Raw genomic sequence first — 543071 nt, forward strand, 5'->3', positions numbered from 1 at the left:
GTTTCAAACAATGCAACTGACAAGGGCTTAATCTCTAAAATATACAAACAACGTATACAACTCAACAGCAAAAAAAATTAACAACCCAACTAGAAAATGGGAAAAAGACTTGAACAGACATTCTCCAAAGAAACTATACAGATGTTCTGCTCATTTTTAAATCTGGCTGTGTGTTTTCTTGATATGGAATCATAGAACTCTTTATATATTTTTTGTATTAACCTCTTCAGGCATATTATTTACAAATATCTTCTCTCATTTAGTAGGTTGTCTTTTCATTTGTTGACTGTTTCCTTCTCTGTTCAAAGGCTTTTTAGTTTGTTAGGTCCATTTGGGTTTTTTTGGCTTCTATTTCCTTTGCCTGAGGAGATAGATCTAAAACAATATTGCTAAGATTTATGTCAAGGAGTTTACGACCTATGCTTTCTTCTAGGAATTTTATGATTTCCAGTCCTAAATTTATGTCTTTAACCCATTTTGAGTTTATTTTTGTATATAGTATGAGAAAATGTCCTAATTTCATTCTTTTACATGTGGCTATCCAGTTTTCCCAATACCCCTTATTGAAGAGAATTGTCTTTTCCCCATTGTACACTTTTGCCTCCTGTCGTAGGTTAATTGACCATATGTGTGTGGGTTTATTACTGAGCACTTTATCTAAATTATTTAATCATTTCTAAGATAGGTATTTTCCCCACTTGAAAAATTCACTATTTACTCCTATTTTTGTTGAGATTTTTAAAAATAGTTTGACTTCTTTTACATTTATCCTTTTAGTCTGTTAGAAAATATGAGTATCTGAATTGTTTTTCCCTAACGTCTTTAAAAGAGTATTTCCCAGACAATTTATTGAGTAATATTTCCTTTTGTTACTGGTTTGCTGTGCCCAGTTGATCACATATTAAATTCTCATATACAGTAGAGACTGTATTATAGATATGTCTACCTACTTCTATGTCTGTATTTACATGTTAAATTATTATAGCTTTAGATATGGCTATTCTCTCATTGAATAGTCACTTACTTATTTTTCCATACTTTTTAGTCATTTTTAAATAAAATAGTGACTTTAATTGGTATTGAGTCAGATGTGTAAAATATGCTAAACTAATAAATTAATAAAATTTGTTCTCTCCATCAAAGAACATGATCTTTCTCCTTTTATGTCTTTCAGGAGTTTTGTGATTTTCTTCATATAGTTCCTTTATATTACTTAGTTTATTAGAATACATAGTGGGTAAAATCTTTTTCTATATTTTATTATGTTTGGTAACTGATTTCTGCTACTATGGTGAGAACAAGCAAAAATGTTTTCTTTTATTAACAAAGAATCAATTGCATATTTATTTTACCTTTAGCACCTTACTGAGCTTTTTTAAATTAAAGTATACTTGATGGGAGTTTCTATTGTGGCTCAGTAGTAACGAATCTGACTAGTTGCCACGAGGATGCAGATTTGATTCCTGGCCTCACTAAGTGGGTTAAGGATCCAGTGTTGCTGTGAGCTGTGGTGTAGGTTGCAGACAAGGCTCAGATCCCATGTTGCTGTTGCTGTGGCTGTGACATAGGCCAGCAACTGCAGCTCCAATTCAACCCCTAGCCTGGGAACTTCCATATGCCATGGGTGTAGCCCTAAAAAGCATAAATAAATACATAAATAATTTTTAAAAGTATACTTTATTGACAATGTGACAATTTCTACTGTACAGCAAAGTGACCCAGTCATTCATATATATTATACATAAAAATATACAATACATATATATGTATTCTTTTTCTCATACTCTCTTCCATCATGATCTAACCTAAGAGATTGGACATAGTTCTCTGCTATCCAGTAGGACCTCATTACTTATCCATTCTAAGTGTAATAGTTTGCATCTACCAACCCCAATCCCCCATTTATCCCACTCCCTCCTCTCTACCCCTTGGCAGCCAAAAGTCTATTCTCTATGTGTGTGTCTGTTTCTATTTTTCATATAGGTTCATTTGCACTAGATTTTAGATCCCACATATAAGTGGTATCATATGGTATATGTCTTTCCTTTTCTCACTTAATTCACTTAGTATGAGAATCTCTAGTTGCATCCATGTTGCTGCAAATGGCATTATTTCATTCTTTTTTAGGACTGAGTAGCATTCCACTGTGTGGAATCCATTCATATCTTCCTAATCCATTCATATGTCAATAGACATTTAGGTTGCTTCCATGTCTTGGCTATTGTGAATAGTGCTGCTGTGAACATAGGGGTACATGTATATTTTTGAATTACAGTTTCATCTAGAAATTTCATTTTATTATCATGCTTTTCTAGTATATATCATTCGTAAGTAAGGATAATTATGTTTCCTTTTCCTCCAAATTTAGATCTTATTTCTGTGCCATGTACTGTTAGCAATGGCCATAATTTTAACACAATATTAAATAATAAGAATGAAACTTATACCTGATTTTATTTCCAACTTTAATGAATATGTTTCTGTGAGGAATTATGTGCCTATTGGTAGATAGTTTTTAAATATTAAGATAATAGCCTTCAAGTCCTATATTATCAAGAGGTTTTTTTTTTTTTTAATTATGTACAGGAGTTCCCACTTTGGCACAACAGGATTGGTGGCATCTCTGCTGTGCTGGGATACAGGTTTAATCCCTGGCCCTGCACAATGGGTTAAAGGATCTTTGCATTGCTGTAGCTATTTGTAGGTTGCAATTTCAGCTTGGATCTGATCTTTGGCCTGGGAACGCTTTATGCCGTGGGGCAGCCAAAAAAGAAAAAACAATTATGGGTTGTCTTGACTTGATTTTGTGTCTTTTCAACGTCAATTAAAATGATTTAGGTTTTTTCTCTTCCTTAGGTGGGCTACTGATATGATATATTAGTATAATATAAACTATCTTCAAGTCCCTAAGATGTATAAGCTTCCTTTCTATATTATGATATATTATCAATTAAATTATCTATTTGTTTATTTACCTGCAAGAAATAATTTCCCCCACATTATCCAAGTGGATTAAAGGCTGCTTATAAGATTACAAGAACTATAATTGGATAGAAAACATTCAAAATGAGAAATGACACATAGGGTGGATCACAGAGAACTTGAGTGACTTGCCCATGTTTGCACAGCTAATAAGTGAAAGCCAAGTTCAAACTCAGAGCATATGATCTTTACTATCACACTTGTACCCGGCTTTCTGATACTCTTCTAGCTTGGTCTTACAGTAGAGTTTTATTTAAAAGAATGTATGGGAGTTCCCACTGTGGCACAACAGGATCTGGAGGCATCTTGGGAGCGCTGGAATATAGGTTCAATCCCCTGCCCCTCACAGTGGGTTAGGGATCCAGCATTGCTGAAGCTGTGGCTTAGGTCACAACTACAGCTCAGATCTGATCCCTGACCTGGGAACTCCCTATGCCAGAGGACAACCAAAAAAATTAAAAAATAATAAATAGATAAAAAATAAAAGAATACACAGATTTTGAAGCCTTCTGAAATTCCCCATCAATACTGTGTTTCTCAAGTGGGATTTTTATTAATCTTGGGCAATGAGTTTGCATTCTGTAATGAGTACCCAGGCTCTTATTATTTTATATTTCCAGCTAAACAGAAATACATCTGTCTTAACAGACAATTCAACTGGGGATGGACCTATATTCTGTTATGGAAATGAAGGAGATGCAAAAGTTCCAGAGCTCTAAATAAAATATGCCCTCTGACAGAAATGAGCAAGGGAGAGTTCCTAGAGGTAAGATCAAATTTTTCCTTACAGAGAGCTTTGGATCCCCTCTATAAAAATGTGATCTTTGTCGCTTATATCATGGGAACAATATTTTTAGTCTGAATATTTTTAAGGCAGTAAAATCAGATGCCTTCTAATGCATGAAACAAACATAAAAAAATCATTGCTCTTTTAAAAAATACAGAGAATATCTAGTTTTAAGTCATGTGACTTCAAGGTGTACTATTCCAGGTAAAATGTGTAATATACCTCTAGGTAACTGGATTAAGTTAATTTGTGTGGGATTGTTATTTTAAATTTGTTGAGTATTTGGAAAGACTTTCTTAATTATGAACTTTGGGGGTTTTTTGTTTGTTTCATTTTGTTTTGTTTGTTTTTTGTTTTTTAAGGCTGCACCTGCAGCATATGAAAGTTCCCAGGCTAGGGGTTGAATCAGAGCTACAGCTGCCAGCCAACACCATGGCCACAGCAACTCAGAATCCAAACCGTGTCTGTGACTTACACTGCAGTTCATGGCACTGCTGGATCCTTAACCCACTGAGTGAGGCCAGGGATCAAACCCGCATCCTTATGTATACTAGTCAGGCTCGTTACTACTGAGCCGCAATGGGAACTTTCTAAACTTTGTTTTAGAATAGTTCATCTATAGTACTTCTGTTATGACAATTATGAGAACGGTCAATTGTCTTTAAAGTCACTCTTGGTTTGAGATAAAATCATAGTCATAGTGTGCATGTAAACGAATGCTTTTTTCATATGTAATATAAAGCTCATCCCAAAAGGACAGACCCGTTAAAAACATGTTAAAAAGCAACCCAGGGAATTTCTGTCATGGCTCAGTGGTAACGAGCCCAACTAGTATCCATGAGGATGATAGTTAATTCCGGCCTTGCTCAGTGGGTTGAGGATCCAGCATTGCTGTGAGCTGTGATGTAGGTTGCAGATGTGGCCAGGATCCACATTGCTGTGGCTATGGTGTTGGCCAGCAGCCACAGCTCTGATTCTACCCCTAGCCTGAGAACTTCTAGGTGCCACATGTGTGGCCCTAAAAAGACAAAAAAAAAAAAAGCAACCCCGTTTTATCCTATTGGAAAAATGTAGCCATCTGTGAAGGGGCTATTTCTTCTAAGTGTGACTCTTGTAGTAATAAACAGAGTAGATTCTTCAGTGGGGCTCAGTTATGTGAGTGCAGCCAGCTTAGGACAAATCCCTGTCTGTGGAATCATAATCCAGAGCATGGAAATAAATGACATAGTATAATATTGTCCCTGGAGATTTCTCCTCAATGTAGTAAAGAGAATAACAAATATTTAAGGTGAATTTTTTTTTTTTTTTTTGGTCTTTTTGCCTTTTCTAGGGCCACTCCTGCGGCATATGGAGAGTCTCAGGCTCGAGGTCTAAATCAGAGCTGTAGGCACTGGCATATGCCAGAGCCATGGCGTCTGCAACCTATTCCACAGCTCATGGCAACGCAGGATCCTTAACCCACTGAGCAAGGCCAGGGATCAAACCCGCAACCTCATGGTTCCTAGTCAGACTTGATAACCACTGAGCCACGATGGGAACTCCAAAGTATTTTGATATTTGTATATTGAACCAACCTTTCATTCCTAAGATAAATCCCACTTGGTTGTGGTGTATAATCCTTTTTATACACTTCTGGACTCAGATTGTTTATATTTTGTTACAGATATTTTTTGGTCTATATTTGTAAGGGATATTTGTCTGCTTCTCTTTTCTTGAGATGTGTCCGGTTTTGGTATCAGGAAAACTTTGCCCTTCAAAATGAGTAAGTGTTCTCTCCTCTTCTATTTTTTGGAAATATTTTCTAATGGATTGTTGTTATTTAAAAAATTTGGTAGAATTCACCAGTGAACACATCTGGTTCCTGACTTTTCTTTGTGAGAAAAATTTGATTACTGACTCAATCTCTTTGATATAAGTCTTTAGATCTTCTATTCATCTTGAGTCAGTTTCAGATTGTGTGCATCGTTTCAAGAATTTTTCCATTTCATTTAGGGTCATCCATTTTTTTTTTCCTTTTTATGGATGCACCTGTGGCATATGGAAGGTCCCATACTAGAGGTTGATTTGGAGCTTCAGCTGAGGCCTATACCACAGCCATGGCAACACTGGATCTGAGCCATGTCTGTGACCTACACAGCAGCTTGCAGCAATGCCAGATCCTTAACCCATTGAGCAAGGGCAGGGATTCAACCCTCATCCTCATACACACTATGTTGGGTTCTTAACCCACTGAGCCACAACAGGCACTCCAGGTCATCTAGTTTGTTGTTCATTGTATTTCTTATAGTTCTTTTTATTTCTGTAAGCTTGGCAGTAATGTCTCCTCTTTCATTCCTGAGATTAGTAATTTGTTTTTTTTTTTTTTTTTTAAATGATCAGTCCGGTAAAGATTTTTCAATTTTGTTGATCTTTCCAAAGAACCAGTTTTTAGTTTTATTTTCTCTATCATTTTTTCTATTCTATTTTTTCACTGTAATTTTATTATTTTCTTTTCCGTGCCTATTTTGTGTTTATTTCCTTTAAAAAAAACTTAGTAAGGTGGAAGTTTACACTATTGATCTGACATCATCTACCCTTTTAAATTAGGCATTTATAACTATAAATCTTCCTCTAAGAACTCTTTTTGATGTAATCCTTAGGTTTTGTTGTGTTTTTCTTTTCATTTGTCTCAAAGTATTTCCTATTTTACAATGTGATTGTTATCTTTGACCCATTTGCTATTTATGTGTGTAAATTTCCATATATTTGTGTTTCCCAAATTTCTTCCTGTTATTGATGTCTAAATCAATCCATGGTGGTCAGAGAACTAACTTTGTGTGATTTGAATCTTTTAAATCTATTAAGACTTAATAGTTTAGCATTTGGTCTCTTTCAAAAAAATGTTCCATTGCACTTGAGAAGAATGTATATTTTGCTGTTGTTTGGTAAGTATTCTATAGATGTTTGTTAGATCTAGTTAGTTTAGAGTATTGCTAAAAATTTCTACTTCCTTGCTAGTATTCTAGTTGCTAGTATCCAGTTGCTCTATCCATTGCTGAAAGTGGGGCATTATGGACTCCAATGATTATTGTTGAATTGTATATTTCCCTATAATTCTGTCAGTTTTGTGTCATATATTTTGTGGCTGTTATAAGGTACATGTATAATTGGTATATCTTCTCAATGAACTGAATCATATCTTTAGAAAATGTCCTTCTTTGTCTCTAGTAACAATTTTTTATCTTGAAATCTGTCTAAAATTAGCATAGCTACTTGCAGTTCTCTTTTGCATACCATATCTTCCTTCCATCCTTTTCTTTCAACCTATTTATATGTCTTTGAATCTAAAGTATGTGTCTTGTAGTTGAATCTTTTTAAAAAAACATATTTATATGTCTATGTCTAAATATAATTAAGAAACATAAATGTGTATATGTCAAATCATTTAAAAATTAAAGAAGGCATAGAATATATTGAGATTTATTTCCAAATTTCCATGCCTTCAATTAAGAAATTCAAGTTCAAAATATTAAAATTAGGAGTTCCCGTTGTAGTATCCACGTGGACGCAGGTTTGATCCCTGGCCTTGCTCAGTAGGTTAAGGATCCCTCCCTGCTGTGGCTGTCACATAGGCCAGCAGCTACAGTTCTGATTCAACCTCTAGCCTGGGAACCTCCATATACTGTGGGTGTGACCCTAAAAAGACAGGGAAAAAAAAAAAAGTTACATTGCCACCATGAGACCTTTTTAAAAAAAGAAAAAACAGACTTCATTTTTCTAGAGTAATTTTAAGTTCACAGAAAAGTTGAGCAGTGAGTACAGAGATTTCCCATATATGCTCTGTCCCCACACATTTATAGCTTTTCCCATTATCAACATCTCTCAACAGAGTAGTAAATTTTTTACCATTGAAAGACCTGCACTGACACCTCTTTATCACCCAGAGACCTTAGTTTCTATTTGGGTTCACCCTGGGTGTTGTACATTCTATGGATTTTGACACATGTATAGTGACCTGTATTCACCATTATTGTATCATATAGAATACTTTGCCCTAAAAATCCTCTGTGCTCTGCCTATTCATCCCTCTTGCTCCCTAACCCTTGGCAAACACTGATCTTTTTAGTTTTCCCTTCCCTAGGTCATATAGTTGAAAGACTACAATATGTAACCTTTTAATATTGGCTTCCTTCCTTAGTAATATATTTAAGGTTCGTCCATGCCTTTTCATGGCTTGATAGCTCATTTCTTTTTAGCACTGAATGTATACACTACAGTTTATTTATCCATTCATCTACTAAAGGACATTTTGATTGCCTTCAAGTTTGTGGAATTACAAATAGGACCTCTATAAAATTTGTGTGCAGATTTTTATGTGTACCTACATTTTTGACACCTTTGGTCAAATATTGAGGAGCTTAATTGCTGGATTTTATGGTAGATTATGTTTAGTTTTGTTAGAAACTGCCAAATTGTTTTCCAAAGTGACTGTACCATTTTACATTCCCACATTCCCTGTTCCTCAGACTGAATATTGTTGACCTGTTTTCAAGTTCATTGATTCTTTAACCTTCTTAACCCAAATCTCCACATTTTGATTTCAGTAACTGAAATTATTCAATACAGCTTTCCAGAATTTTGATTTCATTCCTTTTTAACCACTTTTTTTCTTGATATTCTCTATTTGGTAAGACATAGTTTTCACTTTCCTTTAGTTTTAAAAATGTGGTTCTTAAAAGAATATATTTAAAATAGCTGAAGTCTTTGCCCAATAAGTTTAATATTTGTCATTTCTCATGAGCAGTTTCTATTGATTGAGTTTTCCTTTGGCTATAAGCCATACTTTGTTCCTTTGCATGTTATTGAAAACTGGACATTTTGAATCATGTAATTCACCAACCCTGGGAATTAGTTCTCCATTCCCAGGGATTATGGTCACTGTCTGTTGTTGTTTAATAACTTTTCTGAACTAATTTTGTAAAGTCCTTATTCTTTATGATGTGTATTCATTGAAGCAGAGTGCTCAGCTAATGACTGGAGATTTCTTGAGTCACATTTCCCAGTTATTGCTGGGACTATGTGTGTATGTTGGGGCATGACTTCCATACTTAACCATGCAGTTTATAACTGTCTTAGCCTTCACTTCCTGCTTGTGCTGTCAGAGGTGACAATTTATAACTTTCTCAGGTCTTTCCTGAACATACACCCCTGCCATTTCATGGCCTTCTAACTTCAAATTTTTTACTGATCAGACTTAGGCTTTTTGGGTCCTATACAACAAACTGTCTACCTCAAGTTGGAAAATTATTCTATTTTCTAGTGGTTTTGTGGGTTCTCAATTTTTTTTTTTTTTTTTTTTTTTGCTTTTTAGGACTGCACCTGAGGCATAAGGAAGTTCCCAGACTAAGGGTCGAATTAGAGCTGTAGCTGCCAGTCTACCCCATCGCCATAGCAACATGGGACACGTCTGTGACCTACACCACACCTCATGGGTTTGCTGGATCCTTAACCCACTGAGCGAGGCCATGAATTGAGCTCGCATCCACATGGATACTAGTTGGTGCATAACCTGGGAGCCACAACAGGAATTCCTGAGTTTTTAGTTTTATGTTCTGTTCTATATAATCTATTTTAATTAACTTTTGTATAAGAGGTAAGTGTTGAGGATTATTTTTTCCATATAGACATCTTGCTGTTTCAGCACTATTTATTAGATTTCCCCATTGAAATGACTTTGGTGCCTGGGTCAAAAGTCAACTGACTAAATGTGTGTAGGTCTATTTCTGGGCTCTATTCTGTTCCACTGATTTGTTATTCTCATGCCAAAACTCAGTCTTGATTACTACAGCTCAATTGTAAGGCTTCTTTTCAAAACTGTTTTGGTTATTTTAAATCTTTTTCATTTCTGTAAAAATTTTAAAGTAGTTCATCAATTTCACTGAAAAAAAAAACCACTGGAATTTTGATAGATTTTTGAAATCTATAGATCAATATGAGGAGTTTCATATGATTTCTAGTCTATAAATAAGGTATCTTAATTTAAAAATAACTTTGTACTCTGATTTTTCTTCAGTTATTTTCTTCAATTATTAGGACTATAACAATGAGAAAAGTGCATTAAATATGCAAGTCAAAACCTGTACCCATGGCCCAGTTCAGCATCCCAGAAGTTCTTCACCTTGATCCCACCCTTGATGATGGTTTCATTATTCCCCGGTTAGATACAACCAAAATCTTGAGATTTACTATAATAGTATTTTTTTTTTTTTGCTTCCTTCATAGATTGTACCATCTATTTTTAAAACCTTACATGAATGAAATTGTGCATATATATACATATATATATATATACATACACATATATATATACACACACACTTCATTGTCATTCCTTAAATATTTCTTTCTGTATATAGAATTCTACAGTGGCAGTTGCATAATTCCAGCATATGGAATTTATCATTCCCACCAGCTTCTGACTTTAAGTATTGCTGACGAGAAGTCAGCTATTGGTATGTCTTATCTTCAGTTACTTTTTTTGGTTATACCCGTGGCATGTGGAAGTTCCTGGGCCAGGGCTGGAATCAAGTTGTAGTTGCAACCTACACCACAGTTGCGGCAATGCCAGATCCTTAACCTGCTGCATCACAAGGAACTTGCTTCAGTTACTTTTAAGGTTCTTTTTCTATTTGTGTTCTGCAGTTTCAGTATGATGTGGATTTCTTTTTAATTTAGCATATTTCAAAGAAAAATTTTAGGTTTTTTTTTTTTTTTTGTATTTTTGCCTTTTCTAGGGCCGCTTCTGTGGCATATGGAGATTCCCAGGCTAGGGGTCTAATCGGAGCTGTAGCCGCCTTGGTGTACACCAGAGCCACAGCAACGCGGGATCCAAGCCGCGTCTGCAACCTACACCACAGCTCACAGCAACACCGGATCCTTAACCCACTGAGCAAGGCTAGGGATCGAACCTGCAACCTCATGGTTCCTAGTTGGATTTGTTAACCACTGTGCCATGATGGGAACTCCAAATTTTAGTATTTTTTCCAACATTTTTAGTTGTGACTAGTAGTAGTGTTTGTCCTGACACTATTGGAAATGGAAATTTTAATTTTTTAAATAAAATTAGAATCTTACTTTACATATTTCTTTATAAACTTTTAAAATGAGTTTTTAAAATATTATTACATATTCTATATTTAAGTAAGGTGCATATTATACCATTGTAGGAAAATACCAACTTACCAAACCTCCTACTGATATGCATTCAAAATTGCTTCTAATTTTTTACTATAATAAATGCTACATAAAATGCTTTAAGGAGTTACCTGGTGGCTCAGACAGTTAAGGATCTGGCTTGTCACTACTGTTGCTCTGGTTACTGCCAATGGCATGGGTTCAATCCCTGTCCTGGGAACTTCTGTATGTATGCCTTGGGCGGGGCCAAAAAATGCTTTAAAAATTACTTCACATGGAATAACTAACATTAACTCATATGACATCAATATCACAAATTAGGTATGTTCTCAGTTAGTTCTAGATGAGAGAACTGGTGCTTATTTTTATTCCAGGGGTCCTTAATAGGTGGTAAGACTCTATATAACTTCCTTCCCATCATGGCACAGCAGAAACAAATCCGACTAGCAACCATGAGCTTGCGGGTTTGATCCCTGGCCTCGCTCAGTGGGTTAAGGATCCGGCATTGCTGTGAGCTGTGGTGTAGGTCACAGACGAGCTCAGATCTGGCGTTGCTGTGGCTGTGGCGTGGGCTGGCAACTGTAGCTCAGATTTCACCCCTAGCCTGGGAACCTCCATATGGCGCAGGTGCGGCCCTAAAAAGCACAAACAAACAAACAAACAAAAAAACTTCCTTGAATACAAAACAAATGGGGTGTCTAATGTGGCAATAATCCCATTTATTCACTCACTTTCCAGGATCTTCTTAATAATGTGTCTAGGGAGATCACTAGCAAATTAAGAAATATTAGAATACAAAAATATGATGGAGAGCCACAGGTAAGTCTCCTACACAGAAAGTAGACCTTTCATTAGTCATCTGTAATTACTGTGAGAGGAGTATGAGAAATCTAATACATGAGATTTATTTATCTTCAGAGGATTTTGATACTAACAGTGGAAATTCAAAAGTATTATTGGTCTGTTCATATAATTAAGGAGTGGTAAGGGAATTCCTCCTGGCAACCAGGATTACTTTAAGAATCTTTCTATGAAAGACACCATAGAAATTACTGCTTCTATTTTCAACTTCTGCTGTAATGTGGGGCACATGTAATAATACTGTAATTTCTCCTAAGAGCAAACGGTAACTTGTTGTTTTAAATAAAGTTGATGCCCACCTATTAAGTAGGCATTTTGGAGTTGAGTGAGGAGACAGAAGCCATGCCATTTAATGGAAAAAAAAAATAAAAAAATTAAAAAAAAAGCAGTAAAAGCAAAATTTGAGCTTTCAGCATGGGGAGAGTGACACTGCTAAATATAGGCAAATGATGAAAGGTTTATCGAATTTAAAAATTGTGGAGTTCCCGTCGTGGCACAGTGGTTAACGAATCCGACTAGGAACCATGAGGTTGCGGGTTCGGTCCCTGCCCTTGCTCAGTGGGTTAACGATCCGGCATTGCCGTGAGCTGTGGTGTAGGTTGCAGACGTGGCTCGGATCCCGCGTTGCTGTGGCTCTGGCGTAGGCCGGTGGCTACAGCTCCGATTCAACCCCTAGCCTGGGAACCTCCATATGCCGCAGGAGCGGCCCAAGAAATAGCAACAATAACAACAACAACAACAACAAAAAAGACAAAAGACAAAAAAAAAAAAAAAATTGTAATTGGCTAGTATATCACCCTGCCTGTTATTATTGTTAATCTGTTATTTTAAGAAGCATCCCTATTAGCAAAGCACTTTGCTAATATTTATTGCTGTCAGACTTCTTATATAATCTGATTTCTAATTCATATCAAGACTGTCTTTAGTAAGCTAGTTCCCTTGCCTAAGATATCAAAGCAAAATCAATACTGAGATTCTGGAGTTCTCTTGTGGCGCAGTGGGTTAAGGAACTGGCATTGTCACTGCTGTGGCTTGGGGTCGCTGCTGTGGTGTGGGTTTAGTCCCTGGCCTGGGAACTTCCACATGCTGTGGAACTTACACACACACACACACACACACACACACACACTGTGGTTCTAAACAATGTGGTACTCTGGCATGATGTAAAATAAATTCTATATGCAATTTCCTACCAAAAATAGACATAGATAATAGTAGTGCTATAATCCTTAGGAGTCATGGGACAAAGTAATAAAGGCCTTTCCCAGAAAACATCCTATTAAAATATTTAAAATCTGAGTTAGAAAAGTGTCCATTTCATCAAATAGTTTTTGAAGACCATGTATTGTACTTTTTTTGTGTGTGTGTGGCTGTGCCCATGGCATGTGGAAGTTCCTGGGCCTAGGATTGAACCTGCATCACTGCACTGACAACACCATATCCTTAACTTGTTGAATGACCAGGGAATTCCTGTACTATAAGTAACTCTGACAGCTATAATGCAAGATTAAGAAAATATTGGATATAATACTGAAATAATTGTTCTACTTTGAAATATATGGGAAAACCATCTAGTCATTATTAATGCACTCTAAAGACAACTGTGACAATTTTTTTTTTTAACGTCTTAGAGACAAATGATGTTTTAAAGCTCTTTTTACAAACGCAGGTAATCAAATTGTTGGTTTAAACAGCTCACATCTCCACCTAACTACCATCATCACAGCAATTAAACAGGGCAGGCTGGCCGACTGAAGCAGAGTTTAAAATACTACCAGAAGTAAAAATAAAATCACACTTAACACTCATTTTAGGAGATGAGTTTACTTAGAAATTGCAAACATTTAGCAAAGATAAGACAAACACTATTTTCCATATTCTACAGAAATACAATAATTTATAGCTGGCTTGATACATGGTCACATGATAAAAACAAATCTAATGGAAAAAAGAATGGTTCATCCTACTTTTCTGCTACTCATCACAACTTAAGTGTACCAGTAAGTCTGGAAGACAGCTGCATAGGAAGATTAGAATCCTAGGGCTGTTCATTAATACACATTATTGTATTATAAGGATGATATAAAAACATGAAAGGTACAGAAATACAATTAACATGCAATTTAAGCTATTATTTTGAAGAAACAGGACAGAATTTAGTGAACACATTGAAAAATGTGTTGTTATAATTAGTATATCATGGTATTTTACATGGCATGGAATTTCTTCCTACTTAAATAATACTTGGCAAATTGAAATGGGTTAAGCCTACTTCTAGAGAATATTTAAGATGAAGACAAAAGAAAATAAGTGGATAATTCTCTTCGATGCTTTTCTAAGTATACTAAAATAATTTAAAAAATACCATAATTTCATGCCCACTTCACCATCTCCAATTTAAAATAAAGTCATACTTTATATTCTATGAATCTGCACTATGTGCAGCCTTCAGCCACAAGTGAAAATGTAGCTAGTCAGAACTGAGATGCATTGTGAGGGCAAAATACATGCTCAACTTTGAAGATTTACTACGGGGTGGGGGGAGAAGGTAAAATAATCTCAATAATTTTGTATATTGATTACATACTGACATGATAGTATTTTTAATACATTGGATTAAAATGTATTATTGAAGTTAAGTTCACCTGTTTCTTTTTTTAATGTAGCTACTAGAAAATTTTAAATTATATATGTGGCTCACATTTATTTTTACTAGAGAGCACTGATATAGATAATCTACAGTCATTATCAGGCTTACAATGTAGTATCACCCTTAAAGCACTCTGGAATATTAACTCCCAGAACACCATTAGCACACTCTGTATATACCTTATGGCAAAATTTATTTTTATCCCTCTGCAAGGTACACATTTAAGTGTAAAAAGAATTCACAAAGTATTTCATCCTTAAAAAATGTCAACTAGTATATGATAAGAACTAAAGGAAATTCAACGCAGACTGTTATACTGAGGGGAAAATAGTTTTAAAAAAATAGCGGTTCAGAATGAAGACAACAGTTATCTTCAGTAAAATAAGTTAGCCAAACCTATCTTTAATGCCCAGGATCTGACCTTGCACCACAGATCATATATGTAACTTGTCCTTTTATCCATAACCTACAAGAAAATCTTAAAACACTGACTGCAAGTTACTTAATTACTCCATTTTCTGGAAAATCTTTAAGCAATATAAAACTAACACGCATGGTGAATTCTAAGAGCAGAATATAGTATCTGAGAACTATCCTTTAAAGTCCCAGAATGGTCAAGTAAGCAATTGCCTAGTGTCCAAGAGATTGGATTAAAAAAATTTTTTTAGATGCTATTGAAAAGATCATTGCTCTTTTATCATTTTCTTCCCCTCCTTTAGTTTTTTGTAGTATAGTGTAAAATATTTGGCATATTTATAATACCTTATCTTTTATTTTGACCAACTCAAAAACAAGTTAACCCAGTATATATTCCATTATTCTTCTAGGAACAACATGCACCAAAATACAATACCGATAGTAGTCACCTCAGACAGAAGCCAGCTTCACAGTCATGCCATCAAGAGCCAGGAGGCAATGCCTAATTACACTTGTGCTGCACACTCTGCTTCTCACAGCTCAGGTTGGAATGCTTGTTTGTTTTTAAACTGTTTAAATATGTTTGCAGTAGATAAACTGTCAAAAATGCTCTAAAAGCCACAAATTAACAGATTCTGAAACTATCACATTATTCATAAAAATTTCTCTCACTTTGAAGATGTTCTCAAAAAGCAAGTTATTTAATACAACTTCATACTTTACCATGAGTATTTTTAAGACACTGGAAAGTAACCAAGATTTAGGGAGAAATAAACAGAACCTAAACCAGATAATTTTAGATATTCTAACATAGAAACTGATTGCAGAAGACTACAGTAGTTATCTCTAGGGTTCAGCAGCCTATTAAGACATTTAATCACATTTATTAATGTGCCTTGCACAGAGATATTACTTAAACTTTTCACATATCCTATCTTCTGACCATTTCTATGTAAACAATATTTTTATTATGTTACTAACTCCAGTCTAAATACTCCTAACAATTCATGTCACATGATAAAATTTTCAGTTTCAAACATATATTAGTCTAAAAATACACTCCTCAATGAAAAGATGGCAACAGTCTCCTTTCTGAAAGCTATTAAGTTTGATGTTAGATCAACCATCAACTAAATATTTATCAAGCACCTATGATGACTGCATTCAGCCTACACTCATACTTGCACCAATAAGAAGAAAAAAGATCTCCCAAATGCAAGATGACATTTATGAGGGAGGGTAACATATGGGCATTTCTAACAGAATTCTGTATGAGTCAATATCTGGACATGTGAAATTACTTATCCCTATGACATTGAAAAACTTCAAAGTTATTATTTATCACTTTATAAAGATAAACATTTAAAGTATGCTGCATAGTATTTTGGAGAAAGTGACTGCCATACATAAAATTAAGGCTGATTTCCTAAAAGTATGGAAGAAAAGCCAAAAAAATGTCATGGTTCATAAGCAGCCAAAGACTTACTATGAACAGTTTACATCAATATCTGGTTAATTCAGGCAAATGGGCACTTGTGTTAGGTTTTGAACTTTGCTTGCGGGGGCTGGTCTAATAAGAAAACTGCCTTTAAATAGGAGCACTTTAAGCAAATACGAAAATAAAGATTATCTGGATAAAATTCTTTGTGAAACCATGACATAAGCTGAAATTCCAAATCTCATTTAAATATATATACATATATGTGTGTGAAACACACACTATGTATGCCTTAAAAGTATCTAAATTTCACTCATAATGTTGCTCTTTATCTTTGACTTGTAAGTTTGAACCTGATTGTGTATCTTAGGCACAATACTGTACTCCTGAAGCTAGGAATGGTGATAAGACAGAGATAAGCTAGTTTTAACTCTCTAGCCTTTAACAATTCTGACCTGTTGAATTCCTACAAAGTGCAAGGCATTATGCAATGTACTGAACATGTGGTTTGCACACAAAACACACTTTCAGGGGAGCTAAAGTTTTAAGAAGCCAGAGAGTTTTCAGTTTGAAAGCCAAAAGTAATCATTTTCTCAATAGAATTTCCAAAAATTGAGAATGATGTCAACTAAAATACCCACACCTTTGCCAAACATGGAAAATAATACCAAACAGAAGTCATTTCCATAGAAGACACATGTAAGAACATTTCTAATAGAGCTATAAGGACTGAAGCAGCAAGATGAACAATGAGGCAGTCACAGAGCATCTATAAGCTAATGCACTGGTAGTGGTTTATTAAAAATACTATCTATACTAAAATTTTAAGAGCTAGTAATATATTTAGCATTTTTTTTGTCTTTTTTGCCACTGAATATAAAATTTTGTCCTAAATTTACTAAATCTTCTACACCCTGAGGAATAATAACAGATTAATAAAAGAAATGCCAGGGTTAGCTCTGTGGACCATATTATTGTCCGGAAAGCAAAAACTATGTATAGCTAATATTCTTGGAAGCACAAGACTTCATCAGCAGAATAAGCTACTGCTCTCTATTTTTTTCTTTGTTATTATTATTATTTTAATTAAATAGTTTGGTTTTACAGTGTTAGCATGGCCTTGGTGAGAATATAGAAGTCAAAATTGGGAACCTGAGATCCCTACCCGTCAGATCCACAACTGACGATGGTTTTCTTTCTCCATTATGAACGTGACCTATTGCTGTCCTTTAGGAATACATTATTCAATAGTTCTCTGAAAAGCACTTTGGAATCTTAAGCTATATATTTTAATGAAATTACAACAATTATTTGCCATTGGGAAACATGGCATTCCTATTCCTCCCCTCTTCATACCCAAATACATAAAATGCCACATTTTAAATTTCATCTCAGTATTTACTTCTTTCTTTTCCTCCAATATTTGAAAAGATTAAGGTTCCATTTGTTCCATTTCTCCCCTCTCTCAACTATCTTACATAGGCCTGAGTTTGGGAAGGAATCCTTAAAAGTCCTTTTAAAATGAGGCAAAGGATTCATTTAGGACAATCATATGGCATTTCTTTTAGGGCAGAGCGTAACTGTTTCCCTTTAAATGTGGGCTGCACTGGTTTCAGGCTTTTTTTTTTTTTTTCTTTTTAGGGTCACACTTGCAGCATATGAAAGTTTCTAGGCTAGGGGTTGAATTGGATTTGTAGCCGCCAGCCTATACCACAGCCACAGCAATGTGGGATCTGAGCTGTGTTTGCAACTTACACCACAGCTCATGGCAATGTCAAATCCTTAACCCAGAGTGAGGCCAGGGATTGAACCCGCATCCTCATGAATCCTAGTCGGGTTCGTTATCTGCTGAGCCATGAAGGGAACTCCCCAGGCTGATCTTTAATTATGCATATGCTGTCCTCTGCAAATGGGATGCCTCCAACCCCAAAGAAGTTAGTTACCACTGAGGAATAACTAATTCTTCTTGGTAGGGTGCTGAAAAATGATAACTAATGAAATGCAAACCAAAGCATCCTTCCTGCTCAAATTAGTAATTCACAAAGGACAAAATGTTTCATAGAACCAAGCTAGCAATTGGAATAAATAAAAAATAATGACTCACAATTGTGTAATAAAATTTCATCCTTTTGTTTTCTACCTAGACCTTAGACTTAAATATAACCTTCTTCTCCAAAAAAGTAAGAAAGGCACTCGAATGAACACTATGTATAGTTATTTTTCAAAAGACACTGTGTGATGGTAATTAGATCCTTTCTAAGGGTTGATTTTTTCCTGCCCACTGACTTCATGACACCAAATCTGCCTGAGCTTTCCTGTGTTTCCATACACTTCTCCAATAAAAAGGAGCACATTACAGAGTATACCCAAGCATAGGGAGGCAGCAGCACATAAAGTGCAAGGGTTTGCACAGTTCTACTTGAGAATTTATTTAGAAACAAAAGGTTCAGTTGTTACAATGCTGTTCAAATTTTCTAGCATACTTTAAATATTTTAAAGTTTTAAAATATAATTTTTTAGTAATAAAATAACTGTAAGCTTACAAAAGCTTCTTTGCAAAAAAAAAAAAAAGGTGTTTCCTTAATTATTTTTTTAAACTAAATCTTTAGCATCTTCTGTAATACTGGGAAACTAAGGTAGAAATTAGACTGTTGCATAGCAAGTGGTAGTTGCATTCCTAAATTATATTTAGCCCTCATGTCAGACACCATCTTGTGTTACTAAGAGAAAAACATGAATCTCAAAATTTGTTCTCAACAACATTAAGTTTTTAACATAATACATGTATATGCCTCAACAAGCATGAGTTCACATGACCTGAATATATCTAAATGACATAAAATCTACTACCATTTATGCTTTCCTACAAAATGCCACATAAAAATCCAAGAACTTCTGTTTGCACATCTTGTGTCACCTAAGCCCTTATCTGAAGATTTAAGTGGCTTTGAGTGACATCCTATATATTTAATCTGATAAATAATGAAGGCTTTAAGTTAGAATTATACCATAGGAATAAGAAATATGACCCAAAGTCTAGGCCCAGAGTTTTCAAAGAGGAAATAAAATGCTAAAACCTAGAAAAGAAAAAGGGGACATTAATAGGTATGAAATCCTGAAGTTTAAAAAATGACCCACACAGGTTTAAGAAATATCTGAAAGGTCCACAGTTCAAGCTGAGGAGGGAAAAGGAGAAACATAAAATGACTATCTTGCACAGATACAGATAAACAAGCCTTTGAAATCAGAGTTTCCTCAATACCCCCAAAGTGGCTCTGGCTCTGTTGGCAAGATCGGTCCTCCAACATCATAAATGAATAGAAAGTAGTGTTCTTAATGCAGATGGTCTTCATTAGTTCTATTTTTAATATAAAAGTAGTTAATTGATATTATATAGCTGCATTTCTTGGCTGGGATTTAACAAGTATAAACCAGGGAGTTTAATGATGGGAAAAAAATCTAAATTAACTTATTCTATGTGTAATAGTTCTCCCTAAGTATCATGAAGGCAGAATATGTCATTCATTCACAATCCATTGCTCCAGTCCATCAATTTCTCAGTCATAACTCATTCTATCCATCATTCATGATCAATCTTTTCCATTTTCAAACAGTTATTCATTCATAAATTTAATAAATATTGAATGAGTCCTCACAATGTGCAAGGCACACAGAATCTGGGAACACCGCATTACCAAAATAGGTACACACACACACACACACACACACACACACACACACACGCAAAGGTCAAGTGAGGGAGCTATTTACAGGTCTTATTGCTTTTTTGTTTATCAGTAGTACTGTTGCGTTGATCCACAGGATGGCCTACTATTCTTCCAGTGAAAGCTGGATGAAATATATGTCAATCTAAATGATCTTTTCCTTTAACAATGACATATTTATAGAAAAATAGGTGAAGATTAGTAAGTCCCTAAAACTAGACACAACCTTTCCACTGTAGGAACTTATTCAAGAGATATTATCATGATACAGGCAGTGAGTTTAGATGTCAACCACTTAGGGAAAAAAACATAACGAGATAGGACAATATTAGGTTTTTCTGTGAATGAACACTTGAAAACTGCAAATTTTCAAAATAAAGTAGTACAAAAGTCATATACAAACAGTATCCTTTGGATATCTGTATTGTTACTCCCCTACATAAAACTACTGGAAGATAGGAAACCAAGATACATTAAAGGACCGCATGGCTTCATGCAGGGGTTGGTTAAGAGACTTAAAACACATGAAGATAGTTAACATCAAAGAAGAGCAAGAGACTCTGTGGAAGGTATGAAAAGGTGTGGAACATTATAAAATTTAGCTGTTGTTTCGGAGGGGACTGTCTATACTCATGTCCTGATACTCTCAAAGCATAAGAAGCCCTATTACTCAGGATACTTAAAATGATGCTTGGAAAAATAGTAATACTGAGTGAGGCCAGAATTCGACAATATACACTGCGGAATGGGCTGAACTTTCCATGTCATCTGTGTGCAGTCTGCCCCCAAGCCCTGCAGGTGCTAAAAATCATAAATTAATGGTTTAATCCATAGAGGTCTAGGTAGATCTTGAGGTATCTAATAAAAAATATGCTTTATACACAAAGGACCATACAATTATGCTCATAATGCCAATCATTTTCTCACCTAAATGCTATAAAAAGCTATCAAAGGGTAATTTTTGCCCTAAGAGAGAAGAGCAACTTCTGTCTACAAGGACCAGTACTATCTTAACTCTCAATCGACAGTTTGCCACTCAACAAAATGATGATGCACAAGTAAAGGTACTCTTCTTTTCCCTTAGGGCAATGTTTCTCACTTAAGTCCAGAGTCCACATTAACAGTGAGATAAGAGAGGTTTGCCTTTCCTTACATCTGTCTTCTCACCCTACAGGAGACCTACCATATAAAAAGGAGAACAGGCAAAAGCATAGCAGTCACATTTGTTTCTACACTATTATATTCCAAACACACCTAGAACAATAGACAGCTTCCTTCATTAGGGAACTGTTGGAGGGGCAGTTCATGTTCATATTTCGTGTGTGTTTAATGGGGTATGGAATAAACTGGAAATAAGAGGAGAATATCTTTAGTACAAATCCCTGAAATAAGATAGATAAGGAAAAATATACGAAAGTGAAGATGACAAGAAAAAGTAGGATAGAAAAATAAAGAGAAAGGTGTATGGAAAGAGGAAATGCAGAGCATTTATGAAGGGAAAATGTATTAAGAAATTAGACATTACTTGGCCCTTCCCCCACACCTGCCTTACTGACCTGAAAAAACTCAGCCCTTATTACAGAAAAGATAAGTTACAGCTATAAGTTGGATACTTTGGTACCTCATCCCTGAAAAGTTTAGTATCAAAGTTTTAAAATTGTTTTATTTTTTAAAACAAAGATTGAAGAACCTTCAAAAACTATTCTTTCTTTCCCCCTGGCTTTTGCCAGTAAATTTTTCATCACTTCATAAAAATTTTGTAGTTTATCCATTGTATCAATAACTTAAATCTTTTAAAAGCAAGATTTTTAATGGATACATTTCTATGCCTAAATCTCCCATTTTTCATGGTGAATTTGAAAGGAAAATAAGTAATAACAACTAAAAATGGCATTCTAGGTTTTTTTTTTTTAATTGAGTTTTATAAGGGCTGACTTGAGTGTTTTTGGCTTATACCAAATTTGAGGTAAAAACAATCTATCAAAGCTAGTAATAAAAAATAATTTTCCACTACAGCTACATAATCTCTTAAAATTATTTTTTAAAAAATAACCATTTTTAAAATGGATTACATTAGAAGCATGTTTTTCATATAAATTCCAACACTTCTACTTTGGTTATGTTGGTCTATGACTTGAGTAGAATATGCTAGAGAAAGAGAAATGGTTTGTTTCTTCATATACCCATCCATCTGGCCATTTGATTCTCAAAACAACAATTTGATCAAGTAATTTTGCATTTGTATTGTTCTTAAGCTAAACTACAACATAAATTTTTAATTTAAAAAAATTAGCCTATGCAGCAATTGCACTGAGGTGGGTGGAGGTGGGTGTGTGTGAACCAATTTGGAGAACCAAATGAGAAAAGCCTCAAGTATAGAAATACAAAGGATGAGAAGTTTAAAAGAAAAAAAATTTAAGACTCATTGTTTAGCAGGAAGGAACTACACAATTATTTTACCCCCAAAGGAATGCCAGTTCTTAACAAATAAATAAAATGAAAGATGTATTATGGACTTTGAACCTAAAGATGAAGAACACATAGTTAGCTATAGTTAGCCAAGAATAGCAAACAGTTCATGCAACTATGTAAATAAGAAAGGAAAGCAATATTGCACTAAAAGGGGAACCTTGCAGGACTAATCCACCTCTTTCATTGACTCAACGTAACCAGCCACTTCCTGTATGCATTGGCAAATCTGGCCTGCTCTACATTCCGGCAGGTGGACAATACTTGATCAATGAACCTGTGCTCCATTTCCAGGCCTAGGGAGTCTGGAGCTGGGGTCCGCTTCAGGCGTTTGGTTTCCTGGGAATAGCCTTGCTTGCTAGAGTCACTGAGTCCATCCACCTCCATTGCCTGAGATGTGTGGGGGCCTGCTGGGATGAGGTGCAAGTCACTCAAAGTCCCCCTAGGGCTGTCTGCAGGTGACAACTGGGTCATGCTGTGAGGAAACCTACCATTTAAGTGATGCTGAAGGTAGAAAATATGCCGTCTGTGAAACATAAGGAGGAGGAAGAGAAGAAAGGAGAAATCAGATTACAAGGTCAAGCTCTTCAGAAAAAACAAAAAAATAAGTTGATAACTTCAAAGTATACAGTACTCAGTTCACTGCCCCGTTCGTAACTCAGAGCTATCTGGGGGAAGGAGAAAAAAGTGTTAATACAGTTAATACAACCCCAAAGGTTTTTTAAAAAACAGTGACCCAGATGATGACAATCACCTGGAGTTGTTACTCTTTGTAATTATAACATGAAATGAGAAAAAGGTCTTAGTCCAATCTCTGGAATAAATTAAAATATAAAACAAAACCAAAAATTAACCTCAGTAATACCCTAAAAGACAAGTGATTTTCAGGAGTTCCCTTTGTGGTTCACCAAAAACAAATCTGACCAGTATCTATGAGGACAGAGGTTTGATCCCTGGCCTCAGTGGGTTAAGGATCTAGCATTGCTGTGGCTATGGAGCAGGCCAGCAGCTACAGCTTCGACTCAACCCCTAGCTTGGGAATCTCCATAAGCCGCGGGTGCGGCCCTAAAAAAAAATAAAAATAAAAAATAAAAAAATAAAAGTGATTTTCAGAAATAAGAGGATTAAATAGCTCCTCTAAAGGGCTCAGTCGATGGCCTCTATCCATTACTTTCTTTAATAAGAACAGAACTGCTGCAGTTGGTCTTATTAACTAAAAACCCTAAATTTTTAGTTAATAAGGGTGATGAATTTTCCCCTAAAGCCATCACTGTAGTTTCATTAAACATCCACATGTGGTAGGGATGTACTGGGCTTTGAGAAAAGTATGTTAAAAGACACAGTTCCTGTTCCCCTTCTAAGGAGAGTTCTCCTATCCTTAGAATCATCTGGAGTGATTTGTTAAAAATGAAGATCCATGTGCCTAATCTCCAAATATTGTGACTATCTGGGTGCATATCTGATGTACACAATGAGGTAAACTACATAGGCTCTAGGTATTATACCTCATTCATATTAGCAACTCTAAGCCCTTAAAAGAGAATTATATTCATTTTCTCAGCTTATTCTGGAGCAGACAAGGGAGTATATAATATAAAATATAACTATTTTACAGAGAATAAAATTTAAAGGACAGATAAGCTGCATAAAGGTACTGAATCAGTAGAAAAGTAGCCTGTATAATATTGTCATCCCAACTGTCTCTTCTCCCCCCTCCAAGCCCCAATTAATCTTTATGTGAACAAAAAGAAGTCTGTTCTAATAATCAAGTTATCCCTCAAACAAAAATATAATTTTTAATATTCTCTAAGCCTTGTCATTAATGTGTCTAAATATAAAATAGCAATAAAAATCTGCAACACCAAAATAACATACAAGTCAAGATTTATCTTCTCTACTAAAAGCGTGGATTAAGAGTGTCTTATTTTTAAGAGAAAAAGAAAATTCTGTATTTATTAAGGTGCCAAAGAGGGGAGACTGTCTTCCATCTTCTAATATATCTTCCAAATATATTTAGACTGGAAAAAGGGAATGAATCTCAATTAACTTTAAAAATAAACAATAAAATGCCTACCTCTGCCTAGCACAGGCAAGTCTTTTGCCTACAACAAAATCCTATGACCTGACATAAAATCTATCTATCTATCTATCTATCTATCTATCTATCTATCTATCTATCTATCTATCTATCTATCTATCTATCTATGCCAGAGATGCCTCCAACTAAATGATAAGCCCAAATAAACCTATCGGGGGTTTGTATTCCTGGATTTCATTGACTTCAACATGGAAATTACTTTCAAATGTACTCAAAACTCAAGTCATGGGGTTGCTTACCCTCTTTTACTCCTTCCTAATAATCCTCATCCACTCTGAAAGTACACTTTACTCTAAAAAAAGTGTCAGGAGATTATATTTAAGGTAAGTTAATTTGAGGACAAGCAGCTTAACTGTTCAGAGTATAATCAATGGTCTCAAAACCCTTACATGCAACAGATTTATCTGTTTGGGATTTTCCTTTATTTTTAAAAAACAGAGGGCAGGACTCCATCCGAGATATGCTAAGTATCAATCAATCTCTAAGGAGGGAGTCCAGAAACTTTTTTTAGTTTGGAAAAAACACACGTTATTCTGTTGCAATCAGGGATGAATACCACCATCTTGAGCAGTGGGCATATTGATGATGACCAGGAGGAGGAGGATACACTCACACAAACTCCTCTGAATCACTCAAAGCACCACAATCATCAGATGACCATATTTATCCAAGTAGGCAGGAGTCAGATCTAAGACTTCTATAGCTCTCAAAAGGATACAGACAGTTTCATGCAGGAAACATATCTTCCCTTTTCTTACCTATGACACCAAAGGGTTTCATGTCCTGGGTAGGAATCAATAAGATCAGTGCTGAATTCAACTTCTTCTTCTAGAAGATGGGGAAGATTTATCCTTGATTCCTCTGCTGAAGCCACTGCTTCTTCACCTTTTGGAAGAACTATGCCTGGCTCACTTCTCAAAGGATTTTGCTCCGATATAGAACCATCTGTCACAGTTTGGCTAATCAAAGATTTTAATAAAAACTGGCGGTAGTGAAATCCACTGTGGTCTGAAACATGCATGGACGCCCAGTGTTTAGTAGAAGACAGTTCATCAAGAAGAATCTTGTCGGAAGAAAAACAGAAAATAAAATGAGGAATTGCCAAAGGTTTTACTTTCTCCATTAATGTTTTGCATTTCTCTTTGACTCATTCTTTGTTTTGACAACACCATTCCTACCTATATTTTTGTGTACAATCTCCAAGAGTGTTGTCAGAGAAAGCTCAGTAAATACCAGTTTTCCCTTTCCTTTATAAAGTAATGGATTTTTTTTTTAAATATCACAGAATTTAAGGTCCTTTCCTGGACCTTGATCAATCACATTCTGACTGGCACACACATAGAAAAGTCAGATCCTAAAATAATGATAGACATTTGGGTATTCATTTTCAAGTAATGCTTATGAAGGGAAAAATGTAAAATCAGGTCACTTTGATGGAAACTTCCTTTTGCATTTTATGAATCTGTACCATATCTAACTTACTATTTGTTCAACAACAGACTCAATATAATCATTTTTTCTTCACTGTAAGTGTCATCAGTGCAGAGACCATGTGTGTTTTGTTGACTACTTAATTCTAAGGGTTCAGTACAAAAACACGATGCATAAATAATAGGAATTTTCAAGTGATTGTCACTTTCACTATTTGTTGCAAACTTACTTAACATCAATGATAAATGGCTTTTTAAAGTAAAGACAAAATTCAGCAGTGAATTGTTTAAATCTTTGTAATATTAATCCTGCCCATTAAAGAATTTCAAATGGAATGATACAGGTTTTGATCAGAAAAAGGTATACCAAGGGCCTACCATATTCCATCAGAGGATTTTCAGACCAGCTAAGGAAAAGATATACGCTTGTCAACCGTAAACCATACCTAGAGACCACACAATACCAAAAGGCTCTTTTACTTGGTTTTTAAGGGTTCCAGGCAAATGCCTTCTCCTGAATCAAGACCCCTCTCTACTTTTCAGAGTTCGTTTTCTTCCATAGAAGATATCTTTCTCTCTTTTGAACCTACGTAGTTCTTATGTGTTCCATCATATGTATTATGGAATTTCTTGTGTATCTTTTCATCCCTACTAAACTCTACAAGTTCTTTAAGATCCATATTCATTTCTAATTAATGTTTCCATCACCCAATAACCTATATGTGAATATTTTGTGAATTAATGAATGAACAATTTAATAAAGGAAGTGACTAATACAGAGGGATATGGTTACTCCCAGCTAGGATGATGGAATTATATAAGTGAAATGTTTTAAATGTCTCCTTTAAATTCTAAGAAATTAATGCATAGCCACATAAATTTATTCTATAGGGTACTGCTGGTGTGTATCCGAGAAATGGAAAGTAAGACACTTTATTTGATTTAAAAGGTGAGCAAAATAGCACCAGATAAAACTTCTACCTGAAAAATTAGAACTAAAATTAATCTTAAAGTTTTCTTGAAGAATTACATTTTTGAAGAATTAACCTGCGGAACATTCAGGCTATATAATACAGCCTTTTTAATTCTGGTACAGCTTCTTAAAATGAATGGAAAGAACACAAAACTTGTTTAAAAGGAATTTCTATACTATGAAAAATCTTTAGACTATTTCCTACTGCATATTTCTACATATAAAAATGAAAACTTACTGTAATTTTGCGGCAAAACCGCCTGAGCTTATATATGAAAGGTTTTCAACAAAACTAATTTAATTCCTTAAAAAATTTTCTGAGACTATTTAAGAGAAAAATCCACTATATTCTCTTCCCTATGATGTAACATGAATACTAAACTAGAGAAGAAGCTTTTAACAGGAATTCCAGGGTATTTTCTTACTAGAATAAAAAGGTATATAGCTATAGGCAATGACTTTTTTTTTTTTTAAGACAGCAATTACCTTTTTTTTTTTTGTCTTTTTTTTTTTGTCTTTTAGGGCCACACCATCAGCATATGGAAGTTCCCAGGCTAGGAGTTGAATCGGAGCTGTAGCCGCAAGCCTATGCCATAGCCACAGCAATAGCAATTACTTTTAAGTGATCTTAAAGATACTGCATAAAGATATGGCTTAAATATAAGGCACTGACAGAATGAATGAACTTTATATAATATACCTTAAATATCATTGTTCTTTTCAAACTATGCATAAGAAAATGAATAAATGAATAAATAAATTATAAGAAAACTACAGAAACAGGGCTATGAAACAGAAAGATAAGTTTAAAATGAAAGACTACTGAAAATGCCTGTTCTTATATACTTATGCCATAAGTCCTATAATTTTTTAAGATAACATTTAGTTTCTTCCGATTATGAAAGTGATACAAAATGATTATAGAAAAATATAAAAATTTAGGATATAAAGCATCCAAAAAAAAAAAAAAGAAAAAAAGAAAGAAAGAAAATCACTTATTATCCTCTTGGTCAGCAATAACTACTTTTAACATTCTGGCATATAATCAATCTCTCAGCTTTTTTTCTATGCATGCATATGCACAGTTTATTTAACACAAACTTGGGATATTTTTATACTGAAATTTTATTCCACTTAAATTATAAATATGTTCCTCTGCCATTAAGTATTATTCTACAATATAATTTTTAACTTTAGTATAACATTTCCATCCTAAAGAATATATCACAATTTAACCATTCCCTCATTCTTTCAACCTTGCATAACCCGTAACAGTCTTATGTGCAAACACATATACAAATCTATGTGCATTTCTTATTTTTTATTTAGGAGAAGCTCTTAGAAGTATATTTACTAAGGAGTTCCTGTCATGGCACAGTGGTTAATGAATCTCACTAGGAACCATGAGGTTGCGGGTTTGATCCCTGGCCTTGCTCAGTGGGTTAAGGATCCATCATTGCCATGAGCTGTGGTGTAGGCTGCAGTCGCAGCTCGGATCCCGCATTGCTGTGGCTCTGGAGTAGACCCGTGACTACAGCTCTGGTTAGACCCCTAGCCTGGGAACCTCCACATGCTGCGGGAAGCAGCTCTAGAAAAGGCAAAAAGACCAAAAAAAAAAAAAAAAAAAAAAAAGTAGTATATTTACTAAAACAGTGAGAAAAATTTTGTAATGTTCTTGATACTGACTCAAAGTGCCCTTGAAAGGCTATATAATTTATACTCCTATTGGATGTATATCTTAATGTGTTTCCTAAATTCCTCACCAATATTTTAAATCTCCACTAATTTGGTAGGTGGAAAATCATATTTAATTTGCATTTCCTTAATTATCATTAAGGCTAAATTTTTTCCTATTCACTTATCTTTCCTTTTTCTTTTACAAACTGCCTGTTTTGCCTCATTCTCTTCTTTTATGAATTGCTTAATTGACTCTTTGTGATAGTCATTACTGTTCTTATGGGTTTGTAAGAGATCTTTATATATTAAAGGTATTAAGTGTCTGTGTCATAAATATTTTTCTTAATATATTAGTGCAATGATTTTTTTAAATGCCTTTTTTCTTCAGATATGTTTTTGTTTCATTTAGAATTCACTTTAGTATATAAGATTAAAATCTAACACTTATTTTCCAGAAAGTTAATCTTATCAGGATTACAAATTGAACAAAGAATCCTTGCTCCAATTACATGAAATGCCGTATTTATCATCCATGAACTCTGTACATATTATGCACTGGAGTTTGTTTCTGGACTTTATATACTCTTCCATTACTGTGTCGATTTTTGAGCCAATACCACAGTTTTAATTACTCTGTTTACAAACATTTAATTACATAGCAGAGTTCCCACTGCAGCACAATGGGATCAGTGGTGTCTCTGCAGCACCAGAACACAGATTCTATCCCCAGCCTAACATAGTGGGTTAATGGATCTAGAGTTGCTACAAATGCAGCTTAGGTTGCAACTGATCTGATCCCTGCTCGGGAACTCCATATGTTGAGGAGTGGCAAAAATACACACACACACACACAGTGTTCCTTATGTTTCTTTCTTTCTTTCTTTTTTAACAATTTCTTAGCTATTCTTGAAGTTTCATTTTTAATATGGATTTCTAAAGCTGAAAAATAAATTCTGGTTTTTAGTATAGTCACAGAGTTGTGTAGCCATCACTGTTATCTAATCCTGGGACATTTTTGTTTTTATTTTATTGAAGTATAGTTGATTTACAATATTAGTTCTAAGTGTTCAACAGTAATTCACTGTTTTTATGAACTATACTCCATTTCAAGTTATTATAAAATAATGGCTATATTTCCCTGCACTGTACAATGTGTCCCTGTATTCATTTTATGTATGGTAGTTTGTACCTTCTAATCCCCTGCTCCTATCTTGCTCCTGTCCCTCTCTCCTAATGGTAACATTAGTTTGTTCTCTGTATCTATGAGTCTGTTTCTGTTTTATTCATTTGTTTTATTTTTTAGATTACATACATGATAACATACAGTATTTGTCTTTCTCTCTCTGACTTATTTCACTAAAAATAACACACTTGAGGTTGATCTGTGTTGCTGCAAATTGCAGAATTTCATTCCTTTTTATGGCTGAGTAATATTCCAGCGCGTGTGTGTGTACACACATACAGGCACCACCTCTTCTGCTGACACACAGGATGCTTTTATCGCTTGGCTATTATAAATAATGCTATGAACATTGGGGTGCCTGTTATCTTTCCAAATTAGTGTTTTCGTTTTCTTCATATACACACCCAAGTGTGGAACTGCTGGATCATAAGTTAGTTCTATTTTTAGTTTTTTGAGGAACCTCCATGCTGTTTTCCATAGTATCTGTACCAATTTACATCCCCAACAGTTTATTAGGGTTGCCAAAAACATCCTTGCCAATATTTGTTACTTGTAGTCTTTTCAATGATAGCCATTCTGAGAAGTATAAGGTGATTATCTCATGGTTTGGATTGGCATTTCTCTGATGATTATAATTTCAAAACTTTTTTGTCACCTCCTGTTCCTATTAGGGGTCCCATAATTCCCCATACCCTCCAGCCTCTGGCACCCACTAATCTACTTTGCTTATTACAAATACGTCATATAAATGGAATATTACTTTTAATCAGAATAATATTTTCAAGATTGACCCATGTTATAGTATCCATCAGAACTCCATTCCTTTTTTAGTGGCCACCAATAATATGCCACTGCACAGACACATGATTTTGTTTTTCATTCCTCAGACACTAGACATTTGGGGTATTACATTTTTTGGCTATTATGAATAATGTTGCTATGATCATTCTCATACAAGCTTTGGTATGAACGTATGTTTTTTATTCTTTTGGATACATTGCTATCAGTGGAACTGCACCGTCACATATAATGTTTCTAGTTTAAGGGAGTTCTCAAATCTTTGTTCTCGGGATCTCCAAACTGTTTTTTTATTTTTTGGTCTTCTTTTAAGGGCCGCATGCATGGCATATGCAAGTGCCCAAGCTAGGGGTCAAATATGAGGTGCAGCTGCTGGCCTATGTCACAGCTATGGCAATGCCAGATCTAAGTGGCATCTGAGACCTATCCCATAGCCTGTGGCAATGCCAGATCCTTAACCCGCTGAGTGAGGCCAGGGATCAAACTTGCATCCTCACAAATACCCGCTGAGTATCCCACTGAGCCACAACAGGAACTCCTCTAGTTCAATTTTCTGAGAAAATGCCAAAGCATTTTCCCCAGTGGCTATACCATTTCACATTCCTACCAGCAATATATAAAGGTTCCACTTTCTTTACATTTTTTGTCAACCCTTGTCATTGTTTGTCTTTTTTATTTTTTTATTTTATTAACATCCTAGTTGTGTGAAGTGATATTTCACTGTAGTTTTGATTGGTATTTCCCCAGTAGCTGATGATGACGATTATCTTTTCATGTCTTTATTGGCCACCATTTGAATCTCTTTTTTTGAGAAATGACCCCATGAGCTTTTTCAGGTGACACACCATATCAACTTTTTCACCCCCCTCATTTTTGGCTGCCCTGCAGCATAGGGGGTTACTGGGCCAGGGATCAGACCCAAGCCACAGTCACTACCTAAGCTGAATCCGTGGCAACACTGGACCCTTAACCCACTGTGCTGCAGAGATGCCGCCAACCCTACTGCACCACAGTGGGAACTCCCACATCGACTTTTTATTAGCTAGTAGTAATAAACTCTGTTCAACTGTGACTATTTCATTCTACCCCACCCTCAAAAATAACACTATTTTCTTTGGTTTGTTTTGGCCGTGCCCACAGCATGTGGAAGTTTCCAGGGCACAGCAGTGACAATGCTGGATCCTTAACCCACTGAGCCACCAGGGAACTCTCATAATATTTTAAAATTTAAATATTTAACATGGATGGTCTCAAGTAACCAAAAATATCATCTTGGCCCTGTGTTCCTGATTTATGGGAATGCCACTTTACAAGGTCCACATCAAGGAAGGAAAGTTTCCAAAGACCTCTCAGGTCATCTGGATTCTGTCTTCCTTTATCCTCAACCCTCTCCCCTCCACCTCTCACAGGCTATGAAGTTGTGGAGCTAAGATGACTGGATTTAAAGTGCTCCATATCCCCCACAACCCACTAGGAGTCATCCCTCCAGACTCCCGGCAATGTAGCACCCCTCCCTTGATAGCTGTTTCCAATGAGCTCAGTCTGGACGAGGAGCCGTTTCTGTGTTCCCACTGTACCCTGATAATCCCTCAGTTCCTGCAAATATCAGTGCTTTGTGACTGTCAGTATCTGTTTCTTCAACTAGGTTTTCAATTTGCTGAGAGCAAGCTTTTTATCTTTATGCTACATCCAGTATTCAGGACAGCGTCTAGGAATGATAGGCTTTCAATACTTTTTCATGACTGAATTGCACTAAGGTAACTTAGCAAACTGGTAACCAAGTTTCACATAAACTTTCTATCTATGGGGAGCAGAGAAAAGAACCAAAATTTGGTGAGCTTCTATTAAGTGTGTAGTACTTCACAAACATTAACACAAGCAATTCTCACAATAATCCATGGAGGCAGGCAGTAGAGCCTCTATTTTATAGACGAAAACATTAAAGCCTTATTATACACAAACACAGCTACCAGGGCCAGAATCTGAGCCCAGGCCAATGTGATTCTGTCTTTTTTCTTTCTACTCCATTAGGTGGCCTCCCCTCCTGAAATGCAAAGCCATGTAAACTGGAAGGAAAGGCTGTTCTTCCAGAACTTTTGGCTTAAAATCCTTCAGAACTGGACGCTGTCCTATTTATTCTGGAGGGATCTCTGGCTAGGACACAAAGAGGGGAGAGGGAACCTGAAGAGAGATGTAGGAAGAATAAGTGATAAATAAAAATTAGAGAATGCTTCCCCATTAATCTAAAAGCACTACATGAGGCATTCTGACCCCTTTAAATAGTCTCAAGCCTGGAAAGCCAGGAAGGTACTGATACCATAGGAAGTAAAGAAAAAACAGAGAAGCTGTAGAATGGAAGAAGGAGCACAAGGATACCTGGTTCTCATTCTGATGAATAATAAATGATACAACTGTGGGTAACTTCAAGCCATTAAAATTCTCTGGAGACCTCCATCTCCTCATTTCTAAACTACAAGGATTAGGCTGTAACAGTTCCCGACCTGGCTCTGCCTCCAAATAACCCCCTGAGCCTGAGAAAAATACTGATCTGTAAATCCTACCCTCATTTTGATTCGGAGGCCTGGGGTGGGACTTAGGAATTCACAAATAATTTACAGACTCAGCCAAGTTTAGGAATACCTGAATGAGATCTTCTGCTCCTTCCCTAGAAGAGGAGATTGTGAAAAGGCAGCTGACTTATCACATTAAGTCATATTAAAAAAGGCTACCAAAGAAAGAACAATTTCAATTCTATCATGCTTAATAATCTCTTCATGTTTCAGGGAAGAATGAATTATGCTCAGTCTTCCTTACTGCTTAAACCTACTTTTCTCTACAAATGCACTAGCCTTAAGAGTGTTAAAACCATGCTCGTGAGGAATGCAAACTTTTTTAAAAAAATGCCAAGGTTTCCATGGAGGTACCAGCAGTCACAATCCTCTCTGGGATTCTGGGCCACTAGTTCCTCTACTTTTCTCTTTTAAAGCTCCTCTGAGAAGGAACTACTACACTACCAGAAAATTTAAATGGCAGACAGGGAGTGCCTAGAGACACAGGATAACAGCCCTACCTTGACGTCTAGTTTGGCCAGGTGCTGTAAAACCCAGATGCGATGGGACCAGGCATTATAGTTACTTGGGTACCTCCCTGCTGCTTCACCACAGACCTCCATCTCTTCTCGTATTAGTTGCTGGGTCCTTTCTGCAGGAATTATTCCCAAGTTTCCTTTGGTCATAAAGGAAGGCAAGGAAGTTTCCTGAATTAGCTGTCGTAGCACCCATCGCCTGTTAAGGTTACACGTGAGAAAGAAATGAGGAAAATAAACCAGAGAGGAAATTCACCAGTTTCCTTTGTTCTTAATTTAATTTCGGTTCATAGACAATACAAAATAATACCTATTGGTCCAGTTTTCAGTCTTTTTTTTGGGGGGGGGGCAGGGGAACTGTTTTATTATTTTTGTTTTTAAAAATACAATTAATTTTAGCATCATGGATTGGGGGCAGACAAAGATTAAAGAGAAAGCTTTCTAGAATGTTAAGATTTGTCAAAAAGAGAATGTCATTAATTTCAAAATGACAACTCCAAAACTTCATATGTGTAGGAAATGTAAAGGCAACTGGTCTGTGTGTGTGTGAGTGTGTTATGTGTGTGTTGGGTAGGGGGATATTAAATAATGGCTAGTAAGTATTGCAAAAGGAGGAGACAGGACTAAGATGGCAGAATAGAAGGACTGGAGCTCAACTTCTCTCATAAAAACAACAAAATTACAACCAAATGCTGAAGAACCTTCAACCAAATGGACTGGAAACTTCCAAAAAGATATCCTACTCCAGAAGACAAAGAGGAGGCCACTTCAAGAGGTAGGAGGGGCGATTCTGTGATATAAGCAACCCTACACCTCCCAGGTAGGAAGTCCACAGACTGGAAAATAACTATCAAAAAGACTAAACTACAGGAGTGAGAGTTCTGAGCCCCAAGTCAAATCCCCACGCCTGGGGACTCTGGCATTGGGAGAAAGAGGACCTGGAACATCTAGCATTGAAGGCTAGTGGGGTTTGTGCACAGAAGCTCCATGGGATGGAGGTAAATGGAGACCCCATTCTTGAAAGGTGCACAGACTTTCAGGTGCACTGGGTCCTAGGGTAAGGCAAAGTCTCCATAGGAATCTGGGTTGGACCTGAATGCAGTTCTTAGAGGATCTCCTGGGAAAACAGGGGGTGACTGTGGCTTGTTGTGGGGGAAGGACATTAGAGGCAAAGCTCTTGGGAATACTGATCAGCGTGGCCATTTCTCCATTTCTCTGGAGGTGGCCATTTAGGGAAAATCTGGACTCACCCATCAGCACTGAGAAGCCAGGCCAAACAATAATCCAGTTGGGATTGCAGCCTCACCCATCAGTAAACAGGTGGCTTAAAGATCCCCCAGGCACATAGCCACCTCTAATTTCACCCAGAAACAAAGTACCACACACCTAACCAGTGGGCAGGCACCAGTCCTTCCCATCAGGAAGCCTACAGCAAGCCCCTGTACCAACTTTAGCCACAAGGGGGGCAGACACCAGAAATAAGAGAGGCTACAACTCTATTATCTGTAAAAAGGTCACCACACCAAAAACCTATAAAAATGAAGAGGCAGAGAACTATAACTCAGATAACTGATAACGAACCCCCCCTCCCGCAAAACAGGTAAGTGATCTAGAGATTATCAGCCTCCAGGAAAAAGAATTTAGACTGTTGATGCTGAAGATGATGCAAGACACTGGAAATAAACTGGAGGCAAAGACATAGTTTACAGCAAACACTGAGCAAAGAAATACAAGATTTAAAACTTAAGCAAGCAGAGATGAAAAACACAATAATTGAAATAAAAAATTCATTAAAAGCAGCCAACAGCAGAATACAGGAGGCAGTAGAACCAATAAGCGAGGTGGAAGACAGAGTAGAGGAAATCACTTATGCGGAACAGAAAAGAGAAAAAAAGATTGAAAACAAATGAAAAGAGTCTCAGAGAACTCTGGGACAATGTTCAATGCACCAACATCCGTATTACAGGGGTGCCAGAAGGAGAAGAGAAAGAAAGTGACAGAAAAAATAATAGAAGAGATAATAGCCAAAAACTTTCCTAATATGGGAAAGGAACCACTTGCTCAAATCCAGGAAGTGCAATGAGTACCATATAAAATAAGCCCAAGGAGGAATACCCCAAGACACATATTAATCAAACTGACCAAAATTAAAGAGAAGAGAAAATACTAAAAGCAGCTGGGGAAAAGAAACAAAATAAGGGAACCCTGATAAGGTTATCAGCAGATTTTTCAGTGGAAACTCTGCAGGCCAGAAGGGAGTGGAATGACATACTTAATGAGATGAAAGGAAAAAACCTCCAACCAAGATTACTTTACTCAGCAAGGATCTCATTCAGATTTGCAGGAGAAATCAAAAGCTTTACAGATAAGCAAAAGCTAAGAGAATTCAGCAACACTAAACCAGCTTTACAAAAAATACTAAAGGAACTTCTCTAGGCTGAAAAAAAAAAAGGCGAAAAACCAGAAACAAAAATACTACAAATGACAAGGCTCACCAGTAAGGGCATATATGCAGTAAAGATAGAAATCACCCATGCAAAACTATGCTACCAAAATCATGACTCGTGAGAAGTGGAGGATACTAATGCAGGACATTGGAGATGCACCTGCAATTAAGAGACCAACAACTTAAAACACACACACACACATATATTCCTCTATCAAAACTTCAGGGCGGGAGTTCCTGTTGTGGTGCAGTGGATAACGAATCTGACTAGGAACCATGAGGTTGCGGGTTCGATCCCTGCCCTTGCTCAGTAGGTTAAGGATCCGGTGTTGCTGTGAGCTGTGGTGTAGGTTGCAGATGCAGCTCAGATCCCGCGTTGCTGTGGCTCTGGTGTAGGCTGGCGGCTACAGCTCCAATTAGACCCCTAGCCTGGGAACTTCCATATGCTGCAGGAGCGGCCCAAGAAATAGCAAAAAGACAAAACAAAAACAAAAACAAAAACTTCAGGGCAACTGCAAACTCAAAATCTACGATTGATACACACACAAATAAGAAAAATCAACTCAAATGTGACACTAAAGATAGTCATAAAACCACAAGAGGAGAGAACAGAGAAGAAAAAGGAGTAACAAAAACAAATCCAAAACAGTTAATAAAATGGCAATAAGAACATACTTATCAATAATTACCTTAAATGTAAATGGACTAAATGCCCCAACCAAAAGACATAGATTGGTTGAATGGATACAAAAACAAGACCCATATATATGCTATCTTTAAGAGACCCACTTCACTTCTAGGGACACATACAAATTGAAAGTGAGAGGATGGAAGAAAATGCAAACAGGAACCAAAAGAAAGGTGGAGCAGCAATACTCATAACAGACAAAATAGACTTTAAAATGAAGAATATTATAAGAGGAAACACATTACATAATGATCAAAGGATCAATCAAAGAAGAAGATATGACAATTTTAAATATCTACACACCCAACATAGAATCTCCACAAAATATACAGCAACTGCTAACAACCTTAAAAGAAGAAATAGACAGTAACACAATAATGGTGGGGGACTTTAACACCCCACTCATACCAATGGACAGTTTGTCCAGACAGAAAATCAATAAGGAAACACAGGCCCTGAATGAAGCATTAAACCAGATGGACTTTATAGATGTTTATAGGACATTCCATCCAAAAGCAACAGAAACACATTCTTCTCAAGTGTACTCGGAATATCCTCCAAGATTGATCACATACTGGGCTACAAACAAGCCTTGGCAACTTTAAGAAAATTGAAATCGTATCAAGCATCTTTCCTGACCACGCTGTATGACTGGAAATCAACAAGAAAAAAACTGCAAAAAACACAAACATGTGGAGACTAAACAACACGCTACTAAACAACCAATGGATCAGTGTAGAAATCAAAGAGGAAATTTAAAAATACCTAGAAGCAAATGACAACAAAGATACCACACTCCAAAACCTATGGGATGCAGCAAAAGCAGTTCTTTTTTTCTTTTTCTTTTTTTGTCTTTTTGTCCTTTGTTGTTGTTGTTGTTGCTATTTCTTGGGCAGCTCCCGTGGCATATGGAGGTTCCCAGGCTAGGGGTTGAATCGGAGCTGTAGCCACCGGCCTACGCCAGAGCCACAGCAACGCGGGATCCGAGCCGCGTCTGCAACCTACACCACAGCTCACGGCAACGCCGGGATCCGAGCCGCGTCTGCAACCTACACCACAGCTCACGGCAACGCCGGATTGTTAACCCACTGAGCAAGGGCAGGGACCGAACCCGCAACCTCATGGTTCCTAGTCGGATTCGTTAACCACTGCGCCACGACGGGAACTCCAGCAAAAGCAGTTCTAAGAGGGAATTTTATAGCAATACAAGCCTACCTCAAGATACAAGAAAAATGCTCAAATAAACAACCAACTTTATATCTAAAGCAACTATAGAGAGAAGAACAGACAAGAAATAAAGTTAGTAGAAGGAAAGAAATCATAAAGATCAGTGCAAAAATAAATGAGATAGAAACTAAGAAACCATAAAAAAGATCAATGAAATGAAAAGCTGGTTCTTTGAAAAGATCAACAAAATTGATAAAAACTTAGACAGACTTATCAAGAAAAAAAGAGAGAAGACAAATCAATAAAATTAGAAACGAAAAAGGAGAAGTAACACGGGACATCACAGAAATACAAAGGATCACAAGAGACTACTATATTCAACTATATGCCAATAAAATGGAAAACCTAGAAGAAATGGACAAATTCTTAGAAAAGTACCATCTTCCAAGGCTAAAACAAGATGAAATAGAAAAGATGAATGGACCAGTCACAGTACTGAATTTGAAACTGTGACTAAAAGCTACCAACAAACAAAAGTCCAGGACCAGATGGCTTCACAGGTGAATTGTACCAAACATTTAGAGAAGAGCTAACACCTATCCTTATGGAACTATTCCAAAAAATTGCAGAGGAAGGGACACTCCCAAACTCATGGTATGAGGCCACCATCACCCTAATACCAAAACTAGACAAAGATACCACAGAAAAAAGAAAGTTACAGGCCATTTTCACTGATGAACATAGATGCAAAAATCCTCAACAAAATACTAGCAAACCAAATCTAACAATATAATAAAAGAATTGTACATCATGATTAAGTGGGATTTATCCCAGGGATGCAAGGATTCTTCAAAAACCACAAGTCAATCAGTGTGATACACCACATTAACAAACTGACAAATAAAACAACATGATTCTTGGAAGCTCCTGTCATGGTTCAATGGTTAATGAATCCGACTAGGAACCATGAGGTTGCAGGTTCGATCCCTGGCCTCATTCAGAGGGTTAAGGATACAGCATTGCCGTGAGCTGTGGTGTAGGTCACAGACGTGGCTCGGATTTGGCATTGCTGTGGCTGTGGTAGAAGGCTGGCAGCTACACCCCTAGCCTGGGAACCTCCATATGCCGCAGGTGCAGCCCTAGAAAATACCAAAAGACAAAAACAAAACAAAACAAAAAACACCCACATGATTCTCTCGATAGATGCAGAAAAAGCCTTTGACAAAATCCAACACCCATTTCTGATAAAAACCCTTCAGAAAGTGGGCACAGAGGGAACCCAACTCCACATAATAAAGGCCATCTATGACAAACCCAGAGCTAACATCATTTTCAACGGTGAAAAGCTGAAAGAATTCCCGTTGAGATCAGGAACAGGACAAGGATGTCCACTCTTGCCACTACTATTCAACATAGTTTTAGAAGTCCTAGCCATGGCAATCAGAGAAGAAAAAGAAATAAAAGGAATCCAAATTGGAAAGGAAGAAGTAAAACTATCACTGTTTGCAGATCACATGATACTACATCTATTGAATCCCAAAGATGCTACCAGAAAACTGTTAGAGCTCATCAATGAACTTGGCAAAGTTGCAGGATACAAAATGAATACACAGAAATCAACTGCATTTCTATATACTAACAAAGAAAGATCATAAAGAGAAATTAGGGGAGCAATCCCATTTACCATCACATCAAAAAGAATAAAATACTTAGGAGTAAACCTACCTAAAGAGACAAAAGACCTGAACTCTGAAAACTATAAGATGCTGATGAAAGAAATCAAAGATGGCACAAATATATGGAAATACATACCACGCTCTTGGATTGGAAGAGTCAATATTATCAAAATGACTGTACTACCCAAGGCAATCTACAGATTCAATGCAATCCCTATCAAATCACCATGGACATCTTTCAAAGAACTAGAACAAAATATTTTAAAATTTGTTTGGGAGCACAAAAGGCCCAGAATAGCCAAAGACAACCTAGAAAAGAAAAACGGAGCTGGAGGAATTAGGCTTCCTGACTTCAGACTATACTACAAAGCTACAGTCATCAAAACCGTATGATACTGGCACAAAGACAAAATATAGATCAGTGGAACAGGATAGAAAGCCCAGAATTAAACCCACACACCTACAGTCAACTAATCTATGACAAAGGAGGCAAGAATATACAGTGCAGAAAAGACAGCCACTTCAATAAGCGGTGCTGGGAAAACTGGACAGCCACATGGAAAAGAATGAAATTACAACACTTCCTACCACCGTACACTAAATATAAGACCACAAACGATACAACTCTTAGAGGAAAACATAGGCCAAACACTCTCCGACATAAACCACAGCAATATCTTCTCAGATCCACCTCCTAGAGTAACGACCACAAAAATAAACAAATGGGACTTGATTAAACTTCAAAGTTTCTGCACAGCAAAGGAAACCCTAAACAAAACGAAAAGATAACCCACAGAATGGGAGAAAATATTTGCAAATGAAGCCAACTGACAAGAGATTAATCTCCAAAATTTATCCACATCATCTGCAGCTCAATACCAAGAAAATGAACAACTCCATCGAAAAATGGGCAGAAGATCCAAACAGACAATTCTCCAAAGAAGACATACAGATGGCCAAAAAACACATGAAAAGATGTTCATCTTCACTAATTAGTAGAGAAATGCAAATCCAAACCACTATGAGGTACCCCCTTACACCAGCCAGAATGGCCACCATCAAAAAGTCCAAAAACAATAAGTGCTGGAGAGGGTGTGGAGAAAAAGGAACCTTACATTATCTGTTGGTGGGAATGTAAATTGGTGCAACCACTGTGGAAAGCTGTATGGAGCCTCCTCAGAAAACTAAAAGTAGAATTACCATTTGATCCAGCAATCCCACTCCTGGGCATCTATCCAGAGAAAACCATGACTGACAAAGACACATGTACTCCAATGTTCATTGCAGCACTATTTTCAATAGCGAAGACATGGAAACAACCTAAATGTCCATCGACAGAGGAGTGGATCAAGAAGATGTGGTACATATACACAATGGAATATTACTCAGTCCTTAAAAGAAAAGAAATAACACCATTTGCAGCAACATGGATGGACCTAGAAATTATCATGCTAAGTGAAGTCAGTCAGACAGTGAGACACCAACATCATATGCTATCACTTACATGTGGAATCTAAAAAACGGACACCATGAACTTCTTTGCAGAACAGATACTGACTCACAGACTGAAAAACTTAAGGTTTTCAAAAGAGATAGGTTTGGGGGTGGTGGGATGCACTGAGGGTTTGGGATGGAAATGCTACAAAATTTGGTTGTCATGGTTGTTGTACAACTATAAATGTAATAAAATTCATTGAGAAATTTTAAAAAATATTGCAAGAGGAGCATGGTTCACACCTTTAATTATATGTGCATGCCTTGCCCTATATGTATTTTTGTTTGTTTACAAACAAGAAGCTACATTAAGAAAGCTTTCATGAAGCAATATTTCTGTATTACAGCATAGAATCTTGAAACAAATATAGTTAAACCGTTAAGGAGGTTTTAAAATGTCTTTATCCACAGATTTTCCCCTTATCTATTTAAGATTTTCATTAGCATATATTTAAATAAAAAGCACTAAAAAAGTGTCTCTAACCACTTAAAGTCTTTAGTTTTTACAAACATTTTCTCACAAGAAAGTGCTCTTTTTAGACTAAAAATTTCCAACACAAAGATACAAGAAACTGAGTAAGAAAACCCATTTGTCCTTTTAAAATAATAGAAGTTATTTTTAACAACCAGAACTCACTTTATAAAATATAAGACAAGCCAATAAATTGATAGATGCATATATAAAAATTCCCTTCCCTTGCCACCACCCCTTTTTCCTAACCTCTATACACACAATGATATGCCTCTCTGAAGCCTGCCATCCCAATTTCTAGTAAGGGAGAAAATATAGCTAGCTATATCATCTGTAAGTAGCTGATTTATAATGCTAGCCAGAGTCAAGATTACACCTAAGATACCCTGAACTAACTTTAAGATTCTAAAAATGCTCAGGATTTAAGAAAAGCTGTAAGTGGCTTAATAACCACTGAAAACAGATTTCTTCAGACAATCGCCCACTGACTGCAACCAGTAAACCCTCAACGCTTCATTTTAGACAAAACAGAGTAGTTACATGGGATCAAGAGGAAGATGTTTCCACATGGACAGGGTTTTGAAAAGAGTTCTTACGTGTACTTTGGCTATTTGCCTCAGGCCTTTAACCAAAAAATATTCTTTGTATTTAAGTTCTTAGCAACTTTAGCTCAGTGTACACACCATTCACCTCAGCTGCCCATATTTGGTTAAGTTTAATGACAGTCACCACCACCACCATCTTTACCAGGAACACACCTGAATGAATTAAACCTAAGTTTAATAAAACTCAAGGTGTTCATTATAGTTGAATATATAAATGGAATTTCCATGACTGCTTTGGATAGTTAATAAGAACAGCTACATTTTATTGAATATTTAATATATGCCAGGCATTGCAGAGTGTTTACATGCATTATCTCATGTAAACTTAACCATTAACTCTGAGATAGGTGTAATCTATTTCCATTTTACAGATGAGAAGGCCAAAGTTTGAAGAGGTTAAATAATTCCCTAAGATCACAGAGATAGTAAGTGATGGCATCTATGTTTAAATGTAGATAATATGATTTCAGAATTCATACTCTGAACCGGGATGTAATCCTGTTTCATATTCTGAATTTTTTTTTTAATCTAGCCATTCTAAATCCTAAGAATCCTATGGTGTAAATTAACCATACCTGTGAATCCATGTTTCTGGACTCTTTGGAAATTTAGTTAAGGCCAGTTTTCCCAGATGTAAGTCCTTAATTGGATTTAAAGTGCCAGAGAGGATCAGCTCTTTTCTATAAAAGTAAAATAAAGAGAACCATTACTTTATTATTCTGTACAAACATAGTACATGACCAATAATACAACTCTGTTGTGAATTTCTAAGAATTAGAAAAAAAAAAACCTCTCATAAATGTCACATACAATAATCAAGAATGTGTTTTCATAGTATTAAGATAACAAATTTAAAAAAAGAAACAGAAGCTCTTAAATCAAGAGTGGAACTTTAATTATCTATTTGGTAGAGGGCAAAGGGGTTTTCTGACTTCTATCATTTCCAAAACTTAGGCTTTACATCAATATCTTTAGAGCAGATCCAATACTAGTCGTGAATTGCTCTATCTTCCTAAGTAGGGCTTGATATGGTCTAGTTCATTACCAAAAAACACACATGTAAACATCTTGGATTGAGACGTAAGGAAAAAAATAATTCATTCAATTGTTTTCCTAACAAGATTATTATTTTCATTTTTGAATTTTCCCTTTTCCCTTTTCTCATATGCATATATATTTTATCATAAAATTTTATATTCTGCTCTTATATCTTAAGAATTACCTCACTGGAGTTGCCATCATGGCGCAAAGGTTAATGAATCTGACTAGTATCCATGAGGACATGGGTTTGATCCCTGGCTTCCCTCAGCGGGTTAAAAATCCGGCTATGGTGTAGGTTGCAGGTGTGGCTCAGATCTCGAGTTGCTTATGGCTCTGGCCTAGGTTGGCAGCTACAGCCCCCACTGGACCCCTAGCCTGGGAACCTCCATATGCCACTGGTGTGGCCCTAAAGAGGCAAAAAAAAAAAAAAAAATTACCTCACAGTTCTATATAATCTTTAAAATGAACATTTTAAATGGTCAAATAGTTTTCATCCAGCAGCTATTCTGTAATTTAACAACCTTTCCCTGTATAGTTAGACATTTTAGGTTGCTTCCAATTTTTTTCTATCCTCAAAGAATTCTGAAACAAAGAGCTTTAAGCTTATAACTTCTTTTGTTTGTACTACTAGTTAGGGTAAGTTTCCAAAAGACATTATTACTAGGAGAAAGAGCTGGATGGCTCTTAATACACTAGACCATTTCTTTTTGAAATATAAACAGAAGTAAAAGAACTATGAGTTTTCTGTTGTTTTAAAACCATTCAAAGCTTCAGCACAATTATAAAGAATGTCATCATACAAGAGATCTCAACCTATTTCTCATGTAAATATAATTTTAGACTTGATTTTCCAGGTAAATTTTTGTTAATAAGCTTTGATACTACTGATGATACTTCCATTTTCAACTTATAAAAAAAGTTCTTTTATAATAAAATTAGGTCATTTGTTAGTATTTATTAATCTTAAAATGTCTTTCCTGTGGTAGGGCTGATCATTTATTTTAGAGATGTTAATTCTCTCTCTCTCTCTCTTTTTTTTTTTTTTGTGGTAATGGAAAGTGCAGTGTTTATTGCAAGGCACTGAGCAAGGAGGACAGGGCAGATAGTACTCAAAACATCCAAACTCCCCAGTGGGTTTCAGGAAAGCTTGAGATACTAATTCTCAAAATGAGAGCCCAGCTTTTATCTCACCTATTTAGATGGATCCACTTCCTAAATATCACAATATTTCTCTCCAACAGCAATGTGTACTATTTCTAACATTTTATTTGATAAGGAAAATAACTTCCTTTTTAATGAAAATACTAAATAGTGATAATAAATACTTGTACTTTACAGTTAATTTTATTTTAGGTCAGTGATTTCACTCTATAAAATGATTTTAAGTGACACTAAGGTTTATGGCTGCTTTGAAAAATGACTTATTGTTTTTCTTTCAGTGTACAGGAAATCCATGCCATTAAAAGAATATTTTATACAACAACCAATTACTTTTTCAGTTCTAGATCCTTATGAAATCAGTGATATCTGTTCACACAATGACACCTGTAGTGTAAAAGGAGGCAAAATATTTTTCTACGGAATTTAAACTACTTTAGAGAGCACTATTTCTCAAAGTAGGGTCCCTTAACTGTAATATCATCATCAATCATTTGGAATTTGTGAGAAATATAGATATTTAAGCCTCACCACAGACCCACTGAATCAAAAACTCCAGAGGAGTAAGGCAATGTGTTTTAACACGCCCTCCAGGGCACACTAGAGTTTAAAAGCCACTACTATATAGAATTTATAAGGCCCAAATTTCCATTTACTAAGTTTATAACCTATTCTTATTTACAACTGCCTACTTATATTTCCATATATGTCTCTATATAAGGTGAAATAAAATTTCCTTCAGAAAAGGGGAAGTCACCTATAACTGACAAAGTTTCTTATTGAGGACATTCACTTATCTCTGTTTCGAACAACAAAGTAGTATTTGTGACTACGTCTTAGCCTGAAACAACCCCAATCAATGGTATATATGGGTGCTGAAAATGACGACCCGGTAGAATCATTAAAAAAGGAAGTAAAATTTTACTACCAATTTAATAAACATTGCTGGGGGGAGAACTGAACATGGTAGGTGTTGGATCTGGTTATAAACAAGCTTTTAAAAGATCACTGAAAAAGAAATATGGCAAGTGGTTAAGTTATAGCTATTGTATAACCTAGAGATTAAAAAAAAAAAAAAAACAACCCATCTGCTTTAATATATTCAAGTAAGAATCTAGTCTGAGAAAAAATTTCCAGTCACTCCTGGATTTGAAAAGTGCTGCATCCAAAGGAGCTTAAATATAAGTAAACATGATGCTCTGGAGAATAGCACTAGATGATCCCCATAACAGTGCTCATGATGGCAAAGTCACTGATGTCAATAAACTCTGTGAGAAGTTTGAATTCAACTGTCTAATGAAACGTGAGTAGGGAAATGAAGAATTTATAAATTAAAATATGTCATGTAATGTTATTTTAAAAATATGCAACTAAATTGAAAAATTAAAATCCTCAGAAGAAATTTCCTTATTTCAAGTACAAGCCTTAAATGTTACATATTGATATTAGCCTAAAAAAATCCCTTTTTCCTTTTTTTTTTAAACTAATATTAAGGAAATAGAGTATTGTCTTAGATTTGAGGTGGCCTTATTTTCTGGCATATTGAATAAGCTGGGCTTCTATATTCATCCCAAAGGCCTTAGGTGATCCATTGCTAAGAGAAGAAGGCCTGAAGTAAAGATCATCAAATAGTTGTGGAAAAACTAATTCGGAAAGGACAAAGCATCTGGGTATTTGGGACAGAGAGCAGGCTAGTAAGGAACAGTGCTATGCTACCACACAACCTCATTAAAGGATGAAATTATGTGAGGGCTGACTTTTTAAAAGATGGAAGTAGGGAGAAGACTAAAAATGTGTTTTAAGAAACAATAAAAAGCAGAATGATAGAAGGAATGAGGTTTCCTACATAACAGATTTTTCAAATAAGTTACTCCTTTAAATTTTTTGCTACATATTTCACTTACTAATTAAACACAGTATATGAAAAATCTCATTACTTTCCCTTGAAGACTCCAGTTTACCACAATAAAAATCAGCTTACCTAGAGATAAAACACACCCAGAGGAGCCTCCAGAGTTTACTAAGGTGAGTAGTGTATTTTCGTCCTGTATATGAGTTCCTGTGCCTTTATATTTCTGTAAAGTTTATCTTATTTTTTAAAGTTTTTATGCCTTTTCCTCCATCACAAACTATTAGTTATGGCTTCTCTCTGTTGTCCCTCTATCCAAAATTTATAGGAGACCAGGAGCTGTATGTATCATGTCCACAGCTAAATCTCCACTAGTTAGCTGAGTACTTGGCATATAGCAAGTACTGAATAAACAAATGTCACCTTCCCCTCACTTCAATCTTCAATTATTCTGTCTGAAATAACAATGATAAGAGTCATCCTCATAAAAACTACCATTTATTGAACATTTCTTTTTTTTTTTTTTTGTCTTTTTGCCATTTCTTGTGCTGCTTCCGCAGCATATGGAGGTTCCCAGGCTAGGAGTCCAATCGGAGCTGTAGCCACCGGCCTATACCAGAGCCACAGCAATGCAGGATCCAAGCTGCGTCTGCGACCTACACCACAGCTCATGGCAACCCCGGATCCTTAACCCACTGAGCAAGGGCAGGGACCGAACCCACAACCTCATGGTTCTTAGTCGGATTTGTTCATCACTGAGCCACAACAGGAACTCCTATTGAACACTTCTGAATCAAACACCGTGTTAAGTGATTTACACATATTTTCTACTTTAATTTTCACAACGATCCTATAAGTATTATGTTGAATCATATAAAACTGCTGATACACATTTTGGTTTTGTTTTTTAAATAAACCTTTTATTTTAGAATTATTTTGAATTTACAGAAAAGTTCTTAAGGATAGTATAGAGAATTTCTGTATGCCCTGTACCTGGTTTCTCTTATTATTAACATTTTCTATTAAATGGTATGTTTGTCACAATTGATGAACCATCATTGAGAGATTAGTACTGGGGGTCCATACTTCATTCAGAATAGCTTAGTTTTTACCAAATGTCCTTTTTTTATTCCAAGGTCCCACCAGGGTATCTCATTACATCTGGTTGTTATTTATATATCTCTGTAGACTCCTTTCAATTCCTCAGATATACCTTGTTTTTGACGGCCTGAAATTTTTTTGTTTATTTGTTTTTAAGCCCACACTTGTGGCATAATAAAGTTCCCTGGCCAGAGACTGAATCCAAGCCGCAGCTTTGGCAATGCGGGCACCTTTAACCCACTGCACCAGGCCAGGGATTAAACTGGCACATCCACAGGGACCTGAGCCATTGCAGTCAGATTTTTTTGGGGGTGGGGTGGGGGTGAACCTGCATTATATGAAAGTTGCCAAGCTAGGGGTCAAATTGGAGCTGCAGCTGCCAGGATACACCACAGCCATAGCAATGGAGGATCTGAGCCACATCTGGACCTACACCACACTTGTGGCAATGCCGGATCCTGAACCTACTGAGCAAGACCAGGGATCAAACCTGCATCCTCACAGATACTGGTCAGATTCTTAACCTGCTGAGTCACAACTGGAACTCCCTGCAGTGGGATTCTTAACCCACTGGTGAGAACTCCAGCCTTGACAGTTTTAAAGAGTACTGATCAAATATTTTGTGTATTTTTCTGATGATTAAACTAGGTTGATGGTTATGGGTTTCAAGGCAACCACAGAGGTAAAGTGCCATTTCATTATATCGTATCAGAGGTACATAATATCAACATGACTTGTCACTGTTGATGTTGACCTTGAATACCTACCTGGCTAAGGCAGTCTAAGCCATATTCCTCCTCTCTACTTTTTGGAAGGTGGTTACACTTAAGGGGTGTAAGGGAGATATTTTCCATCTCCTTGAAGGGATTTCTCTAGGTAATTATTTGGAATTCTTCTATATGGGAGATTTGTCTATTGTCTCTTATTTGTTTATTCAAGCATTAATTTGTGTCAGTACGGACTTACGGATATCCATTTTATACTCTGGGGTATAATACAATACTATGTTATTTTACTGCTCAAACTAGTCTAGCTTTGACTGCTGGAAGCACTTACTTACTGTTTGGCTCTCTAAGATGTTTCAGGATCGTCTAGTATACTTTCTGGCCTAGTCCTACAATCAGCCACTTCTCCATGCCCAGTTCCATTTATTAGAGAATGGTGTTAAAAACCAGGATCTGGATGCTTGGATTTAATTATTTCTGATCTATAAAAATCACATGTGCCGCAGGAGGGGCCCAAAGAAATTGCAAAAAGACAAAAAAAAAAAAAAAAAAAAGAAAAAAGAAAAAAAGACTACAAATAATGGAGTTCCCATTGTGGCTCAGGGGTTAAGAACTTAGCAGTGTCTGTGACGATGCAGGTTCAATTCCTGGCCTTGTTCAGTGGGTTAAGGATCTGCCATTGCCACAAGCTGTGGCTTGGATCCAACGCTGCTGTGGCTGTGGTGTAGGCCAGCAGCTACCTGCAGGTCCAACTTAACCCTTGGCTTGGGAACTTCCATATGCCACAAGTGCAGCCATTAAAAAAAAAAAAAGATCTAAATCTCAGACTTGTGTAAAATAAAAGTTACCATTTTAGCCCAAGAGTAAAGACTATGAATCATTGGAGCCTGGTGTCAGCTATTCTAGTTGCTCAAAGATGTTTGCTTACTCTATGTTCATCAACTAATGGAGAAACAAAATTTTAATATGAAGTCAAACTGCCTTCATCAATTAATTTACCAATTTTCAAAGCAAATTCCAAGCAAAAAAAGCACCAGTCCTTTTTTTTCTATATGCATCAAACACTGTAATCACAGGAGATTAGCTCAAAAACTTATTTTTGCCCCTCTTTTTTTCCCCAAAGACTTTAAATTTAGCACCTATATATTGAACAATTGATGTTATACCATCTTTTAGCAGTTTATAAAATACAGCCAAAAATCATTCAATAATTCCCAGAATTACTGCAGAAGAAATGTACCAACAATTAAACATAAAATGTTGGGTATTTGATTTGTAAGAGACCTTACAGGGTTAGATCTACTTACTTCCAAAGATACTTGTTTTCTGCTCAAAATGTACTCATGATTCTATGTCTTCATATGATAATCTTACCAATCAAAATTAAAATTTACTAGAATACCTATCTACAATGGATTTTTTAAAAATCAAGATTTCAGTGTTCTCGTCATGGTTCAGCAGTAACAAACCCAATTAGTATCCATGAGGACTTGGGTTCAATCCCTGGCCTCGCTCAGTGGGTTAAGGATCCGGTGTTGCTGTGAACTGTGGTGTAGACTGCAGATGCAGCTCAGATCCACATTCCTGTGGCTGTGGTGTAGGCCAGCAGCTATGGCTCCAATCTGACCCCTCGCCTGAAAACTTCCATATGCTGTGGGTACAGCTCTAAAAAGACAAAATAAATAGATAAATAAATAAAAATCAAGATTTCCTTTCTATTCATCTAACACAAAACTTGCTAAATCATCTTACAGCTTCAAGATTAACTGGTATTAACATCACTGAAGTTAGGCTTATGAGCAATTCCCCTTCATACTGTTTGACTGAAAAAAAATTCCAATTAAAAAAATGAACCTGGTCTGATTTTTAATATTTCTATAGAGTATTTTGTGTTTAAAGCTACAACAATCAGAATTAAAGAGCTTAAGTTTCTAATAAAATGTGGTCCCTCTCCAAAATCCTGAGTTGTCAGATACTTCAGATGAATTGCTCAAAAGGGTCCCAATGTTACTTACTAAACTGAGACTAAAAATTCATGACCTTGAATGCTCACCTTTACTTTCTATTGCACTGCAGTGCTTCCTAAATATACTAACCAACACTTTACAATCCAACCAGTTATGCTCATTCCCCTATCCTTCTAAAAAAGAAGGAAGATAAAAGCATGTATGAAATGGAAGACTATATTTCAACAGGAAAATGTGTATTTCAAGCAAGAAGTTTAAGGAGAACAGACACAAACATGCAAAAAGGGGCAAAGTGTATGTTAGAATTGTCATGGAGATATTATAAGGAATGCATAGAAGAAATAAGCCTAAGATGCCATGAATATGTGATTTATATTTCATTTTTCAAAAAGCTATCAATTCATAGGGCTTATATATCTTTGGAAATTTAGAGAATTTCATTTTATCACTGATAAAAATGACATACCTCACGTTCCATGCAGTGGTAAAGTCTGGGTTTAGAAGCAGCAGGGTGCATGTGACATCTATCAATTCTAAAATATAGAGAAGTCATATTAAAAACAAATAATCCTACCCTTTAAAGCCTGGCTTCTCTTTCTTTTAAGGTCCCCTTTATTTTATATATGTATGTATATCACATTATATTTATATTTCATGTCATAGAAAATTTAATGATACTTTGTGTTAAGCTGTCAGAGATACGAAGATTATCCTTAAGATTTTCTTCTATTTATGATAACTTTTAAAAAAGTTGACAATGATACAACTTTACAGTACAATACGCCTATAAAGAATAATCAAATTAACCTATTCATTCTCTTAGTAGTTTTTGGCATAAAAAAGAAACGATTTCTATATCACTATTCATTTAATTCCACAAATATTTCAAGAACTGACTATGTATAAATTTTCAAAATGGGAAAAAAATCACCTATAATCCAACTTATTTAACACAATTCATTTACATATCCCTGTAAAGATTATCCTTTGTTTCACACATTTTTACATAGTTATAGCAATGACAACTGCACAATGTATTCTGTTTTTCACTCGAAATTATTACATATGCATTCCCCTATATTGCTCAATGTGTATTTTTAATACAGCACTGTCATTGCTGTGACTCGGGTTGCTGCTGTGGCACAGGTTTGATTTCTGGCCCAGGAATTTCTACATGCCATGCACACAGCCAAAAAAAAAACAAAACAAAGAACAAACAACAAATCCAAAAAACTGCATAACAATCCTTTAGTTTATTATATTGTCATTTATCTTATTTTTTAGGCTGTTTCCTGTTTTGTTTTACTGTTATGGATAATATTACTACAAACATTTTTAAACACACTTTTAATCTCAGGAGATTTATTTCCAGGAGTAGAACTTCTATGTCAAACAATATAAATATCAGTATGGCTCCTACTAAGTATTTATATCATCAAGAATATCTATGGATATCTATTTATATCATCAAGAAAGAATAACATGAGTAGGGCGTTCCCATCGTAGCTCAGCAGTTAATGAACCCGACTAGTAACCATGAGGATTCGGGTTTGATCCCTGGCCTTGCTCAGCAGGCTAAGGATCTAGTGTTGCTGTGAGCTGTGGTAGAGGCTGAAGATGAGACTCAGATCCCATGTTGCTGTGATTGTGGTGTAGGCCAGCAGCTACAGCTCCCTACCCTGAGCTGGGAACTTCCACATGCCGAGGGTGCAGCCCTAAAAAGACATAAAAAAAAAAAAGAACATGCGTATACTTATGTCCCTTTAACTCTGACCTATGTAATTATATTTTTTAAAACCGATGGAGCTCCCTAGTGGCTCAGGAGATTAAGGATCCGGCATTGTCATTGCTGTGACATAGGTTTGATCCCTGGCCTGGGAACTTCAGCATGGCACAAGCATGGCCAAAAAAACCCAGAGTATGGCAGATAAGAAAAATTATACTTTATTTTTATTTTAATTTATAATTATTAATATGAACACTTTTTCATTTTGTTTAATATTTTCTATTTTCATTCTATGAATAGTCTATTCATATTCATCACCGATTCATCTATCACGGTCTTGAATAAGCTCCATAAGCTTACGTTTAATAAAACAAAATCAGTAATATTTAGGTATACTGTCTTCATTTTACTAATGCTGAAAAAGAGAATTTTAGAAGTGAGATGATCAACCATAATACTAAATTAAGATAATTCTACTAAGCTCATGCTATATAAATATATGCTAAAATAAATGCTAAAAAGTATAATAATAAAAATCATTACAATTACTTAGCATTATTGTGTATCAGGCACATGATTAATTACTTTCTCCACATTAGTTCATTGAATTTTTACAATCATAATCCAGGATATTTTTATTTCACTTTAAAGATAGGGAAACTGACATTTACAGAATTTAAATAATTTGCCCACAGTCACCCAATTAGTATGTGGCAATGTCAGCATCTGACTGCTTTTAATAACTCAATTATACTGCAACTGAACTGTCTGTCTACAATAAATCATTGGGATACTCTCAGTGTTTAAGTAAAAGATAAACTTTTTTAAAATTTAAGAGTAAATACACATAAATATGTCTCTGTCATCATCTTAAAATATTTTAGTGGTCACAAAAATATTCTATTCCCATCTTAATAAAAAGAGATTAACATTTATTATGAGCCTATGATTTCCTTATTACTCAATACACAATATTTAATAAATGAGCAACAAAAGGTAGAATTAGCACACTTACTTTTGACCTTTATCTTCATTACAAGCATCATACTATACATATATACTATATAATGTCAGTATGTTTATAAAGAATAATCTGGGAGTTCCTGTTGTGGCTCAGCGGTAGCAAACCTATTATCCATGAAGATGCCAGTTCAATTCCTGGCCTCGCTCAGTGGATTAAGGATCTGCACTGCCATGAACTCTGGTGTAAGTCCTAGATACAGCTCAGATCTGGCGCTGCTGTGGATGTGGTGCAGGCCAGCAGCTGCAGCTCCAATTCGACCCTTAGCCTGGGAATTCACCATAGCTTGGAAACCTCCATATGCCTCAGTTGTGGACATAAAAAGCAAAAAATGAATACATAAATAATCTCATAAACCTCTTCCTTCTTTTTATAGTTTTTGGCACTAATTCAACATTTACCAGGGAAATTAAATACAATTTTCTATACCATTATTCATTTAATTCCAAAATATTACAAGTGTTGATTATGTGCAAAGGTTAAACTGGGCCCACAGGACTGAGAGAACAGGTATAATGAAAAATGGAAGACCTGATTTTGCCTTCACAAAATCCAGTTACCCTTTAGTTGGAAAGAATATGTAAACAATTATCTAAGGCAAATGAAAATACCTGTGAAGTAAAAACATATGCCACATTTTGGGGACCACCAAGTAGCTGCAATTAATTCTTACTGGAGTATCCGGGGAAGACTACACATGAATAAGGCAGGAAAGGGCACTGTAGACTATGGAAGAAAGAATGAGAAAAGGCAAAGAGGCGGGGAAATTCTCACCTAGTGTGCTCTCAAAATTATGGTACCAGAGCGTGACTGAAGTTCAGGGTGCTGAAGAAATGCACCTGGAAACCAGAATCTGGTCCCCATCTCCTTGTTAGCCTGGACTTCCATTACTTTCTCTTCATGCACCACACTCCATCTGAAACAAACTCCTTCATTCTCTAAATATACTGCCTATCTGCCTACCTTGTCTTCTCTGGCTAATAACTTAGATGAACTGGCTATTCTCTCTGCCAAAAATGTCCTCCTATCCCCAAATTAAAAAACAAAAACAAAACAAAATGCAACAAACCAACGGCTTTCTTTATAAAGGCTTTCTTGACCTATCTATCTAGCTGAAAGCCATCTTTCATCTCTATGTTCTGTGTTTGTCTTACTTTATTACCGAGCTCATATAATTATTATCCTCTTGATGAGACTGTACATTTTTTGAATACAGGTACTCTCTAATATATCTTCAAATTAGTCATTCATTCACCAAAGATGAAAAAAATATGGCCTCTGCCCAAAAGAAATTCCCCATCTACCCACACCATAGAGGAGTGGTAAGAGCACAGGCCTTAAAGTCTGGTTTCGTATCTCAATTTCTCCATTTACTGCCTACATAACTTACTATCTTTGAACTTCAGCTTCCTTAACTGTGAAACAGGGACCATAACATTAACCTTAGTGTTTATCCCATTCCTTCCTTCACAGCTCTTTGAAACATAGTGAGCACTCAGTAAATAGTCATTCAATTATATACCAATGCTACTTATTAAGTAATGAATATTTTCAACATTAATCAAAGAAGTCAGAAACAATGAGGCTGGAGCTCCCATTGTAGCACAGCAGAAATGAATCTGACTAGGAACCATGACGTTGCTGATTCAATCCCTGGTCTCACTCAGTGGGATAAGAATCCAGCGTTGCCATGAACTGTGGTTTACGCTGCAGACATGGCTGAGATCTGGTATTGCTGTGGCTGTGGCTGTGACCGGTAGCTGTAGCTCTGACTGGACCAGTAGCCTGGGAACCTCCACATGCCACAGGTGTAGCCCTAAAAAGACCCCCCCCAAAAAAAAGAAACAATGAGATAGTTGTTCCCATGGTGAAAAATGTTTGTACATGACAGGAAGGCCTTGGAAATTTTTTTAAGTCTACAATTTTTTTTTTCTTTTTTGGGCTGCACCTGGGGCATATGGAAGTTCCCAGGCAAGGGGTCATATTGGAGCTGCTGCAGCTGCCACCCTATACCACAGCCACAGCAATACCAGACCTGAGCCACAACTGCTACCTACACCACAGGTCATGGCAATGCTGGATCCTTAACCCACTGAGTGGGGCCAGGGATTTAACCCACATCCTCATGGATACTAGTCAGGTTCGTATAGCTGAGCCAGAATGGGGAACTCCTTAAGCCTACAATTTTTCAAAATCCATTATACTACCCACATACCGAGATACCAGTTTGGTATTTAGTGTCTTAGACTCTCCCTTTCTGCATTAAAAAAAAAAAAAAAAAAAGTGTGTGACCAATGGTAGTTGTTATTTGTTTGTCCTTTTTTTTTTTTTTTTTGGTCTCTTTAGGGCTACACCCGTGGCATATGGAAGTTCCCAGGCTAGGGGTCTAATCAGAGCTGCAGCTGCTGGCCTATACCACAGCCACAGCAATACCAAATCCAAGCTGCACCTGCCACCCACACCACAGCTCACAACAATGCAGATCCTTAACCCAATGAAAGAGGTCAGGTATTGAACCCAGGTCCTCATGGATACTAGTTGGGTTTATTACTGCTAAACCATAACCAGAACTCCTGTTTGTACTTCTAATTCAACTCTCCTCCCTCACTCATAAACGAAAATGAATTCATCCTCCATGAAATAATTCTGTAAAGTAGCACAAGGCAAAAACTAATGTAGAAAAGTCTCCACTTTTCAACTGTGTGAAGAGAAAGGAAAGCCAATCAAAGTAACACTTTTTTTACTGGAGGGTCTCCTCCTACCAGGGCAACAGCAGCTGGTTGGGTTCAGAGTCCAGCTCTACTATTAAAGGAGAAGTTTCTGGGCATGTTCACTTAATCTTTCCATGCCTTAGTGTCCACCTCAGATATAAAACAGAGCTAATAAATGATTAATACCCATGAAGTATTAGGACAGTACCTAACACACAGCAAACACGTGATTATAACTCTTGTTACAAAGCCTCTGTCTCCTAGTCTGGTTCCACAAACAATACTGAGACTGGATGCCACCAGAGGGAAGAAAAGAATTACTTGAGCTGGCTGAACAGTGACTGCAGAGTGGAGGGATACTTCTCAAATGGCGCCATTCTCCAGACATACTTAAAACTTATCAACAGCCTTGGCCAACCATCAGTAGGGCCTAGTAATACCTACAGTCACAGATCCTTCTCCCCTCCACTCTGACAGACTGCTAACTTTTCCTGATTCAGGATTTAAATTCAGACAGGACCTCCTTTTAGAAGTATTTCAGTCAAATCCAAGAGGTAGAAGTGAAGTGGAATATCAGAAATAGAAAAGGGCCAATGAAGGAAAATTAACTAGGTTATAAATATTGGACATAATTAAAGAATCTGTCCTGAATCACATGTTTTTTTTCCTGCTCCTTTCCCCCCACTGGCTCTGGCTAAATGAGAGGAGAAAGGAAACCAGTGTTTCTCTCTCTCTGCTTTTTTTTTTTAGGGCCACACGCACGGCATATGGAAGTTCCCCGGCTAGGGGTCCAATCAGACCTGCAGTTGCTGGCCTACGCCACAGTCACACCAACACCAGATCTCAGCTGTGTCTGCAACCTACACCACTGCTCACAGCAACGCCAGATCCTTAGCCCACTGAGTAAGGCCAAGAATTGAACCTGCATCCTCATAGACACTAGTTAGGTTTGTTCCCACTGAGCCACAGTGGGAACTTGGGAAACTAGTGCATCTCAAGAGTCTATGACACGACAGTCCCTGCACTGGATCACACAATAATTCATTTGATCATTAGAACAACCCTCTAGGACCTGTTAGAATTCCCTTCTTTCGGTGTGGAAATAGGAAGTGGTTAACTAATTTGCCTGTAGTCACTGCTAAGTGACTTCAGTGTCCAGATAAACTGAATCTAAATCCAGGTCTGTTTTCTTGCAAAGCAGATGCTTTCCACTGTAGAACCTGTCTACAATTACTCTGCTATCTTCCAGTGAGGACTGAACCAAAAATCTAAAGATAAACACGTATAGTCAGCAGGTGACTATTTCACTTTCTACGTTTCACCAATTATAACGACATTTCTTTGCAGTTTTACCAAGATGTGAGATACTGATATCCCTACAGTCTCCTGAACTTAAAACAGATCTCTCTCCCAACACCAGACTACACACCAGCAAATAACCATTTCTTTGTTACATACACTCCAATAGATGACTAATTCACATCACCTCACAGGAAAAAATGAATCAGGGAACATTATATACAGGGAAAAGGTAGCTAAATTTCAGCTGTAAAAAGGAGAAGATATAAGGATGCTACAGAAAAGTTACAGAAAAATCAATATGTTTTCTTTGCTGCACTGTTCCCTAGAAACAGCCCAAAATGGTCACTGGGTTTGACAACCGTTTCTAACACAGATATGTTTTCATGCATCTAAAAATAAATCCAAGGTCAACTTGGATCGATTAATCTCTTCCTCTAAAATACACTCAGGTTACCACAAAAAGAGAGGCTTGTAGAAAAGCTGTGTGGTGAACACGAGAAAAGCCCTGTTTATCACAGAGCATAGTCACTGAATCAATAGACTAAGCTAAAACCTCTTGCTCACCAAGCTCTTGTTACTTATTTGACAAATATCTACTGAATACATAAAAATGCTGAGTTAATAGAGACAAGCTATAATCTCTCTTTCTAACAAACCCACAATCTAGCTGGGAAAAATACTGTTTAAATAATCAACTACAATAAAATATTGTTAAGTTCCACTATGTAAGCAGTATGAATAGGACTCCCACAGGAGAACAGAGGAGTAATTATTGCTTCCTGGAACAGTCAAGAAGTTTCACCTGTGTGTGTGTGCTGGCAAACGCAACAATAATGACGACATTAGACATGAACCTGACTTCAGCAAAGGCATGGAAGTAAGGCAGTAGTACACAGCGAAGTTCAAGAATGGAACAGTGTATGTTGTAGCTGAAACATGTATCAAATAGCTGCCATCTCAAATGCTTCTAGGATTCAAATAAATGACAAGGAAAAAAAAAAAAAGAAAAAAGAGGCAAAGCAAACCTGAAAAGTAGCAAATGACAGTGCCTCAGTGTCTGAAGGGCATGAGGAAATTGCAGTCAACTGGAATAGGCTCACCTAGCCAAGAAATGCAGAGACTATGATCCCCAGCCAAGTGGTACTGGGCAGAAATGGATGCATGCAAGGCTTCTGATTTTTCAAGTGAAGACAGAAATCCAGATTTTTATCATAATTTTAAAAGTTCATCTTGCATGTTGGGAGATGATGTGAGAAAGAGGATGTATGTATATATGTATGACTGGGTCACTTTGATGTACAGCAAAAATTGATACAACATTGTAAATCACTGTAACTAAAATTTAAAAAAAAATAACGTTCATCTTGATTTGAAATGTCTATCCAACTAATTAAAAACAATTTAAAAAACATTATACAAGCCAAAATGACATATACATGTGGGCTGGCTTCAGCCTAGAGGCTAAGTCTACAACCTCTGATGCTGAATATAAAGTAGAGGAAAAAGCTGGTAATACAATGGAATACTACTCAGCCATAAAAAAGAATGACATAATGCCATTTGCAGCAACATGGATGGAACCAGAGAATCTCATACTGAGTGAAATGAGTCAGAAAGACAAAGACAAATACCATATGATATCACTTATAACTGGAATCTAATATCCAGCACAAATGAACATCTCCACAGAAAAGAAAATCATGGACTTGGAAAATAGACTTGTGGCTGCCTGATGGGAGAGGGAGGGAGTGGGAGGGATCGGGAGCTTGGGGTTATCAGACACAACTTGGAATAGATTTATGGAATAGATTTACAAGGAGATCCTGCTGAGTAGCATTGAGAACTATGTCTAGATACTCATATTGCAACAGAACAAAGGGTGGGGGGAAAATGTATACATGTAAGGATAACATGATCCCCTTGCTGTACAGTGGGAAAAATAATTAATTATTAAAAAAAAAAAAAAAAAAAGCTGGTAATGTAGCCTGGGTACAGATCATGAAGGCCCTTGAAAATGCCAAACAGTATGACTCTACCTTGTCCTTGTAGTCATCATGAAACAAGAGGTGGAAATACATATTTCAGAAAAGCATCTTTCAAACTGTGTTCTAAGAAGAGTTGTTTGAAATGACTGGCTAGCAGCATGATGGACATAAGATTACGAAGGGAGAATGAAAACATAGTAGATCAGCTATGAGATAAAAACATCTGTCCAAATGAGAAATAAGAAGTAGAGAGAAAAGGCTAGCTCAGTGAGGGACTGAGTGGGCATTATGGGAAAGAGGGAGGAACAGAAGAAGATGACAGAAGGGCAAACTTGGGGACAGTCAGTGTGGGACAGAGCTACCCAGTCAAGACCTCAATGCCATGAACTCTTCTCTTGCTTTTTGTTTTTCTCATGGATTTTTCATAAAACGGAATCACCCCCTCTACCAAATCAAATATGGCTATTACTGCAGTAGACTTTTAAAAAATATTAGTTTCTAAGTAATTAAGCAGTGAGGCTGTGATGGTTAGTTCTGCTTAGACTAGGGTTAAACCTGACTGGCTATGGGGTACAAAGATTAAAGAGCAATGAATATTATTTCTCAGCATATCTGTGAGGGTTTTCCAGATAACATTAGCAATTGAATCTGAAGACTCAGAAGACTGCTCTCCCCAATGTGGGTGAACAATCTGCTGAGAAGCTAAATAGAACAAAAGGAGGAATAAGGAAGAGTTCACCTCTTTTTTGTTTCCTCTCTGTCTACTTGAGTTAGAATTATCTTTCCCAGCTTTCACTCTGGTATTTAAACCATTGGCTCCCCTGCTTCTCAGACATTCAGACTCAAACTGAATTAAATCACTGGCTTTCTGGGTCCCCAGATTGCAGAGAGCAGATCATGGGACTTCTTAGCCTCCGTAATCATATGAACCAATTCATCATAATGAATCTCATTTTATGTATATATAAAACTTTACATATATAAAATTTCCTAATGGTTGTTGCTATGGAGAACCCTGACTGATACAGATGATTTTCAAACATCTAAAGAATTCAGCACATTAATGGGAGCATTAATTCAGTTCCATTAAAAAGGAAAAAAAATGTATCCCCAAATAAAGGTCACTTGCAGTTACAGAATACATTCTCAGGAGATGCCTAGATTTTGGCCTGATCAATCACACAGACACAGGCATTTCTCAAACTGTTCTTAAATTGCCAGCTTTCTTCACTTGGCTCTGCATTTTCATGAAATAAATGCTTTTTCCTAATAGTTTTAACTCTTTTTTCCTTATCAACATTCACCACTGTGTTCTTCAGTTCCCAAGTATGGCAGCATATTATGTTAGTCAGCCAGCATTTTCAGGTATCTCTTTTGTCAAATCAGAAACTCATTTCCATATTTTTACCAATAATACAATATACAACCTGAGCAGTATATGACACTGAACCGAACTATGCTGTCCCTGCCCTCCAAAAAGGTGAAAGTGAAAACTATTTCCATGAGGATATAGGTTAGGATAAAATCGAGTTGCTCTGGGACACACCCACAGCTACATCATAATTCAAAGCTTAGATGCCAACTGTTTATGTGAGTGAGCTTAATCATTTGACCTTCTACCTGGGTTCTCCTGTGCCTATCAAAATTACATGATGAAGAGTTTTAGCAAAGCCTACAATGCATTGCCCAGAAAAATAAGAAACAAGAAAGTAGAGAGAAGAACCTGGAAGACTATAGGAAGAAGGAGGTATGGGCTAGCATACATTGAATGATCAAAAGCTAATGAAGGGATACACCAAAGGCCTTTAACATGTTAAAATTCATACTGTTTCTTCCCTACAAGATCATTTGTCTCCCCCTCAGAGTTAGTTTGGTGTTGGCTCAATTATACATTTCTGTGTGCCAGAACATACAGAACACAATTCTGTTAGGCAAAAAATAACTTGATGGATTCTTCTGGTGCTACTTCGTACATTAATGTTGCTAAAAACTACATAGGGTAATGGAATGGAGAATGAAAGAGGAGCTAACAACAGACATCCTTACCTTTAAGTTTCTAACTAAACTTATGCCTTTAAGTTAAGTTTATGCCTCTGCTGTGCTGTAAACTTAGACATAGCCTTATAATTAATAAATACATATTAGTGGACTAATTGAAACACGGAAAACAGAAACTATTTCACATTAAATCTTCAAATCAGACTCCCTTTTCTTCTGGGAGTAAACAGGGAAAAGTGCTATTAACCTATTATGACAGTATATTAAGGTCAATGCCAAGAGAAACACAAGGAAATCAGTATGTCCTACCTTTGGCAATACTATTCTCCACAAAGAGATTGTTTCTCACTCAACTGTAAGCTTCCCAACTAAAGGGAACATGTGTTATTCATCTTTTTATCCCCCACAGTACTTAGCACAGCTTCTGATATGAGTAGGTCCTTGGTAACGGCTACTGAACTTGTAATTAAAATTCTCTAGAAACAAAGTTCTTATTCAAAATTAGCCACAAGGCATACTGAGCACTTTTTGAAGATGCTACTGTAAGTGGGGAGGGGAATGAGCTTTACAGGAACAGTCGAGAATATGGTCTGGATGAGTACTCTCCAAAAAAAGTGAGAACTCTGGTCTTTCACCTAAAAAGTAAATAGAATTTGTGTGCTTGGAGGCCTAATACCACACAGAGGGGGAAATTAGGAAAAGATACCCAGGAAGATAAATGGAGATTATTTGATGCAGCAAAGAACTGTCTCACAGAAGAGAAGAAATGAAGGCTGGGATGGTTTTCTTTGCTAATTTCAGACCAGGAACAGGACACAAAGGGCCAGAGCTTAATTGGGATTCATAGTGCAAGAGCACCATCATAAACCACTGAGTTGGTTCACAGTATAACTACCACTGTTGCACCTTTGTTACCTCATTTGGAATGCTACTAAATGAGTTCTGTTGCTCATAAAGTACTAAGGGAATTAGAAACCAAAGAATTGGAGCTTAGAGGGACTAGAGTCCACTTCATAGATTTTCAAACTTTTTTAGCCATAAGATGCTTCCTTCAACTATTTTACAAATGACCTTAACACATAAAGAAATAAAATCAGAGTATCTGTTTGCAACTGGGGGGCTGGCACCCTGCTTGAGCCATCTTCTATAGAATCACTGTGGAGGCAAAATTAGAAAACTAGTTATAAGTCCAAACTCCTCATATGACTAAGAAGTTAAGTACCTGTTTAGGCAGTGAATGAAAAAGTCAGAACTAGAATCCAGGAATGCCAACACCAGACAGTTTTTTCCCACTGTATTTCATGCTACTTCTAAAAAAATCAAAGAAAAAGAATAGACTCCATACTTACCATCTTTGTTCAGCCATTGCTTTCTTGTTCTGTACAAAAGGAGCTTGTTGTGGACATACGGTAAAAGGAACTTGACACACCAGCTCTCCACACCAAGTTTGTTTTCAACCAGGACTATGGGGCTCCGGTTATACCTAGCTTCAGGACATGGGATCAGGCCAATTTCATCTCTTAATATGTAAAACATAAAAAAGAATTAAAGATATGATTACTAGCCTTCTCAAAAATTTTCAAATCCTATCAAGTGTTTGAAAAAAAACTGCACATATTTCCTTCTCTTAAAAAACATTATTTAGCTCAACCACTGGATTTATAGAAATAGTAATTTTTAAAAAGTTTGCTAATACTGACAAAGAGTATGTGAAAATTAGTATGATGCACTCCCTGCTGACAGGAATAAAAACTGGTCTAATCTTTATAAAGAAATTTGAAAATGCCTGTCAAATTCCACTGTTCAGAAATTATCCCATGCCAAAATATATGAGTTCATTGGATATTTATGGCAATAGTAAAACAAAACTGGAAATGCTCTAAATGTGTAGCAGTCAATATAAGACTGTTAAAATAAATATGGCTGATCCATGTAAGAGAGCTGTAAAAAGAAATAATAAGGTAAATTTGCATATGGTGGTATGGAAAGGGTGCCAAGATATAGAAAATGAAAAAAGCAAAATGTCAAATACAGTGTGTAGCACAAAGCCCTTTGTCTAATTTTTTAAAAAGATATATAGATGCACTAAAATTTTTCTTGGAAGCTTACCAAGAGGATAAAATCCCCTCCTTCTCTAGAGGAGAATTTTACTTTAATACAGTTTAAATTTTTTAATTATTTGTATATACTATTTCCGCTTTTTAAAAAAATGTCAAACATGTATTTATGCTTGCCTGCTAACAAAAACATGTAAAGCACATTATCAATTAAATTATACTGCCAGTGAGACTGTGGGCCATTTCTTTTCTTCTTTATAAATCTTTATATTCATTTCTAAATTTAAAAAACATGCTGGAGTTTCTGCTGTGGCACAGCAGGTTAAAAATCTAACTGCCTCGCTGTGGAGGTGTGGGTTTGATCCCTGGTCTGGTGCAGTGGGTTAAAGGATCTGACATTGCTGTAGCTTTGGCATAGGTAGCAGCTGTGGTTTGGGTTCAATCCGTGGCCCAGGAATTTCCATATGCCATGGGTGTGGCCATAAAATTAAAACAAAAACCAAAACCATGCTAATAGGAGTTCCCTAGCGGCTCAGTGGATTAAGGATCTGGTGCTGGCACTGCTGTGATGCAGGTTCGATCTCTGGGCCCAGAATTTCTGTAAGCTTGGAAATTGGAAAAAAACGAAAACAAAAAAACATGTTAATAAATGTTGTTAAAACACAAAATATTTTTCAGGACTTGATCATCTTCATGTATGGTGGCTTCTATATCCCTTAATCCACCTCAACTTAAGTTGAAAATTTACATTACAGGAAGAGATTTAATAAACAATATATAGGGCAGCAGACTTACACAGTAAATGAACCAGCAAACATTACAATGTTTCTGTAAAACCTGCACATACACATGCCTTTCAATTATAAAGAATTTACAGTTCTTGCCTATGTGAAGTAGTCTTTCTCAAAGAGTATGTCCTTACCTCAATGAATAACTAACAAGAAACCTTTTAATATGAGCAGTTGACATACATAACAGTATTTTTAGAGTGTATAAGTAGATAATGATGATGATGATTGCTCTTTGCTTTTTAGGCCACACCTGTAGCATATGGAAGTTTCCAGGCTAGGGGTTGAATAGGAGCTGTAGCTGCCAGCCTACACCACAGACACAACAAGGCAGAATCTGAGCTGCATCTTTGACCTACACCACAGCTTGTGGCAATGCTGGATCCTTTACCCACTAAGCAAGGCCAGTGATCAAAACTGCATCCTTGGAGTTCCTGTCGTGGCTCAGTGGTTAATGAATCCGACTAGGAACCATGAGGTTGCCGGTTCGATCCCTGGCTTTGCTCAGTGGTTAAGGATCTGGCGTTGCTGTGGTGTGGCACAGGCTGGTGGCTACAGCTCTGATTAGACCCCTAGCCTGGGACCCTCCATGTGCCGCAGGTGCAGCCCTGGAAAAAGACAAAAAAACCCCAAAAAACTGCATCCTCATGGATACTAGTTGGTTCGTTACCACTGAGCCACGATGGGAATTCCAAGTAGATTTTTTTTTTAACGTATTTTTTTTTTTAAAAAAAGAGTAAAGAACGTGTTTTCAGAGTTGGGTGTGATGCTTTGGATTCCCCTGCCATGGGAATGGGGATAGTACATTGGTTGATAGATGAAAAGAGGCAACTTGTTCACTTGCAGGTTATAAGAAAAGCACTTTTTTTTTTTTTTTTTTTGGTTAGGCCACCATCACAAACTGATGGGAGACTGTGGAAATAAAATTAAATCCCTCCTGGAAATTCTAAACTGGATAGCTCAGAAGTAACCTACTTTCTACCGACCATTTCATTAGTGACACAGGGATACACCGACCTAAGAGGGTGCTATAGGGATTTTAAGTCACTAACCTTTCTTTGAAGCTGATTTAACTCCCAAGTAGATTTTGGGACCTAAGGCTTTTTGTTCCAACAACTAATTCAGTTGATTCAGGGGTGTTTTGATGCACAGTGCCAGTATGATCTAAACATTTTCTGAGTACTACAATGAATTGAATATTGTGTTAAGTTATGAGAATGCAAAAGTGAATAAAACAAGATGGTCCCAGGCCACACAAAACTGATAGTTTTGCTAGGGACTTGTGTACACATCTATAATAAATGATAACACTTCATTCTAATAATATAAATAAAGTTCTTAGGAAGAATGGAGCAATGCTGAGATAGCATCTGAGGCCAATTTCCAGTATTTCAAAATATATTTTTGTATTTGGAGACATGAAATCTATCTAATTCACTCTCAGGACAACTAGCACATTTAGATCTAAAACTGACTAGATACATGTCTGAGTCTATTATTTCCCAATTTCAGTGTTACTCTATAAAATAGAAAATTTTAAAAAACTAGAATTATTTCAAGAAAGTCTGTTTTCTGAGATCTAACAACTACTTACAAGACTTCAAAGAACTGCAAAAGTCAACAATATAAAAGTTTGAGTAACAAGAATAAAATAATCAGCTTCTGAGTAGGCTATTGGGGGGGGGACTTTTTTTTTTTTAACCTAAATTCACAATGTAAAAGCCTGCCTTGCTCACTATTTACAAGAAAAATAAAATGTCCAAGTAATAATTTGATACCTACATGAAAGGACAGAACCAGACACGCAAAAAACAAACAAACAAAACAACAACAACAACAATAACAACAACCCCCCCCCAAAAAAAACACATAGCTTTATTTTAGGTGGTTATTATCCTTGCAAGAAATAATTTTTTCTCTTTTTATTTTTTCCATGCCCATGGCATGTGGAAGTTCCTGGGCCAGGGATTGAACCTGTACCACAGCAGTGACTGCAGCCACAGCAGTGGCAAAGTTGGATCCTTAGCCAGCTGAGCCACAGGGGACTCTCCCAAGAAATAATTTTAAAAAACAAGAAAGCTGGAGTTCCCATAGTGGCTCAGCGGAAATGAATCTGACTAGCATCCATGAGGTAGCAGGTTTGATCCCTGGCCTTACTCAGTGGGTTAAGGATTCAGCATTGCTGTGAGCTGTGGTGTAGGTCACAGACGAGCTCAGATCTGGTGTTGCTGTGGCTGTGGCGTAGGCCAGCAGCTGTAGCTCTGATTAGACCCCTAGCGTGGGAACCTCCATAGGCCACAGGTGCGGCCCTAAAAAGACACAAGACAAAAAACAAAGAAACAAGAGAGCCTTGGATATAGCAGATGCTCAATAATTGCTACTAATACACTGATTATCACTGTACTTCAGGGGTAATATTCAAATACATAGTTTTCAAAGAATATTGCCTCTAGATTCTCCAAAAGAGTATTACCTCTGAGTTCCTTCTAATTCAGTGGGTCCAAATCCTAGCTCTGTCAGTATGATACAGACACCTCTCTACTACATAGATCTCTCTCTCTCCTGTCTCTTGGTCTCTACAGACCTCAATTTCTTCATTTGTAAAATGGAGGAATTGTATTTATCTCTTAATAAGGGAAATGGGATACTAGGTCTCATCCAACTTTCATGCTTACAAATTTCATGACTTGATAAACCTGAAAACTATTCTCAAGTAAGGAGAATGAAAACAGTCACATCAGGGAATACAAAGCACTGGGGAAAAAACACCAAAACATTAAAAGATGCAGGATGTAGAGATAAAAGCATGCAATTGTTTAAGGTCCAGGGTTCTGGTTAGTCTCCATTCTACCATTGATCAATGTGAATCTGACTAGGTACCTCCCATCAGTATCCTCATCTGAAACACAGAAATAATAATGCCTTCCCTGACTGTTATGAAAAGCAAATAATGCAATGTAAAGAATATAAGGTAAAATATCAGGCAAAGATGAAGTATATTATCATTAACTCAGTTAACAGTCTGAGGTCAACCTTGAACTCCTTGGCTAACTCCCTGAGAAACTATGGCAAAGAAAGTTAGGTCTTTGTCAAGTTATGCGATGCTAAGATGCAGTGTTTTGTTGCTTCCTAAAAATATAGTATGTACTTTATAAATATAGGTAGGTCAGTAAGATTCCAAATAACACTGTGTTTGACTTTAGACTTGTATGTCTAGTCCCTTAGGTCACAGTCCACTTTTTCCCAGACAATTTAGAATAAAATTCCAGAATCATTTTTTTTTTTTTTTTTGTCTTTTGTCTTTTTGCCTTTTGTTGTTGTTGTTGTTGCTATTTCTTGGGCCGCTCCCGTGGCATATGGAAGTTCCCAGGCTAGGGGTTGAATCGGAGCTGTAGCCACCGGCCTACGCCAGAGCCACAGCAACGCGGGATCCGAGCCGCGTCTGCAACCTACACCACAGCTCACGGCAACACCGGATCTTTAACCCACTGAGCAAGGGCAGGGACCGAACCCGCAACCTCATGGTTCCTAGTCGGATTCGTTAACCACTGCGCCACGACGGGAACTCCCCCCAGAATCATTTTAAAATTGGAAGGGACCTCATTTCTCCAGTCTTTCATTCTGTCAGATGAGGAAACAGATCCTCTGAGGTTAAGATGATTACCCAAGAGCATAGTACTAGTGTTTAATTCAAAATATGGACCTACTAAAATCCTTAGCCCCAAACCCTTGACACTACAATGAAGGTAAAGACAAAGCAAGCAGGATTAAGATGAATCCTTCTAGATTTCTAGCAAGATTCCTGGCTATTTAAATTCTAATTTCATACAGAAAAAGCTGGAAAACTCAGGAAAAAAAACCTCAAAGTCACTTGTAATTCTCTATCATTAGTAATGCTGGATGTGAATCTTTTTTTCTAAGTAGTTTACAAAAGTGCCATTATACTGGACATACTCTTCTTTAATCCTTTTTTTAAAAAAAAATGTAACTATTTACATTAAACATTTTCCAATATAATTTTTATATTGCAATGAATGTGCTATACACATTAAATACATCACCCGTTATTTCCTTATGAAAGAGTTCTGTAAGAGAAATGTCTGACTGTTTCACTACCACCAAATTACATTCTTCTTTAGTTTTAGGTTTCCGGCAATTTAGATTCCTGGTGTTTAACAAGGAACTAAAGTAAATACCTGCATTAGCAAGGTCATAGGATCTTTAAAGACATGAAGATTTGGGACACTGATCAAGTTTCAATCTTCCCAAAGAGAAACCACAGTGCTCACTTTTTAGGTTACATCTGAAGGCAGCTCCAGAGGAATAACAACACGGAACAAACCTCACATTTACTTAAAAAGATTATCCACCACATGCTCTACCTCCCTTAGTGCTTCACTTCACAGTGGGGATCCAATAACTTACAGATGAAGCTCAAGGTTCATACAAGACTGATACTGACCTTGTTCCTCATGTTTAGACAGCTTCTTTTGTCTGTATTTTTCAGAAACATCATCAGTCTAACTGGAGTAGGTCTACTTAATACGTGCAAAAGTAATATTGACCAACTTCCTTTCTGGGAGGGAAGGATGGTCCTCAAATATTAAAACTGAACACTGTAATATGAATGATTAAACAGAACACAGCCCAAGATTCAGGAAATGGTACAAATCTTCTTAACAGAAGTTATTTTTTTTCCTTTCAAACTCCAATTCTTTCTACAATGACCAAAAAGGAAAGTCAGCAAAATATTTAAAAGAACTGACCTTTGAATATTGATAATTAAAACTTTACTGGTGATTAAGATATTTCAGAAGCCTCTTAGCCTCTCTCAATTCTAAAGATTACTAACTTTGTCACTAAAATCATATTACTGACTCTACTTAGAAAAAAGCTACACAAATTATTACTGTCTAGTGCTTTTTATATGCAATGCTCTGTATTAGGTTTTACATACACTATTCATTTATTCCACACCATAATTTTATAAAATATGAATTTTTTTTTTTTGTCTTTTTTTTTGCTATTTTTTGGGCCGCTCCCATGGCATATGGAAGTTTCCAGGCTAGGGGTCTAATCGGAGCTGTAGCCACAGGCCTACGCCAGAACCACAGCAACGCGGGATCCGAGCTGAGTCTGCAACCTACACCACAGCTCACGGCAACGCCAGATCTTTAACCCACTGAGCAAGGGCAGGGACTGAACCCACAACCTCATGGTTCCTAGTCGGATTCGTTAACCACTGCGCCATGACGGGAACTCCCTAAAATATGAATTTTAACTACATTTTATAGATGAGCAAAGAATCTTCTGAGTCTACTCAGCTAGTAAATGACAAACCAAGGTTCAAATCCAGGACTGTGAGACTGCAGATCCAAACTTTTACAACTATACAACAGTTTAAATAAATAGATAAAGAAGCAAGTGCAATAAGTCAATTAAAATTCTGCAGTTTCCTATTCTTCAGTGCAACTTGTAGACAATCTAAAACTGTTTTTCATTACCGTTGCCTTACTCAAAAATTCCCACTGGGGACTACCCATGGCCTAGGAAGTATATTTTCCCTGAGCCAATTCTTATCTATGCCTCTTTTCTCAATTTAATTGCCATTTCCTTAGAAAACTATCTTGACCTTCTAGCCTAAATTATGCCTCTCTGTTATTCTTTCAAAGTATCCTTCTATCCTTTGGGGCTCTTTTCATAATCTGTGGGTTAACCTGTTTAAAGTTTCATTGGGCAGGGACCAAGTCTGTTGTGTTCATCAATCTATATGCCACTCCTAGCCTTGTATACCTAGAGATTAGCACTGTATCTGTCAAATAGAGATGTTTTTTTGCTGAACCGCATGCCTGGAATGAAATTAAGTCAGATAGTCAAGGACTTCCATAATCTGGCCCTACTTTTATCTTTTCAACTGCATTTTGCTAATTTTCCTCAATTCAGTGCACCTTATGGAGGTCTTTGGCTCCCTCTCCAAGCGTGTAAATTCTACCCTGTCTTCCAAGTGCAACTCAAAAACCCACTTTCCCTAAAGAGTGCTAGCCCAGACATACCCAGCCTCCTTTTAAACTTCTAATAGACTTATATAGGAGTTGATGATCATACTGCTAGTCCAGCTTTTATTACAACTGTTTCGCAAGGCTAATGTACTGTTCATACATATAAATCTTAGCCTCCATCTAGACCTGCACTGTGCAATACAGTAGTCACCACGTATGTGTGTCCATTATGTATAAATCAATTAAAATGAAATAAAATTGAAAATTTAGTTCCTCTTTCACACAAGCCACATTGAAAGCACTCCCTAGCTACACATGGTTAGTGGCTACGCATATTGGACAGGACAGATAAAGAACATTTCCACCATCACAGATTTTTCTGTAAGTGCCTTCAAGAATTGTATTTTAGGAGTTCCCGTGGTGGCTCAGTGGTTAACGAATCTGACTAGGAACCATGAAGTTGCGGGTTCAATCCCTGGCCTTGCTCAATGGGTTAAGGATCTGGCGTTGCCGTGAGCTGTGGTATAGGTTGTAGACGTGGCTCGGATCCTGCGTTGCTATGTCTCTGGTGTAGGCTAGTGGCTAGAGCTCCGATTAGACCCCTAGCCTGGGAACTTCCATATACTGCAGGAGTGGCCCTAGAAAAGACAAAAAAAAAAAAGACCAAAAAAAAAAAAAAAAAAAAAAAAAAAAAGAATTGTATTTTGTAATTCTTTGTATTCCATACTGTGAAAATATTTATTCTCTACATAAATAGTATGAGCTCAATGAATATTAGAGTAATAAAAAATAACAACTTTCTAAATAAGAACTTTAACATGACCCTAATTATATTGTAAACAGTTGTCTTCTACATTAGCATAGGGTCTATATATTAAGCTAATGTCTCTCTCTGGAACAAGCCTTTACGTGTTTTCCAACAGCATTCTTTAAGAGTCAACCACACAAACATTTGTACGGTATTTTTCAGTTTATAAAGTGTTTCTCATTCATCATTTAGTTGGCCGATATATTTTCTAAGGAAATAGGGATTCAGGTTAAACCTAATACTTACCTAGTGCCAACAAAGTGCAAGATACTGTGTGAGGTGATTTTCCTGTGCTTTCATCAGCATCACAAAGAGGAAACAGGCTCAGCAAGAGTAACCTATCCACACTCACTAGTAAAAAGAATCCACATTTCACCCATTGCATCTTCAACACTTACTGGCCAGAAATTTCCAGAGACAAAGTCAATATGTTTACTGGAATAGATGTTCACTAATAAAATTATGATATGTCTTGTATTGGAGAAAAAAGGACTACAAAAAGAATGAAAAACTTTCTACTATAATACTGAAAAGTGTAATCAGGTACTAACTTTGAAGGTAAATGATGCTTTTTTTCTAACTAGAAATACAGCCTATTTATTTTGGAAGTAAAAGGATTAGATGAAGGGAAGAAGCATGAGCAATTCTGAAAAGTCCAAATTATACGACATTTTAAAATGTTTTGTAATATTATTGAATATATTCTTTTTATATATTGTATTTTTTTTCTTTTGTCCCTTTGCCACTTTTTTATTTTATTTATTTTTTTCTATTTTAGGGCCACACCTGAGGCACGTGGAGGTTCCCAGGCTAGCAGTCAAATCAGAGCTGTAGCCGCCAGCCTATGCTACAGCCATAGCAACCTGGGATGTGAGCCACATCTGCGACCTACACCACAGCTCACCACAGCTCACAGTGAGACAGAATATTAACTCAGGTAGTCAGGGCAGGATCATGGGCTTTGAGGTGTTCTTTGATATGGCCACTGATTAACATTTGTGGCTTAAGGGCTCCAGGGAGTAACATCCCCACAGGCCTTGTTTACTATAGGGAGTGTACCTATGCCTAGAGAGACCTTAATCTCTAATTCCCTGTGACTCAGTTTACAGGAAGAAAAGGACAAAGAAACTATGAGACTTATAGGACACTTCCACCCCTAGAACCCTATTGGACAAGGACTGATATAGGTAACTAAGCAAGGCCAATGGGAGAAGACCACATCTCTCTGCACCCCACATTGGTACCCGCCCCATCTTTAAGGGATAAAAACCCCTATGGGACAATAGAGAAGTGGGGGGACTCTTCTCCCCCCTCCCAGAAACGCTGGAAGCTATCTGCTTTCCTTTAATAAAGACTTTGCTTGCTTGCTGCCTATGTGTCTGCTGTGAACAAGAACCCAGATTCCGGTATCATCTTTCCGGTATCAACAGCATCGCTTAGGCCAGGAATCGAACCCATATCCTCCTGGATCCTAGCTGTGTTCAGTAACCACTGAGCCATGAAGGGAACTCCTCTTTTTTTTTTTTTTTTTTTTTTTTGGCTGTGACTGAAGCATGCAGAAGTTCCTGGGCCAGGGACTGAACCTGTGCCACAGCAGTAACCCATGCCAAAGCAGTGACAACACCAGATCCTTAACACACTGAGCCACCAAGGAACTCCCAAAGATATTCTTACTGTAGGGAATATGTGCTAAAATATAGCTGAAGATTAATATTAAACAATGAGTTAAGCTATTTAAATTTTTCAGACCTGTAATTATACAGCATTATTTCAAATGCTCAACTTATTTCCAACTTTAAACTCTTGAATGACTCAAATGTTTATTAATAATTATAAGTTAATTACAATTGATAGAGCACACTGATTAGATTTCACTGTAAAAATGCAACATAGGGAGTTCCCATTGTGGCTCAGCAGTGATGAGCCCGACTGGTATCCATGAGGATGAGGTTCAATCCCTGGCCTCGTTCATTGGGTTGGGGATCTGTTGTTGCAATGGGCTCTGGTGTAGGTTGTAGGCATGGCTCAGATTCCCAGTTGCTGTGGCTGTGGTGTAGGCTGGCAGCTGCAGCTCCAATTTGACCCCTAGCCTGGGAACTTCCATATGCTGCTGGTGCAGCCCTAAAAGTTAAAGAAAAAAAAAATTAAGAAAGAAAAATAGAAAAGTGCAACATGCGGGGCGGGGGGGGGGGGCATTAAAATATTTTACGAGTTTCAATAAATATGATCCATAAGGACTAGGATGTGTTCCAAAAGTTCCAAACTTCACTGTGTCACCCTGCCAAACCAATGAACACTCAGTCTCAATTTCTTCAAATATAAAATACTGATGCTTTTCTAGTTTACTTCAAAGAAGACAAAGAAAGATGATTATGGTACTTATTAGTCTTTTTTCTAACCTCTGCCTTAACTTTTTTTAAGAAAAATAACTGCAATGATAAGAAAATAGGCCCTTCATTTGTCCAACTTTTTTTTTGGAGGATGTCTCTGGTTTGTGCTAAAGCTCTCATTCTCAAAAAGGGACTAAAAGACTGATATACAACAAGGCATCAAAGCATTCTTTAGAAGGCCCAGTACCCACTATGGTTACTGGCAGGAAATCATTCCAAACACTCTCATTCTGAAAAAGGCAGCAGTCACTAGGGAGAAGGAAGAGGACCCTGTTAGAGGCAGCAGGTGTGGTTTGAGGTCAGCAGTGTTTTGTTTTTAATGAGGCACAGTTGCAGGTCTCCAATTGAGTGCCACAAGGGAGCAAGACATCTGAGGGCATCACCTTGAAGGAAAAGAACACTTCATCTAGATGAAGTTTTGGCACCTCTTTTAAGCAGAAAAGCTTAAGGAGTTAGAATAGTTAAAAAGAATAATTCATGTGTTTCAGTTGAAAGAATAAAATATTAAAAATAAACTCCATCAGCAATTAAAGTGAAAATAATGTAAAACTGGATTCTGTGTTTCTTTCTTTTGAGGGGAGAAGGGATGAGGGAGAAAGGATGGGAAAAGAGCTACACTCTTGCTTTTTCCTTATTCTTTTGTATAATATGTAACATGCCTCTTCTTTTAACAGTTTTCTTTTCACTCGTTACATGAAAGCCTAAGTGTCAGAAAGAAAGCAGTCTCTTCTTGTATCCATCCGGAGTAAAATGGAGAGGAAGGAGGGAAAGATACATGTGTCAGTTTTGTGGTGTCCTACTTAAAGAGGGCAGCAGTGTTCGAATAAAAAGAGTTAATAGGCTCCCTGTAACTATGAATCAGCTAATGCTAAAAAGTGTTGAGGTTTCATCTGCTTTACACCAGACCCAACCTGTGCCTACAGAAGCTACACTCTTGAGAATGCTCTGTTCGCTTTTAAAACAAAATGTCCCTCTACAATCTTGGGTTAGGTGAAGCGAAAGTCAAAAGCAGCCTGAAACTACCTCTGGCTAGTAACTGAGGGTCTTCTGGCCCATGGAGAGTACAGACGATCGGTAACCCCTCCTTACGAAGATCCGGGAGGAGCATCCAATGAGTTGAGTTAACAAAGCACACACAGACCCACAGTGTGTCTTTGCCCCTATACCTTAAATGGATGTAGGACATGGACTTACAGGTGAAGTCTTCCGAGTTTGGTGAACTCCTGGGAAAGGAGTGGTAGGGAGGAGAACCAAACAAAGTCACTACGTTTTAATTTTCTGAGGTCACTTCTAGGGACTCAACCGCAAACGCCTTCGGGTAGCGGAAAGCGGGCCCCGCGGCGGCCGACAATGGTCCAGCCCCGATCTAGCACTGTTCGCTCCCGAGAGGAGCGCGTGGGCCAGAACCCGCCGCCCGAGGTCGCCTCCAGGCTTGGCCCCGCCCCCGCCCGCCCCCGACGACCCCCGGAGGCAGCGCAGGCAGGAGGAGCTGCGGGCGCGCGACTCACATGTGTGGGTTCCTCCTGAAGGCATTGGTGATGTCCTTTACCACCCTTTGCACCAGCACCGCCACTTCTTCACTCGTCTCGGCCATGTTGGTGGCGGCAGCGGCGGCTCGCGCGCGCCTCCGGGAGAGCGCCGAGCCGCCCGCGGGAGTTCCGCGGGGAGCGCGCCCGTGTGCGCCGGTTTGGCTGCGCCCCCGACCCCGCCTCCTCGGCCGCCGCGGAACACTTCCGGGTCAGCTACCCTCCCCCTCTCCGCACCGGGGGTGTGGTCCCTAGTTGGGCTCCGGTGGTTGGCTTGGTCCCGGACTTCCCAATTATTGGAGGAGATGGTGCTGCTGGTTTATTTACAGTTACTTCAGGTCGCTGTTGTACACATTTTGTTTTAATTTCTAGTCCACTTGGGGCTGAGGAGGGAGGGGTCCTAAGATCACTCCAAAGCCGGAGACTGGCCTGAACAATCCTCTCTCAGCTCTTCAGGAAACGAGCCAGGTCCCAGAATGCTCCGAGAAAGTTTAACCAAGAGTGAGAGCCCTGTTAAGCAGTTAGTCCCTTGGCACGGTACTGAGAGCTTGGTCTCTATTTTCTTAGTTGGAGAGATGAGGCCGCTCAGAGACGCTCTTGGTGGAATGAGTCCCAATCGGACCTTCTTGGTAACCTCATTTTGTACCTGCCTGCCGGTTCTGGCCACTGGGCAACTCTTTTCAAAAAGTTAATTTAAAAAAATTACTAAATGGATTAAAGGAAGAAAAAGGAGAGTAAAGAAAAAGTTCTTTGCTGTCATGTTGAAAGTAGAAGTACAAAGCTGTTTTTCAGATCTGGTGTCCTTTGAATGGTGCCTGTTAATTTTGGAGTTAAAAAAACAAGGCCCGGTTAAGGTTTGTTCTTAATAACTATTTACCCTGCTACAAATAATTTTTATAAGAAAAACTGGCTTTCTATTCCGTTTGGATTTTGAAATGCCATAAATCAAATTTTCGTATATCAGATTTTCTTTCAACCTTCTCTGTTAGAAAAATCTGGCTGCTTTTGGTTCAGTTCCTTTTACTTAAATCCTTGAAGTGTTATCTTTTAAAAACTTTTTTTTTTTTTAAATGCAAGTTTAATGTGAATGTATGTGGAGCATTTGAAGTAGAGTTGGTGGTAGTGAAAGTAAAAACCATACACAGGAGGCAAAATTGTAAAGCAATGAATAAAAAATATAAATGAACTATATTCAGTGATTGATACTCCCTGTGGGTATGTTTAGAAAGGCAAGACCTGCTGTATCCACACTGGTCTTCTGGTTTTTAAAAGAGATAGAAGTTGCATAAAATTGTAAAAAGCAAGATGGAACATGTTTTAGTCAGGTCAAACAAACCCTAACTTGTTGGCAAATTCTCAAATGAGGCAGTAGATTGAATTCGTTTTTAGATTCCAAGCCCAAAGACAACCTCTAATGTCCTAATTACTCTTAAAATGTGATACCAATTCTGAAATGTTTTGAGTTCACTGATAGTCTTCTTCCTCTTCAAGGAATCAGAGCCTTGCATCCTTTCCCAATAGAAGTGGGAAATAAATCCTGACTTCTGGGGCAGATCTCAAAGAAATGCACTGAAATATAAATTTTTTTAAGAATTTATTTTTATCTTAAAAATTAGTGTGATTTTTTTGTTTCACTCTAATACATTTAGAGGGAAAAAACCAAACTTTGTCCCTAAATCTTGAAGTGAAATTGATATTCCAGGAAAGTAACACCTCTATGGTTCTGTGTGTCCCCTTCCCATATACACACACATATATGCACACACACCCTATTTATACTCATTTGAAAGGTGTGAATTATATGTCTCATGTTTCTTCTGAGTTCACAAATTGTATCACCCAATTATTAAAGATCTGCTATGTTTAGAATTCAAATTTTTTATAGTTAAAGTATACTGGAACTCTGAGCCAACCCTCTTATTTTCCAGGTAAGGAAGCTGAGGTTCAAAGAAGAATTGAAATTCATGTAACTTTAATAATGATACATGTATAAGAATAGGATATGATAAATTTAGCTTTTTTTTTTTTTTTTTTTTGTCTTTTAGGGCTCACCCATGGCATATGGAGGTTCCCAGGCTAGGGATCCTGTCAGAGCTACAGCCACTGGCCTGTGCCAAGCCACAGCAATGCCAGATCTGAGCTACATCTGCGACCTACACGACAGCCGTGGCAATGCTGGATCTTTAAACTGCTGAGTGAAGCCAGGGATCGAACCTGTGTCCTCATGGATACTAGTCAGATTCATTTCTGCTGAGCCACGAGGGAAACTCCTAGTATGATTTTTTTGAGGGATTCAAAGATTTATGTTCCGGCATCTGCAAAATACACATACTAGTAATGCGATATTGTAAGTAGCTTAACTGCACCACATTGGGAACTGATTAAATGACAGCAAATCTATATGCTGAAATACTATTTGGTCATTTAAAAGCACATTGTAACTAGAGTATATACCAAACTCTTAGGAGGAGGTATATTTATAGGAGAATTTTACTAAATAATGCAAAGAACAAAATATAATTTTTGTAATAAAAGTTTTTAGGTGTTCCTGTCATGGCTCAGTGGTTAACAAATCTGACCAGTATCCATGAGGATGCAGGTTTGATCTCCGGTCTTGTTCAGTGGGTTAAGGATCCAGTATTGTGGTGAGCTGTGGTGTAGGTTGCAGATGTGGCTCAAATCCTGCTTGCTGTGACTGTGGTGTAGGCCAACAGCTATTGCTCTGATTCCACCCCTAGCCTGGAAACTTCCGTATGCCACAGGCATGGCCCTAAAAAGCAAAAAAAAAAAAAACAAAAAAAACCCTTTTTTAGAGTATATGTTAAAATGTTGGATGCATTTATTTGTTGATAAGCAAACTATCACATGCATACTAATTTTCTTGAAGATTGATTTTTAAAAATTTTATTTACATTTGATTTACAATGTTCATTTGATTTAAAATGTTGTATTAGTTTCGGGTGTACAGTAAAGTGAATCAGTTATACATATCCTATTCTTTTTTCCCATACAGGTTATTATAGAACATTGCATAGACCTCCCTATGCTACACAATAGGTCCTCGTTAGTTATCTATTTTATATATACCAATGTGTATGTGTTAATCCCATCCTCCTGATTTATCCCTTACCCCCAGGGTTTCCCCTTTGGTAACTATAACTTTGATTTTGGAATCTGTGAGTTTGTTTCTGTTTTATAAATTAGTTCTTTTATATCATTTTTATTAGATACTGCATGTAAATAATATCATATGGTATTTTTCCTTCTCTGACTTACTTCACTTAATATGATAATCTCTAGGTCCGTCCATGTTGCTGCAAATAGCATTGTTCTTTTTTATGGCTTAGTAATATTCCAATGTATGTATTACCATATTTTCTTTATCCAGTCCTCGGGTGATGGACATTTAGGTTGCTTCCATGTCTTGGTTATTGTAAATAGTGTTGCAAGGAATACTGAGGTAAATGTATCTTTTCAAGTTATGATTTTTTCCAGATAGATGCCTAGGACTGGGATTGTTGAATCCTATGGAAGTTCTATATTTAGTTTTTGAGGGAATCTCCATACTGTTCCTTAATGGAACAGTACGTACATACCAGTTTACATTCCCACCAACAGTGTAGTAAGGTTTTCTTTTCTCCACACCCTCTCTAGCATTTATTGTTTGTAGACTTTTCGATGATGGGCACTCTGACTGGTGTGAGGTGGTATCTCAATGTAGTTTTGATTTGCATTTCTCCAATAATTAGTGATGTTGAACATCTTTTCATATGCTTTTTGTCCATCTGTGTGTCTTCTTTGGCAAAATGTCTTTTTAGACCTTTTGGCCATTTTTTGAATTGTTTGTTTTTTGTAAAGCTACATGAGATGTTTATATATTTTGGAGATTAATCCCTTGTGGTTGTTTTTTTGCCCATTCTGTGGTTTGTCTCTCTCTCTCTCTTTTTATCATTTCCTTTGCTGTGCAGAGCCTTCTAAGTTGAATTTGGTCCTATTTATTTATTTTTGTTTTTATTTTTATTACCCTAGCAGGTGGGCCAAAAAAGATATTGTTGTGATTTATGTCAGAAAATATTCTGCTTATGTTTTCCTGTAGGGGGTTTAGAGTACCTGACCTTAACGTTTGGTCTTTAAAACATTTTGAGTTTATTTTTCTGTATGGTGTTAGAGAATGTTCTGATTTCATTCTTTTACATGTAGCTGTCCATTTTTTAGCATCACTTATTGAAGAGACTGTCTTTTTTCTATTATATAGTCTTGCCTCCTTTGTCATAGATTAGTTGATGATAGGTATATAGGTTTATCTCTAGACTTTCTATCCTATTCCATTGATCTGTATTTCTGTTTTGTGTCAGTACTGTACTGTTTTGATGACTATAGCTTTGTAGTAGAGTCTGAAGTCAAGACTGATTCCTCCAGTTCCATTTATCTTTCTCAGGATTGCTTTGGCTATTTGGAGTCTTTTGAGTTTCCATGAAATTAAAAATTTCTTTGTTCTAATTCTGTGAAAAATACCGTTGGTAATTTTATAGGGATTATGTTGAATCTGCAGATTGGTTTGGGTAGTATAGTCATTTTTACCATATTGATTCTTCCAATCCAAGAGCTTGGTATATCTTTCAATTCGTTTGTCTTTGATTTCTTTCATCAGCATCATGTAGTTTTCAAAGTATTGATCTTCTGCCTCTTTATGTAGGTTTATTACTAGGTATTTTATTTTATTTTTATTTTTTTGCTTTTTAGGGCTGCACCTATGGCATATGGAAGTTCCCAGGCTAGGTTGAATTGGAGCTGCAGCTGCTGGCTGATGCCACAGACACAGCAGTGTGGGATCAGAGCCGTGTCTGTGACCTACATCACAGCTCATGGCAATTCCAATTCCTTAACCCACTAAGCAAAGTCCAGGGATTAAACCCACATCCTTGTGAATACCAATCAGATTTGTAACCCTCTGAGCCACAGTGGGAACTCCAGTATTTTATTCTTTTTGATGTGATGGTATATGGGATTGTTTCCATAATCTCTCTTTTCTGATCATTCATTGTTAGTGTATAGGAATGCAAGAGATTTCTGTGTATTAATTTTTTTCTGTACAATTTTAGCAAATTCATTGATGAGCTCTAGTAGTTTTCTGGCCTCTTTTTTGATTTTGTATGTGTAGTATCATTTCATCTGCAAACAGTGACAGTTTTACTTCTTTTCCAGTTTGAATTCCTTTTATTACTTTTTCTTCTCTGATTGCTGTGGCTAGAACTTCCAAAACTCTGCTGAATAAAAGTGGTGAGAGCAGATGTCCTTGTCTTGTTCCTAATCTTAGCAGAAATACCTTCAGCTTTCCACCATTGAGAATGATGTTTTCTGTGGATTTGTTATATATGGCCTTTATTATATTCAGGGAGTTTCCCTCTATGCCCACTTTCTGGAGATTTTTGTCATAAATGGGTTTTAGATTTTGTGAAAAGCTTTTTATGTATCTATTGAGATGATCAACCCAGGCTTTCAGAAAGCTCTGAGAACTTAAAGCTCATTAGAATTCAAAGCACAGTTATGTAACTTACTGAAACAAAAGGTTATACATCAAGTGATAATATCATTGGCAGTTTACACATCCATATCTGCACATACAAAGGGACTAATGAGTCCAGGGTCATCATGGCCCCTTACGAAATTAAGAAGGAAGGTTATTTCTTAGGAGTTGTGACTCTTTATGAGATTAAGAGGGAACATTATCTTCTAAAGAGGTCTGGCTAACACAGATTTACAACACATACTAAAGGCGAGGGAGGAAGCCCAACCCAGCAAAGAAAAAAATTTATTTTTAAATTTTTCTCTTCTTGTCATGAAATATGAGTTTTATTTCATCATATACAAAACAAATTGTACATCACATATATATAACCATATGTGTATATGTATATATTGGACTGAGATGATATAAACTAAAGCATTATCAATGGTTATCTTCATCTGGTAAAACTGCTAGAGATATTTAAGACCTTATAAATATACATTCTTTATATTACTCTGAATGTTCCAAACTTTCTACAACTGAAAGCCTAATATATGTGTTTAGGGCACTGGTGGAAAGGAAGTTACCAAGGTGGTTTTAATGACAGGCCTAGTACAGTTGACCCTTAAACAACATGATAGTTTTGAGAGCTGACCTTCCACTATTTAAAAATCCACATGTAATTTTACAGTTGGCCATCCATGTCTCTGGTTCTAGGTCCTCCTTATTTGTGGATACCCAGGGATTCAATCACGAATTGTAGTATTATACTATTTTTTATTGAAAAAACAATCCATGTGAAAGTGGACCTGCAAAGTTTAAATTCTTGTCATTCAAGAGTCTACTATAATTACTTTTGTGAAGAGTTGGAGATGACTTTATAATCTATTTCCATCTTTGCTCCATATTGTTCTACTTTTATCATTATGATAAAATGTATTATTTTTACATTTTATCATTATGATAAATGTATTATTTATCACTCAATTATTTGGATTTGAAGTCCATTTTACCATGTTAACATTATCCAAGACAGAGTGTAAATAGTACTAAACAGTTTTCACCATGTGCTGACTGTAGTTAAAAAAAAAAAAGCTCATTGGAATTCCCGCCGTGGCTCAGTGGTTAACGAATCCAACTAGGAACCATGAGGTTGCAGGTTCGATTCCTGGCCTTGCTCGGTGGGTTAAGAATCTGGCCTTGCCGTGAGCTGTGGTGTAGGTCACAGATGCAGCTCAGATCTGGCGTTGCTATGGCTTTGGTGTAGGCCAGTGGCTACAGCTCCAATTAGACCCCTAGCCTGGGAACCTCCATGTGCCGAGGGAGCAGCCCTAGAAATGGCAAAAAGACAAAAAACAAAAAACAAAAAAACAAGCTTATTTGCTCCATTAAAATATTTAAGTGCTCAATTTTAAGTGCTTCATTGTAATACTACCATTGTGACTAACAATATACTTATAGTAAGTGAAACCTCAATGTAATCACTGTCCTAAAATTTAAAATCCAAGAACTTACTAACAAAGAAGGTATGAGAAATATAATACTAGTCAAAAAGTCACAATATCAACATCTTTTATGAATTCTTAAGAAAACTCAATGGGAGTGATTTTATCTTTAAAGTTTTTATTAAGGACCATTCAAGAAAAGGAATTAGAAATTAATAAATTTTAAAAGACATATTTTAAACTTACAGGAGTTTTAGTATACTTTTTGTCTATTATGTAGTTTATTTTCCCAAATACAAAACTTCATATGTGGTCAAGAACTATTTTTTTAAGTCACAACCATGAATGCCAATGCCAACTATTTTTACACTTAGTTGATGTATCTATCACTTAATTATTTCTTTTTTACCAGAAAATTCACATATTTATTTTTATTTATTATTCATTTGTAATTGAAATATAGTTGATTTACAATATTGTGTTAGTTTCAGGTGTATAGCAAAGTGATTCATACGTATATTTTTTTCAGGTTATTTTCCATTATAGGTTATTATAAGATATTAAATATTGTTCCCTGTAACATTTCATTATTATAATTGTTAAGATAAAAATGAGAAAATGCATGTAATAGCACCTTCAAACTGTGAAACACTGTATAAATTGTTACTTATTTCTCTAAATAATATTATTATAGGTAAATCAGTGTTAAATGCAATAGTAAACTAATACTAAGCTAAATACCAACTTTCAAAATGAAATTATATTGTTTAATATTTCTAAGAGAATTATACTATTACAATTAACCTCCTAGTGAAAATATGAACTTTTTTTTAACCTGACAAAGTAGGTAAATGTTATAAAGATGCTTATTATGATGATGACTTTAAATGACCAGTTAATGCTGTTGTTGGAATCCATGATGATAGAGGAATGAAGATACTAGTTATGTAATATTATTTTTGTTGCTGAATAAGTGTTTTTTTTTTTATTTGTTAGTTCCAAAATGTCATTCTTTCCTTTTATCCTCTTCTTCCTACCACAGAGGCCCAAGAAACACATGATGTAATCTTCAGAAAAGATTAGGAGAAAATGTCTGGAGAGAAAAAGAGCCAATCCAGAACTCGCATATGGAAATGGCTAGGGAGATGGGTATGTCTTCATGTGGAATTAATATTTCTCTTGTATGGAAGATGTCAAATTATTGTAGGAGTTTTTAGTAATATGCCATTTATGGATGCCTAAGGGAAAAAGTACCCAAATATGAGTACATTCTTAAGTTATTTTTTGCTTTATGTTTTTCTTAGTCTTCAGTGTAAATATAATAATAATACAGACCATAGACAGGTTAAAAAAATGATAATTGAGGAGTTTCTTGGTGGTCTAGTGGTTAAGGAGTCAGCATTGTCACTGCTGTGGCTTGGGTTCGATCCCTGGCCCAGGAATTTCCACATGCTGTGGGCATAGCCAAAAACAAAAAAACAAATAATTGAGAATTTAGGAGGGTAGTAAAAGCTTCATTTTTATTGTGAATAAGGTTAAGTATAAGACTTTTTCAGATACTGCCTAAAAGTAAGACAGAACTATATCTCTTCTTTCATCTCACTTCTTAAGTTAATTTTTCAACTCATAAATTTTATAATAAAAATATAATAGGATTTCTTCTATGGCACAAAGGGAGTGCAGGGACACGGGTTTGATCCCCAGCCTGGCACAGTGTGTTAAGGGACCGGTGTGGACAGCTGTGGCACTGGTCGCAACTGTGGCTTATATCTGATCCCTGGCCTGGGAACTCTTTATGCCACAGGCCAGCCAAAAAGAGGAAAACACACACACACACACACACACACACACTATCAATACCTATTTTATATATATATATATATATATATATATATATACATGTATGTATTTTTATTACCTTCCTGTTTCCATGTTTTAAGCCACTCTGAGACTTATTAAAATTAACACCAGGCCAAATCACCCATAAGAAATGATGAACTTTCTTTGTTAAATGTTGAACTATGCTCTTTTAGTATAGTATTTATAGAGAGTGTCAGTCTGAGGTTTAGGAGGGCACGCCAAAGAGTAATTCCCCAATTAATATCTTCTGACTTCAAGCACTTCAATTTATATGCTAAGTCTCGAAGTCACCATCAGTGTTCAAAAAAGGACAGTGCAAAATATTGTATAGTGGATTCATAGAAGGCGAAAGTTAAATATCACCTCTGAGAGGATGAGCCTCCATGTAATTGTGCTTATTTATTCCAGAAATGTTAGTGAATGTTACTGTGTATAAGACATTGTACTAGGTGCTGGGTATACAATGATGATAAAAACAGACATTATTCTTGCCTTCTTGTGGGACTTACAGCCTAAAGGAATATGCACAATATTCAAGTAAACAGAAAAATATATAATGAAAAAAGGTAAAAGCAAGGAACCATGCTCAATGATAACAGTGTGGGAGTAAGAGCATAGCTTTAGACAGTATGGTCAGGGAAACCTATTCTAGGTGGTGATATTTAAGCTGAGACCTAAAAAGATAAGAAGAAACCAGCCCCGTGAAAGGAAGGAGCTACTACTCACCATTAGTGGAAACAGAATGTGTACAGTCTTTAAGAAGAAAAGAACTTAACTAGCATGTCTCAGAAATTGAAAGAAGGCTAAGCTGATAACTTTTATTGACCTGACAGGGTTTCTAAAGTGATTTCAGATTCATTTTACTCTCACCTGGATGTCAAGAATAAGCGTGATTGCCTGGTTCCAATTTTTCTTCCTTTCTGTGTCCTCTGTGTTCTTTGTTGTACTATACTGAACAGCTCCCATGGATAGCTCATGTCACATGGTTATATGGTTATATACCATGTTCAGGTATTTAGTCAGGAAATCCCAGTAGCAAACTCAACTGTTTCTCAAAAGGGTAATATTTATCAGTAGAAGAGGATAGGCTTTTTTTTTTTTCCCCTAAAACCTAAGGGTATTGCCGTGACATTAAAAAAATGCTTTTTTTTTTTACTACTACTGGATCTTCTGAGTCACGTGGCCCAAGATCAGCTTGCATGGAAGCTCTGGGGTCCATTCAAAACTAAGAGTTACTCAGTAAATTACTCAAACTAGAACATTTGAATAGAGTGCATATTGCCTCCTGAATCTAAACTGGCCTATGTGTCTCTTTCTCATCGGTAGAGTGTATATGAAGAAGCAACTTGCCCTTCATGTTGGTAGAAATATTGTGACATGCCCCAGACTAGTGTACTCTAAGAAGCTTCACTAAGGCGACAGGCCTCTGAAAGTTTTCAGGGCTTATGTAGCATCTTCTGTCATGTTTGTGTTTTGCCAAAACATTTAGAGTATTCGTTGCTTACTTAGAAGTCAAAAGAAAAAAAGGACTAGGAATTCCCGGTGTGGCTCAGTGGTTAATGAACCTGACTAGTAACCATGAGGTTGCGGGTTCAAGCCCTCGCCTCGCTCAGTAGATTAAGGATCCAGCATTGATACGAGCTGTGGTGTAGGTCGCAGACACAGCTCGGATACCACATTGCTGTGGCTGTGGCTGCTCCGATTAGACACCTAGCCTGGGAACCTCCATATGTCCCAGGTGTGGCCCTAAAAAAGACAAAAAAAAAAAAAAAAGAAAAAAAGGACTGAAATTCTCATATACACTCATACACGGCTATATGTTCTTCTTGTAGAATATACCAAATGTAATTAACAAGTTGTCTAATTAGTTCAATATCTTTATCCTTCTATAGAATGTAACTCCACAAGTGCTAGAACCCTATTTTTCCTGTGTGTCTGTACTTTGCCTGGCATATGGTGGGCTCTCAATTAATATGTAAATGTGTGGATCGATGAATAAAAGGAAAGAATGGGAAAAAATAGGAAAGAATAGAGTAGCCAACATATAGTATAGGAATAATATAGAGAAAGTGGAGGAAATCACCTCTAATCATGAGGAAACTTGAGACCATGTTTTTGCAGTTTAAATTTTTCCAAAAGGGTTACAGGGAGCCATTGAAAGGGTTTATGCTTCTCTGTTGAAATCCACCCATTTTTCAACAGTATTCTTGTAATTTTATTCTATGTTTAGTTATCCATCCATACATAAATTGAATACACATATATTTCTACATAAACAGTTTTGAGTTTTTATCACACAAAAAAATGAGAGAATCCCTTTCATCTTTAATTTTGTTTTTCTAGTACCTGGCATATTACCTAACATAATGAGCACTTATAAACAATTGCCAAGTCGGAGCTCCCTTCGTGGCACAGTGGTTAACGAATCTGACTAGGAACCATGAGGTTGCAGGTTTGATCCATGGCCTCACTCAGTAGGTTAAGTATCCAGCATTGCCATGAGCTGTATGAGCTGTGGTGTAGGTTGCTGACACAGCTTGGATTCCACGTTGCTGTGGCTCTGGCGTAGGCCATTGGCAACAGCTCCAATTAGACCCCTAGCTTGGGAACCTCCATATGCCACAGGAGCGGCCCTAGAAAAGGCAAAAAGACAAAACCAAAACAAAACAAAAAAAACCCAAAGAAACCCTTTGCCACATGAACAAATGAAAGCCCAATTAAAATGTCACTTCTACCAGGAAGCCTTCTTTGATAACCCTAGAAGGAAATACTCTCCTGTAATCTTGAACATCATTGTATTCTGTCTAGTCTTTGCCCGGCACTTTTCATATATTATTAACTTGTTTTAAAGTTACTTTTGTAAAGCTGTTACTGAGTCGGAAGGGGTTGTCAACTTCATTTTTGTATCCTAATCGTAATATAATTCCTTATATAAGGCAGGCATTAAGTATATATTTATAGAATGGAAAACATATTCTTCTCTTTTTAATATTATGGATTGCAAAGAATTATGCAATAGAATCATGATTCTTAAAATTATTAATTCAGTTGTAATTTTCATAGGTCTATTTTATTCTAGAATTTTGTGTGATTTTCACAAAATTGGTAGATATGGATGGTACGGGAAAATTTTTGTTTTGGAAAAAGACATAAATCTTACAAGTTTTTTTTTTTTTCTTTTTTCTGGCCTCACCTGTGTCATACGGAAGTTCTCAGGCTAGGGACTGAATCAGAGCCATAACTGCTGGCCTACGCCACAGCCATAGCAATGGCAGATCCTAGCTGCATCTGCAACCTATGCCACAGCTTGCAGCAACACTTGATCCTTAACCCATTTAGCAAGGCCAGGGATCAAACCCACATCTTCACAAAGACTAGTTAGGTTCTTAACCTGCTGAGGCACAAAATGGGAACTCCCATGTAAGTTTTTTTAAAAAAAGTTTTTAAATTAAAATATTCATGTAGGAGTTCCCGTCGTGGCGCAGTGGTTAACGAATCCGACTAGGAACCATGAGGTTGCGGGTTCGGTCCCTGCCCTTGCTCAGTGGGTTAACGATCCGGCGTTGCTGTGAGCTGTGGTGTAGGTTGCAGACGCGGCTCGGATCCCGCGTTGCTGTGGCTCTGGCGTAGGCCCGTGGCTACAGCTCCAATTCGACCCCTAGCGTGGGAACCTCCATATGCAGCGGGAGCGGCCCAAGAAATAGCAACAACAACAACAACAACAACAAAAAAAAAGACAAAAAAAAATTCATGTATCATAAAATTTACCCTTTTAATGTGTAAAATTTATTTATTTATACTTTTTTTTTTTTTTTTTTTTTTTATGGCCACACCTGCAGCATATGGAGGTTCCTGGGCTAGGGGTTGAATGGAAGCTGAAGCTGCTGGCCTACATGATGGCAACACCAGATCTGAGCTGCATCTGCAACCTAGGACACAACTTGCAGCAACTCTGGGTACTTAACCCACTGAGAAGAGGTTAGGGATTAAGCCTGCATCCTCATCAATGCTATGTTGGGTTCTTAACCCACTGAGCCACGACAGGAACTCTCAAATTTAGTTGTTTATAGTATAAGATCATACAGTCATCACCACTAATTCTGGAATTTTTTTTTATCACCCTTACTGAATCTAATTCCGATGCTAGTTTTGGCAGTTCAATTTTTTTTTCTTTTTTCTTTTTTTTTTGTCTTTTTGCCTTTTCTAGGGCCGCTCCTGTGGCATATGGAGGTTCCCAGGCTAGGGCGTCTAATCAGAGCTTTAGCTGCTGGCCTATGCCAGAGCCACAGCAAAGCCAGATCCGAGCTGCGTCTGTGAGCTACACCACAGCTCACAGCAATGCCGGATCCTTAACCCATGGAGCAAGGCCAGGGATCGAACCTGCAACCTCATGGTTCCTAGTTGGATTTGTTAACCACTGAGCCACGATGGGAACTCCCGAATTCTTTTTTTTTTTTTTCTTTCCTGTTAGCATGCCTTGTAAACCTTTTTTGAAAACTGTACATGACATATGGGATAATAGAAGTTGGTAACTGGACCTTTAGTGAGAGGTTTTATGTAATCTAGTTATGACCTGGGCTGTGTTTAATGTTTGTTATTGCTGTAGCTACTGCAGGATTTAGCTTCGTCAGGTACGCTTATATTTTTTTTCTTCTGTTGTCTCTGGTTTCCCTAAGGATTTCTTCTTAAATAGAATCAGTATCTTGCCATTCTTACAGCTGCAGTCCATTGTTATTATCACTGAATCATTGTTATTATACTGAGTTCTGTTATATTGGAGCACTGTTATTTTACTGAAGCACTTTTGTTATACTAGAGCTCTATTTTTACACTGGAGCTCTGTTATTATATTGGAGCTCTGTTAGTATACTGGAGCAGTGTTATTATTACTGGAGCACCATTATTGTATGGGTGTTTATTTTTTATTTTTTATTTTTTTTCTCTTTTCTAGGGCCGCTCCCTCAGCATATGGAGGTTCCCAGGCTAGGGGTCTAATTGGAACTGTAGCCACCAGCCTGTGCCAGAGCCACAGCAATGCGGGATCCAAGCCACCTCTGTGACCTACACCACAGCTCATGGCAATGCCAGTCCTTAACCCACTGAGCAAGGCCAGGGATCAAACCCACGACTTCATGGTTCCTAGTCGGATTTGTTAGCCACTGAACCCCAACAGGAACTCCTGTATGGGCGTTTATATTGTGGTAAGATATTGTGGGAGAGGAATTGTTTTATAATTTTATGACTAACTCAGCCTATTTGTGGGCCTGAGTCCTTGGTCTGTGACCTTCAGAAGAGCTTCTTGACTTTTTTCTTTTCTCCTCTTAGGTGAGAAAGTGAAGATCAATGGGGATATGTGGTTGGCTAATTGTCCTTACTTTGGTCATATAAGATTGTGGTAGCACCATTTCACTTGGAGCACTGGCCGTTATTATAGAGGATGCTTTGGGAATATTTCAAAATTTTTATTTAACCTCTCCCTCTGGCTAAAATCAAAGAGTATTTTTGGGAGTCATCATTGTGGAGTTCCTAGAGGTAAAGTCCATAATAGTGTTTGGGTTTCCCTAAGTTTGAGCCACTGCTAAGTTTCTCAATCTTGAGTAATTTGCACTCAGTCTCCAGCAATTTGTAAAGATTAATCGTTTAAGTGTTAATAGCAGTTTAAGGGTCCAGCAACTTTTAATTCAGGTAAGCAGATTTCAGCAGTAATTCTCTGGTTTGCCCATCTCTCAGATTTCTGGGTGACAATTTGCTCTGTGATCTTAATTCTTTGATGGGCCTAAGAAAAGTCATTTATTTTCAGTTTGCTTACCTTTTATCTTGTAAGGATTGGAATGAAGACTTCAAAGCTCTTTATATATTGAGCTGAACCACAAGTCTTCCAATGATCTCTGTTCCAACTATTCAGCACTGTTATTGTAGCATGAAGACAGTCATAGGCAGTATATAAATGAATGAGAATCTCTGTATTATTTTTCATTTATTTCTGCTCTATTCTTTACTATTTCCTTCCTTCTGCTTACTTTGGGTATTCTTTTCTCTACTTTTTCTAGTTTTTTAAGGTGGAAGTTTAGCCTGCTGAATAGCATTGAGAACTATGTCCAGACACTCATGTTGCAACAGAACAAAGGGTGGGGGGAAAAATGTAATTGTAATGTATACATGTAAGGATAACTTGATCTCCTTGTTGTACAGTAGGAAAATAATAAAAATAAAATAAAAAAAGATGGAAGTTTAGGTTACTACTTTGAGATCTTTTTTTTTTAATATAGGTCTTTACAGCTATACATTTCCCTCTAAGCAGTGTTTTAACTGAATCCCATATGTTTTGATATGTTGTATTTTCACTTCATTTGTCTCAAGATATTTTATAATTTCCCTTGTGATATTTTCTTTGACTTCTTGATTATTTAAGAGTGTGTCATTCAATTTCTATATATTTGTGAGCTTCCCTAATTTCTATTACTTGTGTCTTATTTCATTCCATTTTGGTCAGAGAACATATTTTGTATGATTTCAATACCTTAAACTTATTGAGGCTTCTTTTATGATTAAATATATTTTTTTCTGGAAATATTCCAGAATATTGAGTACTCTTGAGAAGAATATGTATTATGTTCTTGTTAGGTAGGATTCTCTATAAATGCCTATTAGACCCAGTTGATTTATAGTGTTATGCAAGTATTCCATTTTCTTGATCTTCTTTCTACTTGTTCTTTTCATCGTTGAAAGTAAGATATTCACTTTAACTATTATAGTCAATTTCTTTTTCGATTCTGTCAGTTTTTCCCTAATGTATTTAGGGGCTTTGTTGATAGGTGTATGTATGTTTATAATTGTTGTATGTTATTGATCTATAATTGTTATATATATATTTTTGTGTTTGTTTGTTTGTTTTTTGCTATTTTTAGGGCCACACTTGTGGCACATGGAGCTTCTCAGGCTAGGAGTTGAATTGGAGCTATAGCTGCTGGTCTACACCACAGCCACAGCAACGCAGGATCTAAGACATGTCTGTGACCTACACCACAGCTCATGGCAATGCCAGATCCTTAACCCACTGAGTGAGGCCAGGGATCATACCCGCAACCTCAAGGCTCCTAGTCAGACTTGTTTCTACTGCACCACCAATTGTTGTATGTTCTTGATGGATCAATCCTTTAATCATTATAAAATATCCTTCTTTGTCTTTAGTAAAAATTTTTGTCTTGAAGTCTATTTTTTTCTGATATTAGTATAGCCAGCTCTTTCTTAGATACCATTTATGTGGTGTATCTTGTTCCATCCTTTTCCTTTCAAGCTATTTATATCTGTGAATTTAAAATATGTGTCATGTGGACATTATATCATTAGATTATATCTTTTTAAAAAAGTAAAATCCTTTCTTTTAATATCTGTCTTTTAATCTAAGATATTAATATATTTACATTTAAGTAATTACTGATAAGGAATGATTTATATCTGCATTTTGCTTTTTTTTCTATAGGTGTTATATCTTTTCGTTCCTCTGATACTGTTTTCTTTTGTATTAAATAAATATAGTTTATTGTATAAATCACCTTGTCATTTTTTTATTGCATTTGCTCTTTGAGTTTTATTTTTGTTTGGTTTCCTAGGGATGGGTTACCTAAGGATTATAATAAAAATCTTCCCTTATTACACTCTAGTTCAAAATAAAGACAATTTTGAAGTTCCCACTGTGGTGCAGTGGATTCAAGATCTGGTGTTGTCTCTGGTGGCTCAGATTCAGTCCCTAGCTCAGGAACTTCCATATGCCATGGGTGCAGCTAAAAAAAAAAAAAAAAACCTTAATAACAATAGTATGTAAAAACTTTGCTCCCTTATATCTCCATTCTCTCCTATTTCTTTATCTTCATAGTGTCATGTATAATACATCTCTCTACATGGTATGCTCATCTACACTGATTTTAATTATTCCTTTGTGCAGTTTTAATTTTTTTGCATTATTAATTTTTTTTTGTCTTTTTAGTAGGGCCACACTTGTGGCATATGGAGGTTCCCAGGCTAGGGAATCGGAGCTGTAGAAACTAGCCTATACTACAGGCACAGCAATGCCAGATCCAAGCTGTGTCTGCAACCTACACCACAGTTCATGGCAACACTGGATCCTTAACCCACTGAAAGATGCCAGGAATCAAACCTACATCCTCATGGATACTAGTCAGATTTGTTTCTGCTGAGCCACAGTGGGAACTCTGCAGTTTTTGAAAACAGATAAGAGATATAAAAAATAGTTCCAGACTAAAAATATATATATTTATACTTTTTTTTTAAGATTTACCTAATTTGTTACTTTTATTAGTGCTTTTTATTTCTTCATAGGGATTGAGTTACTGTCTAGTGTATTTTCATTTCAACCTAAAGAATTCCCTTTAATATTTCTTGTATGGCAGATCTGCTTGTGAAAAATTCTTTTTTTTTAATCTGAGAATATCTTTTTTCCCCCTTCATTTTTGATGGTTTTATTGGACATAGGAATTGTGGTTGGTAGTCTCTTTCTTTCAGCTCTTTGGATGTGTCATCCTTCTGCCTTCTGACCTCTAGGTTTTTTGATGAGACCTCAACTGTTAAATTTATTGAGGATTCCTTGTGTATGATGAGATACTTCTCTTTTGCTACCTCAAGTTTTTATCTGTCTTTCAACAGTTAGATTTTGATGTGTTATGACTTTCTTTGTATTTATTCTACTTGGAGTTTTGTTGAGCTTCTTGCATATGTTAATAATTTGCATCAAATGAGAAGTTTTTCAGTCACCACTTTTTCAAATATTCTGTCTGTCCCTTTCTTTTCTCATCATGAATCACTCTTTAACAATGTTTAATATGCTTAGAATCTTTAATTTTATTATTAAATTTTTTTTATTTCTAGAAGTTCTACAAATATGCTAATTTTATTTCTAGAGTTACCTGTTCCTCTCAGGTGTTTTCAGGATTATCTTTTTATTTTGTAAAATAGAACAACCAGGGTGTGGAGAAAAGGGCACCCTCCTTCACTGTTGGTGGGCACGTAAATTGGTACAACCACCATGGAAAACAGTATGGAAGTACCTCAGAAAATTAAATATAGAACTGCCATATGACCCAGCAATCCCACTCTTGGGTATGTATCCAGACAGAATTTTCATTGAAAAAGATACTGCACCCGAATGTTTATCACAGCCATTCACAATAGCCAAGACACGGAAATAACCTAAATGTCCATCTACAGATGAATGGATTAAGAAGATGTGGTATATATACACAATAGAAGACTACTCAGCCATAAAAAAGAACAAAATAATGCCATTTGCAGCAACTTGAATGGAGCTAGAGACTCTCATACCAAGTAAAGTAAGTCAGAAAGAGAAAGACAAACACCATATTTTATCACCTATATCTGGAATATAATATATGGCACAAATGAACATTTCCACAGAAAAGAAACTCATGGACATGGAGAACAGACTTGTGGTTGCCAAGGAGGAGGGGGAGGGAGTGGGACAGACTGGGACTTTGGGGTTAATAGATGCAAACTATTGCATTTGGAGTGGATAAGCAATGCGATCCTGCTGTATAGCGCTGAGAACTATATCTGGTCACTTGTGATGGAACATGGAGGATAATGTGAGAAAAAGAGCATATATATATATATATATATATATGTATACACATGACTGGGCCACTTTGCTATACAATAGAAATTGACAGAACACTGTAAACCAACCATAATGGAAAAAATAAAAATCATAAAAAAAAGAATAATGGAAAAAATAGAATAACCGTAGTTATTTTATAATCTGTAGGTAATATTTTCAAAGTCTGTTTCTTGAAATTGTTTTTAGTTATTTCACTCATGATATGGTTTTTATGTGTGTATTATTATCCTTGAAAAAATATTTTGGGGAGGATGACAGTGCCTTCCTTGTAGAAGGATTTACTTTTGTTTCTGCCAGGTTCCTGGTACCCCACAATTCTGTCACCACCTTAAACTAGTTCACAGTTTAGGTTGCCTTAATATGAACCTTTAAAAAAAACTCTCTTAGGGACAGCCCATAGCCTCAAGTTCTCAGATACATTTTCTTTACTCTCCCAGCCTCCCATGTTCCATAATATGCTCTAAGTAGGGGTGTGTTTAAATCTATTTATGCATATTTGAATCAGTGTGTCACTTTGAGATCCTGTTTGATTTCTCATTTTGAATTGGGCCTTGGCTTTTTGCCATCTGTTGTCATGGCAGATGGGGTTAAAACCAAAGACTACTTACCTGTATCAGTAAATGTCCTCAGGATAAAAATGGCTAAAGAGTTCAGGTGTTCCACTTAGCTATCTGGGTTCCACTTTCCCTTAGATTTTTGACAAGATTTTGAGTTCTAGTCTCTTGACAGCTCTTCACTGGAGAGCATTTTTGTGGAGCTTTTTAAAAACTTTAACTAGCATCTTAGTTCTGTTCAACTAAATATTAGATTGAACAATCTAGCAACCCCATTAGCAGAAACAGAAGTCTGCAAAGTTAACAATATTATCTGAAATGAAATATTTTATTACATAAGAAACAAAGATTGGAATGAGGTGTTAGAACAATATTTTTTAGATTTTTTAAAACAAATATCCTATAATCCAACCACTAATACACTTTTAAAAAATTATTTACATTTCTTTTCTCATATTATAGTCCATCATGTTCTATTTCAGTTGACTGGTTACAGTTCCTAGACTCCATGTCTAAGTGATATCATGTGGTATTTATCTTTCTTTTTCTGATTTACTTCACTTAATAAGATAATCTCTAGTTGCATCCATGTTGCTGTACATGGCATTATTTTGTTCTTTTTTTGTGGCTAAGTAGTATTCCATTGTGTATATGTACCACATCTTAAACCCTTCATCTGAAAATGGACATTTAGTTTGTTTTCATGTCTTGGCCTAGGTTTTTGAATTAATCGCAAAATGGATTTATTCAGAAATATTTATTGAATCATTCACCATTTTGTAGAAGACTGGGTGCTGGAAGGATACAAAGTTTTAAACAGCATAAATATTTTTTTAGGAAGCTTTCATTCTAATAATTCTGAAATTATAGTGTCACCTTTAATTAAATTATCTTTTAGGATTAACTTATTTATATGAACAATCATTCTAAGTCACTTAAAATATCAGTGTGCTGTGTGCCTACTCTTAGGATAAAGAGATCTGTGCCTTATGTTTGCATAATGAAACTTATTAAACAGATTACTTCATTAAAGAATTTATTTAAACAGTATGTTATAAACAATATTAATTAATTTTTTAGCAATATTTTATTTAAAAATAAATTTATGTATTGCTACTTTATGATGACTACAAAACAGGTTTCTTTCAGATTTTACTTTTGCACTATGTACAAAAAGTATTAACTATTTTTCATGTTTTTAAAGGACACTACATTTTATAGGTAGAATTAATGATTTCTTAAAAATCTCTGGTCTCTACTTTTTTGTATGTTTGACAAATTTATGAAATCCTGTTGTCATTTGATCCAGTAATTTATCTGAAGTGTACATGAAAAAGAAATTTGACATAAAGCCACAAATAACTGGTTGATGGATTTTTAACTGAAAAAGAAAGTAGGAGTTAGCATCGTGGCCCAGCAGAAATGAATATGATTAGCATCCATAAGGATGCAGGTTTGATCCCTGGCCTCGTTCAGTGGGTTAAGGATCTGGCATTGCCATGAGCGTGGCATAGGTCACAGATGCAGCTTGCATCTGGTGTTGCTATGGCTATGGTGTAGGCCAAAGGCTGTAGCTCCGATTCGACCCCTAGCCTGGGAACCTCCACATGCCTCCAGTGCGGCCCTAAAAAGACAACATAATAATAATGATAATTAATTTAAAAATAAAAAAAGAGAGTTCCCGTCGTGGCACGGTGGTTAACGAATCTGACTAGGAACCATGAGGTTGCGGGTTCGATCCCTGCCCTGCTCAGGAGGTTGACGATCCGGCTTTGCCGTGAGCTGTGGTGTAGGTTGCAGACGTGGCTCAGATCCCGCGTTGCTGTGGCTCTGGCGTAGGCTGGCAGCTACAGCTCCGATTCGACCCCTAGCCTAGGAACCTCCATATGTCGTGGGAACAGCCGAAGAAATGGCAAAAAGACAAAATAAATAAATAAATTAAATAAAATAAAGAAAAAAGAAAGTATTTATCTCCAAGAAACTTCAACTATAGCCAGATTAAGACAACAGAGATTTCTATGAAGGTTCATACTTAACAGCTTTACTGGGATGTTTTTAGATTTGTTAGATGTAATTCACTAGTCACAAATTAAACAAAGCTTGTTTTTTATGTGTACATTATGACAGCATAATTTATTTGCAGATAAGTTATTTGCTTTTTTTTTTTTTTTTTTTTTTTGCTGCCCTATGACATATGGAGGTCCTGGGCCAGGGATCAGATCTGAGCCACAGCCACCAACTAAGCCTCAGGTTTGGCAATGCCAGATCCTTAACTCACTGTGCCGGGCCAGGAGTCAAAACTCCATCCCAGTGCTCCCAAGTTGCTACTGCTGCCACAGTGAGAGTTCTGCACGTAAGATTTTTTTAAAAATATTTTTCCATTTTTTTATTGAGGTAATTGACATATAGCACTGTATAGGTTTAAGGTGTACAATGTGATTTGAATTGCGTACATCGTGAAATGATTACTATAATAGGTTTAGTGAACACCCACCATCTCATGTAGATATAGCCTTTAAGAAATAGAAAAAAGGAGTTCCTGTTGTGGCTCAGTAGTAACAAACCCAGCTAGTATGCATGAGGATGCCGGTTTGATCCCTGGCGTTACTTGGTGGGTTAAAGATTTCAGCATTGCCATGAGCTGTGGTGTGGTTTGCAGACACAGCTGGGATCCTGAGATGCTATGGCTATGGCCTAGGCCGGCAGCTGCAGCTCTGATTCTACCCCTAGCCCAGGACCTTCCATATTTCTCACCTGTGACCCTGAAAAACAAAAATAAATAAATCAATAAAAATAGAAAAAAACCTTTTTACTTTTAATGAGAACACTTAGGATTTACTCTCAACAACTTTCATTTATAATATGCAGTGTTAATTATCATGTTATACGTTACATCTCTAGTACTTACTAATCTTATAACTGGAAGTTTAAGTATTTTGACTACTTTCATTTAATTACTCCTTCCCCACCCCTCCTTTGTTAGCTGCATGTAGGATCTCTTTTTCTATGAATTTATTTGTTTTAAGTATAACTGACCTACAACATTGTGTTAGTTTATTGTGTTAGTACACAACATAGTTCTGGAATGATCACCATCTAATTGTTGTCTGTCACCATACAAAAATATTGTATAACTATTGACTATATTCTCTATACTGTACATTTATTTCATAATTGTGACTCATATATTTTATAACTGAAATTTTGTACTTTTTAATCTTCCTCATTTACTTCTCCCCCGAAATTCTTCTCCCCTCTGACAAGCACCTATTTGTTCTCTGTATCTATGATATTGATTCTGTTTGGTTATATTTGTTCATTTGTTTTTGTTTTTTAGATTCTACATAGAAGTAAAATCATATGCTATTTGTCTTTCTCTGTCTGACTTACTTCACTTAGCATAATACCCTTTATAGGCCCATGTTGTCACAAATGGGAAGGTTTCATTCTTTTCCATGGCTTAGTAATACTCCCTTGTGCATATATATACCATACCTTCTTTATCCATTCATCTATTGTTGGGTACTTGGATTGCTTTTATATGTAGAATAGTCTAAATAATGATGCAGTGAACATAGAGGTGCATATATCTTTTCTAATTAGTGGGTTTTTTTTTTTGTATAAATTCCCAGGAGTAGAATTGCTGATTTACATGGTAGTTCTATTTTTAGTTTTTTGAGGACTCTTTATACTGTTTCCCATAGTGGCTGCACCAGTTTTACATTTCCACCAACAGTGCCTGATGGTTCCGTTTTTTTCCAAATTCTCACCAACGCTTATTTGTTGTCTTTTTGATTATTGCCATTCTGACAGGTATGAGGAGGTATCTGACTGTAGTTTTGATTTGCAGTAGGGAGTGGTGCTGCATCCTTGGTCCTCTTGTGGGTAGTGCTAGGTCCCAGGGTAGCTGGAGCCTCAGGGGTCCTATGACAGCCAGCCTGCTGGCAGGTATGGCTGTGTCCCTGCCCAGCTAGATTCCTGGCCTGAGGTGTTTCAAAACTGGTGCACACCAGCTGGTTAGGCAGGACCAAGTTCTGGTACTAATAAGCTCGAGAGAGGAATCCAGAATAGCACTTACCAGCACCATTGTATTCATGGTGGGATGGTTCCTTAATAATGTCCACTGCCAGCATATATGTCCTCAGAGTGAGTTTCAGTTGAATCCTTCTCTAATCAGAGGCTCTTCAAGATCAGCAAGCCTGGTGACCCAGGCTCCTTTCAAATTACTGCTTATATCCTGGGTCTCAGAATGTGTGAGATTTTTATGTGCCCTTTAAGAGTGGAGTCTATTTCCCATTGTCCTCTGGTTCTCCAAAAAGCAAGGTCATTGACCTTCAAAGCCTGACATTCTGGGGTCTCATCTTCCTGTGTAGGACTCTGGATCAGGGGAGCCCAATGTAGGTCTTGGATCTGTTACTCCTTGGGAGGACCTCTGCAATTGTTTATCCTCATGTTTGTGGGTCACTCACCAGGAGGTCTGGGTCTTGATTATTCCATGTCTCTGCTTCTCCTACCCATTTCATCGTGGTTCCTTCTTTATATCTTTACCTGTAGAGGATCTTTTCTACTAGTTTTCATGTCCCTCTAATGGATAGTTGCTCTGTAAATACTTGCAGTTTTGGTGTGCCTGTGGGAGGAGGTAAGCTCAAGATCTTCCTATTCTGCCATCTTGGTCACTTCCCCAAGATGTTTCATTCTTAACATATGGGATCTTATAAAAATCTTGGGCAATAAGTTAATGGATATAACGTTTCTTTGCTTTATAACTTATTAAATAAAAGCAGTGATGTAGCACTGTAGAGTTTTTAACTGAACAAACCATTCATTAGCTATTAATAAGGTATTATAAGAAGGAATTTTAATGGACTTGTATTCTTAACATGTGTTAAAATATTGTATTAAAAGTATAATGCATCATTGTAAAGAAAATTGTTGGAGTTTCCTTCTGGTGTATTGAGTTAAGGATCTGGCATTGTCACTGCAGTGGTTCTGGTCACTGCTGTGGTGCAGGTTTGATACTTAGCCCAGGAACTTTTGCATGTCACAGTCATGGCGAAGAAAGGAAGAAAGGGAGGAAAATTGTATTGCAGAATTATGAGACTTTTATTCCCATATTCCATTTTAGACTAAGTGGCGAAAAATTACCATCAATACATGCAGTATTGTCAGATATTTTCAATTGTATTTTGTCTTGCTAACTCACTTAAATTTGTTTGTTTTATAGGAAGCTAATTCATATGAAATTTATTATAAGGTAGACTTACAATGATATTCTTTTTTTTTTTTTTTTTTTGCCACATCTGTGGCATGTGAAAGTTCCTGGGCCAGGGATTGCCCCCATGCCACAGCAGCAATGTAAGCTGCCGCAATGACAATACTGGATCCTTAACCCACTGTACCGCAAGAGAACTCACACAAGGGCATTCTTAACACTCCATTTTCTCTTTTAGAAAAGCCTATATTTTCATCATGCTAAATTACATTATGCAGTTGTAATTTCTTAGTGTTATAAAGAATGTGGTGAGGCTTAGCATCGCATGGTAGACTGGTAGAAATGACATCACGGAAATGATGTCAACATGATTCTTGAATTAAAGAGAGAAGGAACAGACAGAAAACCTTTCATATAAGTATAGAATATTTTTGGATAATAGTTTACTGGAAAATTTCCATTTTCTATAGTCTAGTCATAATGAACAGGGATTACCAACAGTGAATACAGTATAACTTTTCAAAAAATTTTGTTTCATTTCTTTTGCCAATTGACAGCAAAGAAATGAATAGTGAACTAATAAGCACATAAGCTGTTGTATGCATGTGTATCTCTCTCTCTCTTTTTTTTTTTTGTCTTTTTAGGGCCACACCCATGGCATATGGAGGTTCCCAGGCTAGGGGTTGAATCAGCTACAGCTGCTGGCCTACATCACAGCCACAGCAAGGTGGGATCTGAGCCACATCTTCGACCTACACCATAGTTCACAGTAATGCTGGATCCTTAACCCCCTGAGAAAGGCCAGGGATCGAACCTGGGTCCTCATGGATGCTAGTCAGATTTGTTTCCACTGAGCCATGGGAACTCCATGTATCTTATATCTTTAATGTAAGATGGAAAGCTGGCTTATAGCCACCTTAGTGCACAAAACAGTCTTAATGAATACGAACAAAATCATCTCACGAATATCATTTGCTTGAAAATCTTCCTATATTTCCTAAACACTAGCTAAAGTGACTTTATGTGTTACTTGAGAAAATATAGTCCTATGCTAATGAATATGTTCTTTATACAAAAATTCAAATAAAATATTAAAAATGTATTTCAGTTAAAATAATTTTATGTTTCCCTCCCCAATTTTTATCCTTCTTCTTCTTCTTCTTCTTTTTTTTTTTTGCCATTTCTAGGGCTGCTCCTGCGGTATTTGGGGGTTCCCAGGCTAGGAGTTGAATCGGAGCTGTAGCCGCCAGCCTATGCCAGAGCCACAGCAATGTAGGATCCAAGCCGCGTCTGCAGCCTACACCACAGCTCACAGCAATGCCGGATCCTTGACCCACTGAGCAAGGACAGGGATTGAACCCGCAACCTCGTGGTTCCTAGTCGGATTCGTTAACCATTGAGCCATGATGGGAACTCCCCCTCCCCAATTTTTAATAAGATTTAATTTTGTCCAAGGGTGGTTCTATCTGTATTGTACTTCAGGGCCCCCAAAAGTCCATATCCATTTATATCTGTGTCCAAGTAAGTTAGGTTTCCTATGGCTGTTGATGGCATATATTTGAGCCAATGGGCCATATTCTGATAATAAAACCAAGTAATATAAGCTATGTTTTAATCATTTTTTCATGTTAAAATCCTTAGGTTAGTCCATGAGACAGTGCCAACTCAATACCAGCATCAAGGATGGATTGACTCTTTATTACTGAATCTAACAGAGGTGACAGCTCTTTCACTTCAGCAAGAAAAGTGTTATTTCATAAATATGTTTTTTCTTTCAAGAAAAATGAGTGAAGCCATTTTAGAAATTAATTTTTTAAATTAAAAAATAGTTATCTAAGGAGAGTTAGTCTAGTTAGTGACAAACCTAAATTGTAGAATTTTAATGTGGTTGTTTTATGTTTCAAGTACTCTATATTCAATAGCTAGAACTCCTAAATAAATACTTTTAAGTCGATGCCATACAAAGATGAGGTTAGCAGCATCCATCTTTATATAAGCCATTCTACTTAATGAAGCATTTCAGTTAAGCAAACATTCGCTGGGTATATGCTATATGCATGGCATGTCCATAGAAGTGACAAAGATGACCAAAACATAGACCTTGCTCTCAAAATTCTTCTTTTCTAAAGCAGAGTATCCTATGCACCTATAATCTTACTTAGATACTAATTTACTTTACATACCAAACTTTCTTTTGAAAGAGTACAAGTGAAAACTTGTGGGTCCAGTGATTGAAAGATTAGAAACTGTCAATCAATACACTCCTAATAAAAAAGATGCAGCTTATTTAAACAAAATATATTCAGGCTTTTATCTCAGAAATTATATCCTAGCAGAAAACATAGGGGAAAAACTCTTTGACATTGTTCTTGGCAATAATTTTCTGAATATGACACCCAAAGTACAAGCAATGAAAACAAAAATAAACAAGTGCAACTATGTCAGCAAAAGAAAAAAATCAACAAAATGAAAAGGCAACCTTGGGGATGGGAGAAAATATTTGCAAACCACTCATCTGATATGAGATAAATATCCAGAATATATAAGGAACTCATATAATTTGATGGCAAATAAATAAGTAAAATCCACTTTAAAGATGGGCAAAGGACCTGAATAAACATTTTTCCAGAAGGATTTCAACAGGTACGTAAAAAAGTGCTCAACATCACTCATTATCAGGAAAATGAAAATTAAAACCACAATAAGATATTATCTCTCACTTGTTAGAGTGGCTATTATTGGAAAGACAAGAGATAAATACTGATGAGGATGCGGAGAAAAGGGAACCCTAGTACACTGTTGGGGGGAATGTAAATTGGTAAAGCTACTATGGAAAACAGTATGGAGGTTCCTCAAAAAATTAAAAACAGAACTGTCACATGACCCAGCAATTCCACTTCTGGGTTTATATCCAAAGGAAATGAAATCACTATTTCAGAGACATATCTGCACTTTGTTCATTACAGCATTATTTGAAATAACCAGGACATAGAAACAATGTAAGTGTCCACTTGCAGATAAACAGATAAAGAAAATATGGCATATGTTTATGGAAAATTATTCAGACATTTAAAAAAATCCTGTCATTAGTGACAATATGGATGAATCATGGCATTATGCTAGTTGCAATAAGTCAGACAGAGAAAGACAAATACTGTATTATCTCTGTGACATCTAAAAAACCAAACTCATAGAGAATAGATTAGTGGTTGGTTGCCAGGGGTCAGGGGAAATAGGGTGAAGTTGATCAAAAGATACAAACTCCTAGTTATAAGATGATTAAGTTCTGGGGAGGTAATACATAGCATGGTAACTATAGTTAACAATACTGTATTTCATATATATATATTTAGAGAGAGAGAGAGAGAGAGAGAGGAATAGGTGAATTACAATGTTGTGTTATTTCAGATGTTCAGCAAAATGAGTCAATTATACATATATATTTACTTTTTCAGATTATTTTCCCTTATCTATTATTACAAAATATTGAGTATAGTTCCCTATGCTATACAATAGGTCGTTGTTGATTATCTATTTTGTGAATAGTAGTGTGAACCAGTAAATTCCAACTCCTAATTTATACTCCCCTTTCCACTTTGGTATCTGTAAGTTTGCTTTCTATGTCAGTGAGTCTGCTTCTGTTTTGTAAATTAGCTCATTTTTATCATTTTTTTAGATTCCATGTATGATATCATATGATATTTACTGTGTTATGTATATAGTACACAGAGTATACAGTAGCTAGCAGAGCAGATTTATAAAGTTTTCGAAGTTCCCTCGTGGCTCAGTGGGTTAAGGATCTCAGTGGGATAAGATTTATAAAGTTTTCAAAGTTCCTTGGTGGCTCAGTGGCATTGTCACTGCTGTGGCATGGGTTCAATACCTGGCTAGGGAATTTCTGCGTGCAATGGTGTGTACAAAAAGAAAAAAAAATGTTTTCACCACACACACACAAACATACACACACAAATTGTAACTATGTGAGGTGATGGACATGTTAACTAACCTTATTGTGGTAATCGTTTTGCAGTATATACATACATAAAATCATTGCATTGTATACCCTAAACTTACATAATGTTATTTATCAATTATGTCTCAGTAAAGCTGGGGAAAATGTAAAAATACACACAAAACAGAGAAAAGTAAAATCTGCCATTCCATACTCCACTTTCATTCCCAAGCACACTTCCTATAAGTATCCACTTTTAGTTCTTTTGGGAGTTCTTGACGTATTAACTTTACACTGCATCTTTTGACCCACCTCCCCATGAAAATGCTTTCTCATATATACCACCTCTCTCCCTAGCTCCTCCTCTTACTGATATTTTTCAGTGTTTTTATTTCTTTTCATGTTGAGTTTCTCTCCCTTTCTCTCCTTCTCCCTCTCATTACATACTATTAAAAAAAATTTATGTTGCTGCCACTGGCATTATTTTGTTCTTTTTTATGGCTGAGCAGTGTTCCATTGTGTATATATATACACCGCATCTTCTTAATCCATTCATCTGTTGATGGACATTTAGTTGTTTCCATGTCTTGGCTATTGCAAATAATGCTTCTATGAAAGTTTTGTCTGGATATATGCCAAAGAGTGGGATTGCTGGATCGTATGGTAGTTGTATATGTAGTTTTCTGAGGTACCTCAATATTGTTTTCCATAGTGGTTGTACCAATTTACATTCCCACCAACATTGTAGGAGGGTTCCCTTTTCTCCACACCCTCTCCAGTGTTTGTTATACGTTGACTTGTTAATGATGGCCATTCTGACCAGTATTGAGATGGTACCTCTTGTAGTTTTGATTTGTATTTCTCTAATAATTGGTGATGTTGAGCATTTTTTCATGTGTCTGTTGGCCATCTGTATATCTTCTTCGGAGAAATGTCTATTTAGGTCATCTACCCATTTTTCAATTGGGTTATTGGCTTTTTTGTTGTTGAGCTGTGTAAGTTGGAACTAGAGACTCTCATAGGTGAAGTAAGCCAGAAAAAGAAAAATACCATATGATATCACTTATATCTGGAATCTAATATACAGCACAAATGAACCTTTCTACAGAAAAGAAACAAACTCATGGACTTGGAGAATAGACTTGTAGTTGCTAAAGGGGAGGGGGAGGGAGTGGGATGGACTGGGAGTTTGAGGTTAGCAGATGCAAACTGTTACATTTGGAGTGGATAAGCAATGAGATGCTGCTGTATAGTGACTATAGTCACTTGTGATGGAACATGAAGGCAGATAATGTGAGAAAAAGAATGTATATGTACACACACACACACATACTCATATATATGACTGGGTCACTTTGATATACAGCAGAAATTGACAGAACAATGTAAATCAACTATAATAGAAAAAAATAAAAACCTAAAAAAAACCTCCCACATATGTGTAAAAAAAATCTAAAATTCATATACTCAAAAATGTTAATAGCATTTATTACTGAGTGGTAGGATGTGAATAATTCATTTTTTTCCTTTTGTTTCTCTGTATTTTCTAATTTTCCAATAATGATTAGGTATTAATTATGTAATTAAACATAATTAAGTTGAAATATTAAGGATATTGATGAAAATATTTTAAAGATTATTTTCAATACTTATCTTCCTTCTTAGCATTTTCCCTCTTCTCTTGATGATATTGATTATACAGGTAATACCTCCAGGCCAAGCTTCCTGCTAACTGCCACACAACTTCCAAAGTGATTTTTCTAATACACAAAAATGACCATGTTTTTCCTATGCTAAATAGCATTTCCATGGTGTGACCCAATCTACTGTTTCTGGACTTAATTCTCAATGTTAGACTCTGCTAAGTTTGAAAAGTGGAATGAGAAGTGGATCTCATAACGGTGAGGAGTTCACTGATTGTGAACTGGTGCTGCTACTCAGTACTTAAAGCAGAAATCAAGAGTTCTCGTTGCAGCTCAGCGTGCTAAGAACCGGAATAGAACCCATGAGGATATGGCTTACTCAGTGGGTTAAGGATCTGGCTTTGCCATGGTCTCCTGTATAGTTTGCAGACACAGCTAGGATCCTGCATTGCTGTGGCTCTGGGTAGGCCAGCACCTGTAGCTCTAATTCATTCAACCCAGAGCCTGGGAACTTCCGTGTGCCACAGGTGTGGCCGTAAAAACAAAACAAAAAACCTCACGATCATATCAGTATCCTTAATTCACAGGAAATGAGACTTGAAAAGGTGTAATTACTGAAACTATTCAAGATTAAATAGCAAATTAATTCAGACTTCCCTCTGTCTCTAAATTCTATGATCACCATAGATCAAAAAGAGGTTACTCTCTGATCTAAGAGCAAGGAAGTAGAAAAAAATGAGGTTCTAGACTCTGGAACTGAGCCTTTCCTGGGCCATCATGAGTCAGCCTCATGGAGCTATCTATTCTGTTTATTGTGACAAACCACAGCAAGAGGTCATTACTGTGTTTACCTTGTGCCCAGAACTGAGCTAAATACTTTACATATATTGCATTTATCCTCAGCAATCCTATGAGGTAGATGCTTTATTTTTCTCCATTATCTAGATGAAGAAAATGGAGCTTAGAAAAGCACCTTAACCCATAGTCACATGAGTTAGCAGCAGAGCTTAGATTTGTGATAGAACAGCATGTTCTTCTGGAGCTTCACCACCCAGTGCTTGCCTTCCTTTAAGAGAATGGTTGGAAGTTGTTTTTTTAAAAATCAAGATTAGCTAATTCTAGAATTGTGAGCATTACACACAAGCTTTTTCAGGGTTTCTTATCTCTTTGGCTCAAAGCCATACCAATTAAATGAAAGGGTATGATGACAATTTGTTTCTTCTTTGATTCTTCTCGTATCATGAGCCTTATCTTCTTAGTGCTCCAATATTACTAAGCCATTAAAATTGTTTAAAACTGCCTTATTATTTAGCCTCAGTATAAAATCCTAGAAAGTAAGGATTTTATATTAAATGAGGCATAGAGTAGAAATAACACTAAAATTAGAATCTGAACACCTGATTTTCAGTCCTGATTCTGCCCCTTTCTAGCTATATGTCCTGAGTCCGGCCTTTTCAACTTTTTGGGGTGTCTGTTTTTTTAATTTTAAATTGTCAATTATAGTTTCCCCTGTGCCTCTTCTCACAGAACACATGGAATATTGAACCAATCAGTTTTGTCAGTAATTTAGTAAAAACAAACAAAACAATCTCAACTACCTGTATTTTGAATTCTCTTACTCTTAAATTAATTTCTAAGAAAATTCTAGAGTACCATGTAAGAATTATTTTAGGATTTCAAAAGTTTTCCTTTAGAAAACTTAGCCTAACTGATCTGTTTTTGATTTGCAGGCTTTCATTTTGAATTGAACATAGTTTTTCTTTAAATGGTGGCAGTGTACCAATCACTTTAAGTAAAGAGTAGATATTTCGACATACACTCAGAAGTAAAAGACTCTTGAACACTCTTTTCCTCCCTTTCAGTTCATGAATTGTAATTATGACAAGTAGTAGGTGTATACTCTTTAGCTGTTGTGAGAGCCCTGATTGCTAGTTTTCCCACCAGTGCACATTTTGAGAAAAAGTCATGAATAATATTTTCCTTCTTCAGGCTCCCCACAATTCTTTATTTTCTGATCCTAAATAGTATCTGTTTTTCTTAGATTATAGAATCGCTTTGACCTTAGCCAGAGAAAATAAAAGATTAATAAAATAGAGCTGACCCCTTGCTTCTGAATGACAGAGCTAGCTCAACATCACAACATTCACCTTTCCTCTTCAATCCTTTTGCAGCTGAGTCTCAGTTCTTTTCTCCTGACTCTGATGTTCTACTTCTTATGGGCTGGGAGAATTCCTCTATATATTGACCCAGAAATCTGGATTGAGTGGTCATTGGTGTGGATGTAGTACTTGTGACTGATGAAGATGTCATCAAGGGAAAGCAAATATATGTGAAAAAAAGGAAGAGAATCAGTAGGACAATGCGATACATGGAAGACCCCATTTATTATGTCAGTTTACACTTGATCTTAGCCAAAAGGCCGAGAAGCAATTATTATGTCAATTTAAATGTATTGCACTAAATAATTTTCTTGTTGGCATTTAAAAGGTTTTTATTAGCTAAATATATACGTACACATATAAATATACTGACATTTACTGCAGAATCAAAAGGCTTAAGATCCTTGAAAAGATTGAGTGGATTTACCTGATCTCAGAATCTTAAACGTTTTCCCCAAGGCAGAAAACATAAAGAAACAAGATTGACAGAAAATATATGTATCACATTAATCAAGTTTGAAAGACAAAAATAAGAAAAAAGACAGTCAATATTCTTAATAGTAAGGAACCCATATAAAAATAAGCAAATGATAAACAATCCAGTAATGTCCAAATAACATGTTCAGTATTATTGTTCAAAAGATAAATCTTTTTTAAAGAAAAAATATCATTTAGTTATTATAATTAAAATTTATTTATTTAGGAACTAACATAGAAATGTTAGAGAAAAATGGGTAAAGATAAGGAGGAGACATTGTGGAAAATTTATTTTTGGAGTTCAGATTAATGGAGCTAACTAGTATATACTGTGTGGGTTCCATTTGTTAGTGGCATCAGTTATTCTCCAAGTTAATGATATTATAATACAAAGCACATTAGAAAACAAGCCAAAACAACGTAACTAGAGTTGAAGCTTTGTGTAATTGAATTTGTTCTACCTTAAGGGAAATTCTGGGGACAAATTTGGGAGAGGTCTATAGCACACTATAAAAGGAAATTACAAGGGAATGACAGAACACTGTAAGCAAAACTTAAGAAACGTCTTGGGAACTGTAGTTCTGTTGAGTCTCCTGCTAGTGAAAATGTGGTTAGTGTAAATAATATTTTGTGGGTTCATACTGCCTTACCTGTTCTACTGGGTAGTCAGTAGTGCTTGGGTAAAACTCATGGATTTAGCAGCTATAGAGAGAATTCTGATGTGGTGGCTCTTATTATTATTATTATTTTTTTTGAGAATAGTTTTTTTTTGTATTTTTTATTTTATTTTTAATACTCAATGAATTTATTACATTTATAATTGTAAAATGATCATCACAATCCAATTTTATAGGATTTCCATCCCACAACCCCAGTGCATCCCCCTACCCTCCAAACTATCTCCTTTGGAAACAATAAGTTTTTCAAAGTCTGTGAGTCAGTATCTGTTCTGCAAAGAAGTTCATTCTGTCCTTTTTTCAAATTCCACATGTCAGTGAAAGCATTTAATGTTGGTGTCTCATTGTATGACTGACTTCACTTAGTATGATAGTTTCTAGGTCCATCCATGTTGCTAAAAATGCTGGTATTTTGCTCCTTTTAATAGCTGAATAATATTCCAGTATATATATGTACTACATCTTCTGTATTTACTCCTCTGTTGATAAACAGTTAGGTTGTTTCCATGTCTTGGCTATTGTAAATAGTGCTGCAATGAACATTGGAGTACATGTGTCTTTTTGAGTCATGGTTTTCTCTGGATAGATGCCCAGGAGTGGGATTGCTAGATCAAATGGTAGTTCTATTTTTAGTTTTCTGAGGCATCTCCATACTGTTTTGCACAGTGGTTGCACCAATTTACAATCCCACCAACAGTGTAATAGGTTTCTTTTTCTCCACATCCTCTCCAGCACTTATTGTTTGTAGACTTTCAGGTGATGGCCATTCTGGCTGGTGTAAGGTGGTACCTCAGAGTGGTTTTGATTTGCATTTCCCTAATAGTGAGTGATGCTGAACATCTTTTCATGTGTTTTTTGGCCATCTGTGTGTCTTCTTTGGAGAACTGTCTGTTTAGATCTTCTGCCCATTTTTCGATGGGGTTGTTTGTTTTTGGTATTGAGCTGCAGAAGGTGTTTATAAATTTTGGAGATTAATCCCTTGTCAGTTGGCTTCATTTGCAAATATTTTTTCCCATTCTGTGGGTTGTCTTTTCGTTTTGTTTAGGGTTTCCTTTGCTGTGCAGAAACTTGTAAGTTTAATTAAGACCCATTTGTTTATTTTTGTTTTTATTATCATTACTCTAGGGGGTGGATCTGAGAAGATGTGGCTGTTGTTTATGTCAGAGAGTGTTTGGCCTAAGTTTTCCTCTAAGAGTTTTATAGTATCTGGTGTTATGTCTAGGTCTTTAATCCTTTTTGAGTTTATTTTTGTCTATGGTGTTAGGGAGTGTTCTAATTTCATTCTTTTACAAGTGGCTGTCCAGTTTTCCCAGCACCACTTATTGAACAGGCTGTCTTTTCTCCATTGTATATTCTTGCCTCTTTTGTCATAGATTAGTTGGCTGTAGTTGTGTGGGTTTAATTCTGGGCTTTCCATCCTGTTCCACTGATCTATATTTCTGTCTTTGTGCCAGTACCATATGGTTTTGATGATTGCTGCTTTGTAGTATAGTCTGAAGTTAGGGATCTTGATTACTTCAGCTCCATTTTTCTTTTTCAGGATGTTTTTTGGCTATTCTGGGCCTTTTGTGCTTCCAAACAAACTTTAAAATATTTTGTTCGAGTTCTGTGAAAAATGTCCTTGGTAATTTGATAGGGATTGCATTGAATCTGTATATTGCCTTAGGTGGTATAGTCATTTTGATAATATTGACTCTTCCAATCCAAGAGCATAGTATGTCTTTCCATCTATTTGTGACATCTTTGAATTCTTTCATCAGCATCTTATAGTTTTCAGAGTACAGGTCTTTTGACTCTTTAGGTAGGTTTCCTCCTAGGTATTTTATTCTTTTGGATGCAATGGTAAATGAGATTGCTTCCCTAAATTCTCTTTATGATCCTTCACTTTTAGTTTATAGAAATGCTGTCGATTTCTGTGTATTCATTTTGTGTCTAGTGACTTTGCCAAATTCATGGATGAGCTCTAACAGTTTTCTGGTAGAGTCTTTAGAGTTCTCCAGGTATAGTATCATGTGATCTGCAAATAGTGATAGTTTTACTTCTTCCTTTCCAATTTGGATTCCTTTTATTTCTTTTACTTCTCTGATTGTTGTGGCTAGGGCTTCCCAAACTATGTTGAATAGTAGTGGTGAGAGCAGACTTCCTTGTCCTGTTCCTGTTCTCAGTGGGAATTCTTTCAGCTTTTCACCAGTGAGAATGATGTTAGCTTTGGGTTTGTCATATATGGCCTTTATGCTGTTGAGGTAGGTTCCCTCTGTGCGCATTTTCTGAAGGGTTTTTATCAGAAATGGGTGTTGGATTTTGTCAAAGGCTTTTTCTGCCTCTATTGAGAGGATCATATGGTTTTTATTCTTCAGTTTGTTAATGTGGTATATCATACTGATTGATTTGCGGATATTGAAGAATTCTTGCATCCCTGGGATAAATCCCAGTTGATCATGATATACAATCCTTTAATGTATTATTGGATTTGGTTTGCTAGTACTTTGTTGAGGATTTTTTGCATCTATGTTCATCAGTAAAATTGGCCTGTAATTTTCTTTTTTTCTGTGGTATCTTTGTCTGGTTTTGGTATCAGGGTGATGGTGGCCTCATAGAATGAGTTTGGGAGTGTCCCTTCCTCTGTGATCTTTTGAAATAGTTTCATAAGGATAGGTGTTAGCTCTTCTCTAAATGTTTGATAGAATTCGCCTGTGAAGCCAGGACTTTTGAATGTTGGAAGTTTTAAAATGACATTTTCAATTTTAGTACTTGTTATTCGTCCATTCATGTTTTCCATTTCATCTTGGTTTAGTCTTGGAAGATTGTACTTTTCTAAGAATTTGTCCATTTCTTCTAGGTTTTCCATTTTATTGGCATATAGTTGCATATAGTAGTCTCTTATGATCCTTTGTATTTCTGTGATGTCCTTTGTTACTTCTTCTTTTTCATTTCTAATTTTATTGATTTGAATCCTCTTATTTTCTTGAGAAGTCTGGCTAAGGGTTTATCAATTTTGTTGATCTTTTCAAAGAACCAGCTTTTCATTTCATTGATCTTTTCTATGGTTTTCTTTGTTTCTATTTCATTGATTTCTGCTCTGATTTTTATGATTTCTTTCCTTCTGCTAACTTTAGGCCTTGTCTGTTCTTCTCTCTCTAGCTGCTTTAGATGTAAAGTTAGCTTGTTTATTTGAGCTTTTTCTTGCTTCCTGAGGTGGGCTTTTATTGCTATAAACTTTCCTCTTAGAATGGCTTTGCTGCATCCCATAGGTATTGGAGTGTGGTATCTTTGTTGTCATTTGCTGCTAGGTATTTTTTAATTTCCTCTTTGATTTCTTCAGTGATCCATTGGTTGTTTAGTAGCATGTTGTTGAGTCTCCGCATGTTTGTGTTTTTTGCAGTTTTTTTTTTTTTTCTTGTTGATTTCCAGTTGTATAGCATTGTGGTTGGAAAAGATGCATGATATGATTTCAATTTTCTTAAGGTTACTGAGGTTGGATTTGTAGCCCAGGATATGATCAACCTTAGAGAATGTTCCATGTGCACTTAAGAATGTGTATTCTGTTGCTTTTGGATGGAATGTCCTATAAATATCTATTACGTCCATCTGGTTTAATGTCTCATTCCAGACCTGTGTTTCCTTATTGATTTTCTGTCTGGATGATCTGTCCATTGCTATAAGTGGGTTGTTAAAGTCCCCTGCTATTATTGCGTTATTATCAATTTGTCCTTTTAAGGTTTTTAGCAGTTGCCTTATATATTGTGGTGAACCTCTGTTGGGTGCATAGATATTTACAATTGTTATATCTTCTTCTTGGATTGACCCTTTGATCATTAGGTAGTGACCTTCCTTATCCCTTAAAATATTCTTCATTTTAAAGTCTATTTTGTATGTTATGAATATTGCTACTCCAGCTTTCTTTTGATTACCATTTGCATGGAATAGTTTCTTCCATCCTCTCACTTTCAATTTGTATGTGTCCCTAGAAGTGAAGTGGGTCTCTTGAAGACAGCATAAATATGGATCTTATTTTTGTATCCATTCAGCTAGTCTGTGTGTTTTTGGTTGGGGCATTTAGTCCATTTACATTTAAGGTAATTATTGATATGTATGTTCTTATTGCCATTTTATTAATTGCTTTGAATTTCTTTTTGTTGCTCTTTTTTCTTCCCTTCTCTTATTCTCTCCTCTTCTGGTTTGATAACTATCTTTAGTGTTGTATTTGTGTTGATTTTTCTTATTTGTGTGTGTATTAATTGTAGATTTTTGGTTTGTAGTTATTCTGAAGTTTTGATATAAGCTTCTATACATATATGAGATTGTTTTAAGTTGTTGATCTCTTAATTGCAAGTGCATTTCCAGTGTCCTGAATTTGTACCCTCTTCTTCTCACAATTTCTGATTTTGGTGGGATAATTGTGCATGGATGATTTCATAGCTTTACCGAATATATACCTTTACCGGTGAGCCTTGTCATTTTGTGGTATTTTTGTTCCTCGTTGTGGCGTTTTCTTTTTTGACTAGAGAAGTTCCTTTAGTATTTGTTGTAAAGCTGATTTAGTGTTGCTGAATTCTCTTAGCTTTTGCTCATCTGTGAAGCTTTTGATTTCTCCTTCAAATCTGAATGAGAGCCTTGCTGGGTAAAATAATCTTGGTTGGAGGTTTTTTCCTTTTATCACGTTAAGTATATCATGCCACTCCATTCTGACCTGCAGAGTTTCCGCTAAAATACTGCCAATAACCTTATCAGGGTTCCCTTGTATGTTACAGGTTTCTTTTCCCTAGCTGCTTTCAATATTTTCTCTTTGTCTTTAATTTTGGTCGGTTTGATTAATGTGTGTCTCGGGGTGTTCCTCCTTGGGTTTATTTTATGTGGTACTTGTTGCACTTCCTTATTTGAGTGAGTGGTTCCTTTCCCAAGTTAGGGAAGTTTTTGGCTATTATCTCTTGGAATATTTTTTCTGTCCCTTTCTCTCTCTCTTCTCCTTCTGGCACCCCGTAATATGGATGTTGGTACATTGAACGTTGTCCCAGAGTTCTCTGAGACTCTCTTCATTTGTTTTCAGTCTTTTTTCTCTTTTCTGTTCCACATCCATAATTTCTACTAATATGTCCTCCACCTCGCTTATTCATTCTTTTTTTTTTTTTTTTTTTTTTTTTTTTTTTTTTGTCTTTTTGCTATTTCTTGGGCCACTCCCATGGCATATGGAGGTTCCCAGGCTAGGGGTCGAATTGGAGCTGCAGCCACCAGCCAATGCCAGAGCCACAGCAACGCGGGATCCGCGCCATGTCTGCAACCCACACCACAGCTCACGGCAATGCCGGATCATTAACCCACTGAGCAAGGGCAGGGACCGAACCTGCAACCTCATGGTTCCTAGTCGGATTTGTTAACCACTGTGCCATGACGGGAACTCCTCCTCGCTTATTCATTCTTCTGCCTCTTGTATTCTGCTTTTGGTTGCTTCTAATGATTTTTTTTATTTCAGTTATTATATTTTGCCTCTCTTCTTGTTTAAGTTTTATATCTTGTATCTCTTTGGTCATTGTTTCCTGTAAGTTATCCATCTTTGCCTCCAGTTTATGTCCAATGTCTTGCATCATCTTCAGCATCAACAATCTAAAGTCTTTTTCCTGGAGGCTGAGAATCTCCTGATCACTTAACTGATTTTCTGGGTTTTTTTCTTTCTCCCTCATCTGAGTTATAGTTCTCTGTCTTTTCATTTTTATAGGTTTTTGGCATGGTGACCTTTTTACAGATAATAGAGTTGTAGCCTCTCTTACTTCTGTTGTCTGCCCCACTTGTGGCTGAAGTTGATATGGGGGCTTGCTGTAGGCTTCCTTATGGGAGGGACTGGTGCCTGCCCACTGGTAGGTAGAGCTGATTCCTATCCCTCTGGTGGGTAAGGCTTTGTCTTTGGGTGAGATTAGAGGCAGCTGTGTGCCTGGGGTGTCTTTAGGCAGCCTGTTTACTGATGGGCGGTGCTGGGATCCCACCTGGATTGTAGTTTGGTCTGGAGCTTCTCAGTGCTGATGGGTGGGGCCAGATTTTCCCAAAATGGCCACCTCCAGAGAAAGGCACACTGCTGAATATTCCTGAGAGCTTTGCTTTCAATGTCCATCTCTCACAACAAGCCACATTCACCCCTGTTTTTGCAGTAGGTCCTCCAAGAACTGCAGTCAGGGTGGACCCAGATTCCTATGGAGGCTTTGGTTTGCCCTGGGACCCAGTACATGTGAAAGTCTGTGTGCACCTTTTAAGAATGAGTTCTCCATTTCCCCAAGTACCATGGAGATCCTGTTCATAAGTCCCACTGGCCTTTAACGCCAGATGCTCTGGGGGCTCTTTCTCCCAGTGCCAGATCCCCACACGTGGGAGTTTGATGTGTGGCTCAGAACTGTCACTCCTGTAGGTGAGTCTCTGTGAACCAGTTAATTTCCAGTCTGTGGGGCTTCCCACCCGGGAGGTATGTGGTCACTTATATTGCATAATCACCCCTCCTACCTCTTGATGTGGCTTCCTCTTTGTCTTCTGGAGTAGGATATCTTTTTGAAAGTTTCTGGCGCATTTGGATGAATATTGCTCAGAATTTGGTTGTAAATTTTGTTGTTTTTAGGAGAGAAGTTGAGCTCCAACCCTTCTGTTCTGCCATCCTAATCCTGTCTGATATGGCAGCTCTTATAAACTACCTGGAGGTTTTATTATTGATATCAGCTTGCAGATTAGAGTTCCTTCCTTCCTTCCTTCCTTGTTGCCATCAAGAAAGGTTAAGCCCTCCCAGAGGAGTTTAAAAATATAGAATCAAAAGCAGAACATATGAGAAAATGTTAATGCAACCTTGAAAGCAGTTTTAAATTATAACTCATCATCAAGTTTTCAAAAAAATTTTAATGATACTACTCAGTATTCTCAGATTCTATTGATTTCTTTCTTTCTTTTTTTTTTTTTTTTTTGTCTTTTTGTCATTTCTTTTTTTTTTTTTCTTTTTTTGGTCTTTTTAGTTATTTCTTGGGCCGCTCCTGCAGCATATGGAGATTCCCAGACTAGGGGTCCAATCAGAGCTGTAGCCACCAGCCTACGCCAGAGCCACAGCAACGCGGGATCTGAGCCAGTCTGCGACCTACACCACAGCTCATGGCAACGCCGGATCGTGAACCCACTGAGCAAGGGCAGGGACCGAACCTGCAACCTCATGGTTCCTAGTCGGATTCGTTAACCACTGCGCCACGACAGGAACTCCTACTATTGATTTCTTACCAAGATTCATTGCACCATAACCTTTTTCTTACTGGCAGAATCCTCCTGTTTAGGATAAAATCCAGATGGGTTTAAAGTTAAGTGTTTCTGATAATCCCATTCTCCTTATCAGTGACTGATTTGGGTGACAGTATATACCTATTTCCAGCCAGTCAGACCTGAGGGAAGTCTGCTATTGGGCTCCTGGGAAAGATTTCCTCATCCTAAGGAGACACTGGGAGATATAATCCCTTTTTAATCTCTGATTCTGGTTTTGCTGGGATGTTCAGCCCAGAACTGCTTCGGCTGTCTTAAAATTCTGAGGGGAGTCAGTCTGAGGACAAAGTAGAGAATATAATGACTTTATTGAGGCATTTAATCAAGCAGTCCTAGAAAGTGCTCTATCGTAGGTCCTTTGTCAAATGAGACATTTTTCCTTATTAACCAGTTTCTACTGGGGTTTTCCTTTCCTTGTAGCTGAATGCAATCTAGTAAACCAAATGAACATAAGAGTTTTAGTTTACTGCTAATGGTACGTCAATTGCTTTAATATTTTCAGAAGGAAATTTGATGAAACATATAAAAAGATTTTGATCCAGCAAAGCCACTTATTAAAGAAATTTTAATAATTACATATTATCTTCAAGTTTACATATGATTATATTGTTTAGAGCAATGAAAAATGGTAAAAACTAAATTTCCAAAAATAAGGCAATGATTAAATGGATTTTAGACTACTCAAACAATTCCATATTCCTTTTCACCAAATTAAATATTGTTTTAAAATCAAGTTACTCTTCAGTTATCGGTATATTAATTGTAAGTATATGTCAGACAATTTGTTACCACAAAGAAAATGTAATGTGATTTTAGTTGATCATGAATTTGCCTTCTATTTTTTAAATCATCAAACATTTTTGAGTGTCAATAATATGTCATTCTAGTAGGTGCTGGTAATACATTGGTTATGTGAAAAGGAAGTTATTGGACTCATAGAAATTACATTCTAGAGAATAAGACCACATTGATGAAAAAATAAAGAAGGTCATTTTGATTTTCTTATAAAGGAAAAAAGTAGGATTATGTGATGGAAAGTTAATGCATTGGTTATCGATGGCAACCTTAGTAGGATAGTCAGGGAGGCTCTTTCTGAGATGGAAAATGATGGATGAAAAGATTTACCTATGCAAAAAGTTAGGAGAAGAGTGATCTAGAATGTGTAACAGCAAAGACAAAAGTTCTGATGTGGGAAAGAACTCAGCATACTATAGAAGCAGAAACAATGCCAGTGTGGTTGGTGCAGGCCAATGGAGGGGGAGAGTAGTACCAAGTAGCAATGGAGAGGTGAATAGGATCCCACTCATGTGTAAGGGCTTGTAAGCCACATAAAGAGTTGTGATTTCATTCCAAGAACCATAGGAAGCCCTTGAATTATTTTGTTTTTGTTTTGTTTTCTTTTTTGGCCGCCTCATGGCATATGGAGTTCCCTGGCCAGGGATCAAATCCAAGTGGCTGTTTCGACCTATGATGTAGCTGCGGCAATGCCAGATCCTTTAACCCACTGTGCAGGGCTGGGGATTGAACCTGCAACCTGGTTCTGTAGAGATGCTGCAGATTCTGTTGCACTTCAGTGGGAACTACAAATTATTCAAAGCTGGGAGATGGCATGATATGACTATCACTCCCTGGCGAATGTGTAAAGAATAGATTGTAGAAGCAGAGGAAACAGTTAAGAATCTATGGTTAGATGAGAGATGGCAATAATAAATGGTAATTTGGAGAGAAATGGACCAGATAAAAATATATTTTGGAGGAAGAATGAATAGATTTTTCTAACTGAGTATATGTTGGTGATAGTGGTAATGAGAGAAACAGCTAAACAAGTATAAATATCAAAATAGGTTATTACATATATAAGTCTAGAGTTCAGGAATAATGTTTAGACTGAACATTGTATCCAGAAGATGGTTGATTTACTTTTCGAACTGAGTCACCTATCATTCTATTTAAGATCTTTATTAAATAAACCTTCAGGGATCAATTTTCATTTTCCTCATTGTCCCACCTTCCAGGCCTTTTCTGTTACTCTGCTTTTCCCCCAAGTCCCTTGATCTAGTCTGGAGAGGCTTGGTCACAGCCTTCAGATTCTGTGTATCATTGATACACAGAATCTGTAAGTGAAATTTACATGACAAATAAACCTTTGTTTAAGGAAAACTCTGATGCATTATTGTATTAACACATGGCAAGAAGTAAAAAGGAAAGAAGGGTCAAAGAGGGGGAAAATTGTCTCCTTAAATATAATACTCAGACAAGGAGGGTGTGGGGAAATTAACAAACACACTCATGCTTTGCTGGAAGGAGTATACATTCTTATAACCTTTCTGGAGGGCTGTTTGTTACACAGAACAAAAGTCGTAAAGATACACGTAGCTTTTGATCCATAAATTCAATTTGTACATTTTTTTTCCATGTGAAAAATGATCATGCAAGCAGGAGAAGATTTAGTTACAGGATGTTAATGGAAGCATTCTTTATTATAATGAAAAATAAGAAACAATGATGATTTAACAATAGGAGAGATTATATGGACCACCCAAACTATGAAATGTTCTCCTATGATTAATGTTTACATTGTGGAATGTTTAACAATATGGGAAAATGTTAACATATTATTGAGTAAAGAAAGTTACAGAATGGTATATATATTGTAATTACACAACAACAAACAAAATTGGAAAGCTTTACACCAAAATATTAATAATGTTGGTATTATGACTTCCTCCCTTCCTTCCTTCCTTCCTTTGTTTTTTCTTTCTTATTTTCATATATATATATATATATGGCAGAAAAATCTTGAGGTTAAAAAAGAAAATTGCTGCTACTTGAATGATTAAATGATGTATTGCAAATTGACAGAATTGAGACCTCTATTACAGATGATGACAAGCAACTGTGATTAATACCAAAGAGGGAATTGGCGATGCAAAGAGAAATGTAGACATTCATATTTAGCAAATAATCGTTTTACCTAATATTCCCTTTGAAAATATTTGTTGAACATATTTGGGTTTCAGATGATTGCAAATGAACATCTGGACTGTGTCAGGGTCCCACTTAGAGTCAGATATGACAGTGGTCCTTGTGCTGTGGGAATGAAGAAGAACATCCAGATGGAGATGTCTTGGGAGCTCCATGGATCCTATGTGGATGTTGTTTGTCCCCTTAGCACAAGATAACCCAGAAATAAATGGTGTTTAAAAAAAAAAAAAAAACACCTCAGGGCAAAGTTTACTTTAGAGTCTTTCCTCCCCCCAGTCACCCAGCTTGCAGAGATATACAACTTTGCTCTATATTGTCTTGTCTCCTCACTTTTCTTATGCTGCTCTTTCTGTCTGTATTGCCCTATCTCCCTCAAATTGTACCTGGACCTACATTAAGAAATACTACCATTAGCAGTTATCTATAAGTTCCAGCCTCTGACAAAAGATGAAAATCTTTATATTTATCTCCAAATTATGTAAGACTTACCTACCTAAGCTGAGAAGTAGAATGTCCATGACCATTGTTTTGATAATGTCACTCATAAGCTCAGACTGATGGAAAGACCAGATACATGCTCCTTGGGTAGATCAAGCAGAATTTAATTATATTAAGTATGTCAAAGGAAAATCAGCACAGTCATGATACACATCACAGATGTCAGTAACATATTTCAGGACAGATGGGGATTCCAGCTTCTGAAATCCTCACCACTGGGTGCATAGTTACAGATAATAACATCTAAATGAAGGTCATATTGGTCTTTCTGGACACTTTCTCTTTATATCTAGAGTTAACTACACAAGACTGGATCAGTTCTCTAAGTAGAATGACTTGGATATGTGCTGGGGATCACATCTTTGGAGCCAGAGCACCTCCTTAAACTCAAATGTATACTGTGGAAATAAATGAAGGTCAACCAAATGCAAACAAGCAAAGGCTATTTATTCAGATCTTGCAATAGCAAGGGAGTCAGCCACTTTCACTTGTATTTTAGCAGAGATTCAAAGGGAGGCAGAGGAGTGGAAAAAAGAGGTTTCAGGTATGCCCTGATTGGAAACTATAGGTGTTGACATGTGGAAACTATAGGTGTGCTGGGACCAAATACTAGGAAAGCTGTCAATTATTAATAAAATCCTAGCCAGTTGAGGTTGATTATTATAGAGGTTGCTATTTGGTTTCTTCAGTCATCACTGGAGATAGAAATCTGACTTTCTGCAGGTCTGACTTAGAGCAGGCTTGTCTCCTGGACTGGTTGATTTCCTGGCCAGGTTGTTGCAGGTTGTGGTTCAGAGATCTTTTTTTATATATGATCTGTCATTGTTATTCTTATATTAAATCTCAATAAAAAACTATAATTATAGGAGGCAGTACAGTAAACTAAAGTAAGGTTTAAGCATTAAACCTATTCATCACTCTTGGTACATGCAAGCAACTATGTTTTGATACTGGTATGTTCTTAAACTTAGCAGTGCAGAGCCAGAATAGGGGTAACTTTCCCAGAAGCCTCTAAGAGTCATGCTAACAACCTTTAGATCAGCTATAAAGCTTATCCTGAAATTAGAAAAGTAATGGGAAAGAAAGGAAAGCAAACGGAAATGGTGACTGGTTTTTCTCCCAAAACACTTTCATGGCCATCATGTTTTATCCACAAACCTTGATCAACCATGTGTAAATCTTTGAAATAGCTCTCCACTGCTCTCTCTTAGATTTAAGTGATTTAGGACTGTGTCATCCAGATAAAGCTATTCATGGAGCTGTAGTGATAAGTTGGGCAACTTGCTGAAGGACGTGATGATATATCCTGACAGTTAAATTGCCCTTGGACAGGATGCCACATGCCGGTGCTCAGAGACTCTTTCTGGGAATTATAGAGGCACTGCTACATCCCTGGTATGGGAATTTAGATTGAAAGGAAGCAAAAGACACTGAAAAGTAAATGAACCAAACATTCTCCCTTGGGTTTTGTTTGAATAGGAAGAGAGATTGTCTGCTACTGAACTGATTTTTATACATATTTTAAAAATGTAGCACTTCAATGGCTTTCAACAATGAGTAGTAACAATAATGTAACTTTGACAGTGCTTTCTTGCCATTCATTTGGAAACATTTTTGCTTGCATTACCTGAGACCGTATTACTTAAACTTCCTCCACCCCTAGCTGTTTGAGATGTTGTATGAGTCCCATGTCTCAAATAATTTCAAATGAGATTGAAGAACAAGCTAATATCAACTCTAATTGAATAAGCATTTGATGGCATACCTTGATCTGAACACTGTCATTTTACATATTATTAAAATATGATATTTCATTCCTAATCTTGAAACATAGGGAAGTGCAAGCTAAAGAATATATTGGAAAATATTCACAAGAATCCCTAGTAAAATTAAAAGTAGAATTTATAATTTTGAAGAATGGGAAATATATTAGCAAATAAAGCATAGTCTATAGAGTAGGCAGAAATAAAAGGAAAGCAAGAAAATATTGAAAAGAACAAAGACCACATAACTAGACAAAAAATAAGTAATGACAAAGAAAATGGTTTCTATTTCCTTTTTTAAAGGGTAAGATTAACTATATTCTACCTATAAATTCTAAAAGAATCAGAATCACCAGGTACATCTAGCAAGGAGGTTCACATTAGCTCAACATGATAGAACTTACGATTATATTTGTACAAAATTGGAATGGGCTGCCTTTGTGAAGTGTGCACTCTTGCCACTGAGCTCATGTGGAGGTAGGATAAACATTCTCAGCAGTATGTTAGAGGCCATTAGTCCATTTCTACTTTGGCTGAGATGCTGTACCAAGTAAGCTTAGTCTCTTTTCCTGTGAGCTCAGATTCTAGGCTTGATTATTTCATGACTCTTAAACATTTAGATAGAAAATAAGAAATTATAGCCATCTGGAAAAAACATTTATCCCACATTCTCACTATAGCAGAAGGAAATTTTGTGTCACAGTATTGAAGAAAACTTTCTAATTGGTGAGTCAGAGTAATCATTAATATATTGTATTTCTAAAATAGTCCTCATAGAATATGCCAAGAAAAAAGTAAATCAGTTTTGACACAAAATATTCTCCTCATGCATATCCATACTGGGAAAATATGTGGTGCATTTTTCAGTAATAATAAGGTTCACTGAGAAGTAGAAATTTAGTTAATCTTAGCTTAAACAGAATAGACACTGGTAAATGAGATGACACAACATGATTTATATAATTGTGTTTAAAATACGTTTCAGCTTTAATGTTAAAGTTGTAATTCTTGATAAAATTGGATATAGGCTTTTAAAATATTTATGTAGAATATTGTGTAGAAGATATCAACATCTTGCTTTTTTTTTCCTTAGAATTTTTATGAAAATAAGATAACACTTGTTCTAAAGCATTGCTTAAGGGAAAACAGCATATTTAACTTTCCACTGTGGAATATAAAGCTTATGTTAAAATGTTTTAGAACTCCAGATATACTTTTCCATCTTTAGATTCCAGAACGACAAGAGAACTCTGAGGAAAAGAGACTCAAGTCCTTTAGACCTATCAGGGACAATGAACACAGCACAGGGGAATGAGATTACTCAGAGAAAGGAAAATCAATCCAGACATAGGGAGGATGAGAACAAAAGAAAGGCAAAATGTGAGCCAGATGTTCTTTAGAACAAATATGAGATCTGATCTCAAGTGACAAGGCAAAGGGACAAGAGACTCTTGGCCATATTTTATGAAAGCCTTGGGGCACTGAATTGTGTAATAGGAGAGGAAATTAACAAGGGAAGAATTTTGGAAACATACTGCTAACCTAATATACAGCTACCTACTGCCTTAGGTAAAAAAGTTATAACCAGAGACACAAAAGTTATGAAGGCTAAGCTGAAGAAATAGTCCTGTCATCCTATAGACCAGAGTTCTCCAACCCTGAAGTCTAAAGATAAGAATATAAAGCTGGCCTTGACCCTTACTAGATATGTGATTCACTTTACTCATCTTAGAAATAGAAATGACAGTATGTACCCCCCATACTTTTTGGAAGGGCCAAGTAAGGGAATATATAGAAAAAGGGAGTATATAGAAAAAGATGGATTTGGATGGAATATTTTAAATATTAATTTCTAGTGGGGTATCTATTGTTATTGCCTACCAGACATGCTTTCCCCTTATTTTGGAAATAGCAACCTATTTTTTTTTTTCAGCCTAATTGCATACTTTTGGTCTAGATTGCTCAGAAGGGTAGACTTCACCTTGGAGGGGATCCCATGATACAGATCAAGCTGGGGATAGTACCACATCAACTCTTGGCCTGTGCCTAGTGATTTTTTTCATAATAATCATAAAAGTTATTCAGGTCAGTTGGTGCCCAGGGCTTTGTCGGGGCTATAAGAAAGAGGAACACTTTACATTGTGAGAGGATGGAGGAACAATGTAAGTTAGTGGCCATTTAGAGGGCTTGCCTGAGAATGGGCTAACTCTAGAAGTAAAGTAGAACCAAGAAACAGTGAAACAGTATCCCAGAGACATTGTCAACCCCTGGGATTCAGATGTACTTGCAGCCAGAAGTGCCTCTGGAATTTCCGTTTACATGAGTCCATCACCTCTTCTTTCTGCACTAACCTGTTTGATTTGGCTTTCTGTCAGTTGTCATCAATAGTGTACTAGCTGAGTCACTTTAATTTAAGGAAAACTTAACTGAAAGTCATTAGTGTTACTCGGAAAATCTCTGGACCTAATTTATACTAAAGCAATTATATGACTACTTCAAATTCAATTCAAAAAGCAGGGAAGTTTTCATTTCCTTCCACAGTTTTTTTTTTTTTTTTTTTTCCTCAGACTTTTGTCTTCCAGAGTTGGCAAAATAGAGAGGTCTTAGGGACCTACCAAAATTTCCTTTTGGTCAAATGATACAGAGTTTCTTTCCAAATGGTTTGAATATTATACTGATAGCCCATCTTTTATTAATACCAATATTTCATAATATTTTTGGTTGATAATGTTAATTTTTCATCATAATAATTTTTGTTATTATTTATTTGATTTTTCATTTATCAAGTATGTATTCAAACTCTGCTAAGTCAGGCCTAAGTCTTTATTAGTTTTTCTCTTGTCAGGAAAAAAAAGTAGATTCAGGAACAAATGCACAGCAGACTTTTAAAAAATTGACAAGTAACTAAGAATTTAGATAATATTTAATATATTATTATTTATATGTTTCAAACTTAAAACCAAGAGTTGTTGACTTTTTTTGGTGTGTGTGAAATGGGCCTTTTGAGCATTTGGTGAAATCTATAGATCTCTTTTCTGAATAATGATTTTTTTTTTTTTTTTTTGTCTTTTTGTCTTTTCTAGGGCTGCGCTTGTGGCATACAGAGGTTCCCAGGCTAGGGGTCTAATCGGAACTGTAGCCTCCAGCCTACACCACAGCCTCAGCAACATGGGATCTGAACCGTGTCTGCAACCTACACCACAGCTCACAGCAACACCGGATCCTTAACCCACTGAGCAAAGCCAGGGATCAAACCCGCAACCTCATGGTTCCTAGTTGGATTTGTTAACCACTGAGCCATGACGGGAACTCCTGAATCATGATTTTTAAATGCATAAAATAATACATGATTAAAAGGGAACTAACTATAGTATCTTGTCCAAATATTAAAAATTCCCCACAAATTTGTAATATACTATTTTATGTGTTTTTTTTAAATTAATGCCTTAATTAACAAGATCCAGCATGGCTCCTAATAACAGTCAGAATTTCAAAGTAGTATGAACATAAATGCTATTTTGGGATATTTGCAATAACAGTAATATAATGAGAAAATATCTATGATCTATTTGTGACATAAGTGCTAATGCCATTGTAGTCTATTGCCTAAATTCATAATAGAAGGAAATGTAAATTTCAGTCAGAAATTAGCAAAAGCAAAGCTGTAAATTTTTTTATCTGCATTACAAATTCTGGGTTAAGATAAATGTTAAATAAAATATTCAAAATAAATTTGATGTAAAATTATAGAGGAAATTTTAAAATTAACTTTAATCAAATTTTTAAAAAATTATAATTATTATAATTAACTAGAAAATAAGCCACAACTTTAACTATAATTAATTACTGTTCTCTTGTACCAAGAGACAATATTGAGTAAAGATGGGTTTGGTGTCCAACTGACTACATTCAAATCTTATCTTCTCTATTTAGCTGCATGATTTTGGAAAGTCCTTTAAATTAACAAAACCCTATTTTTTCATCTTTAAAATAAAACAAAAATAATTCCAACTTCATAAGGCTGCTGTGATGACTAAATGAGATCATATATGTTGGAGTGCCTAGTGTGGGGATGACAAGTAGATAGTACTCAGGCTTCGCTTTTTCTCCAGTACCCTGCAGGTTTCGGGTAGTATGCTATACACTTGGGATGCCAAGATCATGGTGTCCTCAAGTCACTCTAGTAGGGAAGACAAACATAAAAAACTAGCTTTTCTACAGTGTGATAGGTGCCATTAGAAAACGTGTTCGAGTTGTAGTGGGAGCAGAGTGGAGGGAATAATCAGTTTTAGCTGGAGGATGTGGGGTGGGCTAAGGGCGGGGGGGGGGGGCGACACAGTTTATAGAGAAGTTGACACTTGTATTGAGTGCTGAAGCCAGGTGTCAGACCAGCTTGGCAGTTTTTGCTATGGGTCCACCATCACCCACCTTCAGTGTGTGTATGTATGTATGTATGTATGTATGTATGTATATATATGGGTAGATAGAGGTATCTATAGATTATTTATATGTTATCTGTCATTCTGTCTGCACACACACACATATGCACATATGTGAATATCAGACTGATGGAGGGGAGGGAGAGTGGCAGTAAGGATTTCTTTGAAGAGAGTTGGTAAAACGCTATAGTTTCCTCTTCTTTTCTCTCTTTTCCATTCAAGCCAATTGTAATATTGTGATTTATAATAAGAAATATACATTTGGTCTTTGTCCATGGTTCCTGGCTCACAGAATCAGGAGACATCTAAGTGAGGAGAGCAACAAAGGCATCTCCTATTATGTATATGAGGTGACTTCTGGACCTCACCTAAGGATAAGGGCCTGGAGAACCCACAAAGTGATTAGAGGGTAGGAACTTGTGGTCCCACCCCCAAACTCTAGAAGGGGAGAGAGGCCTTGGAGGTTGAATCAGTTGCCAGTGGCCAGTGATTTAATCAATCATGCCATTGTAATGAGGCCTCCATAAAAACATGAAAAAATAAGATGCAGAGAGCTTCCAGATTGGTGAACATGTGGTGGTTTGGGGAGAGGAGCATGTCAAATGAGAGTGTGGAAGCTGCAGTGCCCTTTCCCCATATCTTGCCCTCTGAGTCTCTTCCACCTCACTGTTCCTACACTAAATTCTTTTATAATAAACTGGTGATTTAGTAAGTAAAATGCTTTCTGAGTTGTATGAACTCTTCTAGGAATTTAATCAAATCCAAGGAGGGGGTTGTGGGGAGCTCTGATTTATAGCCAGTTGGTTAAAAGTACAAGTTACAACTTGGACTCGTGACTGGTAAGTGGATGGCAGTCTTGTGGGACTATGGAATCTGATGCTCTCTCTGGGTAGTTTGTGTCAGAATTGAGCTGAATTGTAAGATGCCCAGCTGGTGTCCTGAGAATTGCTTGTTGGTATGGGATTTTCCCTGCTCCCCATCTCCCACAGTGGAATTGGGTACAGAACACCTTTATAAAGTCAGCGGGGTTTAAAAATTCTCTCAGAGAACTTGACATGTACCCCAGGGCTTTGGAGCACCTGGTGAGTGGTACCCTTCTAGCCTAGAAATGTCTAAATGTTAGAGGCTGTGTATGATGGCAGAACCTGGTGAGAAACAACCTGTGTTTCCAGGGTTTGAAGGGCACCAAAAATGCTGTTTCCTTTGGGCAAGAAGGACTTTGAAAAGATTAGCTGGGTATGAGCTGATTTCAAAGAACTCTGTCTGCAAGGGTAAGGAGGATACCCATAGCCTGCTCTTAGCAGCAATGCAGTCCTTTCAGGGGGCCCTTGAAGAACCCATAAAAGTTCTCCATGAGCAACATTTAGGCATCATCACCCAGAGGACCTTGATAGAAAGTTACAAAGTCAGCAATCAAATGAGACCTTCTTTCTGTCCTCCTTCCTCCTCTTACCTCTTTTCCATTCTTCAGTCCCAGCAGAGCAAGGAGCTGCGGTGATGAGCCCAGAAAAAAGAGAGGAGTCATTAAGGTGGTGGAATAGTAAAGCATCTGACTCTGCCCCAAATTCCTCTAGAGCTCCATGGTGGAATCACCTTTAGAGCCCCAATAGCATGCACCTCAAAAACACTCCTTTTCTAGCAAACACTATTTGTTGAACAGTACCTCCAGCTTCCTTTGAAAAGAAACATTTCAACTTTCCCAATTTGAGCCATGCTCCAGATTTTAAGGAATATACTAATTAGTCATAGGATGAATGACAAGAAAGTAAATGAACTCTTGGTCTTAAAGATCCTTATTCTTAAGTCTTTACTTACTTTATTATTATCTTTTAATATTATCATATTTTAAGCCCCTCCAGTCTCTCTAGAAAATGATCCTGCTCCTGAAATAGCCCAAGTGTCCCTACTTTAAAGCAACCTAAATATGATGCTATCGAAAGAGATTTAATTAACAGAGGAAACAGCACTGTGAGTCCGACATATGCCAACTGAACACTGGAAACTCGCAATCATGCAAAGCTGAGAAAGTCCCTCAAGGTTCAGGAAGTTTTCCAGCTTCTGCCCTGAGCTCTCCTCCTCTACCGTAGACTGGTAATTAAGTATCCTCAGCTATGTGCTTGGCTTACTCAACAACCAGAAACTTTCTGCATTTACCTGACCCTCTGGAAGAAGCCTTCTGGTCAGTTTCTACCAGCCTGCTCACCATGCTGCTGGGGATAGGACTTATGGGGGACATGGGAGAGTGTCTACCACCACCAGGAGCAGAAAGGAGCCCAAATACAATTACTTTCCTCTGAGCTTCTTCCCTGGGAGAAAATGTTCCTTTTCCATATTAAAGATCACAAGGAACAAAGAAAGCCACAAAAATACTGAACTTAATTTCTGATACTACTCTTTTGTAAGAACTGTTAACTGATAGCTAAATTGTCTCATTCCTTTTTTGTTTGTTTGCTTGTTTGTTTTTTAGGCCTGCACCTGCAGCATATGGAGGTTCCAAGGCTAGGGACTGAATCGGAGCTGTAGCTGCCAGCCTATACCGCAGCCATAGCAATGCAGGATCCGAGTTGCGTTTGCAATCTACTCCACAGCTCATGGCAATGCCGGATCCCCAACCCACTGAGCAAGGCTAGGGATCAAACCCGTGTCCTCATGGATGCTAGTCAGATTTGTTAACCACTGAGCCACAATGGGAACTCCTAAATTGTCTCATTCTTGCTGCTAATAAATTGTGAAGGTACCAAAACACCAAAGCAGCACAGAAGAGAAAAGGAAGAAATCAAGAATTTTGATCATTTGTGGAATGGATATTCAGTCTTTGAATAATATAGGATATCCAACTTGTAGGATATTAAAGAAATTCATGGAGTTCCCGTCGTGGCGCAGTGGTTAACGAATCCGACTAGGAACCATGAGGTTGCGGGTTCGGTCCCTGCCCTTGCTCAGTGGGTTAACGATCCGGCGTTGCCGTGAGCTGTGGTGTAGGTTGCAGACGCGGCTCGGATCCCGCGTTGCTGTGGCTCTGGCGTAGGCCGGTGGCTCCAGCTCCGATTAGACCCCTAGCCTGGGAACCTCCATATGCCGCAGAAGCGGCCCAAAGAAATAGCAAAAAGACCAAAAAGAAAAAAAAAAAAGAAATTCATAATCTACGTTTATGTTAGAGCATGTCATTACTAATCCAGGTCATTAAATTTTCAATGTAATACTTAAAACAGTTCTGCCAAAGAACTTAACTTATTGTCTGGATTAGATATCAAAATAAGGGAAATATTGAATAATAGAATATTTAATAAATTAATCTCTCATGCTGAGAGAGTTCCAGAAGTAATGCCTGTTGCATGCCAGGACTTAATCAATACTAGTTAATAATAATTGGTTGAGGAGTTCCTGTCATGGCACAGTGGTTAACGAATCCGACTAGGAACCATGAGGTTGCGGGTTAGGTCCCTGCCCTTGCTCAGTGGGTTAAATATCCGGCGTTGCCCTGAGCTGTGGTGTAGGTTGCAGACGCGGCGCAGATCCTGCGTTGCTGTGGCTCTGGCGTAGGCTGGCAGCTACAGCTCCGATTCGACCCCTAGACTGGGAACCTCCATATGCCGCAGGAGCTGCCGAAGAAATGGCAAAAAAAAAAAAAAAAAAAAAAATTTGGTTGAGAGCAGATTAATGCCTAATAGTTTTGCAAGCCAAGTTAGAAGCACAGAGGAATCATACTCAAGGTTAAATTTTTCTGAAAAAGACTATTGGTACTTATGAATAGTTAAAGAAAGTGGAGATTGAAGCTTTCGTTGGAGTTGATGCCCTCGTGAATGCCTGGATCATTAAACATGAGCTGCTGCTTCTAAATTTTGGCCCTAATTTCTGGGTCTTTTTTCCCCCCATTATTTCTTATATAAATGAGTTGTATCAGATTGTCTGTGGTGCTTAGCCGTAGATTCTGACTCTAAAATCCATACCTCTTCTTAGAGGAGGAAACAGGAGAGGAAAGGCAGAGAGAAAGAAGGCGTGGTAAGAAGAAAAGGAATAAAAATGGAAGAGGAAGGGACAGGGGGAGGAAAAGTGGGAAAAGGGAAAAGAAGAAGGGAGTAGGAAGGAAGAAGACAGAAGATGGGAGGGACAGAGGGAGTGGAGAGGACCAGATAATTCACAATCATTTTGACTTAGCTTGAAGACTCTTTTTTTAATATAAAATATTTGAAAGTGAACCCCTAGATGTATATATGGTGGTTGATAGGAGGTCCTTATTTCTGGAGAACTAATAAATTACTGTGCAACCCTTGTTTGGGACATAAATACTTAGTTTTAAAATTCTAAGTGTTATACAATTTTAATACAAGTTTTTAATAGATTTAAACTAGATTCAACATGGAGGTAGTACAGTTTCTTACATAATTAAATTATTTTTCTCAACTTAATTGTTTGAGATTTGATAGAAAATATTTTAATGCTGGGAGAGGACCTGTTGATGGTGACTTTGGAAAGTCCTCAGCAGGGGCTTTTCCAGAAATTAAGCAGACTACGAAAACATGAAGAAAAGGAGATGGTAAAGAGATTAACATCTGTGGCCATTTACATCTTGCTGGGTTACATCTGCAGGTTTGCTGTCTTGATCTGGTCTTCTTGGCAACCTCTTTAAGGATCTAATGAAGCTAATACAGAAATATACTAGAGTTGCTCAGATGAAGGGATTCCCACTTCCTGAATTGATCTGCCTGAACTTAACTTATAGAAAAGTCCTGTTTCAGTCACCTGAGTTTTAATTTTCTCACCCCAAGGATATGTTGAAAAGAGATTAACATATATAGAAGCCATTGCATTAAGCCCTACACTTCATTGGTTTGATGAAGCTGGAGGAAAACAGGAATAACTCAAGTATGTTGAGGATCAATGATTTCATGTTTACAAAGAATAAAGTTTATTACTGCTTTTGAAGAGAAGATTCCATATGAATACAAAACCATTGTTATCCCTGGTAATATATTCAGATAGCTTGCCAACATTATTCTATTTTTAATGATTTTTATTTTTTCCGTTATAGCTGGTTTACAGTGTTCTGTCAGTTTTCTACTGTATAGCAAAATGACCCAGTCACACATACATATATACATTCTTTTTTCTCACATTATTATGCTCTATCACAAGTGACTAGATATAGTTCCCAGTGCTATACAGCGGAATCTCATTGCTTATCCATTCCAAAACCAATAGTTTGCATCTATTAAACCCAAATTTCCAATCTGTCCCTCTCCCTCCTCCTCCTCTTTGGCAATCACAAGTCTGTTCTCCATGTCCATGATTTTCATTTCTGTGGAAAGGTTCATTTGTGCCATATATTACATTCCATATATAAGTGATGTCATATGGTATTTGTATTTCTCTTTCTGACTGACTTTACTTAGTATGAGAGTCTCTCGTTCCATCCATGTTGCAGCAAATGGCATTATTTTGTTCTTTTTTATGGCTGAGTAGTATTCTATTGTGTACATATACCACATCTTCTTAATCCATTCATCTGCCGATGGACATTTAGGTTGCTTCCATGTCTTGGCTATTGTGTATAGTGCTGCAATGAACATACCAGTGCATGTGTTGTTTTCAAGGAAAGTTCTATGTGGATATATAGCCAAGAGTGGGATTACTGGGTCATATGGTAGTTCTATATTTAGTTTTCTGAGGTACCTCCATACTGTTTTCCATGGTGGTTGTACCAATTTACATTCGCACCAACAGTGCAGGGGGTTGCCTTTTCTCCACACCCTGTCCAGCCTTTGTTATTTGTGGATTTGTTAATGATGACCATTCTGACTGGTGTGAGGTGGTACCTAATAGTAGTTTTGATTTGCATTTCTCTAGTAATGAGTCATGTTGAGCATTTTTTTTTTCATGTGCTTGTTGGCCATCTGTATATCTTCTTTGGATAAATTTCTATTCAGGTCTTCTGCCCATTCTTCAATTGGGTTGTTGGCTTTTTTTGCTGTTGAGTTGTATAAATTGTTTGTGTATCTTAAAGATTAAGCCTTTGTCAGTTGAATCATTTGAAATTAATTTCTCCCATTCTGTAAGTTGTCTTGTGTGTGTGTGTGTGTGTGTGTGTGTGTGTGTGTGTGTGTGGTTTCCTTTGCTGTGCAAAAGCTTGTCAGTTTGATTAGGTCTCATTGGTTTATTTTTGCTTTTATTTCTGTTGTCTTGGGAGACTGATCTGAGAAAATATTCATAAGGTTGATGTCAGAGAATGTTTTGCCTATTTTCTCTTCTAGCAGTTTGGATGGTGTCTTGTCTTACATTTAAGTCTTTAAGCCATTTTGAGTTTATTTTTGTGCATGGTGTGAGGGTGTGTTCAGTTTCATTGACTTACACGCAGCTGTCCAGTTTTCCCAGCACCACATTCTGAAAAGACTCTTTTTCCCACTTTATATTCTTGTCGAAGATTAATTGACCATAGGTGTCTGGGTTTATTTCTAGGTTCTCTATTCTGGTCCATTGGTCTATATGTCTGTTTTGGTATTAGTACCACACTGTCTTGATGACTGTGGCTTTGTAATATTGCCTGAAGTCTGAGAAAGTTATGCCTCCTGCTTGGTTTTTGTTCCTCAGAATTGCTTTGGCAATTCTGTGTCTTTTATGGTTCCATATAAATTTTTGGATTGTTTGTTCTAGTTCTGTGAAAAATGTCATGGGTGGAGTTCCCGTCGTGGCGCAGTGGTTAACGAATCCAACTAGGAACCATGAGGTTGCGGGTTCGGTCCCTGCCCTTGCTCAGTGGGTTAACGATCCGGCGTTGCCGTGAGCTGTGGTGTAGGTTGCAGACGCGGCTCGGATCCTGCGTTGCTGTGGCTCTGGTGTAGGCCGGTGGCTACAGCTCCGATTGGACCTGGGAACCTCCATATGCCGCGGGAGTGGCCCAAGAAATAGCAAAAAGCCAAAAAAAAAAAAATGTCATGGGTAATTTGATAAGGATTGCATTGAATCTATAGATTGCTTTGGGTAGTATGGCCATTTTTACAATATGAATTTTTCCAACCCAGGAGCATGGAATATCTTTCCATGTCTTTGAATCCTCTTTAATTTCCTTGGTTAATGTTTTATAGTTCTCAGCATATAAGTCTTTGACCTCCTTGGTCAAGTTTATTCCCAGATATTTGATTTTTTGGGGTGTAATTTTAAGAGGTACTGTATTTTTGTATTCCTTTTCTAATATTACATTGTTAGTATACAGAAATGTAACTGATTTCTGAATGTTAATGTTATATACTGCTACTTTGCTGAAATTGTTGATCAGTTGAAGTAGTTTTTGGGTTGAGTCCTTAGGGTTTTCTATATATAGTATCATGTCATTTGCACACAGTGACAATTTTAACTCTTCTCTTCCAGTTTGGATACCTTTTATTTATTTTGTTTGTCTGATTGCTGTGGCTAGTACTTCCAATACTATGTTGAATAAAAGTGGTGAGAGTGGGTATCCTTGTCTTGTTCCAGATTTTTTGGGAAGGCTTTCAACTTTTCTCCATCAAGTATTATATTTGCTATGGGTTTGTCATAAGTGGCTTTGATTATGTTAAGGAATGTTCCCTCTATACGCACTTTGACGAGAGTTTTTATGATAAATGGATGTTGGACTTTGTCAAATGCTTTTTCTGCATCTATTGAGATGATCGTGTGGTTTTTGACTTTTCTTTTGTTAATGTGGTGTATGACGTTGATTGATTTGCATATGTTGAACCGTCCTTGTGAACCTGGGATGAATCCAACTTGGTTGTGGTGTAGGATCTTTTTGATGTGTAGTTGGATTCATTTGGCTAAAATTTTGTTGAGAGTTTTTACATATATATTCATCAAAGATATTGGCCTATAGTTTTCTTTTTTGGTGGTATCTTTGTCTGGTTTTGGTATTAGGGTGATGGTGGCATCATATAATGTCTTTGGGAGTGTTCCTTCTTCTTCAGCCATTTGGAAAATTTTAAGGAAGATAGATATGAGTTTCTTTTTGTATGTTTGGTAGAATTCGCCTGTGGAGCCATCTGGTCTTTTATTGTAGGGAGTATTTTTATTGCATATTCAATTTCATTTCTAGTGATTGGTCGGTTGATTTGCTTCTTCTTGATTCAGTTTTGGCAGGCTGTAAGTCTCTAGAAAGTTGTCCATTTCTTCTAGGTTGTCAAATTTGTTGGCATATAATTGTTCATAATCTCTCTCTCTCTCTCTCTTTTTTTTTTTTTTTTTTTGTATCTTGGCAGTATCCATTGTGATTTCTCCTTTTTCATTTCTAATTTTGCTTATTTGGGTTTTTTCTCTCTTCTTCTTGGTGAGTCTGGCCAGAGGTTTGTCAATTTGGTTTACCTTTTCAAAGAAAAAGCTCTTGGTTTTATTGATTTTTCTATTGTTTTTTGAATCTCTATTTTATTGATTTCCTCTCTGGTCTTTGATTTCCTTCCTTCTTCTTTTCCTAATTCATTTAGGTGGTGGATTGAGTTGTCAATCTGAGATTTTTCTTCTTTTTTGAGGAAGGCCTGTATTGCTTTGAATTTCCCTGTAAGCACTGCTTTTGCAGCATCCCATAGATTTTGAATGATTATGTCTTCATTATCATTTGTCTCGAAGTATTTTTTTATTTCCTTCTTGATTTCCTCATGGATCCATTGATTTTTTAGTAGCATGTTGTTTAGTCTCCGTGTAGTTAGTTATTTATCATTTCTTTTCCTGTGGTTGATTTCTACTTTCATGCTGATGTGGTCAGAGAAGGTACTTGAAATAATTTCTATACTCTTAAATTTGTTGAGGTTAGCTTTGTGCCCCAGTATGTGATCGATCCTTGAGAATGTTCCATGTGCACTTGAGAAGAATGTGTATTCTGATTTTTTTGGATGTAATGTCCTAAAAATATTGATTAAGTCTTAATTTTCTATTGTGTCATTTAGGATCTCTGTTGCTTTATTGGTTTTCTCTCTAGAGGATCTGTCCATTGATGTGAGTGGGGTGTTAAAGTCTACTGTGATTGTATTGCTATCAATTTCTCCTTTTAAGTATTTGTTGTACTGGGTGCTCCTAATAATTAGGTGCATATGTATTGACAATTGCAATATCCTCCCCTTGAATGGATCATTCTACCATTAAATAGTGTCCTTCTTTGTCTTTCTTTATGGCCTTTGTTTTAAAGTCTGTTTTGTCTGATATGAGTATTGCCACTCTTGCTCTCCTGTCCTGTCCATTGGCTTGAAATATCTTTTCCCATCCCCTCATTTTCAATCTTTATGTGTCCTTTGCCCTAAGGTAAGTCTCTTGTATACAGCAGATTGTACATTTTTGTTTTTTTTTTATCCAATCTGCCACTCTGTGTCTTTTGATTGGAGCATTCAGTCCCTTGATATTTAATGTAATTATTGATAAATATGTATTTTTAACATTTTAAATCTTGTTTTCCAGTGGATTCTATGTTTTGCCTTTCTTCCTTTCTTTTTTTCGTTGGATGATTTCCATTATGTCCTTTTCTTTTTAGTTTTTGTGAATGTAATGTTTGGTTTTGATTTGTGCTTGCCCTGCTTTTTAAGTATTTTAACCCCTTCCTGTATCTACTTGCTTTAGCCTAATAGTCATATAGGCTCAGACACATTATTAAAAAAAAAAAAAGAGTCTAGATTTTCTTACTTTCCTTCCCCACATTCCATGATTTCAAAATCCTTTTTTAACATCTTCATGTTTGTCCTTTTGTTGTTCCTTGTGTTTATCATCACTTCTACAGTAGTTTTTTTTTTTTTTTTTCCATTTCTAGATCTGTATGCTGGCTTATTTAAGTGATTGTTTTTCAGTTGTGGTTTCTTCCATCCTATTTATCCTTACTTGTTTTTTTTTTTTTTTTTTTTTATTTAGAGAAGCCCTTTCAGTATTTATTTTAGAATGGGTTTAGTATTGCTGTACTCTTTTAGCTTTTGTTTGTTTTAGAAATTCTTTATTTCTCCTTCTAATTTAAATGATATTCTTGCTGGATAGTGTATTCTAGGCTGCAAATTTTTTCCTTTCAGAACTTTGAATATCTCTTGCCACTCTCTTCTGGCCTATAGTGTTTCTGTAGAGAAATCAGCTGATAGCCTTATGGGGATTCCCTATAATTAACGCTTTGTTTTTCTCTTGCTGCCTTTAGAATCCTCTGTTTAGCTTTTGCCATGTTTATTACAATATGTCTTGGTGTGGGCCTGTTTGGGTTCAACTTATTTGGGGCTCTCTGTGCTTCCTGTATCTCGATATCAGTTTCCTTTAGATTTGGAATTTTCAGACATAATTTCTTCAAATATATTTTCAATCCCTTTTTCTTTTTCTCCTCCTTCTGTAATTCCTATTATGCATAAATTGGCCAGCTTTATATTATCCCATAGTTCTCATATTGCTTTCATGTTTTTTTCATTTGGTTTTCTGTCTGCAGTCCTAATTGGGTGATTTCCATTTTTCTATCTTCCAAGTCACTAATTTGCTCCATTTGTATCTCTGAAAATGAATTTTCTAGTTTTTCTTGGCTCCTCCTTATATTTTCTAGTTCCTAGATTTCTAACGGAATCTGCATTACTGTTCATATAGACTCTTAATTCCTCTATGTTCAGCCTTAATTCCTTTATTTTCATTATCTTCTTTTTGAAGTCAGTGTCTGTCAGACTGCAAAGGTCTGTTTCATTGCTGGTTCAGGTGAATTCTCCTGCTCTTTAATTGGGAATAGTTCCTGAGCAGTTGGAGTCCACTCATAGGCCCCCAGTGGTGGCAGGCCATGCCTCCCTCTGGCCTCTGAGATGACCACTGTGGTCCATCCCTGCTGCCTGTAGGTCACACAAGAGGCACCATGTTGCACTTAGCCCTCCATTGCCCTTAGCCCACAGAAGAGGTGCCCGGCTACCCATAGCACAAGAAGCACCCAGTATCCCATAGCCTGAGAAAGTGGCTTCTTGCCTCCTGTAGTCTGCGCCAGAGGCATCCCACCCTCTGAGAGCCCAAACGTGTTCAAGGAGATTCCTATGGCGGTCCGCCCCTCCTACTCTTGCCCTCCCCAACAATGGTGCCTTGCTTCTCCTCTGAGCCCAGACCTCCTCCCAGGTTCCCTCTGCTGTGGCGTTCCACTCCCCAGCCTGTAGCAGACTGCTCCCCCACCTATGGCACACCACTCCTTAGCCCCTCAAGCTGTCCACACACAGCCAACCCTAGTCTTCTCCCCAGAACTGACCTCCAGAGCCTGAGTCTCAGTGCCCAGCCCCTGCCAGAGCATCTCAGGCTGTGATGTCTGGGGTGGTGGTACAGATGATCTGTACAGCTCTCACTCTGCTTTGCCTCCTCAGTCCAGCTGCTGTGCTTTTCTCGGTGACTTTGAGGTCCCTCTGTCTCAGCTAATCTCCCCATCAGCTAGATGGCTTCCCAGGATGTAGGCTCCTTTTCTCTCTCACAGCTCTCTCTCAGGAATGTTAGTCCCATCCTGATTCCTTTTCTCCTCTCTCTTTTTTTCTTTTGTTCTACCCAGTTGTATCAAGAATTTCTTGCCCTTTTTGGAGGTTTAAGTTCTTCTGCCAGTGTTCCACAGATGTTCTGTGTGAATCATTTTACATGTAGATGTGTTTTTTGATGTGTTTGTGGGAGAAGGTGAATGTGAGGTCTTACTTCTCTGCCATCTTGATTCTTCTCCTTGCCAACATTTTTCTCATTCAGACTATTAAGTTTCATATGAAAATATCATAAAAAGATATTCATCAAATAGACCTTGTAGACAAACAAAGCTTGAAAATCAGTGAGGTATACCTAGGAAACTCCACACAAACACAAGCACATTTTAGAGTATTTTTCCCAAGTGATAAGTACAAAATTAGGATGTAGTAATAGCATTAATAATTGAAATTTAATTGAGGACTGAGCATGTATTAGGCACTGTTCCTCCTGTTTTCAATATATTTTTCTTCTTATGTAATTCTCACAAACTCCTCTGCAATAAATACTGTTCTATTACTGATAAGAAAGGAATCAGCAAACTGAAAATTTCACAAAATGTGCTGCTATATACAAAGGGAATATAATATGTCTGAATCTGAGGATATCTCCTGCATATCAACTCTAGGTTTCGAAAAGTATTTAGTAGACACAGAAGACAATAAAGTTTATAAAGCTGATATAAGGGTGAAAGAGTACAACAACAACAAAAAAGCATATTCAACTCCAAAAGACTGTCAGCTTGCCTTAAGGAACTCTAAAATAACAAGTCATGTTTGTTTTCTTAATATATTTCTACTTGGAATGCTGAAAAGCTTTTAAATATCTGTAGCACCAGTGTACCACACAAAGGGCTTATTACTCTGGGCAGCTTCTGTCTCTGAGTCAAACTGGCTACAGCGATTTGACCTTTTGGTTGCACATATATTATGTTGCCACCACTTAAAGCATAAGTAAAATAAATATGCTTTAAGTGTAGGTAAAATAAAATAAACTAAATGACAGCATGATAATAATATTTGTGGAGTAATAGCAATGGGCTATGCTTTGATTGGACAGAATTTAGCTTAACATGGATCTTATTTAAACTTTTTTTTTTTTTCCTATTTTAGGGCCGCACCTGCAGCACATGGAAGTTCCCAGGCTAGGTCAAATTGGAGCTATAGCTGCTGGCCACAGCCACAGCCACAGCCACGCAGGATCTGAGCTGCATCTGCAACCTACACCAAAGCTCATGGCAAAGTGGGATTCTTAACCTCATGGATACTAGTCGGGTTCATTTACTGCTGAGCTACGAAGGGAACTCCTTACTTAACCTTTTAATATCTATTTTGCTTTTCATTCCTTCAAGAAATAAGGACTAGTGGTCAGTGCTCTACCAGCACTAAGCTGGTGACAGCGGACTATTTATTTGATTCTCAAAAACATGGCTTAACTGTGGCCATCAGTAAAATAGGGGCCTAAGTTTACCACAGTTGCCCATCACAGGCCACAGAAAAGCACTTGGTAGCTGTATGTAATAAAATTTTTGAAAACTGATCCAGAAGAGCACTTCACTATTTATAGGAGTGCTGTATTAAATCTTTTGCAAACTAGAGAATCTATTTGTAATGTGAAATACCTCTTAATTTACGTTTTTATGTTTGAGTTTTTGGAGTACATGTGGTTTTCTTAAAGTAAGAAACTTCTGGAATTTATGGAAATGCAGAAAAACCTAAGGTAATAAAATGTAATACTCATTTCTTAGTTCACTCCGCACTCTTAAAATGATTGCATGCACTCAGCACTATGCCAGGCAGTGGGATGGCCATGATTAAGTCAGTTAATGTCCTTAAGGTGCTCAGCTGAGGTTGGGGAGGAGAATTCTGGTGTGCTAAATATTTTTTTCTTGGAAACTCAAAAGCAGAATAAGCACAAGGCAGTTATCCAGTGATTTCTTGATAGCAATGCCATAGATAATCTTTTTGAAACCTCCTTCATGCACATAACTCAAAACATAATAATGTGATGAATTTGTCTTGTTACAACATATCAAATTAAAACATGGAGATCTTGGCAAATCTTTGGAAGCTGAATGCCTTGGAGCACTAACCTGTACCTAGAGCTTGGGTCTTTTAGCCATTTCAGTCCAAAGGGACTTCAGGTTCTTGTGTCCATTTCACCACCTCCTGTACAGTCTCCTCCTCTACTTCGTTTTTCACAGCAAGAAACTCCTGCTCAGAAAGGTTGAGAAAGCAACTGAAGTTGGAACCAGCCAAGCTTTTTTACCCTTAGATTTTTGACTTGCTAATTGATTCTGCTCCTCCTCTTCTCAGAAAAGCTATATAGAAATGACATGTTTTAGTAATCGGGGGGTGTTCTCTTGCCCCCTTTTAGTCAAATTTATATAACATGTAAGCAGAAAGTGTGGTGGCAACAGATGAATGGTAAAAAGAAACTTCACCAAGGACAGCTCGAACAGACCTGCTCTGGGCTTAGGTTCCTTTGCTGACCTGGTGCTCTGTCTTACACCCCCCGCCCCCGGCTCTAAGGACTAGGCTGAGAGGAAGGTGAAACTACAGATCCCAGGATGCAGTTGTCCCTCTTAACTTCTTTGTAACCTGATCAATCCCCTCATAGCATTCTGGGATATGTAGTTTCTTTTTTATTTTTTGTCTTTTGCCTTTTGTCCTTTTAGGGCTGCAGTCGCGACAGACGGAGGTTCCCAGGCTAGGGGTCAAATCGGAGCTGCAGGTTTCTTTCTAATTGGTATCTGCTCACACAGCCTAGGAAACCAGGACTGTTAGGTTGCAGGGTTCCGCCCCTCTATTGACTCCGCCCCTTCCGTTGACCTCGCTCCTGGTTGCTTAGGAGATAAGAGACTCTGAATCTTGGTCTGTGTCCGTGCAGGGAGCAGGATAGTGCAGAGGGAAATCCTATGAAATCTGTACCAGGAGGGCCACCATGGAGAGCTCTGACAGTTCCTGTCGGGACTGGTGCAGCGGTAGGCAATACAGGTTTGAACTTGGACCCACGGACTTGACAGAGCGCAAGGGCTCCCTAACCCTCCGCTCCCATCACAAGAAATACTCGAAGCCAGTGTTGGTGTATTCCTGGTGAGCAAGCTTTTTTGCAGTTCCTAGGTGTTAGGAGAGGATGAAGAAGGGAAGGGAATGGGGGAGGAGAGGAAAGGAGAGTAGCAGAGAGAGAACAAGTGTGGAGAGGTTAGACTAAACAGAAGAGGAAAATGTGAAGAGAGGAAAGGAGGGTAGCAGAGAGAGAACAAGTGTGGAGAGGTTAGACTAAACAGAAGAGGAAAATGTGAAGAGAGGAAAAGAGCAGAGAAAGAAAGAAAAAGCTCATATAAGAGAGATAACTGGAAGAGAGAAAAGAAAGGGAAACAGATCTTCAAAAGAGATAGAGAGAGTGGGAGTGAGAGGCAAGGAGGAAGAGATAGGAGATTCTCCAAGAGCAGCCCCACAGCATACATGGAGACTTGCTGCAGCCAGACAGAGGTCATAGATCACCCACACAGAGGGTGGAGGTGGAAGCAGGAAGATGTGGAAGCAGGAAGAAATGAATTCAACCCAACAAACATTTGTGTGTCACGCACTTTGCTGTGTGTTGGAGACTTAGAAATGGATTAAGTGGATTCAGTGAGACAGTTTATAGAAAGCATTTAATACAATGCCTAGCACAAAGCAATCAATAATATTTATGGTAACTAATATTTATTTAGGATAACATAATGGTTAAAAGCTTGGGCTTTAGGTTTGAATACCAACTCTGCAGCTTGTGATATAGCCAGTGATGTGACTGCTCTAAGCCTCTGTTTCTGCGACTGTAAAATAGGGATGATAGAATTATTGAGAGATTAAACAAGGTAGTGTATGTGAAGCACCCTTTGACATACAGCCTGGGTCATAGTAAACACAGTGTACATTATATGGATGTATTAGGCCATGGTGATTAACTTCAGTGAACCTCATAGTCCAGAAAAGGAGAATGTCAGTAAATACAGTATAATCTGATTTGTGCAAAATAGAGATAAGTATAAAAATAAAGGTAATAGGAGAGGGAGGTTAGTATGTGTGTGGTTTTCTGAGCAAGGTTTAGAGGGAGAATAGGAGCTCCATAGGTACACAAAAGAGAAGACACAAGTGCAACATAGTGGTAAAAAGCTACATCATAAGGAAATATAAATAGTTCTTTAGAATGGTAAATACAATTGATTTCATAATTTATGTATTCTGTACTTGCAAATTTATCTACTTGCAAAATTTTACTTGTAACCTCCGTATCAATACTTGTGGCACTTTCATGGTCATTTATGGTCATGTCCACAGGGACAAAAAATTTGAACCATCCTACGCACACATTCTCAGTTGATGTCAGACACTCTGCTTTCTTATTTCAACTCTCTTACTGTAAACAAGTGTTCTTCCACGGGCTATTTAGTGCCATTTTTTTTTTGCATTTTTGAACTTTTTGTTGGTGATATCATTGTTCAGATAGCCATCAAGCATAGTGCTAAAGTGCTGTCTAGTGTTCCTCAGTGCAAGAAAGCGGTGATGTGCCTTATGGAGAAAATAGGTGTGTTACATAAGCTTCATCCAGCCAAGAGTTACAGTGCTGTTGGCTGTGAATTCAATGTTAATGAGTCAACAATGTATGTTAAATAGGATATACTTAAATAAAAACACACATAAAACCCGATCATGTATTGATTGGTTGATGAAAATGTGATCAGAGGCTCACAGGAACCTAATCCTGTATTTGCTCCAGAAGCAATCATTCAGTATTTGCTAATTGTGACTATACAGAACATAACAACCTTGAATAATGAGAATCAAATATAAAATTTGAGAGATACTTGCATTTTTTCTGAGCTGTCTACAATGCTGGCATCCTTGTTTTCTTTCCATAGCCAACCACTCACAAAGATCTGTCCTCCAAAAAAAAAAAAAAAACTGCATAAAGTTCAAATTCTATAAACTTTCAAATGAATAATGTCATTGGCCATTTTGTTTTTATGAATTCTGTTCATAATTATTTGTTTTATATTGACTTATTTTATCATATATTAAATTTTATTGAATTTTAACCTTTTATTAGTGATTTTTAATTGATAAACACCTACTATCTATAATACACTGTTTGGGTAGCCTCTCAACTGAGTATTTGGTCAACTATTCTTTGCAAAATAGCATCTAATGGGAAGAAATTCTGATGCACCCCTGCTTATGAAGCAAACATTTGGATGATTCCTATGTTTCTCTTTATGTGTAATACAGTACAAGTCTGTTTGACTTACCTACACATATTAAAAAACAGTTGTGTATAAGAGACATGATCAAGTGATATACCCAGAGTGGTTGTTAGAGGTATCTTTAGTCCATTACTAGATAAGAAGTTGTCTAAGAGTCATGTCTTCCTTGAGCTGGAGTGGTAGATAAAGAGCCACATCACTTGTATCACATCACAACTTAATGTTTTTGAGTGAGAAAGGCCTTTTTTAGAAATTAATTTTATCAGTTCTGGTAGCATTTATGGAGGTATTTAATCAGAGGGTTCAATCAGAAATTTATGAGTTGAAGGGACATTTTCTCTTGGAATATCTTCCTATCACTGAAATAATGGAATACTAAGATCCAGAACAATGAGATTCGCCCTTAATAAATTATCTGCTATGAATCTAGTTCCTATCTATCTATCTATCTATCTATCTATCTATCTATCTATCTATCTATCTATCCATCCATCCTCATCTCTTCTTCCTTGGCCAAACTGATATCTGGTAATAAGTGATGAGCCAAAAAATTCATTCTCATCTCCATGGAGATAGTTCATGCTCTGGTCTCCACTTAAGAGTTTTAAGGGCTCAGGTTAATTTTATATAGTTGTAATTTCAATTACTTTTCTCTCCTACCTAAGCCCTAAATTAAAGAGTCTGGGCATTTTATTCTCCTGTTCTTGCTCCCATTATAGGGAGAAAATACTAAGAGAAAAGAAGAAAAGGAAGAAAATTAAAATATGGTGGTGATTGTGGGGTAGGAACTTGATAGTTTTAAAGATTTTTACAGAAAATCATTTAGGCAGGGAAAGGAGATAATAGAGCTTTCTGTGATGCTCTTCAGACTTTTATACTATTGGGCTTTTTGAACAGGGAGTTCATATGTATTCAAGGTACTCCACATCAGAAGAAAATCCAGTTTCAAGGGACTAGGATAAAATTAGTATACTTAACAGAAAATAGAAATGAATTTTCTAATTTGCTGTACATTCTTCCTGTATTTCTCAGGGACTAACCTGGAAGAATTTAGCATCTTTCACATCACTAAGGACCAAGCTAGAGTACATAGATCTTCTCTAGCCAGTAGTCCCTTCTTGTCACATCTCCAGCATACACTTGAAAACCAGGATCAAAAGGCACCGAAAATAAGAAAGCCCTTTAGCAACCACGTGTTGCAGCCTGCCTCTGTTGAAGTTCATAAATGCTTCCTCTTATACCAGTCCTCATCCTTCTACTTTAAAAACTTAGGCCTGCAATAGAAAGCTTTTTACTCTTATTTTGCACATTTTCAATGTTGGTTATGTGAAGAGGAGGAAGAAAAGACTTTTGTCAACTTGAAAAAATATGCACAAATTAAAAGGTGAGAGCTTTATTTGGGGCAAAATAAGGACTGTAGCCTGGGATACAACTTCTGATAGCTCTGAAATACCTCTCCAAAGAGGCAGGGGGAAATGTCAGTATATATGTGATTTGGGTGAAGGGAGAGGTACATGCAACCAAGCACACATGTTACAGAAATTTCCTGCTAGTCTTGGGAAGGTTACTGCTAATCATGAGGAGCAGGCATCACTATGAAGGATTTTAGTGCATTTCTAGACATGAGGAGATGCAAGAATTGGGCTCATAACATCTTCTCCTGAAAATATCTAACTATCTGAAGACCTGCCAGTTTTCCCAGAGCACTGAGCACCTCACTCCTGATCTCCAGCCTGAGCTCTTTCAGGGGTTTTGAGGGTCGGCAGCTGCAGTGGCTCATGATTCAGTCTGTGTAGAGGAAGATGGCAAGTGCCAATCTCCAGTTCATTCTTTAAAGAGGCTTTTTTGATCAATAATAATAAGTGAGAAGAGTAAGCCTTGGGGATAAGGACGCAGTGGATGCTCAAGTAATATGTATCAAAGAAACGGACAAATGAGCAGATAGAAAGAACACACACAAATACAAAGGCACTACAGCCTGGGGCCTCTATTTTATACTTTTAAAAGGCATTGAGGTCAAGAACTACAGGATGATGCAAATCCAGGATAACGCAGAGCTGATTTTTGCAGATATGATTCTGATGCAACAGGATACAGGATGACATTGAAGCATATTTGTTCACTTCTATATTAAGTGAACTTTAGATGACTATAGAGCATTAGGCTTCTCATTACATTGGTAAAGAATTAAAAAATGGGAGCTAAACTTCTGCTCTTTCTGTCACAGTGCATGAGTTTCCAGGGATTGATAGGTATTAAGGAAATTTTAAATTAATATAGGGACAAACAATATCTTTAAAGAGACATTTTAATTCCTTAACTCATACTTTAAAAAATATTGCGAATTATAATATTGTGTGACCATTTGTGGTGATGTAATAGTAGACCAATGATGTGGAAATATATTCAGTAGGTAGCAGAACTAGAAATTTTCACACTACTCAGATGCATGTATAAAATTTATTTTCTCGGAGTTCCTGTCGTGGCTCAGTGGTTAACGAACCCGACTAGGAACCACGAGGTTGTGGATTCGATCCCTGGCCGTGCTCAGCGGGTTAAGGATCTGGCGTTGCTGTGAGCTGTGGTGTAGGTCGCAGACTCAGCTCAGATCCCGCATTGCTGTGGCTCTGGCGTAGGCTGGTGGCTATAGCTTCAATTCGACCCCTCGCCTAGGAACCTCCATATGCTGAGGGAGCGGCCCTAGAAAAGGCAAAAAGACCAAAAAAAAAAAAATTATTTTCTAAAATTGATCCTCATGGCTTTTCAACTGTTGGTTTCTAGAGAAAAATTCATAATGCCAATAAGAGTTTCTCTGTCTTTTTGACTTCAAAGAGTTTGTTTTAGGTTAAAATAGCCTCTTTTAGAACAGTGCCCACTCTTTCTGAGTCTTCCCTCATCTACCCTCTCTTTTCTCCAATGGTATCTGTGTGTACACAAGGGACTGAAGTTATATGATATTTTGGTGATGGGGAAGTAAGGCTCGAAATCTGTATATGGGTCCTTGTTCTTGCTCACCTCATCCTTTACCCAACTTCTGTGCCTCCTACTGCTGAATTTGTGACTAATCTACTCAGTTTGTTGAGGACCCGATGTTTCTGCTTGCAGACTAAGTTCCATTTTGGCTCTTGTTGGCACTATAGATCCCCATATTGTGTTCATCCTCTCCTGACTGCTGATTTAGGCTGGTGGTAGCCGCTGTGGTAGGGGCACCTCATGCGTTAACATGGTGGCCCAGCTACCGGCCCACTGACATTCAATTTAGCTTTCATCGAATGCCCTGTAGAGACGGTGTGCATATTCTGTAGTTTTCCCAGAAGAGTTTATTCCCATTGTCATGAGACTTTTTTTTTTTTTTTGGTCTTTTTGCCTTTTCTAGGGCCACTCTCATGGCATATGGAGTTCCCAGGCTGGGGGTCTAATTGGAGCTGCAGCCACCGGCCTACGCCAGAACCACAGCAACTTGGGATCTGAGCCACATCTGCAACCTACACCACAGCTCTCGGCAACGCTGGATCCTTAACCCCCTGAGCAAGGCAAAGGACCGAACCCACAACCTCATGGTTCCTAGTCAGATTCGTTAATCACTGCGCCACGACGGGAACTCCGTCATGAGAACTATTAAAAGCCCTTCTCTCACTTTTTATCTTTTTTTTTTTTTTGTCTTTCTAGGGCTGCACCCACAGCATATGGAGGTTCCCAGGCTAGGGGTCCAATCGGAGCTGTAGCCGCCGGCCTACACCAGAGCCACAGCAATGCCAGATCTGAGCCACGTCTGTGACCTACACCACAGCTCACTGCAATGCTGGATCCTTAACCCACTGAGCAAGGCCAGGAATCAAACCTGCAACCTCATGGTTCCTAGTCAGATTCATTAACCACTGAGCCACGACAGGAACTCCCCCTCTTACTTTTTAAAGTTAGTTTCTTGAAAAGATAAATGATGGGTTCACCCTACTTATACAATATTTGGGGGCGTCTGGGTCTTGTAAATAGAAGTTTCAGAAATTTAGACCTTTTATTTCTTAACAATTCCTAACTTTCAAAAAAAGAAAAAAATCTCCTTAACTTCTGATTAGCCAGAAGTTAATCAGCAACACTTTTTTTTTCATATTCCTGGCAAAACAGTCCTAAGTCTTCCTAAGACAAATGTGGATGCCTCTGATTTATTAGAGCAAAGGTTATTTTAAAGATTTAAGCGCAAATATTAATATTTGAAAATATAAGTAAAAAAAAGAAGCAACATGTAATGAACTCTTTTTTTTTTTTTTTTTTTTTGGTTCTTTTTTGCCTTTTCTAGGGCCGCTTCCCACGGCATATAGAGGTTCCCAGGCTAGGGGTCTAATCAGAGCTGTAGCCACCAGCCTACTCCACGGCCACAGCAACTCGGGATCCGAGCTTCGTCTGTGACCTACACCACAGCTCACCGCAATGCCTGATCCTTAACCCACTGAGCAAGGCCAGGGATTGAACCCGCAACCTCATGATTCCTAGTCTGATTCGTTAACCACTGCTCCACGACAGGAACTCCATGAATTCTTTTCTTAAAAATATAAGCGTTATAGGCATTGAAAAGTGACTTAAAGTATATAACGTATACCAAAATATTTATTATTGGATGGTGGATTTATGGATTATTTGTCCTCTTCTTTTTTCTTCTTTGCCACTTCTACATTTTCCATACTGAATGTGTATTATTTTCATAATAAGAATAAAGTAAAATTACTTTAAAATTTTTGATATTTTCTACAGCTTTTTCTCTGAAGCAAATATTTCTAAATGATCAGAATTTAAACACAATACTTCATCTCTTTCAGCGTCTGAGTCATTCTTCATGGTTTATTATGAGTCTTTTTAAAATATCTTTTTAATTGCTAGTTTACGTTGGGTAAAAAGAATGATGCTATTTACATTCATTTGATTTAACCACCATTTCATTCTTGTCTGTGTTCTATAATGGTAGATCCTACACCATGGTTATTTTTAATCTAGTGCCACATTCTTATTCCTCAACATACGCACATACTGACAAATGCTTTTGAGTATAGAGGTTTTTTGAGGGAAAGCACTTTATTTTCTATTTTTCAAGATGATGCAGGACACTGCATCCTTTTGTCCTGGCTATGTTTTTCTTTCAATGTTATTCTCTTTTATGAAATTACAGTTAAATTCGTTTTCTGAAAACCAGTAATTATAGAATTGTTGTGCCTTGACCTTTTCGTGAGGTTTTGCTCAATTTAACTGGTGGACAAAATAAAATAGTTTTACTTGTGAGATGAACCCTTATAAGGTAGAGTATTATAGGACAGGCATTTCCCTATGTCAGTATACTTGGATCAGGAAATATCATTGCTGTATACAAGTACCTCTCTCTGGGCCAACACCTTACCTACCCATTGGACCATCTGCCTCCTGCGCCACAGGAGCCACCAGAACTGTCATAATGCTGCTGTATTCTTTATTCTCACAGATAGTCAGTCACAAATACTTTTCACTAGCTTTCTTTCTCTTACTGATGATCCCTTTCTAGGTAAGGATGTGGGGATTGAGGTAGGATGTAGGGCTTAGTGACATTTTGATAAGGAGAGATTCAGTCTGTGGACCCCAGGATACCTAGGCTCAGGGCTCAAGATTTTCAATAGCACCAGAACTGGTACAGTTAGGTAAACTTCTTTGACTTGCCTGGGAAGCCACTCCATTGGTACTATTTTCTGTTTATACTGATTAGATTTCTTTTGGTTACAAGTAGCAGATACTCAGCTTACACTAACTAGCCTGAAGAAGCAAAAAAAAAAAAAAAAAATTAGTTCACGACATTCATGGATTGACTGATTACTAGATCACTAGGAAGGCAGGGATGCAGCTCAGCTTTAGGAACAATGGGCATTATGGATGATAATGCAACCAGGTCTTGCTTCATTTCTCCTCTCTCTTCTTTGTGTGTTTGCCTCATCTTATCATTGAAGACTATGGGAAATATGACTGCTGTGGTTCTGGAATTTATATCTTACATCTTTATCCCACAAAAGTTGGTTTTAAGTTATTTTCAATTCTGAATTCAAAAATTCCAGTTCAGATGTCCATTCCTGGGCCAAGAATCTTTTTGAGGTCATCTGACTGGGCAAGGTTTATAGAAAATGGCAGCACTCTAATAGCCATAGGGCAAAGTAGATGTAACCAGGAGAAAGGAGAGCTGGGCTGATAATCCTATAGATATATACCATGTCCTATTCTGTCCTGTGGGTATCCGTTATATTTTATAGCCTATAGTGAGCTACAGTGGAGAATGAATTCAAAATTCCAAACATCCAAACTTTTTATAGAAGTTTAAAATGTAACCCATTGAGCTCCTGCTGTGGAACAGCAGGTTAAGGATCCTGCACTGTCTCTGCCGCAGCCATCTGGTTCAATCCCTGGCACAGTGATTAAGTGGGTTAAGGATCCAGTGTTGCCACAGCAATGGTGTAGCTTGCATCTGCTGGTCGGATTCCACCTCTGGTCCCTGGAACTTCCATATACTGTGGGTGCGGCCAAAAAAAAAGTAACTCATTAACATATTGATGATGTTCTAAATTAGCTGTTATTTTAATTTTAAATTGCCCTCCCACCTCAACCAGCACCCACACAATATAGTTTTAAAAAACTGACCTTTTATGTAACAGAAAACATAATATTGTGTAGAGATTGAGTGAACATATCTTTGTGATGTTTTGAAAAAGTTCTGCATAAATTTGGATATTGTATTACTGTTTTTGATAGACACACCTTTTATTACTGTTTCTAATATCTCATTTTGAAATACAGTTACATTTTAATTGTTATTAATTACACAGCATGTTTTCCTCCTTTTGATCTAAGTTTTGTTGCATTAACGAAGGTAATTAACTGGCAGAAAAATTATGTTTCTTTGTTAAGATGGTAAATCCTTAATCAGATTGTTCTAGGTTTAGTCAAATGGAAGAATTAATATAATGTCATTTATTTATTCCAAAGAATTTAGTCTCCTTTTATACATAGTGGTAGGAAGAATATTTTGAAATGAAAAAATGTGAATGACTTGTTACAATTTTTTAAACACTTGGGGAAACTCTGAGATGCTCAGCCAGGAGCCAGAAGCATTAAATTAGCTTTTGAGAAAAAAAGAAAACCCAAACAAAACGAAGAAACAAATTAAAAAGCCCTTAAAAATGTTCTACTTTCTAAACAAAGAAGTCTTTGATGAATGAAAGTTGCTGCATCATGGATTTGACCGTGTTCAAGGCATCCTCCATTAGGAGGTCAAGATTACTGTTAGACAAGAGTTGGGATGGCTTGCTGGGCAATTACTATGCACTGTGATGCATGCAAAGACCGGGATAAGCGGAGTGCTCTGGTGACATCCAAGAGGAGCACTTAGGCCTGTCAGACCAGGGAAAGTGTTCTGGAAGAGCTGCTGTGAGCTATGGTGTAGGTCGCAGATGTGGCTCTGATCCAGTGTAGCTGTGACTGTGGAGCAGACAAAGAGCTATAGCTCCAATTCAGCCCCTAGACTGAGAACTTTCATATGCAGCTGTAGCTACAATTCAAGCCCTAGCCTACAAAATTCCATATGCCACATTTTATACTATCACCTTTTTAAAGTGTATAATTCAGTGGCTTTTAGTATATTCACAGAATTGTACATCGGTCAATGCAATTAGTTTTAGAACATTTTCATTAACCCTGAAAGAAATCCTGTTCCCTTTGCCCTTGAGCCCTAGGCAACCACTAATCTACTTTCCGATCTCTAGATGGGTCTCTTCTGGATGTTTCATGCGAATGGAATCATATGATATATGTTCCTGTGACCAGCTTCTTTTACTTGGCATAATGTTTTCAAGGTTTGTCTGTCTTTTAGCATGCATCAGTACTTTGTTTCTTTTATTCCCTAATAATATTTTACTGTTTGGATATTATATCCCTCTATTTTGTTTGTATCTCCCCCTGCCCTTTTCCTTGATTTTTTAAGATAGTTTATCTATTTTGCTTACTTATTCATTTATTCTGTTTTCTACTTTATTTAATTTTGCTTTTATTTTGAATATTCTGTCATTCTGATTTCTTTTGACTTGCTTGTTCTTTTTTATATTTTTGAATTGTTTGTTTATTTTCATTGTTTCTTTTCTATTGATATAAGCACTTACAGCTTTGAATTTTTCTCTGGGTCTACTTTAGCTATATCCTGTGGATTCTTGTGTTATTTCTATTTATTAGTTTCTTTTTTTCTTTTCAGGGCTGCACCCATGGCATATGGAGGTTCCCAGGCTAGGGGTCCCATCGGAGCTACAGCTGCTGGCCTACACCACAGCCACAGTAACAAGGGATCTGAGCCACTTCTGTGACCTACCCCACAGCTCACGGAAATACCAGATCCTTAACCTGCTGAGTGAGGCCAGAGATCCAACCCACAACCTTGGGGTTCCTAGTCGGATTCGTTTCTACTGCGCCACAATGGAAACTCCCTATTTATTAGTATTTTTGAGAAATTCAGCAATTTGTTTATAATGAGCTTTGATTGAAGAGTTATTTGATTAAGTGCTTAAATATTTCCAGATTGAAGAAGAATCTCTTTTAAAATGTGCTGTTAATTTCTAGTTTTATTGCATTGCCTTTTATATCTCTCAAATATAATGAAGTTTTTCTTAATTTTTATGAAAGATCCATGTGCAGTTGAAGTGGATTCTTTAGGCAGGTCACCAGATACTGGTTTCACTCTTTCCACATGAAGACCAATTATGTTTACCCCATTTATCCAAGGAAAATCACACAAATTCTATCCAGTCATTGGTTAAAAGTCCAAGATCTCCATATGTTACACTGTTGTTTCTCTACTAAGTCTAGCTTTGGCTCTATTTGGGTCAAAACCCAGTAAAGCAGGGAGTTCCCGTCGTGGCTCAATGGTTAACGAACCCGACCAGTATCCATGAGGATGAAGGCTCGGTCCTTGGCCTTGCTCATTGGATTAAGAATCTGGCGTTGCCAGGAACTGTGGTGTAGGTTGCAGACGTGGCTTGGGTCTGGCATTGCTGTGGCTGGGGTGTAGGCTGCCAGGTATAGCTCCGATTTGACCCCGAGCCTGGGAACTTCCACATGCTGTGGTGTGACCCTAAAGCAAAAAACCCAAAAAACCAGTAAAGCAGAAAATTTTTTTACTTGGTCTCCATATACCCAGTGTACAGTGACGGGATAGGGACAAGATAACTGTAAAAGGCATTCCAATTCAGAAAGAAGAGGGATGGAAGTGACAGAGCTGTCATTTGTCCATGGCCTTCTTAAATCCTGTCAGGTACACATTGTCAGGGAGTCGTACATTAGTGTCAGGAATGTCCTTTGCTTAGACCCTGATTCTGTTTTCTGGCAGCAGCTTACCTTTCCTATTACTCTTCATGGCCCTTGGCTCTGCCTTGTGTCTGATCTTTTCTTTTCCATTATTCCCCTTGACTATACCTGCAATGGATGTATGCCCTCCTATGGGCTGTTTGGCTTTTTCAGTTCACTTTCTGTTCCCAGAAGTTTGGGGCCCAAAGGTATTTTAAATATTGAGCAGTTAAAGAATTTTTAAATGTAGGCTCCTGGCTTATTTAGAAGTGTAGTTCTTAAAAACTTAGTTTTTTGTTTGTTTGTATCCAGTTAGTTCCAACTACTAAAAACCTAACTCTTAATTCTTTCTAGACAAAGTTCTCAACCTTGCTATATATTTCTTTATTTTTTCTCCTCATGATACCTTGAATATCACTTTGACGCTCTTGTAGTTTCAGAAATCAGAAACCCTGGGAATTTTTGTTTGGCTATCTCCTTAAGCATATGTTTGCTCCAGTCCAATTTAATTCATTGGGAGGATCTAACAATAGGATGAACTTTGCTACTTTGTCTCAAAAAATTCCTTTTCAGTTTGCTCTTAAAGTTTGAGATCTAAAAGTTATTGGCCCTTTTAACATACCAAGGCTCTGTATTTCTGAAATCTTTCATTTCCTCCTGTTTTTTTGTAAGCCAAGCAATTTCCTGAACTTATCTCTCTCTCTTTTTAAAATACTTTGGCAAAAAACAATTATCAGTAGCAATTTGCATACAGAACTAACAAACTGATTTTGTCCTTTGTCTCTTTCCCACTATCACTGGATACAAGGTTTGACTCTTAACCTACTGTGACTCTCAAATGTTTGGCCTCTCCAGCCTCTGATCTCAATTTCCTATTGTCTTTGCCTGATCTTTAGCCAGTGCCATATATTTTAGATTTCTGTTATAATAGCACCCCTCTGCTTCTGGTGCTTATATCAATGTTAGAATAGGCTTGGCTTGGAGTTCCCATTGTGGCTCAGCAGTAATGAACCCAACTAGTATCCATGAGGATGCAAGTTCAATCCCTTGCTTCACTCAGTGGGTTAGAGATTCAGTGTTGCCATGAGCTGTGGAGTAGGTTGTAGATGCAGCTGGAATTTGGCGTTGTTGCTGTGGCTGTGGCATAGGCTGGCAGCTACATCTCTGATTCGACCCCTAGCCTTGGAACTTTCATTTGCTACGGTGTGGCCCTAAAAAAATGAAAAGGAAGGAGGAAAGAAAGAAGGAAAGGAAGAAAAGGCTAGGCTTAATTTATGATAACAAACATTTCCAAAAATATTGGTAGCTTAACACATAAAGGTTTATTTCCTGTTGACACATAATCTGCTTTAGGTTTTTGGTGGAGAGTGGGGAGTCTTCCACATAGATACTCTGGGATTCTGGCTGATTGAGGCTCCACCATCTCGAACGCTATCAGTTGTTCTGGCAGAGGAAAAAAAGAGTTGAGGATTATACAGTAACTTTCACTATCTTAGCCAAGAAATGACATTTATTCTTTCTGCTCTTTATTTTATTGGCCAGAGGTAGTCAAATGACCTCACAACTACTAAGGAGCTGGGAATTTTACCTCTTAGATTCCCAGTAAAAAAAGAGAGAAATTTATTGGTGAACATAATATCTATCATGTATGGAAGGCTTTCTTGCAAAACTCCCCTCCTAGGTGGTCTCTAGAGGTAGATTTTAGACCATCTGGCTCTGAAGCCATTGTCCCTTGTGCAGTGTTAACAAGTACCCCAAGGGTATTGGCAGATTTGTTGTTTTGAAGTTCTGTTTACCCCTTCAGTTATAGGATTTCATGAAAAACTTGGCCTGGAAATTCCCCATTGCATTTTCAGCTCTTAAATATTCTTAATGTATCTTAAGATATATATATATACACATGTATATATATATATACATGTATATATATATATACATGTGTATATATATATAAGTTGCAGCAGCACTAGATCCTTAACCTGCTGCACCACAAGGGAACTTCCTAAACAATATATATTTTATCTAGCAATTTTTCATTGTTTTCAATGAAAGTTTATCTGCATAACTATGGAAATGTAGTTTGCTGGTCCTCTGCGAGTTCCTACTTCTGGACAATCTACTGAGATTTCTTGTGATAGCCTCTTGTCTCTACTTCTTCCTCTTGTCTTCGACTGGATCTTGGCTGCTTAGAGTACCCCTTGCACATGATGTAATCTAAAGATTATAACTTCTGACTCTACCAAAAATTAGTTTGAATTTAATTTTTCCATTCCCTTGCTGCTTTTGAATGATTTTTAGGAAGAAATGGAAAAAGTGCTCATTTGTATAGCTATGTTAATAATGGAAGACTGTTTTAACTATAGATTCTATTTATGAAGAAAGGCTTTCTCATTTGTTTCTAATATGAACGAAATGAATTGCTTTGAAGCCAAAAAACTTAGTATTATCTACTCCATATGCATTGCTCATGGCTTTGGAGAAGTGTGTATTAAAATGAGCCTTAAGCTCACATAATATAATAATTTGATGTTATTTAGATTAATTAATCAAAATTAATCCAGCAATATTAAGACTATAGGGATAGGAGTTTACACAGGTAATCAGGCATTTAATTTTTGTTTTGCAGGGACCAAATTGGTCTCCATGTCATTCATGCCAATATACTGTCAAGGTGTTTTTTGGATAACAGTAATTATTAATATATAATAAACTGTCTTTTGGAGTTCCCTTATGGTGCAGCGGGTTAAGGATCTGGTGTTGTCACTGCAGCAGCTCAGCTTGCTGCTATGGGTCAGGTTTGATCCCTGGCCTGGGAGCTTGCACATGCCGTGTGAGCAGCCAAAAACTGTCTCTTTTCATTCCTCCTCTTCCACCTCCAGAGTGTTTTTGGCCAGCCAATGTAAGCTGTTTCTGGAGGAGAGATCAAAGGAAACATAAGAAGTATCCTAGGATCTGAAGATAATTGAGATCCTGTAGTCAAAACATAGGGTAACAGAATGTCCCAATCCTGATCTGACCAGGACAGTCCTAGTTTTCACCACTTCCAGTGTAATTAGTACTTAATTTCCCTCTAACAGTGTCCCAGGTAGAATAATTAAATATAGTATCATCCATTTAATACATGACCCTTCAGCTGTTTTCAGAGTCATGTGTTTCACAGTTAGAGTGGTGACATTTATTTAACATTTCAACTGTTAAGACAGACAGTCTCCTACTGCTATATTTCTTTTGCTTACTTCCAATATTCTTCATAGGGCCTCCTGTTTTTGAAGAGTTTCTATGAAAAGAATTCATAATAATGATGGGTCTTCTTTACATTCCACTTGATATACTTTGAGTGAAGTAAATGACTCCACTTATCTGTCTCCATCAAATAGTCTTTTTTTGCGTGCAGTTTAGGTTTCAAATTCTGTGGTTTCATAGTTATAGATGCACAGATTACACAGAACTTGAGACAGACTGAAAAACAAAGTCCTTCTTCATAAGTCTGAAATGTCACCACTTCTCCAAGGACATAAGATTTTCTTTATGACTCTTGCAAATACATCTAAAAGTCTTCATTTGTCAGTTTGATGAATGTGCCACCAAATTGCACTACCTTGGCATATAAATCATTTGCCAGTGAAATCTTTAAAGAGAATTGTCAAATATTTCTTTGTAGTCTTTGATTCTACTGGTTTTATGCTTTTAATGTGTCACGAAATATAGCTGACTCTCTAGGGTAATTTTCGTTTAAAGTCCTGGATAGCAGGTGATTGTAAAACTTAATAGAAAAGGTATCTTTCTCTTCTCATTTGGCTTAGATTTACATCAGAAAATGCAGTTGCTGACAGAGTAGTTGTGAATTACATTAATAGTTCTAAATTTTAAAATTAATAGATTCTGCCATCTGGAGTCTTAACTAAACATTTTTAACATCTTTGAAATTCACAAGGAAAATGTGTCTCTTGTCAAGTAACCAGAAACCAGAATTCAGCTCAGATTTTCATTGTTCTCATGTCAGATATTGCTCAGATTCACACCCCCTTTGCAATTGGTATTATGCATATGAATGCTGAGAGTTTTCCCATTCAGCAAGCAGATTTATAACTCCTCTGGAGACAAGTTTCTGTTGCAAAGGACTAGCATCTCTATATGCATAATAATTTCTTTTTTATGTGTGCTTTTGTGGAACAAGCTGGGATGCTGTTTATTTTTATGACACGTTTGAAAGCCTTTGCTTTCGGAGTTTATATTAAGGTGACAGTAACAAGATGTAAGAAATTCAATCAATCAATCATTTAAGATTTAATGAGCATTTACAATGTGCTAGTTTTGTTAGGCACTGTAATCACAAAGATGAATAAAACATAATCCCTGTGTCTAAGACACTCTTAGTCTAATGAAAAGAAAGATTCATTAATGGACAGTTATTTTAAAATGTGAAAGGTGAAGAAGTGATAAAAGATAATGGTTTCTTTGTGAACCCCCACTTAGCTTCCCTACATAGTTGTGAGAGCACAGAAACTGTAGAGACTGACTTGGTTTCCTTTCCTGCCAGGAGAATCTTATGGTCTAACCCCACCCTGCCCTAACCTTGGGAGATGACTTCTATGGCTTGGGGCAGCCTGAGAGGAGCTGCTTGAGTATGCTCTGGAGTTGAGTTTGTTTAGTCTTACAACTCACTTGTGGATTTATACGTGTTCACTCAAGGGGAGCTTACAGATTTGATTTGGTGTGGAATCATCCATCTGATCTTATTGTAGGAAACCCAAGCTCTCAAAGGACCCCAGAAACAGATCCAGAAAATTCTTTTCACAAGGCATCACTTAGGACTATATTAGTCTGGAGGAGCCAGGAACTACAGGATTTAGAGTGTTCAGGTGATGGTAGGATTGGTGGTCGGGTGTTGTCCAAAATGAGACCTGCTCATGCTATCTTTGCCCTACTAGATTCTATTGACCTTAATCGTTTCTGAATCAGTACAAGTGGCATTTTTGACAACAGGGTCATGGTTCCAAGCTCCTTTTTATACAATTGGAACTGTGATACTGTTCTGTCAGCCCTTTCCCTGTTTGTAATCCTATTCATAGTCATACTCTTTCTCCCACAGTAGGGTAGTAAAAGCAAATTTCATTTCTTGTAATTAAGGATGTTCTACATAAAGTTTTCTCACATAAAGAAATAGCCACAGCATTCAGCTCTGGGGCTGATAGAACCGAGTCCTTGGCAGAAGCGAGGCTGATTTTCAAGGAAGCTTCTGGCCCTGCTGACAGGAGGCCCTGTGGGTTTTTCTCCTAGCAAAAATGTCAGCCTGTATATGCACACCTGGCATCAAAAACACAGCTCTTCCTTCAATCAGCAGCAAGGAATACCTGTATTCAAGCTGCTTTGGCCTTGAACTGACTGCTGCTGTCAAATTCATATCTGCAGAAATTAATATTTGCAGAAGCCAGTCTGTAGACTAGCCCAGGGCTGCTCTGGTCAGTGATGACCTTTTTACTAATCCAAGGTGATGTAAACTATGAAAACAATGTAGCAAATTTTTCATATAGCTAAATTTATTCAGTTTAAAGAACTCTGAGATTGTTTTTACTTACGTTTGGTATTATCACCTTGTTAAAGGTGATAGGTGGTTATTTTATTTTTAACGTTTCTGTCAAGACAAAGAAGTTGGCACTTTTATGTTGGTTTTATAAGTTTTGGGGGAAAGTTTTGCTGTTCCATGCAAAGGTTTGTAGACCACTGATCTAAGAATCTGGTACACGGTCATTCTCTAGAGCTTTCTCAACCTTGGTGCTTTTGACATTTCGGGTCGGATAGCTCTTGTTTTGGGGAGCTGTCCAGTGCATTGTAGGATGTTTAGTGGCATTGCTGGCCTCTACCCACTAGATGCCTACAATCCACCTCTCTCAAATACATCTAAAAATGTCTTTATACATCTCCTCAGGGAGATCTGCAATGGTATAGATGGGCACTGTGGTCAAAAAGTTTGAAAGTTACTGTTCTAGAGACACTGTAAATATTATTTTATTATATTCCTTATTTTCTTACAAAGAATTTTTATTGCAATAAATGACACATCACAGCAAGTTATATGGTAACCATAAATAAATGCAGGTTGCAAAGTAGCAAGGCTATATAAAAATATATGTATTTTACTTTATATATATACAAATCATACCTTGATTATTTTAATTTTTATGCATATATATTTATTTTTTGTCTTACTAAGATATTATATGGCTTAATTGGTATTGACAGTTGGTATTTAAAAATGCCTAACTAAAGCATATTATACACACTATATTCTTACATATAATAATTATTACATATAATAATATTTTGCATTTATGTTAACTTTTCTCTTGAGACTCTCCGTCTGTTGACTTCTATCTTCAGTGTATGATTCTCAGTTCATCTTACAGAAGCTGAAACACAAGCCAATGTTCAGCTGACCAATAGAGCCAGGGAATAATTAGGCCTTCCATTTCCTTTTTAACACACTAATCATTTTTATTATATTATATGTAGCAAATATATAGTATATCTAATTTAATTAATTAATTAATTTTTTTGGTTTTTGCTTTTTAGGGCTGCACCTGAAGCATATGGAGGTTCCCAGGCTAGGGGTCCAATCAGAGCTACAGCTGCCAGCCTATGCTTCAGCGACAGCGACAGCAACGCAGGATCCAAGCCACATCTGCGACCTACACCACAGCTCATGGCAATGCCGGATCTTTAACCCACTGAGTGAGGCCAAGGATCAAACCCGCAACCTCCTGGTTACTAGACAGATTCATTTCCTCTGCGCCACAGCAGATACTCCTATGTATTATATTGTATATTATATTGTATATTGTATATTGTAAATATATATTTTAGTTTTCATTTTATATTTTACCATATTTTATATATTTTATAATTTTTAAATACATGTATTTATCTTTGCTAGGCTGGCAGCCCCTAGGAAGGAGGAGCAGGTCTTCAGCTATGTGTCGCTCAGAGCCTGTAGGCAGACAGCAGGCACTAGGGAGTACCAATTTCATTAGCTCAGTCCTCTAATGTTTCATTATAGATTCATGTTTTAATGCTTGGCTTTTGGCTGCTATCTGTGATTGTAGTAAGAAAAGAAACATATTTGTATCCTTTGTAATAATCTAGTTATAATACAACTTAAAATATATGGTGTGATAATCAAGATTGCCTTTTGACTTTCATGGACACTAATATCTTTGCCTTCATGGGTCCCTTTCTCCATTAAAAAAGGGAAAGTTTAAAATGATTGTTTATACCAGTTTTGGCATAAAGATGGACATAATCCAAGCTGGATTATATTCTTTTTGTTTTCCTGTTTTTTCTTTTTCTTTTTTAATTTTTTGGCCACACCCATGGCATGCAAAATTTCCTGGGCCAGGGATTGAACCCTCACCACAGCAGTGACAACACTGAATCCTCCACCCACTTAGCCACCAGGGAACTACCTTTTCTTTTTTAATTTAAAAATGATTAAAACACTCTCCTGGGTCCCTAAAAGTATTTTAAGCCTACAATGCCTAATGAAGAGGTGGAGCCTGGAGATAGTACACTGAAATGTTAACTTTATGTTTTGTCCCTTCATTCATGTGTTCCTAGGGAGGTAGTCTGGTTGTATTGCCTCAGGGAAGAAACACACACACAACCGACACACCCCACCCCCAACAACAAAATGGCCAAATTCTTGGCTTTGGAGTTCGAAAGCTTAGGGCATAGAGTAGCACCATAGATTGGGAGAATAGATGAAGAACTGGGCCAAATTTTTTTTTTCCCACTGTACAGCAAGGGGGTCAGGTTATCCTTACATGTATACATTATAATTACATTTTTTCCCCCACCCTTTGTTCTGTTGCAACATGAGTATCTAGACAAAGTTCTCAATGCTACTCAGCAGGATATCCTTCTAAATCTATTCTAAGTTGTGTCTGATAAGCCCAAGCTCCCGGTCCCTCCCACTTCCTTCCCCTCCCATCAGGTAGCCACAAGTCTCTTCTCCAAGTCCATGATTTTCTTTTCTGAGGAGATGTTCATTTGTGCTGGATATTAGATTCCAGTTATAAGTGATATCATATGGTATTTGTCTTTGTCTTTCTGGCTCAATTCACTCAGGATGAGATTCTCTAGTTCCACCCATGTTGCTGCAAATGGCATTATGTCATTCTTTTTTATGGCTGAGTAGTATTCCATTGTGTATATATACCACTTCTTCCGAATCCAATCATCTGTTGATGGACATTTGGGTTGTTTCCATGTCCTGGCTATTGTGAATAGTGCTGCAATGAACATGCGGGTGCACGTGTCTCTTTTAAGTAGAGTTTTGTCCGGATAGATGCCCAAGAGTGGGATTGTGGGGTCATATGGAAGCTCTATGTATAGATTTCTAAGGTATCTCCAAACTGTTCTCCATAGTGGCTGTACCAGTTTACATTCCCACCAGCAGTGCAGGAGGGTTCCCTTTTCTCCACAGCCCCTCCAGCACTTGTTATTTGTGGATTTATTAATGATGGCCATTCTGACTGGTGTGAGGTGATATCTCGTGGTAGTTTTGATTTGCATTTCTCTTATAATCAGCGATGTTCAGCATTTTTTCATGTGTTTGTTGGCCATCTGTATATCTTCTTTGGAGAAATGTCTATTCAGGTCTTTTGCCCATTTTTCCATTGATTGATTGGTTTTTTTGCTGTTGAGTTGTATAAGTTGCTTATATATTCTAGAGATTAAGCCCTTGTCAGTTGCATCATTTGAAACTATTTTCTCCCATTCTGTAAGTTGTCTTTTTGTTTTCTTTTTGGTTTCCTTTGCTGTGCAAAAGCTTTTCAGTTTGATGAGGTCCCATGGGTTTATTGTTGCTCTAATTTCTATTGCTTTGGGAGACTGACCTGAGAAAATATTCATGAGGTTGATGTCAGAGAGTGTTTTGCCTATGTTTTCTTCTAGGAGTTTGATGGTGTCCTGTCGTATATTTAAGTCTTTGAGCCATTTGGAGTGTATTTTTGTGCATGGTGTGAGGGTGTGTTCTAGTTTCATTGCTTTGCATGCAGCTGTCCAGGTTTCCCAGAAATGCTTGCTGAATAGACTTTCTTTTTCCCATTTTATGTTCTTGCCTCCCTTGTCAAAGATGAATTGACCATAGGTGTCAGGGTTTATTTCCGGACTCTCTATTCTGTTCCATTGGTCTGTCTGTCTGTTTTGGTACCAATACCACATTGTTTTGATGACTGTGGCTTTGTAGTATTTCTTGAAGTCTGGGAGAGTTATGCCTCCTGCTTGGTTTTTGTTTCTCAGGATTGCTTTGGCGATTCTGGGTCTTTTGTGGTTCCATATAAATGTTTGGATTGTTTGTTCTAGTTCTGTGAACAATGTCATGGGTAATTTGATAGGGATTGCATTGAATGTGTAGATTGCTTTGGGTAGGATGGCCATTTTTACAATATTGATTTTCCCAATCCAGGAACATGGAATATCTTTCCATTTCTTTACATCTTCTTTGATTTCTTTGATTAAAGTTTTATAGTTCTCGGCATACAGGTCCTTTACCTCCTTGGTCAGGTGTATTCCGAGGTATTTGATTTTGTGAGGTGCAATTTTAAAAGGTATCGTATTTTTGTATTCCTTTTCTAATATTTCATTGCTGGTATACAGAAATGCAACTGACTTCTGAATGTTCATCTTATATCCTGCTACTTTGCTGAATTTATTAATCAGTTCAAGGAGTTTTGGGGTTGAGTCCTTAGGGTTTTCTATGTATAGTATCATGTCATCTGCATACAGTGACAGTTTTATCTCTTCTCTTCCAATATGGATGCCTTTTATTTCTTTTGTGTGTGTAATTGCTGTGGCTAGGACTTCCAAAACGATGTTGAAGAGCAGTGGTGAGAGTGGGCATCCCTGTCTTGTTCCAGATTGGAGTGAGAAGGTTTTCGGGTTTTCCCCATTGAGTATTATATATGCTGTGGGTTTATCATAAATGGCTTTGATTATATTCAGGAATGTTCCCTCTATACCCAGTTTGGCGAGGGTCTTGATCATGAATGGATGTTGGACTTTGTCAGATGCTTTTTCTGCGTCTATTGAGATGATCATATGATTTTTGTCTTTTTTTTTGTTAATGTGGTGTATGATGCTGATTGATTTGCGTATGTTGAACCATCCTTATGAACCTGGGATGAACCCTACCTGGTCATGGTGTATAATTTTTTTGATATGTTGTTGGATTTGGTTGGCTAAGATTTTGTTGAGAATTTTTGCATCTATATTCATCAATGATATTGGGCGATAGTTTTCTTTTTTGGTGGTATCTCTGTCTGGTTTTGGAATGAGGGTGATGGTGGCATCATAGAAAGTCTTTGGGAGTATTCCTTCTTCTTCAACCTTTTGAAAGGGTTTAAGGAGGATGGGCACCAATTCCTCTTTATATGTTTGATAGAATTCACCTGTGAGGCCATCTGGTCCTGGACTTTTATTTGTAGGGAGTGTTTTTATGACCTCTTCAATTTCATTTCTAGTGATGGGTCTGTTCAGTTGGTCTGTTTCTTCTTGATTCAGTTTTGGCAGGCTGTAAGATTCTAGAAAATTGTCCATTTCTTCCAGATTGTCAAACTTGTTGCCATATAGTTGTTCATAGTATTCTCTTATGGTTTTTTGTATTTCTGCAGTATCTGTTTTTTTTTTTTGTTTTGTTTTGTTTTTTTGATCTTTTTGCCTTTTCTTGGGCCGCTCCTGCGGCATATGGAAGTTCTGAGGCTAGGGGTTGAATTGGAGCTGTAGCCACTGGCCTACACCAGAGCCACAGCAACGCAGGATCCAAGCCATGTCTGCGACCTACACCACAGCTCACAGCAACGCTGGATCCTTAACCCGCTAAGCAAGGCCAGGGATCAAACCCGCAACCTCATGGTTCCTAGTTGGATTCGTTAACCACTGCACCACGACGGGAACTCCTGCGGTATCTGTTGTGATTTCTCCTTTTTCATTTATAATTTTGGTTATTTGTGTTCTTTCTCTCCTCTTTTTAGTGAGTCTGGCCAGGGGGTTGTCAATTTTGTTTACCTTTTCAAAGACCCAGCTCTTGGTTTTATCAATTTTCTCTATTGTTTTTTGAATCTCTATTTTATTGATTTCTTCTTTGATCTTTATAATTTCCTTCCTTCTGCTGACTTTAGGTCTTTTTTGTTCTTCTTTTTCTAATTCATTTAGGTGGAGGGTTAAGTTGTCAATTTGGGATCTTTCTTCTTTTTTGAGAAAGGCCTGTATTGCTATAAATTTCCCTCTGAGCACTGCTTTCGCAGCATCCCATAGATTTTGAGAGGTTGTGTCTTCATTATAATTTGTTTCAAGGTATTTTTTAATTTCCTTCTTGATTTCCTCATTGACCCATTGGTTTTTTTAGTAGCATGTTGTTTAGTCTCCATGTAGTAGGTTTTTTCTCTTTCCTTTTCCCACGGTTGATTGGGCCAAATATTAGATGAAGAGTTCATGGACTAAAGATGGAGGAGGCCACAGAAGTTGAGAATGTGTGGGTTTGGCTGGGATTTGAAATTTGAGCTAAGACTTTGGAAATCCTAGAGCACATGGGACCTATCACTCCCTACCTCTTCATTCCCAGGGTAATGTTTTCAGAGCTGTTGAAGTGTGGGACTCTTAGGTGTCCCCCAAGCCCAGTGTGGTAGGGACCTGATGCCGGTGCTTTCTTGGTGGCCAGGCAAACAACTCAGGGATGGCATCTAGGCCTCTAGGAACCCTGGGTAGAGAGGGACACAAGAAAGTTTTGGGTGGGGGAGATAGTGGCAACTTTGTGCAGAGTGCTAGTTTGGGAGGCTGTGTGGTGGGAGCAGAAGGGCATAGCAGAGATCTGCCTGACTCCTTAATGGAAGATCACAGGAGAATGAAGATGTTTCCATAGATGCCAGCAAGGGGAGATGATGACAACAAAGATGGATTCTTTGCATTGTTGTACCACACAAACCCTTTAGAGTTAGAGGGGATCAAAGATTCAGGTTTTTCCATATGGAAATATGAGTGCTTTTAAAAGAAATTAAATGTAGTTATGGAAAAATAAGTTTGCAATTTTTGTATACCAGAATTTTTTGAAGCTGTATTAGTATTCACTATACTTAGGTATTTATGGTGCTTTACAGGTTTTTTTCCCACTTTTATTTTTTCCTTTTAACTCTTATAAAAGTTTTTAAAAAGCATTGGTATTATTTCTGTCCTCATTTTGTATATGTGAAAATGAAAAGACAGAATAATTGATGATTTCCCCAAGGTCACATCGCTAGGCTGAGCAGTAACTCAAACCCATGGCCCCATTCACTCTACCACTCCCGGCTCTTAATGTTTGTTTAATATTCCCCCTAAGAGCTTCAGTGAGAGCTTTCTCTCAGGCTCTTGAAAAATGATGTGGTACCAAAATGCTCTTAGCGTTTTGCAATTAATGCTCAAATATAAGGGCAGAGAGCTTACATGTTAGATCTCTGGCACCACACCCTAGGCTCCCTCTCTGCTTGTTCTTGCAGAGCTCTGCTTCCATGCTTGGAAGTGGGGAGCTAAGGGTATAATTTAAATGCATCTCAGGGGCCCAGCCTCAATGCAGTGGGATGAGGTAATGGGGGCACCTGCAGGTCTGTAGGGCTTCCTAACTTAGGTACTGGGTGTCCCATCCAGGTTAGTGGATGCCGTTCTGCTTCTATAGTCCTGTGCTCACGCTAGCAGCATATGGAGGTTTCCAGGCTGGGGTCGAATCGGAGCTGTAGCCGCCCACCACAGCCACAGCACTGCTGGATCCAAGCCTTGTTTGTGACCTGCACCACAATTCATGGCAACGCTGTATCCTTAACCCACTGAGTGGAGTCAGGGATCAAACTCGCAACCTCATGGTTACTAGTCGGATTCATTTCCGCTGCATCACAATGGGAACTTCCACCAGACTATAGATTTTCCTTGTTAATTGTCTGTCTCTATCCAGACTCTGAACAACTGAAGGCAGAGATTGCATCACACTTACTCCTCATTATATCCCCTGCACCTAACAAACCACATGCCTGGTGTGTAGTGGGCACTTTATTTTTCATTTTTTTGTCTTTTTGTCTTTTTTTGAGGACCGCACCCACGGCATATGGACGTTCTCAGGTTAGGAGTCTAATCGGAGCTGTAGCTGCTGGCCTATGCCACAGCCACAGTAACACCAGATCCAAGCCGCTTCTGCGACCTACACCACAGTTCATGGCAACACCAGATCCTTAACGCACTGAGTGAAGCCAGGGATCGAACCCAAAACCTCATGTTTCCTAGTCAGATTCATTTCTGCTGCGCCACAATGGGAACTATTTGCTGAATGAAGAAATGGGTGGATGGATGCATGAATTCTTGGATACTTCACTGTCCCCCACACAGTCCAGTCCTATATCCCTTGATAGCAAAGCCTCTCTGATGGGTGCTTGTGTTCAGCTTCCTTTATCTCACAAAAAAAAAAAAAAAAAAAAAAGAGAAAGAAAGAAAAGAAAGCTTTGTGAAGATAGCTACTTCTGTTGGGGGCCCTTCACCTTCTTTTCCTTCCTTATCCCCAGATCTCTTCTTTATTATTATTTTCAACCACACTTTTAGTCAAGATATTCAGAATACTTTTTTCCTCTTACATCTACATGTTTTAAGAACTGTTTTTTTCTTGCTTATGTTTAATTGACAACTTCCTTTAGACTCTCTTTAGAAGCAGGAAAGCCCATATTATAAATCCATATGAGTAAATACTTTGCTGTCTTTCATTTTGAAAAAAATTATTATTAACATTCATGGCAGAAAAACTTCTGAAGTGGCAAGTTGCCTTTCTAAGATGCTACCATGTCTTATTTTAGAATTTACTTTCAGTAACTAGTCTACATTATTAAATAAGATTCACTTCATTGAAGTCACTGAATAATTACTGTGTTGAATAAGTTTTGTTTTATGATATTAGTTTTATCACATGTGCTAAAATGCTTTTAAGAAATAGTCTCGACATTTTACTTGAAAAGATATGGGAAATATGTTTATCTGTCCCAATTTCAGTAAATTTATTATTAGAACATTGTCACAAATGTAGTAAATTTTCATCAGATAATTTTTTGAAAATGTAAATACAATGCATAATAAGATTTATCCCTTAATAGAGTCTAAATTTTTTCTTAAGGCACCATGACAGAGAAGCTTATCCCAAAGACTATGATATAGAGGGTCCTGAAGAAGTAAAAAAACTGTGTAATTCAACATATTGTCGACTTGGAACCCATGAACCCACAGTAAGTAGTTGTTGCCAATTTCTTTTTATTTTTTTATTTTTTTATTTTTATTTTTTTGCCTTTTCCCAGGCTGGGGGTCTAGTCGGAGCTGTAGCCTTCAGCCTACATGGCAACGTGGGATCTGAGCCACATCTGTGACCTACACACAGCTCACAGAAACACCAGATCCTTAACCCACTGAGCAAGGCCAGGGATTGAACCCGCAACCTCATGGTTCCTAATCGGATTCGTTGACCACTGTACCATGACAGGAACTCCCTCTTTTTATTTTTTTTAATCTACTAAGATTTATCTTCTTTTAATCATAAATGGGTGCTGACTTTTTCATTTTTTGTATTTTTTATTAACATATAGTTGATGTACAGTGTTATGCCAATTTCTGCTGTACAGCAAAGTGACCCAGTCATATATATACATATATATATATATATGTATATATTCTTTTTCTCATCTTATCTTCTATCATATTCTATCACAAGTGATTGGATATAGTTCCCTGTGCTACACAGCATGATCTCATTGCCTTATCCATTCTTTTATTTATTTTTTTTTAAGGGCTGCACCTATGGCATATATGGAGGTTCCCAGGCTAGGGGTCAAATCAGAGCTCTAGCTTCTGGCTTATGCCACAGCCATAGCAGTACCAGATCTGAGCCACGTCTGCAACTTACACCACAGCTCATGGCAATGCCAGATCCTTAACCCACTGAGTGAGGCCAGGGATCAAACCTGTGTCCTCATGGATACTAGCCAGATTCCTTTCCACTGAGCCATGATGGGAACTCTTTTGCTTATCCATTCAAAATGTTCTATTTTCCATCTACTAACCTCAAACTGCCAGTCTATTCCATTCCCTCCCCTTCCTCGTTGGCGGCCGCAAGTCTGTTCTCCATGTCTGTGAGTTTGTTTCTGTTCTAAGTTCAAGTGTTCTAAGTTCAAGTTCAATTTTAGATTCCACATATAAGTGATATCATATGGTATTTGTCTTTTTCTGACTACTTCACTTAGTATGAGAATCTCTAGTTGCATCCATCTTGCAGCAAATGGCATTATTTTGTTCTTTTTATGGCTGAGTAGTATTCCATTGTGTATATGTACCATATCTTCTTAATCATTAATCTGTTGATGGACATTTAGGTTGTTTCCATATCTTGGCTTTTGTGAATAATGCTGCAATGAACACAGGAGTTTTTTGAATGAAAATATAGTTCAGATATATGCTGTCTAGTCTTAACATTTAAATCTTCAAGCCATTTTGAGTTTATTTTTGTGCGTGGCATGAGGATGTGTTGTAGCTTCATGGATTTACATGCAGCTATTCAATTTTCCCAGCACCACTTGCTGAAGAGACTATCTTTTTCCCATTTTATATTCTTGCCTCCTTTGTTGAAGATTAATTGACTGTAGGCATCAGGGTTTATTTCTGGCTTCTCTATTCTGTTCTATTGGTCTATATGTCTGTTTTTGTACCAGTACCACACTATCTTGATTACTTTAGCTTGGAATATTGTCTGAAGTCTGAGAGAGTTATGCCTCCTGCTTTTTTTTTTTTCCCCTCAGGATTGCTTTGGCAATTCTGGGTCTTTTATGGTTCCATATAGACTTTTGGATTGTTTCTCCTAGTTCTGTGAAGAATGTTGTAAGGATTGCATCGGATCTGTAGATTGCTTTGGGTTGTATGGCCATATTAACAATATTAATTCTTCTAATCCAGGAGCATGGGACATCTTTCCATTTCTTTGAATCCTCTTTCATTTCCTTGATTAATGTTTTATAGTTCTCAGTGTATAAGCCTTTCACCCCATCGGTCAGGTTTATTCCTAGGTATTTGATTTTTTTGGGGTGTAATTTTAAAAGATACTGTTTTTTGTGTTTCTTTTCTAATATTTCATTGTTGGTATATAGAAATGCAACTGATTTCTGAATACTAATCTTGTATCCTGCTACTTTGCTGGATTCATTGATCAGTTTGAGTACTTTTTATATGGAGGCCTTAGGGTTTTCTATATATACTATCATGTCATCTGCATAGAGTGATGATTTTACCTCTTCTCTTCCAATTTGGATACTTTTTATTATTATTTTTTATCTGATTGATGTGCCTAGGACTTTCACTGTTATGTTGAATAAACATGATGAGAGTAGGCATCCTTAATCTTATTCCAGATTTTAGGGGGGAGGCTTTTGGCTTTCACTGTTGAGTATTATATTTGCTGTGGGCTTGGTTGTAAATGGCTTTTATTATGTTGATTTGTGGTTGCCCTGTTTTTCAAGTATATTAACCCCTTCCTATATCTGCTTTCTTTAGCCTGAGAGTCATATAGGCTCAAACGCATTCTAAAAAAAAAAGTATAGATTTTCTTACTCTCCTTCCCCACATTTTATGATTTTTATGTCCTTTTTAAAATTTCATGTTTATCCTTTTGCTGTTCCTTATGTTTAGTGCTACCTTCACAATTAGGTAGTTTTTTTTGTTTGTTTGTTTTGTTTTTCCTTTTTGGTCTATATACTGGCTTTTTTAAGTGATTACTTTCCAATTCCAATTTCCTCCATCCTGTATCTTCTTCTTTCCTATTTCAGTATTTATTTTAGAATGGGTCTAGTATTGCTATATTCTTTTAATGTCTGAGAAATTCTTTTTTTATCTTCTATTTTAAATGATAATCTTGCTGGGTAGAGTATTCTAAGTTCCAAATTTTTCCCTTTTAGAATTTTGAATATATCTTGCCACTCTCTTCTGGCCTTTAGTTCTACTGTAAAGAAATCAGCTGATAGCCTTATGGGGGTTCCCTTATAATTAACTATTTGTTTTTCTCTTGCCGCCTTTAGAATCCTCTCCTTATCTTTAGCTTTGCCATTTTTATTATAATTTGGCTTGGTGTAGGTCTATTTGAGTTCAACTTGTTTGGAGCCTCTGTGCTTCCTGTATCTTGACATCTGTTCCCTTTAGATTTGGAAATTTTTCAGCCATTATTTTCTTCAAATAAATTTTCAATCCCTTTTTCCTTTTCTTCTCTTTCTGGAATCCCTATTATGCATAGATTCATAGATTGGCCTACTTTATATTATTCCATAGATCTCTTATATTGCTTTCATTTTCTTTTTCATTTGGTTTTCTGTCTGCTGTCCTTGTTGGGTGATTCCCATTATTCTGTCTTCAAAGTCACTTATTCATTCCTCTGCATTATTCTTTCTGCTGTTCAATGCCTTTAACTCAGCTTTCATCTCTGCAAATGAATTTTCTAATTTTTCTTGGATCCTCCTTATAGTTTCTAGTTCTTTTCTAAAGTTGTCTACATTAGTATTGATATCCACTCTTAATTCCTTCAGTGTTTTCATTACTTCCTTTTTGAACTCAGTTGTCCATTGGACTGCAGAGGTCTGTTTAATTGTTTACTCCTTCAGGGGAATTCTCCTGTTCTTTTTACTGGGAATGGTTCCTATGCTTCATTTTGCTTGTATTTTTCTTATTCTCTGAAGCCCAAGTCTCAGTGCCCAGCACCTGCCCATGTCTCTCAGGCTTTTGGTGTTGTGGATGATGGTAGCATTGTCTGTGCAGCTCTCTTTCTGTTTTGTCCTCCTCAGTCCAGATGCTGTGCTTTTCTCTGATGCTTTGAGGCTCCCCACCTCCCCCCACTCCAGGCTGATTTCTCCATCAGTTAGGTGGCCTCCCAGGGTATGGATTCCTTTACATGTTCAGCATTCTCTCTCAGGAATAATGATTGCATCCTGATTCCTTTCTCTTTCTCTCTCTTTTTTCCTTTTATTCTACCCAGGTATGTGGAGGCTTTCTTGCCCTTTTTGTAGATCTGAAGTCTTCTGCCAGCATTCTGTGCAAATCATTCTACATGTAGTTTTTTTTTTTTTTTATCGTGTTCCTTAGAAAAGGTGAATGCCACATCTTACTCCTCTGCCATCTTGATCCTGCCTCCTGCTAATTTCCTTAAGTTGGGTATATTCCTCTTAGTAAAATATGAAAAAGTAGAGGAGGGAGCACTTTGTCAGTGCACTCCTTTTAGCTATGATAGTTACTTAGGCAGCTGACCTAGCCACTGTGTGTTTTAGTGACTGTACCTACACAATGTGCATAAGATTATCGGGAAATTAAATAAAACAAAGTTCTTGAATCAAATGCTCATGTTCTAGCAAATGCTCAAGAAATTATTACTGTTGTTATGATGCTGTTACTGTAGCTACAGCATCTTACTAGATGTCTCCTTTAACCTTTACCATTACCCTGTGAAGCAGGTATTGTTATCTCTATTTTACAGATATGGAGAAAATCCTAAAGATTAAATGACTCAAAGTCACTCAACTAGGGGGTGGCAGAGTGAGTGTTTGAACCCAGTTCTTTGATTTCAAATCTTTTATACTTGTCTTAAGGTGATAGACTTATAATAATTTGAACATACCATTATTTTTCTCATAACATTTGTACAACCCAGTTACAATAGGAATATTCATTGCATAAGCACTTCTTGTTTGAATTATTGTGCGTGGGTTATCCCTTGGTTATTTATTTTATTTTACTTTTTTGTCTTTTTGCCGTTTCTTGGGCCACTCCTGTGGCATGTGGAGGTTCCCAGACTATGGGTCGAATTGGAGCTGTAACCACCAGCCTACACCAGAGCCACAGCAACACGGGATCCAAGCCGCGTCTGCTACCTACACCACAGCTCACTGCAATGCCAGGGATCGAACTTGCAACCTCATGGTTCCTAGTCAGATTCGTTAACCACTGAGCCACAAAGGGAGCTCCATCCCTTGGTTATTTAAGTGTCTTTCCAATCAGTGTAAGGCAGGAACTCCACTCCGCAAAGACTCCCAAATTGTGTCCTACAATGTTAAGAGTTCTGGGACTAGTTGAAAACTCAATTTAATCTTGTAGGATGGCCTTGGGGGGCCTGCAGAGTTGGTAGTTTGACAAGGATGGATGTGACCATGTTGAGATGACTGGATTTGTGTCACATTTTGCTCCCAAAGGCTGGGCTAGTTTGAAAAAGGGTGAGCCTAGAAAATCCATAATTCTTCATTGAGAATGTTTCTAGAAATTTCTCTGTTCTCTCAGGTGATGGGCATGAATTAGTTTATCAGAGCCTAAGCCGTTTCCTCCCTTCTTCTTATAGTTGTTATAGACAGAGCTTAATAAGGATAGCCTGAAAAATGGAGATTCATTATAAAGATGCAGCTACCTGGGTATGAAATGAGAACACTTACAGGAAACAAGACAGCTCTAAAGCAAGATATTCTTGACAATCATTCCCCCTCTCTCTCCCTCTCTTCCTTCCTCAGTTCCCCCCCATCTCTCTGTCTCTCTGTCTCTCTGTCTGTCTGTCTCTCTCTCTCTCTCTCTCTCTCACACACACACACACACACACACACACACACACACACACACACAATCTCTCTTGGCATCTCTGTTTCTCTCTGCTCTCAGAGAGTATAGCTCAAATCTCAGGGCCATTCTGATGGTTTCCTCAGTTTCTACTTAGCCCTCTTTGTCCCACAGCTCAAATCTCAGGGCCATTCTGATGGTTTCCTCAGTTTCTACTTAGCCCTCTTACCTTTGCACCAGGCTGTCTAATTGGTTATTTGCCAGCACATGAATGGGGCTTTTGAGCCTAATGCCTAACCCAGTAAATAACCACCCTGCCTGCTTCCCCCAAATCCAGCTACTCTTGCTTTCTTGAGCATGGTGAAAGCAAGAGCAAGCTGGGCAAGGCAGGATTTGCCTGATATGCACATAGCATCTTTGACCATTAAAAAAATTAATTTTTAATTTCTAAATAAAAATATTATTGGTCTCTGGATTGTAGGAGGAAGTTGAGATGAAGTGAAATAGGTATAGGGACCTCAAATATTCATTCCTATATTCCATGAATTGCATCAGTTCAAGTCTCAGATTTAATAGAGGGTGTATAAATAAGATAATATTTACTTTCTCTAGTACTTTCATTCATGGTCATTGATACCTCATCTTTTATCTCCCAGGTTTATATTATTATATATTATATAATTATAATATATTATATGTATCATTATATTATCTCAGGTTGCAATAGGAATATTACACAACCAAACCTGAGTTTTTTTTGCTTAAAGTATAGCAAAAACAATCTACTGACACCAGGTTGTGGTGAAGGAAAGTACAGAGTTTATTGCAGGGCCAAGCAAGGAGAATGGGAAACTCATGCTTAAAAGACCTAAACCCTGATAGCTTTCAGGGAAGGGCTTTCAAAGGCAACATTAGGGGTGATGGTTGTAGGGCACCTAATCAGCTTTTGGACATTCTTTTGATTGGTTGGTGTAACAGGGTGGTATTTAGGGAGTTAATATCATCAACCTTCTGGTTCTAACCAGTTTGGGGTCTATGTGTTATTGTCAGCATGTAATTAACTTCTTCCACCTGGTGAGTGTTTTAATATCCCCAAAGCAATTCAAGGATATGGCTTAGGATATTATTTATAGCCTTTGAGGAGGAACCAAAGGTCCTTAACTTTATTTTGTGGCTAAACTATTATTTTGTCTTGCTTGACTATTTTCCTTTGTTTCTGCATTTTCTCACTTCTTTGATTAAACTTGCTCTTTGGATATCAGGGAAGGCCTAGAAGGCTAAAACTTTCCTATAAACATAAGGCAGGTGGGAAACATGAGGACATCTGTCCCTGGGAAGTCCCCACAGGGTCCTACTTGGTTTCAGGAAGGAAAATAGACCAAGTCTGATAAAACTGCTATTCTTATATCTTAATAGTAAGTTACATTTTTCTCTAAAGACTTTGTATTTTAACTACTTGTTCATCCATCTTGTTTCTTGATTGTCTCAATAAATTTATAAAGTTAACAAGAAAGATATTATTATTCCAGTTCTAAACCTAGACTTACTGATCTTAAATGACTCACTCAAGGTCCTAAGTGTAAAAAGGAGGGGGACACAGGCATAGAGCCTCCATATCTTCATGGATCAAGAGTGATACTGGATATAGCAGGAGGGTGAAACCCTCTGCTTGCCACAGAGTTTTGATAGAGGTCTGAAGTAGAATTACTCTTGGTAATATATCCTAAATCAAGATTCTGAACCATCTAGGCAGGATCTGCTAAAATATTCTAAACTAGGCTATGCTTAGTTGTCAGTTAAGGGTCCTTTCTTCCCTTGTTAGAGGCATTTCAAGGGAAACACTCAGATTAATATGTGTGTCCTAGAATTTAGACTAACGTAGGGTCCTGGTATATGACACATGCCTGAGAACTTCAAGGTAAGATGTCATACCTGATCTGATAGAAGAGAAAAAGAGGGGAAGTAGATAGCACTTACAGTGAGGATGGTGGTAGTTCAGGATGGATATGTGTGTGAGTTTACCCAGGGTACCCATTGGGGTGAATTTTTCAGAGTACTCTTGGAAGAGCAAAAAGACTCAATATAGGAGACTCACCAGATATCCAAGGCTCAATAAGAGGAGTTATAGTCAGCTAGGACAAGATGTTTTTCTTGCCTCCAACAAGCTGCAGTTGGAGATCTTGTAAGAGAATCTCTAGAAACAAGTATGGATGTGCCCTCTAGGGGAGTCAATTTTGAATGTCCAGGACTATCAGCACAGGTCAAAAGAATAATGGCCACTTAACACTATTGCCTTTTCATCTCATCTCTCCCCATCAGCCAGACCTGGGAGAGGCCTGTGAGTGGCAGGGAGTAGAAGACAGAGACTGAGAAGGGAAATAGCAGTGGAGCAAGACCCCACTTGCTGTAGGCTTCTAGGCCTAAAGCAGCACTCAGCTGGGAAGATAAGAAGCTAAAATCTAATCCAGTTAGAAGTTTTGACTATTTCACTGGATTGGAAATTTTGGTAACTAAGATGTAATCCTTCTTAGGATTGAGGAGACCAGAAAAGCTATAAAATTCCCATTATTCAAAAGGAAAGAACTAGTTATTCATGGGAAATGGAACAAGCAGCTTGATTAAAATAAGTTTAAAATGGCTTCATGATTGCATCATATTGATGCAAAAGGATTGATTCAATAAACAGTTACATGAATATTGCCTTATTTCATCCACTGTACAATTCTGTTACCTGCATTGTATAAATGAGGAAACTGAAGCCAAGTGAAGCTTAATCACTGTTCAAAGTCAGACAGCTAGAAAGAGTATTAAAAATTAAAATCCACTTTCCTCTCTGGTTCCAAAGTTTAAGATATACCTTTATAAACTACCTCTTGCAGTACCAAGTTATTCCACTTCCATACCACTGGCCTTTTTAACTCTGACACTGCATCTCCTTGCATAAAATGAACTTATTTTTTCCCCACTGGCTTGGTCATTGTATACATCTTACTGCATATGTGATGGGTATTGATTTTTCTTAACATCCTAGGTATAACCTCTGTCCAGTTTTCTGAATTATGTCCACACACGTGCTAGCTAGCCCAATTCCCATCTGTTTCCCCTATTGAATACCTTCTGAGCATTTTTGGTAGTGTTTTTGTTTGTTTGTTTCAGGATTGCTCCTGAGTCGTTGCTTCTTATGTCCACCAGCATTTCTGTTTAGCTGATTCAAGATCTCTTTGCCTTTAAATGCTGCTGCTAGTGCTAGTGTGACCATCGTTTATTTTTATCAGGATTACAATGCATATTTCTTTGTTTGCATTTTGGCTGAGACTCCAAAAGGCCAAGAACAAAAGTGAAATATTCGGCCACTTAGATAAGACCTTCAAAGAAGATGGTATCCTTAGGCTACCACTTATATGAAGGGTCTAAGAGGATTGAAATCCAAGAAGCCAAACAAGCAGTTTGCAAATAGAGTCAGGATTTTGAAGAAGGTATGTTTAAGTTTCATCTGCAAATCCCCTTGGGTTTGGAGAAGTTACAGATATTAGGCTCTGATGATCTGTCTGAAGAAGCAGATCAGGAAGAGGGGAACTAGCTATGAATACATCAGTGGTGGGCAAGAATAAGTGAGTAGTCAGACTTTTGGAAGAGAAAGATAATAGGAGACCATTTCAGAGCCTAAGAGCACCTGATATAGGGATGGGAGAGGAATCAACTGGATTCCAGGGGCTGAGATAGGACACTTAAGTGCATAAATTGGCATCCTGAACCATAGAACATACCATGAACATTCCCAGGAGGGATCTCATTGTCTACTACAACATCCCAAAAAGTCAGCTTTGAATGTCCTTCTGTGCCAGAGAGGGTCAGACATGACATACCCAGAGGAAACCAAAACAAGATTACGTGTCCATCTTTTCCACATGTGCTTCTCTCCTTCCTCATGTCTTCACTGTTGGACCTCAAGACCCCTTCAAGGAGATTGGAACTCAAAGCCTCTGGCCAAGACAAGAATTACCAGATCCTTACCATAGCCCCACATGTCTCATTCTAGTGCTCCCTCCCCCATCTGTCCTACTCCTTCCTACCCCCACTAGGAAAGGTATTTGGTCCACTTCTCACCCCACCCCTATAAGGCCCTTATATGTCCCCAACAAACTATCAAGTATATTGTAAGACCCTTCTTTCTCCAACTAGTCAGTAGGTAAGCAGGTGTATCCTGAGGCTTCTCTTCTCCCTGGGTTATAATAACAGATGCCACCACACATTTGGTGTTGACTCAGTGATTATCAGGAAGTCAGCCCACTGTGTTAACAGCACCTCAATAAACTTGTCTTTTCTTCACCTTGCTTTTGAATCTGGAAAATTCTTCTTTCTGACCCATATGTACAGACCACAACACCTCATCTTGGAGGCAGAAGGAAAAAAAAAGGGAAAAAAAATAATAAAAAGAAAGTTCCCATTGTGGCTCAGTGGAAAAGAATCTGACTAGCATCCATGAGGAGGCAGGTTCAATCCCTGACCTCACTTGGTGGGTTAAGGATCCAGCATTGCCATGAGCTGTGGTATAGGTTGCAGATGTGGCTTGGATCCTGCATTGTTGTGGCTATGGCATAGGCCAGCCAGCAGCTACAGCTCCAATTCAACCACTAGCCTGGGAACCTCCATGTGCTGTGGGTGCAGCCCTAAAAAGAGAAAAAAAAAAATGCCAGGAGTTGGAGTGTAGGGAAGTCTACGGAGAAGAAGCCAACTGAAGTAGACCAGACCAAAGCATGCCCAAGGTGGAGGAATGAGAATCTTTCATTTTATTTATTTATTTTTTTAGGGCCACACTCGTGGCATATGGAAGTTCCGAGGCTAAGGGTTGAATCAGAACTGCAGCTGCCAGTCTTCACCATAGCCAAAACAACATGGGATCCAAGCCGGGTCTGCAGCTTACACCATAGATCATGGCAACACCAGATCCTTAACCCACTGAGCGAGGCTAGGGATCTAAGCCGCATCTTCCTGGATACTGATTGGGTTTGTTACCACTGAGCAACTACAGGAACTCCTAAGAATCTTTCATTTTAAATGAAGTCTTGGCTAGTACATAGGACTGGGCATTTTACTTACATCAGTAAGACTCATCTTGGGACAGAAGTAGACAGAAGATTTTTATATTATCTGAGAGTGACCAGAAAAGTCCTGGGGCCTGTTCTGTATTTCATCAGAGATCATAAAAAAGAACTAGCCCCTCCAAATGACTATGAATGGACAGCAATGGAAGAAGAAAATAGATTTGTTTTCCAATTGTACCTACTTACACGTCCCACATATTCAATGAGCCAATTGTCAATTTGTATATAAAATAGAAGTCTATACACATCACCCTTCTCTATTCCCACTCCTTTACTTTAGTTTTCTTCACGGCACTTAAATGACTGGACATATTTAATACTTTCTGGTTGTCAATTGCCTGTCTCCCACTACTAGAATAGAAGTTTCATGAGACAAGGGACTTTTGTCTGTTTTGTTCTCTGCTGTATCTCCAGTTCCTAGGATAGTACCTGATTCATAGTGGGTGCTCAATAAATATTTGTCAAAGGAAGGACGGACAGAAGGGAAAGTATATATTCAATGAATAGGTGTTAAGTTCCTATTGTTTTGCTAAGTGCTGGGGTAAGAAACATTATGCCAATTTATCATGCTTAGTGCTAGGATTAGAAGCATAGTTCAAAGCAAGGTCACTGTACATCAGGAACTCACAGACTTATGGGGGTAATGGGTGAGTACAGTCACAGTGGCAAATATAAGATAGGTGTATGATGGAGAGAAGATCAGGATGCTCAGAGGGGTACTTGAAATGGGCTGAGAGTAGGGTCGAGGATGGCTTCCTAGTGGAGAAGGCCACTATGAAGCTCCTGAGCTGAATGTTTAAATGAACCATTTGTTGCTGGATTCTGGAAACATACTACCCATGTTTCATTGGTGGCATAATCTCATTCCTACCCCAGTGGCCCCTCAGGCTTCAGGAGGTGGAGTGGGACCATGGAGGCTACAGATTCACAGGGGAGCAGTAATTCAAGCCCCTGGAGTTCCTCTGATTATTTTAATAGTCTAAGTGATGATGAGAAATAGTATTTTTAACTATAATATTTTGTTTTGGTATTTTGGTTGAGCATTATTCAAGGACTACTTAACTGTAACAGAGTGAGTCCCTGCAAAATAAATGATCAAGAGTAATTCTATCATTGTTTCTTCATTTGTAAAGTCCCTCGTCCAAGGATCTTCACAGAGCTAACAAAGGTCTTTTCATAATCATTTAGACTAATAATAACACTTCTGAGGAAGTGTTACATGTTGAATCCCATAAACTCAGAAGGATTAAATAAAGAGCAGATTTGATATAGTGTCATAGAAGGTGAGAAATTTCAGATATAATGTAACAAACAGGAACTTGAATAATTTTATTAAACAGATTTTTCTTATACAGCTAATGGATCCAAGTTCCAAGGTATTTTTGGAACTAACAGGACAAAATTTATGAGCAAATTAGGCTAATGTTAGTCATTAGTATTAGTAACATTAGTAACATCATAGTCATTTTGGACTTAAAAATTGCACATAAATGAATAGTACAAAAGTGCACTAACATTCATTTTATGAATAGATGAATAGTTAAGTAGGTCTCAAATATGAGCTGTTTCAGTGGATGAAAATACAGCATTTAAAAATTGATGACCCTAAAAGTGATAAAAAGTGTTGTAATTATACTGGACCTGAGAAATTCAATTATCATTTACTTAATTGGTTCAGGCATTTTTTTTCTTTGATTGACATAGTAGAGTAGTGTTTTGAGCACTACAATCTTGCAAGGTTTCTTGCATTCAGATCTGAGTTCCTGAAAGAGGCATATAGATCACATTTTTGTAAATGAATAATTTTAAATGTCATTGGAGGAGACCCACTTAAACCAGGAAAAGGAAGATGTTTGGGGATAGTGGTCTGCTGAGCAGGGCTCCCTCTTGCTTCCTGTCTCCATAATCTCTGAGTTTGGAGTGGATGCCACAGGTTCCAGCATGCTCTCCTGGATCTATTTTGGATTGTCTTTTCCAGTATCAGCACAATTGCATATGCTCTTCCTATTTTAGGAACTCTCTATAAATTTTGGCCAAGTTGTGCCTTCCTTGTCTTATACTGTAGCTGTGGGCTTATTAATTCTATCAGATATCTTCTTTGCCATTTCTAGGGATGTGGAACATGAATGAAAGGAGGCATCCGCCATTTTAATTCCATTATTCTCCTTTGTAACTCTTTCCATATCAAGAATCATGCCCTATTTTAACTTTTAGAGACTCTAGATTTTAATATTTCATATTTCTCAATTTGCTTCAGTAAATATAACTGTTGAACATTGACACTCAAAAGGTGTAACCACGTGCGCATGCACACACACACACACACTCACCCCTCTGTATTCTTTGCCTCCATTATCTAGTCACCTTACTTTGTGGAGTTAGTTCTTTCTCTATAAGATCTTGTGCAGTTTCCATAATTTTTATAGTTACTCTTAGATAATAAAAAGCATATTGGTCACATTTCAGTCATTAAAATAGCTCATCAAGACGATGAATTTCACTAAGCTTAAAGATTTTCTCCTCCTCCAGCTAGAGTCTGCTCCAGGGCAGGGAAGTCTACAGAGGGAAGTATGCATGTATAGGGGGAGGATTGGCCGATTTTCTATTTTTTCACTTTTTCCGCCCCACCCTTCCTTTAGACGCTTAGACAGGTAAGAGGTCCTCTGGTGATTATTCTACTAATAATATTACTTAAATGAGACCACTTTTGTGACAAGCAATGATTTTGTTATCTGAAAGTGATGTGCCATATAAGTTTGGCTTTTGTCCAAGGTTTATTTCTTCTAGGTGCAGGTAAATAACATCCCATAAAGGCTGGCTTGAACAAGTAGTGGAGAAAAATAATTAAATCATTATTATTATTTTTTGTCTTTTTAGGGCCACACCCTTGGCACATGGGGGTTCCCAGGCTAGGGGTTGAAGCGGAACTATAGCTGCTGGCCTGCACCACAGCCACAGCAATGCCAGATTCAAGCCGCGTTGGTGACCTACATCATAGCTCACTGCAGTGCCAGATGCTTAACCCGCTGAGCGAGGCCAGGGATCAAACCTGAGTCCTCATGGACACTAGTCAGATTCACTTCACTGAGCCAAGATGGGAATTCCCATGAAATTGTTTTTCTAATTGAACCCCATAAATCTCTGTTGTTCAAAATAATGTTGAGAAGGCATCCTTTCTACTTTTCTGCAATTCTTTAAGTAATCTATGTGTTATGCTAAGTTCACTTAAAGGTGAAAGCAGAGCCATGAAAACAGGGCAAAACTATTCAGAGAAATAAGAACAGCCTTTTGGATGCTTTTTAAAAGTAGGGATTGTTAACAGGTATCCCGATTACTTTATGATGACTTTTTCGGGCAGTGATATAAAAAAGTTACAGCTGGCACAGGGAGTGCTGTTTAACAGGGTAAAATAAGACTCTCCCCCAGTTGCAACTGAAGATTTAAGAATACAGATGCCAACTTCTCCTTTATTTTAAAGTGAGGTGCCAGATCACTCACATAGAACATGCAAAGCATTTGGGCAGTAACTGGTTTTGAACCTCTTGATCTCTCTTCCATGTTGAAGATTGAAAAAGGGAGAGAGAGAGAGTTAGTTGAAATTGAAGAGACCTGGCTGAGGATATTTGGAACGTGGAGAAATCGTTTGGAGAGAGTGTACGTGCTAAGTTCCATGCCTCTTATCCCCACAGGTTTGGGGGCAGAAGTATGTTCTCTTCAAGCTGTAGTGTGAGGTCTGAAGGATGTCAGATAGGGAATTTGATAAGTGTTCCCTTGAAGTTAGGTAACTTGGTAGACTGGGATCTGACTCATTCCTGAAGCAGCCTTTGGCATCAGAGGGAAGACTTGACTTGAGAAGTACCTGCACTTCCTTCAGTATGCGTCAGAGGACTATGCTTTCAGGGAACTCGATAAGGAACTCAAGAAAGAAATGGAAACTAGGGATCATTTAAAATGAATCTTTCCAGGAGAGATTCTGCCAGGGAGTAAGTGATCCTCAGCACAGAGATGCTGGTTACCCTCAAATGTGGAACTTGAAGGGAAGTCCTGAGTGACCTGCCCTTTCCCTGTACCCATTACCCAGGTTATATGTCTACTGAGTTTTCTTAAATGTAGCACATATAGGAGGAGTTCACCTTGGAAGATTAGAAATTGGGACTTTAAAAAATTGATACTCAAGAAAATAGGGAATAAGAATGATGTTATGAAGTACACTTCCTACACATACATTAGATATTTTTTATATTGCCATTTGACTCAAGATAGATTTTATTATGCAAATTAAGTGGAAATTTTTATGATTATCCTATGAGTTGGTGCTGTGTTAATTTAGCTGTCTCACATATCAAATTGCCAATCTCCAGTTTGTGATACATATGAAGCCCGAAAGATTTTTTTTTTTTTTGTCTTTGCCATTTCTTTGGGCCTCTCCCGTGGCATATGGAGGTTCCCAGGCTAGGGGTTGAATCGGAGCTGGAGCCACCGGCCTACGCCAGAGCCACAGCAACGCGGGATCCGAGCCGCGTCTGCAACCTACACCACAGCTCACGGCAACGCCGGATCGTTAACCCACTGAGCAAGCGCAGGGACCGAACCCGCAACCTCATGGTTCCTAGTCGGATTCGTTAACCACTGCGCCACGACGGGAACTCCACCGAAAGATTTTTAAACATATGGAACTGCTTTTATAAATTACCCACCCTTATGTCAGGTTATGAACATTTCTAAACCCAAGTGATTTTTCACATTAAGATGATGTAGGATTAGGTTTGCCTACATGCAGCAGAAACCACAAATCAACAGTGGCTGTTCACATAAGGTTTTATTCTTTTATGTAAAGAGCTAAAGGATAGCAGGCCAGCACTGGTATGGAAGTTCCACAGATTGTCAGAAACCTACTGCTTCTAGTTTTCTTCTCTTCCATTCTTTGTGTAGGGCCCAAGATGGCTGTGGAAACATGTCATTTGTCCACATCCTATGCAGCAGGGAAAGAGTAACAGAAGTAGGACTTTTCCTGGAGTTTGTGTGGGAAACTCCATGTACTTCTTCCAGGCCATGTTCATATATTTCTTTTTTAAATTTAAAAATTTTTTATTTCTTATTAAAATGTAGTTGATTTACAGTGTTGTGCCATTCTTTCATGCCATGTTGTCCAGAACCAGTTACTGGTCATATCTAAGTATAAGGGAGATTAGGAAATGTATTCTGAAACACCATGGGCCCAGACAGAAATTGGGGTTCTATTATTAGTAAAGATGGGTGGTCTAATATTGGGGGACAACATTTACATTTGATATAGGAAACACAGAGGTTAAGAGTGGGCTCTGGACTCAGACGGCTTCTCATTCATTCTTGGCTCCACCACTTACTAGGTTGTAACTTTGGTCAAGAGTTTAAAATTTTCCATTTCTTTATTTCCTTGGGTGTATAGTGGGAATACAGTTTTCATGAGCATTTAATGTGAAGACATTTAGAATGATGTCTGGCCATGTGCTGTTGTTACCATTATCCACATGATTTATTGCAACTCATTAAGCTACAGCCAGTATAGCCTCTGGGTTTTATTTACTACTCTAGCTCTAGAACTTAGTAGAATGCCTGGCACTTCATAGATACAGATGGATGAATGAATGAAAGAGCCAAACTGCATGTTTGGAGTTGTGGAGCTTCTGCTTTTCTCTCTGGTTTGCCCCATCATTACTTGGTCCCTCTTAGTCTCAGTTTTCCATTCCTCAAAATGAAGATAAACTTTGCCAAGAGTCCTTCCCTTTTCCCTTCAGGTCCACTCTCCACCCTTTTAAACCATTCTCTATGCCAAGGAGGCTGACCTTTATGGATTGTACCAGTGAGCTCTTTTGCCCTCTGGCTTCCTATGAATTGCCCGGAATTGGCCCATGGAAGGCACCGACAGGCGATCAGCAGTGGGAGGAGAGTTGGCTTGGACATTTATTCCTTTTCTTTCCTCTCTGCAGAACCATAGTTTGGCAGTGCCTATGTGCTATGGATTGAATGTTTGTGTCCCCCCAAAATTCAAATGTTGAAATTCTAACCCCTAATGAGATAGAATTAGGAGAAATTGGGAAGTGATTAGGTCATGAAAGTAGAGACCTCATGAATGGGATTAATGCCCTTATAAAAGATACTGAAGAGCTCCTTCCCCCTTCCATTGTGAGGACACAGTGAGAGATGGTTATCTATCTCCTAGGAAATGGACCCTCACCAGTCACTACTAGTGCCTTGAACCTGGCCTTCCTAGCATACGGAATTGTGAAAAATAATTTTCTGTTGTTTATAAGCCACTCAGTCTATGATATTTGTAGCAGTAGCCTGAACAGACTAAAATACTGTGTGTCTGTTCAGAAAGACATAACTATCAAGCGACCCAGTCATACAGCTGTAGATCTTTATGGGTTCCATAACTGCCCTACCCTATGGCTGCTGATATTGCTGCCTTTGTGGTACTTCATCACTGCTTGTTGATTTTCTGAATTCTGGTCACAGATCTTTCATTAAACTCTCCTCATTTCCCCATTTTATTGTTCTTTTCCTTCTGTAAGCATAATTGTGGACAACACTCAGGGTTGCTTTAGGAATTTAGAGAAATGATACATATAAAGTACTTAATATGGTGTCTGATGCAGAATAAGCAGTCAACAAACTTAAAAGCCCCAGTGTTATTATCTGTTTCCTTTTATTACTCATTATTTCATGTTTGGAAATGTCTTTGTTTCATATAATTTTCAGTGGTATTAATTGATTTATTGAAATATTTTACTGTCAACAATGATTAGAGCCTTGAGTTCCCATTGAGGCTTAGCGGAAACAAATCTGACTAGAATCCATGAGGATGCTGATTCGACCCCTGGTCTCACTCAGTGGGTTAAGGATCTGGCATTGCCATGAGCTGTGGTGTAGGTCAAAGACGCAGTTCAGATTTGGCGTTGCTGTTGCTGTGGCATAGGCCGATGGCTATAGCTCTGATTCAGCACCTAGCCTGGGAACTTCCATGTGCCACAGGTGTGGCCCTAAAAAGCAAAAAAAAAAAAAAATAAATAAGATTAGAACCTATCTAAGGTTAATTTTGGGGTCAGCCTCACACTTTAAAACAAAATGATGGCTAGTAATGTTTTTCCCCAATAGATGTTTTATTTTTTAGTAAATATAAAATATGAAGCCCAGTACAGTATCCCTTACCATTGACTTGTGAACTTGAAAGTCCATGAGGAAGAGTAATTGAACTAAGAGCATAGACATCAGAGCTGGGAAGTTGTGCTGAGAGGCTGCTGATTGGGGAGGTTGAGGTCTTAGAGGGCAGTGGTCAGAGAAGCCAAGGAGTAGACCAGAGAACCAGGTTTAGATACTGTAGTTAAAATTGCTTTGAGTAGTGGGTTCTTAATTTTACAGAGCCTTTTTATACTTAACAAAAATGGACCAAAGGAATTTGACTCTAGCTATGATACTCTTATAGCTAAAGCCTTCAAATTTATAAACAGTGGTTTCTTTCTCTTTCTTTCTTAAACAAAATCTATGTGATTAATGTAATCTCAGTCTTCAATGGATGTCTTAGGGAAGCTAGTCTTCAGGTTTGGAGAAAGTAATGGGTTCTCCCAGTGATGGTGAGTTCTGATTCTCTGCTCTGAGCATCCATATTTGTGATCTTCTAAAATTTTGATGAGAAAAATATTGAATCTTTAGCATCCATTTTTGTCCCTAAGATTCTCTAGATATTACTCATGATGCTTCTGCAGTTGGAAACATCCTGCAATTTTCAGATTTTTCTCATAGTAATTGGTTGGTAATTCATTCAGTTATCTTCTGTGCTAGAGAATGACTGATGATGATGATGGTGGTATCTAATGTCCTATTACAAATTTGTTATAGTTTCTTATTTAGAGAAGTTAAAATATACTAACCTTGAAAAGGAAATAGAAAGCAGCACTTTCCATTTCATGGAAACAATCCATTTTATTTTTATTCTCTAACAAATCATAGTAAGGAATTGCCATTTTCACATATTTATGATGAAAGAGTTAACTAATTTGAGACATTTCTTATTTTTTAATGTTAATGGAGTCAACAGTTAAAATCAGAATGTACTTCAGCAGAAATATATTTTAGTACTGAACATTTTTGACACTTTATTTTTCTTATATGTGGCTTCTATTTCTCCAGGTTTGGAAATCAGAAACACACGAAAAAATGGCACAAGTTTATTTAAACACAGAATTTACTGAAATAAAGAGCAAGGCTTTATTGAACGAGGAATCAATAAGCTCTGGGATTATCGAAAGGTATGGTTAATACTGTCTTTGGCTTAGAACAGGCACATGCAGGAAAGGGTTTATTTAAGTAGTAAAGAGCTGCACATTACAAACCACATCAAGCACAATCAACACAAGCTTCCATGCTTTCTGTTCATGACATTCCCTCTGGAACTCCCTTTCCCTTTTTTTTTTTTTTTTTTTTTTTTCGGCATTTTGCTATTTCTTGGGCCGCTCCCGCGGCATACGGAGGTTCCCAGGCTAGGGGTCGAATTGGAGCTGTAGCCACCGGCCTACGCCAGAGCCACAGCAACGTGGGATCCGAGCCACGTCTGCAACCTACACCACAGCTCACGGCAACGCCGGATCATTAACCCACTGAGCAAGGGCAGGGACAGAACCTGCAACCTCATGGTTCCTAGTGGGATCCGTTAACCACTGTGCCACAGCAGGAACTCCTCCCTTTCCCTTTTTTGTTTGCCAGTCAGCACTACTCATTTAGATCCAGCTAAAATGCCATTTCTCCTTTACACACATTCTTTCTGTCCTTCCTTCCTTCCATCTGTCCGTCTGTCTGTCTGTCTTTTCAGAGCTGCACCTGGGGCATATGGAAGTTCCCAGGCTAGGGGTCAAATCCGAGCTACAACTGCCAGCCTACACCACAGCCACAGCAACGGGGGATCTGAGTTGCCTAGCTCACAGCAACGCCAGATCACTGACCCACTGAGCAGGGCCAGGGATTGGACCTACATCCTCATGGATACTAGTTGGATTTGTTTTCACTGTGCCACAACAGGAACTCCTTACATATTTTTTCTTGTCGTGATTCTTACTACCTAGGTTTGAACCTCATTTCCACAATTTGTGAAAGTTATGTGGTATCTATAATCCTCAAATTTGTAAAATGGGAATTAGAAAATTATCTATCTCATAGGGTTGTTTTAAGTTTAGATGAAAAGAAATATGAAATACTCATAAAAATATTCCCTGATATGTAGAAGGAATTAGGTAAGCTGTCACTAATTAGAATTAATTGCTCTTATAGTGTTCTCTGAGCAGTTTATCTTTTACAAAGCAGTTGGGCTTACAATTTCTAGTTATTTATATGAAAATGTTTCCTCTAAGATTGTTCCTTGAGGATAGGAACTCCTTCTTAGTTATATCTGTAGTTCCTTCAACCTGGCACTGTGCCTTTCCATGGAAATGCACAACATAGACTTTGTCTTATATTGTAGTTATTGGACAAAACACTGAAATTTCTTTCCATTTACTTATTGGGACATTTTATTTTGCAAAACGTATTAAATTTGCAAACACTGAAATCCTTTAAAAATAATTATAATGAAGGTTCGGCTCCCAAATTAGTTTTGTATGGCTTTGAAGGTTTGCAAATGCCAGTCTGACATGTTTTCTAAAAATTGTTAATCTTGTTTCCAGGGACACTGGATTGCCTGCGACAGGTTTTGGAGCTCTCTTTACTAAACACCCACCGGATTGGCGCAAAATGTTCGTAGTCCCTAAACTGCTGCAGATTGCACAAATTGTTTCTTAATGATTCAGGAAATTTGTTTGCAAGGGTGGAAGGGTGAAGGGTGAACCAAGGTCAACAAAGCGCCCTTTGTGTGGCATCTTACAGGTTTCTTTCCTTTAACAAAAGCTTTTTTTACCCATCAGTATACAAACAACAACAACAACAATAGTAATAGTAATAATAGTCAATTCTCATTATTCATGTGAATTCTCTTACTTGCTAAAATTTATTCGTAATCCTCAAATCAATACTAAGTGCTGTTGCATTCATTCATGGGTATGCATAAAGTGGCAAAAAATTTGAGCCACCCGACACACACATTCCTGGCTAAAGTATAACAAGGTGAGGTTCTGCCTTCTAGTTTCACCTCTCATACTGTATGAAAGTGTCCTTTTCAGTCTCTTTAGTGTCATGGCTTTTGTATTTTCTGTGGGTTTGGTTGGTAATTTTGCTGTTTGAAATGGCTTCCAAGTATAGTGCTAAAGTGCTATCTAGTATTCCTGAGGGCAACTGTGACGTGGAGGGAAGGGAAGTCTGTGACATGCCTTATGTAGAAAATAGGTGTTAGATAAGCTTCCTTCAGGCATAATCTTTCTTATAGTGCAGTTGGCCATATTCAATGTTAATGAAGCAACTATATATTGAGTAAAGTGTCTTTAAACAAAAGCACACAAAAAACAAGGTATCTACTGATTGGCTGATGAAAATGTTGTGACCAGAGGCGTCAAAGAACCTAACCCTGAATTTCCCTTAAGAGCAATGATTCAGTATTTGCTAATTCAATGTTTACAGTGACTTTAAAGAACTTTACTGTGAATAACGAGAATTGACTTTACAGCAAGAAACTACTTTTTTTTTTAACTGATAAAAGAAATAAATTTCTTTTGGGGACAGTATGACTTGTTACTAGAGAAAATAAATTTCCACTCTCTTTCTAAAGAAGACAACTTTCATAATTTCTGTAATGATGTATAGAAAAGATGAAATATAGGTTCAAGCATGAAAAAATTTTGTGTTGGATTATATATTATGAAGATATGAGTATGTATCACCACCACTGACAATTTAGATCTTTTTGCTTCCTTTCAGAACTCACTGGCCTTAGAGCTAAGCTATTTTGCAAAGTCTGCCTAGCGTGGAGGTGGAATGTACCCTAAATTATAATGCCCCACCCCATTTCACAGTCCTCTGTTGTAATTCTATCCAGATGTTCTAAGACTGCAGGTTCTAATCTTCATTACGTCAGTAAGGCTTGTCTGGTCTGTGCCCACCACAGCCTGCTGTAGCATCTCTAAGTAGCCTGGAAGATCCACAGGGAGCATCCTCAGAATGATCCTTGAGGAGGGTGGGCTTTTGGCATCTAGAACATCCTTCTAGCTCCCTTCCTTACACTGAAATCTAGAAATTCCAGTAACGACATTAAAAAAAAAAAAAAAGAAAGCTCAGCTTTGTTCTTCCCTAGTTTAAGAACTTTCAGTTGTTCTCCATTACCTACTTGAAAATTGAAGCTGTGCAATAAAAATGTAATTATCCAAACCAAAAAAAAAAAAAAAAAGACATAAGAAGACAGAATGAATTCAGAGTTTGGTAACTACATCAAAGCTCTGAGAAACTCTTTAGAAAATGATGGCTAGAGCAGGAGAGAGCTGAGGGATGGGAGGAGGGGAGGAGAGAGAAGAAAGAGTTTGAAGTCTCTAGATGGAGACTTGGGCCAATCCAGGTTGAAAGCTGTGATCTTGGTGGGCCAGGCTTGGATAGTATCTGAGTGAGTTCTATCTATTATGTTTGCAAACTTGAATTGTATATTCAAAATTGGATTTTTCTGCATTGATTTTGATGACTATTTTCAGTTCAGGGCAGAAAATGCGATAACCCAAGGGCTCTACACAATACAAAATTTGAAGCCAACAATCTTCTTCCCTGCAGCTCTGATCTCAGCATTGAGATCTGTAATGCCAGCACAGATAACCAGTAGAACCCTGAGCTGTCTCCCCCAACTCCAATTAGGGGAAGCAATCTTGGATCTAGAGGAACTAGGCAGTAAGTATTATCTTGAGGAGAAAGAAATGCTAGGGAAAACAAATGCAGATAAGCCCAGAGAAGTGCAGTGTAGGCAGTTCTTATCTCCCATACTCACAGTGAAGACATTAACCAAGCCTCCCGTTTCAGTGGACCACTTATGTAGTCATCAAAAGCAGAGGTAACTGATTGTCTTAGGAATAATACAGATGAATTCCCAGTCTTAAAAAAATTGTCACATGTAAAGAACAAAAGCATCATGAAAAATGACAAGTTATAGGCAATCTATACCAGAGGAGGACTTGATGGGACAAATGTAACCGGAATTTAAAACCAATAGAACAGAAATTTAAAGCTTTACTACTTGGGGAGGTAAGGAAACAGTTGAAATGTAAGGTAAAATAATAAAAACCAGGTTGACAACAACTTCCCCACAGAAACACTGGATCCAGTAGCATAATATTAAGATGTTGAGCCACACAGGAAGTCCTTAATATTAAGGTATTGAAAGAACAAAATTTTGAATCCAGAATTATTTAAATGTGAGAGTCAAATGAAGATATCTTCAGGCATACAAGTACTGGTTTCAGGCTTACTGTCTTATCAGGAATAACTGCATTACTGGTCAAAGTATATCAGGCAACTATTATCAAGTGCTGGATAGCAACCACTGCAGTTCTGTGCTCCTTAAGATGAAAAAAGAGCATCACTTACTCTGAGGTCACTTTTCCTGGCTGCAGCACAGGGAGGTGAGCCCAAGAGTAGAGCAGTGCTATTGAGCCAGGAGGCAAGAGTAGGAATTTAGAGCTTCTGCTGTAACTGAAATTTACAGTAGGACAGAATAGGAAGGACAAAAGGAAGTTGTGGGTGGAGGTGGGAACAGAAGTCTGCATGGAGTTTCCCTCAGGTTCTTGGTCAAGGGTGGGGCTCTGAATGCACTAGCAACATACTATATACTCCAGTTTTTTAAAAAAAATCAAATATAACTACCTCTAGTGTATTCTGAAATTTCACAGTGGTGCTTCTCTCCTGTGTGGTAGATTGTGTAGTAGACTCCAGGACTATATTACCTGCTTTCAAATCTTGGCTCTGCCACTTAACTGTGTGAACTTGGGCAAGTTGCTTAACCACTTTACCTCAGTTTCTTCATCTATAAATAGGAGTGAAAATTATTATTATTATTATTATTTGCTTTTTTAGGGCCGCACCCACCACATATGGAGGTTCTCAGGCTAGGGGTCTAATGGGAGTTACAGCTGCTGGCCTATGCCCCAGCCACAGCAACATCAGATCCGAGCCACATCTGTGACCTACACCACAGCTCATGGCAATGCTGGATCCTTAACCCACTGAGCGAGGCCAGGGATCGAACCCGCAACCTCATGATTCCTAGTTGGATTCATTTCCACTGTGTCATGAGGGAAACTCCAGGAGTGATAATTATAAAGTCACCCATGTTATAGGGTTGTGATAATTGAGTACGTTGATACATATAAAACAGAATAGTAACATATGTATACATGGTAAATGTTATGCAGATCAGCTGGGCCAGACATTTGGCAAACGCTTTTAGTTTAGAAACTCTTGTATTTCTGTTCAGGAAAATATTCTTGATTTCTTTTTTGTTTTTTTGTTTTTTTTAGGGCTGTATCCGGGGCATATGGAAGTTCCCAGGCTGGGGTGTATTGCAGCTTTAGCTGCCAGCCTATGCCATAGCCACAGCAATGCAGGATCAGAGCTGCACGTGCAACCTACACCACAGTTCGCGGCAATGCCAGATCCTTAACCCACTAAGCGAGGCCAAGGATTGAACCTGCATCCTCATGGAGACTAGTCAGATTTGTTACTGCTGAGCCACAACAGACACTCCCCTCAATTCATTTCTCTTGTCCCTTTTCCATTCTCCTTGTTCTTGTAGGCTTGTTTTTATTTTTATTTCAAAGTCTTTTAAATTTGATTTTAGTGAGCTTTTTGAGGAAGCAAGATTTGAGGTGTACATTTAATCTGAATTCTGAAGTCATCCAGTTTCATGTGAAAAGTCACCTTCTCCGGAGGACCTTCCCTTCCTACTGTTACTCTCAGCCTCAATGGTAGGTCCCCTGTGGGTGTTCATAGCACCAGTTATTTCTCTATCCTAACTCTGTTCATCTAGATTGCAATTACATGCCTTCTTATTTGTCTTTCTTGCTAAATTCAATGCTTTGAAGCACAAGATTATTGCAGTTCTCCCCCACTGCTAACAGAGAGCCTGGCCTATAGCAGATGTAATTAATTTCTTGAATGAACAAATTAATTATTTCTAATATTAAACATCAAATTATAATGGAAAAGGGATGACTAATTCCTATTTTATTTGATTTAGGACTTTAAGGCCTAAAGAGCCAAAGTTGTTCTCAATTCTGTTCTGGTAGATGCATTAAAAGACACGGTCTTTTAGAAAATCAGCCCTTCATTAGTTTTACTTTTTTTTTTTTTTTTTTTTTTTTTTTTGCTTTTTAGGGCCAAACCTGCGGCCAATGGCAGTTCCCAGGTTAAGGGTCTAAGTGGAGCTGCACCTGCCAGCCTACACCACAGCCACACAATGCCAGATCTGAATTACGTCTGCTTATGGCAACGCTGGATCCTTAACCCACTGAGGGAGGCCAGGGATCCAACCACATCCTCATGGATACTATTTGGGTTCTTAACCCACTGAGGCATGATAGGAATTCTGCCCTTGTTAGTTTGAATTGCTAGAATTACCTGTTTGCTTTATTTGATTCACAAGTATTAGAAAGAAAATAAATACATGAGCACCTTCAACTGTCCTCTACTAATTCCATATGTAATTCTTTATTTCAGTTAATGTGCACTAATTATAGGACTTCCAAACAACAGAATACTGTGCTGTTTTAGAATCTGCTCTCTTGAATATTAAATATTCTTTTGCTCCTTGCCAACTGTACAGCTGTAGAAGTTAAATGTCAACTTTAAAAGTCAATGAATAAAAATGAGTTTGTTCAATGGACCAAAATAATGTGCTTCAACTTACAAAGGAAAAGCTGTGATCATAATGTAAATTTAAACTTCAGGTTACCTTAATGGAAAAAAATCAGAATACAAGTTTAGCTTTGTTATTAAGGAGACATTAGTCAGATGCATTTATCTTAATTTTAGATAACATCCATTATGTTGTGATGGCATTTGACAGTCTATTTCTTTTCTCACAACTCAACCAGTGGCCCACCTACTCTATTTTGAACTCATGTGAAGAAGACACACACTTTTCCTCCTTAAACTGGTAGCAAACATCTCAGTGGAGCATACTGAAAATCAGAGCAACTGGAATGTTGATACTACTGGACTTAACACTCCTAACCTTAACTGAAGAAAAGGGCTTAGTGGATAATTCCTTCCACATATGTTATAAATGGAGATACATTTTTGTGTATGTGTGTGCCTTTTTCTAGGGCCGCACTTGCAGCATATGGAGGCTCACAGGCTAGGGATCTAATCAGAGCTGTAGCTGCTGGCCTACGCCAGCGCCACAGCAATGTAGTGTAAATATAATTTTAAGATCTTATTTCTTAGAAGCCCTTATTTAAATATATGTATGTAATCATGCATGTTCCTGTATAATGGTTCACAAAAGAAATTTGTTTTTTTGAGGGAAAAGCCAATTTTGGCATAGACTATTTGCTGTGTAAGAAGCACATGGGCTCCTTGGTCAGTTTAAGGACAGCCCAGAAGTACAAATCACCTATCAAAAGGTAGAGAAGAAGCAAGGCAGACTTCTTACAGGGTTAGCTCTAGTTAGTGTGTCTTGTAATTTTTGCCAAGTTTCATTGACTTCCGGTGGTAGTGATTAGTCTTTATTGTTGAAATTTTATGATAAATGTCTTGCTTCCAGAATTCATCCAAACGTTTATGTGATCCATATGACTGGAGAAGAAATGAGTTAGAAGCGTTTTGGATCACTGGGTAGCTTTTTGGACATAGTGTGGTTTTTCAGAAAGGGCATGATATAGGAAAACAGGAGGCATATATTTTACTTTGGCACCTGAATTAAACTTGCTGTGTGACCTTGTGCTGGCTAATAACCATCTCTGGGCTCCATTTGTTTCCGTCTGGAAAATATGAAGATTGGACCAATTGAGCTGTAAAGTCCTTTCCTACTCTGAAATTTTATAGTTCTAAGGAGAAAGGCATCTGTAGTTGCATAAATGGGCAAGTTAAATGAGGCCAAAAAGTACTTCAGTTAATGTTCATTGTTGGCATTGAGCACTTATCCATGTGTGTGGAGTGATTACCTCACAGTAGCAGTAGCAAGCTTAGGCTACATTGTACTCTCAATATTCCTCTCACTGGGGCATTTATCAGCTGTAAAACCTTTAGCACTCTTCAGAGGAAAAAGACTGAATATGAGTAGCAAGAGGTTGTTTTTTCGTTTTTTGTTTTGTTTTGTTTTGTTTTTTTTCTCAAAGTGCAAGGCATTTACTTTCTTTTTTACTCAGGCACTTGTGCTGTGGCTTGTCTCTTGGTAAAAAAATACTACCTAGTTGTTGAATATTTTTCCAAAAGAAAAAGAGTTTAAAAATTGTCCCATTTTGATGATGGTGAAGATGATGAAGATGACAACAAAACTGGAGAGAGGAGTGGTAAAAAACTGTGGAATCAGAGTGATAAGGACCTGCATTCAATTCTTGATTCCCCTTCTTATTCATTGTAGGACCTTTTGATTCTGTGTGCTCAGCTTTCTTCTTTTGGTTAACATCCTCTCTCCCATTCAGTGTAATCCAGTTAGCCTATATGATGAATGGGCTGATTCTATTCTCTACTCCCACCTCTCTATAAATCCAAGCGTTGGACATATGACCCAGGCCAGGGCAGTCAGAAAAGACTTGGGATTTTGTACAAGATGCCCTTCTATGCTCCAGGTGACAAGTTATAGAGGGCATGTTAATGCTAGGGGAGCATCTATCTGTAGATGAAGCTGCGTGTATGTGTGCGAGAGAGTTCTGATGATATTCTTTTTATGTGTGAAGTTTTTTCCTTTGTTATCCTTCATCATGATTGATTTGGGTTTCTATAACTTAAAACTTAAGAGTAATATTATTAATAACAAGTACTTAGATGGTGCTCATTATATGCCAGACACCATTATAAGAGTTTTACATATGCTAACTTTTTTGTTCCCTGCAAAAGCTCTGTAAGTTGGTTGCATCATTATTGCCTTCTGTGGAGGGGGAAAAAAGGTAGAGAGAAGTCAAGTAACATGAACAAACTTTCACAGCTGGTAAGTGATAGTGAGCCAGGGTTTGAACTGAGACAGTGTTACACCACAGCTCATGATCTTAGCCACTCTACTACGCAGCCTCTCTGAATGATAGATCTACTAGGACTCTGAACATCACTTTCCTCTGTAAACATAGAGATAATAATTGCTACATTTAGCCTTGAGCACCAAGCTCTTAAAGGCAATACTGGTGAAAGATCCTTTATCTTTTTTGAAGTTTCTAGAATCAAACTTTCCATTTTTCAAATGACCTGGGCTCTGTGTTCCTATGACATGCCTTGGTCAGTGTGATACTTTTCCTTTATGAAGCCAGAATCCTGCCTGAGCTCATATCACCAATCTGAGCTCCTTGAAATGGGCAGCTGGGCTGGTGATGAGTGACGATGACTTTTCTAATTGGCCAAGTGTGCTAAAATGACTTTAGAGAGTCTACCTAAATGCTAAATGCTTTGGGTTATTTCTGCATGTAGGGTGTCTTTCCTTGGCTGATGTACATTGAAGCCAAATGGCTAAGTAGGAGGTGGGACACTTTTCTGTTTGTTAATACTTGGAATTGTGACTCAGGTCCTAACTTGGGTTATATGCCTTAGCTCGGGAGTGTTTATATATATATGGCCATAGCATATGGAAGTTTCTGGGCCAGGGGTTGAATACAGGTCAAAGCTGCAACAACACTGGATCCTTTAACCCACCGCACTGGGCCAGGGATCAAACCATGCCTCCACAGAGACCTGAACCACTGGAGTAAGATTTTTAACCCCCTGCACCACAGCAGGAACTCACAGGAGTGTTTTAATGATGGGTAACAATAACCTTTTCTATTGCTATTCTTGTAGGGTAATTCCAACAATTTGAAAAGAAAATCTATGTGAAAGCAGCTGTGCCTGTTAGTACCTGTTAGATCTAAAGTTTTAGCAGGACAGTAGGTCGATGGCTGACTCAGACCATCCTTTTAAATTTTTATTGGATCTAACTTCATTGGAGTAGCCATTCAGGTTACATTCATCAAATTGAAGTTCAGATTTGTGTAATCAGATGTGCTAAAGAAGGCCCTCAAGATAAAATTATGAAGGTAAGCTTATTTTATTTATTCACTGTAGTCTGCAGTGGTGGCCACCAACAATTCTTTCCCTCTCTGTACACGCATGCCACAGCTCCCATCAAGAAGCAGAGCTTATTTGTCTGGGCCGGCCGTATAACTGGCTTTGATCAATAGAATGTAGCAGAAGTGACTTCTGAGACTTCTGAGTACAGACTTTAAAGGGACTGCTAGCTTCTGCTTTCTAATTCTTGGACTTTAGCTGAAATGCTCTAAGTAGCCCAAGACACATGGAGGGGAACCAAGGCATTGTATTTGACAGCTGCTGCTGAGCTCCCAGACAATAGACAAAACTAGTAGCCAGCCATGTGAGTGAGATATCTTGGATATTCCAGTCTAGTAAAGTACCTGGATGACTGTAGCTCCAACTGACATCACATGGACCAGAAAAACCACCCAGCTGAGCCCGTCATCCCATATTAGAGATAGTAACATGGTTATTATTTAAGCCAGGAACATTTAAGCCACAGCAATAGGTAAGAAAAACAACCTTCATGTCTCTAACTACCATGATTATATGGCTATTACTACCATTGTTTGGCCTGTAGGTATAGTTTTTGTCATTGCTAATCTATCAGGCATGCAAGTAGCTCAAACTTTTGGGACTGATGAAATAATAAAACAAATGAGTGGAAGAGATTTTCAAAATGTTAATGTTGTAGAATTTAATCCTGAACTTCATTTTATCCCATGCTCGTAAATGATGAGCCTGTATTCTTAATATTACTCTTTATCATGTTGAAAGTTTATGTAGTTGTCGTAAATTTATTGTTATTTATAATTCCTTAAATATCATAAATTTATCATTATTTATAATACTGATTTTTAAGGAGTTATAATAATGATAAATAATGATAAAAGTAGTAATAATAATTACTTAAAGCCTTCAGTGGGTCCCAGTGAATAGTACTGTACTATGCATCTTTGAGCCACACAGGAAGTTTCACAGGGAAGTTGGTAGTTTCACTCCCCAAAATTACAGAAGTCTTTGCTGCTATCCATATTTAATTTGATTCTGTATTTGTTATTTCATAGTTAAATTATTACTCTAACATGTAGGAATAAATGTTCTTTTTAATGGCTTCCAAAAATTAAGAAATTATATTTGTTTCATATATCTGAGTTCATTCTTTCAACAGAAACATTTAATGAGTACCTACTATGTATTAGTAATATAGAGACAAAAGACACCCTCATTCCTGAAGTAGCTCATTGTCTAATACATGAGAAGAAAGAGAAGCAGTCAGGAGTTCCCCCTGTGGCTCAGCAGTAACGAACCTGACTAGTATCCATGAGGATGAGGGTTCAACCCATGGCTTTGCTCAATGGGTTAAGGATTCAGCATTACTGTAGCTGTGACATAGACTGGCAGCTATAGCTCCAATTTGACACCTACCCTGGAAACTTGCATATGCCGAGGGTGCAACCCTAAAAAGAAAAAAAAAAAAAAGGAAATAAAAAGAAGCAGTCAGTACTCATGTAACAGTAAGGAATGCACTGTGCTGAACGTAACAGAAAACCTAACTAACAGCAACTTGAATAATTAAGGAATTTGGTCACCTGGCATGAAATATAAGAAAGTTCAACTAAATAGTGTCATCAAGGATATGGGGTCTTTTTTCTTTCTTTTCTACTAGCTTTACTAGGTAGTTTTCATCCTCAGTTTCAAGATGTTTACTCTGTCTCCCAATAGCATTCTGTTCTAGAAAGGAACAAGTATGAAAGCGAAGAGGTAAAGGAAACCTTCTTTAGGATCTTCATTCTGCATCTATTGGATAGGCACTGGCATGGCCACCCTTGGTTACAAGAGTCATCTAAGTAGAGAAAGACAAGGGAGAAGGGAAGTTAGAATAGGTATTGAATAAGCCAACCTACACACTGCAACATGCTAGGGTAAACATAGTGAAACCTGAGTTGAATCAGGAGATATGAGTTGGAGTTAACCAAAAAAATGGAAGAGGAGAGAAAGCACCCCAGGCAGAGGATACAGGACACACAAAGGCAGGGAGGAGTAAGACCTGTGATGGGCATGCCTGGTTCACAGGGTACAAGTTTGCAGTGATGATCACTAAAGTTAGAGTTGTAGAGGACAAGCAAGCAGGGCCTAAAAGCTCTGTTAAGGAATTTGGTCTTTATCTGCAGATGAGAGGGAAAGGTTTTCAAGTGTGGAGCAGGGATGATCAGATTTGTGTTTATAAAGCAGAATACAATTTGGTAGGCAACTGAGACTACACTGAGAAGACTGTTGAACTAATCGAGGCAAGACATAATAAAAGCCTGAGCTTTGGTGATGGTAGTGTGGAGGGAAAGAAGGGTTCAGATTTTAGATACATTAATAGAGAGTAATATACATATACTTGAGGATTGGTTAGTTATGAAGGTAAAGAAGACTCAAGATTGAATACCAGGCTTCTAGCTTAGGCAGTTGGGGGTAAAGGGGGCCATTCATTGAGGCAGTGAGGATGGGAGGAAGAACAAATGTCAGATAGCTAGTGACATTTGAGACTGGAGCATGAGAGAGGTCACGGACCCAGACAGACCCAGTTGCTAATATAAATATCTTAACTGGTTCTTCTGCCTCCAGTCTTATCCCTTTCAATCCATTCTCCACCCTGTAGCTTGAAGAATCCAATCAAAATGCAAAACAAATCATGTCCTCTATTGTTTAATCAATATCATTATAGTATTATTTTTTCTTCTAGTGTTAATGACCACATACTAGGTGTCTAGCACTGAGCTAAGGGATATCACACCTTATTTCATTTAATTCCCATTCTTTGAAATGAACACTGCAACTATCTCCATTACAAAGTGGCTCAAAGAGGTAAAATAACTTCCCAAAAGTTCCTTACCTAGTAAGCACCAGAGCTGGGTTTTAAACTCAGTCTGTGTGACTGCAGAGCTTGTGTTGTCCTTAACCATTATACTACATTGTCTTTCATGCTTAAGTGGATAGTATATCCTTCAAAGTACTTTCACATGCATTACCCACCATCCCTTTCCTCCTAACATTCATACAAGGTCATCTGAGTAGGTATTTCTTAATTGTATAGGTGAATAAATCAAAGCACAGAGATAATAAAAGACTCCAATTCCTCATTAATTAACCTGTCCATTCTATATATACACATGGATCAGATACCAATGAGAGAAATTAAGATGCAGAGGGTTTAAGTTACTTGCTGAAGCCTCCATGACCACTTGGTGGTAAAGCAGAGACTAGAATCTCTGGGTTCAATTCTGTGTTCTTGATGGGAGGGGAATACTGCTTTTAAACTGCTAGAGAACTAAGCAAAGTCTTGACTGCATCAGGAGTAAAAGTAGATTCAAATTATTCTCAATTATGGAGTTCCCGTTGTGGCTCAGCAGTTAACAAATCCAACTAGGAACCATGAGGTTGCTGGTTCGATCCCTGGCCTTGCTCAGTGGGTTAAAGATCCGGCATTGCCGTGAGCTGTGGTGTAGGTCGCAGATGTGGCTCAGATCCCGAGTTGCTATGGCTGTGGCGTAGGCCTGTGGATAGGCTACAGCTCCAATTAGACCCCTAGCCTGGGAATCTCCATATGCCGCAAGTGCGGCTCTAGAAAAGGCAAAAAAAAAAAAAAAAAAAAAAAGAATATTTATTCTCCATTTTATCTTTCCTCATTAACTTTTGCCCATTAGCTTCTTCAAAGTAGATTTCTGAAAAATAGCCCTGACATTCAGCAGTTGTGGAAGAACGCTCAGATATGGTCTCCATGACTTCCTCATAAAACAGAAAAAAGAGTAAATGACAAGGGATATCCATTTTAGCTCAATATGAGAGATTTTTTTTAAAAAAAATTGGTTGCTGTTAAGAATGAGACAGAATTTCCCAGAGTGGTTTTAAGCTCTCCCCTTCCCTTGTACCACACAGAGTCAAGTAGAATTCCCTCTGTGGCTCTGCTTGTCCTAAATAATGGATGCTTCTTCTACTGCTGCCAGCGATGGGATAAATTCCAAATTATTTCTCTGCTTCCTTGAGTTACTTAGTTAGATTCACTCTTAGGTGGAACCCTCTGATTTGTTGATTCGATGTCACATGCTGTTATTTTGGCTGCTGGGAATCTGGGTGAGAAAATACTTACCCCTCCCCTTGACAAAACAGAAAAGAGGCAGTTGACCTTTAAAGTTCTTTCAGATTTAGAAACTGTGATTCCATGAAACATAATTTGGTCCTAGATTTTGGTACATCATTTTGTCATAGAGCATTCATGTTACCACTGGTGTTATTGCAGGTGTGGGTCTTTTAAATAATACAATGACTTTAATGATAACTTCAATATCAGACTCCTTTTCCTTTCTCATAAAACACCTTTAATTGTTTTCTACCTTCAACTGCTAAAAGTTGAAGAAGGTGTGCGTGGCAAACTCTGGGTGGTGCTGGGTGAAAGCCAGCTGTCCAGCTTCCAAGCGTCCTTTCAGTGTGGCATTATCTTCGGGAGTTTATCAGCATCTGGTCTTCAGTTTTACATTTCAAAAAAACCCATTTTATCCACACTTTAGAATTTATCTGACTCATGGAAATTGACTTGTGCTCATTAAACTCACAAGAAAAGCCAAAATTCTAATTAGTTAATTTAATATGAGCTGTAAAATGTTCAAGCACACCAGTCATGTCAGCCTAATAAAAGCATTCTCTCTCAGTTAAAAAAAAAAAGTATAGAAACCTAACTATAATCAGAAGGATGTCAGTGTGTTTGGCATCAGAGCAAAGGGAGTTAGTTATATGATTACAATGATCAATGGCCTCAGACTTCGACTGCTTGATTATAAGTCAGGACTCTTTTTGGCTGTAAGTGAGAGAAGGCACAATTAAAATTATCTCGGGCCAAAAGGGGAGTTAATTAAAAAGAGTATAGAGTATCTCATGGAGCTCTGGGAAAATCCATTGAAGAGTTGTGCTTCAGAGATTGCTGGAATCAGGACTAGAAAACTTCCGTGTTTCTCTTCCTGTTTGCTTTGTTTGCACCCTCTGAGAGTAGGGACATTATATCCCATGGTGCTCATCACAGGAGAGTGACTGGTCCTTTTCCTTTGGTGGTTATTAAGAAATCCCAGGGAGAACTCTGACAGACATGGGCTGGAGGCTGATAATTGCAAGCACCTGTTTAGCTATGGATCGTGAGGGAGTGGTAGAGCAGGGCCACATGGCATAGACTTGCTCCTGGTGGTTACAGACACGAATTAAAGACATTATTGGCTGACATAATTTGGATTGGAGCCTTGACACTGATAAAACTACAACTCTGTACCTAAAACCGGTGGTCTGGCTTATGAGCCAGGACACCTCTTCCCCAGGATATTCCCCAAACCAATGCCTCCCTTACTTTCTCATCTTTTACTTTCCTGAGTTTCTCTGAAGGCCATCTGTCTTTTGATGGACTCGATCTTTCTTTTATATTCTTTATTTGACTACAGCTCTAAGAGGGTATCAAAGAGGAAGATCAATGTTGATTTTCCTTATTTTTATTCTCAAAGGCTATCATTTGATTAAATATTTCACTTAAAGATTGTTATTGCCTTCTTTGGATTTATAAAAAAGGAGTGGGGAATCACAAAGAGATTATAAGTAACTATGACTGACTGAAAGTCATCATTCATTGTTATAAAGGTTTCCATTTGGTCAAGTCACATTGCTTTTTCAATCTTTTGCCTCAATTTACTTAGAATTCTCCTTGTGGATCTCTTATATTTTAATTTGCTTTTGTTACTTTATTCATTCAGTAAATATTTTTCAGTGCCTACTTTTATCTCTCTCTGTGCCAGGAGGTGATAATAAGGAGAGGGAGAAGGGCCTGAATATGTGGAATGGGTTTCTGTCTGCTTTAGGTGAGTTGAGGGATGCCAATGCTGGCTTGCCAGGTCAGCCCGCCCAAAGCAAACTCTTGATATTTGGCTAATAACCATAGCATTTGAATCATAACTTTGGATGAAATAAAACAGGGAAACAAGTTCATTGTCATCTATTCATACTTAACTATTTTAAGATAATAGAATATTTTCAAATAAAGTGCTTTTTAGACACCCGTCTAGTCATTATCCAGTTATAAATTAATATTTTCACCATAATTTGTTTCATATCTTTTAGAGAAATGATTTATCTAGCCATCTAACATATCCACCTTATTTATGGGCATTAGCTTCCAAATTTTCACTATTACAAATAAGAGTTTATCGAGTATCCTTATATGTGTCTCCTTGAGTATGTATGCAAGAGTTTCTTTATATTGGAAAATAGATTTGCTAGGTATTAAATACACACATTTTCTTTTTCTTTTTTCTTTTTCTTTTCGGGGCCGCACCCGCAGCATATGGAGGTTCCCAGGCTAGGAGTCTAATCAGAGCTGTAGCCGCCAGCCTACGCCACAGCCACAGCAACGCAGGATCTGAACCACATCTGTGACCTACACCACAGCTCATGGCAATGCCGGATCCTTAACCCACTGAGGGAGGCCAGGGATTGAACCTGCAACCTCATGGTTCCTAGTCAGATTCGTTTCCACTGCGCCATGATGGGAACTCCAAAATATACAAGCTTTCAATTTTGAAAAATATTGCCGCCAATAGTATTTTAATTCTTTCATACCCTTATGAACATTATAGAATATTTTTACCTTTTACCAGTCTAATGGATATAAAATGGTACCCCGTTGTTGTTTTACTTTGCATTTCATTGATTACTGAATTTAAGACTGAATTTTTTTTTTCTTTTTTGGCTGTCCCATGGCCTGTGGAGTTCCCAGGCCAGGGATCAGATTCAAGCCATAGTTGCAACCTACACCACAGCTTCAGCTGGATCCTTAACTCACTGTGCCAGGCCAGGAATTGAACCTTTGTCCCAGGGCTCCAGAGATGTTGCTGATCCCGTTGTGCCACAGTGGGGACTCCAAGACTGAATTTTAAGTCTGAATTTATTTTCAAATATCTATTAGCCATTCTGTTTTCTTCTACTGTGAATCACTTCGTTATTTTAAAAAATCCTTTCCCCTCTGCCTGCCATGGATTTTATCTTTTATTTATTTATAAGAATCTTTTTTTTTTCTGGGTACTAATATTGTTTATTTTGGTTAATTTTGTAATACCTTCTTCTAGTCTATGGCTTCTCATGTAACTCTGTAGTATCTTGAGCAATAGAAGTTTGTTTTAAATCGTAATTTAATCAAGACCTACACACAAAATGTTGGAGAGTAAACCTTTAAGAACTATTTTATACACACACACACACACACACACACATATATATACACAAACACACACTCATATATACTCTTTCACATAATATATATTAGAATAATCCATCTATAAAGGAGTTACTTTAAGTCCTTCAAAAATTTTATAATTTCTCCATAAATATCTAGTCAATCTTCTGTTAGCTGTATTCCTGTGGGAACCTCAGATATTTTGAGTTATAAGTGGGATTTTACCACTTTATACTTTCTTTCTTTCTTTTTCTTTTTTTTTTTTAGCTTTTTACGGCTGCACCCGCGGCATATGGAAGTTCCCAGGCTAGGTGTCAAATTGGAGCGACAGCTGCCAGCCTGCGTCACAGCCACAGCAATGCAGGATCCTAGCTGAACCTACAACCTACACTACAGCTCATGGCAACACTGGATCCTTAACCCACTGAGCGAGGCTAGGGATCAAACCTGCAACTTTATGGTTGCTAATCAGACTTGTTTCCCCTGCGCCACAGCAGAAACTCCTCTTTATGCTTTTTAATTTCTTATTGCTGGTGTATGGGTATGATTTTTTTTTATTGATCTTGTATCCAACAACCTTCCTGAAACTTTCTTATTTTTATGATTTATAGGTTCTCTTGGATATTCTTATAAAATAAAAATATTTTTCTTCTATTCTAGTTATTATACTTGTGCTTCTTTTTCTTGTTTTACTGTATTTGCTAGAATCTTCAGTACATCGAATAGAAGTGGTGATAGAGGACTTCTATGACTACTTGGGAAAAATGTTTCTTGGGATGATTTTAATAGCTTAGTTGTGATTCTCATTTATTGTTTCTTCTCATAGTAATGCCTCCTTTTTCTGTTCATTTTAAGTATAATGAATTTTCCTAGACTGAAAGAATCAGATAATTGTACAAAGGGTGAATGAGAAATTTGGACAGTTTCCTCAATATCTTCATTCAAGAGTGCCCTCTTCTGTTGAATCAGTGAAGTGAGCTTTATTTCATTAATGACGTCTCTTTTGAAAGAGTGGTGTTTCTAGGACCCTTAATTTCTGAGCTTGATTTTTTATTTTTCCTTACCTAGCTAGTTCCTCAGAGGTAGCACCTTCTCAACACTGTTATTGTGGTCTTGCATACTTTCCCAGTCTTTTTATTGAAAAGCCAATGTTCAGGAGTTCCCGTCCTGGCTCAGTGGTTAACAAATCCGACTAGGAACCATGAGGTTGCAGATTTGATCCATGGCCTTGCTCAGGGGGTTAAGGATCTGGCATTGATGTGAGCTGTGGTGTATGTCACAGATGTGGCTTGGATCCTGCATTGCTGTGGCTGTGGTGTAGGCCAGCAGCTGCAGCTCCGATTAGACTTCTAGCCTGGGAACCTCCATATGCTGCAGGTGCAGCCCTAACAAGAAAAAAAGACAGGAAAAAAAAAAAAAAAAAAGACAAGCCGATGTTCAAATCCTCTGGTCTCAGATTTATTCTCAGTATTTTCCTATCAGAGGAAGATGCCCTCTTTTTGGAGGTGATGTCCTCTGTGTTTCATCCCCACCAGGGACTTGCCACTCTCTCTCTTCTTCCATGTAATCCACACCTGATTTTGCGATAGCATGGGCCCCAGATTTGACTCTACCAATTCCGGATTGTTCTCTCATCTGTATGTAAACAGAAATTTGTAGTCTTCTCTAGCCTCTGTTCTGTTGTGCTTTATGCATGGGCAGCTGTGTGATCTTATTTGTTTTCCTGTTGATCTCTTTGGTCTTGGAGGATGTATGTAGAGATTTTGATATAAAGAACCAAAGGATCTAGGTATATGTTCAGTCTTGCTCTCTGTGAATTTGTTATTTTATCTTTGTGATTCTATCACTTTTTGCCTTATATAGCCTATCTGTTATTAGGTTTATTGATTAAGGATTATTATATCTTTCTGATGACTTGTTCCTTTAATCAGTAGATAATAATCTTTATAACTAATAATTTTTTATTCAATGTTGATTACCTATGCTATTAACATAAGAACACTTCCTCTTGGGAAATATTTGCTGGATATATCTTTTTACATCCTTTTATTTTCAAACTTTCTTTGAAAATAATTTTATCTTAGTTGCAAAAGCATAGAGTTGAGGATGAAATCAACCAAGACAGTAGAGTAGGAGGACATGGAACTCTCCTTTCCCCATGAACATATCAGAAATACATCTACATGTGGAAAAATTCTCACTGGAAACTAACTGTAAACTGGCAGAAAAATCTCAGTGGAACCTAGGCTGCCAGAGAGGTCCACATGTAATTGGGTAGGAAGGGAAGAAATAGGGGAGCTAAACCCCCTTGGCTGATTGGAGGACCACTGGGATTAATAGGAGAGCTCTAGGAAGCCTGGATTCTGAGGCAGGGTAGAGAGGATGAATTAAAGACTCCTCTAGTGGCTGCTGGGTTTCCTGCATCCACCCTGGCACTTGTTGCAACCTAAGCTAAGCAAATGTTCTAGCCTTGCTTACTCCATATCACAAGGTGGCACTGGATCTAGGGCTGCCATGCCCGTGGTGGTGGTGGGGGGGGGGGTGGCCATTGTTAATGCAAGTACCTCAGAGGAAGCCCAGAAGCCTACTCTGACAGTGACCAGTCCACACTAACTTATGCTCTGATGAATGCCAAGAGTCAGCCTGGGCCCACTTCCTTTGCAGTGCTGCCCACAACAGGGCAGGGGTAGTGGAAACTTGGAGGAATTATCAACTGTGAAGGACAAATGGAACTTGGACCCTGAACAGAGTGATGGAAACACTTGCTGCCACCTGCACAAGCAGTACATAGGAAAAAGCTTGGATCTCTATCTGTGGCCAGAATGAACCAAGATCCTGCATAGGCTTCACTTGCTTCAGCACCTCCCTCCTCTGGGGCAAGTGTCTCTGTGCTTTGAAAGAGGGAAGCATGCACTTGGAGGGAACAGAACCAGCTCAGGCTCAAACCTCATGGCTTCTACTTCAGCAACATAGGATCAGACCCCACCCATGATAGGGTGGTAAGGGCCACTGAACAGAGGGGGAGTCCCACATCACACCCATCTCCAGCTCTAGCTCCTTCATCTCCAACACAATTAAAGAGATAGCTATCAGCACATCCTGAGTAAAGACATGACCTGTGTCATGTCAAATCCAGCTCTCCCACCAAAGGCATTGGGTACATGCAGTCTGTATAATGATGCTCCCTCATAAGGACACCACTTTGGGACTGCAATAGGTAACTGTTTCACCTAAATTTATAGAAGTAGAGAAAGTTAAGCAAAATGAAAATGTAGAGAAACTGGTCTCAATTGAAAGAGCAAGAGATAACCCCTGAAAAAATAATGAAACAAATTTACCAGATAAAGAATTCACAGAATTAGCAATAAGAATGTTAACTTAATTAGGGAAAAGAATAGATGAATACAGAAAGAAAAAGACAAATATCATATAATATTACTTATATGTGGAATCTAAAATATGGCAAAAATGAACCTATCTACAAAACAGAAACAGACTCACGGACAGAGAGAACAGACTTGTAGTTGCTGGGGGGAGGGGGAGGATCTGGAGTGGATTTGGAGTTTGAGGTTAGATGCAAACTGATACATTTATAATAGAAAAGCAATGAGGTCCTACTTTTTAGCACAGGGAACTATATCAATATCTTGGGATAGAGCATAATGGAAGATAATATAACAAAAGGAATGTATGTAGATATATGACTGGATCACTTTTCTGTATAGCAGAAAGTGGTGCAACATTGTAACTCAACTATAATTAAAAATAATTGGAGTTCCCATTGTGGTGCAGCAGAAATGAATCCAACTAGGAACCATGAGGTTGCTGGTTTGATCCCTGGCCTTGATCAGTGGGTTGAGGATCCAGCATTGTTGTGAGCTGTGGTGTAGGTCACAAATGCAGCTCAGATCCCACATTGCTGTGGCTGTGGTGTAGGCCAGTGGCTACAGCTCTGATTCGACCCCTAGCCTGGGAACCTCCATGTGCCATGGGTGCAGCCCTAAAAGCCAAAAATTAATTAATTCATTTAAAAACTTAAAAGTAGAACACATAAAATTTTAACAAAGACCTGGAAAATATATAAAAGATCCAATCAGAAATGAAGAATTCAGTAACTGAAATAAAAAACACACTAGAAGCAATGAATAGCAGACTAAGTAATGCAGAAGAAAGAATAGGTGACCTGAAAGGCAGAATGGTGGAAGTCATCCAATTAGAGCAGCACAAAGAAAAACAAACTTTAAAATGAGAACAGTTTAAGAGATTTATGAAATAACATTAAGCATACCAGCATTTGCATTTTAAGGGTCTGAGAAGGAGAGGAGAGAGAAGGAGGTTGAAAATGTATTTGTTGAAATATGGCTGAAAATTTCCCAAACTTGAAGAAGGAAACAGATATCCAGGTACAGGAAACACAAAAGGTCCCCAATAAGATGGATCCAGACAGACATACCATAACTAAAACATATCATATTTAAAATGGTGAAAGTTAAAAGGGAAGAATTCTAAAGGCAGTAAAAGAGAAACAGAGTCATATACAAGGGACTCCCCATAAGACTCTCAGCTGAGTTTTCTGTAGGCCACCAGGGAGTGGCATGATATATTCAAAGTGCTGAAAAGGAAACCAAAGTTTATCTATCCAATGAGATTATTTTTTTATGACTGAAGGAGAGATAAAGAGCTTCTCAGACAAGCAAAAACTGAGTTCATCAACACTAAACATAACTTTTAAAAATGGTAAAGTGTCTTTTTTAAGTGGAAAAGAATTAAGAATCTATAAGAAAAGGAAAATCCCTCTAGCAAAGCCAAATATATAGTAAGGGCTGAGGACCAACCACCTAAATAAGCTAGTATAAAGATCAAAAGGCAAAAAAGTTGTAAAAGCACCTATCACTACAATAAACAATTAAAGGATGAACATGAGACAGTAAAATATGACATCAAAAACACAAAATGGAGGAGGGGGGAATAAAAAATGCAGATCTTTTAGTATGTGTTTGAACTTAAATGACTACCAGTTTAAAACAAATAGATATAGATCAACATATATGAACCCCATTGTAACTACAAATCAAAAATTTACAATAGATCCACCAAAACTAAGGAGAAAGGAACAAAAGCATACATGCTAGGCCACAAAATAAGGCTCAAAAAATTTAAGAGGATAGAATTATATCAAGAATTTTTTTCCAGCCACAAAAAAATGAAACCAGAAATGAATTACAGAAAGAAAAGTGGGAAAAGCAGAAACATGTGGAGACTGCACAACATGATACTAAAAAAACCAGTGAGTTAATGAAGAAATCAAAGAGGAAATCAGAAATTGCCTCAAGACAAATGAAAATGGAAGCACAAATTTCCATAATCTATGTATAGGATGCAGTAAAAGCAGTTCTAAGAGGAAAGTTTATAGCAATACAGGTCTTCCTCAAGAAATAAGAACAATCTGAAACAACTTAACCTACCATCTGAAGTAATTAGAAAAAGGAGCAAGCAAACCCCAAAGTCAGCAAAAGGAAGGAAATAATAAAGATCATAGTGGAAATAAATAAAATAGAGACAAAAATGAAATATCAATAAAGCCAGGAGCTGTCTTTTTATTACAATAAGCAAAATGTATAAACTTGTAATCAGAGGAGAAATAACAGCCAATACCACAGAGATACCAAAAAAAAAAATTGTAAGAGAATACTACAAACAGTTATATGTCAACAAACTGGACAGCCTAGAAGAAATGGATGCATTTTTAGAAATCTACAACTCAGGAGTTCCCATCATGGCTCAGCAGAAATGAATCTGGTTAGTATCCATGAATATGTGGGTTCGATCCCTGGCCTTTCTCAGTGGGTTAAGGATCCAGCATTGCTGTGGGCTATAGTGTAGGTCACAGACATGGCTCAGATCCCACATTGCTGTGGCTGTGGCATAGGGGAGCAGCTACAGCTCTGATTCAACCATTAGCCCAGGAACTTCCATATGCTGCAGGTGTGGCCCTAAAAGAAAAAAAAAAAAGAAAAAAGAAAAGGAAAAAGAAATGTACAACCTGCTGAGATTGAATAAAAAGAAGAAACAGTTTGAACAATCTAATCACTAGTAGTGAAATTGAATTTGTAAGTAAAAAAAAAAAAAAAAAAAAAAAAAAAAAAAAAGAGACCAAACTCCCAGCAATTTGTATTTAAAAAACAAAAAACAAAAAAAACCTCCTAACACAAAATACTAGGACCAGATTGCTTCACAAGGAAAGTCTTGCTAACACATAAAGAAGAACTTGTGTCTGTCCTTCTCAAATTATTTCAGAAAATTGAAGAGGATTGAATAGTCCCCAATTCATTTTACCATTACCCTGATACCAAAACCAGAAAAATATATTAAAGAAAAGAAAATTACAGGTCAATATCTTTGGCGAATATAGATGTAAAAATCCTCAACAATATATTAGCAAACTGAATATCAAAAGAATGATACATTATGATTAAGTAGGATTTATTCCAGGAATGCAAGGATGGTTCAGTATTTACAGATCAATCAATGTGATATTACCACATTAACAAAAGGAAGGGAAAAAATACATGATTATCTCAATATATGCAGAAAAAGCATTGGACAATATTCAACATCCATTCATGATAAAAACGCTCATCAGAGTTGGTATAGAGGGGACATAACAATATAGTGAAGAAAATTAATTATAAGCCCACAGCTAACATATTCAGTGGTGAAAACCTGAAAGCCTTTCCTCTAAATTCAAGAACAAAGGAGTTTCCATTGTGGCTCTTTGAGTTAAGAACACAACATAGTGTCTGTGAAGATATGTGTTTAATCCCTGGCCTCACTCAGCAGGCTAAATATTCGGTGTTGCTGCAAATTGTGACATAGGTCACAGATGCAGCTCAGATCTAATGTTGCTTTGGTGTGGCTGTGGCTTAGGCTGGCAGCTGCAGCTCCAATTTGACCCCTATCCCATGAACTTCCATATGCTGCAAGTGTGGCCTTAAAAAAAAAAAAAATTAAATTAAATATGGAAACAAGACAGATACCCACTCTTGCCACTTCTATTTAACACAGCATCAAAAGTTCAAGCCATAGCAATCATATAAGAAAGTGAAAAGGAATCTAAATTGGAAGAGAAGAAGTGAAATTGTCACTATTTGCAGATGACATGATACTGTACATAGAAAACTCTGAAGTCTACACCAAAAAACTATTAGAACTAATAAATGAAATCAGTAAAGTTGTAGCATACAAGGTTAACATACAGAAATCTGTTGTTTTTCTATACATTATTAATGAACTATCAGAAAAAGCAAAAAAAAAGCCATTTTAAAATTGCATCAAAAATTATAAAATACCTAGTAATAAACTCAACTAAGTAGGTGAATACCTATACTCTGAGAACTATAAAACATTGATAAAGGAAATTGAAGATGATACCAAAAATAGGAAAGATATCCCATGTTCATGGATTGGAAGAATTAATATTGTTAAAATGGCCATACTAACCAAAGCAAGCAATTAATGCAATCCCTGTTAAAATATCCATGACATTTTTCACAGAACTAGAACAAATAATCCTAAAATTTATATGTAACCACAAAAGACACTGAATTGCCAAAGTGACCTTCAGAAAAAAGAACAAAACTGGAGGTATCGTCCTTCCTGACACTCTGCTATAAAGCTACAGTAAACAAAACAGCATGGTATTGGCGCAAAACTGGACACACAGATCAATGGAGCAGAATAAAGAGCCCAGAAATAAATTAATACACCTGTGGTTAATTACTCTATGACAAAGGAGGCAAGGGTATAAAATGGAGAAAAGACATTCTCTTCAATAGATGGTGCTGGGAATACTGGATAGCTACATGTAAAAAGAATGCAGTTAGAACATTCTCTAAGGCCATATACAAAAATAAACTCAAAATAAAGACATAAATGTAAAATTAGATATTATAAAACTCCTGGAGAAAATACAGGCAGAACAGTCTTTGACATATACCATAGCAGTATATTGGGGAGTCTGTTCCTTAAGGCAATAGAAATAAAGATATGGGACCAAGTGAAACTTAAAGGCTTTTGAACAGCAAAGGAAACTGTTGACAAAATGAAAAGACAACCTACTAAATGGAAGAAAATATTTGCAAATGATATGACCAATAAGAGGTCAATATCCAAATATATAAACAGCTCATACAACTCAATATCAAAAAAAAACCCAAACAATCCAATTAAAAAATGGGAAAAAGATCTGAATAGTCATTTTTTGCTAAAGAAAACACATTGATAGCTAACAGACATGTGAAAAGATGCTCAGCATCGTTAATTATTAGAGAAATGCAAAGCAAAACAACAGTAAAATATCACCTCACTCCTGTCAGAATGGCTATCATTAAAAAATAATACAGGGAGGGGGTTCCTGCCATGGCACAGTGGGCTAAGAATCCGACTACAGCAGCCTGGGTTGCTGCAGAGGTGCAGGTTTGATCCCTCGCCCAGCACAGTGTGTTAAAGGATCTGGCTTCACTGCAGCTGTGGCATAGGTCACAGCTGCTACTCAGATATTCAGTCCCTGGCCTGGGAACTCCCACATACCCTGGCTATAACCAAAATTTATTTTTTTAAATGATTTTTATTTTTTCCATTATAGTTGGTTTATGACCATAAATTTAAAAAAGAAAAGAACACAGTTCCTGGTGATTCAGTGGGTTAAGGATCCAGCATTGTCACTGCTGTGGCTCAGCTTTCTGCTGTATTAAGGGTTCAGTCCCTGACCCAGGAACTTCTACATGCCACCAGCACAAAAGGAAAAAAAAAAGAACACAAATATCAAATGTTGTCAAGGATATGGATAAAAGAGAATACTTGTATGCTGTTGGTAGGAATATAATTTGGTACAGACACTGGAAAACAGTATGGAGCTTCCTCATAAAACTAAAAATAGAACTACCATGTGATCCAGCTCTTCCTCTCCTGAGTATATATCCGAAAAAAATTTGAAAAGATATGTGCACTAAAGTGTTCATAGCGGCACTCTTTACAATAGCTAAGACAGAGAAGCAACCAAATGTACATCAACAGATGGACTAAAGATGTGATATATGTATATATATATAATTTTATATTTTACTCAGCCATAAAAAGAATGTAATTAGGCTCAGTAAAATTAGACAGAGAAAGACAAATACTGTATGATATTATTTACATGTGAAATCTAAAAAAAAAAAGAAAAAGCAAAAAATGTATATAGCAAAACAGAAACAGACTCATAGAAAAGAAACTACTGGAGTTCCCGTCGTGGCGCAGTGGTTAACGAATCCAACTAGGAACCATGAGGTTGCGGGTTCGGTCCCTGCCCTTGCTCAGTGGGTTAACGATCCGGCGTTGCCGTGAGCTGTGGTGTAGGTTGCAGACGCGGCTCGGATCCCGAGTTGCTGTGGCTGTGGCGTAGGCCAGTGGCTACAGCTCCGATTCGACCCCTAGCCTGGGAACCTCCATATGCTGCGGAAGCGGCCCAAAGAAATAGCAAAAAGACAAAAAAAATTAAAATAAATAAAATAAATAAATAAACACAAGAAAAAAAAAAAAAGAACAGAGCACAATGAAAAAAGATAAATTAAGAGAACAAGGTTGAAAGATAAAATCGAGACATATCCCGGAAAGGATAACGAAAAGACAGGAAAAAAAAAAAAAAAGAAAAGAAAAGAAACTACTGGTTACCAGTGGCAGGGAGAGGGGAGGGGCAAGATAGGAGTATGGGATTGATACAAACTACTATATATAAGATAAATAAGCAACAAGGGTATATTGTATAGTACGGAATTATCACCATTATTTTGTAATAATTTTTTATGGAGTATAAACTATAAAAGTACCAAATCGCTGTGCTGTACACCTGGAGCTAATATGATATTTTAAATCAACTGTACTTCAGAAACAACCCCCAAAATCATAGATTTGGACTATAAAACATGATGTTCAATTTAAGTCCAAGAAAATACTTTCACTGGTGGGTTTAATCCCTTATCTTTCATTGTGATTGCAAAGTTACTTAATTTTATTTTATTTTTTATTTTTATTTTTTTTGCTATTTCTTGGGCCGCTCCCGCGGCATATGGAGGTTCCCAGGCTAGGGGTCGAATCGGAGCTGTAGCCACGGGCCTACGCCAGAGCCACAGCAACGCGGGATCCGAGTCACGTCTGCAACCTACACCACAGCTCACGGGCAACGCCGGATCGTTAACCCACTGAGCAAGCGCAGGGACCGAACCCGCAACCTCATGGTTCCTAGTTGGATTCGCTAACCACTGTGCCATGACGGGAACTCCTTAATTTTATTTTTGTAATTTGCTGGTTTGAAAGTTACACTTCTGATTTTTGTTCTTTTAATTTCTAGTACTGAAATTTTAGTGTGCGTCAGAATCACCTAGAGCCAAATTCCCATTGTGGCTCAGCAGATTAAGAACCTAACTAGTATTCATGAGGCGATCCCTGGCCTCCCTCAATGGGTTAAGGATCCTTAGTTGCAGCTTGCAGCTTGAATCCTGTGTTGCTGTGGCTGTGATGTAGGCTGGGAGCTGCAGCTCGGATTCCACCCCTACCTAGGAACTTCCATATGCCCCAGGAGTGGCCCTAAAAGACAACAACAACAAAATCATTTAGAGGGCTTGTTAAAATGCAGATTGCTTGGAGTTCCTGCAATGTGGCAGTGTATTAAGAATCCAACTGCAGCAGTACATGCAGGTTCAGCCATAAAAAGAAAAAAACAAAAACAAAAAAAACACAGATTGCTGGCCCCATCCCCCACAATTTCTGATTCAGCAGATCTGGGGTGGCATCGATGTATTTGCATTTCTAACAAGTTCCTAGATAATGCTAAATACCCTTTGGAAATCACATCTTGAAAGCCTGGCAACAATTGATGGTTTCTGCCAGGTAAATATTAGCACCTGTACCCAATAACAGTTCTCAGTTGATATCCTAGTTATTTTGGAATTCTGTTACTCGTTGAGTTATCTGTTTTCCCACCAGCTCAGCCATGTGTTAAAATGTTTAAATTTCCCTGTACCCAATATTTTTAGATGTGCAATTCTCAGAGGAGTTTCTTTGAATCGTCTAATCTCATATGATATTGCCAGGAACAGAAGCAGGACTTTAATTTCTCATAGGAGAATAATTTTTCCCCCATTCTGAGTGCCACACAGACAGAGGCTTTCTTGCAAGCTTCTCTGGTCTGATGGCTACAGTTTCCTTGGTCTCTTTTATATGGAGGTACAGCATTTACATAAGAAGGAGTTTAGCTCTGTGCCTTCTGCGAACCCAAGGCCATGTTTCCTGCCCTTGATAGGCAGTTCAAACTCCAGCTTTGAGCCTTGGGACATCAGCTTATGGCTTCCCATTTGAGTGGGTATCCTCTTCATATCTAGCACCACAGAGTTTCTCTTTTGAACTTGGCTGTTCTTGTAGACTTGAAGGAGGAGAATATGTTTCATCCATCACTAATGGGGTGGAGGTTGGAAAAGCTATGTAATCTCAGTTCACTTGATTGTTTTCGATTATCTTTTCAGTTGTCATCCAGCAGAGAACATGAAAAAGATTGGGTAAAAAAGATTGGAGAGGCAGAAAGTGAGTGGAAAAGAGAACCCCAAAAGTCTGGAATGCACATGAGCTCAGGGACTTGAGTTGGCAGCATATCATTAGTACAGGAGAATAGTAGGTGGTACTGAATTGGAAGTAACTGAAGAAAGGGTACCTGGTTGGTGGTAGGTATAACACTATAAACAAGGCCTGGGAATTTTAAAATTTAAAGTTTTTACTATGGACCAATATTCCTTGAAATGTTTTTATTTTGTGTAAAGCATGTACTTTTTTTTTTTTTTTTTTTTTGGTCTTTCTGTCTTTTCTAGGGCCACACCCGTGGCATGTGGAGATTCCCAGGCTAGGGGTTGAATCGGAGCTGTAGCCTCCAGCCTACGCCAGAGCCACAGCAACGCAGGATCCAAGCCACATCTGTGACCTATACCACAACTCACGGCAACACCAGATTGTAACCCACTGAGCAAGGCCAGGGATCGAACCCGCAACCTCATGGTTCCTAGTTGGATTCGTTAACCACTGAGCCATGATGAGAACTCCAAGCATGTACTATTAAAATTTTTTAATTTTTTTTTCAGAGTCATTCTTTTCTTAAAAATTGACTTTTCTCTTTTTAGGTATACATTGACAACATATGCAGAAGAATATGCTCCACCATATCAATATCAACCATTTGTGAGTATAAGAAGGCTGAAAAGCCATATTCTAATATTTTATACTTGAAGCGATTTTTTATATCTACTGTAAATGGTCAAACTTGGGAAGAAAGGGCAAATTTCTGAGATTTATGATGTATTTATTTAGAGATATTAGCTATTGGTAGGAGTCAATGGAATATTTTATGGTTATGATTTATTTTGGGAAGTGTATAGATTTCAGGGAGAAAATACTGCAGTGTCCAAAATATATTAGTTCCTTTCTTCCTTATCTTGTTTTATTGTCCCACTCCCTAAATTCAATTTATCTAGAATAAGATCCTACCTTTCTATTCATTTGTATTGTATCAGCACGTGAAAATAAGTGGTTTAATTTGGCTCTGGGAAATATGCATGTTGATAAAATATATCCATTTTACAACTTTAGTATACTTGTACTTAAAAATATATGTACAGCAGAAATAAAGCAAGATGACTTACACTAGTCTTGTTCTGGAAGTCTTAACTAGTACAATAGATAAGAGACTTAACTTTTGAAAAAGAGGAGAAAAAAATCTTTATTTTCAGATAATATTGTCCTCTCAGGAGAACCAAGATATTAAAATGAGAAGTAGTTAGAATGAATGTGACCATTTAGTAAGGTGACAGTAAAAATATCAAAGACAATATCTTTCCTTCATATTAGCAATATCTGCTTAGTAAACTATAAAATAAAAAACACAGATTACCATAGCAAAACAAATTTAAAATACCTTTATAAAGGAAATTCTAGACCAAATAAAGAGCAATAAAGTAGATGTGGTAGTTTTTTTCCAAAGATGATGGATAGGCCATTTCCCAGCAAGAGGTGAATATTCCTTCATCTTTTGAATCTGGGCTGTCAGGTGATAGATTTGATCCATAGAACATGGAAAAGGTAAACACAGGCTACCCTGAAGAAGACTGCTTCCAACTCTTGGAGCCCCAAGCCACCGGGTAAGAAATCTAGGCTACTCTGCAGGAGGGAGAGGCCATGAGGAGGAACACTTGATTAGCTTGACTTAAGAGCAAATATGCCGTATTGGACATCCAGCCCAGGGAGCCTGGACTGTAGCTCCAGCTGCCATCTGACTGCAAACCAGGAGAGATTCCAAGAAGATCATAATAAACTGTTTTTTTGACACATTAATTAAAAAAATATATATATACACCCAACAGTGTATATAGAAATCTCAAATACAAGGAAATAACTACCATTTGAGGGGACTGAAAAACTAAATTAATTATGAAGTTAAATTTATAAATTTGATATAATTACAATAAAAATTCCAATGAATTTTTTTTTATCAGAACCCTAAGAGTCTGAGAATTTTTTGAAGGTATAAACTAATGAAAATAATCAAAAGTTTTTGAAACAGCATAACCAATTTAGGGAAGTAAAGGATCCATGATACTACCTTCATTATATGTTATATTCGTATTTATTTTTTTCTCATTAAAATGTAGCATCCAGGAGTTCCCATCGTGGCTCAGCGGTTAACAAACCTGACTAGTATCTATGAGGATGCAGGTTCGATCCTTGGCCTCTTTCAGTGGGTTAAGTATCAAGCATTGCCATGAGCTGTGGTGTAGGTTGCAGATATGGCTCAGATCCTATGTTGCTATGGCTGTGGCGTAGGCTGGCAGCTGCAGTTTTAATTGGACCCCTCACCTGGTAACCTCCATATGCCGTGGGTGTGGCCCTAAAAAGACAAAAGACAAAAAAAAAAAAGAAAGAAAGAAAGAAAAGATACTATTTGACCTAATAATTCCCCTAAGAAATTTCCCCAAAGAAAAATAATTCAAACTGGGGGAAAATTTATATCCAAAGATAGTCATCACTGGATTATTTATTATGGTAAAACTTAAAAAGTATCTAAAGTTTTAGAATTTAGTACTGTAAGGATTCAGAATGAACCTCCCCAAAATATGTCACTCCTGTGTGAGGATTATTTTGAGCCAAAGATAATTGAGACCCTGTGGTTTCAAGATAAACCACTGCTCTTCCCTTAACTATCTAGAAGTAAAAAGAGTTATTACTAGAGGTAAATTTTAGCTGAGTGGCCCCAACTACATGGCTGGACAGATCTGACATCTTTTCTTCTTATCATCCTATGAACCTTCCTGTCCTTGGGAGCCCCAGGCCCCTTTCCCATTCCTTAGCTCAGGATGATTTGTATACCTCATTTTACCTTTCTGTCTTTGAGGCTTTCTTGTAATGTGGAGACTTTGACCTTCTCATGTATGTAGAATTCCTGTATGTAATGAAATTAGATGTTCTCTGGTTATTCTGTCTCATGTCAGTTTGATTCTTAGACCAGCCAGAAGAACCTTGAAATGTAGAGGAAAGGTTCTTTCCTCTCTGAATAATAAGTTATAATCATATTATGAGATGTTACAGCTTTTATAAAGTCCATGGATATTTCTTAGTGTCTTAATAAATTTAAGGTCAAGAAAAATGCTAAGATGAAAAATTTTATGTATATTTTATCTAAATTATATAGAAACATAGAGAAGATAGTATCAAAATGCTGGTAAAGTTGGTTTTTAAATGGTGAAATTCTAGATGATTTTCTTCATCTTTACACTTTTCAGCATTTTCTGATGCAGCAAGCATTGTGGATTATAATTAGAAAAACCGCAAGGAAACAAATATATTATTTGAAAATGCAATTCAGGCTCTTTTCCTTATATACATAGAATTTGGCTCCATCTCTAAGCAAAAGGAAGTTGCAAGACACATAATTAAAAACTCACAAAATTCAAAGGACTAATTTCCCCATGGGCATAAATACAAAGAATGTGGGATGTATTCTCAGAGTGCATAAATCCTTAGCCATTGTGCTGTATATTCGTGCTTTTAATTTCTTCAACATTATTTCTAGTATTTTTCATGTTGCTTGTTTCCACATTAACAGCGCAGCACGCAGCATGTGATGGCAATTTTTTGGCTTTATTCAGAATTTTGTTCATTCACTTTTAAGTTCTATGCCAAAGTAATTGATTTTGAGGCATGTTAACACTGCTTCTAGCACCCTCATTAAATGAATGCTTGCATTACATTGTTACAGAATACAAAAAGTATTTTAAATGAATGGTTAAAGAACAGCAGAATAGTTATTAAACTCTGACTTAGAAGTTACCATCACATAAACAAGTGTATGATTCATAAAATACTGACAAAAGAAGGAGAAATTTTTTTACTTGCTAAAGACTTCACCATGTGGCCTTAGCATAAACATAGATCACCATTCACTCATGCTATCATCTTTGCAATTATGCAATTCCTGAAGAAATATTAATGTATTTGGATTCATATTAAATATAATGCATGAATTGGGACTTTATAAATTTTTATATTATAGTATCTTACATATGCTTAATTCATACTTACGTAAAGTGGGATAGTATTGTAAGAAGTCTAAAGGGAATGCAAATTATACTTCCATAGCTCTAGATGTGAATGAATAAATATAGAATATTAGGAAGCTATGAAGTCATTTCCAAGGAGAGAAATGAAAGAGAATTGCAAGCTACTTCTTTGGAATTCCACCTCTTAAAGCTGGGTACTTAATTATGGCCCACCCAATTTCAATGAAACATATCTTTTCTTAAAAGTGTCCCCATCCTGGGAGTTCCCACTGTGAAACCACGGGTTACTGATACAATGTCGTCCCTGAGGCATCGTGGGTTCAGGTTCTGGCCTGGTGCAGTGAGTTTGAGAATCAGTGGTGTAGGTCACAGCCGTGGCTTGGATTGGCCAAAAAAAGAAAAAAAAAAAAAAAAAGCTTTCCTATTCCTCTTCTAAAGAATCAAAATAAAGGAAAAGTTGCAGAGAAGTTATATGAGAAGATTGATCTAAGGCTGGCTGTTTGTAGGGTATGTGAGCCTTTGGGACAAAGGACAGATGAACTGAGAATAAGAGGAGAGAGTCAACTGAACACACTCAGGATGAGTAAGGAAAACAATTAGTTCAGACATAGACTAGCAAACTCAGGAAGTTGAAAGGTCCAGGGAATTAAAAGAAAAAAAAAGAAAAACCCAAAAAACCAAGCATGTCAGTAGTGAAGGAGTAAGAGAACTAGAAGAATTAAAGATAATAGGGAGTTCCTATTGTGGCCGGAATGGTAAGCCGGAATGTTGGCTAGATTCTAAATATGGATGTTGGAAGTTCCCTTACAAGAGCAGGAAAGAAAGCTGGGGCCAAAGATTGAGTCAAAACACTAATCCCTCAGTGGGAGCACTTTGGAGGCTAATGACTTCTCCCAGCCCTGTGGCTGCCCTTTGAGTACATCTGGTTGGTCATTATTTTGTGAAGTACCATTTTGTTTTCCTACATAGAGCTGCCTGTTGAATTATCTTTTCAGGCATATGAGTAGCTTTAAACCAAAAAGTGTTGTATATCCTAGTTCTTTCAGAGATAAAAAACCAAGGAAATTTTTAATAGAGAGTTATGTTTTAAAATTGACATGCATTTTAAATTGTTACAAGGGATCCAAGCAGTGCTGCATAACAAGTAAGAAAAGAGGCTATATCTGTTGAACATATTCCCAACAACAGCAGGATTGGCCTATCCTTTCACTGGGGTCTGTGTACAGATATAGCGTTACTAAAATACTGATATTTCTGTGCTATTTGGAAATTCACGGCCTTGAATTCCCCAGAACCCTGCCATCTGAGTAGCTCCAGCCCCACTCCTGGACTCCAGGGACCCAGGGCTGCGTTATGACTTTACTGGGCCCAAAGGGCTTTTGCTCTCATGGGCTCCTTCTTCCATTAAAAGAAAAAAAAAAAACTTAAACAATGTATTTTACCATTGCATTGCTATAAAAACAAATATAATTCAAGTTGGATTGTATTCTTTTTTTTTAGATTTAAAGGTTTATTGAAGAGATACACGAGATATATTCTTTTTTTTTTTTGTCTTTTGTCTTTTTTAGGACCCCACCCATGGCATATGGAGGTTCCCAGGCTAGGGGTCGAATCAGAGCTATACCTGCCAGCCTACACCAGAGCCACAGCAACACCAGATCCGAGCCACATCTTCGACCTACACCATAGCTCACAGCAAGGCAGGATCCTTAACCCACTGAGCGGGGCCAAGGATCAAACCTGCAACCTCATTGTTCCTAGTCGGATTTGTTTCTGCTGCACCACAATGGGAACTCCTTCCATATCCTATTTTAAGCAAAATTTTCTTCATAATAGCTGCCACTGGTTTAACTGCCCCGAAATGTTTATGTATGTTAAATTATTGGCATCATTTCATGGTTTCACTGTAAGTGTCAGTCATTTAATAGAGTTATTTTTTCAAAATGACATTTACATTTTTTATTATAGTGAAATATATGTAATGTAAAATTGACTATTTTAACCCTTTTTTAGTTTGCAATTTAGTGGCACTAAGTACACAATATTGTTACATTTATTTTGAAAATTCTGTTTTTAAAAGAAATGAAAACATTTTTTGTGGGCCCCTTTAAGTACTGTGGGCCAGAGGCCCTGCGTTTCTGGACCTCATGGCTGAGTGGGCTCAGCCTGGACCTTCTGGTAGTTTAACACCTGCCTGACAGGAGCATCTAGAACTTGCCTAGGAGTCAGGGGAGCAGCATCATTAAGAGCCCTTTATTGTTCTTTTCTGCTCATTCACATGAAAGAAACTCCCTGAAGGCTGGAATTGCCTTTAGTTTCCTACTTCTTAGGAAGGAATATCTACCAGAGGTTTTAAAAAGGAGATTAGGGAAAGAGTGGCTTGCTGAAAATCACCAACAGCTGGGTTGGAAAGAATCTAGAACAGTTAGGGGTTCTGTAGGAAGCATTACCTGTGTGAACTAAATTAGCTTTTATCACCACTTCTTAACACCCTCTTTTTGTATCTTTGCACCATTCTGTGTCCCCATTATCTTCCATATTTTCATTCTAGTACAGTCTTTTTCTTTTTTTTTCTTGTTCTTTTGTTATTGTTCTGTTTAAAAAACATAATAGCATGAAAGTTTGTGCAATGTAAATCTGGTGATAGGAAATAATCATATATAAGCCTTGTGGTCTAGAATAAATTGTGGTTTTGTCAAACTTTTATCCAGAAAATTAAGGATGAACTTTAATTAGGTTAATGTTTCAAGGTCCATGATGTGCCTTTATGACTTTTATTTTGCTACTACTTTGCTTTGTACTGCATCTTAATATATCTATTTAATTCTCTTTTTTGTCCTGTTAAGGTTATGATTATCTACTAACAAAAGGATAATGGCCATTTGCTGAATATGCTTATCTTATTATGTGCTCTTGACTGAAATTAAATGAGAGTTAGATTCTTCTGCAGAAGAGATAGTGATGAGAGAGTAGAATTGGAGGAAAGGGAAGGGGTCACATGATTTTTTTGTTGTTGTTTTTGTCTTTTTTGCCATTTCTTGGGCCGCTGCCGTGGCATATGGAAGTTCCCAGGCTAGGGGTCTAATCAGAGCTGTAGCTGCTAGCCTACGCCAGAGCCACAGCAACGCGGGATCCGAGCCGCGTCTGCAACCTACACCACAGCTCACGGCAACGCCAGATCGTTAACCCACTGAGCAAGGGCAGGGATCGAACCCTCGACCTCATGGTTCCTAGTCGGATTCGTTAACCACTGCGCCACAACGGGAACTCCTGCACCTAGTATTTTTTGATTGATGTAAGGGTGTTCCAAAATGCTGCTGGTGGTTAACCATAGTAACAGCCCTCAGTTACTTGTATTCAGAAAGAGATGGTGACCTTCCTCGATCTAAATTCATGCCTAAAAGATCTCAATGTGTGTTATACACATGTGTGCTGAGCTTATATGTTCATACATACGTGGCTTTGTAGCTTATAGGCAAACAATTCTGATTCTCATTCTCATTCTGCCAGCACTAGGGACACATTTCCTAGGCACCAGCTTCAACCTTAGAATCTGCTGGCAGTTGCTCATATAGCTCCACAGAGTGTCCCCAGCTTCTTATCTATGTATCTGTTTATCTAGTGATAAATAGATGTACAGATGAGCTAGAGATAGTCTATCAACTCTCTACCCCCCTCCCCTGCCCCGTCTCTCTTTCTGTCTCCTATTGGTTCTGATTTTCTGCAGAACGCTCACTGATATAGACAGGAAGATCTTTATGAGCTCTCTGACTCGCACATTGTATAATTTGATTTGATTATCATTGATCCTTTCTCATCCTAATGTTTATTTATGACCAAGTAATCTTTATGACTAAGGACTTGGCAGACATTTAAGTCTGTTTGAAAATTAGGAAATAAATATTTTATCTTGCATTCACTTCATGTATCACCAACAGTTGAGAAATTTTGGCTGTTGATTCTCAGGAAATTCAGATTCTCAAGTATTTTTTGGTGTTGTGTCCTTTTAGTGTAAAGAACCCTGTTTACTCTGATAGTATACCTTCATCTCATATTGCTTTCTGAAGTATCCATGACTTCCGTTTTGTTTCCAGATCAAGTCATAAAAGCTCAGTTCTACATCAGAGAACTTGGTATTGTGAAAGATTTTATTTTCTTCCTTTTGATTAGCTTTAATTTCCACAGTAAACATATTTGGCTTTTGCTAAGCAAAAAAAAAAAAAAAAGAGAGAGAGAGAGAGAGACAAAAAAATTGAAAAATCGAGAACCCTGGACCTAAAATTTATTCCTAACCATACAATTATAAACATAAAATAGTGACAATGTCTTCGTATAATATAGACTGAAGAATAAGAAAAAATGATAGTTTGGGGAGTTCCCGTCATGGTTCAGTGGAAACAAATCTGACTAGTATCCATGAGGATGTGGGTTTGATCCCTGGCCTCATTTAGTGGGTTGGGGATCCAGCATTTCTGTTAGCCATGGTATAGGTTGCAGACACAGCTCAGACCCTGCGTTGCTGTGGCTGTGGCAAAAGCCAGTGGCTCTAGCTCCAATTTGACCCCTAGGCTGGGAACTTACGTATGTTGCAAGTACCATCCTAAAGCAAAAAAGAAAAAAGAGAGATGATAGTTTGATATTAAAAATGATAGTACCAATCAAAATGTGTGCGTAAGAGAGAAAAATGTGTCAATAACTAATGTTTAATAGTGCATTGCTTAGTTTTTGATGCTGGCCATTACTAAAGTTTGAGTGATATTAGTCTTTGAAAGTCAGCTTATTTTGTGATGTGATAGTTCACATAGAGCTCCATATTTTTCTTTGTGATGTCTGGTCTCATTACTGATATAGATATTTACACTTATATGCACAGCCTATACTTCCTTGCACTTCCCATGACTATTTTTCTTTAGTTGAATTCCTGTATTTGTTATAAATGCTTTTTCTTTGTAAAATTTTATCAAACAAAAAGAGATAGTAAGTTTTCTTAAATATGTAACAAAAATATGTAAATACATCCAAGTAATTATATGTTCTTTATAGCTGCATTTGCTAATTACTCTTGTTCTCTAATTCTGTAATGCAGTCATTGGGAGAAAAAATATCCAATAGAATTAAAATCATTTTGAAAGTAATGAAGGAAAGAAATGAAGGGATCTGTCTAAAATGATCTCCAGCGTTAGTGAAGATTTGGCTGTAGGAGAATTGTTCTTTTCTTTCCACATCACTCTGAATGAGTGCTTAGAAGACAACATTATTAGGGGAAGGCAGGTCTTCTGTCAAGTGCCTATAATTGGGAAAAAATTTTATACATGATATATCCTGAAAATAATTAAACAGAATATCACAGCAATCTACTTTAATATCTATTTTCATTCCTTTCAATGTGACATTCAAATAAGCTTGCTCCTGCAATACCTTTTTAAGAGTAAATGGAGTACCCCAAATGAGGATACTTTTAGGCATGCTAGGCAAGAATGATCTTTGCTATATGAATGCCAGGTGGCTAATAGCCTTCTATAATGGTGGACACAAGGTTAGTTCGCAGTGACTGATTTGGCCTCGAAACATAACCCATTTTGTATTGTTATGGATGATCTATCTGGATGAAGGAATTGAAACTGTGCTTTCAAATTATCTTGTATTATTAAATTAAGCGGAGTTACTGACATTCCAGAAGGCAGGCCTGAAACTGAAAATGACCTTGAAAAGTAAGACTATGAAAAATAAAAGGTTCTAAAGAAAAGGGATGAAATCAAATAAGGGTAACCACAAAACAGTCCCTTGGAAAATTGGGAAAAACTAGATTAAGGACTGGGCATACAGTTGACTAAACAGCAGCAATGTTATTTTATTCTGAAAAAAATAAATAAAAAGTTTAGGAGATAATGGTGCTTAGAGGCTATGGGAATTGTGGTGGGAATGGGGTGGGAATCTAAGAGATGGATACCCGCCACTTAAAGATACACTGATACATTTTACCAGTATAAGTAGTAAACCATGTTCTGTATGTCTTTCATAATGAGGATAGGTGGACTGGAGACTCAGAAGGACTCTTCTGTAGAATCTAACCTATCTTTCCGTGGTCTGTTAAAAAGAAGAAGAGAAAGAGAAGGAAGAAGAAAGTTTTATTAACCTTAACACAGATTTTCCCCACAGTGATTCTCTTGCTGAATCTTTAGTGGTTCCTGTTTCTATAGGGCCTGTTTGCCCTCAGGGATCCTTTCTCTGAAACTCTTTTCCATCTTCTATCAGGATGTTTCATTCGATCTCCTCAACCTTTCCCTGAAACAGCGAACTCAAAGGTGACAGGAGATTGATTCTTATTGTTGGTTGTGTTTTGTCAGGGCTGCCCTTTATATGGCTTCTTTGGAAGTGAATTGGTTACCACTCACCTTCTCTCGCCTCAGAATCTATGACATTGCAATACTCTCTCCATACTTCTCCTTCTCTATCTTTCATGGGTTCTTTATGAATCCAGCCAGGAGTATCCTCAAGATTTGGGTCCCAGGACCCTGCTCCTCTCATTGTATACACTCTTAGATAATTCATCCACTCCTATAGCTCTGTAGCTATCACTTTAGGGAGATAACTTATTTTTATATAATTTCAAACTTAAAGGAAGGTTACAAGAATAGCACAAGGAGCTCCCATATAATCCTTATCTAGAATCACCAGTTGTTTGCCATTTGGAAGTAGGCTGTCGAATCTGTGCCCCTTTACCTCTGAATAGATCAATGTGCATTTCTTAATGACAAGGACACATAGCTATGGTAAAATTTTTAGCCTCAGAAAAATTGATGTAGTATTATTATGTAAGCCACAGTCCATATTCAAATATAATCCATGATCCCAGTAATGTTCTTTATAGCTATCTTCCCTAGCCAGTAATCACTGCTCAGTGATCACTGCTATGCACAGGGCATTAACTTCTCTCCAGGCCATCTGTCCCACAGCACTGACTTTCAAATAAACATTTTATATTGATGTCATCTCTAATTAAATATGTCTGAAAAATAACTCGTCTTTTCCCTCTTAAAACAAGTCCTTCTCATCTCCATGTCTTTTTAATTCTGTTTAGTGGTCTCCTAGCCATCCAGATATTCCTAGCTATGGAATATCTTTGGTTCTTTATCCTAGTTAGGCTGGTGAGCCCTCTAAATTCTTCCTGTGAAATGTCTCCTCCAGTCTAGCTCTGCATAAGCTGTTGTGCACTGATGCCCACCCACTCCACACTTCACATTCTTTGAGTTACCCTCATCTACCTGAGGGGCTCAGAAGAAGCCTGCAGTGGTTTTCCTATCTTAAGTGAATTTGTCAGAAGTTGGTCTGTGTGGCACCAGAAAAGTGGATCAGCCAATAATTTGTGATAATTCACAAATCAGTTTCTTTTTTTAAAAAAAAATTTATTACATTGGAGTTCCCATTGTGGTGCAGCAGAAACGAATCCTATTAGTAACCATGAGGTTGCGGGTTCAACCCCTGGCCTCGCTCAGTGGGTTAAGGATCCAGTGTTGCTGTGAGCTGTGGTGTAGGTCACGGACGTGGTTCAGATCCCATGTTGCTGTTGCTGTGGCTGTGGTGTAGGCTGGCGGCCATAGCTCCAATTTGACCCCTAGCCTGAGAACCTCCATATGCCGCAGGTGAGGCCCTAAAAAGCTAAAAAAAAAAAAAAAAATGTTATGGGTTATTTACAATGTTATGCCAATTTCTGCTGTACCGCAAAGTTACCCAGTGATACATTTACATACATTCTTTTTTTCACATTATCCTCTCTCGTTACATTACAAGTGATTAGATATAGTTCCCTCACAAATCTGTTTCTATATACAATTTCTAAACACTTCTTCCCACCCTAATAGATACTGAATAGGTATTTAAATATTATGTTAGGGTGCTGAAAATATAACAACTATCTTTAACTCTCACATATGCATAAAAAATGTCTGACAACTGGCCTTCTTCCTGACCTATCACTGGTAAGAGAATACTAACTTCAATCCACGTAAAGCTTAGTCTGTTTCCATAATTTAAAAAGTTCTTATAGGAAATATTTAATCTTGCTTGAAAAAACTCATATTTTCTCAGAGATCCTCTCCCATCCCCTCTTTGTAGAAAAGAGCTACAAGTAGGGGATGAGAGACTTATTATCTGTTAAAAGTTCTGCTTACAAGGTTAGCCTTTGACTGGCATTTAGGGACAAGAATTCCCTAATAAGGGTAGCTCAGTACTTAAACTATTTGTACAAACAGTGTGGTTTATGTTGAACACCTGTTTTCCTTCTGGGAGTCTGGAATTTTGGTATGTGCTAGGCAGAGGGTACCTGTGTGACTAGCCCTCAAGAAGAATCTTGGCTTTGGAGTTTCTAATGAGCTTCCCCGGTAGACAGCATTTTACAACTCATGGCTTACGGGAATTAACTGCATCATGTATGATTCATCAGAAAAGGGCTTTTAGTCTCAGAAGTTCGCATCTGGTTTCCTCTAGATTTTAGCCCAGGTACCTTTTCCCTTTGCTATTTTTTCTTTGAATCAATTTGCTGTAATATATCATAGCCACAATATAGCTATGTATTGAGTCTTGAGAGTCCTCCTAGCAAGTCACTGAATCTAGGGGTAGTCTTGGGAACCCTAACACACCCAAATTTTCTCCCTGTGGCAGATTGTTATTTTCCCAAAATAATTATAATATATGCTACCATCCCACATATCCTTATAATGTGATTTTTGACACTCTTCATCTTGAGAGGCGGAATCCATGTTACCTCCCCTAGAATCCTGGTGAACTGTTACTATGATGGAGGTGATGCTATGTGACTTCTGAGATAGTGATAAAAAGCAATACAGCTTTCTCTGGTTCTCTTTGTGTCATCATTATTATCAGAACCCAGTCACCATGCTGTAAGAAAGCCCATGCAGGCCCAAGGAGAGGACTTGTATAGTTGTTCCATCAACAGAGGTAGCTGATGTCTTAGCAGATAACCAGCATCAACTACCAAGTGGGAAGGAGAGATATTTCCAGCCCCAGTCCTTAAGTCACTCTCAGTTTCCAGTTTTTCCCACCTGAGGCCCCAGACATTGTGAAGCAGTAAGATGTCTTTGCTATACCTTTCCAAATTCCTGGCCCAGAGAATCTGGAAATTAATACTATGCTGCTATATATGTATAACTGCCAGTTATACAGCAGTAGGAAATGCCTCCTTCCCTGAGATAACATCCAGGTATATAGAAAGAGAGGTTAATTTAGCATCCTGATGCCAGAGGGGAAGAGCAGTGTTTTCTGTGTGACGGTCTCTGCCTGTTCTGCTCTCTGGGATGATATCCCTTTTCCATTTGGTTGTTCTTTTCCTTGCTGGTATAAGTGGCTATAATCTGTGGCTGTTTTTTGTTTGTTTGTGGCCACACCCACAACATACGGAAGTTCTAGTACCAAGGATTGAATCTGAGACACAGCTGTGACCTATGCCATAGCAGTGGCAATACTGGATCCTTTAATCCACTGCGCTGGGCCAGTGATCAAACCCTTGCCTCTGCAGTGACCCAAACCTCTGCAGGTGGATTCTTAACCCACTGTGCCACAGCAGGAATTCCTGTGGCTGTTGTTAACTGTCAGTCTTTTTCAATTTCTCACTCTTTTTCCCTGGGCTTTCTTGAAACCCTCATGGCGTGTTTGAGATGACTCAGCCTCATTGCCACTCCCATTGATACTGTTGACCTGACAGAAGCCTTCTGTGACTTCTATTCAGTACCCAGCTCCACTGTTCAGCTCTGACAGTTGAACCCCCTCTGTAGATTTGCAACTACTTTAGCTTCTTGTTTATGCCACAGGATGCCAAATGTGGCCCAGGATTAATGATTCTCAGAGCCTTCCTCTGCCTGACCATGCTGCTCCACCAGTTTGGGTTTGGTTATACCCGAGGCAAATGAAAGGACAGCCTGAGAGGTGGCCTGTTTCAAGAGTTCTCATGAGGGATGGGGGGGCCAGGGGACCCCTTATGCCTTTCTTTATTATTCTTATTTATCTAATGTACGTCTCTCTGTCCAGATCAATGAGATTCTGTCTGATTTAAGTCTAGGGATGGGAAAATTGGGAAATACATTAACTATTTCTGCTATCCTGCTTTGCTTTCCTCTTATTTTTGCTTTCCTACAATTCCCCAGACTCCTTCCCTATCTTCCTTTTATCCATTCCAGCTCTTGTTTAAGACTTAATGGCAAAGGATGTTTTCTCACCATGCTTGGAGAAATCTATGATCTGAGTCCTCTGAGTACAGTCATTGGTACTCTAAAATTCTCAAGACTGTAAGTTGGAATATGAGGCTATTGTCTTTTGTAAAAATCCTATTTTGCATTAGAAGGTGATATTACTTTGCTCTTTGGTTGCCATTTTTTTCTAAAATGAATTTTTATCTCCCTTTGGGAAAATGAGTGGTTATACATACTGAAAGGGGACAACTAGTAATAATTTTGAAATGATTACCCTCTCATACTCGGTGTGAGAGGTACACCAAATTACTTGCTTGTCCAAAGTTCCCACCATCTAAGTTTGGCCTTGGGTGTGAACCACAGTCAGTATTAAGGTCCTTTAAGGTGGCTCTTGGTGAAGCTGCTTTTTTTTCTATTCTATTTTGTGCCTGTTGTATTAAACTTTGAAAAATATACTTTGTTCAGCTTCTTAATTACACCCTTCTGGCTCCTATTAGTTTGTTCTTATTTTTTAAAACCTTCTTTATTCACCTGTTCCATGTTTGTATCCTTCCAATTCCCAAGTGTATGCTTAGGCACAAATTTACTGCTGCCTTTACTCCTATTTTTTTTATATATATGCCCAGCTCCCTTGTTTTTGACATATTTCCTTGTTCTGACTCTCAGTACCTTGGTGTTCCAATACTGCAGATTATTCAGGTATATATTAGTTAGGATGCCTTTAGTAGGTTTACAAAAAGCAACTCAAACCAGATCAGGCAGTAAAAGTAATTTATTGGCTCATAATTTTTGGAAAGTCTGGCTTCAGAAAAGGATTGATACAGCAATATCACCATACTTTTTACTAACTCTCAAATCTGCCTTTTATGGTGTTGGTTTCATGCTAGACTGATTGTAGGCAGGCTGCCAATGGCGACCTGAGCTAGATGCTTCCTCATTTATGTCCTATAGTGGGAAAAAATATTTTTCTCTCAAGCCTTTGAAGAAAAGTTTATGGCTTTAAGGGGCTTGGTCAAACTCAAGTCACGTGCCTAACACCAGACATATTACTGTCATTGAGAGTAGAGTGGTATTATCCTGATAGGCCAGTTAGATTCTGCCCCTAGACATGAGAGTTGGGGTGGGGTGGGGGGATTAATCTACACAAATTGCATGTTTACTACATAATAGGAAACAGGAGAAATGGATTTAGGGTGAGCTGGAGTCACCTCTTAAAGTTTGTATGAGGTGAGTGTACTCATGTCTTTCCCAACTCAGTGTTCACAAATGACCTCACTTGGTAGCTTGAAAATTCAGCCATCATGGGAGGATTTACACCACAGAGATTTTTATTTAAAAATAACATGGCTTTACTGAGATATACTTTATTGAAATTTAATTCATGTGCCATAAAATTCATCCTTTTAAAGCATACAATTCAGTGATCTTTAATATATCTATAAGGTCACACATTTGTCACCACAGTCAATTTTGGAACATTTCCATCACCCCAAAAAGGAACCCCATACCCACTCTATTAGTCAGGTTTCTCTACAGAAACAAAACCAAAGCTGAAAACCCGGAAAAGCCAATGATTTAATTCTCGAGTTTGAAGGCTTGAGAATCAAGAGTACCAAGAATCAGGATTAAGATTAATGTCTCAGCTCAAGCAATGAAGCAGGAAGGTGCCAATTCTTAATTTCTCTGCCTTTCTCTTCTGTTCAGGCCCTCAACAGATTGGATCATGTCCACCTGCTTTGGGGAAGGCAAACTACTTTACAGTTTGCATATAGAAACACTCTCACAGATACAACTCAGAAATAATGTTTAGCCAGGTACCTGGATGCCTCATGATCCAGTCAAGCTGACACATAAAATTAGTTATCACATCCGTTAATAGTCACTCCTTATTCCTCCACAACCCCCTATCCCCTGGCAAAGCTATCTTCTGTCTCTGTGCACTTGCCTATTTTGGACATTTTATATAAGTCATGCAATCTGGCTTTCAGCTTAGCTTCTTTCATTTAGCATGTTTTCAATATCTATGCTATAGAACGATCAGTATTTTTTTCCTCTTATTACCAGATAATTTTTCTTTGTGTGGATACACCACATTTTCTTTGTCCATATCAGTTGATGATGTGTGAGTTGTTAGAGATTCAATTCTAATCATAGTTCTGGAATCCAGTCCTTTCCACCTTCAGTTTTTAGTACCTTCTGTATCAGAATCTTTTTCTTAAAACATTGCATTTAATCTGGTCACTCACCTCATCAAAATAAATCATCCTTTCTTTCTTGGAGATGATAAAGGAGTGCATTGGCATTGCATGTGAAGCTTTCCTCAGTTTCACTGCAGCGCGGGTAGGAATGGGCAGATCCTGCCTCCCACTTAGAGGGTAGTTTGGCCAGTGATGCTCAAATCTCATTTTTTTTTTTTCTTTTTATGGCTGCACCTGTGGCATATGGAAGTTCCCAGGCTAGGGGCAAATCGGAATTGGAGCTGCCAGCCTATGCCATAGCCATAACAATTTAGGATCTGAGCCTCGTCTGTGACCTACACTGCAGCTCATGACAATGCTGGATCCTTAACCCACTGAGCAGGGTCAGGGACCAAACCTGTGTCCCCATGGATACTAGTCGGGTTCTTTACTGCTGAGCCACAGTGGGATCTCTGTCAAATCTTATTTTAAAGGCTACTACCTGAGCAAAAATAAACAAGCCAACCCCAAAGAAATAGACCTAAAACAACACAAAGCAAAAGCCCAAAACTATATAGAAAGTGACATGGATATTATGTAACTTTCAGGTTTAATTTTTTAATTATTAAGAATTTCATGAGAGGAGTTCACATTGTGGCACAACGGATTAAGAACCTGACTGGTATTCATGAGGATGAGGGTTTGATCCCTGGCCTTGCTCAGTGGGTTAAGGATCCGGCGTTGCAGTGAGCTGTGGTATAGTTTGCAGATGCGGCTTGGATCCAGTGTTGCTGTGGCTGTGGTGTAGGTGGGCAGCTGCAGCTCTGATTCCACCCTTAGCCTGGGAAATTCCATATGACACAGGTATTTCATGAGGGTCCTGAAAAACATAACATGTTTTACAGACAGACAGCTTAAAGCCCTGGCTGAATCACTTAATACTGGCATTCTTGAAATTCTCTCCTTCTGAGATTTTTAAGCTAATGATCTTTTCTTATATGTAAAGTAAGAACAATAATTCCTACTTCAGAGATTGTTATGAAATAGAAGTTATAAATACTCAACTACTGTCTTCAACCCATAATAGGCACTCAGTAAATAAATACACACTGTAATGATTGTTACAGTTGAACCATATGGTTAGAATTTTCAATTATTTCCAGTAAAGCCAATCTAAGATAAGAATTATTTTGGTGTTCTTTCTATGTTTTATATGATTTAATTTCAGTATTGTCCTAGTTCTTTAAAATTAGGACCAATTTAAAGCAGAAATTAGATAATCAATGCAAAGGCTCTGTGTTTCTTGTCTACCTTTACACTTGATATAATCTGAAAGAATCAATATTTCCTTTAGAAAATGGTCAGTGATAGTATATTGTTTTATTTCAATACAAGCTTTTATGAAGTACTCTAAGGATAAATACCTTAAGTATTATACTGGGTTATACTGAGGTAAATTTCTCATAGGAATGAATCTTAACGCTTGGCATTTATTGGCAAATATGACTTGATAGCAATTATTAAAGATATAACCCAAGATATTGTTATATTGAGTGATTATAAAATTTTATTTTTTATTAATAAAAAAGATGTTGAATGGTAGTTAAATTGGAATTGTTTTCATCTTATGTAGATGGTCATACAATTTAAATTATTCTATTTATGGTTTAGAAAAATTCTATATTTATAATAATTTATCCTTTTAATTTTATAAGTAAAAACACCATGAACCAGAGTCTTCTTTCAGAATTAGAAGTACTTATAAATGCAATAGCCAAATACAAGAGGTGTTAGTAATTTGAGAGATCAAATTAATCAATTGTTTGAAAATTAACCTTTGATCATAATAAGACTAACATTATAGATCAACTTTTGGATATCACTTCTTTTTATGTATTTCGGTCATTTAATATTCTCTTTTTTCCCCCCCATAGGATTATCCTTGTCAAGATGATGATTATTCAGTAGTCCACAGAAAATGTCGTTCTCAGTTCACAGACCTGAATGGTTCCAAAAGATTTGGCATCAACACTTGGCATGATGAGAGTGGGATTTATGCCAATTCATATCTAAAACGAAAACTCTACTCACTAACCACTAGTCCTATTGCCCCTTTTTAAAATAATGTATGGAATCACATTCTCTAACTAACGAAAGGTAATGGATGTAATAGTTGATGATTTTATGTCCTAATAAAAGCAACGGAAATATTACTATAGTAGGTTCCTTTAACACAGAATCTTATACTCTAAGCCAGTGGTATATCCTTCTTTTCATAAACTACTCTGGTACTTTCCAAAGTTGAGTATGTTTATCATTGAGGATATACAACCCAGTTCTAGATGGTACTTGGAGTAATTTTATTTTATATTATTTTATTGACTGTATTTATTTTAAAATTTATTAGAAAAATGCGTAAAGCTAACAGAGTCAAGCTCATATTTGCTTAAGGTATGACTGAATCTTTTTAAATTTCACTTTTAAATGAATAAAAATTTAGATGGTACTCAAATTCAACATGAAACTCAGAGTTCCCCATCATGGCTCAGTGGAAACGAATCTGTCTAGCATCCATGAAGATGCAGGTCCAATCCCTGGCTTGTTCAGTGGGTTAAGGATCCAGTGTTGCCGTGAGCTATGGTGTAGGTCACAGACATGGCTCAGATCTCACTTTACTGTGGCTGTGGCATAGCCCAATGGCTACAGCTCTGATTAACCCCTGGCCTGGGAACTTCATATGCCGCGAGTGTCGCCCTAAAAGACCAAAAAAAAAAAAAAAAAAAAAAAAAAAGTTCAACGTGAAACTCAAATAAATGGTTGAAGTTTGAGTAACACTGGCCCTTTAATAATGTTGACTGAGTGTGTGTGTGTATATTGGAGGGGAGAATGTATATTTATAGACTTCAACATATTTCTGGTGCCTACTTGTGGATTATCATTCAGTATGGTATTTTCCCTATTCAATATAAATCTTTTTGATCATGTGGGATAGTAGAGATGCAGACAGAATCTTAGCAAAACTTTAGGAGTTTAAAGGAAAATCCAGTCATCTAGCATTAGAATTTGAAGAAATCTTAGCAGTTGTTTTGATTTACCGTTCCATTTTACAGATGAGCAGAGACTCATAGAAGTTTAATTAGGTTGTCCAGGACTATGTAATTAACAAATTCTAGTTCATCTTTGAGGTGAATTTGACTTTCATTTTTTTTTCTGAAGATGGGTTGTTTATTTGGTCAGCCTAAGCTAAGTTTATTCTCATTATTTTTCTTTAAAAGAGAAATTCATGAAATACTATTTCATGATAAAGACTAATTTGATTAGCAAAATATGGGAAAGACTATAAGCCTCATGAGTAGAGAAATGATAATTAATACAGAAAATATGGATATGCTGAGAAAGAATTCACCAGCAGAGTTTTACTGTCATTTCTTACTGCTTTAAAGTATCTATCTATCTATCTATCTATCTATCTATATATACACACAAATATGTAACATTCATTAACATATCTAGGGTGGATAGCTGTTTGAAGTATGCAAATCTGAATGTTAAGCTTCTACTCATTTGATTTTTTGTAAGGAAAAAGTCTTAATGGTCATGTCATTACCTTTGAACAATGCCTTTTAGGAAAAATATTCACCTACCTTAGCAGGAATTCTATATGGTCACAATGATTAACATCCCACTTGGCATTAATGATCTGGGTCTGCCATGAAGAACAAACTTAGAAATCAGTTTTGGTTGGAGTTCCCATCGTGGCGCAGTGGTTAACGAATCTGACTAGAAACTATGAGGTTGCGGGTTCGATCCCTGCCCTTGCTCAGTGGGCTAAGGATTCGGTGTTGCCATGACCTGTGGTGTAGGTTGCAGATGCAGCTTGGGGCTCTGGCGTAGGCCGGTGGCTGCAGCTCCCATTGGACCCCTAGCCTGGGAACCTCCATATGCCAAGGGAGTGGCCCTAGAAAAGACTTAACAACAACAACAACAAAAAGCAAAAAAAGACATCAGTTTGGTTTGGTTAGAAAAAGAATGAAATAAGAGAGATTGTATTTAAACTAGTTGAGTAAAATGATGCATGGGGGGAGGGGGAAGATTACCTGGATCCTTTAGGTATAATTATTTTGTGTTGACTTGGATTTCTTTAGGTAACTGCTTTGATGGTTCACCTTTCCAGTATCAAAGACCATTTGAAACAACAAAGACTGAAACTCAGATTTGCTCACTGGAAAAGGTCTTTAGAAAGTGACCACACTACCTTCTAAAGGTTTCACATGTCTACTTGGTAGGATTACAGCTGAGACACCAAAATAACACTAGCTCTTGTGTGTTTATACAGTTAGCATTCACATTTTTTCAGTATTTTTCTTTTGGCCTTTATCTGTTATTATGTCAGAACTGTTGCTTTAGCTCCCTTTGGCAGAATGCACACTGCTGCTGGGAAAGTGGGAGGTTCATTGGGCAGATCTAAAGTAAATATATTACAGTGGTGGTCCTTGAATTAAATTTGGTCTACAGATAAGTTTTATTTAGTCTTCACAGTGATTTCTTTTTTCATTAATACTTAAAAATTGAGCCAAATTTTGTAGACTAGGACATACTTTAAACTCTGAGTTTTTGTGTCTTTGACAGATTGGACTTTAAACTCTGAGTTTTTGTGTCTTTGACAGATTGGCAGATCTGTCAGCACTGGTCAGATTTGATATAGCAACAATCAGCACGGGTACTATGGGAGACTGGCTTTGGGTGGAGTAAATTTATCGTTTTGCTGCAGTTCTCACCTGGTATACTTGTTTATGGAGGCGTCGTGACCCTATACCTAAGGAGAGGGTGGACAAATATGAAATAACAAGTTGTAGAGGGAAATGGGTGGTAGAAAAGTGGCAAAATGGGCAGATTCTTGGTGACTAAGATTAGGATGATGGAGGCAGAGGCTACTTCCTAATAGTAGGTATAGCAAATCTGGTTGAATTCAAGTAGGAATCAAGATCCCAGAGTATATGAAGTAGAAAACAGAGATTGAGAGTGGGCCAAGGGCTTCACCTTAGAATAGAGAGTAATCTCAGATCCACTGGTTTATACTGGGAATCCATTTGTGTTAACACAGGAAGTGAGGGTTATCAGACCCAACTCCTAGAATATGGAGCTGACAGATGAAGACAAGAAGGAGGGTCCAGCCAGCTCACTGGTTTATTGACAGAGGAAAATCACTCCCTGAATTCCAGTGCTCCAGAGGTACAGAAAAACTCCAGATTCACCAAGACCCTAGACAGAAATGGAAAGTCCTTCCTATGGCATGTAGCATATAGGTGGCAGGCTGAGAGAGCTCATAGAAGAGTCTGGCACTGCCACCATCAAAACAGAAAGAGTCTTAAAGCTGTGCCGACAAAAAGTTAACTTTATTTCAGAGTCAGCAGCAAGGCAGTTTGCCAGTAGCTGGAAGCCCACTCCAAAGAGCTGTAATGGGGAAAGCATGGGGTAACCATTGTAAATCAAAGTGGAAAACCTAAACAGGGGAGTTCCCATTGTGGCTCAGTGGATTAAAGACCTGACATTGTCTCTGTGAGGGTGTGGGTTTGATCCCTGGCCTCTCTCAGTGGGTTAAGGATCCAGCATTGCTGCAGCCTGTGGTTGCAGATGCAGCCCGTGTCTGGTGTTGCCATGACTGTGACATAGACCACAGCTGCAGCTTCAATTCAACCCCTAGCCTGGGAACTTACATATGCCACAGATGCAGCCATAAAATCAGTCAAACAAACAAACAAACAAAACCCTCAAACAAAATCTAACCCAGTAAATCAGTCTCCCAAATATTAACATTATAAGCTTTTTTTTTTTTTTTAACAGTTTCATTGAGATATGATTCACATACCGTAAAGTTTACCCTTTTACAGTGTGTAATTCAGTGCGGAGTTCTTGTTGTGGCCCAGTGGAAACAGACCCAACTAGGAACCAGGAGGTTGTGGGTTAGATCCCTGGCCTCACTCGGTAGGTTAAGGATCCAGCATTGCCGGCATTGCTGTGAGCCGTAATGTAGATCACAGACGTGGCTTGGATCTGGCGTTGCTGTGGCTGTGGCGTAGGCCAGCGGCTACAGTTCCTATTTGACCCCTAGCCTGGGAACCTCCATATGCTGTGGCTGTGGCCCTAAAAGGACAAAAAGCTAACAACAAAAAAAATATTAAGTGTGTAATTAAGTGGTTTTTGGTATATTCAGAGAGATGTGCAACCATCACCACAATCAACTTAGAACATTCTCACCACCCTCAAAAGAAACCTGTATCCACTAACTGTCGTATCCCATTCCTTCCCAATCTCTGACTTCTAAGCAATGACTAATCTTCTTTCTATCTCTATAGATTTACTTATTCTGGATATTTTATATAAGTGGAATCATGGAGTACATGGTGCTTTTGTGACTGATTTTTTTCACTTAGCATAATATTTTCAAAGTTTTGTGTTGAATGAAGTATCAGTGCTTCATTTTTTTGTTGAATGATATTACATTGTATAGCTATACAATAGTTTATCCATTAATTAGTTGAAAAACATTAGGTTATTTCAGCCTTTTAGCTTTTATAAACAATGCTGCTTTGAATATTTATGTATAAGTTTTTGTGTGAACACTCATGGGCATATATGTAGGAGTGGAACTCCTGGGTCATATGGTAACTCTGTATTTAACTTTTTGATCAACAATTTTCTAGAGTATTTTACATTCCCACCAGCAATGCATGAGGGTTCCAATTTCTTCGTATTCTTGCCAACATCTATTACTTTCCATTGTTTTGATTAAGCGGTGTCTGTTGTGATTTTGATTTGTATTTTCCTGATGGTTGGTGATGTTGAGGCACCTTTCCATGTTCTTATTGGCCATTTTTATATCTTCCTTGGAGAAATCTTTATTCAAATCCATTTTCCATTTTAAAAATTCAGATATAAGATCATAGCCTTTTGTAATAATTTTCAAAAAAATGGTTAAAAAAAGATTTGTTTTGGGCTTGAGATGCAGCTTAGATGATTTCATTAAGAGTTAAATACTGGAATTTCTGTTACAGTGCAAAAGAATATTTGAAAATGAATAGAACTTGGAAGATCTTGTAGGCAAGCACTGTAAAGTGAAAATTCATAATGCTTATGAGTGTGTTTAATCAATATTTTTTATAATGGTAGTATAATAATAATGATGATATAGTAAAGTCAATAAAGTAACATTGGAATTATTTGTAAAATTCTGGGGAAATCTGTTCTTTAATTTTTCATTATATAGTTCTGCTTTTCATTTGTCAGGATGGTAACTAGAGCTTGTTCTCCAGGAATCAAACTCATCTCATTCTCTAATACTCTTCCCTCATAGTATAATTTCCCCCCTTAAGTGTGGACCTTACCCTTTTATGCTCATGAACTCCTTTGAAAATCTAATAAAATCCAAACCTATTGCTCTGAAAAAGTTAACAAATATTCCTGCTGTGAGAAGAACATTGGGAAACATTCTGATATTGCTAGGTGATGAAGTTTTCCTTTCCTTTGGAAGAAGATTAAATAAATTGTGAATATGTAACAAGTTATTATTAAGGTCTGTGTGTCCATTTCCAGAAGACAAAGTATACATGCATATATGTATGTATAAGTACATTCACACATACACATAATATATTTATATTTGATAGCCATAAAAGAGGATGTATGCTTTTATCAATTAGCTTTTGCTAACCACCTGAAAACATACTGACTTAAAATAACAAATGTTATTTCTTATTATTCTGTGGCCCTCTGGGTGGTTTCTCTCTTCTGGGCTAGTTCTGCTGGGCTGGATGGTTCTAGAATGGCCTCACCTAGTTGGCATGGGGATCACAGTCAGCTGAGATGTCAGGGATGCCCTGGCCATGGGTTGTTCACCATGTGGCAGAACACTCTGGGCTTGTTCATTTGGTAGTAGTGGCAGGGATCCCAAGGGCAGCGAATATGGAAGCTTCTGTGAACAAGGGCTTTTCAAATATCTGCCTGAGTCATGTTTACTAAAGCCTGGCTGAAGCAAGTCAAGACGCCAGTCTGGGCTGTGTGTGGTGAGCTCTACTAAAGAGCGTGGGTAGAATGACAGGGGTAATTTGTGTCCATTTTTACAGTCTAACACAGTCTGTACTGTTGCATGCTTCTTATGAAAAGCCCTTTGTACAGAAAATATGCTTCCTTCTGTTCAGTATTTCTACTAGAGAATAGAGAGGGAGCCTTTCCCATTTGTCTTAAACTGATAACATAATTTGGTGCTTTTTTTGTTTTTCTTCTTACAGGTGCATCTGCAGCATATGGAATGGAGCTGGAGCTGCCGGCCTACACAACAGCCACAGCAATGCAGGAGCTGAGTTGCACCTGTGACCTATGGTGCAGCTTGCTGCAACGCCAGATCCTTAATCAACTGAGTGAGGTCAGGGATCAAACCCATATTCTCACAGACACTATGTCAGGTTCTTAACCCACTGAGCTACAATGGGAATTCCTGGTGCTTTTTTTTTCTTTTTGTCATTTGGGGTCCTTGCTTATGTCATTGTGGGTCTTTTTTTTTTTTTTTTTTTTTTTTTGTCTTTTTGCTATTTCTTGGGCCGCTCCTGCGGCATATGGAGGTTCCCAGGCTAGGGGTCCAATTGGAGCTGTAGCCACCGGCCTATGCCAGGGCCACAGCAACGCGGGATCCAAGCCGCTTCTGCAACCTACACCACAGTTCACGGCAACGCCGGATCGTTAACCCACTGAGCAAGGGCAGGGATGGAACCCGCAACCTCATGGTTCCTAGTCGGATTCGTTAACCACTGCGCCACGACGGGAACTCCTCATTGTGGGTCTTCATGGAGACTAGTTATGGGCTGGAATAACCTGTCTGGATTCACTCCTAAGACAAAGTGAACCTCTCCCCTCAGGTGTCCTGGATATCAGAGAATTGTGAAGCATTCCTCCTATGTTAGAGATCTGGAAATGGTGCAAGTAGAGAAGAAAGTAGTAAGAAAAAAATAATGTGTGGACTTCTCTCTCTCACCTAGTGTCCAAAACTATCTCATTGCAGTTAAAGGATCAAAGAAGTTCCTAGCTCAGGGAGGCAGTCACCCATTAAATTTGGCACATTGTATGATGGTATCATCCATTCAGTGCTGCATACCATTTCAGGAGGTTTTCAGATACCCTGAAGCCGTCATCCATGCTTAGAAGTTGAAGGAGGCAACAGTTACCTAGGTGAGGAGACTGAGTTTCTTAAAAGTGGTCAGGACTAGAGTACAGAATGCATAGGTTTGGAGTTCCCATCCTGGCTCAGTGGTTAAGAACCCAAATAGTATCCATAAGGATGTAGTTCAATCCCTGGCCTCACTCAGTGGGTTAAGGATCCGGCGTTGCTATGAGCTGTGGTGTAGGCCGGTAGCTGTAGCTCCGATTTGATCCCTAGCCTGGGAATCTCCATGTGCCATGGGTGTGGCCCTAAAAAGACAAAAAAAAAAAAAAAAAAAAAAAAAAAAAAAAAAAAAAAAAAGGACAGGTTTAGAGTCATCTATCAGAGCTGAGAACCCCAATATGTGTCAACACTTTTAACTTTTAGCATGTTTACAATATTTAATCATTAAAAAAACTTTAGTGTATGTTGAATGTGTGTATGTCTGTATGTAATTATCATAAGTGCTTATTTTTGGCACTTAGCATCCAACTGGTGAAAGGACTTGGAATTCAAACCAAGAACTCCTGAAAATAAGCCCAGAATTCTCTTCATAGCCTCACTGTTGAGGCGAGTATGAATCAACTCTTAGAAATTAAGGAGATACTGTTCATTTAGCCTGTGACTTTCCAGTGTCCTGTGTTGTGGCCAGTTTGTCAAATGACTCACACAATCAATGGCCCTCCTGTTTCTCCTAACAGAAAACTAGCTCTACGCTTCTCTTGTAGCCTGACCACTTTCTGCCTGATGCTATACGTATATGAAATCCTTGTTCTTCCAGTAATTTATCAGCCATTGTTTTTATGAACCAGGAGATATAAGGGTTTAGGGACTTAGAGGCTCAAAACATAGAACTGTGACCATCTCTGATTTTTAAGAAACATTCCCCTTTCTGAAATACTCCCTAGTTTTCCTTAAGTCTGGAGTTAGTTGCTCCTCCAGCTATTTGTGCTTTTTGTGTATCTCTTTGTTATGGCACTCATCTGCTTTTCTTACTACCATTTAACAGTTCTTGGAGAGCAGGCATCATGCTACTCATTGGGAGTCACTTGTATCTAAAACACAGCAAGCACTCAAATGCTGAGGGAATTGGCATAAAGACATCTGTCATAATCATATGCTGGCATAGTCAGTGTTGGGTAATTGATAGTAATTGCAGTACATATGATCAGAATGGTTTTGGCCAAAAAGACACAGATGAATAACAAATCTGAATTATCAAGGGCTTCAGTAATAGTCTCGGGAAATTGGAGGAGTTGGCAAAATTGGCTTAAGAAAATGTTGTGTTCTGGAGTTCCCGTCGTGGCTCAGTGGTTAAGAAATCTGACTAGGAACCATGAGGTTGCGGGTTCGATCCCTGGCCTTGCTCAGTGGGTTAAGGATCTGGCGTTGCCGTGAGCTGTGGTGTAGTTGGCAGACGCGGCTCAGATCCTGCGTTGCTGTGGCTCTGGCATAGGCCGGTGGCTACAGCTCCAATTCAACCCCTAGCCTGGGAACCTCCATATGCTGTGGGAGCAGCCCAAGAAATGGCAAAAAGAAAAAAAAAATGTCGTGTTCTATAAAGCAAGACAGTTTGCCAGAACATCCATCAATCTGCCTGAAATCCTCCTTACAGTAAAAAATATTTGCTCACAAACAAGAGCATGAATTTGAACAAATACTGCTCATGTCCCAAAGATGTGAAAGTTGAATGATATGATATAGCACAATAGGTATGATGAAGGCAGCTAGTGAGACTAAGGGCTGAAAAAATGACACGGACGAGGAATTGAGAGGAAAGTTATTTTGAAGAAAATGCTGTACCAAAAGTGAATCAGCCTGCACACTCCCTTTCTCAGGTCCACAGTCATTGTACAGATGTGGTTATCTAAAGTGTAACTGACATGGCAGCTATAAACTTGGAGAATGATAATGCTGAATTGGATGTTTGAAGATAGATACTTAAAGTGGTATAATTTGCCTTTTTGTGTTTGTCTCAAGCCCTCCTCATTTAAATTTCTTATTACAGAAAATGAAATTGTTTCACAAGTACTTTGAAGTTCACTGGTAATGGGTCATTTGATCTCTACTCATGCCTTCTGTTTGTGTTATGGGCTTGAGAAATATGTAATGAATAAGTAATAGAATTTTATCATTTTTGTGTCATCTGAACAAAAACTCTACAATACTCTTATAAGTCACCTTCCTATCATATACTGGGAGCAGACAGCAGCTCTCCCAATGAAGGAAAACAAGTAAACAAACAAACAAGCTAAAATAAATAACAAAAATATCAAAATGAATGTCATTCAAATTTGACTTCTCTGTGGGATACCTGTGTGCAGCACTATGGATGACCAAGAGTTGACCATGGAAGTAGGTACTTTACAAAGCTGCAATTAAAAGAAAAAAAAACATTGATGGCAGGTATCAAATTTCCATCTGACAGACAAAACTATTATTTCATATTCTCTTTATGAAAGCTTAATTTATATTAATAATACTTGGGTCTTTGAAAATATAAAGGTTGACCAAATCTTAAAATTTGTAACAGGAGAAGGCAGCTAGTCTGCAGTCTTGTTATACAGCAATGCAAGCAAAAGATGGATATACAGAAAAAAAATTATAATTTAACTCTGAGGATTCCTGAGAAAAAGTGGGTTATTCTCTTCTCCTAAGTTTGTTAATACTAATAAGCAGTTGATCTGGTTAGAAGTTAAATATGAGGGAGTTCCCGTCGTCATGGCTCAGTGGAAATGAATCTGACTAGTATCCATGAGGACGCGGGTTTGATCCCTGGCCTCGCTAAGTGAGTTAAGAATTGGGTGTTGCTATGAGCTGTGTTGTAGGTCACAGACTTGGCTTGGATCCAATGTTGCAGTGACTGTGGTGTAGGCCAGTGGCTACAGTTCCGATTCCACCCCTAGCGTGGGAACCTCCACATGCCAGGGATGTGGCCTTAAGAAGACACACACAAAAAAGTTAAATATGGAATCTTAAAAGTATTACCTATCAACAAATTTCATTTTCTAGACCTTTATCCTTCAAGAATGTTATCTAGAGAGTGTCCAGGGCACCAACTAGAGAAAAATAGATGACTACTTCTTTTAGAGGAGAAGCATTAAAGCAGTCCCTCAAATTTGGAAGGAAAGAGCCTTGGCCTATCCACATGTGCTCTTGAAGGGTTGTTTCTTTTTACCTCGCTACATCTGTTATGCACCCTAACCCTTAACCCTGCTCCTCTTTTCACAGTGGTGGCATTCTCAAAAAGTGGATGATACTTAGTTGTATGCACTTTCTGCCTACCCACTCCTTCCTTCCTGGCTTCTACATTCATCTGTGCTACATATTAACTTTTTGCCTTTCAGATCCATTCCCTGCACTTCCTCGTCCTGTTCTGGACCCTGAGAGTTGTGCTTTTGAGACGCTTTGGTAGACTCCATTGCCCTCTGGTTTAGGGTTGAGCAACTTAGAAAATAAAAATATAAGACATCTGGTTAAATGAGAATTTTCAGTAAATGCAGAATGTTTTAGTGTATGTCCCTTGCTGTATATAATATGAATACTTAGACTTACCAGTAATTCAAATTTAACTGTGTGTCTTGTATTTTATCTGGCAACCCTACACTGGTTTCCCTTTGGTTTCATCATTTGGGAGCATCACCAGGTAACCTAGGAAATCAGAGTTAGATCAGAGTATTTCACTGTCTCATATACAGACATGAAAATATTCAAAGGAAAGAGAATTATTTGTTTCTTCTTTAATCATGTCTCAGGAGCTAGGAAAACTTTCCTGAAAATCTCCTTCATGTACTCTCAGTGGCCAGAACTGGGTTATATGCACTTTCCCAAAACCATTGCTGCCAAGGGGGATGCCGTGGTTGGCTTAGAAAACCAGAATCTCCTCCTGAGCTGCAGATGGGGTTAACTTCCACTGGAGGCAAAGCAGGGTGTCAGGAGAAAAGAAGGGAAGCAGGTGTGGGCACAGAGCCAACAAAATCCACCGAAGGGTCACCTTGGCTGTCCCTTTATTTCATGCAACCTAGTATTGTCTTGGTACTCTGCCAAACAAAAGATTGCTCTCTTTAGAAGGAAGGAAGGAAGGAAGGAAAGAAAATCAAACCACACTCAGTATATGGTTTTTAAAATTTACTTCAGTTGCTGGAACATGAGGATGAATTATATCACATAGCATGTGACAGATTATTTGAAAACCCTCCTTAAGTGTCTCTGTTCTCATATCTCTCTCTCTTCCCCCCACCCCCACCTTGCTGTCCTCCATTCACCAAACCCTCACATAGCTTCTCTCCCCTTTTCTATTTCCGGAATTGAACTCACACCCTTTTCCTTGTCTCATACAGGGAATCTCTGACTACCACTATTGATTTGAGGCTGTGGAAGTCCAGCCGCCACCCTCAGATTTCTCCAAGTATCCGTTCACTCACCAGTTGCTGAGAAAAGAAATTTTCTCCATATCATTACATAGAGAAAAGTTTATAATACCCTATTTTCTTTGAAAATGTAAAGCTTTTGCAAACTTGGTATTTTAACTAATATTAGTAAAAGGCTACTTGTGACCTGTCTCACAAGTGATTATAATGGATTAAAGTGCTGAGATTGTGTAGTGGAGGACTTCTAATCAATAATAATCAATAACCTGACCTCTCTCCTGAGCTTGAGACTCATATATACTGTTCATCTCAACCATACAGGAAATAAACCTCATTATGTTCAAGATGAAATAATCTTCCATTGCAAACTTGTCTCTTCTGTTTCCTGTTTCTGTTAACAGTATCATTGTCTTTCCAACAATCATTTTAATTTCTTTCTCTCTTGCTCTTTGTATTAATTGCACTCCCCAAAAATTGAGCTGGAGATTATTAATAGGTAGGTGTTCTTTGAAGAAACTGCTCTGTGGCCAAATGCCCTTGGAGGAGGCTCTGCCATATCCCCTTCTTGGAGCATTATAGTGCACATTAAACTATTAAAGACCCTGAGAAATTCTGTAGAACAAAAGGCAGTTAAACCCTATTTAATCCACCATTTCCCAGGCTTATTTCATCACAGACTCATTTTTGCAAGGAATATTTTCCTGTATATCCTGGGATATTAGTATTTCATGGAAAATAGGGCAAACATCACTCTAAGCATTTTTGAAATAAGGATGGGGGACAAAAGGAGAATTTATTGAGTGTCTAGTAAGAACAATATTTAAAAGTGAAGTAGATTTTTTGTTTTGTCTTTTTAGGGCTGCACCTGTGGCATATGGAAGTTCCCAGGCTGGGGATGGAATCGCAACTGCAGCTGCTGACTGGCACCAAAGTCACAGCAACACCAGATCCTAGCTGCATCTGCAAACTACACTACAGATCGTGGCAACACCAGATCCTTACCCCACTAAAGGAGGACAAGGATTGAACTGGGGTCCTCATGGATATTAATCAGGTTAGTTACCGCTGAGCCACAAGGGGAACTCTGATCTTTTAAAAAATTCCAATGCTACTAATAAGGAAAAAAGCCTAAATACTTCTCTTAGTAAACAGACAGAAATCCAACTTCATGATGGTGAAGTGTAGATTTATCTTAAATGTTATGTAATTGGCATGTACATGTTCTACTCTTTCTCCCCTGTCTCTCTAAACAAAGGGTAATGGCTAACTCTTTCTGCCTTACTTTCTGAAAACTATTTGTGTCACATTTCACTCTGAGATTTTTAGAACTCGTGTCCTAGGCTTTCAATTATCATTTTAATATAGGCAGAATCAAGTATGTGTAGATTGTACATACTTTATTCTATATTAGACTACCCGACTAAGGAATAACAAGAGTCTTTACATTAACATTTAATATGTTGAATTCATATAGGTGCTTAATAAATATCCGTTTACTTACTGAACATGAGAATGTAAGATTCTATAGTTTCTTAACCTAACCTTAAGAACTATCAGAAGAAAATATGCGTTTACCTAAACTTAAGTCTACAAATGGGTGGAGTTACCAAGTGGGAAAATGAACTGAAAGGAATAATCTGAAGCAAATTTGGAAACATTTATGAGAGGAGAAATTCAAGTTGTAATTGGAAAGTGAAGAGAGAGACAAAATGGATTAAAAGCAGAGTATTTTTTAATACTGTATGCTTTTGATGCATTTAAGTCACTTTTTTTTTTTTTTGTCTTTTGTCTTTTGTCTTTTTAGGGCTGCACCCTTGACATCTGGAGGTTCCTAGGCTTGGGGTCTAATCGGAGATACAGCTGCCGGCCTACACTGCAGCCACAGCAATGAGGGATCTGAGCCGCATCTGTGACCTGTATCACAGCTCATGGCAATGCTGGATCCTTAACCCACTAAGCGAGGCCAGGGATCAAACCTGAAACCTCATGGTTTCTAGTCGGATTCATTTCTGCTGCTCCAGATGGGAACTCCCACATATTTATTAAAAATTTATACAAACTCTGAGTAGATTTAATTCAGGTAGCAAATTGATAAGCTAGTTGATATGATTCTGGCAATTAAAGAGTTCATTGGACTTTTTTAAAAAATGTAACTTAAGATTGGCTGCAGATCAACTATACTCCAATAAAATTTATTTTAAAAAAATGTTTGGCCACAGGAAAGCCCTTAGTCACTACTTAAAAAAAAAAGCAAACTGCGTAGTATATATAGTGGCTTTTTAAAAACTGAAGTAGATCAAACAAAGAAATATTTCTAAAGGTCTCAGGCAAATATAGGAATCTGAAAATGCTTTTCTGTTCAAGCTAGCTAAAGAAATGAACATAGGAAACTCGTAAAGAGCATTTCTTTTCAGAATGCCTCTTTCGTGTAAGTAGTTTAAAGTCCAGTGGAGTGTGCAAAAAGCTCTTTCATAAGGCAGGAAAATAGGAGGGAAAAAGCTGTTGTTGGCATTTCTGATTTTTTTGAATAACTGCAAAACAATGGCTATGAAAGACAAGAAAAAGCTCAATGAAATGGATAGTTGAGAGGGATGCTAAAACGGTTTTTAAAAAGCAAATGAAATAAATGTGGAGACAAATTTAATGCCTCTCTTACTTACTTCAGAGAAATCAGGCAGAGAAAAGTATCTCAAGAGATTGCCAGACAGATGGCACACTAAAAAACCTTAGATTTCTCTGAAGTTGAGTTTGCCTCTGTTGAAGTCCTGGAGTGGGGGAAGGACTTCTTCTCAGTAGAGGATTAGTGGATTGTCTCACTTTTCAATTGCTGCTAATGCGAGGTAGGGGTGGTGATTATTCATGGAAAAATATCAGTGATGAAATTTTTAAATATTTCTAGACTTTTAGAATTAAACAGTAGAAAAATATTTCTAGACTTTCGGTTCTAAATAGAAGAACTAAACAGTGGAACAGTAGGATATGAGTATAATTTCCAGTTTGTTAAGTGTATGCAGCACATAGTGACTTTCTTCCAAATAGTACCATATGGAAATGGGGGAGTAAGAGTAACTTTGCAGTGGAAACTCCTAATAAACATTACTTCAAGGTCAACATCAGTAGGGATAAGTAATGTTGATAGTATGTACCCTTGATATGATACAAGGTGATGAAAGTGGCACTTGACCTTTGTTGTCTTCCTCTGAAGTCCCATAACTCCAGTCGAGTCATGAGAAAAACATCAGATATGTCCCAATCAATGGACATTCTGCAAAATATCTGACCAGATATTCATCACAATTTTCAAGGTCATCAAAAAACAAGGAATGTCTGCAAAACTGTCATAGCCAAGAGGAACCTAAGGACACACAATTACTAAATGTAATGTGACACTGTGCATGGGATATGGAACGGGAAAAGTACATTATATAAAAACTAAGGAGGAGTCCCCGTTGTGGCTCAGTAGGTTAAGAACCCAAATAGTATCCATGAGGATGCAGGTTTGATCCCGGGCCTCGCTCAGTGGGTTAAAGATCCAGCAGCATTGCAAGCTGCAGATATTGTTGTGATGTGGTGTTGCTGTGGCTGAGGCATAGGTCAGCAGCTGCAGCTCCAATTTGACCCCAGCCTGAGAACGTCTATAGGCCATGGGTGCAGCCCTATAAAGAAAAAGAAAGGGGAAAAAAGAAAAAAAAAAAAAAAAACTAAGGAGAGTTAAAGTATGGATTTTAGTCAATAATAAGGTATCAACATTAGTTTTTTAATTGTGACTAATGTACCATTCTAATTCTAATAATAGGGAGAACTGGGTGAGAGATATATGAGAATTTTGTACTGTCTTCACACCCTTTGTGTAAATCTAAAACTATTCTAAAATGAAAATTTTTATTTAAACATTTTAAAAAGTATTTGTGATGAATTCTGGCACCTAAAGATGTTGGCTGAGAAACTGTTAGAGATATGAGATATTTGATATTTGATAGCCAAGCTTTATGATGTGAAACTTGTTTTTTCCACAAGCCGATTTGCTTGGATGAAATACTTTGTTTTTTAAATGGCTAAAACACTTCCACATAAATTCATCAAAAATAGTCCACTCCCCCCAAAAAAAATCTGGTAGGCAAAAAAAGTAAAAAGTAAAGAAAAAGTGTTGGATCAACAGATGCAAAAAAAAAATACTCTAATTTTATTTATAAAAAGTTCAAACATAATTAGGGAAAATTACTTCAGAATGTTAGAAATTGAAATGGTAATTATTTGGGGGGGGTATGACTTTGGAGGGTCATTAGGGATGTTTCAGGAAGCATTATGTTCCTTTTCTTGATCTGCCTGGTAGCTATCACACTATATTCACTTTGTGAAAATTCACCAGACTGTAAGCTTTTGTGTGCTTGTTTTCAATATGTATAGTATTCATCAATTGAAAAGTTTATTAAAGAAAACAGTTGAACTTGAGAAGTTTGCCAAATTGCTTTTCAACATTTATCTTAATTTGGACTATAAATGGTTTCTGAATAGTAAGTGCATTTCAAAGCAGAGGACCTAGAAATGTATGTTGTCCATATGTATTCACTCATTACACAAATATTTATTTAATACCTAGGACTGGCTTATCTCTAAAACCATACATTATATGGGAAATAGGTCTATGTACACATAGCAATATATTATTATAATTGAGTGTGCAAATGTAATGGGATTCTAGAGATGTTCTTTGGTCTGTCAGGGGGTCACAGAAGGCTTCTCAATAAAGAGGGTCACATGAGTTAAACATGATGAAAGAGCATACATTTACCTAAAAGGAAGTGAATATTGTTACATGGAACAAGGTGAGATGAGAGAATTCTAGATAAATTAACAGCTAGAGAAAAGTCACAGAGGCATGATGAATTTTGGAAAATTCCTTGATTGGGAGACTGGCATGAAGTGTTATTAAATCTAAGGGTTTTTTTTTTTCTTTTTTTTCCCCCCTTTTTAGGGCTGCCTTCATGGCATATGGAGGTTCTCAGTCTAGGGGTCAAATCAGATCTGTAGCTGCCAGCCTATGCCACAGCCACAGCAATGCAGAATCCAAGCAGTGTCTGTGACCTACACCACAGCTCACGTCAACTCCGGATTCTTAACCCACTGAAAGAGGCCTGGGATTGAACCTGTGTCCTCATGGATACTAGTCAGATTCATTTTTGTTGAGCCATGATGGGTACTCCTAAATCTAAGTGTTATTGACTAAATGTTTATATCCTCCCTGAAATCCATGAGTTGAAGCTCTCACCCCCAGTGTGATAGTATTATGAAGTAGGAAGTAACTAGATTTAGATGTAGTCATGAGGGTGGGGTTCTTATGTTGGGATTAGTGCCTTTATAAGAAGAGACCAGAGCTTGCCTCTCTCCTCCACCCTCTTTCCCTCCCTCCCTCACCCCTCTCTGTCTGCCTGTCTCTCTCTCTCCCCCTTGTGAGGACACAGTAAGAAGATGGCTGTCTGCAAGCCAGCAAGAGAGACTTCAACAGACATTGAATCTGCCTGCACATTAATCTTGGCCTTCCCAGCTTCCAGAACTGTGAGAAATAAATTCTTGTTTGAGCCACCCAGTCTATGGTATTTTGTTATAGTAGCCAAAACTGACTAAAACAATGAGGCACCAGAGGAAGACAGGAACCAGACCATAAAAGCCATGTATATTATGGAGAAGAAAAAGAATTTATTCAGGAGATTTAAGCAGCGAGTAATATGATTAGAAAGATACCTCAAAGGCAGTGTGGAGAAGCGTTTGGAAAGAGCATGCGTAGAATCAGAATGACCAGTGGAGAAACTACCATAAGAGTGAGGAGAGAGATGTCAGTGTGGACAGAGAGCAGCAGTCAGAGAAGTTTAGATTTAGAGCTACAGTTCCCTGGTGGCCGAATGGGTTAAGGATTTGGCATTGTCACCGCTGTGGTACAGGTTTGATCGCTGGCCTGAAGACTTCCACATACCATGGGCACGGCCAAAAAAAAAAAAAAAAAAAGATTTAGAGTTGGCAGGTCTTAGTAATTAATTAGATAGGGAGGAGGACAGGTGGGATTCCAAGGCGACATCAGTGGCACCATCATGAGGATAGAGAACACTGAAGGAGAAATGGCAAGTGGAGGAAGATGAGTTCTGTCTGGGACATGTTGGATTTGGGACGTCCAGGTGGGGATGTCTAGCAGGTGGTTGGATATAATGGGAATGAGGTCCAGAAGAAAGATCTGGAGCTGTGAGATTTTTTTCTGTGGTGGATATATAGTTAGTAATTAAAACTGAGTTTACTTACGAAGAATAAGTAAGATGATCTTACTTATTCTTCGGGGTGTGTAGATAAAAGGATTAAAGAGGTGAAACTGTTAAGGAGTGTTGCTGAAGTGCGAGACTATGCATGGGTCCAAACTCTTTAAGAAAGAAAGTTCTTCTCTGTCACTTAGTCAGCTATTCATTGCTTCTAGGTTGCTTTTTATCTTGGAAATTGAATTTCTATTGTTGATTGGCTCATCTTTATCGTTTCTAGTTCCTTGTTACAGTGATGTGCATTTCTTCTGATGATCTTTCTTAATTCAGTTAGCATTTTTGTTACCACCTTTTTGAGCCCAGAGTCTGGTAGAATGGTGAGTTCTGTTTCATTATTTGTTCTTTCAGGGGATTTCTCTTGCTTTTTGAATTGGGAGTAGTTCCTCCACTTTTTCATTTTCCTTTCTCTGTGTCATTTATCTGATAACTCTGTATCAGTTACCTGCATCCTCCCAGGGGTACAGGTTCAGCCTGATGAATAAAAGTATATAATAATATGAATTATTGTTATCTGATATAAAGTTAGAGAAAGTTATCTCTGGAGAAACAGTTATCTATTGCGGGTTTTTTTGTTTTGTTTTGTTTTGTTTTGTTTTTTTTTTTTTTTTTTTTTTTTTTTTTTTTTTTTTAGAGCTGTACCTGCAGCACATGGAAGGAAGGTCCCAGACGAGGGGGCTAGGGGTCAAATCAGAGTTATAGCTGCTAGCCTACGCACAGCCATAGCAATGCAGAATCTGAGCTATGTCTGTGACCTGCACCACAGCTCACAGCAATGCTGGATCTTTAACCCACTGAGTGAGGCCAGGGGATCGAACCCTCGACTTCATGGATCCTAGTTGGGTTCGTTAACCACTGAGCCATGAAGGGAACTCCTTCTAGTGTGGTCCTGAAGGGATTTTTTTATGTGGGAGCATCCCTGTGTAGACTGTGTGTGTCCAATGTCTTTGATGCAAGGCCTATTTTTGATATGGATGACAGCCACGTCTTTCCTCAAGGTTTTCTGGACATTATCACCATGATGGGTGTGTGGTTGGTGTTGGGGGATGCCTGTGCAGGATGTGAGGCAGGACTTCCTCTCTGCTCTGTGGCAGTCACCACCTTGTCGGGGTTGGGTCTGCTCCCCAGTTGTTGGAATAGAAGCCCTGAGGGTCAGGCTCAATCAGGCTCCATTCCTCTTAAGTTCATGCTCTGCCCCAAAGGAGGTGATTGCTGAAGCAAGTGGGGCTCATGCACTCACACAGGATCAATATGCCACCTATGTAGGCATCTGTGGCTCTGCTCAGGCACAGCCCAAGGTCTCATCTCTCCCTTTGTTATGGTCCTTCCAGATCCAGTGCAAGACCTTGGTGTGGAGTGGGCAGAGCCAGAGCATTCACTAGGCTGGGGCTGGGATTTGGGGTCTTGTGGCTATAGGAATCGAGGTGGCTGTGCTACCACCAGAGACTGGGATGCCTCTGTGGCAGTCTTCTCCCAGGACCTGTCTGCTTCAGATGCAGGGCTAACCTGCAGTGTGGAGTGGGCGGTGCCAGTGCACTCTGGGAGATGAACTGCAGCACACTCCTATAGCACCTCCCCATGTGTGTGCTGACAGTGGCCACTGCTGCCCCACCCAGGTCACCACCAGGCCCCCAGTCTGTCTCTCCATAGCTATACTGAGTCTTTTCTCAGGGCCTGGCTGGCCGAGATCTTGCACCAAGCTGAAGTGAGGAGTGAGCAGGGCTTGGGTACTTGCCCCACTGGATCGGAAAGTATAGCAATCTGGCAGCTATCACTTCAAGGCTCTCTCTGCCCTGATTGTTGGCAAGTTATCATGCACACACTCCTCATGAGTAGAGCCTAGTCTTGGCTCTATCCATTCTGTCTGTCCCAGTGGTTTTCCCAGCAGCCAAAATGGGTTGTCTTCTCTGCTCAGGACCCTAGAACTAAGGTGCCCATAATTGTTCCATCTCCTTGCTCCCCAGGGCAAGAGTCTACCTGTGTGGACCTTCTCTTCTGTTCAAGGGTTCAGGTCCCAACCTGATGCCTTTTTTTCATCATACCCAGTAACAGGGATATCTTACAGTTCTGCCATTCCAGTTATTTTTCCATGAGAATTTTTCCACATGTAGATTTATTTTTGATGAGTTTGTAGGGGAAGGTTAGCTCCATGTCCTTTTAATGTGTCATCCTGATCCCTTTGCCCAAAATACTGTCCTTAATGAAGACTTTTCAGCCAAAACTTTACAATGGAGAAGGAATGGTCTCTTCAATAAATGTTGAAGAGTCTCCTCAATGAATGGGAGTATTGGATAGTCACATGCAGAAGTGTGGAACTGGACCTCATCTTACACCATACACAAAAGTCAACTAAAAATAGATTAAAGACCTGAACATTAAGTCCTGAAACCATAAGACTCCTAGAACAAAACAGCTCCTTGACATTGGTCTTGGTAATGACCTTTTAGATTTTATATCAAGAGCAAAGGCAACAAAAGCAAAAATAAACAAGTGGAAGTACTTCAAACTAAAAAGCTTTTAGTTTGAACAGCAAAGGAAATCAACAAAATTAAAAAGCAACTTACAGAATGAGAGAAAATATTTGCAAATCATCTATCTAATAAAGCGTTAATAGGCAAAATACATAAAGTACTCATTTGACTCAACAGAAAAATAAAACAATCTGATTAAAAAATAGGCAAATGAACTGAATAGATATTTTTCCAAAGAAGACATGCAGATGGCCAACAGATGCATGAAAAGATACTCAGTATAACTAATCATCAAGGAAATGCAAATCAAAACCACAATGAAATATTACCTCACAGCTGTTAGAATGACTATTATCCAAAAATAGCAGAAGTTCCTGTAGTGGCTCAGCAGTTAACGAATATGACAAGGAACCATGAGGTTGCGGGTTGGATCCCTGGCCTTTCTCAGTGGGTTAAGGATCTGGCATTGCCACGAGCTGTGGTGTAGGTCGCAGACGTGGCTCAGATCTGGCATTGCTGTGGCTCTGGTATAGGCCAGTGGCTACAGCTCCAATTAGACCCCTAGCCTGGCAACCTCATATGCCGCAGGAGTGGCTCTAGAAAAGGCAAAAAGACCAAAATAAATAAATAAATAAATAAAAGAGTAACATGTGTTGGAGAGGATGTGGAGAAAAGGGAACCCTTGTACAATGTTGATGAGAATGTGAATTGGTGCAGACACTGAGGGAAGCAGTATGGAGTTTCCTCAAAAAATTAAAAATAGAACTACCATGTGACCTAGTAATTCCACTTCTGAGTATTTATCCAAAGGAAAAGAAATCACTATCTTGAAAAGATATCTGTACCACCTTGTTTATTACAGCATTATTTACAGTAACCAAGACATGGAAACAACCTAAGGGTCCATTGATGAATGAATAAATGGGTGGATAGATAGATAGATAGACAGATAGATAAGATTGATAGGTATACATACATATATATATAAACATAATGGAATATTATTCAGCCATAAAAAGAAGGAAATTCTGCCATTTGTAACAAAATGAATGGATCTCGAAGGAATTACGCTAGGTGAAAAAGTCAGAGAAAGACAAATACTGAATGATCGCACTGATCTGTGGAATTGAAAACAAACAAAAGACACGATCCTGCTGAATAGCATTGAGAACTATGTCTAGATACTCATGTTGCAACAAAGAAAGGTTGGGGGAAAAACTGTAATTGTAATGTATACATGTAAGGATAACCTGACCCCTTTGCTGTACAGTGGGAAAAAAAAAAAAAAAGACACGAAAGTTGTAGATGCAAAGAATAGACTAATGGTTGCCCGAGGCAGGTAGATTAGAAGTGGAGGAAACTGATGAAGGTGGTCAAAATGTACATACTTCTAGTTATAAATCCTAGGGTTATAATATACAGCTTGGGAAGTATAGTTAATAATACTGTATTATACATTTGAAAGTTGCTGAGAGAGTAAATCCGGGGATGAGTAAAATTTCTCATCTCAAGAAAAAAAGTGTAACTATGTAATGAAGGATGTTAACCAACTTTATTGTGATAATCGTTTCATAATATATACATATACTCAATCATATGTCATAGGCTTAAAACTAATAAGTTATGTCATTATATCTCAGTAAAGAAACAAACAAACAAAAAACAAGAAAGGCTTTTCTCTTTACCTGTAAACTGGAAAATCCCCACTTTAAAAAAATGAGCAAACTGGACTGACACTTTTATAGATCTGTTTTATTTGAATTTGAACTCAAATACCCACAAGCTGAATAAAGATTTGTAAAACTCCTACTACTGATAAAATTGACAGAGAGGGGTTAAAAAAAAGAAAAAATTTTTATTTATGACTAGGAAAAATCTTGTCTTTAGTGTCCATTTCTATGACACAACTTTATTATGTAAGACTCAGAAATGAAGATTATGTATCAAAATGCTTATTTTCTCTTTCTCTATCAGGTGAACAGTGCCATAGGATAAATTTTGATCTAGCTAATGCTTAAAATCTAGCTCCCTCTACTGGAGGATATGATACTTTTCCTCCCTTCCTTTTAACCTGAGGTCCAAAAAGCATATATGCAAGGATAGCTCACAGCTCTGCTTAGGTTTTTCCAGTCTTCATACATATATAGAAATTGCCTTATTGACAGACTGTGCATATATAGTAAATTATATATGATGCACATTTCTAACATTTTATGGCAACTAGTCTATCAAATTAAGTTAATAAATATTCCTTGATTGCATGCTATGTGGCAGACAAAAGATAAACAAAGCTGTGTTAAGACATGATCTTTGCCCCTCAGAGAGCATATAGTTAATTAAATTGTATGAATGATGATTCCAGGTTAGACACAGCTACCAGGTCTGCAACTCCAAATGGCCAAAGTAAGTGACCTTTTTCATATTAAGAAGCACTAATTCTTGACAGATGATTGATAATTTATTTGCATAGCCAATTAATCTCCTTGATTAGGTACTGGCTCCCAAGCTAGCTTTGAGGACTGACAGGCTTTCCAAACTGGAAATTAGTGATTTTGATGAGGAGGTGATATTTGTGTTGGGTGGGTTACAAAATTTTGGTCTTGTTATGGTAGAAAATGATTTTGGATTATCTCAGTTAATAATCTAAAGTTGTTTTTGAGTGGAAATGTCAGAATCTCCATAAGCTGATTGATTCCTTAGAAAGCATATCTGCATGTCTGGTTCTATTTATTGGTCCAACAATCTCAGCCTTAAGCTCATCATGCTAAAATGCCTATGTAAATCTTTTGTAATCAGTTCAGTGCTACTTTTATATGCCCACTGAAACTTCCACATCCATTGTACTAATATCATTCCTACATACCTGTAGGCATGTATACAGACCCTCACCTAAAATGGAACTAGTAAGCACAGTGAATGGAGCCCTAAAGCCATTCTGACTTTGTTTGGACCACTCTACTGCTCACTTATTCTGTTGCCTCAAGAAGCAATATTAAGTTTTTATTCATATGGAGGCAGTCCATTGTAATGATTTCCAGAGCTTCAAGTCCCAGTCTGCCTTTTGCCCACTCTGTCATCTTGGGAAAGTTACTTAACCTCTTTGTGTCTCACATTCCTCCTGAGGTTGTTGTGATGAATAATAAATTAATATCCACGAAGCCATTAGAACAGATTCTGGGAGTTCTCGTTGTGGCGCAGTGGAAATGAATCCTACTAGTAACCTTGAGGTTGCAGGTTCAATCCCTGGCCTTGCTCAGTGGGTTAAGGATCCAGCGTTGCCATGAGTTGTGGTGTATTTTGCAGACACGGCTCGGATCCAGCGTTGCTGTGGCTGCGGTGTAGGCCAGCAGCAATAGCTCTGATTTGACCCTTAGCCTGGGAACCTCCATATGCCACGGGTGCAGCCCTAAAAAAAAAAAGAACAGATTCTGGTACAGAGTAAGCAAATATGTATTCACTTACATCACGATCACTTGAGATGTATGTGCAAGGAAAAATAATACGGTGTATATAAATTTTAAGAAAGGATTCAAAAGGCAACTTACATAATGAGATCCTACTAAATAAATTCCATTTCATTCAGGTTCTGGACACACAGATGTGAGGCGTGGGAGGGGAAGTGGTTATACTCTGGAGAGAGTGAGCCTTTTCAGTAACCATAGGACCAGAATGAGAATCGCAGTTCTAACCTCATGAACTAAATGTCAGTCCCCTGCTGTTCACATATTTTCTGCTTTGAAGATACAAAAGCATTAGGGAAATGATTTTTCTAAATCCACTGAGGAGCAGGAATCCCTAATGTCAAAAGTCAAATAATATATATTTGAGTACATCTCTCTTGCTCCTGAAACATGGTTAGAAAACATAGGCTCTCTGTTTCAAATTCATTGGTAGGTCTTGCATGCTAGGTTTTACCATCAAAGGAAAGGTGCAATTGCAAACAATAGGACTCTGTGTTCTTAATATTCACAGTGAAACATCAGGTGCTTCCTTAGCACCTCTTTGAAGACTTTAGACAATATGAAATGCCTTCCAGAGCTGAGAATCATTCTGAGGTTTAGCAGTACTTCATTTTCATCTAGGTGGCTGTAAACATGGTTATTGCAAATGACTGGAGCTTTTCTTAGAATTAAGCTTTTAAAACTCAGCTGAGACTTAATCAACTGTTTCCTATTTTATATCACTGACATCTCTTATTTTCACCCAGAAATCAAGCTGAGCTTGAATTAAGATCCTGTTTTCCAAGCTGTTTCTAAAAGATTTAAAAAAATAATAATAATTGGTTTGCTCTTTCTTCAAAACCCATACAACCGGTTGAGTTTTAGATGTTTAATCATTTGTGTTATGGCATTATATCCAATCACTGACAAACCCATACTTTCTAAGAGCTATTTTCTCTTAGTGCCTGGGATCTAACCAGGGCAAAACCCAGTTTCACCACAAATATCTTGCCACTATTAATCGGAGAATTCACATCATGCTACTAGTTGATACAAACCCATTTGGCGTTAGTGAAAAGACAGCACATACTGCATAACCATTCTGCTGTAGGTTAGCAATAAATAAGTCCATTAAAATGATAGGTTGCTGGACTTCCTACATTAGAGTGTGATGAGCTCTGCTGACATGCTTCACAGAGAAACTGCTAAAAATTATTTTAAAAAGTACTAAAGCCCCTGGAAATGGTCCTAAGAACAAACAGCAAATGAAGGAATATCTATTCAAGCAAATCTATAAAAATTTGGTAAAGAAAGGTGAACCAAGACCATTCTCTCATCTACCAGCTCAGTGAGGCCGACTTCAGGCCAGATTTCTGCAGCCAAGAAGACAAGGATCCCTCTTCTCTTAGCTCCCAGTTGGAGGGCTTTCTTCACAAGAGAAATAGGACATCAGCATCTCTCATTCTGCTCCTCAGTTCTCTGTGGCTGAGGCTAAGCCCCGGGTGAGTACAATCAGTAAATGAGGGCAGCTTCCCCTCAGTATCCCCAGCCACAGAATGGTGACTGTATCTTGGGCTTGACATGCTGAGAGTACTGGGGCCCCACTACCCTCAGCCAAGTTTATGACATAGTGACCTCAGGACAGGATAAGCAAGTTTATTGCCGAAACTCAGCCTCAGTCCAATGGTGCCAAATAGAAATTCAGAGACAGTGTTTTGGCTGAAGGAGTTTTATTGCTTTGCCAGGCAAAGGAGGACACAGCAGGCTAATGCCTTAAAAATTGTACCCTTCTTTGGGAGAGAATGGGACATGGTGTTATGGTTTTGGGATTGGAAAATAGGGCCACAGATAAGGATCAGGATAGATGGAATCTTGTATTCTTTTTTGGAGTTGGTGCTTAGTGGCCCCCGGGACTGGTTCTGGTGGTCCTTCTTTCTAGAATGAAGAATGCTTCATAACACCTTTCATTTGTTGGGGGTTTTAGTTCTACAGAAGAACTCAAAGATACCATTATATTTCCTTGAGGAGGAAACAGGAGCCTGCCCCAAGGCTACACTGTTGTTTCTTGACTGCTCTTTCCTGATCTCTGCATACACTCCCTTCCCTGATTGACAACTGCTTGAAACTGCCCTTTGGAACTCAGGGAAGGTCACGGAGGTCATGGAGGTCATGAAGCTCATGAAGGTCATGAGGCCTATTTCCTAAAAACAAGAAATGGGGAACACTAAAGGCTTTTGTGCCCAGGATTCCCACAGGGCCCTGCTAGGTTTCAAGCTCAAGATCTGCTCCTCCATTCACCAGGTTCTCAGCAGTTAGAGCACAAGTGTCACTCAGAGAGAACCTTGCCTTTATCCCTACCCCCAGATCCAGAGACCTGGCTCAGAGATTTTCACATGAGCAGGGAAACAGAGCCCTCAATCTCTTCCCAAGGAAAGTGACTTCACATACAGTAGATCTTGGAGAAGTTCAAGTCAGAGGGTGCTCTCAAGAACAGTGGAGATGAGAGTTCCCATCATGGCGCAGTAGTTAATGAATCTGACTAGGAACCATGAGGTTGCAGGTTCGGTCCCTGGCCTTGCTCAGTGGGTTAAGGATCCGGTGTTGCCGTGAGCTGTGGTGTAGGTTGCAGATGTGGCTCGGATCCTGCATTGCTGTGGCACTGGTGTAGGCCAGTGGCTGCAGCTCCAATTTGACCCCTAGCCTGGGAACCTCCATATGCTGTGGGAGTGACCCTAGAAAAGGCAAAAAGACAAAAAAAAAAAAAAGTGGAGAATGTGGTAAAAGACAATTGGGCAGCAAATTTGTGGATTTAATAATCTAGAGCTTAGATATAGTTTGAATATATCTTGGCAGGTTTGCAAGAGAGCACCAGAATAAGACAGTTCAAAGGAACCCTTCAAACAAATGTCAGATGCTGACATCAAAAACTATCCTTATGGCTAAGTAGATTAAGGATCCTGCATTGTTGCTGCTGTGGCTCTGGTTATAGCTGTGGCGAAGGTTTAATCCCTGGTACGGGACCTTCCTCGTGCCACAAATGCAAGTGTGGCCAAAAACAAAACAAAACAAGAAACTGTTCCTTCAAAGGAGCCATAGTTTGATATGATTAGTTTATAAAGCTATTTATGGTTATTTTTCAAAGCAATAGAACAACCAGCTAGCACTTAGTGAATTTTAACAGCTGGGTATAGTAAGAGAAAGAAAAAAAGAGAGCCCTGCTAATGCACTGTCATCCCAGTGTTACTGAGGGCATACCCAAAGTTTGAATGATACAGATCAATTATATCTTATATACATTGTAATGCATAATCAGAAATTGATAGAGTTCCCCTTGTGGCTCAGGGGATTACAAACTCAAATAGTATCCATGAGGATGTGGGTTCAATGCTTGGCCTCACTCAGTGGGTTAAGGATCTGGCATTGCCATAACTTGTGGCTCAGATCCTGCATTTCTGGGGCTGTGGTGTAGGCTGGCAGCTGCAACTTCTATTTGACCCCTAGCGTGGGAACTTCCACGTGCAGGGATTGTGGCCCTAAAAAGCAAAAACCAAGCAAACAAAAAATTGGTGTTAAGAAAATAATTCTAGGCGTTCCCATCATGGCTCAGTGGAAATGAATCCAACTGGTATCCCGGAGGATATGGATTCAGTTCCTGGCCTCAATCAGTGGGTTAAGGATCCCACGTTGCCATGAGCTGTGGTATAGGTCAAAGACATGGCTTGGATGTTGCATTACAGTTGCTGTGACTGTGATATACGCCAGCAGCCACAGCTCCAATTCAACCCCTAGCCTGGGAAAAAGCAGCCCTGAAAAAAAAAAAAGAATTCCATTCACAGTAGCATCAAAAAGAATAAAATCTTAGTAACAAATTTAAGGATTATACTCTGAAAACTACAAAACAATTTTGAAAAAAAATTAAAGAAGGAGTTCCCATTGTGTCTCAGTGGCTAATGAACCTGACTTGTATCCATGAGAATGCTGGTTCAATCCCTGGCCTTGCTCAGTGGATTAAGGATCCAGTGTTGCCATGAGCTGTGGTTTAGTTTGCAGACACGGCTTGGATCTGGCGTTGCTGTGGCTGTGGTGTAGGCCGGTGGCTACAGCTCCAATTCAACCTCTAGCTTGGGAACCTCCATATGCCGTGGGAGTGGCCCTAAAAAGACCGAAAAAAAAAAAAAATAAAAGAAGAGCTAAGTAAATGGAAAACCATCCCATATTTATGGATTCAAAGAACTACACTCTTAAGATGGCAGTACTCCCCAGATTGATTTGCAGAATCAACGTAATTTCTATCAGAATCTGAGCTGATTTCTTTGCAGTCATTGCCGACTGTAGAAATTGACTAATTCAAAAATTCTTATGGAATTAATGAGGCCCAAAATAGTCCCCTAAATCCTGAAAATGAACAAAATAAGAGGACTCACACTTCCTGACTTCAGAGGATGGTAATGAAGTCATCATGGTACTGGCACAATCATTGACATATACAATGTTCTCTCCTTATCCCCGTTTTCACTTTCTATAGTTATAGTTACCTACGGTCAACCATGGTCTGAAAATATTAAATGAAAAATTCCATAAATAAACAATTCATAGTTTTCAGTTTTGAGCCATTCTGAGTAGTATGATGAAATCTCACAATATTTCATTCCATCCTGCCTGGCACTTAAATCATCCCTTTGTCCAGTTTATCCCACCTGTTATTCACTTAGTAGCAGTCTTGGTTATCAGATCAACTGCTGGGGTATCACAGTGCTTATGTTCAGGTAACCCTTACTTTACTTAATAATGGCTTCAAAGAGCAAGAGCAGAGATGCTGGCTATTTGGATACACCAAAGATATGCTTTCTTTAAGTGAAAAGATGAAAGTTCTCAACTTAGTAAGGAAAGAAAAAATAGTATGCTGAAGTTGCTGAGACCTAACAGTAAGAACAAATTTTCTATCCATGAAACTGTGAGGAAGAAAAAAGAATTTCATGCTGGTTTTGCTGTTGTGCCGCATACTGCAAAAGCTGTGGCCGTAGTGCATGATACATACTTTACTAAAGATGGAAAAGACATTAAATTTGTACAATAAAACATTTTTTTTTGTCTTTTGTCTTTTGTTGTTGTTGTTGCTATTTCTTGGGCCGCTCCCGCGGCATATGGAGGTTCCCAGGCTAAGGGTCCAGTCGAGCTGTAGTCTCCTGCCTACGCCAGAGCCACAGCAATGCGGGATCCGAGCCGCGTCTGCAACCTACACCACAGCTCACGGCAACACCGGATCGTTAACCCACTGAGCAAGGGCAGGGACCGAACCTGCAACCTCATGGTTCCTAGTCGGATTCGTTAACCACTGCGCCACGACGGGAACTCCCAATAAAACATTTTAAGAGAAAGACCACTCTCACATAACTTTTATTAGAATATATTGTTATAATTGTTCTATTCTGCTATTACTGTTTTTAACCTACAATGCCTAATTTATTAATTAAACTGTCATAGATATGTATGTACAGGAAAAAATATAGTATATATAGGATTTGATACTATCCATGGTTTCAGGCATCCATTGGGGGTCTTATCTTACTCCTGGAAGATAAGGAGGACCACTACAGACCAATGGAGTGCAATTTGAGAGTTCAGAAATAAATGCATACTTCTGTGATCAACTGACTTATCACATGGATGCCATGACCACTCAGTGGGAAAAGAATAGTTTTTTTTCAACAAATGGTACTGGGGCAATAGGATAAGCACAAACAAAGGAATGAAGTTGGGACCTTACCTCACACCATGTACAACAATCAGCTGAAAATGGACCAAGACCTAAGTGTAAGAACTAAAAGTATGAAATTTTTAGAATAAAACCTTGAATTTGGCAATGGATTATTATATATGACACTAAAACCAGGAGCAACAATTCAAAAAAATAGATAAATTTAATTTTATTAAAATTTAAACCTTTACAGGACACAATCAAAAAATGAAAGACAACCCACAAAATAGGAGAAAATATTTGCAAATCACACATTGATAAAGGGCTTGTATCTAGACTATATAAAGAAATCTTGTAATTCAATCATAAAAAGTCAAATAATCCAATTAGAAAATGTGCAAAGGATCTGAATAGACATTTCTTCAAGAAAGATATACAAATTGTGAAAAGATAGTTGACATTATTAATCATCTGGAGCATGCCTGATCAAAACCACAATGAGATACTGCAAATTAAAATCACAATGAAATACCACTGCACCAACTGGAATGGCTAGAATTTAAAAGTCAGATAATAACACGTGTTACTGAATGTGTAAAAATTGGAACCCTCATATGCTGCCAGTGGGAATGTAAAATGTGACTTTGGAAAACAGTTCCTCAAGTGATTAAACATAGTTACCATATGCCCCAGCAATTCTCTTCCTAGGTACATACCCGAGAGAAAAGAAAACATATGTTCACACAAAAACTTGCACATGAATGTGTGTAGCAGCATTATTCATAATAGCCCAAAAGTAGGAACAATCCAAATGTCCATCAGCAGGCGAATGGGTAAACAAAAGGTAGTATATCCATAGAATGAAATATTATTTGGCCAAAAAATAAAAATAAAATAATGAAACATGCTACGACTTGAACAAACCTTGATAACATGATAAACATGCTAAATGAAAGGAGCCACTCACCAAAGACCATATTTATGATTCCACTCACAGTGAAAATCCAAAGCAGGGATATCTATGGGGACAAAAATAGATTAATCTTTTCTTAAGACCGGGGAGGAGATGGGTGTGATAGCTAAAGGGTATGGAGTTTCTTCTTGAAATAGTAAAAATGTCCTCATCTTGACTAGGGTGATGGTTGCACAAATCTAAATATGTAAATACACTAAAAACCTTTGACTTGTACAGTTTGAATGAGTGAATTTTATTGTAAGCAAATTATAACTCTGTAAAAATGTTTAAAAGATAAAGAGTTGCTGAAAGAAGGAAGACAAACATAGGGATAAAATATGTAAAATAATGCAGATGTTGGCCAGTGTGGGTTTTTGATGGGCTGTAAGGGCAGGATGCCTGGTGACTTGTAGCTTGGCAGAAGCCCAGAACATGCTTCTCTGCTTTGGACATCAGCCAGCATGAGGCCAACTTCAGAGAGTAATTCCTTACCTCCTTGGGAAGGAACTCTCCCTTGTGAGCTGATTTTTCATCCCTGTGTTTTGGCACATTTTCTTATTTCTTCTTTTTTGAGGGGAGGAGGGTATCCTGTTTTGAAAGTAGAGTTTGCGAAGATGTCTCAGTCAAATAGTAATTTATTAGCTATGATAAAGGAAATAGCTGATAAATACCTGGTAAATAATGATATCAGGAAATAGCAAGCTCTTTGGTATTTATTTTCCTCCTTATGGACAGTAAAATAAGTATAGAGATGTATCAGTTGCTATGGATACCAAGTCTTTGAGATAATAGAATCCTTTTAACATAAATCCAGTTCAATTAGGTTGGCTTTACTTTTAAATATTATGTCTACCCAACATACTTTTTTAAATACAGGAAATTTATATCCCAACATCACAAAATGTATTTTAATTTTTTTCTCCAATTTTGCCCTTAAAGTTTTCTTTTTCTTATAGCTTCTCTTTTTCACACTAGAAAAGATGATGTGGAGGAATAAATATCTCTGGTTTTAATTCTATCTAAGCAGGAAAACTGATTTTGTTTTTTGTTTTGTTTTGTCTTTTTGCCATTTCTTGGGCCACTCCTGCGGCATATGGAGATTCCCAGGCTAGGGGTCGAATCGGAGCTGTAGCCACCGGCCTACGCCAGAGCCACAGCAATGCTGGATCTGAGCTGCATCTGCGACCTACACCACAGCTCATGGCAATGCCAGATCCTTAACCCACTGAGCAAGGACAGGGATCGAACCCTCAACCTCATGGTTCCTAGTTGGATTCGTTAACCACTGCGCCACGACGGGAACTCCACTGATTTTGTTTGTTCCACATAATTACACACAAATGTTACAATAGGATTTGACCCAGTTGTGATGTTCAAATTTTTTAAGCTCAATCTTTGAAAATCAGGCTAATTATAAAAGGTACCATTTTATTGGATTATTGAAGCAGAAATCCTTAAAATAAAGTCTCTTTAGTATGGATACTTTTGAATACAGCATTAAGTTGATTTATTGTTGCAAAAGAGAAAAATCACCAAATCTTCAGAATAAAACTAAAAAAAATGGCAACTCATAGTTCAGGAATGTGAGAGAAGTCTATTCCCATATGTAAAAGCAGTCAGACATCTTGCTAAGAACATACATTTTAAAAGGTTTAAAGTGCCAGTTAAATCATCATTCATGTATTTTTCAAAAGAAACCATGAGAGTGGGTTTATCAACACCTAGTACTTTTTTGAATTCTTATTTTGGTGTCTCATTCTTCATTTTAACTTGTATTTTTCTTTAGAATGGGGTTGGGTTCATTTCATAAATTTAAAATCTATGTAGTAAACATTTTTCTGGGTTGTTTTGTTGGAGGCTGCCATGTTGGAGATGAAAGGGCCAGTTTATGAGTCACAAGGCCTGGATTTAAGTCCTAACTCTGCCTCTAGTTATGTGGCCTCAGATGAGTCATTTAACCTCTCAGATCTTAATTTCCTCATCCAAAAATTAGAGGTCAGACTACATAATTTTCCAATGCCCTCTTGACGTCCTAAAATATCTACATTGCTTTGAAATTTATCCACATCTCCACTGATATCCAGTAGCAAGGTTAGTAACTTAAACAGGCTTACCGAGTTCAAAATGAAATAGAAAAGAGAAAGATTTAGAAGTACAACCCCCACCCCCATCCCGCACTGCATTTAAAGGAGTTTTAAATTTGCAGTGGAAAATAGGAATTATACCACATTCAGGTGGATCATTTCAAAACCTTTATTGTTGGTGATACTTTCTCCAGATGGAAAATAAGTGTGTAAAAGTAATACTGGCTAATACTAGCACTTATTGCCCTTACTAAATGTCAGACACTTTGCTAAGTCTTTATGTGGCTCTACTCATCAATCCCCACAGCAACACTATGACACAGATATCATGATGTTTATTTTACAGATAAAAATGAACAAAATAAGATCCTAAGCGGCTCAACTAATAGTGGCAAAGCCAGGATTCCAATCCACATGGACTTTATATGTCCAGAGCATATAAACTCTGTAATGCCCAGTCATTCAGGGTTTTTTTTTTGGTGGATTATACATTCTTCATACGTCTCAACAGATGTCATTATCTCATGTGCTGTGGTCTTTTGTGCCTGATCTCAGTGAAAAGCACTATGTCCATCAATAAACAATAAGACAGAAACTTGGGAATTACACTAGATACTTCCTATTCCCTTATTTCCACTCCTTACCCATGCAGCCCACCACCAAGTCCATTTCATTGTATTTATTAGATAGCTCTCAAAATGGATGTAGGAGTTAGGGTATCAGAGCAACCCTGGCACACTTGAAGGGTTTCACCTAAGAGACTTTAACGAATGGACCATTTATAGTGATGTGGGAAAGCTCAAGATAACCTACAAGAGATGGTGGAGCACCAGGGACTAAAAGCAGTGGAATCTGTTATGAGTTGAATTGTGTCCCCCCAAAAGGTATGTTAGAGTTCTAATCCCCAGTGCTTCACGTTTTTGCTTAAGACTTTCACAGGGTCCTTTTAGGGGCTACATGGCGGCTCATTGTTATAATGGCCCTTCATGCTGACCCATGAGACTGACCACCTTGCTCAAATGACATCCGGTTTTTGCCGCTGGTGCCGACTTTCCCAAGACTACGAGACCCTTCCCCCCCTCACCTTGGGACACCACACACCTCCAGCTTTCTCAGGGTTACGAGACCACCCTACTGTGAGACACCTCTGACTTTCTCATGACTACGTGACCACCAGAGTTAAGCTGTAGGCGAAAGATAAACTAAACACCCCTCACCTCAGGGAATCCAATTTCCCATCTGCAGGGTATAAGAAGGCCCTGCGAGATGGGCGGGGGGCTGGCTCTTCTCAAGGGTCAGTCACTCTCTCCCTTTCCCTTCTAATAAATTTTCTTCTCTTTGCCCGAACACCTGGCTCGTTCTCTTTTTCTTCATGCTTGCCTTGCAAGTCCTCATTGCTTTTAAGGTAAAACACAAATTAAAACTGGACTGGAAGGGCCTGTGGGTGTGGCCCCTCAACTAGGACTGTTCTCACTCTCACTGTGTGTGTGTCTAGCATAACTGGCTTTGTGTGTGTGTGTGTGTGTGTGTGTGTGTGTGTGTGTGTGTGTGTGTGTGTCTTTTTGCCATTTCTTGGGCCTCCCTCACGGCATATGGAGGTTCCCAGGCCAGGGGTTGAATCGGAGCCATAGTCACCGGCCTACGCCAGAGCCACAGCAACGCTGGATCCGAGCTGCGTCTGCAACCTACACCACAGCTCACAGCAACGCCGGATCTCTAACCCACTGAGCAAGGCCAGGGATCGAACCTGCAACCTCATGGTTCCTAGTTGGATTCGTTAACCACAGCGCCACGACGGGAACTCCTAGCATAACTGGTTTTCTTTCATTATCTCTAAAACATTGTGTTCCTTTCCATCAGTGGAACTTGATATGTGGGTGCTTTTGCTTTTGCCCCGGTACAGTCCCCGGCTTTGTTCCTATTGTGTTAACCTAGAGGGCCTTGATAGAGCCATTGCAACATTTCACCTTGGATGGTACCAACTAAAAATTGGTATTAGCCACCTTCCTCTGCAAGGATTGTCATAAGCTGCTGCAGCTGCTGATCTGCAACAGGAATGAGGCACTCTGTGCTCTGGGGAAAACTGGCAGACCAGATCTTCAGATAGATCTTTTCAGGAGATTTTATAAGCCCAGTTCTTGCATCTCTTCATATCTAGAAAAGTACTAAAATCCTTAATGGTGACATAGGCTCCTCATGAGTAGCACCAAGCCTCAGCCAAAATGTGTGCTTGACTGCATGTACCCCCCTTCACTAAAATCGTTTATAACACTGACTTCTCCCCCACCTCTTCAGAAAAGTTTCTCAGAGCTATCTGAAATGCTATTTCCCAGGCTGTAGTCTTTATTTTGCCCCAAATAAAACTTAACTCACATCTTTCACATTGTGAGTTTTTTATAGTCAACAGTGTTCCCAGCATCTTTAACCTGAGATCACCAAGATAGAAAGTTTCATTTTTTTTCCCCCACTAAATATACCCTTCCCTTAATCTTCTCCATCTCAGTAAATGGCACCACCGTTGACCCAGTCCTCTAGTCAGAAACTGGACATCACATTGGACTTCTCCTATACTTCTACCCCACGTTCTATCCACTAGGAAGTCTTGACAGCACCTTCTTTTCATTTTCTCTGCCCAAATTGAGTTTAGGGCAACATAAACCTACACTTGGAGAGCTGCAACAACCCCTTTACTCCCGTTCTCCAAATGGTACCCAGCGAGGTCTACACAAAACATTAATCAAATCCTATCACCTTCCTGTTTACAACCTCCTAATAGTTGTCTATTATATTAAGAATAAAATCCAGGAGTTCCCATTGTGGCACAGTGGAAACGAATCCGACTAGGAGCCATGAGGTTGTGGGTTTGATCCTTGGCCTCGCTCAGTGGGTTAAGAGTCCAGTGTCCAGCTATGGTGTAGGTCACAGGAACGGCTCTGATCCCGCATTGCTGTGGCTATGATGTAGGCTGGCAGCTGCAGCTCTGATTAGACCCCTAGCCTGGGAACCTCCACATGCTATGGGTATGGCCCTCAAAAGCAAAAAAAAAAACAAAGAATAAAGTCCAAACTTTTTATCTTAGCCTAAAAGGTCCTAAATATTCTGCCCACTACTTAACTCAGATTTCATTTCTATTTTCCTCTTGTTTATGGGGCTTTAACTTTCCTATAGTCACTTGAACATAACAGGCTCATTTCCACCTCGGGGTCCTTTGGTTTCTGGGAACCAACAGTAAAACTGAAAACAAAAGCCCGTGGAGTAGCAACTGAGACTCATTTTTTCATTGTGAATTTTTACAGGACAGGGATGATAGCTTATTCATTAAATCTATGCATAGCTTTTCAACAACCACATCTAAAGACTTTTGGTTTGTGGTTGCGGCAGCAATAGCAGAAATTGACTGTGATAGGAGTTGCTGTTGTGGCTCAGTGGAAAAGAATCCAACTAGGGACCATGAGGTTGCGGGTTGGATCCTTGGCCTTGCTTAGTGGGTTAAGGATCTGGCATTGCCGTGAGCTGCGGTGTAGGTCACAGATGAGGCTCAGATCTGGTGTTGCTGTGGCTGTAGCATAGGCCGGCAGATATAGCTCCAATTTGACCCCTAGCCTGGGAACCTCCATATGCCATGGGTGCTGCCCTTAAAAAAAAAAAAAAAAAAAAAAAGACAAAAAGAAATTGACTGTGATAAAGAGGGTCATCTTGTGGAGAGCCCCCAGAGAGAAAACTCTGCTAGCTCATTTTCTCCCCTTGACTCTCTAGAGTGACATTTGGTTGACACAAACAAGAATATGGTGGTAGTGGGAAGGGAGGAGAGGGGCAAAATTTCTTCTTCAAAGTCTTTCCCTAATCCTGCATGGACTCTCCCACCCCAGCTTTAACACTGTTCCCTCCACCTGGTCAGTTTCTCCCTGGAACCCCTGGTTCATTCAAATACACAAAGCTTCTATTACTTTATGTTATACTAAAAGAATATATAGTCTTCAACATGTAAACATCTCCTCCCCTTTCCTACTATGTATCTTCTCCCAGTCACACCTCCCGATAAACCCATACTTAATTTATTTTTCCTTTTGCTTTTTAGGGCCCCACCTGTAGCATACGGAAGTTCTCAGGCTAGGGGAGAAATTGGAGCTGCAGCTGCCAGCCTACACCACAGCCACAGCAATGTGGGATCCAAGCCGCATCTGCAACCTACCATCTCGGCTTTCGACGATACCAGATTCTCAACCCACCTAGTGAGGCCAGGGATTGAACCTGCATCATCACCGACACTATGTAAGGTCCTCAACCCATTAAGCCACAATGAAAACTCTGGTTTTAGATATTCTTGAGTGTATCTACCACATTTCTGGCACTTAAAGTGCATTAATGTAAAGTAATAGTTTCAAATGCGTATTTTTAAACAGTGAAGGGGTCATGTGGTTCCAAATGAGCAGAAAGAGGTACACATCTTTAAAAACTAATTTGTCTTTTCTTGTTACTGAACCTAGGTTCAGCTATTTGCTGCTCATAAGCCAATAACTCTATGGATCAATAGATAGGTGCTTTAATCAGAAAAGTGGCACTCTGAGGAGAAGGTGGACTTGTCCAGAGACTAACTCCAATGATTCTGCTCAGACAGGACAGCTTTTAAAGGGAAAAAAATGGGGGCTGTGCAGTGGGGGAGAATCTCAGGGAATCATCGAGGCAGGAGGTTGGGTTCTGCATCATTCTTCATTTCGTGCAGACTGGCTGACTCTCTCTTCAAATGTTATCTTGCCTGTGTGTTCTCTCTGTAGGATTGTTAAGGGGGTTGTTGGGAGTAGAGCACTAGTCATTTTTTAACTCCTTGATTCAAAGAATCAATAGGTTAGACAATGTATGGTGTACATTCAGGAGACTGTTAGTCAGGGGCTGGTTTTGTTGCTGAAATACTGACTGCCTCCGTACACTGATGCCGAATAGAAACATCAAACAAATTTGGAGACAAATTTGGAGGAAACAGGAAAAATACCATTAGGAGTTCCCTTTGTGGCTCAGAGGTTAACAAACCCAACTAGGATCCATGATGATGTGGGTTCGGTCCCTGGCCTCCCTTAGTAGGTCAAGGATCCAACATTGCCATGACCTGTGGTGTAGGTCTCAGATGCGGCTCAGATCCCACGCTGCTGTTGCTGTGGCATAGGATTCCGATTGAATCCCTAGCCTGGGAACCTCCATATGCTGGGGATGTGGCCCTAAATAAACAAAAAAACCCAAAAAAACCAAAAACCAAAAACAAACAAAAAAACCCAGGAAAAAGAAAAAGTAGTATTAATTGCCAGGCAAAGAGGGGAACATAGCAGGCTAGTGCCTCAAAGACTATGCCCCCCCCCAGGGGGTAGTAAGGAATCTTATAGTGTTCCAGGAGCAGGGTGTGATCAGCTCATGGACATTTTCCTGATTGGTTGCTGGTGAGGTCATTGTCAGTCAGCATCATCAACCTTCTGATTCCAATTGGTCTGGGGTCTATACGCTGGTAGGCAGCATACAGTTGATTTTTTTCCCCCTGGTGGGGGCTTCAGCACCTGCAAAACAGCTCCAAAGACAGGGCTCAGAATATTATCTTTAATCCTTGAAGAAGAACTAAAGGTCCTTGACTTTGTTTAACAAAGGCTAAACTATTGTTAATCTGTCTTGCTTGACTGTTTTCCTTTTTCTCTGCATTTTCTCACTTCTTTGATTAACAACAACAAAAAAAACCTGAAGTTTTTCTATAGGCAAAAAGGCAGGCAGAGGACATGAGCGGGCATCCACTCTGGGAAGGCCTCACAGGGTCATGCTTGGTTACAATTTCAACTGTTTATTGATCGCATTCTCACAATTATGTTCTTTTTAGGTTAGAGGGGAACAGAGATGGGCAAATAGGAACAGGGCAAAAGAGCTACTTTCATACTGAAGAACTGTGAGAGCAAAACCCACCACTCAGAAATTCAAAGTAATTTTTGAAATGTTAAAAGCCTAGGGGTTGATTTATGAAAAAAATCCAGTGGAAACTTCCTTTGATAAAATAAAAGAGGGGCATCAATATGATTAAAGGAAAGTGGGGTAAGAATAGGATTTTAATAGTAATGGTACCCTTGAATAGCAGCTTAAATGCTAGCACCAATATTCTTACTGTTGGTGTGTTACTATTCCTACCTTAATGAGGGGCCCTGTGTTGCCTTTTGAAAGAGTTTGAGAAGCCCTGGTTCCTTTAATGGAGTTTTGTGCTCTGTGGGTGCACATCATTATATCCACCAGAAAACATATCTGATAATGAGCAAGAAGAAATAGCACTTGAATGTTTTATGATGGACATGATGGTTAGTACCATCTAAAATATAAAAATTACTTCATGCTTATCAGAATTTGCATACTTATATTCTGTTGGAAAAAAACATGTCACAAGTATAATAACTGTAGGTTGTGGTTAGTAAATTTTGCCGTCAGTTACAAAATATTTTAAAGTTCAGTGTTATGGGGGCACTCACCTAATCTCTACAATTTTTTTTTTTCCCCACTGTACAGCAAGGGGATCATGTTATCCTTACATGTATACATTTTTTCCCCCACCCTTTGTTCTGTTGCAATATGAGTATCTAGACAAAGTTCTCAATGCTACTCAGCAGGATCTCCTTGTAAATCTATTCTAAGTTGTGTCTGATAACCCCAAGCTCCTGATCCCTCCTACTCCCTTCCTCTCCCATCAGGCAGCCACAAGTCTATTTTCCAAGTCCATGATTTTCTTTTCTGAGGAGATGTTCATTTGTGCCATATATTAGATTCCAAATATAAGTGAAATCATATGGTATTTGTTTTTCTCTTTCTCACTTACTTCAGTTAGTATGAGAGTCTCTAGTTCCATCCATGTTGCTGCAAATGGCATTGTTTTGTTTCTTTTTATAGCTGAGTAGTATTCCATTGTGTATATATACCACATCTTCCTAATCCAGTCATCTGTCGATGGACATTTGGGTTGTTTCCATGTCCTGGCTATTGTGAATAGTGCTGCAATGAATATGCAGGTGCATGTGTCTCTTTTAAGTAGAGTTTTGTCCGGATATATGCCCAAGAGTGGGATTGTGGGGTCCTATGGTAGTTCTATGTATAGATTTCTAAGGTATCTCCAAACTGTTCTCCATAGTGGCTGTACCAGTTTATATTCCCACCAACAGTGCAGGAGGGTTCCCTTTTCTCCACAACCCCTCCAGCACTTGTTATACAAATATTTTTTTAATGATGTGTTTGTCAGTTGCATCATATGTGATTAAATGGTTATTATTTTCTAGTCTATGGCTAAGGTGACATAGAATAAATTGTATCTATTGATCATCAAATTGAATTCCATTAAGATTCATAGTTTTACACACATTGAACTGTGTAATGGGCACTGGATCTTCTTTTAGCCTGCGGTTCCGAATTCCAACCTCCAGCATTTAAAAAGTGCCCTTTGAATAGCTCTCCTATTCACCGATGCTATTTTTGAGGCCTTAAAATTTCCTTATCCCCCGAACATATTAATTTAGTTTAGAACAAATGTGTGTGGCATCTGTGGACATATATTTCCCTCAGAATTCCTGGGAGTGGAGGATCAGTCTTCCAACTTTGAAGCAGATTCTCATGACAGACACACTCGAAATCACTACTCCTGGATCTAAGGAATCACACTTCCTCCCCATCTCTAACACTCAGTGTTTTATGTGGCAGGCAGGCAGGCAATCTAATGAGTTGCCTTTTTCCTCCTCCCAGATTTTTCCCCTAGCACCTTCCAGTTTTCCAGCTGGCATAGGCTTGGGACTCTCCCTTCTGGGCCTGGGAGGCAGCCTGGCGGATCCAGGCCCAGGGCTATGGCCTCTTTGCAAAGCCAGCTTGGTAACAGGGCTCCTTGACTATGGAGAAACCCACCAGAGCATGAAGTTTCTTTCATCAAGCTCTGGAAGCTCTGGCAAATGTTCTGAGCTTTTTCACCAGGTGTTCTGACTTCCCAGTGAGGTTTCTACGGCTCCATAGTGAACATTTTCCAATACTGACTTTGGAGTTTAGGAGAGAGTGCCAAGAAATCATCAGTTTTACATTTTTTAAAAAAGTCTTTTCAGAAATAGTAATGTCAGTTATATTTGAGAATGGCACTGAAACATCTCTGGCCAAGGCTGGCATACACTCCTGAAACAAAAACACTTCTGACTCAAGCCTAGCCTAAACCCAGATTTGGACTCGAACCCATGACTTTTTAATTAGAATCACTAACCTGATGTCTGGACTTACAGAGGCTCAGGTTCTTTGCTTCTCAGCGTAGAAGGAATTCAGCGAGAAACAGTGATAGACAAGAAATAGATTTATTATGATAGGATGCTTGTGAGGGATACAAGCAGGCAGGTGAGGAGGCTCTGCCCCAGGATTAGGTGAGCTACATTTTTATAATCCAAGGGAAGTGGGGGAGGGGAAAAAGGCCGCCTTCTTCCTCTTTCTTCCAGTAGACTCACAGGTTTACATCACTAACTCCTCCTTTATATTGGGTAAGAGAGTATTTGCCCCTATGAGGTCAAACTAGGACTGTCATGGTGCTTTTATTTAAGATTTTGTAGTTAAGCAAGCCTGCTTCCTTCACCACATTCTGATGGCTTTCTCGAGCTTTCATTAACTTACAGTGGTCTCCCCAAATTCCCTAGGTTTCCCTCTCTATCTGTGGTTCCCTACCTGGACTTCTGCAACTACCCCTGTAACTATCCTACCCTATCCCTATCGTTTCAATCCTAGAGGGGTGCCCCCCACAGTTAAGGGTTCATATTTACTTGTGCAAATGGTCTGGGGATGAATGATGCTCATTACACCAGAGCCTGCATTCAAAGTGCTCCCGCCATCTGCCAGATGACCTTGGAAAGGTAGGTATAGGAGACCAGAATATGTCACCCCAAAATATAACTGTGGAAGACCAGAGTTTACCATTTAAAATAGGCCTCTTTGGCATAAGGACTATTTTAAGAAACTGCAAAGGAAAAGCTCTGAAAACAGAGAAGTTACCCTTTGTAAAGGAAATTTACATTTATAAAGGAAATTACCACTTGTAAGGGTATCTCTTTCTTTGTACCACGTAAAGATGACCATAAATCCTAAAAGACCCTTATTAATGGAGAAGACACTCAAATCTGTATAACAAATCTTATGCTCTTTATTGTACTTTTCCTGGTCAGTTTCCCATAACGACTCTCTGCCACCCTTCTTTCTTTGTGTTAGCTGAAGGTGGTATTTAAGCTCAGGTTCTAGCCACATCTTTGAATTTATCCATCCCTGAGTTTCTCCCATGCATAAGAGAGCTGTACATGTTATTAAATTTCTGCTTGTTTTTCTTTTGTTTATCTGTCTTTCATAACAGGGGTCCGAGCCAAAAAACTGGAAGGGCAGAAAGAAATTTTTTTTTCCCTTTATTGCATAGGGATATGACAGACCTGAGCTCATTGTCACCTACAAATTGGCATTTTTTGGGGTACAGGTCTTACAACACATGGATATTTTTCTACTGCTCCCATGTGGGGAACCAATCATGTTTTTTTTTTTTAAATCTCCTAAAGCGATTCTGTCAAAATCCCAGTTCATAATCCTCTGGATCTGTCCTAAATCTCTTCTACTATGTCTATTCTGACTCTGTGATTTATTTCAGGGCCAAGTAATCTTGGGACCATGTCAAATCACTGGGTTACAGTTCAACAACCATTAGTTTCTAGATGTAGTTCAGCACTCATTTAAACATAATTCAGATTTGTATAATAACATTTAAGAGGTATTATAAATAGCTATGATTATACATTATGAATAATTAAGAATTACTGAGCTCACTCCACGCAGGAGGCAGGGCTTTTATTGCATTATCTTACCCTTATGAAATCTCTCCATCATAGGTGTTATTTATATTGATTTTACAGATGAAAATAGAGATTCAGAGAAGGTAACTTGCCTAGCTTGTGAGTGGGTAAAACGATCCTGAACCTAAGCATGTTTAAGACCAAAATATGTGGTTTTGAAATAGGAGGGAAGGAAACAGAGCACAAACCTTGAAGAATGACATAGCTGTTGAGGACACAAGATAAACTAGTTAGAACCAAGTAGGTCCAAGGTGGTAGTAGATTCTTCTTCCAGAAGCCTCTTTATGTGCTCCTTTGTAATATGTTAGCATCCCAAATGACACGCCCACAGACGCCATGACCATAAAAGGCAAAAAAGTGGGAGGTGGCCCAATTCTTGGAAATCTGCACCCCTTCCCTCAAAATAGTTGGAATAGTCCTCCCACTTGTTAGCCTAAAAAATTACCCAGCCCATAAAAACTAACCACCCCACATATGGGGGCTGTGGTCAAGCATTTTGAGATGGACTGCGTTTCGTCTATGGAATGTGTACCTTCCAGGCCACTCTCACCATCTGAGGTGCCTTACACTGTGTGTGGAGTGTGTTTCTCCTAGGACCACTCTCTCACCTTTTGAGATGACCCACACTTTGTCTATCTCTCTCAATAAATCTACTTATTACCTTTCACTTTGCCTCTTGCTGAATTACTCCTGTGCTGAGACATAAAGAACCTGAACCTTACTAAGTCCTGAGACCAGGTGTGTGATTTTAATCAAAAGACACTGAGTTTGTTGTCAAAACTCAACCTTTGTTCTCCGGTGCCAAATAGGAACTCAGAGACAGTTTGGGGGTGAAGGAAAAAGAAAAATAGCTTTTATTGCTTTGCCAGACAAAGGAGGCCACAGCAGGCTAATGTCTTAAAGACTGTGCCTTCCTTTGGGGAAGAATTGCAGGGCATTTTATAGTCTAAAAGGAGAAAAACAGGGTTGCAGATAAGACTCAGGGTTGGGGCAAACATGCATTCTTCTTTTGGGGAATCTTAGTCATCAAAGCTGGTGTTGGGAGATCTCAGGGTGATCCTGGTTGTGGTCTTCTGGATTATAGTATCTTGATTTATCCTAGAATAACAATACTTGTGAAAAGGGCATATTGATCAGAAATTAGATCAAACTAGGAATGTTCCTAAAAAACTGTGCTTATAATCATTAATCCACAGGCAGCTGTGCCCCGGTTGCCTAATCTTTAGTTTACAGGTGATTGTGTTTAGGGTACAATCAAATGAGGGAGAAGCACAAGGAAGGGATCCAAGCTATTTGATTGTAAAATGTTCATTTCTGAAAGAAGAATAAAGAATAGAACTTTTCTCTTAGGTGTTTAAGATGCTTACATCATTATGTGTATCCCTTCAGGGGGACCCAAGACCCTGCCCCAAGGGTATACTATTATTGTTTCTTGACTGTTCCTCCCTTGTCTTTGCATCAGCTCCATTCCCTGATCAGCAACTGTCTGAACATGCCCCAAGAAACTCAGGGAAGGCCATGGAGGCTGAATGAGGCCCATTTCCTAAGAATAAGACATAGGGGACACAGAAAGGCTTTTGTGCTCAGAAACCCCAGAAATCTGCTTGGCTTCAGGTTCAAGTCCTTTGGTTGGGTTCGAGTTCCAGTCCATGGGTTTGTTGACTAAAAAAATGCACAATCTGAAAGTTGAAAATTAAATTTTATTTGGGGTGAATTTAGGACTTAAGCCTGGGAGACAGCATCTCAGGTAGCCCTGAGAAACTGCTCTGAGGAGGCAGAGTGGGGCAGCTAGGATATATGAGAGTTTTTGCAAATAAGGGAAGGTAGTAGGAACGAAAGGTTTACAGATAACCAGATTTACAGAAAACCGGTTTCTATGGGAAGATGTAAAGTTCTGGGCTTACTGGAATCAATCCTTTAATATGCACCTCATCTGTGGGCCGGTCTTTGTTTCCTTCCTGAGTTCCCTCAGGGCTCACTGGCCCACCCTTGGGAGTGGCTGTTCTCACAGTTGACCACATCTTTTGCCCAGGAGGCAGTATTTCAGAGCTATCTGCCCCAAAGAGGAAAGGGGGGAATATCAAGGTATAAATCACAAAGGTGATGGGAGAGGTGCATGCAGCCGTGCACACCTTTTACAGAAGTTTGCTGCTGGTCTCGTGAAGGTTACTACTAGTCATGTTACAGCAGATACCCAGCAGCCCTGTGCTGCAGCGTATCAGCTCTGGCGACAGCCCTGTGGCTGTAGTGTACCAGCTCCAGTAGCTCTGTGGCCGTAGTGGATCAGCTCTTTTACCCGGCGAGAAACCAAGCGAGCGCTCAGAGAGTTGGAGAACTCAGGTTTATTACGCCAGCGGGCTCAGACGAGATCGCTCTCCAGAGTCTGAGCCCGGAAGAAGGGTTTCACAAGGCTTTTATGGGCTACGTCTTCCGGGTCCAAGCTTGGCTAGTTGGACTGGAGTGACGTCAGGCAAGGCAGTAGATGTGGAAACAAATTTACAGAAGCAGATGCATGGGGGAGGACTGGTTGGGGCAGTTGGCTAGACTTTGCTTAGTCATCATGGCTGGGGTCTCTCCTTTCTACATTTTATTGGGACATTTTCTCCTACAGTCACAGACAGCGGTCATCACTGAAGGACTTTAGCATTTTCTAGATATAAGGAGATGCAAGAATTGGGCTCATAAATCTTCTAAAAAATATCTAACGGTCTGAAGACCTGCTCCTCCAGTTTTCCCAGAGCACAGAGTGCCTCACTCTTGGTCTTCACCCTGAGCTCCACCCAAGAGATGCTGTGGGTTGGCAGCTACAGTGGCTCATGTTTTATTCCATGTAGAGGCTGATGACTAGGGCCAAACTTCAGTTCATAAGTTCATGTCCCAACCTGAGTTAGTTTTAGTTTTAGCTACCATGCTGTTTTTTTCCTCATGGCCCTTATCTGGTTTCTTTTTAATCTTCCAGTCAAAATCTGAGCTAATGTTTTCCATTTCCATGGCCTTTGGGAAAGCACTTGGACCCCAAGTTCATCCCTTTTTTGGGTTTCAAGCAGCTGTTGGGAAAATAGAATTAAAAGTAAAATCTCTCAATCCAGAAAACCTTTCCACAAAGGTGGAAGAGAAAGAAAGTAGCTTTAATGTTGAATAAGCGTTAAACCAGACTCTGGTATGCATCGCAGGCAACCCACTGAAGCGAGAGCAAAGGCCAAGGGAAATCTCAAATTTTTATGTAGCTGAGTGGCCATTAAAATAGGTTTTGCAATTTCCAGTTAAGTGGCAATTTAGATCTGACCCCTCCCAGGACATTGGAGGATGAGCTTTATTTTTCTTAATGATTATACTCCAAAGAGATGTCGCTGGGTCCTTGAGGAAATTTCCTGAGTTGTGAGACCGGCAATTATAGTCTTTAAAAAGATTTACATACCTTTGAGAAGAATATGGACAAATTCTAAAAGAAAACAGAGGGAGGGAGGAGGTTGTCTTTCCTGATCTTCAACAGGCAGTATTAACGTCTTATTTTGAATTTGCATTTACCTCCTGTAGACCTAAACCTTAACTCTTCAGGATTACATTAAGTTTTACCCACCCTTCTCCTTCACCTTCACCTGGCCTTTGGGGTCAGTGCCTCTTTACTGCCCTTCTCCAAAAATTTCCTTAAGCAGTCTCACTCCACCACCCCACCTACAATTTCACTTCTCTGGTCTCTCAACTGTCTCTAAAGCAGCTACCTCTCTGAGACACAAGTGTTCTTAGGAACAGCATTAGAGTGACTGTTAGCTTCTCTTCAACTGAATTTACGTTTCATTGACTCTGGGCTGGGAAAACTCAAATACACCTCCCAAGGAGGACACTGCCTGCCCCAGCACTTAGTGACTCAGAGTGTGCTTTCTGGAAGATGTCAGCCTCAGAAGAATTAGGAGAAAGATCAAAGTAGCCTGTCAGACAAAGACCTATCTTCCAGTTAAGTGACCATAAAAAAACAAATCGCTAAATGTACTGTCTGTGCTTTATATAAATCAAGCCTCAGGATTATGTAGGGGAAGAAAAAATTTTGTTGACCCTCTTACAATCCCTGGCTGGGTCTGAAAATTAAATTGACAAAATCAGATTAACAAGAGGAATGCCTACAAGTTTATTTAATATAAGTTCTACATGACATAGGAGACTTCATTAAGGAAATGAAGAAATTGTTAAACCCAAGTATTTTGGTTGCAGGAAAGGACTGGGGTGGCGGGGGGTAACCTCTTCCAGGGCCTGAGATTGGGTCTTGTGTAACAAGAATTTTTCCACAATTCTTGTCTGAGGTGACACATGTGCTGACAAAGCAAGAGACTTTATTGGGAAGGGGCACCTGGACTAAGAGCAGCAGGGAAAGGAACCCAGGAGAACTGCTCCACCACATGGCTCATAGTCTCCAGTTTTATGGGAATGGGGTTAGTTTCTGGGTTGTTTCTGGCCAATTGTCTTGCCCAGCCCATACTTGATCTGGCTCAGAGTCCTTTTTGGTGGCACCTGTGGCTTTTACCCAAGATGGAGTCCAGTGCCAAGGATCCTGGGAGGCTGGTTGTCTCTTCTCTCCTGTTGCCCCTCCCGATTCTCCCAGTTAGTCTTCCCGGCAGCACCTTGTTCCTTATCAGGGTCTCCTGCTGTGAGACAACACATGCAAGCAGCTATTATCATGACTGGCTAAGGTGGGTAGTTCAGTCAGTGGTCCCCTTAGATTTTCATGCTAGTTGTGTCATGGCAGCTGCCCAGCAGCCCTGCACCACAGCGTATCAGCTCTTGCGACAGCCCTGGGGCTATAGTGTACCAGCTCTAGCCACAGCCCTGTGGCTGTAGTGTACCAGCTCTAGCAGATCTGCGGCTGCAGTGTATCAGCTCTTTTACCCGGCAAGAAACCAAGCGAGCACTCAGAGAGTGGAAAACTCAGGTTTATTAAGCCGGCAGGCTCAGACGAGATTGCTCTCTGGAGTCTGAGCTCCAAAGAAGGGTTTCACAAGGCTTTTATGGGCTACCTCTCTGGGTCCGAGCTTGGCTGGTCAGGCCGGAGTGAGGTCAGGAAAGGTGGTAGATGTGGAAACAAGTTTACAGAAGCAGAGGTGTGCGGGAGGGGTGGTTGGGGCAATTGGCTGGACTTTGCTTAGTCATCATGGCCGGGGTCTCTCCTTTCTACATTTTTATCGGGACATTTTCTCGTACAATTGCACAGTTGAAGAACATGATAGGTTAAGGGGTGTGATGTAAGTATAGGGAAAGGAGGGAAACCTAGCAAGTCCTATTCATTCCACCTCCTCTCCATGTCCCTCTGTCTTGGAGATCAGGATGCTCCTTTCCTCAGGGAGTAAGTGTTGCCGGAATTTGGCCTCCATCCGCTGGTGCTGAATTGCAATGCAGAGACTGAGTTTTAGGTAAAAGAGAAAAAAAAAAAATAGCTTTATTGCTTTGCCAGGCAAAGGAGGGTCACAGCAGGCTAATGTCTTAAAGATTGTGCCCCTCATTAGGAAGGATTGCAGGAAGTTTTATAGTTAAAAGGAGGAAAACAGGTTTCTGGATAAGAATCAGGGTTAGAGGTGAATATACATTCTTCTTTCTCTGGGGGAATCTTCGTTATCAAAGCTGGAGTCAGGAGATCTTGGTATGACCATGACGGTGGTCTTCTGGGTTTCTGCCTAGAATAACAGTACCTGCGAAAAGGGCATATTGATCAGAGACTAGAACAAACTAGGGAAGTTCCTGAAAAACATCATGTGCTAATAATCTTTAACCTACAGGCAATTGTGCTCAGGGCGCCTAATCTTTAGCTTTCAGGTAATTGTGTTTAGGGTGCAGATAAACCAGGGAGAAGGACAAGGAAGGACTCAAACTGCCCTTGATTGTTCCTCCTTTGTCTTTGCATCCTCTCCCTTCCCTGATCAGCAACTGTCTGAACCTGTCCCTAGGAATTCAGGGAAGGTCATGGGGGCTGAATGAGGCCCATTTCCTAAGAATAAGAAATAGGGGCAGTTCTTGTCATGGCTCAGTGGTTAATGAACCTGACTAGTATCCATGAGGATGCAGGTTCGATCCCTCGCCTTGCTCAGTGGGTTAAGATTCATCTTTGCTGTGAGCTGTGATGAAGGTCAAAGGCACTGCTTGGATCCTGAGGTGCTGTGGCTGTGGCATAGGCTGGCAGCTACAGCTCCAATTCGACCCCTAGCCTGAACCTGCTATGGGTACAGCGCTAAAAAGACAAAAAAAAAAAAAAAAAAAAAAAAAGAAAGAAAGAAATGGGGAACACAGACTCTTGCGCCCAGGAGTCCTACAGGGCCGTGTCTGATTTCATAAGGAGGGCACTTCTCACATGTGGGTCTTATGACCTGCTTCAGGGGCGAAGGATAGGAGGTCAGAGAGACCTCGTTCCTGCTGCTCTCTCAACCTCCTTTAGCCAAAGGTGCCGTATTTTAGTGTTGTGTATCCTGAATCACATCACTTCCCATGAATTGAATTGTCCAGCGTAGGAGTGCATCTTCTGAGGGTACCTGTCCTCTGATTTTCCTTTAGACAGTTCTTGTCCTCCTAACATCTTTTTTATATACAGAGCTTTTTTTTTTTTTAATAGCTAATTTCATTTATGGATGAATTGGTAGGATGCTGAAGGGGATCAGGATTTGCCATCTCAAAATATTCTGCTTTGGCATAAGAATTATTTTAGCTGAAGGCATTCAAATAGGGGAAATCCCTTATCTGCCTCAGAGCAGTGCCTCCCAAAAGAACTCAGTTGACATAAATCCCCTCCTGAGAAGCAACTTGGATCTTTTCTTATGGGCGATGAGAAGTCACCTCCACACCCACATCAATGTTGTCACAAACTATCATATCTCCTGTCCGTTTTCCTAAAGGCCCATTTATTTTTCCAAAAAGTCATTTGTGTTTCTCCATAAGTGCCCATTCTCTCCCCACTTCTAAGCGGTCATTTGTTTTCCCAGAAGTGCCCATCTATCCTTCCCTCTCCACCTTTTCCCCCATTAAGATGGTATATAGGAGTTCCTGTCATGGCTCAGCAGTTAATGAACCTGACCAGGATCCATGAGGATGTGGGTTCAATCCCTTGTCTCACTCAGTGGGTTAAGGATCCATGAGCTGTGGTGTAGGCGAGCAACTGTAGCTCCAATTGGACCCCTAGCCTGAAAACCTCCATATGCCATGGTGCAGCCCTAAAAAGCAAAAAAAAAAAAAAAAAAAAAAAAGATGGTATATAAACTCTCAAATCTCACTACTGCTTTGGGTCCTTTGGGTATTCCTTCTATGATGTCTCTTTGCAAGTAAATTTAAAAATGAATAAATGCAGGCCTTTCTCTTACTAATCCATCTTTTAAGTTTAATTTACAGGCTTGAGAACCTAAGATGGCAGGAAAAAAGTTTTTCTTTTCCTCTGTCCAGGATTTGCCTCAAAATAATGTGGAAGGGGAGAATGGACAGGAAAGAATTGGCCATGGGTTGACGGTTGTTGGGGCTGATGATATCTGCTTTTGTATGTATCTAACATTCTCCACATTAAAAAGGTTAAAAAGAATGAGTTGAGTTTCTTTGTTGCCAAGAATTTGGTGATTTGGTTTCTTATCTTTGGCTATGATTTTGAATATTAGGGTAATAACAAAGAAGTATTTATGGTTGAAAATTTAGCGCCAGATTGTTGTAAGAGATAGTTGGCCATCTACATGGGTAGAATAAGTGATCACCCACATGTAAACTAGTAATACTGTGTATTGAAAGCCTACGATGTGGTAGACACCATGTGGAGCACTTCATAAATACTATTTTGAATCTTCATAAAGACCTGCCAGCTAGGTCTTACTATCTCCATCTTCTAAGCATGGAAACTGAGACTGATAAGTAAGTTGGCTGAGGTCACCCAGCCAGTACATGACAGAGCTGGTTTTCAAACCCAAGTTGTTCCCCTTAACTCTGTACTCCTTTATTTATATATATATATATATATATATTTTATTTTTGTCTTTTTAGGGCCTTGCCCGCAGCATATAGAAGCTCTCAGGCTAGGGGTTGAATTGGAGCTATAGCCACTGCAAACACTGCAACCACCACAACCACCACAGCCACAGCAACATGGGATCCAAGCCACGCCTGCGACCTACACCACAGCTCACGACAATGCTGGATCCTTAACCTACTGACTGAGGCCAGGGCAAACCCACATCCTCATGGATACCCGTCGGATTTGTTACCCCTGAGCCATGATGGGAACTCCTATTCATATTTTCGACAAATGTTTATTGAATGCCTGTCATGTACCAGGCATTGTTCCGAGCTGTGAACTTGGAAAATGCTATCCTTGACCAAATCAGGAGCACCTGCAATCTCCTCCTTCTACCCTGAACCACTTCCAACCCATGGATTTGACTCTGGGCAGGAAAGCAGGACCTAACACAGCCTTCTTCCAACTATATGGAAAAGGCAAGGTACAGCAAGGTTATTGTCAGGAACAATTGTCAAAGACTTTGAAATATGCAAAAAAGATGATTCCATGTCCTCTCAGTGGAGTGCTGGGCACTGTCTAGTGGGTGCATTGGGGATTAGCTAATTACATGAGGTGACAGTTTTGGTTGTCTTTTGATTGATGGATATTGTCCCACTTTATAGGGTTCTAAGTTCCTTTGTAGAAAACTAAGAGTCATGAAAATGCCTCTGGTCCATAGCAAGAATCTAGAGACAACTGATTTCTGCTCTGCAGAAAAAAGTCATCCTAGAAACATTATAATCAACTATACTTTATTTTAAAAGTTTTTAAAAATCATCCTAAACATTGCACTTTATTATTTCCTGTGATTTTAATGGGATTTGCTCCTCTTAGCAACATGTCAGCATTCCTGATTGCCGATGTTTGGCTAGTTTGGAGAAGGGGTTGGCGGCCAAATCATGGTAGTCTTGCAGTCTGTGAGGAGGAGTCTTGGTTGTACTGAAAAGTTTCAAGTTTCAAGCAGAGAAGTGACATAATACAAATTATCCTAAGGACCGCTGAAGTTGCAAGGTGTTCTGAAGTCAGATAGCATGGGGCTTTGGGAAACCTATTCCATCTCTCTTGGCTACAGATCCCTTACCTGCATGGTGAGTAAAATGATAACTACAGTGTAGGCTTGCTGTGATGATTACGTGAGACTGGAGACATGAATGCCCACCCCCGCTCCCGACATAAATCATTGGTCACTTAGATGAGTGTGTCTGCTCTAAACCAGGCTGGGCTGACTCAGCCACTTGGATCATCCATATGTCATCTTCTGAATGGTCCTTACTTCCTCTCTAGGGGAGAAGGGGTTATGGGGAGTTAGCCTAGGTAGGGAGCAGGGGCGATGGTGAGAGTAAGAATTTAAGCTCAGGCTTTAAGAGCCCTGGCAAGTCTGAAAACTTAGATTGAATAAAGAACAGCTGAACAGGATTTTTATTTTGTGTTTTCTTAGGAGACAAATGAGAAATATTCCTTATTTTTATTCTTGTGCAAGCCATATGAAAGAGAGGAAGGGAGGGAGGGAAGGAAGGAAGGAAGGTAGGAGGGAGGGAAGAAAATACCCTACATTGCAGATAGGTTTGGGTTGAAGAAATTATCTCATGCATAGATTTCTTGATCTTCCTTTTTGAAGCTTTCCAAGTAATGACTTTCTATCCTTTTTGCTTAGGGCAGTTTTTGGACTTAATTGTAGGAAAGGGAAACCTGGCCTAGAAAAACTCTGAGAAAAAAGAAGTTTTGGTTCTCCAGAATGTCTGAGGATTCTCCTTGCTCCTATTGGTGGGTGTACCTTGAGTTATCTTCCATCTGGTAGAGTGCCTGGTGCAGCAACAATACCAATATTCACCATGGGGTGAATATTATCTCCCCCATTGAACAGATGTTGAAACAGTCCCAGAGAGCTTGAGTAGCTGCTCAGTAGTGCAGTTAGCATGGAAAAACGAATTCTACCTGACTCCCAATCCCACACTCTAAACCTCATGGTAGGTATGTATCAGCATTTTCATATGGGCTTTTTTTCTCTTTGAGACATTGTCAGAAAGCAGCAGTTAATAAGGCACATCTTGGCTTTATGCCCGGTGTTAGCTCAGGTCAGATTTTGTTTCATTAGATTTGACAGCCATTTCTCTGGCCTGTGATCATTTCTGTGATCTTAGGAGAGTCTGTCCTCCTACTCCTGAATTGACAGAGTGGGCCATGAGGCATTAAGACAGAAAGAGGAATGTGTGTGCTTGAGGGGGGAGATTGAGAGAGAGAGGGTCTGTGTGTTTTGGGGGGCAGGGAAAATATGCATATTTTAATTTTCAGAGACACAATGCAGTAATTCATCATCACATAGATTCTGGTCTGTGGTAGCCTTTCGTGGTATTTAGCTCACTAGTAAGGGTTTCTGCTTTCATTTGTTCCAGTTGTAGCCATTTTCGTAAATGACTAAAGCAATTGGCTCCTTGGTTTATTTCTCCTTCTTAGATGTATGTAGGAGAAAGTAGAGTAAAGCAGAGTTATTTTTGAAACTAGCAGGGGAATCTCTGACCCTCCTCCTTACATTTTTAAAAGAGGTGTTTCAAAGCAGCCTTCTCCTCTGGTTATGTCTTGTGTATTTGCCTGCAGAAGTAAGGGACTAATGATGGTGGGTGAGACAGAGGCCTGCCAAGGCTGTGTTCCCCCCAAAGTCATGTTATTACATCTCAGACTCTTCCTCGGCACTGGGCCTTATTGGTCATGACTCCTGGCTGTAAATGGACAAAAACCCCTCAAACCAGAAAACTTTATCAAAAGAGCAAAGAGGTGTTTTAGAATATTCCAGGGCAGGGGAGCAGCTAAGCCAGGAGCACTTGGGGACCACAAGAGTTTATCTCTTTGTGTCTGTTTCATTGTTTTGACTATCTAGAGTCTAGCTTCCTCTGCTTTTTTGGTTTACCTGATGGAAAAAACTAGTTTTCCAATAGCTCTTGAGTTTAAAATGTTCTAGTTGTGATTCTCCAGAAGTATTTGTCATTGTCTTTGCCCGTGCTACTTCCCTCCCCTTTCTTTCTCTAGTTCTACATTTTTGGAGAAGAGACACTGATAAACCAATCTGGGTCAGTTGCCTACCCTCAGGCCAATCAACCATGGCCATGGTATTGAAGAAATTTATACTACACAGCAAGGCTGCATAGAGCTAGGTGGCTATGACCATGTGTATGGGGTGGGGGGATGTCCACTGTACATGTGCTGGCTTGTGCTCCTTGGGATTTTCCAGGAACTATGGAAGCAGATGGCTATACAGTGATTGGTCTGATCACACAGTTTGACCCTCATAGCTGGAATCATATCTCTCTTGAGGGTGATATATTCTGTTTCATTCCTATATTTTTGATAGTGGTTCCATGTCATCTCAGGAGAAATTTATTCACTGTAGCTTTAACGAGGCAAAAATGGAGGAGGAGTAGCTTCGAAAAGTGAGTTTAACAAAGTATCACAGTTCTGGAAAAAAGACACATGCTTTTAATTCAAAGCTCCAAAAGCCTCTAATAATAACATAATGATTTGAATAACATTTGTGTCCTCCATGGCCAGCACTGGAGGACAGTTCTCCTCCAAAGGTGAAGGGTCCTGATCCTTATATTATCATCCTTCTTTTAAAGATCTCTTGTTATGTTCATTTTGTTTGGGGGGGGTGTGATCTTTAATTTCTTCTCAAAGAGGAACACATAATTGCCCTGACACCATAAACCTGAGTGGTGACAAGGTTGGCACATTCAAACAAGATCTTCCTAAATGTCAAGAGAAATGAGATAACATAGTTTACAAAATGTAGTCACTCCTTATTAACATTTGGAAGATTGTGCTTTCCATTTCTTTCTGCTTATATTTCCATTTTTGCTTCTCATAGTACTGAGAAGTGTGAGGAGCATACACGGGAAAGCACTGAATTCCATCCACAAGCGAGTGTTACTAGGCAGTGTGGGGCTCCCCAGATTGGCAGAGAATGGCTGGGTAAAATACCCCTACTTCACCCATCTGGTTTCTACAATCATGATTTTTAAAAAAATCTCTGAGAGGTTCATTTTGTCATTGCATTTGTTTTCTGTTGCTGCTGTTAACAAATGACCACAAACATAGGTACTTAAAACAACTCAAATTTATCATTGTATTAGCTCTGGAGGTCAGAAGTCCAATGTGGGTCTCACTGGGCTAAAATTAAGGTGTTGACAGCATTTCTTTCTGGAGAGAAGTATATGTGTGTTGTTGACCTTTTCTAGCTTTTGGAGGCCGCCCATATCTATTGGCTTTTGACTCAGTTCTGCATTCCTATCTTCAAACCTACAGTGTTATATCTCTTTGACCCTTCTGTGGTCACATCTCCCTCTGAGAAAGGGTCTCAGATTTTAAGAACCCAAATGATTGAGCCCACCTGGATAATCCAGGATAAATGCCTGATCTCAAAGCTCTTAAACCCATAGCAAAATCCCTTTTGCCATGTAAAGTAACGTTCTGGTCCTGGGGCTTAGGACACAGACATCTTTGGAGGGCCATTATTGGGTCTACGGTAATGCATTTTTTTATTAGAAGAAAGGACTTCTATCATAAATATAAAATGACTGAAATCTCTTCTGCCTTCCAGGGAGGCCATATAATTCTTCTCCATGATAAATTAAAAATCTTTTTACTTCTATTAGGAAAACATGGTGATTGTCTTAGCAGGCTGTGGAAGGCCTTTATAGACTTGGACACTGGTAGGAAAGGTTCAGAAGAAGAAAGTTGCTCCAAATAATGAAGTAACAAGGACTTTGGGAAACTTTGCATATGCCTATATATCCAATATTTGTCATGAATATTTATCATGAATGAGTTGCAAGTGCAATCCATTTACACACCCAAACTAATGAACCACTAATTTTGACTTTCCAATGTGACTGAAATTCCAAATTTTCCTCTTTATTGTAAAAATTTTAAAAAGAGAACATCGCTTTTGACTTCACTTTAGGTTGCATACATGGAATCTATGTCACAGAAGGCATGGAGAGCTTCCTTTGCTTTAGTGGGAGTTTTTTTAGGGATTCTCCCTTATTCCCTGCCCTGGGGGGAAATGCCTTCCCATGAAACCTTGCTATCTTCGAAATGGTAAAATATCACACATGAGCACATGTAGTAATGAGGGTGTGGGAAAGGGGAAATCTCTGGAAATTTTTCAAGTTGCATGACTAAAAACTTTATACTTATTAAAAAACAACTCCCCATTCTACCTCCTGTCTCTGATTTTGGTTCTTCTGAGTTCTTCATGTAAGTGGAATCATACAGTATTTGTCTTTTTATGATAGGCTTATGTTTACTTAGCATAATGTCCTCAAAGTTTATTCATGTTGCAGCACGTGACAGGATATACTTCTTTTTTAAGGTTGAATAATATTCTATTGTATGTATATACTACATTTTAAAAACCCAGTCTTTTTTTTTTTTTTTTTTTTTTTGTCTTTTTGCTATTTCTTTGGGCCACTCCCACGGCATATGGAGGTTCCCAGGCTAGGGGTCAAATCGGAGCTGTAGCCCCTGGCCTACGCCAGAGCCACAGCAACGCAGGATCCGAGCCGCGTCTGCAACCTACACCACAGCTCACGGCAATGCCAGATCGTTAACCCACTGAGCAAGGGCAGGGACCGAACCCGCAACCTCATGGTTCCTAGTCGGATTCGTCAACCACTGCGCCATGACGGGAACTCCTAAAAACCCAGTCATTCATCAATGGACATTTAGTTTGCTTCAAACTTTCAGCTATTGTGAATAATTCTGTCTTGTACATGGTTGTGTTTATATGTCTTTAAGATCCTGGGTTTTTTTTTTTTTTTCTTTTTAGGGCTACACTGGTAGCATATGGAGGTCCCCAGGCTAGGGGTTGAATCGGAGCTATTACTGCCGGCCTACTCCACAGCCACAGCAACACCAGATCCAAGCCGCATCTGCGATCTACACCACAGCTCACCGCAACGCCGGTTCCCTGACCCACTGAACAAAGCCAGGGATCAAACCCGCATCCTTATAGATCCTAGTCAAGTTCATTAACTGCTGAGCCACAGCAGGAACTCCTTTAAGATTCTCTTTTTAATTTTAATTGGATTTGTACCAATATCCAATTGCCAGATCCCATGATAGTTCCATTTTTTTTATTGATTTATTTATTTTTGTGGCATGTTGAAATACCTGGGCCAGCGATCAAACCCATGCCATAGTAGCAACCCGAGCCACCGCAGGAATAATGCTGGATCCTTTACCCAATGTGCCTCAGGGAATTTTTTGAGTAACTGCCATATTATTTTCTACAATGCCTGCACCGTTTTACATTCCCACCAGCAGTGCACAAGGGTTTCAATTTCTGAACATCCTTACTAGATTCATAGCTGAGTTCTTCATGTGATTTAAGTGACATTTAGAAAATGTGCCTGAGAGATGTGGAAGGCAGAAGTTCATGTTGTGAATCTGTTTCTGGCCAAGCATGGTGTGTAGATTTTTGATTTTCTGTTATAGATGTAGCTGAGGTCCCAGTGGCTGGTACTTAACTTTGTGGGTGTTGAGAAGCAAAACACAGGACATAGATTTCACTTGCCTGGAGAGCAGCAAAGGCAGTGGGCAGCCTTCTGATTGTGGCAGCAAACTCTGCAGTATTGTTATGGAAGTTGTTCCTGGAAGCACAGCCTGATGCCTGCATCTTCAGATCGTCCAGTGATTTTGTAAGCACTTAACTCTAAGAGTGTGGAGGTCACATGGAAAAACCTGATCCATATTGTTTTTCTGTGTTGTCTGCCTTAAAGTTGTAGGAGGGTTTCCTGTTATCTGTGACTGAACCCTGACTGATATAGACCCTCCATGGTAGGAGCTGCAACAGGAAATAGGAGAGCTTTCAATGGTTATGTTTCTAGCTACATGAGAATGCTTATTTGCTGTAAGACAAAATGGAGTAAGCAAAGACTATGGCACAGAGAGACAGAGAGTTTAAAGCAAGCCCGAATCCAGGTTCCCACTATCCCATGAGGCTCCACGCACCCATTACTAGCTCATCGTTTAGATATACAACCTGCCTGTGATTACATAAGATATCCCCAGATTTTTACTATGAAGTCTTCCTTCTGCTTACACTCATTTGAGATGGATTTCTGCCACTAGCCAATCAAAAGTTGAGTTGATTTGGGGTGTACAGTACCTTGGAGATGTTATTATTGGATTATAACTTTAAAATAATCAGCCCAGGAATTCCCATCATGGTGCAGCAGAAAGGAATCCAACTAGGAACCATGAGGTTGCAGGTTCAGTACCTGGCCTCACTCAGTGGGTTAAGATCTGGTGTTGCCTTGAGCTGTGGTGTAGGTCGCAGACACAGCTCGGATCTGGCGTTGCTGTGGCTCTGGCGGTAGGCCAGCAGCAACAGCTCTAATTCAACCCCTAGCCTGGGAACCTTCATATGCTGCAGACTCAGCCCTAAAAGGACAAAAGACAATCAGCCCATTAAGTGAGTCCTCCCTCCCATTCCAAATTTACTGTTACTTATTCTGATCATTTAGTTTGGAGTGAGGAGGTCAAACCCAAGGCTAGGGGTCACATCTGCTCTGGTTCACAACTACAGCTGTCATCCTAACAGATCTTTCACTGCTGGAAAATCACCTCAAAGAAAGGGTCCCACTGTTGGCAGGCTAGAAATATATAAAGAGTACAAGTAGTGGTGTTCCCATCGTGGCTCAGTGGAAATGAATCTGACTAGTATCCATGAGGATGCATGTTTGATCACTGGCCTCACTCAATGGGTTAGGGATCCAGCGTTGCCATGACCTGTGGTGTAGTTCGTAGACATGGCTCAGATCTGGTGTTGCTGTGGCTGTGGTGTAGGCCATTGGCTGCAGCTTGGATTGGACCCCTAGCCTGGGAACCTCCATATGCCACAGCTATGGCTCTAAAAAGATGAAAAAAAAAAGTACAAGTAGCATATACCTGGGGCACAAGTGGCCCACCAAGCAAACTGCTCCACCTAAGACAGTGATGCCTTCCTGTTGGCACGTGGTGCCCTGCCTTGTAGAAGCAGCTCTCCAGGGTGGCAGTTTCAAATTTAGCAAGATGAGCTTGACATTCACTCGAACCCAGTCGAGCAACATGCAACCCAGAAGCCAAACACATCCTGTCGCAAAGAGTGGCCTATCTGAAATGTCAAGCGAAATGGTTTTGTTAGCAACCAAGCTAGTAACTGTAAACTAGCACCCCTAAGCCTTGCCCCTTTCTACCACTGGGTGGCAGCCAGCTGCTAGGTGTCAGATGAGCTACAGGAGACAATTGGGTTGGCCTGTTTGGCCGTCCCATGTGTGCTTTTTTGTTTGGACCGATCCCTTAGCCATACCCCTTGTTGAATGCATACACCTGGTGGTCATTTCTCCATGTGATCCCTGTTCCCTCCGTTAGTCCTACTTTTCAAGTCCTTTGACCTGCCTTTGGAGGAGCCAATCTAGTGATCCACCAGATTTGCCCTACAGAATGTGAAGTAGGGAAAATACTACCTAGTTGGTACTGAGGACTGGAGTTCAAAGATCCTATGGACTAAAAGTTCAAAGTGAAAGAAAAAAAAATAAATTGAATTTCATCAAAAATTAAAAACTTCTGTGTCTGGAGTTCCTGTCATGGCTCAGTGGAAATGAACCCAACTAGTATCCATGAGGAGGTGGGTTCGAACCCCAGCCTCATTCAGTGGGTTAAGGATTTGGTGTTGCTGTGAGCTGTGGTGTAGGTCACAGACGTGGTTTGGATCCTGTGTTACTACTGGTGGCTCTGGTGTAGGCCAGCAGCCTACATTTCCAATTTGACCCCTAGCCTAGGAGCTTCCATATGCCATGGGTATAGCCCTAAAGACAACAACAACAACAGCAAAAACAACTTGTGTGTCAAGGAAATCTCTCAAGAAACTGAGAAGACAACCCACAGAGTGGGGGAAAATATTTGCAAATCATATATATATACACACACACACACACACACGCATATCACATATATGTATATCATATTCATATATAGATATATCTTATAAGGGACTAATATCCAAAATACATAAAGGGACTAATATCCAAAATACATAAAGAATTCTTACAGCTCAGCAACAAAAGACAAGTCAATTTAGAAAATGAACAACGGATATTATATTCAGTTCTTCAGAGAAGATGTGCAAATGGCCGATAAACACATGAAAAGATGCTCAATGTCACTGGCCATCAGGAAAATGCAAATAAAACCCACAATGAGTTGCCATTTCACACCCACTAGGATAGCTATGAGAAACTTTTTAAAATGGAAAATAATCAGTGTTAGGGGTTGGAGAAATGAAACCTTTATGCACCACTTGTGGGGATATAAAATGGTACAGCTGCTGTGGAAAATAGTCTAGCAGTTCGTTAAATAGTCAAACATAGAGTTACTATATATGACCCAGCAATTCCACTTCTATGTATATGCCCAAGAGAGTTGAAAGCATGTTTATATAAAAACTTGTATATAGATGTTCATAGAAGCCAAGAATAGTGGAAAAAACCCAAATGTCCAACAACTGATGAATGAAAAACAAAATGTGATGGAGTTCCCATCATGGCGCAGTGGTTAACGAATCCGACTAGGAACCATGAGGTTGTGGGTTCAATCCTTGGCCTCACTCAGGGGGTTAAGGATTCGGCGTTGCCGTGAGCTGTGGTGTAGGTCGAAGATGTGGCTCAGATCCTGCGTTGCTGTGGCTCTGGTGTAGGCCAGTGGCTACAGCTCTGATTAGACCCCTAGCCTGGGAACCTCCATATGCCATGGGAGCAGCCCTAGAAAAGGCAAAAAGACAAAAAAAAAAAAAAATGTGGTGTATATATACAATTCTTTTGGAGTGTGTACATCGAGGATTGGAATTACAAAGTTATATGGTGTTCCAACTTTTTGAGGAACTGCCACACTGCTTCTAGGAATTTATTTATATGTATACATCTATTGTTTGTGTGTGCGTGTGTGTATAATATATACATATGTTTAAAATATATAAAAAATATATATATATATATATATTTTTTTAGGGCCACACCTGTGGTATATGAAAGTTTCCAGGCTAGGGGTGACATTGGAGCTGCAGTTGCTAGCCTACACCACAGCCATAGCAATGCCGGATCTGACCACGTCTTCGACCTACACTGTACCTTCCGGCAATGACAGATCCTTAATCCCCTGAGTGAGTCCAGGATCAAACCCACATCCTCATGGATACTAGCCATGTTCTTAACTCACTGAGGCACAATGGGAACTCCTGGGAATTAATTTTTGCTTGCTTCTTCCACTGCTTGAAGTACTTAATGATAAAGAATATGAAATCAACAGTGATAATATTTATAACTGTGCACTATACAGGTTCACAGCTACTTTCTGAGGGGCCAAGGACACCAAGATCAATAATATATGGTCCCTGCCCTTACAGTCCCTGAGTAGGGTAGGAAAGTGGACTGGGTTATATGTGAAGAGAAAGATGTGAGAAGCAGAGAGGTAGTCCATGCCTGGGGAGCTCTCACTCTGATGGGGGAAAGAGACTAAAATCCATAAAACATACACACATGCAAATGTAAACCCTATGCACAATTAGGAATTGGGTTGAAACAAGGATAAATTTTAGTACAAAAGATATATCTTTTGCAAAGTTTGTTTTGGTGGGAAAAGCAGGCTGAGGAGAGACCTTTATTACATAGAGAAACAAACTAGGCCAGGGCTCAGGGCACTGCGTTGCTAATGCAAATGCCAGCTTGGCCCCTGATGGTATGAGTATTTTTCTGGGCCTCAATTTACCAGATTGCAAAAAAGAGGGAGGTGGATTAGATAATCTCTCTAGCTGTTTAGGGTTTTTACAAGTTGCTTTCCCTGTTATAGGGGAAAATGGAAATGGTTTAATAAAGGAGGAAAGTCTTGGGAAGAGAACTCTAAAGTTTGTTAGCAAAAGCTATTACTTCTGATAAGGGGCCACTGTTGGCATCCAAAAAAGGGATATTTTACATGTTTATTCTTGTGGATGTTTGTAGGATTTTCAGGGATGTTTGTGTGTATAACGGGGAGAGGAGGGGAGGAATGGAAATCTTATACATCACTGATATTTGACTTAAGTGGTTTAGTTGCTTCTTACTGCCCAGATATGACATATTTTTGCCTGAGATTGAAACTGAAGCAAAGATCCAGGGGAAATACAGCATTTTGAAAGAGTAACTCCTCATCCTTCCTGTAGCGTGCATAGAGGCATGACAGAGAGTTGATTAAGATGCCTTTCTGTGGCAGAACTCAGGACTGACTCATTGCCCACACTCTCCTTTCCAACCCTCTGCTCCTTCCTTCCTGCCAGACTCACCTTCTCTAATCACCTCTCATCCTTCTGTCATTCTGGATTCTTTTAAGTTCTGCCTTCCTCTTTTGACTCTGCTTGACTGTATAAACTCTGAACTCCAAATCAGTTGTTGCCTCACCCTTAACAATCCACAGATCAGTGGCCTCTCAGACACCTTCCGCTCTGTCTTCCACCTCAGTGAGAGCTCCCTCAATGCCTCTCATCCCTGACAAGTTTCACCCATGCTTTATCTTGGGACTTGTGCCCTGGGAATTTCTCTTTATCTTCTCAACTCAAAGTCTACCATGCTCCTATCAAGACTAGTTTCTGATACCTGTCTCTTTAATAATCCTGTCTATCTATACATTTGGTCTCTTTTCACTGGCATTTTCCAACTCACAAAAACAAACCACTTCTTTTTGCCCAGGTTTAATACTAAGAAATATTAATAACAAGCAAAAATAAACAAAATAAACTTAATATTTTAACCCAGTCTCCTAGCTTTTGTTGAAATTTGGTGGAATAGAACTTCAGATAAGGTTAGGAGCTAGAAGGACACATTTCGTCTTTTTTTTTTGCCATTTCTTGGGTTGCTCCCACGGCATATGGAGGTTCCCAGGCTAGGGGTTGAGTCAGATCTGTAGCAACCAGCCTACGCCAGAGCCACAGCAACGCAGGATCCGAGCCGCATCTGCGACCTACACCACAGCTCACGGCAACGCCAGATCCTCAACCCACTGAGCAAGGCCAGGGATCGAACCCGCAACCTCATGGTTCCTAGTCGGATTCGTTAACCACTGAGCCATGACGGGAACTCCTAGAAGGACACATTTCGAATAGAAACTCCAACTCATCAGGGCAGCAACATTAAAATGAACTAAAAATCCTAAGGAGGGGCTGGCTACAGGGAAGGTTTGGTTTTGTGACTCAGTGATGTCACCGTCAAAAGCCTAATTTCTTTCCATTTTTGTCTGTTTCCCCTTCTATGGTGTCAACTTCATTTAAAAAGAGCTCTTCTTCTTCTTTGCTGTGGTTGTGGCACAGGCCAGCAGCTCTAGCTCTGATTTGACTCCTAGCCTGAGAACTTCCATGGGCCGTGAGTGTGAACCTAAAAAGCAAAAAAAAAAAAAAAGAGCTCTTCTCGTGGTCCTCAGATGCCTGTAAGCACTCCCTGAACCATGGGCTTTCTATACCGGCAAGGAAGGGAAAGTTGAGTCTACCTCCCCAGTCAAAGTCCTGATGTTTACTGATGTTGAGCTGTGTGCTCAACTCTAATTGCTGTGGTCACAGAGGGAAATGTAGTGACTGTCATAGCCTCAGTCACATGCTCTACTCTGATAGCTGGCATGGAGTTTTCTTTCCTGAAACCATGACTCCCTTAAACTGAATCAGAGTGCTTGCCCTTTGCTCATTTACCTTTAGGACATGCGAATGGGTTTGGACCACTCACTACTCCTCCCTGAACTTATGTCTGGTTGGTGCTCTAACTTTTCTCAGCTCCAGCCATCCCGCTCAAGTCAGAGGACTAGACGTTAACCAAGTACTGTGTGGAAAACACCCGGACTGTGTGTGGAAGCCTGTGGGCAGAGATGAAAGGACACAGAGAAGTGGTGAGGGGTGGGGTAAGGACCGCTGGGCCCATAATAGTCATGTGGTGATGTCATGACTTTAACTCCCCAGACATCTGCTGGGAGGCTCCTATTGCTAAAAGTGGAACAGCTGATTAGAGGACAAAAATGAATTCTGACCAGAAAGGAAAAGCCAGTTGGTGAAGCAGAAGGTATAGGAAACAGGGGAGGAAGTGACTGAGTCACCTTGGAATTCATAATGGTAGAGAAAGGGAACAAATGGGCATGTTCAGACACATCCACTGGATTTTTCTTTTTAATCGGAGAAAAGTAAAATGAGTCCATGGTCAGTTTCTAAAAGTGGCTATCACTTAAGAAGAATAAGTAGCTTTAAAAAAAGGAATGCTTACTCTGTAATCTTGGGTTATCCTAATGAGAAGGACACTGAAAAGACATTAAAGAAATAGAAAATGTTTGAGAAACAACCCATGTTTAGATTTAGAAAGAACAAAAACAGAATCTCAGGGGCAAGGCCCATAGTCAAGGATGCATATAAGACCATGGACATGGCACAAACCTGTACAGGTGAAACATCCTGAAGGCTAACTGTAAGTTGAGACCTGAGAAAATGTTAAAACCAAATACTGTAGGGTATATAGAAGTAGAAATACAACGTTGTACACATGAAACTTAAACAATCCAATATGACATCATAAAAATAAAACTCTTTTCAAAAAGTTTTAACTTTTTTTTTAAGCAAAAAAAAAAAAAAAAGAGGAAGAGATCATTGTTTGGGGATGATGGTATCAAATTAGATGACAGAAAAAGCAGAACCCCTCAGCTGCCTTTTTTTTGCCTGCCTGTCCCCCTCTTAAGGAAAAGGTTTTCTTTTCTTTCTTTAACATAGAAAGGCTAGTACTTCTAAGAGAACTGTGCTCCAAGAGCATAAAGATGATAGTAAGAGTATTGGCCCATTAAAATGCATTTCAGTACTTAAGCCAAGTGAATTATATCTAGATATTGAAGCAACTTGCTTATGTGCTGATCTTGGGCTCTGTGATAGGCAGAATGGTAGTCTCCCCCAAAGATGTCCTCATCCTAACCCCTGAAACCTGTGACTTCACTACCTGACATGGCAAAAGGGACTTTGCTGCTGTGAGAAAATTAAAGATCTTGAGACGGAAAGATTACCTGGTTATCTGGGTGGGCAAAACATAATCACAAGGATCCTTATCAGAAGGTGGCAGAAAAACCAGAGGGAACAGATGATGTGATTATAGAAACGAAGATAAGAGTAATGTGATTGCTGACTCCTTGCCCTGAGCCAGGGAATGCCGGTGGTCTTTAGAAGCTGGTTGGGTTCAGCCTTCCAAGCCTGCAGAAGGAATTCAGCCGTGATACCTCAGTTTTAGCCCAGTGATATTGAGTTCAGACTTCTGAACTCCAGAACTGTAACACAACAAATCTGTACTCTTTTAAGCCAATAAACGTATGGTAATTTGTTATAGCAGCAATGGAAAACTAATCCAGGATCATTACTTCAGACTTGGAAAACCATTGCAAAAAGAACAGGTACAAAAGGATGGCAGTGGGCATGTTCCAATTTTATAAGAAGAATGTACGAACTTGATATTAATTTGTGGTGAAATTTTGAATTAGGTTACTAAAATAAGTAGTTTGCAAGTACTTGGAAAGGTAGAAAAATCATCAGGAATAAGTGTAAATAAACTAAGACTCAATTATCTCCAAATAAGGTGACTGAGGTTTTAAAGTTATTAGGGTAATTGTCAGGGATATGTCTGTATAGAGCAAACAAAACACACAGCTAAGCTTTTAATAAAGAGCCCTATGATAATTATGCAGACAAAAATAAATAATTGTAAAACTAAATCACAAAAAATTTCGATGGATTCATAGTTAACTGAACAAATGTACCTAAAATACATTGATTTAATGGATCAAAGCCAGTCTGGAAAAAAGTTTTCCCTGCTTTTTTTTGGCCAAATCCTATTATGAGTTTTTGAAATCAACAACATGGATGGCTAAGTAAAGTATCCTGTTAAGACAATATCAATATATGAATGGAAAGAAGTGGCATCTTAAAAATCTTCCCAGGGTGGGAAAAATGGGCAAGGGCTAATGAGGTAAAACTGAAAAGAAATGTATGTAATATATGACATTAGTTTAAAAAAATTTGCAAAGGGAAGTGTAGGAGAGATCTGGAATGGCAGAAATTCTTATTTGAGAACAAAATTATCCTTGGTGATTTTAGTCGATGATGAATAGACTTTGAATCAAGGAGAGTGTGATCTAACCACGTGTTAATCTTGGGTTGCATTTTTGGAAGCTAGGCCTTCAGATCTGCTGTGGTCTGACTGGGCTGGAGGAGAAACCTGGTTTTGTCATCACACGCAGACTGTGATCTGAAGGGCTCTGGAACCCATATCGGTGATTGTAGGTCTTAAAGATACAAATGTGGACCATTTTTCATGGGGCCAATGGGTAGATCAGCTTGCTTAAGTGAAGAGCTCTGGGAGAAGATATGAGAAGAATTGTGTTGGCAGGATAAGTTAAGGCAGATTGCAGAGGCTAAGCTCTTGAATTCTCAGCCTAAAGAGTATAAGTGGTAGAGGGCAGATGACAGTTGTGTTTTTGAGGTTCGATCTGACATTTTGAAAGACATGGAGGCAACGTGATGGAAAAGTAGGACTGGGGTGGTATTCTGGTCTTCAGTTTACTGGATATTTAACTTTTTTTTTTTTTTTAAAGGGCTTGCACCCACGGCATATAGAGGTTCCCAGGCTAGGGGTCTAAATGGAGCTGTAGCCGCCAGCCTACGCCACAGCCACAGCAACACTGTGTCTGAGCCACATCTTCAACCTACACCACAGCTCACAGCACCGCCAGATCCTTAACCCACTGAGTGAGGCCAAGGATCGAACCTGCAGCTTCATTGTTCCTAGTTGGATTTGTTTCCACTGTGCCATGATGGGAACTCCCTGGATATTTAACTTTGAGTAAGATCCTTTACCTCGAAGCTCCTGTTTCCTCACCTAGGATATGGGGACAATAAGATAATTCACCTTATCAAGTTGTTTTAGGATTAGATAGTTAAAATGTATGAAGTACTTAGAACAGAACAGTAGTGCTCAACAAATTCTAGCAAGTAACTACTAATAGAATTCAAACTTGGAATGTATAGGCATTAAAACCTACAGAAAGGAAGGGACAGCTGGAATGGAGCATGATGAAGGCAAAATCCAGAGGCTTTGTTGCTTTCCTGGACTCTAGCTTGTTCTTACCTGTCTTGTGTGTTCTAGTCTTTGCTCTCATCATGGTTGCAGAGCTGGGTCTGCATGGTGCTCTATCTGGTTGCCTTGCTGCCTGAAGTATTCCCTTTTACTCATGCCCAGAGTGTTTTCTATAGCCATTTAACTCTTACATTACATTTCCTTAATTACCTTTTCATGTGTATACATGTCTCATTCTGCTCAATTCAACCTTATTGAGATCAGGGACTGTTTTACATATTCTTTTTTTTTTTTTAATTTCCCATAGTATCTGGCACAGTTTCTTGCATACAGTGCATGCTCCAAAACTGATTATTATTGATAAAGATACATGTAAAGTTAGTGATGATTCCAAGTTTCCAAGCATTTGTTATGGGAAAAATGGTGGTGCCTGGAATGAAAGAGTGAAGCGTAATGAGAAACAATTAGCTTCAGAAGTCAATGTGTTCAGCTTTGGGGTATAGTGAGTTCATAAATTACTTGGGGTTAGTTTCCAAAGACACTAAAGCAGAAATCTAGAGTAGACCAAATTACCAATTAAATCCTTTAAGTGATTTCATTTGCATTGGAACTGGTCATATTCAACCTGAAGTTGAACACAAAGTTATTGGCTTATGTTTGGAGGACAGGCTGCACCAAAAATGATGCTTTCCTGGGTGTGTGAGAAGGTGGTGAGGGTGCTGTCTGAATCTTTCCAAAATGGGCCTTGTGAAATATGCATATTCAGAGTGTGTATGATTGGGTTCTATTGTATGTGTGTAATTCCCAGGTAGAGATGCCTAATGAATTTAGGTGAGTGATTTAATGCTTTATGGCTTCCTGGCTGATGACCACTTAATGTCACCCATGGGGTAAATTACCTTTCATTTGACAAATCTAAGTAAACAAATGGCATTAAAGATGCCTTTCACTGAGAGTTGGGTTTGGAACTTGGTGCGGAGGTGAAGAGGAGGATGAATTCCCTCCACTCTTTTTAATCTTCTGTCCTTTTCTCCGTTGTTGTGCCTCCACTTTCTACACCATCCTAAATACCCACGCAAGGGGAGAAAGCAAAGACTATTTTGGAAATGCTCTTCATTCCTTCATCAGATGTGGACAGTTGCATCAACCAGCAGATTAATAGGCTTTTTGAGATAAAAAGATCATCATCCCAATACTGTGTGTAACTATTCACAGTAATAATTCAGACTGGACATTTTAAAGACATCAACTAGCTTTGGAGGGAAATGTGCAAATCCAAGTGCAATGCTTCAATTAGCTAGACTCAAGAAACAATTTTAACAATCCTGATGAATGTGGAAGCCAGCAATTGAATAAAACAACCCCTTAGGCATCTCATCCTAGAAACAATCTAGCCATGCAGCGATGGTCAATAGACAATAGGTGACTGACAGAAATTAGCCATGAGCTAAGCCTGAATATAAACAACATGAATTTTTCACCTCAAATGCCCGAGAATGGTTGCCTTGTTTTGTTGATATTGCTGTTAAGGAAAAATAAAATCATGATCTGGATACCTTCCCCCTAATATTAACCATCTGCCCAAATGTAACCTACTTATTTCCTGGCTGACATTCCACTTTTGAGGTTCTTTCTTTTCATAGGGATTATAAAAAATCCCTAATGGTGACTGGTGCTCATCAACATGATGTGGAACTATCATTTGGAGGCTGGCTTCAAGTTCTTCAACTACCAGTGCCCTTCTTCAAAATTCTTTAAATTCAAATATTAAAATTCCAAGAAGGTGGCAAGGCAAACCCATGTTCCTTGTGAAAACCTTCCAAAGGAAATCTGTTTTGAAAACTCTTTTAGAGGGTAAGAAGGAAGAGTTGAGCAGAAAGTTGCAGGGCCAAGGTCAACTAGCTCTGATTGAAGGGAAAAGGGATGTCAGGCTGTTTTTCAGGATCCCCTCAGGTGCAGAGAGGAATGGTTACTCTACTAATGATGAGCAGCTGTTCAAACAGAGTTGCTAACTTCAATTGTCTTAACTATAAGTGGTTGAAAAAATATTTAGAACAAATGACAAGAAGCTATCTTTAAATTTGAAGGTTTATGCAGCCAAAGTTGGATTAGAAAATACCCTTTAAACTTAAGCTATTTCGCTCAAACTTGGACTTTCGTTTGATCTATTGGCCTGCATGAGGTTAGTCCCATTAGCGAGAGAAGTACTGGCTTCTATGAGGTCAAGTGTGTATTGCGTAGGTAACACTGGGGAGACTCCAGAAAAATTTGGAGTGGTACCCATAAGTAGTCACACCCTTGGAAGTTTGCTCATCAGCCTGCAATATGACTGAATCTTAAGACATTAAACAGAAGGGAGAGTTTTTGTTGAGTCTTATTTCCATGGGTAGACAAATTACAATTAACAGCAATGAGACGCCTGGTGAAGGTCTTTGTTGCTCTGTTCCCTGGATAGGGAAGCTTTCACTTTCTCCCTATTTATCAATCAGTATTTTCCACTTCCCCATAGCCCCTTTAAATAACTAAATCAGAGAGCTCTACTGGAGGCTCCTGGAGCAGAGGCTGTGCCGCAGCTGCCTTTGTGTTTTTCTAGCCCCTACCTCTTCTGCAGTAGGTTTGATTCATGAGGACCCAGAAGGATCTCATGAACATTTAAAGCCCCATTGAGCAGAGGGCAGATGTAGGCAGAGGAAATGATGAGACTAGCTTGTTTCTCACTTGGTGGGTGATGACGTCTTGGAGACATGTGAAAGCCAAGAGTCAAAAGGAGAGAAAGAAGCAGCTTGACCTGGAGTTCTACACCCTTTCCCAGCAACTGCTGGGTGATGTACAGCATTGCTCTTCAAGGTAGAAATCTGTTCTCTTCCAGGTTCTCTGGCTTTTATCCTCAAATGTTAACCATAATTTCAATCCAGTTGAGATGAATACTGTTTTAGTGGAATTTACATTGCACCACTGAGAAAATGTTTCCTTTTCACTTGGCCCTGAGCTATGTGTTTCTCCCTTTTACTTCTTCCTCTTACAGAGATAAAATGTCCTGTAAGGAGTTAATAGTTTTACGGACATGCAGCTGGCAACAGTAGATCACAGAGCTCAGTGCAGAAACCAATTATTTCCTTTTGTCTGAGATGAAAACCAATACTTTGGGGGTGGGGGAAGGGCCTCCGCCGCAGGTTTGCTAGATTTAAGATCTTGTTCTAGAAAGGACAGGTTCTCTGATGCGCTTTGATTCCTTGGTCCCAGAAGCTTACCTTTCTCTCCTGTTTGGTGCTGGCCCACCTGAACACACTTGGGCTCCAGGAAATAGGGTAAAAGAACTCCTTAGTCTAAGTTTCTGTCTCCTTCAAGGGTTAAGATGAGTGGTTAAATTAGCATTAAATCCTAAACTAATGATGATGGTGATTCTAGCAATTTCCTGTCAATGTAGGAGATGTCGAGAAGTAATTTGAAAACAGAAGCTGCCACTGAGAACTTCTAACTAAGCCTTGGAACGCAAATGCAGAAAGAAATACACAGCACAGAGAGGTAAGGCAGTTAGCTAGAAACACTTCCTTCTGGGGTTTTTCGTTTGCTTAGGATGAGTAGGAGAATTTCCAATTCCAAAACAAAGAGAGAGTATTTGTGTCTCTTTTTTTAAAAGTAGCTATTGAAAAATTCCAAAAGAATAGAAACCGCTACATCGTTTCATAATTATCAGAAATCCCTCTAACCTGACACACTCTTCTGTTCCCTCTCCATCTTGTCCCAGGAATCTTGTAAAAAAATATGATGACGAGCTTCCTGACAAAGGGGCCTAGAGATGTGACTTATTCAAGGACATGAAATAATGAGAATCAGAGCTGGGATCAAAAACTGGGAAGGGAGTTCCCTTCATGGCTCAGTGGTTAACAAATCTGACTAGGAACCATGAGGTTGCAGGTTCGATCCCTGGACTCGCTCAGGGGATTAAGGTTCCGGCATTGCCTTGAGCTGTGGTGTAGGTTGCAGACGTGGCTCGGATCCCAAGTTGCTGTGGCTGTGGCATAGGCCAGTGGCTACAGTTCCGATTAGACCCCTAGCCTGGGAACCTCCATATGCCGGGGGTGCGGCCCTAGAAAAGACAAAAAGAAAAAAAGAAAAAAAAATGGGCAGGATGGGATAGAGCAGGGATAGACCTTGATATTAAAGAACAGTTCCCATTGTGGCGCAGCAGAAACAAATCCAACTAGTATCCATTAGGATGCAGGTTTGATCCCTGAACTTGCTCAGTGGGTGGGGGACCCAGTGTTGCCGTGAGCTTTGGTGTAGGTCACAGATGTGGCTCAGATCTGGTGTTGCTGCGGCTGTGGTGTAGGCCAGCAGCTATAGCTAAGATTTGACCCCTAGCCTGGGAACCTCCATATGGCTCAGGTGTGGCACTAAAGAAAAATAAAGGAAGGAAGGAAGGAAGGAAAGAAAGAAGAAAGAAAGAAAGAGAGCTGGTTTTGAATTCCTGTTCTGTGAAATAAGAGCTCAGATCTCCCATCTGAGCATTCATTCCTTCATCTACAAAATGGTAAAATAATTCTTAGTGATATGTTAAGATTACTGATAATTTATGTAAATGTATTTTCCCCATAATGATCCTGTAGAGTAGGCAAGAGAGAACAGTGAGGAATAAGATAGAAAAGGAAGTTGGGCTCAGATTATGGGGGAGCTAAAATTCATCCGCTCTGCCTGTCAAGATGCTTGGTCACAAGGGATAAGGATGGGCACTGACCAACAGTGATATAGCATGGCTGAGCCTATTATAGGCTCAGTGGAAGCTTTTAGGAACTAAAGCACTGTGGAATAGCAGAGCTTCTTCTATATGGCCATGGTTACACACTTGAATGCAGACTTGGTCCTTACTCCAGCCTAAAAGTCTAAAAGGCAGGAAGGAGTCTTACTTTACATGAGATGCTTTGTCTTTGGAACTATTCCATGCTTTTATGAAGAGCTACGCCCCTCTCCTTCAAATGTATTCTTTCCAGATGTATATCATTTGTGCTGCTTATTGGCTGCTTTGGGAGTAAACTGAAATTAAGGCATTGCTACCACCTCATCATACTTGTCAATCTTCAAACTTGGGCCATCCCTGTGAGGTCTGGCCTACTAAACTAATTTAAACCAAAGCAAAATGACCTAAAAGAATAGAGAGTAGCTCAGAGGGTGGAAAGATGCTGAGCAACCAGACCTCTGTAGAAGGGAGTCTGAGTTTATTTGAAGATCAGGAATGAATGAGCAATCTTTTGAGTGTTCCACCAAAGAGTTGATTAGTTTCAATGATTATCCCAAACTTGAGTCACTCTTCTGAAGATTGAGTCCTTGGGGGGAAAAAATCTGACTGGTCCATTTCAGGTCACACATTCACAGTCCCACCCAGACTCTGTCCAGTGAAGGAGCGGCATTTTCTTCAAGAAGAAAGGAAACTGAGTAGGTCAAAACATTGGCTGTCTCTCCCTGGGTTAGGATTCTCAAGAGAAAAGTTACGGTCTCCTGGTATTGTAGCCGCACAGCCTCTCTGGAGGAAGATGCTTTTGCAGAGTACAGGGAGAGAACGATTAACCAAACCTGCCCATATTCTGTCCACATTTTGCGTGTCACTCCTGAGCTAAGTATATCTATGCCTTTTAATCAGTGAACAAACTTCGGCATAATCTAATATGAAACCTGCTGCTGAATGCCATACAGTCCACACATGGTAGGCCTGCAATTTGAACAAGAAGTCAGTATTTTGGCATCTCTGCCCACATTTGAAGGTAGGCCTCCTGACATGTGAATAAGAAGCTTATTCAGTTTGAGGTCTGGTTGCTTAGAAAGTTATCTCCTCTGAGCAGCTAAAAAACCAGGAGCTGATTGGAATTGCAGAGGGAAGAATCACAGAAGGGTTGGTGTCTTGGCACCCCAGGGCTGAGTGTGGCCACCTTAAATAGTTGTCTGTGGAATAGCAGAGTCTCAGCTGTCCTGTCCCTGAAGTGCAATATTCTGGTTCATCTTGAGTCAAAGCCTCCAGAAACAGCTCTCTAGCTCCCAAGCCAGTTCCCTAAGAAAAGTGGCTTCACTCTGAGTCCTGGATCTCTTCCCTTGTCCTCTCTCTCTACACAGCCCTGTTAGAATCTTTTTAGCAAAGGATGTGAAGTACTCATTCATAAAAATAAACAATAGCTAATATTTGTTTAACATTTCCTATGCTTTTAAATGTTATCCCTTTGAATCTTTACAATGACCCTAAGAGCTGGGATGCTCATTTTTCACCTTCATATCCTCTCTCTCCCTTTCTCTATCCTTCTCTCTGCCCGCAGGAGACTTTTCTATGGATTCTACTAACAGGTTTCCTTATCCATTGGTTTTTTCTTGGGTCTGGCCAATGCAAGGTCCAGCAGGATAGCAGCTGGCCAGAGAAGAAAAGCAAGGTATGTTTTCCTCTTGCTCTTTCTGTGCTGGACCAGGGACTAGCACCATCTCTGTTTCTTGTGAAAGGCTACAGCTCCAGCTGGGTAGCCCTTCCCAAAGCTACAGCTATAGCTCTCTCTTTTTATGATAACTGTCCTCTCCCTGTCCCTTCAGATCCCTTCCACAGTGCTTCAACTTGTCTTGTTGGTTTCTCTGAACCCTGAACTTGGCTTTGTAAATAGTCCCTTATCTAACCCTCCTCAGTTAGCCTGTTTTGAGTGTATTATCTACTAGGACTCTTGCATTGCCAACTGAGTATCACTGTCACTATTTTATAGATCAAAAAACTGGCCCAGAATTCCCCTTGTGGTTCAGCGGTTAATAAACCTGACTAGGATCCATGAGGACACTGGTTTGATCCCTGGTCTTGCTCAGTGGGTTAAGGATCCAGCATTGCCGGGAGCTGTGGTGTTGCTCAGATCCTGTGTTGCAGCTCAGATCCTGTGTTGCTGTGGCTGTGGTGTCGGCCGGCAGCTGTAGCTCTGATGTGACCCCGCGCCTGGAAACGTCCATATGCCTCGGGTGCAGCCCTAAAAAAAAAAAAAAAAGCAAAAACTGTGGCCAACAATGTTGAACCCAGTTTGTCCATCTATGAAACTCGAAACTGAGGCTCTGTCTACTAACCTTGTCTGTGCAATCGTCTTCATATTTAAGAGAGTTCATTGTCTTCAGCTAAAGAGTTACTCTGATCTTTCAGGTCTTAACTCGTGTGTGGGAGTGTCTTTTTGGAAGAGTCACACTTTGGTCTTCCCACCAGGAGTAGGTCCCATTCTGTCCCACCCCCCACATGTGATCTGGGACCTTGTTTTCAATATGTGAAGAAACTTTACTTCTTTAGTTTAAAAAGAATTGCTCTGAATTATCTCTTTTCACTAAGGAATACCTCCTGAGATTTTGATATTTGCAATCCTATTAAGCAGAAACTCTTAATTATTTGAAAACAACCTGACTCAAGGCAAGTCCTGAAATACCAGATCAGAGAGGAGCCTAATTAGCTACTTTTTTTTTCCTACTCTAGATGAACACATTATAGCTGGAAATGACCTTAGAGATTATCCAGATTCTTAACCTCATTTCGAGTAATGGAGACCCTCTTAAAATTTGAAAATCTATGAACACTCTTCCCTTAAAAATGCAAATTCTCTCTGTCTCTCTGTCTGTCTCTCTCTCTCTCTCACACACACACACACACACACACAAAATACTACTTATAATTTGAGGAATTCATTGTGTTCCTGAAGCCAACTTATTGGCACCCATATTAAACCTTCTTATCCTAGGGCTAGTTCCTTAGGTTTACAGATATGAGAGCTGATACACTCAGTAAAATGCAGTAAAATTACTGGCTCAAGGTCACGTACCTCATTAGTTGGTGTATCATTCAGGTTGGGCTAAGTTATGATATAGTAACAAAAAGCAAAATTTCGTTGTCTTAAAACAACGTGTTTATTTCTCATTCATGCTATGTTTCCACTGTGGGTTAGCTAGGTGCTCTGTGCCGTGTAATTTTTACTTTGGAATGCAGAATGACCGACAGGCGTCTTCTAGAATATCATCTGTCGTCATGACAAAAGAAGAGAGAATCTTGTAAATAATTTACTGAATCTAAAGCTTCTGCCTAAAAGGGACACCTCACTGCTATTCATATTTCATTAGCCGAAGCAAGTCATTTGGCCATACCTAACCTTAGGGGTGGTAGAGAAACATCAGTAGATAGTGCAAATGATTAAGAAAGCTAGAAAAACCAAAAATAAGACCAAGGCATTTTTATTTTTTGGCCAGTGCTCTCTATACCTCCAAGGCTACCATATCATGATCTAATTCGTCCGGGTTGTATCTTACAGATTTGTCATCTGCTTGGGAGGGCTGTGTTTCTGAAACAAATTCAAGACAAAGTTGGAGGCTTCTATTTGTTTTAATTGTAAATGCTGATTTTTCTGGCACACTTCATTTAAGATACTATAGTAATGGTGGATGCTTGTGCATACTGGGTGGATTGTCATTGATTCTTTATAACACTTATTTTTCAAACTAAAAATTCTTTCTATTGTCTGAATTGTTCTTATGCTTGCAGTACTCATTTGCTGACCCTCCACAGCCTGGGATTCATGGTGTTCCCAATGCAAACACAGGGGAGTCCAAATTTTTCTTTCTTTTTTTTAAACTCTAAGTTATTTTATTTAATTCTCTTTAAGCAAACATGCAAACATAGTTTGACAGCTTATAAAGAGACATCTATATACATTATAAAGATAGCTTAAATTATCTACAGTGATAAGAAACACAGTGCAAAAGGAAAGTCAAAGGTCTTTTATAAGATCACTTTTCTGAATGTTGAACTTTGTCACCCCTCAATGCCTTTTATAATGGCTTTTTTTTTTTGCATTATCCTCACCTTTTAAAAAATGATTTTTATTTTTTCCATTATAGCTGGTTTACAGTGTCTGTCAATTTTCTACTGTACAGCAAAATGACCCAGTCACACATACATATATACATTCTTTTTCTCACATTATCCTCCATCATGCTCCATCATAAGTGACTAGACATAGTTCCCAGTGCTATACAGCAGGATCTCATTGCTTATCCATTCCAAAGGCAATAGTTGGCATCTATTAATCCCGAGTTCCCAGTCCATCCCACTCCTTCCCTCTCTCCCTTGACAACCACAAGTCTGTTCTCCATGTCCATGATTTTCTTTTCTGTGGAGAGGTTCATTTGTGCCATATATTAGATTCTAGATATAAGTGATATCATATGGTATTTGCCTTTCTCTTTCTGATTTACCTCACTTAGTATGAGAGTCTCTTGTTCATCCATGTTGCTGCAAATGGCATTATTTTGTTCTTTTTTATAGCTGAGTAGTATTCCATTGTGTATGTGTACCATGTCTTCTTAATCCAGAGTCTGGATTTTTCTACTTAAGCAGTTCGTGATAGTTGTGGCTCCATTTTTTGTCTTCAACTATTCATTTATTCCCCAATTTACTGAATACCTGCTCTGCCCTGAGGGTTGTGATGAGGATTAGGTTAGTAAATTTACAAGCCTGGTTAGAGTAGTAGCTCAAAACATGTTGGCTGGTTTGTGTATATATGTTTATTTTTATATTTCGAAATTGGTGTAGGATAATGATCGAAAGCATAACTTAGTATAAGATATAGATAATTTTATTACCATCTCTGTGCCTCAGTTTTTGTATTTATTTTATTACCCTCTCTGGGCCTCAGTTTTCTTACTTATTAAATAAGGACAACTATACTACCAAACCCTTGGGCTGTGGTAGGGATTAATTGTAATAATACATGTAAAACATCTACCCCAGGACCTGGCTCAGAGAAAGCCCTTGATAACATTCGCTATTGTTCCTGTTATCAGCAGCATTGCTGGAAAATATGATGGCTATTTGCTAAGTGTCAGGGTGATGAGGAGGAAGGAGCACAGGCTTTGGAATTAGGTAGACTGGGTTCCAGTCTCAGCTTCATGTTGGTGTGAATTTCAGCAAGTTACTGCTCAGAGCCTCAGCCATATGTAGTAGTAGCCCTACTCTCCTTGCAAGGTCCTTGGGAGGCCCAGGGGGTACAGCATTCCAGAGTGTCACCTGGTGCCTGGCATGTTAGAGAGAGTGAGTAGATGTTAGTTGTCTGGAGTCCGTGAGGCCTCCAAAGAGGAAACAAGTTCCCTCTATCCATTTCCAGGGCTTTATAATCCTGCTGTGGAGATAAGACATATCCAAAAATTACTATAGATGCCCTCAGATGGTGAGTGCTGTGAAAGAGCTACAGCTAATGTGGGAGTTTGCATTTGGTGAGTTACTATAAGAGGGTCTTTTGAGCTGGGCCGTTGGCTGTGGCTGAGAAAAGAAGCTCTTTACTGAAGAGATATTTTAATTTACAAACCCCACTTGTTTTCCTTTCTCTCTCTCTCCTCATCACCACCTCCTCACCCCAAGCCCCACAAATACCCTATTATGTACCACAGATAATTTTCATGTGGAGTGTGGGGGGGGGGTGAAATTCATTATCCTTACTGCCAGTTCTGTTTGCTGATGTGCTCTATTTTCTGGCTGTGATATTTACAGCAGCTCAGTTAAGATTTAATTTTCTATTATTCCCTGAACTTTGCAGCCCACATTTTTCATTTGCTGTCTGAGCTGCATTGCTTCAACACCCTGGAACCACTGCTGGGAAGTCTTAGTTAACATTCAGAATCGATGAACAAACAAGAGAAACATTTTCCCAGAGACAGGTTCTTAGTGATAGTTTCATACTCTTCTTTCTGCTTCCTGTGGCCAACTGCATTCCTCCACCTAATTATCAAATAAGATGCCTCAGAGGTACCTGAACTTGGGCGTTCTTGCCTGGAAATGTTACAGTCGAGGATCTCGCTGGGTATTGTTATTATTTGCTTTTAATCTTGGCCTCTGGACTTGTTTGATATTGTTGGAAACTTTTTTTTTTCCTCTCTCTCTCATGAGTCTCTTGCTAGAATTGCCCTTTGACACAACAACTTGTCTAAAGAGATCTCAGGGCTAGCAGGCCTTTTCTCTGTCTCATTATCTGTGAATTCATTTGGTTGCTGAAACAGAATTTTGATTAAAGTGTTTTTCCATTCCAGAGCTCATTGGTTCCTACACAGCACCTCTCCCTTGACTCGATGAGCGTGTTCATCAGGGATGGGGGTAATTGAATATTTTCTCATTCCATTGTCTTTCATTATCAGCCCACCTACTAAGGCACTGGCAGACTTACTGTCCTTCTGGACTATGACATTTTGGTATCTGCCTGCCCTGTCTCCACATCATTGCACTGGGAGCAGTCACTTTACACAACTTGACTGTGCCTTTGGAGCCATTCTTTAGGTGGGCGGGAACTTGACAAAAGCGCTCTTCCCAGAGACATTGGATTTGGGACTGAGAGAGACAATTAGGCTAATCTTTTTATAGGAGCTGGAGCCACAGGTGTGAAAGTGAGGGGATTTGGATGCTGATTTTCTTCCAGGTGGAACCAGAGCTCATTGAGAAAAAAATTCAGCAGGTATGCAGAAAGGAGAGCAGAACCATAGAGATGAGGCTCCTGAGGGCCACTTGGAGCTCTGGTCCCGCTTGTTCCCTCAGCCCAGTGGTACCTTCTTTGTGTGAGGCTTCCTCTTCCTTGGGTACCGCAGATACCCTCAGACCTTTCCAATAAATCTCCTCATTGGCTTAGACTAGTGAAAGTAGGTTCTTTCACAGTTAATCAGAGTTCTAATTGGCACAATGTTTTTCTTTAATGAAGTGCTAGTTTCATGCTTCTGGTGATTGCTATCAAGAGAAAGGTTAGATCATTATCCTGTACCTTTCTGATCATAAAATAAAATGTTGAAACTGAAATGTGCTCCAAAAAGAACCATTAAATATACCCAAAGAATTGAAAGCGAGGTCCTAAAGAGATATCTGTATACCTGTGTTTATATCATCTTCGTTCATAGTAGCAAAAAGGGAGAAGCAACCAGAGTGACCATCAACAATGGAGCAGATAAACAGAACATGGTCTAAATACACAAGGGGATCTCATTCAGCCTTAAAAAGGGAAATTCTGTCACATGCTACAACATGGATGAAACTAGAGGACATTATGCTAACTTAAATAAGCCAGTCACAAAAAGACAAATACTGTATGATTCCATTTATATGAGGTACCCCGAGTAGTCACATTTATAGAGGCAGAAAGTAGAATGTGGTTGTCTGGGGCTGGAGGGAGGGGTGAATGGGGAGTTATTGTTTAAAGGTTATAAAATTTCAGCTTTAAAAGATGCAGAGAGAGACCTGGAGATTGGTTGCCCAACAATGTGAGTGTACTTAACTCTACCAAACTCTACACTAAAAAATAGTTGAGAAGTTCCCGTTGTGGCTCAGCAGTAACGAAACCTACTAGTATCCATGAGGATGTGGGTTCTATCCCTGGCCCTGCTCAGTGGGTGAAGGATCCAGCATTGCCGTGAGCTGTGGTATAGGTCACAGATGTGGCTTGTATCTGGCATTGCTGTGGCTGTGGTGTAGGCCGGCAGCTACAGCTCCTATTCGACCCCTAGCCTGGGAATTTCCATATGCCACGGGTGCAAAAAAAAAAAAAGTTGAGAAGGTACATTTTACCCTGTATATATTATATCACAATTTTAAAAATAATAAAATTCCCTGAATAGTGTCACTGATTTCTGGGATGTGGACAGAGGTAGTGGGATGAGCCTGGACTATGAGTGAGAAGCCCTCATTCCACCCCTGGCTTGTCCAGCATCATTTAACTTCCTTATACCTCACTTCACTTATATGTTGCTCTAATTCATTCATACGAGTCTCTGCTATGTAGGTTGTGGGTCCCCTGAACAATGCTAGGACTATGAAGTTGAATAAGATGTAGGTTGCTGGAGAAGCTAGTCCATAGGGGAGTTCCTGTCATGGCTCAGTGGAAATGAACCTGACTAATATCCATGAAGATGTGGGTTTGATCCCTGGCCCCACTCAGTGGGTCAAGGATCAGGCATTGCTTTGAGCTGTGGTGTAGGTGCAGACTCAGGTTGGATCTGGAGTTGCTGTGGCTTGTGGTGTAGGCTGCCAGCTATAGCTCCAATTCAGTCCCTAGCCTGGGAACTCCCATATGCCACAGGTGTGGCCCTTAAAAAAAAAAAAGCTAATCCATAGGAAGTGATCTCTGGGCATGTGTGGAAAAATAAACCGAGGTTCACCAGGTTAGAAAGTGAGAGGTGGCATTCCAGGCAGAGAAGCAGCACACACAAAAACCCAGAGTGGTGACAGGCCTGATACGCTTAGAAAATTCTGAGAAACACATTTATGATGAAGCCTGGGCAGCAGATGGCGGCAGAGAAAAGAGTGGTGGGAGATGGGGCAGGGCTGAATAGAGAGGCCGAGACTGGACTGTGGAAAGGCTGCTTACGGATTATTTTAGAGGTAGGCAGCATTTCCCTCTGCGTGTTCTGGGGACCACCAGCCCCTCTAGAGGCTCTCAGGGAAATAATCTAGGAGATGTTCCACACTCTAGCCCCTTCTTGGGTTTGGGGGTATTCCTTACCAGACAAAAGTTAAAATTCCTACTATAAAAATCCTGATTGACTTTAACTCAGCATTTCCCAAATTTATATCAAGAGGGAACTTTTTGTGTGTATATCCTTTAGTGTGTGTGGGGGGGGTGTCCTATGTTTTAAAAGATTACTTTGGAAAATCTGTTAAGTCTGGGACCTTGGAATATAGGGCACACTTAATTTTAGTTTCTTTCTTTTCTTTTTCTTTTCTTTTTTTTTTTTTTTTTTTTTGTCTTTGGTCTTTGTAGGGCTGCATCCGTGGCAGATGGAGGTTCCCAGGTAGGGAGTCTTTAATCAGAGCTACAGCTACAGCCTACACCACAGCCACAGCAACCCCAGATCTGAGCTGCCTCTGCAACCTGCACCACAGCTCACAGCAATGCCAGATCCTTAACCCACTGAGTGAGGCCAGGAATAGAACCCTCATCCTCATGGATCCTAGTCGGGTTTGTTAACCACTGAGCCATGATGAGGACTCCCAGTTTCATCTTTTAAAACATGAGGGAGTTTTACTGGGAGGTGATCTCACAGTCTGTGAGTATTTTCAAGACTCAGGTTCCCTAACTGCCTTCTTCTGCTAACTTTCCCAAGTGGGAAGATGTGATGTAGGAGAAATCCACAATGTAAGGCACAGCGGGATTAGGCATCTGTGTACATGTTCTGCCCAAAGGCATGCCCTACTTCTTCCTACAGAAGCAGGTCTCTGAGACAGGGATTTACGCACAAGCAATTTATCTGGGAGGTGATCCCTGTAAACATTCATCGTGGAGTGAGAAAGGGAAGCAGGGAAGCTAAGGCAGTGGATGGATAATGTGTCATCAAGCAGTCTTTTACTGGGGGTAACTGAGGCTTTGGGGAGGGCGTGTAGACTCTGCAGCTGTTATTCTACTGGAATGGCGAGGGATCTGGGGCATTTGTCCACCAGCTCCTGCCAGTGAATAGTGAAGGGCTGCTCCTTTTAATTCCCTGGCACTTCTGTTCTCTTACGTGCAAGGACAGAGCAGACTCCAAGGGCTGGATAAAGCCAGCAAAGGCATGCAGGGGCTGCCATCTGGAAGTCAGACTGACTGACTGATAAGGGCCAAGAGGGTAAGGGTGGGGTACCAAAAGCCTCTGCTACAGTTTGAAAGCTGGGGAAGCTGAAGAGAACATTGTTGCTATTTTAACCTTTCTGTTGTTTATAATGAAGGAAGTCTTTCTGATACAGTGGTCCATTTCTGTCCACTGCTGCAAGATTCTAGAACTTTACCTTTAGTTCCCTTCTTTTGCACACTAGCCCAGTGATCTCATTTCTAATCATTTGCTGATTCAACGCTCACTTTCACCTTTTTTTTTTTTTGCATTTTTTTCTAGGTCCCACATTTTTCATTTTTCTGATTATTACTTCTAACCATATCTTAACCCTTTTGAAGAGGGACTGTTGTAATCATCGAGTTCCTGCTTTTGTTTTGAGCTGGAATCTCCTTTTTTTTTAATTTTTTTAATTTTTTTAATTTTTGTTGTTGTTGTTGTTGTTGTTGCTATTTCTTGGGCCGCTCCCGCGGCATATGGAGGTTCCCAGGCTAAGGGTCGAATCGTAGCTGTAGCCACCGGCCTACGCCAGAGCCACAGCAACGCGGGATCCGAGCCGCGTCTGCAACCTACACCACAGCTCACGGCAACGCCGGATCATTAACCCACTGAGCAAGGGCAGGGACCGAACCCGCAACCTCATGGTTCCTAGTCGGACTCGTTAACCACTGCGCCACGACGGGAACTCCTGGAATCTCCTTTTTAAATTGCCTTTAATTTTGTCTAGAGAAAGGCTCATTTTGACTGTTGAATATAAGAAAATTAGTTGGCTCGTTTTGGATTATGTCCCTAAATCTACCCTTCCAATTCACTCTCAGCCCTCAAACTAAGCCATTTGGGCATCCTAATCTCAGGACTTGTTTCTCATCATTAACCAACTCATGCTTTGGGGGGGAGAGGGGTTGTTTGTTTTTTGCTTTTTAGGGCCACACTTTCGGCATATGGAAATTCCCTGGCTAGGGGTCTAATCAGAGCTACGGCTACTGGCCTACACCACAGCCACAGCAACGTGGGATCTGAGCTGCATCTGTGACCTATACCACAGCTCACAGCAATGCTGGATCCTTAACCCACTGAGCGAGGCCAGGGATTGAACTTGCATCCTCGTGGATCCTTGTCAGTTTTGTTAACCGCTGAGCCATTAAGGGAACTCCTCATGCTTTGTTTTTATCCACGTTTCATCAATTAATTCAATAAGAATTCATTGAGCATTTTGATTGAGCATTCATGTATATGAGGCACTGCTGCAGATGAAGTGAGAGGTGAGGATGCAGGGGGACAGTGGTTCCAGAGAACGGATTCTGGAGAGATGGGCTTGAGTGAAAGGCTCTTTTCTGCCTTGGCAAAGTCACTTTGCTTTTTGAGGCTCAGATAACTCATCTATAAAATGAGAATAATCACGATACTTCTGTTATGGGCAGAATTTTTATTCATATTCATTTGTTGAAATAACAACCTCTGGTATCTCATATTTAGAAATAAGGTCTTTAAAGAGGTAATTAAGTTAGAATGAGCCCATTGGGTGGGGCCCTAACCCAACATAACTAGTGTCTTTTTAGAAGAGGAAGAAGCAGGGGTGCACGTATATATAGAAATAACCATGTGAAGAAGCGGCAAGAGGGTGGCCATGTGCAAGCCAGAGGAATTTAGTGCTGCCAGCCCCTTGATCTTGTATTTCTAAGCTTCTAAAACTGTGAGAAAGTAAATTTCTGTTTTTTAAGCTAGCCAGTTTATGGTATTTTGTTACGGTAGCCCTAGCAAACAAATACACCTACTTTCTCTGAGTATTAAGAATATTAAAACATATGTTGCAGATTTAACAGTACAGTCCCTGACACATAAAATGATGAATTCATGATTGTAATTAGTTTTGCTATTATTATTATTATTACAAAGATAAGCTAGATTTAGATGCCATACTGAAGCTACCCTGCATGCAGATGGAGAAACACAGACAGAAATATCTATAAAACAAGACGGAAAGTGCTAAGTGCCAAAAAAAGGGAAAGTACAATCCATGGTAGACAGAGGAGGAATTGCTGGGAGGAAGGAGTCAGGAGGAGGCTGAGGTGGGTTTGATAGCGGGGTAGGATGTGACCTGGGGTGGATTGGATTAGTGCATACAGATGACAGTGCTGGGATGTTAATTGTTTATCTGCTTTTTATTATGTATATCACATATTAATATGCTGCATGCATAAGTATCTATACTTGATTGACCTGGAACAATATTCATGCACTATTCATTCAGTCAGTAGGTATTTATTAGATACCAACAAGAAGGTACTGTGCAAATGCTCAGAAAACAACAACAAACAAACACCCTTATCAGATTTATATCTCAGGGGGTAATGTTCATGATTGTTAAGAATAAAAATATTCTGGAAAGGTATGTGCAGTATGATGCTATTTTTAAAACATGTGAATATATAAATTAATATATTAAAAATGAGATCATGTGTGTATAATTACATAGAAAGAGAAAGTGAGAGAGCTAGAGCAACAGAGGTTTGGAAAGATAGATACAAAAGTGTTAATTGTGATTATATTTTAGTACTGGAATGATCTTTTCTTATTTTTTTTATCCCTAAATTTTCCAAATTTTGGGGCAGTAAACTTGTGCTTATACATGATGTTTAAAAAGTTATGCATTTTATGCAATTAAACAACTAAGTGCTAAAAGTTAGAACTTAACAGAAGTTGTAAAGAGCCCTTACCTACTTTCCTTATTCCCATCTCTTGGATGGTTGTCACATCTCTAACCTAAAGGCTTGTTTTTGTTGCGGTTTTTATTCTTCTCATTTCCACCCGAGGGCCTCTTGATGTTCATTTTCTCCTACAACTGCTACCACCCATCTCGTTCATGGTCCATAAATCTTTTTATTTCATAACATAAAATCTTTAGCTTGAGGATATTGCTTTTCCCAGACAACATTGTGCTCAAATTCTGAAGCATCAGACTTTTAGAAAGAAAAGTACTCAATGAATGCAAATGATTGCTGTTTCTATTTGCTTTGTAGTTCTTAAGTATGTAGATGTTCAAATAAAGCTGGCTAGAAAGTAGCTTATGGATTTTAGAAAGACAAACAAGGCCCACAGAATTTAGGGTCCCCTTGAAGATTCAAGTCTCCCATTCACAAGAGGGTTTCTGATACAAAAGTATGGTGCCCTTGTAGGCCCCCAAATGCATAGGAGATGGGCCCTGACTCACCAGCCTTTGGCCCAGGACCTCAGCCCTTGAGTGCATTGAAAAGCCAATTTCTAGGCTGAGGTTCAGGAAAAGTTGGTCATGGCATCACTTCTGGCAAACACAAGTATGTCTTTTTTCCACTGAGGCCCCAATTTGCTTGACATGACCTGATTTGTCTGGCAAAGTTAGTGATGCTTTAGCTTTCCCGAGCTGCCCGCATCCCGTAAATAGGGTGGGTGTGGTGATTTTAATAAGCTCACAATTTAGAGTGTATTTTCACATTTTCTTTTGTTTATTTACTCTGGTTTCTTACCCTAGTCATTCCTATCTTTTCTTTTTAAATCAAATGCTGGAAACTTTAACTACAATTTTGCAGCGCATGTGTATATCCCATAAATACTTTCTTTCTTTCTTTCTTTCTTTTTTTTTTTTTTTTTTGCTATTTCTTGGGCAGCTCCCACGGCATATGGAGGTTCCCAAGCTAGGGGTTGAATTGGAGCTGCAGCCTCTGGCCTACGCCAGAGCCACAGCAACGCTGGATCCGAGTCATGTCTGCAACCTATACCACAGCTGACGGCAATGCCGGATCGTTAACCCACTGAGCAAGGGCAGGGACCGAACCCGCAACCTCGTGGTTCCTAGTCGGATTCGTTAACCACTGTGCCACAACGGGAACTCCCCATAAATACTTTTTTAACCTGATTGGTCACTTGTGATTGTGGGCCCTGCTGCCATTTTCAGGAAAATTAATAAATTTGCCTACGTAATTTTTTTAAACAATATAGGTCTGGTGGAGGTGGTTATAATTTGAATAATGATTTATATGGATCTGGGCAAAAGAGAATGAGTTATTTAAATATCAAATAATTTTTATTCAATAACTGGGGGAAAAAACCCTCAAAATAAAAAAAAATCTGATTCCTCATCATGAAAGTCATTTATTTGATTGTTTCACTTTTTTACTTAAAAATTTTTCAGTTTCAAAAGAAAGCTCTTAGGTTGAGAACATTAACCTGACCTATCTGGATGAACTGGCCCCTGCCTCTTCTGTAGCCTCAGGCCTCACAGTCTAATCAGAGTATAATCAATTTCTTTCATTTCCTCTAGAACACAAAACTATTTCACATTATATTTCACATTTTATTTATTCTTCCTGGAACACTCCACCCATTACCCTCCTTCTAGGTAACTCTTTATTTGTCAGGTCTCAGGTCACAAGTAGCTTCCTCAGGGGAACCTTCCCAAATCCCCTTAGCCTAGGTTAAGGTCCCCTCCTCTGTGTTGTGTCATCATAGCAGGTCATTGCCTGTCTCCTCCATTAGTCTGTAAAATTGCTGAGAACAGACACCACCATGTTTTTATGCTACCATTTTTTTCCTTATACCTACCACAGTACCTGGTTGGCACATAGTAGGTACTCAATAAATATTTCTTGACTGAATGGGTACTTCGGAATAATTTGTTCATAGAATCATTTTAAAGTGATTTTTTTGAACTCCATGCTGCCATTTATTTGGGTACCTGAATTATTCAGTCAATCCAGATTGGACAATTATTACTGAATACTAATTATTCTATGTCAGCTGTTTCCACCTACACTATTTCATTGATCATCCCCTTACCTTTCTGTTTCATAGCTGGGAACATGCAAGCTCAGTGAGGCTGAAGTACTTGACCATGGTGACTGATGAATAGAAAGAGTCTTGAACTTCAGAAACCTAACTGGTCACTTTTGGCTCTGTATCAGGGTGCTGGCTGTTGTCATGCTTTGTTGGTACAACATCTGCTTGGCTATCCTATGACAACATAGGAGAATCCTTCAATTGCCTACATACAAGATACAACTTAGATGGAAGTCAAAATGGAATCCTGGGAGTTCCCATCGTGGCGCAGTGGTTAACGAATCCGACTAGGAACCATGAGGTTGCGGGTTCGGTCCCTGCCCTTGCTCAGTGGGTTAATGATCCGGCATTGCCTTGAGCTGTGGTGTAGGTTGCAGACGCGGCTCGGATCCCGTGTTGCTGTGGCTCTGGCGTAGGCCAGTGGTTCCAGCTCCGATTCGACCCTTAGCCTGGGAACCTCCATATGCCGCGGGAGCGGCACAAAGAAATAGCAAAAAGACAAAAAAAAAAAAAAAAAAAAAAAAATGGAATCCTGGAGGGGAACCGAGGAAAGAAATACTGGTCTGGGGATCTGGACACCTAGGTTCTCTTCTTACTTTTGTTACTAACTATCTCTGTGACACTGGGCATGACACTCAGTCTCTCTGGGCCTTAGCTTTCTCATCTATGCAATGAATAAGAGTGATTAGATAATTTTTTTAGGGGCCATCCAACTTTAAATTTTACAATCCTAAACTTGAAAGCTGGTGTGAGGCATCAGAAGCACACAATGATTACTCTTCAGGGTATCATCAGATCTACTTGAAAGAGTTCACCTCTCAGGAGCTATTCTTAAATTGCATTCTGAAGGTAAGAAGTGAAAAGTATCAACACAGTTTCATATCACCTTCTTTCTTATTTATTTTTGTACATATATAGATAGCAAAATAATAACCATGAATCATGAGGGGAATTGAATGAAAAGAATGAAGTATTGATAATACATCACCTTTCCATGAGCTGTCATTATGGGCCTTTGAATAAGCCCCAGTGAACATTGGCCCTCTTCTGCATGCTTTCCTATATTCATAGAACAGGCTCCTTCTAATCTAGATTTGTTCTTTGAAAAGTGTCTGTAGCTCTTTGCCTCTTGAAACCAACTTATGCACTTAAGCAATTAGTAATCAAATTTCACATCTTTTAATTTTTTTTTTTTGACTTTTTAGGGTTGCACCCACGGCATATGGAGGTTCCTAGGCTAGGGGTTGAATCAGAGGTGTAGCTGCTGGCCTATGCCATAGCAATAGCAACACAGGATCCAAGCCACCTCTGAGACATACACCACAGCTCATGGCAACACCACATCTTCAACTCACTGAGCCAAGGCCAGGGATCGAACCCACATCCTCATGGATTCTAGTCGGGTTCGTTAATCACTATGCCACGACGGGAACTCCAAACTTCACTTATTGCTGCACAAGCATATTTGAAATGCAAATTTTAAGGAATGAAATTAGATCTTTAAGTTATTTGCACATTAATTAATTTCAAAGAACAATGAAAGTTTTCCATGTTGATAATGATTTTTAGAGGTGCTAAAGTAAGTAGAATAATTATGTTACCCACATGTGAACTTTGTAAATAATAGGAAAACTGACATTCTGAATTAAAAATGAGAGCTAATTGTGGCTTTTTTGTAGTTAAAAACAACAGAGTAAATTAAAAATATATGTAACTTTAAACTTGAGATTATCATAGAACGTGTATTAGTGAGTAACTTAAAACTCTCCTTAAAAATTGAAGTTGTGGAAAGGAAAACAGAAAATAAATTAAAAGTAACAAGAGATTTGAATTTGAGGGATGGTCTGAGCTAAAACAGTTGCCATGGTCAAAATGATAGAAACAAATAGAAAATAGTACTTGTTTCCCCTGTTTGGGTGACTTTGAAACTACATCTAGAAGTCAAGAAATCGGAGTTCCCGTCGTGGCGCAGTGGTTAACGAATCCCACTAGGAACCATGAGGTTGCGGGTTCGGTCCCTGCCCTTGCTCAGTGGGTTAACGATCCGGCGTTGCCGTCAGCTGTGGTGTAGGTTGCAGACGCTGCTCGGATCCCGTGTTGCTGTGGCTCCGGCGTAGGCCGGTGGCTACAGCTCCGATTGGACCCCTAGCATGGGAACCTCCATATGCTGCGGGAGCGGCCCAAGAAATAGCAATAACAACAAAAAAGACAAAAAAAAAAAAAAAAAAAAAAAAAAGTCAAGAAATCTATTTCTTTTCTGTCACAGGCTAACTATGTCAATTTACGTAATTCACGTTAACTCTCTGGAGAGAGATTTTGCTGTGTATAGAATTGGTATTTTATAAAAAGCTTGAAGCCTTAGTAACTTGAGGAAAATGCTAAAATGTCCATCCATGAATGACACCATGGATTTCAGCCCTATTCCAAGCTAAATAAATTCTAGAAGATGACCACTTTTTATAAAAAAAAATGACATATATTTTTCCCATATTAGATCAACTTCCTGACTTCAAATGGGATTTCTGTTAACAAGTGGCCTGATCATTCACACTATGATACAGGAATGTAAAGATCTTATAGAACAAAGAAATCTCCTGAACTTCTTCACCTGTGTGGCAAAATATAGAATATGCTCCATTAGAAGACAGACTTATAATCAAGAGATAGACTTCTAGCAGCATTTTCAAAGTACTGAGACATCACATGAAAAATGGATCTCACTTCTCCTTTAGGGATGCTCCACATTTTTTAAAGTTAATTAAGAATAACCTTGCTTCCTTATTGACCAAAAAAAAAAATCAATAGTAACATCGTAGAGTTTTATGGCACCTTTCTCAAAAGAACTTACTCATGAGAAATTCTATTTTTCTTGTTCATACAATTCCTAATTTGATTTATCACAATGGTAATGTAAAAATATTTTTATTTTTTCTTTTTCTTTTTAGGGCCGCACCCACAGCATATAGAGATTCCCAGGCTAGGGGTCCAATCAGAGCTACAGCTACTGGCCTATGCCACAGACACAGCAATGCAAGATCCAAGCCTCATCTGCAACGTACACAACAGCTCATGGCAATGCCGGATTCCTGACCCACTGAGCAAGGCCAAGGATCAAACCTGCATCCTCATGGATCGTTGACCAGGTTTGTTAACCGCTAAGCCATGAGGGGAACTCCAGTAATGTAAAAATATGTATAACCTATGACTGGACCACAGAGAATGTTTATTTCAGTCACCTGAAACTCAGAGAGAAGCAAGAAATGGGGTGAGCTTCAGTGTTAAATTATGGAAGGGAACTCCACCTGAGTTTCAAAACAGTCATAACCATAACAACATAGATTATAGGGAGCAAGGCTCATTGTGATGTTGAACTTGAATCAGGCATTCAGGAGTGAACTCTAGGTGAACTGCCAGAGTCAGCTGAACCAAGACGAACTCTAAGAGTCAGCTCAAGTAGGAGAAGCAAGACAAAAAGCTGATGGGCAATGAGAAAAGGACTCATTTGATGAAGGAGAAAATGGTGCCAAGCCATCTGGCTCAGAGGAAAGAACCAGGATGGAGGGTAAATGAGGAATTGTGGATAATGTCAAGGTTATGGTGAGAGATTGTTAAGGCCATAAACATGAGATCAGAGTGGGAGGGACATGGTAAGCTTGAGGATGATGATTACTGGGGATACACACACAAACATGCATTCCTGAAAAGTTACATGACAATCTAATTCTCATAAAGTACCAGTGTATTTAATTGTTAGGTATTTAAAGGAAATTTATGTCTCTAAGGGAAAAAATACTTCTGTAATACAAATACCAATCCCTTAACTTACTTCTTGAAAATTCTGAGGTTTTTGTCTATATTGATTTTCTTAGAGCAATGGGCAACTGAATCAGGCAGTTGAGAGGGAAATACACATAACTTTAGCTTTGGGTGTGTCATCAAGAAAGGATAGGATGTTCCCAACTGAAAGAGGTTCTTGCCATTTTTTTAATTCAACCCTCTTCTCTGATGAATAAAACTGAAGATTAAATGCTTTGTACTGAAGGTCAACCAGCGATTTACTAAGAGTTGACTGAATGTTGCGTGATTCGTTCATGGCCCTCAGCTGGCTGGCTGAAAAATGAGTGCTAGCGCTCAGTAGTCCTGCTTCCCACTCAGGCCTCATTCTCTGCATCTCACTTGGTCTGGATGGTTTATTATGCAGAGAGAATGAAACGAGGTCACAGTACTGCTGTGAATTTTTGTCCCCCAGGGCCTTTTCCAACTTCAAAATTCTATGATTCTGTATCATCCTTGCATCTCTTGTTTTTTAAGACTGTTACCTGAAAACATTCATTGTAAGATCAGGAGGCAGCTGAAAGAAGAAATAACTCTTATTGGCTCCCAAATGGCCAGGGAGTATAGTAATACATCTCATAGAATGAGATAGATAATGTTCAAAGAAGAAATTTATCTTCCAGAAAGCAATAAAGTTTTAAAAAACACCAGCTCAGTTTCCCTTCAGTTCTGCCAGAATCTATCAAATATGGCACTTTAAATTGGTCCAAGTTTCACAGATACCAGGAAACCACGAGTGTGATGTTTTTGACGATGCCATACATCTCCAGTAACACATCGTTTTGTTCCAACTTTCTCTTCTGCACACACCATTTAACTTAGCTTCTTGTCATTTCTTCTCAGAGATTCCACATGTATGTTTGGTTCCCCAGTAATGAGCCCTTTATTTGTAACTGCAGAAAATGCATTATGTGAAAATTGAAGAAGAGAGATTACACTCTATTCCCAAGCACCACTTTTCTATTCTCTGCAAAGTTCCATAGAGATGATCCACAAATGAGAACTCTAATTTTAATGTCTGTGTTTGGAAATTATTTTATTTCTGAGTAGCAGCTTTACATCACCTATTTTCAATTTTGTCTCTTTTTTTCTCTTATCAAGAAAAAATATTTTAGGTCATAATGCATTCATATGAAATTTTTAATGTAGCAACATTCTGTTGGGTTACCCAAAGAAGAATAGGAATGACTGTTCTGAAAAGGCATTCTGAAATGAAATTAACTTTATTTATTTGTCTTTTTAGGTTCACACTCATGGCATATGGAAGTTCCCAGGCTAGGGGTTGAATTGGAGCTGTAGCCACTGGCCTATGCCACAGCCACAGCAACACCAGATCCAAGCCACTTCTGTGACCTACACCACAGCTCACTGAAACGCTGGATCCTTAACCCACTGAGTGAGGCCAGGGATTGAACCTGTGTCCTCACGGATACTAGTCAGATTGTTTCTGCTGAGCCACAACAGGAACTCCCTGAAACTAAATAGAAATCATGTTCTATGACAACATTGTCTAAATTTAAAATTGTATGTAAAATATCACATAAGACATTTAATAAATAGCCATGCTTTATTTCAGTATAGACAGAACCACAGAATGAAAGAATACTGCTAGAGCTGGAAGAAATATTAGAATTTCTGGGGGACTTTTCCTCATTTTACAGGTGAGGAAATTGAAATCCAACACAAGAAAATTAGGAGGAGGGTTAGCTAGCATTGTGTCAGCTGCCAATCTATAAAGAGCACTAAACCACTACTAGGATAAAAGAGAAATCAGAGCCAGATAACTCAGGTGTTCATATCCAGCTCCTTATTTGTATATTTAGCTGAAATTGGCAGTCTGCTGAAATATCTGGAGCTAAAGAATGTGTGGTGTAGTGTGTTAACAAATTGTAAGTGCTTATTTATTATCTGAATTTTAGTTTCTTTGATAAGCCTGCAAGCACATTAATTTTTAAATTCACAAAAGAAATGAGGATAAGAAATACAGAAGAATGGATGATATATTCTTAAGAGATTTTAGAAGCAATGATCCAATTGTGGCCAATAGAAAATATACTATCAATTAAATTTATTTCTGAAAGTGAGCACTTTCAAATTCTCTCTAATCCTACAAATTGACAAACATGAAAAAGTAATGGTTGACCGAGTACTAAAATCATGAGCTTTCTCAGATTCCCACAATTCTTGGGAGAGGCTTTTCCAAGATTATGGAGCCATGGCTACATTCATATCAGCTGATATAACTAAACAAACACTGGTGCTGTGCCTGTGCCAGAATGCTGGGGCTACACAAATAAGATATGACCTAGTTCCTTTCCCCAGGATCTTACATTCAAATCACAAGAAACATATGCAGACATGAAAATACTACAGACAAGATCTTTGCTGAGATAGCTGGAGGTCCCGAGGAACACAGAAAGCAGAAATCCTGTGTCTGCTGGTGGCAACTAAAAGCTTCACAGAGGGGGCCACATTTGGACTGATAATTGAAGGATAAGTAGGAGTTTGTAGGTGGAAGAGGAAAAGAAAGAGGAACCAAGAGGTCATCTGGTCAATGAAGACATCAACTCATGCAACCATAGCCTAGAAGATTGGGAAACTTATTCATTAGCATGAAATATTCCACTAAAACATTAATATTATTCATTATTCATTATTCAATATTATTCATTATTCATTATTCAATATTTTTCATTATTCATGAAAAACATCAGCAAAAAAATGAGGTGTAGTGGTTGTAATGATGCAGCACCCAGACCCACCTTTGGACCTTATGGATTTATTCCTCCATGTGCTGAGAGTGATGCTGAGACTGTCCTCAGCTCTCAGACTTCTCCAGGAAGGCCTATCTGAAAGGAGCTCCTTTTCTTAAGGGCTCATCCTTTCTTTGGGGTCAGGGTGGAGGGGCCCCAACTTGAGACAGGGCTGAAGGGCTCACTGCTATCTCAGAGCTCCCCGAGGGACCGGCTAAATCTGTCTGCATCATCAACCTCTTCCTCCACTCAGCCCTGCTTTTGTCTCTTTCCACTACTCTTGATCCCAAGAACATTCATTAATAAGTTGCCTGAATATTAATCTCCATATCAGTGCCTTCTCCTGATGGACAGAAATCATTAAATATTATAAGATCAAGGAAGATATAGAGTATCCCAACACACAGCAGCCCACCAGTCCTGCACTCACTGAAGGGTGGTGGGATAAGAAGCCAGGACTGGTCACCAACTTAGGACGATCACATCTGAACCTTTCCTTCTAGCACTTTCCACTTAGAACAGCTTTGCCTTTTCAGTCCTCTTTCTTTCTTTCTTTTTAAAATCTTTTTGCCTTTTCTAAGACTGCTCCAGTAGCATATGCAGGTTCCCAGGGTAGGGGTCTAATCAGAGCTGTAGCCACTGGCCTACGCCAGAGCCACAGCAACGCGGGATCTGAGCTGAGTCTGCGACCTACACCATAGTTCACAGCAGCGCTGGGTCCTTAACCCACTGAACAAGGCCAGGGATCGAACCCGCAACCCCATGGTTCCTAGTCAGATTCGTTAACTGCTGAGCTACGGTGGGAACTCCTTCCAGGCCTCTTTCTGACAACCTCTAAACCCTTTCCCCCGTTCCTACCTCCATGGGTTTCTAGAAATTTCTTGGGATCCTGCTTCTAGGTGACTTTTCTATAACCTCTAGCCAGTTTTATTACTGGGGCTCCTCCAGATTTTCCTCCAGTTCACATTAGAATTCTTTGACTACTATTTCTCAAAATGTATTGTTCCGACTGCCTGAATCTGAAGCTTCTTTATAATACAGATAATAGGCTCCACTCCAGTCTACTAATTCAGGTGAAGAAGTGGGATCCTAGAGGGAAGATTCTGGATATATATGTCCCTTGGGAGATTCTTATGCCCACTGAAGTTTCAGAATCTTTTTCTTAGAATCTGGGGAATGTACCAAAGAGAAGTAATGACAGGTGTTTTGGAATTACCTGTGGAATTAGTTGTTACATGTAATTTAGAGAGCTTTATAATTCAGTGACAAAACAAGTGTAAATAATGCATTTACTCATGTTGGTGATGACACTAGGGCTTCTATTTGCTGTCATTGCTTGGAACGGAGGCCGACTGAGTCTCATCAGTCTTCTGAAATCGGAGAACTCTAACCACATCTGGAATGGTTCCAGACATTGTCTAGATCTATTGTGGGTTGTTGGGGACTGTTTTTCAGAAAGAATAGTGACTTACTGAAAGACAAGAGGTGATTGACTGTCAGGCAGCTTTCAAAGTCTTAGCTTCAGGTCATTCGCAATATATCTATTCAGCTGGAAGATAAATAGCTGAGTTTTAACTTGGGTGGAGCAACCAAGGATTTGCCAAGGGGCACTGAAATTTAGAGAGTGTTGCAGTTGTTGAAAATATTTTTTAAAAAGTCAACTTGATTGAGGTAAAAATTAATTAAATTTAATTAAACTCACCTCTTTCGAGTGTAGAGTTCAGTGATATTTGACAAATACACAACTGTGCAGCCATTACCATGGTCAAGATAAAGAGCATATCTATCATCTCCCAAATTCTCTCCTGCCCCATCATGCCACTCAGCTGTTTATCTTCCAGCTGGAAAGATACCTGTGAATAACCTGGAGCTAAGCCTGTCAATCTCTACCACGCTTCCTGGTGTAAGCCAACCATTGGGCTATTTTCTGTCACAAAGCCTGGGCTTTTCTAAAACATAGAAGGATGTCTCCACTAGATATAAAATTCTAACAGGCTTTTCCTTTGGCATTTTAAAAGATGGTGTTTTACCACCCTTGCATAGTTTCTGATGTTTCCTGTCATTCTTATCTTCATTGCTAGTAACTGTGTCTTTCTCCTCTGGTCACTTTTAAGATTTTTCTCTCCCTGAGTTGTGTTTTGATTGTTGATATGCTTTGATATGTGTGTGTGTGGGGGGGGTATGTATTGATACTGCTTGGTGTTCACTGAGCTTGAATCTGTGGATTTATGATTTTCATAAAATTTCACTATTTTGGGGGCCATTTATATGTTCAATTTTTTTTAAGTGTCCCTCTTTCTTATTTATGAGATGGGGATAATGACCATATCTATTTTATAAACTTATGTTGAAGATAATAAAAGTCTGCTACAGAGTTCCCTTCGTGGCTGACTAGGATCATGAGGACACAGGTTTGATCCTTGGCCTCACTCTGTGGGTTAAGGATCCAGCATTGCTGTGAGCTGTGGTGTATGTTACAGATGTGGCTCGGATCTGGTCTGGCTGTGGCTGTGGTGTAGGCCAGAAGATACAGCTCTGATTTGACCCCTCGCCTGGGAACCTCTGTATGCTGTAGATGTGGCTCTAAAAAGCAAAAAAAAAAAAAAAAAAGTCTGCCTCAGATAGGATGTCAGATAATGAGTTATGCAAAACTGATCAGGTTTAAGATTGAAAAGGACACTATTTTCTTTCCCAGTTTTATTGAGATATAATTGACCTATAATTTTGTATTGGATTAAGATATATAGCATAATGATTTGATTTATGTAAATTTTGTGAAGTGATTACCACAGTAAGTTTAGTTAACATCCTTCACTTCACATAGTTAATTTTTTTTCCTGTGATGAGAACTTTTAAGACCTATTCTCTTAGCAACTTTCAAACATATAATACAGTATTGTTAACTACATTCATTATTTTGTACATTTCATCACTAGGACTTATTTATCTTATAACTAGAAGTTTGTATCTTTTGACCACCTTCCCCCATTTCCCTCACCTCTACTCTACCACTCCGGCAACCACCTATCTGTTTCTATGAGCTTAGTCTTTCTCTGTCTGTCTTTACTTAGCATAATGCTCTTGAAGTCCCTCCACGTTGTCTCAAATGGCAAGGTTTCCTTTTTTTTATGCTGGATGAATATACATGCCCCATCTTTATCCATTTATCTGTTGATGAACACTTAGGTTGTTTCCATGTCAAGAGGGCACTATTAATAATTATGCTGGCCACAGGCATAAGCCCAGACTCTTCCAGATAAACCAGCATGTGTGGTCACTCTAGCTATGGAATAAGGCTGCCTGGTATAGCTTTTGAAACTGACAGCACTGATGGCCTGAACCTAGCCAGAACACAGACTGGGACTCAGCCCACATGCTGGGACTTGAACCCAATCAAAACCAGGCTGGAGAGTTCCCGTTGTGGCTCAGTGGTTAGCGAATCTGACTAGGAACCATGAGGTTGTGGGTTCGATCCCTGGCCTTGCTCAGTGGGTTAAGGATCCGGCGTTGCTGTGAGCTGTGGTGTAGGTTGCAGACACAGCTCAGATCTGGCGTTGCTGTGGCTGTGGTGTAGGCTGGCAGCTACAGCTCCGATTAGACCCCTAGCGTGGGAACCTCCATATGCCGCGAGAGCGGCCCAAGAAGTGGCAAAAAGACAAAAAAAAAAAAAAAAAAAAAAAACCCAACAACCCAGACTGGGACTCAAATCCATGTGCCAAGACTCGAACCCATCCTAAAGACAGATTGGGACTTAAACCCACAGTTTTAAATTAGAATCACTCACCCAGTGTCTAGATTCACCGAGGTTCAAGTCCTTCATCCCTCCACGGAGAAGGAATTCAGTGAGAGACAAAGTGACAGGCAAGAAATAGATTTATTAAGATACGATGCTTGTGAGAGATGCAAGTGGGCAGGCAAGGGGACTGCCCTGAGGATCCAGGTGGGCTACAGTTTTATCATCCAAGGGGAGTGGGGGTCGGAAAGGAACACCTCTTCCTCTTTGAGCAGTAGTTCCTCAGTATCTGGTTAGCCTTGTATTCAAATCAGCTGATGCGCAGTCCTCAAACTCCTGCCTTTGATCTTAATCTGAATGCAAGCCTCATCCCATCACCCACCCAATGACCTGAGGCAATCCTTCTGCCTCCACTAGTCAAGCAAGCCTGCCTTGTTCTAATGGCTTTCTTTAGCAATTACTAACCTACCATGATCTTCCAAAGTCCCCTAAGTTTCCCTCTTTATCTATGGTCCCATACTGGGTCTTCTACAACTACCTGTGCCTGCTCTATGCCTATCATTTCCATCGGTAATTTGGGGGACTGTGCTGGTGTAAAGGAAAATTCCTCCCCTATCCACCTCCCTCCTCCCTTCCTTGAATTGGAGTCAAGGCACCAGGATTGTAGCTTGGACTGTGACACTAACCAGCTGTGTAGTGCTGAACAATCCTTGCTGACCCTCAGGATTTTGTTTTGTTTTGTTTTTAACTGACCATTTTTTTAAGAGCAGTTATGCTTACATAAAACTGTGCAGACAGTACAGAGAGTTCTCTGTATCTTCTCTCTCCCTTACTCACAGTTCCCCTATTATTAACATTTTGGATTAGTGGTGCACTTGTTATAATTGATGATCAATATTCAAACATTATTATTAACTAAAATCCATCATTTATAATAGGGTTCACTCTGTGTTGTATGGGTCTATGGATTTTAACAAATGTATAATGTCCTATATTCACCATTACAGTATTATCCAGAAAGCATAGTTTCACTGCCCTATAAATCCCTCCTGCTACATCTGTTCACCCATCTCTCCCACCTATGCCCAGTCCCTGGCAACAGCTGATCTATGTACTGACACTATAGTTTTGCCTTTCCCAAAATATCATGTAGTTGGCATTGTACAATATATAGCCTTTTCCAAATGGCTTATTTCAGAGAGCAATGTACATTTAAATTTTCTCCATGTCTTTTAGTAGCTTGATAACTTTTTTTTGGTAGAATAAAACTCCATTTAATCAATGAGCCATAATTTATCCATTTACCTTGTGAAGAACATCATGGTTGTTTCCAGTTATTGAAAATTATGAAAAAACAGTGCTATATACATTTGTGTGTAGGTTTTTGTTTTTCAGCTCATTTGGGTAAATACCTGTGAGAATGATCGCTGGATCATAAGACTCTCATTAATTTTTTAAAATTTAATTTTATTGGAATATAGTTGACTTATGATGTTGTATTCATTTTAGGTGTACAGGAAAGTAAATCAGTCATACATATAAATATATCCATTCATTTTTCCCATATAGATTATTACAAACTCTTGAGTAGATTTTCCTGTGAAGAAATTGCAAAACTTTCTTCCAAGGTGACTGTAGCATTTTGCATTCCCACCAGCAATGAATAAGAGTTCCTGTTACTCTACATCCACATTAGCATTTGGTATTGTCATTTTTTCTAGATTTTAGTCATTCTGTAGGTGTGTAGTGCTATTACATTGTTATTTTAATTTATAATTTCCTAATGACATGATGTTAATCATCTTTTCCTATGCTTATTTGCCATTTGCAAATCTTCATTGGTGAGATGTATTTAATATCTTTATTAGGCCCACTTTAATATCAGGTTGTTTGTTTTCTTATTGTTGAGTTTTTTAAAGTGTTTATTTATTTGGTTTTGGTATATTTTGGATAGCAGTCTTCTATCAGATGTGCCTTTTGCAAGTATTTTTTTTCCCAGTCCATGGTTGTCTTTTTATTCTCTTAGTCTTCAAATATTTTAACAGTCCCTTATCCTTTGGGTAATATAGTTATATGTATATTAGACTACTTCATATTTCTCACAGATTACTGAAGCTCTGTTCATTGTTTCAGTCTTTTTTTTTTTTTGTCTTTTTGCCTTTTCCCGGGCCGCTCCTGTGGCATATGGAGGTTCCCAGGCTAGGGGTCTAATCAGAGCTGTAGCCCCAGGCCTATGCCAGAGGCACAGTACCTTGGGATCCCAGCTGCGTCTGTGACCTACACCACAGCTGACGGCAATGCCAGATCCTTAACCCACTGAGCAAGGACAGGGATCGAACCCGCAACCTCATGGTTCCTAGTCAGATTTGCTAACCACTGAGCCACGACGGGAACTCCCCTTTTCAGTCTTTTTTTCTCTCTGTATTTCAGTTTGGATGGCTTCAATTTGCTCTATCTTCAGGTTCAATGATCTCTTTTGCAGTATCCAGTTTACCATTAATCACATCCAGTGAATTTTTTCTTTGTACACAGTGAATATTTTTACCTCTAGAATTTCTGTGGGTCCTTTTTTGTATTTTCAATTTCTCTTCTCATTACATGTTCATGTATATACTTGAAAGTATTTTAATAGCTATTTCAATGTCTTTATTGATTCCACTATTTTGTCATTAGGGGGTCCATGATTTCAATTGACTGATCCCTCTAGCCCAAATTATGGGTCAATTTGGGTAATTTTTTTTTGTCCTTTTTTTGGGGGGGGGCATGCACCTGAAGCATATGGAGGTTTCCAGGCTAGGGGTCCAATTGGAGCTGTAGCTGCTGGCCTAAACCACAGATACAGCAACACTGGATCCAAGCCACCTCTGTGACCTACACCACAGCTCATGGCAATGTCGGACCCTTAACCAACTGAGTGAGGCCAGGGATCGAACCTGCGTCCTCATGGATGCTAGTCAGATTCATTTCCACTGAGCCATGACAGGTACTCTATGCCTGGGAATTTTTTATTGAATGCCGAACATTGTGAATTTTAGGATATCAAATATGAGATTTTGTTTTCTTTCCTTAAAGAGTGTTGACTTTGTTCTGATAGGTGGTAATACTTACTGATTGGCTTTCTCCTTTCAAGGCTTGTTTAAAATCTCTGTTAGGGAAGATTTAGAGTAAATTTTAATCTAGGGCTAGTTCATTGTATTATTAAGTTTGAGCTTTCTGGAGTTTCTACCAAATGCCCTAAGTACTCTCCTCTTTGGCTGATCAGAACTTCAGGATCTCTCAGTCCTGTGTGAGCTCTGGGAATTTTTCAGACTGTAGTTCCTAGTCATTCTTTGCCTGTCACACAGGAATTTTATCCCTTGCACTCATGACTTAGCAATGGACTCAATAGGAACTCTGCGTAAATATCTGAGACTCTTTCTCTGCTGCCTTCCCCTCCCTGAACTTCAGTCTCTCTTGCTTAAGACTCTGTGATTTTATTATTTTATTATCCTTGCAGGGATCCTCCTCCCTGCACTGCTTTCCTGAAGGTGGCTCCAGACAGAAAGCCAGAGCAATCGTAAGACTCGCCTCATTTTTTCTCTTTCTCTGAAAAAAAAATTACTGTTCTGTCCTGCCTGTTGTTCAATATTTTAAAAAGTTATTTAGTATATTTTGCTAAGTTTCTAAGTTATGGTGGGAATTTAAGTCTAGTTCCAATTATTTCATCACGGTTGGAAACAGAATTTCTAATATTAAATATTTTAAAAATACCCAACGTTTCTCCAGCTGTGGCTGAGAGCTTAGAGCTTATTCTAGCTTTGAGCCAGCCCCTTGGAGAACTTGTGAGATACCTAGGCAAGAGGTAGGGTCTATCTCTGGGCTGCAGCCCTCAGAGGAATACACAAACACATGCTGAAGCTGAAATGAGTTGATTAGGAGCACATGGCCAGTGGTGCCTTTGTTGAGACTTCATCAGGCCCCAGGGGATTGCTTTCTTACATCTCTCAACTATGTCCTTGAGTGAAATGTTTTCAAATATGACTGAATTTGCATGCCAGGAAGGTTTATGGGTGGTGCCACTGATAATTTCACTTCTGGGAGCTGGGAGGATTTGAATGACAGAAGCACTTACTGAGAGAAAAGACAAATTAACTTGTCAAATTCTTCTTCTTAGACAACACGAGGGCAATAAAATCTTTTTTATCGTTTGCCAGTAGTGCCAAAAGTTCGTTTTCTTGCTTCTCTTTGTGTTACTACTTATGGTACCAGAGATACTCACAACTTATTGCAGTATTTGCAGCAGTTACACATGGAAGTTGAAGAATGATTGGAAATGGCAAAAAATTAATATTTATGTTAAATTTGTATGTATATAGACATAGACATAACATGTTGTGAAGTGTGATGCTGATTTTTTTACCTCACCTACTAGATCAATACTGAATTCTAGAAATTTGAATAGGTTAAAAATTTTTTAAAATATTAAGATATTTAAAGATATTAATATTAAATATTAAGCATTGTTTTTAAAAATTTTAATTTAACATTTGATATTAACTTAGTAATAATTTGCATTTTGCCTTTTAATATATAATTTTATTTTTATTTTTTAATTTAATTTTTTTTTTTCTTTTTAGGGATGCACCCGTGGCATATGGAAGTTCTCAAGCTAGGGGTCGAATTGGACCTGCAGCTGCTGGCCTACACCACAGCCGTAGCTTGTGGCAACACCAGATCCTTAACTCACTGAATGAAGCCAGGGATTGAACCTGCATTCTCAAGGATACTAGTGGGGTTCTTAACCCACTGAGCCACAATAGAAACTCCCTAATATATAATCTTTAATATGTCAGAAGAAATACAATTCCAAAAACATGAAAAAATTTTATTTTTTAATATTTAATTCAAACTTTTGATAAAAATATATTCAAGATTTCTTACTTTGAATAAATTTTAATATTTTATACCATTGGGAGGGGCTCCAGGTTGCCGTCATGATAAATGAGTATAGGTTGCAATCATTATCATGATAACGAAGTTGTGATGACAAAGTAAAAGCATTCGTAATAAACACGCTAAAATGTAGTTCAATTCAGTAGCTGAGAGGAAAATCTAAAGGTTGTCATTATGAAGATGTATTTGTCCAAGGCAGAAAGGTAGGATGTATTTTATTTAATGGTTCGTTAACTTGATTTGTAACTTTCAGATGCTTAGACTTGTAATGCTTAGACAAATATTCCTGCTCTGGACCCCATAAACATTAGGGGGGGAGCCTGGCAAAGGGATGGAGACAAAATCTCCTTCCTAGTTGAGAGAGGGTCTCGCTGTGTGTTGTGTCCAGACTGGGCAGGTGGAGGTGGGGAGTATAAACTTTGGTTCTTAGGATTGCTGGTTGTGGCTCTGGTCTGGGGTTTGTTCTCACCAACCAGTGCTTCTGTGGTAGAGGTCAAGGGTAAGCAGGCTCGGCTAGGGGGCAGGATTCTAGCCAGCAAAGAACTTAGCGGCAAATAGGGACACGGAGGTAGACTTCTGTTCATTCAGACAAGGTTGGAGGAGGTGATGGTGGTTCTTGGAGGAGAGGAGAGAACACACAGGTGGTGCCTGCCCTATCTCCCCTCTGGAGACAGCAGCACCTCTTGGATACAGGCTCCCACTGGCCAGCTGTGCTAAGACTCCTGGGATGCCTCCTGCACTGGTCACTATTGGCCAGCCTCTGAGCTGATGGAAAACATCACTGACTCCTCCTCAAAAGGATAAGAGATTTAAAAATAATAATAATAGGGAATATTTTAATCTATCCCATGTGATTAAGAATAGTATTTGCAGTAACATTTTATAAACAGTTTAGTCATAAGCACCTCGCCAGGCATGTCTCCTGTGACAAAATTTATATTCTGTCTGTGATTGGTTCTGGTGGGTGACTTTGGCTGAGCCATCATGATGGTGTGTTGTCTTTGTCCTGGTTTCTGTGCTAGGCACTGGGAGAACTTTATGCAGGATAGAGCAGCTATCAGTGTTTAATGGGCTGCTTCAGCTCTAAGAGGAAATTGTGCCTGTGAGAAATGGTCACTAAAACAAATCAGAGGCATTTTAAAATAATCATGCAGCACATTCATTTAGCTAGCAGAGTGTACATTTCTCCCCAAAGTGACAGATGTCCTGTGCAAATGGTGTCAACAAAGCCCAAACTGATGATTGCCTTACCCAAGGTGAAATGTTAGTGCCAGTTACCAGTTAGTCAACGACACATGATCTGTTAGAAGGGAGAGATTGTGCTACGTTGGTTTCTGTATCTACAGTACTTAGCTCAGGGCTGCTTAGCTCTAGCTACACATTACAAATACCAGGGAGCCTTGAAAATACTGCTTCCCAAGTCTTCAGACCAATTAAATCAGAATCTCCTAGAGACTGGGCACTGGCACATGTTTTTTTAAAAGCTTCCCAGGTGATTGTAGTGCCTGGTCAAGGCTGACGTTTGCTAGGCTAGGCTATCAAACTGGACACATAGCAATTAATAAATGTGCAATAAACTCCACTGGGAGCACTTAGCTTTTGCAGATCCCACTTAACTGAAAGAAAGAAAATGATGAGGAAAGGGCAGTATTCTTCCAGTTAGCAAACTGCAGAACTGGCAGGGTTTACTTAGAGGTGCAGTCTCAGGACTTTTGAAAAGGTATGTGTGTGAGGAGGAGGTGTGGTGATTTTAGGCTCTTTTGGGAAGCAGTGAAGCAACAGCCTTTCTAAGCCTTACCTCTTCTGGCCAGAAGTCCAGGGCTGTGGTGAAATCATTAGAATTTTAAAGTTGCACCACATCTGCTGCTTTTTGTGGAACAAATAAGCTCTGTTCAGATTTTCCCATTTGCTCATGTTTCTAAGATAGATTCAGCTTGCTGGTACTGGGGGAAAACTTGGCCCATTGACCCTGGCAAAAGGACAAGAATGGCCATTCTCAGTGTGCATGAAATGCACAACCCCAGACCGTTCAGTTTTGTGAGTTTTGTATTTGTATCAAAATGTGAGTCTGGGCTGAAGAGGGTCCTTTGCCCGTAAATTTTGTGAATTTCCCAAGTCCACAGAACAATGGAGTTTGTGTACAAGACAAATATTAACACACTAATGAGAGGATTATGAATATATTATACTGAGAGGACAGCTTAATGGCTCTTCCTCTTCCTTTCTATTCTTCCTTGAGAAGAGGAATTAGTGCCCAGCCATGCACAGAGGACTACTTTAGAGGGTTCTGATAGTGTGAAGTTGTAACTTCACTTACAACTGGTTCTTCATGGGAACTTCCCTCATTTCGATTTTTGGCTGTGTGTGGCAGAGTTCCAAGAGTGGGTAGAGTTATGACTCTTCAAAAGGAAAGAATGTCACACCTCATGTTGCAATGTTTTTCATTGTTATTCTGTATCCTCTAGTAACATGTCTTAATAGCAAAAGACACGTTCGAACATTTTGCGGTTTTGCTTAATACCCTCAATATGCTACCTTAAGTTATCAAAAAACAGAGGAATGAATGGAAAGATGAATAGATAGATTGATGAAGGGCCAACAACAGCAACCTCCAGTGTCTGTGGCTGAACAATGGTTTGTTCTGTCATGCAAAACTGGCCCATCCTGGTTTGAGTTTCCTTCAGATTTTGTTTGCATAAAAGGAGCTGTATCTGCTGATTGATAGTGAACCCAACACTGATTTCACTTTATGCCATATCTTGCTCTCTTCTGGCTATTGACCTGTAGTCTCAGATGCTTCTTGTGTCCTCATCTCTGTAACTGATGGTGAGGGTAGAATGAGATGGAATGTCTAGAGTATGTCTCAAGCACAGAATTGACTTTTTAGAACTATGTAACTTTATCTTTCAGTCTATTTACAGCTTTATGCATCTAAGAAACAATGACAAGTTGGTTTTGTTTGTTTGTTTGTTTGTTTGCTTTTTAGGGCCACACCTATGGCATATGGAAGTTCCCAGGCTAGGGGTTGAATTGGAGCTGCAGCTACAGGCCTACACCACAGCCACAGCAACGCATGGTCAGAGTTGCATCTTTGACCTACACCGCAACTCACGGCAACACCAGATCCTTAACCCACTGAATGAGGCCAGGAATTGAATCCACATCCTCATGGATACTAGTCAGGCTCATTACTGCTGAGCCAAAACAGGAATTTCTTGGGGTTTTTTTTGTTTGTTTGTTTTTTGGGTTTTTTTTGTGTATGTGTGTGGAAACGTGATGCCACTTTTAAGATCAGAAAATGGCATTGAGTCTTGGGAAATTTAGAGTTAGGGACCTGCAATTACTGAGTCTGTTTTATAGATGAGGAAACTGAGACTGGTTTGTGTTAGACTGTACAGCAGCACAATTAGAACTAGGGCCCAGTGAGATATAACTGATTGAACTGATCAGGAAGCCAACCCCAGTGTGGGTCCCCAGTCATACGGCAGAGTCCTCCCTCCCTTTTTTCCTCCTATGATTAGGGATAATCTATTTGCCAAGGGAAAGATAGTTGTTGGGGGGGTGGGTGGGAATAATGTGGGAAAAAGGAAGGATGAATGATTGTCTGTTAGAAATGAACTTTCTTGTAGCTATAGGCAATATTATTCTAGTAGCCTGGGACACTGTTGGGTTTTCCATAAACTGAGACTCAAGGTCACTTGGGAATTGATTGATTGATCACATCTTGTGGGTCTCAGAATCAGCTTAGGTGCCTCAGTTCTGTCCTCTTGACCAGTTGGTCCCTTGGCCATGACAACAACATCCTTCTTAATGTATTAACTCCCACAATCCCCAGTCGCATGTGACACCCCCCCATCACAGTGTATCACTTGCATTGCTTTACTTTTACAGCTGTCACAAGGTCTCAACTTCTAGCCCAGGTATTTTAGTGATAAAATAAGAGTAAATATGATAAATGAAACGTTAAGCATCACAGCAATGAATGATAATAGCCTTCCTCACACAAAGAGTCTGCTGAAGAAGGAAAGAGTGAATTAATCAATACAAATTAGTGAATTACTTATACTGACTTCAGTGGGGGTCTATGAGCTGCTTGACCTTGGCCAAGTCACTTGCCCTCTTGGGTCTCATTTCCTCATCTGTGTAATGAGAAAGTGAGACCAGCAAGCCTTTAGATTTTCGTTTGATTCTAGCATTTTAACTAGTGTTTTATCAGCCTAATTACTTAGTCTTTTCTACTTTCTCCATACATGGTTCACTGCTGGCAGTATATGGGGAAGTGGACTGTAAGCTGGTCAGCACTCAGGGGTGAAGCACTGGCCCATTTACAACTAGTTCACCGGCTATGGCATCCTATACTGTCTCTTCAACAGGTCACTTCCTCCGCTACTTATAAACTTCACCGAGCATGCTCACCATTTCTCTTTTCCCTTGAAAAGGCCATTCATTTCTAAGAAACTTCAGTCTTTCTCCCCAGCCATAGCCTCTCCTTCCTCTACTAAGACAGAGGCTGATATAATGATTCCCTCTTTCTGTACATAAAGGAAATAGTCTACCTCAAAACCTGTTAATATAGCCTGATGAGACAAGCTACATTTCCATGTGGTGATTTGGGGATTTGAAAAAAAAGGAGTGCTTTAAAACTAAGTTTGAACTTTAGATTTCATTTTTGGTTCCCCAAACATCCATCACATGTAAATCTTTACTTGTAGAAGTATCTACATATGATGAGCTATGCTTTCTGTTGATTTTTACTCTGCTATAGTTCCTTGAGCTTTCCTTGTAACAGGAATTAATACATGGACATTCTTTGGTCCTAGAGAAAGCATTTTTTTTTTTCCCCAGGAAATGAAAGTCTGTTGTTTTCTCTGACAACCTTTATTTTGTGTTTCTTTGAGGTGAATTTCTGAGTCATGTAACCAGTGAACAATGCCAAGTTATTTTATTAAAATCTCACTGAAGTCTGTGAGATCAGCAAAGAACAACAGCATTAAAACATTATTTGACCTGAAAGAAACTTGGAAGATTTATAAAATCCAAGCTGCTTTCTTTATAGATAAAGAAATAGGGCCTGGAGAGGTGTTGTAACTTGTCTGAGGTCACACAGCTTACAAATAACACAGAATGAGAGCTAGAATCCAGTTCTCCTACATTTTAGCATAGATATTTTAGCAGCAGAGGTTGGTGGGGGTTGCAAGAGGGAGGGAGAGTAAATGGAAAAATACAGTCACCTTTTTGGTATGGTTATGTTCTAAGGAAACCCATTTTCCAATTTTGTATTTTAAAATGCTGTCACTAAATTTGATATTTAACAAAAATTTCAACATTATAAAATAACGTTGGTACTAATATGTACTACAGGAATATATTCCTTGTCCAGTTAGGAAACTCTGGAGACAGGAAGGTAATGGGGGACAAAACCAATAGATGGAGGGATTTCTGGCAAACTGGAGCTTCACGCCTTGTCTATGGGCCTTCAGGTCCTTTCCTCCCCACCCTTATCTTTCAGCTCTTACTCCTCCTCCATACCCTCTTCTTCCTCCTTCTGCTCTGATATTTACAAAGCATTGGGACCAACAAGACAGTGCATGCTCCCCAAGTGGAAGCTATAGATTCTTTTATTGTAATATAAGCAAGAATTCCTTTTCAGTCACCAGTTAATTCCCAACACAGTATCAGTCAGTATTTTTGTCAGTGGGTTGGTGATTAAATATGTATTGAAATTAGGATTTTGGGAGTTCCCATCGTAGTGCAGCAGAAACAAATTCGACTAGGAACTATGAGGTTTTGGGTTCAATCCCTGGCCTTGCTCAGTGGGTTAAGGATCCCGGCATTGCTATGAGCTGTGGTGTAGCTCATTGACAAGGCTTGGATCCCGTGTTGCTGTGACTGTGGCATAGGCCAGAAGCTACAGCTCCGATTAGACCCCTAGCCTGGGAACCTCCATATGCCATGGGTGTGGCCCTCAAAAGACAAAAGACAAAAAAAAAAGAAAAGAAATTAGGATTTTTAATTCAGTGTAATCACCTGTTTTTTGTGAAGATAAAAATTGTTTCAGAGCTTAACGAATTTTTTTCCTAAAATTTACTGTATAGACTATACCAATTCTTTTTTTTTTTTTTTTTTTTTTTTTTTTGATCCCGAGGCATGGCATCAAACCCACATCCTTATGGATGCTAGTTGGGTTCATTAACTGCTGAGCCATGATGGGAACTCTAAGTATACCAATTCTTAAACTGTGAGTACCTTGGGAAGGCCATCAGTCACAACTTAATATGGATTCATCCCACTGGGTTTGTTTTCTTCCTCATCTGGAGTTGAGATCAATCACGTTTGGAGGGGGAATGAAGCAAAAGAAAAGAAGAATCCTGTGACATGGGTAGGGTGGTGGAGGCTGCCCTCACTGCAGAAAGTGAGGACAGGGAGAAGGGGCTTCAGAAAGCAGAACAGGAAGATAAAAGATGGATGAGAGTAGCAAACAGTGCCTATTTCACAATTTTGTTTAAGGCTGATACTTCTGGATTCCAACATGAAGGAGATGGGCTTACTTTTAGATGCAGATGGTTCACGAACAAGCTCATTATGAATTCTTTGGATGAAATTTTCCCTGTGCTCTGTTTTTTATCTGAGAATCCTTTCCCTCCTGCAGTCTCTCCTCTCTCTCTTTTCTTTCCTCTCCTTTTCCCATTCCCTCTCCTCTTCCCTCTCCAAAAACCTTCATACTGGATATAAACAGATTCTCCTAATGATCACTGGGGCCAGGTATCATCAGTTAAATCCTGATCATTTTGACAGCAGCGTAGCCTGTAGTTTACACACCATCAGACCGGCCTTCAGGCAGCGCTCCAAACACATGTCCTTGTTTAGGCGGAATGAGGAGCAGAAGTGCTTGGAATTGTACTTTTCAAAACCTGTTGTGCACTCACGCCAACAGAATGGGGAAAATTTCCTTTCAATGCTGCAACGAAGAGCATCCAGATGTTTTCACTGAGCTAAGTGCACCTGCATCAGAGGCTGCTTGTTACAGCAGCTGCTATCCCTTGGGAAGGCAAGCCATACTTAGCGCCCTAAAGTGGTGTCATGGACAACATGTCTCAGGGGAAAGGATGCTGGATTTTGCACCAGATGATCTGATTTTAGCTCCTCACACTCCCCATTCCTGGCAGGTGACCTTGGGTAAGCCCCTCCGCCTCCCTGAGCTCCACCCTGCTCATCTAAAGACTTCACCCCCAGCCCTGCCCATCCATAGAGCTGTGGTTTCTGTAGCCTCCACTCTATGCTGGGCACAGCTGTGCCTCCAGTAGCCCCCTTCTTCCTCATGGCAGGCCTGTTGGTGGTTAAACACCATCTCTGTCCCCACTTTGCTATTAACCCCCAGCTCAGAGTGTTTACAAGAACCAAGTTATAAATTCCCACCGTAGCTCAGCAGTTAATGAATCTGAGTAGCAGCCATGAGGACGCAGGTTCAATCCCTGGCCTTGCTCTATGGGTTAAGGATCTGGCATTGCTGTGAGCTGAGGTGTAGGTCACAGAAGAGGCTTGGATCCCTCATTGCTGTGGCTGTGGTACCCCTAGCCTGGGAACCTCTATATGCCACGGATGTGGCCCTAAAATGGGGAAAAAAACAAAACAAACAAAACCCGCAAAAACCCCAAAACCAAGTTAGCACAGCTGGGAAGGGGAAGACTGGGGTCTGAAACCAGGCCCATTATTTTCATAGTTATTGAGAAGACCAAGTATTGCACGTAGAAGGGCTTTGAAAACCATGATCCAGAGTCTACAAACAAGAGGGATTCAAAAGCATAGGATTTTATAAGTCAGAGGAGCCCTGGCTGTGGGTGTGAGAGAGTAATCCAGACTCACTTTTTTCATCTGGAGATGGTAAGAGTACCATTACTGGGATTATCATAGTTATGAAATGAAATCTTGCATGTAAAGCACAGAGCACGGTGCCTGGCACTGCAGTTCCCCATAAGTGTTGGCTGCTGCTAGTTTGTTAGGAGGCTGATTTAAGTTATTGGTTATAAATTAAAGAAAGTAGTGTTCAAAGCCCTTTTCTCATCTTACACATGCCACCTTCTGTTTACTTGTTATTTCTACTGAGAAGCAAAAGCCAGAAGAAAAGCTGATTATAAATATCAGTTTTTAACAAGAACATTTTTTGATATGAGTAACACGTGCACTTAAGCCTCTTCGTTCCTCAAACTGAATAAATGAAATGCAACACCCACTACTTCAATAAATCATGGCCAGGGCCCTTTCCTGCCGCATCTACCCCCAGCCAGCCTTCAGTGAGGGATCTCAGCAACAACCTCACCCACCTTTCACCTCAACCTGCATTTCTTTTTTGACTATTCCTTGGCACTCAGCTCTCATCTCTCACCTCTGCTCCTCTGGATTGGTGTTCATTCTCTTCCAGTTGCTGTTGGACCCCAGTGGTCCCTATCTTCTCCCTTTCAGTGGTGCTTCCAGATGTCACTATCACTTCGTTCTCATACCCAAACTTCAGGTCTCAACTAAGATCCCTGGAGCCTCAGCCCATTGTAATTGATGGTGGACAGACACTGGTTTTCCTCAGGTTTGTGCTGCTTTGCCTTCTACCCCTCCCTATTTTTAGTTGTCTTTTGTGGTGGAGGGAATTATTTTTTTTAGTTGAAGTATAGTTGATGTACAATATTACATATGTTACCAGTGTACAAGATAGCCATTCATAATTTATACTCCATTTGTAGTTTTTATAAAATATAGGCTACATTCCCCATGTTGTGCAATTTTTATATCCTTATAGCTTATCTTATATATAATAGTTTGTACCCCTGTTTCCACACACCACATCTTCTTTATCCATTCATCTGTAATGGATGCTTAGGTTGCTTACATACCTTGGTAATTAAAAGTAATGCTGCTATGAACATTGGGGTGCATGTATCTTTTCAAATTAGTGGGGCTTTTTTTCAGGTATACATCCAGGAGTGGAATTGTTGAGTCATGTGGTAGTTATATTTTTAATTTTTAGAGGAAGCTCCATACAGTTTTCCACAGTGGCTGCACCAATTTCCAGTCCCGCCAATAGTGTACAAGTGTTCCCTTTTCTCCACATTCTTGCCAACATTTGTTATTTGTGTTCTCTTGGATGATAGCCATTCTGACAGGTATGCGGTGGTATCTCATTGTGGTTTTGATTCCCCGATTAGTGATGCTGAGCATCTTTTCAGGTGCCTGTTGGCCATCTATGTATGAGAAGATGTCTATTCAGTTTTTCTGCTCATTTTTAATGTTTATTTATTTATTTATTTTTATGTTGAGTAGTATAAGCTGTTTATATATGTTGGATATTAACACCTTTATCAGTCTTATTATGTGCAAATATTTTTCCCATTCAATAGATTATCTGTTTCTTTTGTCAGTGGTTTCCTTTGCTATGCAAAAGCATTTTCATTTAATTAGGTCCTATTTATTTATTTTTGCTTTTATTTCCTTTGCTTTAGGAGACAGATTTAAAAAAAAAAAAAACTATTGCTAACATTTATTCAAAAACTGTTCTGATTATGTTTTCCTCTAGGATTTTTATGGTTTCCAGTCTTACATTTAGGTCTTTAATCCATTTGGAGTTTATTTTTGTGTATGGTTTTTAGCTCTCTTATGATTTATACAGGGGCATATACCAAGCAAAATAGCAATTGAGGCTCTGACTGTGTCTTTCAATGTCAGATCTCCAGATGTTTCCCAAACCCCAAAAGTTTTGATCATGTAGCTAAATTCCTGTTCCTGAGTGAATTGTTAACTTTTCCTCCTGGTGCAGCATCTTGCAGGCATAACCTGTGACTCATGCAAGTTAAGGATGGGCTCTCTCAGTGCACAGACATTGGAATAATCTGTAATGAAATATACTTTTCCTAAATAAGCAGGCAAAGAGGTCTTTCAGGCTAGTGTCAAAACTGGACCATGTGAAGTTTTCATCAAGTTTTTAAGTATGTCTTCATAATAGGGAAAGATGGTATAGCATTAATCTCCTTCATGCAATCTTCATGCAAGCAAAGAAGCATGCTTTTTTCAAATACTTTTTTTCCTCCATGGCCTCCAAGGAATCTCTAAGTCTTCATTCTACCCATTCCTCCCCAGCTCACATGGTGGAGTGAAAATTGCATGATCTCCAAAGGAGTTACCCATATCTGGGGTAGAAGTCCAGCTAAAATGCTGATACCCCATGTGTGTTGAGTAAGTTCATTAATCTCTATAGTTTCTGATGACAGAGGTGTAAAACTAAAACCTACCTCTTAGGAGAGTTAAAAGGAGTTCTTCCACATAACATATTAACTCAAAGCATGTGTGTGTGTATGGCCATATAAATTGTATATGAATGAATGATCTTGAGTATAGGTCTGCATAATGCTGTTACTTTATATCCTCCTCATTTGGATAAGCAATTTGATATAAATGTCTTTCTCTGATCATAGAGATCATTTGGAATTTCATGCTGATCTCAGTGGTAATTCTGGAGTGAATTATCCATTAAAATTGTTTTTTAATAGTCTTCTTTTTAGACATAGCAGGGTCATTGGGTTTGTTTTGATTGCGTGTGTGCATGTGTACGTAAGTATGTGTGTAGTTCCTCATTTTCCACTTCCTTCCACTGTCAGCTTGTCTCCTGCAAGCCTCCGTTAGAAGTGGTCCTGGTGGCTGTCCAGTTAGTCTGGCTAGTGGAATGGTTCCAACGCAATGATTTCAGAATTTCCGTTGGCCTCTAACAGCCACCCTCTTTCAAATATCCTTAGCTAGTTTAGGCCTAGATGGCCTGTTTGTTCTAGAAAATACATCCGAATACTTTCTTTTACCAGAAAAAGTTTTACTAAGGTGCTCTTTTTTTCCCCCTAGAAAAATATCCTCCTGTCGTTTGATGGTTCAGAACTTTATCCTTAATCTCTTGTCAATGAGTAAATTCCCCAGGGAATAAAGGGCTTAATAAAAGCCCTTCAGGGGGGTGTTAACTCTTTGAGGGTACTGTTTTATTGCTTAGTCATACTTTAAGAGTTCTAAAACCTATTATTTTCCTTCCCACCAAGAGAAGATTTGAATTTGTCTCAAAAATACATGTCATATGGATGAACTAAGTTGCAAAGATACAAGATATTGGTAAGAATTCAAAACAAGAGGAAAGAGTATCACCTGACCTTGTATAGTTGAGGTCGTCAGGTAGCCAGTTTGTCTCTAAACTTCCCAGTGACCAAAGCAAAGCAGTTTTCATTGATACAGTTTTTTTTAAAATTTTTATTTATTTTATGGCCATGCCTGTAGCATATGGAAGTTCTCAGGCCAGGGGTTGAATCCAAGCTGCTGCTGTGGCAATGCCAGATCCTTTATCTTGCTATGTGGGGCTGGGGATCGAACCTGCATCCTGGTGCTGCAGAGACACCACCAACCCCATTGCACCACAGCGGGAACTCCCCCACTGATACAGTTTGATAACATAAATCTAAACTTTTTTCTCAAGTCAAGAGGGAATTATGTAACCTTTCCCTAAGGAAAGCCATTGCAATAACTTCCAAAGGGCTAGTTTGACCTAAATTGCTGAACAGCTCAAAACCTTTGGGACAGTTTTTCAACTGACCTGGCCCTAGGAAAACACTGTGCCCGTGTTCATATATGTATGTATGGAACAAAACTATGATGTGTAATCTCCTATGTGTAGACATAAGAATAAGGGATTTAGAGACCATTGTAAGCATGGTCCTGGCTCTTCCATGTAGCAGAATTATACAATGCGGTGTCTTTGAAAATAATGCTAGATTACTGAATGTGTACAATTTTAGGTCATTCGACCAAGGGAAAGGTTTATTCATATTTCAAGGGCCTGCTGAAGTGCCTCTATCCTGTGAAGTTCTGAGACATTTCAGGGGTCCTAGCATAATTGACAGCACATAGGGGACAACGGTCTATGTCCCCTGCATGGTGTGTCTCTGTCATAGCATTATAATGATTTATTCCATGTCTGCTCTCAGTTGGACTGTGAGATCACTAAGGGGAAGCTGTCTTATCCGTAGCTGAGTAGCAGTGCCTGGCTTGGCACCTTCTGCGGTAAATGTTGGGCATAAGAGGAGTGGATATTATGCACTAGTCATTGTTCTAAGTGCTTTACATTTTTCTCCTCATTTAGTCCTTCCAAAAACTCTGTGGAGTCATTACTATTACTATTTCCATTTTACAAATTAAGAAACTATGGTCTAAAAAGTGATTTGCTAGTTTAATGGAAATAAGTGGTAGGAGAGAGGATTTAAGCCTATTCTCTCAACTAGTGCACTAGAATGAAGACCAAGTCTTAATGTTTCGCGGAGGTAAGCCAGTCTTGGGCTTGGGAGGCACTGAACTTATCAGTGGGTTGTATCATAGGAAGAGAGTAAGATGCAGTGTTTATTGAGATGCCTTAGCCAGAATTCCCTCTCATTATCATGGTCCCAGAAATGAGACCCCTCTCTGACTTATGGCCCCTAAACATTACTTTCAGGAGCCATGGGACATCTCTAGTGGCAGACACTTTATAGAGCCTCATTTCTTACATTAAAATTTAGTAATACAAGTAATAGATAGGGTTGTGGATGATACTGCATGAACTGATTAGAAGCTAATAGATAAAAAAAAAAAAAGAGAGGCAATAATCTCCGTTTCCAATTTCTCCTAAATGTTTATTCTTTCTCTATGTGAAGGACTATTTACAGCTTTGCATTATCTAAACTCAGCAGTTTCTTAGCTGTCCTGACAGCTTCTATTGTTGTCTGAGGGAAACAGTTGTACTAATCTAATGTTGGTATTTACTCTAAGATTTCAATAAATAAATCCCTGTTCTGAAAGGGAACAATGCCCTTTTGATATGCTTTGCATATTTCTCTTCCAAGGGTGTCCCAAATAGGTTGACTCCAAATATTTCTGCTAATGAGATGGCCTTGAAATATCACTGCTGTGACTATAGGCATAAATAGTGAATTTCATTAAGTTCCCACTTTGGATGGTGTAGTAAATCTCAGAACAACCATGGGTGGTAGATAGCTGAAGAGCTTTGTTGGATATAACTAATTTATTCTGGTGCACCTACTAGCTATCTTACATAGCAATTCTGTTTGTTTGTTTGTTTGTTTGTTTTTGTCTTTTGTCCTTTTAGGGCCACACCTGTGGCACATGGAGGTTCCCAGGCTAGGGGTTGAGTTGGAGCTATTGCTGCGGGCCTATGCTGGAGCCACAGCAATTTCAGATCCAAACTGCATCTGCGACCTACACCACAGCTCACGGCAACACCGGATCCTTAACCCAGTGAATGAGGCCAGAGATCAAACCGGAAACCAATGGTTCCTAGTTCGATTCGTTTCAGCTGAGCCACGACAGGAACTCCTTAACATAGCAATTCTAACTCAGTCTTAGGTTACTTTAAGTACATAAAACTATTTTTTTTTTGGGGGGTGCACCCATGGCATATGGAGGTTCCCAGGCCAGGGGTCCGATCATAACTATAGCTGCCAGCCTACGCCGCAGCCACAGCAACACCAGATCCGAGCCGTGTTGGCGACCTACACCACAATCATGGCAACGCCAGATCCTTAACCCACTGAGCAAGGCCAGGGATCAAACCCACAACCTCATGATTCCTAGTCAGATTCGTTAACTGCTGCACCACAATAGGAACTCCCATAAAACAATTTAGCACTGTAAAATCCTTTGTGAGCCCAAAGGATTACTAAATTTTAAAAAAAGACTCTAGTTTGAGAGAGGCATGAAGATATTGATTAAATTCTCCCTTTACATCACTCATATTTATTTATTTATTTATTTATTTATTTATTTATTTAATGACTGTAGCTGTGGCATGTGGTAGTTCTCAGACTAGGGGTCAAATCAGAGCTGCAGCTGAGGCCTATGCCACAGTTTGCATCAATGCTAGATCCTTAACCCACTGAGCAAGGCCAGGGATTGCACCTGCACCTTTACAGAGACAATGACAGATCCTTAACCTGCTGAGCCACAGGTTTATAATTGAGGTACTAATACCCGGTACCTCAAGTGATATTACATAGTATATGTACAATAAATTTAATTTAATCAAATCTTTAATATTTTGTCCCCAATTATATTCTGCTTTATCAGTTCTTAAATGATTATCTCTTTTGGTGTAAATCTTAGTGAGTATCTGTTGGATTCAGGGTGGATAGAGGGATTTTTCTAAGTTAAGAATATGCACAGCTTTGAGGATACATGTAGTTACATGGGAATGACCATTTCTCCACCTCTTCGCCAATGCTGTTTTGGCAAGAGCAGGCCAATTATCTTGTAGAATGTTCCATAGTCTGAATTTGTCTGATTGTTTTCTCATGGTGGTGTTTAACTTGTTTCTCTATCACCTGCATTTCCCATAAACTTGAAGTTACATCTAAACACTGAAGTAGTTTTAGGTTCAACATTTTTGGAGCAAATACTTCATAGGTGATGCTGTGTACTTCGTGTTGCATTTCATCCTGGGGCACATCAGGTCACATTAGCCCTCTATTCATAATGCTCAGTTTTGATGGTACCCACCATTGTGAAGGTACATTTCTCACTTCACAATTCGAAAGTGATTGAAGGAATGAGTCTAATGTTAAGCATATTGTTCATATCTGCAAGTTATTGGCTAAGGAATTAATTTCCACTTTTGAGATTTTTGTTTGGAGTGGGGGTAGGAGGATTCCAACCCTTCTCCCTTTACACCAGGCAGGTTCCTACTTATGATTGTGCCCTTGAGGATAATCAGGCCAATGAAACCTAGACAGTTCTTTTATTAAAACCATTTTAAGGGTTTGAATATAGACAAAAGATTCAGCCAGGGAATTTCAGAATTGTGTGTGGGGGGTACTTTCAGCTTTATTTACTTTTTAAATAGGAAATACATTCATGTGATGCAAAGTTCAAAATGTAAAGGGTGAACAGTGAAGGACCTCTGTTCTAGTTCTCTCTTGTTGCATAGCAAACAACTCCAAAAGAGTGGCGAAAACAGTAATGATGTCACTAGTTGGTAATGAAGCCAGAGGTTAATGAGTCAGTTCTGCTTTAGGGGCCCTTATGCAGTTACTGTCAAAAAGTGGCTATAGCTGGGGGCATCTCAAAGATTTCCTTATTCATATGTCTGGTGCTGGAGCCTAGAAGATGTGAGCAGCTGGCGATTCTGGTATTTTTCTTCCCTCTCCCCTGGAGTGACTGTCCCAAGAGGAAGCTGTAGATACTGAAGAGTCGTTTCAAACACTTCCTTGGATGTCATGCAGCATCACTTCTCCTGCATTCTTTTTTTTTTCTTAATTGAAGTATAGTTGATTTACAATATTGGGGTTAGTTTCAGGTGTACAGCTCAGTGATTCAGTTATACATACAAACACACACATATTCTTTTTCAGTTTCCTTTCCCTTACAGGTCATTACAAAATATTGAGTGTAGTTCCCTGTGCCATACGGTAAGTCCTTATTAGTTATCCATTTTATATATATATTAGTGTGTATGTGTTAATCCCAAAGTCCTAATTTATCCCTCCCCTGCCACGTTTCCCCTTTGTTACCATAAATTTGTTTTCTAAATCTGTGTATCTCTTTCTGTTTTGTAAATAAGTCAATTTGTATCCTTTTTTTTTAAAGATTCCACATGTAAGCAATGTCATATAGTATTTGTCTTTCTCTGTCTGGCTTACTTCACTGACTATGATAATTTTTAGGTCCATCCATGTTGCTGCATTATTTCATTCTTTTTGTGGCTGAGTAATATTCCATTGTATATACATACCACGTCTTTATCCAGTCGTCTGTCTATGGACACTTAGTTTGCTTCCTTATCTTGGCTATTGTAGATAGTGCTGCAGTGAACATTGTGGTGCATGTATATTTTCGAATTATACTTTTCTTCAGATAAATGCTCAGGAGTGGGATTCATCAGGGCAGTGGCAAAGGCCCACCAAACTTCAAGAGAAGTGTCATAGACTCCACCTCCTGATGGGAGCAGTGTCAGAGAATTTGCAGCTGTGCTTCCAAACCATTGTGCAACCTCTAAAGCTCTTTTTTCCCACTCAGTTAACTTTTACCAGTGCAACCAATATCATCAGTTTCTTTTGAAGCATTTAAGAGCTGCTCTATATACAAGATAAGCATATACTTCTTCCCACTTAGCATAATGTAGGCAGTGTTCTGTTCCTTATTTTTTTTAGCAGTATTTCATGTAGATTATTTGAATCAGTCTATTAAAGTAATTTTAATTTTTAAAATACTCATACAGTATTGCATTTTATTATGGTACACATTGCATAGATGTACCATAATGCCTTAACCATTCCCTTGTTAATGCATATTTAAGTCATTTCTAATCTTTTAATATTATAAACAATACTAATATGAATAATTTTGGACATACATATATCATTTGGTATATATATGTAAACATATTTGTATTATAAATCCCTAGATATAAAATTACAAGCTTAAGATGATATAAATATATATATTTTTGATAACTATTGCCATATTGCCTTCATATAGGATGCAAAGATTTTTGCTTCCATCATACATGAGAAGGTCTGCTGTATTATATCCTTAAAAAATAGAGTTTTCTCAAATGTTTTGGGTTTTGCTATGTCAAAAATTAGTTTTCATTCAGTGTGCTTTTCATGTGCATTCTTTTCACGAGTGAGTTTGAGCACTTATTTTCCCATGTCTAAGAACCACTTGTCCTAAAAAAGTTAAAGATCATTTTAACACAGATGTTTGAGATGAGTGAAAAAGTGAGATATTCCACATTTTTGATAAACATAAAGACCTTTTGGTTTGAAAAATCCTATTTTCCTGACTCCTGTAAATGAGTAAGCTGTGAGCATTTATCTCTTTTGTGATCGATCCTTAGAGTTGCTGCGTCTCTCAAACCCAGCCTGAAATTCCCAGGTGGGCAGTAATGGCTTTGAGATATTATAATTAGATGATAACCAGTCCTTATCAGGAAAACTCATATTTTAAGAAAGGTTTCCTCACTCTCCCTTAGGGCTTACTATAAAACTTTCATTATTTCTTCAAACCTTTCTCCAGCATCTTGATTCGAAATAAGTGACCTGTCTTTGGATTTTGTGTACTTCCTTCAGCTTCCTCCTTACGCTCCACTGTTACTGTCTCTTCCTCTCCCTCCTCAGCTAATATTTTATTTTTTGGATTCATTGGATACATGAGTTTAGTCTGGTACAGTGACATGATGGTAAGTAACAAATTGAATTTTCGCAAAATTCTGTAGGCAAGAGAGAGAACAAATTGGTGTAGTTGAGAAGATACTACCTGTCATTCACTCACCTGGCCATGGGCTAGTTGGACATCTTTCTAGGGACTCTGTTTTTTCAATAGGAAAATGAGGATAATTTTTAACTTACAAAAACTGGGTTGTGAAGATGAAGAGAAAGAATATTTTCAACCAATATTTATTGAACGTCTATTGTGTCCAGGTGTCTTTGTATTCTTTTTTTTAACCTTTTTAAAATTGAAGTATAGTTGACTTACAGTGTTTCAATTGTACAGCAAAGTGATTCAGTGATATACACACAATACACTCTCTCTCTATGCACACAGATGCATATATTCTTTTTTCAGATTCTTTCCATTATAGGCTATTACAAGATACTGAATATAGTTCCTTGTGCTCTATAGTAGGTCTTTATTGTTTACCTGTTTTATATATGGTAGTATATATCTGTTGATCCCAAATTCCTAATCGATCCCTTCCCCCTTTCCCCTTTGGTAACCATTAGTTTGTTTTCTATGTAAGTGAATATATTTCTGTTTTTGTTTTGTGAATAAGTTCATTTGTGTCATTTTTTAGATGTATTATTATATCATGTTATATTATGTTATGTTATTATCATGTTATATTATGTTATTTGTTATTATCTGACCAGCTTACTTAGTATGATAATCTCTAGGTCCATCCATGTTGCTGCAAATGGCATTATTTCATTCTTTTTTATGCTGAATACTATTCCATTGAGTGTGTGTGTGTAGTGTGTGTGTGTGTGTGTGTGTGTGTGTGTATACCACATCTTTATCTATATCTTTGGCCATTCATCTGTCAATGGACATTTAGCTTGCTTCCATATCTTGGCTATTGGGAAAATGGTGCTACAGGAAGTTCCCTTCATGGCTCAGCAGTTAACCATCCTAACTAAGATCCATGAGGATGCAAGTAGGATCCCTGGCTTCACTCAGTGGGTTAAAGATCTGGATCCGGCGTTGCCTGTGGTGTAGGTCACAGACCCGGCTTGGAGCCTGCATTGCTGTGGCTATGGCATAGGCTGTTAGTTACAGCTCTGATTAGACCCCTAGCCCAGGAACTTCCATGTGGTGCGAATGTGGCCCTTAAAAAACCCAAAAAAACAGTGCTGCAGTGAGTTTAGATTTTTTTTTTATCTTGTCTGGATGTATGCCCAGAAGTGGGATTACTGGATCATATGGTAAGCCTATTTTTCGATTTTTAAGGAACAGCCATACTATTTTTCATAGTGGCTGCAAGGTGCCTTTATATCCTTGATCTCACTAGTCCTCAGAGAGGTCCACTGTCTTTCTAACTTACTGACTATATTACTTTCTTAGGACTGATATAACAATTTACCACAAATTGGGTGGTTTAAAACAACAGAAATACATATTTATACAATTCTGGAGACAGAAGTCCAAAATCAAGGTGTCAGCAGGGTTGGTTTCTTCTGGAGGCTCTGAAGATGAATCCATTCATGCCTTTCCCTGAGAAGCTGGTGGCCCCCCCATAATAATTCTTAGAATTCTTTGACTCATAGATACGTCACTCCAGTGTCTCCTACATCTACATGTAGACTTCCCTTCTGTGGGTATCTGTCTTTTTTTGTGTCTCTTATAAGGACACCTGTCATTGCGTTTAGGGTTCACCCTACATCTGGGATGATCTCAAGATTTTTGGCTTAATTACATGTATAAAGATCCTGTTTCCAAATAAGGTCACATTCATAGGTACCAAAGGTTAGGAACTGGACATATCTTTTGAAGGCCAGCCTTTAGTCCACTATAGTGATTAAGTTAAGAACTGAATCCAAGTTGTTTCCTCCTTTGAAACTCCTCTGCCAGTGTTAAGGACCACATCATAGTTTCTTCTCCTGTTCTGGAACTATATAATGCCCTATGCTTTTATTTATTCTTTATCCAGAAAGTAGCTTGGGCATTTGAAGATATCACTGAATTCTAATAAATTTGGTAATAAGAGCATCCCCTGCCTAAATAATTTTTTTTTTTTTTTTGTCTTTTGTCTTTTTGTTGTTGTTGTTGTTGCTATTTCTTGGGCCTCTCCCGCGGCATATGGAGGTTCCCAGGCCAGGGGTTGAATCGGAGCTGTAGCTGCTGGCCTACGCCAGAGCCACAGCAACGCGGGATCCGAGCCGTGTCTGCAACCTACACCACAGCTCACGGCAACGCCGGATCATTAACCCACTGAGCAAGGGCAGGGACCGAACCCGCAACCTCATGGTTCCTAGTCGGATTCGTTAACCACTGCGCCATGACGGGAACTCCAATTTTTAAATAATAAGTTGAGTTGTACACTTGGGAGTTATTAAATCACCCAAGCTTGTAGCAAAAGTAAGAAGATAGTTAACATTTATTATGTGTTAGGCCTATGCTGGATGCTCCACATGCATCATCTCATTTCATCCTAGAAGATAGTGACTGTTATTATTTCTTATTTACAGAAGAAATTGAGGTTCAGAGAAGTCAAGGAACTTGTCTCTAGATACAGAGCTGCTAAGTGGTAGAGCTGAGACTTGAACCCAGCTCAAGGCATTTGACACCAAACCTCAAGCTCTTGAAAAAGAGCAGAGTAACATTGCCAGTGGAGCTCCTGGCATTGAGTCTGTATCCCTACCACCAGGCTGAGCCAGAGGCAGTTGAGCTTAATAAAAGAAGATCTGTTAATCATGAAAATTAACCAGGTATTTCTAACAGGAACAGATTGGGCATTTAGATGTCTCTTTCTTTCCCCTTATTTTATTTTTATAGTGACACTGTTGAAAGATATTTGGAACTGTTGAGTGAAAAGCACTTGGAACTTCAGCTCAGTTTTTAGGAAAAAAAAAATCAGGGTATTTCCTTGCTGTCATTACTGTTCCAATCCCTTTAGTCTGGAGTTTCCCTATGCATTCATTACTCAGAACAGTTGTTTTGAATTTGTCAGCACATTATAATGTAATTTTGCTCAAGAAATACAGCATTTTTCCCCCACCACAAAGGCTGAATTTGTTTTGGTTTGTCATTAATATAAAACAAATTTCCCTTCACCAATGCAATATAATAAAAAGCCACGTAAATACCAGAAAGGATGTTGTTAAGTCAGATGTTGTCTGCACTATAATTCTTTCTTTCTGATTAATATTTTTAAATTATCTTTAGCTGACACAAGAAAGATTAATCATTAATATGACCCCAAAGTTTAAACAAAAGCTTATTGCTTTTGAGTATGTTCATTTATTTTTAATGCTCATGTCTATTTTTAAAGAATGAGTTTGTGAAAATATCTTAACTACTTAAAACATTAACTACACTGTCTGCCATTCCATCATCTTAAATGCTGAACTTGACCAGAACTGCACTGTCTTCTTTTGCTGTAATGCAGTTTGTTAATGATGACCTATTATAGCTTATGTGAAGAAAGTCACCTTCTTTTATGTATTGTCCTCTTTTAATTAACTTTGGGTCCTCAAAAACAAATTTGAACCTAAAAGTCCTTGTGGTAGATTTATTATTTGTCCCTTAAAGTAACAATGTCACTTATATTTAAATGATCATGGTGACTTTCGATAACTCCAAAGCAATGTTTGAGAGGTTCTTGGGAACACATGCTGGGATTCAGGATTTCAGCATAGTTGCACTAGGATGGGTGCTATTAGGGGAACAAACAAGACTCCTGGGAAGAAAAGATAAGACTGGCACTCTTGCCCCTTTGCTGAACTTCTCCTCAGCTTTTGCTATAGCAAGTCACCGGGACCACACAAAGCAAAGAGTTGTAGGGTGGAACTTCATTGCAACTGGCAACCAGTGTGTTTTGACTTCTGAAAGTCCTAACAAAGAAAACTAACAGTTATATATAAAGCTTCTATTTTCTTCTTTAGGACCCATTATGTGCCAAGATGAACACCTATGATTTCACTCAATATACTGTTTCTATCTGATGGATATTTAGGTTGTTTCCATGTCTTGCCTATTGTGAATAGTGCTGCTATGAATATAGGGGTGCAAGTATCTTTTTCAATGAAAGTTTTGTCCGAACATCTGCCCGGAAGTGGGATTGCTGGCTCATATGGTAGTTCAGTTTTCTGAGGTACCCCCATAATGTTTTCCCTAGTGGTTGTACCTATTTACATTCCCACCGACAGTGAAGGAGGGTACCCTTTTTTCCACACCCTCTCCAGCATTTGCTATTTGTTGACTTGTTAATGATGGCTATTCTGACTGGTGTGAGGTGGTACCTCACTGAAGTTTTGATTTGCATTTCTCTAATAATCAGTGATGTTGAGCATTTGTTCATGTGCCTGTTGGCCATCTGTATATCTTCTTTAGAGAAATGTCTATTTAAGTCTTTCACCCATTTTTTAATTGGGTTGTTGGTTTTGGTTTTGTTGAGTTGTGTAAGTTGTTTGTATATTTTAGAGATTAAGCCCTTGTCTGTTACATCATTTGAAAATATTTTCTCCCATTCTATAGGTTGTCTTTTTTTTTTTATGGTTTCCTTTGCTGTGCAGAAGCTTGTCAGTTTGATTAGGTTTCCTTGGTTTGTTTTTGTTTCTATTTCTGTTGCCTTGGGAGACTGACTGACCTAAGAAAACATCTGTAAGTTTGATATCAGAGAATATTTTGCCTATTTTCTCTTCCAGGAGTTTTATGGTGTCTTACGTTTAAGTCTTCAAATCATTTTGAGTTTATTTTTGTGTATGGTGTGAGGATGTGTTCAAGTTTCATTGATTTACATGCAGCTGTCCAGTTTTCTCAGTACCACTTGTTGAGGAGACTGTCTTTTTTCTATTTTATATTTTTGCCTCCTTTGTCGAAGATTAATTGACCATAGGTGTCTGGGTTTATTTCGGGGTTCTCTGTTTTGTTCCATTGGTCATTCTGTCTGTTTTTGTACCAGTACCACAGATGAATGAATTAAGAAGATGTGGTTTATGTACACAATGGACTACTACTCAGCCATAAAAAAGAAGAAAATAATACCATTTGCTGCAACATGGATGAGACTAAGTGAAGTAAGTCAGAAAGAGAAAGACAAATACTATATGATGTCACTTACATCTGGAATCTAATATATGGTACAAATGAACCTATCTACAAAAAAGAAACAAACTCAAGAACAAGGAGAACAGACCTGTGGTTTGTTGCCAAGGGCGAGGAGGATGGAGTGGGATTAACTGGCACTTTGGGGTTAGTAGATGCGAACTATTGAAATCGGAGTGGGTAAGCAATGAGATCCTGCTATATAGGACAGGGAACTATATCCAGTCACTTGTGATGGAACATGATGGATGATAATGTGAGAAAAATGTGTGAATATGTATGACTGGATCACTTTGCTGTACAGCAGAAATTGATAGAACATTGTAAATCAACTATAATAAAAAATCTTTATGTATTGTTTTTAGACTTTCTATAAATTTAAAAGAAACAAAATGTCTCCCTGCCTTGGATTTACTTGAAAATAGTGAATTCAGGAAATTTCCCAACACTTCTATGGGGAAGCTGTTTTTCATTGTAGAGTCAGAGAAGCTGAAGGGTAGAGTTTAAGTGATTTGCTCAAGGTCAACTGGAGATAAGGGAATATTTGGCTCCAGACTTCCTGTGCTAATTATTATTGGGTTACTCTCTCTCTGATTTATGTATATATTAATAATTGCTTTTTCTTAAGTTTTTGTATCAGGGAGCTCATTCTGTTACTCGTGATTCCAGGCCTTTTAAATCTTTTTTCATTGCCCCAAGACTGTCCCTGGTAACCATTATTCTATTTTCATTTCTATGTGGAATCATGTAATATTCATCTCTTGTGCCTAGCTTATTTCTCTTAAAGTTTTTAATGTTTCATGCATGTTGTAACATGTACCAGAATTTAATCTTTTCAAATCTGAATAATATATATATACCATGTTTTATTTATTCACTCATCTATTATGGGCATTTGGGCTGTTTCTACCTTTTGTCTATTGTGAATAATGCTTCTTTGAACATTGAACATTACAACTATCTGTTTGAATCCCTACTTTCAGTACTTTTGAGTACATATCTAGAAGTAGCATTGCAAGTTCATAAGGTAATTCTATGTTTAAAATTTAAGGAACTACCATGCTGTTTTCCACAGCAGCTGCAGCATTTTATATTCCTAGCAGCAATGCACAATGGTTCCAATTTCTCCACATCCTCTCCAACATTCATTATTTTGGTTTTTTATTTTTTTGATAATAGCCATTCCAATGGGTGTGAAGTGGCTAATCAATCCTATTTTAAACAGTATTAGCTAGACACGTGTCCCATTTGCAGTAACCCACCTTCTGAATAGCTTTTCTAAATATGAAGAATTTCTGTTCTACCTCCTATAAGTTCAAATTTCCAGCTTCCTTTTCAGCTAAAATAAAATAATGTGTCCTAGACTTCACTAATCAAATGCACCTAGGAAGATCTTAGTTCCTAAATAACTAACAACAACAAAAAAATTAAGCTCAAAAAATTAAAAAACAGAGAAAGAAATTTTAAAAAGATTTTTAAAAAACAAAAACATAAGCTCAATTCAATGTTTCCATTTTGTTGGCGTGAGTGGTGGCAGTGGAGCCTGGCTTTGGGGGACAGTCCCAATTGCAATAGGTCTAATGTTGTCAAGTTCCTAAAGTCTAGGGTGACAGTGGCATTTCCTCACTGAGCTCTTTCTGTGGCATGTTTTGAGTCTTGTTTGGGAAGCTCAGCCTTAAGGTTATTTCTCCAACAAAAAAAGTCCCCTACAATCTAATTTAAAACTTCAGTTGTATGTCCAATTGAATACTTGTCTTCACCCTGCCCCCTACTGCCAGCTATGCTTCTGCTTGGGGGCCTTGGAGGGGGGAAAGCGTGTCATCTGCACAACCACACTTCCTTTAGTCTTAGTTCTTACAGTACAGGGGCAGGGATGATGGGTGAAGAGAAAAAGCAATGCCCACCTAACTGGTGTTTTTGTAGTTCTCTCTCAGATAGCATTCCCCTCTCCGTGGCACAGGCCCAAAACCTGGTTCTCTGGTGGTGGACTTTTTATATATGCAAGTGACCAGAAAGCTGTGGAATCTTCACGAGATGCCATTAAAGAACAGCTGAGGGAGATTCAGTAAGACATGGTTGAAGGCAGTAAGTGGACAAAAATGAAACCGATTCATGATTGTGCCTCTTTGAATTTGGATCATCTGGTATGCTAGTTACTGAAGGTACCACCGTTTCAGGGTCCTGCTCGTGTGTGTAGGTCTTGCTTCCCACTTTTCACATCACCTGAATCCATCTTCTGACCTAAGCGATCTGCGCAGACTTGACTTTATCACTCCAGCTCTATCCCCAGCATGATCCATGGTAGAACACTCCATAGACTCCAGCTGCTTTAAGCCGTGCTTGTGGTCACCCTCTTGGTTGGGGTGCTAGAAAGACAGATCAATCCTGGCTACTTGTGGACCCACAGGAAACTTACACAGCTTTGCCCCACCAAATATTGAGAATAGAGTGTTACCCACTTGCATTCTCTCTGCCTTCCACCTTTTTTCATTTATTTTTCCCCAGCACATATAGGTACAGGGCACAGGTTAGCAAGCACACTGTAAATACAGAATCTAAACTAGGAAATAAGGTGTCAATAAGACACCTAAGATCTTTGAGAGTCATATTTGGAGCCCCTTTCACATTGCAAGGATTTGGAAAAAAGTAGCTTCCCTATTCCCTCGCAAGGGGAAGAGGAGAGAAAATCCACAGTACTCTTGTCCTTCACCAGCAACACCCAACTCTCAGGATTTTCCTTTCTCTTCCTAATTGCCTCTTATTTTGACTGGAGATGGAAGTGCATGTTGGGCAGAGGCTGAGGGTTCTGGAGTCCACTTAGCTACTTCTTAATCATCCTCAGGAGAATTGCCACTTGGTTGCATTTTTCTTTCAAATCTAGGGCATTCCACACCTCTTTTATCTCTGAGCAATTGGTCTGTCCTACCAGCATTCTATTACACTGATTCCCTGAATATTTGTTCTTGTTGTCTCTGGACAATAGGTCATGTTCTATTTAACAATCTATTACATCCATTCCTTGGATATTTTCCCTGGGTAAAAGCCCATTACCCATGGTCTCCTTTCAGAGTTTTATATATTTGCACTTCATACAAAGACTATTCTTGTGTCTCCAATGATTTATCCTTATGGGTACAGTTTTTGTACCTAATGATATTAACCAGCCCAGTATACAACTGTAGTACTGGACATTAATTCCTAAAGGATCCCAAATGAGCCCCCTCAAATCTTCACCAGCATTGTTGGAAACCCTCATGAGACTCTAAGGAACATCAAACACAAGGAATAAACTTGAAAGTGGCTGAAGAATAGAGATTGCCTGCAAAGGACAAACTATTACAGTGTCAATAAACTTCTCAACTGCATCAACAGAGGCCCAAGTGTAGCAGAATAATTATCTCCATATTGGAAGATAGGGATTTTTTTTCTTCCTTCGGCATCCACCATGCAATTGCATACTTCCTAGACCCTCATCCTTTTAATGGCGTAAGTTTGTTCAGAGCAATCATCATTTACATTAAGTGTGACTTGCTTTTGATGTAATCATCGTTTACATAAGTGTGACTTGCTTTTGGGCATGTGTGACTTGCTTTTTCCCTTTGAAAGTATTTAAGATCTTTCCTTGTTCCCATTGTTTTGAATAGTTCATGGTGATATGCCTTGCTATGCATCTATTAATGAGCCTTTCATTCTGAAAACTCATATATTTGAGTTCAGGAAATTTCTTCAAATTACTTCTTTGATTTTTTTTCCTCATTTATTTTCTCTGTTTTCTCTTTCTGGAACTCTCATTTTGCAGATATGGGCTTTCCTAGACTGTTTTATACAATGTTTTATGATGTAAGTGTTTATATTTTCTATGTAAAATATGTATAAACAAATAGGAATTTATGTAATATAATATTTTAATATATTTCTCATGTTTCATTTTCTTTGGTTTATGCTCTACTTTGGGGGAGATTGACTCACCTGAACTTTCATACTTTGTATCGAGTGTTTTAGTTCTGCTGTCATGTTGTTAATTTGTATGGACTCTTTTATGTTCTCTGAATGTTCCTTTTTAAATAGCATTCGGGAACTCAGTATTATTGCTTAGCTCTTTGAAGATATTAATAATGGTTTTATTTTGGAGTTTTCTCTTCTCTTCATAATTTAATTTTCTTCCAAGTTGTTTTTCTTTGTGGTTGGTTGGCTTGATCTTTATCTTATAGGTTAGAAGCTTTCTTCAGATGTCTGGTAATATTTAGGTATCTGCTCATGTTTAATTGTGGGAGGGTAAAAAACCTGATTGGAATAGCTGAATGTTTTATTGAAGGGTGATATGGCTGGATTATTTGTGGGGGGAAATCTCAATACCAGTATCTTAAGTTTTTCCTCTTGGGCTGGTCAGATCCCCCAGAGATAACTCTTCTAGTCTTCTAATTCTTCCACCTGGAGAGACAAGGTCTGTTCATAATCATTCTGGAAGTTAGGTAGGTGTACAGGGCTTGCAGATGGGGTCCCACTCAGCTTTTAACATCTACGTATTCATTTACACACACGGGGTTCAATATGGTATTCCTACTCTTAACCCAGTCTGTGTCATACAAGTCCACTATAGCTCTACTTCGTCCTTTCCAGAGAATGATTATCGATTCTTTGCTAGGGTGATGTGATGGTTAATTTTATGTGTAACTTGACTGGACAAAGATAGACTTGCCCTTAAGGCTAGTGCCCAAGATAACTTCCTTTAGCCTCTAGATATAGAATCCTGTAAGATGCCTCTTGATATATTCTATTCCATCAAATTTGCTCCACCTCAAGTATTATCAAATAAAGATTTCTATTTTAACCTTAAAACTTTCTCTTTTTTCTTTTTAAATTGAAATATAGTTGATTTCAAATATTATTTTAGTTTCAGGTACAGCATAGTGAGTCAGTATTTTTCCAAACTATATTCCATTAAAGGTTATTATGAGATAATGACTATAATTCCCTGTGCTATATAACATATTCTTGCTGCTTATTTATTTTGTACATAGTAGTTTGTATCTCTTAATCCCATACCTCGAATTTTCCTTGCCCCCCTTCCCTCTTGCCTTTGGTAACCATTAGTTGGTTTTCTATATCTGTGAGTCTGTTTTGCATATACATTAATTTCTATTATTCTTTAGATCCCACATATAAGTGATGTCATACATTATTTGTCTTTCTCTATCTGACATATTTCACTAAGCATAAATTATCTATCTCCATCCATGTTGCTGCAAAAGGCAGAATTTCATTCTTTTTAATGGCTTGGTAATATTCCATATATATCCTATACATATATGATATATATACATGCCAACTCTTTATCCATTTTCTGCTGATGGGCATTTGGGTTGCTTCCGTATCTTGGCTATTGTAAATTGTGTTTCTATGAACATCGTGGTGCATATAGCTTTTCAAATTAGTATTTTCATTTTTTTCCCAGATATATACCCAGGAGTGGAATTGCTAGATCATATATTCTATTTTTAGTTTTTTGTTTTCTAGAGTGTCTGCACCAAGTTACGTTCCTATCAACAGCATTTAAGGGTCTCCTTTTTTCCACATCCTTTCCCACATTTGTTATTTGTATACTTTTTGATGATAGCCATTCCGACAGGTGTGAGGTGATATCTCATTATAGTTTTGATTTGCATTTCTCTAGTAATTTACAATGTTGAGCATCTTTTCATGTGCCTGTTAGCCATCAGCATGTCTTTGAAAAAATGTCTATTCATATCTTTTGCTCTTTTTTAATTTATTTTTTAATATTGAGTTGTGTGAACTATTATTTATTTTGGATATTAACCCCTTGTTGATCCTACCATTGACAAGTATTTTCTTCCATTCCATAGGTAATCTTTTCATTTTGTCAATGATTTGTTTCCTTTGCTGTGCAAAAGCCTTTAAATTTTGTTGTTGTTGTTGTCTTTTTGTCTTTTTAGGGCTGTACCCTTGGCGTATGGAAGTTCCCAGGCTAGGGGTCTAATTGGAGCTACACCTGCCAGCCTACACCACAGCCACAGCAACACCAGGTCCAAGCCACATCTGTGACCTACACCACAGCTCACAGCAATGCTGGATCCTTAACCCACTGTGCGAGGCCAGGGATCAAATCCGCTAGCTACCTCATGGTTCCTAGTCAGATTTGTTTTTGCTGTGCTACGACAGGAACTCCAAAAGCCTTTAAATTTGATTAGGTCCCATGTGTTTATTTTTGCTTTTATTTCTTTTACCTTAGGAGACAGATCCATAAAAACATTGCTATGATTTATGTCAAAGACTGATCTGCCTATGTTTTCTTCTTGGAGTTTTAGGTTTCAGGGTTTACATTTCAGTCTTTAATCTATTTTGAGTTTACTTTTGTATATGGTGTGATAAAATGTTCTAATCTCATTCTTTCCCATGTAGCTGTCATGGTACTGCCAATTTTCCAAGCATCACTTGGAAAGACTGTGTTTTCCACATTGTATATTCTTGCTTCCCTTGTTGCAGACTAAAGCTATTTTCTACATTGCTAGTTTTAATGCTCTATTTGTTGGTAATTATAATGGTGTCCACTCAATAGTTTAGATCTTTCTTCTTTTCTGATTGAACACCAAAGCTACAGTTTACCAACTGTCCAATTTACATTTCTAGTTTCTGTACCCCTACGTCCAACCTCCAAAGGCAGGACACTATACGAAAGGCATTTTGATAGAAAAACTACATGTTTAGTTTCAACTATAAGCCTAGGCCTGTGAAAAACTTAAGTTGGTAGAAAATTAATAGTAAATATTTATATAGTGCTTATAGAGTGCCAGTACTCTTTCAGAATTCTAACAATATAAACTCATCTTGTACTCACCACCACCCTGTAAGACAGGTACTATTTTTATTATTATTTTCTTTTTTAAAAATTACTTAATGAATTTTATTACATGTATAGGTGTACAACAATCACCACAAACAAATGTTAAGTCATTTCCATCCCAAACCCTCAATGCATCCCCCTACCCCCCCAACCTGTCTCATTTGGAAACCATAAGTTTTTCAAAATCTGTGAGACAGTATCTGTTCTGCAAAGAAGTTCATTGTGTCCTTTTTTTAGATTCCACATGTCAGTGATAGCATTTGATGTTGGTGTCTCATTGTCTGACTGACTTCACTTCGCATGATAATTTCTAAGTCCATCCATGTTGCTGCAAATGCCATTATTTCTTTCCTTTTAATGGCTGAGTAATATTCCATTGTGTATATGTACCACATCTTCTTTATCCACTCCTCTGTTGATGGACATTTTTCAGCTGGATCCACAGCATATGGAAGTTCTCCAGCCAGGGATTGAATCTGAGCTGCCACAGAGACAATACCAGATCCTTAACCTGCTGCACCACAGTGGGAACTCAAAGATAGGTGCTGTTATTATTTTCCTTTTAAGAAGAGAAAACCAAGGCACAGAAGAGACCAAATAATGTACTGTAGGCTCACAGGTAGTAAGTGACAGAAAACCACTTCAAGTTCAACCCTAGTGATCTGGCTCCAGAGTCCAGGGTTTCAATGACACAATTATATTCCCTGTTCTGATACAATATTCTCTTATTCTTTTAAAACAACTCCTTTTTCCATGTTAACACTAGTAGTATTTAATTTTGTTGATGATGAAAAGATTAAGTCAGTGTATTCTAAACCTTGGCTCAATCGAATCTCTCTCTTTCTAGAGATTTAAGGAAATAGCAATGCTTTAGTCCTATCCCAGAAATTATGATTTAATTGGTCTGGTGGGGCCCAGTCTTTGTATTAAAAAGTACTAATTCCCCAGATGGCTCTAATGTGCATCTGGAATTTTGATGCACTGGATTAGCTCATTGACATGTCTTTTGATGCTTGGTGGTAGAGTTTCTTCATTATCACCAATTACCTGGGCCTTTAAATCCCCAATGTTCCATCCCTTTGCATTTCAGTCTTCCAGATTAGTAGTAATAGTGTGACTTGGCTTCTTGTGAATAATCTCTTTTTGCACGCTGTGCACTCATGCATGCATGCACACACTTCATATGCCTGTTCAGAGTTGATATTCACTGTCACTCTCCTAATTGGTCTCCATTCTATGTCTCAGTGCCCAGAGCTTATTGCTTGTGAATACCATCTTGTCCTTTTTTAGTTTAGGTCAAATCATGTAATGTGTAGATCCTCAACCTAACACATTAATAAGGTCAGAGACTGAGCTGGGATTTCACTGTTATTTTTGGAAATACTTTTGGCTACCAAATGCTTTATTCGTCCTCTTTTTTTCTCATGCCACAGCTGTCAGACAAAACTTGTGGAGAAAAAAGTATACTACCTAGGTTTAGCCCAACTTGTCCACAGGCCTCCCCAGTCTCTGGAGCCACCAACCCCAGCTCCTTCTTAGCCCCCACAGAGACATAGACCCTCAACTCCCAGGCCTGGGGGAATATTCCTAGGGAGAACATACATGCCCTCAAACCAGCCTGTACTCATTCTCACTGTACTGTACCCTGGAATGCCAAAGGGATAGGGGCCTGAAGCAAAGTGGGTTGTGACACTGCTTACTTGCTCTCATTTTATTTATTTATTCTTTCTCTTTCTTCCTTCCTTCCTTTCTCTCTGGCTGCAGTTGTGGCAAATTGAAGTTTCTAAGCTGGGGTTCAATCAGAGCTGCTGCTGCGGCCTACGCCACAGCCATAGCAACACAGGATCTGCATTTGTGACATACCCTGTAGCTTGCAGCTGGATCCTTAACCCACTGAGCAAGGCCAGGGATCAAACCTGCATCCTCATGGCTACTAGTCGGGTTTTTAACCTGCTCCTCCACAACAGCAACTCCTAACCTGCTCTCTTTTTTAATATGTCCACAGAGGTCACAAGCTTCTTTGTGGCCCTGTGTTCGGTAGAGAAGAGCTCTTTCTGAGTTTCCCAACAGCCCAGTCTTCCTCCTGGACCCAGTTAAGAGTCCACAGGGTGGGGCTGGGATAACTCAGGAGACAGGATGCAGTCTGTTGCATCATTTCTATTTCCCTCCAACACTCAAGGCCTGGTGCCTCTTTCCAGGGGCTGAGCTCTCTCCCTGTGGCCTTCATTGCCTCTCATGAAAGTAGGCCTCTGAGAGCCTTCCCCACTCCCACCTGCTCAGTTCACCAGCTTTGCTGCTTTGACACCAGAAAGCCTGATCTGACTCCCTGTTCAGACTGTGCGGAACTACACATCTGTGTAGCTCATGCACTTCTATAAACATTCCCCAGGATGACCTACAGTTTAGATTTAGTTCTTTTTCTTCCAACCACAGAGATGCAGCGTCTACTGGCCTCCAGGCTGTGCAGACCAGTGAGGCTCTGCTGGTCCTTAGCCTTTTGTTCACAAGCATTTATTGAGCACCTAGAGCTAGCCATACACAGGAGCAGACATAAAGATAAGGCAGACTTGTTCTCTGCCCTTGAAATCTCAGCTTCCATTGCAGAACAGAGACATAAAAATGTCATTGCAATGCAGTGGACACACGTTGCAGCTTCGGAGGACAGTAAAGCATGGGTGTGGAGAAGGGGGCGTTTGAACTGAGTCTTGAGAAATAAATAGGAATGCATGCGTTTCCTAGGGCTGCATATAATATACCACAAACTGGGTGGCTTAAACAACAGAAATTTCAGTTCTGGAGGCCAGAAATCCAAAATCAGTATGTTACCAGGATTGGTTCCTTCTGAGGGCTGTGAGGGAGAATTAGTTTCAGGACTGTTGCCTAGCTTCAGGCTGTTGGTTGTTGGCAATCTCTCTCACACCTTGGCTTGTGGAAGCATTGCCCTGATCTCTGCCTCATCTTCATTCACATGGCATTCTCCTTGTGTGTGTGTCTATGCCCAAATTTCCCCTTATTATAAGGACACCAGTCATACTGGATTGGTGCTCAGTCTACTTCAGTGTGGCTCATCTTAACTAACTACACCTGCAATGACTTTGTTTCCAAATAAGGTCGCATTCCGAGATCCTGGGGGCTAGGACTTTAGAAGATGAATGTGGGGGTGGGAGGGACATGATTTAATATATAACAAGGAGTTTACCAACTAGAGAAGGTGAGAAGGCATTCTTCTTCTCAATGCACATGAACATGTGAGTAGATGAGGGGATATAGTCTAGGAAAGGCAAGTGGGGCCATGGGTGTTGGAGTGGGATGGACATGGGATGGAGAGGTAGGTTTGACTGATCACAAAGGGCTTTTCTAGCAGGACTCTGGGTATGGACACTTCACTGGGGCAGAGAGAAACTTGCCTTGCTGCCCTCAGCCCAGCCTAAGGTAGAGGCAGGAGGCTGAGGATCCGAGAATAGGACATTTGAAAGTGTCTTCTCACACCTCCCTTGGGTTGGAATGTTAGAGATCCAGAGGACTTCACTAGGTAGTTAGACATGGGTTCACATCTAGTCCCCTAACCATGGGCAAGTCACTTCAACTCTTTGGGCCTAGTTTCTTCCTTCATCCATCAACTGAGCATGAAACCATCTGGCACATCACAAACAAAAGGTGGTGGTAGTATCTTCATTGTGATGAGTCAGCACAGGGAATTTTGCCTTAACAAAAAAAAAAAAAAAGCAAATCACAGGTTACATTCAAATCCTAGTGCAGGATGTCTCACTCCAAGCTAGAACTCAGAGTAAGCTGATGAAAAAAAGACTAATGGTGGAGAGAAGGTATCTATTTCAGTATCTATTTCTCTCTAAATGCTTGCTCTGAAAAAAATATCTACTTTACCAGTTCAAGTCACTTTAGGGAGGCAATTTAAACAGAGGGGTATATATTTTATAATAAAAGGAGATTTGTAATAACTGGTTAACCTTGGGTCTCAGTCCCTCACAGATGATGATTCAGACCCACAGCAGGCATGTGACTGCTCCTTGAGGGAGGTGTGGGTGTGGCAAGAGGCAGCTGGCGCTGAGGAGGAAGCAAGGGACCCCACCAGACAGTGTTGGGGCAAAGCCCCCAGACATCCTGCTGGAATGCAACAAAGGTCACTGGCAGGACAAGCCATGGAGCCTGGAATTATGTTACCAGCTTATTTTCAACCTGATGGCATGCAGTGAGTAGGGGAATGTCAGTGTGTATGTGCAGAGAGAGACAAGGTGAAAGAAAGATAGCAGAACACTGAGTATATGAATTCCCATCATAGCTCAGTGGAAATGAACCCAACTAGTATCCATGAAGACGTGGGTTCGATCCCTGGCCTCGCTCAGTGGGTTAAGGATCTGGCATTGCCATGAGCTGTGGTACAGGTCACAGACGTGGCTTGGATCTGGTGTTGCTGTGGCTGTGGTGTAGACCTGCAGCTGTAGCTCCTATGTGACTCTAGCCTGGGAACGTATATATGCTGTGGGCACACCCTAAAAAGACAAAACAAACAAACAAACAAAAAAAACACTGAGCGTTGAGTGAGCGTGAGAGGCAGAGGTGAGCCCAGAGACCCCACGGAGACTCAGAGACAGAGTCAGAGATGGAGACAAAGCAGCAAAAAGCACGAGGATATGCCAGGCTCTGCGAAAGGTAAGCCTCACGCCCACAGACAGCAGGTCACTTGGCCTGCCTGTGCTGTAGGGGGTCCTGGTCAGATGACCTTTGTAAAGAGGAAAGTTTTAGGGGCGGTGTAGTGTATGCCATCGAGTTCCGGCTTCACACTGGCTGGACACATGACCTTGAACAAGTTAAATGACCCTTCTGGTCCTGTTTCCTGGTCTGTAAGTGGAGATAGCAGTGGTCTTCATCTCATAGGAATGTTGCAAGGATTAAATGAGATAAGGCACTTACAGCACCTGGCATGTGCTTGCATGATGTATAATACTCTATTAGTTTCCTACAGCTTACTAGAACTCTCTACCACAAACTGGGTGGTTTAAAAAAACAGCATTTTACTCTGACAGTTCTGGAGGCCAGAAGTCTGAAGTCCAGGTGCCTGCAGGGCTACACTCCCCTAGGCTCTCAGAGAGAATCATCTTTGCCTCTTCCAGTTTCAAGGCATTCCTTGACTTGGGGCTGCATCACTCCAGTCTCCATCTCCGTCTTTACATGCATCCGTTACTTTTCCTTCTGTCTCTTATAAGGACATTTGCCATTGATTTAGGGTCCACCCCATAATCCAGGATTTTCTCATCTCAAGATACCTAGCTTAATTGCTTCTGCATAGTCTTCTTTCCAGATAATGTCACATCCACAAGTTCTGAGATGTTAATATGTCTTGGGGGGAGGGGTAGCTACCATTAACCCATTATAGCACCTAATGTTTATTGAGTTCTTTCCTTTTTTTCTTTTTAGGGCCACACATGTGGAGGTTCCCAGGTGAGGGGTTAAATCGGAGCCACAGCTGCCAGCCTACACCACAGCCACAGCAATGCCAGATCCAATCCATGTCTGTGACCTACACTGCAGCTCATGACAACACTGGATCCTTAACCCACTGATCGAGGCCAGGGATCGAACCTTTGTCCTCATGGTTACTAGTCAGATTCGTTTCCACTGAGCCACAATGGGAACTCCTATTGACTGTATTTTATTTTATTTTTTTAATTTTTAAAAAATTTTTTTTTCAGGTTGTTACATCATTTCTTTTATTTCTTTTTTTTTTTTTTTCTCTGACAAAGCCCTTTATTTCTTTTTTTTTTTTTTTTTTCCCACTGTGCAGCAAGGGGGTCGGGTTATCCTTACATGTATACATTGCAATTACAGTTTTTCCCCCACCCTTTTTAAAAGCAGAACTTTATGTGCATTACTCAAGTATTCAGTTAAGCTATATCTTGGGGAGAGAGTCCCAGATAGATCCTACCTTGGAGCCTTATGGCCTTTTCCCAAGTGATGGGGTAGTGAACAGTTGTATGGCTTCATAATTGGGGATGGAAGGAAGGGGTTGACACATGTAGTTTCTAGGCTTTCTGGATTCCTTCCTTGGCCCTCTTCCTATACAATAATCCTTTCTCTTCTCTGTAAAATGTCTGTGGTGGACACTGATGTGCTCCACAGCTCCTCCTTCGAGGAAGGACTTGTCCCATCTGCTGGGCGTATTGTCATCAAATAGTCTTTAGCCATCAGCCCCTGTGGGTTGGCCTCTCTGTGGGCCACATCCAGTGACAGATGGAGGTGGCATGCAAAGTGGCCAGCCATTTCAGCCTAACATGGGGCAAGTCAGATTGCCATTAAACTCTAGAGTTCCCTGTGGAGTCAAAAGAGGCTTCCAGGGATGCACACCGCACTGTCACTTCTCCTCCAGCTCAGTCCTGCTTCCCCCCATGCACTTCCACAGGAGTTGATCCCAAGGGCACCCCCTAGTGAATGTCCTGCATGCTAAACTCCAAGTCAGGGTCTGCTCCCCAGAACTCCAAACCTGCCATTGTGAAAGGGTCATCTGTTCCACGGATTGTGCAATTACATGTGAAGAAATAATTTTACTCCAACTAATTTTGCACTGAGGTGTAATGATTAGGTTTCCCATAGGTGGCGACAAGTGATGAAACCTTTAAGTATTATATTTTTATTTTTTTATTTTATATATATATATATTTTAAAAATATTTATTTATTTATTGTCTTTTTAGGGCTGCACCCGCAGCACATGGAGATTCCCAGGCTAGGGGTCCAATCGAAGCTACAGCTGCTGGCCTTCGCTGCAGTCAGAGCCACAACAATGCAGGATCTGAGCCGAGTCTGAGACCTACACCACAGCTCACAGCAATGCTAGATCCTTAACCCACTGAGCAAGGACAGGGATCAAACCCACAACCTTATGGTTTCTAGTCGGATTCGTTTCTGCTGCGCCCTGACGGGAACTCTGAGTATTACATTTTTAAATTTTTGGATATTTCTTTAGGGCTTTGAACTTTTTCATTTTCCTATCATGCAAATGAATATAAAGCAATCTGAACGCTTTGGAATACTCTATAGATGCCTGGGAAAAGAGCACCATTTGATAGCTGCTGAAAATCTGTTTAGTTGAAAATAGTGTTTTGAAATTTCAGTGGGATTCACGGCTATTTTAAAATTTTTAATTAAGTAATTTGATGAAATTCATCATATATTTAGCACTAGCTGTGAGTAAAAAAGTCAAATAAGAAAGACAAGGAATACAGGCCACTGTAGAGAAGATAAGCTTTTGGAACGAAGCCGATCTGGATATGAGTCTTATCTCTACCACTTGCTGTCACTGAACTCTGCACTTCAGTTTCCCCATCTGTTAAATGGGGATAGTAATGATGCATCTCTCATAGAGGCTTTGACAAAGTTAAATGAGATTATCTAAAATGTTTATAATAGAAAACATAATAAATGTTATTAACATTAGCTACTCTCTGAGGCAAAGCATATAAACACACATTAAACGAATTTTAGATCACTTGAATCATTGCCTACAGAAAATTCATAAAAACTTGTTTAAACTTATTTTAAAAGCATCCGGGAGCTTTTTCTTATTAGAGTGAAGGCTTTTAACTCTTCTAATCATAAAGGTGACATCTGAAGTGACATCTAAGACCTGGAGGTAGTGCAGACCTAAGTCACATGAGTCCCAGGAAGAGGTTTTCAAATGGAGGGTACAGTCAGTGTGAAGTTCTGAGCTAGACTGTGTTTGAGGACCAGCCTGGAGGGCTGGAGGGGAGTAAGCAGGGCAGATGAGGTCAGAGATATAAGGGGACAAGGACAGGTTTTTTAGGACCTGGTAGGTCATTGTGAAGAGTTTGGATTTTGCTAGATGATTGATGGAGTTGTTAGGAGTCTAGAGCCAAGGAGTGACATGGCCTAATTTCTGTGCTAAAAGGATGCCCTGACTGCTGTGTTAAGAATGGAGTGGAGGTGTGCAAGGCAGAAGAAGCAACGAGACCACCATTAGGAGCTCCTGCAGCATCCCTTGCAAACAGCTGTGGTGGCTTGGATCAGGGCAGTCACCATGGGCATGGTGCATGGTCAGTACCTGCTATGTTTTGAATCCCGAACTAACAGAATTTGGCAATGTCTTGAGAGGAAGAGAAGTGTCAAAAATAACTCTAAGTATGTTGTCCTGAGGAACTGGAAGAGAAAGCTTCCTTTAACTGAGATAGGAAGATGCAGGGGAGAGGCAGGTTTGGGAAGGAATATGAAGTGTTCATGCTGGGACCTGTTAAGTATGAGATAGCTCTTAAGCATCCATATGAAAATGTAGAGGTGGCAGTGAGATAGGAGAGTCTGGAGGAAGTGAGCCATCTGGACTAGAAGTTGATACATTAGGGCGTTATCAGGCTAGAGTTGGTGTTCCAAATTATGAGACTGGATGAAATCACTGAGGAAGTGAGGTGAGAAGGAAACTGGAGGTGAAAGGACAGAACATGGAGGCAACCCCAGTATCCAAGGGTCAGAGAGAGAAAAACAGCAAAGGAGAAGGAGCTGCCAATGAAAGACAATGAAAACAAGGAGAGTCTGGAAACCAGGTGAAAGCATGTGATGGTTGAACAGGAATTTTTTAGGCCAATGGTCTTCAAAGCAGCCCCAGACTAGCACCATCAGCACCTGGAAACTTGTTAGGCATGTGCAGAATGTTGCCCGACCCCCCCACCCCCACCCCAGATCTATTGAATCAGAAACTCTGATGGCGGGCTTCTGATACCCTAAAATTTGAGAACCTTTGCCCTAGGCGTAAAACTGCCTACCCCAAATTATAAAGTGCATTAAGAAGATACCCCCCCCCCATCACCACTTTCTTTACAGGAAGAGAATATTTTTAAAGACCCACTTAGTGCTCAAAGCACATTTGTAGCAAATGGATAGTTCATAGTAACCCCTTCCCTGAGACCACTAACCCCACCCCCCACATCCCAATTTAGAAACCTACTAATTTATCATGGCTTTTTGGAGAGGAGGAATGCCCCCATTTCGCCGGACAGAGGGAATGCTGAGCACCAGGCATGCCAGACATTCCACTGCTAAATAAAAGGGAGGAGGGTCCCAAGGTTAGCATTAAGGGGCCATAAACCTTGAAACTCCTGAGATATAAAGCTTATTCTACTTTCCAAAATTTCCCCTAAGTTTTCTTAAGAGAATTCTACCCTCTTCTTTTGGGGGGGAGAAAAGGGTTTAAAATTAGGGCCAGCCATCCAGCACTGGCATTCCAGATACAGGGAGGCTGTCCCCAGAAATAAGCCGGTTCCCACCACGCACGGATGGGCGGGGCGGGCGCGCCTCCAGTCCCAACCCAGCCGAGGGACTCCCAGGAGACCTGCCCTCTCCAGTGTCTGCCTGGGGTCTGGTCCCAAGCTTTAAAAATCCGAGCCCTGGCACCGCATCCCAACTTCTCTTCTCCTAGCCAGTCCTGGCTGGTTTTTCAAAAGTGTGCAGTTGTCTCCTCCCCGCCCAGCCCCGTCCGCGCCCAGGACCAGCTGTGTGGCCGGCCGGCTTCACTTGGGACGCGGTCTGCCTCGCGGCTGCTCCAGAACAAGCGGCGCTTACTGTTCAGGCACCTTCGGCTTTCCGCTCAGCTTCGGGGCTGCTTTGCAAAGTTGGGCAGCTCGGAGCGTGCGCTTTGCCTCTGACTTCTCCCTCCCCTGGTTCCAGGAGCCCCCACTTCCCACGCTCCTTCCAGCGGGAGCAGCCTGTCCCAGCGGGTTGGCGGCTCGCAAACCTGTCCAGTCCTCCTCTTCGACCATGCTGTTCAGGGGCATCTTCCTGGCCGTGCAAGGTAAGGCCTAGACCCGGAGGGCACCCCTGGGGAGGCACTCGCACTCTCGTCACCCGCTCCCAATCCTTCAGCCCTGGTTGGGCTCGCGGTCCTGGGCTGGGCCGTCCGAGAGCTCACATGGATCCATCTCCACAGCAGTGAACTTCCCTCCGCGAGCCTAGCGAGTGCGCACGGGTCGTGCAGTGGAAGCGCCCTGGGCGGGGGTGGCAATAGTGCATCCCTCTCTCGCCCCCTCCTGCTGCCTTCCTCCACTTTCACCAGGTAGTTCGCCCGGGGTGCCCTGAGTTGGTGCAGAAGCTCTCCGGACGGAGCCTGAATTGAAACCCTTTTGTGCCCGCAGCCCTGCAGCTTGCCGGTGCCCTGGACCTGCCCGCAGGGTCCTGCTCCTTCGAAGAGAGCACCTGCGGCTTTGACTCGGTGTTCGAGTTCTTGCCATGGATTTTGAATGAGGAAGGTAAGGGGGGTCAGACTGCAGGGACCTGAGGTGAAACTTTCCTTTTTGCTGTTTGGCTCTTTCACGTGGCTAATGTTTTTATCTTGGAGTTTAATATTCTCCGGAGGAAAAATATGAGTCATGGGATCATCCTTCCAACCCTCAGCTGTGTTGCAAGGATGGCTAAGGAAGAGATGGGGGCGGGGTTGGGGGGGCGTCCTTTGTTTACCTGGCCTGAGGGTAGAAGCGCTGAGATTTGCCCCTCCCCCCACTCCCTAATGGAAGGGCTAAACCGGGCAGAGCTGATAATTATATCCCAGGAGCTGTGCGCTCTGCAGCAGATCGACAGCCTCTCTGGTCCTTAGCAGACACCTCTGCGAGCTGGGAAAGCTGGGTGGGGCTGGTTCTTTTCCCACCCTGCCGAAATGGTGCCCTAATTCTGTGATGAGGTCTCAGTGCTAAACCTCACATTTATGTTGTGCTTGACAGCGTTTTGTTGCATGACATCATCCTCACATTATTGTTATATTTATAATCCAGCACTTGGCAAAAGAGGAAACCAAGTCCGTGTCTGTGTGCAGTTGAGGTCACTCAGCTGGCTGGTATTGGGCATTGCCTCACCACTCATAGGGTTCATGTTCTAGTGGCAAAGTTTAAATGTGGGATCTTCAGACATTGCTTCTTGCCCTTCATTTATTCAGTGAAAAATAAGTAGTTCTCCAGTGCCTCAGAGCAGACCCTTGGAATCCCTTCTTTTCTTTATCTCCCACCTCTGCCTCTCCATTTAGAAGCCTGCTGCCCTAGGCCCCTGGGACTGAGATATAACTTCCTTTTAAAACCACAGCAGCATAAAGGAGGTCAGTTAACCTCCTTCCCCCCTCAGCTGTCCTCAGGCCCCCAGATTATCTAATATCCCTGGAGAATATTGGAACCCAGAATCCCTGCTTAGGATGTACGAACTGTCATCACAGCCTTTTTGCCTCCAGCTTCTGGTTGGGGCTTTGCATACATTAGCTTCTCTGACACTGGCAGGGTGGTGATGTTAGCCCCATTCTCAGAGGAGGGAGTCTCTGTTTTAGAATATTTGAGTGGCTGGCAAGCATCCCATAGTATCCATCAGTGGCCAGCTCTGAGTTGACTAGTTTGGGGAAGAACAGGAGGGAATTCCTCAGAGGTAATCTTTATTTATTGCCAAGAATTGCCAGACCTTTACTACAGTGTATTTAGAGGTAACTGGGAAAAAGTCAATTCCTAATTTATTATTTGAGGGACTCCTACCTTGCTGATCACCTTAGGGAAATCTCTTTCAGCTCCCCACCTCAGCCTTTTCCCTGTTCTGGTTGTGTGTGAAGCATTTGGAGCAATGGCCTGACTGGGAACATGTGACTGGCTTTGGAGAGAATTACTCTCTATCACAGTGCTTCTCAGACTTTGGTTGCATCTAAGTTACCTGGTGGATGTGTTAAGATACAGATTGCTGAGCCCCAGCTCTGAGTTTCAGAATCTGTGGGTCTGGGATGGGGTTCAAGAATTTGTATTTCTAACAAGTTCCCAGGTGATACTGCAGTGCTGGTCTGCAGATCATACTTTCCCATGATAACCGCAGACCTTTCTCATGTTTAGACACACACACACACACACACACGCTACTCCTGCCAGTGGTCCTGCACAGAACTGGGCTAGGGTGAAAGAGCCATTTGCATGCCCTATACACCCCTCTTGTCTCACCATAGTCTGGTGAGAAATTAACATCACTCCTTCATCCAGGAATCTCAGTCCTGTGCCCCCATCGCCAGCCCTCTGTTGGGATGGTGGCCCCCTGGCCGCCTGCTCCTGGGTCAGTGGGCATGCACAGCCTGCTGAACTGGACTGCAGCCCAGACCCACAGGAAGTGCTCTGTGCTGAGTTGGCACCTCTGCACCAGTGGCAGTTGAACAGTGCCCCTCCAGGAAAACAGCAAGATGCTTATACGGAAAGGTGATTGTGGTTTATAGCATAATGAAGGCACTGTTGTGTTCCGTTTTGCTTTCTTTCTGCTAACAGCCACTACTTTCTGGCTCAGGGCTGGGACTACCGGCTTGGCTGGGGGAAGTTAATTCATTCTCCTCTGAGCAGTCCTGGAGAAGCAGGCGGGTTAGGCTTCTATGGTTACAGATCTCGTTTTTCAGAAGCCAGAACTTGGGCATAACAGTCCTCTCCAGAGGTGCAGTGAGGTAGGTGTGTGCCAGCTGTTGCGGTTGCCCACTAAGAAGCCATCACTAAGAATTTCCATTATATACCCATGGCTAGGTTGGTGAATTAAAGATAATAAAATTGTCCCAGGCTGAAATTTGGCAGACTCTTCACAAGCCTCTTGCAAATTTACCTCATCTGGCTGCAAAAACCTTTGGAACAGATTCCCACCACCTCTGTGTATTGTATGGTGGCACAGAAAGTTGTAGGTTTCAGAGAGTCTTGCCCACAAGTATTGGGAATGCAGATGCCATTTTCTAGACGTCCTTGGTCAGTAGGTTAATTTCCAGTGGAGGGATTAATGCTAACGCCCAGTGAAGGGAGTTAAGTAGGGGAACAAATCTGCCAATTAGAATTTCATTACAGGAGATTCAAATTGGGAGTAGTTGTCTCAAAATACCTCCCAGCTGCCCCAAATTGTATTTGAGATCTGCTTCTTTGGTTTACTTAGAGTTTTAGTTCTCTAAGCCTCTCCATTTGCAATAACAGTGTTCCAGTGTCCCTAGCTCATGGCCATTTTGAAATAAGCTTGGTCTCCACTGGGCACAGAATGGATGAGTCTCTTCTTTTTTTTTTTGCTTTTTAGGGCCACAGGTGTGGCATATGAAAATTCCCAGGCTAGGGGTCAAATTGAATCTGCAACCGCTGGCCTACACTATAGCCACAGCAATGTAAGATACGGGCCGCATCTGTGACCTACACCACAGCTCACAGCAACGCAGATCCTTAACCCACCGAGCAAAGCCAGGGATAGAACCCACATCCTCATGGATCCTAGTCATTTTTGCTACCACTGAGCCACGACGGGAACTCCCCAGATAAGTCTTGACAAGGCAGTGTACTAACTTAGGTTGTGGACCACATGGAAGGCACCCCCAGGGACAGAGAGTGGCACCAGAACAGGTGACCAGAGCTGCAACCTAGCCCTCTCTACTTTCCAGTTTTGCCAGTGTGGCCTTGTTTTCTTGATTTCCCACCATGGTTTAGGTAGAATAATATTTTAATTTTCTCTCACTTGTCAAGGCAAGCAAGATTATGCCAGGATCAAACTTTGAACTCACCTCTAAATTTTAGGTTTAAATTAAATCCTGGAGAGAAGGGCTCTTTTTTCTTTTTTTGCTATTTTATGGTAACACCCGCAGCCTATGGAGGTTTCCAGGCTAGGTGTCAAATCAGAGCCATAGCCTCTGGCCTGTGCCACAGCCACAGCAATGCCAGATCTGAGCTGCATCTGTGACCTACACCACAGCTCAGGGCAACACTGGATCCTTAATCCACTGAGCAAGGCAAGGGATCAAACCCGCATCCCCATGGATCTTAGTCAGGTTTGCTCCCCACTGAGCCATGAAGGGAACTCCAGAAAAGGGCTCTATTTTATCCTATAAAAATCCTCTTTATTCATTTATCATCTAAAAAAATCTCCTTTATCCGTTCACATTTCAGAGAATACCGGAACCCCTTTGAACAGTGGTCCTCAGCTGAAATCAAGATTGTTGGTTCCTTTTCTCCATTGCCAGCTGTGGGGGCAGAAGCCCTTTGGCGCAGGATTCTTGGAGACTGTAAAGTTGGCCTCATATCAGAATAGTCACAATTCATATTAGTCATCAGATGGCTTTTGGCTTCACTCTAATTTTGGACACCTTGGTTTAGCATCTTTTAACCTGGCTCTGTGAGGAAGCCATTGGAGGAAGTGAGGGAGGGAAGGAAGGGGTAAAATCCAAATCCAGGTACTTCTCCTTAATTAGAAATTTGGAACACTAAGCCACCCCAGAAAGGAAGGTAGTTGTGGAAATAGGCCAGGTTAAGAGATGGTTTTTTGTTTTAAAGGAAATTCAAAGCACTTGTCATAGGGAAGGCATTTTTTTTCCCCCTACAGCAGTGGGGGTCAGAGTTTGAGAAATTGCCTAATACAGGAAGAGTTTGGATGGTATTTGTACCTCAGAGGAAGGAATGGTATATGAGGCAGGCTGGCCAGCTAGAAGTTCAGCATAACCAAAGGGGTGGGCATGATTTAGGGAGTGGTAGAGTGAGCCAAAATCTCAGGGTAAGTCCATGCGTGTTCCTGTTCCTGGCACCCCCTTTCTTTACCCCAACCCTTTCCTTCTCTCTAAAGGCCACTTTTGGTCTCTTGGCCAGCTGAGTTTCAGTTCTTCCCTCAGTCATGTGCTAGTTATTATTAATAAATCTTGCCTGATATTTCTTGAGGCCCAGCTAGAGCCAAAAGTCTGGCCAGAGTCCCAAGGGGCCTTTCTGGAGGAGGAGGAGCAGTCCTCTCTTTTTCTGACTTACAGCTCTTTTCCTGGGGGGACAACTCAGCATCCCACCATGATACCAGGAGGTCATCAGGCAATTCCCACCCTGCTAGAACATTCATTGCCTCTGCTTGTTGGTCCCTTGACACTGTCTGTGGAGAAACACAGTCCGCATGGGAGCAACATGAGTCTGGGGTGTTCTTCACCTGCCTCTCGGAGAAACAGCTGACCCCAGGAATAGGCCAAGCTCTTCTTGCAGCATCACGTGGCATTTCCCCCTCCCGCCCTGGCTGCTACTGAGGTCAGGTCAAACCTGGCTCGAGTGATCCGTGCCTGAACATGGCATTGGTTCTGCCCTGGCTCCGCCTGAATCCTAGATCCCAAGCTGGGCCTTAAAGTTCATCTAGTACAACTTCCTCATTTTACGGAGGAGCACACTGGGGTCCAGACAGGCTGTCAGGCAGGGTCATTGATCAAGTCAGTGGCAACCCGGGGCCGGGGCCTCATTTTCTAGGCCCTTCACCTGTTTTTTCCTCTACCATTGCTGCCTATCTCCTAACTTCTTTGTCTCTACCCCATCCTGGACCTTGAAGCTTCAGTGTGTTATTGAGACTCTTTAACATGTTAGAAACTCTTCCCAGGACATCTGATTATATTTCATTCACGTGGAAGAACACGGGTTCCAAAGGTGCAGTGCTTTGGGCCTACCAAACCTGTAAGACACTGTAATTTATGCCAACTGTGCATTTATTGACTCATTCAGATGTCTAAGGATCCCACCTGCCTGCCATCTTCAGCATATAGTAGAGATCCTGGTATGAAATAGATGCTTAATAAGTATTTGCTGAATAAATGAATTTGCTGAAGGCTTAAATTCAATACTGAATGATTAAAAGTCCTTAGGCATTTTTGTGTGTGCCCCTGATTCATTCTGCCTCTTCAAACGTAGTTTCTTAGCCTAAGAAACAATGTAAGCCTTGAGGTTAGTATGAACTCTGGGGCTGGACAGCTTGGGTTAGAATCCAAGTGCCACACACTTTCATGTTGTGTGACTTGGGGCGAGTTATTTAACCCCTCTGTGTCTCAGTTTCCTTGACTATAAAATGAAGATAATAAAAGCATGTATCTCATAAGGTTGTTGTGAAGCTTAATTATATTAATACATTTAACATGTAGTGAGCACTTTATACACATACCCTACTATTATTACTACTTACTGTGACTAGTTTTGTATTTTATCAAACATTATTTCTTCGATTCAGACAACTTTCCAACACCACTTCTGAATTGCTCAGGAGAGTATGTTTTTCTCTTCATTATAGTTTTGACATTCGTTCTTTAGTCCACCCAGAGGAAGAGCTTTTCTTTTCTTATTGTTTGGCTCTGCTTTAGGCATCTGTTAGCCTCTTGGGTGATCTTTCCCGTGGCTGCTTAAGTGTGGATGTGAAGGGATATGACCAAGTTTAATAGTCTCTCCCTATGACTTAGACTTTTTTCTCTATAAATTCTTGGGTTTTGTTTGTTGTTTTGTTGTGTTTCCTGGCTGCACCCATGGCATATGGAAGTTCCTGGGCCAGGGATCAAATCTGAGCCGCAGCTCTGACATAGGTCACAGCTGTGGCAGTGCTTAACCTGCTTCAGGAACGCCTATAAATTCTTGGGTTTTGTCAGGAATGCTTTGCTCCCTGCTGCAGCCTCTTCTTCCATACTTAACTGTGTCACAGAGCTGGTGCCTCAGCATCAATCAGGCTCTGTGCTTGCTGGCATTGGTACCTTCTAGGAGACCTCTGATCTCTCATTGCCTAAGCTCTAGGGCAGGTTCCTATCTAAGCTCTAGGGCAGGTCTAGGGCAGCCTCCCTATCCATCAGTCTGAGTCCTCAGGGTCTCTTACCTGGCACCTCCACTTGGGACTTAACCTACCTGGACTAGTAATATCTGCCTGCTCTTCTCTGTCTTGACTGACTTCTCTGGACATAGGCTCTGTCGGGCCAGCCTCCTTCCTATCAAGGCCAACACTCGGTCTGGGTTCCTTCCTACACAACTCTGAGTTGTTAAATGGAAAATTGCTCCCCAGCTTCTGGCCTGATCCCCAATGAGATGCCTGTGGATTTAGGTGATGTTTTCCTTCTCATAATTACAGAAGTCATTTGTCACAATAAGTTAAGAGGAAAAAAGAAATTTCTTGTCATAGGACTTTTTGCTTTTATTGCCACCTTCAAATCTCTTAGCATACAGTCACCATGTTTTCTGAAGTTCATCTGGGGATATGGTATTCATAAAAAATCATGGTTCTTAAAATTACAGAACCTCTTGGTAGGTCACCCCAGCAGCAGTCCTACTTCTGTTGCTTATTAAACAATATTTGACTTTAAAGAATTTGAGTGAAGTGATAGACATCTCAATGTATAAGGCTAACAGATAGTTGAGCATGTCTTGGGCATCTTGGCTGGTCAACCCAGATTTTCCCATCTGTCAATTATCCTGCTACTATCCCTGAATTTCTCTTATGCTTGTCTCAGTCAACTCAATCATATAGATGTATTCATGCATTCAGATATCAGTTCTTGGAATGTTTAATTATGTGTTTAATTTTGTACACATGTAGGTATGTATATGGAGTACCTAGAGGAAAAAGGCAGTACTTAATGCAGAAGAGCACACTGCTGCTGATAAATGAGGGAATTATTAAAAGAGCAAGGAACTTTCACAGTGTACCAGAAATTTCTATCATATCCATTAGGCCATACCAAATGAAGCAAAGAATAATGTCTTACCTAATATCAACAAAGCTTTCATGACAAAGAATAAGAATTTAAAGAGAAATCCTCACACCTATGCATCTGACCAGTGGTTCTCAATCCTGACTGGATATTAAAATCACCTAAAAATTTCTTTAAAAATAGTTGTGTCCAGGGCCTACCCCAAGAGGTTCTGATTTACCTCTTCACATTTGGCCAGACGTGAAGCCAGACTTGGCTTTAACAAACAGACACTAACAAATGAACAAACTCCCTAGGAAATTCCAATATGTGGCCAAGGTTGAGGATAGCAATTAAAAGGATGGCCAGCTTCCCCCTGCTCCCTGCAACCAGATGAAAAAAAAGGAAAAAATATCCTCTTTTTAAGGATCCTTCAATAATTACCAATTGCCAGCAGGATAAAGTGCAAACTGCCTAGCTTGGCAGTCAAGGTCCTTCATGATTTGCCCCCACTTATATTCCTACTCTTCCCTCCTACAATCCCTGATGTGCCATCCACTCAACGGGCTCTTTACTTTCTTGTCTTCTTGCTCTATCTGTGCTATTCTCCACTTCTGTATTATTCTACTTTCTCCTTCCTTTGCTTCATCCTGGCCTTTTTAAATCTATCTGTATGGGAGTTCCCTTCGTGGCTCAGTGGAAGTGAATCTGACTAGCATCCATGAGGATGCAGGTTTGATCCCTGGCCTCGCTCAGTGGGTTAAGGATCTGGCATTGCCGTGAGCTGTGGTATAGGGGGCAGATACGGCTTGGATCTGGCATTGCTCTGGCTGTGGCTTAGGCTGGCAGCTACAGTTCTGATTCGACCCCTAGCCTGGGAACCTCAATATGTGGCAGATGTGGCCCTAAAAAGACAAAAAAAAAAAGTAAGTAAATAAATAAATCTATCTGTATCTGCATGGCTCTCTTTTGAAACATTCCCAAAGTTTCTCAAGTAAATGAACCTCTCCCTTCCCTTCCGGTCCTCCCTTCGCATGGCTCCCTTCACTCTCCACCTTGTAAATCTTCTTAGTGTAAGTCTTCTTATCGGAGTCCCCACCTCTTCACCTCATCAGAGTGGGACCTCTTTGAGAGCAGGGATCACATACTTCCCACACCACCTGACAAACTGTGGTAATCAACAAACACTTTGGATGTAATCAATCTAAAGCCCTTATTGAGATTGATTTTTTTTTCAAGATAGAAAACTCTTGACATTTATTTCCCCCTGTAGTGAAAGAGGTTGTGTTTAGTAGTCATTCTGACCATAGGACTTCAAAGACTTTGGAGGCTTCTGTTGTAATTTTGAAATCTAACAGTGAAGCAGTATTTCACCTTGCCTCATCAATACATGATCTGTTTCATCTCTGACATACCAGTGGACAGATAACCCTTGGATTATTTACCCATCAGAGCTGCCTGAATCCCTTGATCCTCTGCCATGACAAATAATCACTGTGCAACCTTGAGAGTGACACTGATTGGTCTAAAAAGAATTTTTGGCCACAGATGATCAGACTTTGAACTAGCTATTGAGAGCTGTTGTTTCCAAGAAATCAAGGATGAGACATCAGTAGTGCTCACCCTGGTGGGTAAGAGCAGGCAGGGCTATTTGTCTGTTCTGAAAAGAAGCTCTTGCACACTGATGTGATATATGAAGAGACCAAAGGATTAGGTGTTTTGATTAAGTGAGATCTGCCAGAATATTTTCCATTTTCTACTCTGTGAGACATTTATTTGTGTTTGGAGGGATCGTGAGGTTAAGAATAAAATAATAAAACAAGTGGTCTCATACCATAATTTCACAGTATCACGAATGAACATAGGTTTTACAGAAAATGCTTCTAAAGAACATTCATTCTATCAATACGCTTTAGAGTGCCTACTACCCATCAGGCACTATACTGGTTGTTGGAGTACCCAAAGTACATGGACTACATACACGGTCATGATCTCTGCCCTTTGTGGTTACCATAGACCAGTAGGAAGAAGTACACATCTGTAATTATGGTAGGAGCAAAAGGATTTGTGCATTAGACAAGGATCTTCATTGCAAACAGAATAAGTAGGCTGTTTAAATTAAGCAAAAAAGAAGTTTATTGGAAGGGTACCAGTTAGCTCTCAGAATCATCAGGAAGTTTAGAGAGCTAAATTTGGCTAACGGTAAAGAAATGCAATGTGGAGACAAGATCCTACTGGAGGAACTATTTTTGTGTCTTTGCTACTGGATATTTGTTACTGCACTTCTGGAACTGCCTGTTCATTATCCTGTAGACAACAAGTAGAGATATGGCTGCTATCTAGGCCAGTAGCTGGGAAGAGGGTTTATTTGGGGGGAGGGGATAAGATTGGCAAGGAGGAGGCCAATTAGGGAACTGTTCAGTGGTCCAGCTAAAAAAATGATGAGTACTTGAAATAGAAGAAGAGGAGGAGGGGTATGAGGAAGAGAATAAATAAAAGACCAGAAAGGGGACTAAATTGGCAGACTTGATTATTAATTGGGTGGGGGAGTGAGTCAGAGGGAGAGTAATTCCCAGATTTCTAGTTTGGGGAGCTGTTCGGTGGTGTCAAGAGTTAAGAGAAGCTCAAAAGGAACACTATGTTGGAGTTGAAGAAGGTGTGTTCAGTTTTGAGTTACCTGGAAAACATCTCAGGGCTTTGATGCAAAAATCTGAAGGTCAGGTACAGTCTGGGTAGGACTATGGCTCTGGGAGTCTTCAGTATAATGATAGTGGTTGAAATATTGAGCAGAGATAAGATCACCCAGAGAGACTACATGAAGTGGTAATTCCAAGAAGCTGAGAGTGGATCCTTAAATTCATGCTTAGGATTAGGCATAGGGAGGAAATGGTGGAAGCCATGAAACAGAAGGAGCTATACCTATCAGAGGAGAATTCAGAATGTGCAGGTCACAGAAGCCAAAGTAGATAGGAGTTTCACAAGGAGGATGTAAGCAACAGGTCCCAGTGCAGCAGAGAGGTGGGCACAGTATGACTCATTAGATGGAAGACAGGTGCAGTGTTGGTGGAGTGATGAGGACGGACTCTGAATGCCCTGGTGGAAGAAGGACAGAGAATATAAACAGATAGCAGAGTTCTCAGCAAAGAAGTTCAGATGTTCTTTCTCAGAGAGAGATTCGACCATACTTCCAAAGAAACTTGGAAGGAAAGATGTTTTGGTTTGGTTTTGTTTTGCTTAGATTTTTAGGAAGGGGAGACTTGAGCTTGTTTATGGAGTGAGAGGAAAGGATCGATAAAGAAAGAAGGTTCAGGAGAGAGGGGGGCTTCCTCACCAGCTTGGCACTAGACCCAGTTTTGACTTTGACAATTCAGAAACCTTAAGAACGTCCAGAGTTTTTTGACCCACTTGGTCCAAGAGCCCTCCACTGAGTGGCTTGATTAACACTGTAGTGTCAACTGCAAAATGTGTGAAATTTTATTTCTACTGCAAAGGCAGAGGACGTAGGTGACTGGGACGAAGTTAGGGTAGTTAGGAGGCATCCTGGAACTTATTTATTAAAAAGCAAAACCAAACCTTTTATAAGCTATAAGAGAATGTTTTGGGTGCAAGACATAGTATATTCTATTTCTGTTATAGGCACAGTTCCCAATGAGAAGTGTGAAGTGAAACCTAATGAGAATAGTTACATAATAGCTTCCTACCAGCTAGATTTGTGACCCCTAGGTAGCATTTCATGGTACCTGTTGAGTACATTTATTGTCATTGTCTATAACCTTCACAGCAGTCAACAATCCTGGAGGTGGTTGTTATCAACATTCTACAGATGAGGAAGTATGAGACACAGAGAGACTAAGGTAGCATGCCCAAGGCAACACAGAGAATTGGTATGTGGACCTAAGCCCATCTGGCTCCATAGAGTTGAGCCTCACTTGGCCCCAGGCTCCCTCATATCAGTGAATAGAATGATGCCTTTGTACTTCCAGAGGTTACCACTGAGGAAGACAGACCTGCAAGATTTATGCTTCCCTAGAGATAGTGGGAAAGCTCTGCAAAATACTGATGATGTCCCAACTTTCCAACTCCTCCCCCCAGGATCTAGGTACCAGGGTACCTGCCAGGTGGGGCTGAGCCTTTGGAACCAAGCAAGCATCAAGCCAAGATAGGGAACTATACTTTCACTTATTTTTTCCATAACAGATTAAAGTTTACTCCTGGAACCGTTTGAAGGATTCTCTTTGCAGTCCTCAGCATAATCTTGGCAGTGAACTTCAGGAAAACTTACAGCTTGACCTAAAATACTTTGGCAGTCTTAAGGAAAACTCCTAAACTTTGATTTCATCCATTCCTGCTGTGAAAGAATTAGAAGGGTACACAGACAAATGTGTTTTCACAAGCCAGTTGCCCTACTAGATAAGCAGTTTGGCACTTACTCATTCTATTACTCTTAACAGAATGGCAGTGTTGCTATACAGTGACATTATACAGTATTGTGATGTATAACTTAGCTCGACACTTAGAGAAATTTCCATTCCTTATTTGAAAAACTTTTGCCTCACTGCCAAAGAGAGTTGAAGTGTTATTTGGGGCCATGCTTGTAATGAAGATGACTTTAATATGCTTTAACTTCACCAGGAAGCTGCCTTCTTTGCTTACTGATATTTTATGACTAAGACCATATTGCCTGATACTATAATAAGTTTTCATTTTTAAGCTTCTACAGATTTTATCTAATTTTGTGACTTTATGAAAAATGGATAATAGATTGGAGTGTGTTTGAAGTCTGCTTTGACTCTGTATCAGCCCATTTTAAAATCTAAGCTTTATGGAAACCCTTTGGTTTTCTACTTATAAATCCTGAGAATTGGGACTAAGCATCTGAAATCACACCATTGTTTCTGAAAACTTCGTCCCTTTTTCACAAATTCGGATTTGGAAAATGTGCATTACACTTTAGTACCTCTCCCTCCCCTTTCTTTTCTCTTTTGGTCCCCCCTCCCCCTCCTGGCATATGGAGTTCCCAGGCCAGGGATAGAACCTGAGCTGCAGTTGTGACCTAAGCTGCAGTTGCAACAATGCCAGATCCTTAACCCAATGTGCCAGGCCAGGGATAGCACCTGTTCCAGTGCTCCCAAGATGCTGCTGATTCCATTGTGCCACAGTGGGAACTCCAGTACCTTTTTTTAAAAAGGATTTTTATTTTTTCTATTATAGCTGGTTTACAGTGTTCTGTCAATATTCTACTGTACAGCAGAGTGATCCAGTCACACATACATACATATATTCTTTTTCTCACATTATCCTCCATCATTTTTTTAAAAAAGAGTCAATGCTGAAGAGTAGACCCTTTGGAACTCACATTTGATACAGAGGAATAACTGGAAAAAAAACACTAATGTATCAGAAGTTATATGTTACCTCTGAAGATTTTCATCTTTGTTATCAACATAAAATAGTCAACAAGTTACCTACCTGTGATTCTCTACTGAATATTGTATAATAAAAGAGAAGTGATATAGAAGATAACATACTTAAGATTCAAAGTATTAACATGAGTCATGACTCATTTTTTTTTCTCTTCTGGTGTCATTGAGATATACCTGGCATACAGCACTGTAAGTTTAAGGTGTACAGCATGATGATTTGACATATATATCATGAAATTGTTACTCTAGTAAGTCTAGTGAATATTCATCTCATATGAATACAAAATAAAAGAAAAAGAAAAATTATTTTTCCTTGAGACTAGAACCCTTAGGATTTCCCCTCTTAACAACTTTCATATATAACATACGGCGGTGCTAATTGTATTTATCATGTTGAATACTACATCACTAATACTTATTTATCTTATAACTGGAAGTCTGTACCTTTTGACCCCCTTCACCCATTTCCCCTGCCCTGCAACCCCTGACTCTGGTGACTGCAAATCTGATCTCTTTTTCTATGAGTTTGTTTTTTGAAACATAATTGACCTATAACACTGCTAGTTCCTGTTGCACAACATAGTAACTTGATATTTTTGTACATTGAAGAAGGATCACCACACTTAAGTTTAGTTACCATCTGTCAGGATACGTAGATATTACATTATTATTTACTGTATTTCTCATGCTGTGTATTTTATCCCCATGACTCATTTATTTTGTAACTGAAGTTTGTACTCCTTAATCTCCCTTGCCTATTTTACTCATTTCCCACCCCCTCACCTATTTGTTGTCTGCATCTATGAGTCTGTTTCTGTTTTGTTCTGTTTATTCATTTGTTTCGTTTTTTAGAATTCTACATATAAGTGAAATCGTACTGTATTTGTCTTTCTCTGATGAATTTCATTTAGCATAATACCCTTCAGGTCCATCCATGTTGTCATAAATGGCAAGATTTCATTCTTTTTTATGGCTGAGTAATATTCCATTGGAGATAGATAGAGCTATATATACACACAGCACATCTCCTTTATCCATTCATTCATTGATAGGCCTTTAGGTTGCTTCCATATCTTGGCTGTTAGACATGCAAGATTCATTTTTTAATCTTAGGCTTGTGGAGTAGGACTTGCTTTCCATAGACATATGCTCTAAAGAGTGGTGAATGTAAAAGGAAACTCTGGTAGCTATAGAGCATAAATCCTAGGTCTTTAAAACCCACCCCCCGCCATTTAAAGGGCATATTAGTAATTATCAATGATGTCATGTTCAAGTTTGATTCAGGTGGCCGTCTTGTATGTCAGGTATGTCATTAAGTAACTTTTGAGAGAGGTAAGGGCAACCTGTGTGTTTAACAGTTGAAAGTGGACAACTTAGTTGTTAAGAAAGTTTTGTGTTACCTCAGAATATCCCTCAAGCCTCTTGCCTCTCCACAAAATTAGCTACTCAAGTAAAAATTGTTGGGATATTAAAAGGGTGTGAAATTGTGTATGTTTTTAATTAATTCCATTCATTTATTGTTTTGATTATAAGAAAGTCATTCATAATTTTGTGGCAAATACTCTGTCATAAAATAAGTTTGGACACATTAATGAATTATCTCCTGCTGAGCAAAATATTAGCTAATAGTCTAAGATTTCTTAGAAAATAACTGAGTCTTGGAAAAATACAAAATATTCACCACCATTGTATACAGATGTGTAGTGAATCACAGTCATACACAGTAGACACTGCATTTGAGGCTCAAATGATTTAAGAAGTTTTCCTTAAAAAGATTTGACAAAGGAAAAGGCCTGAAGAATGAAACGCAGGGATTCAGAAGTCCAATCTCCTTATAGTCTTCATTGCCAACCACCAACTGCATTACAGAATGACTTGCCATCAAGGTGCCCTCAGCTGGGAGCTGAGGATGATTCCTAGCATATTTTATTTAAATATTTTTGAAAGGACACATCAATGATCATTTTTTTGTGTTTATCCTTAGATCTATTTTCAGAATTTCTAAAACTCAAAAGACCAAAATTACATTTGCAAGCATTTTCTGAGCACTGAGTGAGCGTGTTGGCATTGAGCTAGAAGACCCAGTAGATTAATAATCATAATTATTTTATCTAAGTATTATATGCCAAGCACTGTGCTAGATGACTTGCATGTATAATCTCACTGAATTCTTACACTGATTCAATGAAGAAGATTCTAATTAAGATAAAGCAATTAGGATTTTAGAGGTGTTTTTTTTTTTTTTTTTCAAATAGTCCCAAAGTCACAGAGTGAGTAATTGATGGAGCCTGGATTTTAACTTACATTTGTCTCCAAAGACTAAGAAAATAATCATTCTGCTAGTTTATCTCTATATCCCTGCTCTCCCTTAACATGTGATCTCAAAGGCTCTTGTGATAAAAATAATGTTTGTTATAATAATAGCTAACTCTTTTAAAATTGTTTTTATTTATTTTTTAAATTTCTCAATGAATTTTATTACATTTATAGTTGTACAACAATCATCACAACCCAGTATTGTACCATTTCCTTCCCAAACCTCTAGCGGTTCCCCCCATCCCACAACCTGTCTCATTTAGAAGCCATAAGTTTTTCAGTGTCTGTGAGTCAGTATCTGTTCTGCAAAGAAGTTCATTGTATCCTTTTTTTAGATTCCACATGTAAGTGATAGCGTATGATGTTGGTGTCTCACTGTCTGACTGACTTCACTTAACGTGATAATTTCTAAGTCCATCCATGTTGCTGCAAATGCCATTATTTCTTTCCTTTTAATGGCTAAGTAATATTCCATTGTGTATATGTACCACATCTTCTTTATCCACTTCGCTGTCAATGAACATTTAGGTTGTTTCCATGTCTTGTCTTTTGTGTATAGTGCTGCAGTGGACATTGGAGTACAGGTATCCTTTCAAGTCATGGTTTTCTCTGGATAGATGCCCAGGAGTGGGATTGCTGGATCAAATAGTAGTTCTATTTTTAGTTTTCTGAGGACTCTCCATACTGTTTTCAACAGTGGTTGCACCAATTTACATTTCCACCAACAGTGTAATAGGGTTCCCTTTTCTCCACACCCTCTCCAACACTTATTGTTTGTAGACTTTTTGATGGTGACCATTCTGGCCAGTGTAAGGTGGTACCTCATAGTGGTTTTGATTTGCATTTCTCTAATGATGAGTGATGTTGAATATCTTTTCATGTGGTTTTTGGCCATCTGTATGTCTTCTTTGGAGAACTGTCTGTTTAGATCTTCTGCCCATTTTTGGATGGGGTTGTTTGTTTTTTTGGTATGGAGCTGCAGGAGGTGTTTATAAATTTTGGAGATTAATCCCTTGTCAGTTGCTTCATTTGCAAATATATTCTCCCATTCTGTGGGTTGTCTTTTTGTTTTGTTCAGGGTTTCCTTTGCTATACAGAAACTTCTAAGTTTAATTAACTCCCATTTGTTTATCTTTGTTTTTATTGTGATTACTCTAGGAGGTGGATCTGAGAAGATATTGCTGTGGTTTATGTCGGAGAGTGTTTGGCCTATGTTTTCCTCTAAGAATTTTATAGTGTCTGGTCTTATATCTAGGTATTTAATTCATTTTGAGTTTATTTTTGTGTGTGGTATTAGGAAGTATTCTAATTTCATACTTTTACAAGTGGCTGTCCAGTTTTCCCAGAACTATTCATTGATGGGGCTGTCTTTTCTCCATTGTATATTCTTGCCTGCTTTGTCATAGGTCAGTTGACTGTAGGTGCATGGGTTAAATTCTGGGCTTTCTATCCTGTTGAACTGATCCATATTTCTGTCTTTGTGCCAGTACCATATGGTTTTGATGACTGTTGCTTTGTAGTATAGTCTGAAGTTGGGAAGCCTGATTCCTCCAGCTCCATTTTTCTTTCTTAGGATGGCTTTGGCTGTTCTGGGTCTTTTGTCCTTCCAAGCAAACTTGAAAACATTTTGTTCTACTTCTGTGGACAGTGTCCTTGGTAATTTGATAGGGATTGCATTGAATCTGCAGCTTGCCTTGGGTAGTATAGTCATTTTGACAATACTTATTCTTCCACTCCAAGAGCATGGTATATCTTTCCATCTGTTTGTGTCATCTTTGATTTCTTTCATCAGTGTCTTATAGTTTTCAGAGTACGGGTTTTTTGTCTCTTTAGGTAAGTTTATTCCAGAAGTATTTTATTCTTTTTGATGTGATGGATTGTTTCTCTAATTTCTCTTTCTGATTTTTCATTGTTAGTATATAGAAATGCCATTCAATTTCTGTGTTTTTATTTTGTATCCTGCGGCTTTGCCAAATTCATTGATGAGCTCTCATAGTTTTCTAGTAGTGACCTTAGGATTTTCTAGGTATAGTATCATGTGATCTGCAAATAGTGATAGTTTTACTTCTTCCTTTCCAATTTGGATTGCTTTTATCTCTTTTTCTTCTCTGATTGCTGTGGATAGAGCTTCCAAAACTATGTTGAATAGTAGTGGCAAGAGCGGACATCCTTCTCCTGTTCCTGATCTCAGTGGGAATTCTTTAAGCTTTTCACCATTGAGAATGATGTTAGCTGTGGGTTTGTCATATATGGCCTTTATTATGTTGAGGTAGGTTCCCTCTATGCCCATTTTCTGAAGGGTTTTTATCAGAAATAGGTGTTGGATTTTGTCAAAGGCTTTTTCTGCCTCTATTGAGAGGATCATATGGTTTTTATTCTTCATTTTGTTAATGTGGTGTATCACACCAATTGACTTGTGGTTATTTAAAAATCCTTGCATCCCTGGGATAAAATTCCACTTGATTGTGATGTACAATCCTTTTAATATATTGTTGGATGTGGTTTGCTAGTATTTTGTTGAGGATTTTTGCATCTATGTTCATCAGTGAAATTGGCCTGTCATTTTCTTTTTTTGTGGTATCTTTGTTTTGTTTTGGTATTGGGGTGATGGTGGCCTCATAGAATGAGTTTGGGAGTATCTCTTCCTCTGCAATTTTTTGGAATGGTTTCAGAAGAATACAGGTATTAGCTCTTCTCTAAATGTTTGATAGAATTGGCCTGTCAAGCCATCTGGTCCTGGACTTTTGTTTGTTGGAAGTTTTTTAACCACAGTTTCAACTTCAGTTCTTGTGATTGGTCCATTCATCTTTTCTATTTCATCATGGTTTAGTCTTGGAAGATTGTACTTTTCTAAGAATTGTCCATTTCTTCTCAATTTTATTGGCATATAGTTGCATGTAGTAGTTTCTTATGATCCTTCATATTTCTGTGATGTCCCTTGTTACTTTTCCTTTTTCATTTCTAATTTTATTGATTTGAGTCTGCTCTCTTTTTTTCTTGATAAGTCTGGCTAAGGGTTTATCAATTTTGTTGGTGTTTTCAAAGAACCAGCTTTTTGTTTCATTGATCTCTTCTATGGTTTTCTTTCTTCCTATTTCACTGATTTCTGCTCTGATCTTTATGATTTCTTTCCTTCTACTAACTTTAGGTCTTGTCTGTTCTTCTCTTTCGAGCTGCTTTAGATGTAAAGTTAGCTTGTTTATTTGAGCTTTTTCTTGTTTCCTGAGGTGGGCTTGTATTGCTATAAACTTTCCTCTTAGAATGGTTTTGCACATCGCATAGGTTTTGGAGTGTGGTATCGTTGTTGTCATTTGCTGCTAGATATTTTTTAATTTCCTCTTTGATTTCTTCATTGATCCATTGGTTGTTTAGTCGCATGTTGTTTAGTCTCCACATGTTTGTGTTTTTTGCAGTTTTTTTCTTGTTGTGGATGTCCAGTCATATAGCATTGTGGTCGGAAAAAATTCATGATATGCTTTCAATTTTCTTAACGTGACCAAGATTGGATTTGTAGCCCAGGATGTGATCAATCTTAGAGAACTCTGTTCCATGTGCACTTGAGAAGAATGTGTACTCTGTTGCTTTTGGATGGAATGTCCTATAAATATCTCTTAAGTCCATCTGGTCTAATGCTTCATTCCAGGCCTGTGTTTCCTTTTTGACTTTCTGTCTGGATGATCTGTCCATTGCTATAAGTGGGGTGTTAAAAGTCCCCCACTATGATTGTGTTATTGTTGTTTTGTCCTTTTAAGATGGTTAGCAGTTGCCTTATATATTATGGTGAACCTATGTTGGGTGCATAGATATTTACAATTGTTATATCTTCTTCTTGGATTGATCCTTTGATCATTATGTAGTGACCTTCCTTGTCCCTTAAAATATTCTTCATTTTAAAGTCTATTTTGTCTGATATGAGTATTGCTTTTCCAGCTTTCTTTTGATTCCCATTTGCATGGAATATTTTCTTCCATCCTCTTACTTTCAATTTGTATGTGTCCCTAGAAGTGAAATGGGTCTCTTGAAGACAGCATATATATGGATCTTGTTTTTGTATCCATTCAACCAATCTATGACTTTTGGTTGAGGCATTTAGTCCATTAACATTTAAGGTAATGATATATATGTTCTTATTGCCATTTTTTAATTGCTTTGAATTTGTTTTTGTGGCTCTTTTTTCTTCCCTTCTTCTCTCCTCTTGTGGTTTTATGACTATCTTTAGTGTTGTATTTGAGTTGATTTTTCTTATTTGTGTATGTATCAATTGTAGATTTTTGGTTTGCAGTTATTCTGAAATTTTGATATAGGAGTCTATATGTATACGATATTGTTTTAAGTTGTTGGTCTCTTAATTGCAAGTGCATATCCAGTGTCCTGCATTTGTACCCACCTTTTCTCATGATTTCTGATTTTGGTGGCATAATTGTGCTTGGATGATTTTGTATCTTTACTGTATATATACCTTTACTGGTGAGCCTTGTCATTTGCGGCATTTTTTGTTTCTGATTGCAGCCTTTTCTTTTCTGCCTAGAGAAGTTCCTTTAGTATTTGTTGTAAGGCTGGTTTAGTGTTGCTGAATTCTCTTAGCTTTTGCTCATCTGTGAAGCTTTTGATTTCTCCTTCAAATCTGAATGAGAGCCTTGCTGGGTAAAGTAATCTTGGTTGGAGGTTTTTTACTTTTCATCATGTTAAGTATATCATGCCACTCCCTTCTGGCCTGCAGAGTTTTTGCTGAAAAATCTGCCTATAACCTTATCGGGGTTCCCATGTATGTCATTTGTTTCTTTTCCCTAGCTGCTTTCAATATTTTCTCTTTGTCTTTAGTTTTGGTCAGTTTGATTAATGTGTGTCTCGGGGTGTTCCTCCTTGGGTTTATTTTATATGGTACTTGTTGTGCTTCCTGGATTTGAGTGAAGGGTTCCTTTCCCATGTTAGGGAATTTTTCAGCTATTATCTCTTGGAATATTTTTTTTCTGTCCCTTTCTCTTCTCTTTCTGGCACCCCTATAATATGGATGGTGATGTGTTTAACATTGTCCCAAGTTCTCTGAGACTCTCTTCATTTGTTTTCAATCATTTTTCTCTTTTCTGTTCTGCATCCGTGATTTTCACTAGTCCGTCCTCCACCTCGCTTATTCATTCTTCTGCCTCCTGTATTCTGCTGTTAGCTGCTTCTAATGAATTTTTTTATTTCAGTTATTGTATTTTTCATCTCTTCTTGTTTAAGTTTTATATCTTGTATCTCTTTGCCCAGTGTTTCCTGTAAGTTATCCATCTTTGCCTCCAGTTTCTTTCCAATGTCTTGCATCATCTTCAGCATCAAGAGTCTAAAGTCTTTTTCCTGGAGCTGAGAATCTCCAGATCACTTAACTGTTTTTCTGGGTTTTTTTCTTTCTCCCTCATCTGAGTTATAGTTCTCTGTCTTTTCATTTTTATAGGTTTTTGATGTGGTGACCTTTTTACAGGTAATAGAGTTGTACCCTCTCTTACTTCTGGTGTCTTCCCCCCTTGTGGCTGAAGTTGATATGGGGGCTTGCTGTAGGCTTCCTGATGGGAGGGACTGGTGCCTGACCACTGGTAGGTGGAGTTGATTCCTATCCCTCTGGTGGGTGAGGCTTTGTCTCTGGGTGAGATTAGAGGTGGCTGTGTGCCTAGGGGTCTTTAGGCAGCCTGTGTACTGAGGGGTGGGGCTGTGTTCCCACCTGTATTGTAGTTTGGCCTGGAGCTTCTCAGCGCTGATGGGTGGGGCCAGATTTTCCCAAAATGGCCACCTCCAGAGAAAGGCACACTACTGAATATTCCTGAGAGCTTTGCTTCCAATGTCCTTCTCCCATAACAAGCCACATTCACCCCTGTTTTCCCAGGAGGTTCTCCAAGAAATGCAGTTAGGTTTGACCCAGATTCCTATGGAGACTTTGCTTTGCTCTGGGACCCAGTGCACGTTAAAATCTGTGTGTGCCTTTTAAGAATGGGGTCTCCTTTTCCCCTGGTCCCATGGAGCTCCTGTGCACAAGTGCCACTGGCCTTCAATGCCAGATGCTCCAGGGATTCTTTGTTCCAGTGCCAGATCCCCACACACAGGAGTTTGATGTGGGGCTGAGAACTGTCACTCCTGTAGGTGAGTCTGTGTGAACCAATTATTTTCCAGACTGAGGGGCTTCCCACCCAGGAGGTATGGGCTTGCTTATATTGCATAATCGCCCCTCCTACCTCTTGATATGGCCCTCCTCTTTGTGTTCTGGAGTAGGATATCTTTTTGAAAGTTTCCAGTCCATTTGGTTAAAGATTGCTCAGCCTTTGGTTGTAAATTTTGTTGTTTTTAGGAGAGAAGTTGAGTTCCAGTCCTTCTTTTTTTTTTTTTTTTTTTGTCTTTTTTTGTCTTTTTGTTGTTATTTGTTGTTGTTGTTGTTGCTATCTCTTGGGCCGCTTCCGCGGCATATGGAGGTTCCCAGGCTAGGGGTTGAATCGGAGCTGTAGCCACCGGCCTACGCCAGAGGCACAGCAACGCGGGGATCCGAGCCGCGTCTGCAACCTACACCACAGCTCACGGCAACGCCGGATCGTTAACCCACTGAGCAAGGGCAGGGACCGAACCCGTGACCTCATGGTTCCTAGTCGGATTCGTTAACCACTGCGCCACGACGGGAACTCCGAGTTCCAGTCCTTCTATTCCACCATCTTAGGATATAGGTCTGGAAGTGTTGCTTACAAGGCTCAATGGTTCTGTCCCTGTGAAGCCTGTCCTACCACACCCAATGCCAATTCATCAGATCCATTTACTGGAGCTTAGTTCATCCTTGATTCACTGGTAAATGAAATAGGTGAGAATCTGCAGTAGTGCCATTTCATCTCCTGGATCCCTCTTCCCCCAGACCTTGCTATATCTGTCTCTTTCTTATCATCCCAGCATCAGCTGAAATGTTACCTCTTCCCTGAGCTCCCTAGCTCAGGTCTGACCTCCCTCGTGGTGACTACCACATCATCCAACTTTAATTCTCTCTGTAGCACATTAGGTCTGATATTTTTCTTGTTTATTTAATTATGTATTTATTGTCTGCCAACACTGTTAAACTGTAAGCTTGGTGCGAGCAAGGAACCTGCCTCACTGTGGATTCTCCCATGCCCAGCACAGTGTCTGCTACCAAAAAGATACTCAGTAAATGTTTGATGGATGAATGAACCAATCTTAGTCACTGTGGTGCTGCTGCCTTGAAAATGGATGAAGGGTAACACACTCTTAGGATTTGAATGTATTGAATGAAAAGAAATACCAGATAAGCCTGAGCATCGCAGAGACATTCTGTGTTAAGTGATGTGTTTCCCTCAAGTATGTGTGTACACAGAAGTATCAGAAAGGAAAGGTGACTTTTTCAGTTACATTTTGGTCCTGATGTTATGGTGCCACCAACTTTCCCTCTGTCAGCCAGTTTGAGTGAGTATTCCAATGGGGGAACAGAGATTTATTAACTAGATGCAGGTTAGTATTTTCTTCTTTTCATAAATGTAGGAAGCAATTCTCACAACAAAGAAAGCTATAGAACAGTTAAAAACTAAATCCTAAGACACTGCCCAAACATGAATAGAAAGGTATGTATGTGTATGTGCGTGTGTTTCTGCATGTGTGTGAAGAATAAATACTTAGCTAGTCTGTGGTGTAAGTGTGATTTTTCAGAAAACTGGCAAGTTCTTCCTAGTACCAGTTGTGTGTGAATTATTCAAGCAACTGTGGTAACTTTCTTCTCTTCCCCTGAGATAAGCAAAGCTGATGCCTGGTATCCATCATGGTAATCAGACCCCAGATCACATGGAAAACATTTCTCTTATCACAGATATTTGTTTTAAGTTCCCCAATAACACACACCTTACTGTGAAGCCCTTGAAGCACTTTGAAAAGGAATTGCCAGATAGTGGATATGAATGTCTGGCCATAGCTCTCATCCATTCTTGTAAAAATGCACAGAGCATGTTGCATCTCTGCACACATCTCCCTCTGGAGGTATGTGATAGCCAGTCTCATAACCAAAGTTTTAGGTTTGTGTTCCCCAGACCCCTTGGAACTACAACTGCTGATTGCTGTCATTTATTGTGGGGCTCTGTGTGCCTTATACACTTCAGCTCATTTCACCTCATAGTCAGTCTCCACAGTTGCCGACATTCCCTCTAGGTCACAGATGAGGAAACGGAAGACTCTAATGCTCAGTGTTCTGCCTGATGATGCACTGCTAGAAGTGACAGAGCTGGGGCAAGAGAGCTTATCATGGTATCTATCCTTTAAGAGAGGTATTATTGAACTTCTCTTAAAGCCCTTACTACTCTTTCATTATATTAGCCTTACTTAAGAACATATCTTTTCTGATCTATGATGCTCTGATTCTTGAAGTTAGCACAGACACCTCTTCCTTCTCTTAATCGCCTGTAACCTTACCAGTGCCCTGTACATAATAAACCAGGGCCAGGTCTGTGAGTTAAATGTGCCATTAATGATTGAGTGAAATGTTACCACACAGAACTCACTGATGAATCAGATCGACTAAAGCTCTTAGCCTTTCTTTGCTGTCAGTCTGTCCATGAAGATGTTGATTCAGCTGTACTGATCATGCTCACCCAAGCCCAAAAGAGCCACCAGGGTCCAGCTTCCCTACCAGCCTGAAAAGCAGTTACCCACTGGGGGGAGTTTTCTTAGCAGAAGTTCAACTCGAAATGAAAAACTGCCCTTGGTTGTCTAAGATTCTGTACTTCCTGGAATTTCTCTTTCATTTTGTTATTTTTCCACTTTCCTATTCTTGCTATCTAAAGAAATCAGAGTATGTATTTTGGAAGAGCAGACTGTGAGATCTATAAATATGTATGTGTGTGTGTCTATCGATATCTCTCTCACTGTTTCCACCCCTCCACCAGGATAAGTAGGTAATAAGAAGCTCAGTAAATATTTGTGAATTCACTTGTTTTTTTTTTTAATAATTTTTAAAGTATCGATTTACAGTGTTGTGCCAATTTCTGCTGTACAGCAAAGTGACTGTCATACATATTTGTGAAATTATTAATTGAATTGTGGAGTTAGACTTTAGGAAAAAGAATAATTTAATTTGAGGCTATTAAACTTTTATCTGAATTCACCGTTTTTCAGCCAACGAAAAGCTTTATACCGAAAAGATCATCAGGTTTAATTTGCTCTCATTTAAGAGAAGCTATTTTTTTATGCTGTTTTCCTTGTTTTTATTAGAAACATCAAGACTTAGCCAAGTAAGGAATTTGTAAGTGGAATGCATTTGCATTGTCATTCACAATGACAATTAACAGACAAAAATCTAGGGTCTAAATGTCCATTGGGCAGCTTTTCATCCCTGCAAACAGGCTCAATTGCAGAATGAATCACAACTTTCAGGGAACTTCAGTCTCTCTCCAAAGACATGTCTCTCAAAGTCATAGAATTAAAATGTTGTAAACAAACTTCAAGTCCGCAAATTGTCAGACTGACTAGAAATGGAAACTTCAGGGAAAAAAGGTATTCTTGGTGCTGTGCCAGTGAGGGTTTAGGCAAAGGAGTCTTTATTCTTTCCCTCAGGTGTGGCTGTCTTATGTGGAGCTTGGTTTTGTTGCTTTGGGCCTGGATTGTTAAAAAGAAGGAGCAATTTCCATCAGAAGAAGTCTTTCTATGCTTGGGTATAATCTACCTAGCAGGCACAATTTAGAAAGGCTTAGCAGTTTTCAACAAGGCCAGATTATCCATTCATTCAACAAATAACTACTGAGGACATACATGTGTCCAGTGCCAGAGATTTGATAGTGAACAAAATAATAGTTCATGTCACCTGGATCATGCATCCTGGCAGGGAGACTTTGAGATAAATGATGGAGCAACTGATAGTATAGAAGGGCGAGTGGTGGAAGTTTCATGGAGAGAAATGGGACAGGGTAAATGTAGCTGTTTGGCTCAGGTGGGCAGGAGAAGAATCTTTAGAAAGGAAACGTTTGACAGAGCCTGGAATGAAAGTGGGAACGAGTGTCACACGTATTGTGTTTGGGGAAGGCAAGGAGGTCAGGGTAGCTGTAACTGAGTGTGTGTGTGGGGGGGGCTAGAGAGAAGAGGTGAGGCCACACAGGAGTCTGGGAGCCAGATTGTGTCACCCTCATGCAGACCATGGGGACTTCAGACTTTATTTTAAGAGGAGTGGAAGGCCACTGGAGGTTTTTAGCAAGTAATGACTTTTGTTTTATAAAGGTCACTTTGATTTCTTGATGGAAAAGAGCTAGTGCTTTGAGCTCAGGAATCCAGAAGCCAGGCACAGTCCTGCCCTTGTGAGGCTTATTTGGCACTGGGCACATGTACAAAGAGATAAAGTTAATTTGGATCCATTATGAATAAAATGAAAGAGGGAGATGGGCAAGCAGGAAGGATGGGACTGCCTGCCACAGTTAGTGCTTAGGAGATCTTCTTTGAGAGGTGATGTTGAACTGAGAACAGAGTGAGGAAGAAGAGCAGCCATGCACATGAGGGAGGGCAGGGACTATGCCAGGTGGACAGTCATGCAAATGTCCTGAGATGGGGTGAAATGCATGTGATGGAGGAGCAGCAAGAAGGTCAGTGTGACCAGAGCATAGTGAGCTAAGGAGAGAGTCAAGAGGTAGGCAGGGCCAGACCTTGGAGAGATGCTCAGGCCATGGTGAGGAGATTGAATTTTAATGTAATTGAAATGGATAGACACTGAAGGGATTTAAGTATGAATTCTATTTCAAAAGGGTCACTCTGTTGCTTTGCGGAGAATAAATGTGTGGTGAGAATGGAAGTCAGGACACCAGCCTTTCCAGTCATGTGTGCAAGGGATTACAGCGGTTTTGATACTGGTAGAGGCTATGAGGTTGAAGAATGGATTTGGATTGTGTTTTGGAGCTGAGCCAACTGGATTCATAAATGCAATGGATGTGGGAAGTAAGAAGAATCAGGAATAATTTCTAGGTAATTGGCTTGAGAAACTGGATGGATGGTGTGTCACTTGCAGAGATGGAGAAGAGTGGGTGAGGAACAGACAGGAGAGGGCTGTAATGGGAGAGAGGGGAAATCAAGAGTTCTGATTTGACATGTTATAGTTGAGGCCCTTGATAGAGCTTAAATGCAAATGTCCAGTAGGAAATTCAATGTGGATATCTGGGGGTGAGATATAAATTTGGGAATTATCAGCATGCAACTAATATTTAATGTCCAGGCCTGGATGATCAGCCAGAGAGAAGTAATATAGATAAAAGAAGAGAAAGAGGGTAGAAGACCAAGCTTTGGGAGTATTCCAAGATTTAGAGTGGAGATATAGAGGAGGTGCCAATCAGGAGGACTAAGAAGAGGTGGCCAGGAAGGCAGAAGGCAAGTCAAGACAGAGGGATGCCATAGAAGCTAAAAATCAGAGTGTTTCCAGGTGGGACTGTCTAACTGTGTTGAATACAGCTGAGAAGTAAGATGAAGACAAAGAGAAAACATTGCCTTTGGAACAACATGAAGGTTTTTAGTGATCTTGGCAAGAACAATTTGAGTAGAACAGAGAAAGCAGTTTTGAGCAGTTTCCCTATGGCTGGAGGAGCCAAGTTTCATGACCTTTCCATGAAGTCATCTGTGATTTTTATCTTTTGGAGTGCAGAGAAATATACCAGTTTGCTTCCACTGTTGAGAAGACTGAAATGGTTGCATAAGCCGGCATAGTATAGAATTAACCAGTTTTGAGCATCTTCTGAAGTTTCATTCAAAAACAAACTAGACTTGAACTTCTTGTACTTACTGCTTTTTTTTTTAACGCTATTACTTTTGAAATGATTGTGATCATGGCATGGCTCAGATGGAGGGGTGTTAATAATCCCTTTATTTTGTGGATGAGGAAATGGAAGCTTGGAAAAGTAGAATGATAGAGGCTGGCTAGAATCCAGAAATCTTTGAACTACATTATACTTAGGCTTTTTGATCCATATAACTCTTCCCTCATCCTCAAATGCACCCAGTTGGATAAAATTAGAATAGTGATCCCAGGCAGTTTGAAGTAAAGGCATCGACCTCTTAGATTGCTTCTGATCTAAGACTTATTTGTCAAATGCATCAGCTTCATTGATTCAGTCATGTTTTAGGGTATTATAGACGACACCATTGATGAAGGTCTGAAAAATATTCCATGTCCCATGTTTGTGGCATACATGTTATTATGGTACTTGCACAGATGCAGCCCCCTGCAGATTTCCAGGAAGATACAAATACACTCTTCACATGGCTGTACAGTGAAACTTGTTTGACTTACATGTTTTAGACAGAAGTTGCCATGCCCCTGGCCTCAGCAAGCTTAGAGTGTACAAGAGTGAAAACTGTACATAGAACAAAAGCATAATGGATTCAGAGGTCTTCGATCTGACAAGGCACTGAGGTGGCCCTTGGGGCCAATCATTTTGGCCAGTATGGTCTTCATATGAGTTTATTATTTAAGATCGAATCTTTCACTTGGGTGATACAAGTGGAAAACTCAAGTGGGAGATGCAGCTTTTTTGAATAACTTGAGAAAATCACTTTGTGTATAAGGAAAACATCTCTTAGCCTCTCTTTGTGGCTCTAATGGACCTGCCCTGCTATGTGGATGACCAGTATAGTATCACCATCCTCACCAGTAGCTGGATCAGAAAATCAGATCTCAGCGTACCACCATGCATGGCCACCTTGGGAGCTCTGTGTGCTTAGCCATGTGGTCTTTTTTTTTTCTTAATTTTATTTTTTTCCATTATAGTTGGTTTATAATCTTCTGTTAATTTTCTGCTGTACAGCAAAGTGACCTGGTTACACATACATATATACATTCTTTTTTTCACATTGTCCTCCATCATGCTCCATTTATACTAGGAATTTATCTAGGCATTTATCCTAAGTTTTTAAACATCTGTAAAAGGAGAATTTCCATCAAGAGTGCTGTGAGGCTCACATGGACTGATTTGAGTGGAAACACATTATAAATTGTAAAGCATTATACAATTGTGAGCTATTATATGACTTATAAAGAGAACCCGGAGCCAAATTAAACTTGAGAGTTTGACATCTCAAAAGTATGAGAGACTATAAAAGGAAGAAAAATATTTTAGTTAACTCGTGAATTAGGCAAAAAGCTATTTTATGAATATTTAGGGCACTGTTTTATGAATATTTAAGCACTTACTTCTTAAAAGGCACAATTATGATTCTGCATCTAGGACAGCCTGTATTCCAAGGCACCACCTGAACCTGGAGATCAAGGGAAACAGCATTTATTGTGTATCTTCTGCAGGGGTGGGAAGTTTGGGGTTGGGTAGGATCCAGCCTTGATCAAGACAGGAATCCTTCCTATGAAAGATTACAAACTAATAGGGAATCAGAGGCAAACATCCAAATTCTAGGATGGAATGTGATATGTAAAACAGAAGAGATATGAAGTTTCACAGAGTCCAAAGAGTGGGGAAGTTTTGTAAGGGAAGGGAAGGCAGCAGAGGAGTTACTTAAAGAGGTAGAATTTCTGATGTGCTCTGATGGATGGATAGGATGAAAGTTGGGCAAAGCAAACCAGGTTCAAGGCAAAGACCCAAAGGTAGGTTGCAAAGTTTATGCCAACATACGGGTAGTCCAACATAAATAGAGCAAAGGTCACAAAGAGAAAACTAGCATAGCTAATGCTTATTGAGTGCTGACTGCACGTCAAGCTGTCCTAAAGGCATTAAGCATCTTTCTTCAGGAATCATTGTAGTGACTCTGTGGGATAGATATTATTGATGCCATTGAATGGTGGAGAGGTGGGCCACAGCCCAGCTGAATAAATTTCCTGTCCTCACCCTGTCAGTAAGTGACTGAGGCAAGACTTGAACTTAAAATAGTGTCATTTAAGAGTCTAAACTTAGATCACTGTGCTGTGCTGCATTCTCAGGTTCTAAGAGGTGACAAGCTGAAATGAGGCTGGTTATCTCCTTGGGGTTACACTAACGTGGCAGTATTGAGGAGCAGGTGCAAGTGTGCTCTTATTTCCATAAACCAGTGTCCCCCCCCCCCACCAGTTAGCACACAGGTTACTAGTGAGAAACAGATACTTCAGACATTGCCCACCAATTGTTAAAAGTAATATATTTATTTTAATATATATTTAGCATGCCGAAACCTTGATCATGGAAATTTTTATTTAGAATGCTGCTATATTTTTAGTGATTTTTATTTTTTTCCATTATAGTTGGTTTACAGTGTTCTGTCAATTCGTACTGTACAGCAAAGTGACCCAGTCATACATATGTATATATACATTCTGTTTATCACATTATCCTCCATCATGTTCCACCACAGGTGACTAGATATATACTTCCCTGTGCCATATAGCAGGATCTCATTGCTTATGACTCCAAACGCAATAGTTTGCATCTATTAACCGAGACTCCCAGTCCATCTCACTCCCTCCCCCTTCCCCTGGGCAACCGCAAGTCTGTTCTCCAAGAATGCTGCAATATTTTTATGTGTGCCAAATTAAAAAAAAACTTTATTAGAGAAAAATTAAATAGTAATATAGTTGGTAAACAGATATATCCAACCCATGAAAACCCATGGAAAGTACCTTTGAATGTCTAAAGTTTGAGGATGCACTGGATGGGCTATGGAAAGCAATTAAAGTTACTAGAAAAGGGAGGGGCATTGTCAGACATACTCCACGGGGAAGTTAATTATGTGTCAACATTTAAGATCAATTAGAGGGTCCAGCTGTGAGACACACAGAGTCCTGTTTTAGTGGGCTCTGTCAGTCAGTGTTCAACCAATTAAACTGAAGTCATTCTAAGTCTTTACAGCAAGGAGATTTAGTGGAGAAAATGCATAGGTTACATACGTGATATAAGAACTGAGGAGCCAGAGTGGGTACACTACCCCTGGGCTGGAGAGATGAAGGGAAAATGTCATGGTACTATTGCCAGGGATCAAGGTCACTGGCAAAACTGGAATCACATTGGACCCATGCTGGAGCCATCCAGGTGACATCACCTAAAGCAGAGAAGGAAGGGACAGGGTGAAATACTCATAGTTCTCCACCCAACTCTCTAAGCACCTCCCTCCAGCATTTCCCATTGGCTGAACTAGGAAGTGCAGCCCCCAGCAATACAGAGCTTGGGGAGTGGGAAGTCAATCGGCACTGGGGCTGTAGCCCTACTTTTGCAGGGAGTAATTGTGGAAGAGCCAGTGGAACCAGAATGCAGAGAGCACCTTTTAGAGACATCTATAGACAGGATGGATAGGATTTGATAGGTGCTTGGAAGGGCAGGACAAGAGGGAAGAATTGTGGGTGTAGGAGTAAGAGGGATAAGCTAAAATAAACCCTAGACTCAGCCTTGGGTATGAGTATCTTGGAAATTACCTTCTCTTTTTTTCCTCAGTGGTTCCATCTTCTGTGGCATTTTATTTCCATGTACACCAGAACAACTTTATTCTTTTTGTTCCTGTGGATTTTTTTTTTCTGTTACTATTGTTATATGATTAACAACTATAGTAGTCAAGTTAAAGGCTCATATATTTACTGAAAGTAATTATAAGAAATTGTATTTATTATACCCGTATTACTATTTTTTCAGTTTTTAAAGTTTTATCAAAGTATAGCTGATTTCCAAAGTTATAATAATTTCTGCTGTACAACAAATTGATTCAGTAATACATGTACACACATCCTTTCTCTTTCATATTGTTTTCCCACATGGATTATCACATAATATTAGGTAGAGTTCTCTGTGCTATACAGCAGGTACCCATTGGCCAATCATTCCATATACCTCAGTGTGCATATGCCAGTCCCAAACCCCCAGCCACCCTTTGTACCCACAGGTGTTTTTAATGTGTTTTACTAATCATAGCACAACTTTCTTGTGCACCTTTTATCCCAGCCTACTTTCTTGGCTAATATGCTAACATAACATAAACCTCAGGATCCTTTGTACTTTTGTGGGTCAAATCACCAGGGCTTGACTTTGTAAACTTTTCGAGATGGTGAGTCAGAGGCAAATTATGAACTTACACAGCCTTCTGATAATTCCTTTAGAATCGGACACCTGACAAGTTTTTATAACTTGAATGCTATTTTGTTCCTTAATGGCTACCACAATGTCTCTTACTCCTGAGGTGGGGAACTTTTTGAAGATAATCAGGAATATTTAGCATTTGCACTCATCTACCCTGTAGCACCTGGAAGGGAGCTGCTTTGGTTTCGGGAACTTCTTGTTCCTGAAGAATTACAAGAAAAGCTGGAGAAGAATTTCAGCCAGAAACATTTGTTCTTTTGGTTACTCTCCCCATGTTTCCTAGGACATCATTTTCGTGTCAGCATGATGTTGGCAGAAAAATAATTTATTCCTCTTAACATTTTCCTGAACTAAGAATGATAGTCTTAACATGCCTTCTCAAAGCCATGTCAGAGACTGCTATGATATCCCTCTCGGAGGAGGTGGTTTTGAAAGGGATAAGCTGAACTTTGGAATGGTGTAGGGTGAGTGAGGGCTGCTGGAGGGTCATATTTTCTTTGTGTGTTGTTAGAAACAGACATGCTATTTGGGAGATCCACCAATATTCATTCATATTCTTCCTTGTCCTGTGACCTCTTGATTTCTTGAGGTTCCTGAGAAACATATATGTACAAAGTGGGCCTGACTGTCCTTAGGAGGAGAGAAAGCAAAAAACAGACTTATCCTATGGGTGACTGGACCTGGTCCTTTACTAATACAAATACAAGGAAGAAAGACTGAACCAACATGGGTTTATGGACTTCAGAAAACTCCACTACCAAAAAATTGTGGCTCAGTCATTACCAGTTTGAGGAGTTGCCCCTTTTTTTGGAGAGTGGACTTTGTCTTAATTTTAATTAATCCTTTGGAATAAGTAAGGTAAGAAGTAGGGAGGTTGTACCTTCAGTTCCACCACCACCTCCATGTTGCTGGTGTTGTATAAACAGCTGTAAGCGTTGAGTGGTATCCAGGACTTGAGTCACTGAAAGCACCAGGCTGAGCACATTGTGGATGTCCAGTAACTTCCTACTGACTGCATATTTGATTGATTTCAGAGATAAGAAGATCCTCTAGTAACATATTTCACATACTTTGTGGTCATTTGGCCCAGAATTTGAGAAGTAAATTATATTCAAACTTGAGGCCATTTCTTGACTCTTCATAGGCATTTATTTGCCATGAATCCTTAGCTAATACACTCACTTAGTCCTTTTCTCTTTTTTCCATTTTAGCAGAATATATCCTTTTGCCATTTCCACACTCTGTTGTGTCCCCCCCCCCTTTTTTTGCCTGTCTTTAAGGGTCGCATGTGGCATATGGAATTTCCCAGGCTAAGGGTCGAATTGGAGCTGTAGCTGCCAGCCACAGCCACAGCCACAGCCATAGCAACACAGGATCTGAGCTGTGTCTGTGACTTACACCATGGCTCACGGCAAAGCTGGATCCTTAATCCACTGAGCGAGGCCGGGGATTGAACCCATGACCTCCTGGATACTAGTCGGGTTCTTTACTACTGAGCCATGGCAGGAGCTCCTTCCTCCCCTCTTTTTATGGTAAATACTGAGATTTAATATATAAAGTTGGGGACTTTTTTTCAAAAAATACTGTTGCAAGATGTTCAAAAAATTATGACCAATTAAATATTTGAATACCAATGGTCAATTCTATTAATCTCTTAACACCAGATATCCCAAATCTAGAACTCCATAAAACTGCAGGAAATAATAAAGAACCTAATGGAATCCCTCTATAAACTAATTTTCATAGGAGGGTCAGAAGGAGATCATTGGTTTACCAGAGTGGGAGGCACTAGTTTTGACGGTTCACTTGGGCTATGTTGGGTTAATAGTGAGTATTTTACCACATATTTTGACTCATTTTTCCTCATAAATGAGACCAACTGTGAGATGAAGAAAAACTTGAAAGCAGTGCCTGATTTACCTAAGATGTCATAGTTTCTTTTCATGAACTGAGAAACTCCCTGATGGAGGCCACGCTACATCCCAGGGGTTTCAGAATTAAGAGTTTCCTCTATATTTCTTTCCATTGAAGTAGAAATAATTAGCTCAGGGACCTAACAGGAGTCATAAGTCTAGAGTTTTGGGTGAAAATGTTCTTTCTTTTTATGATCCTCAAATTTTATAAGATCAAAATGTCTGCTTATTTAATTTCTCTGAGCTAAATTGTCATATACCCTCCCTCCTTCCCAGGATTATTGTGAGATCAGTGGAGAGAGAAGAGATTTAATATGTCATGTAAAACAATATTCTGTAGCCATTTTAAGTATTATTATTTTTATTCTTACTTATCAATAAGATAAAGCCAAAAAAAGAATATGCAGCATAAAGACTTTGGGTAGTTTTTTTACTTTGGCACTGGTTGAAATCATTTTCATTTGGGGAATCGTAACTTGGAGAGATAATGAATCAAGAGGCAATAATTATAGACATAAAGCAAAGCAATGATATTAAAGAAATCAATATGTTGATGAGCAGAGAGGGAGCACCTCAAACTTCTCTAAGAAGTTTGGTTATAAATAGATGAGCAAAGAGGCTGCAAGAAGGAACCAAAATGAAATCAGTGTTTTTCTTTAACTTGCCCCATATTCCCAGGAATACATTGCATAGTGAACTTATGCAATATCAAGGAGGTACATTGCAAGTCTGAGTTTAAAAATATAAATGTGGAGTATTTGAAAGCCCCCATTTCAACTATGTTAGGAACTGCTCAGGATTCAAACCTCATGGAGTTTACTAAAGATTGGCTGCCCATTAGGTAGATACCATCAATATCGAAACTGATAGAAATAATTTAAAAATCTTTATTATTAGGAAGTCTTTAGTGTTATGGTGAATTGGAGAGGGTAGAAGATGTTGACTCTCATCTAGTTTATCTTGTTTTTAAGTCACTTGATAAGAACAGGGTATCAAGATTTCCTGCCCAGCAGCAGTATTTCCATTTAAAATCGGTCTCAAAGAAATCTAGTTCAGGAATTCCCATCATGGCTCCATGGAAATGATTCTGACTAGCATCCATGAGGATGCAGGTTCTATCCCTGGCCTCGCTCAGTGGGTTAAGGATCCAGTGTTGCTGTGAGATGTGGTATAGGTCACAGATGTGGCTCAGATTTCACGTTGCTGTGGCTGTGGCATAGGCTAGTGGCTACACGCGCCCATTCAACCCCTAGCCTGGGAACCTCCATATGCCATGGGTGCAGCCCTAAAAAGACCAAAAAAAAAAAAAAAAAAAAAGAAAGAAAGAAAGGAATCTAGTTCACAGTTATACTGGTCCCAGCCTTGTGTGCCTTGTTCACTTGGATCCAAAGTTCCCAAGGAGTAAATATCTGGTTCTAGCTGAGGCCCCCTTTCCTCAGGATGAGTACTCAATAAGCTACCCGAATCCTTCCAGAGGTAGATTATAAAATCTCTTCACTTTAGAATTATAATAATATATATGCTAGAACTATAGTGGTAGCTTCATACTTAGCAAATATTTTCTACATAACAGCTGTAACTCATTTAATCCTTGCAACAAATCTGTGAGCTGGATATTGGTACTATATTATCCCCACTTACAGATGAGGAAATTGAGGCACAGTGAAAAAGTTAAGTAACATGACCAGATTACACTGAACTAGATTTGAATCTAGGCAGTGGGGTTCTTAATTGATGGATTGTATTATTTCTCTAAGTACTTGCATTCTCAAATGTTTGAAATATCAGAAGCTTAAAAGATAGTATTTGTCTCTGTCTCTATGTTAAAAACAGAAAAGTCTGAGATAAAAGGACTGCACCAAAAACTACAGGCAGGAGAGGCACATTTTAAGAGGAAAGATGAAAACAGATTTTTATTACTTCTATTTAAGATGCAACAGAAATTTGTCTAAGAGAATGAAGAATCAGCCACAAAAGAATAAAGCTCTCATTTCCAACCTTAAGTATCTGCAAATATGTGGTTTAAAAGGGAGAAGGCTTGCACTTCTGACAAGCCAAGTTTGTTTTAATTTCTAGTACTTGTACATCTTGTACCTAAGAAGCACTGAATATTTGTAATGAAGCGTCCTAGTTGGTTTAAAACCAAAATAAAACCAAGAGCTGGTGTAAGGGCTGATTCATCCCAAAGGGAAGACTTCCACCCAGGCAATAGAGTCTTATGGGAGCAGATGATTGGTTTTGTCTTGTCCAGATGCTGGGCTGGCCACTCCAAATGTCAGTATGGTCCTTGCAGCTCAGATGCCTCCCCCGAAGTTACTGAAAGTATTCTTGAACTCTGGCCTTTGGCCAAGGACTTTGAAAGGACTCATTGGAAAGAGCCACTACTTTGCAATGATCTATAGAGAGTGTGCAGCAGCTTTTTTTTTTTTTTTTTTTTTTTTTTTTTTTTGTCTTTTTGCCATTTCTTGGGCTGCTCCCGCGGCATATGGAGGTTCCCAGGCTAGGGGTCTAATCGGAGCTGTAGCCACCGGCCTACGCCAGAGCCACAGCAACGTGGGATCCGAGCCGCGTCTGCAACCTACACCACAGCTCACGGCAACGCCGGATCCTTAACCCTCTGAGCAAGGCCAGGGATCGAACCTGCAACCTCATGGTTCCTAGTCGGATTCGTTAACCACTGCGCCACGATGGGAACTCCTGCAGCAGCTTTTGAATATGAATTATACACAGGGACCTCAGCTTTCAGGTCACAATCAAGGGGAAGTCCTTTGTATTTTTGGTGTAAACCATGGATGTCATCTCACCAAAGCACAGCTGGAGACAAGGAGGTTAGAATCTCTCTCCTGGCCTGGCCATGATCCCCTTCTTTCATCATTCTAGTCTTGCTGGTGTCTGATCCATGGTGCTCACCTCGACATCTTCTATGGCTCTGCTTAGTGCCTGGTATTACTTCAGCATGTCAACAGCTAAGGGGAATTCTGTCTGCAGCTGCTCAAAACTCAGTCCTTAAACTCTTAGGGTCATGGGCCTCTTTGAAAATCTGATGAAAGCCACAGATTCTCTCCCAGCAACATATTCAGATATATAATTGTTTGTCCACAACATCGTGAACCTCTGAAACTATCCCTATATACCAAGATAGGCACCCTGGCCCTAATAATTTTAAACGAAAGGCTCTCTTTTGGAATCCAGGCTCCTTCCATCTTACTTTGCCATCCTCAACTGTAGCCCATATCCTCATGGTCTCATATAGTGGACAATGTTCCAGACATTGTAAATGCATCCCAGGCAAGAAGATGGATGAGAAAGATAATTTTTAAGGGCATCTCCCAAAAGCTGCCTGTAGAATGTATGCTTATGTCCAGAACTGACTCCAGGGGCATGCAGCCAGTGCAGCTGACTCTTTGGTTTGGGTTTAGTGCTCTGTAGCTACCATCTTGAAGTTCTTAATAAATTCATGTTTGAATTTGCATTTTGTCAATGAATTTCTTTGAAACAAGAGAGAATATGCTGGGGACTTGAAGCTTCAACTTAGGCAGAGTCCCACCCCCTGCCTCCTCTTACTTCCCCAGGAGGTATCCACAGACAAGTGGCCCTTCTTTGCCTGACACCTAGGCTGTCCCAGGCTCCCCACCTTCATCCCCACCAAGCAATTGCTGTGGCCATCTGCCCTGGCTGCATGGGCCCAGAGAGGGCTGGTGTCAGGAGAAATGTTCCAAGGCAACTTGGGCTGGGCACAGTGACAGTGGCCCCCACCCTGAGGTGCCAGGGTCAGAGCGCACAAAGTAGGACTCACCGGGGCTTTAGCAACTTACTGGCCTTCACTGTAGACATCAAATCATCCCAGCACATAGGGGCTGTAACATACTTGGGGGTCACTGTCTGCAGTGGGTGGGGCAGGAAGGGCAGGTGCCCAGTAGATTGACTTCCTAGCTCCCAGGGCTGAACAGGAGGGGAAGCCCAGGAGCCCCTGGGATGTCTTCCTGGTGCCCGTGTCTCCATTTCCCCACCAGTACTTGTGTGCCTCAGGGAGCCTTCAGATAGCAAATAAGCCTCACTGTGACAGTCAGAGAGAAATCCTGGAAGAAATGCAAAAGCTTTATATTTCATACCTTTAATGGCACTCTTTTCCTGCTTTTTCAACAAGAGGCTTTGCATTTTCATTTTGTACCAAACCCTATAAATTATGTTGTCAGTCCTACTATGTCTCACTGGCCAGCCACAGAGAGCTGCAAGAGAGACTGATAAATACAGTGTTTGTTCTGGGTGGCTGTACTTAGACCCAAATCAGGAGTTCTGTTACCCTAGAAGATGGGGCTAATGGATACTGGGGTAGATAACTAGCAGTTTTGACTATGTAAGATAACACTTTTTCAGCAGTTACCAGGGATTAAGCATTATTGAAAGTGTTTACAACTTTGGCTCATTGAATCTTTTTTCTTTTCTTTTTTTTTTGTCTTTTAGGGCCACACCCATGGCATATGGAGTTGCCCAGGCTAGGGTTGAATTGGAACTGTAGCTGCCAGCCTACACCACAGCCACGGCAATGCCAGATCCGAGTTGTGTGTGACCTACACCACAGCTCATGGCGATGCCGGATCCTTAACCCACTGAGCAAGGGCAGGGATCGAACCCTCATCCTTATGGATACTAGTTGGGTTTGTTAACCACTGAGCCACGACGGGAAGCTTATTGAATCTTGAAGGCAGCCGTACTAATAGCCCAGTTTACAGATAAAACATCAGCGCCCAGAGATGAAGTTATTTGCCCCAGAACACACATCCTGCAAGTGATGAAGCCAGGATTCAAAGCTGGGTAGACTGGATTATGTGTCCATGATTCCTGAGTGGCACCAACCTTGCAGCTCAGCTGGCAAAAACCAGCCTCTGTGGCTTAGCATGGGTGCTCTAGTTCATTGAGACAGTGAGTGTCTTATAAAAAGTTAGGTTGTGGGAGCACCTGCATCAGAATTTCTACAATATTTGTTTAAAATGCAGCTTCTTAGCTCTAATCCAGGCTACTGAATCAGAATATCTAACAATGGATCCCAAGAATCTTCATTTTAAGCAAATTCCCTGAGGTGATTCTAAGGAACTTCAAGAAGTGTTGCTCATAAGTTTTAGGTAAACTTCCTGAGATGAGTGTTGTGTGGGAATTTGTGAGGTAGTAAATACCCATATTAATGCATTGTGGCAGAAAAGCAAAAGGTTACAACCCAGTGAAAGGGAATTTGGCAATAACTACTATGACCACAGATGCATTGGCCCTGTGATAACAGCAGTCTCACTTCCAGAAGTTTATCCTACAAATAGACCTGCACATGTGTGATATGGCAGAGGTAAAAGCTGGTTCACAGTAGCATTGTTCAGAATGGTAAAATATCGGAAGCAGCTGGGGCATCCATCAGTGGAGGGCTGGCCAGGTCCATCCACACAGTGGCACAGGACGAGGAAGAACACTAAGTTTGATATAGGGGGAAGCTCCAGGACATCTTGGAGATGAAGAAAGCACAGTGCCAACAGTATGCATAGTACAGACAGGTGAGAGAATTGCCCCTCACTAGGAATAGTGCTCTCCCAGGTGACTTTTTGTGAACTCTGATCTCAGGGCTGGTAAGGCTGGTGGGGCAGTAGGGCTGATTCTGGCCTCTCTGAGTAAGTCCTCGTTTGTTGAAAGCTGTCTTTAAATTTATAGAGGTACTTAGGTTCTGTGCATCAGTTCCCTGCAAAGGAAAATATTCTGCTTCATCTCTGGGAAACAGTAATCTTAGCTCTCACATGTTAGAATGATTCTGAGCCTGTGCTGACTTTTTTCATCATTTCCCATTGGAAAGGCAGCCACCTTTGAGCTGGGCTAGATTTGTTGCGGACAAATTTCATGTATTTGTTTTTCAAGTGCGTTTGGAGGACTGGTGCTCTTCTTCTAGCTCTGTACAATGCTTCTCTCCTCTTGAATTAATTAAAATTAATTAATTAATTAATTGCTTTTTAGGGCTGGACCCACAGCATATGGAGGTTCCTTCACTAGGGGTTGAATCAGAGCTACAGCTGCTGGCCTATGCCACAGCCACAGCAACTCAGGATCTGAGCCACATCTGTGACCTGTACCACAGCTCACAGCAATGCCAGATCCTTAACCTACTGAGCGATGCCAGGGATCAAACCCACAACCTTGTGGTTTACTAGTTGGATTCGTTTCTGCTGCACCACAATGGGAACTCCTCTCCTCTTGAATTTAGATCACTCTCTCCTGATAGGGTATTTTCTTTTGTACCTAAGAGAATGCTTACACTCTTGAGTAGAAATATGAGGGAGTTTCAATAATAGATTGTTCTCTAAAAATAGTCCCTTCAGCCTTTCCATTAAACTAGGTGTCAAACCTCAGAGTGAGCAGAGCGGTTTGTTGAAACAAGAGCAGCACAGAGCGTTCTTTTGGATATGGTCTTATATGGCCGTGAAACCCTGGGAAGGCAGACCTTGGGATTCTTCATGAGTTAGAGGAGAGAAATCCAAATACCAGGTCAATTTTTTTTTCTATACTTGAAAAATAAGGATTAAAAAATACTCTGGCATCAGGAAGTAAGTGATAAATAGTAGAATGATCTGTGAGCACAATAAAAATTCTGTTGCTTCCTGTGTTTGGGGCCTGGACTAATTTATTCTAGGTTCTGTCATAGTCAGTAATAGTTCCAGAATGGGGGGTGGGGCGAATTTGAAGCTGCATTTTCATGGCCCTTTATATAAGATTGAAGAAGAAATCAACCATGTCAACAAGTGAAGGGGTAGCTGATGGGCAGTTGAGATAAAGCTGTCCTTCAGCACCCCCTCAGCTCTCACTTTGGAAATGAATTGCTCTAACTTGGTAGATGATTCTCATCACAAAGGCCCAAAGTTATATCCAAGGTTAATCTGGACTAGCCGATGTCCATTGGAACATTCTGTGATGCTGAGAATGTTGTGTACCTGTGCTGTCCAGTGGCCACTGATATGTAACTAGTGTAACTGAAGAACTAAATTTTTAATTGTATTTCATTTCAACTAGTTTAAATTTAAACAGTCACATTTAAGTGGCCAGCAGCTACCATTTGAAATAGCATGGCACCCAGAGGTTGGAAAAGAAGTTAGGAAGTATGATTTCTGAACTCCGTCTTTCTGCCAAATTGAGATGGCTGTAATGTCATATTAGTGCTGTATTCATTCATTGTCCATCTTATAGAATAGCTATAATTGACCCTCACCTCCCTTTTAGAGACATGTGGGCCATCCCAACCTCCTCTTTGGGCTCTGTGAGCCAGAGATGTCAATGTCAAGTCGTTCTTTGACTGTGTTTGTCCATTTGCAAGGAGCAAACCATGGATTCAGTCCCTGGAAAGGCAGACGAGTATGAAAGCACTACCCTAACCACAGAAGGTGTGAAATCACAGCACTGCACCTAATATTCACAAATGAGAACACTTTCGTGTATGTGTATATTCCTTTAAACTTAGAATCAATTCATTAATTTTAGGGACTTTGCTTGACTCACATAAAACCCAACTTCACTCATTGCTGCTTCTAATTTTTACCAGGAAATGGAAAAGAACTAATTGCTGTAGTGCACAGCTTGTGGGATTGTGACAATTCAGGGCTAATTTATTGTTATAAAGCAGTCTTGTGTGCAGTGCTAATATGCAAGGTGGCTTTGTAAAAGTAAACATCATTCAATTTGTGTGTCTTACCCTGAATTAGTCTGATCTCGCTCCCCTACCTCTTGTTTCTCCTTTCAGAGTATTCATGTTTTATCTTAGTCCATTAGGGTATTTTCCAAATCATCCTGGACCTCATATTTGTTTATGCAGCTAATTAAGAAACAGTGCATTGTTGAGCCTCCCTTCATGTAACCCACCAGGTCCCCCCACTAAAAAATCCTCATCTTCAGCTCTCACATGCTCATATCTCTAAGCCTAGGACAGCTCCAGAATTTTTAATGATAGATATAGCCATTTTTAGCTTAGGAATTCTACTCCTTGGAAAGTGAGGAGGTTGGATAGCCCAGAGCAAACCCAACCTCTTCAGATCCTCAGCTCCCATTGATCTTTACTCCCAAGGTTGTCTATTTGGGAATCTCAAGACCTTCAAGGTTAGCACGGAGGGACCCATCCACTAGAACTTTACTCCAGCCTCCACTTGGCTAGCATGCTTTCTAGTCAAGGCCTAGAGGTGGACCATCTCTTGGTTTCTGATGCATGCCCATTGGTAATAAACCATGGTTTACTTGACCCCCTAAGGGGAAGTCCTGAGATGGCATAGGCAGGTAACAACCACGGTTGTTAGCAGAACTCCTGAAAAGAGTGACTCCTCTTAGCAAGGACTGTTATGTATAACTCATGGATCTCAGATGATTTTGTGACATTGGGACATAGAAGTTCTCCAAGGGGCTTATTCAAGGAACAAATTCATAACACATTGCAAGCTGCCCTAACAACGACTCTAATGATACTCCTATCCTCCTAAGAGAGCCACCCAGCAGAGTGCCATGAATATAAACAACCCTAGAATTTCAGATCTTATTGTTTTGTTGATGAGTACACATGGTCCTTGAGCATACAGTGTGGGTGGTCTGCTGGGGGTTATGAATCAAAGCCAAGAGGTTTTGTTCTCTGGTCAGCCTCTGCTTCTGATTTATGAGCATTTGGCTAATTGATCCTAAAGTGCACATTTAATGGACACTTTTGGGTTTTTGACAGGAAAATGGCTACTTGTTTATTCTCAGATGTCATAATACATCTGCCCTTTACAAACCAGAGCCCCAGCATGGACATGTGAATGGACTCTGGGGTGAAATTCAGAGGTCCTCCCTCTGACCCCCAGCCCACTGCATGATCTTGAGAAAGTCTTGGGCAGGTGTGCCCTCAGCCTTCCTTCCCCAACACAAGCAAAGCACACCTGCTCTTTATTTGGCAGAGTGGGAGCGTGTGCAGCTGCAGTAGATTAAAACCAATGAACGTTTGTTGGCAAACAGAGCTTCTTGTGGTTAGATGTTATGCAATTACAAGTGTTATTGCTAAATATTACCCGTATTTACTTAGTATATGTTGAAACATTTAAAATTTATCATATATTTTGTAGGAAAGAGGATATTTTCCCAGTCTCCTGTTTTTGCTTTAATACATTTGTTGTGTTATATGATCAACACAATCCAATAATTCAAAAGTGTATAAATGACTAAGTCTTCATCTTCTTATCACATCTCCTTGGGGTAACGAATGTTAACAGTGTAGTGTATTACATGTAAATTTTCACAATTCCTCTATGTGTGTAGAAATACAAATTCTTATTTTTATAGTTTACAAAAGCACGATATGCATTTCATATACTATGGCTACACATACACACAGATACACACACACACTTATATACCTACTCATATATATGATATATTTCTGAGTCAATACAGAGATACCTCATTCTTATTAATAGTTGCCTAAAAGTGTATAATATGGACCATAATCTATTTAATAATTTACCCAGTGATGACCACTCTAGTTTTTCCTCTGTTTTTAAGTGGTAAGGACAAAAGCAAAGGTTGTTAGCTTGGCTTTATGATTTTTTTCATATGCTTCATTTTGACCTTCACTTTCTTTTAGGATCATCTTAATTATATTTTTTTGTCCTTCACATGACAGGTGATTTTTGAAAATATATGTTTTTTTAAAAAAAATCTCAAGGCCCTTTATTAAGAAAAAAAGGAAGGGAAAAGTGCCTCACTCTACAATGGTAGAGCTTACAAGGGTAGTTGTTTTGGTTGCGTGAGCATTTTGGAGTATTGTTTGTTTACATGGTCCGTTTCCTAGGTTTCTGTATGTTGTTGCCAATCTGTGTGACTTGGCGGCCAACAGCTCTTCCTAAACCACATCTTGTGGCCAAATGCAAACTGAACATCGAGGAAGGGAAAATATTGCAAAGTTTCTAAATGGTCAGAAAGGTTTTAATTGTAAGACAGGTCTAGTTTTTATTTTGTGAAAAACAGTGTGCAAATACCTACTTAAAAAAATTCTCATGGGTATTTACATTGCACACAAAGACAGAATATTTTTTTTAGCATAGTACTTCTGTATCAGGCTGTTAGGTCACTGAGGTAAGCTTCTTTATATAGTTTTTCATTATGCATGGCAGTAAATGTCTTTTGAGCCAAATTGATTTACACAGGGCTGAAAATTACCACTAGAAAAAAAAAAGTCTTGCTAAAGAGGGACTCTTGGGTGTTTGTTTGATGCAGAGAAGGGCTTGGTGAGACAGGAGGGAAAGGACAACCCAGGCATGAGATTCAATTTGGGAGTAGGAGGAGAACAGGAAAATGAGCTAATGTGGTTTGCCATAGTGATAGAGCTAAATCAGATCTTAAGGATGTTTATCTTGGGCTGGAGAGCAATGGAAAGCCACAAGAACTTTTCTGGGGATAGAGAAGGGGGCAGAAATGTACACATCAGTGAGTGGAGAATCTGACCGGGGCTTTTTATGTGCCATTGTGATTGATAACCTGGGAGAGACTGTCCTCTTCTGCACCCTTGCATGGGGTGAGTTTGTGTTATACCTTATTTTTGTAGTCTGTTCTGCTAGGTTTCTATGCAGCAAAGACTATTGAAAAAAATAGACACAAGACTCTAATTTTTCACATTGTGAGTTTGTAGTCTGACTTTTGTGTATATATACATGTACCATACATTTCCACAGATCCATCAACAAAAAATATAATTGGGGAACAGGAGTTCCCACTGCAGTGGAATTGGTGGTTCTCTGCAGTGCCAGAATGCAGGTTAGATCCCTCACCTGGCACAGTGCGTGAAAGGGTCCAGCATTGCTGCAGCTGCAACATACATTGCAACCTCAGCTCACATCTGATTCCTGGCCCAGGAACTCCATATGCTGAGGAGCAGCCATAAAAGAAAAAAATATGTAATTGGGGAACAATTTAAAAACCCTTCAAGAACAATGAAACTTCCTTTCTAGTCCTCAGTCTTCCTGAGTTTCTTGGTCGCATCCCAAACTTCAACCAGACCTTCCAAGGCTATAGAAGCTTGTGGATAAATTCAGCAAATGGGAGATCCTGTAATTTATCATATGAACTAGCCATAGACCCAACCCACTAACGAGCTTCAAAAGATCATCTTTTTTAGGGATGCCTTTGGAGGCCAACACTTCCTCTTGGAATATCAAAGTAAGCGGACCAACTAAAAGGTACTTGCCTCTACCCTGCTATGCCTGTTTTGGATGTTTTTCCTTGTGATGGTCTCATTTCCAGGCAAAATAAAAGATATCCTGCCTGGACTTACCAGGCTGTCCCAGTTCAGGTGAGATCCTTGAGGTGGGTGTGGCTTAAGCCTAACAGACAGGGCAAGATGCAAAGAGAAGGATGAATAGGACTTTCCATCTTGCTTTTTGATACAGACCATGAAGCGTTAAGATAAAGAACATGGAGTAATGATAACAACCTCAAATGATTGTTGCAAAGCTCAAATAAGAGAGTGTGGGTAGCAGCTCTATGTAAACTCCAAAAAGCTCCATGAATTATAGTTGTTACTCATTCCAGAATGCAGAATTCATTAGGTAAAAAAAATTCTGAAAATAGCTGTTTTCAAAAGCCTAGCTTCAAATGACTATAATTTACCCATGAAATTAATCTCTTATCCACATGTTAGAAAAGTTGGTAAAAAGTATGTCCTCTCAACTAATGTCTCTCATTTTTATGCTTTTCCCGCAATTGTTTCTGATTTGGAGTGTTTTCTTTTAATCTCTTCAAAAGTAATTGGAGCATTCTTTTTTATTTATGTGTATATCCTCTGTTTTTTAATCTGAGAATTCAAAGAGGGGCTGGGCTTCTCTTTCAAAGGCAAGTCAAGAGTTCTTGCATCCTTATATCTGAAGAGCCTGCTGCAAGTGACTTAGTCCAGATTGGGGTCTGTCTCTGGCATGATTCCTGTTTAGAAAACAATGGAAGTTTAGTGCCAACAATTCCTGTTTAGTGCCAACAATGGAAGTTACTTTTATTTTGTTAAAGGTTTTAATTAAAATATAGTGGATTTACAGTGTTGTGCCAATTTCTGCTATATAGCAAAGTGACTCAGTTGCTTTTCTTCGAAGAGAGGCAATTCTTTATTCTCTCAGAACTGCAAGCTTAAGAAGCAATTTCCTGTACCTGGTTTACCCTTGATACTTAATCTAATGCCACCTACAAATTGAATCTTTCTAATAAATGCCAACTCTTCTACACCAGAGGAATGGTGAAATATCAGTATATATTTTAAAACTACCATAGGATTATTCTAGGAGACAGTTAATTATCATCAGTGACATTTCAAAGCATGTTTGTTTTACCTCCTAGCATGACCTGCCAAGGATTGAATTAACAAAAGAGGAACACAGGGGATTTTATTTTATGAGCAAAATCAGAGTCCAGAATAGCCAGTGTGACCAAGTTTTGAAAACCATAGAAGTAAGCAGTGGCTGTGATTGTCTTTTCCCAAGAATGAGAACAATTTCAGATATGAATGAGTGGCCTGTCTGTTGTTACCCTCTCCTCTCTTTTTATGTTCATGTTTTACCATTAGTGTAGTACCAAAGAAGCTAGCCTCATATTTTCATTTTAAACTGTGTATCCAAGGAATTCTCTAATTTTACAAAGTTCTCTAGTTTTACAGTTACAGTTGTGAACTGAATTTTTGGAAAATAGTGCACATTTCAATTTTTGATTTTAGGTGTTTATGTACTACAATCAAAGCAATGAAAATTTTTCCCCATGAATATAATATGTCTTCTAAACCAGAGCAAGTCCTGACTCTTGGATCACTTATGACAGTATGTTCTGTTAAAGACCAGCAACAATCACCAGGCCAGAGGGAGTTGTAACTGAAGACAAGGATGATATTTCTCACTGAGAGAAGCCAGCAAGCTCCAGGTCAGGCCTTGTATCTCGTTCCCTTGGCTTCGTTCCTTTTCCCCCACTTGCCCATGATTTTCTCTTTCCTCTACCCTTCATCACAAGCCAAAGCCCAGCCTCTCAGGAACCTGAGGAAACAACAGAGACAACTGCCTTGCAGTCCCTCAAGTTTATATTTATTAGTGTGGATTCAATTATTCTTTGTTATTAAGAAGCTTCTTTAGCCAGTCGCAGCTAAAATGTAAAAGTCACACAGAGAAACATCTTGCTTCCATTGCAATAAAAATTGGCATATTCTGGCTTTAACGCTAATTATCTGAGTGACTTAATCAGAGTTGACTCAATGATATCTCAAGTCTTTTCTAGTGTTAATATTTTATGATCTCGAAGAAGCCACACAAAGAAACCCAAGTAGATATTACTGGCATCTCCTCTAATATATTAAGTCCTCCTGGGTTTCAAAATACCAACTGGAACCCACTTCTCAACCTGTATGCCATGGGACTCGTCGTGAAGCAAGGGAATTATAATTCTTGAATCGCTTGTCCATGTCTCTTACCTTCCCCACTGTAAGATCTGGCATTTCCACCTTCTATTTTTCCACCTCTTTATGTTGTATCTTGACAGTAGTCTTTGAAGAATTGTCATGCAGACAGCTCTCACTCAAGGTGATCTGACTTGAGATCACCAGAAAGGAGTAAATAATGCTGTGTGCATATATTTTGTTTGCAGCTGTACCTCCAGGGCCTTCGAACAGTGCCTGGTAGAGAGTAGATGGTCAACAAATATTGATGAAATCAGAGCTGGCACCACATCATGATGTCTTGGGCTCTACAAAGTCACAATTACACACTGGATAGGTATCCCCCACCATTCTCTTCTCTCTTAGCACCCACCCCAACCATTATTCCACTTAACAAGTTACTTTTTATTCTCCCTTCTGCCTGATTCCTTTTCTAGGTTAATCTGCAAAAAATTTCCTCTTCACTTAACAATCTAAATGTCATGTTTTCATTTAGTGAATAAGCCACTTGGAATGAGTTTAGTTTTCCAATTATTATGATCCACTGACTCCATAAGTAAAACCAGCCAAAGGACTTTGAGATAAATGATAGTGCTTGTCTTTGAGCCCAAGAGACTTTGGGCTCTACTAGTGAGGAGTCAACTAAAGCAAACTTTTCTACGCTATTAATAGTACATGGTCAGAGGGGAATAAAGTCTGGGAATAGTTGACTGCATGAAAGTCACACTCAGGGATTATTATTATTATGAACTATAAATTATAGTCATGGAAAAAATTAAACTTGTTTTAATGTGAGGCTTTATAATATCTAATAAGTACTATATCCCACTTCTTCTAATCTACAAGTGAAGGTACCCAAAAAGGTCAATATGAAATCAGAGGTGAACATTAACACATTACCACTGTACCACAGGAATCCTTGTGCTCATAGCAATGTTGGTCCTGGGATGAACTTTTGTTCCCAAATTAAGTGGGATATATTTTGGAAAACAAATTATCTGAATTTTGAGAGGACAGTACTTCCCATCACAACCTCATTCACCCCAACCCCCTTGGCCCGCCTGGCTCATCACCAAAGAGGTTATTACCAAAGGCCATAGACATCACCCCTAGAGCTTTAAGTCAAACCTTCCAGTGGAGTATTGCAGTTGGCACCCTAAGCCTCTGGGGTCAAGTTCATGGCATCAAAGATAGTGTCAGCTGGGAATTCTGGGGCACAGAGCTTGAGAACCTTCATTTCTTAGGGTCTTAGCTCTGTCAGAGAAACTCTTGCCCAGGGAGCTATCCAGGGTGCTGTCTGGAACTCCTTGTCATCTGGTAGGTCTGACTATTTTGTCCCATTGTTGACATATATTTCTGCTTCTTTTAAGCCTCACCCTTCTGTGTTTGTCTAATCCTGAAGCAATCTGTCTTTCCCAATTTGGATCCTTCCTGACCACTACTTGCTTCCAAATCCTGAGATGTGTTGTGACGCATTCATAACTTGCCCTCAACTAACCCTCTGCCTGCATCTTGTCTTGACTGTCTAATCGGATTTAACTATTGTCCTCTCTCACCTTGTTCCCCATCTGGGCCTTGGGTATCTTACCGCATGTAAGCAAAGTGATATAAATCAGAAGTTAGTCAATAGGATAAATTAAACTTTAAGATATATGATTTTATTTTTGTATTAATATAAATTGCCTAAGTTATACGGTTGGAAAATGTTCTTTAATGAGAAAACTTCTAGATATATGGACTAGAAGGACACCCTGAGAACTAATTTTCATTCTTAATTTATTATTTTTCAGCATATTTGCTAAAGTAAATCCAATATTCAGCTACTATGGGCAAAATCAATATTATTCACAGAACATATATTTGTTATATAGACTGTAGTCACCTTTGCAATTCTTACATGAAATAAAATAGAGAAAATTGTTTTGTCTATACTAGTGCATGACCCATTCTGGCAATTGATACTTAAATGTATTTTTAAGACATATTTTTAAAGATATTTGGAACATTCCAGATTTACATACAGTGTCACATTTGCCTGGAAGTTAATATGTTTTAATGTAAGAATAATAATTTATGTTTGCATAAAATGCTTTTATATGCTTTCATAAAAATTGCCTCATTTGATTTCCTCTACATGTGTATGTTGTCTCTATAAGGAAAAACAAATATTAACTTAGAGCACTGTGGACACACATCAGGTGTTGTGCAGTTGATTGTAGAACAAGTACCCTCTGTGTTTTCAGCTTTTTCTACAATGATCACATTGTCTTAAGAAAGGAAAAAAACAAACTTCCAAGCACACCACCCTCTCTTCTCTAGCTATGAAGAGACTGTCTGCCTTGAGTATTATCAGTGGTGTTTGTATTGGCATTTCAGGCAGAACTAATGACTATATGGAATCATGCCCATTCCTTTTCCCAATCCCTGTGTGACCAATGACCCAAATCTCTGAACAGTTCTCAAGATTAGGGATGCAGCTCATTGCCATTAACAATTTTTTATGTCTGTATAAAGCTAATAAGCTCTCTGGGAACTGATCTCTTGACCAACTCTTACCATAGAGGTACCACATTTCTACTGGCCCCAGATTAGCCTTGACTAAATTTAGACTTCAATATAAACAGACTGGAGTTCCCTCCTCATGCTCAGCAGGTTAAGTATCTGGCATTATCATTGCTGTGGCATGGGTTTAATCCCTGGCCCAGGAACTTCTGCATACTGCAGGCATGGGAAAAAAAACCCAAAACCAAAACCAAAACCAAAAAACCATACCAAAACAAAGCAAAAAAACAGAACTGGAATGGCCAACTAATCCATTGTAGCAATAGAGCCCATTCTTCCAACAAAACCTTATTGAGAGCCTGGCAAATAATATAGACAAAAGGAGATTGAGTTCCATAGGATGAAAGTCTGAGGAGTTCCCACTGTGGTGCAGTGGAAATGAATCCAACTAGGAACCGTGAGGTTGAGGATTCAGTCCCTGGCTTCACTCAGGGGGTTGAGGATCCGGTGTTGCCATGAGCTGTGGTGTAGGTCACAGATGTGGCTTGGATCTGGCATTGCTGCAGCTATGGTATAGGCCAGCAACTATAGCTCTGATTAGACGCTAGCCTGGGAACCACCATATGCCATGAGTGTAGCCCTAAAAAGCAATAATAATAATAATAATAAATTAAAAAATAAAATATATTGGCTTCCATTAAAAGAATTTATTACCTAACATAAATTGGAAGTTCAGGGATAGATGAAGTCAGGTACAATTAGAAGCTTAAAAAATGTGATCCATTTCAGTTTCCTTCTTTTCATATCTCATGGTTCTGGCTTCATTTTCAGAGGGCGTTCTTCATGGACTCTCTCAAGCAGAGGCCTTCAGCATTCTTATACTTGCTAGTTCCTGTGGCAAGAAAGTTTCTCCTAATAAAATTATCATAGTTGAGCCTCATTTACTTGAGTTGGTTCATGTGCCCATTCCTGAACCAGCCTCTTTGGTCAGAAGGTTTGAATGATGTGATTGGTCAAGGCTGGTCAAGTGGCCACTCATGAAAGGGAGGATTTTGGGTCAGTCCCAATCAAACCACTTCTCAGGGGAAAAACAGGCTACTGTTAACTATATCTAGGAGGGAATGGATGCTTGGAAGGTAAAAAAAACAACATGAATCTATGGCAACATACTGAATTCTTAGTTAGCTTTTGAGACCAATACTTAGAAACAGAAGCAAGCAGGCTCACCACAGAGCTGCCTATACTGTTGCTACTTCTAGAGCACCCCAGACTCTGCTCTATTGTAGACGTTTTCATTTTTATTTTTAGGCAATTGGGGAATATATAGAGATTACTTGATTTTTTTAAAGCAGAATTTAAACATATCCTGTATTTCTGAAAGCAGTTGGTAGATGTGTCCAGCTAGTCCATAAGAGGGCTTGGTACATTTGAGAGCATTTGGTTGGGTGAGGATGAAACAAGGTCAGAAAACTTCCAGAAAAATCTCTAAGCAGGACATAGTATTGACAACCCCATTGCCCCTGGGGTGGAATGCTTTTATGTAACAAGCAAGGCTATGAACTGAGCAAGGCTCGTAGCTAGGTTGGCTCAGGTGTGTGCACTCTGGGAGGGAAAGCCTGCTTTTTAGTTTTCCTTGGTGGCAAAAATAACAACAGTTTTAGTGGAAGAACAAGATTGCTTTAAGATATTATAGTGTTAATTCTGTAGTTTTGCAGTGGAATTCCAACTAGGCTTCAGCTAGAGGTATTTTTGGAGACTGGCTAATGGAAATGTGGACCTGGAAATGCAGACACTTAGGTTCTTGTCTCAGTTTGGCAATAGATCTTCAGGTTGACTTTGATAAAATTTCTCACCCTCTCTGGGTCTTAATTTCCAAGTCTTGAAAGGGAAAGTTTGAAAATACAGTAACAGAGATAGGAGGCAAGATGGCGGAAGAGTTGGGGGATGCACTCGCCCTCTCCCACAAACACAACAAAAAAAACACATCTACATGTTAAATGACTCTCACAGAACAGCAACTAAACGCTGGCAGAAGAACTTAAACCTCCAATAACAGCAAGAATCTTGTTACATAACTGGGTAAAACCAGAGAAAAGAGGAGAGTGAGAGAAGGGGAATCAGGACTGGATGGGTGTTCCCCAAAGGGAACTGTGAAGGAGAAAAGGAACCCACACTCTGGAAAGTCATCTAATCGACAAAGATCCACCAAGTTAGCACAGTCACCAAAACCAAGGTGCTTGAGTGGGGGCTGGGCACCAAGACCTCGACTCCAGAGGTTATTCTCCAGGAGCGGGCAGTGTGGAGACAGCCTGAGGGATTAGGAAGCAGTGTGTCACGGGTGGAAGGAACAATACGCTAAAGGCTGGGGAGTGGAAAGCCACAACAGAGGGAACCTGGGAGAAGATCTGGACCCACAGGAGAGACAAGGTGCCAGTGTTGGGGAGGGGAGAGGAGGAGGGGCGGGCCACCATAGAATACCCCTTGCACCCCAGTGAGCACACTTGCCCCCCAGCTAGCAGAGAGTAATGCTTCTGAGTACATCCCCCCTCCCCTACCCCACGTGCACCTGACCTGAGGCTGCCTGCCATCCTGGAGGGCTGACATCACCACTCGTGGGAAGCCAACCACCTCTGGGGTTTTCCCCGGCCTGGACTTCCTGCCCTCCAGAGTGGAGCAGCACTCCCTGGAAGAGCTCCATGGTCCAGAAATGCCAGGGCAAGCTCTGCCCAGCCACAGGAAGTCTGCCTCCATCACAGTGTGGTCCTGTCACTCCTGTCTGTCCTGGGGAAGTGCTCCTTTGCCTCCCAGTGGCCCAGCTAGCTGCTCCTGCCCTCAGGAGGTGCTGCACTCCTGCGAAGCAGCTGCCCAGCACCGCCCACCCCCTGGAAGAGCTCCATGGCCCAGAAATGCCAGGGCAAGCTCTGCCTGGTCACGGGAAGTCTCCACTGCGGTGCAGACCTGACAGTTCTGCCTGCCCTTGGGAAGTCCTCCTTTGTCTAGAGTGACCCTGCTAGCCCCGCCCACCCTTGGGAAACACCCCTCTGCCTCAAAGAAGACCAGCCAACACTGCCAACCCTTGGGAAACACTTGACAGCAGTTCCAGGGCAGAATCCTGCCTGGCCACGGGGAGTGCACCTCCACCAAGAAAAAGAAAATAAGCAAGGTGAAGAAGCTCAGAAACCATTCCCAGTTAAACCAACAGGAGAACTTACCTAAAGCAGTCAATAATGAAATAGAGCTCTACAGTCTGACAGACTTGGAGTTCAAAAAGGGATGTAGTGAAAATACTGAAGGAATTAAGAGAAGATATGAACAATAGTGCAGACTCCCTCAGAAAGGAACTAGAAAATATAAGGAGGAACCAAGAAAAACTATAAAATTCATTTGTAGAGATACTAAGGGCAGTAAAAACCAAAATGAATAACACAGAAGAACGAATTAGTGATGCAGAAGGTAGAATAATGGAAATCATCCAAACAGGACAGCAGACAGAAAACCAAATGAAACAACATGAAAGCAATATGAGACCAATGAGATAATATAAAGTGGGCCAATCTACACATAATAGGAATTCCAGAAGGAGAAGAAAAAGAAAAGGGGATTGAAAATATATTTGAATAAATTATCATTGGAAACTTCTCAAATCTAAAGGACACTGATTTTAAGATGCAGGAAGCACAGAGGACCCCAAACAAGTTGAACCCAAATAGACCCACACCAAGACACATTATAATACAAATGGCAAGGAGTTCCCGTCGTGGCGCAGTGGTTAACGAATCCGACTAGGAACCATGAGGTTGCGGGTTTGGTCCCAGCCCTTGTTCAGTGGGTTAACGATCTGGCGTTGCCGTGAGCTGTGGTGTAGGTTGCAGACGCGGCTCGAATCCCGCATTGCTGTGGCTCTGGCGTAGGCCTGTGGCTACAGCTCCGATTGGACCCCTAGCCTGGGAAACTCCACATGCCACGGGAGCGGCCCAAAAAATAGCAAAAAGACGAAAAAATAAAAAAATAAAAAATAAATAAAAATGGCAAAAGTTAATGATAAAGAGGATCCTAAAGGCAGCAAGAGAAAAGCAAAGTGTCACTTAAAAGGGAACCCCCATAAGGCTATCAGCTAATTTCTCTACAGAAACTCTACAGGCCAGGAGGGAATGGCAAGAGATATTTAAAGTGCTCAAAGGAAAAAATCTGCAACCTAGAATACTCTATTCAGCAAGAATATCATTTAAATAGAAGGGGAAGTAAAAAAATTTTTCCAACAAACAAAAGCTGAAAGAATACAGCAATACAAAACCCATTCTAAAAGAAATATTGAAAGGGCTTCTCTAAATAAAAAAAAAAAAAAAAAAAAAGAGGAAGAACTAAGATGGAGGAAACCACAGAGAGCAGTCACTCAAGTAAGCCAGCATACAGATCTAATCATGAAGATGTTTAAAACAAAATAAAATTAAAAGGAAAAAAAGAGACATCAAAATCATAAAATGTGGGCAAGGGAAGTAAGGAAATAAATAGATTCTTTTTTAATTTTCTTTTTTTTTTAAATTTTAGTATGGTAATGAAGTGTTTGAACCTACAGGATTATCAGGCTAAAACACACAATTATAGAAAGGGGTTAACATACTTTAAAAACAGGGCAAGCACAAATCAAAACCAAACATTACATTCACAAAAAATGAAAAGAAAGATACTCAAGCAGAAAATAATTGGAGACCATCCAACCAGAAAAGACAGGAAGAATGGGTAATCATAGAATCAACTGGAAAACAAGGTTTAAAATGGCAATAAATAATCATCTATCAATTATCACCTTAAATGTCAATGGACTGAATGCTCCAATCAAGAGACACAGAGTGGATAATTGAATAAAAAAGCAAAACCTTCAATCTGCTGCCCACAAGAAAATCACCTTAGGACAAAGGACACATATAGATTGAAAGTGAGGGGGTGGGAAAAAATATTTCATGCCAATGCACATGACAGGAAAGCAGGAGTTTCAATACTCATATGAGATGAAATAGACTTTAAAACAAAGGCCATAAAGATAGCAAAGGACACTACTTAATGATTAAAGGATCCATTCAAGAAGAGGATATTACTATCTTCAACATATATGCTCCAAATATAGGAGCACGCAGATACATACAACAAATATTAACAGACATAAAGCGAGAAATTGATGGGAATACAATCATACTAGGAGATTTTAACACCCTGCTCACATAAATGGACAGATCCTCTAGACAGAAAACCAATAAAGCAACAGAGATCCTAAAGGAAACAATAGAAAAGTTAGACTTAATTGACATCCTCAGGACACTACATCCAAAAAAATCAGGATACACATTCTTCTCAAGTGCTCATGGAACATTCTCAAGAATTGATCACATGTTGGCGCCCAAAGCTAACCTCAACAAATTTAGGAGCATAGAAATTATTTCAAGTATCTTCTCCGACCATAATGGTGTGAAACTAGAAATCAACCACAGGAAAAGAAATGAGAAAAAAACCTACTACATGGAGACTAAACAACATGTTACTAAAAAACCAATGGCTAAATGAGGAAATCAACAAGGAAATTAAAAAAACCTTGAGACAAACAATAATGAAGGCACAACCTCTCAAAATCTATGGGAAGCTGCAAAAGCAGTGCTCAGAGGGAAATTCAGAGCAATTCAGGCCTTCCTCAAAAAAAAAGAAAGATCTCACATTGACAATTTAACTCACCACCTAAATGAATTAGAAAAAGAACAAAAAAGACCTAAAGTCAGCAGAAGGAAGGGAATCATAAAGATCAAAGAAGAAATCAATAAAACAGAGTTTCAAAAAACAATAGAGAAATGCAAATCAAAACCAAAAAGGGAGCATCTTTTTACCCTTTTTTCCCTTTTTTTCAGTCACACCTGTGGCATATGGAAGTTCCTGGGCCAGGGGTCAAATTGGAGAGGCACCTACAGCCTATGCCAAAGCCATACCAACAACAGATCCAAGCTGTTCAACCTATGCCACAGCTTATGACAATGCCAGATGAAACCTGCATCCTTAGAGAGACAATGTTGGGTCCTTAACCTGCTGAGCCACAAGAACCTCCTTTTTACACATTTTAAAGCCATTGATATTTCCTTTTTGTGTTGTCCTTGGCCTATTTTTCTATTCAGTTCTTAGTTTTTCACCATTAATTTACAGGAATTCTTTATGTATTAAGGAGATTAATCTGATATCTGTCACATGCATTGTAATGCTCCCCAGTTTATCATTTGTCCTTTGATTTATGACTTTTTAATGTAGAACTCAATGAGTTTTCAAAATGTATTTATGGAAGCATAAAACATACCAAGGTTTGAAAAAGATCATTTTCAAAAGCACACCATAACTACAACAGCTACTCTTTTCGGAGGGTTAATTATGGGTCATGGCCTATGCTAATCACTTTAATGTTTATCTTTTTAAATCACAATAGGAGACGTTTGAGGAAGGTACAACTGAGTCACTGTACCAATGGTTCTAAGATTTATTTTGAGCCTAGAGGTAGACTGAGAAAAAAATGCAAAAACCCTGGGGAGACTGTCCTTGGTGTTTTCCCAAGTTTTTAGTTAACCTTCATCCTTCATCATGGCACTTCATTCTTCCCTCTCCCCCCACTCCCCCAACTCCCCTCCTGACACATCCTGTGTACATTCTGAAAAAGAGCTTATTTATCACTCCCTGAGCTTTCCTGCCAGCTCTCAGTGATTCCCTACTAAGGTATAAACTATATGGTAATCTCAAATCTGCAGAGCAGGAAGACAATTTTTTGAAACGCAAAAAATTCAAATATGTATAAAATTAGAGCTATAATGATGAATTGATAGGACATAAGGCAAGGAGCACTTGCAGAGTCAGACAAAGCAGGAAAGTTCATATTCTGTCTGTTCGGATGTCTGCCCTGTCTAGGCTGTAAAAACAATCAGAAAGCATTATGAATTTTAGAGAAAAATCTTCCAGGATTTGCTGTCAGAAGGTATGAGGTCCTGTCCTGACTTTACTTCTCTCTCAGCCATGACTCCTGTCTGGAGAGAGAGTGTAGTTGGTGGAAAGAGCACAGTTTTAGAATCAGGTAGTTTATACTTTAAAAAACAACTCAGTCAGGGGAGTTCCCATTATGGCTCAGTGGTTAACTAATCTGACCAGGAACCATGAGGTTGCGGGTTTGATCCCTGGCCTCACTCAGTGGGTTAAGGATCCGGAGTTGCCGTGAGCTGTGGTGTAGGCTGGTGGCTACAGCTCTGATTAGACCCCTAGCCTAGGAACCTCCATATGCTGAGGGTGTGGCCCTAGAAAATACAAAAAGACCAAAAATAAATAAATAAATGAACCATTAGAGATAGGTAGGTAGATAAATGAATGATAGATAATGCAAAAATCTCTAGGATATATTAAGTTAAAAAGCATAATATAGAATAGTACATTATTTTTTAATCATTTGTGTAAAAATTAAAAAGCTATGTTTAAATATACATATACGTATTAGTATACGAATTAAGTATTTCTGGAAAGATGTCCCAGAAATTGAGAGTAAGAGAGAGTCTTGTCTTCACTGTCTTTTATCTTTCATTTTGCACCATCAGTATTCCTATTAAAAAATAATAATAATAAATAGTGAAATTAAAAAGCACAGAGTCACATGGAAAGTCCTGAGAGTCATTGCTTGTGTCCTTTGCCACCCCTTTTCCTCCCTGTCTGGCTCCCTGCTGTGCTGGAGTGCAGCACAGGTCACCGGCAAGCATACACAGAACCTTCAGGAAGGCGTAATACCAGAGGGATCAGGAGGGGTGTGAAAAGAGCCACAGTCTCATCAGCATTTTAATCTGGGAGGGTCCACAGTGACCCTCAAATCTACTCTTCTCTTTTCACAGGAAAAGAATTGACCTGAAGCCTAGGGGAAGTCCAGTTCAGTTTGAATTTTATATAAGCAACACGTACTTTTATTTTTAGCATTAAGTGTGTCTTGTGCAATATTTGGGACATACGTAAGTATGTTTAATTGGTTAATCAGGCGGTCCTAGTGGGCTCCAGACCCCAGCTGCTCATCAGGCTGCATGTATTCTTCAGGCCTGGCTATCCTGATTTGTAAAATGAAGGATCATAACTCTGCAGATTTATCATGGGGTTGCTTTGAGGATTAGATATGCCCCAGTACTTGGTGAATAGCTAAGTTCTAAAATGGTAAAGAATGAACACAGCTGTTCTCAATGTTATTGTTATCAAAGCCCTAGTCTCCATGGCAAACCACTTATTGAAAACCACTTTTGTTTTCTAACAACTTTTCTGTGATTTCCAATAAGCCATGGGCACATAATTGTATGTTTATTTTAATATTTAAAGAGGATTTCTAAAATATATTAATAGATTTTCCTACTGTCTTTAAATTTGTTGCTTTTATTTTATTAAAAAATTTTGTTCTTGTTATTGCTTTTATTTTAAATCATCCTTACCCTATAAGGTAATGAGTGACAGAGCATACTGCTTTATTCAGCTAGCATGTATTTATAGAACACCTAGTATATGTCAGCCACTGGAAAGAAAGAGGTGAATAAAATGGACACAGATCCTGCCTTCATTGAATGCATGGTCTGCTGAGATTCAGTAGAGGTAGGACCAAAGGAGGAAGTAGATAGATAAGAAGAGTCCTTCTCAAACCTGGCTTGACTTTAGATCTTCTGGAAAGTTCTGAAAATTCTACTATTAGTAGAGTGACCACCATCCCAGTTAGTCCAGGATGAAGGGGTTCCCCAGAACATGGAGTGATGTCTAGACTATACTGCAGACTAAGTCCTACCTGGGTGATTTCAAGGTGCATACAGGGTTGGGAACTGCTGGCTTAGAGGCAGTGTAGACCGTGTTGGTTCTCTAACTCATAGAGACTATTTAGCAAATGAGGACTCCTCAGCCAAGTTGAATGTGATTACTCATATAGACACCTAGAGAGGGACTGCATGTACCAGACCCAACACCCAGCAAACTGGCTAAAGCAGACATGGAGGGAGCAGGAGACCAGTTTGGAGAGGCCAGAGCAAGGAATGGCTCCGGTTTTTGGTGTACTAAACTGTTTTATGGGAGAGACCCAAGACTGTCAAACCCAGTGTGTTCACATCTGGTCCTGAGAACAGGCTTCAGGTACCCTGTGAAGGAGGTTGATTGGGAGGGAACACACTTCATAGGCAAAATTGCCCTCGACAACATGTGACTATGTAAAACTGTTGAAGCCACCTGGCATTCACAGCCACTCTTTGTTCTTTTAATAAAGGGACTTGTGTGTTCTGTTATATTAGAGAAACAAAAAGAAACCAGAAATCTAGATCAGATCACTCCTTTTACAGATATAATAGGGTTTACTTTCATCTCAACTTTTCATTTTACTATTATGCTCACACGATTGAAAGTTTTATGTCTCTGTAAGGCAACAACATATAAAATGTGTTTACCTCTATAGCTTATTTTCTCTTTAAGTTGAATATTCTTGTTCCTACTTGCTTTTATACTTAGAATAGGCAGAAAATGCAGGATTTGAAATGAGAAAATGCAAATAAAAGTTATATATATGTATACCTATATATATATATATATATATGTACCTGCGTATAAATATTTATTTATTTAAATGCATATTTCTTTACCTTTACCGTGGTGAAAGTTTCATAGGCACTTCTGTTTTATTCAGGTTTGAATGAGTCTAGAATGTGTATAACTCCTCTGTTTGACAAAATTGCCTTGCATAATGTGTAAGCAAATATATTCAGCTATGCTCTCAGCAGTGTTAATAGCAAAGCTGGTAAGATAGTCAGAGTCTTTTGTAAGTCAAACTTAGAAAATCTTCATATATATGAACACACATTCCATGGAAGGAGAATACTTTTTTCCCCCAGGTTCACTCAGGGAACCTGAAGAGAGAATTTGGTTCTTTTTCATACTCATCCTCCAATGTCATCATCCTTCGCATTTCCTTTATCTTAAACAGAGGGACACTTCCAAGTTTCCAAGGAATATTTCCTCCATCTGGCAAGTCATGTGGAGGAAAATGTGTTATGAGAACTGGCCTTTGGTAGAATAAACACTTATCTGGTAATGCAGCCTTCTCTCCCTCCCCACCCCAACTTTTTATGGCCACACCTCCAGAATATGGAGGTTCCCAGGCTAGGGTTCCAATCAGAGCTGCAGCTGCCATCCACATCACAGCCACAGCAACACAAGATCTGAGCTGCATCTTTAGCCTATGCCACAACTTGCAGCAACACCAAATCCTTAACCCACTGAGCGAGATCAGGGATTGAACCCGTATCCTCACAGAGACAACACCAGGTCCTTAACCCACTAATCCACAATGGGAATTCCTTGTATTTTCATGTTTTGTTAAACATTGTGTAAAGCATGGCTCCATTTCCAAAAACCCATGACCTTTCCCTGTGGGCTCACTACTTGGTTTTCTGTTGATAGTTGCTAAGGTAAACTTCTCTTCCAAAACTGCCACTGGGGTCAGCAGGGGTCAAATCTGTGTCCTTCCCAGACCCTATGAAAAAGAGTGAAGCCAACATCTGTGGTAATGGTTTCAAATGTTGGTGTACTGTTTACATTGGAGATAGCCTCCTGATGTTTGTTTTACTTTTGCCAGGCTTAATGCTCTGTAATCTTTTAAGGCTATGTTTGCGGTGTTATCTAGGATATCAGAATAATTTCCCCGTTGTCAGGGGAAACCAAAGAGGCATTGGAGACATCTAGGCAATGCTGACCTCATCACTTCCTGATGTATCGCTGATCCCTGCACTTTGGAACTCCTTGAAATTTAAAGCCGATAAAACTATAGTTCTCTTTAAAATGTCACACACTGAAATATTTTCTGAATTCTTCTCACATGGTCTGCATTCCAGAAGGGCAAAGAATTGTGCATTTTAACAATCTTTTATGTATCTTGACATAATGAGAATTTGTGTTTCAGAAAGTATTAACAGTGGGAGCATATGTGAAAATATTAAGTTGCCAGTGAGGTTATGGCTCTCATTAAATACCGCATTTTCTAGCATAATAGTAAATTACGTTATTGTTATGAATTTCAAACTTAATGAGAAATCTCCATAATAATAGGAGTTTTAATGAGTCTTTTATGTGTAAACATAACTAAATCTATCATTAGGAAAGCATTTATTCATTTATTTTAAAATATAGAATGCAAACTAAGAGGCAGGTGAGTGTGGTATATGCCATTATATGCATAAAGCCTAGTGAGGAATACAGATAAGTAATCAGAAAATTAAGAATTAAAGTTATAATACTGAGATTAAAAGAGTCTTAGAAGAAACACTTAAGCAGATTTGGAAGGTGGATATTAGCAAAGGCTGCTGAAAAAGACAATATTTAAACAGGACTACCATTTATAGTTGTCTGGGTTGTGCATTGCACAACTGTACTTATTGGCCCTGTTAAGCTAAGACCTTAATGAAGTATAGTTGTAGGAAAGGAGGCTGGAGGTAGTAGAGTGGACCATACAAAGGAAGGCAAATGAATGGGCATCCCAGATAAAGGAGAGAGCTTATGAGAAGTCCTGGAATCAAGAGTGTGTGGTTTCTTAGCTCAGAAGACTTAAAAGAAATTCTCTGGCTGCTAAGTAGACTGGAAAGAGTGTAGTGGTTAAACACAAGGGCCAGAAAACCTGAGCCTTATATGTCAAGGACAGTGGGGAACCCCTTAAGTATTTTAGGCCAGAAAGTACTATGATTAGTTTGACACAAGAGCAGTAACACTCTCGATACACTGTGGAGGTCAGATTAGAGTAGGGCAAGACTGAAGCAGGAGGACTTATTGGGAGTCTCTTGCAATAATCTAGACAAAAGATGGAGTTCTAAACTGGAGCAATGGAGGGAACTGGCTTTGAGAGAAATTTAGAAAATTAAGTCATCAAGATTGATAGGCTTTTGAAGAAGGAAGGATACAGAGGAATCAAAGAAAATGCAAAAACTTCTTGATCAGTCATTGGATAATCATGGCTCCATTCACTCAGATTTGGAATGCAGAGGAAGAGCAGGATTTTGAGGAAAATGAAGAACTTTTGTCTGTGGCACATCCAAACAGAGATGCCCAGTAGGAAGTTGTATGTATGGGTCTGGAAATTAGTGATCCAGCTGGTGATGTGGACTTGAGAATCACCAGCATAAAAATGACACTGGAAGACACAGGTGTGGTGAATCAGGTAGTTTGGAAGCCTATAGCAGAAAAAAACTAAGTAACGGTGGTTCAAACTGGGATTTGTTTTTCTTAATGAACAACTCAGAGGTAGGAAGACCAGACTGGTTAGACAACTCCACAATATAAGTAGGAATCCAGCTCCTTCTGAATTTTTCCCCTGCCCACAGCAATGGCTTCCATCCTCAGGGTCCCTTGCTAGGGTGACCAACTGTGTTGCTTTGCCTAGGACTGAAGGGGTTCCTGGGACATGAGACTTTCCATTTTAAAACCAAGAAAGTCCCAGGCGAACTGGGGTGAGTTGGTCTGCACTTCCTTGTTTTGCAGTGGCCACTGAAATTCCAGCCCACTGTATCCACACCTCGGGCAGGAAGAAGGAAGGGAGGACCAAAGAGCCGTACCAGCTGACTGAGGTCCTCTATAAGGAGCTTTCTCAGAAAGCCCATCCAACAACTCTCTCCTACATCTCCACCTAGAACTTAGTCACTGGCTGCCTCTATGGGCAGAGCTGGTTTGGCAACAGCAGTGTCGTGGCTGATATACTAGCAGCCCCCATCAAATTAGGGTTTTTCATAGAGGAAGCAGGAGAGAATGGCTACCAGCTGGGCAATGAGTCATTCCCGCTACAGTGAGGAAGAGTCATCAGAGTAGAGAAACCAGAGCCAGAGCCAGATCCAAGGAAGTACAAATGCTGAAGAGACAAAGGCAGAAAATCCCACAGAGAAGACCCAGAAGTTAAGGTAGGAGCAAAACTGCTCCAGGGTATCAAGGAATTCAGAGGAAGAAAGCCTTTTAAGACCAAGAAGGGGTCAGAGAGACTAATGCTGCTGCCCCCATGTGATTTTAGCAAGCAGTGCCACCTTGAAGGTGAAAGTGCCAGAAGCTTCCTGTGGAAATTCCCCTCACTCTCCAGATGTGGGAGAAGTTGCTGAGTGAATCAAAGGAAGAAGTTGGCTCCTCTGTGCCCCTGGCCTTCTCCCAGGATCAGCGCAGGCAATGCTATTGGATGGTGATGTTTTATTTATTTTTTATTTTTATTTTTTGTCTTTTTAGGGCTTCACCCATGGCACATGGAGGTTTCCAGGCTAGGAGTCAAATTGGAGCTGTAGCTGCTGGCCTTCACCACAGCCACAGCAAAGCCAGATCCAAGCTGCATCTGTGACCTACACCACAGCTCATGGCAAAGCCTGATCCTTCACCCACTGAGCGAGACCAGGGATGGAACCTGCGTCCGTCCTCATGGATGCTAGTCAGATTCATTTCCCCTGAGCCGTGATGGGAATTCTGTGATGCTGTATTCAGTGCACCTGCACTGGGCCTCACAGTTTCCTTCCATTTTAATCCTCAGCAGCATCAGAGAAGAAGCCTTCTCTGGCACTGCTGTACCTCAAGGTCCCTTCCAGTCCCACCTGTTAAGTTTCTGCAGAAGTTCTGCCATCAAAAGCACCTCTCTGGCTCCATCAGTGAGAGCAGCAGGCTTTTGTTTAGAAATGAATATTGAGAAAACAGAAAAGGAAAAGAGTTCTATATCAAGGAAAAGAGTTTGCCCTGCCCCAGCCCTGTGTGCTCAGATGGCACTGAAGCCCGTATGTGGCCATTGTATGCTACTCTTGAAATGCAGCCTTTCCTTTTCTCTTAAGCAGAGTGGTATTTGAAAGTTCCCCAGCATGAGGGCCTCTTTGCTGCACTAGAGAAGGTTTCCTTCTGGGAGGGATTTCTTACCCCCTTGGGACCAAAATAGAACTGCAAATGCTATTCACTTCTCAATTATAGATCATTCTATCCGGTGTATTTCAGAGGCGGGTCCTTTGTACTTTAAAGTTGCCATACAAATCAACACCTTCGGTATATTAATTTCTGGGAGGATTTAGATTTAAGGTCATACCTCTTAAATCTCATTTATCTGCTTATCCAGAGATGCTAACCAAAAGCCAGGGGGTTCGTGCAATTTTACTGAATGGAAATGAGAAATTTCTTGAAACTGTGTCATTATTAAGGACCTCATGTGGCAAAAAAAGAGAGAAAAAAGCCATTCCCATCAAAAACCTTCACTGAAAACAGATGTGCCTTGCAAAACTCTTTAGAGAGATCCTTTCTAACATAGCAGGGCAATTGGGGGCCTTGCAAACTTTGTTTTATGTTGGACAGTACAGCACACCCTGTTGTCTGGTACCTCAAGGTCCAAATCCATCGCAGAAAGGGATTACCCATGAGAAGCATGCACAGTGCTTTCTGCTATGTGCAAGTTAGTAAATACTTATTAAGATGCTGGGTTGAAATTCTGGGCTGTGCCTTGTACTTACAGGTCTCTGATCTGTCAGTGTTGCCCTCGTTCTAAGTTGCTCAAAAACCCTTCCTTCCCATGTTTCCCCACTCCCTACTTGCCAGTAGTATTTACAGGGGATATTGGCTAGGGCCACTGAGCTCAAGACTCTGGGGTCTCTCTATCCACTGTCACTAACCAAAGTGCAGGTGCAAAAATGTCTTCTGTAGGCATTGATTCTAACCACCTATTTGTTAACATCCTTTTTGAAAAATTGAAACAAATTTCTTTCTTTCATGTTACTATTTTTGAGGGGCTGCACCCCTGGCATGTGGAAGTTCCCAGGTTAGGGATTGACCCAGTGCCGCAGTTGCGACTTGTGCCACAGCTGCAGCAGCACCAGATCTTTAACCTACTGTGCCACATGGGAACTTCATGTTAACATCCTTTTTTTTTTTTTTTTTTTTTTTTGGTGGAGGAAAGTGCCTTATTATGGATCATTTTTAAGGCATACCCTAATTTTATAAAACTATGTATTTAAAACCCTTTTAGAAGTGAGGCAGTGTGATGGAGACATTAATCTGTTTGTTATACTTTCAATAGGAATAGTCTTTGTAGAAAAACCTATATGGGCTTCTATATAAAAATATCTACCTCTTCAGGATCCCAATGTAGGGAAAAGGAGGAAAACTTTGCTTGCCTGCGGTAGGAAGATTAACACAATCTTGAAAAGATAAATAACAAACAGATAATACAAGGAAATATTTGGAAGCAGCAGGGAGCTGGGGAAATGTGTGCACTTGGAGCCAGACTTCTGTTTACTAGCTGTGACCTTGGACTGCTCAATTAACCTTCGGGAATCTATGTTTCCTCCCTTGAAAAGGGGTAATTCCCACCTTATTGGGTCATTCATCAAGATTTAGAGAGAATAACATGTATGTGTCAAGAATTTAATGCCTATAGGAGTTCCCGTTGCGGTGCAGCAGAAATGAATCCGACTAATATCCATGAGGATGCAGGTTCAATCCCTGGCCTTGCTCAGTGGGTCAGGGATGGGCACTGCCGTGAACTGTGGTGTAGGTCATAGTGCAGCTTGGATTCTGTGTTGCTGTGGCTGTGGTGTAGGCCAGCAGCTACAACTCCGATTCAACCCCTAGCCTGAGAACTTCCATATGCCTTGGGTATGGCCCTAAAAACATACACACACAAATGAATTTAGTTCCTACAGTGAAACAAATGTTAGCTCCCTTTGAATCCTGTTTCTTAACAGATGATTTGAGATGAATTCTTGAAAGCTGTTTTCATTTTCATATGATCAAAATTATAAGCATGTAATGATTTGCTAAATGAACTACAGAGGTAATAAAAAGTTGGAAACTTCAAACAGAAGGTGAGAATAATTTATGCAAGTCATAGAAATTTGTGATTTTTCTAAGATATTTTCAGAATAGAACGTTTTTTTTTGCCAGGAGTAACTGGTAATTTATAAATAATTGTGAATCTGATTGATTAACAACCATTTAATACAGTTCTTTACATTTGAGGAATGCTATACCATTTATTTTCTAACAACACAAACAATTGCATTTTCTATACACTTGACTTTTTAATTTTTGAAAAGCCTTTGATGTGCAAAGAAAACAAGGCTCCTTCAAAATGTAAGCTGATGGCTTATACATAATTGAGGATGCAGTTGCGTGGAGAGGCCTCCTTTCTCCATGATAGGAATCTGGTTCTTTGCAAAATAATTTTATGAGCATTTGTCAGATACTTTGCATGCCTTATTGTCCCGGTTGCTTTGATCAGCTGGTGGAACCTGGAGATGATTGTCATAATAGAAAATGCAGTTGGGCAATGGGATGGAACAGACTGGGAGTGGCTGGGACGTAGAAAAAAATGGTGTCACCATAGTAGGATAGGCACTAGGGAGAATGGATGCAGCCACATATAGATCTTCCATGAAGTGAGCAGAAGTTGGTATCAGGAGGGCAGGGCAATGGGCAGCAAGCAGAGCAAGTTGCAGTTAATGCTAGGGAGGTCTGACATGAAATGGTGAGATGGGCTAGACATCAGGAAAATCATGCTGATCAGATATTTGGAAAATAAGAGCTAACATTTATTTAGATCTTAACACATTCCCTTGGGCACTGTGCTAAGAGCTTTACTTATATTATCTTATTTAATCTTCTTCAGAACTCTGCCAAGCCAGTATTTTAGCATCCTCATTTTACCAATGAAAAAAATGATTTTCAGAGAGTGTAAGTGACTGGCTGAAAGTGACATGATTTGTAAGTAGTGTGATTGGGATTTGAACCAACATCTGGCTGGAGTGATAACCACACCATTTTAACCACTGCACCATATGCTTCCACAGACAGGACCCAATCCAGATGGATAGGCAGTAAGGCATTCAGGAAATCTGGCCAGAAGATCCTCGCTTGAGTTCAGGTTTTGGACTTCAGCCCTGGGAAGGAAGCTGCCAAAAGGAAGGCAGTGTCCTTGTCTTAGACACATGAGATACTAAGAGCTAAACAAATAGAGATATAGACATTGTTATCAGACCTTGGTCATGAGGTTTCACTCAGAATCATATCAAGGGAATATGCTGAATTCTGCTTTAGATGATGGTTAATCTTGGGTGAGAGCCAGGGGGGCTTAGCTGTGAAGAGGGGAACTGCTGAGTGTGGGCAGTCAGGAGAGTCCCATTAGTCCAGAGTAGAAAGATGTAGATTTCAACATCAAAGGGTACATCAAGTTGAAAGAATGAAGACTGTCTTCAAATCAGCATTGCAAATATGCTGCTGGTCTGTTACTGAGCTAATATCTCTGAGCCTTAAAGAAGAAAAAGAAGGTAATGTAAATTTCTCACTATATCTCTGGAACAGCTTAAGAGCAATTGTTAACAATTGACATTACAGGTTATAGAGCACTCTTTTTTTTTGGCTTTTTAGGGCCATGCCCGCAGCATATAGATGTTCCCAGGCTAGGGGTCAACTCAGAGCTACAACTGCTGGCCTATGACACAGGATCCAAGCTGCATCTGTGACTTACACCACAGCTCACAGCAGCACTGAATACTTAACCCCCTGAGCGAGGCCAGGGATTGAACCCGCGTTCCTCATAGTTACTTCTTGGGTTCGTTACTGCTGAGCTACAATGGGAACTCCTTATAGAGCACTTTTATATATGTCACTTTCAGCAGATTGTCATAATAGCCCTGTAGTTGTGAAGTCATTTCTCACTTGAGCTTTAGCATGAAAAGTTAAAATTGGATACTGTCAAAATTGCCCTAGAAAGTTCCTTAAATTACACATAGCGTATAGCATACATGGTTTTCTATATATTAAACCATTTCTGTTTTCAACATAGCTACTTTTTCTTTCTGAAATACTTTCATTAAATTTCATTTGGTAGCTATTTGTATGAAAATTTTATTTCATACAAGTATGTGTATATTGTAATGGTTGGATTGTTTTCAGTTGGTTCATTTTTTTTCTGAGTATGTTGAGTGATTTCCCAAATACTGAATGTATGTGTAAAAGAACTTAACTGTTTATTATTATTCCCACTTTGTAGATAAAGAAACTGATGATGCTGTTAGCATATGTACGATGAAATTTTAAGCCAAAATTAGGCTTTGCAAATATTTTGTCGGATCCACTGCACCATATAGTCACCTTGGTAGTATGATCATCACACCTGAAAGATAGTACATTCATTAGCAAAATGGGTTGCAGGGATACCAAGAAATCCCTCATGATGCATGCCCTGGCCACACTACCATCATGATGGCCTGGGATTTAAACCCATCACACTGAGCCTCGGCTATTAGGAGTCATTGATATATCGAGCTCAAGCTATACAGATAAGTCTAGCATTTGAGCAGGACTTTAAAACTCAGTTCTTTATGTGTGCCTTCACTGAAACAGAAAAGCCTTTTCTTTTTTTAAAAAAAAATTTCTCAATTTTTTAATTGAAGCGTAGTTGTTCACAATGTTGTATTAGTTTCAGGTGTACAGTAAAGTGGTTCAGATATATATATATATATAATTTTTCATGATGGTTTATTCCAGACTATTGACTATAGTTCCCTGGGCTATAGAGTAGGAGCTTATTGTTTACCTCTTTTATATACTGTAGTTTGTATCTGCTAATCCAAGGCTCCTAATACATCCCTCTCCTACCCCCTTTCCCTTTTGGTAATCCTAAATTTGTTTTCTATGTCTTTGAGTCTGTTTCAGAGCAAAGCCTCTTCTATTGTTGTTTTCTGATGCCTGAATATTAACTAGGCACATTTAGACCCTGAGGCATGTGGGGCCTGACCATTTTGGTAGGATGGTTTAATTACTGGATTTGATTGCTGCCTTACTTAAAAAAAAATCTATTTGGAAGTTTATGGCTTTTTTCTTACCCCTTATAAAGATTTTATAATTTCCAATAATCGTCTCATAAATTAGTTCAAACTACCTAAACAGCAGTGTTTGAAGGATCCTTCCCTCCTCGCCCCTCCTGTCATCATTTTTTCAACACAGTGGCTGGTAAATCTCCCCTAGACCCTTGACTCCATGTTTTGTAGTCAGCAAGCCAATCCACATGTGATTTCTGCCATCTTTAGCCTTTTTCTTATTTGTGTTTAACATCTCTGAAACATTGTTTTCTCACTGGTTAAAAAAACTTGGGAAAAGGAGTGATATCAGCAGGAACGCTAGGGTAAAGACTTCAAAAAATCCTCTTCCCTTAAAAGCAACAAAAACACTGGCAACAGTTATCAAAAGTTAGCTTTTTAAGAACTTGAAACTTAACCCAGAGTTCCCTTTGTGGCTCAACGGTTAATGAACCTGACTAGCATCCATGAGGACATGGGTTCGATCCCTAGCCTTGCTGTGTGGGTTAAGGAACGACATTGCCTGAGGTGTGGTATAGGTCACAGAAGTGACTCAGATCTTGCATTGCTGTGGCTATGGCTTAGGGCAGCAGCTATGGCTCCAACTGGCCCCTAGCCTGGGAACCTCCATAGGCTGTGGGTGTGGCCCTAAAAAGCCAAAAAAAAAAAAAAAAAAATTTAACTACAGACTTGTAACATTCTGGAGCATTTATTCAAGAAAAACAGCTGGATATCCATAAGAACAGTGAACTTTATGGTATTTTAACTTAACCTATTCTTATCGTGATTTTTTGGTTCATGTGGAAATGTGAGGGACCCAGAATAGTTCAAAACAATCTTGAAAAGGAAGAATGAAGTCTGAAGGCTCACACTTCTCAATTTCAAAACTACTACATAGCTACAGTAAGCAGGACTGTGTGGTACTGGCAGAAGGATAGACTTAGATCAATGGACAAGAATTCAGAATTAAGAAATAGACCCTTAGGTCTATGATTAATTGATTTTCAACAAAAATGTCAAGACAATCTAATGGGCAAAAATTAACACAAAATAGATCAATGACCTAAATGGAAAAGTTAAAACTCTAAAACTCTTAGAAGAAAATATAGGTAGAAACCTTCATGACCTTAAATTAGACAATAGTTTTTTAGTTATGACACCAAAAAAGCACAAACAACCAAAGAAAAATTGGGAAATTATACTTCATCAAAATGAAAAACTTTCCTATTTCAAAGAATACTATTAAGAAAGCGAAAAGACAACCTACAGAATGGAAAAAAATATTTGCTAGTCATGTATATGATAAAATCTAGTATCCAGGGTATATAGACTCCCTTGTAACTTAACAGTAAAAAGATGAATGACTCAGTTTGTTTTAATGGACAAAGGAGTCAAATAGACATTTCTCCAAAGATGTAAAAATGACTTATAAGTACATGAAGAAAAAAAAACCCTCTACATACTTAGTCATTAGAGAAATGCAAATCAAAAGTATTATTAGGTACCTCTTCCCATCTACTAGATGAACAATAACAAGTGTTGGTGGACATGTGGAGAAATTGAACATACATTGTTAGTGGACATGTAAATGGTATTGCCATTTTAGAAAACGTTTTGGCCACTTCCAAAAGATTAAACATAGAGTTACCATATTACCTAAAAATTCTACTCCTAGGCATATACCTAAGAGAATTGCAACTTATGTCTACATAAAAAGTTGTCCACAGATGTTCACACATTGTTCACATTAGCCAAAAAGTGTAAACAGCCCAAATGTCCATCAACTGATGAGTGGATAAATAATAGTAATATATGCATAAGATAGAATATTATTCAGCCTCAAAAAAGAATGAAATTCTGATATATGCTACAACATAATAGACCTCAAAAACACTGTGCTCAGTGAAAAAGGTAGTCACACAAGGGCACATACTATATAAAATTCTTAGAATAGTTAAATTCATATAGACAGAAAGTAGATTGGTTTCCAGAGGCTAGGAGGAAAGAAAAATGAGGAACGACTGTTAATGGGTATAGAATTTCTTTTTGAGGTCATGAAAAGATTCTGGACATAGTGGTAATGGCTATACAACTTTGTGAGTATACTAAAAGTCACCGAATTGCATTAAAAGGGTGAATTTTATTGTATGTAAATTATGTCCAATATTAAACTCCAGATGTCAATATCATTAAGATGGAATAAATGAAATATTTCATGCAGAAAGGAAACTTCATTAACTCACTCAGCAGTAAATTGATTATTTTTTTATAAAGTAAGAAAAAACTCACCAAAAACATTATCAATTTGTTCTAGAATAGCAATTTTATTAGTGACAGACCAGGGAAAAGCATCATCCCTGATATCAATATCTTCCTCACTCTTTCTTCGTTCTCTAAAATTTCTTCAAAATGCATCACATTCCTTCTAGTTCAGTTTGGCTCTGACACGACCATGTCCTCTGACCGTAAGCAAAGGTAACAGTTCTACCTGTTATAGGGAACACTGTAACCTCAGGGTTCTGAGGCTATATCCAGGCTGGGCAGAAAAGAAAAACATAGTGATTAGTTAAAAAAATCTGTCTTGAGCTTGGCAGTGTTGGGGGGTGGGGAAGGTGGGTAGCACTTGAGCTAGTTATTTGATCTAGGAAAACGCATTATTCTGCTGAGTGGATGCAGAATGGCTTGGGTGGATAAATCTTTGGATGGATTGTAATGCAACTAATAGGTATATCCACAGAGAATGACCTAAGAACAATTTTGAGGTCTGTAATTTACATGCAAAATCCCAGTGTTTTGAAATAGCTAATATTTATGAGTGAGATGTCAAAATCACTCAATGAATAGCATTAACTTTCATACTCTATGTCCAGGTACTTTAAATAACACATTTTACATACAGTGTGCTCTCAAAGGTTTTTAACATAAAAGCATTCATTCACATATGCTTATAATGCAATCTGATATAATAAAGATTATGTCAAGAAAGATTTGTTTATGGCATTCACTGAAAAATCAAGGTAATCACCAATATATGTACTCAAGGAGCCTACTATAACACACATTTGCTTAAGTTTGAGTTTTGCCTCCAGGTAAAAGTATCTCCTCCTTGCTTTACATGCTACTTACATGCCTTTCCTTTCTATAATAGATAAAAAGTGTCTGGAGAATGAGTCCTATTTTCTGTCAAATACTATAAATCAGTATTTACAGTATTTGACAGTTCTTGTATTGTGATCCCCAGACCAGTAGCATCAGTCCAGCCTCACCTGGAACTTTTCAGAAGTGCACTCTCTTGGAAATACAGTGCCACCCCAGACCTACTGGATCAGAAACTCTAGGAGTGCACCCAGTCATCTGTGTTTGAATGAGCCCTCCAGGTGACTCTAGGTTCCAGTTTGAGAGCCACTGCTCTCCAGGTGACTCTAGCCTCCAGTTTGAGAGCCACTGCTGTGAGCTATTCTCTTTAAGATGGGGAAAGGAAGGAGAGAAGTTGGGCGAGTGTCCAGGGAGAAGTGAGCCTTGTTTGGCAGCCACATTGGCATGTGGTGGGAACCTTCAGAGGACACAGTGGGGACTTTGTTTCTTCCCTCTTTGTGCCCCATGTCCCACCTCTCTGCTTCCTCAGAAAAGGTTTGAAGTGCTTCAGGATCTCCCTCAATCCCCCTCCCCAACCTTCCCCACTACCAGCCTGCTTAGAGTCCCTTCTTTTAGGGCAGGAACAGAATGGGAAAAGGAGGATGGCACTTATACATTCCGTCAGGTCACAATGAAGCAACATTATATTATAAAAAAAGGGTTGGCATCAAGAGCCCCAACTTGGTACTTCAAAACCCAACAGGGCCCACAGCTAGTAAATGTATGCGAAGCACTTAGAACAGCACCTGGATCATAATGAGCATTCACTGTACGTAGAAGGTAATGGTGTTGCTAGTGATTACTGCAAGGGCTAGATATATCCACACAGGATGCCTGGGCTGGCATCTAGAAGCAGTTGCTACTTGCACCCAGTGGATGGTTGCTATGTTGAGCAGACTGCCAGCTGGAGGTAGATCCTGATCTTGAAAGCTTTCACAGGCACGTAAGACTCCTGGAAGACAATGTCTTTCACTGTGCCTTAACCATGAAGATGGCCATCAGCTGAGCTGCTGCTGGCCTGTCTGTGCTCGCCACAGGATGCCAGCTAGGATCGGCATTTGGGCACCACATGTGGGAGGAAGGGCCGAAGAACATCAAGCAAAGCAAACAGGCCTTTTAGGGCCTTTCCAGTTAGAATTTAGTGTGGCCATGTGTGAGGGGTGGGGTGGGTGATCACATGATGGGAGACTGCAGGTTTGATGCTCCCCATGAGTGTGGGAAGCTCTGAGCAAACATGAGGGCGTGGGTCAGAAAGGCAGTGGGTGTCCAAGATCCACAGGCAGATCAGCTGTCTGCAACAGGAAGCCAACAACCAGAGTGAGACTTGGAAGGCTCTAGTGAGAATTCTTGCTTCCAGTCCCCTCTTTTTGGTCTTCGAAATGCTATTTTACATTCTGGTATAGTGAGCAGAGTACCACTTGCCCATGCGGTGAGGGGCAAGGAGGAAGGAAGAGGGAGGAGTGAAGGGAGGGAAGGGAAGGGAGGAGGAGGTGAAGGAGGATGGGAGAAGACAGAAGGGACGGGAGGAAGAAGGTAGCAAGGAAGGGGTTGGTGGAGAGGGAAATAGTGATTGCTGGTACCAGTGCGTCTACTGATCTCCAAGCTATGTCCTACATGTTTTGCTCATGCTCTCTCATTTAGTTATCAAAACTGTGAGATCTGATCATGGGCAAGGCTAGGGGAGGAGAGTTTTATATTTAACTAAAATGAGCTTACAATGAACTTTTTCTGCCTAGACCCCAAGATCTGAGGTAACCAAACCAATGTAATCTACTGTCATGGTGCAAGTTAACTGCAGATTGAGTCATTAGGAATGAGGGCAGCTATGGCAGGGAAAGGAGTCCACCAAGGTGTTCTGACTCCAGATTCCTCTAGATTTTAAAGTCCCTTGGCCTGGATTCTCAAACTCATATGCATACTTGGACCCGGAAGACGAATGCAATGTACCAAATGGGCCTGTTCTAAGATAATAATGGGAAGTAGACACTAGGCTTCCATGTCAAGAGGTAGTAGGGAGTAGTGGGGATTGTGGTAAAATGGAGCCTGCATGCTGCCCTCTAAAGAGGCAGTAGTACCCAGCCCTAGACTGTTGTTACATGTCATGTGAAATTAGCCTCAGTGTTGCTGTACCTTCTACTTTTTCACCAAAAGTAGAGATCCTATGTTCAGGCAACATTCAGTGGGCCAATAAAATGCATCTATAGACTATATTTGCCTTACTGGACTGCAATTGTGTATTTTCCTGAGTTGCAAACAGAAGATCAATCTCCTGGAGTTCCTGTCATGTCTCAGTAGTAACAAACTTGACTAGTATCTGTGAGGATACGGGTTTGATCCCTGACCTGCTCAGTGGTTTAATGATCCAGCATTGCTGTGAGCTGTGGTATAGGTTGCAGACATGGATCTGGCATTGCTGTGGCGATGACCTAGGCTGGCATCTGTAGCTCTGATTTGACCCCTAGCTTGATAACTTCCATATGCTGTGGGTGCAGCCCTAAAAAGACAAAAATAAATAAATAAATATCTTACTTCAATGACAGCCACTAAAACCAAAAATGAAAAATAAACTGAATTCAAAGCTCAATCTCTTTCCTGTGTCCCTTTCTCTTTCCAGGCCATTACATTTATGTGGACACCTCCTTTGCCAAGCAGGGGGAGAAAGCTGTGCTGCTGAGTTCTGATCTACAGGCTGAGGAATGGAGCTGCCTCCGATTGGTCTACCAGATAACCACGTCATCAGGGTCTTCATCAGAGCCCAGCCAGCTGAACCTCTATGTGAGATTCGAAGATGAAAGCTTTGATCGCCTGCTTTGGTCAGCCAAGGAACCTTCAGATAGCTGGCTCATTGCCAGCTTGGATTTGCAAAATACTTCGAAGAAATTCAAGGTAGGTAAAAATTTTGGCATAGGACCTGTTGTTTGGCATTATTGCTATTCTGAGATCTTGTGAAAACTTCTGCCATTAAAGTTAGTTATCTCTTGTGTTAAGATGTGACATTTTATAGGAGATGCATTATAGAGTAATATTAGTCACATAAATTAATTTGTTTATTCCTTAAAAGAGCTTCTTCCCAGATTTGTCTTCTATTTAAGTGAAACTTCTGTAGGACTCTAAATGGCACCCAAACCAACCTTTTTCAATGGAAATTTATTTTCCAATGGGCTTTAGGGAGCATTCTCATCTCTTACCAATTTTATTTCACCCTCCTAAGTTATGTATGGTATGCGTTATCTTACTAATGGTTTGCTTTGCATAAACTTTGAACAAACATTAACTATGATAAAAAATGAATATACGTTGAAAGAAGATATTTAAAGGATATATTCTGATTCCTTTTCAAAGATGGAAGTTTATCTATCAGAAGTATTGGGAATGAAAGGCAGAGAATACAAGATAAAGGCGGATGTAGAGTGGATCAGGGAAGGAGGAATCTAGACTGAAATCTAGGCTCGCTTGGCCATGAAGTATGATATTTAGTGAGAAAATGTCATGGGAATAAAACAAAGGCTTCAAGAAAACTTCCTCCATTCCTAATCCTCTTTTCAATTCCCTATTCCATATCTCTTCTTCTTCAACAAGTTTTGAAATGTTGAATTCTCCTACATTCCCTAGCCTGTTTATAGTCCTTCCCACCAGGCAGTAGGGTGGATTGAGGCAGGGAGCATTAAAAGTCTGAGTTCCCCATTTTGCAACATCCTTCCAACAGTATATCATAGCCTACATCTGCCAGCATAGCTGTAAAATATTGGACTAAAATCACATAAGAAAAAGCAGATACTCTCAGAAGCAGGACCTAATGTGAACAGGGCTTGAAATCAGCCACGTAAGTTGTCATGTTTTTCTCTGCTCTTTATGTTAAATTTTCAAATTCTGGAGTTCCCATTGTGGCTCAGCAGTAATGAACCCAACAAGTATACATGAGGAAAGCAGGTTCGATCCCTGGCCTTATTCAGTGGGTTAAAGTTCCGGTGTTGCCATGAGTTGTGTTGCAGGTCGAAGATGCAGCTCATCAGATCCAGTGTTGCTGTGGCTGTGGCTGTGGCATGGGCTGGCAACTGCAGCTCTGATTCGATCTCTAGCCTGGGAAGTTCCATATGTATGCCACAGGTGTGGCACCCCCCCAAAAGAAAAAATTGGAATTCTTCAGCAGTATAGAAATACCAAGTTGAATTTTGAACCACTTCTAGGTCCTACTTCCTCTTCCAAGGGATTCTCCCCACCCCCCACCCCTAAGGCCTCAGCTTCAATTTCTGACCATTCTCAGTATAGACTTCCCCAGGGAGGCACTTCACCTACAGCCAATTGTTATCACCCAGCACTGGAGAAAGTGGCAGCTGGAGTAAAAATGGAAGGCAGCTGCCTCCAAGCCGTTCTTGGACACCTTGCTTGCCTCAAAGTTCTGAGGCTATGTGTGTGCACTTGCATACACACATGCCTTCTTTGCTTAATAAAGTTCATCATGAGATTGGTGTCCAACAGCAATTAACCGAGACAAGCTATCTCATTTTGCCTTGAATTGCTGAACAGCTCCTGACTAGTAGCTGACATACTGAACCAAGGACACATGTTTTGAAGTCTAATTCCCTTCTCCCCCATGTGTTTTGCAGATTTTAATAGAAGGTGTGCTCGGTCAGGGAAATACAGCCAGCATTGCACTCTTTGAAATCAAGATGACAACCGGCTACTGTATTGGTAAGTGGGTTTCCTTTTCATTGCATCAGAGTGTGAATCTTTTTCTAAAAGCTCTCATTGCCAGAGGGAATTGAATCAATCTGAAAGGCAGAGTGTTTTATAGACTACATCACACAGTGCATTTTGAAATTTGCATCGTTTAAGCGTTGTGTGTTGTATCTTCATCTTTAGCAGACAAAGGCTCATTAGAGTTTGCCTGGACTGAGTGGGCTGATGAAGCGACTGTACCCTGAGTCTCTGCCTTAACCTCAACATAGTCTAATAAACATAATTTCCAGTTCACTGTGAATTCAGCTTCTTGTGGCATTTGCCAAAAGAGCCAGTATCATATTACCTCTGTGTTGCCTCCTTCCCTCCATTTCTCTCTTATACACTATTGCTCTGTCTTTATAATCACAGTTGTCATTTCACACTTCATTCCACTTGAACAGGGCTCGTGAGGCGCCTCTTCTGTGCCTGCCCCTGAGAGAGTGTAAAGAGACCACATACTCTATGGAGTTCCCTGATGGCCTAGTGGTTAAGGGTCTGGCGTTGTCCTTGCTGTGGCTTGAATCACTGGGATCCCTGGCCTGGGAACTTCCAGAAGGCACAAGTACAGCCGAGAGAGAGAGAGAGAGAGAGAGAGAGAGAGAAGGCATACTTCATGTCCTGAGGTCACTCACCTTCATTTTGTCTTCTACTGAAGCTGTTTCTATGTATGATAAATTCTGCTGGAAAAGGACTAGCTATGCTGTGAAGATGCAGGGAGGAGGGGAGAAGATCAGGCAAGACTGAATACAGGAGATGCATTTGAGCTAGAGTTGCAGGAGGAGTAGAATTGAGTCAGTGGAGGAGCAGGGTAGGAAGGAAAGGGCTCTCTATAGGCAGACCCCAGTGGGGAAACAGCACAGCCCATGTCCAGGCAAAGGCAAGAGGCCGAGTGGCGTTTGAAGTAAGAATCAGGGCAGCTAAGGGAGTCTGTTATGGAAGAGTCTGGATCCCAGCTGCGGAGCTTGGGTTCCTGAATTATGTGGTTGGGAGGCTCTAAAAGTCAGCCAGCAGCTGCGTTTTCAGATGGTGACTCTGGCTGCCACATGGAAAATGAGTTGGAAACAAGGAAAATATGTCAGAGAGGGAAAAACCCCTAGGAAGAGATTGTGACCTTACAGAGGGGACACAACAAGCATCTAAAATTGGGGTCAGCAGGAGTTTCCATCGTGGCTCAGCGGTTAACAAACTCGATTAGCATCCATGAGGACATGGGTTCGATCCCTGGCCTTGTTCAGTGGGTTAAGGATCTGGCGTTGCAGTGAGCTGTGGTATGTGTAGGTCGCAGACACGGCTTGGATCCTGCGTTGCTATGGCTCTGGTGTAGGCCAGTGGCTACAATTCCAATCTGACCCCTAGCCTGGGAACCTCCATATGCCATGGGTGCGGCCCTAGAAAGACAAAAATAAATAAATAAAAATAAAATTTTTGAAAAATATATAAAAAATAAATAAAATTGGGATCAGCAGTGGAATAAATAAAAGTGGTAAATCTGAGAGATTTTTTTCAGTCCTGCAGTACTTGGAGACTGAATGCCTAAGGAGAGGAAGAGACAAGAGAGAAAAAGACAATTCTGAACATGGGAGAGCCTTTGCTAATTCCCTCTCACTTTTCTGTTTTGACCTGCTAGTGGTAATGCTGGTGCAAGTGAAAGATAACATACTTGCAATGTGGCCATTTTCTGAAGGAACAGTGATTTTAGACCCCAGCTCCCTTCCTTGGGCCTCCTGGTAGCTTCATCCCTCATGGATCCCTCCAGGCCACTCAGGTCTTGAAGGCCCCATAGAATTGAGTCGGATACACCTGTTGCGCCACCTGCTGGCATAGTCCATGTATTGCACCCATGGCCTCATTTTCATCACCTGCAAAATGGGGATAAAATGCTTCCCTCATAGGATTGTTGCAGGGACTAATAAGATCATGGATATGAGATTGTTAGGTTTGCTGAGGGAGGAATGCGCAAGGCCAAGTTGGTAAAGCAAAAGAGATTTATTAAAGCATCAGAGGGGCAGAGGCTGAGCTCAAGATGGCCCCAGCCCTGACTGCAAGGAGGTGCTAGGCTTATAAAGGATCAGCGGTGGGAATCTGTGGCTGGAGTTCATGGTGGGAACTTGTGGCAGGAACAATGAAGAAGGAGGAGGGGAAGGTCAAGGGAGGGGTAGGTGGGGAGGGGTAGGTCCCATGACAGTCCTGGACAGAGGGCAGTTAATCCTTGTAGGTGGTTAATCTCTGCTCCACATTCTGGGAAAGGGTATAGATCTTGCACTGGGCCATACCCATGTCCCCAACAGGTATCCAAGGTCAGCAGCCACATTCGGGGGGTGGAGATCTGTCTCCATCCTCTTGGGAACCTGTCAGAGATGACTATCACAGTGCTGGACACTCAAAAACATTAATTTCCTTTCCTCAAATTACTTGATGGCTTCTGGTTGTTTTGAAAGACAAAAGAAGCACAGATACTTTTACCTGGTTGAACCATAGGAACATACTCTCACCTCACATTTCTTTCTGTACATTCTCTTTGCTTCTCTTGTTTCCTCATCTGTAAAATGAGGTATTGATAATAGTGCATATCTCATGGAGTTGTTTTGAGTATTAACTAAGTTAATTCATACAAAGTGCTCACAGTAGTGTCTGGCACATTGAGGAATATTTTGCTTTTTATTTGATTCTGTAACAGCCTTTGGCACTGCATATTGGGCACTGGTTAGCAGATGCTGCTGTGGAAAAACTGAAAATGAAAATCTTAAAAATGTTCAATGCTTGCTCATGCAGAAGTACTCTGATAGCTCTATCAGTCAGGACCCTTACAGGAAAGTGGAAGCAGAATATATTTAACACGAGTAATGTGAGGAAAACTCACTAAAGGGACTACACAGGTGTGAGTGGGTGAAGGAAGCCAGACAAAGATAATGTAGCAATCCAGGACTAGTCAGAGCAATAACTCCTGAGCCATCAACGTCTTTAGGTCTGAAGGGGCAAAGGAGAAGGGATTACCAGAATCTAAAGACAGTAGCTGTATGGTCCCTTAGTTAAGGGACATAGCCAACCCATGGCAACCTGGAAAGGACAAAGCTGGAGAAATAAACACCATCATCTCTTTTCCTCCGACCTTCCATTGATTGAATCCAATAGAAGCCAGAAGGTAGGAAAGTCTATACCAGTCCACACACGTCCACCTCTGAGGATGGAGCAGAATGGAGGAAAGGTGGGTAGGCCTGGTGGGGCCAGTAGATGACCAGCACAATCACACTTCATATTTTAATTGATGATTGTGGGGTTCAGTGGCTTATGAGTGTCTTGTTCCCACTAAAGGAGTCTGTTGACTGGGAATAATTTATCTGTGCAAACTTGTCAATGCTACTAAAAAGGAATGAGGGAGTCTCTTTGTCTTCTCTTTTTTCTCCACTCAGTAGCTGCAGAAGAACCCTATGCCTAGGATATTCTTGCCCCAACTCCTCTGTCTCGGTTCTTGTTTATAAGAAAAGCAAAGGATTTCAGCGTCTAGGAAACATGCCCCTTGGCCCTTAGCTTAATATGTTGTCTACCATCAAGAGAGAAGGGGATGGGGAGTGGGCTACCAGAAATGTGGTAGATAAAATTTCTGGAGCTAATAGTGCTTTGAAACACAGTTGGCCATTCTACGAAGCACTAATCGTGTGCCTGGCACTGTGCTAGCAGCTGTCCACACCACAGCCCCTATTTCACACATGAAGAAATGGAGACTAAGAGAGGTCAGACTGCAAGACACATGGCTAATAAGTGGAAGGGGCATAATCTAAAGAAGCAATGATGAATTATAATCTCTATTCATTATAGGATGTTTCCACTGACATTGTCCAGGGGTACTGGTACAAAGGTCAAAAGGAATGAGAAACGTATCTGAGTATCTAAGAGCAAACAGCAGTGAGTCTGAGTGTATACAGGCATAACTACATTCCATAAAGTGTGTTTTTATTTCTCTTTACCAGAATGTGACTTTGAAGAAAATCATCTCTGTGGCTTTGTGAACCGCTGGAACCCCAACGTGAACTGGTTTGTTGGAGGAGGAAATATTCGGAACTCCCATTCCATTCTCCCACAGGATCACACCTTCAAGAATGAACTGGGTGAGCTAGGGACAAATGGAGTTTGTTTGTTTGTTTGTTTGTTTGTTTGTTTTTTATGGCCACGCCTGAGGCATATGGAAGTTCCCAGGCTAAGAGTTGAATCTGAGCTGCATCTGCTGGCCTACACCACAGCCACAGCAATGCTAGATCCAAGCCGAGTCTGCACCCTACACCACAGCTCACAGCAACACCGGATCCTTAACGCACTGAGCGGGGCCAGGGATCAAACCCACATCCTCAGGATACTAGTTGGATTCATTTCCACTGAGCCACAACAGGAACTCCTTTTATTTATTTATTTTTTGCATTTACTTATTAATTTATTTTTAGAAATTAATTTATTTTAAAAATTTCATTGGGGAGTTCCTGCTGTGGCACAATAGGATCAGCAGCATCTCTGGAGCGCTGGGACACAGGTTTGATCCCCAGTCCTGCACAGTGGGCTGGGGATCTGGCATTGCCACAGTCATGGCATAGGTCACAACTGCAGCTCAGATCTAATCCCTGGCTCAGGGGCTCCATGTGCTGTGGGGTGGCCAAAAAATTAAAAAAAAAATTCATTGGAGTGTAGTTGACTTACAATATTGTATTCGTGTCAGGTGTACAGCAAAGTGAATCAGTTATATATATGCATCCATTCTTTTTTCCCACTGGAGTCCTTTTTTCTGGGTAACTTTCTGCCGTCTTCCCCCCGCCGCCACGCACAAATTGACCTGGCTATGGCTCTGTCAACAGAGAAGGACATAGAGAGAGGAGAGTGAGTAGGGACCAAGATACCTGATATGACAGCAGAATAAGGAAGAGTAATGCATGAGACAGAAACAAACTGCAGACAGTTGTATAGTTTCTCTGTAACTAAGGAGAAAGCTATGCAGCTAAAGGCTTTTCTTTACCTGTGACCTTGTCTTGCTAATTTCATATTTCCATATTATGCTTTACTTCTCTATTTGTTGTTCAGTATTTCTCATTTCTAAATTCAAAACTGGAATAACCCTAGGTTACTTTTCACCAAAAATAGATGGAATGATGGGAACAAGTCCTTAAGAACTCCCAAGTGGCAGGGAGGGGAGCCAGTATTGATGATCAGTCCTGAATGTGGTGAGCAACAGGGCCCTCTGGTGGACAAGTGGACTGGTTCTCTGCAAGGAAAATGGCAAAGAGAAGTTGGCAGTGAGAAGGGGACTTGGAGGAGAAAGCCTCCGCAGAGGGAGACAAGGGCAAGGGCTTGCCTCATTGTGAGTTACGGCAGCTCTCACCTGGACCTCGGTAGGCTTCATAAAAGTCCGGGTCTCCCCAAGTTTCCAAGACATTCCAGTCCTCAACTCCAGGTTCTTGTTGAACAGCAAAAAGATTCTGGCGACTGGCTTTCCATCAAGGACAGAAAAGGATCGCTGGTTCTATTGCAAACAGTAACTTTTTCCCTTTCGGTCCTTTGCCATGTGGATATTGAAGTGATCTGTTTAGTTACAATGAATTGCTGATGATGACAGTATGTCCCCTTCAGTTGCCTGAAGACATGGCAACTTTTTTATGGTTCTTTACTTCATTGCTCATTTACGGTTATTTCTCTTTATGTGAATATTTTTAACCATGCCTCTGACTTTTTTAAAGTGCCCATCCTCTGGCTTATCTTAGTTCTGGACAGTCTTCTTCCTGTCCTTATAGCTCTCTTTGCTCCTATTCTGTCTTTCTCATATCCAGAGTTTCAAATTCAGTTTCCTTAGGGGGCCAGGCAGTTTGCTAAAGAGAGTGACATGTGGGCTGGAGGAGGATTGTGGCAAACTAGAGAGCATAGACTGGGTACAAAGAGTACTCAGCTTCAACTAATTGCTGCCATGTGAGAATGCAAGTTCAAGGGACAAGATCTTTTGATTTTGCAAGATAATCAGGAACACAGGGATTTTATGTGAAATTTCCCCAATGTTTAAGTGGGGAGTGTTCTTTAAAAAACACTGCCAGGCCAACAAGACACATCTTCAGCTCAGACCCAAATAGCCAACTACTTTGCAACCTTTATTTTGAATGTTCCTTTTCTTTCTTTCTTTTTCTCTTTTTTCCTTCTTAGTGCCACCCCCAAGGCATATGGAAGCTCCCAGGCTAGTGGTCAAATTGGAGCTGCAGCTGCTGGCCTATACCACAGCCACAGCAATGCAGGATCTGAGCTGCATCTGCAACCTACACCACAGCTCACAGCCATGCCGGGTCCTTAACCTGGGGAGTGAGGCCAGGAATCGAATCAGCGTCCTTGTAGATATTCTTAACCCGCTGAGCCACGGCAGGAACTCCTGTATGTCCCTTTTCTTTTTCAACATGTCCAGGCTTCTTAGAACAAAAGAGTTATAAGTAATCATATATAGGAAAGATTGGAGTCTCCTGTGGCTTACCTGTTTAAGATGGAGCCACTTTTAGATCTAGCATTTTCATTCATCAACCCCGTATTAGGTAAGGAAAAACAACAATTAAAATGATAAATCCTTTATGGCCCCTGCCCAGTTTCAAGGAACATACACTTGAGAAAGAGAAAAAGACAGATTTCTACCACAAATGGACATAAAACAGAATAGTATGTGTCAATGTGTCAAGTGCTCTAAGAGTGCTCCCTAACAAAAAAAAAAAAAAAAAAAAAGGAATGGTATATGTTCTGGTATTCAGAGACAAGAGGGATCCTTTACTACTTGGATGTTCTAGAAGACATGATGAAAGAAGGTAATGAATTTGGAATATGGACATGATTTTTTTTTTTCTTATTAGGGCTCCATCTGCAGCATATGGAAGTTCCTGGGCTAGGGGTCAAATTGGAGCTGCAGCTGCTGGCCTACACAGTCACTGCAGCACATGAATGTACACCACAGCTCCCAGCAATGCTGGATCCTTAACCCATTGAGCAGGGCCAAGGATTGAACCACATCCTCATAGTTATTGGTTGGGTTTTTTACCACTGAGCCGCATTGGGAACTCTTATGGGCATGATTTTGCCAGGCAGAGACAAGAGAAGCAGGAGCCATGCTACATGGTGATAATTGTGAGGGGTAGCAGCTCAGGGAGAGAGATGGCTAAGAAAGCAGTGTGGGGGTAAATTCTAAAAGGCCTTAAATGCCAGAAAAGAGATTTTAATTTTGTTCCATTGATGATGGGAGGCCATTGGAGGTCTTTGAGAAGAGATAGAGGCAATCAGAGCAATGTGTTTGTTTGATTAATCAGATGGTGATTATCTCAGTAGATAGAGGACTGAAAGGTAGAACAAGAAAACAAAAAATGCACTGAAATCATTTCTTTAGTTACATCAATGGTCACTTACATGAGGAATTGGGATTAGAAAAAAGACCAAGAAATTTTTCACTTCCTTCTTTTAAAAGTAAGGTTTAGCACTTTGGGAAATGACAAAAGATTTGGATTTTCATATGTCCATCCATATTTTGGTTCTGAAGACACAGAGCCCATCTCCACTTGTGGCCATTGTAGGAACCACACTTATAATGAGCGTTAATGTGTAGGGTGAGTGATGAGCTATCATGACAGATTAATCCATGCAGCTGCATGAGGATTGTAAGTGACAGTTGGGTTAACCCAAAACAATAATATGGTATTACCTTTTTAAACCTTTGTTTAAATGAATAAAATAACTAACAATGACTTGGAGTTGCAAAAAGAAACACCTGGTGACATTTTAGTAATTTATGGAAGTAGGCTGATTTTTAGATTGATTTTCTGCCATATCTTAAAAATCTAGTGCAAGGAGTAGAGTCTTGAATGACTAGCACATTAAAATTGCAGTAATCCTTAGCATAAGGTTCAGCATGGGGAAGTGTTAGAGAATTTTTTCCACATCACTTATTTTAGTTCCATATTATCTTCCATCACCTTCTATTCTAAGAGATTGTATATAGTTCCTGGTGTGGCGTGGTGGGTTAAGAATCCAACTGCAGCAGCTCCAGTCTCTGTGGAGGTGCCAGTTTGATCCCTGGCCCAGTGCAGTGGGAAAAAAGGATCTGGTGTTGCTGCAGCTGTGGTGTAGGTCACAGCTAGAACTTGTATTCAATCCCCAGTCCCCAGGAACTTCCATATGCTGTGAGTGCTGCCATAAAAAAAAAAAAAAAAAAAAAAAAAAAAAGTTCCAAAGTCAGATCCTCTGGGTAACTGGTATCATAATTTAATAATTATTTGGCATGATTTTTCATTCTCAATAATGGCAAGGACTAGCTGGCTGGAAGAACACATATTTCTCAGGAGAGGCAACAGACCTGTGGACTAGTATCAAATCATCCATTTGACTATGTTAACTGAGTGTGATCCATCCTTTGAAGAAAGTACCACCCTTAGTTCTTCCTCATTCTCATTTGTGACCACAGACCATTCGGACCATATTTGCATCAGCAAGGGATAGAGAAGGAGGACCAGGCTAGGAGTCAGAAGGCTTGTGCTCCAGACCCGGTTATCAGAGCACTGTATTACTTTGAGTGGCTAGCAGGCATTCGTAAGACATTTGGTTCATGCCATAAGAGCCTTGAAATTCAGCCCTCTTCAAACCCCTTCAAAACAACTATAAGCATATTTGGCCCATGCCCAATGGTTTTGGACAGGACCGAATATCAAGGACCTTTGGCATTTACCAAACGTCCTATAGACCAAATATCTTATGGACATTTTGGGAAGGGTCAAATGTCCTATAAGGCCTTGGGCAATCCCTAACTTCTCAGGGTCTCCATTGGTCTGTTTGCAAAAAAGGAATTTGAATTCCATGATCCCTAATGTGTCCTTGAGCTCTAATATTTTACTCTTCTCTCTTGACCTAATGCTGGTACATCAAAATTTCTTCATTGAGATCTATGTCTTTTTTTTTTTTTGTCTTTTTAGGGCCACACCCATGGTGTGTGGGGTTCCCAGGCTAGGGGTCAAATTGGAGCTGTAGCTGCTGGCCTACGCCACAACCACAGCAATGCAAGATCTGAGCCACATCTGAGTCCTGCACTGAAGCTCACAGCAATGCTGGATCCTTAACCTACTGAGCAAGGCCAGGTATCAAACCAGCATCCTCATGGACACTAGCTGGGCTCATTAACTGCCAAGCCACAATGGGAACTCCTGAGATCTATTTCAAAAACGCTTTGGGGAGTTCTCATTGTGGCACAGCAGAAATGAATCTGACTAGAAATCATGACATTGTTGGTTCGATCCCTGGCCTTGCTCAGTGGGTTAAGAATCCAGTGTTGCTGTGAGCTGTGGTGTAGATTGCAGACATGGCTCAGATCCTGTGCTGCTGTGATTGTGGCGTAGGCCAGAGGCTACAGCTCCGATTTGACCCCTAGCCTGGGAAACTCCATATGCTGCGGGTGTGGCCATGAAAGACAAAAGAAAAAAAATGCTTTGGATTGAGGAGTTTCCTGGTTGCCTAATGGTTAAGGATCCAGCATTGTCACTGCTGTGGCGTGGGTTCAGTCCCTGACCAGTAACTTCCACATGCTGCTAGCGTGGCCAAAAAGGCTTTGGGTCCCTCCTGAGTACATAAGAACACATTGCATTTAGCTTTAGAAAAAAGAAAATGAAGGACTAAGGAGATTAAGTAATAAGAAAAAGAGGACTTAGCTTTTCTAATATGTTGGAGGAGATTTTCTAATATCCGTGTCAAGAGATAGGCATGGTTGCGTAGTCATCCCTAAGGAGCACTGAGACTCGGAAGTAGGGTGTGTCATCCCTGCCATAGGTGCTCACCTCTCCCACCCCTCCCCACTCACCTCCTCCTCTCCATCTTTCCTATCTTTTCTCTTCTTCATTGGCTACTCTAAAACACCTACCAAAGGCAGACAGCTTTGCCCATTAGCCCTGCTTAGTCCGTAGACATCAGTACAAGGGCCTAAAAAAGTAGTTGACCCTGGGCCTAGAGGGAAGGAATCTAGGTAGATTTTACCCCCCTTCCAGCAACCCAGTGGATTATATAGTCAGCCTAGTCAGAGACTGAACTTCAGAATGTGGTTTCTTTGTTGATCACTCATTCATTCATTCAACAAACCCATAATAAGCACTCTTTATAGGTCAGGTATTCTTGCATATCCTGGTGATAACAAAAATAGTCACTGACCTCAAAGAGATCACAGGAGCCAACTCTTCTAAAGTGCTGTTTCCTAGAACACCAGTCCTTGAGTACAATAATTTTTATATGAGACAAAGGCTATATATATGTGATCAGATAAACTGGAGAAACTCTGAGCTAAACAGATTTCTTTATTTCAGGACTTTTCAGTGCCTTTAACATAGTCCTGTGTTAATGTATGTTATTATGGAATTTCTCAAAATATTCAAATGCTGAAATGCTATGTAAACATGCACAGTGATGTATGATTAATAGAAGTATGAAATAAATGGTACGTGACCACAGATGGGTGAAAGACCACCTTGGTTTGGGGGTTCAGGGAAGGCCTTCTATAGGAAATCTTATCAGAACTGGAATTTGGCCAGATGGATAAGAAGATAAGTGCAGAGTATGCAAGTGTGAGAGTGCGTGGATTATTTGGTGGTTGGGGAATATTTGAGTGCCAGGATGGGTGATGATGACAAGAGAAGGCCCTAGATCCCAGATTATGCTTCTGAGTATGATCAGTAGGAAGCCTGGATGCCTGCATTCCACTCACCTCTTACAGCTCTTCTCTGCTATTTCACTTTGACTTCTCTTCCACTTTTGGGGTGATGTTTTGCCCAGTCATTAGCCAAACAGCTTTCTCATTCTCAGCCAACACACACACACACACACACACACACACACATTCATTCACCCTCCTCATGTATAGACTCCTATGTAAGACTTTCCTCTACATAGGATGGGGCTAAAAAAGATGAGCTCTAAAAATGATAAATGTTTTATTTAGGAAGTTCCCTTGTAGTGCAATGGGTTAAGGATCCAGCATTGTCAGTGCAGCAGCTCAGGTCACTGCTGTGGCATGGGTTCGATCCCTAGCCCTGGAACTTCCCCATGCCACGGGTGTGGCCAATAAATCAATAAATAAAATATTTTATTGGAAAAGCCCTCTGCTCATATGACTCAGAGGCTTAAACAGGATCGCTCTTGGGAAAAAACCCAATGCTCTAAATAAGATAAAGATTGCATTTCTTATTACATTTGCTTCCCACTAGGTGTATTGATTTTCCCTGAGCTCCATCAGTTCGGGTGGCAAAAGGAAAGATTAAATAGTTCAGATGTCTGCCTGCAGCAGCAGATTTTGCTCTATAAAATCTCATCTCCTGTTCAGTCATATCCTGGAAACAGCTTATGCCTTTGCTTTCAGGTGAAAACTAGAGAAACCAACAGCAGGGGTGAGGGAAGCTGTGTGCCTCCTCAGGCACTTGAGGGCTGCAGAGAGGATTGAAGGAAGTCTTCCCCAGTGGGCTCTGGCCTCTGTGTTGTAGAAAAGGGAACAGTGAATGTAATATGTGCAAAATATGATGCGGATATAAGTCCTCCTTCATTGAGCTATGAATTTTTAACAGTCCCAAACCGTGAGTCAGATTTTTCAAATGAGCACAAATGTCTCCAAGTTCTTATCTCCTGGTGGAAATACTACAATGAGGCACTAAGATTATGGTGGGACATCTTTGGAATATTGGAGGACATGGGACATTATCTTGCTTTTTCTTAATTCTGATTCATCGCATATGGATTTTTTTCTTTGTTGATATTTTATGAAGTGAAACAAAATCCTTCAGGGGGTAACCTACTGACAGCTCAGATCATTAGTGTTTCCTACCTGCATTAGCAAAAGAAGATAATTGTTGGAAAGATAATGAGGGACATCTGTTTCTTTGCTGAGATTTTCAAAATCAGATCTGCCTATGGTGCCAGTGTAGAAGGAGCTAAACAAGGTTTCAAGACGCAAAAGAAAATCAGAATTGTTTTATTCCCTGAAAGACCATGAGATGTATGGGTCGTCTTTCCATAACTCATGACTCTCTTTTCTCATTTCGGTTTGGATTGTGTTCAAGCATCATTTTAACAGCACCTATTCATTCTTTCTCTGCATTGATCCATTTGGTTCATTGCAAAAGCACTCAGTAGGGAAGCAGCTTTATTAATTTTCTTCCCATCGCCTTGGTGCAAGCTTGGCTGCATCTCTCTTCTCTGTCCCTAGGTGACTTTACCATAGCTTTTCAGGTACTTTCAGGTATTAACAAATAGCCTCATTTTTAAGGATTAAGCTCAGTCTAGTCAGAACTCCAATTTTTCATCCAGTTCAAATCTTCCTGTAGACCAGAGCACAGAGCAGCAGCAGAGAAGGGATTAGGCTTTATTTCCTCATCTCCTCCCCTTTGCTCTTTCCTTCCTCTTCCCCTACTCACTATGCCCCTCCAGAGTTGGGTGAGGCAGGCTGGGGGTGGAACAGAAATGGAAGGGAAGGTGACAAAAGGTTCTATGTGACCCGTGTTGTTTAATCTGGAGTTAGTGCCCTTCACACTGCAGGTGGCCAAATGCTGGCTATTTCTGTCATGGCCAATGATAAAAATGATGTACTCTCTGAAGGCCATCAATGAATCCCCCTTAGTACCTGTTAGTAGGTACACCCCACTAGCCCCTTTCTGTTGGGTTACCACCCCACATGCAGCCCTTTTGAGAAGAATCTTTTAAGGCAGTCTAGCCCAGTTGCCTTCTGAGTTGCCCACTTAGGTTTAGGAAAAACTCAAATCTTTGCTCCATCCAATCCTGGAAGTACAGCTAGATCCCTGGCAGCAAAATCCTTTCTCTCCCTGCTGCCCCCATAGATCCCTACAACCTCTGGCTGCATGCAGTCAAGAGTCAGGCCCTAGCCTCTATGCCCCAAAAACTGCCGGTACCACTGATCACATTCTCCCAATAACTGTGCCACCAGTTATCTCATGGCCCAAGGCAATCACAGGACCCAGGAACTCCTGCAAGCCTGGGCAGGGATGAGATGAGATGGTAATTTCCCTCCTCTGCCCCCTGTATAAGTGGTTCCCTGAAGCCCCCATCTCTTGGATCAAGTAAGAAAAGTAAAGCAGTCCCCTCCTGTTCCCTTGGGGGGGTCAAAAGGAAACCCATGACAGGTCACCTCTGTGACAGTTCTCTTCAAAGAAACTTGGTCTTCCTTCTCTCTGACCCTCTTTAGTCTTCTCATATATACATGCTGGAGGGGTGAGATGGGCTAAATCTGGTAGAGCTGGCTTAGATTCTGGGTCTGCTGCAGTGTAGTGTATTCAACACTGATGATCAGCACCATTCTTTAGAAAATAGAGGTATTTGTCCCCAGTTGTTCTTGCCTCTGAGGTCTTAGCAGAAGCCAGGAGAAGCCCCACTTCATGTTCGGACTCTGTCACAGTAAAACCTACCCAAACCCTTAGAACTAAATGTTCAGAAGATGACTCTCGGATCCGTGGACTGGGAGGGCAGGCATGATAACTTGCTGTCCTTGGGTGCTGTCTCCTCACAATGGCAGCAGACCAGCTGGCATCCTTTCTTCAGACCAAACTTTCCCCCTTACCCGGGAGACAGCTTGTCCAGACAACCATGACACAGATGCAGGCGTCACAGCTGGAGTACAAATGTGGCCAACGGAGCCAAGTCACAACTGAGTCAGAGGATGCCGCTGGCATTGCAGCCAAGCCCAGGGCAATCTTTGTGGAATGCTGGTGAGCCAGACTGTTTGAAAAGAAAACTTCAGGAGCTGCCCTCAAAGTTCTTTTACTAGTTCAAGGGAAATTGGCTGACTACCAGAGGTCTTCTGGTTCCAGATGGAAAGTCAAGCTAATACAGAGGACCGCTGCAAGAAAGGAAGAAAATCCTCTTCAGAATCAAGTGTGCCCATGCCGTCACTGCAGGCATGATGCCAGAAGGAGCCTGATCTTTCAGCAGGATCCCGATGATTTAGTTGATTATAGGATCCTTTATACCTAAGGGCTGTCTACACTTAGTTTCATCTATGCAAACTTAAAGGATCTGATGAAATTTGCTTCTTTTAGAGATTCTGGAGGCTCTAGAACCCTGGACCAGATAGGAGGGTTGGTCTTAATGAGCTGAGCAGGGAAATTCTCATAGTATTGACACTAGACATAATTTTTTTATTTTTTGTCTTTTTAGGGCCACACCCACAGCATATGGATGTTCCCAGGCTAGGGGTCAAATCGAAGCTGTAGCTGCCGTCCTACACCACAGCCACAGCAACGCAGGATCTGAGCCATGTCCGCAACTTACACCATAGCTCATGGCAACACCAGATCCTTAACCCACTGAGCAAGTCCAGGGATCGAACCTACATCCTCGTGGATGTTAGTTGGGTTCGTTAACTGCGGAGCCACGATGGGAACTCTGAGACATAATTTTCCATAAACTACAGGTGACCTTTCTCATTCCCCTAGGAAAGGTACACAGAATGGTGCCTGTACCCCCCACCCAGTGGCTCCTCTTGCTCAGATCAGATCGTACCCACTGACACACATCCAGCCTCCAGCCCAGCCTGGGGCAGACACCTGGTAACTTGTGAATCATCCTCCTCCTTCAGCTGAGATGATAGATTTTAGGAGCTGTCTTTTGTTTCCCAGTGAGAAACAGTCTTACTCAGATTGTCAGTAAATAATACCCAACCTTAGCAACGAATGAACGGTGGCGGGGAGTGGGGGCAATAGAATGTGGTCTAGTCTAGTGGTTCCATGTGAGACTTGGTGTCAGCAGTCCTGCTCTGATTCCCAGAAGCCTCTGACTCACGTTGAGCAGGTCACATTGTGTTTGCTGTTGTTTGGGATCAGAAATGGGATTGTGGCTCCCTTGGCCTAGTGTCTTGTGCATGCGTTGTTAATGAGGCACTTAGCTGTAAATCCAGGGATGAAAATATGTCCACACAGAAGGTGGGGAAGTAGCCTTTAAAGAACGCTGTCAGAAAACTGTTGTCTGTGAGGAAGACACACTCATCATGGGATGGGGTGTGAGACATTGCTCTAAACACACTCCAGATGTAGAATGAATACTTGCAAGAGGATTTGTGAGGTCTCCTAGATTTATTGAGAGTCTCCTGGAGTCTTTTGTGGTGCCCCTCATCCTGGATAGACTGATATCCCACTTCGTGGCTGTGTCAGTTTGAGTCCTTCAGGAAGCAGAATTAGGTAGAATTCTAAACTGGAATTAGATAGAAAGAGACTTACGGGGGGAAATGGCTTTGAAGGATAAGGCGGGAGAGCTGGAGAGGCTGGGGCTCAGGCCACGAATCCATTAGGCCTAGAAGTCATGGTGCCTGGGAGCCATGGCATTTTTAGGGATCCAGGAGAATGTTTCATTTTATTTATTTTAAAGTCAGAAGAAAAAAATGAATATAATGATAACAAAGAAAATTATGAATCCAGCCTAGACTGTATCATCTTTATACAAATGTGGCAATGAAACATAGTTTTTTATGTATTTTGTGGAGAAAGAGGCCCATAGCAGTGAAAGTGCTTCAGACCCCTACAAAAGTCCCACCGTGTCCTGGGTGGGGAGAGTCTTCAGCACAGGATGGAAAACTGACACCTGTGAAAGAGAGGGGCCAGGCTGATGAGGAGTTACTGAAAAGCCCCACCTTGGGCAGAATAACGTTGCTCTGGTACCCCTGCTCTACGTGGTCATTGGCTGAAGACAACCCGATCTGGTGTGGCCTTGGCACACACGCTGCTGTGGATCCAAAAGTGAGGCAGCTGGAGACTAAAATCAGCTATGATCCCTGGGGCAAGTTCACATGCAGGGGATGTCAACCACCTACCTACATGGCCCCCACAATGAGGTATCAAGGAAACAAAGTATTACAGCTTCTCCACCCAGTTATTCTCTTGGAAAGAGATCCTCTTTCATTCAGAGGACAAATTACAAAGGGCACAAAAACCTCCTCTCTGCCTTTGACAGTCACACGAGTTCTCAGTGAGCGAAAGCGTGTTAGAGGGCTAACTGGCCACATGTGTTCTGCATTGGTAAAGTGTTCTGGTCAGGGCTGTCTGGCCACCAGTAGTGCTTTAGAGGACACAGAGCTTAGGAGGGGGTGTCGTGGCCTTGCTTCCTTTACAGAAGGTCTTAGCTTCTGCTCAATCCACTGTTCTGATTCTTCCTTTAAGATCTCTCCCCAGAGGTGGCCAAGTGGGAGCCCAACAGCTCTTTCCTACCTTGTAGATATATTTATTTGGCATACGCAGAGTTTAAAGATTACAGTGGAAGGTGTTATAGGTTGAAGTGTATTTCCTCAAAATTCATATGTTGACGTCATAACCCCCCAGAACTTCAGAATGTGACCTTATTTGGAAATAAGGCGATTTCTTTTTTTTTTTTTTTGCTTTTTAAGGCCATACCCACAGCATATGGAAGTTCCCAGGCTAGGGGTCTAATTGGAGTTGTAGCCACCAGCTTACACCACAGCCACAGCAATGCAGGATCCAAGTCGAGTCTGTAACCTACACCACAGCTCATGGCAATGCCGGATCTTTAACCCAGTGAGTGAGGCCAGGGATCAAAACTGCAACCTCATGGTACCTAGTTGGATTCATTTCTGCTGTGCCTAAATGGGAACTCTGGAAGTAGGGTCATTTCAACTTCATTAGCTAAAATACCAAAGCATGACAGGCCCTGAGTCCAATATAATGGGTGTGTTTATTAAAAAGGGAAATTTGGACACAGAGAGATACATGTATAGACGGAGAACACTACATGAACGTGAAGGCAAAGGTCAGTCAGTCCAGGAATGCCAAAGGTTGTCAAAGAAGCCAGGAGAGAGAAGTAGAGAAGAGGGTCACCTCACCGCCATCAGAGGGAACTCATTTCCCATGTCTTGACCTTGGACTTCTAGCCTCCTTAGCTGTGGAACAATAAATTTCTTTAGTTTAAGCCACCTCGTTTGTGGCACTCTGTTATGGTAACCCTAGCAAACTTATAAAGGGTGTATCATTTTTTAGTATAAATTTTATTGGCATATAGTTGACTTAGAATGTTATGTTAGGAGCTCCTGTCATGTTTCAGCAATCTGACTCCTATCCATGAGGACATGGGTTTGGTCTCTGGCCTTGCTGAGTGAGTAAAAGATCCAGCATTGCCACGGGCTGTGGTGTAGGTTGCGGCTTGGATCTGGTGTTGCTGTGGCTGTAGCCTATGCTGGTGGCTACAGCTCTGATTCTACTCCTAGCCTGGTAACTTCCATATGCAGCAGGTATAGCCCTAAAAAGACAAAAAAAAAAAAAAAAAAGGTTGTGTTATTTTCAGTGTACATCAAGTAAATTAGTTATACATATACATATATCTGTTCCTTTTCAGATTCTTTTCCCATATAGGTTATTATACAGTATTGAGTGGATTACCCTATGTTATGAGAAGGTTCTTATTGCTTATCTATTTTATGTATAGTAGTGTGTGTATATCAATCTCAAACCCCTAATTTATCCCTCTCTACCCCTCCACATCTCCCCTTTGGTAACCAAAAATTTGGTTTCAAATCTTTGAATATGTTTCTGTATTGTAAGTTGTTTTCACATTCCACATATTAGTGATCTCATATATCTTTCTCTGACTTACTTAGTATGATAATTTCCATCTCCATCCATGTTGCTGCAAATGGCATTATTTCATTCTTTTTATGGCTGAGTAGTATCCCATGGTATATACATGTACCACCTCTTCTTTGTCCATTTATCTGCCAGTGGACATTTATTTGTTTCCATGTCTTGGCTATTGCATATAGTGCTGCAATGAACATTGGGGTGCATGTATCGTTTCAAATTATGGTTTTCTCCAGATATATGCCCAGCAGTGGGATTGCTGGATCATATGGTAGTTCTATATTTAGTTTTTTAAGGAACCTCCTTACTATTCTTCATAGCAGAGAACATTACCACCAACAATGTGGCAAAGTTTCCTTGAGGGTTTATCATATTTTTCTTTTTCTTTTTTTTTTCTTTTTTTAGGGCTGCACCCACGGCATATGGAGGTTCCCAAGCTAGGCGTCAAATCGGAGCTACAGCTGCTGGCCTACACCACAGCCACAGCAATGCCAGATCCAAGCCACATCTGTGACCTACACCACAGCTCATGGCAATGCCGGATCCTTAACCCACTGAGTGAGGCCAGGGATTGAACCCACAACCTCATGGTTCCTAGTCGGATTCATTTCTGCTGTGCCACGATGGGAACTCCTCATTTTTAAATGGATGGATTTGTAGAAAAATTTGTTTTTTGAGTTTCAGTGGGAAAAGCCAGTAGCACCAGGCTGAATGTTGAGACATCAGCTGAAAGTAGAGTGTGTTCTTTCAGGGATGGGCACAGGTCCATGCAAGGGACTGGCACTTCTTATACCACTTCTTATACCATACCAAGAATATGGGCCCAACATCATCAGATTTTCTGATTCTTCTAGAGAAACTCAATTTCTCCTTCTTGTTGCTGGTAAAATATAATTTCCAATGTTGGCAGCTAATCTGTCACTCTATTTTCTCCCAGACCCACTCCACTTCAGTCTTGATCTAGATGGCTCCTCTGATCATCTGATTTTGTGATTTCTATTTTTTCATGGTTGCATGGCTTGGCAAGATGATCAGACAGATTCTACTTAGGCAAGGGAGAGTTTTTCAGAGGGTTGAACAATTTTCTACCAGAAGAAAATAATCTTTGATGTATTCATCTTTCTCCTCTGCTGTGTTGCATTGAGGAGATTTCTGAGACCATATTGGTGCTTTTAATCACCCTTTGTTGAGGACCTACCACATACCAGGCGGTGTGAGAGATGCAAAGTAAGTGTCCAGTGTGCGAATGCATGTATTCTTCCTAATATCTTTACTACTATTTGGCTGAGGCTAAAAGGAATTATTATAAACCAGGCACCATGTAGTAAAAGCAAAGATATTAAGCTGTAATTGTTCCGAGCTTGTAAATAGGAAGGCCATTCTATCAAAGCTACATTGCATAACACTCCTTTGTCGCTGCAGCTCAAATGAATTTAGACAAAATTGCTAATAACAATAGTACCATACTGGGGAAAGCATGGTACTAAAAACATTAATGACATTACTTTATTTCATTATAATTATGTTTGGCAGTTATAATGTGCTAGGCACATGCTAACCATTTCACATACATAATTGCATTTAATATTCAGACCAACCCTATGTATTTGATTCTCATTCTAGAGATCAGGAAATTGGAGCCCAGAGATATTCAGTAACTTGTTCAAAGTCACAGGGCTAGTAAGACATAGAGCAGGATTCAAACTCAGGGTTTTTTTAATGCCAAATCTAAGCTCTCTCCGCTCCACCTCATGGTTTCTCTGTTTCACCAAAATGCCCTTACTGGCGGTCGGCCTCTAGGTCGAGCCCACCAAGGCTTACCAAGAATTCAGCTTCCCAGATCCTAACCCTGTTGACAGTGTTGAGTGACCTACATGTTCTATGAAAGAGGTACTAATGTCATCTAGTTTGAATTCAGAATTTTAGTTTGACTCAAAGAACACACCTTCTGTGTATGTTGGAAAGACGTATGGGGAGGATCCCTCTGTGTGATTTTAAGAACAGATGATATGCTTGATGTGCTCTTAGAAACCTTATAACTCAAAGAAGGCTTGTTGGAGGGAGCCTTCTGGGGTAACGTTCTGTTTTTTTGTTTGTTTGTTTGTTTTTTCCCATAGCTCTGTTCAGCCTATAAAAATTCAAACACTTCACAGATGATCCATCTACCTTTCTAGATGTATGTTTTACTTCAGTCTAAAGAAAGGGAAAGACATACTAAGTGAAGTAAGTCAGAAAGAGAAAGGCAAATATCACACGGTAGCACTTATATGTGGAATCTAAAATATGGCACAAATGAACCTAGCTATAAAACAGAAACTCACAGACATGGAGAACAGACTTGTGGTTGCCAAGGGGAGGGGACAGGGACTGGGACAGACTGGGAGTTTGGGGTTAGTAGATGCAAACTGTTACATTTAGAATGGATAAACCACAAGGTCCTACTGTATCACACAGGGACCTGTGGCTAGTCTCTTGGGATAGAACGTGATAGGAGATGATATGAGAAAAAGAATGTGTGTGTGTACATATATGTTTGTATCACTTTTCTATACAGTAGAAATTGGCACAAGATTGTAATATACTTAAATTTTAAGAAAAGTAAGGGGAAGAAAAAGAATGGTGTTTATCTTATATTAAGCAGAACACAGTGAACTCCAATATCTATCTCCCAGCTGCAACATTCATCCACTCATAGTCAAGTTTTTTTCATCTACAACTCATTCGCTTCCTCTCTTCCACTCCCACTGAATTGTTTTGAGGTAAATCCCAGGATGTGTCATTTGGTTTTTTTAGTAATTTTCCTTCCCGATTGCTTGCTCGCTTGCTTTGCTTTTTAGGGCCAAACTTGCAGCATATAGACCTTCCCACACTAGGGGTCAAATCAGAGCTACAACTGCTGGCCACAGCCACAGCCACAGCCACACCAGATCTGAGCCACGTCTGCGACCTGCACCACAGCTCATGGCAATGCTGGATCCTTGACACAATGAGTGAGGCCAGGGATCCAACCTGCATCCTCATTGATATTAATTGGGTTCGTTTCCACTGAGCCACAGTGAGAACTCCAGGATGGTGTTGTTTCATATGAAAATATCTCCACTTGTCTTAGGCTGTTTTCTCTGTATGATTTTCAGGCCACTACATGTACGTGGACTCAGTTTACATCAAGCACTTTCAGGAGGTGGCCCAGCTCATCTCCCCAATGACTACAGCCCCCATGTCTGGCTGCTTGTCATTTTATTACCAGCTCCAGCAGGGGAACGACAATAGCTTCACCGTGTATACCCGAGATGTGGCTGGTGTATATGAGGAGATCTGGAAAATGGGCAATCCAGGGAATGCTGCCTGGAACCTCGCTGAGATGGAGTTCAGCGCTCCGTACCCCATGGAGGTAGGTGTGCTGGGGGGCCTCAGGGCCCTGGCCTGGCTGCTTACAGGAACACCACCCAAACCTGGGCGTGAAGTTTGGAGACTACAGTCTTACACTCAAGCTTTCTTTTCTTCTGTGTCTCCATCTCAATCTTCCTTTTCCCTTTCTTGGCCTTCTCCAGTTTACTCCCTTCCTCTGTATTCCCTCTGTTTTTCTCCTTTATCGCTTCATTTTCTTGAAAGAATTTCTTAAAAAATAAGGACAAACATGGAAAAGGCAGTCAACCAACTAGATTTCATGATAAATGTCCATTGCAGAAGAATTAGAAAATTCAGAAAGGCAAAACAAACCAAAACACCCTGGGCCAGCCTTGCAAAGAGAAGAACTACTAACATTTTGATGTTTATCCCGGCAGAACTTTTTCCTAAGCACATATATTACTACATACCTATATATGTATTCCAGTATTGACAACCACCCAACAAAGTGCATGAAAGAAATGGAGAGTGCAAGAAGTTTGGGGTTCTAGGTCCCACAGTTGGTGAGTGCCAGGGCACTGAGAAATGTTCTTCACCTAAATCTGACTTAAATTTGAAGGAAGAGAGCCAGCTGTGGCTGGCACCCCTAGGACCTCTAGAATCAGTGGGTGCAGTATTGTGGTTGCAGATCTGGCCCTTAAGGAGAGTCTTAGTTCCCACAGATTATCACATCCCTTGCTTTCCCTTTGTGCTTTTTTGTTTTATTTGTTTGTTTGTTTGTTTGTTTTTAGTCATTTGTCTTTTTAGAGCCGTACCCAAGGCATATGGAAGTTCCCAGGCTAGGGGTCCAATTGGAGCTGAAGCCACCAGCCTACACCACAACCATAGCAATGCCAGATCCAAGCTGTGTCTGTGACCTACACCACAGCTCATGGCATTGCCAGATCTTTAATGCACTGAGCGAAGCCAGGGATCAAACATGCACCCTAATGCATACTAGTCAGGTTCGTTAACCACTGAGGCATGACGGGAACTCCTCCCTTTGCGCTTTTTGCAATATCTTCCCTAGTTCCATTTAGAGCGCAAAAGAAACAGATTGTCCTCTGGATGCTTTTTGGTGGTGCCATCTGCTCACCTCATGTGGAGCTTCAGTGAGTGTTTGGGGGTGGGGGGCACCTTCTGTCTGCTGATGGCCTGCCTGCCACACCCCTACCTCCTCCCTGCCAGTACAGCCCCAGAGCGGGACCTTTGCAGTATGTGTGCTATTTCCTATCCCAAAGTCTGAACAGGCTTTGATTTGCTCTTGCAGCCCAGTGGAAATTTTTTTGTGAGTTTGGGTTATAAGAAGAGAAAGAAATGCACATACTGCTTCAGAAAGTTTTCCTTCTATTAAAGTCAAATGAGTCACATGCACAGTGAAGGCGTTGTCTTTGCAAATTCCTTTCATCCAACCATAAATTCCTGGGGCAACATTTATACGAGTAAGCCTTTGCTGAATTTTCTTTGTAATCAGTGCTTGGAAAGTTACAATTTCTGTTTACTGCTTACATTTACTGCTAAACTTCACTACATATCCTTTTGAGTCACACGTGCGTGATTTTGCTATAGCAGTTTGAACTCATTACGCCAGTATTATTTGTTCTCAGTAATTACCAGGAAAAGAAACTTATCCTGCGGAAATCAGTGAATTTAATGTCCCTGTATCCTCCAATGAATTTTAAAAAGGAAAACAAACATTTGAGGTTCCCTTTCTGAACAAGAGAGAACGCATGGGCACAGGGGCTGTGATTTGCAGATTATGATCGGAAATATTATCCTCCTGCTTTGTAAGTTCACATTCTGTCCTTGGATTTATCAGATAGCACCTTGAAAATGAAATGTCATGGGCCTGTGTTCAGTTTGTAAATTCAATCTGCCTCTCCTCATGCATCCACATCTGTTCCTTTCATTCTCAGCTCTTCCTCCACTGCCAGAGACAAGCTTCCAAGGATATCCTCTTAGATTTTGCTGAGGCCAGGTGTCTAAGGACCACTGGTGTTAAGCCAAAAAGAGACCATCTCATCCAAACTTTTTTCAAAAATTAAGAAATTGAAACCTAGAGGGGAGAAGGGACCTGTAGAGTTAATTAGTGGATAACTAGTCTCAAAATTGAATGTGGGAGTTCCCGTCGTGGCACAGCGGAAATGAATCCAAAGAGGAATCATCAGGATGCGGGTTTGATCCCTGGCCTCGCTCAGTGGGTTAAGGAACCAGCGTTGTCATGAGCTGTGGTGTAGGCCACAGACACTGCTCAGATCCCGAGTTGCTGTGGCTGTGGTGTAGGCTGGCACCTACAGCTCCCATTAGACCCCCTCGCCTGGGAACCTCCATGTGCTGCGGGTGCAGCCCGAAAAAGACAAAAAAAAATTAAAAAATAAACTGAATGTGAATTCACGATGGGGCTCACCCTGGAGGAAAGGCATGGATTTAGTTCAGAGCTCCTTATGCACCTGACTCCATGCTATGACCTTTATACACATTATCTCATTTAATCACCATTTGCAAGGTAGGTGTTCTTATACTTATTTTATAAACAATAAAAGTGAGGGCCCATGGTCACCTAGCTGGTGACAGGAATGGGATTTGAACTCTGGGTGTCTGCCTCTCAGACATCATTCTCTTTAAAAGAGATTAAAACCTACAGGCATATGGGTCATATCTAGTCTGCAATGATTTGCCCAGCTGTAGCAGTAATGTTTGTTTGTTTCATATGTTTGTGTTAGTTGAATTAATTGCTAACATTGAAAAATCCAAAGGTTTCAAATAAAAATTTAGAGATCCAAGTCCTCTTGACAAACTGGTAGATCCAGGCATGTTAGGCCTGAATGCCCACATGTCAGCAATTGATGAGGCTGAGTAGTGTCTTCCTCCGTGGAGGAACCTTGCTGTCCATTTTACACCCTTTGCTGCTGCAGCAGTAAACCTGGATCATGCATTTACATTCTCTGCCTGATCCTGGTAGGCATCGGAGTTTCCACCCCTGTTCAACACTGTATCTTCTCATGCTATCAGTCCAGCAGAATGGGCTGCATACTTGGGTGGTTTTCCCAATACAAGTGAATACTGTGGCCACCACACCTAACCCCTGTGGTCACAAGCAGAAGGTCTCATTGAACTCAGGGTTAAAGTTAGCGGCAAAAAAGAGAGTATGACAAAAGGGACTGAACTCATTAACAACCCCATGTTCTCTTGAGCCATTCCAACTGGCCTGGACGTGGGATTTCTAGGCCTGATTTTGTCTAGGTCATCAAGCAGTCATCTCAGACTGCTGCATATTTGTCCAAGCGGATATAGGAATTTATGTACGAAAAAGAGAGAAGACTGGGAAACGCTTAAGTTCTCTATGAAGGACAGGAGGTGAAACTAGCCTGCCTTTTGTTTCTTTAGTTGAAGTTCATCATGCAGATTGTCAATTCTGCTGTTCGATCAGAAAGTGATATAGGTACTTTGATACACAGGGAAGGGGGAAAGTCCACCATTAAAATGTGGTTTAAGGCTTAGTATTCACTCTCCCCCAAAGAAACTGTGGGCTGGCGTTCCAGCCTTGGTGAAACAGGATCCGTGGTGTCTCTGCAGGATGCAGGTTTGAAAGCCCAGCCCAGCCCAGTGGGTTAAAGGATCTGGCATTGCTACAGGTACAGCACAGGTTGCAACTGTGGCTTAGATCTAATCCTTGGGAACTCCATATGCCATGTAGTAGCCAAAAAAAAAAAAAAAAAAAAAAAAAGGAAACTGGATTAAGAAGGGAGCTTCTGCCCAAATGCTTCTATGTAGGAATATGAGTCCTTAAGTAACATGTATCTTGGCATCACCTGGCATGACTGACACATCACTTAAAATCATAGTTATAAGCACTTAAGCCTAACAGAAAATCTGTAAATGTGTAACTACATGTCCTTCTCCTCTGCAGGTTATTTTTGAAGTTGCCTTCAATGGTCCCAGAGGAGGGTATGTGGCCCTGGATGATATTTCTTTCTCTCCTGTGCCCTGCCAGAACCAGACAGGTAAGCTTTCTCTTTTTCTGCTTCTCCACATTTGGAATTTTCCTTTCTCAGTAGATGCCTGTGGTTGTGACTTGCTTTAATTCCTTCTAATTTCCTCAACTTTCCTGTTATCTCATCCTTTAAAAAATCATTTTCTGGTATATTATTCTTTTTTTCCCCTCCCAGAGTGAATCTAATTTTTGTGACATCACAGGTCACTTGTGCTAAGGAGCTTTTAGCTGCCCTACCTTCTGGAAATGAAAATTAAATAATATTAACTCATTCACACCTCACTTTTCTCTTTAAAGTGCATTCTTGAGTCCAGAGACAGGTGGACAAAACTCTAAAAATCTACTGAGTAGAATTACCAAAACTCTTTCTTATGAATCCAAGATCTTTAAACGTCTTCATGTTTAAAGATGTTAATGTTTGGGATACATCTGTATGATGGCTTTTGGCCTCAAAATATCTGTACTCACTTTTATAAGTGAACCCTGACATTATTTTATCATGGCCAGTTTTGTATTCCATAAACTTGGTGTTTAACAAAGAGAGGAACATTTTACTTTCTAGGAAAGCAGGCAAGCAAACCAATTCAAAGTGCATAAGAAAACAAATGTTTTAGAATAAGGAAAGTGACACTATATTAATGATAACCCAGATGGATGCAACTGACCTTACCTTTAGGTGAATTTATTTCTGTGAGAGACCCCAAGGGGATACAGTGGTCATCCATCTTATTACAGAACCTCGTTCTGGGTTTTGGAGTGTGGGAAATAAATTTTTGAAGTTGGTCTTTATAGTCCAACTACAAAGTTGGTCTCTAATTTAATACAGTTTCAAATATATTCTACAAGCTAGGGAACTGGGAAAGATAGTGTTTTTTACTCAAGCTAAATTGTTACTCCCAAATTATAGAGAAACTTACTAATTAACTGAAACTAAATATTATTTTTTTACTCAGTTTTAAAAAAATCTAGTGAAACATATAGAACCAGACTGGACTTAGGTATTTACATATTTTCATTAAAATGATTTAATCCAAACTGTAGTCAGAATTTTAAATCTCTAAATTTAACAGAATACAGAAACAAAAATTTAAAGCAATCTAAATTTGATTATGCTCTAATTCCATCAGTTACTATTTCAGTGATGTTAATAGTAGTTTCACAACCTCTTTATCATCCTATTTAGAAAGTTCCTCTTCTCGGTCCCTAGGCATTTACATTGAACATTTTTTACATTTCCAGGTTACACATACAGGCGAAAAGGTATTTATTCAACATCTGTACTGGGTACTGGGTGGGAGGAAGAGGCAGCTGAAAGGTGATAGAATCTACTGAACCACCTACAAGTAACATTTAGAAACACTCTCCCATTTTAAAAGGATGGAGGGAATTCCCGTTGTCGCCTAGCAGTTAACTGAATCTGACAAGCATTCATGAGGACGCAGGTTGATCCCTGGTCTCTCTCAGTGGGTTAAGCTTCCAGCGTTGCCATGAGCTGTGGTGTAGGTCGCAGATGCAGCTCAGATCCCACATTGCTGTGGCTGTGGTGTAGGCTGGCAGCTACAGCTCTGATTGAACCCCTAGCCTGGGAAACTCCATATGCTACAGGCATGGCCCTGAAAAGACAAAAAGATAAAAAATATATAAAAAAATAAAAATGAAAAGATGGAAAATATATGTGAACTCTTTCCTATTGACTGGTGAAAAGAAAGGAAAGATTCCAGCAAAATGAGGACCAGTTGTCAAAAGCTGGTGACCCCTGAGTCTGTAAAATCCAGCCACATTAAGACCCTTCCTCCCTAGGGAGCACCAGGGATTCACATTTTTATATAGTTACATTAACCATTTTGGTCTTCAAAACTTCCCAGCATAGCAACTTTGCTTTAAAATGGTTTAATTGCATGATCAAAGTGTTATGCTTGAGAACCAGGATTTTGGACTTATATCCCTACTCTGTCATGTACAAGCCGTGTGACCTTGAGCATGTTAATTAACCTCTCTGAGACTCTGCTTCCACATTTATGGGACAAGAATGGAAGAATCTATTTCGTAGAGTTGTCGGGAAGATTGATGAGTTAATATCTCTGACAGCCTAGCAGAGTATGGCACACAGAAAATGCTTGGTCATAAGACCTAATATTATGTACTTAACTTTCAAAATACTCCCATCCATTCCCCTAGAGAACAGAGGGTCAGACTGAAACTAAAAAGGACTAGTGAAGGTCACTGCCTTGATTAATGTGTAAGCTGGAACCTGCTTTATGCCCTTCATTTAGCAGCTGTGGCCCAGATTCTGAGTCTCAGAAGCTGAGCCCTCTACTTTTCATACCTCGTCTTGCATTTCACAAATAGTTTATGCCCTTCTGTTTCATAACAGGTGCTAACATTTTTTTCTTTATCTTGGTTAGCTCCAGACTTCTTGTCTTTGCCTTTCCCAACTGGATCTGGCATTTTCTTCCCTCATCTCCCTAGTAGGCTGAGATAGGAACTATTTCAACATGCGAAGCATCTTGTTCCCACCATCTGGTTGCTTTAGAGTTAATCCAGTTTCCCAGACCTGAGACCCATATCAGAGTCACAGGTATTAAGTACCAAAGGCATGACACCCCCTAACCATTCCCCCAGGATGCTTCCAGAGGACAGTGAGACCGCACCCCACCCCTCAACTTGAGTCACCGTACTTCTTTTTCTAAGTCTTTTCCCACCCACAAACTCCCCTTCCACCACCTCATTTGGCCTAGAATCTAGATCATAAGGGTAAGCTCTCTGTCTGGGCAGTAAATTCTTGCCTAACAGGTGATTCCATCCACTTCTAGGAATCTTGCCTTAATACCTAGCCCCAAAACTGAGAGCTTACTCTCTGCCACATGCAGACCTAACTTCCTCTCTGAGCTTGGGTTCACCATATACCCAGGCCCAGGCCTGGCAAGACTGTGACACTCGTGGATAATACCTCTCAAAGGATGTCTGCCTGGGCCTAAATCCTAATAGCGACCATTCAGCAACAATACACCTCTTAGACTCTTGTTTAATTGGAAACCTGGCTCTAACTGTTGCCTAGCTTACAGCTGAGGGTACCTACCACAGCCTTCCTTACCTCAGAGGCCCTGAAGCTTCTCCATAGCCTGATCAGCAGCCCAGCCCTGCTCCATTGTGATTCCTCAGTCTGGTCCGAGGTCCCACTCACTTTCTTCCCTCACCAGCTCTAAGCTGTCCCAGTCTGCTTTGGGGCTACTGTGCAAGTTTAGCAGCCTAAAGAGCACCACACTCAGAGTCTCTCTAGCACTACAAGGGCTAACAAGCCGATCTCTAGGACTAATACTGAGTTCACAGACAGAGGAAAAGATGAGAAATGCTCCCAACCATTCTTCTCAACCCGTAACACCCTCCACTGGATTAGATTATCTTCAGGGCCTCTCAATTCTAAAAAGTGCAAATGTCAGAAGTCAAGTAATTAGCTAAATCTTACATTATGATGCTCAGGGCACTTTATTTCTTTCTTTTTTTTTTTCTTCTTTTTTAATATTCTCTAATAATTGAGAACGGTTGTTTTGTTTCGTTTTGTTTTTGTGTTTTTGCCTTTTCTAGGGCCGCTCCCACAGCACATGGAGGTTCCCAGGCTAGGGGTCTAAATGGAGCTGTAGCCACTGGCCTACACCAGAACCACAGCAACTCGGGATCCGAGTCGCGTCTGCGACGTACACCACAGCTCATGGCAACGCCAATCCCTAACCCACTGAGCGAGGCCAGGAATCGAACTTGCAACTTCAGGGTTCCTAGTTGGATTTGTTAACCACTGAGCCACATTGGGAACTCCATTTTATTTTTTTAAAGAAGGGGAGGATCAGTTGATGCTCAGGAGCTTCCAGTTGCCTCTGATTCTTCCCTACACTTCAGAGGTGTCATTAATACTCCCCAAGTTCAACTGTGATTTCATGTGGCTCATGCTTCTGAAACAAGCCTGAAACAAAGGCTTTCCATTCACCCCAGATCTTTGGGGAGCTCATTTTGGCTCACACATAGGCCCCCTGGTCCTATCATCAGGAGGTAGATACTGTCTCATGCTAGAAGAAGCATTCTGGGTAAAAAAGATTTAGGCTTTGAATTATGCTTTTGAGGTTTTCTTTTTTTTTCATCATTTATATATATATATATTTTTTTTTTTCTACTGTACAGCATGGTGACCCAGTTACAGTTATATGTATACATTCTTTTTTCTCACATTACATGTTCCATCATAAGTGACTAGACAGAGTTCCCAGTGCTAAACATTTTATCAGGCCTTCTCAGGACCCCAGACAAATCCACTAGTAGGACTATGTATTTAGCAAAAGAATATTAATTGCATCTCAGAAAAATCTTCTCTGTGTGACTTAGTTTGTCACTATGGAGACAACTGAGCCTTGCTTACTTTCAAGTTTTAAAAATACCTCTCACCCCCTCCCACACACCTAGTAAATAGGCTGTGGTTCTCTTGTGGAAGCCCAGGTATACAGTCCTTGGGATGTCTTCCTGAGAAGTAATTTCACTGACTTTCCATTCTCGTTATAGGTGGCTTTGGGGAGTGCCACGCCATTTACCAAGCTATATGGCCATCTGTAGAGCTAAATTTCCATCTGCTTTTTCATTACCAGGTGGGAGAGGGGTGACTGAGACTAAAGACTGTCATGGGATTTCCCATGGACTCAGATCTCCATGGGGTTCAGGGGGATGTCAAAGGGTCCTGATTTGTATGGCATTGTACTCATTTTCAAATAAATAGCTTAATGACTTTATCTTCATGGCTTAAAGATTGACCCTGAATCTAACCAAATTAGCTGGTGAGTAACCCACCAGCCTCATAGCACGGAGAATTCTTTCTTTCCTCCCATCTGGCTCATCAGGGACCTCTCCTTGCACACTTGCTAGGGTGTGTTGTCTCAGATATGATTAGATTCCTGTTATATAGGAACATTTTTTTCCTATTCTTTTTTTGTAATGTGGTTTTATTCACTGAGTTTTCTTTTTAATTTAGCACTTAAAAAATTCTTTACTTTTGTATCATTTTAAACTCAGACAAAATTTGCAAGAATATGGTAAAGAACTCCCGTATAACTCTTTATCCAGATCTACAAATGTTTAGCATTTTTGCCGTGTTTGCTTTATCAGCTGCTTAAGAGTAGGTTGCAGACATATGTCCCTCTACCACTAAATACTTCAGTGCATATTTTCTAACATCAAAGACATTCTCTAACATGCTATAGGATAATTATAAAATTCAGGAAATTTAACACTGATGCAATATTATCAACTAACCTGTAGTCCACATATTCATTTCACCAATTGACCCAATAATGTCTTTTATAGCTATTTGTTTTCCTGGACCAAGATTGAATTTTGAATCCCTTGTACCATTTGATTGTCGTGTGTCTTTCATCCTCTTTGTCTGCGTCAGCTCCTCCACCCACTGGAATGTTCTCTTGCTTTGAAAATGGACAAATTGAGAGAATAGTGAGTCTTTGCCCCTAAATAGCTCTCTGTTTTATCAGAACGCTGAACCTAGAACTCAAGTGTTTCTCTAGAGGAAATTTTTCCCCTTGTTCAAAACAGTGCCCTCTCTATCACCCCACACTGATCAGAATCACTGGCCATCATCAAAAAGTCTGCAGATAATAAGTGCTGGAGAGGGTGTGGAGAAAAAGGAACCTTCCTGCACTGTTGGTGGGAATGTGTGCAGCCACTATGGAGAATAGTATGGGAGATTCCTTAAAAAACTAAAAATAGAGTTATGATATGATCCAGCAGTCTCACTCTAGAATCATATACATATATCCAGAAAAGATAAAAAAAACTCTAATTCAAGTTTTAAAAGATTCATGCAACCCAATATTCATAGCAGCACTATTCACAATAGCCAAGGCATTAGCTAAGCAATCTGTTGAAGCAAAATAAGTGTCCATCAACGGATGAATGGGTAAAGAAGATGTGGTGTATATATCTCCGTATATACAATGGAATATTTCTCAGCCATAAAAAGAATGAACCAATGCCATTTACAGGAACATGGATGGACCTAGAGAGTATCATTGTAAGTGAAGTTAAGTCAGAGACAGACAAGTATCATATGATACCACTTATACATGGAATCTAAAAAAAAGATACCATGAACTTATTTACAGAACAGAAAGAGACTCACAGACATAGAAAATAAACTTATGGTTACCAAAGGGGAAAGGGAAGGGATGAATTAGGAATCTGAGGTTAACAGATACACACTACTATATATAAAATAGATAACCAGCAGAGTCCTACTGTTTAACAAGGGAACTGTATTTAATATCTTGTAAAAACCTATAATAGGAAGGAATCTGGAAAAGTTTTATATATAATCCCTTTGCTGTATACCTAAAACTAACACAGTATTGTAAATCAGCTATACTTCAATAAAAATAATAATTGTGAAGTTCCCATTGTGGCTCAGTGGTAACCAACCCCACTAGTATCCATGAGGATGTGGATTTGTTCCCAGGCCCTGATCAGTGGGTTAAGGATCCAGCATTGCCATGAGCTATGGCATAGGTCACAGATGTGGCTTGGTTCTAGTGTTGCTGTGGCTGTGGCATAGGCCGGCAGATGAAGCTCCAATTTGACCCCTAGCCTGGGAACTCCCATGTGCTGTGGGTGCCCTAAAAATACACACACACACACACACACACACACACAAATTGTTATTATTTTATGAAAGACAAAACAAAACAGTGCCCTGTCTCTCTGGCCCTAGAAGATTGGACTGGTGTATGTCAGCATGCAGAACAAGGTCACACTTGGCTACACTGAGTGTGTCCCAAACCACTGCAGTCACATTCCTTCTGGACTCAGAGGACAATCTGAATAGTGAGGTTTACCGTCACTTGTTGCTAGAACCAAGGTATTCTTGAAAGAATAGAAATCTTTTATGTTCTCTTTCCTCCAGGCAATCTGAGAAGAGATGATGTTTATAGACCAGAATATATGACATTAGAACTCAGCAACAGCCAAAATAATAGCAGAACAGGTGACAGAATTGGTGTGACTGTTTGAGCAGTGTGGTTTATACTGAGCAATGATTTTCTTCCAACAGCTCAGCTTCTACTACCAATGTCAATTATAAATAGACAGTGGCTGTTCTTCTGACACAGAGATTGATCAACAAAGGAAAACTATTTATGGAAAATATTATTTCCAAAATATCTGTCTTAGAGAGAAATTAGGAATTCTCTAAAATCCTTACTTTTTAATTTTGTATGAATGAATTTTGAATTGTGGTGAAGTATACGAATAAGTCCTGTCAGTCTTGGCATCAGGAAAGGAAATTTCTTTTGAAGTCTGGTCCTTTTATTTTTTTAGAGAATGTGAACAGAACGCCTTCTTTTCATCGCTTTAGGGAGGAAAAGAACAATTTTCCTGTCATGCTGAAACATGGGTTTGATGCTAACTTGTCAGGATGCCACTAGGGTAAAAATATTTTTGTCGTGTGTTTCTTCTTCAAGCTCCCCTAGCACAAATGTGTACATACTTGTCAGTCAGTTCATGTAGTCCTTTGAGATCCTTGGGTTTGGCTCACTTTAACTCTAGTTCTTCTTTCTTCAGGGATTCTTTTCAGTGCTGTAGAAGCAAGCTGCAATTTTGAGGAAGATCTCTGCAACTTTTACCAAGACAAAGAAGGTCCAGGCTGGACCCGAGTGAAAGTAAAACCAAACATGTACCGGACAGGAGACCACACTTCAGGCTTCGGTAAACCGGAAGCTGTTGTGAGGGGATGTTATGGTGGTGGTAGGGTCCTGGGTGGGTAGTATTCATGCTCCATTTGCAAAGACAATTGTCATCATGTGTTTGACTCTTTTTTCAAATTGCTGTGCTAGCAGAAGTGTTTCCCAGTTAATTAAAAAGGCAAACTTTTGGAAATTATTTTGCTCTTCATTTTAGATGGAAAAGTACCTTTAAAAATATATTAGATTCCAATTATATGAAGCATCCAGAATAGGCACATCCATAGAGACAGAAAGCAGATTAATGGTTGTCAGGGGCTGGGGAGGAGGGAATGGGGAGTGACTGTGTGATGGGGATAGAGTTTCCTTCTGAGGTGACAGAAATATTCTGGAAGTAGATAGTGGTGGTTGCACAGCATTGTGAAAGTACTAAATGCTACTGAATGGTATGGTTTTTGTTTCGTATCTGTTTTTGTTTTGTCTTTTCAGGGCCGCACCTACACATAGAGGTTCCCGGGCTAGGGCTCGAATTGGAGCTATAGTTGCTGGCCTCCGTCACAGCTGCAGCAATGCCAGATCTGAGCCACATCTGCAACCTACACCACAGCTCACAGCAATGCTGGATCCTTAATCCTCTGAGGGAGGCCAGGGATCAAACCTGAGTCCTCACGGATGCTAGTCAGATTCGTTTCTGCTGAGCCACAATGGGAACTCCAGAATGGTATGCTTTAAATTGGTTAAAACAGTAAATTTTATGTTATGTGTGTTTTGCTGCAAAAAAAAAATAATATACATGGGGCATAAAAGCATCACAGCTCTTGGGAAGTATTGGATGGGCACTTGATGGGTAGACATACAAGGAGCTCTTAGAAACCAGTTTGAGCTCCCCTTGTATAAGGATGAAGATCTCAGCAAAGGCATCCCTTGTGAAGCCCACTCCAGTAGAAACTGGTGGGAAGAGTTTGTTCTCAAGGGGTTAGTGTTTAGTTCATTTATTCAACTGTTACTTACATATTGGTCACTGGGGTAACTTACCAGAAAGCTGATGAAGCTTGCTTCTGGGCCCCTCCCTTGCATGGGAATGGCCTTGAAAGGGGCCTTCACAATTTTATACTTGTAATTTTGTATATTTTGCTTAGAGGTTGCCTGACTTGTAGAATTACAGAACAAAAACCTACTCTGCCCATGGCCAGACTAACCTCTGGGAGATACTATAATGAACAAATCAGGTTTGAATCCCACCCTCGCCGGCCAACCATCATTTCAATGGGCAAGAGAAACACTAGACAAATATATATATACAAATAGACTCATGATTACAAGTTGTGGTGTGTGCTCTGAAAGAAATGAAGTGTGAGCTCTAAGAGAGAATAGAGGAAAGAACCTCATTTTGCGTGGCGATTAAGGGAAGTGGGTTTTAGCCGGGAGAGTGAAGCTGCCCAGACAGGAACAGCACCTGTGAGGGCCTTGAGTTTGAAAAGAGCCAGGCACTCCCAGGAATTGGAAGTAGTGTGGCTGCACCACTGTGGGGAGGAGTGTGGAGGAAAATGAAGTTAGAAAGGGCGGTGGAGGAGTTCCCATCATGGTTTAGCAGAAACGAATCTATGATCCATGAGGACTCAGGTTTGATCCCTGGCCTTGCTCAGTGGGTTAAGGATCTGACATTGCCGTAAGCTGTGTGTAGGTGGCAGACAAAGCTTGGCTCTGGAGTTGCTGTGGCTGTGATGTAGGCTGGTGGCTACAGTTCTGGTTGGATCCCTAGCCTGGGAACCTCCATATGCTGTGAGTGCAGCTCTAAAAAGACCAAAAAAAAAAAGGAAAGAGAAGGGGCAGTGGATTTGGGGCCTGGCAGGCCAGAGTAAGTATTTGGGATTTTACTACCAAGGAAATGAGGAGCCACTGAAAGATTTTAAGTAGAGAAAAGAGGGATTCAATTTAGGTTTCAAAAACATTGTTCTAGCTGTTGTATGGCCACCTGTGTCAGTTTGCTCAGGCAGCCATAACAAAATACCACAGACTGGGTGACTTAACAGAAATTGATTTTCTCAGTGGTTCTGGAGGCTGGAAGTCCAAAATCAAGGTGCCCCCAGAATTGATTTCTGATGAGATCTCTGCCTTGTAGACGGGGCCTTTTCATCTTGTCCTCACATGGCCTTTCCTCTGTGTGCACACACGAGGACCCCAATAGCACAGGAGTTCAAGCCTCCTTTGTAACCTCATTTACCCTTAATTGCCTCTGTAAAGGCCCCATGACCAAATACTGTCACATTGGGGGCTAGAGCTTTAACATACAAATTTTTGGGGGGACACAATTTAGCCCATAACGCCACTCATATGAAATAACCAAAGAACTTTTTGCCAGATTAAATAATCAGGTAAAATTAAATTATTATAAATTATTATAAAAATTATTATAAAAAATCAAAAAAATAAATTATTATATCAAAAAAATGAGGCAAGAAAAATTGAAAGAAAATGGATGGAGGAGGATTAGAAAAGGCAGAGTAACAACAGTAAGGCATTATCATTTCCTTTTCTGTCCCGGGTTTGAGTTTACCATGGCATTGGTGGAGCAGGTGGGAAGGGGAAGTTCTGGATCTTAGGTTTTCTTTATGTTATTTGGAAGAAATTAGAAAAAAAAAAATCAGATCATCAGCACCTGGAAGGGCCTGTCTCATTCGAAACCTGCTTTTTAGAGGCAGATTTAACATATAACCAAGAGAATAGGAAGCTCTGTGCAGACACGCACACTGCCCCCAGGGACTGCCGGGCCTATAATAATCTCTCCCTCTCCCCTGGTGCTTGCAGAGATAAGAAGGAAAATCTGCTCTGGACCTTATGTTCTCTACGACTCAATACTAGATAATCTAAGGCAGCTGGTTGACCTCAAAGCAGGGAGCCCCAGGATGATTTCATCCTTTTTGTTTCATGAAAAAGCATAAATCCTAATTGATGGCTGGAATCTAGGCATATGCAGTTGGTAATCTATACTGGTTTATGCTGTTCACTTAGAATTGGAGAAGGCTTATTAGCAATAGGGTCACATAGGTATTTTCTATCACTTAAGCCACAGACATTAGAAAATGCTTTCTATCTTTTAAAGCCTTTGGAAATAGTGTTACCAAATTCCATTACTTTAACCAAATTTTCCCACTTGATAATCTGGGCTGGATTATTTGGATGTCTCATTTCTGATGCACTGAACGCTTTGTCCTGTTCACAGGGTATTACTTGCTGGCCAACACCAAGTTTACATCTCAGCCTGGCTATATTGGAAGGCTCTACGGTCCCTCCCTGCCAGGAAACCTGCAATATTGCTTACGTTTTTATTATGCCATCTATGGGTTTTTAAAAATGAGTGACACCCTAGCAGTTTATATCTTTGAAGAGAACCACATGGTTCAAGAAAAGATCTGGTCTGTGCTGGAGTCTCCAAGGGGAGTTTGGATGCAAGCTGAAATCACCTTTAAGAAGCCCATGTCTACCAAGGTACAATAGAACCTTTCATCAATTTTCAGTGCTGGACTGGCTTAGTGAATTTCTATGTCATTTTCAACTGGTGACTTGTTGTTTTCCTTCTGTTCAAGCTGAGAGCTCCACCCCCACACCCTCTCCACAGTGATGCACAAGTTACATACTTCAGTTCTTTGCAGTTTTCTGTCTTTCTGAATCACGGCCACCTTGGGTGTTTGCTTGTTGTTTATTTCTTAGATTCTTTGAGAATAGTCCAAAGGGAATACATGACTAATGCAAGTTCAACAGCTATACTTTAGTTTGAACCCACACACACACACACACACACACACACATACACACATGCTAGAGCTTTAAAAAGGTGAAATCAGTGAGTCTGGTTCTACATTGAGGCTTTAAGGTCAACAGCCTAAGCCTCTGGCTAAACACAGGATGGGGAAGCTCAATAAAATATGAGAGCCAACCCAGACAGAGAGAATTTACATAAGGGAATCGTCAGCTGCTGATTCGATAGTGATGAGAAAACAATTATTTATTGCAAGGGAAATGCAAAGGAAAACTGTAATTCGAATTTAATAACTCATAAACTTAAGGAAGTCTTACAGGTACAATAAATTCCGTCAACTACAACCCAGATAAAACGATTATGGGAAAACCCATTTTGTTTCATCCTAGGGGTTGGTCAGGAAGTATCTCTCATGCCCTCTGTACAAGAAATAACCCAAAGAAGGATAAGAAAGGTTCCTTCTTCAAACAAATGCCTCATACAATTGGAGCTCCATAAATATTGTTGAATGAATAGATGATTCAGTTGATCACATTCGTTAACCAGGAATTACCCAAAGTTCAGGCTCCCCGAGAGAAGATACATACCTAGCAGAACAGTAGAATCTTCCTCTCAAACATTAATGGCCCAAACTTCTCTTGGCTATAATCATGGAATGGAACCATAGTTTTGTTGTAACTTCATGCTAAAGAGATTTTGTATGCCATTCCCATCATAATGTGGCTTGGTTTTTCTTGAGCCATTGGAATACTCACCAGGAACTGATTAAATCTTTGCAATGATTAATCAAAGATCTTTGAAAGTATTTGCAAAGTTCTTTTCCATCACTCAGTGAGAAGTTATGATTATAACAACATGGCAGCCTCCTTATTGATTTCTGAAAGAGTCAATCCAACTTATGATACCTCCAGCAGAATATAAGCACACAAGTTTTACAACAGTCTTGTAGTCACTGCTTGTGTTATTTTTATGCTGACTAAATAGGTGTTGTTATTGGTATCCCCTTCTTAATTCCATCATATTTGGTTACCGAACTAAACTGAGCTATTTGGCTCATCCCCCAAACAAGTGGATGTTTCTGGTGCCAAATTCCTATTCCTAGCCTAGGCTTTTTAAGCTTAATATCTACCCAGTTTCAAACATTTTCTGAATGAGCCTATTTTTCTAAAATGTCATTCAACATTTGTAGCATTATTGCATTTTTTTCTTTGGTCTCTTCGCCCTGGAGATGTCCAAGCTTCTCTGCATCTTGTAGGGCTCCCAAAGGCTTGCATTGCTTTACTGTTACCAATTATTTAATTCTCTCAAGTGGTTATGGTGACACACACACTCACACACACACATGCACAGCAAACATGCATCAGACCCACTTAGAAAAAATGGAATTTTTATTGTACTTCACATCCTGTTTTGCTAGTTTTAAAAAAGGAGAATATAAGCATTTCATTCACTTGAGTTTATTTGTTTGCTCATCCATTCATTTGTTTATTCCTTTATTCAACCAGCATTTTTAGATATATGCTCAGTGCAGGGATATAGAGATAAATGAGGCCCAGATCCTACTTCTAAGAAGAAGATCACAGATGATGGAAGGTTGAGATACAGATACGTAAACCACTAACAATGGTATAGTCTCACTGTTTCACAGAGGGGCTCTGTAGAAAGATAGAGAAGTATGTCTACCAACTGGACATATAAAAAACAATGACAAATAAAGGCCCAGCTGAGCTGGTGTTTGGAAGATTAAGGTTCAGGCCAGGCTGGATCCTAACTCCTGCTCATTCCCCACCCAGCCCTCCCCACCCCTTCTCCCTCATATCCTCTACTTACAGGACCTGAGTTGTCGAGTCATTTGCCCACTCCGTAGGGTAAGTCCCTGCTCTTACCTGACTCCCGTGGAATGAAGCAAGCCCCCCAGGAAACAAGGATACCCCAGAGAACTTGCCTTTTTTTCTCTGGCTGACTTCCAGTTCTCCCAGCAGCCATGCAGATCTTCCCCAGCCACTTCGGGAAAAGTTGTATCTAGACCCAGTGGAGGCAGGGAAGTTCTAGTAGCCTTGGGAGAGCCTAGACATGGATTCAGCCCCAGTGCAAGTGAGGAGATAGTACAGTTCAATGCCAGAAAACTCTGGACATGTATCTGAAGGTGACCTATAGATTGGTGGGTCCTTGCTAAGCAGAACCAGCTCCTCAAAGACTTAGAGAACCGTTCAGTATCCATTAGGCAGCATTTACTAAGGCAGGAAATTCAACTTCTCTGACTTATGAAACATATGCAGGTAGACACATGTACAAAACAATATTTCAGAGAAAAGATAAAATAGGAGCCAGAGTTTCTTTTATCACCACTGCCCTCAAACTCCAATTCTACTTTTTCTAAAGGTTTTTCCCACATTTTCTGATGATTTCCTCTATAATTCTAAATATTCTATTTTTGCCTTTCTTGATTTATTAATTTAGCAGTATTTGCTGGTGCCCTGCTGTTAAAAATATGAAATTTAAGCTTATACATTACACCCTTTCCTTTTCTCTTTCCTTCTCACAATTTTTAGTTATATTTTTATGTTTCACTTTTCTCTTTGTTTCTTTTATAACTTTAATTCACTTAACTATCTACTTTGGGTCCCATAAACTTTAGGTAATGTCCCTTGACACCCCCCTATGTACGATGAATATATTTCACCCTAGTATTTTCCCTCACCTCATTTGCTCCTTCCACATCTTAATTCTCTCAGCTATACAAAAGTTCTTACATGGTCATGGCTTGTAACACTGCCATTCCCACAGGGAAACCTTCCATGCTTTGCCAATAGCAGGATTTCCAAGTATGACCCCTTGCCATTTGGAAGAGGACATTTCTGCCTTGGTGGGGATCCATGCTTCACATGAGTAGGGTTTTGACATCTGCAAAGACAGCAGCAATCCAGATTATTTCCAGACATTTGCAAATGGCCCCAGAGATAATCCTTGGATGAGAACTATTGCTGTAGAAGTTGATTCTGAAAATTGAAATTGAGCCAACTTCACCTGCAGTCCACTCTTGCCTCCTCCGATCTGTGCTCTGCCCAGTAGCAGAACAACAATGGGACAGCCTCCCCGGCAGTGACCTTCTGGTTTCCTGTCACTCTTAAGGAAAAGGCTCTCCTGCTCTGGCATCAGCCCCTCCCCAGCTTCACTCCTAACTCCCTCCATTCTGATCCTATGGCAGTCAGTTCCCAGAATGCACTGCTCTCTCCCACCCTGGGCCCTTGCACAACCTGATTCCTCTGCCTAGACACTTGTTAATTCAGTCACAGCTTGAACCTCACTTCCACAGAGACTCCTTTTCCCCAGAATAAGTTAGTGTTCCCTGGACCTCCTAGGCTTCTCCTCCATTATTTCAGAGACAACGTAACACAGTAATTAGGGGCAATGACCCAGGCGTCTCTCTGGTTTCAAATCTTTATTCTACCACTTACTGGCTTTGCAATCGTAGGTGTTCTTTTTTCAATTGAGGTATAATTGGCATATTACATCATATTGGTTTGAGATGTACAGCATAATGATTTGGTAATATATATTGTGAGGTGATTACCGCAATGTCTGGTTAACATCATCTCACATGGTTACAATTTTTTTTTCTTGTGATGAGAACTTTTTAAGATTTATTCCCTTAGCAATATTCAAATATACAGCACAGTATTGTTAACTATAGTCACCATGCTGTATATTATAAATTTACAAGTTTCAAAAAGTTAGAATAGTCCTATTCTTGCTGTTACCTTGACACCGTCCTTCAAATTCTAGACAAAATCCTTAACAGTTATACCTCTAAAGTCCATCTGAAGGGAGTTCCCTGGTGGCTTGAGGTGGTTAAGGATCCAGCATTGTCACTGCAGTGGCTCAGATCCCTGCTGTGGGGAGGGTTTGATCCCTGGCCCAGGAAGTTCTACATGCTGCAGACGCAGCAAAAAAAGAAAAAAAAAATCTCAAATATTCCCACTTCTGTCTCCCCAGCTATCACCCTAGTCTAAATCACCATCATTTCTCACCTACTTTGTATCATTTTCTTCTTCCACCTTGCTCTTTCCATACTCTCATGCAGCAGTCTTCTTAACACTGAAATAGGATCAGGCCACTCTCCTGCATGAAACTGTGCTATGGTCTTTAGAATAAGGCATCATTCCTTCCTTTGGCTTACAAGGCCCTACACGATCTGGTCCTCTCCTCCTTCACTGACTTCATCTCTCTTTTCTTTGTTTATGATCACATAGTCACACAGTCCACGGAGTTGCACCAGCCTTCTCTCTGTCCCCTGAGTCCCAAGGCATTTCCTTCACCAAGGTCATTGCACTTGCAGTCTCTTGGGTTGGGATGCTCCTCCCATAGCTAGTCAATGTCCAATGGTTCTCATTCAAGTGCTTCCTCTTAAAAAGGAACTTCCCTGAAGCCACCGTGGAAAACAGAATTAGATTCCTCAAAAAACTTAAACTAGAGTTGCAGGCATGATCCATCAATCCCACTCCTGGGCATATATCCGGACAAAACCATAACTCAAAAAGATATATGTACCCCAGGGCATTGAACAGGAACTTTCATCGAATACTTCCACTTGCCAGGCACTATGCTAAGCACTTAGCATGCATTACTTCATTTAATGCCACAGCTCCTTAGGAAGGAAAGCTTTATAGCCCCATTTGACAGATGAGCAAAGCTTGTGCAGAAAATTAACATTGTTCAATATTACACAGCTATTAAGAGGCAGAGCTGAGAGGTAAATCCAAGTCTTTTTCAATCCAGAATCCATACTTTTTGTATTATGCCTTTATGCCCCACAGCTCTCTCCTGGCTAATGTCGAAAGTGTAGGAGCTGGTAAGAAGGGGAGGTGGCGGGCAGCCCTAACTCAAGATAATTTCTAGCACTTTATTTTTCACTCTCACTTTTTCTGTTTTATAAATAACTTTGGCTTCTAGGAGGGGTCAAAATTTCAAGGTGGTTCAATACAAGCAAAGGAGATCTGTAGGATAGAGGGAAATAGAGCATAATGCATAAGAGACTCTGGGTTCTCTGCCATTCAGGCCTTTATAATTAGAGCCAGTTATGTGAATCTTGCTGAGCCTTACTTTTCTTCTCATGACAAATGGGTATATGAGTAGTACCTACTGCACAGGATTATGAGGCATTGTATAAAGCCCTTAGCATAGTACCTGGTACACAGTTAGCATTTATTAACTATAGCAGGAGAGAGAGGGTGAGCGAGTGAGAGAGGCAGAGAGAGAGAGAAAGAGAATAAAGATTTTTCCCCCCCTAGGTCCTGATCCTCATAAGGTTTCATACGCAAAATCTCTTTAGTATGTGGATAATTTTTTACTTTAACTTTTGCTGTAAAGTATTCTTTAAAAATCAGGTCTGAGGAGTTCCCGTCGTGGTGCAGTGGTTGACGAATCTGACTAGGAACCATGAGGTTGAGGGTTCAGTCCCTGCCCTTGCTCAGTGGGTTAAGGACCTGGCGTTGCCGTGAGCTGTGGTGTAGGTTGCAGATGCGGCTCGGATCCCGCGTTGCTGTGGCTCTGGCGTAGGCCGGTGGCTGCAGCTCTGATTGGACCCCTAGCCTGGGAACCTCCATATGCTGCGGGAGCGGCCCAAAGAAATAGCAAAAAAAGACAATAAATAAATAAATAAATAGATAAAAATCAGGTCTGAGTTAAACCTTTATTGAAACAGTGCTAGACTTTCTTAGTGAAATGGCTATGCTTACACAATCATGAACTGTCTACAATATACTCGTTAATGTTTTAGAAACAGTTTGAAAGGGCATGAACCATGAAATGGTTTTCTTGATCTCTTTTTTCCCCGGCACACTGCTAAATAGGAAGTAATCAGGAGTTACCTTGAGACTTGCACACCCTAGAGATGGCAAGGAAGAGACAGAACAATTCACTCCACAATGCTTTTCCTGAAAAAGCCAAATGTCAGGAGAGACTGGAGAGTCATTGTCAGAAAATTCCATAATGATGAAGCATAAACATTAGCCTCTATGTGTTTAAATCCTTGAACTGACATCATGCTTGGTCACTGGAGCACCGTGTATTAGGTCCTGCAATGTCTTCCAACCTGAAGCTAGTTTTCCCTTTAACAGAGATCATTAAGTGGTCTATTCATTAGAAGCACTGGGAGGAACTCAATATTGTCTTCATTAAATATTTCTTTTGGAAAAATGTTAAATGACCCATAAATGAGCGTATGACCAGGCATTTTCTTTCATCTGGGTCTGGCTTAATGATCAGCTCAGCAGTCATTAAAATCCACATGGTAAAGCCTTCTAAGTCTACATTTTTATTCTGTTGTAAGATTTAAAAAGAAACTTCAAAAGTCTTTATGGATATGGAGAAAATCCCCACATGGCCAGTCTGAAAAAATAAAATTCATTTTTTTTTTCAACCAGGCAAGAAACTTATGTCAGCACTTCTCAGAGTATGTTCCATGGAGTACAAATCCCTTGAGTTGTTCCGTTGAAAAAGGGTTCTGTGGTCAAAAGAGTTGGGAAATTTTTGCATGCTAGATCTCCACTTTTCCACATACACACATGAAAATTCATTCAGCACAATAACATGTTAGAGACTCTGCTAAGTTGCACATTAACAAATCCTGTTTAAGCTTGTGGATGGTGGCAGTTTCCTCAGAGGACTTGATATAGAATCCTTGTCTTATGTAGCTTTTATTGATTAATCGATTGATTGATTGATTGTCTTCTTAGGGCCACACCTGGTAAGTTGAATATCCACACAATAAGAGGTTAGTGTCGGCATGAAACCATCAGGTTCCCATGCCCATGGGTGACATTGTAAACCTAGAGTAACAATGAGCCTTAGTACAGCTTGGACCATTTTACATTCATGAAGATACAGATTCTGCTGCTGTAACAGTGTCTCAAAGCAATAGATGCCTAAATGAGACAGGAGTTGGATTTATTTTTATTTTTTAATTTTAATTTTTTCTTTTTAGGTCCACACCTGTGCCACATGGAAGTTCTCAAGCTAGGGGTCAAATTGGAGCTGCAGCTGCCGGCCTACACCACAGCCACAGCGACGCCAGATCTAAGCCTTGTCTTCGACCTATACCACAGCTTATTGCAACACCCCATCCTTATCGCACTGAGCGAGGCCTGGGATTGAACCTGTGTCCTCATGGATACCAGTCAGGTTGGTTACCACTGAGCCACAAGAGAAAGTCCCATTATGTAGCTTCCATGGCATCATATTACTATCAGAGCATTATTCATTATAGTGAAATTGTCTCCTTACCTGCCTACCTGCATAAGCTTACATCAGACTGTCAGCTTCTGGAGGATAGAGACCCATGTCTTATTTAATTTTTTTTTCCTAATGAGTACACAATTTCTGAAACAGAGTGAGTACTCAATAAATAATTGAGAAGAGAACCGAATTATCAATGAATATGTGCTGACGGCAAGAAGAACAATGTAAGTCCATCAAAGGAAGAAGGATGATGAACTGTTTTTGCCTTTGGAGCATATGAACTATAATCTCGCATATCCCAGCATCTATGCAATTTGTGCTGTAAGGAATTTGAATGTGAACCCTTAAAAGCGGGAATATGCTGCTGGAGTGGGTATAAGGAGACACAAAGACACATATATGCTGAGTCTGGTTTGGGTTTTTTTTTTTTTTTAATAATGGTATTTATTAAAACCAAAAGCTCTAACTCTTTTCTTTGGAACAATTTACCTCGCACACTTTCCTTACTCCCAAAGATTGCACAAAGCTTTACCAGCCCTCTTGATTTTCCTCATCCCTTCCCTGTCCCTCAGCGTAGCTTCTCCAGCATCCATTCTGTGCTGTTGTCGATGATGCACTGATTTCCACACCATACTCTTCTCACCCGCAGATTCTTCTGGCTTCCCCTACCCTGGTCCTCTTAACCCTTGGGAACCTCAGCAGCTATTTTCATCTTTTTCCTGAGCTTTTCAGCACAGCTGGAAAAAATGAGATTAGTCTCCACTGTTCCCTCCATGTTGCTGGGAAAGCCTTTTATTAAGCTAATCTCTCATTGACATCTCATTCCCCACCCCACCCTGGATGTTCAGACCCATTTTTACTCACAAATTTCCAATTTGATTCTCTCTGCCTCATTCTTAGGATATGACCTCATGAGTTCATCTCCTGAAAGAATGAAGGCATTGAACACAAGTCCCTTCAGTTCTGTTCTTTTCTGAATCCTCACCTGCCTCTCTTTTGTCACTTGATGAATTTGACAAGGGAAGTATTATGCTTGTTCTCAATCAAAACCAACCAGTCATCTATACATCTGATTTCATCATCATGCCTCCTTTTGAACCTAATTTCATAAATTGTCCCTCTTTCATAAATCTTCCGTTTCCATTAGTCTTTGCACACTGCCAGTGTATGTTTCTCATATAAATGAATAGCAAACCTTCCTTTTATCTCTTTACCTATTTAAGTTGCTAGTCCATCTCATTCCTTTACTCTTCAAACTTTTGTAAAATGTGTCTTCAATCACTGCCTAGGATCCAGTGCAATTTCTCACTCTTCACATCCTTGCCTTCCTTCCCCAGTGCTCCTTCAAAAGGTTTATCAACAGCAAATATTTCCCACTGATCTTGCTGCAGGAATCATCCTACCTAAGAAAACCCTACCCTTCTCTCAAGGTCCATCTCCAGAGTTCCTTCTACTTGAAATCATCAACTTGTGTTTTATCAGGATGAGATTGTATAAGAAAAGATCCTAGGTCAGGAATTGGAAGACTTGTCTTCAGGTCTTGACTCTGGCATGAACTGACACGAATCAGAGTGTCATGTTGCTTCTTTATGAAATAAAAACCTGTTTTAAGGAATTCCCATCGTGGCACAGCAAAAATGCATCCGACTAGGAACCATGATGTTGTGGGTCCAATCCCTGGCCTCTCTCAGTGGGTTAAGGATCTGGCATTGAGGTGAGCGATGGTGTAGTTCGCAGCTTGGATCTGGCCTTGCTGTGGCTGTGGTGTAGGCCAGCAGCTGTCGCTCCAATTCGAGCACTAGCCTGGGAACCTCCATGTGCCGTGGGTGTGGCCCTAAAAAGACAAAAGACAAAAAACAAAACAAAACCAAAAAAAAAAAAAAAGTGTTTTAAGATGTCTGCTAAGTCTCTTCTACCTCTTATTATAACTTTAGACATCTTCATGTCAGGAACTATTTTTTAATATTGTGCAGCACAGTCCTTGTGGTCAGCTCTCTCTTTTTATTTATTTCCTCTCACAATGATCTTCTCGTTTCAGGGGGGAAAAAAATCAATGAAATTTAAGTTTGTGACTTGCAATTTTGCTTTAAAATCTTCCTTTTCACTTTGCCCTTTATTAATGAAAATGTGACTAGATGTAAAATATCTAGGGTTCTAAAATTTTTAAGGACAACATTTAGCAGTTCACTCAGAAGAGAAGGTCTATTAAGTTTCTGGAGAGATTTATAAATAGGTGTCTATTTAATAACAAGACACCCTGCAATAAGGGGACTAAGGAACCAGAAAACCAATGTGCAGACAAGATATGTGAGAAAAGAGAAATTTCCTATCACATTTCATGATGTCTGGGAACACTGGGACATGGCTTCTCCAGGATATTAATGTTCCAGCATCATTAAAGCAGGGCAGCTGAATGTGGAGTAGAAATAGCAAGATCATTAATTTCTGACATGATAATCAACACATTATACAACAGATTGGGGTGGTTCCATACCCAGGGCCAGGAAAATGATACCGTCAAGTGGAATAAGTTTGCATGTAAAATTGAATAGAGGAGCTGGGTAAGGAAAAGAAGCCTACTTTTGAGTTTTTTTCAAGCTAAACTCAGTGTCGGCTGTCAGTCCAGGAATTGTAAATTACTTGAAATATGAGTAAGGCAGGGTTGAGATACTCTGATTTTCCTTCTCTTTCATTTCCTTTCAGATATTGGTTGAGGGCGTTTCATGTCAACTTATGGGGAAATGTCTGGAAAGACTGATTAGCACAACTGGTGGTTGCTAACACACAGCTAACCCGAGTATGGTGTTTGTGTCAGTGCATTCTTTCAGGACTTTCCCAAGGAGTAAATTTCATGGAATAATGCTGGAGTACACATTTGTCCTCCCCACACCCTGGAAATATCTGGGGCCTTCTTTCCCCATAGTCTTATTAATAAACTTAATTAAGCAAATACTTATCCCCAAAATTGTTTATAAACCTGAAAATGCTGCTTCTCTCCACACTTCTAAGTTCCTGATCTTGTGAGCATTTCAGTCTTACAATGGCTGCATTTTTAGGGAATTTTTTTCCTGAGTTTTTTGGATGAGGTAACATTCGATTGTGTGTGTGTGTGTGTGTGTGTGTGTGTGTGTGTGTGTGTGTGTGTATGTGTTTAGGGTCATACCTGCGGCATATGGAAGTTTCCAGGCTTAGGGTTAAATCAGAATTGCAGCTGCTGGCCTACTCCACAGCCATAGCATCCCCAGATCCAAGCTGTGTCTGCCATCTACACCACAGCTCACCAGAACACCAGGTCCTTAACCCTGAGGCCAGGGATCAAACCTGCATTCTCATGGATAATAATCAGGTTCATTATTACTGAGCCACAATGGGAACTCCAAGACAACATTAATTTGATGCTCCTACTGATGATACCCAGTGAGGATTCTTTTGGGTATTCTTGAGTTTTCTGAGCTCATGGACCAGGTAAATATTTGCTAATTGCTCTAGCTATGAGCTCAATTCACTTACCTGGAAATTGACAATTCACATATTAGTCAAGTCTCTCTACTTTCCCCTGTAGAAGAAGACCTTATTTCCTTTTGCATTGATATCCCTGTCTTTTCCTCCCTCTCTTGTACGTCTTTCTCTGGATATTCTGTGCCCTGTTTTGGCTGTACCTGCCTCTAGTAGCAGCCTCTCTCCAGGTCAGGTAGCAAAGCCACTTCTCCAGAGCATATCCCATCACACCAGTGATGGGCGATGAACTCCTATTTTCTGTTCAACATCAGCTTACATGGGTATGTATGCATTGCTCAAGGATGCATTACTATTTGTAGCCTGCCTATTTCCTCTCATCTTCCAACCAAGACATTTAGTTCTCCCTTAGTTTTTATTCTCTGAATAAGGATTGCCTAATAAACATATCTAACAGGTAAATGTCAAGCCAGGAAAAAAGAGTTTGCAACATATATGATGAACTCCTAATACATTTAATGTATAAATTTACTCTAATAAGTCAGTGAGCCAAAAATGAACTAAAAAATAGAAAAGCAGGCAAAGAATATATACAGGCAAATCAGAAAAAAGAAATACTACTAGAAAATAAATACATGAACATGCGCAGCTTAATTTATAATCAAAGAAATTTAAAAATAGTAAGCACATTTGTCTATCAAATGGATAAAGATACTTTTAAAATATAATACTCAGAAGTATGATTTTATATGAATAGCTGCATTCATACTGTATGATATTTTTATTTAATTTATCCATTAAAAATAAATCTTTCATTTTAGACCAATGTATATGTAATATATGAGTTATATGTATACCTAAATTTTATTTATAAAATGCTTATATATTTAATTATATATTTAAGTATTTTATATATATATATATATATATATATGTATATGTATATGTATTACCCTGGCGAGGTGAGGATTCAAGGAATAAGGATTCTCATAAGCTCCATTGTGAAGGTAAATTGATATAATATGACAATTCAACTACATGTATCAAAAAGAAAGCCCCAAATGTGCATACCTTTTGACATGACAATTCTACTTCTAAAGATTTATAAGGAAATAATCATGATTATGCAAAAGGATTTATCTACTAATATTCATCACAGAAATATTTGTAATATTGAGAAATTGGAAACTGCCCAATTATCTGTCAGTAGGGGTTGGTTAAATAAGCTATGACATAGCTAAAAAGGGATTATCATTATATAAGCTTTGAGCTACAGCTCTTCATCAAATCAAGGCTCCCTACTTTGTCCTGGGAATCAATGGAAATAAGACCCACAACTGTCTCTATGTCTCATACATGAACAGAGCAAAGTCATTGTTCCTCTTTGGGTATCAGAGGACACTCCTAAAGTCTCTGTCTTCTCCTGACCCAGAGAAGTTCATCCAGAGCAGGAGTGAGCCCTTGAGGGTCACAACAAAGATATAGATTCTTCCGTTTTTGTAATTGATTGCATTCTGCCTGAGTTCTGATAAGACTGACATTTTAGAAGCAACCCTGAGTAGTTAGGCTGCGAGCCACACAGGAAGTCCATGACTGACATTTTATATCTCCATCCTGGTGAGCTACAATAAGTTGCTATTAGATGTCCATCCTTGGACATGACAACTAAATTGGCTTTATATTACACTGATCAGGGAAGGGTTTGAACAGGAGTCCTCCCTGAGGGAGGTGGGCCAGAGATAAACCACATTGTGTATCCAGGAAGGCATTCGCACCTATTTCCTTTAGTGATCATGAAAGGTTTAAAGGATCATTACATATAATAATGTCCTCATTATTAGGGTGTGGAAGTAGACCCTAAAACACTAAAAAATGATACCATCTCACCTTTGTTTAGTATTAATTTTTTCAGAGGCTTTTTGTGTTTATTTTCCATTTACACCCTCAGTAGTAATTGTACAGTATTGTACAGGATCTCTGTCCCACAGTTAGAGCATGATCTTTGGAATCAGACAGACCTTGCTCTCAAAACAAAGCAAAGGAAGTGAGAACGAGTGCAAATGAAGATAACACTAAAAGTGTGGATGGGGGAAGTTGAGGGGATTCTTCCCTCTGGGCCTAAATTTTCCATGTGGAACAGACATAAGTTCTGAGAGAGAGAAGGACCTCACTGAGGGAAAGCCTGATGTGGAGAGGAGAAGTCACTGCCTGAGAGCAGAGGTTTCAACGTTGGCCAATCCTGAAATTCAGTTACAGTCTACATAAGTTTCAGGATCTAGAACCAGATGACCAGAAACTCTGAACAGACATAAGGCAAAATGAGAGGAAGCTAGTTATAAACACAGGTCAAAGACAGCCTTCATCCAGTGCTGTTAATTGAAGAGTTTTAAGCCTTTCAGAATCATGTTTTAAATTATCTGAAAAGCAAAAAGGAGAAAATGAGCAGGTTGATAAATGAAACGTGTTCTCTCTCAGAGATTTATAGTGTGACATTTCATGCCCAGGTCTGCAGCTGGCTGTTGTGTGACCTTGAGTTTAAATCCCAGGATCTCTGAGCCTTTTCCTTGTTCTAAAAAATGACTGATGCTAAGGTCTCTTCTGGAATCTTCTCCTTTTCAGTGACCAAAGGATTTGAAAATAATGCAAATTTCTGAAGTCAGTGAGTTGAGAGATCTGCGTGTTTACCACCAAATTACCACCAAAACAGCAATGAAAAACTCTGGCTGTAAATCTGCAAATCGACCACATGGTGCCCTCTGCTCCAGGATGAAAGCCCTCTATGAGCAGAAGGACTCCTGCTGGGTAAAGCTGGAGGCTGCTCAGTCTTTGTTGCTTGTCAAAGCCAAGAGCTGAATCAAATCAGATGGGTCTTTAAAAAAATGAACAAAGCACGTGGGTCTTTTAAGAAAAAAGTGTTGGTCAGCTAAAGCCTTATTTAAAAACACATGGTCATTCTGCCTTTTGTGGTATCGGAAGACCAAATATAGTATCTGCAGGATGTATGCTATTATAGTTTAGCAACTATTTCCCAAACGTGGCTGGGATTCTAAAAATACTCAAGTCTTATCCTCTTTTTTTTCTAGATAAAGCTCCACTCAGCCTGTCTTTAGAGTTTTGTGAAAATTCCACCCCTTTAGTTAAGTGTCTAATGCTGGAATTTTTGTTTTGCTGTATGTTTTTTAATTTTTAAAGTTCTATTACAACTTATTTTCAAATCGTTAAATGAATGCAATTGCATTATAGATTGTAGTATAGGATATCCTGCAATTGTGTCAATAGCATCATAATGAAGGGCTCTGGTCTTTCACTGACTAGATTATAGTAATTTTGTGAATAATTATTCCACCAACTCTGCAGTCACCATATCCAAATTTATTTGTGCAAAATGACTTTAAAAGATTTTTAAACCTCATCAGAAGAGAAGTTAAATCTAACGCAGAACCAAATCCTCTGGTAAATTGTTGAGGTCTGCCACTGTAACAAGAATCTATCTAGGTTTGTTTTGTGAACATGAGTAATTGATGGTACTGTTGGCATAGGATTGAAATGTTTCTGTCTGAAGAGAGAAAGCCATTTCTGGAAACTATCATTCACATCCTAATTATAGGCCCAACTGGTGCTCTTCAATTGGTAAAGTAGGTGGTAGATTAACCCAGCAACCTGGCCAGCTATGTCTCTCGAGCAGGCCATAGAAACTACTTTAAAAGACAGTGAAAAGAAACCAGTCACTTCAGCCAGTGTTGAGCTCTTTAACAATCTTTTTAAACTACACGCACGACCAGGGTCTGTGGTTGTGTATTCCAGAGCTCCCTGCAAAGCTTCACTTCTTCCCTCCCTTAGCAAAATCATATTGACTGTGTTGGGTGACACTTAAACTATGACACTTCCTGCAGTTAAAATCAGTCACCCAGATTCTTTTAAAACTCCGTCCTGATTTGGTTTGGGAAAGTAAGTTCCTGACATATCTGTTTCTCTACTTTTTCTTCCACTTTTAACAGGTTAAGAGGCAGTCTAGTCCCTCTGACTATCACAGCTTTGTGGCTGGGTTTCTGTACAGACTCTCTCTCCATCCCACTGCCTCTCCCTGAAAAAAAAAAAAAAAAAAAAAAAAAAAAAAAAAAAAAAAGCTTTAGGAGAGGCTTGAAATTATATACTATGAGGAAAGTTTTCTCCATTACTCTTTTGGATCTGCTGCCTGTCATTATGTTATTTTGAGGGAGTAGATCATTGTTTTTTGAAAGGGAGACAAGCTTGGGTTGGGGGGTGGGGGAGACACACTGTTGCCCTTTGACAATTTGCAGATTTCTGAAGCAGGAAATTGGAACAGTAAAGCCCTGATCATCTTGGGGATGATTATTCAGCTGGAGTCTTAGTCCATCTCCCTTGCCTTTCTGCTCTTTTGCCTTTTCTTTCCAGGATCTAAGGATATTTCATTCCTCGTTAAAACCACCACCTGGTGATGTGCAGAGGAAGAGAAAACTAATTCCATCCAGTCCCTTTTTATAATGTAAACAACTGTCCTGCTTTGACTGGAGAGAATGAATAGTTTGAAATTGACAGTGAATCCAAAAAGGAGGTCCAGATCTTGAAAGCGACTCACATAGGGACTACATGTAATAGGAGCTGAGCAAGTGGGATTTGAAAGTACAGCAGTTTTCTACCCCCTCGATCAGTGGTTCTCTCAAAATCTCAGAGATTCTGCCCCTGCCTGCCCCACCCCCTCCACATCCTCAAAGGGACCTTTGGCAATGTTTGGAGACATGTTTTGCTCCAACATGTTATGACTTATGAATGATATTGGTATCTAGTGGGTAGGAACCAGGAATGCTTAAAATCCTGCAGTGCACAGGGCAGTGACCCACAGCAAAGAACTATCTAGCCCCAAATATCAATAGTAAATAAATGATCACGTGCAATTCTGTTTTAAGTATGATAAAAAGTAAGTTAAATCATATTTTGATCCTTCCTTGACTATATTTACAATTGTTTGCAATTTTTTTTTTATTTTCAATTAATTTATTTATGTATTTATTTAGCGCTGCACCCACGGCATGTGGAGGTTCCCAGGCCAGGGGTCCAGTCAAAGCTACAGCTGCCAGCCTACACCACAGCTGTAGCAACATCAGATCTGAGCCACATCTGTGACCTATGCCACAACTCACTTAATCACCAGATCCTTAACCCACTGAGTGAGGTCAGGGAGCAAACCCGCAACCTCACCATTCCTAGTCAGATTCCTTTCCTCCTACGCCATGATGGGAACTCCACAAATGTGTTTTTAATTGCTCTCCATTCACTGCCTATTTTTATTTCCAAAATTAGGTAAATTTGAAATCAGTTTTTACTTAATATTCTCAATCAAAACAAAAATTTTTAAATATCACCAATCCCTAAGGACTGGAATCTGTATTAAACTGAAACAAATTGATTTACACAAAGCTAACTTAACCCTAACTCTTAAGAGGTCTGCAAAGTATCAGGAACACCTGTCTAAGGGATAGCATTTTACTTTGTCCCTCTTCTTTTCCCCTCTCACATAGGCAATAGTATATATTCAAAGTGCGTAAGATTTTTTTCCCAGTCTCTAGAGATATTCTCTGTGTCTTGAAATACTGACTAAAATGAAATAAGCACTGTTTTTGAAAAAGAGCTATAAAGAAAGGAGAGGTTAAGGAAATGGGCAATTTCCTTTTTGTCACATTCGTAACAGGACCCAGGGACAGATTTCTTAAGAACAGACCAAAATGTTTGGCTTTCTCTTTGCCTGTGTCAGCCAGGCCTAGTCATCAGCTTACCTAATCACCAACTGCCCTAAAATAACCTCTGCACCTCAAGCAGCCTCAAAATGTAAGAAGGCAGCACAAGAATAGGAGCTGACATTATGAGCATTATTAATAGCAGGTGGAAATCCAATGTGTTAGACTGAAATTAATCTGGTCCTGTTTCTTTTGTGTGTTGGAATGCAGATAGACAACTGCAAACTGATCTGAGGTTTGAGCCCACAGTTTGAATCTAGTACATAGCTGGCTGAATTTGCAGATCTTTTATCAGACAGGACAACATGTGGCCTGGCCAGTATTGTAAGTGTAGAAAATCTTCTAAGATAGGAATAACCTAGTGACTTACCATGGTCCAGAACATCTTCAGCATTTCGTTTAACCCTCTGTGGCAGTTTACACATTTGTTTGGCATGTCCAAAAGGAGCCAGGAAGCTCTACCCCGTGGAACTTTCTGCAATGAGGAAGTTTGCATAACTGCCGTGTCCAACTCACTTGACCACTAGCTATTTGTGGTTACTGAGCACTTGAAATGTGGTTAGTGCACCTAAGGGAAATGAACTTTTAATTCTATTTAATTTTATTTTATATAACCACATGTGCTCATGACTACTGTAGTAAATAATGCCAATCTGAAAAACAGTAACTCATTATTCCACATCTTAATTATAGATAACTTGAATCTTCTTTTTTCTCAATTATAAATATAACAAAATTAAAGAATGGTTAGAAAATAAAAGGAAATTCTGTTCAATACCCATAATTTTATGATCCTTCACAGAATTGTTAGGCATTCGGTAATGTTAAAGATTTTATCCAATGTATTTTTAGATGAATTAGATATAATTTGTCTTATTTTGTTGTATTTTATCTGTTAAAACCTTCTTTTTTCATTTTAATTATGAGTGGAATATATTTCTGCTACTAAATAATATTCATAAGCTATCAGAGTGAATGATTGCCTTTCTTAGATTGAAGCATCGTAGTTTATTTATTTCCCCTATTTTTGAAATCTTAGGTTATTTCATTTGTTTGCTTGCTCGCTTGGTCTTATGGTCATTATGAAATAATGCTGTAGTCAACATGTGAAAGCAGATTAACATTTCTTCTCTTTAGGACATGTTTACATGCCAATTGTTTGAGTCTAATATACGTTAACAGTTTATACAGTGAATCATTTCACTGCCACAGATTCATTTTGAAAAAGTACTTTATCACTATTTTTGTCAAAAATAGGCTTTAAAGCCACAAAAGGAAAAGAAAGCCAAGACTTTTCTCTCTGTACCACAATTAATTCAGTAATTTATAAGACAGATTATTATTCCCTCCTGTATAACAAGAAGAATTGCTGATAAAATATAACTGCACTCAGGGCTGATAGCATAAACCGCTTTGCAAGTGGGGAATAAGTTCACACGCATAAATCCTACAAATAAAATCCTCCTTTGGAGATCCATAGAGATAAGAAAACTAATGGAAGTTATACAAAAAACCCAGAACACCCCCTTTTATTTTGTTCATTGTAAGTATATGTACTTATGTATTATTACATCTTCAAACTATCCTTTTTATAATTTAAAGTAATATAAATACATAAAAAGTTTAAATAAGTAAACTTTCACACATCTTACAATTAGTAGTTATTCTGAAGATACTGGCTTACAACCTTTTATATTTTGCATAGTGGTAAACTGCATGTGATTTTAAAATTTCTTTTTAAATGAATTCTATATTCTGGTGGCTCTGATCATCAAAAAATAAAGGAAATGTACTGATAATATTTGTAAATTGAGTTCATAGCACACTGAGTATTGGAACCTAAAAAAATCAGATTTCCTCATTATTCATAATTTGGATTATATTCTCTATCTCTTTGTTTATATTAAGATTTATAGTTGAGGGATTGAACATAGGCTGTTCAATCTCTCAGCTCTCAGTTGTGTTCGTTAAACATTAGGTTATACATGTGAAGCCACTTTGTAAACCGCAGACTACAGTGAAAATCTAATATAAATGTTTTGAAAAGTGCTCTTTGTTCATCCTATATGTGAAAAGGAGACTTTTAAAGTGGCTTAATGGAAAAAAATCTAAGACTTTTCTCTCTCTCTTTGGTGCAATGAATTTAATAATTTATGATAGAGATTTATTTTTCCTTCACATACAACAGTAAAAATGATTAGCCTGGTAAAATAACTGCACTTAGGGCTTTTATTAGCAATAACCTCCAGGAATATAGATCTTTATTTTGGAAATGGAACTTAAGTCTCCAGATGGCAAATCACTGAGACTTTGTTCACTATATGAATGAAGCCCATTGCCAGAAAATCATTTTCAAAAAATCCACAATGTTTGCACTGGAAATGTTTATAAAAATGCTTGGACTACCATCAACCCTGTAGGCACTTTGTGGATTATATGGAGAAAATATTTAAAACCTGACTAGTGTTCCTCTGCCACCCAGTTAACCTCTTGCTTTCCTCTCTCAGTTCTTTAAAAATGCAAACTAATTTCAGCATTAGCATATATAGCTTATCATTGTAAACTTGACTCTACTGGAAAAAAAAAATAAAAGTGAATCCAGGGTCACATATAAGTGGTTAACCGTTACTCACGCCACTGTGATCTGTAGTTCATGGACAAAGAGGAGGTGCCTGTAGTTTGCTTTTGCACACCTATTGTGCTAAGTTTATTTCAGGTTGTAAGAGTTACCGATTTTAATTTAACAGAATTCATAGTTTTATTTTTCTAAATTGCAGGTGGTTTTCATGAGCCTATGCAAAAGTTTTTGGGACTGTGGGCTTGTAGCCCTGGATGACATTACAATAGAATTGAGAAGCTGCTGGTCTTCAGGTAAGACAGCTGTGATTTCAGCTTGCTTTATCTCCCAGGCCAATTTCTAGCATGTCTTATTTCTCTAAGAACATACCACATACATTTAATCTGTGCTAGTCTGTCCTTTGCTTTTCTTGCCAAAACTGCTTCTCTGTAGAGCTGGGTAGTAAGTTTTAGAATTTAGAAAGGATGACTCGAAAGTAACATATGACTTTGTATATGACTTGATCCCTGTATCCTCATCTATCAGAGAGATGTTGTTGATAGCTACCTGAATAGTGGGGATAATACACATAAATGCCCTAGCATAGGACCTGGCACACAGTGCTTTAAAAACAGATACCTTCTATTATAATTATTATTGTTTTTATTATTGTTGTTGCCTTACACAAATGCAGATTTTCAAGCAATATTGATGAAGTTGAATACATATACTATGCTAAACGTATAATTTCTACATTATAACAAAATAAATACTTTCTAAATGAATTAAATGACAATGGAACGATGGACCAGGCATTGATAATAGTGACATATATGGTGTTGGACATCATGTCTAATGAGAAAATGGTACTCAGCTCAACCCAGATCACTGGTCTCCATCTACTACTTACCATTGCATCCTAAATCACAGGGTATCCACAACCAGGCAAATTGTGGTATCAATCTGGCACTAGAGAATAATCTCCATGTTTATTTAATTAAAAGATAGTTTGTTTCTATTCCCTTGGTTTATGCGGCACTACAAGGACAATTCAAAGAACCAGATAAAAATCTCCACACTCAAGGCATAGGAAAGGGAATGTGATTTCATTAGCTTGTAGTGTATGTAAAATAAAATGAAGTAAAATAATTATCATGCAAGAGATGTAAAAGATGGGCTGTTTGTTAGAGATTCTAGATGTAGGGAGGTATAACCAAGTTTAGCCAAAGGATAAATCCCCAGTCAACTGGGAGATGACACCACTCTAATAATAATTATTATTAGAGCTATTGAAGATAGCTCCCAAAGGCATAAGCATTTGTTTTTGGAAATGGTAAATAAGGCTCCAGATATACAAACACCAAGTTCTAATATTTGTTTAGCTAATGTTTATTGAGAACTTCAGTTGTAAATACTTTACATACATCATCTCATTTAATCCCTCCCACCTGCCAGGATACCATTAATATTCCCACATTCCAAATGAGAATCCCCAGAAATATTAACTAATCTGCTCCACGCAAATTAAGCTATATCTCCACACTAATTAAGCTCTCTCACATTCTTCCCCTCCCCAAGAGCAATTATAGAGTTGCTCTGAGGATTCCTTTCACTCATTCTGGATTTCTGAAGAAAGCTCCTGCCTGCAATTTTATTATTTTTATGTTTCCATAAAGACAATATACCTCCAACTTTCAGAGCTTTACAAGCTCTTTCAAACAAATAAATTCAGAAGTCAGAAAACATTTCTTCCTCAAAGTATTCCAAAACATTGGATCGAGATTTCTGAGTGTTCTCTGCCTCTATGGCAGGACCCAGGGTGGAGTCCAGATTGTAGCTGGAGGCAAAAGCTTGGCTTAGGTACACTGCTGGTGAGGGGGCTGCATCTCCATATGGGGCGTATGGCCAGAGGATATTCCAGCAAGCCTTGGAATACATATTCACCAACAGTGTCTTAGCAATTGCAACACCTGCTGTTTCCTTGCAGAGAAGCTTCTGCCTCCACCTGGAGAGTGTACTTTCGAACAAGATGAATGTTCGTTTACTCAGGAGAGAAGAAATCGGAGCAGCTGGCACAGGAAGAGGGGAGAAACTCCCACCTCCTACACTGGACCGAAGGGAGACCACACTACTGGGGTAGGTGAGTCATGCCACATGGTGCTGTTTCCTAAGGAAACTGGAAATAGCATTCCAGGGGTCATTTACTGTGTTTTGAAATGTGGAAAATGATGTCTTGTGTCTAGAATGAGCTGCATGTATGATCTTCCACACTTAGGACAGGTAATTCCATTATGTGCATTTAAAATCATTCTTTCTGTTTATTATATTGCTTCTGTACCTTAGTGCAGGGAGGATTTAAGTGGGCTTACTAAGATATACACACAAAGATAGTTTAATTAGAAGTAGGCTTAAAAATAAAAGATGGACAAAAATTTTTTAAGAAAAGGTATAGGGGGAGGGAGTGGGATAGACTGGGAATCTGGGATTAATAGATGTAAACTATTGCCTTTGGACTAGATAAGCAATAAGATCCTGCAGTATAGCACTGGGAACTATATCTAGTCACTTGTGATGGAGCATGATGGAAGATAATATAGGAAAAAGAATGTATTTATGTATGTGTGACAGGGTCACTTTGCTGTATAGTAGAAAATTGACAACACTGTAAACCAATTATAATGGAAAAAATAAAAAATCACTTAAAAAAAAAAAGGTGATCTCAACTGATGCACAGGATGGAAGCCTATTATAGAAATATGCTGGCAGGAGTTCCTGTTGTGGCACAGTAGAAAGGAATCTGACTAGGAACCATAAGGTTGTGGGTTCAATCCCTGGCCTCACTCAGTGGGTTCAGGCTCCAACATTGCTGTGAGCTGTAGTGTAGGTTGCAGACTCTGCTTGGATCTGACATTGCTGTGACTGTGGCATAGGATAGCAGCTGTAGCTCCGATTGGACCCCTAGCCTGGAAACCTCTATATGCCATGGGTGCGGCCCTAAAAAGTCAAAAAAAGAAAAAAAGAAAAAAGAAATATGCTGGCAGACAGGGGAGGAGACATATCAGTTTGACTCCTCACTTTCTAGAAGCTGAAAAAGGTGGAAAATTCATCTGTAAAACATCATTTACACTGCCCTTAAAATAAAAACAGAATAAATAGTCCACCAAGGGGTATAGGCAATAAGGGAGTCATTTTCTGTAGAAAATGTATAAACTACAATAAAACAGACTAAAAGCTGACCTTCTGCTTATTATTGTATTATTATTATATAATATTATATATGTATTATATAATATTATTATTGCATGTTAGCAATTGCAAACAATGTCAGTGATAAAATGCTCTCTGAACAGACCTTTCTCACTAACCCTCTCAGTGTCATTTGGTATACCAGTTGGGTGAAAGTACATCATTTGGTCCAGAAAAGCAGAACTATCCCTGATACTAAGATATCAGGGGACAGATACAGAGATATTTCCTAAGGGTTCCTTGCAGAGAAGCCATTAGGGTAGCAAATACAAAGGTGTGATGCATAGTGCTGTGTCTCATGGTCTGTAGACAAGTCTAGGGAATACCACGGAATAACCTATAGCATAACCTGATTGTTAAATTGTCTAAACTTGGTAGAGTGCTTTCAAGAACAGCTTTGTTTTTGGTTTTTTGGGGGTGTGTTTTTGTCTTTTTAGGGCCACACCCATGGCATATGGAGGTTCCTGGGCTGGGGGTCAAATCAGGGCTGTAGCTGCCGGTCTCTGCCACAGCCACAGCAAGGTGAGATCTAATCCATGTCTGTGACCTACAACAGCGCTCAGGGCAATGCCGGAAACTTAACCCACCAAGCAAGGCCAGGGATCGAGCCTGTGTCCTCATGGATGCTAGTAGGGTTTGTTAACCACTAAGCCCAGCTTTGCTTTTTCTTTCCAAAGCTCTCTTCACACATACCCTAGAGAATTCTGCCTTCGCCATCCCTTAGCAGATCCCATAGCTTCTCAGTCCTGTTGAGGTATTAGAGCAGTCCGACATTCAGGTAGGTTTAGAAGTCCAATTCAAATCAATACTTCAGATTCTTAGTTGAATTATTTCTGTCCTTCCGCTTAGCCCTAACTCACAGTTTGTGGATGATAAAAGGGGCAGTGTCTATGTGCTTTAACATTCTTTGTTTTACTTCTTCCTCTGCCCCTCATCTTCATGATAATCTAGCCAGAGTGAGTGGAGGAGGGATTAAAGGAAAATAACTTTTTAAAATGTTTGGAGCCATTTCAAATTCTTTCTTGGCTATTAAATGCCTTCTGTTATGATATATATCTAAATACTGGCTCTTTGGGGAAGATAGCTAAATACTGGCTCTTTTGCATCTTACTATTTTTAGCAATGTACTCTCTGGCTAATCTCCTGTGACCATGTCTTCCCCTAGCACTTTCGCTACAGGGGTACAATTTATATAGATCTTCTGCTTGGGTTCCTCCTGGCAGTTTTGACTTGGGTCCTTTCAAGAGCCCTTGGTTCCCGTGACCTTCCCAGTGAGTATCCATTTGGCCTGAGTTCCTAAATGCACCCTCACTTGACTAAGAAGATGATGTGCAGCCTGGTCCTACCTCTTAACTCTCTTTCCTTTCTATTGCTTCAGCAGATTCTGGGACAGTGTTGCATCAGTAAGGGATGCTATTGAAGAGATTCAGACTTGGTCCACTTCCAGCCCAGAGTAGAGGACTCTTAGAGGGCTCTAAGAGTATGTGAAGCTATATCTGCAAAGACAAGAAAGATAGAAAGATAATAAAAAGACTTGTATATGTTATGACTATTTTGGTTGGGAATAGTTGTTGCTTTGTAACAGAAAAAAGAGACCATTTTAGGGCTGACTTCGGGCACAGCTTGATGTGGGGGTTAAAAACCATGTAACTGGGACCAGTCTCTTTCTCCACCTTTCTGCTCTGGTTTTTATGAGTTGACTCCAATCTCAGTCAGGCTCTCTACTCATGGTAGCAAGAATGGCCTTTCAATACTCAATCTAATGGAAAGAGATAAGCAAACAAAAAAAAATGAGTCTCATTAGCTCTGATTGGCAATGTCTTAGGGCAGAGTACTATCGAATTCCTGTTTGAATCCCCACAGGGCTTATTATTATACCTTATACACTTCAAAGTCTCAGTCCATGAAATGAATAAACGAACCTACAAGCCTCCACGGATGCACATAAGCATAACTAACTCCTTAGTTAACAAGACTCCTAGAAAATGGGACAACGGGGAGAAACTAAATTATAGAGGAGTAGAGAAAGATTAAGAATAAATCTGCTTTTATATTTAGAATAGATCAGCAATGAGGACCTACTGTACAGCACAGGGAACTATATCTAATCTCTTAGGTGATGGAAGATAATATGAGAAAAAGAATGTATATATTATGCATGACTGAGTCACTATGCTGTACAGAAGAAATTGACACAACACTATAAATCAGCTATACTTTAATTAAAAAAATCAGTTTTAGTTTGAGTCTATTGTAATCAAAATGTTGTCCGTGTGTACATTTTTTCTGGGTAGAGAGATGATAGCTTTTCCTGATGTCATTCTCAAGGACACCAAGGAGGCTAGTAACCACAGATCTGAGAAGCAATACCTTCAAAGAGGGCCATGCTGTGGAGGACTACCACAGGGGAATTTTCTGGATCACGCCATGTCTTGGACATGGAAGAGAAGACATAACAAAAATAGTGAGTAGTAGAGGGAAGGAGTCTCTGAAAAGGCAAGGAGGGTCACCAGGCCAGGTTATAACAGATCCCAAACTTTGGAGTCAAGGTTCCCACTTACTAGGTATGAGACCTTGAAAAAGTTGCTTCAAATCTCCAAGTCTCAGATATCATGTAGAAAATGAGAATGATTATAACTATTACCTATTTATTTACTTCAAAGTATGGTTAAATTTAAATTTGTCTAACTTTTAGACAACATCCTACCTCCTTCCCCATACAAAAAGATCTGTGAAAATATAAAAGAAATTTATGCAGTAGATATTCTATTACTCATAATTTTGCTCCTTTATTTACATCTTTCCTGGTTCATAGGGGCACATATTAGTTAACTTGGTGTGGCTTTTTAAAAAAAGAAAATAATAGGATTGTGTTTGTTTTGTCTCTTTGAAAACTTTGAAGACTCAGCCAATGGGGTGAAACTCATAACAAGAATTATAACGCAAAAACTTCTTAATGTGTTCAATATTTATTCCAAGAAAATACTTGACACAGTTAATGAAATTCTCTGGTGTACAAGACAGAGAATTCTGATTTTCTTTTTTTCAGTAAGCTGCTTTTAAGGTCTGCCTTCTTCTCCATTCTTCATTTCACCTGTTTCAATACAAAGCTCCTAAAAGTTCTCAAGACATCGTTCGATTTTCCAACCAAATGAAATCTTTTAAGACTATAAGTTTTTATTCCTATGTACAACAATGCATATGAGGCAGCAAATTTTGTTATGCTGTGCCTCCAATGGGCATTGGAGGATTGTGTTTTAGTATTGTTCTTTAAATTACTTTAACAGTTGTTCTACTGGGAAAATAGTAATAGCTAGTGATCATTTGTGGAGTATTTATCATGTATTTTTCATGTACCCGGCAGGACCTGGATAACCTATCTTCGTCAATTTGAGCTGCTGTAGCAAAAATATCATAGACTGAGAGGCTTCAATAATAAACATTTATTTCTCATAGCTCTGGAGGCTGGTTAAGTCCAAGATCAAGGTGCTGGAAGATTCGGGGTTAGGTGAGGGCCCACTTTCTGGCTCATAGACAACAATTTTCTTGCTTTGTCTTCACATGGCAGAAGAGGCAAGAGAGCTCTCTGAAGGCTCTTATAAGGATACTGATCCCAATACAAGAGCTTGGCTCTCATAACCTAATCACCTCCCAAAGACCATACCTCTAATTACCATCATGTTGGGGGTTAGGATTTCAACATATAAATTTGGGGAGAGGGGAGAGGAAACAAATATTCAATTGCTAACTCATCCTTATCACAACTCATAAAGTGAAAATGCCCATTTTTCATGAGAAAACTGAAGGTCAGAGGAGTGCCTTTCCAGGGCCACCCAGCAATAATTGGTGGAGTAGGGACTGAGTCTTAGGAATGTTAGACTCTCATGTCCACATTCTGTCCACACTACCCCACCAGAGTTTCCCAGTCTGAATTACAGTAAGAGACCACACACAATGTGGAACAGCTGGTACAGCTTATACATGAAAAGCAAGATTCCTCACACAGCAAAGTAATCTCACCTTTCTCACACTTCACACCAAAGAGTGGTATCTGCCCTTGGAAAGGATGTATTCAAACTGATGTTATCTTTAGATATCCATCAAAATGTATCCAGCAGAAAGTATCTGTATTTTTTTCCGACCCATTTCCAGTGTCATGAACGAATATTGTCAGATTGACTCCAGGGTTGCAGCCTGCCTACCCATTGTGTATCCTAAACCCTCAAAGGGTAGGTTCCCATTTTTCTGGCCTCTAGTGGCCTAACGTGGGCTGCTGTTTGGCTTTCAGATTACAATATGACAAGGATTACTCATTCACAAATTAAAGCATAAGCAAATAAAGGTCCCTTTAAAACATTAATTTAGTTGTTAAAGGCACCAGCATCAGAAGCTACATGTATATAATATAGGATGAAACATCTTAGAACAGGGAGCCATCACAAATGTTATTCAGTACAGGGTGTCTATGATCTTCTTTTTTTTTTTTTTTTTTTTTTTGTCTTTTGTCTTTTTGTCTGTTGTTGTTGTTGTTGTTTTTGTTGCTATTTCTTGGGCCGCTCCCGCGGCATATGGAGGTTCCCAGACTAGGGGTTGAATCGGAGCTGTAGCCACCGGCCTACGCCAGAGCCACAGCAACACAGGATCTGAGCCGCGTCTGCAACCTACACCACAGCTCACGGCAACGCCGGATCGTTTACCCACTGAGCAAGGGCAGGGACCGAACCCGCAACATCATAGTTCCTAGTCGGATTCGTTAACCACTGCGCCACGACGGGAACTCCTATGATCTTGATTTATTCCATATTTTCTGAGTAGCTATTATGCATTATGCACCACATAATTGCCATAGAATTATAAGTAATTAGAGTTAAGTTCTAGAGATGACGAACCACACAGAGAGGAGTAGCTAGCTCTCCTTGGTAGTGTCTCAAAGGGGTGGGAGGTCATCTGGAAGAACCCCAGGGGGAGGGGAATGTTTCCGGTTGACGGGAAATGTTTCAGGATGAGGGAGTGGCAGGTACAAAGCATGGAGCCCAGGAGTTCCCATCGTGGCTCAGTGGTAACAAACCTGGCTAGTATTCATGAGGATATGGGTTTGATCCCTGGCCTCGCTCCATGGGTTAAGGATCTGGTGTTGCTGTGAGCTGTGGTGTAGGTCACAGACACGACTCAGATCCTGAGTTGCAGTGGCTGTGGTGTGGTCTGGCAGCTACAGCTCTGATTTGACCTTCACTTGGGAACTTCCATATGCAGCAGATAGGGCCAAAAAAAAAAGAGCATGGAGCCCATTAGCAGTATGGCAGCTTTAGGAGCTATAAGCAATTCTACCTGGCTGCCATGTAGGAAAATGTCAGCCTGAATTCCCGAGAAAGTAAAGTCTAAGATATAGGTGTGTATGCAGATAGTATATTTGGAGGTATGATCCCAAGGAGTAGAAGTATGGGGCAAAGACATCAGAACAAGGAAGAAGGAAGAGCTGATATGAAGGTGCACTTGGCCACTGCTGTGTCCACCTGGCTACTTGACCCTGTGGGAACATCTAAGAAGCTGTGTTGAGGTATGTCTCAGGTCCATCATCTAGGGGAGGAAAAGGAGAAGCATTTGTCCACAGAGTCCCTTCCTGCTTTGGTCAAGGATACGTGTCTATTCAGCCTTGAATACACACTCTTCCCTCATTTCTTGGTTACATTTTTATGGGTGCCAAATGATTCTGCTGAGGCCCAAGCCAGAAATGACTGCAGAAGACTGAGGATTGAAGACTAAAGGCAATAGGCAGTTGGCATGGGCCCAAGACAAAGGTCTGTTAGGTGCATCTGAGTTGCACTGTTTAAAGATTGTGTAGAACTATTTGTAGCGATGGTGACTAGAATGAGATACTAGTGAGACTGAGAAGATCTACACTTGTGAATTAGAAGCATCTCATATGGACACATCTAGGAAAGTGGTAGGAAGTGACCGGGACAGTTAGATGGGAACCAGATCACCAAGGGCCTCATCTACATGTGAAGTAGTTTGCATATTCATTCTATATGGAAAATATTATCCATTGAAGGGCTTTAAATGGATCATTTTATTGGTCTTAAAGCAAAATGATAAAGCTTAACTTGATAGTTTTCCCAATAGACATCACAATAGGCACCGCTTTCTTGGCCATCCTGCTTAGGGGCTTTACTTGCAGAATAATCCTTGACATCTTCCTAAGTGATCACATAGGTCTGGGAAAATGAGAGGCAGTTCCACCTCAGAAAAAGTCTTGAAACCCTTCTCGTAAAGATAAGGGTGGAAAGAAGCAAATTTGGAAGGAGAATCAGCAAACATAATTCTCTTGATTCTGCCTTCAGCTCACGTGATATGTGACGTGAAGTCTGGACACACATATTCAGATCAGTTTGAAAAGAAACAGGCTAATACCATGAATGACTCTTGCTAACTGCTATGCAATATGAGAGAGTACCCGCTTCATAAATCAGAGGCCATGTGTCAACAACACTATAAGAAAAAATTATAGTTTCATCTAACTCCTTTATTAAGATTGGAATTGGTTCTGTATCAGGTAGATTTTACTGTGCAGCAAACACCCCAAAACTTAGTGATAATAACCATTTCTTTTAGTCACTATTATTCAAGATGGCAATTTGATCTGGGCTCAGCTGGACAGTTCTGTTCTTGGTTGGACTCATTTATGCATCTGAAGCCATCTGCCAGGTTAGTGAGGAGCTGGCTAGTTTGGCAGGGCCTCAGCTCCAATTACCTGTTATGCTAGGTCAGATTCAGAGTGAGGAAATGGACTGGATCTCTTTATGGGAGGAGCTGCTATATATAGGGAAGGTATAATTATGGCTATTTTTGCAAACAGTCTACCTTATATTATATCAAACTTCACAATGGTCCCTCCTGAGCACATTATTATTGTGGAATCTTATAAGTTACTTGCATTGATGGTAAAAGTGCTAGATTTAGCAAATAAAAATATGTGACACCTAGTTAAATTTGAATTTCAGATAAACAATGAATAATTAGTTGAAGTATGCCCATATTTTGGACATATTTTTGAATACAAGTCATGGAAACAAAGAATATTAAAACTGGAAAGGGCCTTAGAAACAAATGGCCTAGAGGTTGAAAATGCAGATGCATTCATGTGTTAGGAAACCTTGTCTTTAGCAGGAGGACTGTGTTATAGGGACAGTGGTATGCTGATGTATGCACATCGTCCAAAGGTACTCAAATCAAGTTTAAGAAATTTTTGTGATATCCAGATAAATATCTGTGAACCAAATTTAGCTCAGAAGCTCTCAGGTTTTACTCCTAACAGATTATTTGATTCAACAAACAAGACATAGCTAATTAAAGTGTGTAGGAGTGGAACCAGATGCTCTTGACACCCTGTTCTACATTTTCTTCCTACCCTGAGGTGCTTTTCCTTTAGCCTCTGCTTTGACAACTACTCAGTATTAGTTTAAAACTTGGATTGCTATCCAGGACCCCTAAATACCCATCCAGGGATCTATTAGATACTGCTAGGAAAGTACATTGCTGTTCATTTTTTTTTTAAGTAAAATACTTTTTGGAGTATACATGTGCATAGAAAAGTGCCACCAATTTCATTCTAAATGCAGTTTTAGCTGTAACCCACATGTTAACACAAAATATTTTCTCACTTTCATTTTGTTTTTTTTTTCTTCTAAGCATGGGTTATAAGTATACTGTTCAATTTCTAAATACATGGGAATTTTCCAGTTATCATTTTAAATTTATTTCTAGGTAATCTGTTCAGAGAATATACCATTTAATGATTTCAATCCTTTGCAATTTGCTGAGATGCTTTGTTATCCAACATATAGTCAATTTAGGTAAATGTACCTTGTGTATTAGAACTTTATGTTTTGTTGTTTATGAAGTGGTGGTCTATATGTGTTGATTGAATCAAGCTTATAATCATGTTCCTACTTTCTATATTTTACTGATTTTTTTTCTGTTCAGTTGAGAGGTGTGTTAGTTTCCCATTATGATTGTATCTTTGAGTGTAATGAGCATCTCTTGGAGATGGCTTATATTTGAGTCTTTAAAATCCATTTTACCAATCTCTACCTTTTGATTAGAGTGTTTAGTTTGTTTACATTTAATGTTGTTGCTAATAAGGCAGAATTTACATTTGCTAGTTCTCTATTTGTTTTTTGTATCTAAGGTACATCTTTTTTTCTACCTTTATTCCTCTATTACTGTCTTCTTTTGGGTTTAATAGATATTTTTAAAAATACTATTTTAATCCCTTGTTTATTTTTCTATATATTTAAAAATTATTTTCTTAGTAGTTGTTCTAAAAATTAACATTAACATCTTAAAGCAATGTAGTTTATATTTAATATTAACTTAATTTCATGATGTACAAAACCTCCTCTCTCCTTTGTACTATTATTTTTATATCTTCATGTACTATATACTATACTATTCTACATAATATCTTCATATGCTATAAGCCCACAGACATTTTGTTTGTTTGTTTCTAGGGCCTCACGTATAGCACATGGAGTTTCCAGGCTAGGGGTTGAATTGGAGCTGCAGCTGCCAGCCTCTGCCACAGCCACAGAAACACGGGATTCAGGCTCTGTCTATGACCTGCACCACAGCTCCTGGCAATGCCAGATACTTAACCCACTGAGCAAGATCAAGGATTGAAATTGCATCCTTATGAATAATAGTCGGGTTCCTTACTGCTGAGCCACAATGGGAACTCCTGCAATTGTCTTTCAAATTAGATAGAAAAAAAAGGAAACAAAAAATACATTTATTCCATCTTTTGTATTTACTTATATATAGTTACCTTTGCCAGTGCTCTTTATTTCTTCATTTGGATTGAGTTTCTATCTAGTGTCCTTTCATTTCAGGTTGAAGGATTCCCTTTAGTAACTAGTGATGTATTCAGTATTTATTTGACCTTCTTGGTTGTGTATATTAATATTTTTCATCAAATATGAAATATTTTTGGCCATTAATTTTTTAAGTGTTCTTTTGGGCTCTTCCTCTCTCTCCTCCCTACTGGAACTCCCACTGTATATATGTTAATACATTTGATGGTGTCCCACCAACCTCTGCAGCTCTTCATTTTTCTTCATTCTTTTTCCTTTGTTCCTCAGATGGGATAATCTCAGTTGAGCTGTCTTCAAGTTTACTGATTTTTTCATCTCTACTGATTCTTTCATCTCTTAGTTCCAGTCTGTTGCTGAGCCTCTCTTGTAATTTTTCCATTTCAGTTATTGTTCTTTTCATATCCATAATTTCTATTTTGTTTTTTACAGATTCTCCTTTTCATATTACTCTGTATTTGGTGAGACATCACTCTCATGCTCTCATTTAATAATAGTTGACTTCAAGCCTTGTCTAATAAGTTCAATGTCCAAACTTTGTTAGGGACAGTTTATATTGATTGTGTATGGGGCCATAGATTCCTGTTTCTTTGCATGTCTCATAATTTTTGTTGAAAACTAGTTACTTTAAATACTACAGTATTCCCCTCCTGTGAGCATTTTGTTTTTGTTACTGTTGTTGCTCTTCATTTGTTTAGTGACTTTCCTGAACTAAGTACGTAGAATATTTATTCTTTGTTGTGTGTGGCCCCTAAAGAATATAATATCTTGGAGTTCCCGTCGTGGCGCAGTGGTTAACGAATCCGACTAGGAACCATGAGGTTGCAGGTTCGGTCCCTGCCCTTGCTCAGTGGGTTAACGATCCGGCATTGCCGTGAGCTGTGGTGTAGGTTGCAGATGCGGCTCGGATCCTGCGTTGCTCTGGCGTAGGCCGGTGGCTACAGCTCCGATTCAACCCCTAGCCTGGGAACCTTCATATGCCGCGGGAGCGGCCCAAGAAATAGCAACAACAACAACAACAAAAGACAAAAAAAAAAAAAAAAAAAAAAAGAATATAATATCTTAATCATCAACTAAGGATTGAGCAGAGATTTTTCTTAAATGATTTGAACCACTAAATCTTCCAGTCCTTCCAAACGTGCTCTGTGTTTGTATTGGGGTATATTTTCAGTGCTCAAGTAAATGATTTACACCTCTGCTAGCCTTCACTTCTTTCTTGTGCAGAGTCTCAAAGTCAGTCAGAGGTGATAGATTATGACCTTCTCACTTCTCTCCTGGGAATGTGCATATCGCTAAACAATTATTTAACTGATTGCTTTTGACAAATGCCCTGAGATAAGGCTGTTCATGTAGAGTAAGTTTTACCTCATCAAGTTAAAAAAAGACAAGGCCTGAACTGCCAAATAGGTCAAATAATAACAGTTCTCTGGGAGTGGAGTTTGGGGGAACTCCCAACCTGTTCTGCCTCTTGCTGTGCCTGTAGGCTGTTGATTTTCACAGATACCTTTGTTGTAAAACTCTTGATTTTCAAGTTCAGTAAAGGGTAGATGATGATAGTATTAAAGCAAATTAAAAGCGTCCATTCTTAGCAAAATTTAGTAATTTTTCTTGAATTAAACACTCTTGTATTGTTGTATGTCTTTAGTCAATTTTCAGAGTTCTGAAAAACTTGACAATTTTTTTGGCCAATGTTCTTATTGCTTAAAGGAAGAACAGATTTTCAGAGGCACTTACTCTGCCATTCTAAAAGTTCCACATCCCTCCCTGCTATTTTTTTTAATAGCTTCAAGTTCTTTGCTAAAATTTGCCATCTTATTATCTATTTTACAAACATATTATTATAGTCATATTATTAAATTCATATCCATAGTTATTTTATTTTATGATGTGTGATAACATCATATTGGGGTCACTTTTGTTTCTGTTTTTATTATCTGTTTTTCCCTCATTTGATTCTGTTCCTTGAAATTTTTTTTAATGGAAGTGCTGGAGGTTGTGGGTAGAATCCTTGGGTGATGTCATTTTTTTATAGAGAGGATTCAACTATTCTCAGATAGACAACTAGAGTAGAGCAAGTCACCTCAGTCCAGTTAGAACTGGTCTAACTTGAGGTGGTGTTGCAATTCTGTTTTGCTAGCTCTACCCCTGGTTCTCCCCTACACTGAGGGTATATTCTCCAATATACCCTGTGGTTTTATTAGAGGCCCTTCATCAATAGATGAATTGATAAAGAAAACGTGATATATATGTGAAGTACTATTCAAATACCATTTGCAACAACATGGGTGGACCTTGAGGGCATTATGCTAAGTGAAAAAAAGGCAGACAGAGAAAGATAAATACCATATGCTCTTACTTATAGGTGAAATCTCAAAACAAAACAAAACACTAAGTTCATAGATTCAGAGACAGATTGATGATTGCCAGAGGTGGGGTATGGAGAGTGGGTGCATGAAATGGGTGAAGGGGTCAACAGGTACAAACATCCAACTATCGAATAAAGTCATGGGTATGTAATGTACAGGATGATGACTCTACTTTGTAACACCGTATTACACATTTGAAGTTGTTGAGAATAGATTTTAAAAGTCTTCATCTCTCTCTCACACACACACACAAACACAAACACTCAATTTGTAACTGTGTGTAGTGATAGATGTTAACTAGACTTGTTATGTATTTTGCAATATATATAAATATTGAATCATTATGTTGTACATATGAAACTAATATACTATTTTATGATAGTCATACCTCAATTAAAAAAAAAAAAAGGATAGAAAAGAATTTGGCCCATGCTTCAAGGGAAGATTGCTCGCTTTTTTGTGCCTCTCATTTATCACAAACTTGTTCCTCCAGCCCTGGATGCTTTGGCAGCCCTGAACTCGTTATGGTCATCCCAACACAATAAGAACTATTCATTTCTCGCCTCTTAGCTGCTCTCTGCTTAACTTCTAAACTGAATAGGCAAATGCCACAAGGGAGAAAGCATCTTGAAGAATGTTGAACTCACATCATTGACCTGACCCTGTCTCTGAGATCTTGGCCCTTCAAGTTTGTATTGCTTGGGAAGTTTTCTGACAGCTTCAAAACAGATATTTTCTTAAAAATTTTTTTGATCTATTTTTAAAATAATTTTTCTCAGAAGGGGTGTAGATCTGCTACATGTTACTAAACCTAGCCACAAGGGGATATCTGATTTCATTTTTTAGCATCATGTATTTAAGAACATAATTGTTATTCTCAAAATTTGAAGGCATTTGCTCTTTCCTCCTGCACTACAAACCCAACCAATCATAATGGTTTTGAATGAGCTCTGTGTGTCTCTGGACTTTTTCAACTGTATTTTTTGTTGATATTTCCTGGCTGCTCTACTCAAGGTCTTGCTGTATCTGATATTATATTGTTGCATGGTGTTCTGTTCTTTGGCAAGGAGCAGTAGGAGGAGAATATTAAAATTTACATTTATACTGCCTTTGGCTATGAACTGTCTGAGAGACTACTCCACTTCTTTACCTTTATAACTCTCTATCTTGAGTAATAAACCTTGGGGACAACTGTTATAGAAAGAAAGTACTGTAAATATCTTTTAAATTTAATTATCATGAAAACCACTTAACAATTACCTCACCTTTTTTTAAAAAAAGTGACTTACATGGTAAATGTTCTGTTGCTTACATGAATGTCACTAGACTTCTCTTCTACAAGGGATATAGTCTGAAGTTATAAGAAAATTTTAGTTGGCATAAATTAATAATAGTTCATAGATTTATAGGATTATGGGGGTAGATAAGATCTTACAGATCAATTAAGACAACATGCACATTTAAAATATTAAAACACTGAAACTCATTCAAGATAGTTTTAATTATTATCTTCTTGGATCCTGGGATAGCAATAACAAACTTGTCTGTGATGAGATGTACAAATTAAACAATAACGAAATTACATCCAAAAAGAATCTTCTATTGCCTGCATTAATGATTTATTGCTATTTTTGCATTTAGTCCTAACAGAGACATCAAAAATAAATATCTCTTTCAAATACATGCAGTAAAATAATGACATAAAAATGGCAGGTTATAAAAGTGGCAGAATTTCTTATCCTATACTTGAGTAAAGTGATAGGCTCAAACGCTGGGCCAGCAACAATAACTTTCTCTTTGATGACTGGAAGGTATTTGTTTGATGTTGGTAACAGGGGAATCTTTTTTTGAACGCCATGCATTCTGGGACTTTCGGAGGATGCTTGTACTTCTATACTGAATGACACCTTTTCACCTCCCATCCTTAAAACCTGTCAATTTACTCTTGGAAGAACATACACAAGCAGAAAATAGAAAAAGGAGAGCCATACCAAGCTGTTTTACCAATAACTGCATCAGGTTTTTCTGCCAGTGTTCAGTAAATGTTCTGTGTAAATCGTTCTATGTGTAGATGTGTTCTTTTGAAGTGTTTGTGGGAGAAAGTGAGTGCACCATCTTACTCCTTCGCCATCTTGATCCTGCTCTCTGGACAAACTGCATTAGATAGACAATAAATAAAGGCTCATTAAATAAAAAGAGAAGTGCAGAAAGACTACCATATAGATATGACAGTTTATTTTTGTGTATATCAGAATCAGTACATCATCATACATAGCAATTCCAAAGGAGCTGTGGTTTTTCCAATGCAGTTTCTATTTCTCAGGTATAGCATAGTTTATGTGGTCTAGTGGAAAGACCAATGGGTACACAGTGAGCCGACTCTGCCATTTGCTGCCTGAGTAAACTGGGAAATGGTCACATAACTTCTCAGAGCCTCCAGTTTCCTCATGTATAAAATAAATGTAACAGGAGATGTGATGCCCTGCTAATCTCTTAGGGTTGCTGTGATGATGAACTGAGAGGATATATCTAAAAGGCTTGATGCTATAGATGCATCACTAAAATGAATGGTATTACTAATTTTATAATTTGTGACTCATTTACAAAACCTGATGTTCATCTCAGGGATACATTTTTGGATTCACTGTTTTGTGTCCTTTACGTTTTTATAAATAGAAAATCATGGCCTCTAACTGCAAATAAAATGACTTAGTAGAAACTAAAAAGTTTGGTAGACCTTAAATCAGTGTTTCTAAACTACCACTGTGTAATTCAATGGGTAAGTGGATGAATTTTTAAAAATTCAATAGTAATATTCATGTATAAGAAAAAGATATAATAAGTTCAGCAAAACCATTATTTCACAGATTTACACCTTGTTTTCTGTTTTAATGCTAATATGCAATTTTCTATTTGAATAAATGGATTTAGGTAACAAAAATGAAATTTACTTAAAGAAAAATATTAAGAAAATAGTGCAGGTCTTATAGATGTATAAATATATTATATATATATATAAACACATAAACACACACATATATATTGTTATATATGTATACATGTATATGTGTATAAAATGATGGTGGTATTTGCATGACTTAAGTTTGGGAACGTTGCCAAAGTTTAAGTCTTTCCTGTAATAAAACAAGTCATTCTACTAGAACAGTAAAGACCCCCCCCAAAAAAAAAAACCAACTTTCCAGCTTTACCATTTGACTCCCTATTTAATAAAATAACAAAGCACTTGGAACGGATCTTGACTTGCACTGAGCTGGATGGACTCCACTGGATTTGTCTATCCATTTCTTGTCACCATCTACTTGTGGTTCTCTCCTGGCAGAATGAAGAAGTTCCCTGGCACAGATGCTATTTCTGTACAAGGTAATAATATCCTAATGAAGTTCCAAGGGTTTTATTGGCTATTGCAATTTTATTAGCATTTATATGCTATGCTGTCAGAATTCTTTTTCAACAATTGTTTTCATTGCCCTGGAGTTTACAGGAATTTTGTAACCAAAAGATAGTTGACTAAATAAGTAAATAGATACCTATCAAGTTTAGTGAGAAAATGCCTTCAAATGCAACATTTCCTAGCTCACTGAGTCCACTAGTGAAAAGATTAAAAGTCATCCAGTCCTCCCTCTCTCCTCCCCACAACTACACCCTATAGAAGTAGCTATTCATCATTCTCTTAACAAATTCCAAAGAAAACACACCATCACTTTCTTCTGTGGTACCATTTAGTGTTTCAGTACATCTTCTGTCTTCTGGCAATTAAATTCTCTTCCAACATGCTACTTAATAAAGGTAGCAGTCTTATTGCCTCTAAGAACATTCCCTTCTTTTGTGGTGGAAATATCAATGATACATTAAAATACCAAGTAATGACATTTATTTATCAAATTGTACTGTCAGATGAAAGAAAATATTTAATGTGTTAGTTATATAGCTGAAGTTTAATAGCCATCTCTTTCAAGTCTTTGTGTTTTAAAAATTTTGGTCTAACTGATATCCAGACATGTAACAATGCTCCCCATTAGTCTGTAACTATAGAGGGAGTTAGCTCCAGATTACTAAAATCTCCATTCTGCTTCATAACTTGTCTAATCACACAAGTTATTTTAAGACTCTGCTTACACAGAGAAGGCTTCCTGACAAATTTTTTAAAATAGTGGTAAAATATGCATAACATAAAATTAACCATTTTAGTCATTTTCACATATATAGTTCGGTGGCATTAAATACATTCACATTTTTGTATAACCATCACCACCATCCATCTCCAGAATTTTTTTTTTCATTTTCCCAAATTGAAACTCTCTCTAATACAAATAATTCCTCATTTATGACAAGCTTTAAAAATCACTTAAAAAGTATAGTAAAGAACAATTTTAGATAGACGTATTTAGCAGTTGTTCCTCCCAAAGTATTGATATCTTTTTTCCCTGATTGTTAGGTATCCCCTTCCAGCTTAACAAAGCAGCTAGCTGTTCATTCTACACGGCCTCATGCTTCTTTCTGGCCCTGGTGAGAGAGGCCCTGAGACTGGAGGAACAGCTGCTTCACTGCTCCAAATTAGAAATATGGTGTGTGTCTCAACACATCACAGTTGCTGAGCAAAGAACAGATGGGACCCTGATCTCTCAGTACACCCATTGGTGTACCCTCGTCTTGAATGTTAAACATTGATCCACAGAGAGAAAGTGATTTGTTTTTCCCAGTTAATAATCCCTTCCATAGACGGGAAGCCTTCATGTGCAGGAACATGTGAGCCAGTCTGAGATTTCAATGCTGGGGCTCCTGGCTCCCATCCAGAGCTTTTGTTTGCTGAGACAGACAGCATTTGGAGTTGGAATGTGGCAAATCTTGTCGACACACAGGGCTTTTCTCTGCTTTCCAAACGCATGTGAGGCTGACTTGCTGTCCATGTAACTCTGATCTTTTCTCGGGAAAGGAAATGTCACGAGCAAGTCAAAAAGAAAAACATATTTGGAATCAAGAGGCATAATTGGTCTAGGCATCAGAGGTACCAATTCTGATCAGTTGACAAATACGTTTTAATTATTTTTAGGTATAGATGTTGATCTAGATTAGTCAAAATCAGTATTTTCTTATGGAATACATGTATGTGCTTAAAAAAAAATAGACACTGTACCCTGAAGGATTTTTGGAAAGGTCAACATTATTCAAGAAAAGTAGACTGGGGAAGTTTTCTGGTGGCCTAACAGGTTAAGGATCTAGCATTGTCACCACTGTCACATGGGTTTGATCCCTGGTCTGGAAACTTCCTCATGGCTGCAGTCATGACCCCCCACCCCACCAAAAGAAAAAAAAGGAAAGGAAGGAAAAGAAAAGTAAGAAAAGTAGATGGGTGCCCATGGCCCAGAAAGGGAAACAGTCCCCCTGGATGTTACCCCTCTATTCCAAAAGCAGCACAATTATACATGTCAAACAGCTTAGGAGCATTCCTTGCATATTTCATGGCACTAAACACAAAGAGCTCTGAAGCCATTAGGTAATGGCTTCAGCCTGATACCCAGACTCAGAAATACAGGAGCTGAAAGCATTACCAGAGTAATGCTTCACCCATTTGAAGCTAAATGATTAGTGCATTATACCCACAAAAGAAAAAATTTAGTTGGATAATCCTGGAGGTGACTAAAGGTTCATTCGTTTTCCAGGACCTCAGACTATTCTTGCCAGGACTCATGTTGTTATCACTGAGATGCACAATATCATCACTAGATGGTAGATACTTTTTGGGTCATCTCTCACTTATGTTGGATCCATTGCTTCCTTTCCATTCTGAAAAGACTTCATGTTTCAGGCCCATGGCAGTCTCTACTTTGCAGTTTCCAGTGACAGCATCTTTCCGAGGAGCCTGTCTCCTTCTTCCCTGCAGCTGAGTGTTTCATCTTTAGTTAAGGTCTTTTACTTGGGATTCAAGTGGGCTGCTTGAGAGTCCAAAACAGGTACCAAAGTTATTTTTTTTTTTACTTTTTTCTTATTTGTTTAAAAATTATTTGGGGATGAAATATTTTTCAGTTTAAATATGCATTAAGGTAGGGTTTCAGTTCACTGTGTCACTAGATTAGGTATAAGAGAGTATGGGACACCTTTGTGCATAGTAGGTGATAAACAATGGTCATTTTATTCCTTGCTCTTATTTTCTGTGGAATTAAATACACCCTTCTATTGGGATTTTTTGTATGTGTATTTGTTTATATCCAGCTTAGCTTAAGTTAGAAAATGTTTTTTAAAAAAAAAGAACAATAAAATCTTAGTGCTTCTTGTGTAGCAATTTTCTTGCTGGTGGAAGAATGAAGATAATGAAGTTAAAGAATGTGCATTTGGTTAAAAACAATACATTGGATAGTGTGGAACTAGTTTGAGAACATTTCCTTTGATATATAACTTTGATTTTATCAAAACTTGGATTTGTTCCAGCTTCGCCTTGAAGCAGCTTAGTCAAGTACATATTTCATTGCTAACGTCCTCACACAAATGGAGTGACCTTGGTAGAGTCATGTGCTCTAAAAATGGTCAAACTGGTTTGTTGCTTAGAGCTTTGGAAGAAAATTCATTCTTCTGTGCATTCAACAAATATTTTTTGAGCATTTGCTATGTTCCAGACACTGTCTAGGACCTGGGGGCATAACAGTGAAGTAAACAAGGAAATATCTCTGCCTTTGTGTGTTCTAGAGGAAGGAAACAAACAAAAAATAAGAAAATTACATAGTATGTTGAGGCAATTAAGTGGTATGGAGAATAATAAATTTAGAGTATAGAGAATGAGGAGTGCCAGATGAGCAGTATAGCTATTTGAAACAGTGTAATCAGAATAGGCATAATAGGGAAGGTAATATCTGAGTGAAGACCTAGAGGTGAGAGAGTAAGACATGAGATTATATGGAGGAAAAGCCATTCTAGGCAGAGTTTGGCACATGCAAAGGCCCTGAGGTAGTAGCATTCCTACTATATTCCAGGAACAGCATAAAAGTCAGTGTGCCATGCAACCTAGAGTTAGTGAAGAGAAAGCAGGAATCAGAGAGGTTGTATAGAACCCTAAACATCATCAGGCACTCAGCTCTTACTCTGAGTGAAATGTTAAGCCAGTGGAAGGTTTTGAACAGAGGAATGGTAAGATTTAGCTTTCGTTTTGGAAGGTTCACTATAAATACTATATCAAGATTAGATTTCAGACAACACAAATAGAGCAGGCAATGTAGTTGGAAGGTGTTGTATTAATGCAAGTGAGAAATGATACTGGCTGAGACCAGGGGGTGGCAGTGGAGGTGGTGAGGAGAGAAATGACTAGATTCTGGACATATTTTGAAGGTAGAACCAGCAGGAATTTCTTTTTTTTTTTTTTTTTTTTTTTTTGTCTTTTTGCCTTTCCTAGGGCCACTCCCACAGCACATGGAGGTTCCCAGGCTAGGGGTCTAATTGGAGCTGTAGCCACTGGCCTATGCCAGAGTCACAGCAACACGGAATCCGAGCCGCGTCTGTGACCAACACCAGAGCTCACGGCAACACCAGATCCTTAACCCACTGAGCAAGGGCAGGGATCGAACCCGCAACCTCATGGTTCCTAGTCGGATTTGTGAACGATTGCGACACAACGGGAAATCCCCCAACAGGAATTTCTGACCATCTGGATGTGAAGAATTAGAGGAGGTGAAGAGTGGCACATGACTCCCAGGCTAACCAGAAAGAGGGAGGTGGTCTTGATGATAAGACCATTAGGAGTTTAGTTTTGACCATGTTGAGGTTGAGGCATCTATTTGACAATAAGTCAAAATGTCCATTCAGCACTTTTCACAAACAAGTCTGGATTTTGGCAAACAGGTTGTAGATTTAAATTTGAGATATGACAACACAAATAGCATTTAAAGCCATGAAACAAGCCATGAGATCACCAAAGCAGTGAGTGAGAATAGAGAAGTTCAAGAACTGGGCCTCAGAGCCCTCCAAGGTCAAACAGGCAGAGAAGAAAAAGTTAACTAGCAAAGGAGTGATGAGTGAGGTGGGAGAAAAACCAGGAGAGGTCCTACAAATCAAGATAAAAAAAAAGTCCTTCTAGGAAACAGGAACGATCTGTGTCAACTGCTGCTGATGGGACAAGAATGACAAGGACTGGAAATTGACCGTTGGTTTTAGTCATTAGAATGTCATGGTGAGACTCCAGAAACACTGACAGTATTTTCCTAATATTTTTATAGCAGATTGTGGGGGTCACTGGTTAGTGATACCTACATCCCATGACTCCAATCTCTCAGTTTTTCAGGGTGATAACTTTCCTGACTAAAGCACTGGAGCAAGGGTTTGCACAGTGCACAAGATTTGATGAGAACAAATTGGGCAGGACTCTTTCTCCCACCCTTTTAATAGCATGTAGGGTTCTTAGGTCCTTGTGGAAATGAGGGAAAGGAAAATGAGGAATGCCTTGAAGGAATGTAGATGGAGCTTCTGATCACTTCTAGTTGGGGCATCTCAAGCACTACATTTTAGGAAATGATTAGATCTCACTGAATAAGATTCAAGTTATAAGGATGTTCTAGAAGCCACTTCATTTGCATGATTTGGGATGTCTTTTTCCCCTCAATGTGGCCATTAATTTCTGTATGAAATAATTGAGAGATAACACTATGTAAAAGTCATTTTACATCTATGTATAAAAAGTCAGTGTTGGCAAAGAAGACTAAAATAGCTACAAAAATTTGTTCAGGTGGAAGAGACATAAACTTTTCATCAAGTGATCAAGGGTTAAGAACTTCTTATGTAGAGTCCAGAGCTTTTTAAAAAATAAGCTGAAGGTACACAGTATTAGATTATGAGTGTATTATTCTAGAAATTACTATTTAATATATAGCCTGCTTCAGTGGCTTCATGGGAAATATTTAACACCAACCAGCTGTAATTTTTGGTTTGTAGCTGTGTCCCATTTCTGTGGTGTAAATACTTCCATCATGCTCCGTTTGAAACTACCCAGGTGAAGTCATTTGGACCCACCAACAGAAGTCACACAGTTGACTCTTGGGAACCAGTGGAAACTGGTTCCAGCATGCTACTGCCTTATTTACTTGTGGACTAATCCTATTTCTGCCTGCAACCAACAAATTAAAAAACAAACTAAAATTAGGAAAGGCATATAAAAATGTAAAGTGTTATATAATTAACATATAGTATATGATACATAGTATATAGTGTAAGATATATAATTATATAAAATGTATATTTTCAAGAAGTGTGACAGAAAATCTCAGGAAAAAGGGCAGGGCACAAAACTCACATTTGAATATGCATTACATGTGGGCATATGTCAAATACATTATTTAATTTTTGTAACTCCATAGCACAGGTACTATTAACTTGTGATTTTTAAGTTGAAGATAGGTTCAGAGAGGATAATTCATTAGAATAAGATCACACAGACAACAAATGTTAGAGCCAAGACTTGAACCCATATCTACCTCACTGCTTCCCTAAACCAATGTCTGGAAGCATAGTATATTATCATGAATTAGTAGGATAAATTCTGATGTTAGTTACTACCTCAGCAACACCACACTAGAATATTAATTACCTCCTGTATGTTAAACTTAATTATAAATTATTAAATGAAAAAACTTATTTTGATGGTCTAAGTTTTATAGCATCTTTATTCTCCTTGGATTATACATATTTTCCACAATTATAAAATCCTTTATCAGTAGTGTAGTTAAGTCATCCATTTACTCTAACTTGTTTCCAGGAACACTACTCAAAAGAGAGAGAAGAGGAAAGGGATCAAAAAGGAGTATGGGATTAAGAGATACAAACCTCTATACATAATATACAAGCAACAAGGATTTTACTCTATAACACAAGGAACAGTTATTTAATATCTTATAATAACCTATAGTGGAAAATAATCTAAAAAAGTGTGTGTGTGTGTGTGTGTGTGTGTGTGTGTGTACAAAAGAGGAGAATATAAGTTAGTGTCCTTTTTAACAAGACCTGATGTTGCATTGCTCTTAAGGCTACTACATGTACATCGAGGCCTCCCACATGGTGTATGGACAAAAAGCACAACTCCTGTCCAGGCCTCTGCGAGGCGTTGCTGGAAGACACTGCTTGACCTTTTTCTACCATATGTATGGAGCAGGGACTGGCCTCCTGAATGTTTATTTGAAAAAGGAAGGGGACACTGAAGAGCCCCTCTTGTGGAGGAGAAGAGGTGAACAGAGCATTTCCTGGCTAAAAGCGCTGATTGAATACAGCTGTGAGAGGCAACACCAGGTAACCCAAAAGAGATAAGTCAAGTGATGGAAAATGTTCCTATACGTTTCTGTTGCTCTATTTCTTGCTACCATCAAGAATGTTTCCTTCTTTTTCAGGGTCATAGATAAAGCAGTACTTGTTTAAGAGTAAGCATAATTACTCTATATTGATTGAACCTAAGCAGTGAATGGGAACTTAGGCAGAAAGAGAAGGCTTTGGGTATCTATGCATAAAGTGATTATTGCAACTCAGTGATGAAAGTCTATTTATTTTTATTTTGGTACATTAGGAGTGTCAAGTATATTCTAGTATCCTGCAAATCTCCAAAACAGAGTCTGTCTTTGAAACATAGTATTACCTAATTTGTTGTTGCACCTGCATCTTTCACTCATCATTACCCACATGCCAGGGCTTCTGTTGTAAGCCTCTATTTGACAGAATATATGGTCCAGGGTAAATGTTTAAGCCTCTGTCTTCACGGATGTAGAAGAAACTGAGTCTTGATCCTAAGTCCTGAGTCTTCCCTTGGGTCTTCTCATGCACTATAAAAGACCTCCATCCTACAGGATCCCAATTACAAGGAAGTCTGGGCAGCAATAAGAAAGAGCCTTTTCAAATCTGTGGGTGAGATTGAGCAGCCAGTTTAGTCTAGAAATCAGCAGCAGTCTCCTGACAGCCACTGACTTCACTTGCCTGCCATGAGCCAAAGCTCCAGAAAGCTTTGGGGAGAAAAACTTAGACCCCCGACTATTCTTGAAATTGCTGTTTAGAATTTCCAGGTGTGACCTTCAACTAAAAGCCCTGCTTCCTCCTCATCCTTGCTTCTGACTGATAAACCTTCGGGACCAACACCCTTCAGTTTTAACCACTAGCTGCTTGATTGTAGCCCATATCTTCCTGGGTAGAGGCACCCAAAATAAGGACATTATTTTATACCACCCCTCAACCAAAAATAATTTACTACAGAAATAAATGAGAAGGAATTGCAGAAGCCCAGGTGGCCAGGTTGCAGTATAATCCAGGGTTGCTAACAGCAAATGACAGATGGAAAGTGTGCCATTATTCAGGGCCGGTCCATCAGCGCAGCATAGATAAAACTATTTAGAAATTTAGTAAGAAAAGCAGAAAGCCCCAGAAGTGATTTTTATAGTGATTTAATATCTGTTTACAGAAGGAAAATGGATTGCTCAGGAACTTACTGATATCATTGATCATCATTCAGAGATAATGGATTAACTTTTTTTAGGCTATCAGGGCACTCATGATCCTACCCAATTCAGATGTTCTCAAAATGTGGTCCTGAGACCAGCAGCAACATCTGGAATGCAAATTCACCTAAAATGAGATTCACCCAAAATGCATTCTCAGGCCCCACCTCAGAGCTACTGAACCAGAAACTCTGGGGTTTGGAGTACTGCAATCTGTGCTTTAACAAGTTCTCCTGGTGATTCCAGTGTGCCCTAAAGATGGAGAATCTGCCATAGACTAAATGAATCTGAGTCTTTTGTGTGGGCCCGAGCATTAATATTTTTTTTAAAACCCCAAATAATACTGATGCACAAAAGCTCTAGGGTTTGAATTCTGGGGAACAGGAGACTTTGCCTATAAGCCACAGGGCCGATGCAAGTCCTTGCATCTATTAAACTTGCTGAGTGGCTGGTTATTTGAATTTGATGGCATCTTGGGGTGTTCAAGTTCAAAGGGTGAGAAATGACCTGAGAAATTTTTTAGCTCACAATCCAGAAAGAAGATTCCAGACCATTCCCTTTGGCTTAGAATGGAACAGATCTGAATCTGCTAAGAGGAAGTTTTTTCTGGATTTTATGATTCCCTCAGGCATCCTAAATGACTGTCTGAAGATCAGGATAAACTAGTTTCTCCAAAACATCCTAGTGTCAAATAAAACACAGAGAAACCCCCATGCAAATGACCATCTTCTGTGTTCTGGGTACTTCCTGTGCTAAGAGTTGCACATAAGTCCTTGCAGTTGATCTTACAGCTCCTCTTTAAAGATTGGGGGAAACTAAATGTCCAGCTGGTAAGTGGCAGAGTGACAGTTCAATCCCAGATCTGACTGGTTCCAAGGTTTCTATCTGTAAGCTACTGGTCTATACTCTCTACCACCATGGAAGTTCCAAAATATAATCATTGCCCTGGGTGTCACAAACCCTGGCTTATCTTAGAGAACTCTTATCCTCTCTCAGATTTTCAAAATAGGGTAATAGTGCCTGCCATGCTAACATCACCAAAATGAGGGTGAGGGTCAAATGAGATTGTGTTTGTGAAAGGATTTTATAAACTTTAAGGTACTGCAATATAAAAAGATATTGTTTCTAAAAAATATGTTCTCTCCCAAATCTCTCTGGTCTCTAATTTATCACCATGGCAGACCTGCTGTTCTCAATAGCTATATCAGGAAGCCAGACCAAGCTCCTGCAGTATGAGGCCAAAATGTCACCTTTTAATAAATATGTATTGACTACTTGCTATTTTAAGTGCTAAGAATATGGAAATGAACATAGCATAAAGTTCCTGCTCTTCTGGAATTTACATTCTAGTGGGGGAGAGGTAAAAAATATGAGAGAAAAATATATATTGTAACATCTGGTGATAGTAAATGCTATGAAAAAGAATAAGTCAAGCTGATCAGGAAATGAAGTTAAAGAAGTATCAGGCTCATGTCGCAACAGAAGAAAGGGTGGGGGAAAAAACTGTAACTGCAATGTATACATCTAAGGATGACCTGACCCCCTTGCTGTACAGTGGGAAAATAATAAAAAAAAAAAAAAAAAAGAAGTATCAGGGACTATTCATGAAAGGCCTTGGTGACATGGTAGAGTTTATAATTTATTCCAAAAGCACTGAGACCCCATCAAATAGCTTTAAGGTAATATGACATGATTTATAATTTAAAACTATCTCTCTAGCTATTGCATGGACAGCAGACTAGGAGATGAGGGTCGGGGTAGGCAAGGAGTCTTTGGGGGCTACTGCTGTAGACCTGGCAAGAGAAGCAGTGGCTTGGGCTATGTGGCAGAAGGAAGAGGTCATTAGAAGCCCACAGGACGTCATGTGGAAAATGAGGTTTGAGAGAAAGAGAGGAGTCAAGATGACTCCAAAGCTTTGGCCTGAGCAACTGCTAGAATGGAATTGCTCCTTATTGAGATGAGGAAGACCTTAGGAGGAGCAGATCTAGAGGAGTGAGGGAGGCAGTGCAGGAGGGAAATTAACAGTTGGTTTTGTTTTGGTTTTGACATGCAGAGTGTTTGATGTCTACTAGACATCCAAGTGGGTATGTCAAGTACGCAGTAGGCCGTGGGACTGGAGATCAGGGAAAAGTGCAGAACTAGAGAAGTAAATGTGGACTTTGTCAGTGGAAGTGGGCAGACATAGGCAATTTTTAGAATGCTGTAGTGTTTCTGCCATTTGAGATTTATCCTACAGAGAAAATAGGTAAGTGGCCTGCAGATAACATTCCAGTCATCAAGTTATCTTTGTAGACAAAAATGCAACAAAGGGCAAAATATTAGTCACGTGCCTTCCTGAGAAATTTATTAAAGAGCTGAATAGAACCTGGCTAGCCACTAATCAAAAACACAAAATGATTTTAGGGAGTTCCTGTTGCGGTGCAGCCATAATGAACCTGACTAGTATCCATGAAGACACAGGTTTGATCCCTGGCCTTGCTCAGTGGGTTAAGGATCCGGCATTTCTATGAGCTGAGGTGTAGGTCTCAGACATGGCTCAGATCTCACATTGCTGTAGCTGTGGCATAGACCGGCAGCTGCAGCTCTGATTTGACCCCTGGCCTGGGAACTTCTATATGCTGCAGGTGCGGCCCTTAGAAAGAAATTATTTTATTTCCTTTGGATTTTTTGCTTACCTATCCTCCTTTGCTCTCAGGTGTTTTCCCCACTGATTTCTTATATTTTGATACTATTGAAATATTTATATCATTCATATTGTTCATTTATACTGCCTAACATTTACTAGGAATTATTATGTGCTGGGTACTCAGCTAAGACCAGGTCTTCAGATTTTCTTGTTCATGGTGCCCTTAATCTCATTACTTTTTTGCTTCTGCCCCTAGATCAAAAGATATCTAATGTTCCATTTACTAAGTAGTTGGGTCCAAACAGTAAGTACTTAGGTCCTAATGACTTAGTGGCCATTTAAAAAATTAGTACACTTAAACTAAAAGGAAAAAATTTATATTTTATCTAACTCTAAAATAATCACAATTATTTAATAGAATTTCTACAAATACAAATAGGGGAATAATACAAAGGAGTTTTAAAATGGTTATCACTCATATATTGAGGAAATTCAAAAGAGGGGGTTGTATGAAATGAAATGTTTGCCCAACCACAGACTATTCAGAATATAATTCCATCAAGTTATTTTTTCTCTTATACTTCCATTGCAGAGTTGGAGGTCATAAAACAGACTTTACTGTTGTCTAGAAAACCAAACTTATTAACCACATTCATATCCTCCTATCCGGATTGTCAGGACATTTTTTTCCTCTTCTTGCCACTAATTTGGATTCTGTTTAGGGTTATATCTTTAGAATTTCAAGTAATGTTATTTTGCCACATTTCTGTCCTTAAAGCTTCTTTGAGTCATTAATTTCAAGATAGTTTCATATGCTTATTAATTATCCACTTTACATTATTTGATTTAATTTAAATCATAAACTAGTCCAATGGGGAGTAATTTGCTCATAAAATGAGTAGAGCAAATGTGTCTTCTAGACAATTTTCATTACCCACAAGCCTCCCTGGAGTATTCTGTGGTTTATTAACCATTATTAGAGCAGCCTTAAAGCTGGTAATATAATCCATTTCCCCCAGAACCTGAATATTTAATCAGTTATTTTCTTCTAGTATCTGAAGTCATGAAACTGTTTCCTCTTCTTCTTGGGCTGTGTCTTGTATGTTATGGTATTTAACAAGATGAGTGAACCATTGTCATCATGGAAAATTTAATTATTACATGTTGCTGTTCATATTTGAGTCTCATCCATCATATTAAATTCTTCCACCTGTACCAACATCAGCGGTAGATTTATGGAGAGCTTAAGGAAGCTTAAGCTTCTGGGTCCTTCACTTCCATGGGCCCCGTGAGTGCTGGAAATAGAATATTCTAGGTGGGGAGGGATACCAGGTCACCACTAAGAGGCATTTCTAGGTGGGCACTTCTGGAAAATCTCCTAAAGAGCTTTCAGAAGAAAGGAACTTCAATCTTCAAGGCTCTAGTAACTTGTTGTGGATTTCTTTAAATTCCAAATAAGTAATCCCTTTTGTACCTAGAAGGGAATTTGTGATTTTGTAGTCCTTTTCTGAAAGGGGGCCCAAAGAACAATCTAAGCTTCCAGACCCACACAGCCTGGATCTGCCCCTGACCAGCCCTATTTTATCAGGATAACTCTATTTCTAAATTCAGACTTCATTATTTTTCAGATAATTTTTGAAGCCATTCGGGGGGTATCAATAAGAAGTGATATTGCCATTGATGATATTAAATTTCAAGCAGGACCCTGCTCAGGTAACAATATTTTTCCAAATTATATAAGTTTGATTGAAAAGAGATTTTGCAGTAGCTTCAACTCATAAAAATGCAAATTAAGTACTTTCTAAAATAAACACAGAGAAAACTATTATCGTCTATTTGTCTTTCCTGACAGAATTGGAAGATATAACTCAGCAATCATCAGGATATTCTGAAGATTTAAATGAAATTGAGTATTAAGGAATGATCTGCATTGGATTAACTAAATAAAAGCCATACCTCTCTTCAATCAAAATGAAAACAATACAAATGAGTACTGGACAGTCTTAACCATTTCGTAAATTATAAAATGACTTCAGAGCACTCTTTCTCATTACTTTTGCAAAAAATACTGACTCAGGGCTTTTTTTTTTTTTTTCTTTTTGCATATGACAACTGTTACTAGAAGTACAGGCTGCTGGTTTTGCCTAGACGATCTTAATTTTGGTACCAGTTAAAAAGACAAATGTACTATATTGTAGTCATTTTAAAGTACACAAATAAAGGGCACAATCAAAATGAAATGTGCTCACTTAAATCTGCATTCAGTGAATGTATTGCGAGGAGAATAGGTCTTGTGGGTTCCCTTTTGAAATTCAAGTATCGTAAATATTTTTAAAGTAATAATGTGAGGTGTCAGTAATATCTGCAGAATGAATGCAGTTTTTCACAGTAACAACCTAAGAAAATAAAGTCTTATTTTCTATGTTTTATTCATAGAAATAGAATATTAAATTTTAGATGTTTTGACCATATGTGATAAGAAAGGATCTTTCATGCATATTCCAGGGTAAGTTAGTATTAATTAATGCTGTGTTACAAGGCAACGCTACCTTCTTTTTTCCCCCTTTAAACTACTTTTGAAAGTCACTATGAACACTTGGATGGAAATCACGTTTTTGTTTTGTTTTGTAATGCAAGCTTGAAAATGTTTATGTACACACACCCCAAAATTTTTAGTACATGTTAAACAATTTTACTAATTTTTTAAAATAAACATTTTGAGTAATATGAATTCAAGCAGATCTATTAAACTACTGCCTTTTATTTTCATGTTTAGAAACTTGTGTATACAAGTTTATATACCAAAACAGCTATTATGAGATTATATCACCTAATAAAATATAATTTGAAACTCTCTTCACTAGCAGTTAACTTTTTTCTACATTATTTTTCCTTTTCAGAATATCTTCACTATATAACAGCCGATCCTAATTTAAATCTCTACTCTGCTACAACTAAATGCTTCTTAAGGCTTTTTATTAGCAACATAACTCAAGTAATTATGGATGCAGTAATTTTTAAGGAGTGTTTTATTTCATATAAACAATATCAATTTTCTCCCAAATTTTATCTTATTGGAATGCAAACTCTGTGAAGACAAAGATCCTTGCTTGTCTTATGTACTATTGTAGTCTCAGTACCCAGAAGAATGTCTGGTATGTAATAGGTGCTCAACAACTAAATACGAAAGAATAAATGAATGAATTAATTTAACCAACCAAAAATCCTCCAAGGTGGATATATTATATTCTTATCCCCTTTTCTAGATAAGGAAACCAAAGTACAGAAGAGTGAAAAAATTACTCAAGATTTTACTATTGTTAAGTGGAGAAACTTAACAGTCAGGTCTCTCTGACCTCAAAGCCCATACCTATTAAATGCTTTGTGTGGCAAAAAATCCATTGTTCTCATGGATTTGGGTGGTTTTCCCACTCAAGAGTGTCAAAACCCATACATTAATCTCTAAAAAGCATTATACCTCCCTGAATGCCACATTACTTAGAAAACAAAAAATACTCAACTAAATTCTCCATTTAAAATAAATATCCTGAAGTTTATGAAGAAAATAAAATACCATATGACCCAGCAATCCCACTCTTGGGCATATATCCGGACAAAACTCTACTTAAAAAAGACACATGCACCCACATGTTCATTGCAGCACTATTCACAATAGCCAGGACATGGAAACAACCCAAATGTCCATCGACAGATGACTGGATTAGGAAGATGTGGTATATATACACAATAAAAAAGAACAAAATAATGCCATTTGCAGCAACATGGAAGGAACTAGAGACTCATACTGAGTGAAATAAGTCAGAAAGAGAAATACAAATACCATATGATATCACTTATATCTAGAATCTAATATATGGCACAAATGAACCTTTCCACAGAAAAGAAAATCATGGACTTGGAGAATAGACTTGTGGCTGCCCGGGCGGAGAGGGAGGGAGTGGGGTGGATTGATAGCTTGGGGTTAATAGATGCAAACTCTTGCCTTTGGAATGGATTAGCATTGAGATCCTGCTGTGTAGCACTGGGAACTATGTCTAGTCACTTATGATGGAGAATGATAATGTGCAAAAACAAAATGTGTTGTGTATGTGTAACTGGGTCATCATGCAGTAGAAAAAACAATTGGGGAAGTAACAATTAAAAAGAAACCTTTATAGTAAAGCAGAATTTTATAAATCAAATCTTTCTGCTTATGATAGTTAATTACCGATGTGGGGACACCTAAATAGAGTTGAAACACTAGGGAAGAAAGATTTCAAGATGTTGGCTAATTCATCATCATATTAGACGTTATAACTTTCTCAAAGCGTTATTCTTGCCCAGAGCTTAGTTGTAGTTCCTAAATAAATAAATGATTGTATTGTGACATAACACAGTATATAGTGCATAATAAGGAGTTTATAATATGTGGTGAAGGAAAGAAATCGTTCACCAGCCTCCTTGCTTACAGATTACATAAATCCATAGTAACAATCATTACTAATGTTTATTGAATACTTATTATTTTCAGACACTATTCAAAGAGCTTTATATTAATTCACTCATTTCATCCTACAATAATCCATGAGGTAGGAAGTAGGGAAACTAAATCTGTCCAAGTTCAGCAGCTAATATAGTGCTGGAGTATGAACCCTATTTCACTGCTGTTGAAAAAAGAAATGACGGGCCTCAAACTCAGTCACTTGTGCTAACCCCACATCAGCAAACCAAGACTTAACAACTAACCTTACTGAAGTCATAACTCCCCCAGAACTGTGGTCTTAACAAGACTGGAATTTTTTGGTCAGCACCAATGAGGTGATCAGCCCCATAGCCCTTCCCATCCCTCAGAGGGAGATGAAGTAATCCACTCTCTCCATTTCCTTTTCCCCTTCTTGACTGTAAAAGTCTCTATTTTAAATAGCTCCTTGGAGCTCTTCTCAGCTTGCTAGATGGGATGCTGCCCAATTCATGAATTGTTCAGTAAAGCCAATTAGATCTTTCCAATCTACTTGGTTGAATTTTCAGTCAACCCTGCTAAACCTGTGTTCTAATCCTCACAAGACTGCCTCCTGCCAGCTCTCCTACCAACTCCATCCCCAATTCCAGAGGTTTCTGAGTTTCCCTCATTCAAAAGGATGTATTAGCTACCAAAATTGCCCCGAAGGTGACCCAACCAGAAATAATACTGGGGATACCAGATTTGGAATTGGAGGAGGGAGGGAGGGGGTGGGGACTACTTTTTTACTTAGGGCAGAAAGGAAAGAAGTATTAACAGTTGTTGCTAAAAAAAATAACCTGAAATTCATAGACTAGAAGAGAAGAGGTGGAAGGTGAGCAGAAACTTACCCTCCCTCATTTATGCCCCTTTGGCAGGATTGGCTAATTGGATGGCTCTCTCTTTTTTTCCAGGTTGCCCTTGGCATTCATTCTAACTGTACTTCACCTGGATTAAAATACACAAAGATGATTAGCACAGTATAGATTTCTCAGGTTTAAAAATGCTCCAAGAGAAAGCATGCTAGTTAATAAATACTGCTTAACAGTTCAAACCGGATATTTGCATTTATTCCAATTCTTACCTAAACACACAAGTGCTTCAGATGGAAACTACTTTTTCACATAAATTGCCTTTCTCCTCTAACTTGCTGTCTGGATTGGAGATTATTTATGTGTAGGAGGGAGTGAGAGAGCCTACAGAGAAAATACTGGCTCTGATGCAATGTCTGGCTTAAGGCAGAAGAAGAAAAGGTTTAACAAAGATTGGTTGAGAAATCTATGCTTCAGGCATTATACTTAGCACAGAGATTACAAAGATGCTCCCATGTTAGGAAAATAAAGCTCTGAACCTATCAGCACAATCAGAGTGCTAAGCACAATGAGGCCATATGCCGAGCGAAGGTCCCGGAGGGGAATCTGAGGGGGGCAGGCAGGACAGACCTCCAGCTGCAGCCTGGGCAGTGTAGTGAGAACTGCTAACACAGTGTACCAGGTGCCCAGACATCTTCTGTCACTCTCTGGGAGCTAAGGCATAGGCTCTGACGTCTTGTGCAAGGGACATGTTTTGCTATATCCTAGGTGATTTAACCAGAACTGGGAGAAGAAGAAAAAAAAAGAGTTTTTGTAACTGATCATTCCAATATTCACTATGTAGATTACTATAAAGTAGCGAAGCAGCATAGTGATTAAGTGCATGGTGTCTAAATTCATGCTATCTCAGTTTAAATCCTGGCTTGGCAGCTTTGTGACTGAGAGCAAGTCACACCAGCTCTGAGCCCTATTCCTAGTCTGCAAAATGGGGCAGATAGTTGTCTCTGCTTCTTAAGGGTGCTGTAAAGATTAAATGAAAATAATACAAGCCCTTCATGTCTTACACACGAGACTTTCTAGTTTATATCACAAGGTTTGAGCAAAATTTTTAGATAAATCAGTTATTTTTATGTATCCTTTTCCTACAAAGGAATTGTGAGTTTATAGTGCCATCTTAAGGATAAAGCAACCATGTAATCTTGTCATTTTATCATTTTTGTTTATTACTAGCAATGCAAGATTCATTTTTACCAGCCTTTGCGCATTGCCTTCCCCTTTGCTCTTCATACTCTAGCCATTGTTAATGGTTCTTCTTTGCTTCTTACCCTGTAGTCATCTCCCTAGGAAAATTTATCATGCTGAATTCTTGTTTTTAGGTCCATCTCCTCAAGAATGGTCACTTATTCAATTTTGTACCCACTCTGCCTAGCATACTCAACAAATATTGCTCAAATAAACACATTCTCAATAAAAACATTTAGCACCAATATGTATGTGGATTCCAAAAATCACAAAGGATATAAAGATTCTCTTTGATCCATCAAAGTTTCATGGTCTGGAAATGCACACACTAAAAATTTAACTGAAGGAGTTCCCCTTGTGGCATAGTGGTTAACGAATCTGACTAGGAACCACGAGGTTTTGGGTTTGATCCCTGGCCTTGGTCAGTGGGTTAAGGATCCGGCATTGCCATGAGCTGTGGTGTAGGTCACAGACGTGGCTAGGATCCTGCATTGCTGTGGCTGTGGCGTAGGCCAGTGTCTACAGCTCTGATTAGACCCCTAGCATGGGAACTTCCATATGCCAAGGGAGTGGCCCTAGAAAAGGCAAAAAGACAAAAATAAATAAATAAATACATAAATACATTAAAAAAACCTTAACTGAAAAATGTCACTGGCTAGATGGGGTACCTGGTAAAAACAAATATAAAGCTTCTCAGAAAGGCTTTGCACTCAACCCAGGCTGCACAAGTTTCCCATGTATAAAACTGTATGGAAGGACCAACAATCCAAAATCACAAAACATTTAGTGAAACAATCCACTAGAAGACACGAATTGGTTGTCAACAAACAGCAGAATTAGATACACAAAACTTCATTACCTCTTTCCAGCTGTGTCATTACTCTAACATCTGCTTTCATTGTCACATTCCCTGACTCTGACCTTCTTGCCTCCCTCTTACAAGGACCTTTGTGATTATACTGAACCCACCTGGATGATGAGAATCACCCCTTAATTTAATCACAGCTGAAAATTCCCTTTAGCAATGGAAGATCACATATTCACAAATTCCAGGGATTAGGATGAAAGCTTTTTGGGGAGCCATTACTCTGTCTACCATAATTTTCTTTTGCTATTAGGTCAGATCTAAGGCCAATTTGGGTTCTTCTATTTCCACTCCTCTATCTGCTCTGCTTTCTTATCTGGCAGGCTAGGACATCCAATATAGTGCTCAAAAGAAGTGGTAATAGTGTCATCTTTGACTTGTTCCAGAACTTGAGACTATTTCTAAATATTTCAGTGTTGAATGAATATGAGTTTGGTGAAGGTTTCTGGTGTTGCCTTTTATTGGTTAAACGAAGTTTTCTTGTACCAGTAGTTTCCTAGAAATTTTAACCATGAATGTGTGTTGAAAATAAGTGAATGTTTTTTTCTGCTTTAGTCTTCCTCCTGTAATCTTTTGATGTGCAGAATCACATTAATTAATTTGATTTTCTAATATTTAATCACCCCTGAATTCCTATAATAAACTCAATTAGGTAATGACATTTACTTTTTTTAAACATCACTACATATTTGCAAGTATGCTTATGAGTAAGACTGACAGAAAATTGAAGTTTCCTGGTGCTCAGAGGTTTAAGGATCCAACAGTTTAAGGTGGCTTGGGTTGCTGCTCTGGCTGTGGGTCCAGTCCCTGGTCTAGGAACTTCCCCCTGCTGCAGGCACAGACAAAAAAAAAAAAAAAATTGACGAAAAATTTCCTTAGAAATTAGGGGATTTCAACAAGGCTAGACTCATAAAAGGAGCTGAATAAAAAGGCTTCCTTCCTTTTCTATTCTCTGAAACAGTGGGTAGGATTACAGCAATGGGTTCTCAGCTGGGACAATTTTATCCCTTAAGGGACATTTGCCAATGTCTGGAAGTATTTTTGGTTGTCAAAACTGGGAAGGTGCTACTGGCCTCTACCTAGTGGGTAGAAGCCAAGGCTCCTGCTGACTATCCTGCAATGCACAGGACAGCTGCCTCTCCTTCCCCCAACAAAGAATTTTACTTTATCTGAAATGTTGGTGGTGCTGAGGCTGTGATTTGTTTTCTTATTCTGAATAAATCATCACTCTCCTCATTTTGTATTTGCAATTTTGTATTGTTTCAGAGAGAGCTTCAAAACTTATATAAGCTTTGGGCCCCACAAAACCTGGATCTGGTTTGAAAAAAGAGAGGGCACTGTACAGAGGAGAGGGGGGATGTGTAGGGGAGAGAGAGAAAGAGAGAGAGGTCCTTGTGTCAAAGCCAATGCCAGAGAGAGGGGAAAAAAGAGAAATTTTGTTTAGACATAATTTTCAAATAATTACAGTTACTGAGAAATTGGCCATTAAGCAACAATTTCAAGAAACTTAAGGAAAATAATTAGTGTGGTATATGGTCTGGCAATTCTAATTTTGGTATCTATCCTAGAGAAATGCCAGTGTATATATATATATAAGACATGTCTAAGGATGTTCCTTGAAGCAGTGTCTGTAAAAATGAAAAAATGAAAATGACCTACATGTTAAATCAGTAGAACAGTGGATAAAATGTGATGTATTCATACAGAAACCCTACAGCAGTTAAAAGGGAGCCAGTTATATGTGTCAACATGGATATATCTCAAAAATATATTTTTGAACAACCAAAAAAAATGCATAACTATTCTTACCACTTATACATGTTATTATATTTATATATGTGTGCACATAATACATTGTTTATATAATACATTTACATAATGCATTCACACTCAAAATATTTTTCCATCTTTCCTGTATATAAAATGCATGTAAGTATCCAAATAGCCTTAAATAACATTGTATTACACCTTGAACAAGTGTATAAGAGTAGTTAACTCTGGCAGATAAGGAGTGTAGCAATAAGACTGAAGAAAAAAGTGTCAAACATACACATAATTTTATCTGGATTCTAATTTTTAAGAAATGTTTTGTGTGTAATTTAAAAAAATAGATACCAGGAAAAAAGACAATGAAATCATGCCAAATTGTTCAGTGTTGTTTTTTCCCCTCCTATTTTATTGAGATATAATTGACATATAGCACTGTATAAGTTTAAAGCATAATGACATGAAATGATTACCACAGTAAGTTTCGTGAACATCCATCATCTTATATAAATAAAAAATCAGGGAAGAAGGAAAAATATTTTCCTTGTGATGAGAACACAGGATTCACTCTTTAAAACTTTTGTATCTATCCGGACAAAACTCTACTTAAAAGAGACACGTGCACCCACATGTTCATTGCAGCACTATTCATAATAGCCAAGACATGGAAACAACCCAAATGTCCATCGACAGATGATTGGATTCGGAAGATGTGGTATATATACACAATGGAATACTACTCAGCCATAAAAAAGAATGACATAATGCCGTTTGCAGCAACATGGATGGAACTAGAGAATCTCATACTGAGTGAAATGAGTCAGAAAGACAAAGACAAATACCATATGATATCATTTATAACTGGAATCTAATATCCAGCACAAATGAACATCTCCTCAGAAAAGAAAATCATGGACTTGGAGAAGAGACTTGTGGCTGCCTGATGGGAGGGGGAGGGAGTGGGAGGGATCGGGAGCTTGGGCTTATCAGACACAACTTAGAATAGATTTACAAGGAGATCCTGCTGAATAGCATTGAGAACTTTGTCTAAATACTCATGTTGCAACAGAAGAAAGGGTGGGGGGAAAATGTAATTGTAATGTATACATGTAAGGATAACCTGACCCCCTTGCTGTACAGTGGGAAAATAAAAAAAAAAATTATAAAAAAAAAATAAAAAATAAAAAATAAAAATAAAATTGTATTAATGAGTTTAAAAAAAACTTTTGTATCTATAGCAGTGTTAATTAATTATCATGTACATTATATCCTTAGTACTTATTTGTCTTGTAACTGGAAATTTTCACTTTTTGACTACCTTAATCCAATTCCCCTTCTCTCCACCCCTTGCCTCTGGTAACCACAAATCTGATTTTTCCCTATGAACTTCTTTGTTTGTTAGTTTATTTTGAAAAATAACTGAACTACAACACTATGTTAGTTCCTGGTGATATGATATTTGTATACATTACAAAATCATCACCACGATACATCTAGTTATCATTTGTTACTGCACAAAGATATTACATTGTTATTGACTATATTCCCCACACAGAGTGTTAATTATTGGCTGTAGGATTATGGATGAGTGATTGTTAGCTTCTGCTTTGTGCTTTCTGGATTTTCAAACTTCCTAAAATAAAAACAAAAATACAAAGAAAATTTAATTATAAGAAGGATGTCATGGTTACCAATTAAAGCTGTAGAAGTGAGAACTTAAAACCAAGAGTTCAGCACCCTAGCTGTAGAGACGTTGGAATGAAATGTCACTCTTGGTGCCTGATACCAAAGGACTCACTTATTTTATAATTTATGTAGCTGATTTCCACAGATTTAGCACAGTGCTGATAATTACTCACTTTCTTTCACTTAGGAAGTAAGAAGCTGTGAGGGAAAACACTTGCTCTCCCCCCATAGGCCCCTGACCCAGCCTGGGCAAGGAGGACCATCAAGTCATTCAGCAAGGACTTGCAGAGAAGAAGACTGCACATGGTGTTTTCAGGCCTTGTTTGTGATCTTTCTGAAATTGACAGTAAATTCCTTCTGGAGCGATTTAATACCATTTTATATCCTTCAAAGAAATGAGGGCCTGATTAGCTCTAGGCTTTCTATCATAACATCACAAAGAATATTTGAATCTAATATTAATTCCTAAAGAATTTTTGAGTCTTTCAATTAGTTTTTGTATCCAAGAGACTGCAATTCAAGAAAGAGGTAAATCTGTTGAGATGTTGATCCAGAACATAAAAACAAGTTATGAAAAAGTGCTTGTAACAGTAGCTGGTGCATGGTCAATGCTGTTAGTATTGGCTATTACTACTAACACTATAGTGATTACTATAACCAATTCCAATACTAATTCTGCTACACAAGAAGAAGCAGATATTTTTGTTTTCAACTTCTGTATGATGTCAGAAAAAAATTTTCAAATTAAGAACTGTAGAGAGAACATTGTAAACCAGCTATGATGGAGAAAATAAAAATCTTAAAAAAAAAAACTTTAGAAGTAAGGTATTCTTACTTCTAGCAATTCTTATTGTATAGGGTTTTAGTTCCCTGTGGGAAGGATGCTCATTGTCTTCAGAAGCCCCCATCCCTGTCTAGATCTTTCCTGTCAGTCCTTAACTAGACTGATTAGAAAGTATGTACATGTGTGTGGGGCGGGTGGGGTGGGGTGGGGGGAAGACAAGGACTTACTTAGGTTTTAGCATTTGACTTCTTCCCTCACTTTCAAGTCATAAGCGTTCACTTTTCCACTTTATGAATTTGCAAAAATCAAAATGGAATATTCTTTCTCACTTGGTATATAAACCAGAGGAGGTTATTCTTGTTAACCTGAGAGGGTTCTTGTTAGAACTGAAAGAGAAAACTCTTGGTCAGAGATTGCCACAGCTGAGTTCTATCCCATGCATCTTGCCCCACCTTCTTGCTGTTGTGGCATCATTACCTAGGGCTTGGAGTGAAGCCAAGAAAGAGAACACAGAAGATAGT

At 39.2% G+C, this 543071-nt stretch overlaps 3 protein-coding genes and 2 long non-coding RNA genes across 15 annotated transcripts; 2 read left to right on the top strand and 3 right to left on the bottom strand.

Annotated features, from left to right (window-relative positions):
• Window positions 1-13611: 13611 nt before the first annotated feature.
• Window positions 13612-74582, bottom strand: PTAR1 (protein prenyltransferase alpha subunit repeat containing 1). Its single transcript, XM_005654497.4, has 7 exons — window positions 74429-74582; window positions 62228-62397; window positions 50602-50668; window positions 42870-42974; window positions 33732-33945; window positions 25359-25663; window positions 13612-23028 (listed from the first exon to the last, which is right to left on the bottom strand). The coding sequence occupies exons 1-7, from the start codon at window positions 74512-74514 to the stop codon at window positions 22686-22688; spliced, it is 1290 nt and encodes a 429-aa protein (XP_005654554.3). The 5' UTR covers window positions 74515-74582; the 3' UTR covers window positions 13612-22685.
• On the bottom strand, window positions 46388-48738 carry LOC146407057 (uncharacterized). Its single transcript, XR_014822774.1, has 3 exons — window positions 47912-48738; window positions 47289-47503; window positions 46388-46920 (listed from the first exon to the last, which is right to left on the bottom strand). It is a non-coding gene; the product is annotated as an uncharacterized LOC146407057 (long non-coding RNA).
• Window positions 74583-74649: 67 nt separating the features above from the next.
• CFAP95 (cilia and flagella associated protein 95) lies at window positions 74650-300761 on the top strand. 8 transcript variants are annotated; one of them, XM_021064725.2, is made up of 7 exons: window positions 74650-74784; window positions 82443-82549; window positions 164752-164860; window positions 183470-183588; window positions 184996-185064; window positions 212909-212966; window positions 230654-230932. In XM_021064725.2, the coding sequence occupies exons 4-7, from the start codon at window positions 183497-183499 to the stop codon at window positions 230837-230839; spliced, it is 405 nt and encodes a 134-aa protein (XP_020920384.2). In that variant the 5' UTR covers window positions 74650-74784; window positions 82443-82549; window positions 164752-164860; window positions 183470-183496; the 3' UTR covers window positions 230840-230932. The 8 variants fall into 8 exon arrangements, 7 of the variants coding, with proteins under 7 accessions (XP_020920384.2, XP_020920394.2, XP_020920368.2 ...); XM_021064735.2 differs by lacking the exon at window positions 74650-74784 and adding an exon at window positions 75057-75075; XR_014822703.1 differs by lacking the exons at window positions 74650-74784; window positions 82443-82549; window positions 230654-230932 and adding exons at window positions 138840-139086; window positions 237008-237141; window positions 300664-300761.
• A 69828-nt stretch (window positions 300762-370589) lies between these two features.
• MAMDC2 (MAM domain containing 2) lies at window positions 370590-533752 on the top strand. 4 transcript variants are annotated; one of them, NM_001244983.2, is given in 14 exon segments: window positions 370590-370896; window positions 371237-371350; window positions 444734-445005; window positions 446727-446811; window positions 450810-450947; window positions 467582-467838; window positions 471745-471838; window positions 479434-479577; window positions 482776-483041; window positions 502541-502634; window positions 504308-504460; window positions 526821-527080; window positions 532525-532609; window positions 532749-533752. In NM_001244983.2, coding segments are annotated over 14 exon segments (2061 nt in total). In that variant the 5' UTR covers window positions 370590-370862; the 3' UTR covers window positions 532814-533752.
• LOC146407058 (uncharacterized) lies at window positions 488986-500275 on the bottom strand. The gene is made up of 2 exons (XR_014822763.1): window positions 500134-500275; window positions 488986-490057 (listed from the first exon to the last, which is right to left on the bottom strand). It is a non-coding gene; the product is annotated as an uncharacterized LOC146407058 (long non-coding RNA).
• Window positions 533753-543071: the final 9319 nt, after the last annotated feature.

Source organism: Sus scrofa, chromosome 1 (assembly GCF_054392235.1).
Source record: "Sus scrofa isolate SSC_HxYL_T2T_F1_AM1 chromosome 1, Sscrofa_HxYL_maternal_Yorkshire_Landrace_v2.0, whole genome shotgun sequence".
Classification (NCBI taxonomy): domain Eukaryota; kingdom Metazoa; phylum Chordata; class Mammalia; order Artiodactyla; family Suidae; genus Sus; species Sus scrofa.

Excerpts from the sequence above, each read along its gene's own strand:
- CFAP95 (XM_021064709.2), top strand. The coding sequence starts at position 138,935 with ATGGAGAGCTCTGACAGTTCCTGTCGGGACTGGTGCAGCGGTAGGCAA. Across the intron at positions 139,087-164,751 it reads CCAGTGTTGGTGTATTCCTG|GCACCATGACAGAGAAGCTT; the intron begins GTGAGCAAGCTT and ends TTTTTTCTTAAG. Across the intron at positions 185,065-212,908 it reads CCACCGGATTGGCGCAAAAT|GTATACATTGACAACATATG; the intron begins GTTCGTAGTCCC and ends TTCTCTTTTTAG.
- PTAR1 (XM_005654497.4), bottom strand. The coding sequence starts at position 74,514 with ATGGCCGAGACGAGTGAAGAAGTGGCGGTGCTGGTGCAAAGGGTGGTA. Across the intron at positions 25,664-33,731 it reads TGGCCAAACTAGACGTCAAG|ATTCTTCTTGATGAACTGTC; the intron begins GTAGGGCTGTTA and ends TCTTCCGACAAG. Across the intron at positions 23,029-25,358 it reads GAAACCCTTTGGTGTCATAG|ACGGCATATTTTCTACCTTC; the intron begins GTAAGAAAAGGG and ends TATGTTTCACAG.